Here is a 576,716-nt window from a genome sequence, read left to right as displayed (position 1 = left end):
CCAGTATACCCCACCCTCCCATTCTTTTTGGAGTAGTGATAGTAGCAAGTTTAGCCAGGTGATATTTTTGTTTGGAGATACCACCTGACTAGATATATTGTGCCATGATTCTATTAAGTTTCTTGATGATGGAATTCGGGATACAATATAAATGAGCCCAGTACACACTCAACTGTGTAATCACAGATTGTGAGAGAATAATACGACCCCCCAGTGAAAGGCATTTGTTCTCCCATCCTGAAATATTTTTATAGTACCGATCCACTAACCACATCCAGTCATTAAGTATGTATTTGTTGGGTTTTATATGATATCCCAAGTATTTCATGCCTCCCTCCAATATCTCAGCGCCAATACCAAATAATTTTTTTATGTAATAAATATCCTCCAACACGCAACTACCATATAGAATGATTGATTTCTGTAGGTTCATTAAGAGCCTCGTAGCATTTTTGAATCTGACAAATATATGAGATAGAGCCATCCAAGCGATCCTATTTATCATGCCCATAATCAAAACATCATCCAAAAAAAAACTGTGAGAAATCCTGATGTTGTGACCCATAACCAGAGGACAAAAAATACCTGCCGCCACAACATTTTTAATATGTACACTGAGTCCATCCATAGCCAATATGAAGAGTAATGGTGATAGGGAACATCCCCACCTGTTCCCACAGCCCGTCGTGAAGTAGTCAGTGGGATATCCATTGATAATAACTGCATATCTAACATTAGTAATACAAGCCATAATCCATTCCACATTTTTGGCCTGTAAACCAATTTTGTGTAAAACCATTCTCAAGTATCCCTAGTCAAGACAATCGTATGCCTTTTGTAGATCTACCTTCATGACAACAGCATTTAGTTTTTTAATATGTATGGTATGTATGCATTCCTGAGCAATGGCCACAACATCCTGGATTTGTCTATTCTATAAAAAACCAAACTGTTCAAGCAATATGTACTGAGATAGAGTGAGCTTCATCCTGCCAGCAATAGTCTTTGATATAATCTTATATATAAGATTACATAGTGAGATCGGTTTATAATCCAAGAAAGTCCAAGAGGATGTCCCCTTTGGGATGAGGGTGATATAAGTCGAATTTATATGGGGATGGATATACCCCCAGACTCTTGTTTCTTCAACCATGGCCAATATGTCCCCCTGAAATATGTCAAAGAAATGGGTAAATAACTCAACTATCCATCCATCAGGACCCAGACATTTATCTTTCTTAAATTATTTAAGGATCCCCATGATTTCCTCCCCTATGACTTCCTTGTATAACGCCTCATTTGCAGCTTCATCAAACATATTGGGGTATACATCCACCCCCTAGATCTGGTCCTCTACACAGTCCACCACCCTTTGACCATATGTCGTTTCAAAATGTTGTACAACTGCCTTACAAATTGCTTCTTGAGTATGACATATGTTTCCATCTGAATCCTTAATCTCCCATATGGAGTTTATGTTCCTTCTATGGTTGGAGAATCTATGAAAGAATTTGGTGTTTCGATCTCCTTCCTGGATCCAAATAGCCCTGCTCTTTAGCCGCCATGAAGCTTCCCGAAGTTTTAGAATTTGATTTCTCTTCATTTCCAGTGAATGTATATCCATGTTTAATGACGTCGGGGGGTTGTGTAATAAGAGAACCAGATGCAACTTCTCCAAAGCCACTGAAATATCATTTAATTCATTTTTCAAGTGGGCCTTCTTCTACCTGTCCAATTTCTTAACCACCTCCTTTAGATCCCTGAGTTTGTTTATAATATTTATCATAGGGGATGAATCCCGAGTCTGACCCTTATGCCAACACTCCCGCACAAGAGCATCGAATTCAGGGTCCATCAGCCAAATTCGATTGAATTTAAAAGGAATACCATATCTAAGGTCATCTCATTGCCACATTTCCACAAAAGAATAATGGGTCTGTGATCCGAAATACAATTACTTATGATGCCAGATTGTATGGACCCAAGTCTGTCCATGATATTTTCATGCAGAAGGAATCTATCTAGGCTTTTTGCCACATAACCATTACCCACCCGCCCATTATCCCATGTAGGGCCAATCTTGGATGGAAAAATATCAACAAAATTGTGATCAATGATAATATCTTTTATCAATTCAGCCATGGCATCAAATTTTATGGTACCTCCCCATATTTCGTCCAGACCAATAGTGCAATTCATATCTCCAGCCATGATAAGGGACCCAAGAACTAAGATCTCAGATTCGACCAACCTTTCCCAGAATATGAGATGGTCTTTGTACGGGGCATATATGTTTAGAATATGTATGCGTCCCAGGAAACCTCTAATACTACCAACAAGCAATATTCCTGCAAAGCAAGAGAATGCCTTCATATGAACCCATCTAGGGTCCCATAAGGCAGCTAGTCCACTCGACTGACCAGCAACATCAATTGCAACCATGTACCAATCTAGGAGCATTTTTCTGAAATAAACAATCGCCTGTTGTGTCGAGTGCATAGTCTCCTGTATAAGAATAATATAGGGGCGGGAAGAAAGGAATAGTTCTTTGAGAGCCAAAAATTTCAGAGCAGCCCCCAGTCCTCGAATGTTCATAGATAAAATGAAGTTCATGAGAACCTAGAGGAGGGCACATTTTCTCTAAGGGCCCATGTCGGGATGGATGAAGTGATGGGAAAATCTAAAAAAACATTAGAATCAATAGGACTGAAGGGGATAGCTCTAGTGTGTCCCTAAAAATGTCGGTTGTCCCGGCTCTTATTTCGGTGAAAAATTATATTTCTCTCCGAAGCGGGGCTGATATGTGGAGACTTAGTGCTGGTGGGTTTGTGTATAGTAAGAGAGTGGAGGTCCAATGTATTTTGTTGCAGTAGACATTCAATGTCACTGTCCACCGAGTTGGTAGGGGAAGAGACAGGGGAACGTGGTGTATTGGGACGGGTCCTAGTCACAAGGGATATATTCTGATTAGGAGGTGAAGTGGATTCAAGTAAATACATAATGTGAGATGAGGAGATATCCCCATGTGACATCAGGAGGGGAGGCATCTTCCCCGAAGGTGACGGGTCCATACTATAAAATGGCAAGCTCTTATCCAACATGGGCAGAGTGTCATCAGACAGTGGTGTTCCAGAACCTTTTGTGGTATTAGGAGATGAGGGAACCTCAATAGGAGTGATATTAACATGCTTTTGTGATGAAATTCCAGAATTGGTGAAGGGAAGTGAAAAAGGTGGTGTACCTAATAAGTCTTTCTTGTCACCCAAAAACTTAGCTTGTGTCAGGCGAGAAACAGTCTCATCAACCTCGCCTACCATCATTCTCGTTGTCCAATGATAATTACATCTATACGCCGAGCGCCTCCCACACATCCAACGTGGACACTGTGCCATAAGATGTCCCGTGTGATGGAAAATAAGACATCTAAATGGAATACCCCAGAAATCTAATCTTTGTACCAGATGTGTGTCCTCCCAATAAATTTCAATATGAGAAGGGAAACCCCCTCTGTATTCTTTTTCAAGTAGAATCCAAGCAATTCTCTTGTCTCGGGCAACCAGGCACTAGGGATCAATGTAAATAAACTTTCCAATCATGTTCCCAATGTCCATGAAAACCTGTCAGGTCCAAAATTCAATAGGAAAACTAGGTAATTTGACCCATATCAAAGTATTCTTAGGTGTCTCCTTCAATGGGTTGAAGCCAATGTACCATGCATGGAGAGCCAAGAACCCCCTCCCCCATATCCATGGCAACGCCTTGATATTTTGTAAATCCTCCCGACATAGAAAATGGAAACTATACCAATCGTTCATGAGCCGAACCACTGATGACATATATCCCAATAGAGACTTCCATTTAGTTTCCACCCATTTCCTCATCTCGCCTTCTCCCATCACAACAAAGTGCCATCTACCAACTAATGCCCGTTTCTGTAAGATGCTAACCCGATCTATCAATACGTTGTGGCCAAAACTAAGAATCGGTGCAGATGATGAAATATTGATAGTATGCTTATTTCATGAACAGAGATTCTGATAACCACATTGTCCATCCTGTGAACAGTATTGCGCATACGCACCACCTAGCACACCACCAGTGACGTCCACCAAGAATCCAAAATATGTGCCATTAGGGCCACCCTTAAGCTTCAACCCAGAGAGTATTCTATGATTTTCCTCTGCCTCCAACATCGCATGAATAAACGCCTCATGTGTTGATGTATCAGATGTAAATGGGTCCATGGGATCCATCATCTAATACCATAGATGCAATGGATGAAAAGAAATTGCCTTAAATGATCCAAATAGGGTAGCTCAACACATCAGAAAATCTGTCAGAGATCACACCTCCATAGTGTTGGGATCCACAACGCATCAGAAACCAATGTTCAGTACATGCCACATGATGCCCACATATCATCAATCGAGGAATACCGCCGCTGAATATAAGCCCAAAAGAGGAATGAAGCAGACATATATAATAGAAAAATATATAACTAGAAACAGACATACCAAACACGTCATTCAATGCCTAAGAAATCAGAATATATATGACCGGGGAATAATGAGTGAACAACCCAAGTCCAATCAAATAATAGCAACCCCTGTGTCCCACCACTGGGAACTCAAATACTCGCCGGAAGGAGAAAAAGTGGTAGTCGGAAAAGGATCCTGGCACACGGAAAAGCTAGACCAAACAATTGTGACCATGAACATGAAGATAAACACTACCCTTCAACACTACCCAACAATCCTACAAAGTTGCAAGACACATGACTCATCCGAAAATGTCATATTCTTAGTAATTGCACAAGGCTAATATGAGTCCTTACAAATAAATCAAAAAGTGAATTTCATTATCGTCTACTGCATTGATTTGGTGCAAAAACAAATCAAATTTAATTAAGTTTAAATATTTCATAATTTTGTTTTTAACTTGAATATAATTTAATTGATTTTAAATTTATGAATAAAAATATAACCATTCAAACAATTATGTGGACTATAATGATAAAATCATTGTTTTTCTTGTATTATTTTCACATCCTTTTTCTTGAAGTTTTTAAATCCACAGAATATAGAGTAAACTTCTCTTTATTCATTCTAAGACTTTTGATCATAAATATATTTACCAAACCAAATAGAGAATGATGGGCATGTTTCAATATTTCTTACAATAAAGTTGGTGGTGGATGTTAGGATCACCATTTATCAATCTTATTCATATTTTTCATTGGTTAGTTATATATTTCTCGGTTGGCAATTTTTTGCATTCACATTTTTTATTAGTGAAATAAACATCTTTTATTTTACTATTTCATAGATATTTTTATTAAATTATTAAATCATGGATATTAAAAGAAAATATTATTAATGGAGATTTAATTTACTAAAATAAATAAATGAAAAATTAAATAACTAGCATGTTACTAAAATGTTAGTAGTTATAAAATTAATAAATAAGATGATAAGATAAATTTGTCTCTTTTTCTATTTATATGAACATTATTGTATTGTTAAGGATCATCAAACATTCTCATCAACATGTCTACTATATCTATAGAAAAACTATGGCACTTAATATAAGAATCAAGATACTATATGTAATGGTTGTGCACTTGAAAAACAACATAAGAATGAGTTTCCTATAAAAACATATGAAAGGAAAAGAAAGATTCTTGAATTAATGCATACTTGCCTGTGTGAGCTAATAAATGAAATCACTTGGGCGAGCCTTTTATTTTCTTATCTTTATTTATGATAGAACAAGATTTGTGTGGATTTATTTCACAAGAAAGAAAAATGGTGAGTTTGAATATTTTAGAGAGTTTAAAAACATGGTTGAAGTGAAGGTAATAAAATACATCACGATACTTAGGTCAGTTCAAGGAGGAGAATATATATGGTTCAATATTTCTCGCATTGTGACAAATATTGACTCAATATGAAAATAAACCATGGTAAACCATGTTCAATCTTTGTCACATTATGATAAATATTGTCTCAATATGAAAATCAACTATGGTCAACCATGGACCAAGGTCACATTGTGACAAAGATCGTCTCAATATGAAAATCAATCATGGTCAACCTGCATGGTCAATCATGGTCATTCACGAGAAATCATGGTCATTCACGAGAAATCATGGTCAATCATGGCCAATATGAAAATCAACCATGCTCAATCATGGTCAACCATGTTTGTTTTAGCGTTTATAATATTTATCTTAGGGTTTATATACCTTGGATTTACAATATTAATCCCTTCTGTTGAATATTGTTCCCTTTAGTTTTTAGTATTACCCTTGGGTTTATTAGTGCCTTGGGTTTATAATATCAATCCCTTGGGTTCATTAATCTCTTTATAATATCATTCCCTTGGGTTTTATAATCATGGTCAACTATGGTCAAATGCCACATTGTGTCAAATATTGCCTCAATATGAAAATCAGCCATGGTTAACAATTGTCAACCATCATCGACCATGGTAAATCATGGTAATTTATGGTCCAATATCACATTGTGACAAAGATTGTCTCAATTTGAAAATCAACCATGGCCAACATGTTCAACCATAGTCCAAGGTTGCATAGTGACAAAGCTTGTCTTAATATGAAACTAAACATGGTTAACCATGGTCCAACTTTGCATTGTGATAAATATTGTTTCAATATGAAAATCAATCATTGTCAACAATTGTCAACCATGGTAAGCCATGTTTATTTTAATGTTTATAATATTTATCATAGGGTTTATATATCTTGGTTTATAATATTTATCTTAGAGTTTATCATAGGATTTTCTGAATATGAAAATCAATCATGGTCAACCATGGTTAATCACAGTCAACATTGGTCAAACATGGTCAATTATGACCAACCATGGTTAACTATGGTCAACGTTGGTTGAACTTCATATTGCGAAAAATATTGTCTTAATATGAAAATCAACCATGATCAACCATGGTTACATTGTGACAAAAATTGTCTCTTGGTCTAATGTCACATTGTGATAACCATGGTCGTCCATGGTAAAGCATGGTCAAGCATGTTCAAGCATGGTCGCCCATGGTGAATCATGGTCAACATTGGCCAATGAAACATGGTCAAGCATGGTGAATCATAATTAAGCATGGTCAATAACCATGGTCACATTGTGACAAAGACTGTCTCATGGTCCAATGTCACATTGTGACAACCATGGTCATCCATGGTCAACCATGGTAAACCATGGTCTAACATCACATTGTGACAAATATTGTCGTAATATGAAAATAAACCATGGTTAAGCATGGTTAATCATGGTCAAACATGGTGAACCATGGTCCAATGTCGCATAGTGACAAAGGTTCTCCCAATATGAAAATCAGTCATGATAAACCATGGTCCAAAGTCGCATTGTGACAAAGATAATCTTAATATGAAAATAAATAATGGTAAACCATGCTTGTTTTAGGTTTTAAAATATTTATCTTAGGGTTTATATACCTTGGATTTACAATATTAATTCCTTGGGCTTTTAGTATTAATCCCTTAGTTTTATTGGTGCCTTGAGTTTATAATATTAATCCCTTGGGTTTATTAATCACATTGTGACAAATATTGTCTCAATATCAATCATGCTCAACCATGGTCCAACGTCAAATTGTGACAAGGATTGTGTTAATATGAAAATAAACTATGCTCAACCATGTTTTTTTAGGGTTTATAATATTTATTTTAAGGTTTATATACCTTTGGTTTATAATATTAATCCCTTCAATTTAATGTTATTTCCTTGGGTTTATAATCCCTTGGAGTTTTAGTATGAATCCCTTGGGTTTATTGTTCCCTTCGATTTATAATATCAATCCCTTTGGTTTATTAATCTAAGGATTCATATTCCTAGGGTATAATATTATTCAATGGGGTTTATAATATTAATCCCAGGGTTTAATAAAAATCCCTTGGGTTTATAATCATGGTCAACCATGGTCCAGTATCACTTTGTGACAAATATTTTCTCAATATGAAAATCAACCATGGTCAAGCATGGTCAACCATGATCCAATGTTGCATTATGACTAAGATTGTCTTAATATGAAAATAAAACATGGTCAACCATGGTCCAACATCGCATTGTGACAAAGATTGTTTTAATATGAAAATCAATCATGGTCCAATGTTGCATTGTGAAAAATATTTTCTCAATATGAAAATCAAACATGGTCAACTATGGTCGACTATGATCAACCATGGTCCAATGCTACATTGTGATAAATTTTGTCTCAATATGAAAATCAATCATGGTCAACCATGGTCAATCATGGTCCAGTGTCACATTGTGAAAAAATTATCTTCATATGAAAACCAACCATTGTCAATCATGCTCAATCATGGTCTAGTGTAACATTGTGAAAAAACTGTCTCCATATGAAAACCAACCATTTTCAATCATGGTCAATCATGGTCAATCATGGTCAACCATGCTCCAATGTCGCATTATGATAAAGATTCTCACAATATGAAGATCAATCATGGTCAACCATTGTCCAACTTGCATTTGTGACAAATATTATTTGAATATGAAAATCAAGCATGGTCAGCCATGGCCAACCATGTTTGTTTTATGGTTTATAATATTTATGTTAGGGTTTATATGCATTGGGTTTACAATATTAATCCCTCGGGTTTATAATCATGGTTAAACATGGTCAACAAAAGTGCAACATCACATTGTGATAATGATTTTCTTAATATGAAAATCAACCATGGTCAAATATTCTCAACCATCATCATTCATGGTCAACCATGGTTCAATATCACATTGTGACAAATATTTTCTCAATATGAAAGTCAAGCATGGTCAACCATGGTCCAACATCACATTATGTCTAATATTGTCACAATATGAAAATCAAACATGGTTAGCCATGGTCCAACGTTGCATTGTGATAAAGATTGTCTCAATATAAAAAACAACCATGGTCAACTATAGTCAACTGTGGTAAACTATGTTTATTTTAATGTTTATAATATCTATCATAGGGTTTATATACTTTGGTTTATAATATTTATCTTAGGGTTTATCGTGGGATTTTCTCAATATGAAAATTAATCATGGTTAACCATGGTCAACCCTAGTGAACATTGGTCAAATACGGTCAGTCATGGTCAATTATAATCAACCATGGTTAAATATGGTTAACTATGGTCAACATTGGTCAATCATACTCAACCATAGTCCAACCTCACATTGTGACAAAGATTGTCTCAATACGAAAAGAAATCATGTTCAACCATGCTCAACCATGGTTACATTATGACAAAAATTGTATATTCCTCTAACGTCACATTATGATAAACATGGTCGTTCATGGTCAAGCATGGTCGTCTATGGTCAAGCATGTTCATCCATGGTCAAGCATGGTCAATCATGGTCAACATTTGCCAATGAAGCATGGTCAACCATGGCTAATCACAATCAACATTGGCCAATGGAGCATGGTCAACCATGGCTAATCACGATCAAGCATGGTCAATAACCATGGTCACATTGTGACAAAGATAGTCTCATTGTCCAACGTCACATTATGACAACCATGGTCATCCATGGCCAACCATGGTAAACCGTGGTCCTATGCCACATTATGACAACCATGGTCATCCATGGTAAACCATGATGCAATGTCGCATTGTGACAAAGATTGTCTCAATATGAAAATAAACCATGGTCCAACGTCGCATTGTGACAAAGATTGTCTCAATATGAAAATCAACAATGGTCAACCATGCTTTTTTTAGGGTTTATAATATATATCTTAGCATTTATATACATTGGGTTTTAAATATTAATTTGTTAGGTTTACAATGTTAATTCCTTGGGTTTAATAATATTCCCTTGAGTTTTTAGTATTAATTCTTTAGGTTTATTGGTGCTTTGGGTTTATAATATTAATCTCTTGAATTTATTAATCTAAGGGTTCATATTCCTAGGGTATAACATTATTGATGGGGTATATAATATTATTCGTAGGGTTCAATATAAATCCCTTGGGTTTATAGTATAAATTCCATGGGCTTATTAATCCCTTTGGTTTATTAATCACATTGTGACAAAGGTTGTCTTGATATCAATCATGGTCAACCATGGTCCAACGTCACATTCTGAAAAGGATTGTGTTAATATGAAAATAAACCATGCACAACCATGTTTATGTTAGGGTTTATAATATTTATTTTAGGGTTTATATACCTTGGGTTTATAATATTATTCCTTTTGGTTTAGTATTACTCCCTTGGGTTTATAATCCCTTTGGGTTTTAGTATTAATCCTTTAGGTTTATTATTACCTTGGGTTTATAATATAAATCCCTTGGGTTTATTAATCTAAGGGTTCATATTCCTAGAGTATAACATTATTCATAGGGTTTATAATATTAATCCTAGGATTTTTATTTTGCGTTTATAATCATGGTCAATCATGGTCAACCAAGGTGCAACGTCACATTGTGACAATGATTATATTAATATGAAAATCAATCATGGTCAACTATTGTCAACCATTGCCAATCATGGTTAACAGTGGTCAACTATTATCAATCATCGTCAATCATGGTCAACCATGGTCTAATATCACATCGTGACAAAGTTAGTATCAATATTAAAAGCAACCATGTTCAAGCATGGTCAACCATGGTCCAATGTCGCATTGTGTCAAATATTATCTCGATATGAAAATCAAACATGGTCAACTGTGGTCAACCATGGTCCAATGTCTCATTGTGACAAATATTGTCTCAATATGAAAATCAACCATGGTTAATCATGGTCCAACATTGCATTGTGACAAAGATTGTCTGAATATGAAAATCAAACATGGTCAACCATGGTCCAATGTGGCATTGTGACAAAGTTTGTCTCAATATGAAAATCAACCATGGTCAATCATGGTCTAATGTATCACTGTAACAAAAATGGTCTCTATATCAAAACCAACCATTTTCAAGCATGGTCAATCATGGTCAACCATGGTCCAATGTCGCATTGTGAAAAAGATTCTCTCAATATGAAGATCAATCATGGTCAATGATGGTCCAAAGTGGCATTTGTGACAAAGATTGTATGAATATGAAAATCACGCATGGTCAACCATGTTTGTTTCAGGGTTTATAATATTTGTCTTATGGTTTATATGCCTTGGGTTTACAATATTAATCCCTTGAGTTTAATATTATTCCCTTCGAGTTTTAGTATTAATCCTTTGCGTTTATTAGTGCCTTAGGTTTATAATATCAATCGCTTGGGCTTATTAATTTGAGGTTTCATATTCCTAGCATATAATATTATCAATATAGTTTATAATATTAATCCTATGGTTTAATTACATATAGCTTGAGTGGGACTAATGGTTAAGAGCATGTGTATCGTCCTAAGAGGTCACGGGTTCAAACCTAGAGGAGGTAGAGTATGTATGTCTTTGTAGACTTAGTAGTCAAATTGTTATGTGGAGGTGGGTCCCTTGTTCCACAAACAATGGGGTCTCATACACCAATTTGGTGTCTGGATTGGTCATGACCTTAAAATTCAATAATAATAATAAAAAAAAACTTTAAATTTTATTAATTTTTTTATCAATATTAAACTTTAACTTTAATATTAATATTAATATTAAACTTTAACTTTAATTTTATTAATATTAATATTAAACTTTAATATTAATACTAACCTTTAATTTTCACTTTTAACTATTAATGGGTTTAATAATAATATCTTTAGTTTATAATATTAATTCCTCGAATTTATAATATTAAAAATTTTGTGAGTTTATTAATCTTTTCAGTTTATTAATATAAATATTGACTTTCATATTAACATTTAATAGTGAACGTTAAATTTTATTATTAATAATAATAACTTTTATTCACATTTATTAATTTCTATCATTATTATACCTGCACAGCATGGTATAATGCATTCAGTAATGGGTTGGCCATGAATTAGTTTGATGGCTGACAAAAAAATAAAATATGTTTTGCAATGTTTACATTGTAAAAGAAATTAATGTATTTTCTTAAATTATTTTGATATTAATTTTCTTTCATTTTATTGGCTAAACATGTTTGGGTCTTATTTTGTAATCATTATAAATATGACAAATCTACAACTTGCAAGTACCACAATTCATTTAATATGTTACAGTTATAGTGTCTCATAGTTGTCCCCATCGTTCCTTTGAAATATGCCTCATAAGCTGGTAATAAGGGGGTCTCATACACCAATTTGGTGTTTGGATTGGCGGTGACCTTAAAATTCAATAATAATAATAAAATTAAAATTTTATTAATTTTTTTTTAATATTAAACTTTAAGTTTAAATTTAACTTTAATATTAATATAAATATTTAACTTTGACTTTCTTGCTTCGAATCTGAAGCACACCTTGCACTGTAAACATGTTCTCCTATCGGTAATAAGTGTTGTTACGAACTACTGCTAACCTAGCCACCGCTACCCCTGCAAATCCATCCCTCGACAGCCTCCTGCTGCTAAGGCCAACCAGACCATGCAACCCTCTGAGGAGGGAGATCCTCACTCTTCCACACAGCTAGGGAATTAATAAAATGCAGAAGCCTTCGCATCTCTGATCACAGAGAATGGAGCTCCAAGGAATAGGCCATCAGTCAATAAATTTGTAAAGAAACTTGAAAGTATCCCAGATATTTCTCTCCCTCCAGCACTTCCAAGAAGAGAAACCATCTCTCTGGCTGAATGCGAACTTGTTGGACAGTTCATAGGGCTATGGCCTTCACCCAAATCAATGCAAAAATGGGTGGAAAGAAACTGGAATGCAACCAAACAGGGGAAGATAGCAATACATCTGTGGAAGGGGATACTACACCTTTCTCTTTGAAACAAAGGAGGACAAAGATTTGATATTTAGAAATGGACCTTACTTCATGGACTCCAGAGATTTATACCTAAACAAGTGGACGCTAGACTTTGATCCGGAGATGGATGTCCCAAATGAAATGCCTGTGTGGGTCAGGCTCCCGCATCTACCTCTTCACTGCTGGGGAGATGAAGCTGTAAATGCTATAGGAAACACAGTGGGAAAATATATTGACAGATGTGAGCCAAAAGACAACATGCACATGGGCACAAGACTATGTGTGGAATTAGATCTCGGAAAAGGCCTCCTAGAGGCAATAAAGATCAAGGTCGACCAGTAGACACACATTCAGTAGCTGGACTACAAGAAAAGACCATTTAAATGCAAGGTATGTCACGAGTATGGTCATTTTGCAAATAGGTGTCTTAAAAAATTAGAGCATGAAAATGTAGAAGAGCAAGAACCTACATGGGAACAAGTGAAAAGGAAAAAAACCCACCAATAAGTAGACAACATCAAATATATATCTTTCCCAAGAAGCAAATGAAACAACCTCTCAGCTTCCAGTGAAGGTTACCCCTCCTGATCACATAGCTCTGAATCCTTTTCAGCCATTAGAAGACTCCTTTGATACACCTTCTCCCAGATACCCTCTGTTAAACCCTACCTCTTTAGCTCTCATATCCACCCCCAACCCTATATACTCCCCTCCTCCTCCCTTAGTGGACCACATTCTAACTAGAAACAAAGCCAAAGAAATCCCCCAAGCCTGGGATCAGCAAAAAAAAGTGGGAAGGAAATCTAATAAAGAAATCAGAGCTGAGGCAACAGCGAAAGAAATGGCTCTAGGAATGTAACAGCCAATGGATTCATTCCTTGGGAAACAAACAGGAAGTCATGAAAGAACTCAACAAAGAGGAAAGGGAGGACCACACCAACACAACAACAAATAATGATAGTGGTCTCTTAGAATTGTCATGGTCTTGGAACCTCCTTTAAAGTCAATGCAGCTAGAGACATTTTAGCTAAGGAACAACCAGACATATATATGATCCAAGAGACCAAACTAAACAAGAAGGAAAATAAAAAAATGATTCAAAAACTAAAAAATTATGAAGTAGCATTAGAAGCCACAGGAGCATCAGGAGGAATAAACACCATTTGGGATAAAAGAAAATGGGAATTAATGACCCAAAAAATCAGCAGACATTGAATTTGAATAGAGTTGAGGAATCTCATTACAAAAGAACAATATAGCATTATAAATGTGTATTCTCCAAATCACTATAAAGAGAAAGAACAATGCTGGAAATCAGTTAAAGAAGAAATAACAGAGAGACAATGTGGGCACTTAATCCTGGGAGGAGACTTAAATCTGATAAGGAATACAGAAGAAAAATTTGGCAGAATCTTCCACAACAATCCATCAAGAGAATCTCTTGAAGGAATAATAGAAGAACATAAATTAATAGACATTCCTCCGAGCAATGGAAAATAAACTTGGAACAACAAAAGAATTGGGAAAAACAACATAAAAGAAAGGCTAGACAGAATTCTTATTCATGAAAGCATAACAACTGCTTACAATCTTGTGAAAAGTAAAATTGTTCACAAATCAGCTTCAGATCACAAGGCGGTGGTGCTAACCTTGGGAAAGCTGGAAAATCAAGGACCACTTCTCTTCAGATATAATTCAATTTGGGACGACAAGGAAGACTTTGACAAACAAATAAAGGACAGCTGGAAACAAAGTGTCACAGGATCTCCCCAGTATGTTTGGGAAACTAAGCTAAAGAACCTAAGGATGCACTTAAAAAATTGGGCATGTGAAAATGATCTTCGAGACAAAGCTAGGAAAATCAAATTGCAAAAAAAAATGGATAACCTTTGCAAGGAATAAGAGAACAAGGAAGAAAGTAAGCAAGATCATATACAAGAAAAGGAAATATATCTGGAAACATATAAGAAAAATAAGCAAGAAGAAGAGGAAAGAAAACTGAAATTAAGATGCCTCTGGCTAAAATCCGGAGACAAAAATACAGCCTTCTTTCATAATACAATGAAAATAAGGAGGTCAAAAAATCAAATTGAACAGATTCAAGTAAATGGTCAAGAAATAAAAGGAGTTGAAGAAGTAAAAAATGCAGCTCATAAACACTTTAAAGAACTCCTCTCAACAAGTGACCAACAGGCAGCTAATGAAGAAACTTTGCAGCATATAAAAAAAATAAGTGACCAGCAAAACAGGGAATTAGACAAAGAAATTTCTAAGGAAGAAGTCAGAGAAGCTATGTGGAATCTCCACCCGGACAAGGCACCAGGTCCAGATGGGTTCACAATGGCCTTTTACAGACAACATTAGGAAATTATCAAAAAATACCTAATGAGAATGCTCAAAAATGCTTTCAAAAAAAAATATTGGAGGAAATACAAAATCCTCCTTCCTAGCCCTCATTTCCAAAGAACCTAATCCTACAACATTTAACAGATATAGGGCAATGTCCTTTGCAACTCATCTTATAAGATACCTACCAAAATCCTAGCAAACATAATGAAAAAATTACTTCCATAAATAATTTCAGAAAACCAAGGAGGATTTGTCCCTAAGAGGCAAATCACAAACAATGTGATAATTGTTCAGGAGGCTATCCACAATAGTATCCAAAGAAAGGAGAGAGGAATGATTGTTAAGTTAGATATGGCTAATGCTTTTGATAGAGTTAACCATAACTTTCTTGCAGCAGCTCTCAAAAGGTTTGGCTTTTCAACAAATTTCATAGAGATTATCCAGGCATGTATATCAAATCCTTGGATAGCTCCTTTAATCAATGGTTGGCCCAGTAAATTTTTCCAAAGCACACGAGGGCTGAGGCAAGGTTGTCCGCTTTCTCCATTCTTGTACATCATCATGGCTAAATCATTGAGTGTTATGCTGGAAAATCAGAGAAAAGAGAAAAAAATAACAGGGATTCAAATCTCGACAGGAGTCAAAGATATAAACCACTCTCTCTTTGCAGATGATACCCTTCTCATAGGCGGGGCATCATGTATCATAGCAAAATGATTCAAAAAAGTCTTGGATGAATTTCTCCTAGCCTCCAGAGGAATTTTAAACAACTCCAAATGCAAAATTTATTGCTGGAATACTCCAACAAAAACAATGCAACATATCTCATCAAAGAGATTTAGAACAATCAGTGAAGGAGCGCGCTGTTAAGGCGCTCCATAAGCAAAGGTCACTAGTTCTAGTCTCGCCGATACCAAAAATACAACATGGTTTCCGCTGGTACGGCTCAGGTTGGGTGCGATCCCCAAGTGACTTTGATGGCTTAGATGCCCCTAAGTTGTGGCTCTCAGCCACAGGGTAAGCATGATTTTCAGGATTCACCCACTTATCAACCAAAAAAAAACAATGCAGTGTATCTCACAAGTACTAGAAATACCTCTACAAATAAATTGGAGCCATTTCACTTATCTTGGGCTGCCCTTAGCAAAGGAAGTGATAAAATCAGAAGTCTGGAACAGGCAAGTGGAGAGAATGAGGGGAAAAATTCAGAATTGGGGAGTGATGTGGCTCAACCTGGTAGGAAGAGTGACACTGATTAAAGCACTTCTCTCGGCCCTGCCTATATATCAGTATGCAATCATTATGGCTCTGACAAGTGCCCACAAGTAAATGAAACCGATAATTAGAAGCTTCCTCTGGCAAGGAGGAAAACAAGATAATAAAAAATTCATCCTTGTTAAATGGGAGTAAGTTACTCTTCCCTATGAAAAAGGAGGTATAGCAATTTGCCTACCAGGACTAATGAACACTTCTCTAGGGACAAAAGTTATCTTGAGAATGATAAATGGGAATGGTCACTGTTGGGAAAAAGTAATAACAATGAAATACTTAAATTGTCATAAAACAAAGATGCTCATTGATACTATTCCAGATAGGCCATGCACCCAAATCTAGAAATTAGTTAAAAGGGTAATTCCTCTTATTAAAGACCAAATATATGAAAATCCAAAGAATGGAAAAACAATTTCTATCTGAGAGGATAGAATAATGGGGAAAAACCCCTTAAATTTGCAACAAAATTTAAGGGGACCTCATAGATGGATGGAAGAGCAAAGTTTTAACACTCTTTATTCTATTTTGGATAGGGATCAGAATAACTGGGTAAGATGGAAAAAGCTGGCTACATCACCAAGACTAAAAAGTCAGTGGGAAATTTTAAAAGTCCATCTGGTAGGGGTCGCGCCCATCAACATAGAAGAGTGGGATGACTTTTTTTGGGACCCAAATGGAGGGGATTACACATTGAAATAAGGGTACAAATTCCTCCAAAAACTTCACAATCAAAACAACTGGAGTCCTTGGAAGGCAGCTTGGAATTCAGAGAGTCTACCCAAAATTAAATTCTTCACCTGGACCCTCCTCAAAGGGAAAATTCTTACCTCTGAAAATTAAAAAAAAAGGAATACAAGGGCCCTCAAAATGTGTCATGTGTCAAAAGGAGGAAGAAACAATTCAACACCTCTTCATTAACTATTTGGTGGTGAAAGAGTGCTCGAAATAGGCAACAAGTCCTTTGGAAATAAACATAAACCCAACAATTCATTTGACAACTCTTCATAAAAACTAGGACAAAAGCTACCCATATACAAAGAAAAAAAGGCAACAATAAATAGGATATGGAAATGTCTCCCTTCAATCCTGTGTTGACAAATTTGGTTAGCCCAAAACAAATGCATTTTCAAAGAACAAAAGCCAAATCTAGGCAAGATCCTAGCAAAAACTTGGAGCCAAGTTGCAGAGATAATAAGTACAAATGGAATCTCAAAAATGGACCAAAACAATTTACAACAAGAAGAGAAAGATTGGTACAACAAAGCAATGTTAGAAAACAAAGCTAAAGCATAAGCTACAAAAAAAAAAAAAAAAAAATTCACACAAACAAGAAATGGAAATTAAGATTGGACGATAAACAATTTACAGAATGGACAAAAGAAAAGAAGAGACACATTATTTTTTTGACGGAGTTGCAAAAAATAATCCAAGTAAAGTTGGGGCAAGTGGAGTTATTCTAGATCCAAATGGAAACAAAATAATAACCTATGAATGGAGACTGGGAGAAATTACAAAAAACAGGGCTGAAGCATACAACCTTCTCCTAAGCACAAGGCTTTTAAAAAAAAATGCAATCAAGGACCCTATAATAATAGGGGACTCAACAATCATAATAGCCACTATGGATGCCAAAATGGACTTCAAAAGCATAGCCATCAATAAAATCTATCAAAGGATCAGAACAAGTTTTGAAAACCTGGGAAATATAACCTTAAATCACGTCCTAAGAAACCAAAATAAGGACGCTGATAGCCATGCCAACAAAGCAATTGATAGGCCAGTCGGGATTGTCAAAGAGAATAATGAAGTTTATGAAGAAAGTATCCCTTGACCCCCTCACCCAGTATGAGGATCGAGAAAGTATTCCATGTTCCACATGCACTTGCGTAGGCTCCCAGGCGACCTGAGACAGCTTGGCAATCAACAGCAGCAGGCCTCTCTTCAACAGAGACCAATAAACCAGGACCAGAAACCACAGAACAATGAAGAAATGCCGCAAAGTAAGAGTGAGGAGACAGATGAAGATTTATCGCACAGGTACCATTGGATCTCGGAGATCAACGGTCGAGAATCAACTTCAGTTGCAGCGGAAGAGGATCTCGGAAATGTCGTCGCAGCCGTCGATGGTGGCAAATCTACGGCCATTGGGCACTATCTTGCTCGAGAGTTAGTCAAAGAGAAAAGGCGGGATTTAAAGCAGGTATGGTATTTCGGGCAGAGCTTAAGCGGTAAGCGGTTTCAGGCGAGAACCACCTGATTCCACTCACTGATGGACACGTAGCAAGAGGGCGGCGTGAGAATACCACTTTATCGGGCGGGTATTCTCCGTGCATTTTTCCCACCCAATATCCGTGCCAGTCGTTGGATCTATCGAGTGTGGATCGACGGTGGTGGTGTGTCGTGCATGTTGTTTGACCGGTTAGATCTGACAGAGGTTTTCTACGGTGGAGATCGTGCCTAATAAAGGTTTGCATGGAAATTTGCACCAAGGCTTCGGAAAAGTGAAATTGGTTATATCCCATGTGTTTGTGTATAATCCGAATTTTAGAGGCTTATGGGTTTTGGTTGTTTCCACCTTTTCCAAAGTTAAGTGCGGGTTTGGTCTCTACACGAGGATTTGATTTACAAGTTCAATTTCAGAAAGTTTTCCTACGGATCAGTTTCACGACAACAGTACTTTGTTTTTGAAGTTTTGGGATTCAGGGTGGCAAAAGTAGTTGTGGGGACTGCACTCCCATTTGGGCACTACTTTTGAACTTGCCCTCCCCTGTTTGTACAAGGAACTAGCCTTATTCCCCTTCTTTTTTTCTTTTTTTGCAATATATAAAAGGTAACCGACTGTGTTAAAAAAATATATTAAACTTTAACTTTAATTTTATTAATATTAACATTAATACTAACCTTTAATTTTGACTTTTAACTATTAATGGGTTTAATATGTTTATCAATATTAATAATATCTTTAGTCTATAATATTAATTCCTTGAATTTATAATATTAAAAATTTTGTGAGTTTATTAATCTTTTCGGTTTATTAATATAAATATTACCTTTCATATTAACATTTAATAGTGAACATTAAATTTTATTATTAATATTAACTTTTATTCACATTTATTAATTTCTATCATTATTATCCTTGCGGCAACATGGTATAATGCATTCAGTAATGGGTTGGCCATGGATTAGTTTGATGGTTGACAAAAAAAAACAAAATATGTTTTGCAATGTTTACATTGTAAAAGAAATTAATGTATTTTTTGAAATTATTTTGATATTAATTTTCTTTCATTTTATTAGCTAAAAATGTTTGTAAATCATTATAAATCTGACAAATCTACAACTTGCAAGTACCACAATTCATTTAATATGTTACAGTTATAGTGTCTCACAGTTGCACCCATCGTTCCTTTGAAATATGCCTCGTAAGCTGGTAAATTATGGACGTACTGATAAATAATATTATCAATCACTATATAATTTATTAAAATATGGAGTAATTAACATTTAATGTGAAAAGAAATTGAAAAAAAACAATATGTGCACGACATTCCATCGCATCCCCAAATTTAAAATCCACTATTTACGATGACATGCACACAAGATTGCAAACATTAGGGGAATCTTGAAGTCTAAAATGGGCATCCTAAGGAAATTATAAAATAATAGTGGAAATAATAAAATAAGATTAGATTAAGTCATCAAATTCTATAGGGAAAAAAGAAAAAACTATTTTTTCAACTCGTGTTTTTAACTTATCTCCCTATGGGTTTACTTAAATTTCAAGCGGAAACACTCGTTGGATGCATAATTTGATTCATCATTGAATAAGTACAATTGTTGCATACTTTTGATGGCCCCTACTACACGAAAAATGAGAAATACATGAAAAATGTTATTGCAATCATGTTTTTTCATGTATGTATCATTTTTCGTGTAGCAGGGTCCATCGAAAGTATGCAACATGGGTACTCCTTGGATGAGGAATTAAATTTTTCATCCAATGAGTACTCTTGCTCGAAATTTGATTAAAATCTTAGGGAGATAAGTTGAAAATACGTGTTGAAAAAGTAGCTTTATTATTTTATTAATTTTTAATCTTTTTACTTTTTTATTCCAAAAACGTTGAATCATCCCCTATGGTTGACATCATCATCTTGAATCATACTCATTCTTATAAAGTTTATTTTGGTTGTACATTTTTCTTAGGAGGCCCATTTTAGACCTCAAAATTGTCCTAATGTGGTGTTGTGGGTCACTTCATTCATTTGTTTATTTTATTTCTTTGTTTTGTCCAATGATACATAGTGGCGTGGGTGTGAGGCCACATTAACTTCAGTGAGATGTGATCAACATTATAGATGATTTTTTTTTCTTTAAGTTTATCATTGTTTTGATTGAAATCCTTATTAACCTTTTATTTCATCCCCTCAAAACTATAATTGAAAACAAAATTATTAATAAACAACATTTAAGAAAAATAAAATTATTAATTAAATTTTAGGTTTGAAATGATTTTTGGCTTTCTAGTTTAGAATATAACCACATGGATTTTGTTAAAATTATAATATTTTGTGTTATAAAATGTAAACATAAATTTAATATTTTAGAGAAATCCTAAAACATTAAATTTATGTATAGTAAATAACTTAAAATTAAAATTTTCCTATTTCCAACAAAGTATTAAAAAAATCAACTAAAATTTCTATAAAATTAAAAAGAAAAGAAAAGATCACACCATTACTTACATTCTCAAATAAAAGTAAAAAGCTATTTTTTAGTGGTTTTCAAAATTAAATAAATTTAATTATTAAAATAATAAAACATATTATAATTAGAAATTTACTTGTTAATTTAATTTTCAAACTTCATTATATATCAAAATTATAATTTAGTAAATCTCCATTTTTTTTTATATGTTTTTGGATAACTTCTATCATTTTTTTTAAATATAATAATTTGTTAAAATATTTTAAAATTTAGATTTTTTTAAATTATTTATATATATATATATATATATATATATATATATATATATATATTAATCTAGTTGTATTTAAAACTAGGGACAAGTACTCTTGCTACTATGTAAGTTGTTAATTAAGAGTCTTACAAATCAAATTTTCAAAGATTACCATATTTGATTTTCAAAGAGTTCGAAACTAATTCAAATTTGACAACACACTAACTACCATATTAAATACTATACAAGATTGATATGATAGATTCCCATCCAGTTTTGTTGATCATTATCTTGGTGTCCATTTCCAACAACATTAAAAAAATAGGCATATTTCTTTAATATATATAAACAATGTATATTGCTTTTTATTAAAATTAATAGTATTGATCTATGAAATAACTTCCACTATATTAATGATGTAATATAATATTAAATAATTTTTAAAATAAAGTATTATGGAATAAAATAATTTGTTATTTTTGTGATAGTGAAAAGTTAAATAATAAAAACACTTTCTTTTAAAATGTTAAGTATATGTCTATATTAAAATTTTAAAATATTTGTAATAATATTGACATTCTTAATTTATTAATTCATCAAAATTATAAAGATTTAAAACAAAAAAAAAACCTCTAATTGTTTTATTCTTTATTTTTTTTATGAAAATAAAATTATAAAACAAATCATTCATTTCTTTATCATTTTTCTTAAAAGTCTAATACACCAAAGTTGATCTTAGTAAATAGTATAATCATCATGGTTGTTGTCATCAATATTCATATAATTAATATAATCTTGAAATATGTAAATAGAACATTGAAGTGAATTGAAGATGCACATATAAGTTGAGTTGAGAAATAACTTTTGTTATTTTCACTTGTATAGGATTGCAAATTAATGACTAAATATCTTATTTGTGGTTATTGGAGCAATTTATGTGTTATCATAGAAGATCCCATCTTTCGTTGCCTTCAAATAAGCTAGGACTTGAATCCTGTAGAGTAAATTGCAATCTCTTTATCTACCATCATCATCTACTTAAAGAAACAATAACATGACATTGATTCCTTTGCTCCTAGAAAAGATGCGATGAAGTGGAATTTTTATAGTCAATTATGACATATATCACAACATGGAGTGAGGGTGGCAAGGGGCTATATGGTCTCATTTTTTCTTAATTTGATTGATTGATCAAAACATATGCATTTTCCACTTGTGACATGTTCAAATGGTAGTAAAGTAAAACATGACTTACTCACAAATATCATCTACCATCGTCTTTCAATACATTATTATATACCATTATATACATATAATGCATTTAAAAAAATTTTTTTAACATATATCACATGATAAGAATTTAATACTATTTTTCTTATTATTCTTAATCTATGTTAATTATATGACATAATAAGCTTGTTATATAAATAAATAAAATGTATTTAAAAAAAAATATTTGTAACATAAATCATATTATAAAAATGTAATAATATATTTTTCATTTTTGTCTTTAAAAAGATTTAAGAGAATTGATAACTTATAGAAACTTAAAATTATCTTTCTATTACTCTTAACCTATGTTATAATTAACATAATAATTGTGTTATATATACATAAAATACATTTTAAAAACTTTATTTGTAACATAAATCATATTACAAAAATTCAATAATATTTTTTCATTTTTATTTTTTTTTTTAAATCTAAAAAATTCATAACTTGATAGTACTTGGCTTGAGTTCATATTTTGATTAAGACATCTATGACTACTGATCTGTATTAATTATATGACATAATAATTATATTATATATACATTTTTTTAAATATTTTTAAAATGGATTATATTATAAAATTTTAATAATGGATTATATTATAAAATTTTAATAATGATTTTATTTATTTTTTCTTTTTTTCAAAAGATCAAGGAATTGGTAATTTGATAGTTTTTGATATCTTGAAATACATCTATCATGGATCTTATATTTTTAGTCTTATCATAATGGGCCAATATATGGAGTATGTGTAGTAAACCTGCTGATTTATACTTTTCAAAGTTCAATAATTAACTAACCCTTAAAGACTCTAGCTATACAACCTTGTTGATATACACCTTCATTATATACCAACCATATTTAATAATGTAATTGTTTTAATAATACACAATGATAAGTAACCTATAATGTTTTTCTTAACCCCGTGCGTGGGAGACATTTGCCCTGAAATTTGTACAAGTGAATTGATGCCCATCACGCCGCCGTATTCAATAAGTTGTTATTTTACCGACTTTCATCACCTCCCTATAACTGGTACATAGACAATACCCTGATTGATTGACATGGCAAAAGATCACTCTGGAAAGTCGTCCAATTGGACAACTGAGAACTCAAAAGAGGTATGATTATGGTATGGTATTACATGCAGATCACACAACAGAAGAGTTATTGTTGTAATACATCATATTTCAGATGATGATGAGGATCATGAATTACAATTTGGAGGTACTCTTTCCCCCTCTCTGGGCAACCTCTGATGAGGATCATGAATTACAATTTGGAGGTACTCTTCCCCCTCTCTGGGCAACCTCTGATGAGGATCATGAATTACAATTTGGAGGTACTCTTTCCCCCTCTCTGGGCAACCTCTCCTTATTGCACAGGCTGAATCTTTCTGGTAATAATTTGACAGGGAAAATTCCACCCCCATTGGGCCAGCTTAATGCGCTGGCAATACTTGACCTCAGTGACAATTATTATCTGTGGGGATATGTTCCAAAATATTGTTCAATTGCACACGACTTAGATGGATAGATCTGTCATACATTAACTGGTTAACAGGAACCATACCAGGAGGGTTTGATCTAGCCTTGAACAGGTTCAGGGATTTAATAATATGAATGGAAATATTCCAACTTCTCTGAACAACTGCACATCTCTCCAAGAATTGTCGATCAGCAGTCAGATACCTTCTGTTTTGGGTTTGATGAGAAGTCTTTCATATCTCGACTTATCCTTAACTCATTAAGTGGTCACATCCCCATCTCATAACGAGTCAGTTTCAGAAACCCTTACCAACCTTACTTCACCGCCTTATACGTAAATGCACACTATCAATCCGCATTTGTGCACACGGGAATATCTGACAGATTTTGAGGATTGTTATGGCTACACGGCAGGGGAAGGGTGAAACCCCTTCCTTTCGGGATGTCATGGCGGGGCAGTCCAGTACCAGCCGCGGGAAAGAACCGTTTCACGAGGATGCCGATGGAGTACCAGTCATGGGGCACCAGTGGCAGGCACGGCTGGTGAATAAATGCCTTCCACGGGCCCAAAAGAAACCCAGGTATGTTATTCCGAGTCACAAGTTGGAGGATTATCGCTGTTATATGCGTGACCATGCGTTGATTTGTAAATTCATTGGGTATTGGCCTTCTGAGCGAGATCTCCTGCGATGGATCCAACAGCGCTGGAAACCACGCGGCCACATTGATCTTAAATTAGGTGCAAAAGGATTCTTTACGGTTATTTTCGCCAATTTGCAGGACAAGGCAACGGTGTTTGAAGACGGTCCCTATTTTATGAACAATGCCGGCTTGTTTCTACGGTATTGGGAGGACAGGTACAATCCGGAGGCTGAGCAAATCAAAGCGGCGCCGCTCTGGGTTCGCCTCTTTGGCCTCCCTGATGAATTCTGGGATCCTGAAATCTTAGAAGGGATTGGCAACTCCATAGGCTCGTTTGTTAAGGTGGCTGAGACTACAAAGAGAGGCAAATATACTTCGTACGCTCGCATTTGCGTGTATATGGACATCTCAGCTCCCTTACCTGATTATATTGAACTGGAGTATCAGGACGAAATTTGGCTGCAACCTATTGACTATGAGCACATTCCGTTTCGCTGTCGGCGCTGTCATGTCTACGGTCACCTTGCTAGGGACTGCCCACAGGGGGTTGACCTACCGAGGAATAATAACCCACCCCCTTCCAAGGACAAGACTGCTACTGCTCCATCCAGTGAACGCCAACAGGGGGATGCATCAGGCTTTCAAGAGGTACAGAGGAAACGGCGCCCACCCACTGGGAATGTCAAGGTGCATACCCCGGGCAGCAATACCCTCCCAGTTAGCCCCAATCAGTTTTCTATTCTCCAAACCGATGTGGTTGACGGTAATCAGGGTCTGGCCACCACCCTCCCTGGACGGGATTTGGAAAGTACTGTCAGTGCACCGATGGAAATTATCAAGGATGGCAAGAGAAAGAGTAGAAGTCCTAGTCGGGATTCGGAAGGCGCTGATAAAAGTCGTGCTGAAACTTCTATTGCTCCACCTTCAGAGGGCCAGGATGTTGTCAAGTTCGTGGGTAACGAGGAGGAAGCTATTCTTAAAAGGTTGCTTACGGAGTGGAAGAAATTGGATGAACGATTCATACCAGAGAATGAGAAACAACTGTACAAGGACACTTTTCAGCGCTACAAGGAGAAGACGGTTGGCTGTATCGATGTGCGGCTCCTGCCTGATGCTCAGGAAGGGGATAGTTCAGGTAAGCTCGGTCGGAAGAAAGGGCGTCGCACGTTAAATGAATCCATTCAAGCCGTAGGTGAGAATCTGGTAAACTCTGGAAAGGTGATACCTCTGTCAGAGGTGTTCGTCCCAAACCCTCGGAAATCTTAAATGATTGTATTAAGCTGGAATATAAGGGGACTTAACAGTCGTGGGAAACAACGATATTTGAAGGAGCGAATTCTGAGAGACAAACCGTGTATTTTGGTTCTTCAGGAAACGAAGATGCAAAGTCATCAGATGGAAGACGTTGTTAAGAAATTAAAACTTGGTTATGAGGTTATGGCTCTCGACGCAGTAGACACAGCAGGGGGACTAGCAGTATTATGGAACCCAGACGTGGTAATTTTTGAACATTGGTATTCCCTTCCCCGTATTCTTTCAGGAGTGTTTCGGCTAGTTGGAATGGGGGAGCATATTTTATTCACAGGGGTGTATGGGCCTCATATTCATCAGGAACGGCAGGGGTTCTTGCGGAACCTCCATACTCTGAGGAGCCTTTTGCCCAATATTCCTTGGATGCTTGGGGGTGATTTTAATCTCATTCGAAATTTAGCTGAAAAGCGAGGAGGGTCTAGGCGAGAGGATGCACTCATGGACGATTTTAATGATTTTATTAGAGAGTTACACTTAGTGGATATTCACACTCTTAATGGAACACATACTTGGAATAATCGGCGGGGCGGCCAGCATCAAATTGTCTCTCGTCTCGACCGCTTCTTATTATCAGAGTCCATCTTAAATCGGGATGTTTTCATTGAATCTACCATTCTCCCGAGCATTGGCTCCGATCACTGGCCCATCCGTTTGGAGGTAGACATTAAGACTATCAAAGGCAAAAAACCTTTTCGTTTTGAATCTTTTTGGTTACGTGATCCTCAATTTGTTCAACGACTGGAATTGTGGTGGAATCAAAGTACCAGTAGTGGAAATGGAAGTATGCATACCGTTCAACTGAAGCTTAAAGAACTCAAGCAGAACATTAAGGATTGGAATCGCCAAGAATTTGGCAATATACACGAAGCTAAGCAGCGCTTACAAGAAGCTTTGGAGCTCTTACAGCAGCGAATCATAGTGAAAGGCCATGATGACGCTATCAGTCGGGAGGAAGGAAGTCTCATAAGTCAGTTAGAGGAGCGTCGTAAACAGGAAGAGATTTTATGGCGTCAAAAATCTCGGGTGCGCTGGTTGCGAGAAGGTGAACGGAATACAAATTTTTTTCACCAATCCATGATTCAGCACCGGCATAGAAATCGGATTTTCTCTCTTAAGAATGCAGCAGGGGAACGGGTGGTGGAGCAGGTTGACATTGAGAACACTCTAGTGGATTACTTCTAGGGGGTTCTCAATGAGACTCAGCGAGATCGTTGGGAGGCTATCACTAACATCTGTCGACACATCCCAAGAACTGTTACAGCTGACCAGAATAGGGCATTAATGCGGGCTGTCACCCTGGAAGAAGTCGAAGAGGTTGTGATGAACATGCCTACAAATAAGGCTCCAGGTCCTGATGGCTATACCATTGAATTTTTTCAGGCCTGTTGGAGGTTCCTAGGGCCAGATATCTTGGCAGTGGTGGAGGAATCCCGACTACGCCAGCAAGTCAGGCCAGCTCTCAACTCTACTTTCTTTACTTTGGTCCCTAAGGCTCAGTCATCGGATGAACCACAGGGATTCAGACCAATCGCCCTATGCAATGTACTTTACAAGATTATCTCTACTGTGATAGCGAAACGGTTGAAGCCTCTTCTCCCCACATTGATTGCGCCTGAGCAGACAGGTTTTGTTGAGGGCAGGCAAATTTTGGATGGCATTGTGGTTTCCCAGGAGGTGATACACTCTTTAAAACAGCGAAAGCGACCAGGCATGCTCCTGAAGCTAGATTTATCAAAAGCATACGATCGCTTGAATTGGGACTATTTGCGAGCAATCCTTGCAGCCTACGGTTTTGACCATAGATGGATACTTTGGATTCTAAACTTGGTTTCCACTCCGACTTTTTCCATATTGCTTAATGGGATACCTACGGCTCTGTTTAAGGCTTCGCGGGGTATCCGACAGGGAGACCCTCTTTCACCTTTCTTGTTCATCCTCGCACTGGAAGGGCTAAGCAGGCAAATCAAGACGGAGGTCAGGACAGGCGGACTCAGAGGTATTAGATTATGGGGCCCTGACCTTGTCATCACACATCAGCAATTTGTTGATGATATAATGTTGTTTGGCGAGGCATCACTCCGAGAGGTCAGGGGCTTTCAGCGAGTGTTAGAGGCTTTCATGTCAGCTTCAGGTATGGCCATCAATTATGATAAATCTTGTACTTTCTTTTTTAATACGCCAGCTGCTGTTAAGGTTCACTTAACTCGGCAGCTCGGTTTCCGGCTGGCTGAGTTACCTACTAAATATTTAGGTCTCCAATTAGATCTTAATTCATTGCGGATTAAGAATTGGCAACCTATTGTTGATCGAATTCGGAAGCGATTGCAAAATTGGTCGTTCAGAGTATTGAATTTTTCCAGTCGAGTTGTCCTTTTAAAATCCGTTCTGATATCCATTCCTATTTATCCATTATCTCCCCCTGGTGTGGCCAGGGTCAGGGAGATAAAGCTCCCAATCCTCCATCTCCGGATCGGATTGCTCCTGCAGGGCCTCCTCCTCAAGATGGTCGACAATCCGGCGAATTTTTGGATGAGTATCATGCAGATAGGCACACTCTGCTTCCGCCAGTCTTCGCTGGATATCCCTCTTTCCTCGTCCCCGTCCCGGAATCCCTGCACTATCTCCTTCCTCCCGGCCAGGACCACGACCCCTTCCTCGGCCCCATTATGCCTGCTCCTAAGGCAGTCTTCGGGAAGTTGAGGGAACTCTTTGGTAAATTTCTCTGGGAAGGGCCCAATCAGCAACGCAAATGGACATTGGTTTCATGGCAACAGCTAATTAAACGTAAAGAGGAGGGTGGTCTAGGTATCAGGGATTTGGAGTTTGTCAATAAGGTTTTAGGTGCAAAGTTGTGGTGGAGATGGGTGCAGGGGGGTGGGGATATCTGGAAACGAATCTGGAATCATAAATATCGGATGCCACCCACGGTTGAAGGCCGCCTCCGTGTTCAAGATACTCCACGGGGATCGAACATTTGGGAGCTTGCTCGCCATAACAGCAATTTGATTCGAGATTTAGCATTCTGGGAAATACGTAGTGGGAATTTTGCTCGTTTTTGGCTGGATGCTTGGCAGCAAAGGGCCAAGCTGGCTAGTCACCCTACTTTGCATGCCTTACAGGACGGTGCACATCAGGCAGGCCTTGTACGTGTTCAGGACTATTGGCGCCCGGCAGGACAATCTGAGGTGTGGCGTGCATGGAAGAATCCTTCAGATTGGGATGCGCGCATTCATCAGGACACCCAACAAATATATCTCAGGGAATTAGATATGCGGAAAATTCGGGTACGACCAGGCAATGATCTCCTTCGCTGGGGGAAAGCTCCGCAAGGAATGTTTACGGTGAAGGAGGCTTACTATTGGCTAACAAAGGGTGATGCCATGGTCGATCCAACACCGTGGCAAAAACTCTGGCAAGTAAAATGGTGGCCTAAGGTGACAATTTTTGCATGGCTGGTGTGCCGTGGCAGGATCTTAACGTGGGACAATCTCCAGAAACGTGGTCTGATCGGCCCTTCTTCGTGCTCTCTCTGTCATACGGCATATGAGACACAGGAGCATTTGCTGAATCGATGTTTGTATATCCAAAGTTTGTGGGAGGAAATTAGGAACCTTTTTGGTTACTTGCATAGAGACCCCAACAATATCCGTGAAACCATTTTACAATGGGGAATGGGACATTTTAACAGTAAAATTGTTCGCAGGTTATGGAGTTTATCGTTGGGGTTCGTCCTCTGGGAGGTGTGGAAGGAACGGAATCGCCAAATTTTTCAGGGGCGTAGTTGCTGTGAGGTTGCAATTTGGGAGGTGATCTGTAGGTCGCTTAAGGAAACGGTTCTTTCTGAATCCTGGGCAGAGGAGGACTGGCAATTAAATCTGGCTGAGCAGCGAATCTTACTCAAACTGGGCATTGATTCTACGATGCTCTACCCAAGCAATGATCGGCTCCGTCGACCACGCTTGCAGAGCCCCAGCTTCTTTCGGCTTCCCGTTGAGCACCAAATTAAGTTATCCTTCGATGGTGCCTCCAAGGGCAATCCAGGGGAGGCGGGTTGGGGCGGAGTTTTCCGGGATAGCTACGGGAGGACGCGTTGGATATATGCGGAGTGGGGAGGGGAGCTGTCAAATAATGAGGCCGAGCTTTGGGGGGTATACCATGGGCTATGCATAGCAGTGAGGAATGGTTATCACAATCTCGTTGTGGAGGGGGATTCCCAACTCGTTATTGACATGCTGAAGAAACTACAGTGCGGAAAGCCGTGGGATCAAGTTGCCAAGAGCTGGCGGGTTGCTGCTATTATACAAGATATTGCGGAGCAACTTCGAAGGATTGATTACATAACACTTGCTCATGTGTTGCGCCGTGGCAATCGGGCGGCTGACTACTTGGCCAACTGGGCTACTGCTGATTCACGTAGTGTGCTGGATGGTAGTTGGGGCTCCTTCCATCACGACCAACGCTGGAGTGAGCTGGCCGCCATCCTCCGCCAGGATAATGATGAGGCCATGGGGGGCGACATGACAGCATAACATTTACACTATCATGATCATGAGTGGCACGACTCTGCAACCCACCTGCCAGCTTAATTTATTGATGGCATGCGCGAAACTGCCCTCCTCCAGATTGACGGCAGTTTGGGTACAGTGGTGGGTATGTGGTGGCATGGGCAGGACAGACTGCACATCATATCCCAGCTCTCCTCCTGCGACGTGTGCAAACGACAGTACTTACCAAGATGATCGAGGGTGGTGGACAGGTATTACTTTCCATGCAACTGGCTTCTTCCGCCGCGCTTATATTAGGCATCTTAGTCTTACGTCTCGCCTATCTTTTCTGTGGATTTTCGAAATTTCGTTCTCTGCAAGTATGGCTGCACTTCCCTCTGAGGGCCGCCGAACGCGCAGTCAGGGACTGCCTCTGGGGATGCAGGCCGAGGATGAAGGTCTGCGCTATACCCCTATCGACCTCTCTGAGGACTCTGCAGATTTGGGTGACCCCGCAGGGGAGAGGTCTGGAGTTGCACCGCGCAGGATGCCTACGGGTGGCAAGGTTGGCAAGTGGTTGCGGCGGACTGAGGTTGGAGCGGATGAAGATGTGGATGACGAAGATAGTAGACCTGAGGATGTTGATGCTGAAGTAGTCCGTGGTGGGCGCGGGCGCGGCAGAGGTCGCAAGGGACGAGGCAGGGGCCGAGGAAGGGGTCGTGGTCCTGGCCGGGAGGAAGGAGATAGTGCAGGGATTCCGGGACGGGGACGAGGAAAGAGGGATATCCAGCGAAGACTGGCGGAAGCAGAGTGTGCCTATCTGCATGATACTCATCCAAAAATTCGCCGGATTGTCGACCATCTTGAGGAGGAGGCCCTGCAGGAGCAATCCGATCCGGAGATGGAGGATTGGGAGCTTTATCTCCCTGACCCTGGCCACACCAGGGGGAGAATGTCGCTGTATAAGCAGTCCCTTCATGTTTATTGGGGTCTTAAGCGTCTGCTTGCCAAGTCCATGGAACAGGTAGCAGCAGAGATGGTGGACATTGCCCAAGGCAATCTGCAAAAAGAACTGAAGAACATCGAGTTTACTCTTATGATGCAGGGTAGGAAGCTGGATAAGTTGACTCGGCTCATTCGCGTTGCAGGCATTGTCAAGGTGGATCCGGACCTTCTTCAGGAAGATAAGAAGCAGTAGCCTGTTCTTATTTTTTGCAATCTTACTGTAGTTTTTCTCAGCATCGTTTTGCTATGGCTGAACTGTAGTATTTTCCTTCTTTCCTAGACACGTAGTTAACAAACTTATCTTTGAAGTTTGCCTGGTTTCCCTTCGGGGCAGGTGTGGACATGGCTGAATTTCGGTGTTTTTCCTGGGTTTCCCTTCGGGGCAGGTGTGGACATGGATGTTTTTTGGTGTTTTCTCCCTGGTTTCCCTTCGGGGCAGGGGTCTCTGTTTCTCATTGTACATAGTTTTTGCGATTAATATAGTAAAGAATCATACATTCGCTTACAAAAAAAAATAAGTGGTCACATCCCTCAAGAGCTCAGCAATTTTACTCAGCTACTGTACATCGACTTTGGTTTCAACGAACTAAGTGGAAAAATTCCAGCTCTTGGTAATTATGATAAGTTGTCGGCCATCTCCTTTGACGTCAACCACTTGAGTGGCTCTTGGCAATTATACCCAGCTATTGCACTTTGATTTTTCTGCGAACAACATCAGTGGAAAAATTCTAGTTCAATTGGGGTTGTTACATAAGCTGGAGCAGTTGGATCTAAGTTATAACAAATTGGAGAGCATCATTCCTTCGGCTCTAGGTAACTACTCGTCGAAGATGCTTTACTTTTGGGGAACAATCTATTGTCATGAAGCATACCACCTCAGTTGGGTAATCTGAAGGAGCTCACTTACTTGTCAATTAACTCCCCATTTGTTGATCCTGATCCTAACTCTGATCTGGATGATTTTTTATTTTTCATTTTTTTATTATCGTGGAATCTATGATACTCCCGAAAATATATCTGGTTCTATCCCCTGAAATGGGAAATCGCAGCAAGCTCTTCTGTAGATCTTACTTTTAATAAACTCACCGGCAACATCCATCAAACCATTACAACATTAAACAAGCTTTAGTCCTTAAATTCCATCGGAACAAAATTACGGGTACCATTCCCAAAGAAATAGGAAACCTCCCATCCCTTGTAAAATTATATTTATTTTCAAATAACTTGTCCGGAAGTATTCCACAAATTCTAGGTAAACTAAAGTGTCTGCTTCATCTAGATATTAGTAACAATAGTTTTGACCATATTCCAGTTAGTATTGGTGGATTGGTTTCATTACAAATATTGAATTTATCGAAAAACAATTTTAAGGGAGTATTTCCTAAGGTTATAGGAAAGTTCAAAGGATCTTTCTATTTTAGATATTTCTCATAACCATATTTTTGGATATATTCCTAAAACCATAGGAAACCTCAAGAATCTGTATTTTAGATATCTCTCATAATAGTATTTTTTTCTTAAAGTAATAAGAAATCTCAAAAATCTTTATAACATAGACATCTCTTATAACAATATTTATGGGAGTATCTCTCACAATATTAATGAGTTCTTTTTTACTTAGAAGACTATTTTTATCGTAAAATTTATTTAGAGGGGATTTAGGTAATATAGATTTTCTATTTTATTTGAATTATTTTTAGCACACTCGAATCAACATCTTTGGCTAATACCTAGTGTGAGTTGTTAGATTTCAATAAAAATCTATTAGAATGTGAGCTTGGTAGTTACCTTGAAAGATTTGAACACGAAAGTGCTAAGTGTTGGTTCTAACCATCTCCATGGTGGTATTCCGCAATCAATCACAAATCTCAGCAAATTGCAGGTGTTGAATTTGTCCAACAACAGATTCAGTGGAAGAATGCCATCCAATTTCAAGAGACTCCAGGGATTTAGAATCAAATCATATTCAGAACTCATGGCGAATGAATTGTATTCCAATCTAAGGATTTTCATGAAAGGATTTGAGTATTGTTTGATATGCGTAATTGCAACAAACACGATAATTGACTTATTCAACAACAATCTTATAAGAGAAATACCAAAAAACATAGGGAGTCTAAGCAACTTGCGGTTGTTGAATTTATCTGGGAACCAACTAGAAGTGAAAATACCTGCATCAATTGGTGAGATATCTACTTTGGAACAGTTGGATTTTGAAAAAAATAATTTGAGTGTAGAGATTCCCCAAAATATTTATAATTTATCATTGTTGGGGTTTTTTGATGTTTCATCTAACAACTTATGTAGCCCAATTCCAACAGGGACACAATTTTCTACTTTTAGTGTTGCATCATTTCAAAAAAATAAATTTTTATGGGGATGTCTTTAGATCCATATAATAAAAGTATAAAGCCAATGAGAGAAGGGAATGGTGGTAAAATAAATGCCAATGTGGGATGGCTAGATATTGTGGATGAACAAATATCATTAATAACATTAGATATGGGAGTAAGAATTAGATTTGAGGGAATGCTTTTTATGTTTATATTGTGGAAAAAAGCTAGATATTGAGTGTTAGAGTTACCCAACAACAAATTACAATTTTTTTATAGAGAAAATCGACTCTCCACATAATAAGAATACAAAAATATTCTATGTTATATATAATTATACTAAAATAATTAATATATAGATTTTAAATAAAAAAACTAATATAATCTTTCGAAAAATTCTAATAATTTTTTATTTATATAAATGAAACTATTAAAAAATAATAAATATAAAAAATACTAACTAAAACTTATAATATCATTTCCATTTCCATGTCCATATTTATATAAATTTAAATTATATTGGGAATAAACAAAAATATTATTACTATGCCATATTTGACGATTTATCTTATTTTTTACCCTATTATCCTTTATCATTATTGTCACTAAACATTTATTTTAAGTGGTTCTACTTATTATTAAAGTGTAATATCGATTATAACTTTAATTTACTAAATTTACTTTTTATTTTATTATATAATTTTTCTTAAACATCACAGTTTTCGATTACTAACTTTCATTTTCGTAATATTGAACCTCTAGTATGATCTCCAAGATTCTATATTTCGAGGTATAGTATCGTGTAAGATTACATAGGTTATTGCCATTTGGTAGACTTTTCATATTTCCATAGGATTGTAGCGATTCTATAGCAAATGACCACGCAAATGAAGGTACATATAATGTCAATGATCACATAAAATTGAGAGAGAGTGGTTTTTTTCAAGACAAAACACTAATAAGGAAATAATAGAGTTTACATATTTAATTTTTAAGATGAGAAGTATATTTTATGGTTCAGTATGATGTGTAGGTATTATTTATCTGTTAAAAAAAATAAAAATTATATTAATTTAAATTTAAAAAAAAAAAAAAATTGTATTTAACACAAATTTATACTAGTGTAAATAAAAAAACTAATAGAAAAAATGCATTGAGATCAGACTGAACGTCCTCCTTCCAACATGATTGAATAAAGATACCGATTAGAGAGACTCTTATCTTTATGGCTTCATTTGTCCTCTGACCAATTTGGTTAAGTACTTTTCCACGTGTCAAGTGATAATAAATATTAAGGCGCTGAGGCTCTGCGTACACTGATTAAAAGAAGCAATTGTACAACACTGCAATTTTTGCCTGCGAGAGCTGTGCACCCCTGGCAATGCTCTTCCACATTTCTCAGCCTATACCTGCTAGCGTTGTGTGCTTACTCTATCATGTCCCCAGCCACTCGCGTGCGTCTTCGGACAGTTTCGCGTGGCTAAGCATTATCTATCCGGTTTAACGCTTGGAGCCATGGGCATATGGTTCATGAGCACATCTTAATGTTCCTCTGCAACATCGATGAGCCCACGATCATTGGGTTAACATGTATTCTCCATATTGGAATATAGTGAAACAAAATAAACTCATGTGATCTGAGGTAATACAATAATTTATGTGGCGCTCAGTTTTCATTAACTATTTGGTTTAAATGGAGGGAGGGGTTGAGATTGGGTGTTCATTGTGAGTGATATAAGGTAGAGATTTTAAGTTTGATTAATTTTCACAATTTTGTATAATTTTAATAATAATATTTCATATTTAGAAGGGTTTTTTATTCTTGATGATGAACCACACTTGTTGGTTCAAAAAGCGTTGGTCAAAATTCTCTCATGTGATTCCTATGGAAAGATTTTGTTTAGTTTAATGTAAATTAAAGTGATTATAATTATATAGCTATTACAATTGTTTTTATTGTGTAGTTAGATGCTTTATAACCTAATAAGAGAGGTATGACAAGATTTTAAGAGAATTAAATCAAATATCAAAATTAAAAACTGATCACAGGTTTTTCCACAAATATCAAAAATTCTACCAACCTGTATGGACTCTCTCTTTAACACCATTAAGTCCCACCATGGAAGGGACATAATGAACAATGCTCTAAATTTTGAGAAGCTGAGAATTTCAAGAGCTAAATCTATTAATTGCTCCATGCTTTCACGCTCTCTCTTCTCAAAATGTAGATCACATTGCTCTAATGACGGATTCACTAGGTTAGTCCGAAACGTTGGTTTCTAAAAACTGATCATAGGTTTTTCCACAAATATAAAAAATTCTACCAACTTGTATGGACTCTCTCTTTAACAAATTAATTCTATTTTAAATTTGAATTTATTAAGCACGAAAATATTAAATTTAAAATTTTCAATGTTTGATAAATCCAAATTTAAAATTACTCTAAATTAAATAGAGCTTTTTCTTTACAATGAAATAATTTTCTGTAAATTAAAATATAGTGTATTTATTTAACTAAAAAAATTATCATTTTTAAAAATAAAAATTTATAATAATAAGTGGAATCCAAAACCGTATTACTCTGATTTTAACTTGTTTTTGAGATCGACCCCAATACTTGCAAAAATTTGAAAAGAAGGTCCATGAATATATTACTAAGTATATCCTTCTTGCTTCTAAGTATATCCTATTTTTTACTATTTGGAAGAATTTTAATAGATGTTGATGTTATTTGCCATGTGGTAAGTTTTGATTAATAAATAGGTAGTCCAAGCATTATCTTTCATGCCATTATCCATGTGTAGTTCTATTAAGCATGTCATACCCATCCTTGAAGCTTATATATATATTCTATGTGGTTCATAAACCCTAGAGATTGGTGACCACTACATCCACGGAATACTTGTACAAAGCAGATCCACTCGAAAGGATCGCTCCCTGCTGGCTCAACCACAAAGCGTGACCTTGAGAGTGTCTAGAGAATTGAACCTGTGGCCTCTTAATAACATAGGTGCTTTAACAACGAGGACTCGACCAATTGAGCTAACCCTCGGGGCTCTTTGAAGCCCATATTCACTAGCATGCCACATGTTAAATTTGAATAAAGTCATGTATCATCATGAGGTCCTCCTAGGTAGATCTTGCAATCATGGTTATTCCTTCATGTTATTCTTCAGATTCCACCTAGTTGTGCATGAACCTAAAATATTATGCAATATCATCTAAAAATCGTTAGGCCCATTTTGTAGTCATGCTACTCTTAAGAGATAAAATTTCATCTCCTCCTAGTGGTATAGGTGCGAGTTTATGTGAAATCTAGTTAGTGTAGGAATTAGGTCCAAGGAGAAGACCATGCAATACTTTAGAATAAAGATTTAGGAATCCATTCAACAATCCTATGGACTTCAGATATTGTTAACTCCACTTAGATTCACTTTTGAAATTTAGATTTCAATATTGTAATGGATTTTCATAAGGAAAAGAAACTGTCAATTGTTTAGACCACCAATCCTAGGAATGCCATACATCCTCACTTAACAATGTTACTTATAATTATGACCTACAATGTTGACATCAACTATGAGCCAATGTGAATTTTGATTGACCTCAATGTTGAAAAACTTCACTATGTTGATGAAATGATGCGGCAACATGATAACTTGCAATGTTCCCTATGCTTAATTTATATAAAAAACTTGGTTTAGAAGACGTGCCCCTTCTCCATATAAATAAAAATAAATAATGGAGTGTAATCTATTTTGACTTGAAACAAACATATCTTAATCATGAAAATACAAAATTTAAGTTAATATGGACTCATGGACTTGAAACAATCATAAAGTTAAACTAAATGGGTGTGTTGGGTCTAGACAAGAATTCATGTAAATTATTGTAAAAGTCTGAAAAATCATTTTGATCAAATAATTTATAAAATCTACTGAAGTTATGACATGAATCCTAAGAAATGGAGAATGTAATTCGAATCACCATTTTCTATATATATATGGAATTAAAGTATTATATAAAAGGTTCGAACCAAATAATCAATGTGGAAACTTGTGCATCAACAGTTTTGGCTTAGGACTTAGTCAATTTTCAATTAAAGAAACCCTACTAATACATAACAAAGAGAGAGTCAAACCCATAAAAAAAGTGACTCAAAAATCCTCATTTTTTCAAAAGCATCTACCAACCACCTAGAAGATACAATGTTTGCTAAGGACCCAAAAAATACTAAGCAAAGAAGATGAAAAACCCTAGAAGCACAAGAGTATAATGACCTCAACTTAATTTGGATAACATTACTAGTGTCAAACTATAACTCTAGAAGATAAAAAATCAGTCAACACTAATGTATATCCTCGATCCATGGGCAAGAACCAAAGAGGAGCCTCCTGACTTCCCTTCCCTTTCTCCCTTTGCTTCATTTATCCTTTTCTTTCCCTATCCTTGATATTTTTCTATCGTAATTAAATTAGATGCCACAAGTTAAGTGTTGAAAAATATAGTGAAATGGATACAAGCACTATTTTTGAACTATGGTAATTACTTGTTAATATATATTATATTTCTTTTATCTTCATAAAGCAATCACACTTCAGAAAATCAACCAATAGCCATGAAACGAAAGTAGAGATCACAGTGTGTGTGTGAAAGAGATTAGCAAGTGATAATAAATGTATAGAATGAAAAGTTTAGAGTGTATTTTATACTCAAGATACCCAATAGACATGTCTCTTTGTAAATTAGATCATATCTCTTTGTAAATTAAATTATAGTAGTTTTGCACATTTACATTTTTACTCATATTTGTTAAAGCATTGAAGAACACATAAATAATGGTGGACTGTAACTCCTCGTAAGTATATCTATTTACACCTTGTTCCTTATCTCATCTTTTATGCAAATACTTTCTTAAATTATGGTGGGTAGTAACTTAATGTAAATATGTTATTTACATGAGTATGCTCTATGGTTTTGTTGATTTTCTTTCTTTTATTTCAAATTCTAATTTAAAATTTAATTTTTGTTCGTGCTTTTTCATAGTATTATAAATACATCAAGGATTATGAAGATTGAACATAGCTACAATCTTCAACACTCCCACTTAGCTAGGGAGGTATTGATAATGCTTAACAAGTTGAAATTTTTTCTAAGGAAAGATTAGATTAACATCATTATCAAATCAATATCAACATTACTAGCATCACAATCATCTAGGTCAACCCTCTTGACCTATAATAATCATGGCATCCACCCAGTACCTATGGTACAACATTAATATCAACTAGTCACCATGATTTGATCAGCGCCACAACCTCATGGTATCTAGACTAGTCCTTGTTCACCATCACATGACTAGTGCACATAGTCTAGGTGAAAATCCAAATGGCCTCAAATCAATCCTGGATGCCAAAATAGGCTCTCTATAAACAAATATCCAAGCAATATGTTGGGAGGCTCCAATTGAATTGCCTCTTTTATATCATTTTCTCTAATCTAGTCAAAGTACTTGACACAGAGATAAGTCCCTGATTTGGGTCACAGTACTAACACAAAGAGAATGTCAGTTCATTGAACCATTCTTCCTAATTCTAGTCAATGTACTTGACACATGGATAATCTCCCTAATTCTGGTCACAATACAGACACAGGGAGAATGTTAGTCCATGATGCTATCTAAATTTTCAAACTATTCCCCTAATTTTAGTCATAGTACTTGATACAAGGACAAATTCCCTAATTCCAATCATAGCACATGACATAATAAAATGTCTATCCACTAGAACATCCTTCATAATTATGGTCAATGTGCTTTGACATGGGGATAACATCCCTAATTCTGGGCATAATACAAGACATAAGAATAATACCTGTCCATGAAACCATTATCCTAGTTTTGGTCAAATTGACACAAGGATAATACCCCCAATTCTAGTCAAGTGACACAAGAAGAATGAAGATTTTGTCTAATTCGTCAAATTGTTCTTCCTAATTTTGGTCAACTTGACATAAGGATGATATCATAATTCTCATCAAGTGACATAGGAAGAACATCATCTCTCAAACCATTCTTCCTAATTTTGGTCAACTTGACATAGGGATGTGTTGATGGGAAAAAATGACCTTGTCAAAATGTAAGGGAGACCACCCAGTCAGAGCCCCAACTAATTCCTTATCCATTTGATTTGGTGGTTCCGACTAGTTCTATTAGGTCCAGTTATCCTCTTTCCCTTCCTACTAAATTGTGGTGTTTCTATTTCTTACCAACAGGAAGAGAAATATCAGATCTACCTTCTTGCAAAGGAGTAAATCCTTAAGTTGAACTGATGGTTCATCTAAGCCACACCTAGGGCTAACCTATATCGATCTATGCATTAATCTAGCCTAGATGTATTATATTAACCTATGCATTAAATTTGTATTAGATATTAATCTATATTACTATCAATCTTCTAATGTTAGTATATCCTAGGCTTAGTTCAATATTACCTAAATATAAGCTATGATATATTATTGATAATCTAATCTATAATTATGTTATTACTTCTATATTATATACTTTATTATTATAATAGCTAAATGTTAGTCCTAAGGTGATATTATTATTCTACTAAAATTAAATATTGTTATTATAGTATATCTACTATTTAATCGAGTTAAATTTAGCCTCTATAAAATCACTCCTAATTGTCTTAAGTTAGCTCTATAATGTTATTTATCAAAACAAAATAAATTATTAGATCTAACTAAAATGTTAAAGTTATTTTTATAGTTAAATGTTACAAATAAAAGAAAATATAAAACTTTACAAAGCTTTAGGTTAATCAATATGAAATAAGGACCAAATTGATATATAAGATATACAATATAAACAACAATTTACAGTTTCATTTATATTGACCTTTAAAGATGTAAATTAACGTATAAGATCAACATAGAGGTTTGATCAAACCACTAAAAAATGAGTTTGCCTCTTTATGAGAGGACTCTATGCAAAGCTAAAATGCAGATGCAAATTTATACTAAAAAGCAAGGAAACTAATCCTATTTCAAGTTGGAAAAATGTAGCCTTTTCCCAATCCAAGAGCAAATTGACTAAACTAGTGGGAAAGGAATTTTTGAATTGATGATTGAATTCAGATAATAAGATTAAATTGCAACATGCAAAATAGTTTGCATTTTACAATTTATTAAAACACTTTATGCAAATCAAATTTACTTTAATAAAAAATAATTAAAGAAAATTAGAAACATGAATCTTAATCCAAAAAGGGATGAATTCATTCTATTTTTTTCATTAAATAACAGAAAAAGTTCATTTTAATTAATGAAAATGAAAGTAAAATAGGAATGTAGTTAAGCAATAAAAGGTGATTGTTGAATGCATTCGAATCTCAATGAATTCATATCAATTTTTGTTAGTTAAAATATTGAGGGGGGGAGGGGTGGTACGGTTGAATTAGTATTTTAACAAAACTTGATTTAATTTTCTTATTCTGATTTTTGTACGTGACTATTATGAAGTAAACCTATGTATGTACACGACTTTAATGCAAACAACTAGCATATATCCAGTCAACTTAGTTTTTCAATCAATTTTATCTTGAACCAGTATGTTAGTACTTCATCAAAATTAGATATACAGTAACCATATGTAGTAAGAACATAATAAAGCATCACACATAATCAACACATATGAACACCATGATTTTTAGGTGGAAACCCAATGTGGGAAAAAACCATTTTTGTTGTCGTCTCTATCTTCTTTTAATTATGATGACAACACCCACATGCAGAAGGCTACAACCTTCTCTCATTCTCCAGTACTCACTAAAAGAGAACTCCACCCCCTTGAATAACCATGGGCCGTGTTTCATAAATTTTCACACTGGATCCACCCGATATAAAACATTAAATATGTAGGCCACGTGTCATCAAATTTTTAGATTGGACCCACTACCATCATTTAAGCCCAATATCAAATATCAAAACTGAAACCGATCACTACAATAGATCACTCAATCAATGAACCCAACTGAATCAACCAACCACTAAACCAACTCAGACCCAAATCAATCAACTTATTCTCAAACAATCAATTCACTGTAACTAGAATACCAATACTGTAACAAAACACTACATCAATTTATTGAACCAAATGAAAACCCTAATCAATAAAATTTCATAGTATATATGCTACTTTAATTTATCAAATCTGCATGTATACGTGACTTCCTTGTAGCATACCTGTGTACAGATCTTAAAAAATTGAACCCGAAATTGAATCACTGTCATTCTGAAGTAAACATTGAGTTACACCTGAACCACTGAATCATTCTAAAATAGTCACAGAATCATCACAAATCTTCAATCACATACAACTAGCAGCATCATCATTCTTCAATCAATCAATTCAACCTTAATCATTATTGTTAAGCCCGGATCATCAACTTAAGACTTCATTGGCAGAAAATAAAAACATAGTAAGACTAATTAGAATAATCACACATCTTATTCAGCAAAACCCTAGCTTATACACCTGCTTTCCATAAAATACTTTCGTGTGTATATGCGCTCTTCAGAATAAAACCCACGTACATGCAACTTACCAACATTAAACCCATGTATGTATGTGTATTTCAAGTTATGAAACCCGCGTACATATCTACAACTATTGAATTGTGTTGCGTGTCATATCTCCAGAACAAACCCATCTCACGACATACATAACAAAACATGCATCAGACATAAATATTAAATATCAAATCAATCTATTATCAATATAGTCATTTCAGATCTATTGGATCCGGTCCATCATCAAATTTCCGGGGGCATACATAGTTTCAGATTAAACAATTCATTAATAGCCCATTACATGCACACTTGCTTCAGGTATAAATATTCATGAAATATCCATCACTTGCACCCCAAACACTTTGATCTTCATCTCCTTATATAGCTTATCTCTTATTCAACACCACGGGTCAAAACCACACTAATGTCGATGGTATTCTTTGACGGGATCAAATATTCGTTGTTCGGCTCAATACCATGGTAAAGGACCCTTGGTATTTAGAATACCATGGTGCAAAAATTGTACGTGTCTTTTCTTCTTAATACTCACGCGTGTACACGACTTTGCTTTATAGAACCTGCATATACTTCTTCAAACTTGATCTTTATCATTCCTCTGTCTCTGAATTGATATTCCTTTGTCCAATATTTTTGTCACATATGTACTTGGCCTGAATACTCATCCTACTACCATCATGTTGACATGTACTTGGCCAAAAATTCTCCAAAGACCAAGCTTCTCTTCGCCTTTGAGTATGTATATTGAATACTAACCATGCTCCCCCTGAGCTCATGCTAAATTTTCTGAAGATATACAAAGAAGTATTTGACTCAACCAAACATGACCGTTCTTATCACCAATGACTCATTATTACAATGATTACCCATCACAAAGGGATTACAGACTATATCACATGCCCAAAAGGATGGGATTACATGAATTGACCATAATAGTCCATACATGATTGAATTTTACAATGATTTATAACATAGGTATTTTACATGACCTTTACATCAAGAGACTGGCATGGAATTTACAGCCAAGACCAAATACCTCTATAGTGAGGTAACAAGACCAAGATATTCTTCAACAACCATCATATACAATTTAGGATCTACACCATAGATAGCAGCAACAAGAACAACAATATTTTCATCATCAATTTGCAAGATAAGACAATGTAGCTTTAATATCATCAACCTGTGACCAAGTATGCAGCATCAACATGTAGAGATCAACTATCAACTCATCCTCTTGACCTTATCAAGGTCAAATTTCTCTTTCCCTTTGTAAGAATAGCCTCAATCAATGTTCATCAAAGAAACATATCTTTTCATGCATCATCATTCAAGAGCTTCAACAACATAAGCAATATCACCATTGATAAGCATCATTATGTACCAAGGAATTCTAAAGCAAACATAATGCCAACAATGCATTATTATAAGCATAGAAAATTCTCCCCATGAACCTATGCCAATTGTTCACTGTCAGATCTGATCATATCATCTCATATATCAGTAAGGACATCAAAGTATCTTCATCAATCAGTTATCCATCAAGGCATCAACAACTTATAAAATCCAAAACCACTTCTAAATAGCATCAACAAATTGTAACCATCAATCATCAGAACAAGAAAGAAAAATAATAATTATCTAAAGCATATCAGAGCCTTTTCTTGAGTTTGTCCCATTGTTTCTTCATCGTAACAAAACATATGCGATTGTTCAGATCAGAACTCGCGTATATTCACGACTTGTCTTTATAGGATCCACGTACATAAAGTAAAATATTGAAACTTCACAACTTTAGCTCCCTTTGACCCTATATTATATGTACATGTTCACTGTTACTACACTATATGCGATGTTAGTAATAAAAGGATGGATATAAAAAACAACCATGAGAATAATCACCAAGACAACATATACATTACTCCCCCTGAACTTGAAGGATTAACAAAGTGATGAAGCAGGGACCATTCCTAATTTATGTCTGATATATTCAAATGCATCATGTGAAAGAGGTTTTGTAAATATGTTAGCAACTTGTTCTTTTGAGAGAACATATTCTAGTTTGACCTTTTGTTCAAGCACATGTTCTCTTAGAAAATGATATTTAATTCGAATATGCTTGGTCTTGGAGTGCATAATAGGATTTTTCGAAATACTAATGGCACTTTTATTATCAAATAGAATGGAAATGGGTGGAGAACAATTGATTTGAATATCCTACAATGTTTGCATCATCCAGACAAGTTGCGTGCAACAAGATGCAGCAGCAGCATATTCTGCTTCTGTAGTAGATAAAGAAATTGACCTTTGTCTTTTACTGAACCATGATACCAAGCGAGGCACCGTATAGAATGTTCCTCCACTAGTGTTTTTTCTATCATCAGCATTTCTTTCCCAATATGCATCTGTATAATCATGAAAAGTAAGATCTGCATCTTTGGGATACCATAAACCAAAGTCTTGAGTGCCTTGTAGATATTTTAATACTCTTTTGACTTCCTGAAGATGAGTTTCTTTTGGATTGGCTTGGAATCATCCAATAATCCAAACTACATGCATGATATATGGTCTTGTTTTCATAAGATAAAGTATACTTCTTATCATGGATCTATATTCTGGTTGGTTGATTGCGGGAGAATCATCATGTGAACTGAGACTACATCCTGTCACCATTGGTGTGCATACCGGTTTGCGATCTTCCATTCCATATTTATTCAAAATCTTCTTGAGGTACTTTTCTTGTGAGGGAAAGATGCCATTCTTTGATTGTTGTACGTGTAAACCAAGAAATTATGTTATTTCACCAAGTAAAGACATTTCAAATTCTTGTTGCATGATAGAAGCAAACCTTTGACTCATGGATTCTTCATTTCTACCAAAGATGATGTCATCCACGTAAACAACAACAATTAAAAGTTTACCATCATCCACCTTTATATATAGGTTGCTATCTGTAAACCCCTTAGTGAAGCCTTGTTGTTGAATATACCTATCAAGGTGATAATACCATGCACAAGGGGTTTGTTTTAGCCCATATAATGCCTTCTTGAGTTTGCAAACAATTTTTTCATCATTTCCTAGAATGAACCCTTTAGGTTGTTCAATGTAGACTTCTTCTTCTAGATTTCCATTTAGAAATGTAGATTTAACATCCATTTGATAGACTTTGAAATAATTAAAGCTTGAAAAGGGAAGAAACGTTATTATGGCTTCAAGTATGGCTATAGGTGCAAATGTTTCTTCAAAGTCTATTCCTTCTTGTTGAGCATACCCTCTGCAAACGAGTCTTGATTTATTTATAATTACATCTCCATTCTCATTCAATTTATTTTTGAATGCCCATTTTATCCCAATAGCATTCTTATCATGAGTTCTAGGTACTAATTCCCATGTATGATTATTTTCTATTTCGTCAAGCTTTTCATTTGTAGCCTTAACCCAACATTCATCTTTGCTAGTTTGATTTACATTTTGTGGTTCAATTGTGGATAGTAAGGCTAGATAACTAGAAGTTCCAACAATAGTTCTTCTAGTTTGTACTCCAGTTTCCTTATCACCTAGAATTTCATATTTTAGATTATTTTTCTAAACATACCTTGATGGAGTCTTTTCTGTTGCTTCTGTACAGTGACTTCCCTCTTTTGGTGCTTCATTGATTCTTTCTCTAACATTCTCTTCGCTTGTTGTAGAAGTATCTTTGTCATCTATTGGTGCTTCCTTTTTGGTACCTGTGGATGCTTCATCAATCACAACATCAATTCATTCAACAATCTTTTGAATTATTTTATTGTAACATTTATATCCTTTGCTTCTAGAGGAGTATCCAAGGAGAATTCCTTCATTAGCTCTAGCTTCAAACTTTCCAAGTTTATCATCATTATTGTTTATGTAGCATTTACTTCCAAAAACTATAAAATGCTTAACAGTTGGAGGTTTAATGAACCAAAGTTCAGGGGACATTTTATCACAGTTTACATGGATATGATCTTTGTTGAGAATAGTTGTCGTTGTATGTGTTGCTTTGTCACAGAGGGTATCAGGTGTCCCAGACTCATCAAGCATGGCATGTGTCATTTGTTGAATTGTTCTATTCATTCTTTCTATTACCCCATTTTGTTAAGGAGTCTAGCTATATAGAACTTCCTCTTGATGCCATGTTGTTCACAAAAGTCAAAAAATTTAGATGATATGAATTCTCCTCCCTGTCAAACATTTGAATTTTAAGTCTAACTCGTTCTCTACTAAAGTTTTGGAGGCCTTAAATTTATCAAATGCTTCACCTTTATGTTTTAATAAACCAATCCAACAAATTCTAGTAAAGTCATCAATAAATAAGATGAAATATTTTTTACCTCTAGGTGACCTTTTTCCTCATTGGCCCACACAAATTAGTATGAAAAAATTTATGTGGCCTACTTGCAGAACCTTCTTTGGCATTGAATTGTACCCAAGTTTTCTTACCGAATTGACGTGATTTGCATATAGTATTTTCTGGTAGAGAGATGTTGGGAAAATCCTGAACTGCTCCTATATTGCTTGACTTATGTATTTGAGTAAAGCTGGGATTTCCCAATCTTTTGTGCCATAACCAACTTTCTTCTAATTTTCTTAAGTAACATTTTTTTAAACCGCCTTTCAAGACATAAACATTACCTGGAGTTCTTGATCCTTTTATTACGGTTTTGCCTGTATCGAGATTTCGGACCACACAATTCTTTGATCTGAAAACAACTTCATTCCCTTAGTCACACATATGGCTAACGCTTAATAAGTTATGCTTCAACCCATCAACAAACAAAACATTTTCAGCTTTAACTTTTTATTTTAGCAAAACAATTCATTTTCCTTTGATAGCAGCAGGTGAATTATTTCCAAAGGTTGTGTTCTTTTCTTTCTTTATTTCATTAAAAGACATAAACTTATATTTATCATCTGTCATGTGTTTTGAGCATCCAGTGTCAATGTACCACAAGTTTTCTTGATCTCCCACATATAAATCTAGACCACAATTCTCAAATTTGATGGACTTCTTCTTCCATACCTTAAAAGTTGTTGCCATTTGTTCATTCTGAGGTGTTGATAATCTTTTGCTCCTACATTCAGATTATTTATGCCCAAAGTTATTGCAAATAGAGAATTTATTTTCATATTGAAGAGGAGAGAAGGCATCGTAAGAGTATTTCTTTACCCCATTCTCATACTTTTGTTTTCTTGCTTCTCTAATCATGATAGTTTTGTAAGCAACACATTGAGCAACCTTATGACCAAAATTGTGACAAGAAAAACATTGTCCATTAAAGTAGAAGTTTCTAGGAGTATAGTACCTTCTAGTGTTGTTTTCCTTTTGATTGAACTGAGCATAATTTACCTGGGAAGTATTTGGTCCTTTATTCTTTTGTTGTAGGCTAGAGTTTTGTTAACTTCTTCTTTTTACTGCATTAAGATAACTTCATATTTCTATAGAAGACTTTACAGTCTTTGATGTTTCTTCACTGTATCCAAGACCTGTCTTTATAAGAGGAGAGCGTTGAACTTTGATGATTTCATCTAAGGTTTTAGATCCTTTAGAAAACCTAAGGATAATACTTTTTTCTTTCTCGAGTTCTTTCCTTAGACTTACTATTTCACATTCTATCTTTTGATTATGCTTTTCCATTTCTATGATTTGTTTCTTCAAATTTTCTTCTACTAATTTATCTTCTTATAAAAAAATTTCAAGCTAATTTATTTCTTTAATAAAAATATCATTTTCTTCTAGGGTATCCATGAATTATCGTTAGACTCATTACTACTTCTATCATCAAATTCCATAAGTAATTGATATTCTTGATTAGATTCGCCTTATTCACCATTTGAAAGACCATCACTATCTTCATGTGTATAAAAACTTCTCTTGTTTTCAAACCTTCTCCTATTTATTTTTGCAACTTCTTTCCCTTTCTCATGATTTTCTCTATAGGGACACTTAGCAGCGTAATGACCAACTCTACCACAAGCAAAACACTTGAAGGGAAGCTTACCTTTGAATCTTCCAGTACCCACTTGGAGTTTATTTACAAAGTTTTCCTCTTCTTCTTCTGATACATAACTTGATTCTTCCTTTTCTTTTCCTTTTGTAGTAGCTTTGAATGCAGCTTCTCTGATATCTGAGGGACCCACTTTTCTCATTTCATAGGCTGTTAGAATCCCATGAAGTTTTTCAACAGTAAGATTCTTCAAGTCTTGCATTTCTTCTATGGCATAAACTTTCGAATTGAATTTGGGAGTTAGATACCTTAATATTTTTTCAACCAGTGATGATTCTTTTATTTCTTCACCAAGATTTCTCATAGAATTCACGATCTCATCTACCCTAAGAAAGAAACTTGTGATACTTTCATCATTGTGCATTCTGAGAGTTTCATATTGAATTCTAAGAGTTTGAAGTTTGGCACTTTTTACCTTGGTGTCACCTTCATAACTTTGGATGATCTTTTCCCATATAGCCTTTGTTGTATTCAGTTGCATGACTTTGACAAATTTTGATTATGCCAAGCTTCCTAATAGAGCATTGACAATTTTTGCATTGGTTTCAAAGTTCTTATTTTATGCTTCATCTGTGTGAATGGAGGATGGATATTGATAGCCTCCTTCAACGATTCCCCATACATCTTCTCCAAGTGATTGTAAGTAAGCTCTTGTTCTTACCTTCTAGAAAACTAGATTGGTTTCGTTGAACAATGGTGGCCTGATAGATGTTGTCCCCTCTTGATTGCTCATCTTGATGAATCTTCCTTCAAGTTATCAAACTTCTTTTGAAGGACTTGCTCTGATTCCAATTTTTAGGAAAAGTACATGACTATTCTAAAGTAAAGATGTGTATGTACGCGACTTTAATGCAGACAACTAGCTTATATCCAGGCAACTTAGTTTTTCAGTCAATTTTGTCTTGAACTAGTATGTTAGTACTTCATCAACGTTAGATATACAGTAACCATATGCAGTAAGAATGGAATAAAGAATCACAGATGAACACCATGATTTTTAGGTGGAAAACCAATGTAGGAAAAACCACCGCTACTGTCGTCTTTGTCTTCTTTTTATTATGATGAAACAATTCTTACATTCTTGTATTAGCGCAAGCTCATACCAGCACACAAGCACCCACCTGTAGAAAACAACAACCTTCTCTCGTACTCCAACACTCACTAAAAGGGAGCTCCAACCCCCTACACTACCGTGGACCGTGTTTCATAAATTTTCACACTGGATCCACCTAATATAAAGCATCAAATTTGTAGGCCACGTTTCATCAAATTTTTAGACTAGACTCACTATCATCATTTAAGATCAATACCAAATATCAAAATTGAAACTGATCACTACAACAGATCACTCAATCAATGAGCCAACTAAATCAACCAATTGAGACCCAAATCAATAAAATTATTTTCAAACAATGAAATCACTGTAACCAGAATACCAATATTGCACCAAAACAATTCATCAACTCACTAAACCAACTAAAAGACCAGATCAATAAAATTTTAGAATATATACACTACTTTAATTTATCAAATCCACATGTATACGCGACTTCCTTAAAGCATACCTGTGTACAGATCTCAAAACATTGAACCCTAAAACTGAATCACTGTCATTCTGAAGAAAAGACTAAGTTACACTCTGAACCACTGAATCATTTTGAAATAATCACAGAATCATCACAGATCTTCAATCACGTACAACTAGCAACATCATCATTTTTCAATCAATCAATTCAACCTTAATCATTACTATTAAATCCAGATCATCAACTTAAGACTTCATTGAGAGACGATAAAATCTTATTCAGCAAAGCCCTAGCTTATATACACGCTTTCCACAAAACACATCCACGTGTATACGTGCTCTTTAGGAATCAAACCTGCATAAACGTGACTTATTAGCATTAAACCCCACGTATGTATGCACCTTTCAAGTTATCAAACCTGCGTACACGTATGGAACTATTGATTTTTGTTGCACATTAGATCTTTAGAACAAACCCATCTCTCGGCATACATAACAAAACATACATCAGACATAAATATTACAGATCAAATCAATCTATTATCAATATAGTCATTTCAGATCTATTGGATCTAATCCATCATCAAATTCCTGAGTGCATACTTAGTTTCAGATCAAACAACTCATTAATAGCCCATTACATGCACACTTGCTTCAGATCTAACTATTCATGAAATATTCATCATTTGCACCCCAAACACTTTTATCTTCATCTCCTTATAGAGCTTAACCCTTATCCAATAACACAGGTCAAAACCACACCAATGTCAATGGTATTCTTTGACGGGATCAAATATTTGTTGCTTGGGTCAATACCATGGTGCGGAAATTGTACATGACTTTCTTCTTCATACCCGCGTGTGTACGCAACTTTGTTTTACAGAACCTGTGTATACTTCTTCAAACTTCATCTTTATCATTTCTCTGTCTCTGAACTGGTATTCCTTTGTCCAATATTTCTATCACATATGTAGTTGGCCTGAATACTCATCATGCTACCATCATGTTGACATGTTTATTAAGTAGGTTGCCATCAAGGACAATAAATTTGTCATAATGCCAACAATTTGAACTCTGTTCTACCCTTCAGAGATAGCTCTTTCAAGGCTTCAATAACACATAGAAATGGATAAAACAAAAGCGTCTAGTATTAAAGAGAAATATACTATTTAGAATATAAATTGAAATCAATCAAAGAAATTCTGGGAGCAATAGATTAATTTACATTCAAACAAAAATGCACTCGAATGAAAATTTATTAAAAATAGTACCAAAGTTCCGTTAAAAATATGCAATCCTATGAGTAGCTCAGCTTATACGTGACTATTCTAAAGTAAACATGTGTATGTACGCAACTATTCTACCATCATGTTCAACCATCATGTTGACATGTTTATTAAGTAGGTTGCCATCAAGGACAATAAATTTGTCATAATGCCAACAATTTCAACTTTGTTTTACCCTTCAGAGATAGCTCTTTCAAGGCTTCAATAACACATAGAAATTGATAAAACAAAAGTGTCTAATATTAAAGAGAAATATACTATTTAGAATATAAATTGAAATGAATCAAAGAAATTTTGGGAGTAATAGATTAATTTACATTCAAACAAAAATGCACTGGAATGAAAATTTATTAAAAATAGTACCAAAGTTCGGTTAAAAATCTGCAATCCTATGAGTAGCTCAGCGCTTATACGTGACTATTCTAAAGTAAACATGTGTATGTAGGTGACTATTCTACCATCATGTTGACATGTTTATTAAGTTGGTTGCCATCAAGGACAATAAATTTGTCATAATGCCAACAATTTCAACTTTGTTCTACCCTTCAGAGATAACTCTTTCAAGGCTTCAATAACACATAGAAATTGATAAAACAAAAGTGTCTAATATAAAAGATATATACTATTTAGAATATAAATTGAAATCAATCAAAGAAATTCTGGGAGTAATAGATTAATTTACATTCAGACAAAAATGCACTCGAATGAAAATTTATTAAAAATAGTACCAAAGTTCGGTTAAAAATCTGCAATCCTATGAGCAGCTCAGCTCCTAGACGTGACTATTCTAAAGTAAACATGTCTATGTACGGGACTATCCTACCATCATGTTTTACCATCATGTTGACATTTTTATTAAGTAGGTTGCCATCAAGGACAATAAATTTGTCATAATGCCAACAATTTCAACTCTATTCTACCCTTCAGAGATAGCTCTTTCAAGGCTTCAATAACACATAGAAATTGATAAAACAAAAGTGTCTAATATTAAAGAGAAATATACTATTTAGAATAAAAATTGAAATCAATCAAAGAAATTATGGGAGTAATAGATTAATTTACATTTAGACAAAAATGCACTGGAATGAAAATTTATTAAAAATAGTACCAAAGCTCCGTTAAAAATCTGCAATCCTATGAGCAGCTCAGCGCCTATACGTTACTATTGTAAAGTAAACATGTATATGTACGCGACTATTCTACCATCATGTTGGCATGCTTATTAAGTAGGTTACCATCAAGGACAATAAATTTGCCATAATGCCAACAGTTTCAACTCTGTTCTACCCTTCAGAGATAGCTCTTTCAAAGCTTCAATAACACATAGAAATTGATAAAACAAAAGTCTCTAATATAAAAGAAATATACTATTTAGAATATAAATTGAAATCAATCAAAGAAATTCTGGGTGTAATAGATTAATTTACATTCAGACAAAAATGCACTGGAACGAAAAAATGAAAATTTATTAAAAATAGTAACAAAATTCCATTAAAAATTTGCAATCCTATAAGCAGCTCAGCTCCTTCAGGAAATTGCTTTACAAAATTGCATATCAACTTTTCTTTCAAAGCCAAATTCCTGTGTCTCTCTAGAGTCACAATTTATGCTTACTACAAAAGTACAAATAAGCTAAAAAGAAAATGATTGCCGACAACCCTTTTCTCTGGATTCGTACCTCCATTTCATTACAGCGCAAAACATTTATTCATTCAAATAGCTTCTTCAGGCCCATGCCACCTCCTCTACTTTTCTGTTGTATGTGTTAATCCAACCATATCGTAATAGCCCCAACATGCTTAGCAAATCATCATTCAAAAGCGTTGTGGTGGTGTGGAATTTTGCCAAGTTGAAATTGTTATCACTAGACATCAATTTGGGTCAATGGCTTTGATCCAACGTTGTCTCGTTCCTGTTTTTTCTCGATGCAGCGTGGCAATTACGGACTACTGTTATGAGATGTAATATTCTAGAACAGTTCGGATTCCTCTTCTCATTTAGAACATCAAATTCCGAATATCTGGCCAATTAATTTTAGTTTTCGCTTACCTGCAACCACAAACGTAATACATTAAACACAATTAAAAAAAATTAATTAGAATGCAATGAGGACGTGTGGCAGTAATGATATTTGGGTGAGCATGTGAAGAGTTTAAATATACAAAGGTCAACCGACATCAAATATAGGTGTGGGATATATATATAAAATAGAGTTATTGCCAATATTTTATTATAAATTGATCGAGAATGCCCCGAATCACGTATGAAGCGTCGAATGGCTCGGAGGCCCAGTGCTCAGATAGTGAAGCAAATAGTAATTTAAGAATGGCCTGGACAGTGAATGAATTTCGAAGTTGGGCTCGTATTAGTATAAGATAGCTCCCACGTGCGTTGCACAAAATATAAATGATGAGTTTCATTAATATATCTAGAACAAAGTGAAGATGAAATCCTTTAGTTAATGGTGATGTGTTGTGTTGCTTGCAATAAAGCCTAAGTGCTTTGGTGGTTTGATGTGATTTAAATAACAAATATTTATTAAAGAAAATGTTTACAACATTAATTATTTACAAGAAGTAACGTTATTTTACATATATTAAATATAATTTTGATGTGTTATAATATATTAGAAACTTTAATTTTACAAGACATTAATGATAAGTTTAAATTTGGTTTTATATGTTTGTTTATCATATATATATTTACAATAAATGTATTAATGTATTATTTTAAATTGTCTTTATTTTTGAACATTATTTAATACATTTATAACTTTTAAATTATAAATTAAAATATTTACAACGAATTAAAAAATAAATATATAAAAGTTATATTATATTACATTAACATTTTTATATTTACATATTTGTGAAGGGTATAATGAAAATATTGGGAAAAAGTTTAGTCTAATTATACTTATCAAACAATCTCAAAAGAAGAAGTTATTGAAGCAAATTGTTAAAATATTGAGGGTTGCACCACGATCTCATTCATTAGGATACCTTTGAAAGGGATTCATCAAATATGTCATCTCTTGAAGTGAAACAAATTTCATGCCGCTTAAATAAATGTGCAAAATCCAATCAAGCAAGTGCAAGTGGCAATAATAAAGAATATGTCAAAGCATGATTGAATCCTGGACGATAAAAAATTCAAAAGCCAAGAAATAAATACCAGAAGGATCATCAACCACCAAAATGCCAGTAAAGAAGGAAGTTGAAAAATGAAGGGTTCCCATGATTGTATTGAAAAAATATGGGGCAAGTTGTGGCCACAACAATGGCGACTCGCGAGGAAGAAAAAATTATTTCTAGTTTCAAATGTAACGAGTTTAATTTTACCAAAATGTTGAAGTGATGAACTCTGTGAAATTTTCAAACATTAAAACATTTCCATGTGTCCCACATTAATAGATCAAGCAATATAAGTTTTTAAAAAGATAAGTACTTGAAACAAACTATGTCTAAAATCATGAATCTAGATTTGAGGGAAATAATTAATTTTAAATTTACCTCATATGAATGACAGAAGGGATGCAGATAAGAAGTCTCAAATAAAGCATATATCCATCGATATAAATGGTCTCTGACATCGCTTCGCTGTCAGGGAGCCTCGCCAATACCCCGACGAAGTTGTCTTTAATGTCATACAAGCATTTCCCTACTACCAACGAGTCTAGTCAATACCCCGATAGGTTTGTTTTTACATCTCATGCTTCCCCTTTTGATCCCCTTTGATAATTATATTTGTGAGCTAAGTTATAATGTAGCTAGGTGAAAGGGGTGGGATGGTAAAAGAGACTAAAGCAAATGAATATAGTACTTTCAAAAGGTTAACTCCCACATATTTCCCTGCAACTACGAATTTTGAGGATATTAGTAGTGGTGGGGGAATGGGTAGGATTCATTGAGTTAGACTCGAGTTGGTTCTTTCCTTGAAAAGATGAACTATATCACTTGGAAAAGGTGAACCTTCCTGCATGTGAAAATAATTAAGATAAGAGGAATTTCAAATTCAATAAAGATGCCCCTTTAAGATAAATGAAAACCCATCTACATGATAGAGTTAAAAATTCCCTTGAATCACTCACTGATGCTGGACCAACAAGAAATCCCCTCTAATTTTATTAGAAAGTGAAATAAAAGGAAGCAATGGAATCATATTATATCAAAATCAAAAGAATAAATTGAAAGTAAATCAAACTTGACTAAACCGAAAAGAAAATAAGCAAGAAAACGAGCCATATGAAAATTCTTACAAGACAAAATAAAGGGGCTTAACATAATAAAGTTTATGTAAAGATGTTTATGTCAAGATTAAGTTTTCTTTGTCTTATTGAGTGTTAATTAATTTGGTTTCTTATTGAAAATCCTAATTAAAATGAAATTATAACTATAATCATGTGTTCTAATCAAGGTGAGTCATCTTGCTTAATGAGTTGATATTTTGAATTGCTTGTAAGTTTAAATGAAAAAACAATTAATGTTAAAACTTACAAGTATTTATAAGAAATAAATTATTATCTTAATTATTTCTCAAAAATAAATTATAATGGCTTTATTAAAAGAAAAAGTAAAGAAACCATTCAAAACTAAAGCAAAATTATGAGAAGACCATATCACATGAAAAGATAGATCTTAACAAAGAGAATAATATTAAGAATAAGGCTTTATTTTAATGAAATAAACAAGTAAAACAAAATTAAGAGACTTTCTTTATTATAAAAAATATGATGATATTTCTTATCCAAGTTTCAATAGGATAGGACCTACAAAACTAAAGATTAGATTAGAAAATACTAAATAAGAATGAAAATGAGCACATGTGAATTATTTTTTTTACCTTTAAGGATGTTATTGTGACTAACTTTAGAAATTTTAATATCCCCAAAGTTGTGTCTTAAGGAATAACTTCTTTATCATATAAAGGATAAAAATTTGAAAGAAAATGAGAAGAAGTTACATTCTCACATATGCTCATGATGACTACATCCTAAAACAAGTATCAAACTTATGAAAGAGAGCTATTAATTATTGATAAAAAAACATTCCAATAAAGTATCACTAGGACTATTGTTAAACGCTTGAAATGAACCTTTTGCGAAAAAAGAAATTTTTTAAAAGTACATCATCTTACTCTTTTCACAAAATTTAAGATGGATTCTCTAGAAAGCTTGTCACTTGTTTATTAAATATCTACTCCTTATAAAAGCAAAATAAAAACAACTAAACTAGGAGACATATATTTATACTCTAATTCTTTTATGACGGAAAATGACTAAGTATAATAATATTTCCAATGCAACCAACCAAGCACCTTATTTCCTGCACAAATATGCACAACAAATATCAGTAACAAAAATTCAACAACTATCGAAATATCAAAAGAAAACTTATGTGAATCTATTACTAATGTATTTAATAAAAGAAATTTATTTACAACCACCCTTTCTTCAAAGACTTCCTCTAACCAAATCTCTAATGGATCATAAAAATATGGATGAATACTCATTAGAGATTGAAGAAGGTCAAATGGAAGAAGGGAGGAAAACACATTAATATTATGTACATGAACAAAGTTGTCAGCAATTAGCTTATAAGCCAAGTCATCTAAATGAACATTAAATGGATCCCTAAGAAGACCATTGGATGATTCAGGTGGTTGGAAAAATAATGAATGTACACTATTAAGTGCTTGAAGGGTCAATTGTTGATCAATTAGATTTTGAATTTTATGCACTTTCATTAGTTCACTTGATGAGTATTTGATGTTAGATTTTTCATAATGCCAACCATTATAATATACACTATGGTTAGGGGAAAGTTGATATTTGTTTATAAAAATTTACTTCCCACAAGTATTGGTTGGAATAATAAGAGAAGCTTCTACTTGTGGAAATGATAGAGGTTCAGGACCGGGATAAAAAATAGGATGTTGAGATAGGTCAAAGTCATAACTAGGAATGGAAAGGTCACTCTGATTTGATGAGGCTTTAAAATGAAACTCTCTAATAATGATATTAGGAAAAGGGGAGTTTTGATTTTGAGACATGCATGAGTTATTAAAAATGTGAGGATTAGATGATGACTAAGATGATTCACACTCTGAATAAATATCATAAACGACTTGACTAACAATCTCTTTCTTCTTTAAAAATAAATTACATCCATGATAATGATCAAATTCATGCTTAAAAGAATTCTCAAAATCATGAAAATTACCCTGATTAAATTTCCGTGACAATTCATTGTTAATAAAGCTAGAAACAATTCCTTTATCATCTTTAAAATCCTGTATATCAAAATAAATTGATGAAGGTTTAGAAATGTCCTCGTTAAACATATATGGGTAAAGAGAGTAATGACTATGTAGGGAGATGAACCTGCAAAGTTCCTTATCTAATGAGGTTTCATTTTCATCCAAACAACTTTCGGATTCATGTTCTTGTAAAACATTTTCATTTTCTTGAGAGTGAATTTGTAATTGAGTTTGGTCATCGCCATGAAATGAATCATAGGTATTTGTGGTAGTACAATGCACATCATTAAAATTTTCATTAAGAATTTTCACTTGTTGATTTTCTTAGTTAATAACAATAGTGGATTCATTTGAATTGTCAGCAATATGAACAAGGGAATGATCAATCAGAATTTTTGTTTATGTGTTGTTGAACATTATCATTTATAGATTGTGCATTATTTATTTGATTTGATTCAAATATGGTATTTAAAATGGATGGATCTTCAAGAACTAATACATTTTCCTCACAAGGAGAAGGAAGAGAAAATGCTTCTTTTAACCATTCCATAAATTCCTCATTGGTAGGTTGGTCTTTAGAATCAAATTTTAAGCATACCAATTTAAATCTAAGAATGAAATCCACTAAGTTTTCATTTTCCAACCTTCTCAAATTATCAAATTATTCACATACCTGATCATAATTAAATCCATAAATGTATGAAGGAAACTAGTTACACACTCATCCCAACTGTGTATCAAGGTAATTGGTAACAATTCACACCATTGTTTGGAAAGGCTTGTAAAAATCAAAGTAAAAATCCTGCATAGAACAAGTTCATTAAGATCAATTCCAGAATGAGCAAAATTCAAAGAAAACTAGAAAACATGGTCAAATGCAAAAGTATTACCTTCAATGTCCAATTTTACCTTTACCAAGCATCTTGTGATTTCCATTGGATTTTTTCAATTCAAGGGTTGAGAGATACAAATCCAAACAAAACGTTTAGTATGAGACATCTAGAAAAATTAGACTTTACAATTGAAGACTCAACAAGTACACTTGTTAGAGGGGGCCCTCCTTCTAGTGCCAAAAATGTTGATGGGAAAAAGTGACCTCATCAACATGTAAGGGATACCACTCAGTCATATCCCCAAATAAGCCCTTATCCGTTTGATTTGGCAATTCTGACTGGTTCTATTAGGTCCAATTACCCTCTTTCCCTTCCTACTAACTTGTGGTGTTTCTATTTCTTACCAACATGAAGAGAAATATTGAATCTACCTTCTTGCAAAGAAGTAAATCCTTAAGCTGAGTTAGTGGCTCAGCTAAGCCACACCTAGGGCTAACCCATGTTGATCTAAGCATTAGTCTAGCCTAGATGTATTATACTAACCTATGCATTAAAGTTGTATTTGATATTAATATATATTACTATAATTCTTCTGATGTTAGTATATCCTCCGCTTAGATTAATATTACCTAAATATAAGATATGATACAATGTTAAAAATATAATCTATAATTATGTTATTACTTCTATACTATCTACTTTATTATTATAATAACTAAATGTTAGTCCTAAGGTGATATTATTATTCTACTAAAGTTAAATCTAGTTATTATAGTATCTCCTATTTAATCTAGTTAAATTTAGCCTTTATAAAATCATTCCTAATTGTCTTAAGTTAACTATATAATTTTATTTATCAAAACAAAAAAAAAATTATTAGATCTAACTAAAATGTTAAAGTTAATTCTATAGTTAAAAGTAACAAAGAAAAGAAAATATAAAAATTTACAAAGCTCTAGGTTAATCAATAGGAAATAAGGACCAAATTGATATACAAGTATACAATATAAACAACAATCTCCAGTTTCCTTTATATTGACCTTTAAAGATGTAAATTTAAGTATAAGATCAACACAAAGGCTTGATCAATTTGAGGGTTTGATCAAACCACTCAAAAATGAGTTTTCCTCTTTATGAGAGGACTTGATGTAAAGCTAAAATGCAGATGCAAATTTATACTAAAAAGCAGGGAAACTAATCCTATCTCGAATTGGAAAAGGATAGCCTTTTCCCAATCCAAGTTAAAATTAACTAAACTAGGGGGGAATGACTATTTGAATGATTATTGAATTCAAATAATAAGGTTAAATTGCAACATGCAAAATAGTTTGCATTTTGCAATTTATTGAAACACTTTATGCAAATCAAATTTACTTTAATAAAAAGTTATTAAAGTAAATTAGGAACATAAATGTGACTCCAAAAAGGGATGAATTCATTATATGTTTTTCATTAATCAAGAGAAAAATTTCATATTAATGAATGAAAGTAAAAATAAAATAGGAATGCAGTGAAATAATAAAAAGTTATTGTTGAATGCATTTGAACTCAATGAATTCATATCAATTTCAACTATGTTCAACTCTTCACAGATATCTCTTTCAAGGCTTCAATAGCACATAACAATTAATAAAACAAAAGTTCCTAATATAAGAGAGAAATATACTATTTGGAAAAGAAATTGAAATAAATCAAAGAAATTCTAGAAATAATAGATTAATTTACATTCAGACAAAAGTGCACTAGAATGAAAATTTATTAGAAACAATACCAAAGTTCCATTAGAAATATGTAGTCCTATGAGTAGCTCATCTCCTTGAGCAAATTTCTTTGCAAAAGTGCATAACAACTTTTCTTTCAAAGCCAAATTGCTCTATCTCTCTACAGTCACACTTTTTGCTTACTACAAAAGTGCAAATAAGCTAAAACGAAAATGATTGTAGACAACCCCTCTTGTCTGTATTCGAACCCCCTAATTTCATTATAGTGCAAAGCATTGGTTTAAACAACCTCCTCATCCCCCTGCGATCTCCGCTATTTTTCTGCTATATGTGCTAATCCAACCATATCATAAGAACCCCACCATGCTTAGCAAATCGTTTATTCAAAAGCATTGTAGTGGTGTGGAATTTTTCCAAGTTGAAATTGTTGTCACTAGACATCACTTCCATCTAATGCCTTTGATCCAACGATGTTTCATTACTTTATTTAAGTTTTTTCTTGAAGCAGTGTGGAAATTACAGAAAAATGATATTAGATGTAATCTTCTAGCACTATTTGGATTCCTCTTCCATTCAGATTTGATGCCTTGATGTTCAGATTATGTTACAGAAGATAATCTCTTGGTAGAATAGTCGAGATTTGATGCGAAAATGATTTTCTTCCCATGGATGATTAACTGGCATATACAATGATTTCGCGATGTCAAATATCAGGATACCAAATCCTAATCCCTTTTCTTCAACTATTTTTTTGTATATTTCTTCTTGACGGATATGTCTCAATGTGTGGTTGGTTATGGTAGTGTTTTGTTCTGAGTCTCAAAGGGCCAGGATTTTCATCCACCCATTCTTGTTATTAGAACACAAGGATAACACATTCTTTTTGGCGAATGGAGGCAAGCCATATTTTGATGCAGATTCGATGGTATTGAAACCTTGCAAGCAAAGTTATTTTTGGCTATGATTAGAAATGAAGTTTTCACTTACATAATACATTAAACACAATTGAAAAAAATTAATTAGAATTCAATGAGGACATGTGGCAGTGATGATATTTGGGCAAGAATGTGAAGGGTTTGAATATATAAAGGTCAACTGACATCAAATATAGGTGTGGGATATATATATATATATATATATATATATATATATATATATATATATATAGATATATATAGATATAGATATCTATATATATCTATATATATAGATATCTATATATATAGATATCTATATCTATATATATATATATATATATATATATATAGATATAGATATCTATATATATATATATATATATATAGAGAGAGAGAGAGAGAGAGAGAGAGTTATTTCCATTATTGTATTATAAATTGATCGAGAATGCCCATCAACCATGTATGAAGTGTCGAATGGATCGAAATTTGAGTTCTCAGATGGTGAAGAAAATAGTAATTTAGGAATGGCCTAGTTAGTGAATGAATTTCAAAGTTGGGTTCGCATTAATATAAGATAAAACCCACATGCGTTGCACAAAATATGAACAATGGATATATAAAGGTCAACTGACATCAAATATAGGTGTGGGATATATCTATATATATATATATATATATATATATATTTCCATTATTGTATTATAAATTGATCGAGAATGCCCATCAACCATGTATGAAGTGTCGAATGGATCGAAATTTGAGTTCTCAGATGGTGAAGAAAATAGTAATTTAGGAATGGCCTAGTTAGTGAATGAATTTCAAAGTTGGGTTCGCATTAATATAAGATAAAACCCACATGCGTTGCACAAAATATGAACAATGGGCTTCATTAAAATATCGATAACAAAGTGAAGGTGAAATCCCTGATGAGGTTCATCAATAGGTACATCATAAGGGTCATAATGCCATCCTCCATCTTTATAACTATCTCTTTCTCACATTTATTTACAATTTTTGTTATATTATGCTTAGTGAGAGGGGTAAAAGATGTTTTGCTATGTCATGTGGCCTAATATGGTTTAAATGCAGGAAATAGAACATTTTTTAGATGATTTCAATGTAGGAGCTTGGAGTAGATAATAGTGAGAGATTCTAGAAGGTTGTTCACCTCCTTAACTCCCTCAATCAGCCAAAATCACCACACTCTCTCTCATCAACTCGAGGTCATTGGCAGCCAAGCAGGACGAGGTCATTGGTAACCAAGCAAGTGTAGTTAAAGAAGATCAAGATCCACCCTTCTTGAGTTTTGGGAGACAAACATTCCTATTTTCTAGGGAGAAGTTAAAAGATACCCTCTTGTATAAATAAACATGCCAAAGAGCTCATTAGGTTTCGAACTTTGTTTTTAGCTAGGAGTCTATTGATCTCGAGCACTTGATATTGTTATTTTTGACTGGTTCTGTGATGTATTTGACATTGATGCAATGATAATGAGTAGTTTTATATTGATCAATCACTGAGTTAGTTCCTGAGGGCTCAGGCTCTTGGGTTTTGGCCCAACCCTAGTGGCTTAGGTCCCTCTTATGTATTGTATTTATTCTTAGCTTATAATGCTTATTATTTTTCTACATCTCATTAGAACCTAACTCCTCAGAAATCTTGTGATTGCAACCTCTATGTCATCTCTCTCATGGGAGCATGAATGGAAGAATCTACAATCGCAGACCAAAAATGTTATGTTGATGATTTCTTGGAAGAAGGTCTATATTAGTCATCTTGGTTTGCATATGTTTACTATAGTTTAGGATTTGATTTATTGACTAGATTAGGGTTTTTGGCATAGATTAGATGGTATATAAATTCAACTCATATTTTCCACCATTAGTTATTTCATTTTGCCAATGATAAAAGAGTATGTGCATGTGATGTTGCAAGGTTGTTTGGATCTTTAGGAAAAGGGGCCTTTCACCATCCCCATCTAGGACCTCTTCACCTTCTTTGATGAATCCCAAAATTTTTCTCTTGAGCTCATTCCCTTAGGTCACCGAGAGCAACCATCCTAGTTCAAACAGGCCCTCCTAAGGTGTTGAGATTGGCTAGGGGTGTTGACCACCTTTCATCCATCTACCACAACATATATCCACCTTACCATCCCTTGATCTCATCATTTCTACCTCCTAAACCTTCTTGGCAACCTTCTTGTAGTATTACAGGCCTTCCCCTGTAGCAATACAGGGCACCTATAGCATGCATGTAGCATCCTGTTTCACCATATGTTTTGACTTGTGATGAAATTTTTCTTAGATTAGGAGTAGTTTTAACCCCAGTCGCAACTCCATGATCAAGGGAAACACCTAGGCCATTCCAACCATCCTTTTCCTTCACTACAAGATAGAATAGCATTAGTTTCTTTATCACAAATTTAGCATAAATATAACATTGATTTATATGCAAGTGTGAGCTAGATAGATGATGCATGAAATATTGAGTTATGATTTGATAGGGTAGTTTCTTGTCTACAAGTGGATTTGGTAGCTAGATGGTTGATTGCAAGATAGTGTAGTTCCCTTTATACAAGAAGTGTAACTCTTGTTTTTTCCATGAATTGATTTAGTAGAATTTACAAGTTAATAACATATACAAGTTGGGGTTTAAAAAGCATTTTACTTTTTGTCATTAGAACTATATTTTGAATTTCACCTTCAATAGTTAATTTCCTTCTAATTCAGTAAAAAGAATGTTCTTAGAGCGCTATTGATCGAATGTCCTAGTTGAGGGTGGCATGAGTAAAATCCCATCTACTGTGTATATAGCACTATCACCTCACAGTTTGTACAAACCCTAGGTTGATAAATAGAGCTGAGGATACCTTGGGAGTTGCAACACCCTTGGTGCAATACTAGGGCTCACCACTTTTTCGCGCCATTGTTGGGGAGGTGTCTAGGTAGATGTTACTTTTGCTTAAGCACTACTTTTTGTTTTTTATTTAGTTTTGAAAAAAATCACATAAAATAAGAAAATATTCTTTCATGCCTCGTAGGAATAGAGATACTCAAGGAAAATTATTACCAAACACCCCCACACACTCAAACAATCAACCTTCACTCTTCTTCAGTGACTGTCAGATTCCCTCTCTGACTACAGGGGAGTTAGAAGACCCTTTAGGTGAGAAAATAGATATCTTTGAAGAACCTATTAGGGAAGAAGAAGAACCCATTTCACCTATCCAAACCATGGTTGAAAACACGAACAATGAGGTTTTCCCTATCAGAGAGACTAATGGAGAGGTTAGAATGAAGAAACTAAGCCCTAATTCCCTTCCAAACTTCCATGGCTTAACCTCTGAGGACACTGATACATTTATGTTTGAATTTTCTTTTATCTATAGAACCTATGACTATGCCTCTGATGACCAGAAGTGGGACTTATTTCCATCTACCCTTAAATATGCAACCTTGCATTGGTTTATGGGTCTGCAAGGGGATAGCATCACTACCTAAGATCAAATGAAACAAGCCTTTAATAACAAGTATAGGGACTACTATAGGTCCAAAGAAACCCATGAAGAAATATTTAGAATGACTCTTGGACCTGATGAATCCCTAGAGGACTACGAGGATATATTTCAACTTAGTTATAGGAGGGCCAAATGCACCCTTGATCCTGAATTACTCAAGCTAGTTCTTCTCCGAGGGATCAAGGAGGACATGATGGAAACCCTCAACATGTTTTCTGGGGGGATACATTTATCAGTTATCCTATAATGACATCAAAAAAATGTTCAAAAATCACTCTAGGGCTGCTACGAAGAAGGGTAGGGCTAGTCAATCCTTGTTCAGTTCTTCTCCTTCCATAAAATCCATCCAGAATGAGATTGGGAATATGTTGGAGGACTTTAAAAGTGAAATGGTTCATACATTTTCTTTGTAAATGGATATCATGAAGATCAAGAGGAGATAAGAGGAAGTAGAGAGGGCCCTAGCTATTTTCTGCCCTAAATGCACTAAAAGGCACCCCAGAAATGAATGCCCATTAAATATCATAGAGGTTTGCTCAGTATGTGAGGAAAACCATGCCACAAATAAATGTCCTTCTTTTCCTAGTTTAAAAGCTGTATACCAAGGGTTGAAGGTGGAGCTGAATAACTCTATGTAATAAATCAAAGGAGGCCTCAAGGACCTTGACCCTACCAACTGGGCATGTAGGACACATCTTACTCTTATTAGCATCCCAACCAGAATGCACCCTTTCCACCCTGTTACTCTTCCACTCATCCATCATGGTCCACACCTCCTTCTTGGCCTTATGCTCCTCAATATTCTCCCCAACCTGTCAATCAACCATTTCATCCATATGCTTCTCAACATCCTCAATGAAATAACCCATCATAAGGGTGGAGGCCTCAACTCAACCAACCTCTTGCTTTACTTCCTCCACTTCCATCCCAGCCACAACTCACTCATCCTCCTCCACCCAAGAAACCTCAAATGCCTACTCAACCCAATGCGAACCCGAATAACAAGAAATCAAAAGAGGTCTATAGTGGAGAAACATCTTACCCTGCCTATGCTGTAGAGATTCAAGAAATCAACCTTGGGTCTAGAAGAGTGCTTCCATATAACCAACCTCCATCTCCACTTGAGGAACTTGAAGAGGAAAAGTAAGAGAGTACACCTCAATTAAATCCACCTCATTTTCCTGAGATATTGATCCATCCTAAATAGCACACCCCAGAAGAGATTGAACTTCTGGGAGAATTGAAGAATCTATGTGTTAAAATACCCCTCCTCCAAGTTATTAAGGATGTTCCCATCTATAATAACCTTATCAAAAAGAAATGTTTGAAACAACCTTGGAGGAGAAAAAGGGACACCCCCAATATCAATGTTATTGGTCAATTATTTGATTTCATGTTGGGGAGAGTGATTTTTCCAAATATTTAGACCCTGGAAGTCCAATAGTAGATGTGCACATTGATGGCATCATTGTCCCTCATACCTCGATTTATCTTGGGGCTTCCATCAATGTGATGACTAAAGAAACCATGCTTAAACTAAACCTCCAAGGATCCTTAAGAAATACCACTATAATATTGCAACTTGCAGATAGATCCGCAATGGCTCTTGAGGGAGTTGTTGAGGATGTAATGGTCTCTATTGACTGCTGGGATTATCCTACTAACTTCTTGGTTCTCCGGACCAAAACCAAATTCAATGGTTATCCTCTCATCTTGGGAAGGCCATGGTTAGACACTATTGATGCTTACATTAGTTGCAGGGTCGGGAAATGACCATTAAGAAAGAGCATGTGTCCAAACAATTGGTATTATACCCTCTTTCTTAGCCATCCATTGAGCATGACTTACCCTTATGGCTAGAAGAGGAAGAGGAAGATGGAGTGTATCATACAACATCCCACCCAATATGTACCTTATATGTTGTTATAGGAGGGGGGAAATCTGGTGAAGATGACCTCCTTGACTAGATCCTCCATAACCAACCCCCACTACCATGCCTCTTGATGAGCTTGTGAAAGAGTCTGAGAGCGTTCCTTAGACTGAATCATGCTTAGGTGACCCAAGTCATTCCCATGCCAAATTTGTAGAATTTGGTCCATCTAGATACCTTCAATATTAATCGTTCTCTCTCAACCAACCAAGAAGAGAAGTTGTGCAAGATGTTGAGAGAACACTTATATGATTTTTCTTGGAACTATTGTTGAGCCCCAAATTTGCATCTTTCCTATACACTTTCCTAGACTCTTTCCATTCACCTGGACCTCCTAAGCTGTCAACATCATTGCATATTAATCATAAAAGAGCATTTAAAGTGCTTTTTAACTATGTTTTGTGTCTGCTGTTTGAACTAGATTTTCGCTCATTGAGCTGCGGAATCTTGTCACTTTCCGCAGCCCTTTTTGTTAAAGTCTATATTGCAGGTGTCTTTAGGCAAATCGAGCCACATGGGCAAGTTGGAAATGACTTGGACATGGACCGAGTCCTCTTGGCTCAGTCGAATTCATCAGAGGAGGCCGTGGTCAACTGTGGTCAAGTTGTGGTCAAACAGAAGAGCCCTACAGCAACAGGACTCTATTTCCAAGCACGTGAAAGATTTTCGTGGCCGTTTCTAAATTTCTGGAGACACGCTGACACCTGTAGGCTGCCCACGATGTAAATCCAACAAGCCGATTTCATTAGATTTCATCACCTCGGCAGCCATGATGCTAGATCCGTGGACGCTGTCGTTCACGTGTCCTCTGTCAGCGCAGTTTTTAGGAAAGCAGTTATGTAGCTTTTTGTTATAAATAATGTGTTCCTATACGCATAGTAGTTAGTCTTTTAGAATGTAATTTTGCTGTTAAAAAGCCCACTGTGATGTGACATTGTTTCGTTATTGTGACTGCGTTCTGAATACATGAGAAGACTCTGTTTCTGAGCATAATTCTTGGTTGATAGCTGTTGCCCGAGGTTGTGCAGAGGACCCCTGCACATGCTGAGGTTTTGTTTCTTATTTGTTGTATAGTTTCATGCTGTGTTTCTTTATGTTTATTATACCATAGTTATTCACTTATGTATATTGCATTTCCTAAGGTACTAACGTCTCATTTTTGTTCATAATTTTACATGCTTTACATTGCTGTTAACGCTGATCAGTGTGTATGTTCCAGATTACAGTAGGCAGCCCGGGCATTTGCACATAATTTTCACAATGACTAATGACATGGAATTAATTCTCTGCTGTCTTTGCTTTTTCTAGTTTTTAATTCCAGTTCTGTTTTGTTTATTTCAGTTCTGTTCATTGGCTTTATTAGTTAGCTTAGATATTAAATTGCTCATATCATTGTCAGTTACCTCCGAAAGCCATAGCGAGACTAATGGTGAGGGATTGAAGTATGAGTGTGTAATTTGATATTAGTTTTATTTTTCTGCAAATTAGATATTAAATTGCTCATATCATTGTCAGTTACCTCCGAAAGCCATAGCGAGACTAATGGTGAGGGATTGAAGTATGAGTGTGTAATTTGATATTAGTTTTATTTTTCTGCAAATTAGATATTAAATTGCTCATATCATTGTCAGTTACCTCCGAAAGCCATAGTGAGACTAATGGTGAGGGATTGAAATATGAGTGTGTAATTTGATATTAGTTTTATTTTTCTGCAAATTAGATATCAGATTGCTCAAGTTGTTTATGATTACCTCCGAAAGCCATAGCGAGACTAACTGGCGAGGGGTCAGACTATGAATTGATGTGATTTGATTTTAAGTTTACTTTCTGCAATTAGATATCAGATTGCTCAAGTTGTTTATGATTACCTCCGAAAGCCATAGCGAGACTAACTGGCGAGGGGTCAGAATATGAGTTGATGTAATTTGATTTTAGCTTTACTTTACTTGCAATTTTTGGATTTCTTTGAGTACAGTAGTTTAATTCATTTCTTTTGTATTTAGACAGCAACAGGGATAATGGTTTCATGATCAATAGTTCACTGTTTGTTTGATTAGAATAGTGGCATGTTTTCATTTTCTTTTAAGAATTTATTTCATCATTAGTATGAGTTTGAAGTTTTGGAAATCATTATAAAGGACATAATTGCCTTGAAAATTTATATCCATACTTGTCTTTTAGAATTTCCATTTCACATTAGGAGATAAACGAAGATAAAAACCCCCAAAACAAAATAAAAATAAAAAACGACAAAAAGTAAGAAATAGGTTATCTTGCACATATAGTGCGCCACACTTCAACAGTTTACGACTCCCGAATTGACAATTAATATAGAAATTTAGGACACTCTAAATTGACCAAACATTTTGGCGCCGTTGCCGGGGAAGTGTAACTAGGTAGCTAATTTCTTAAAAAAAAAAACTATTCAAAGAAGGGAAAAATTGGTAACTTCTCAAAGTATGCTCTCCTCTTGCACCTAGTGTGATCTGGAGGATCAAAAAAGAGAGTTATTGGTTCAATAATTTCTTGAGTATGCTCTCTTCTTGCACCTAGTGTGATCTGGAAGATCAGAAAGAGAATTATTAGCCTAACTTGAAGATAAAAATAAAAAATAAAAAATGACATGCATAGAGCAAGAGATTCTAGGGGAAGGTTTATAGCTAGAGCCAAGAGTTCGATTTTTACAACTCCATCTACTTCAAGGCATAGACAAGATACACCTCCATCATCTCCAACTCACACTCCCAGCCTTAGGATTCCTGGAATTCAAGGGGCAGCAGCTGAATTAGGAGACTCTCCCACATTATCCATCAAATCTGACCTAGAAGAAGAACCTTTCTTCACTTCTACAGGAGAACACATTGTAATCAAAGAAGTAGAATCACCTGAAGAAGAGGAGGGAGAAATTCTTCCTCGTTCGCCATTAATAGAAGAACCAGAGGACTCTGAGGACTCTGAAGAAACTATCATGACAGAGGAAGTAGTAGATGGATTTGGAGGAGGGGGTAGAGGTAGAGGTAGAGGTAGAGGAGGAGGAAATAATGGAGGAGGCAGAGGTAACAACGGGGGAAATAGGGATGGAGATAACTCATTTGGATTCCCTATAGCCGATGAGGAAACTCATACAACAATGAAAAACATTTCACCATCTGTCCTCCCAAACTTTCATGGGTTGAGAAGTGAGGATCCCGAAACATTTCTATTTGAGTTTGAAGTCTTGTGCCGAACCTATGATTATATGGAAGACTCTCAAAAACTCAAACTGTTTCCTTCAACATTGAAAGGAGCTGCTTTGAAATGGTTCATGGGATTAGCCACTCAGTCTATTAGTACTTGGAATGATATGAAACAAACATTTTTGGATAGATACCTGGACTATTGCATGCCCACCAATCATAAGGATGAGGTATTCAAGATGATGCAAAAAGAAGATGAAAACTTGGAGGACTTACTTGAAAGATTTCAATACAACTTAAAGAGAGCAAAAATGAGTAATCTAGATGAGGAAACCTTGAAAGCCCTTCTATTGAAATCCATTAGAGATGAATGGATAGACATTTTAAACATGATGGGAAAGGGAGATATCTCTCAACTTCCACTTCGTGACATAGCAGAACTATGTGTCCATCTCTCAAGAGGAAAATCTAAAACTGCAAAAGGGCCTAGGGATCCCTCTTTGATTAGAGCAAACAAATCTGCAACTAGTTCAGTAAGTAGGGCAGAGATTGGCAATATGCTTGATGAGTTCAAAACTGATATTCTAGGGAGCCTTAATGAACAACTAGACACCCTTAAAATACAAAACAAGTAGAAAGCAGAAGCTGAAGCCTTGGCCATATTTTGTCCAAAATGTAGGAAGAAACATGCTCTAAGGGAATGCCCCTTGGATGCAAAAGTTGTAGAAACATGTATGATTTGCTCGGAAAGCCATGAGACCAAGGATTGTCCTTCAATTCCTGGGCTCAAAGCTGTCTTTCAAGAAGATCCAAATTCAGTAGAATCCCTTTGTTTTGTTTCAAGAAGACCTTGGCAAGGACAACAAAATCAAGGATTTAAAAATCCGATGAACTTTCAGTTCCCGCCAAATTGGAATTCTTGGCAACAACCTTGGCCCCAATCTCAAAATCCATGGGCACAAGGGATGCAAAATCCTTACGGGAGATTTGCTCAATTTTATCAATATCCTCCATCTTTTCAAAATCAACAAGCTCCACAAATTCCAAATCAAAACCCATAACTTTCATTACCATTTCCACAACAACAACCTTCTCAACAAAATCCAAATTCCCAACTCTTGCTTCCATTCCAACAAAATCCAAATCAACTACCAGCCCAGCCATTGCCAAATCCCAATAATAAAAATCTTCAGAATGCTTACATGGTAGAAGGACAACAATTTCCTACCTATATGATTGTTACTCTCAATGATGTACAACTCAGGTTTGGTAGAGTTTTAGAAAAACCTTCTATAGATGTTCAAGAGCAAGATACCTCTGAGGAGGATTCTCTTAAAGTCAATAAAGGTTCTGAAGCATCTCTTCAAAACCCAAACACTCAAAAAGAAAAAGAAAAAGAGTCAACCCCCACAACGCCTATAGTTGAGCAACCTGCATCTTCATCCACACCTCCTTTCCCTGAAAGATTACAAATTGACAAAGGGGTGTAAAAACAAATCTTGTTGCTTGACTATGATTTTCTAGATGAATTAAAGAATGTTTGTATCAAGATTCCCTTGCTACAAGCCATTCGAGAGATTCCTATTCTAGCAAAAACAATAAAGGAGTTGAGTCTTAAAAGATCAGGAAGGAAACCAAGAGATACAAGAAGAATCCACCTGGTAGGAAAAATTGCAGATATCATGATGGGAAAAATTACCATGCAGAAGTATGTAGATCCCGGTAGTCCAATTGTCAAGACACATATAAATGGGGTAGAAATTCCAAATACTTTGATTGACTTAGGGGCTGCTATCAACATTATGAGTAGACAGACTATGGAACAGCTAAAACTTCCTAATCTTCTTTTTACACCTACCTTACTGCAACTTGCAGATAGATCAATAATCAAACCAGATGGTGTATTAGAAGATATTTCAGTCTCCTTAGATTCTTGGGAATATCCAGTAGATTTCATGATTTTGACTCCCAAGAGTAATTTAGGAGGGCACCCACTCATCTTAGGAAGACCTTGGCTAGCCACAACTGATGCTTTCATTAGTTGTAGATCTGGAGATATGTACATTTCTGATGGTAGTTCGACAAAGAAGTTCAATTTTTATCCTCCAGAAAAATCAATTACAGAAGTAGGAGATAATGAGTGGGTCGATGATGAGGACACTATACAACCTGTTTTTACCATTTCTGAAATCAGTGAAGATAGTCAAATTCTGAACACATTAGAAAACTTTGAAATATCTTCAAAATATGACCACACACAATTTCAGTTAGATTATGATATTGAGTACTTATCATCAAGACAAATGTCTCTTTACTCTATGGAAGAATTTGGTAGTTCTACCATTGACATTTTTCCAGGTAAAGCATTGAATATCAACAAAAATTTGGAAAAGTCACAATAGGGAGAGCTAACCAAAATCTTGCAAAAACATTCTACTGCATTTGCATGGGAGTATACTGATATGAAAGGTATTGACCCTAAGACTTGCATCCATCACATCTACATTGAGGAAAACAGTAGACCAATCAGAGAACCTCAGAGGAGGATGAATCCAAATCTTAGGGAGATAGTGAAAGAAGAGCTCCAAAAACTACTCAATGTAAACTTCATTTATCCAATTTCAGATAGCCGATGGGTTTCTCCTTTGGTTATAGTACCTAAAAAGAATGGTAAATGGAGGGTATGCGTTGATTACAGGGAATTGAACAAAGCAACCTTGAAGGATCACTTTCCCTTGCCCTTTATCGATCAAGTATTAGATACACTAGCAGGCAAAAAGTACTTTTCATTTCTGGATGGTTTTAGTGGGTATAATCAAATTCAGGTAGCACCTGAAGATCAGGATAAGACCACATTTACCTATCCATGGGGAACTTTTGCTTACTGAGTGCTTCCTTTTGGATTATGTAATGCACCCGCAACATTCCAAAGAGCAGTACTAGGAATTTTTTCCGATCTAATCCATGATTGTGTAGAGGTTTATATGGATGATTTTACAGTTTATGCTGACTCGTTTGAAGAAGCATTAGAAAATTTGGAAAAAGTACTTATAAGATGTAAAGAGACAAACCTTTCATTAAGCCATGAAAAATGCTTTATGATGTTTACTGAAGGTATTGTTTTAGGACATCATATTTCAGGGGATGGGATTAAAGTTGATAGATCAAAAGTTGAAGTCATCTCCAAATTGCCTATTCCAAATTGTCAAAGAGATGTTAGAAGTTTTCTGGGATTTATTGGGTACTATAGAAGATTTATAGAGAACTTCACTAAAATAGCATCTCCACTCTTCAAATTTCTTACAAAAGACTGTGAATTCAAATGGGATCCTGATTGTCAATCAGCATTTGAAACTTTGAAAACAAGAATATTTGAAGCACCCATCTTGAGAGGACCAAATTGGAAACTTCCTTTCCATATTTCTACAGATGCTTCAAATACAACTCTAGGGGCTGTGTTGGGTCAAAAGGATTTAGTTCCTTATGCCATTTACTATACCAGTAAAAATTTGACTCCCACTGAGTTGAACTATACTGTAACTGAAAAAGAGTTCTTAGCTGTTGTTCATGCAATCAATAAGTTTAGACATTATATAACAGGCTATGAAACTTTTATTCATACTGATCATTCTGCAATTAGATATCTAATGAACAAACCTATTACTAATGGCAGAGTTACAAGGTGGCTCTTACTTTTACAGGAATTCAATATCACTGTGTTGGATAGACCAGGGAAACAAAATACAGTAGCTGATTTCTTGTCTAGGATTCAGAATACTAAAGAAGATTCTCTTGTAGAGGACAAGTTTCCTGATGAATATTTATTTGCAGTAACTACTAAGACTCCTTGGTATGCAGATATAGCTAACTATTTGGTTACAGGGAAACTACCTCCACATTTATTTCCTGGTGAAAGAAGAAAGATTATTCAGGAGAGTTCAAAATATTCATGGATTTCTAACGAATTGTTTAAAACAGGACCAGATCTTGTGATCAGAAGATGTGTTAGGGAAGATGAAATGCCTGATATCCTCAAGGCATGTCATGATGAACCATGCAGCGGACACTTTGCTGACAAAAGGACAGCCTATAAAATCCTCTCTTTGGGATATCATTGGCCATCCCTTTTCAAAGATGCAAAACAGTATGTCAAAAGGTGTGACAGCTGCCAAAGAGTAGGGAAACCTACCCTTTCAAATGAAATTCCATTGCAACCATAGGTACTCATCGAACCCTTTGAAAAATGGGCTTTAGATTTCATTGGACCTATTAACCCACCATCTAAACAAAAAAAGTATATATTGGTATGTACTGATTATGTCACTAAATGGGTAGAAGCCAAAGCATTATTTTCTGCTACTGAAAATTCAGTTGTTAATTTTCTTTATGAGGATATTTTTACTCGCTTTGGTGTTCCAAAAGAAATTGTGACAGATCAGGGAAGTCAATTCACATCCAACCTGGTGGAGAAGCTGATGGAAGAATACAAAATCAAGCACAGAAAATATACTCCTTACCATCCGCAAGCAAATGGTCAAGTGGAGTCTACAAACAAAGTTATTGAAGCCATCATCACCAAAACTGTCCATCTACACAGAAGAGATTGGGCAGAAAGGATTCCTGAAGCCTTGTGGGCCTACAGAACTACATAGAGAAATACAACAGGACATTCTCCCTATGAACTTGTTTATGGGAAAGAAGTCCTACTCCCCATTGAGTTCCAAGTCAAAACTTTCAAGATGGCAGTTTAGTTGGGGATGGATCTATCAGAAGCCCAAAAGCACAGAATGGAGCAGTTGAATGAGCTAGATGAGATCAGACAAGAAGAAATTCTAAGAACTGATCTAGTTCAATATCAAAGAGCTAAGTGGCATGACAAATATATCAAAGAGAAAAAGTTTCAAGAAGGAGATTGGGCATTGCTATTTGATTCCAAGTTTAAAGATTTTAAAGGAAAATTTCAGACTCATTAGCTTGGGCCATATGAGATTGACAAAATCTTTAGCAATGGAGCGGTAAGAATCAAAACCATTGATGAATATCAAACTCCTTTTATTATGAATGGCCATAGATTAAAGATCTATCATAAGCCACTCTCAAAAGAGGAATTTGTAAGGAACTCCTGACGCCCTATATTTTCCAAAAAAAAAAAAATTCTCTCTCTCATTTTGCAGTTTTGTGACACTCCACTTCATTCCACTCCACTTCATTTCATTCCACTCCATTTCATCTATTTCATTTCATTCCATCAATAAAAGTTTTTCATGAACATTTTCATTCAGTCAGTTATCATCTATCCATTTCCATTCAGTTATATGATTGTTGTGACAGTTTCCGCAGCAGAAACCAGTTTCCGCAGCCAGAAGCAGTTTTCGTAGCTATTACTCTGTTTTTCAAAACTGACAGTCAGATGTTAGTTCAATAATCATGAAATCAAATGCAGGTATGACCGAGGACACATTATGAAGACATGAGGCACTTAAAAGCATCAACAAGGAGCAGCTGATCAAAGATTAATGAAAAATGGCAAGAATTCCAAGGTATGAGTAGAAATTTATTTCAAATGGAATTCAAAGCACATTTTTACATAGTTATAAAACCATAGCTCCATTATATGCAATGATTGTGTTGATAACTCCATAACCGTTCCAAGATCTCTATACGATTATCCCACAATCCTTGCATTTATGTTTAAACGGCCTCATGATCAAGCCTCTGGTTTTAACTCATGTTCGGCTGTACTTTGATACTCCACCTATAATTATGGAACGTGGTTGATTTGATCACGGCTTCTCTCCGCTGCACAAATTCCGCAGCCATTTCTTAAACGTGTTTATGTCTACTTCGCAGCCATTCAGTTTAAAAATTCTGCCCGGTTCACTTCATTTCCCTACTGTTCTATTGAAGCACATTTGCATTTCCACCTTGTACACGTAAACCTCCGCTCCATTCCGTGAATACACTCCTACTGCCTGTCCTCTGTTCTCCGCTCACCGCTCACAGTCACTGGTTTTCTCCATAAACCCTATTCATCACCGTAACCCAGCCGTCTACCTCCGCTAAAACCCTTACTCACGCAGACAAATTTTAAAGACAGAAGGAAGGATGGGTCTGCTGTTAAGGGCAGAACTAGAAGGGCCCAAGTTTTTGGAAGGATACCCGCAAGTGAAAAACATATTGAAAAAGGCAAGGTGGCTACGTTTCATTCAAAAATTTAAGGGCTACAATAAGGAGATTACAAAGGCTTTTGCGAGGTCTTTTGACAGACTGGAGGTGGAAATTGGGGACCTCAAGTTTACAGTCACCGAAGCATCCATAGCAGCTGCTACAGAACTTCCGCAAGAGGGTGAATGTTGGTTCAAGAACAAGAGCTTTGACGAGAAGGCTGGGAGGGTTATCCTACGAAATCCAGGTATGGATGTAACTATATTCAAACGAGGAATTCCTTTCCATGCTTTAGAAAAGAAGTGGGCCAGTCTAGTGTTGATTATTCAAAAGTTCATTACCTGTGAGGGACGTTTTGGATCGATGTATATGTATCATACCCAACTGTTGATGAATTTCCTAGAAAACCAAACCCTCAATCTGCCATACTTTTTACTGAACAGTTTGAAAAAGATGTCTATAACCGTCCAAAAGAATCTAGGGGACGTAGAACCACACTTTTATCACCATGGCCTTGTGAAAATCTTGATAGAAAAACAATTAAAAGAGAAGAAGGATACCTGGGAGCAGTTTCTAATTAGAAATTTCTTTCAAGATCCACAAGAACCCCCTGAAAGCAGTACATCAAAGAGAAGCAGAAGAAAGAGGACAAGTGATAAAATTCAAAGTACTCCTACTAACAGAGTTGAAGGAACTAGTAGGGAAGAAATACTATCTAAAAGGAGGAAGGAAAAGATTGAGGGTAAGAAGCCAACAAAATCAAAAGAGAAAATAAGCATTGAGGTTGTCCATCACACCCCAGAACCTTCCTCAGAAGAGGACCATAAAGTATTGTCTGAGAGATTAGTCTACCTACAAGAACAGTCAGTTGCAGCCAAGAAGAAAGGAAAAGAAAAGCAGAGTAGGGAGGAAAAAGACACTAGTCCATAGTATGTAAGAAGAAGCTCGAGGCTAAAAGGGAAATTAAGGACAGTGCAAACCAAAGGACCCCACTTTATTGACTTGGGAGGGGAAACACCAGAGTAGCCTCCAGCAACCTCTCCTGACCGTAGCCCACACCATGTTCCTATCTCTCAGCCAGATTTTGATATGAGTCCTTCTCGGCCAGATTTTGAAATCAGTCCTTCTCAACAGGATTTTGGGGTCAGCCCAAGGAAAACTACACCCGAGATAGACCCAAATCAACAAGAGATGTATGATTATATAGAATCCTTGGAAAAGACAGCCACAGGTCCAAGCACTTCATCCACTCAGCCTCACACAGCACAAGAAGCTCTAGTCCAATCGTTGAAACAAGAAGTCTTTGAATTGGAGGTTTTAAATAGACATATTAAAAATGAAAATGAAGCATTATGGGAAAAGAGCAGATTGGACAAGATCATTCATGACAACACTATGTTACATCTGGGGCTGTGGCACAAAAAGAACAGGAAATTGAAGAAGAAGTGCAAGAGGTTGAGTAAAGCACTTATCAACCTCAAATTCAAATGCTTGATGAGGAAGCCTAGAATGTTAGCAGTACCAAGGAAGAGGAGAAGAAGGCTGGATGTGCTGGTGGAGGTGTCAAAGCATATGGATTGAAGAGAGGATGGTCAAAATTTTGGTTGCATGGGGACATGCAACACCTTCACAGTGGGGGTATGTTGAGCCCAAAACTTGCATCTTTCCTATACACTTTCCTAGACTCTTTCCATTCACCTGGACCTCCTAAGTTGTCAACATCATTGCATATTAATCATAAAAGAGCATTTAAAGTGCTTTTTAACTATGTTTTGTGTCTGCTATTTGAACTAGATTTTCGCTCATTGAGCTACAGAATCTTGTCACTTTCCACAGCTACTTCAACTTTCCGCAGCCGTTTTTGTTAAAGTCTATATTGCAGGTGTCTTCAGGCGAATCGAGCCACATGGGCAAGTTGGAAATGACTTGGACATGGACCGAGTCCTCTTGGCTCAGTCGGATTCATCAGAGGAGGCCGTGGTCAACGGTGGTCAAGTGGTGGTCAAACAGAAGAGCCCTACAGCAACAGGACTCTGTTTCCAAGCACGTGAAAGATTTTCGTGGCCGTTTCTAAATTTCTGGAGACACGCTGACACCTGTAGGCTGCCCACGATGTAAATCCAACAAGCCGCTTTCATTAGATTGCATCACCTCGGCAGCCATGATGCTAGATCCGTGGACGCTGTCGTTCACGTGTCCTCTGTCAGCGCAGTTTTTAGGAAATCAGTTATGTAGCCTTTTGTTATAAATAATGCGTTCCTATACGCATAGTAGTTAGTCTTTTAGAATGTAATTTTGCTGTTAAAAAGCCCACTGTGCTGTGACATTGTTTCGTTATTGTGACTGCGTTCTGAATATATGAGAAGACTCTGTTTCTAAGCATAATTTTTGGTTGATAGCTGTTGCCCGAGGTTGTGCAGAGGGCCCCTGCACACGCCGAGGTTTTGTTTCTTATTTGCTGTACAGTTTCACGCTGTGACTCTTTATGTTTATTATACCATAGTTATTCACTTATGTATATTGCATTTCCTATGGTACTAACGTTTCATTTTTGTTCATAATTTTACATGCTTTACATTGCTGTTAATGCTGATCAGTGTGTATGTTCCAGATTACAGTAGGCAGCCCGAGCATTTGCACATAATTTTCACAATGACTAATGACATGGAATTAATTCTCTGTTGTCTTTGCTTTTTCTAGCTTTTAATTCCAGTTCTGTTTTGTTTGTTTCAGTTCTGTTCACTGGCTTTATTAGTTAGCTTAGATATTAAATTGCTCATCTCATTGTCAGTTACCTCCGAAAGCCATAGCGAGACTAATGGTGAGGGATTGAAGTATGAGTGTGTAATTTGATATTAGTTTTATTTTTCTGCAAATTAGATATTAAATTGCTCATATCATTGTCAGTTACCTCCGAAAGCCATAGCGAGACTAATGGTGAGGGATTGAAGTATGAGTGTGTAATTTGATATTAGTTTTATTTTTCTGCAAATTAGATATTAAATTGCTCATATCATTGTCAGTTACCTCCGAAAGCCATAGCGAGACTAATGGTGAGGGATTGAAGTATGAGTGTGTAATTTGATATTAGTTTTATTTTTCTGCAAATTAGATATCAGATTGCTCAAGTTGTTTATGATTATCTCCGAAAGCCATAGCGAGACTAACTGGCGAGGGGTCAGACTATGAATTGATGTGATTTGATTTTAAGTTTACTTTCTGTAATTAGATATCAGATTGCTCAAGTTGTTTATGATTACCTCTGAAAGCCATAGCGAGACTAACTGGCGAGGGGTCAAAATATGAGTTGATGTAATTTGATTTTAGCTTTACTTTACTTGCAATCTTTGGATTTCTTTGAGTACAGTAGTTTAATTCATTTCTTTTGTATTTAGACAACAACAGGGATAATGGTTTCATGATCAATAGTTCACTATTTGTTTGAATAGTATAGTGGCATGTTTTCATTTTCTTTTAAGAATTTATTTCATCATTAGTATGAGTTTGAAGTTTTGGAAATCATTATAAAGGACATAATTGCCTTGAAAATTTATATCCATACTTGTCTTTTAGAATTTCCATTTCACATTAGGAGATAAATGAAGATAAAAACACCCAAAACAAAAAAACAAAAAAATAAAAAAAGACAAAAAGTAAGAAATAGGTTATCTTGCACATATAGTGCGCCACACTTCAATAGTTTACGACTCCCGAATTGACAATTAATATAGCAATTTAGGATACTCTAAATTGACCAAACAACTATAAAGAAATGAAGGGGGTGCATTCCTCAATTTGTACTCATCACATCTACATCAAGGAGGGATGAAAACCTATGAGCCAACCTCAGAGGAGAATCAACCTAGCCCTCAAGGGCATAATAAAGGAAGAATTGCAAAAGTTTTTGGATGTAAGATTCATATACCCCATCTCAGATAGTGAGAGGGTGTCCCCTCTAGTTTTTGTCCCAAAGAAGAATGGCAAGTGAAGGATCTGTGTGGATTACAAAGGATTGAACAAAGCCACCAAGAAATACCATTTCCCTTTTCATTTCATTGATCAAGTTTTAGATGTTCTTGCAAGGAAGAAATTATTCTCTTTCCTGGATGGATTTAGTGGTTACAATTAGATCCAGATCAACCCTGAGGATCTGGACAAAACTACATTCACATGTCCTTTAGGTACCTTTTCTTATAGGGTCCTCCCTTTCTATCTATGAAATGCCCCTGCCACTTTTTAAAGGGCACTTCTAGGCATCTTTGTTGAGTTGGTCCATGAATTTGTAGAGATCTACATGGATGATTTCACTCCCTATGGGTATGACGTCCTGGAGGCTCTCTCTAACCCTGGAAAAGTCCTAAGGAAATGCATTGAAATGAACCTATCACTTAGTCCTGAGAAATGTGAATTCTTAATGCATGAAGGGATTGTTCTTGGCCATTCAACACCTCAGTAGGGAATAGAAGTGGACCCAAACAAGATTTCCATCATCAAAAGGGTCGTTGTTCCTCAAAAGTATGTAGAAAATATATGGTAGGTTAACCCGATAATGCAATATAAATCAAAGAAGAATACTATAACCTACTTGTATTATCAATTTGTGGAAGCTTAAAGATCGAGCTGAAAAATATAACCAGAAGAAGAAGAATCAATGGCACAATACACATGACACTACTTTTGGGGAAAGCCTCAGCTAAAAACCCCACACTATTGTATTATCATACATGGTGGAAATACATAGGAATTATACAAATCCTTAGCTCTCACAGCTAGCCAGCTCTCAGTACAACCATCACAGATGCTCACAGACAATATTGGCTTCTCTCCACCCTTCCTCTTTGCCCTCCAAGCTCCTATTTCCTTGCGTTGTTCCTTGTGGATGATCTGCCTCTTACCAAGTGGAAAAACCAGCCTTCAAGACTGCACAATCCTCAAGGATGAATGCTTGACTACATGCATGAGTTTTCTCCATGAGAAAACACATGCAACTGATAGTACATTTTCCTTGAACATTTATCTCAACTGGGTCTTTCTCAGAATAGACATGCATGAGTTTCTCATGAGGGAATCTTCAGTTAACTGTAGTAGGACTAGTTTAGTGCATTAATGCATCAACTGACTGTTAACTCACTATTAGTTACTCAAATAGTTTGGAACTAATTTAACTAGACTTAACTCAGTAAGCTGAGTTAACTAATTACAACTCAAATACAACTCAATCTTATCTCCTTAATTTAAGGGATAACTCTTGCATGACTTCAGAAAGAGTTCTAACTTGAATTTCTCCAACTAATTAATTCAAAATAAATTAATTAATTATTTCCAAGTAGCTGTTAAGACTAAATTCAATTTTAATTCACAATTTAATTTAAGGACAAATTAAATTGGAATATTCTTGTTGCCATATTTCAACACTCCCTCTCAACAAGAAAGGGATTATCTGCCACCTCGATCCTGTCTCTATGGAACTCAAATTTACACTTTGATAATGCCTTTGTCAAAATGTCAGCATCTTGTTCCTCTGTCGATATATACTGCAACAACATGATCCTCCTCGCTACACAGTCTCTAAGATGATGATACACACTACCATAAGCAGCTTGATTTACCTTGTAAAGCCAACGGGAACTCACAACTGACTTGTTCTCCGGTCTTAGAACCACGTCCCAAACACTATTACGAACTATGGAGTCATACTCCTCCACCATAGCATTAACCCAAATCAGTTGCTACACTACTTCCTCAAAGGAAGATGGCTCAGTCTCAACACATTCCCCAGCAAGGGCCATGTATCCAGTGTACCTCTCAGGTGACCTCCTCTGTCTGCGTTGAGAAGATGGTGCTCCCACATTCTCTCTCGCATCCTCCAACAATCTGTCAGCTTCTCTTGTGTGCTTTCGTCCATCTCTGGAAGACTCTGCTTGAGTGGATGTCTCCACTCCTGGAACCTCTGCATGTGGCTACTTCGCATCAGTCTGAGGTTCCTCCTCCTTAGGAACCAACATTTCCTCCACAACCTGTAGTTGGAGCTCACTCTCAAGGGAAACTTGCATGGCCTTTTGCTCGTCGAACTTGAGATCTCTGTGAACCACTGTCCTTTGACTGATAGGCAAGTACACCCAATAGTTGTGAGGTGTATCAGTGCACCCCACAAATATCCCCAACTTTATTGTCGGCTCAAGCTTCTTCCATACATCCTTTGTCACATGGCAATATACCGATGAGCCAAAGATCTTGAAGTGACCCACATCTGGTCTCTTACCGGAGAAAGCTTCCTCTGGTGTCTTCATCCCAAGTATGCGATGCGGGCTTCTATTATGCAAATAAACCGTTTTGTTGCATGCCTCAGCCCACAAGTGAAGTGGTAGGCCTTGGTCATGCAGCATTGCCCGTGCTGCCCCTACAATAGTTCTGTTCTTCCTCTCGGCCACCCCATTCTGCTATGGGTTATGAGGTGCCATCAACTCTCGTTTAATTCCTTCCGCTACACAGAAGTACTTAAACTCTTGAGAGACATATTCTCCACCGTTGTTGCTTCTCAAGGCCTTGATCTTCTTCCCTGACTCTTTCTCGACCAAAGCTTTGAACTCACAAAACTTTGTGAAGGTTTGGTCCTTCTTCTACATGAAATAAATCCAGCATTTATGAGAATAGTCATAAATGAAAATCACATAATACCTTTGCTTCACTATGGATTTCGTCGAGAATGGTCCACACAAATCAGTATGAACTCACTCTAAGATAGCCTCTGCTCGACTGTCTCGATCATGAAAGGAAGACTTGGTGTACTTTCCCAAGGTACAACCTTTGCATGTGTCAACTTGCTCAAGTTTACCTTTGGGAAGTCCTGTAGATATCTGCTACATTATCTTCAAAGCCCCATGATGCAAATGGCCCAACCGCCTATGCCACAACTCGCCAATGTCTTGGCTTTGCACCAATTTTGATTTCATACTCAATGCTGTACAATCATCTACCTCTAGTTTATAGAGATTCTTCACCCGAATCCCTATCCTCTTGGTATGGCTGTGGCTATGTGTCTTAGGAATGCCTTTCCTTTACTGAAGACAAAAACGTAGCCTTTTTCCTCCAACATCACGACTGATACCAAGTTCTTCTTCAGTCCAAGCACATACATCACATCTGTCAAGGCGAGAGGAGCTCTATGCTCCCTCTGAAAAGCAACCGTGCCCACTCCTAAAACATTATCCCTTTTGTCGTCACCCATCTCTATGCGCATCTTGAGGTCTTTCTCCTCCAACGCACTGAATAAATTTTTATCACCGGTCATGTGGAATGAGGCTCCACTGTCAAGATACTAGACACAACCCATCATCGATGACACCATGCATGCAATGAGGGTAAAGTCCATTTCGAACTGTGAGGCTAATGGCTCACCTTCCGATCCTTCTAAGGATCCCTTCTTGGACTTCTTCGATGGAAAATTAGTCGCATAATGTCCCATCTTGTGACAATTAAAGCATCTTACTTTAGACATGTCACCCTTCTTCCCTCCATGAGAAGAACTCGATTTGAAATGGGAAGCATTCCCCTTCCCTTTCCTTGCCTTACTTGCTAAGGCCAAATTTTCTTCTTCATCATTCTTGGATGAAGAGCCATCTCATGTGCTCCTCTTGATCTCCTCCTGCATAAGATCTGACCATAGTCGTTCCCAATCCAGTAGTTTCTGCCTTCCATTCATAGAGTCCTGGTAGCTACTCCAACTCTCTAGAAGGCCAGGAGAGTGAGGCTCACCATACCATCACCGACAATAGTTATTCCCACACTGCCAAAATCATCTCTGCAGGTGGTGGGCTTGTTCAGATATGTGGAAATAGTATCGCCCTTCTCCATCTTGATTCTTCGAAGCTTGTCCTTGAGCGCCAATTTCCTCTAGTCACTACTGTTCTGGTAGAGGTCCTTCAATGTATTCCACATTGAAAATGGAGTATCCTTCCCATGGAGACTCGAGACAATATGGTCTCGAATTCCCTCAAGGATGATTTGTCTCACCTTCGCCACACACTTCTTCCACTTAGCCAACTCTTGTACATTAGTTGAAGTTGGCTTTGGGATTTCTTGATCAATGAATTCCTTCAAGCCATTTTCTTCGAATATAGCCTCCATTATATCTTTCCATGCTATGTAGTTTGAGCTACCTTCCAAGGCATACTCGAGTCTCAAGCCATAAAACACCATTGGCCAACCTTGAAGTATGATATGAATTCGATTTGTACCTGCAACCCTGAACTTCAAACTTCGAATTCTCTTCTCAGTATATTGTTCAGAGCTCCGATACCATGTAGAAATTTCTACAAATCTAGCTCTGATACCATGTAGAAAATCTATGGTAGGTTAACCCGATAATGCAATATAAATCAAATAAGAATACTATAACCTACTTCTACTATCAATTTGCGGAGGCTTAAAGATCGAGCTGAAAAATATAACCAAAAGAAGAAGAATCAATGGCACAATACACATGAAAATACTTTTGGGGAAAGCCTCAGCTAAAAACCCCACACTATTGTATTATCATACATAGTGGAAATACATAGGAATTATACAAAGCCTTAGATCTCACAGCTAGCGAGCTCTCAGTACAATCCTCACATATGCTCACAGGCAATCTTGGCTTCTCTCCAGCCTTCCTCTCTGCCCTCCAAGCTCCTATTTCCTTGCGATGTTCCTTGTGGATGATTTGCCCCTTACCAAGTGGAAAAACTAGCCTTCAAAACTGTGCAATCCTCAAGGATGAATCCTTGACTGCATGCATCTGTTTTCTCATGGAGAAAACTCATGCATGCAATCAAGGATTCACCCTTGAGGATTGCACAGTTTTGAAGGATGGTTTTTCCACTTGGTAAGAGGAAAATCATCCACAAGGAACAGCGCAAGGAAATAGGAGCTTGGAGGGCAGAGAGGAAGGGTGGAGAGAAGCCAAGATTACCTGTGAGCATTTATGAGGATTGTACTGAGAGTTGGCTAGCTGTGAGAGCTAAGGCTTTGTAAAATTCCTATGTATTTCCACCATCTATGATAATACAATAGTGTGGGGTTTTTAGCTGAGGCTTTCCCCAAAAGTATTTTCATGTGTATTGTGCCATTGATTCTTCTTCTTCCGGTTATATTGATTAGATCGATCTTTAAGCTTTCGCAAATTGATAGTAGAAGTAGGTCATAGTATTCTGCCTTGATTTATATTGCATTATCAGGTTAGCCTACCATATATTTTCTACAAAGTAGAGGGATGTTAGGAGTTTCTTGGGCTTAGAAGGATATTATAGGAGGTTTGTCAAGGACTTTAGTGTTGGCATTATGATGCATGTGTTGTACTTGATGGCAACCCACTCATAGAAGAACTACAGAAGAGATATCAGATGGGCCATAATGCATGGGATGTAGAGCAGATTCATCAGGAAAGCCAAGCCATAAGCAAAGAGGCGAAGATGGAGCAAGAGGAGCCAAGAGGAGACAAGAGGAGCCATATATATGTATATGTCACATATATATGCCAAAGAAGAGGAGCATACACAGCTATCGGGAGCCTATCAGAGTAAGAAAGGCACTCTCATATGCAAGGAGGTCTTTGGAAGACACTACCAAGCCAGAAGAGCATATCGGGAGCTTATCGGGAGCCATCGGGAGCCATCGGGAGCAACAGACAGAATTATCGGGAGCGCAGACAAAGTCATCAAAAGCCATCGAGAGAACAGAAGTAGTTATCGGGAGCCATTGAGCCATTGGGAGAATAGAAGCAGTTATCGGGAGCCATTGAGCCATTGGGAGCTTATCGGAGCAATAGAGGCACATTCTCATATATAAAGAGCTTATCGGGAGGAATCGGGCGTATAAAGATGCATGCTTAATTATTATCGGAGTCATTGGGCCATATATGCATACATTAACACTATCGGGAGTTGTTCAATCAAATCCCATATATATGCATTTTACAATAATCAAAGGCATTTCCCCTTTTTTGGCAGATAAACACAGTTATATGTGTTAATATATATATTTCGGCATATATGCACATCAGGGGTTCGGCTATGTGACACCGCTGAAACCTCCGATTGCGAAGCGGACCCGATGGTGGCATTAAACTTGGTGTATAATAATATCGCATCCGGTGCTTAAAAGCCCTGCCTCACCCGAATGTCGATTGCGATAAGAGGAGGCGGACCCGATGGAGGTATTAAAGGCAGTCTATAATAATATCGCATCCGCGGCAATCACTCATATTATAAAGGCTTCCCACATCCAATCGCCGATAGCGATAAGAGGAGCGGACCCGACATATATATAAAGCATGGTTAATTGCCATATCGCATCCGATCCATCGGATCGGCCATCGGCAATAGACGATGTTATGTGCATGCGCTGATAGCGATAAGGTTGCAGACCCGATGAAGGCATTAAAAACAGTTTATAATAATATCGCGTCCGTCATATCGGAGAGTTGTGTATCGCAGCGCCGATTGCGATAAGCAAGCAGACCCGATAGGCATATACAACATGATTCAATGTAATATCGCATCCATAAGAGGATCGGCCCATTGGCTTATCGGCCATCAGCGATGTCTTGAGAAGCGGACCCGATATATTTTAGATACGGGTTTAATATTGCTTGAAGTCCACCTTTTAGTCGTTTGGACTGTTTTTCATCATTTTTCCTTGTTTTATCACTTAAGTCATCGTTTAAGTGATCGGTCCAAGCTATTGAGCCCCAGGTTTTCGGATCCCCTGTATTGGTAATCTACGGTTTCGATTCTTTGTTTTAACAAGAGCTTGACTATATAAGAGGAAAGGAGATCGTTTGGCAGGACATCGGTGAATGTTGAAGATCTTACAAAAGAACAGTTCTGAGACACTTGCGATCGGTTGGGGAGTGATGGTTGAGATCTCATCGGCGCAGTCTGGGTATGCTTGAAGCCTGAAAATCATCTATTCGTAGGAGTGATACGGTACGTAGAGCAGGAGACTGTGCAAGCGCATATACCCGCATACCAGGAAGAAGCATAGGTGCAGATGTTCACAGATGTTTTGGTGAAGTCGCAGTCCCCGGTGGAGATTTGTTTTATCTACCTTTGACTAATCTGCAGAGTTCTGGGTGTGCAATATTATGTTTATTCGTTGTATTGAGTTCTGATATCAGCATGATTAGCCTCTGTATTGATGATTGACTAGATCGGGTGGATAACTATCATAATATACTTATATTGATCTGGTGATTGGGTGCTTCAAAAGATTGATTGATTATGTGCTTCAATGATATTAAAGGGTCCAGTATGAAAATTGGATGAAACGTGGCCTTTCAGATTATGTATTTTGCTTCAGGTGTATCCAGTCTGAAAATGTATGAAACGTGGTACCCGAAGGAAAGAAGATTGTAGGCTGGCACCTACGTACTAGTATCTTAGCTAGTACAAGAGCATTGTAGCAGGTAGCAGCCTGCGTACTAGTAAATGGATCGGCTAGTACAAGATCTATGGGAGTTCTAGCTCTCTGCAGGTAGAAGCCTGCATACTGGTATAAGACTGCACCAGTACAGAAATATTGTAAAAGGATTTTCTTATTAAAAAGAAGATTGAGATGACTTGCAGCAGGTGGTTTTCTCCCACATTGGGTTTCCACCTTATATCATGGTGTTCATGTGTGTGGCTTATGTGTGATGATATGTTCTATTTTACTGCACCTGTTTACTGTTAATATGGTTGATAATGTTCTAATGCACTCATTAAGGATCAACTAACTGAATCATAAGAAGTGTGGAAGTAGCATATATGAATCTGAATATGGAAATGAAAAAGTTTTATTGATGTGATAATACTGATTCACCCCCCCCCTTCCTCTCAGTATTATTTCCAACAATTGGTATCAGGGAAGGTCCTTTGGTAGAAGCTTGATCGCTTGAAGGAGATCCGTGGAACTATGGGAAAGAAGCTTAAGAAGAAAGCACCTAAGAAGAAAAATACATCTCAGAAGAACTATGACAGTGGGAGAATCGATTGGGGATTAGGTGTAAGAAGCTCTTCAGATTCAGAATCAGATTCAGAATCATTTCAAAATGAAGATGAACTATCAGGTATGAATTTGCTATCCTCTGATGTTCCAACTATCTATCCATTTGGAAAAGATGAAAGTGATAGCGAAACAACTGAATTTGCTCTTATGGGTGAACAAGAAAGATATCAAATAGAGGCAGAATTTAAAAGGCTTTCAGATAAAATCAGAGATCAACAAGATCTATTGAACAAAAGGGAATGTGACTTCAAAGAAGAAGCTACCAAACTAAAAGCCCAACTAGAGGAAGGAAACAAGGTAAGGAAGTTATTCAAGGACAAATATCAAAAGTTGCAGGATGAAGTAACATCACTAAGAGATGAAGTCAATGAAAGAAGCACAACCATCAAGAAACTCAGAGATAGATCCAGTTACTATGAAAGTCTTGAAGCCACGATCCGCTCACTAAAGGAAGATCTTGAAGAATCAAAGAAGCAGAATAAAGATCTACTCCAAACTATTGAAAAATAGGTAAACGAAGTTATCAGCGTAAAATCTCAGCTGGAATGTTCCTTCAGAATTCGTCAAATGCAGTAGGATCTGAATGAAGAACAAGAAAAGGAGATTCTCAAACTAAGGCAACAGTTGGAAGAAGGAAGGAAAGCTGAAGAAGACATGAAGAAGCAATGTATAGAAAAGGAAGAACAACTTCAAGTTGAGGTAAATATCTTGAAAGGTAAATTAGAAGAAAAGGATAAACTGTTACGATTTCAGGATAGTATTAAAGCCTTGGATGATATTCTTAGTAGTCAAAGGTCTCTTGCTATCAAGACTGGTCTTGGTTTTCATGAATCTGTTGAAGGTGAATCTAGTTCACAAGGTGAGGCAAGGAACTCTAAAGAGAAATCTAAAATGTTCAACAAGGAGATAAGAGAGATGAGAGGTCAACCCCATCAACAATCAAGGAAAGAGATTCTTCAAAGAAAATCTTTTACTCCTAATTATGGAAGTAATAGTCGGCCATTTACTCAGATGAATAATATTGAATGTTATGAATGTCATAATCTTGGACATGTTGCAACTAGATGTAGAAGAAGAATGGTTCAAGATCATCACACAGAAAGATCATCACATTCCAGGTACTTTAATGGATATTGTTTTTCTTGCAATATGTTTGGTCACAAAGCTGCTGATTGCTACAGGAGGAATATGAAACATGTAAGATGTTATGCATGTAACAAGCTTGGACATATAGCAAAGGAATGCAGGAACAAAGGACGGACATCACACCAAAAGGAGAAAGCATCATCACACTTGAAGATATGGAAGAAGAAGGAAGTACAGTCAGAAAGATGTGACACAGCACAATGTACTGAGACACAGCACAACACAGACATAACAGACTCACGGGGAGCTGAAAGTGTAAAAATTCAGTGTCCTGAATCTCATACGCAAGTTTCTTAAAGGGAAGTCGCGTATATACGCGAGTTAGACACTGCAAAGTCGCGTATATGTCAGTCTGAGGAAAAGCAGTGGGGACAGGCTCAAAAAAAGGATCTGATATGGATTAATAGTTACAGTCTGCTGAGGATGTGTGGAAATAGTATTGATTCTTGTAAGATGTTTAGAGGTGTTTTGATCCTAACTTGATGATGATGATGTCTTGATGCTTATTGCTGATTTATGCATGATCAGATCTAACAGTAAACAGATGAGGGGGAGCATATGCCTTTAATAATGCATTGTTGGCATTATGGTTAATAGTCCTTGGTGATGATGCTTATATATATATCTTGCTATGACGTAGTTATGAGTTGTCCATCTCATATGATTCTTGGGGTTACATAGTAGATGTTCAGATCAGATTTATGGTTGATTCTTTGATGATGCATATATGGTGCTTACATGGTGATCTTCATCAGGATAAGGAGAAGTACAAAGCTTGAATACAGAATTTCATTACTTGATGATGAGTCTCTCATATGCTGCTGTCGTCATATGCATAAAGATCATGATGCAAGATGTTCCCAAGTAATGATACTTGGATCATGTAGATCTTGATGTCGATAAAATGGCTATGGTGGCTTCACAAATGATATAATGTGAATGACTCTGTATGACATATGCAGAATTCTGTTCAAAGGGATGAATTGATGCAGACATACCTTGTTATAGGTTGATGACTTATACTGTACAGGACATTTACAGGTTGCTGATCTGAAAATGGGTGTACGCGAGTTGCCTGAGGAAGGATACGTATACATACGTCAGTTTTTGCAGAGACAGTCGCGTATATGTTGGTTTGAATAAAATCAGTGGACCAGACTCTGGGTGAGAAGAGTCTGATATGGGTCTGACAGAGACCATCTGGCACAGGTTCAAGGGGAGCAAATTAACTTCTAATAATGCATTGTTGGAATTACCTTAGAAGCTCTTGGTTCGTGTACACAAGATGTTTTGGTTAAAACAGGTGTAGAAGGAGAAAAAAAGGAGATCATGGTTGCTGATCTGAAAAGTGTTTGACAGATGTTGCTACTATCAGTTATTTGTGACTTTCATAAGTCTTGTTCTAGATATTTCATCTCTATGACATATCTCTTTTATGGTGTCAAGGTCATGTAACAGCCTATCTTGGTTTCCCCACTATGCCTGGGATAAACATGTAATGAACTTGGTTGTCATATGTAATTTTCTGATGTATCCCCACTTGGTTGGGTGGATGATCCCCACTTGGTTGAGAGATAGATGTATGTATGAATCCTTGGTGATAGAAAGGTCATTCATGATAGAGTCATGTTCTTCTTGTAAGAACATCTTTTTGCAGACCTTGCTTACAGTCAGAGGGAGCATGAACAAGCATATTCAGCAGAGCAGAGATTTCAGCATGTTCTCAGAAAGAGCATGGTCAGATTGGTACACCATGGCACATACAAAGGGGGAGCTCATTCAGAGACTTCAGCAGATACTCAGGGGGAGTATGGACAGCCGAATGTATATCAAGGAAAGAGTATGTCTTGATCCGCCCTTTGCCCTTGATGTCAAAGGGGGAGAGTGATTTTGGTGTTGTTGCCATCAAGTCCAAAGGGGGAGATTGTTGGCATTATGATGCATGTGTTGTACTTGATGGCAACCCACTCATAGAAGAACTACAGAAGAGATATCAGATGGGCCATAATACATGGGATGTAGAGCAGATTCATCAGGAAAGCCAAGCCATAAGCAAAGAGGCGCAGATGGAGCAAGAGGAGCCAAGAGGAGCCAAGAGGAGACAAGAGGAGCCATATATATGTATATGTCACATATATATGCCAAAGAAGAGGAGCATACACAGCTATCGGGAGCCTATCAGAGTAAGAAAGGCACTCTCATATGCAAGGAGGTCTTTGGAAGACACTACCAAGCCAGAAGAGCATATCGGGAGCTTATCGGGAGCCATCGGGAGCCATCGGGAGCAACAGACAGAATTATCGGGAGCGCAGACAGAGTCATCAAGAGCCATCGGGAGAACAGAAGCAGTTATCGGGAGCCATTGAGCCATTGGGAGAACAGAAGCAGTTATCGAGAGCCATTGAGCCATTGGGAGCTTATCGGAGCAATAGAGGCACATTCTCATATATAAAGAGCTTATCGGGAGGAATCAGGTGTATAAAGATGCATGCTTAATTATTATCAGAGTCATCAGGCCATATATGCATACATTAACACTATCGGGAGTTGTTCGGGCAATCAAATCCCATATATATGCATTTTACAATAATCAAAGGCATTTCCCCTTTTTTGGCGGATAAACACAGTTATGTGTGTTAATATATATATTTCGGCATATATGCACATCGGGGGTTCGGCTATGTGACACCACTAAAACCTCCGATTGCAACGGACCCGATGGTGGCATTAAACTTGGTGTATAATAATATCGCATCCGGCATATATCGCAGTGCTTAAAAGCCCTGCCTCACCCGAATGCCGATTGCGATAAGAGGAGGCGGACCCGATGGAGGTATTAAAGGCAGTCTATAATAATATCGCATCCGCGGCAATCGCTCATATTATAAAGGCTTCCCACATCCAATCGCCGATAGCGATAAGAGGAGCGGACCCGACATATATATAAAGCAAGGTTAATTGCCATATCGCATCCGATCCATCGGATCAGCCATCGGCAATAGACGATGTTATGTGCATGCACCGATAGCGATAAGGTTGCAGACCCGATGAAGGCATTAAAAACAGTTTATAATAATATCGCGTCCATCATATCGGAGAGTTGTGTATCGCAGCGTCGATTGCGATAAGCAAGCGGACCCGACAGGCATATACAACATGATTCAATGTAATATCGCATCCATAGGAGGATCGGCCCATCGGCCTATCGGCCATCGGCGATGTCTTGAGAAGCGGACCCGATATATTTTAGATGTGGGTTTAATATTGCTTGAAGTCCACCTTTTAGTCGTTTGGACTATTTTTCATCATTTTTCCTTGTTTTATCACTTAAGTCATCGTTTAAGTGATCGGTCCAAGCTATTGAGCCCCAGGTTTTCGGATCCCCTGTATTGGTAATCTACGGTTTCGATTCTTTGTTTTAACAAGAGCTTGACTATATAAGAGGAAAGGAGATCGTTTGGCAGGACATCGGTGAATGTTGAAGATCTTACGAAAGAACAGTTCTGAGACACTTGCGATCGGTTGGGGAGTGATGGTTGAGATCTCATCGGCGCAGTCTGGGTATGCTTGAAGCCTGAAAATCATCTATTCGTAGGAGTGATACGGTATGCAGAGCAGGAGACTGTGCAAGCGCATATACCCGCATACCAGGAAGAAGCACAGGTGCAGATGTTCACAGATGTTTTGGTGAAGTCGCGGTCCCCGGTCGAGATTTGTTTTATCTGCCTTTGACTAATCTGCAGAGTTCTGGGTGTGCAATATTATGTTTATCCGCTGTATTGAGTTCTGATATCAGCATGATTAGCCTCTGTATTGATGATTGACTAGATCGGGTGGATAACTATCATAATATACTTATATTGATCTGGTGATTGGGTGATTCAAAAGATTGATTGATTATGTGCTTCAATGATATTAAAGGGTCCAGTATGAAAATTGGATGAAACGTGGCCTTTCAGATTATGTATTGTGCTTCAGGTGTATCCAGTCTGAAAATGTATGAAACGTGGTACCCGGAGGAAAGAAGATTGTAGGCTGGCACCTACGTACTAGTATCTTAGCTAGTACAAGAGCATTGTAGCAGGTAGCAGCCTGCGTACTAGTAAATGGATCGGCTAGTACAAGATCTATGGGAGTTCTAGCTCTCTGCAGGTAGAAGCCTGCGTACTGGTATAAGACTGCACCAGTACAGAAATATTGTAAAAGGATTTTCTTATTAAGAAGAAGATTGAGATGACTTGCAGCAGGTGGTTTTCTCCCACATTGGGTTTCCACCTTATATCATGGTGTTCATGTGTGTGGCTTATGTGTGATGATCTGTTCTATTTTACTGCACCTGTTTACTGTTAATATGGTTGATAATGTTCTAATGCACTCATTAAGGATCAACTAACTGAATCATAAGAAGTTGTGGAAGTAGCATATATGAATCTGAATATGGAAATGAAAAAGTTTTATTGATGTGATAATACTGATTCACCCCCCCCCCCCTCTCAGTATTATTTCCAACATTTAGTAAATTGGCTTCACCATTGTTTGGATTGCTGGCCAAGGAATCAAAATTTTACTGGACAAATAGCTACCAAGAGGCCCTTGATATTTTGAAAGAGAAATTAACCACTGCACCCATACTTAGGGGCCCAAATTGGGCTCTGCCTTTCCATATCCATGTTGATGCATCTGAAAAAGTTGTGGGGGTAGCCTTGGGACAAATAGATGGTAAGTTACCTTATTCCATTTACTTCATTAGTAAAAATATGTCTAAGGCTGAACTGAACTACACTGTAACTGAGAAAGAACTCCTAGTTGTTGTACACTCCTTAAACAAATTCAGACACTACATCACTGGATACCAAACTTTTTTGCATATTGACCATGCAACTATTAAATATTTGATGAATAAGCTTGATGTGAATGCTATAATCATTATATGGTTTCTATTGTTACAACAGTTTGATTTAACTATCATTGACAAGCCAGGAAAAGAAAATGTAGTTGCATATTTTTTGTCTAGAATTTCTTTGCCTGCAGGTGATGAAGGCTTGGTCAATCATAAACTTCTATATGAGCACCTATTTCCCCTTTTTTCTGCAAAATTTCCCCCAAATCTGTCATTTAGGGAGAAGAGTATAATTGTAAGGAAAAGAGCCCCTTTCACTTGGATTGGGAGCAATCTCTTCAAGATGGGACCAGATCATATCTTAAGGATATGTGTTAGGGAAGAGGAAGTATTTGACATCCTCTCAGCCTGTCATGATGGGCCTTGTGGAGGTCATTTTTCTTCCAAGAGAACAACTTTCAAAGCTCTACAAGATGGCTATTATTGGCCCACTCTCCACCAAGATGAAAGAAGGTATACTAGCAGATGTGATTAGTACCAGAGGATGGGAAAACCCACACCCAGGGATGAAATTCCCCTACAACCTCAAGTGGCCTTGGAGCCATTTGACAAGTTGGGCATGAATTTCATTGGTCCAATTGATCCACCATCATGGCATAAAAAGTACATCATTGTGTGCATTGATTACTTGACAAAGTGGGCTGAGACAAAGGATGTCAAGGTAGAAAAAAAGAAGAAAGTGCCAAATTTCTTATGGTAAAATATAATTTACAAATTTGGGTACCCTAGGGAGATAGTCACCGATCAGGGAGCTCAATTCACATCACGTCTGATCGAGAATATTTTAAGGTGACATCATATCAAACATAGAACATCTACTGCCTATCACCCTTGGGAAAATGGGAAAGTATAGGTTACAAATAGGGAATTGGAGAGCATCCTCATGAAGGTTGTGAGCAACAATAGGAGAGATTATGCAGATAGATTAGTGGAGGAAACTTGGGCCTATAACACCACCTGGAAGACAACTACTGGGTTCACTCCATATGATCTAGTTCATGGAAAGAAAGATATGCTTTCTATTGAGTTTGAGTATAATACCTTGAGAATGGCAACCCAATTGGACTTAGATGTCACCAAAGCACAATAAGAGAGGCTACTCCAATTGAATGGCTTGGATGAGTTCAGAATGCAAGACCTCCTACACACTGAAGTTATAAAATTGCAAAGGAAGGTCTAGAATGATAGGCATATCAAGGACAAGGTTTTTCAAGAAGGGGATTGGGCATTATTATATCATTCTAGGTTCAAGGATTTCAAAGGAAAACTGATGACAAGATGGTTAGGCCCATACCTAATAGATAAATATTATGAAAATGGGGTTGTTCAAATCAGGACCATTTATGAGGAATGAATTCCCTTTCTTGTCAATGTCTACAGGTTGAAGGTATATAGAAAACATATGTCTAAGGAAGAATACATCAGTGCAATCAGTAAAGAATTCAATTTTATTGGAATTTTCATAGCTTTCAGTCCACAACATGTCTAGATACTTTTCTTGAAAAAATAAAAAGAAAATAAAAGGAAAAAAAGAAACTAAAAGGCTTGGATAAAAACCTTTATGAGGCATCTGAGGCTAACTCTTGGGTTGTAAACCTCTCTAAGGCAGTGCAAAAGCAAAAAGTATAAGAGAAATAATAAATATCCCTGGGTGAAAACCTCTATTGGGGTACCTATGGAAAACACACGGTTGAAAACCTCCTCTGAGGAAGCCTATGTGTCACCAAAAAGAAGGAGGAAAAAAACACAGGAAATGGATCTACAACATGTCTACTAATTGTTTTGTCACTTTGCAGGATTAAAGACAATGGAAGATTCCATAGCTAGATTCCATAGCTATAGTGCCAACATTCTCAAGATTATCTTCACTCTTTCCACCATCCACTTCATATCCATCATCCAAACTCATGTGATCACCCCTCTCCACCATCCCATTAGCCCAAAAGTCAAGTTTCACCTCTTCTGGATTGCTACAGGAAGGTCCTGTAATGCTATAGGAGAGCTTTGAAAAGCTACAGGAGGGAGATCCAAGGGAAAGGACAGCCCAGCCTGACCTTGAAAAGGATGAATAAGGTTCCCCCACCATGGTCCATCATCTATCTATCACTCATCCATCCCATTTCATAATATATATATATATATATATATATATATATATATATATATATATATATATATATATATATATTCCACTAAAATCCCTCCACTCTGTCTTACCCTTGTTAATTGTTTTTGGAGAAACATACATAACACATACTCTTCATCTATACAAACACCACTCCCTCAAAGTCTTAGCATTGTCATCAAGACCTTTTACATCCTCTCTCATCACCCTCATGTAGCTTGAAAACCCCAGAGAAAAAGGAAAGGACTGTTATAGGAAGATAACCTACTCTTGTAGTAGCTTATGCACACATCACAGATAGCAATAATCTTGTTTTTTCTCATCAGTAACGGGGGTGATGAAAACTTGTGAGGCCACTCTCAGTAGTCATATCACTCCCAGGAGGACTCTCCACCAGCAGTAGCAACTTGGAAATCAACAAGGTACCTGCACAAAAAACAACCACAACAGTAAAATATCATGAGGAGCAATGAAGAAATACACAGGAAATAAACACAACAAGTCAACTCCCTTGATGATAATAATGAGGTCCCACTCTAGAATGCACATACCTACATCAATTCAATCATGATGTAGGCATAAGTACGAAAAAATCTCATCTCCTCCCTATGTGTAAATAACGAAAATGTGTAAATGTCGAGAGGAGGTGTTTTAATAAGATGTAGGTGGCCAGTTAACTTGGCCACCCTCGGCTAGTAAACTAAAAATGATGGTAAGAACTAATGCAATGTGGAGGTGTCACATTAGTCAAACTGGGATCACAGAGAGTGGGTGGTGATTATGAGGAACAAGGGAATAATTAATCCAAGTGGTGACAATGGTCCAAAAGAGGAAACCTTGTGCGACTTCCAAGTCATCACAGCACTCCAAGCCTAAGCCAAAAATGCCATACTATGTACAGGGGCTCAGGTTATTTTGCATAAACACTCATTTCAAAAATAGTTAAGAAGAGGATGAGCTCAAGGTTCCATTGAGGAGTTTTGAACCCTGTTCTACCATTGCTATAGGAGGGAGCTACAGGCGAGGGAGCTACAGGCAAGCCTGTAACTATTATAGGAAGGACAATAGACTGCTACAGGAAGACTGAAAGGGTGAAGGAATGCTAAAAAGGGTCGAATTGGTATCCAAACTATTACCTTCATCCCAGACCACTTGATAAAAGGTAAGTTCCACCATCTCCTTCATCCACCCATAAATTGTATGGAATGTACACTTCAAATTCTACAGGAAGTTGCAGTCAAATTATGAAATTGAAAGATCTTTTCAGGCTGTAGAGTAGAGGGAATGTAGGAAATTATCACCAATAAGGAATTTTAACTCACACATTACACTGAATTATACACCAAAGCTATCAAAGGAAGTATCTCTCCTTCACTTAGCTAAAAACATAAAGAAGATACGAGGTGAGGATTTACCAGAAGTGAAGCCTCAGATACCAAAAGAATCCATCTTCACCCTCCCGTGGTAGATATTCTTAGAAGACACCAATGGCTAGGTTTCTTTGAGTTGTTGAAAGGATATGATGAGGAAATTTCCTTTAATTTTCCATGGCCCTGAACTCACAAACATAAGACAATGCCACCACTATAGTGAGGGGATTAGTTGTCTCACTCAGCCCTGAGCTAATTAGAAAAGTGACAACCCTACCCCTAGGGATTAAATGGGGCAGAGAAGACAAAATCAGTAGTGCCACTGCTAAAAATAACATCTTCACAGCAAATGAAAAACATGTCGAGGACAAGAATGGAGTTAGGAGGAAAATCCCACCTTATCCTTGGGATGAGGTGGCCTACAATATCCTAAAATACATCTCTTGTGAGGCAAGGTTGAGTGTGGTCTATGCCTACCACTTTAGATTACTTCATGAAATCAGATTTCAAGCATAACTGCCTCTGGCTATCAGACGTAGTGTGCCATACTTCCTCCTACAGTCCATCAGGGCCATGAGTCAAAAAGTGAGAGAGGGAAAGCACCAACACCTAGGCCACCATGGCCTCATTAAACTGATAGTGGTGGATGCCTTGAACAAATTGAGAATCTGTGTCCTTTGGTCCAAATCCATAGACATGGATAGAGAGACCTTCATTGACACACAGATCCTCACACCAGGTGAGACCCCAACCTCTAGTTTTGGATGAAGAGAGGAGAAATAATAGGAAGAAGAAGAAGGGGAAAAGGCAAGAGAGGAAGAAGCAGTAGAGTCAGAAGAAGAGGAAAGAGAAACAAATACAGAGAGGACAAAGGAAGAACCAGAGGAAGAGGTAGGAAAAGAGAAAGATGAAGGGGAAGATGGGGAGAAATAGGATAAATCAACTCTTGAGAAAACTACTGAGCCCAAAGAAATTGAGACATCCCCAGAGCAAGCAAGTTTGTCTCCAGGACCCACTAAAAAATAGGTAGCTACAACTTTAGCTACCTTGAGCACCCCAGTCAAACCTAAAAGGAAGAGACAAAGGCAATCCCCCCTATACTTTAAGACTAGGAAAAGCACCAGCATCAAGCAAGGAAGGCCACAAAATCCCACAAAGGTCCCTATCACAATTGAAGAGTCCCCAAGTAAGAAAGAGGAGGTGGGTCCCACTGAAAGAAAAATTCAAGAAGTCACCTCTCCAAAATCCATAACAAAGACTCTTATAGAATATATAAGGAGGCCCACCACCATATAAAACTCCTTCAAACAACCCAATACACCTACCAACCTCCAACAAGAAGAAAAGGGGAAGCTGCAGGAAGGACAAAGCATGCTACGAGAAAAACAAAGTGTGCTACAGGAGGAACACAAGATGCTACAAGAGGGGCAGAATATGACAAAACAACTACAGGAGGTAGAAGCTTCCCTAAAAACATTTGAGAGGGACTTCCTAGAGCTACAAGAGCCTAGTCCACAACCTAGCCTAAGCTCTTATTATAAATTCATTGAAGGAGTGAGAATTATTCCCTATAAAATTACATTCCCACTTTTCTTTGAGCTAAAAGAAGAAAGAGGAAGAACCCACATATGGATGAAAATTTCTAAGTCTAGAAAGGTGGAAGATGTGGGCCTCATGGAAGAAAATTTCCTTCAAATGGGAAAATACTTGAGTGATCTAAGAGAGAGGGAGGCCATAATGAGGGAGAAGCTACAAGCATAAAATAGGTGGTTGACGGGGAAGTTGCAGGAGAACAAAACTCAACTGGACACAATGGCAAGACTCTTCATGGAGGAATTACAATGCAAAAAACCATCCAAGTCTTATGCACTCTTTCTCAAAGAGCAGTGGATGCAATTCCAAATCAAGACCTTAACACAACATGGGTCTATGCCATTTCAAGATTACAAACAATTCATTGAATTTTTCAACCAAGTTAGCATAGAATATAGAACAAAAATGGTTGAGTTCTAGATTCATAACCTCACCTTGATTGATATGAATATTTGGGATCCCAATGAAAAATTGGGAGATACACAATTGATGGCCCTAGCATCTTGGATGACTCATGAGGAGGTAAGAGCTGAAGAAGTAAAGAGAGTCGTGGAAAAGGAAGAAAAGTAACCACTATATATCAAGGCATAGATAATAAGCCCAATGGTTGTCATTAGCAATCATAGCATCATCTCTAATGATGATGACATAGAACCCAAATACCTTGCCACCCAGGAACAATCCATCTCACATTTTGAAGACACACTTAGGTTTTTAGGGACAGGAAGCTAGCAAGCCTACAGATGGAATGCCTTAACCCACAGTCTTTAGATCGGGGAGTATCACTCTTCTAAGAGGTTGAGGAATGCATTGGAGAGGACACCCCTATATAAAAGAATCATGCAAAGATTAAAAGTAAATTGGATAGGACTCAAGCTTAGTCCACCCTTAATGCTAGGCCTACAGGAAGGAAGAAATGAAGCAGAGGAGAAGAAGTGTATAGAGATAGAAAAGAATGCAAGATTCTATCCACAAGAAGGCACACCATCTGAGGAGCCTTGGGATGTCAGGGAGGCCACCAGGGCCATGAAGGACATCAACATAGATGACTGAGTTTCTCAGAGGATGAGCAACAATTTCAATGGGGGTGATGATGAGGCTCATCAATAGGTACATCATAAGGGTCATAATGCCATCCTCTATATTTAGAATTATCTCTTTCTCACATTTATTTACAATTTTTGTTATATTATTCTTAGTGAGAGGGGTAAAATATGTTTCTCTATGTCATGTGGCCTAATATGGTTTAAATGCAGAAAATGGAGCCTTTTGTAGATGATTTCAATGCAGGAGCTCAGAGTAGACAACAGGGAGAGATTCTAGGAGGTTGTCCACCTCCTTAACTGCTTGAATTAGCCAAAATCACCACACTCTCTCTCATTAGCTCGAGGTCATTAGCAGCCAAGCAAGTGCATCTAAAGAAGATCAAGATCCACCTTCTCAAATTTTGGGAGACAAACATTCCTATTTTTTAGGGATTTGTCAGTAGTTACCCTCTGGTATAAATAAACATGTCAAAGAGCTCATTAGGATTCAAACTTTGTTTTTAGCTAGGAATCTATTGAGCTCAAGCACTTGATACTATTATTTTTGACTGGTTATGTGATGTATTTGACATTGATTCAGTGATAATGAGAAGTTTCTTATTGATCAATCACTAAGTTAGTTCCAGAGGGCTAAGGCTCTTGGGTTTGGGCCCAACCCTAGTGGCTTAGGTCCCTCTTATGTATCGGTATTTCTTCTTAGCTTAGAATTCTTATTAGTTTTTTTTATTTCATTAGAAGCTAACCCCTCAAATCTTGTGATTGCAACCTCTATCTCATCTCTCTCATGGGAGCATGAATGGAAGAATCTACAATCACAGCCCAAAAATGCTATGTTTATGATTTCTTGGAAGAAGGTCTATATTAGTCATCTTGGTTTGCATATGTTTACTGTAGCTTAGGAGTTGATTTATTGATTAGATTGGGGTTTTTGGCATAGATTAGATGGTATTTAAATTCAACTCATATTTTCCACCATTAGTTATTTTATTTTGTCAATGATAAAAGAGTATGTGCATGTGATGTTGCAGAGTTGCTCGAATCTACATGAAATGTGCCTTTCACCATCTCCATCTAGGACTTTTACACGCTCTTTGATGAATCCCAAAATTTTGTTCTTGAGCTCATTCCCTTAGGTCACCGAGAGCATCTCTCCTAGTTCAAAACTGACCTTCCTAAGGTGTTGAGCTTGGCCAGGGGTGTTGGCCACATTTCATCCATTTGCCACAACCTCCATCCACCTTACCATCCCTTGATCTCATCATTTTTACCTCCCAAACCTTCTCAGTAGCCTTCCTATAGCATACAAGCCTTCCTATAGCAATATAGGGCACTTGTAGCAGCTTCATGTAACATGTCTGTAGCATCCTGTTTCACCATGTTTTTTGACCTATGACGCAAGTTTGACTTAGCTTAGGGGTAGGTTGACCCCCAACTACAATTCCATGATGATTTCCTGTTTGCAAGTGGATTTGGTAGCTAGATGGTTGATTGCAAAATAGTGTAGTTCCCTTTCTGCAAGAAGTGTAGTTCTTGTTTTTTCTATGAATTGATTCGGTAAAATTTACAAGTTAATAGCATCTACAAGTTGAGGTTCAAAATGTATTTTTATTTTTGTCACTAGAACTAGCTTCTGAATTGCACCTTTAGTAGTTAATTTCCTTCTAATTCAGTAGAAAGAATGGACTTGGAGCACTATTAATCAAATGTCCTAGTTGAGGGTGGCATGAGTAGAATCCCATCTACTATGTATATAACACTGTCACCTCGAAGTTTGTGTGAACCCTGTGTTGATAAATAGAGTCAAGGAGCCCTTGGGAGTTGCAACACTCTTGGTGCAATACCAGGGCTCACTAATCCCTTAGTTAATGGTGATGCATTGTGTTGCTTACAATAAAGGCAAGTGTATTGCAAGTGTTGGGGTATTTTGATGTGATTTAAATAAAAAATATTTATTAAAGGTGATGTGTTGTGTTGCTTGCAATAAAGCCAAGTGCTTAGTTGGTTTGATGTGATTTAAATAAAAAGTCTTTATTAAAAAAACTTTTACAATATTAACTCTTTACAATACATAATGTTATTTACAATATAGAATACATATATTAAATATAATTTTGATGTGTTATAATATATTATACACTTTAATTTTACAACACATTAATGATAAGTTTAATTTGGTTTTATATTTTTGTTTATCATATATATATTTACAATAAATATATTTGCAATAAATGCATTAATGTATTGTCTTTATCTTTTAACATTATTTATTATATTTACAACCTTTTATAATTACAAGATTTTAAAATTAATTTAATAATAATAAGATAAATTAATTAATTAAACTATAATTACAACTTTTGAATTAATAAATTAAAATATGTACAACGAATTAAAAAATGTATGCAGATATATAAGTGTTATATTATATTATATTAAAATGTTTATATTTACATACTGACAAAGGGGCATGAATGAAGGTATTGTGAAAATGCTCAGTCCAACCAAACTCATCAAACAATCCCAAAAGAGGAAGTCATTGAAGAAAACTACTAAAATATTAAGGGTTGTGTTAGTGTCAATTAGTTCTGCCTGTCACCAGTGATCAAATATGCTTTTACCAAGTTTTGTTAGGAGTCTCAAGTCAAATTTTATCATGTCATTAGGTTTTCAGAATAAAATTTGGCCACTGGCTAGTGTGTCTAGGTCTACTACTTCTCCTTCAAGATTTCCATGTCCAGTCACTGCCATCACTCAGTTGGATGTGCCATCATTGAACAAATCATCATCATCATTTCAGTCATGTCACCATGGTCTTCATTCAGCTCAGTGTCTCCACTAGGTCATTAGGGTTAGAGTCATCAAGGTTGTCATTTCATTCAATAAACTGGGAAATGAAGGAGTAGTGGTAGGGTTTGATCAAAAAGTTTTGTTTCTAAGTGTAATTCACTTCAGAATGATGTAATAAGTTATGTTTCAAAGCTGCATGAAAAATTTCCAAGCTACATAGTTTACATCAAAAAGCAAAATGAAAATTATGGTGGGCCACCCTACCATTACAAAGTTGAGTTCTATGGCCTATAAAGACCATTTTTCTCTCATTCCTCTCATTCATCACATTGTCAAGGGAGCTATCATCCATCATAACTCATTTCCTCACTCATTTCATTTCTAAAGAGATCTCATTCATCATCAACCACTTCCTCAACATTTTTATGGCCAAAGACATTCCAAAAATTGGTCTCAAGCTACCTCGTTGCGTTTTCTATGGGAATCCCTCCTTTTCATGTTTGAAAGCCTACAAAACCTATTCCTATACATTTTATCCTCCCTCACACTCAAACACACCCCTAAAACCCTCACACCCCCTCACTCTCAATCCTAAAACCTTCTATACCTAAAACCTAGCCCTACATTGCATTTTTGGCAGCCTTCATAGCTGGGACTGTGTATAAATTCCCTAGCTCTATTCCCTCACTCTTTTCACTTCCCTCCACTTCCCTAAGTTCCCTAACATCCCTCCCCATCTCATAAATTTTTCCTACACCCATTCCTACTCCCTAACCCCTTCATCCTATTCCCTCATTCCCTTCCCCTATTTTTCCCTCTAGGGTTTGCACTCACAAGTTTACTATGGAGAAGGAAAGGAGGCCTTATAACAAGGGTGGGCAGATGGAAATGGGTGACATTCACTATATCAACTGGCATCATAGCAGCAACCATAGGGATACTGAATATTGGTGAGAAATGGTTCAAAACTCAAGAGTTGGATGCCCAATTCTACCAACCCTACATCAAAGCTCATTGACAAAGAAATCAATGAAGACAAGGAATATTGGCTAAGAAGGGTCAATGATCATCTAGAGAAACTCCTTGAAAATTCCAACAGAGATAACAAGATACATAAACTCATGGCTTCCCGCTATCAAACAAGGAATCAGATTGCACAAATCAAAATTGAGAAATTGAAAACAAGACTGAAAGAAGTCCAAGACAAGCAAAGGGAGTCAAGAAAAAGGGGTAAAAGAGTGAAATTGGTGGCTAAAACATCCTTGGATGTTTATCCTATCATCCATAGTAGCCAAGGAGAAAATTTTGAAAATTTTGGAGCAATTTGAAATTTTTATGAAATTTTGCAGGAAATGGCACACAGAAGTGTTGCGTAGAGGCACGACCCTTTTTCCCTGGACATCCAAATGAAGTTTTTCTTACATGGATGAGTGAATAATGATGAGTACATGCCAAATATAAGCTTATTTTTTCATGAAGCTTCCTATTTTGATCAGAAACTCAAAAAACCTCACCTTTTTCATGCCTTTGCCACTAAATCTGGACTGGTGCGACGCTTCTAAGTAAGGTTGGAAAAATAAAGTTTTGGAGGTCTTCCCATGGGTATTTTTTGGAGCTTGATGTCTCACTAGAAAGTAGACACATGGGGATACTTCACCCAGCTTTCAAAATGCATAAAGGACTCCTACAAGTATGCCAAAATCAGCTCTCAACAGGCGCAATCCTTTTGTTGGTTGGTGTGACCCTTCTGGGCCTAGCGTGACCCTTCTGGAGACACCTTGGGAGAATGCGTTTTTGGAGGCCTTCCCATGGAAAATTTTCAAAAATTAAAGGTGTTATGGAAACTATATAGACAATGCTAGTTTACCGTTCTTTCATATTTAAATTTTGACTTCAGGAAGGTACCTAAAAATGGCCTCAAACTTGGAGCTACGCTTCTGCAATTTTCTAAGATTTTAATTAAAATTTTCACTGTGTAATTTTTCAGAGTTTCTAGTTTGACTTTTGTAAAATTCAAAAATTGAAAGTGGATGAATGTAAATGGTCAAATGTAAATGTAAATGGGTTACTATATGGGTAAATAGGTGTATTTACCTCTATTTAATGTATGGAGAGGTTTTCTCTTGGTTATTAGCTAAAAGAGGAAGTAGTTCATAACCTCCCTAATTACTAGGTTTTAGTCAAAGATGCTTTGGGAAATGCTCCCCATCTCATGGATTCAACCCATGAGAGAGGGGAAAGGTTGTTTTGGTCTATATGTATCATTTTCTCATTCATTTGGAGGGTTGAACATCAAAGATCTATAGTATTGTAGCTTGGACTTCATCTTTTGGATTAATCAAAGGAAATAGTTGTAGCCATATTATAGGAATTCTTGTGCAATAATGTTTTGATAATGTTTTTCTCATGTTATGGTTATCTATGATTTTTATATATACCATCTTTCCATATTTCATGTCTTTAGTGATTTTCCATAAGTTTAATGAACAAAATTCTTGATTTTGAAGCTCTGTTTTGTTTGGAGATATCATTTTGTATGTTTTTCTTCAAGAATTGGTGAATTCATGACCCTCATTCTCACTAGGACCTCTCTACATTTTCAGACCCTACACTACTTTGACTTAAAATCTTAATCTATCACTGACTTGTTGCTACCTTGCTCCTATTTTTGATCGTGTTGTAATCCTTCTGCCATCTCAAAACCCTAGCTACAGTGACACTTTCCCTGATCCAGCATCATCATCCCCAATTTTCAAACACACTGAGCAAAATATCTAACCTAAAACTTTGATTGATCTCCAATAATCTGAATTGATTGCGAGATTTCAAGGAGAGAGCCCTCTCCAACTTGATAGAGCTATCTATCAAGCAAAAGAGATCTGAGGTTACCTCATTCGACCACCTTTCTTGGCCTTGGGTGGTTGTTGGGGATAACAGGTTGCACCACAATCTCATTCATTAGGAAACCTTCAAAATAGGTTCATCTAATATGTGACCTCCTAAAGCGAAACAAATTTCATGCAACAGAAATAAATGTGAAAAATCCAATCAAGCAAGTGCAAGTGGCAATAATGAAGGATATGTCAAAGCATGATTGAATCATGGACAATCAAAAATTCAAAATCCAAGCAATAAAAACTAGAAGTATTGTCAACCACCAAAATTCCAGTAAAGAAGGAAGTTGAAAAATGAAGGGTCCCCATGATTTTATTGAAAAAGTATGGGGTGGGGGGTGCGGGGAGGGGGGTGTGGATTGTTGCCACAATAGTATGATATCCCTAATTCTGGTCAAGTGACATAGGAAGAATATCATATCTCAAACCATTCTTCCTAATTCTGGTCAACTTGACAAAAGGATGATATCCCCAATTCTAGTCAAGTGACATAGGAAAAATATCATGTCTCAAAATCCTTCTTCCTAATTCTGGTCCACTTGACACATTGATGATACTACTAATTTTGGTCAAGTAACAAGGGAATAATGTCATGTCTCAAACTATTCCTCCTAATTTTGGTCCACATAACACAAAGATGATATCCCTAATTCTAGGAAAGTGACACAAAAAGAATATAATGTCTCAAACCATTCTTCCTAATTCAGGTCATCTTGACACAAGGATGATATCCCTAGTTTTGGTCAAGTAACACAGGAAGAATATCATAATGTAGGAAAAATCATTGCTCCATCTCAATTAGAGAGGCATGCTCCACTAGTCCCATCTTATCTCTGAAAAACACAAATCTCCCTTTGGAAAGAGGTGTAGTCATGACATTAGTTGTATGCTCATCAATGGAGATGTATTGAAGCCTTCCTTCTTGCTTTTACACCATGTCACGAATGTAGTGGTACTTTATACCAATTTGATATGACCTACCATGAAACTTTTATTGTCACAAATATCATGGTCGATTCCAACACCTGCTCAAACATTCTGGCAATCAAATTTCAAAGCCAAGTTGCTTCACAAAAAAGTGCACAGGTTGCCATATTTTTATCTTCAATAGTACAAATTTGCTCATAAGATTGTTTCTTGCTCAACCAAGAAACCATTGCTGATCCCAGTTAAAAATGCCTTCTATATGTATTCTTTCCATTGACAACAATTTCAACCCAATCAGAGTGAGAGTATCCCAACAACCTGATCTCATTGTCTGCCACATACTTCAAACAATAATTAGCAGTATCACAAGGGTATGTGGTGATCATACTTTGGCTTCATATGATTTAAGGTATGCATTGCAAAGAAAATAAGACCGAGTTTATTAAAGAACCAATCAATGGCCTATCATCATCAAAATTTTGAATGCAAATTTCATTAGGCTTCATTAGTTCTAGATCACATTCAGTGGCCAAATCCTTCTTAATTTGAGACATATTCTACTGTGATCATTTTGAGCTACCTCTAAAGCTATCATAATTTTTTGTATCTACTCATTTCTTTAGTATAGCATATAATAATTGCTCCACATGAGTCCTTAAGGCATTCTTAAATTATGAGACTTCTTCAAAGTCTTGACATTTGGAGCAAAAACATGATCTTTCACTTAATCGCAGAATATTCTATTATCTTATCTCTAGTCACAGACATGTATATTTAAAATTTTCTTATATTCTTGTTCCCTCTTAAGATCATATCTTCAAATCGTGATTCTAGGATATATCCTTTTGTCACAATATTTGCTTTGTTTTTCCACATCTTCTCCATCTTTGGTATATCAGAAAATTATGATGCAAGTCTTCATACTTTTTACTAAGCTTCTATTATGGTGATAAGAGATCATCTAAGTATGCATGACACTCATTCCAATGACTTGAGAAGTCATCGATATTTAAACATAGTTCTCCCATTATAGTATTCTATCCATGGAAAAATTTACCAAGATTGACTTCATTGTGAATGCATCTAGCCTTTTGATTACAAGAAAGTATACAGGCATCTCCAAGACCTTTATAGACACCTTAAATGATGTTCAATACTCTTCCATGTTATGATCTCCTCATGGTAATTACAATCAAGATCCTCGTCCTTGGATAGAGCAATCATTATGCTCAAGGCTAAAAACAATTTGCCCCAATGACTCTACCTTTTGACATCTATAGTAGGTCTTCAGAATTCAAACTTATATTATTGTTGCAGTATGCTCACAAAAACTTCCAAATTTTCCATAATTCTTAGATCGAAGAAAAATTACTTGTTGATAAAGATTTCTTCTAAGAAAAGATTATAACAAATCTAAGTACCATAATCGGTTTAACAATTGTAACACATGATAACATCAACCAATTACCATAATCTGGTAAAATTATATTTGACACGTGGTAAATCAACAACATTAATAATATACCATAATTATGGTCAGGACCTCTTGGCACATGGTGCATACTCGCCATAATTCTGGTCGTTACTCTTGACACATGGTAGATCGGTCATACTTATGGTTGGTACCTCTAACACATTATGTATCCCAAAATTACACACTTTATCTTAGTAATTCTAAGCCTCTAGGATCATTCTTCCTAATTATGGTGAATATACTTGACACAGGAAGAATGTTTGTCCTCTACTAGACCATTCTCCCAGAGGAAATTATTTTAGCCACAACTACTCCCTTTGTCACAAATCCTTCAGTGTTCAATAGAGACAAATTGCTTGGGATCAACCAAGTCTAGAATGTTTTCTTATAATAGCCTTCTTGTGAACTTATGCCCTCAATATTTATCTTTTCTTGCAGACAAATATCAACTCAATTCCTTGTATAAGCTTAAATGTAATCTTTAACTTCCTTGCTTTACCAAAGCTTTGATACCATGTTGACCAATAGAGTGAAATGGATACAAGCAGTATTTCTAAACTATGGTAATTACTTGTGAATATATATTATATTTATTTTATCTTCATCAAGCAATCGCACTTCATACATTCAACTAATAACCATGAAAAGAAAGTAAATATTACAATGTGTGTGTGAAAGAGATTAACAAGTGATATTTTACTCATATTTGTTAAAGTGTTGAAGAATGCATAAATAATGGTGGGCAATAACTCCCGGTAAGTATGTTTATTTCCATCATGTTCCTTATCCCATATTTTACACAAATACTTGCTTAAATTATGGTGGGTATCAAATTATGGTAATATGAGCTATGGTTTTCTTCATTTCCTTATTGTCTTTTTTCTAAAACATTTTAAGTGTTTTTACATATTATAAATACGTCAAGTATTATGAAGACTAACCATAGCTACATTCTTCAACATTAAGTCCATATTGTGACTCATATCCCAAGTATCATGTCGCAGCTTTGGTTATCCTCATTCGTGCCTTTATTTGGTCAACTTTATTTTCACATACAAGTTCCTGGGAAAAGGATACTAAAGATAAATCCATGTTTCTCAAGTCAACTTTTGCTCTTTTTTGGCCTTATTTTCACATTTAATATTACATTACCTCCTCAACTTTTGGTTTGGATAAAGACTTGTTTCATGACTACAAATTCTCTTGAAGGAATAAAGGAATCCCAACACAATCTAATGGGAATACATTTTACACTGTATGGTTTTGATGGGCATAGTCCATCTAAGTTATCCTTTACATTCGAGACCATCATATCTTCTTCTAAAATCTTTAGCAATTATTTTTCTCTAATTGGCTAACAATGCCACATTCAAATCTATTGATGTTCAACAAGAAAATGTGACTTTTTATGCTTTAATATAATTAATATCTTGATCTATAAACTCCTATGGATATTCGATTGGAATAACTCATCACAACAAATCTTTTTATTATACTAAAATATTTTATTTTGCATGTCTATTTTATTAGATCTTGGATTTTTTAGCACTGGCTTATTACCAAACTTTACGAAAAAATCTTAAACATGAAATTGAAAGAACTTTCAAAATAAAACATCATCCACATATGTGAACACAAAATGTATAATGGGAAACCCAATATGAGAGAAATCCTGACTAAAAGGTAAGACTTATGCTGTACTCTTATTTTTATCAATTTTAAATGCAAGTACAAAGAAAAAATCTAGTTACTATGAAGTTTGTCTTTAACACTGTTAGAACTCCTTAGTTTCCCAAGGCTGAGAAAGGAAGCCAAGGAGGTAACCTCAGACCAAATTTTGACTTGGTATCTAGCCCTACCAAATCAGAGAGGGCTCTCTCTAAATCAACCTCACAGTCACTAAAATGACTGGAGAAAATCAGGGTTTTAGGCTAGGTATTCAACTCATTAGGGTTTTGAAATAGGGTTTGTTGGATCAAGGTCATAGATCTAGGAACTAGGTCAGGGTTTCGAATGATCAATTGCAGGGATAAAAATGAGGCAAGGTAGGTATGTTTAGTGACATATTTGGGTTTTAATTGTGGTATAGGGTTGAAAAATGAAGGATCAAAATGAGCATATGACTATGAATTCATTCATCAGAAAAAATGGAACACAAACATGAAGATCTCATCAAAACAGAGCACAAAACTTATGAATTCTGCTTAAAATATAATAACATGGTAACATGAAAGAATACATATGGTTTCAAGGAGAAATAAACTTTCAAATTGATGATAAAACTAAGAAGAAACAATGTCAATAAGCATCCCATAGTAATCCCAATATTATAGCTACAACTGCATATATTTCTACAAATATGTCTAGTACACTAGTCCAAGAGATGAGCTTCAGGAATCCAACCATTTTTTTTACTTCAATCAAGATTCATATATATGAGAAACCAAATTCCCCCTCTCAGGGGTCGAATCCATCATCATAGGAACTAATTACATCAAAATCTCTAACCATGCCAAAAACTAGGGAGGTTAGAAACCAACTCCCTTTTTACACTAACTGACTTAGTTGACTTTGAAAGCATTGATTACAATGATATTTACTCTTACCATCACTAGGAAACTTAATTAAATCATGTAAAAATCATTATAATATTAATTACATCAATCAAAGTTTACTTTGACCATGAAAACTTGAAAACAGGGTTTTCTCCACAGAAGCGCAGCGAAAACCACAGAAGCGTAGTGTGCTTTGAGTGAGTGTTTGGATGACTTTGGTTGATCTCTGAGCTTAGCTAAAGGTTGGTAAAGGTAGCTGAGAATGTCCACTAGGCCTCTGAAGCTTAAAATCAGAAAAAAATCACCTCCAAGGCACCTCAAAACTCATTCTACCAAAACTACTCCAAAAGCGCAGTGTGTGCCTCAAAACAGTGGTAGAAGTGTGAAAAACTGATGGTTTTTGACCTTTTCCTGCAAATTTGTGAGCTAACATGAGAGACCAAGTGTATTTTTGATATTTACGAGTCAAGATACACATATACATACTTTCCATTCATCATTTGAAGTCTCTGAGCAAAAGTGCAACGTGACCACGTTGTGTTTCTGTAGCGTCAAATTTCTCAGTTTTCTGCAAACATAGGGCTCAAAGATGGAGTACGATATATATAACCATAAAACGTATTACAAAACTAAGAGAGTTTTTTGTTTTTAGGTATGTTATGAACAAAAACCTCCTCCATTTTGCCAAAATACCTTCCAATTTGTATCCAAGTTTTTAGTTGGTCACTAAAAACGTAGCGAAAAATTGCAAAAGCGTAGCGTGTCACAGAAGAAGCGTAGCGAAAGTTTGGAGAGTGATTTGGAGGTCTTCCCAAAGGATTTTTGGGATGAAAATTGTAAATTTAGAAATATTATGATGTATACTACACAATATAGTCATCAAGCACTGCAAACACCTGCACCAAACCCTTGAAAAACTGACTTGAAGTGACTCTATTTTGGGAATTTCTCTCAAATCATAAGACCTGTGCATAAACTGAAGGAGGTTTTTGTTCTTTGGTCTATGATTGACAAAAAACTCTTTCACTTTTGTAAAATTCATCTTCATTACTTCAAAAACTGATTTTGAAGTAAGATTATCCCTGTGTGCAACAAATGGCCTCAAAACCCTAAAAATCATGCCAATCACCTCTGTTGATACCAAGAAGTCCATCCCTGCTATGGTGGTCTTGTTCCTTTTGAAATTGGTGGCAAATAAACTGGTTAGCTCATGGTGATAGCCCACCTCTTGTGCCTTCTCACAAAACCCTAGGCAACCTACTTGTTCAAATGATTTCTTGATGAATTGTGAAGCATTAATCTCCTACATATGAGTTGGCTCATATTTGGAGACATGTCCTCCCTTGTTGTACTTCTTCTTTTTCACTGGCCATGTTGTTGGTTTGCTTGGCAGAAAACCCTAGTTTGATAGGAGGGAAGGGTAGGATTTAGGATTGGAAAACAGGGGAAACAGAGAACATAGTTTAGGGAAGGGAATGAACAGGATAGGGATTAGGAAAAATTCTAGCAAAAATTCAGGGGGTAGGGGTAGATGTTAGGGATGCATGGGAAGTGAAATCTCACTGAATGGATGAGGGAAGAAGGGAAAAAAGTGCCAAACACAATCAAAACCCAAAAACAAAGCAGAAGCGTAGCATGGACTAGGTTTTTTGGGGAAAAGTGGCAAGATAGGGAAAACAGGTATGGGAAATGGTTGGAGAGGGCCTAACAAGTGTATACAAGGGTGTTTAGGAAGAAAACATGGGGATTTTCTCTCTGAGATGAAGCAAAAACCAATGAAAAATAAAAGTGCAGCGAAACCCTGGGAGAGGGATTGCATTCAGTTTTTGTGAGAAATGACATGATGAGGTGATTGTTCCGCAACATAATTTCTTCACAGGGAAATGGTACCTTGATTATTTTTGTCCCTAAGTTGCTAACTCCCATGATTATGACCCAGATTATGAACATGACTCTCTTTTCTCTTTTGATGACTGACATAATGATGACAACCAAAGGTGAATCCTAGACCACGACCTATATGATGATACATTAACTCTTTTGTTGACCTAGGACACCTAAATGATGACATGACCATGATGAGTGATGATGACGTTGAGCAAGTGGAGGGAGTAACAATGATCTAGATAGTAACCAATGACCATTTGACAACCAAGAGGTATCAAATTTTATTTGAACATATAAAAATTTGACCTAATGACCCTATCAACCACATGGAAATAGTACATTTGATCACTGGTGACTCATAGACACTAACAAACACCATGGTGTGAATGGCTGCTACAAAAACATTTTCCTCCTCTGATATTCTATCACATCCCACTCCTAGATGCTCTACATAACTATGGAACAATTCTAATGATAAAGAATGAAACCATTTCTCCTCCTAGTGATTGAATATTTAGCATAACTTGATAATATTGTAGCATTAGGGTTTTTGCATGTCCCAACTATCAATTAGTTTTAGGTTTTGGACCTTCTAAAATATTCTTGAAATTCCAATCATAGCTAGACCCATAAATGTGAGTAGTGGGTTTTGGCCTAGAATCCACTTAATGTTGTGGTGGTCAAAAGTTAGGTCAACTTGCAAGGAACATAAATTCTACATAGAAGCTTTGATTAATGTGATTTCTACACAATTGGAAAGGCATCAATGTGTAAAACAATATCAAGGGGCTAAGAACTATAGTCACAAATTTTTTAACCAAAAAAATGTTGTTTGGTACCTCAAAATTAATCTATAAATTTCTAAACCCCAAATCTCCAAATTATAACTTGCCCCTAAAATAGGCCTTCCCAGCGAATCACTTTAATTTTTCTAGCCAAAAAATACTAAATAAATAACAAATTATATAATAATCAAATTTTAACATGTATTTATACCTTCTAAATTTTTATCAACATATAATTATGATATTATCTTATATTTGATGTAGATATTTATGCAGAGGAAATTGTAAAATTTGACATAGTGAGAAAACTACCTACCTATCATTTTCTCCTTACAAGTATAAAATATTAAGATTTCAAGTACTAAGTGCAAAAGAGATAGTTTAAATTTCAAGGGTGTATTTTATTGTTACATTGTAATATCTCTATTTTCGCATGCAAACTAATAAACGGAAAAAATGTATTTGTTGTAAGGGAGGTGAAGACATTGTCTCGTGCAAAGTTTAAACATGAAACAGACTATGTTCAAGTAAGTTTTTATTAATTAGTTGACTTTGTCAGTTTTGAGAACAAAGATATATTTTAAACACTTTTTTTAAGGTTACTTTTATGTTAATTCCAAAATTTATTGGCAAATTGAGCTTATTCACCAAGAAAGTATCAAGAATTTGTATAACCTACATTTTTTTTAGGGACTAGATAATTTATCATGGACGATAGTGTAACATTAATTTAATTTTTGAGTTAAGTTTTTTTTTTTTTTTTTTTTTTTTTTTTTTTTTTTTTCCGAAGGTGGCAAAACCTATCAAACTCAGGTGTTAAACCAACAGTGAGGACAGCCATCTCTGGCTGCTATCCGCGAATGTCGGTTTGACTCATCACTGTTATCAAGGAAAACCACGCCACCTGTAATAACCCGCTGGTGGTTCGTAAGGGAGCAGGCTTTCACTCCTGCCAGATGCCTCTGGGTCTTGGGCCGTTAACCTGTTTCCTTACGTCTGAGGAAGACGAGCTCTTAGCCAAGAAGAAGCAGTTTTACGGCATTGTACACTACATAATGTTATATTAAAAGTTAATAAAATAATATTTATATCAAAAAATTACTTTATTTTTCTTTATTTATAAAGTTGATACAAATTTGTGTTATTTAAGTTGGATAATGAAGTATTTTATTTATACTCATAATGAAAGATTTTTTTGCTATTTAATATTTTTGGTTGATATTGAGAGATATATTTGGTATTAGTTTTTTTAATATAATTATCATATTTTTTTTTAATGTAACATTATAGGACATCTCTCTCATACTATGTTTTAAAGTGATTCTAGACAAAACAAACTTGCACTGAGAGTGACAACATGCTTTACAATCAAGTACGGAGAGACGTTTTCATGTAATTGTTGGAAATACTAAGGGGGGTGAATCCATATTTCTTTTTACAATTGTTATTTTACTAGTTAAGATAAAAAAATGAACAATTACAAAGATAAATGATTTTATTAACAAGAAATTGAAGAGGAATCCAATCCTTTTTACAACGAATCAAGCCCCAACTTGCACAACAATTTTTTCTAGGACTCCAACCCTAGGGACACCAATCCCAAGCTCAAATCAATAAAGAAAAATTGTAGGGCTCCAACCCTAGATGAAGAATACAATCTTCAATCCCCCAAGCTCCAACCTATACATTGCCAAGCACCAACTTGGTTTGCTTGGCGACACCAATCCTATAGGGCTCCAACCCTCTCTTCTAGCTCAGGCTCAAACCTAGTCTTTATGAGCCTCCAACCTCTAGGGATACAACCCTCTCTTCTGGTTCAGGCTCCAACCTAGTATTTATGAGGCTATAACCTCTAGGGCTTCAACCCTCTCTTCTGGTCCAGGCCTCAACATGATATTTATGAGGCTCCAACATCTAGGTCTCCAACCCTTAGCTTCAGATATTCAATATAGGTACAAATAGTTTTCAAGGCTTCCCAAACTCTTCTTCAACAAGCCTTGAAAATTCTTCAATAAAACCGTCAAATAATATTCAAGATACTTTGTTCATCAATGACAAATTTCGTAAGTGTCACTAGTACTATTCATGAACCAAATCAGTTTTTTTTAAGGTTAATCCATGAGGGCTTCAATCATGGTTAATCCATGAGGGCTTCAATCATGTATCAATGTCTCCAAGAATGCCTCCAAAACTCCCTGCTCTAAATGTCTTCAATAGGTCTTCAATGGGTCTCCAAGGCTGCCTTCAATAAGGGGTTTTCCACAATCCTAGATCTTCAACAAGTCTCACTTATGCTCATATTTGATTTTAAGTCTTAAAGGTTTCTCTTTAGGGTTTCCAATTGGTTTCTCAACAAAACAAGTCTTCAAGTGCTTCAAGATATCTTTAATAGGTTACTCAACCAATGTCACCAATTTCAACTATGTCCAAAATATCCCTTCAACACGTCTGAGTCTACAATAGGCACATAAGAGATGCTTGTAGAGATGCTCCAAAAGTGCACATTGGTTTTCTTCAAGACTTCAAGATTGTTTGCTATAAGAGAAGTTCCAAAATGTGCACCAAAATGCACACTTCAACCCAACACTTAAGCCTCTAGAAAACTTGTACACAATACTCCAAAGACTGACTCATCATCTAGTTTTCAACAATATATTCTAGCCTCACAAATCTCTAATCTTCAAGGGTTGCCAGCCGCAACTCCACAACTTGATGTTAGACATTCACAATTCAGAAATCTTCAATTTTTGTTCTACACAATTCTGAAGGTTCTCTACGAGTGTAAACAATTTTGTTATTATTTTTCTTTTCACAAATTCAAAATATCCCATAGAAGGATTGCTGATAAATCCCTCAGTCACAAGTCTACAAGTATGAATGTTTCCAGTATTAGATTTTCTCAAAATTACAAAGAGACACTTCACAATTTTATGCAATAGATTTTCATGGGTTTGCAAGAGAGGGGTATCAACTAGTATAAAGCTCAGAACACAGACTAATTAATGATCCGCAGGTTTGGTTAATGGTCCAAACTAGTGGAGTTCATACTTCTTTTTAGATAATTCAAAGGATAGATAATTCACAAATTTTCATGTATATTCCTCCTTGCAAGTTCACGAGGTGTGAACTGTTTTCCCTCGTCCTTGGTTTTCTCCTTCTTCTTGTGATGTTCTGTGATTTCTTCTAATACGCTTGCTCCCTTTTAATTTTCAATTTCTCTTAATACCTCCTCTGTGGTCTCTATGCGTATCATCTTTGCAATTGAATATATGTGTGTGTGTGTGTGTCAAAGGTTAGTAGATGAGGGGCCGACTAAGAAAAGAGTCGACTTGTGGCATAAGTATAAATTTTAAAATATCAACTTGTGTATAGTTGCAATTAAAACTTTGGTTTATTACTCCAGACTTACGGTGGAGGCAATGCATGCCTATTACTTTAATGAGTCACCATGCATTAAGAGGAGAAAATACTAGGAATAGGGTTTTTTTTTTTTTTTTTTAATTATGTATTTAAGGTATCATGGCATAGGTTTTCATGCTGGGTCAAAGCATATATAGGGTTTGCACATCAACCTTGCAAGGGTTTCTTCAAAGAACCTAAGGTTTGCAACACTTATTGTTTCATCTAGAGAATGCTTCAATGATGCGCCTAGATTTCCTTCTTATTGATATCAATGAGAATTTTATCAACCAATCTCCCCCTTTGTCATTGATGGAACTATTATCCTCCTTTCAACAATCTCTCCCCCTTTGACATAAATAGCAAATGGGGTACCTTTTGTTTGATAATTCTTTTCCATCAAGTGCTCCCCCTATCATGCTTCGTTCTTGTCATAATACTCTCCTTGTTATCATGTTGGAATTCATGTGATAAGTTTGCTTCTACTGACCTGTGCTCCTCATGTCATGGTGCTACTCCTCTAGTCATTAGGTTTCTCCCCCTATCTTCATCAAAGGAAAATTCCCTTCTCTTAATTAAACATCTCATCATCAAAAAATATTTTTTTGTGTCACATAGAGTGGTTAGAAGTTCACATATGACTCATCAATGGATTTCCCAAGGATAACATCTGAAATTATGAGCTCCCCCTAGCTTAAGCTTGTGTTTTGCATGCCATATAATTCCAATCCGAATTAGCATTTTTATTAAATTATTCTTTATCCCCTGCATCTACTTAACTTTCTCATTGCTTTCAGCCTTTTCATTTTCAAATGCAACCCTTCTATGTTGAATCTCCTGCTTTAAGCCATCAATTTGTTCTTCACATATATGTTGGCTTGGTGAGATTTATTTTTCAGTGATATATATATATATATATATATATATATATATATATATATATATATATATATATATATATATATATATATATATATATATATATATATATATATATGTATATATATATATATATCATACAACATCAAATTTAGGTGTCCTCATTCATCATTTTTCTTTGCGTAGTGTGTTGGACAATATTATCTTAGAGTAACTTCATATCCTTCATAGTCATCAGTAGGTACCACACCATAGGTCGCATCATTTTCAAGTGTATCCAATGCTATATTTATTTTTGTGACATTATCAGCGAAAAGTGCCTGCTTGTCTACTGTAAAAACTTGAAATTGCTAGAAAAGCATCAACACAATTAGGATGTGCAACAACTGAGCTTCCATTGTAGGTACAAGAATAAATCACTACCTCGTGATCTTCATTGTCTTCACACCCACAGATACAACAAACTCTCTCTTGTGTAACCATCTTTCTATGTTTTGAGTCATTTCACATGTCTTTAAGTGACATTTTGCTATATAATCCTTTGAGGCAGTTCCTTAACAAGGCCTAGACCATGTTTCTCAATTAAAAATTATGTTGTTGAAGCATTTAGGTAGGTAGATAGATACAATTTGATGAAAGAAACATCAAGGAAATCTAATATAGATAACCTAGTACCTTTAATTTACTGCTCCTTTTGCCTTATTTTGCCAAGGCACGACCCTTGCACTTTTACTTCCATGAAAGCTTGAAATAGTTCCCATAGTGGATGAAATATTTTTCTGCTTCTTCCCATTATTAATTTTGGAAATATGACCAAAATTCATGCCTTTTTGTTTGTAAACATCCTTTTTCTTGGGAATCTCTTTCAAAAATATTTTCATTTTCAACAATTGTTCCACACAACCTAGCAGTTAAGTAGTGCTACTTTCCAACTTCATGAGGACCTCAACAGTTTTGTTGGCATCACAGTTTTTCCTTAATATAAAATTGCTCTAGATTTTAAAGGGATGACTCTATTGATTTGTCTTTCATGACCTATGTAAAAGCCTTAGTGTTTTGATCTTGAGAGGCAATCCATAAGCCTCTACTTCCCCTAACAGTATGCATCGTCTTCCTCTTCCTAATGGGCATAACCTTATTGGTCTTTGCCTATGATGTTTGGATTTGATCAACAACAAGAGTATATGTTTTCAAGGTCATTTAAGGCACACTTAGGATCTTCCTTTATTGATTCAACATGTTTCTTTCACCATTTTTTTTTTTTTTTTTTGTTGCACTGGAGATTCTTCAAATTGTCTAGATGCCCAATTTAAATTACAATTTCAAGCCATATGTCCAAAATTATGGCACTTGAAACATTCAGTCTCAAACATGAAAGAGGAGGCATAGTTATTTTTTGTAAATCTTCTTCTGGAGAACTGATAGGGATCTTTATGTGCTCTAGAGTTCTTAGCCATCTGTCCAAAGAAAAATAATAACAGTAACCATGAAATAAAGTTTGGTACCTAGAAAATGATTATTATCTTGGTGTTCTCCTAAATTTGTTCTTCCTTGAAGGTCCTTGATGGAATTTGTTACTATTAGTATGATCATGTATTTTTAGAGTATAGATCTTTCCAGTGTATTCATGACTTCCTTTTTCACTTATGACGGAACTATGGGTATTTGCACAACTATTAAGCTGCTCCTTATCCTCATTCTTTGATGTTTTAGGGGTTGCATTATCTTGGCTAGAAATCTCACCTGTATATCCAAGACCTAATTTTTCCAATGGCGATCTCTAATGGCTGAGTATGTCATCCAAGGATTGAGAAATCTTCAAGTTATTGTTCAACAAATCAACTTTCTTTCTTAGAGATAAAATCCCCTCTTTCAACTTCTCACAGTCTTCATCCTTTTTTTTTTGGTTCTCCATTTATTTCTACATCCTTGTTGCTTTATTTGCTTCAATTTAAGAGTGATGAAATCTGATTTAAGTAGGAAAATATCTTCATCTTTTTCTTTTAGTTGACATGCCATAGTTTTATTTTCCTTCTTTGCTTCATCTACTTTCCCTTTGAGGAGGACCAATTGTTCCATCAAATTTTTAACTTCAGCTCCTTGCATTCGTTTCTTTTATCTTTCTAATTGTTTTTTAATAAGGTGATTTCTTCATTTGTATAATCAACATATTGTACTTGCTGCTTGAGTTTCTCATTTTCCTTTTTCAATGTACTTATCTCTTCTATAGCAGCCACAAGTTTTTCCTTCAGATCTTCATTGAGGTCTTCTTCATTTTATTCATCTTTTAAGTCTTCCTTGTTCTTGGTGTCTTCAATTTTAGTTATCTTCTCTAGTTCTGGATTATATTTGAGATCTTTGCTATCATCCTCTTGATCGGAGGTCATGATCAATGGTCCTTTTGAGTGAATATCTTAAATATTCTCCCAAATCTTTTTTACTGGTGAACATTTCTCCATTTTGATATTTATAGGATTTGGTAGGCTACTCAAGATTGCCTTAATTTATCTTGCATTAGATTCCTTGGACTCATCTTTGTGTTCTAAGGATCTACCTTCTAGTTGTTAGGTTGTGAGTGAAGGTATTGGCTCTAAAAATATTTTTTGGAAATATTGAGAGGGGTGGTGAATCAATATTTCTTTTTATAATTGTTATTTTATCAGTTAAGATCACAAAATGAACAAGTACAAAGATAATTGATTTTATTAACAAGAAATTGGCAAGGAACCCAAACCTCTTTACAACAAATCAAGCTCCAACTTGTACAACAATTTGTTCTAAGACTCCAACCCTAGGGACACCAATCCCAAGGCCAAATCAACAAAGACAAATTGTAGGGATCAAAGCCTAGATGAAGACACCAATATTTAATCCACCAAGCTCCAACATGTACTTTTCCAAGCACCAACTTGGTCTACTTGAGGACACCAATCCTCTAGGGCTCCAACACTCTCTTTTGGCTCAGGCTCCAACTTGGTATTTGTGAGGCTCCAACTTCTAGGGTTGCACATCAACCTTGCAAGGGTTTCCTTCAAAAAACCTAGGGTTTTCAACACCTCTGGTTTGTCTAGAGAATGCTTCAATGATGCACCTAGATTTCCCTCTTATTGACATCAATGACAAACTTATCCAACAACAATGTTACATTAAAAAATATAAAAAAATAAGTAATTACATATGTACATATATATGTAACAAAATTTTGAAAAAATTAAACCATCCTAGATCTATCATAAACCTAGATATCAAGCACCTAGACAAATCAAATTTCTTAATACATGACATAGAAGTAAAAATTATAAAAAAATAGAAAGCCTTTATTAACAATAGTGTAAGGAATTCTTAATATTTTAAACATATTTACTTAGAGTGGTAAGTTCAGGTGGGTTTTTTTCTTTCCTTGGAGGAAATGGTGTTTATTCATTTTCTTGGGGCCTAAGGCACACATCCAACAATTGAGTTGAATTGTATTCCCTCTTGCAAGGAGTTAAGTTGAAATCTTCGTTGAATCCTCATTATATCATCATAGATGATTCTTACTTAGTTATCAATCATATTTGGTTAGGATCCTTGCCTTTATAGAACAAATTGGCTTCTCTTTTTCAAAATAATAAAACAGAAACTCATAACCCTCTTTGTAGTTCAATATTATCATGTTTTCAGAGTCTTAAACTCAAGGGTCAACGATTTGGCTAATCAAGTAGCATCAATACCGAAGTGTGCCTTTGCTTCAATAAACAAGTTTCAAGGTAACCCATCCCATGAGAATGTTGAGGTAAACAATATCATGCAATGTTGGCAGTAGGTGGTGATGAGAAGTAAACTTGGTGCAACAAGGTCTACATGATTACGTTTCAGCACTCACACCCTCAACATCATTATTTCTTCATTTTTTCAGATCTCTCTAGAAGGGGAGTTCATTCACAAAAAATTCAAGGGAATGGTTTCATTTATGAATGTGCAAATGGAGACCTTCATGATAGTTGAGGTTATGCTTATTCATGGTGTTTTATAATTCCACCTTCTTCATTGGTTTCATTGGTAATTGACTTGCCCCTTTACAATATGGCTCTCTTGCCCTTTTCATTAGGGCATAACTCACCCTTCAAATATGAATTGAGCTAAATGACATATAGGATGTGTTGCACCATTTAAAAGTTATAATGGATCAATAACACAAGTGGGATCTTCAAAGATAAGATTGATCAAACCACTCTGAGAATTTGAATTTTAACCTCTATAATTGCTCCTCCGCATCAACAAACAAAATCTTGACTTTCTTGCTTCACTCTAGATTCTCAGTCACCAAGTCTGACAATGTTAGAAGGAATATCCTTAGGCCTTGGAAATAACCCATTGGAATTTTCATTCAGTGAACTTGTTTGTGGATGGCAGAAGAAGATAAAATCATCACAGTCAACCTCAAAATTTGTGAGTAAAGCTGATAACGCTCCAATAATGGATCTTCCTTCAAAAATATTCTATGTCAGAACCATTACTCTTGCTGAAAGAGGATTGATAGATAATTTCATAGGTACATGGCCCTCTACAACAACTGTTGAAGATTGGAGAGAGAGAACTTGGGCTAGGTTTGTCTCTAGTCCCATAAGTCATTTTTGCCAGTGAAAAACGATATTCATTTTCCTTTTTAGCTCCAAAGAAGACCAAGACTTGATATTCAGAAATGGTTTGTATTTTATGGGCTCAAGGTGCGCCTATTCAAACAAATAGACCCTTGATTTTGATCTAGAATCTGAAATTCCATACGTTGTTCCTATTTGGGTCCACCTTCCTCATCTTCCTCTTCCTTTTTGGGAGGCCGACAATCTCATACCCATAGGAAATTCTCTTTGAAAATACCTGGAAATTTATGAGCCTAAGGGTAAGCAATATTCTTATGCTCGTATCTATGTTGAAGTTGATCTTGAAAAAGGTCTATCAAAGAAAATAATCCTTAAAATGGAGACTAGATTCATGAGAAGATTATGGATTATGAACATATCCCTTATAAGTGCAAACTTTGTCACAAATATCGGAATTTCGTTAAAGATTTAAACTCAGAATCTTATCTTATAAGTGAGCCTCAACCTTAAGGAGAATGGAAAACCCCTAAAAAAACTTCTACAAGATATGTAAAAGCTATTTCTTCATCTAGGAAATCTATATGTAAAAGCTATATCTTCATCCAGAGAAATATTTTTGAACCTCTATCTATCCTACTTGAGCTAGGTATCCTCATAGCAAACTCTTAATGCTCTGAACCTGATGACCCTCCTACTGATTTTTCCAGCCTTCATCTCTCTCATGTCATACCTTCCTTTGCATTAAAAGAGAGAAAATCTATTGTGGATAAAAAAGACTCCCCCTCTCTTTGACCCTGCTTACTCCCCTACAATTGAATTTGCTTCCCTCACTCAAGCTTCCACCCTTCAACCTTCATAGACTCTACTCAAGGACTTTGAGAAGCCCTCCCTTTATGAATCTCTTAATAATGAAGGGTATCTTATTCCTCATTCTAACAAGAACATCAACCCTTCCTACAAGAAGAAAAAATCAAACTCTTGGGTTGATGGAGAAGATTTGAAGCAGCTTTAAAAGGGGTACAAATCAAAAGAAAATCTAACAAGGAGATTCAACGAGATGAATCCACTTACATGGAGAAAATATTAGGCAAGTAGAAATATCTAGAATAAAAGTACAAGGATTAAGAAAATGAAAGAAAAGAATAAAAAAAATACAATGATAGTGAGGGTTAGGAAGCATATTTTCACACCTCTCAATGAAAATAATTTCTTGGAATATAAGAGGTGGTGACACTAATGAACTCCACTAGTGCTACTATAGTTAACTGAATATTTACTCATCAGAAACTCATGCATGTGGATTCTGAGAAAAACCCAGTTGAGACTAGAGTGCAGGGAGAAGGACCTATTTGTTTTAGATTTTTCTAAGTTGCACTGATAGTTCATGCAATCAGGAACTGATCCTTGAGGGATTGTGTTATTTTTACAGTCTTTATTTCCCTTTAAATACAAGTTATCCTTCATAGGAATTACACATTGGAATAGAGACTTGGAGAGCTTGTGAATTGGTTAAGATTTGGCGTTGAGCTTGCTTATGAGTTGGAGATTGAATTTGCTGAGTGTTGGGATTGTTCTAGAGAGAACAATCATTGTAATTTCATCTTGATTTTCTGGATTAATACAAAACATATAGTGGGGTTTTGAGTTGTGGCTTTCCCCGGATATTTATTGTGTTATGTGCCTTTGATTATCTTCCTCTATTGATTATTGTTTTCTCGATTTTTATGGGCTTCCGTTGTAAAGAGTAGAAGTAGATTCTTGTCTCTTGCTTTAGCAAATTGCATTAGCTTGTGAATCTACAGGATTTTCTACATGGTATCAGAGCAAGATTGTTTTTTGGGCCGAGAGTTTTCAGAGCATATCTGAGAATTTTTGTGCAAAATTTTTAGAAACAAATTGTAGATATGGATTCCTTGGGAAACTATACCCAAATTCAAAAAACAAATCGGCCAAATCGGAGTTTGGATGAGGGAGATATCGCTGATTTAAAATCAGCTCTCTAGAGGAGATTTCGAAGTTTTGAGTTTCTGGGTTACAGGTGAAAGTCGAATTTGCAATACATACTTCAGGATCGACAGATGGCATTCCATGGGTTGAGGCTTGAGTATGCCTTGGAAGGAAGCTCAAATTTCATAGCCTGGAGGGACAGGATGGAGGTTGTGCTAGAGGACAATGGCTTGAAGGAATTTTTTGAACAAGCAATTCCTAAGCTAGCAGCTACTGATGCACAGAACTTGGCCAAGTGGAAGAAGTGTGTGGTGAAGGCAAGGTAGATAATCCTTGAGGGATTTTGAGATCATATTGTCTCAAGTCTCCATGGAAAGGAAACCCTGCATGCTATGTGGAAAACATTGATGGACTTGTATCAGAATAGCAGTGATCAAAGGAAGTTGACATTGAAGGATAAACTTCGTAAAATCAAGATGGAGAAAGGCGAGACAATTCCAAAGTACTTGAACAAGTTCACTCAATGTTGGGATGAACTTGGAAGTTTTGGAATCATGGTTGTCGAGGAGGATATGGTGAGTCTTTCTCTTCTTGGACTCCCAAAGAGTTGGCATAGTTATCAGGACTTTGTCAATGGTTGGGAGAAGCTACCAGATTGGGAACGACTATGGTCGAATTTGATGCAGGATGAGATCAAGAGGAACACCAGGGACGGATCTGTTAGAAAATTATATATTACATAGCAAATGGAACACATAAAATATTGCAAAAATATAAACACAGAAAATGCATAAAACAAGAGAGACACAGATATACGTGGTTCACCCAGTTTGGGCTACGTCCATGGAGAAACAACCAGTCCTTCCTTTTATATTATCCAGCAAACTAAAGAGATACAACCTACAACAGATCCACTGTAATTCCCTCTTCACTCTCAATCTCCTCTCTCTTCCTCACTCAGAATACAGATCTACATAGACGCAATACAATTCCCTCATATATAGCGAGGGGTTGCCTTCTAGGGCAAAAAACCCTAAATTAAACATAACTTCTACCATCAGATCTTCACCTAATGAACGACCCAAATTGACTACGAAATTACAACATTTTACAAGGCAATCCTGGACCCCCCCTACAACGAATATTTTAAGGGTGGCGTTGCCGCCCCATTTCGAACTGGGGTCCAATGCGGCGATACCTTTGACTACAGAAGATAATCAAGCTCCACACCCGACAATCTCCCACTTGGATACTAATTATAGGAACTCCACCACTGCTTCATTTGCTGGACAATGACTCCACTTTGGACCTGGTTGTTTCTCATCTTCTTCATCATACTTGAAGACCAATTGAAACTAAGCATATTCTCAATTTCTCCCTGGTTACAAATTTTGTTAACATATATGCAAGATTCTGGCTAGTGTCTATCTTTTCCAGCTTCAACTGTCCATCTTCCAATGCTGACTGTACTTGAGCTGTATATGCTTAATGAAATGCAGAGTTATTTGCAAGATGTATGGCACTCTGGCTGTCACTGTATAACCTGCCCAACTTCTGCTTCTTACCCAATTCATCCTGAAACCTTTGTAACCAAATCATTTCTTTACTAGCCTCTGTAGCAACAACATACTCTACTTCTATTGTTGAGAGTGCAACAACGCTTTGCAGTTTTGAGACCCCACTGATAGTTATTCCACCTACAGTAAACACATACCCTATTGTGCTCCTCCTATTATCTCTATCGCCTGCCATATCTGCATCAACATATCCCTGTAAAGCAATGTTTGAACCACCAAAGCATAATTCTTGATTTGTGGTACCTCTCAAATACCCAAGAATCCACTTCACCGCCATCCAATGTTCTTTTCCTGGATTGTTCATGTACCTTCTTACAATTCCCATTACATGTGAAATATCAGGCCTTGTGCAGACCATTGCATACATTAAGCTTCCAATTGCTGATGCATATGGAACTTTAGACATATGATCCATTTCTTCCTAAGTCTTGGGACACTCCTCCTTACTTAATTTGAAATGGCTAGCCAAAGGTATACTATCTGGTTTTGCATTCTGCATATTAAACCTTTTCAACACCTTTCCTATGTACTCACTTTGAGACAATGTTAATTTGTGATTCTTCCTGTCTCTAGTTATTCTCATACCAAGGATTTGTTTTGCATCACCCAAATCCTTCATTGCAAATGAGTTTACCAATTTTCTTTTGAGCACATTTATTTCCTGCATGTTAGAACCTGCAACAGGCATGTCATCTGCATACAATAACAATGTAATATAGCTGCCATCATTTTTCCTTTTGAGATAAACACAATGATCAGCGTGACATCTAGTATAACCTTGTTCAGACATAAACCTGTCAAATTTTAGATACCACTACCTTGGAGCTTGTTTTAAGCCATGAAAGCTCTTCTTCAACCTGCACACTAGTTTCTCCTTCCCTTTTACCTCATATCCTTGTGGCTACTGCATATATATATATTCCTCCAAATCCCCATGGAGAAAAACTGTCTTTACATCTAACTGCTCAAGATGCAAATATTCAGCTGCTACTAGACTTAAAATAGTTCTGATTGAAGTCATTTTAACAATAAGAGAAAATATTTCATCAAACTCTATACCCTTTTTCTGAGCAAACCCTTTCACCACAAGTCTAGATTTATACCTTTTTCTACCTCCATCTTCTTCCTTCAACTTGTAAACCCATTTATTCTGCAATGCTATTTTACCTACAGGCAACCTGACTAAGTCCCAAGTCTGGTTATGTGCTAAGGAGTCCATCTCTTCTTTCATGGCTTGCTTCCACTTCTTCTTGGTTTCTACCTGCACTGCTTCTTCATAACATTCTGGTTCACCAGAATCAGTCAACAATACATAATATAATGAAGGAGAGTATCGTTTAGGGGGTCTACTTATCCTGGTAGATCTTCTAACACCACTTTCAGGTGTTTGAGGTGCTTTTTGCTATTGTGGTTGTTGTTCTGGCTGTTGATCATTATGATTTTCAGGCACCATCACTTTTTCTGTGATCTCGTCAAGCACTGTGTATTCTTTGTTTTCTTTTTCCTGTTTCTTTTCCTGCAGCTGATCCTTATACAAAACCTTTTCATTGAATATGACATCTCTACTCCTAATGATTTTGTGTTTTTCATAATCATAAAAGCGATAACCAAAATCATTAACACCATATCCAATAAAGGTACATTTCTTTGATTTTGCCTCAAGCTTTGTTCTATTTTCTTTATTAATGTGGATAAAGGCTTCACAACCAAAAGTCTTTAAAAAAGAGTAGTTTACCTTTTACCTGTCCATGCCTCCTCTGGAATACCACCATCCAAGGAACTTGAAGGCCCTCTGTTTATTAGATAAACAATAGTATCTATAGCATCTGCCCAAAATTGTAAAGGCAATCCTGCATGCAATCTCATGCACCTTGCACGCTCCATGATTGTCTTGTTCATCCTTTCTGACATACCATTTTCTTGTGGTGTTCCTGGAATTGTTTTCTCTCTACGAATTCCATTCTCTGAACAGTACCTATCAAACTCTTTGCTACAATATTCACCTCCATTATCTGATCTTAGACACTTCAACCTTTTTCCTGTCTCATTTTCAACCAAAGCTTTCCATTTCTTGAAAGTATCAAATACATCAGATTTATTCTGAATACAATAAATCCAGGTTTTTCTGGTTTCATCATCAATAAAAGTAACATAATAATGACAGCCACCAAGAGATGATACCTGCGCAGGTCCCCATACATCTGTATGCACAAGCTCTAATTTTTCGATCTTCTTTTCTTTCCCAAATCTGAGGAATCTGACTCTCTTCTGTTTTCCATAAACACAATTCTCACAAAATTTTAAATCAACATGCTTCAAACCTGGCAACAAATTTCTTGAGTGAAGAATCTGCATCCCCTTCTCACTCATGTGCCCGAGCCTATGATGCCACAATGCTGTATCTTCTTCTGTAGAGGTTAAAGCATTAGCAAAATTAGAAATACCATTGCATAAATACAACGTACCAACCTTTCCTCCTTTCGCTATTACCAGGGATCCTTTAGTGACCTTCCAAGTTTTATCTATGAAAGTAGTTACGCAACCTTCACCTCCCAACTACCCTGTTGAAATCAGATTTTTCTTCAAATCTGGAACATGCCTTACCTCCTTCAATAGCCATTTATTTCCATTCTGTTGTTTTATGAAAACTGTACCCATTCCAATGATTTTATAGGTTTTATCATCACCCAATCGAACATGTCCAAAATATCCTTGAACATAATCATGAAAATGTTTCCTATCGGGTGTGGCATGGAATGAGGCCCCTGAATCTACCACCCAGGCATCAATAATATTTTCTAATGAAAGAATCAAAGCATATTGCAACACATCACCTGTTACATTTTCTTCATGATTATTTTCTTGTTGCGCCTCCTTCTTTTCCCTTTCGAGACTTGCAGTCTTTCTTCAGGTGTCCTTTCTTCCCGCATTTCCAGCACACTATCCTCGATCTAGACTTGGATCTACCTTTTCTTGAATTACTGCGATACCCTGGACTCTTTCCTCTTTCCATTTTTCTTCCCCTAGTTTCTGCAGTCAAAGCATTACCTGATGTCTCACCAAAGCTTTTGCGTCGCATTTCCTCGCTAAAGATTGCACCGACAACATCATCATACTTTAAAGTACTAGATTGAGAGATAGAGTTACTAATGGCCATAACTAAACCATTCCAGCTTTCTGGCAATGAGCATAGAAATAAAAGAGCCCTAACTTCATCATCAAAAGTTACCCCTACAGAACTTAACTGACTGGTAACTGTATTAAATTCATTTAAATGATCAGCAACAGATCCACCTTCTGACATCTTCATATTAAATAAACGCTTCATAAGAAATACCTTATTTGAGGCTGAGGGTTTTTCATATAGTTTGGCCAATGTTGACATTAAACCCTCTGTTGTCATTTCCTTTGAAATATTAAACGCTACCGATGTCGCTAGGCATAGCCGTATTGTTCCAAGTGCTTTTCTGTCAAGAATATCCCATTCTGTGTCTGTCATACTCGTCGACTTCTTTGTCTTTCCGCTCAATGGTTGGTACAGATCTCTCTGGTACAAATAATATTCCATTTGCATCTTCCACAACTAGTAGTTTTGGCCGTCAATTTTTTCAACCCTAAACCTACCATCTTCCACCATTGCTCCCACTCGAACCAGGAACCCTTCTCTCCTGTGAGTTTTTCAGCCAAATAGACCTTCAAATCTTATACCAGTTGTTAGAAAATTATATATTACAGAACAATGGAACACATAAAATATTGCAGAAATATAAACAAAGAAAATGCATAAAACAAGAGAGACACAGATATACATGGTTCACCCAGTTTGGGCTACGTCCACGGAGAAATAGCCAATCCTTCCTTATCCAGCAAACTAAAGAGATACAACCTACAACAAATCTGTTGTAATTCCCTCTTCGCTCTCAATCTCCCCTCTCTTCCTCACTCAGAATACAGATCTACATAGATGCAATACAATTCCCTCATATATAGTGAGGGGTTGCCTTCTAGGGAAAAAAAACCTAAATTAAACATAACTTCTATCGTCAGATCTCCACCTAATGAACGACCAAGATTGACTACAAAATTACAACATTTTACAAGGCAATTTTATGTCTATTCTTAGCTTCGGCGGCACTGCCCCCGATCCCCCCGCTAGGGGGCAGCTCCCAAAAGGTCGCAGCCGGCCCCCCTTGGACCCCCCCTACAGCGAATATTTTATGGGAGGCGTTGCCACCCCATTTCGAACTGGGGTCCAATGTGACAATACCTTTGAATACAGAAGATAATCAGGCTCCACACCCAACAGGATCTTCATCAAAGACTGATGATGAAGAGAATTGTACCTTAGAAATTAAGGTGAGGAAGGGGAAAGTTAAAATTTCAAATTCAAAATCAGATTCTTATGATGGAGGCAAGAAGAAGGACATAACGAAAGTTAAATGATTTCATTGTCACAAGATGGGTCACTTTGCTAAAAAAATTCCATTGAAGAAGTCCAAGGAGAAGTCCTCAAGAGGAGTGGTGGGTGAGGCTTTGGCCTCCCAATTCGAATTGGACTTTTCTATCATTGCACACATGGTGTCTTCAATGATGGGAAGTGTCTAGTACTTAGACAATGGAGCTTCTTTCCACATGACTTGTGACAAAGAGTTATTTAGTGAACTGGAGGAAAAAGATCTCAATATGCATATCGAGATGGGTGATGACAGTAAGTATGGTGTTACTGGTGTGGGCACTATTACTTTTCAGAGGGAGCATGCGGCTCCACCCACCTTGAAGAATGTTATGCATGTACCCAGACTGACGAAGAACTTGGTATCTGTTGCCATGCTTAAGGATAGAGGCTATGATGTGATCTTTTTTAAAGGAAAGGCATTCCTTCGACACATAGCCACGGGTCAAGTAAATAAGATAGGGATTCAAGTTCAGAATCTCTATAAGATAGAGGTAGAGGATTGTGCTGCTTTGAGTTCAAAAGTGAAAAATATGTTGAGCCGAGACATTGGCGAGTTGTGGCATAGGCGATTGGGCCACTTGCATCATGGGGATTTGAAGATATTGTAGCAAATCTCTACCAGTCTTCCCAAAGGTACGCTTGAGAAAGTTGATACATGCAAGGATTGTACTTTGGGAAAATACACCAATTCTTCCTTTGGAGACAGAGATAGTCGAGGAGAATCTATTCTAGAGAGAGTCCATTCAGATGTGTGAGGACCATTCTTGACAACATCCATGGCCAAACACAAGTATTATGTTATATTTGTTGATGACTATTCTTGTAAATGTTGGGTATTTTTAATGCAGAAAAAGGATCAAACTTTCACAAAGTTTTGTGAGTTCAAATCATTCATAGAGAAAGAGTTTGGCAAGAAGGTTAAAGCTCTACAGAGTAATAATGGTGGTGATTATGTCTCCAATGAGTTTAAGAACTTCTGTACAGCGAAAGAGATTAAACGAGATTTGACGGCACCCCATAACCCTCAACAAAATGGGGTTGTCGAGAGGAATAACAGGAGCATAGTAGGGGCAACAAAGGCGATGTTGCATAATCAGTGCCTACAACTATACTTGTGGGCTGAGGCATGAAACACAATAGTCTATGTTCAAAACCATAGCCCACATAGGATACTTGAGATGAAGACACCAGAGGAGGCTTATTCCGGTAAGAGGCTAGATGTTGGCCACTTCAGGATTTTTGGGTCATCGGTTTATTTCCATGTGACCAAAGATTCATGGAAGAATCTTGAGCTAACATCAGAGTTGGGGATTTTTTTGGGGTACACTGATAGACCCCACAACTATCGAGTGTACATGTTGACCAGTTAGATGACAGTGGTTCGTAGGGATATCAAGTTTGATGAGGAGAAGGTCATGTGAGTATCTCTTGAGAGGGAGCTTGAGCTACATGCAGATGAGGAGATTTTAGCTCCTAAGGTTGAGGGGCCTCAGATTGATGTGGAGCAACCACATGCAGAGGTTCAGAGAGTGGATACATCCACTCAGGTAGAGTCTTCCAGAGAGGGAAGAAAGTGCACTAGAGAGGCTGACAGATTGTTGGATGATGCACAGGAGAATGTGGGAGCACCCTTTTCTCAGCGCAGATAGAGGAGGTCACCAGAGAGGTACATTGGATACATGGCACTTATGGGTGCATGTGTTGTGACAGAGCCATCTTCCTTTCAGGAAGCAGTGAAGCTGTCGGTTTGGGTTGATGCAATGGTGGAGGAGTATTACTCCATAGTTCAAAACAATGTTTGGGATGTGGTCCCGAGATCAGAGGACAAATCAGTTGTGAGCTCCCATTGTCTTTACAAGGTAAAGAAAGTTGCAGATGGTAGTGTAGAGGAGCATAAGGCCATATTTTTGGCCTGTGGCTTTTCACAGGTAGAGGGGATTGACTATGATGAGACCTTTTCTCCTGTTGCAAGGTACTCATCAATCATATATATTTTGGCACTATCAGCATAGATGGGTTGGAAGACCCATCAAATGGATGTGAAGACTCTCTTCCTCAATGGCATGATTGAGGAAGAGGTGTACATAGAGTAGCCTGAAGGTTTTGAAACCTTGGATGTGGGTCGCATGTGTTCCAACTCAAGAGAATATTGTATGGGCTGAAGCAAGCACCTTGTGCTTGGTACACCAGGATAGATAGCTACTTCACTGGGTTGGATTTCACGAAGAGTAAAGTAGATGTGAACTTGTATCACATAGTGGTGGAAGGTAAGTTGTTGATCATTTTACTTTATGTAGATGATCTCATACTGATAGGTGATGAGAATCTCATCAAATCTTGCAAGGAGGACCTTGCAAGAGAGCTTGAGGTGAAGGACATGGGGCTCATGCATTAATTTCTTGGCATGGAGGTATGGCAGGGAGATGGGGAGTTGTTTGTATCTCAGGGCAAGTATGCCAACGAGATACTCAAGGGATTTCACATGGAGAGCAGTAAACACATGGAGACTCCTCTAGATGGTAATTAGAGGTAGGAGGATGCTACTTCAGGGAAAGTAGTTGAAGCTACTGTTTACAGGCAGCTTGTGGGTTCACTCATGTACTTGGTGAACACATGACTAGATATGTGCTATGCAGTTAACCAATTTAGTCAAGCGATGGTTAGGCCTACCAAGCTGTATTAGAAGGTGGCAAAGCATGTATTGAGATACCTGAAAGGCACTACCCTGTTTGGGTTATGGTACAAACGGATAGAGGGAGTGAAGCTTCAAGGCTTCACCAATGCAAATTGGGCAGGGAGTCCATCCGACAGGAAGAGAACATCAGGAGGGATATTTAGTATTGTGTCAGTGGTAGTTCCTTGGTACAACAGGAAATAGAGATCGATTTCACTCAGTTCGGTAGAGGCAAAGTACATGGCTACAAGTCAGGAAGTATGTGAGGTTATCTGGATGAGGAAGATCCTAGTTGGTTTGTTTGGTCAACAAATGGATCTGACAGTGATTTATTTTGATAATCAGAGTCGTATCAAACTCTCTGAAAATCTAATCTTTCATGATTGGTCAAATCATATTGATATCTAATATCATCATCTTAGATATAGTGTATTGAGGTGGATCATGTTGTTAGATTACATTCCCACGAAGGAGCAAGATGTTGACATCTTGACAAAGGCATTGTCAAGATGTAGATACAAGTTTCACAGAGATAGGATCAAGGTAGTTGACAATCCCTTTCTTGTTGAGAGGGAGTGTTGAGAAATGGTAATAAGGAATTCTAGTTTAATTTGTCCTTGAATTAAACAATGAATTAAATTTGAATTCTATTCTCATAGCAACTTAAAATAGTTAAATTAAGCTTATTAGACTTACTTAACTTAGGAAATTCGAGTTGGAAGTATTTTGGAAGTCATGTATATGTTGTCCCTACTTTGTAGGAGTCCAGTGTGAGTTAATTGTGAGTTGTAAAATAGAAAACTCAGTTTCATGAGTCAGTTCAGTTAAATTAGTTCTCAAACTGATTGAGAGAACTAATAGTGAGTTAACAATCAATGGTGACACTAATGAACTCCACCAGTGCTACTCTAGTTAACTAAATATTTACTCATCGGAAACTCATGCATGTCGATTCTGAGAAAGGCCTAGTTGAGACTAGAGTGCAGGGACATTGTACTATTTTTTTATATTCCTTTGAGTTGCATTGATAGTGCATGCAATCAAGAACCGATCCTTGAGGGATTGTGCTATTTTTAGAGGCTTTATTTCCCTTTAAATACAATCTATCCTTCATAGGAATTACACATTGGAATAGAGACTTGGAGAGCTTGTGAATTGGCTAAGATTTGGCCTTGAGCTTGCTTATGAGTTGGAGATTGAATTTGTTGAGTGTTGGGATTGTTCTAGAGAGAACAAGCATTGTAATTTCATCTTGATTTTCCAGATTAATACAAAACAGATAGTGGGATTTTGAGTTGTGGCTTTCCCCGGATATTTATTGTGTTATGTGCCTTTTATTCTCTTCCTCTATTGATTATTGTTTGCTCGATGTTTATGGGCTTCCACTATAAAGAGTAGAAGTAGATTCTTATCTCTTGCAGCTTTAGAAAATTGTATTACCTTGTGAATCTATGGGATTTTCTACATGGAAGCCAAGTGGAGGCCTAACCTAAGCTCGAAAGATCATTTCTGCTTAATTCAGGCTTAAAACAAGCTGCTACAGGGTTTCCTGTAGTACTACAGGATGTCCTGGTTTATTACAGGAAACATGTTGAAAGCTAGAGGAGGGTAGGAGAGGTGGAATAAAGTGTGGGAAAGGTGTATGATGGTGGGATAAGGCATAAAGTAGGTCTATATTGCCCAAGGCTTAGCCTAACTTTTCAATAAGGTTGGATTTTCTCAAGGGATATGTCCACTTTGCTACAAAACAGAAATTTGGATTAGGGGTTGGTAGACTTGGGTAGTATGGGTGAAGAAGACTTGGATGAGGTTAGTGAAATGAGTTCTCCCTACAGATCAGAAACTCCTACAACAACATACATTATTTCCTTCATTTATGCATAACTTCATTTACATATGGAAACGATGAGTTGAATTTAGGAAAAACAGAGTTATTGATGGGTAATGGTGAAATCTGTGAAATGCAATGCTTTCTAAACTACGACAGCTTAAAAACCAAAATGAAAATTGCAAGTACTTATAAGGAATTATAAACAGTAATCTACTCAATCAAGAACCTTAGCCATGCAATTATCTAAAGAGACAAATATGTTTTTGGGGCTCTAAGAGTGGGGCCCTCAAACCATTATCCCATGAGGGAGATGAGGAAGAGGCCACCATAACAAAAAAAATTGAAGTATTCCCCTTCACTATTGTACCAATGATCTACATTTTCAACTAATGGGAGAAAAAATAAACAATCATTCAAGTACTTACAAATGGGATAAAACATAAATGACTTTAGCAGCTAACTATGAATGTCATCTAAGCATACATATACAAAAGGAAGAGGAACATTTGCTGCTACGCTTGGGCCCTAACCCAAGAGCTTCAGAACTCTAAGTCAACTCAATGTTGTATCAAAGAAACCCTTTCCATTATCACCAAAATGTCGAAAATAACATGAGAATAATAGTCACAATATCTTATGCTCAAAATTTCCTCTTGGCTATAATAAAAAGTAGACTAACCCTATTCAGGCCCTAGGCCTTCTTATTTATACAACTGAAACTGCCAACAAATTCCTTAAAATTAGGGAGGCTTGGCTCCCAAACTCGAGATTAACTTGTATTCAACTATCATTGGCTTGGTTGCTAATGAACTCAGTGGCCTTGGCTGCTTGTAACTCCAAGTTGATGAGATCTGGTGGAGGAATATTTTAGTGATTGAGGACCGAAGGAGGGAGATCCAATCTCCTAAAATCCCTCTTGCTTGTCTACTTTGAGTTCCTAAACTTAAATTACCCAAACACTGCTCCAAATCTTGCAATTAATGCACATTAGGCCACATGACATAACATCTCACCTTTACCCTTCTTACTAAGTAAAATATAATAAAATATTGAAAGAAATGTGAGAAAAATTGATTTTAATAAGCTGGAGAGTAGCATTGATGTCCATATAAGTTACCTATTGATGAGTCTCATCATCATCCCCCTACTGAAAGTGTTTCTCATTCTCTAAGAAACTTAATCTATGTCCATGTCTTTCATTGCTCTTGTGGCCTCTCTCACATCCCAGACCTATGTTGATGTAGTCTCCTCTTGTGGATAAAATCATGCATGCTTCTTTATTTCCTCCCACTTATTTCTTTCCTCTTCCTCCTTTTTTCCTTCTAACATACCCAATAGCAATGGTGGAATGAGTTTCAAACCAATCCAATTGATTTTGGGTCTCTGTAGTGCCTTCTTATATAGTGGGGTCCTTTCTAGTACATCTCTCATTCTTTGAGGGGAATGATACTCCCTAATCCTTAGGTTATATTGTAGGGTGACCCATCTTCTTTGGCATGCTTGTTGGCTTTCATCTCCTAGCAATCTCAAGGTGTCTTCAAAATGAGTGGCTGCTTTGTCTTGTGTAGCTATGTATCTTGGTGCAAGATGGGGATCATTGGCGATGATGTTATGGGTGATAATGACAGCCATAGAATTGATATGTTCTACTTTGATGTAAAGGGGCTCTTTATCTTCTCTTTCCAACACCCTCTTCTCTTACTTATCCCTGGCCTCCTCATGACTCATCCATGATGCAAGGGGCATTAGTTGTAAGTCCCCCATGTTTCCATTGGGGTCCCACACATTCAAGTTTGTTAAGACCAAGTTGTGTAAGTAGAATTAAGATATCTTGGCCTTATCCTCTAGGGTTCTTTGGTCACATAGCTCAATGAACTACCTATAGTCTTGGAAAGGCATAGTCCCCTGTTGTGCTAGTGTCTTTATCTAAAATTGCAGCCATTAATCTTTGAGGTACAAGGCATATGACTTTGGTGGCATCCTTCACTAGAGTGCCTCCATAGAGAGGCTTTCCATAGTGCCCAATTGGCTCTCTTTTTCCTGTACCTGCCTCCTCAGCCATGTGTTTTTAGCCTCTAGTTGAGATTTCATAATTCATAACTTGTCTCTTATCCTACTCAACTCTCTTCCCATCTCCAATAGCTTCTCTTGATCCAAAATGGATCTAACATAGACTTCTATGTCTAAAATTGCTCCTCACAGAGGAAAATAAAAGTCAAAGGATGCTCTTGGAAATAGTCTCATTGCGTATATATTTTCAATCTAAATCTAACGCAATTTGAATGGGATAAAACGGACTTCGGATGAAGAAGTTATTGTAAAAATAAGATTGCCCATTATCCTTAGTAAAGGAGGCATTTCTTATAAAAATGGACTTAAAGGCTCATTGAAAAAAATTGCATCGAAAAAGTTTAAAGGGCGGAGCAATAGGCCTTAAGGGCTCCTCGATAGCAATCTCCGATATATTGCTTCGAAGGAAGGCCTTCGCGCGATATCGGAACCCGGGCGAGCCGATAAAGTGATTGCAATCGGCGGATCGGCGGATCAGTGATCGGCACAATCAAAAGAAAGAACCCCTGAGCCATTGTGATATAGATATGCGATGCGACGATGTCGGCGATCGGCGATCGATGAATCACATCACAACAATATAAAGGGTCAATGCACAAGCGACTTGCGACTTGCTGATAAAGCGACTTGCTATAGTGCGATGAGCGATGACACGATCGCATCCTGACTATTGGATCGCGAGCTCGATCGTAAGGTGGAGATTTAACGGGGAATATCGCATCTCTATTATGTTAAGTACATGAACCGAAGCTCCTGCTTGTTGCGATTGTGATATGCGATCAGAGCCCGGACCCGATAAGATTATAAACACGATTTCATATTATTTGAAATTCAAAATTATGGGATTTTCTTTGTATTCCCGTGTAGTTGGGTTTTAAGCATTCTGCCTGTTGCAATTGCAATATAAGACCAAAGGCGGACCCAATGGGATTATAAGCGCGATTTCATAAATTTTGAAATCCAGATTTTCGAATTTTCAATGTTTTCCTGTGTAAATCCAAATATCTCTGTGTATTGGAAATATGGTCGATTTTGCAGATTTTGTCTTGAGAAGAGGCCGTCGATTTCTTTGTAAATTGTCCCTGCTCCTGAATCATTTTTTCCTCATTGTAAGCAGGTGTTTTGTAACAATGATGCGTTGTAACAGGAATGCATTATACGCAGAGAACCACAGAGCCACAAAGCCAGATGGCCAGTCGCAGAGCCACAGAGCCACAGAGCCAGAGGTCCAGTCGAAGAGACACAGAGGCAGAGGAATGATTGCACAGAGAGAAACGACTGTGGAAGCCATAGATTCAGAGGCTTCTTCAAAGGCCAGAGAGCCAAGTGAAGAAGCTAGTCTCCCTTGAGAAGTTTTCCCTTCAAGGAGCTCACTGCAGAGTAAGAGCCAAGAGCCAGAGCCAAGAGCCAGATCCAAGAGCTAGAGCCAAGAGCCAGAGCCAAGAGCCAGAGCCGAGAGCAGAGGCAGAAGCCACCAGAGGTTGGAGGCAAAACAACAAAGAGATCAAATGATCAAGCTATTGCTGATGTCCAAAATGTGCTGAAGACAAAAGAAGGAATTCCAGAGACAGTAAAAGAATTCTGAGGAAGTTGGTGCAAGCTAGATCTCAAGATAGCTCAGAGTGTTGATTGGAGTCTAGTTTAGAGAAGCCTAGATTTTTCATTAGAGTATGGAAAGCCAGGGGTAAGATGGTATTTTAAACCCATAGGTTCAGTGTAAACCAATGGAGTTGAGTGTGGAACTTGTAAAAGAAATATTACCACAATCCCAGAGAGCCTAGTTGAGTTGACTAGAGTTCACGGAGACGTAGCCAAAGAGGTTTGGGTGAACTCCTAATTATATCGTTGTCTTGTGTGTTTGTTGATTTGCTGTTGTATTTACTGTTAGTGTGTTTTACATCAGCATAAGCAAATATACATAAGCACTTGAACAATCTAAGAAAAAACACAAGCATACACCTATTTCAAGTTCTTTTAATTCTACAAATTGTCATTCATAAGCATAGATCTTGGGAATATATAAGCTTTGGAGTGGGGGAGGTTCTTGTAAGCTCGACAAGAAGCCTTTAGTGCCCCATTTCAGATCAGGTGGTATTAGAGCGGTTATATGAGAGCATTAGGTTAATTAACCCCACCTTCAAAGAAGGTGATATCAGAGTTACGTTATACTAGAGCATGTTATATCATGATGTAGGTGATATCAGATCAGGATGCTTGATTGACAGAGCAATCTATATGCTTGTTTGACTTGAAAGGTGTTAAAACAGTAGAAAGAATTTAGTTGTTTTTTTGTTTGTAAACTGACTGTTGTTTGAAGCTATTGATAGCTAAGTCCAGGAGAGGACAAAAAGGAAGAAGGGCCGAAGGCATTCTTCTTATCCTAAAGGACCTCAATGCAATCCTTGAAGCACAAGAGGTTTATTGCAAAAGGTTGCTTGAATAAGCTCTTTGATTAATCTTGTTTGAAGTTCTTTTGTTCATTTTGATAATGACAACTTCTACAATTAAGTCCTCAAATTCTTCCTCCATCACAAGATTCTATGATATGAAGCAAAACTTGTTCACCATGATGGATATGGTGAGAGAAATGAGTGTTGGACTTCGAGAGCAGTTGAATTCCATGAAGGAAGAGTAGCAGTTTCTTTCTAACAAATTGCAGGAAGTGGAAGGCCAACTTCATATTGCAAATATGGACCTGGAAAGGATGCATGAGTTGGAGATACAAATTTTTGTTACCAAGGAAGCCTTGGACAAGTATCAGCTTGAAGAAGAGGTAAACAATTCCAGTTTGTCTTCAAATTATTCTAAGAATGTTTATATTGGTTATTTTGAAAAGCATACCAGAGGCATAGGTTCCAAGTTAATGTCCAATATGGGCTATGAAGGAAAAGGCTTGGGAAAACATGCACAAGGTATTGTTGAGCCAATAATGGTTGAGGAAAGGCCTAAGTATTTGGGTCTTGGCTATGGACAGTCTTATGGAGAAAGTTCCAAAGCTGCCATGAAGGCCATTGAAACAGTTCCAAGAAGGAGTTTCATTTCAGGTCTTCTACCTCAAGAGTGTAAAGATTGTATTCGTGGAGAATGCAATAGCTTGAAACATCATTTGCAGGATGTAGGTGTTCATAAGCATGCACTTGAACCAGAGAGTTGTGGAAACTCTGACAGCCTTGAAGAGATTGATGGTGTTCCAAAGGGAGCTACTTCTTCATTCAATTCACCTCCTCATGAAGGCAATAAAGGTGAAAAAGAAAGGTATAAATCTGGTTCTAAACATATTCCTTTTGATTGTGTTAAGCATGATAAATTTCCACATAAGTATTGGAAAAGAATTGTTTGTTCCTTTTGTGGTTTGGATAAACATATTGTTTCTAGATGTTGGAAGAGAATGGCCACATGAAGGAAAATTTAGAAGGAAAAGAAGCAAGAAGCCAAAGGTCCATTGGACAAGTCAAATCATGCTGTTGAGGAGATGCACATGTGTTGCACTTACTATCATAAGCAAGGACATATTTCTGCAAAATGTTGGACTCTAAATCCAACAATGCTTCCATGAAACTTAAAGAAGGTGGAAAGAGAAAATGGCATAAATGGAAAGGAAGATTCCATGATTGATGTGTTTTAGGATGATTCACATGTTGATGCTTAGACAAAGGAAGGACTTTTGAAATGGATTGGTAAGAAATGGTTATAATTCTTATCCAATTAAGATTGCATTTCTATTGATGTATCACATCTATTTGCATTTCTTTGTTAATGAGATGCAAGTTGCAGGTTTTTACCAAGAAGGTGAATGGAAAAGTTGAGTAGGAGACTCACTTTATTGCTGCAACATTATATTCATTTCAGCTTCAAAAGCATAGTGTGCTTAAGCGAAAGTTGAAGGATGAAACATTATATTGCATTTCAGCTTCGAAAGTACAGTGTACTTAAGTAAAAGTTGAAGGATGAAATGCATGCATAAGCTTGATATGCGTGAACACAGGGATGTTGATGATTTCCTTGTATTTGAACATGTATGTGTAATTAACTTGAAGGGTTTATTGCTTTGTTTTTAAGCATGCATGTAATGTTAATGTTGACTTGGGAAAAGTTGATTTGGTCTCCAAGATGGAGATAATGATGAAGTGTTTCATATTTGAAAAAGAATTCTGAATTTCCTTTTTCTACATGCTTGACATGAAGGGTCAATTGTTGTAAAGGCATGTTTTGTTGGCTTGTTATCTAGTCAATCATTTGTATGCAGATGTAAAGACATGGAGGTGTTCACAAGATGTGAAATCTGTTTCTTTTGTTGAAGCAAGAGTTTAGGCCATCCAGTTGTTGTCTGTAATCATGTTGTTGTTAACAGTTGTTGTTGACAGTATGTCAAACAGGTACAAATGAAAATTTTGTGAAGCAAATGTAACTTCACATTGGTTTGAGCCACCTTGGATCAATGATCAAGGTAGAGAAGTTAAAACTACCTTCTGTGACCTTCTCAGCAGGAGTTTTGCAAGAAGTCAAGCAGGAAGACCGTTCTTCCCAAGAGGACAAGCACATCCAGGAAGGAAGTGTTCAAAGGCTTTGGTTCAGAGGCACTATGCAAGGCAAGTGTATGGAGGCTGAAAGAAGAGGGCGAGGTACTCACATTTACTGTTCAGATCAATATATTAGTCTTTTGGAGTCCAAAATCTTTTTAGTTGGAAGGCGTGATCCAAAATCGATCTAACATAGACTTCTAAGTCTAAAAATGTTCCTCACAGAGGAAAATTAAAGTGAAAGGATGCTCTTAGAAATAGTCTCATTGCATAGATCTTTTCAATCTGAATCTAACACAATTTGAATGGGCTAAAATGGAATTCGGATGAAGAAGTTATTGTAAAAAGAAGATTGCCCATTATCCTTAGAAAAGGAGGCATTTGTTATAAAAATGGACTTAAAGGCTCATTGAAGAAAATTGCATCGAAAAAGTTTAAAGGGTGGAGAAGCAAGCCTTAAGGGCTCCCCGATAGCGATCTCCGATATATCACATCGGAGGAAGGCCTTCGCACGATATTAGAACCCGTGCGAGCCGATAGAGCGATTGCGATCGAAAAATCGAAGGATTGGCAATCGGCACAGTCAAAAGAAAGAACCCCCGGGCCGTTCCAATAGAGATATGTGATGCGCCGATATTGGCGATCGGCGATCGGTGAATCTCATTGCAACAATATAAAGGGCCAATGCACAAGAGACTTGCGACCTGCCGATAAAGCGACTTGCGATAGTGCGATGAGCGATGACGTGATCGCATCCTGACTGTTGGATCGTGAGCTTGATCAGACGGTGGAAATTTAATGTGGAATATAGCATCACTATTATGTTAAGTCCATGAACTGGAGCTCCTGCTTGTTGTGATTGCGATATGCAATCAGAGCCCGGACCCGAAAGGATTATAAACACGATTTCATATTATTTGAAATTTGGAATTACAGGATTTTCTTTGTATTCCCATGTAATTGTGTTTTAAGAATTCTGCATGTTGTGATTGCGATATGCGACCAAAGGCAGACCCGATGGGATTATAAGCGCGATTTCATAAATTTTGAAATCCAGATTTTCGGATTTTCAATGTTTTCCTATGTAAATCCGAATATCTCTGTGTATTGGAAATATGGTCGATTTCACGGATTTTGTCCTGGGAAGAGGCCGCCAATTCCTTTGTAAACTGTCTTGTTCTTGAATCATTTGTGCCACGCTGTAAGCAGGCATTTTGTAACAATGATGTGTTGTAACAGGAATGCATTATACGCAGGGAGCCATAGAGCCACAGAGCCAGATGGCTAGTCGCAAAGCCAAAGAGCCAGAGAGCCAGAGGTCTAGTCGAAGAGACACAGAGGCAAAGGAATGATTGCACAGAGAGAAATAGCTGTCGAAGCCGCAAATTCAGAGGATTATTCAAAGGCCAGAGAACCAAGTGAAGAAGCTATTCTCCCTTGAGAAGTTTTCCCTTCAGGAAGCTCACTACAGAGAAAGAGCCAAGAGCCAGATCTAGAGCCAAGAGCCAGAGCCGAGAGCCAGAGCCAAGAGCCCGAGCCAAGAGCCAGGGCCAAGAGCCAGAGCTAAGAGCCAGAGCCGAGAGCAGAGGCAGAAGCCACCAGAGATTGGAGGCAAAACAACAAAGAGATCAAATTATAAAGCTATTTTTGATGTCCAAAATGTGTGGAAGAGAAGCCTAGATCTGTCTGCAGAGTATGGACAGCCAGGGGTAAGATGGTATTCTAAACCCATAGGTTCAGTGTAAACCAATGGAGTTGAGTGTGGAACTTGTAAAAGAAAGATTACCATAATCCTAGAGAGCCTAGTTGAGTTGACTAGAGCTCACGGAGACATAGCCCAAGAGGTTTGGGTGAACTCCTAATTATATTATTGTCTTATGTGTTTGCTGATTTGCTACTTTATTTACTGTTATGTGTGTTTTACATCAGCATAAGCAAATATACATAATCACTTGAACAGTCTAAAAACAAACACAAGCATACACCTATTTCATGTTCTTTTAATTCCGCAAATTGTCATTCATAAGCATAGATCTTGGGAATATATAAGCTTTGGAGTGGGAGAGGTTCTTGTAAGCTTGACAAGAAGCCTTTAGTGCCCCATTTCATATCAGGTGGTATCAGAGCGGTTATATCAGAGCATCAGGTTAATTAACCCCACCTTCAAAGAAGGTGATATTAGATTTAAGTTATACCAGAGCAGGTTATATCATGATGTAGGTGATATCAAATCAGGATGCTTGATTGACAGAGCAATCTATATGCTTGTTTGACTTGAAAGGTATTCAAACAGTAGAAATAATTTAGCTGTTTGATTTTTTGTAAACTGACTATTGTTTGAAGCTATTGATAGCTAAGTCTAGAATAGGACAAAAAGGAAGAAGGGTTGAAGGCATTCTTCTTATCCTAAAGGACCTCAAGGCAATCCTTGAAGCACAAGAGGTTTGTTGCAAAAGGTTGCTTGAATAAGCTCTTTGATTAATCTTGTTTGAAGTTCTTTTGTTCATTTTGATAATGAAAACTTCTACAAGTAAGTCCCCAAATTCTTCCTCCATCACAAGATTCTGTGATATGAAGCAAAACTTGTTCACCATGATGGATATGGTGAGATAAATGAGTGTTGGACTTTGAGCGTAGTTGAATTCCATGAAGGAAGAGCAGCAATTGCTTTCTAAAAAATTGCAGGAAGTGGAAGGCCAACTTCATATTACAAATATGAACCTAGAAAGGATGCATGAGTTGGAGACACAACTATTTGTTACCAAGGAAGCCTTGGACAAGTATTAGCTTGAAGAAGAGGTAAACAATTCCAGTTTGTCTTCAAATTCTTCTAAGAATGTTTATATTGGTTCTTTTGAAAAGCATACCAGAGGCATAGGTTCCAAGTTAATGTCCAAGATGGGCTATGAAGGAAAAGGCTTGGACAAACATGCACAAGGTATTGTTGAGCCAATAATGGTTGAGGAAAGGCCTAAGTATTTGGGTCTTGGCTATGGACAGTCTTATGGAGAAAGTTCCAAAGCTGCCATGAAGGCCATTGAAACAGTTCCAAGAAGGAGTTTCATTTCAGGTCTTCTACCTCAAGAGTGTAAAGATTGTATTCGTGGAGAATGCAATAGCTTGAAACATCATTTTTAGGATGCAACTGTTCATAAGCATGCACTTGAACTAGCGAGTTGTGGAAACTCTAACAGCCTTGAAGAGATTGATGGTGTTCTAAAGGGAGATACTTCTTCATTCAATTCAACTCCTCATGAAGGTAATAAAGGTGAAAAAGAAAGGTATAAATGTGGTTCTGAACATATTCCTTTTGATTGTGTTAAGCATGATAAATTTCCACATAAGTATTGGAAAAGAATTGCTTGTTCCTTTTGTGGTTTGGATAACCATATTGTTTCTAGATGTTGGAAGAGAATGGCCACATGCAAGAAACTTTGGAAGGAAAAGAAGCAAGAAGCCAAAGGTCCACTAGACAAGGCAAATCATGTTGTTGAGGAGATGCACATGTGTTGCACTTACTGCCATAAGCAAGGACATATTGTTGCAAAATGTTGGACTCTGAATCCAACAATGCTTCCACAAAACTTGAAGAAGGTGGAAAGAGAAAATGGTAGAAATGGAAAGGAAGATTCCATGATTGATGTGTTTTAGGATGATTCACATGTTGATGCTGATGTGCAGGCAAAGGAAGGACCTTTGAAATGGATTCGTAAGAAATGGTTATAATTCTTATCCAATTAAGATTGCATGTCTATTGATGTATCACATCTATTTGCATTTCTTTGTTAATGAGATGCAAGTTGCAAGTTTTAACCAAGAAGGTGAATGGAAAAGTTGAGTAGGATACTCACTTTATTGCTGCAACATTATATTCATTTCAGCTTCAAAAGCACAGCTTTCTTAAGCGAAAGTTGAAGGATGAAACATTATATTTCATTTCAGCTTTGAAAGTACAGTGTACTTAAGTGAAATTTGAAGGATAAAATGTATGCATAAGCTTGATATGTATGAACACAAGCATGTTGATGATTTCCTTGTATTTGAACATGTATGTGTAATTAACTTGAAGGGTTTATTGTTTTGTTTTTAAGCATGCATGTAATGTTAATGTTGACTTGGGAAAAGTTAATTTGGTCTCCAAGATGGAGATAATGATGAAGTGTTTCATATTTGAAAAATAATTCTAAAGTTCCTTTTTCTACATGCTTGACTTGAAGGGTCAATTGTTGTAAAGGCATGTTTTGTTGGCTTGTTATCTAGTCAATCATTTGTATGCAGATATAAAGACATGGAGGTGTTCACAAGATGTGAAATCTGTTTCTTTTGTTGAAGCAGGAGTTTAGGCCATCCAGTTGTTGTCTGTGATCCTGTTGTTGTTAACAGTTGTTGTTGACAGTATGTCAAATAGGTACAAATGAAAATTTTGTGAAGCAGATGTAACTTCACATTGGTTTGTGCCACCTTGGATTAATGGTCAAGGCAGAGAAGCTCAAACTACCTTCTGTGACCTTCTCAGCAGGAGTTCTACAGGAAGTCAAGCAAGAAGACCGTTCTTCCCAAGAGGACAAGCACATCCAGGAAGGAAGTGTTCAAAGGCTTTGGTTCAGAGGCACTATGCAAGGCAAGTGTATGGAGGCTAAAAGAAGAGGGTGAGGTACTCTCATTTACTGTTCAGATCAATATATCAGTCTTTTGGAGTCCAAAAGCTTTTTAGTGGGAAGGCATGATCCAAAATGGATCTAACATAGACTTTTAAGTCTAAGAATGTTCCTCACAGAGGAAAATGAAAGTCAAAGGATTCTCTTGGAAATAGTCTCATTGTGTAGATCTTTTCAATTTGAATCTAACGCAATTTGAATGGGCTAAAATGGAATTCGGATGAAGAAGTTATTGTAAAAAGAAGATTTCCCATTATCCTTAGAAAAGGAGGGATTTATTATAAAAATGGATTTAAATGCTCATTGAAGAAAATCACATTGAAAAGGTCTAAAGGGTGGAGTAGCAAGCCTTAAGGGCTCCCCGATAGCAATCTCCGATATATCGCATCGGAGGAAGGCCTTCGTGCAATATCGGAACCCGGGCGAGCCGATAGAGTGATTGCAATCAGTGGATCGACGGATTGGCAATCGGCACAGTCAAAAGAAAGAACCCCCAGGCCATTGCAATAGCAATATGCAATGCGCCGATATCAGCGATTGGTGAATCACATCGCAACAATATAAAGGGCCAACGCACAAGCAACTTGTGACCTGCCGATAAAGCGACTTGCGACCTACCGATAAAGCGACTTACGATAGTGTGATGAGCGATGACGTGATCGCATCCTGACCATTGGATCGCAAGCTCGATCGGACGGTGGAGATTTAACAGGGAATATCACATTGCTATTATGTTAAGTCCATGAACCAGAGCTCCTACTTGTTGTGATTGCGATATGCAATCAGAGCCTGAACCCGATAAGATTATAAACACGATTTCATATTATTTGAAATCTGGAATTACGAGATTTTCTTTGTATTCCCGTGTAATTGGGTTTTAAGAATTCTACTTGTTGCAATTGCGATATGCGACCAAAGGTGGACCCGATGGGATTATAAGCGCGTTTTCATAAATTTTGAAATTCGGATTTTCGGATTTTCAATGTTTTCCTGTGTAAATCTGAATATCTCTGTGTATTGGAAATATGATCGATTTCGTGGATTTTGTCCTAGGAAGAGGTCACCGATTCCTTTGTAAACTATCTTTGTTCCTGAATCATTTGTGCCACACTGTAAGCGGGCGTTTTGTAACAATAATGCGTTGTAATAGGAATGCAATATACGTAGAGAGCCACAGAGCCACAGAGCCACAGAGCCAGAGGGCCAGTCAAAGAGAAACAGAGGCAAAGGAATGATTTCACAGAGAGAAACAGTTGTGGAAGCCATAGAGTCAGAGGATTCTTCAAAGGCTAGACAGCCAAGCAAAGAAGCTAATCTCCCTTGAGAATTTTTCCCTTAAGGGATCTCACTGTAGAGCAAGAGCCAAGAGCCACAGCTAGAGCTAAGAGCTAGAGCCGAGGGCCAGAGCCAAGAGCTAGAGCCGAGAGCCAGAGCCGAGAGCCAGAGCCAAGAGCTAGAGTCGAGAGTAGAGGCAGAAGCCACCAGAGGTTGGAGGAAAAATAGCAAAGAGATCAAATGATTAAGCTATTGCTAATGTCAAAAATGTGTTGAAGGCAAAAGAAGGAATTCCAAAGACAGTAAAAGAATTCTGAGGGATTTGGTGCAAGCTAGAGCTCAAGATAGCTCAAAGCGCTAATTAAAGGATTCTAGTCCAGAGAAGCCTAGATCTTTCTGCAGAGTATGGACAACCAGGGGTAAGATGGTATTCTAAACCCATAGGTTCAGTGTAAACCAATGGAGTTGAGTGTGGAACTTGTAAAAGAAAGATTACCATAATCCCAGAGAGCCTAGTTGAGTTGACTAGAGCTCACGGAGACGTAGCCCAAGAGGTTTGGGTGAACTACTAATTATTTTGTTGTCTTATATGTTTGTTGATTTGCTGCTTTATTTACTGTTATGTGTGTTTTACATCAGCATAAGCAAATATACATAAGCACTTGAACAGTCTAAAAACAAACACAAGCATACACCTATTTCAAGTTCTTTTAATTCCGCAAATTGTCAATCATAAGCATAGATCTTGGGAATATATAAGCTTTGGAGTGGGAGAGGTTCTTGTAAGCTTGACAAGAAGCCTTTAGTGCCCCATTTCAGATCAGGTGGTATCAGAGCAGTTATATCAGAGCATCAGGTTAATTAACCCCACCTTCAAAGAAGGTGATATCAAAGTTAAGTTATACCAGAGCAGGTTATATCATGATGTAGGTGATATCAGATCAGGATGCTTGATTGACATAGCAATCTATATGCTTGTTTGACTTGAAAGGTGTTAAAACAGTAGAAATAATTTAGATGTTTGATTGTTTGTAAACTGACTGTTGTTTGAAGCTATTGATAGATAAGTCCAGGAGAGGAAAAAAAGGAAGAAGGGCTAAAGGAATTCTTCTTATCCTAAAGGACCTCAAGGCAATCCTTGAAGCACAAGAGTTTTGTTGCAAAAGGTTGCTTGAATAAGCTCTTTGATTAATCTTGTTTGAAGTTCTTTTGTTCATTTTGATAATGAAAACTTCTACAAGTAAGTCCTCAAAATCTTCCTCCATCACAAGATTTTGTGATATGAAGCAAAACTTGTTCACCATGATGGATATGGTGAGAGAAATGAGTGTTGGACTTCGAGAGAAGTTGAATTCCATGAAGGAAGAGCAGCAGTTGCTTTCTAACAAATTGCAAGAAGTGGAAGGCCAACTTCATATTACAAATATGAACCTGGAAAGGATGCATGAGTTGGAGACACAACTCTTTGTTACCAAGGAAGCCTTGGACAAGTATCAACTTAAAGAAGAGCTAAACAATTCTAGTTTGTCTTCAAATTCTTCTAAGAATGTTTATATTGGTTCTTTTGAAAAACATACCAGAGGCATAGGTTCCAAGTTAATGTCCAAGATGGGCTATGAAGGAAAAGGCTTGGGCAAACATGCACAAGGTATTGGTTAGCCAATAATGGTTGAGGAAAGGCCTAAGTATTTGGGTCTTGGCTATGGACAGTCTTATGGAGAAAATTCCAAAGCTGCCATGAAGGCCATTGAAACAGTTCCAAGAAGGAGTTTCATTTCAAGTCTTCTACCTCAAGAGTGTAAAGATTGTATTTGTGGAGAATGCAATAGCTTGAAACATCATTTGCAGGATGCAGGTGTTCATAAGCATGCACTTGAACCAGAGAGTTGTGGAAACTCTGACAACCTTGAAGAGATTGATGGTGTTCCAAAGGGAGCTACTTCTTCATTCAATTCACCTCCTCATGAAGGCAATAAAGGTGAAAAAGAAAGGTATAAATATGGTTCTAAAAATATTCCTTTTGAATGTGTTAAGCATGATAAATTTCCACATAAGTATTGGAAAATAATTTCTTGTTCCTTTTGTGGTTTGGATAACCATATTATTTCTAGATGTTGGAAGAGAATGGCCACATGCAAGAAACTTTGGAAGGAAAAGAAGCAAGAAGCCAAAGGTCCATTGGACAAGGCAAATCATGTTGTTGAGGAGATGCACATGTGTTGCACTTACTTCCATAAGCAAGGACATATTTCTGCAAAATGTTGGACTCTGAATCCAACAATGCTTCCATGAAACTTGAAGAAGGTGGAAAGAGAAAATGGCGGAAATGGAAAGGAAGATTCCATGATTGATGTGTTTCAGGATGATTCACATGTTGATGCTGAAGTGTAGACAAAGGAAGGACCTTTGAAATGGATTCGTAAGAAATGGTTAGAATTATTATCCAATTAAGATTTCATTTCTATTGATGTATCACATTTATTTGCATTTCCTTGTTAATGAGATGCAAGTTGTAGGTTTTTACCAAGAAGGTGAATGGAAAAGTTGAGTAGGAGACTCAATTTATTGCTGCAACATTATATTCGTTTCAGCTTCGAAAGCATAGTGTTCTTAAGCGAAAGTTGAAGGATGAAACATTATATTTCATTTCAGCTTCGAAAGTATAGTGTACTTAATTGAAAGTTGAAGGATGAAATGCATGCATGAGCTTGATATGCATGAACACAGGGATGTTGATGATTTCCTTGTATTTGAACATGTATGTGTAATTAAATTGAAGGGTTGATTGCTTTGTTTTTAAGCATGCATGTAATGTTAATTTTGACTTGGGAAAAGTTGATTTGGTCTCCAAGATGGAGATAATGATGAAGTGTTTCATCTTTGAAAAAGAATTCTGAAGTTCCTTTTTCTACATGCTTGACTTGAAGGGTAAATTGTTGTAAAGGCATGTTTTGTTGGCTTGTTATCTAGTCAATCATTTGTATGTAGATGTAAAGACATGGAGGTGTTCACAAGATGTGAAATCTATTTCTTTTGTTGAAGCAGTAGTTTAGGCCATCTAGTTGTTGTCTGTAATCTTGTTGTTTTTAACAGTTGTTGTTGACAATATGTCAAATAGGTACAAATGAAAATTTTTTGAAGCAGATGTAACTTCACATTGGTTTGAGCCACCTTGGATCAATGATCAAGGCAGAGAAGTTCAAACTACCTTCTGTGACCTTCTCAGCAGGAGTTCTGTAGGAAGTCAAGGAGGAAGACAGTTCTTCCCAGGAGGACAAGCACATCCAGGAAGGAAGTGTTCAAAGGCTTTGGTTCAGAGGCACTATGCAAGGCAAGTGTATGGAGGTTGAAAGAAGAGGGTGAGGTACTCTCATTTACTGTTTAGATCAGTATATCAGTCTTTTGGAGTCCAAAAGATTTTTAGTGGGAAGGCGTGATCCAAAATGGATCTAACATAGACTTCTAAGTCTAAAAATGTTCCTCACAGAGGAAAATGAAAGTCAAAGGATGCTCTTGGAAATAGTCTCATTTCATATATGTTTTCAATATAAATCTAACGCAATTTGAATGGGCTAAAACGGACTTCGGTTGAAGAAGTTATTGTAAAAAGAAGATTGCCCATTATCCTTAGAAAAGGAGGCATTTCTTATAAAAATGGACTTAAAGGCTCATTGAAGAAAATAGCATCGGAAAGGTTTAAAGGGTGGAGTAGCAGGCCTTAAGGGCTTCCCGATAATGATCTCTAATATATCGCATCGGGGGAAGGCCTTTGCGTGATATCTGAACCTGGGCGAGCCGATAGAACGGTTGCGATTGGCGGATCGACGATCAGCACAATCAAAAGAAAGAACCCCCGGGCCATTGCAATAGTGATATGCAATGCACTGATATCGGCGATTGACGATCGGCGATCGGTGAATCGCATTGCAACAATATAAAGGACCAATGCACAATCCACTTGCGACCTGCCGATAAAGCGACTTGCGATAGTGCAATGAGCAATGACGTGATCACATCCTAACCATTGGATCGCGAGCTCGATCAGACGGTGGAGATTTAACGGGGAATATTGCATCACTATTATGTTAAGTCCATGAACCAGAGCTCCTACTTGTTGCTATTGCGATATGCGATCAGAGCCCGGACTCGATAGGATTATAAACATGATTTCATATTATTTGAAATCCGGAATTACGGGATTTTCTTTGTATTCTCATGTAATTGGGTTTTAAGTATTCTGCCTGTTGCGATTGCGATATGCAACCAAAGGCGGACCCAGTGGGATTATAAGTGCAATTTCATAAATTTTGAAATCCGTATTTTCGGATTTTCAATGTTTTCCTGTGTAAATCTGAATATCTCTGTGTATTGGAAATATGGTCGATTTTGTGGATTTTGTCATGGGAAGAGGTCGCCGATTCCTTTGTAAATTGTCCCTGTTCCAGAATCATTTGTGTCATGCTGTAAGTAAGCATTTTGTAACAATGATGTGTTGTAACAGGAATGCGTTATATGCAGAGAGCCACAAAGCCAGATGGCTAGTCTCAGAGCCACAGAGCCAGAGAGCCAGAGGGCCAGTCGAAGAGAAACAGAGGCAGAGGAATGATTGCATAGAGAGAAACAGCTGTGGAAGCCGCAGAGTGAGAGGATTCTTCAAAGGCCAGAGAGCCAAACAAAGAAGCTAGTCTCCCTTGAGAAATTTTCCCTTCAGGGAGCTCACTACAGAGCAAGAGCCAAGAGCTAAGAGCCAGAGCCAAGAGCCAGAGCCAAGAGCTAGAGCTGAGAGCCAGAGTCGAGAGCGAGAGCCAAGAGCCAGAGCTGAGAGCAAAGGAAAAATCCACCAGAGGTTGGAGGCAAAACAACAAAGAGATCAAATGATCAAGCTATTTCTGATGTCCAAAATGTGCTGAAGACAGAAGAAGGAATTCCAGAGACAGTAAAAGAATTCTGAGGGAGTTGGTGCAGGCTAGAGCTCAAGATAGCTCAGAGTGCTAATTGAAGGAGTCTAGTCCAGAGAAGCCTAGATCTGTCTGCAGAGTATGGACATACAGGGGTAAGATGGTATTCTAAACCCATAGGTTCAGTGTAAACCAAAGGAGTTGAGTGTGGAACTTTTAAAAGAAAGATTACCATAATCCCAAAGATCCTAGTTTAGTTGACTAGAGCGGATTAGGAGCTCAGGACCAAGTGTCGTAAAATGGTCAAAAAATAAAATTGTTCATAATTGGTTTGAACCTAAACAACCGGATAGATCTCGTCTTCCTGATTCTGGTGCCATGAACGGTTCAGAAAACAGTCGCAGTATGAGAAAGTTATGCCAAAAAGAAAAATTGCCCAATAACATTGAAATTTTGAATTTTTTCAAAAAAAAAAATTAAAATAGAATATTCCTGGAATATTCTAGAGAATATTCTTTCTGGGCAGCGAATGGAAAGCTACCACGTGGCAGGCCCGGATGGCGCCACATGGCCCAAGGTGACATCAACAAGTTTGGATGGCGTATACCAAAAGGCTTGGGTGGCGGAGAGGTTCGATCCCACGACCTCCGGGACACTAAAGGGACGTCTTACCGTTGGGCCAAACAGGTGGTTCGTGTTTGCATAGCGGACCAAACACTATTTAAATGTTAAAATGGTTTTGGGTGGGAAATGAAGGGGGCCAGCCCCTAAGCGCCAGCCCCCATACCACGTGACCAACGCCATTGAACCATGGGCTCTAAACCCTTAACCGCTAGCACGGAATCCGATACAAACCTCCAGCCACTTATCCAAGTCACATGCGCGCTAAATGGGGAGTTAACTAACAGTCAATTTGGTGGATTTTTGGCGGAGCGCCAAATTTGGGCGGTCCCGCCATAATTGGCGGACCTATCTGGACCTCCACTACAGTTAGCTGGAGTGATTCTAGGCCAAATTAGAGGAAATCTTCAAGGAGCCATAACTTTGGCTAGGAAAATCCTTTTTGGACGAATTTTTTTTTGATTTTGGGTCTCTTCGACCTTCTGAAGCCATTAGAATAGGTTTCACAGCCATCTGAGGTTGCTTTCAGGTGTTTTTTCTTCATGGAAGTTTCAGGAGCCACTAGGGCCAAATCAGTTTGGGAGTTGCATTGGGAATTGTGCAGCCAGTGAATGTGGAACAAAGGTCATTCCTGAAGTTTTTCAGCATTCTGAATCCATTTCTATAGCTCGTTTTTCCTGTTGAGGCATTCTTCTCACTGTTTAGCTTCAGGGAAGCTTTCAGGGCCACCAGGGCCATTTCAGTGCTTGAGCTGTTTGGGGGCTATGTTCATCCATTTTTGGTGATTCAAAAGCCTATGTCTGCTATTTTCGACCTTCTGAGTCTAATGGAAGAGGTTTCAGAACCAATTGAGGTCATCTTCACCTCAAAATTCTCCATGCAAGTTTAAAGGGCCACTAGGGCCAATTGGGGAAAGTACTGTATAAGGTACAATTTCATTGTTTAGTGTTTGGGAAAGAGAATGTTTAGCTAATTCCTATCTTCTGATTCTGTATTTATAGTCAGATCTATCTTTCGAGACACTCATATTCTTGTATTAGCCTTTGTAGCATTTTTAATACAAGAGGACAAGCCTAGTTTGAGAGGCTTGGTCCAGCAGATGTAGCCCAAAAGGGGTGAACCGCTTTATCATTTTGATGTCTTTATTTGCTAAAGATGATATGCTAAACAAAATTGATATAAAGTGTTAAACAGCAAATATACATAACTTGCATACACACATAATCACCTATTTAGCTGCAAAAAGTTATTTGTTTTATTCTGCAAGACATTAAACTTCAAGTATGTGTATGTCAAAGACTTCTAAGTGTTTACGTTGTTATTTCTTTAGGCAGAGCTTGTAGAGGGCCAGGTAGCCTCTGGAACTCATCCTCTCTTTAAAGGTGACATGTCCGGTGAATGCCCCTACAGTCTATCTCTGTATAAGAAATAAGAAGTTTTCACATTTTCAGAGGTCACTTGGAGTGTATAACTCACATTTGAAATTATGGGAAATGGATACCTTGCACCCTTAAACAAGTACATTCCATTTTCAGATTAGATGGTATCAGAGCACTAGGTTTTCTTGACTGACATCACTAGCTTGATTGTGTAGCTTGAAAGGTGTCTTAAGCAGTGTTGAAGATTGACTGCTTTATTATTCTGCAAACTACTTGTTGTTTGAGTTTGCTAAAGCTCTTTTGTTCATTTTTATAATGACAACTTCCATAAGTGAGTTCTCAAAATCATCCTCCTTCACAAGATTCTTTGATGAAGGCTTGAAGCAAGAATTTTTCATCATGATGAATATGGTGAGAGAAATGTATGAGGATGAAAGAAAGAGCTCTAGACTTCAAGAGCAGTTGAATTCCATGAGGGAAGAGAAGCAGTTGCTTTCTGACCAATTGCAGGAAATGGAAAGCCAACTTCATATTGCAAACATGAATCTGGAAAGGATGCATGAGTTGGAGACACAACTCCTTGTTTCCAAAGAAGCCTTAGCCAAGTATCAGCTTGAAGAAGAGGTAAACAATTCTAGTTTGTCTTCAAATTCTTATAAGAATGTTTATGTTGGTTCTTTTGAGAAACATACCAGAGGCATAGGGTCCAAGTTGATGTCCAAAATGGGATATGAAGGAAAAGGATTGGGCAAACATGCACAGGGTATAGTTGAGCCAATAATGGTTGGGGTAAGGCCTAAGAATTTGGGTCTTGGCTATGGACAATCTTATGGAGAAAGTTCCAAAGCAGCTATGAAGGCAATTGAAACAGTTCCTAGAAGGAGTTTCATTTCAGGTTCTCTATCTCAAGGTTGTAAAGGTTGTATCCTTGAGGAATGCAATTGTTTGAAACATGCTTTGCAGGAAGAAGGTGTGCATAAGCATGCACTTGAACAAGGAAGTGGTGAAAGCTCTAAAACCATTGAAGGGATTCATAGTGTTCCAAAAGGAGCTTCTTCTTCATTTGATTCACCTCCTCATGAAGGTAATGAAGGTGAAAGACAAAGGTATAAATCTGATTTCCATCACACTTCCTTTGATCATGTAAAGCATGGAAAATTTCCACATAAGCATTGGAAAAGAATTGCATGTTCTTTTTGTGGTTTGGTTAACCATAGTGTTTCTAGATGTTGGAAAAGAATGGCAACATACAGGAAACTTTTGAAGGAAAGGAGGCAAGAAGCCAAAGTTCCATTGAACAATGCAAATCATGCTATCAAGAAGATGAACATGTGTTGCACTTATTGCCATAAGCATGGACATACTGCTGAAAGGTGTTGGACTCTGAATCCAACAATGCTTCCACGAAAGTTGAAGAAATTGGAGAAAGAGTATGGCAAGAATGGGAAGGAAGTTTCCATCATTGATATGTGTCAGGATGATACACATGTTGATATTGATGTGCAGTTAAAGGAAGCGCCTTTGAAATGGATTGGTAAGAAATGGTTAGAATTCTTATCCAATTAAAGTTGCATGTCTTTTGATTGAATGCATTTCTTTGTTAAGGGAATGCAAGTTGCAGGATGGAAAAGCTGAGTATGAGACTCACTCTATCACAGCGAAAGTTATATTCATTTCAGCTTTGAAAGTACATGTACATGTGATCGAGGATATTGTACTTATGATTGTACTTAAGAGAAAGTTGAAGGATAAACTGCATGCATGAGAATGATATGCATGAGCACAGGGATCATGATGATTTCCTTGTATTTTAAACATGTATGTGTGATTAACTTGAAGGGTTGATTACTTTGTTTTTAACCATGCATGTAATGTAATATTGACTTGGAAAAAGTTAATTTGATCTCCAAGATTGTAAAGAGGAGAAATGATGAAGTGTTTCATCTTTGTAAAAGCCTTCTCATTTGGGAGGCAGCTCTTCTTCTGGAGCGGAGGTGCCATGGATGGGCATCGTGACAGTTGATAAGGCAGGACATTTTGGCATCAGTATGCTCTTTTGGCTGAATGGAAGAGGATATTTCTGTTCCTCAAGTGTTGTATAGTTCAGTTCAGAGATTCAGTAAGCTTTTGGGGACCAAAAGCCTTCTCATTTGGGAGGTGTGATCAGGAGCTTAGGACCAAGTGTCGTAAAATGGTCAAAAAATAAAAGTGTTCAAAATTGGTTTGAACCTGAATGACTGGATATAGCTCGTTTTCCTAATTCTGGCACCGTGAACGGTTCGGAAAACGGTCGCCGTGAGAAAGTTATGCCAAAAAGAAAAATTGCCCAATAACATTGAAATTTTGAATTTTTTCAAAAAAAAAAATTAAAATAGAATATTCCTGGAATATTCCAGAGAATATTCTTTCTGGGCAGCGAATGGAAAGCTTCCAAGTGGTAGGCCCGGACGGTGCCACGTGGCCCAAGGTGACATCAGCAAGTTCGGATGGCGTATACCAAAAGGCTTGGGTGGCAGAGAGGTTCGATCCCGCGACCTCCGGGACACTAAAGGGACGTCTTACCGTTGGGCCAAACAGGTGGTTCATGTTTGCATAGCGGACCAAACACTATTTAAATGTTAAAATGGTTTTGGGCGGGAAATGAAGGGGGCCAGCCCCTAAGCGCCAGCCCCCATACCACGTGACCAACGCCATTGAACCATGGGCTCTAAACCCTTAACCGCCGGCACGGAATCCGATACAAACCTCCAGCCACTTATCCCGGTCACATGCGCGCTGAATGCGGAGTTAACTAACAGTCAAGTTGGCGGATTTTTGGCGGAGCGCCAAATTTGGGCGGTCCCGCCATAATTGGCGGACCTATCTGGACCTCCACTACAGTTAGCTGGAGTGATTCTAGGCCAAATTAGAGGAAATCTTCAATGAGCCATAACTTTGGCTAGGAAAGTCCTTTTTGGATGATTTTTTTTTTTTTATTTTGGGTCTCTTCGACCTTCTGAAGCCATTGGCATAGGTTTCACAGCCATCTGAGGTCATTTTCAGGTGTTTTTTCTTCATGGAAGTTCCAGGAGCCACTAGGGCCAAATCAGTTTGGGAGTTGCATTGGGAATTGTGCAGCCAGTGAATGTGGAACAAAGGTCATTCCTGAAGTTTTTCAGCATTCTGAATCCATTTCTACAGCTCGTTTTTCCTGTTGAGGCATTCTTCTCACTGTTTAGCTTCAGGGAAGCTTTCAGGGCCACCAGGGCCATTTCAGTGCTTGAGCTGTTTGGGGGCTATGTTCATCCATTTTTGGTGATTCAAAAGCCTATGTATGTTATTTTCGACCTTTTGAGTCTAATGGCAGAGGTTTCAGAACCAATTGAGGTCATCTTCACCTCAAAATTCTCCATGCAAGTTTAAAGGGCCACTAGGGCAAGTTGGGGAAAGTACTGTATAAGGTACAGTTTCACTGTTTAGTGTTTGGGAAAGAGTATGTTTAGCTAATTCCTATCTTCTAATTCTGTATTTACAGTCAGATCTGTCTTTCGAGACACTCATATTCTTGTATTAGCCTTTGTAGCATTTTTAATACAAGAGGACAAGCCTAGTTTGAGAGGCTTGGTCCAGCAGATGTAGCCCAGAAGGGGTGAACTGCTTTATCATTTTGATGTCTTTATTTGTTGAAGATGATATGCTAAACAAAACTGATATAAAGTGTTAAACAGCAAATATACATAACTTGCATACACACATAATCACTTATTTAGCTGCAGAAAGTTATTTGTCTTATTCCGCAAGACATTAAACTTCAAGTATGTGTATGTCAAAGACTTCTAAGTGTTTACTTTGTTATTTCTTTAGGCAGAGCCTGTAGAGGGCCAGGTAGCCTCTGGAACTCATCCTCTCTTTAGAGGTGACATGTCCGGTGAATTCCCCTACAGTCTATCTTTGTATAAGAAATAAGAAGTTTTCACATTTTCAGAGGTCACTTGGAGTGTATAACTCACATTTGAAATTATGGGAAATGGATACCTTGCACCCTTAAACAAGTACATTCCATTTTCAGATCAAGAGCTCACGGAGACGTAGCCGAAGAGGTTTGGGTGAACTCCTAATTATATTGTTGTCTTATGTGTTTGTTGATTTGCTGACTTATTTACTATTATATGTGTTTTACATCAGCATAAGCAAATATACATAAGCACTTGAATAGTCTAAAAACAAACACAAACATGCAGCTATTTCAACTTCTTTTAATTCCGCAAATTGTCATTCATAAGCATAGATCTTGGGAATATATAAGCTTTGGAGTGGGAGAGGTTCTTGTAAGCTTGACAAGAAGCCTTTAGTGCCCCATTTCAGATCATCTCTTCTATATGGCCCACATCCTCTACATTCTTTGATTTAGCAATTTCCATCCAGCGATGTGTCCTTCCTCTCTCCTTCTCAAGCTCAAACAAGAAAGGGATGGAAAATTTATGTGGTATTACTCTGCCTCCCTCAATGAATTTATAATAAGAGCTTAGATTGGGTTGTGGGCTAGGTTCCTGCAGCTCTTGGGATTCTCCCTTTGATATCTTGTGAGCATATGTCTCCTCCTGTACCTATTATTTTGCTTCTTTACCTTTCCTGTGTCCTTGTTGTCCTTCCTACTGCTTTTTTTGTGTTTCTTGTAGTGCTGACAGAGTTTCCTGTAGGATTATTTGTGTTTCTTGTAGGAGGCCTTTTCCTTTCTGAAATGGGGTCAAATGTTTTTTGATTTTCTTTGATGATTCCAACCTGGTGACAGACCTCCTAAAAAAGGTGATTTGCGACTTTGGGGAAGCCTGTTTTGATGTGCCTTCTTCACCTTTCATTTCCGGGGAGACTAGTTTTTCTTGTTCTTTTGGTGAGTCCTCAATAATAATAGGAGTCTTGGTGGGTGTTTTTGGTCTCCCCTATTTGATCCTAGTGCTCCTCCTTGTTCTAAAATATAGGGGAGTTTTCCTCTGCCTTTTTCCTGTTGACTTTATGGGTGTGCTTAGGGAGGTCAAGGTAGCAACTACCTCTGCCTCTGTGGGTTCAACGGACACTCTTGGAGATTCCTCCCCTTCCTTGGTATGTTTTTTAGGGCTTGCCTCATAATTAATATTTGAGGTATAATGCATATGAATTTGGTGGAATTCTGCACTGGAGTGCCTCCATAGAGAGGCTTTCCATAATGGCCAATTGGCTCTCTTTTTCCTATACCTGCCTCCTCAGCCATGTGTTTTTAGCCTCTAGTTGAGATTTCATAATTCATTCCTTGTCTCTTATCCTACTCAACTCTCTTCCCATCTCCAATAGCTTCTCTTCCATATGGCCATGTCCTCTACATTCTTTGATTTAGCAATTTGCATCCAGCGATGTTTCCTTCCTCTCTCCTTCTCAAGCTCAAATAAGAAAGGGATGGAAAATTTATGTGGTATTACTCTGCCTCCCTCAATGAATCTATAATAAGAGCTTAGATTAGGTTTTCCATTAGGTTCCTGCAGCTCTTGGGATTATCCCTTTGATTTGTTTGGAGCATGTGCCTCCTCCTGTACTTGTGTTGTTGCTTCCTTGCCTTTCCTCTGTCCTTGTTGTCCTTCTTGCTGCTTTTTCTGTGTTTCCTGTATTGCTAATAGAGTTTCCTGTATGATTGTCTACGTTTCTTGTAGGAGGATTTTCCTTTCTGAAATGGGGTCAAAGGTTCTTTGATTTTCTTTGTTGATTCTGGCCTAGTGACAGGCCTCCTAACATAGGTGATTTTCGACATTGGGAAATCTTGTTTTGATATGCCCTCTTCAACTTTCATTTCTAGGGAGACTAGTTTTTCTTGTTCTTTTTGTGAGTCCTCAATAATGATAGGAGTCTTGGTGGGTGTTTTTGGTCTCCCCTATTTGATCCTAGTGCTCCTCCTTGTTTTTAAATATAGGGGAGTTTGCCTCTCCTTTTTCCTGTTGACTTTATGGGTGTGCTTAGGGCAGTCAAGGCAGCAACTGCCTTCCTCTCTGTGGGTTCAGGAGACATTCTTGGAGATCCCTCCCCTTCCTTGGTATGTTTTTCAGGTCTTGCCTCATCCTTTTGTTCTTCCTCCCCACTATTCGCTCCTCCTTCTTCTTCTTCCTCTATTTTATTTGTCTCTAACTCCTCTTCTTCCTCAGGTTCTTCCTCTTCTTCTTCGAGCTCTTCCTCTTATTCTTCAGGTTCTTCCTCTTCTTCTTCAAGTTTCTCTTCTTCTTTCTCAAGTCATTCTTCTTCCTCCTCACCACTAGAGGTTGGGTCCCTCTCATATTCAATGGCTTCAATTACAGCCTCCCTGTCCATGTCCCTAAATGTGGACCATAGAATAGGGACTCTTAACTGGCTCAAGGCATCTTCTAGTATGAGCTTGATGAGTCCATGATGTGTCAGCTACTGATGTTTTCCTTCCTGTACCTTTAGGCTCATGTATATTATTGATTGCAACAAGAAGTAGGGTACACTAAGTCTTTTTTCAAGGGGTAACTCCTCTCCAAATCTCAACTCATGGAGGAGTCTAAATTGGTAACCATAGATTATACTGAGCCTTCCTTCACAAGAAATATATTTGAGAATGTGATAGCTTACTTCATCCCAAGGATAGGGAAGGATCTCCCTTATAATCCCATTTTTGTCCTCAATTGGCTCTTCATCTATCAATAAAAAGTTCTTCTTATCAAAAGCATTGCTAGCTTTATCCTCCTTTCTCCATTACATGCCTAGAGGAAGTGTAGTGATTCTGCTAATGATTTCAGGGGTAATTATTATTGACAATCCTCTTACCACATAAGTAGCACTGATTCTAGCATGAGGGGTGAGTGACATGGAAAATTCTCAAGATACATCATCATCATATCCTCTAAGAAGCTCGAAGAATCACAACCATTGCTGCCTTATAAATATCTCTACCATAGGGGGATGGAGGTTTATTCTAGATGTCCCTATGGGCTCCCTTCTGTTGAAACCTCCTGTCATTTTCTCCTCCATGACAAGCTAACTGTAGGGAGTTTGGTGGCCTAGCTCTAGAGATTTCCAAGGTGACTGAGGGTTTAGAGTTTAGGAGGGTGACTGCAATTCTCTCTTTATCCCCACACAATTTTTTCTACCTCCAGGCCCACTGTAATTAATAAATAAAAATGCAGATTTCGTTTTTTCTTTCCTATCTATGAATTCAAAACATAGAGGATATGGGCCACCTACCTTTCACTGTGATGCCCTGGGTGAGGAGAATTTCTGAATATCTGGGCCCTAGGCACCCCTTTGCAGATTTTTTTGACAATTCCCACTGTTTCCTGTAGGTTAGCCCTGGCGTGTTGTTTCCTGTAGGATGGATGAAACTGGTTTGCTTATTTTATGCCTCTTCCAAGTGGTCCCATTTCTCTTGATCTCGAAATGAACGATGTGTGCATGAAATTTAGGATTTTTTTCTATTTATGGTTGATTCCTTGGAGCGTTGTGTTGGCTAGCAGTGTACGTGATTTCCCCTTTTGGACCGTTGGCCCACCGTTAGTTATCATGCAACCTTCCCTCATAATCATCACCCACTCCTGTACAACTTAACTCAACCACCTTTTCGACTTATTTTCTTTGATGTGACCTTGCCACGTGGCCTGCTGACTAGGAGTTTACTTTTTGTTTTCGAGTTGAGGGTGGCCAAGTTAATTGGCCACCTTCAGCTTATAAAATCAACTTTTTCATATTCCTACACTTTTATCATATTCGTACTTAGGAAAGAGTGTGGATGAGGTGCCATACCTGTGCCTTCCTTCGCTTGGTTGATGCATGCTGGAGGGTGGCTCTGTTGTGCTTCTTCTTGTTCAGGTACATGTTTTTCCTTGGCTCTTGTTTTGTTGATTTCACCCAGCTGATATATTTGTCTTCTTTGTTGTGGTGTGCAGGTGCTTGGCCTCTTCTGCTGCTATTGAGCTCTAGATAGGTGCCATAGTGCCTACAGGGGTGCTGAAACTCTTTTTCTGCATGGATGCTGAAGGAGGAGGCATGGAGAATTGTTGTTGTCATAACACAAGCTGCTACAGGGTTTCCTATAGTACTACAAGAAATCCTGTAGTTGCCTCTTTCATCATTTTTTTGGTTTTTTTTTCACTTAGAGGAGGGATGGTTGGTGATGAAGGAGTGTAGGAGATGGAGTGGTACGTGAGTGAGGCCAATGACTTGGACCTTTTTTTTTGAGTGGTTTTTTTTTTATGGACACAGAATTTGGTATAGTTATGAGATGGTGTTGGGTGAGAGGTGTAGGTTTTTTTAACATTAGAATAGGCATGCATCGCTTAGAATAGGACTACATCATATTTTTGTCAATCGAGACTTCTTTCCTACATTTTTTTGGACATCCTGTAGTTCTGATAATTAAAGGAAACTCTATAGTAGTCAGAAAAATGCCTAAAAATTGATTTTTGATGCTTGGAAGTGAAGATGGATGATGGAGACATGGTAGGTATGGAGGATATGAAGTGAATGGAGGAAGAATAGGTGTGATTCTTGGCTTATTGTCCCTTGAGCTTTGAGTCCTTTGTAGGCTTTGAAAACCTGCAAAAATCATGGAATTTTATTAGTGGGCAGGTTTTAGGTCCCTGCAATGCATTTTCTTTTTTTCTTTTCTTTTTCTCTCCTTTTTTTTGAAAGATACACAGGTTGCCTCAAAGGATGTTTTCAACCTATTAACCTGTCATAGGCGCCTCAAGGGAGGTTTTCACCCAGGGATATTTTATTTTCATTTTTTCACTCTTGGGTTACCTCAAGGAGGTTTTCAACCTAAAAGTTGGCCATAGCTGCCTCATGGAGGTTTTCACCTAGGTCCCTTATTACTTTTTTCTCTTTTTTTTCTTCAAAAATAAAACAATCTTCAAGAATTCAGTGAGTTGGAAGCTGAGACACTTCCAATCACATTCACTTCCTTACTGATAGTACTGATAAACTCTTCCTTTGACAGAGGTATTTTGTAGGCTTTCAATATGTATCCATTGACAAGAAAGGGGATACCTTCTTCATCAATGGTTCTGATCTAAACAACCCCATTGTCATGGAACTTTTCTATAACATATGGGCCCAACCATCTGGTCATCAAATTTCCTTTGAAGTCCTTGCACCTGAATTCATATAGCAAAGCCCAATTAACCTCTTGAAAACATTGTCTTTGATGTTTTTGTCATGGCAAAACTTTCTTTGTACTTGAGTCATCTATGTGTGTAGGAGGGCTTGCATCCTGAATTCATCCAAACAATTGAGCCAGAGAAACCTCTCTTGTTGTGCCCTTGTAACATCCAAATCCAATTGTGCTTCCATTCTCAAAGTGTTTTACTCAAACTCAATGGAGAGAAGAGCCTTCTTCCAATAGACCAAATCATAAGGGGTGAAGTAAGTGGTTGTCTTCCAAGTTGTATTATATGCCCAAGTGGCCTCCACTAGTCTATCAGCCCAATATTTCCTGTTGTTGCTCACAACCTTTGTGAGAATGCTTTCCAATGCTCTGTTGGTAACCTCTACTTGTCCATTGGCCTAAGGATGGTAAGAATTTGACTTCTTGTGCTTGATCTTATGCTGACTCAATAGATTCTCAATCAGGTGTGAGGTGAATTGAGCGCCCTGATCAGTGACTAGCTCTCTAGGGTACCCAAAATTGTAAAACACATTCTCCCTTAAGAACTCAACCACTTTCTCTTATGTTGCTACCTTGACAACCTTGGTTTCAACCCACTTTGTTAAGTAATCAGTGCACACAATTATGTACTTTTCTACCCTGATGGTGGATCAATGGGCCCAATGAAATCCATGCCCCACTTGTCAAATGGCTCAAGATTCACTTGAGGTTGCAAAGGCATTTCATCCCTAGGAGTAGGTTTCCCCATTCTTTAGCATTGGTCACATCGACTAGTATATCTTCTTGCATATTGGTGGAGAGTGGGCCAATAGTAGCCAACTTGTAGTACCTTGAAGGTTGTCCTCTGGGTCGCAAAGTGACCTCCACAAGGCTCGTCATGATAGGCCAAAAGGATGTCAAAAACTTCCTCCTCCCTGACACATCTCCTCAAAATTTGATCTGGGCCTATCTTGAAGAGATTTACCCCAATCCAAGTGAATAATGCGCTTTTTCTTATAATTCTGCTCTTTTCCTTGGAGGACAAATTTGGAGGGAAATGTGCAGCCACTAAGTAGTTGGATATGTTAGCAAACCATGGAGAGAGAACTGAAATAGCGAATAAATTCTCATCTGGCAGTTGATCATCAACCATTCCTTCCTCACCTGTAGGCAAAGCAAGTCTAGACAAAAAATCTACAACTACATTTTCTCTACCAAGCTTATCAATGATAGTTAGATCAAACTGTTGTAACAAAATCAACCATCTAATAATTTTGGCATTCACATTAGGCTTGTTCATCAAATATTTAATAGCAACATGGTTAGTATGTACAAAGGTCTGGTAACCAATGATGTAATGTCTAAATTTATTCAAGGAATGGACAACATCTAGGAGCTCTTTTTCAGTCACAGTATAGTTCAATTCAGCCTTGGATAGATTTTTGTTGATGAAGTAAATGGCATAAGGTAACTTGTCATCTATTTGGCCTAGAGATTCTCCTATAGATTTTTCAGAGGCATCAACATGGATGTGGAAAGGAAGAGCCCAATTTGGGCCTCAGAGTATAGGTGCAATAGTCAACTTGTCCTTTAGGGTTTCTAGGGCCTCTTGGCAGCTTTCTGACCATAAAAATTCAGAGTCCTTGGCCAATAGTCAAAACAAAGGTGAGGCTACTTTGCTGAAGTCCTTCATGAATCTCTTATAGTATCCAACTAAGCCTAATAAACTCCTGACATCCCTCTACTTCTAAGGAGTAGGGACCCTCTTTATGATAGAAATTTTATTTGGGTCCACTTGCAATCCTTCCTGGGATATTGAGTGACCTAGAACAATCCCTACATTCATCAAGAACTCACACTTCTCAGGACTAAGGGATAATTTCATTTCAATGCATTTGTTTAATAATTTCCCCAAGTTAGAGAGAGCCTCCAGGAAATCACACCCATAGGGGGTGAAATCATCCATATAAATTTCCACAGAGTCATGGACTAGATCTACAAAGATGCTTAGGACTGCCCTCTGAAAAGTGGCAAGGGCATTTCATAATCCAAAAGGAAGTACCCTATAAGCAAAGGTATGCTAACGACAAGTGAATATGGTCTTATCTTGGTCCTCTAGGCTGACCTAGATCTAATTGTAACCACTGAATCCATCCAGGAAAGAGAAGAACTTCTTTCCTGCAAAACCATCTAATACTTGGTCAATGAAAGGTAGAGGGAAATGGTCTTTTTTTGTGGCTTTGTTTAGTTCTATGTAGTCCACATAGATCCTCCATTTCCCATTCTTCTTTGGGACCAGAACCAGAGGAGAGACCCACTCACTATCTGAGATGGGGTAAATGAACTCTGAATCAACCAACTTTTGCAAATCTTGTTTAAATATATCTTTGAGGGTTAGGTTCATTCTCCTCTGAGGTTGGCACACTGGCTTGCAGCCTTCCTTGATGTAATTGTGGTGAGTACACACCGAACGATGCACTCCCTTCATTTCCTTATAACTCCAGACAAAGGCATCCAAATGCTCTCTAAGCATGTCACATAACTCCTTTTCCTGTTGTGTAGAGAGAGAGGGTTGATTTTAAATGTTCTTTCTGGACCAAATTCTATCATCTTGACATGAGTAGGACTTAAGTCAGTTAGGCACAAATCAGTCCAAGGGTTAACTTCAACTTTCTTTACTAACTCCTCAAGAGACATGGTGTTGGGGGGATGATTCTGGAGGATTTGATTAATCAAGTCATCTTCATCAGGTTGCCCCCTCCTATAGTAGCATCTAGGATACATATTAGGTAAGAGGTGGAAAAGTAGACTTCATCTTCCTCCTCCTCTTCCAACCATAAAGGTAAGTCGTGCTCTAGATATGGTTGAGAAAGAGGGTACAAGTCCAATTGTTTGGACAAATGCCCATTTTTAATGGTCATATTCCCAGCCCCATGGAAAATTTTAGGGGCGAATGTTTGCCCTTAGGCAAAATTAAGGGGTTTTAAATTTTTAGTGAGCGAATATTTTGTATCATAGTACATTTTTACAAATCGCCTCAAATAGCCCACCTTATTTTAAGGGAGAGGGTAAAAAAGGTAAATTTAGCCCTTGAAATTAGGAGTTACAACCTTCAATTCGCCCTAATTTTCAAGAATAGGTTTTATTTAAGTGAATCCTATGGGCCAAATACCATATTTATAAAAGAGGTATGGTAAATTAATAAAAATATAAATAAATGAGAGGTATGGTAAATAAATAAAACATTTTTTATATTTACTCCATAAGTCACCTTATATACATGCAAGGGTGTAAACAAATAAAAATATAAATAAAGTGGAGGTATGGTAAATAAATAAAACCTCTTTTTATACTTACTCAAAACATATGGTAAATAAATAAAAATATAAATAAACTAGACGTATGGTAAATAAATAAAACCTCTTTTTATATTTAGTCCATAACCCTCTTTCTATTTATGAAGGCTCAAAAAAGAGGTTTTATTTAAGTGAATCCTATGGGCCAAATACCATATTTGTAAAAGTGGTATGGTAAATTAATAAAATATATAAATAAATGAGAGGTATGGTAAACAAATAAAATATTTTTTATATTTACTCCATAAGTCACTTTATATTTAGGAACACTAAAAAAATGTGTTATATTTAGGTGAAACCTATGGGCAAAATACCATGGGCTAGATTATTATTAATACCATGCAAAAAAACATTATTAACCCTAATATTAGTATTAATAAAAATAAAAATGGCACATGGTATTGACCCGCCTATTTAAATGGGAGAATTAAACCAACATAGATCCATCTTTACTCTGGATCTACTAAGCCCCGAGAGGGATCAAATATCGTGATATGCAAACTAGCATAGAGTGAAAAAATATATGATCCCTCTCGGGGCTTGGTGGATCAAGAGTAAAAATGGATGTTGTAATTTAATGTATGTTAAACATTTTAACTTGGTTAAAATAAAAAATAAAATAAAAATCAATTATTAATTTTATTAATTTTTATAAATTACTAATAGTATTTTTTAAGCTCCAGGTTTATGATAACCCATGGTATTGACCCATGGTAATACCATGGTATTCATGTGAGCATAGACTATTTAAAGGGGAAATTCTATCATCTTAGATCCATCTTAATTCTGGGTCTACCAAGTGCTCAGAGGGATAAATAGATTTCATCCCCCTAAGAGTGGTAGATGTGGAGTTAAGATGGATATAGGTTGGTTTTTATGATAATGAAGATATTAAATAGACTTAGGAAATTATATTGTAAAAACATCAGAGGGATAAATAGATTTCATCCCCCTAAGAGTGGTAGATGTGGAGTTAAGATGGATATAGGTTGGTTTTTATGATAATGAAGATATTAAATAGACTTAGGAAATTATATTGTAAAAACATCTTAAGGTGAATGGTTAAAGCTACATTTAGTCACTTCACAAAATTTAGTAAAAAATACCAATATCTCCATTAATATTGGTTTTTAACTTTTTCTAATTTAACAAAAAAAATTCAAAACAATGAAACCTTATCACTCTTTCCGCATCACCCTCGCAGAATATTTCTCACCATTTTTCAAACATTCTCAATATGATATCTTCATGAAAAATTTTAGGTACTGATGTTGGATTAATTGTTTGAAAAATAAGCTAGTTTGTACAACATTTCATCTTCTGTGCTATTTTTAGTTTGTCCTAATGATCTGTAGGGGTTGGAGCCACTGCACCATATTTTCCTAAAAGGTGGAGATTGTTCACCAAAAAGGAAATTAATCTACATGTTACAACGTTGTTAAAAAATGCGAGACCTATGAGGGTAGTGAATTATGCTAATAAGCAATTTAGATTGGGAGAGACGTAATTAAATTTTATTATTTAATTGAATATTTCCAATTAAAATAATAATAAATCTACATTTATATATTCATATATTGATTGGAAGGATTCTCACAATGGTCACTTCTTTCAATTAGATCCCCTTCAAGCCTTTTGGATACCTACTACTTTCTTATATAATATAGTTGGGGCTTGCTACTTGTTGGCGTGTTGGGGTAAACAAACTTGATGTGTTTTTTTTTATCTCACAATTGGAGTCTATGGAATAAGAAAGAAATTTGATAACTTGAAAAAAGTGGTAGCTTGACAAAAGTTGTAGAGAAAAGATTAATCTCTCCTACCTTGACAGAACTCATTGTCAATATCAACACCTACAAGAATTTTGTTGTGGAATATTATCAAAACTAATAGAAGCATATGAAAGAGTGTATTGTAAGAACCTTGACAAACACGGCCACTGAAACTTGGAACATTGTTTGTAGGAAGAGAAAATTATGTTTCTTTTTTCCAAACATGTATGTTGTCAATATCAACACCTACAAGAACTTTGTTGTGGAATATTATCAAAACTAATAGAAGCATATGAAAGAGTGTATTGTAAGAACCTTGACAAACACAGCCACTGAAACTTGGAACATTGTTTGTAGGAAGAGAAAATTATGTTTCATTTTTCCAAACATGTATGTTAGTATATTACAGTTTAATGAATATGTTTTCTTATTATCATATATGGTTTCATACTTTAACAAAACATTTGCCAAGACTTCACCATGTTTTATTATTCAATAAAATATTTTCCAAGATCTTACAAGATTTTATAATTCAGTGAAAGATTCTCCATCACTGTACAAGATAATATAATCTGGTGAGAGATTTGCCAAAAAAATTATATATACATATTATATTATTGATAAAATCGCCTCCCATTTTTCCTATGTATCATGGGGATTAGCCCATTTATTATACATATAAATTTAGGGTGGTTCTTAAAATTTTCCCTGCCCAGCCCTACAACTTATGTAAGAATCAAAAGTGGCTAACCATGGCCTTCCAAGGATGAGATGATAACCATTGAACTTGGTCTTAGGTTGGAGAACTAAGAAGTCAGCAAGGTATTCCCAGGAATCAATGGAGACCATCACATCCTCAAAAATTCCCTCAGGAGCTACTATGGATATGTATGCAAGCAAAAAGACTGTTGTGGTATTCCTTAATGATCCTTGGAGATTCAATTTAAGCACAATCTCCTTAGTCATCACATTGATGGCAGCCCCAATATCGATCAAGGTATGGGGGGAAATGATACCATTGATGTGTGCATCTACCATAGAACTTCCAGGATCTAGATACTTTGGGAAAATCACTTGCCCCAACATTAACTCAAACAGTTATCTAATAACATTAATAGTAGGGGTGTCTTTCTTTTCCCTCCCAGGATGTTTGAAGCATTTCTCCTTGATTAAATTGTTGTAGATGGGAACATCCTTGATAGCTTGGAGGAGTGGGATTAATATCTTAGGAAAAGGAGGTGGATTGGCTTGAGGATCACTCTCCACCTTTTCCTCTTCAAGCTCCTCAGGTGGATATGGAGGTTGGTTATCTGGAAGCAATTCTCCAGACCTGAGGTTGATTTCTTGAATTTCCACAGCATATGGAGGGTAAGATGTTTCCCCACTATAGACCTATTGTGCATGTTTTTTGTTAGGGTTCAGATTTGGTTGAGAAGGAATCTGAGGTTGCTTAGGTGGAGCAGGGTGAAGGAGTTGTGGTTGAGATGAAGGTGGAGGCAATAAGTATGGAGATTGGTTGTAGGGGGGGCTCCACCCTTGGGATGGTGTATTCCACTGAGGTTGTGGGGGAGAATATGGCTGAAATGATTGATTGGAAAGTTGGGAATGGTATGGAGGTGCAAATGACCAGGGAGAAGGTGTGGACCATGAAGGATGAGTAGGGGGACACCAAGGAGGAATGGTGTTGTAATATGAATAGGATGCCCCTTGCATGCCTTGCTAGTATGGTCGAGGTCCTTGAGGCCTCCTTTGGTTGATATAGTAGAGTTGTTCAGTCACACCTTCAATTCCTTGATACACAACTTTCAATCCAGATAGAGAAGGGCACTTGTCTGTGGAGTGGTTCTCCTCACAGACCGAGTAGATGTCTATAAGATTTAATGGAAATTTGTTTATTGGGTGTCTTCTGGTGCATTTATGGTAAAAGACAGTTAAGGCTCTTTCTGCTTCCTCCTGATTCCTCTTGATTTGCATGGTGTCCATTTGCGAAGCAAAGGTATGCAACATTTCACTCTTGAAGTCTTCCAACATGTTCCCAATTTCACTTTTGATGGATGTGTTGGAGGAGGATGAACTGGCCAAATCTTGACTAGCCCTACCCTTATTTTTGTCTGCCTAGAATGATTTTTGAAAACTGTCTTTATATCATCATAGGATAATTGGTAGATGTCCCCTCCTGACAACATGTTTAGGGTTTATAAGAGATCTTGCATGTTCCCTCTAATAAGGACTAGCTTGAGTCATTCAAGATCAGCAGTTCATCTAGCCTTTTGTAGCTGAGTTGGAACCTTTCCTCATAATCTTCCAAAGACTCATCATGTCCTAAGGTCATTCTAAAGATTTCATCATTGGTATCTTTAGACCTGCAATAATCCTCGTACTTATTGTTGAAGGCTTGTTGCATTTGAGCCCAGGTAGTGATGTTATCCCCAGGTAAACCCATGAACTAGCGCAAGGATGCATCTTTAAGGGTGGATGGGAACAATTCCAAATTCTTGTCGTAAGAGGTACAATCATAAGTTTTTCATATGATAGCAAACTCAAACAAAAAGGTATCAGGGTCCTCTGAGGTTAAGCCATGGAAGTGAGGAAGGGTAGAGGGGCTTATGTTTTTCATCCTAACATCTCCATTAGTTTCTTTGATGGGAAAAGCACCCTTAGTTCTGTTTTCAACTCCATTTTTGTTTTCAATCCCATTTCTATTTTCAGCCATGGTGTAGGTTGGTGGAATGGTTTCTTCTTCTTCTTCCCCAATAGGCTCTTCAAATATCTCTGGTTGTTCACCTAATGGGTCCTCTAGCTCACAGCCACTGAAGAAGAGGGAAGGTTGGATGTTAGATGCGGTGGGGGTATTTGGCAAAAAAATTCCTAAGTTGTCTCTACTCCTATGAGGCATGAAAGGAATTTGTTTTTTCATTTTTTAGGGTTTTTTCAGAACTACTTGCAGAATGGAAAGAAAGCAGGATTTGCAACTATTTGTTGAATGGAACTACTTGCATAATGGAAAGAAAGAAAATATTGCAACTATCTATTGAATGCAAAACAAAAAGGAAAGCAGGAATTGCATCTATTTATTGAATGTTAAATGGAAAGGAAAGAATAAATCACATCTACTTAGACACCTCCACAGCAACGGTGCCAAAAAGTGATGAGCTCCAATATTGCAGCAAGGATGTTACAACTCCTAGGGCTAGCAACTTTAATTCATCAACCTGAAGTTCGTAACAACTTGGAGGTGACAGTGTTGTATACAAAGTAGATGCAATGGTATACTCTTATCACTTTTCAACTGGGACGATAGACCACTAGGGTTTTTCAAACCACCCTTCTATTGACTAGAAGGAGTCTGACTACTAACAGCAAATGGAAAACTAGCTATAATGTAAAAAGTAAATGCTTCCTATCTTAGGAAATGAAAAAGCTAAAGGGGAAAGTTCTATGAAGTGACATGAAATTATCTAGCTAAGAATTTACACATTACTTGAAAAAAAGACCTAATTTAACCTTGCATTATAACACCTAGTTATTTAGACTAGGCATGGAAATTAACCTCAAACTACTCTGACTCTTGTATGCATGCACTAATTAGAAATTGCAAAAAAGAGTTTTTTTTTTTTTCAATTTTATAAATGTAAATACTAAGTGAACCAATCTGATCTTGTGCAGGGAAGAAAGGCATGTGGAAACAGGTCCAAAATGGTGTTGAGGGTATGGAATCCGAGTGGAGGCCTAACCTAAGCTCAGATGATCATTTCTTCTTAATTTGGGCTTAAAACATGTTGCTACAAGGTTTCCTGTAGTACTACAGGATGTCCTAGTTTACTACAAGAAACAAGTTGAAAGCTATAGGAGGGTAGGAGAGGTGGAATAAAGTGTGGGAAAGGTGTCTGATGGTGGGATAAGGCATAGAGGAGGTGTATACTGCCCAAGGCTCAACCCAACTTTTCAATATGGTTGGATTTTCTCAAGGGAGATGTCCACTTTGCTACAAAATAGAAATTTGGATTAGGGGTTGGTAGACTTGGGTAGTATGGGTGAAGAAGACTTGGATGAGGCTAGCGAAATGAGTTCTCCCTGTAGGTCAAAAACTCATGCAACAACATACATTCTTTCCTTCATTTATGCATAACTTCATTTACATATGGAAAAGATGAGTTGAATTTAGGAAAAACAGAATTATTGATGGCTAATGGAGAAATCTGTGAAATGCAATTCTTTCTAAACTACAACAACTTCAAAAACCAAAATGACAATTGCAGGTACTTCTAAGGAATTATAAACAATAATCTACTCAATCAAGAACCCTAGCCATGCAATGATCTAAAGAGACAAATCTGTTTTTGGGGCTGTGAGAGTGGGGCCCTCAAACCATGATCCCATGAGGGAGATGAGGAAGAGGCCACTATCACAATCTTTTCTAAAGTATTCACTTTCACTATTGTACCACTGATCTACCTTTTCAACTAATGGGAGAAAAACTAAACAATCATTCAAGTACTTGCAAATGGGATAAAACATAAATAACTTCAGCAGCTAACTATGAATGTAATCTAAGCATACATATACAAAAAGAAGAGGAACCTCTACTGCTAGGGTTGGGCCCTAACCCAAGAGCTTCAGCCCTCTGAGTCAACTCAGTGCTGGATCAAAGAAACCCTTTCCATTATCACCAAAATGTCGAAAATAACATGAGAATAATAGTCACAATATCTTATGCTCAAAATTGCCTCTTGGCTATAATAAAAATTCGAATCCTAATGAGGCCCTAGGCCTTCTTATTTATACAACTAAAGCTACCAACAAATTCCTTAAAATTAGGGAGGCTTGGCTCCCAAACTTGAGATTAACTTGTCTTCAACTATCACTGGCTTGGCTGCCAATGAACTCAGTGGGCTTGGCTGCTTGTAACTTCGAGCTGATGAGATCTAGTGGAGGAATCTTCGAGTGATTGAGGAGTTAAGGAGGGAGATCCAATCTCCTAAAATCCCTCTTGTTTGTCTATGTTGGAGTGTCTTCTTCTCGAAGGTGTATGAAAAGAAACTACTATAGGTTATGGATGAAAAACAACCCTAACAATAAAAATTGATGTTAAACATTGTAGATCTACAGCAAATTATAGAAACAAAACCTACCAAAACCCTAATCTATGCCACAATCATAGTTAAACAACAAAATGGAATAGTAAAATAAGCACGAATAACTCCAATAATCCAATGGAAACCAAATATATAAAGCATATATTTTATTAAACAACGCCTATGAATGGAACAAATAATGTTACCATCACCCCTCTATGGGATGGATTCTTGGCTATCCTCAAATGTCTTCAGCTTTTGTAGAGTATCTCTCCTCTATAATGTGTAAAACCCAGCAAACAATATGTTTGAGCTCAATGAGAACTCAAATAAAAAAGAAGTTGGTGTGTGACAATGATAATAATTAGAGATGCAACAGTGACTGCAACAATGAAAATAATCGAAAGTGAAGAATGAATGGAAAACCCTTCTATTTATAAGAAAATATTACTAACCCCATTATAAAATTAATCATTTGGAATATTTTATTATATTTGGTTTGGAGGGAAAAAGTATCTAACTTTTATTTAGAAATAATAAATAAATAAATGATTTATTTATCATCTCAAGAAATATGGTTAAGGAATAATAAACAAATAATAATTTATTTAATTATTACTAGGGGATTTGGTCAAACTTGACAGGGAATAATAACTAATTAGTGATTAATTAATTATTCCTAGAGAAAGATAAGATAATTAATGGTTTATCTATTTATTTCTCATAATTGGGTCAAATGTGACAAGGAATATTAATTAAACAATGGTTTAATTAATTATTCATAAAAGATAATTAAATAAATAGTGATTTATTTAATTATTCTTCATGGGTTTAATTATAAATGACTTAACGAATGTAGTTTATTAAGTAATTTCTCACGGTGAAAACAATTTTACTATGGTAAAATTGGCCCTATATGGTGTACTTCGATCCATCTAGTAAAGCATGGCTAGATGATCATTTTTTTGTGATAATGGTCTACTTCGAGTTCTTGCACTTAAATTAGCCAAAAAATGCTCCAAATCCTGCAATTAATGCACAAACCATATGACATAACATCTCACCTTTACCCTTGTTTTTTTTTTTTTACAAAGTCGGTTGCTAGATGTATTAAAAAAAGTAGGGGGAGACTAAGCTCCGGTATTACAATGGAAGAGCTCACAGAATGAGCTTGCAGCTGAATTACATTGTGACAGTTCACAGGAATACTTTTACTATCCGATTGAAAGATCCTAATACAAGTATAGATTCTGATAAATTGGGACAAAAGCAAGCTGACTTTACAATACATCTAGTCGATACTTATATGGCTGATCTGTCGGGCATTGGAGTCCTCCGGATGGCTGTCTACTGCTGCAACTCTTGCACTAGAGGAGCTGGTGCTTGGACCGTTTGAACTGTTGATCTTGTCCATCATAAACTTGAGGATCTCAACAGACTCCTGGATGTGTGCACAGGTATTTGAAAGAGCGCTGAATTGCTCCTGCAGAGAAGAGATGCGATGTAGGAAAAGGTTGAGGTCGGCCTCATATTTTGCTGTGAGAATCCTTGTGGCAGCATCGATTTTTTTGTCCAGCAAGCGCTGATGCATTCTGACTTGTTCTATCTCAGCTTGAAGGTCACGACAATGCAGGCAATCCTCACTTCGATCCATCAGAAGAGCTTCAACGCTAGCTTGAGGCGACGCTGGAAGAGAACACACACTTACTGCTGCTACAAAGCTGAACACAATTCTATAAGATTTATCAGCCTTGGAACCGGGCGCTGAAGCCGAGCTAAGGAAGTCACAAAAGATTATAACAGGAGTACAGAGGAGCAGAATAGCGGATTTTATTAAGTCGATGAGGAGGATTCGGTCGAGAGGGGACCTGAAGAAAGAGGCGAGGCCAGAGGTCATCGGCCAATAGATGGACGCCGCAGAGAAGGCGAAGACAGATAAGAATATGGGAGAAGGGGCATAGAAAAGAGGAGGAGGCTTACTGAGATATATAGCAAGCAAGCAGGGGCTTGATGAGAACTGGATCACATGGAGTGGGTGATCACGGTTCTTGCAGTCAAGGGTTTGATTCGTTGTTCCAAAATATTCTGCAATGTGATATGACTGGGTTATCAGGGATTTGCAACAGTATACTTCAGATTTCCTTTGGATTTGGTCAGAGTCCTTTTTAACAGTAGTGTTAGCTACCTATACCAATAGGTTTCATATTTCATGATTGGCAAAGAAAATTCCAAATATGCTCTGCTTTGGTGATGCAAAGATCCCATATTTTCAAGGAAAGGCAACATGTGTATATAGCTTGCATGTGTATATAGCTTGTTGTTCACTCAATTTGGATGGATGGTCCAACAGCCCAATTTGGATCATGCCATGTTTCAATTTTCTGTTGTAGAATAGAGAAAGAAGTCTGTCCAAACTGTTTAATCTTGGCAGACCAGTAGCTAGGTAGAGAAGTAAGGTTCCCAACTGCTTAATTTGGGACCTTGGAAGCAATAAGGGTAGTTCTAGATAGAAAATCAAAAGAAAAAGGCAAAGGAAAGAAAAGGCACATAAGGGTCTGCAAGTCTAAGTGCACCCTCCATGAAGAAACAAAAAATGCTAGGCAAGAAGATGGGTAGGCAGTTGGGGTTGCAGAAATATCATTCCTTTCAAACTGAGTTTTGCTGGTCTAACATGAAAGAAACATCAAGGCATAGAGAAGCTTCTCTTCTCCATCATGTTGCAGCAAAGCAAAGAAGCATGTCTAACTTCCCTCCCTTCACATTCATTACTAACATCCCTTCACCAGTGGTGTTCATGAAAGAATTCAAGGTATTATGTTGGTTCTTATTCCTTTAAAAGCCACATTTCTTGTCTAAAATTCTTTTCATTTTGATCTACTCCCTAAGCTAAGTTGTTTTCATATAAACTTAGTGATATCACTCCTCATTCACCTTTTTCCACTCATATTAACCCCTAACTTCTTATTATCTAAATCCCCTATGTTCCCCTTTTTCCTACTATTATAAACACTATGGTGTATAAACCCCAAGCATTCTATAAATATCCCTTCCCCCTTGGCATTATAGCCATATGTTCATAGTCGGGGATTAAATTGACATCCGGTCAGTTTAAGAACCCAAACCCTACCCCTCTTTCCCCTTCAGAAATCATTTAGACCATTTACCCCTTCATTTGCAAAAGAACCTTGTAAAAAAACCCATTTTCACCCCTAACCCGTTTTATTTGCAAAAATACATAAAAAACCCACTTTCCCATTCTACCCAAAGTATTGGCGCAATACATATTTTCATAAAAATACAGTGGAAAACCCATATTATCCGCCAAGTCCTAAGTCCCGCTGGACACACATTTCAAAGACAAATATTATTTTATTCCCGGCCCCCTTCCGTATCGTCCTGGCGCCTTAGCGATCCGTCGACCGTCGGATCTGGCTCTTTTCATCCGACGGCCCACATGCATATCGGGTCGAGCTAGACGTCCGTAAGATAGTACCCGAGAAACTGTCAGAGGGTGACGTCAGGCCTCTGCCACGCGTCGCCCCCACAATTTCTCGGGTCGCCCTCTGACAAAACAACTTCCATATCGAGGGCGGTCCGAGAAAATCCACTTACTGCTTCTGGTTTTGTGTGAACCCGCCATGCCAACGTCATTACCACGTCAGGCCCACGTCATTGCTACATCGTCGCCACGTCAGCGCCCCTGTCCGCCACTGCTCCGACCTGTCTGCCACCTCATCATCCCCGTGGACCACTCACAGGCCACCACGTCACCTGATGACGTCATGTTGACGTCATCCGACCCTGACCCCACCTAATGACGTCATGCTGACGTCATCCAAAAAAAAGCGCCAAAATCCCAAAAGTCCATATTTTTGTCGAAAAACGCGGTTTTTCTCACTTTTTGCAAAAACAAGAACTATTCTGCTCTGCATGCAAATTACGTTCATTCGTTGCCAACCTGCAGAAATTGACCCAGAGACCGCCGGCGCTTCCATCCCACCTGCACTTGTAGCCATTGCCAACAATTTACCAGGTATTTATCCACAGCATTCCTCTGCGCCTGGTTTTATCCTTCATTGTCCAAAAATAGCTTAAAAGAGTAAGAGAACATTGAATTTACCAGTAAATCCCCGGTGGTTGGCCTTCATTTTCAACTGTTAAATCGAAATTCACCTACAGAGCCTTGTTTGTCCGAGTTTTCACCAAACCTACAGTCTGTCCGCGCATTCGTGGACTTAGACCCTGAAACTATAATAATTCACCGTGGAGACACTTGAATCAGTCCTGATATTAGTTCTATCAGTCCTCTGTGCAGTATTTCAATTGCTGCTATTACAATTTACCCTCGGTTCCTTTGCAATCTACCTCTCTGCTTTAAAGATACCCCTCTGTGCTGCTCTGTTCAGTAAGACCACTTCACATACAAATCAGAGGCCTTATTAGCCATGGAAACACCAATAGCATTGAATATTCAACCTCTAAATGCCCCACAAAGAGAATTAGAATGGAAGGCCATGGGGGATAAGGATTATCAGATGATAGACTCATTTTCAATGAATTCCAAATTTAACATCCATCTGCTGAATGAGTTAAAGGCCCAACACCTCAGTGGAGCTGATATATTAGGGATTTGGGACTCCAACTTGCCCATTTTTAACCTTCCTCAAGTCAATTCCCTACCAGACTTGATCCATAGATGCTGTGAATGCTATGATCCATGTCAGAGAGTTGTTCTCAGTCCCACAGGCTCAGTCTTGTTTCATATTACCCCTGAGGCCATAAATGAGATGCTACACTTTCATTCTGCAAGACCATTGACTCCTCTCTCCATGTTAGACTTATTAAAGAAGGGGGGCAACCTGTCCAGTGCCCAGATCATCAAAATCAATCAGTTATTCATACAGCCAGGCTCTGAAACTATGAAAACGCCTCCTATTGGAAATCCATAACTCAATGACTTGGGCAAAATGCTTGTAGATTTGATCAGCTATGTCTTGGGCTACAAGGGAACTGAGGATGTTGATGACACCGTTATGGCTATGCTGTCCATATTTTCTCCTGGAAAGCCTCCTGCTGTGCATTATGATTATGCTACATATATTGCAAACAAGATTCATGAGCAAATGATGAATCTAGAAAGGGAGAAGGTGTTTAGATACACTAGATACATATATCATCTGTTCATATTTTATCAGCCTTATAGTTTCCCTATTCCTCTCAAGAAACTTGATGCCCAGAGAAATCCAAGGTCAGTTGTGTTTTGGACCTCAGTTTTTCATCACACCTCTTGCTCACCATACACATACTCTGAATTCATAGACCTTTTCATTCATCCAGCTTTGACCTTGTTATATGGTGTTCCTCCTCCAAGATTGACTGATGAAATGCAAAGAATTCTCCATCTTTCTAAGTCCTACAGCATTGGTGATTGGTACTTTTACCAACACCACACAGTAATCAGAATATATGGCTGTGAGTTGGACCCTTATAGGCTCCCAAGATATGTCCCTATGAGACTATTTGCCTTGGAGTATTTCAGGCAGTTTGGAAATGCAGACATGATCCATTTCCATAGTAAAAACAAGAAAGTGCAATTGAAGGTCAGGAACCAACTAGGCCCTTTTCTTTACAACATAAGGGAGGAGGGATGGAAGGAAGCAGATGGCATGCTAGAGGCCCTCCGATTAGAAACTAGTTTCAAATGGATACCTTATGACCCTAATCATTTCATTTCTCTCAGAAGGATAAAACATAAATTGGGTGGCTATGCTCACATTAAATTGCCTCATATTGAGAAATATGCCAATCTACTAACTTGGAAAGAGGGCACCCTAGAAGAGCCGGTCACTAGAGAGCAAATGCTAGAAAGAGAAGCAAAAAATATTGAGAAAGAGGCTGACTTGGAAACTTGTGGGAAGGTTTCCTCTTCATACCAAAGGCAGCTTGGAGCAGCTGCATCATCTTCAACAGCACATCAGCAAGCAGCCAGAACTACTCATCAAACTTCCAGCAAAAGCAAAGAGAAACAGATGGAGCCAGAACAGCTAGCTCCTACAGAACAGCAACAAGAAGTACAACAGCAAGAGGTACAGCAGAAAAAACAGCAAGAACAAGAGCAACCAGGGCAGCAAGAGCAAACATCTGAAGCTCCAATATCCACTGGGCAGCAGGCACAAGAAACTCTGCCTCCTAGGCAAGAAAAGACAGTGGAGGCCTCAGTGCTACAAACTCCACAACAAGAAGAAAAGGGAAAAAAGAGGGATAGAGAGCAGGAGACTCCCCTCACCACATCTATAAGTCATGGGGAGAAAAGGCATAGAATGAATCCCCTCTCTGAGGAAGAAATGCCTATTGGGCAATCTTTGGGCATGGGCCCACCAAGCATGGAAGCATCTGCAAGTTCCTTTCAGCAGGAACAAGAAAGGACAATTGGAGGAGAAGTCAGCTCCTCAAGCCACCAAAGGGGAGCTGAAACAGGAATCAAACAACAATTCATTGATATTAAAAAGAGGAATGAGCCACTCAAGATACAGCTCTACAATCACTTGTTGAAGATGGCTCCCACTAACCAGCAGAGGTTAATGTCTGCCTATGATGTACATGAGGGCAAAATGATAATGAGTCATTTCATGCCAACCATGTTGCAGCCACAGTCAGCTACAGACTACATAAGGACCAACCTTGAGGTCCTTGCAAAAGACATCCACCCAATGGATCAAATAGAATTGCATAAGCAAACGGGTGAGATGGTGTATGCCACTCTTGCAGACAAAACATTGGTAAATCTTAGGCTGGAAAATAGCCTAAACAACACAGCTGCCCAACTTGAGTTGGAGAAAGCATCCTCTCAAGCAAAGGACAACCGAATCAAAGCCTTAGAGGATATAATCATAGAACTTGGGCATGATCCCAAGGACATCAAGGTTGTACAAGCGCTACTGAAGCTAAGAGATGCAGATATGGCAGCACTAAGAAAAATGGTTAAGGTCCCAGCAACTATTCACCCACAAACTGAAGAAGTTGCCCAGCTGAGACATGACCAAGATGCAGCAGCTATGCTGGTATCATTATACAAACAGCTGATCCAGACACAAGAAAAATTGGGAGAATCAGAGGCTGCACTGCAGGCAGCATTGCAACAAAAGGAAGGGGGCCAAACATCTCAGCCTCCTCCAGAGATAATTAACCTTGAGGAAACTCCTCAGACTACTGCTCCTCATACAGAACAGACAGCTCAAAAGGCACCATCTACATCAGCACCAGCACCAACAGCAGAGCAAGCTCCAAGCCTTGACATGGAGAAGCTGAAGAATGAAATTCAGGCCCTAGAAGCTCAAATGGCAGAACTGAATGAGGCCAGGGAGAATTTAGTCAAGCTAAATGAAAAATATGATTAATCAAAACAAAATGTAGCTGAGAAAGGAAGAGAGATAAAGGCTCTCAAAGAGAAGATAAAGGAGCTGGAGAAAGAGCTCACCTTGGACAAAGTGACAGCTGAGCTCAAGACAGTCTTATGGGCCAACATTGGCCAGTCAATCACAGATCAGTGGCAGTACATTGAGACTATTCATGAGCAAATGGAGCTCATAGGAAAAGCACACAGAGAAATCTAGAGGGCAAGGGCATCTCTATGCAATATGCCTGAGGTCGCCAATAGAATGATTAATGTGCTTAGTAACAGAACAAGTGCTCAGCTGGCAGCAATGGGAATTCCCAATAGAATTGAAACCATCCAGCTGATAAAGAGGGTCCTTACACTAAGAAGCCTGGTACAAACACTGGAAAGAAGAAGCCAGGACATGCAGACAGAGGTTAACAGGTTTATGGACAAGTTTGTAGCATTACAAGGCAGAGGTCTTCCTGGCTTACTGAATAGTGCAGGGAAACTACTTTCACATGAAAACTATGCTAAGAGGGTCAACACATTTGCTACAAATCAGATCACTGAAAGGCCAAGTACTTCAGAAGAAACTGGGCCAGCATCTGGGCAAAGTCTCTACAACAGGTTAGAGAACTTATTTTTCATTATGAATGAAATTAAACATCTCTTTGAAGTGCCTCCAAACTTCTACAAATACACAGAGGCAGATGAGACCTTAGATGCAATTCTGAGACATCAACTGCCCACACAGGAATGGTGGACCAAAATGATACAGATGATACTGTGAACAAGAGGCTCTCATCAAGTTTTTTCATCAAAAACATAAGTTATCATGCACAGGAAAAATTTGATGAATTCAGCATGTATGGAGAAGAATGGGCTGAGCCAACTCAGCAAACCTACTCGGCCACCAAGACAGCACTGACAGCCACAGGTGACAGGGCCGAGAAATCTACAGGATGACAGGGACATAAAGACACATCATTCAGCATTTATAACAGAACGCTAAACTGGCTCAGTGGCCTCCAAAGGTCAAAAAGTCTTCTGACAGAATTAAAGAGCATTCATTTTGTATTCAAAGATGTAATAACTTCCTTATCTACTATTCTGTAAAAGTTGGTGAGCGTATTTACTTCTCAGATGACTCAACGATTCAGATATTTTTTTTTTGACCGATTGTATATATTCCCCCTTCGCATAAGCTTGCAGGGGTGGTTGTTGATTTCTTTTCTAGAGTTCTTCTGCTGTAAATTTTCAGAGAATTAATACAAAAGCCGATGGAATTTCCAAAGCTCTGCGTTGTCTGAGGTATTATGGTGTTTTGCTGAACGTTACAGGATTCCTGCGTATCTCATGGCACAATAAGTTTTTCTTCAAACTTTCGTTATGTGTTTTTGTTATCTTTTCATAGCTCATTCATGCTCAATGTTTCACAGTTAATAGCAAGGAAAAAGAATAGTTCCAGGATTTAATCATAGATTACCCTGAACTCAATCTAAGCTATTATAAATGTTTTTCTTCAGTTATAGTAATAAAGGTGTAATTCTTAATTGCTACACCTCCACACTATATCTTTCACAGTGATTATTGTTTCAGGAATTCAAGTCTGCTCCTGTGCAATATATCTCTTTCTCACACTCCCAGCTTAGTGGAAAATTCTTAATTGCTTTCCACTGGTTATATACACTTCACCATCACAATTTAAGTTTGTTTCATGAAGTATTTAAATGGCCCTGTAGTTTCAGCAACCCAACTCAATATTTCAAACAACCTGTAGCCGCAGACTCCATTGCCCAATGGATTAACACTATCTGAAGACTTTCACCTTAGGTACAGAAAGATATCCCTCAACCAAAACATAAATCAAAACCTGAACTCATAACTAGCCTAAAATCTTCACAAAGCAGAGATAAACCTTAAAGAGAGAGCCCTCTCTGATTATAGGTGGGCTAGAACCTATAATCCAAAGATTGGTTAGTGGTTACCCCGGCCGTATTCCCTTGGGAGTCAAAGGGAACAACCTGGGTGTTAACATAAATGGCGACTCCGCTGGGGAAAGCATATTTTTCAACTGTTGTCTGTCCCTAGACAGTGGTTCTAAAAACCTGAGCAGTCCCTTGAAACAATTCTAAAAATATCCTGAAAATTTCAAAAAGAAGTTCAGAAGCTGGCTCCTAAAAGGAAAACAAGGCACACTAGGTCAAATCCTGACCCAAATCCTCCTCCTGTTTTCAATAACCCCAATTTGATCCATAAAACTCATAAAATCCAAGAGGAATGGGAGCAGTCTCCTGAATCCAGCCCTGAGGCAGTTCAGCATAGTTTTATCCCCACCCCTGCTAAACATACTATTCACCTCCATACCACTCATTCCTCCCCCTCTTCATCATCCACTTCACAAAATATATTGGCAACACCTAACGCACAAACTGCTATCGTTGTTCCTGTTGTTCCAGTTGTCCCACCTATCCCACCAAATATGGCGAATCGTTATGCACCCCTTCAGCTGCCTAACAATCCTGGGGCCATGCCTCAGGATTACCAAGGAAAAATAACTTATTTTGATGGAACCAGTACATACACTGCCTTACAGCATACTAAGAAAATGCAAGACTACTTTGAAAACTATGAGATAGATGATGATGATGTAAGGATGAAAATTTTTGTACAAAGTCTGACAGGTGATGTAAGAACATGGTTCAGGGCACTGGCTGCAAACTCTATACCTAACTCGGGTGCCCTGTATCAGTCCTTCCTCAACAGATGGGAAAAGAAAAAGGACCCTCTGCACATTCTATCTGAATATGACACCATAAAGAGAGGTCCACAAGAAACTGTCTCAGACTATTGCACTAGATTCAATTCTGTCTATAGTGCCATTCCTCAAAACCTTAGACCACCACCTGATCTTGCATTAATTAAGTTCCCTGATGGATTTGATGCTGATATGGCATATCAATTAAGAGAAAGAGCCCCTGCAACTTTGGCAGACATGCAAGACATAGCAGTAAGTGTAGAGGCAAATCTGATTGCCAAGAGAAATAGGGCAAGAACTGAAAGAAGAACAACATTTAAAGAAGAACCCTCAGCATTTGAGCAGAAGTTAGATGCAATCATCAAAGGTATGGATAAACTTGGGGACAGAGTGGAAACCATAGAAAGAAAGTCATCATGGGAAGGGCAAACAAGCAATGTAAGAAACCAAAACTTTAGAAAGACTCAAAACCCCAATGTTGGAAGGACCGATCCTGACCAACATCTCAGACCCCCTTTCCAAGAGAATTATGCTGAGGCTTCCACATCTAGTGAACCCAACGAAGACCCTCACATTAATCTGATGGGTCTGGATGGTGAAAATCGAGTCTTTTTAACACAAGAAGATCATGAGGATGATGATATCAAGCAATTCCAAACCAAATCAGGTGAGCCATTTGATTTCAAACAAGGATATGATACAACAGTTTTTGAAGTTCATAAGCAATACAGATTGAGGAGTAGAACAATAAATGTGACACAGCCTGACAAAACAAAGGACACCCCACAGCCTAAGAAAGCTATTTTCACAGAGCCAATTGACAAAACTGGTCCAATTACAAATGAGGTAACAGTTGAGGAAATAACTGAAGCATCTCCCTCAAATCAAAAACTAGTGGCTACATCACCCTTGGAGCATAACCCAAGCAATATTCCTCAAAAGATAAATAAAAAGGACAAGCCTCAAGATCAAAAGGAGAATCAGGAGGAAGGCATTAAGGATTCCATTGAAAAGGAAAAGGTTGTTAACCAAAACACCAAGACCCTACCTGATAAACCTTTTGACTTAGAAGCTGAAATTGGAAAACTGAAGATAGTCGTTCCTCTCTCAGAGTTGGCCAAACATGACATCTATAAACAACAAATAAAGAGATCCCTTCAACTTACTAATAACAAAGATGATGTTAATGTGTTGGATGATACTCCTGAACTACTTTTCGGCCCAGAAGTTAATGGAAAGACAGCAACTACAGGAATCTTACCCTTTTATGTCAGCCTGCATGTTCATGATAAGATATTACACAATGCAATGTTTGACTCAGGTGCCTCTCACAACCTGATGCCCAAATCGGTCATGGAAAGATTAAATCTAGATATTACAAGACCGTATAAGGACCTATTCTCATTTGACTCCAGCCAAGTTCAGTGTTTAGGCCCGATAAAAGATCTCTGTGTGTCACTTGTCCAATACCCAAATAAGACAATCCTGATGGATGTTGTAGTTGCTGATATCCCACCCAAATATGGAATACTGTTATCAAGATCATGGGGAGCTAAGCTCCAAGGTTCCTTGCAGTTAGACATGTCATATGCTACCATCTCTGTCTTTGGGCAACCAAAGAGACTATACAGAGAAACACTCATGAAATACATGGTCAGCAGTGAAGAAAAACCTCAAAATTTTCCCATATATGCTGTCCATTCTGATATAGATTCATATATTCTCTTCAATGATAATTCAGGTCCTACAAATGATGATGAAACCAAGACACTCAAACAAGATCAAGACATTAATGAACAAGCTGCTGCTCTAGAAATCAAGCTGATCCAATCAAGTGATGAGACTGTCCTAAAAGACAAACTAAATGAAAAACCAGAACTTCAACTCACAATTCCAGATTACAGAGAAGCTGTTAAGTCTCCCCTTAACCAAGAGGTCTTATGGTTTCTTGAATTTGATGGTTCAGTCAACAAATTAGGGGCAGGAGCTGGAGTTTGGATATATAACAAGCAAAACAGTCATGCAGAAGGCCGAGCCTATAGACTAAATTTCAGATGCACCAACAATATGGCAGAATATGAAGCTCTTTTGCTAGGCCTCAAACTAGTAAAATCCTTACAAGCCACAAAACTTTCAGTCATGGGAGATTCAGACCTAATTATCCAACAAGTGAAGGGAAATTTTGTCACTAATGACAAAAGATTGAGATCTTATAGGTCTGCTGCTGCTGAAATACTAAACTCCTTCACTGAATTTCAAATCACCAAAATCTCTAGAACCCATAATCTTCATGCTCATAGTTTGGCCACATTTGCAAGCATCTGCAAACTACCCTTTGAAACTAGCCATTTCTTTACAGCCGAGGTAAAACACAGACCTTCTGTCCCAAACAATGTTAGGGACTGGCAAGTGATTGAGGATGACACACAAATAAATAATTTCTTGACCTTGCAACAAGAATTTGCAGGACTAAACATTGACACTGAGGGAGCAAGTCAATCACAAATACTAAGTGAACATAACCACAAGGCAATATCACCCAAAATAGCTAACCAAATGCTACATCCAACAATTTTTAACAAAGACAACATACAAGAAATCCAACAAATCAGTTGTGAAAAAATAGCTGGTGCAGAGGCTGAAATTATAGAGCTGAAAGACAATTTTCTTCCAACGGGCCTAACTCCATTGGAGGACATTTTTGATTCAAATGATATCCCTAGAAAACCAAAGATGCAGCCCCTTAATGCTGCCATTGAGGAATGCAACATTGGAACCATTGAGAAACCCAAGATAATAAAATTGTCTGCATCCTTACCACCTGATCAAAAGCCTAAATACATTGACCTCTTCAAGGAGTTTCAAGATGTCTTTGCATGGAGTTATGAGGATTTAAAATCCTATGACACCTCTGTTATCCAACATACTATCCCTCTCAAGCCTAATCAAAAGCCATTTAAGCAGAAATTGAGAAGGATCAATCCCATGCTTCTCCCTTCAATTGAAAAAGAGCTGCAAAAAATGTTTAAAGCTGGCATCATAGCACCAATTAGGTTTTCAAACTGGATCTCAAATTTGGTGCCCACAAGAAAGAAAACTGGTGAAATAAGACTTTGTGTTGATCTTAGAAATCTAAACCAAGTGTCCTTCAAGGATAATTACCCCTTACCTAAGATGGATCACATTCTCCAAAGAGTGGTAGGGGCTTCAAGGATCTCATTACTTGATGGATTCTCAGGCTTTAATCAGATCCTAGTACACCCTGATGATCAAGACAAAACTACATTCACAACCCCATGGGGAACTTTCAAATATGTAAAAATACCTTTTGGTTTGAAAAATGCAGGGGCTACATTTCAAAGAGCAATGGATATTGCTTTTGCCAAGGAGATTCATGACTTTCTTGTTATTTATCTAGATGACCTTACACCCTTCTCAAAATCTGACCAAGAACACTTGAAACATCTAAGACAGATCTTCTTAACATGTAGGAAATATGGAATTTCCTTGAATCCAAAGAAGTCTCTATTTGGTTTGGAAGAAGGAAAGCTATTAGGTCATATCATTTCAAAGGATGGCATTAGAGTTGACCCAGACAGGATACAAGCTATCTTACAAATGCCCCACCCAAGAAACATCAAAGAATTACAAGCTTTCTTGGGTAAAATCAACTTTTTAAGGAGGTTTATCCCAAACTTAGCAGAATTGATCAGATTACTAAACAACATGCTGAAGAAGGATTCAAAAGTGAAATGGACAGTAGAAGCAAATCAAGCTTTTGAAGGTATAAAAGTGGCCCTTACCCAAACACCGGTCTTAACAAATCCTCAATTTGACAGAGAATTTATCATTTTCTCTTTTGCCTCCCAACATACCATTGCTGCTGTTTTATTACAGAAAGATGACCAAGGAAATGAAAAACCCATTGCTTTCTTTAGTAGAGCCCTTAGAGATGCACCTCTGAAATATCAGATCATGGAGAAGCAAGCTTATGCTTTGGTCAAGGCCATTAAAGACTTTAGGATTTACATCCTATACTCCCATGTTATAGCTTATGTACCAAGTCCCATTGTAAAAGACATACTCACTCAAGAAAACTTAGAGGGAAGAAGAGGAAAATGGATTGCCAACATCTTGGAATTTGATATTGAAATAAAGCCTACAAAACTGATAAAAGGGCAAGGTTTGGCCAAATTAATGACAGAAGCAAAATTCCAAGCCTTAGACATAAACCAACTGGACAATGAACCGGAGCTGGCGACTCCAAAGATCAATGTAGCCTTTGAACAATCCCCTTGGTATTCTGATATCTGTTATGTGTTACAAAACCTGTGTGCTCCCCCAAGATTGTCCAGAACTAAATGTAGGTTCTTAAAAATGAAAGCTTCAAGATTTTGTGTTATGGATGGCAATTTGCTTTGGAAAAACCATGAGGGTATATTGTTAAACTGCTTAATTGAGAATGAGACTAACAATATCATGAAAGAATTTCATGCAGGTGATTGTGGTGGACACTTGTATTGGAAGTCCACTGTGGATAAAATACTGAGGGCTGGTTACTATTGGCCCACTGTCTTCTCTGATCTTAAAAGATTTACTACTTCATGTCACAAGTGCCAAGTGTTTGAGGGAAAGAGAAAGTTACTGCCACTTCCTTTAAGGCCTATTGCAACAGAGAGACCTTTTCAACAATGGGGCTTGGATTTCATTGGGGAAATTCATCCCTCATCTTCAGGCCAACATAGATGGATTCTAACAGCTACAGACTACTTTACTAAATGGATTGAAGCTGTCCCATGCAGACAAGCAAATGATTCCACTATCATTCAGTTCCTTGAGACCAATATCCTTGCTAGGTTTGGTTGTCCTGATAAGATAATAACAGACAATGCTGCTGCTTTCAGATCTAAGAAGATGGTGAACTTCTGCCACAAATTCCACATTACCTTGGGCCATTCTACTGCATACTATCCCCAAGGAAATGGCCTAGCTGAATCATCAAATAAAAGCCTTGTAAACATCATAAAGAAGGTGTTGGAAGAAAATAAAAAGAATTGGCATAAGAAGCTGGTCAATGCCTTATGGGCAGATAGACTAACAACCAAGAGATCAATTGGGGTCAGCCCATATGAGTTAGTCTATGGACTAGAAACCAAATTTCCTTCATCACTAGGGGTTCCTGTTATGAAACTACTTCAAGAAAGTCAAGCTGAGCCAAATGACATGCAAAGAAGGATCAATCAAATAATATGTTTGCAGCAAACTAGAGACCAAGTTTATAGCAGAGTTCAAGTTTTACAAGAAAAGCTAAAGAAAGCTTTTGATAGAAGGACTAAGGCTGAAGATTTCAACATTGGTGACAAAGTCCTCAAGTGGGATTCAAGAAGGGAAGATAAAGGAAAACATGGAAAATTTGACTCCCTTTGGAGAGGACCATTTGCTGTTCAAGCAGTGCAAGGAAATAATACTTACTTCCTTAAGAATCTTGATGAAACTGATTTGGATGAAGGTCATGTGAATGGAAGGATGTTGAAGCACTATTTTGACTACTATCCATGAGGGTAGCTTAATTCTCCCTTGTACATACTCAGGTGTATATATTACTTTCTGTTAACATGTAAGAATGCAGTTTTTTCGATTTTTGTGAATTATCAGCAAAATGCAAATAAGTTCAGAGATGCACCAACAGGGAAAGAGCACAATTTTGAGATTTCAAAGAGAAGTACTCCAGGTTCGGTAAGAGGAAACATGGGCTAAGGCATTCTGACCTGCTGTTCTTGGTCTTTCAAATGGAAAAACCATCCCCATGTGGAGCCACTGTTAGCTACCTATACCAATAGGTTTCATATTTCATGATTGGCAAAGAAAATTCCAAATATGCTCTGCTTTGGTGATGCAAAGATCCCATATTTTCAAGGAAAGGCAACATGTGTATATAGCTTGCATGTGTATATAGCTTGTTGTTGACTCAATTTGGATGGATGGTCCAACAGCCCAATCTGGATCATGCCATGTTTCAATTTTCTGTTGTAGAATAGAGAAAGAAGTCTGTCCAAACTGTTTAATCTTGGCAGACCAATAGCTAGGTAGAGAAGTAAGGTTCCCAACTTCTTAATCTGGGACCTTGGAAGCAATAAGGGTAGTTCTAGATAGAAAATCAAAAGAAAAAGCCAAAGGAAAGAAAAGGCACATAAGGGTCTGCAAGTCTAAGTGCACCCTCCATGAAGAAACAAAAAATGCTAGGCAAGTAGATGGGTAGGCAGTTGGGGTTGCAGAAATATCATTCCTTTCAAACTGAGTTTTGCTGGTCTAACATGAAAGAAACATCAAGGCATAGAGAAGCTTCTCTTCTCCATCATGTTGCAGCAAAGCAAAGAAGCATGTCTAACTTCCTGTTTCCCCCTTCACATTCATTACTAACATCCCTTCACCAGTGGTGTTCATGAAAGAATTCAAGGTATTATGTTGGTTCTTATTCCTTTAAAAGCCACATTTCTTGTCTAAAATTCTTTTCATTTTGATCTACTCCCTAAGCTAAGTCGTTTTCATATAAACTTAGTGATATCACTCCTCATTCACCTTTTTCCACTCATATTAACCCCTAACTTCTTATTATCTAAATCCCCTATGTTCCCCTTTTTCCTACTATTATAAACACTATGGTGTATAAACCCCAAGCATTCTATAAATATCCCTTCCCCCTTGGCATTATAGCCATATGTTCACAGTCGGGGATTAAATTAACATCCGGTCAGCTTAAGAACCCAAACCCTACCCCTCTTTCCCCTTCAGAAATCATTTAAACCATTTACCCCTTCATTTGCAAAAGAACCTTGTAAAAAAACCCATTTTCACCCCTAACCCGCTTTATTTGCAAAAATACATAAAAAACCCACTTTCCGGTTCTACCCAAAGTATTGGCGCAATACATATTTTCATAAAAATACATTGGAAAACCCATATTATCCGTCGAAGTCCTAAGTCCCGCCGGACACACATTTCAAAGACAAATATTATTTTATTCCCGACCCCCTTCTGTATCATCCTGGCGCCTTAGCGATCCGTCGACCGTCGGATCTGGCTCTTTTCATCCGACGGCCCACATGCATATCGAGTCGGGCCCAACGTCCGTAAGATAGTACCCGAGAAACTGTCAGAGGGTGACGTCAGGCCTCTGCCATGCGTCGCCCCCACAATTTCTCGGGTCGCCCTCTGACAAAACAACTTCCATATCGAGGGCGGTCCGAGAAAATCCACTTACTGCTTCTGGTTTTGTGTGAACCCGCCATGCCAACGTGATTACCACGTCAGGCCCATGTCATTGCTACATCGCCGCCGCGTCAACGCCCCTGTCCGCCACTGCTCCGACCTGTCCGCCACCTCATCATCCTCGTGGACCACTCACAGGCCGCCACGTCACCTGATGATGTCATGCTAACGTCATCCGACCCTGACCCCACCTAATGACGTCATGCTGACGTCATCCAAAAAAAAGCGCCAAAATCCCAAAAGTCCATATTTTTGTCGAAAAACGCGGTTTTTCTCACTTTTTGCAAAAACAAGAACTATTCTGCTCTGCATGCAAATTACGTTCATTCGTTGCCAACCTGCAGAAATTGACCCAGAGACCGCCGGCGCTTCCATCCCACCTGCACTTGTAGCCATTGCCGACAGTTTACCAGGTATTTATCCACAACATTCCTCTACGCCTGGTTTTATCCTTCATTGTCCAAAAATAGCTTAAAAGAGTAAGAGAACACTGAATTTACCAGTAAATCCCCGGTGGTTGGCCTTCATTTTCAATTGTTAAATCGAAATTCACCTGCAGAGCCTTGTTTGTTCGAGTTTTCACCAAACCTGCAGTCTGTCCGCACATTCGTGGACTTAGACCCTGAAACTATAATAATTCACCGTGGAGACACTTGAATCAGTCCTGATATTAGTTCTATCAGTCCTCTGTGCAGTATTTCAATTGCTGCTATTACAATTTACCCTCGGTTCCTTTGCAATCTACCTCTCTGCTTTAAAGATACCCCTCTGTGCTGCTCTGTTCAGTAAGACCACTTCACATACAAATCAGAGGCTTTATTAGCCATGGAAACACCAATAGCATTGAATATTCAACCTCTGAATGCCCCACAAAGAGAATTAGAATGGAAGGCCCTGGGGGATAAGGATTATCAGATGATAGACTCATTTTCAACGAATTCCAAATTTAACATCCATCTGCTAAATGAGTTAAAGGCCCAACACCTCAGTGGAGCTGATATATTAGGGATTTGGGACTCCAACTTGCCCATTTTTAACCTTCCTCAAGTCAATTCCCTACTAGACTTGATCCATAGATGCTGTGAATGCTATGATCCATGTCAGAGAGCTGTTCTCAGTCCCACAGGCTCAGTCTTGTTTCATATTACCCCTGAGGCCATAAATGAGATGCTACACTTTCATTCTGCAAGACCATTGACTCCTCTCTCCATGTTAGACTTATTAAAGAAGGGGGGCAACCTGTCCAGTGCCCAGATCATCAAAATCAATCAGTTATTCATACAGCCAGGCTCTGAAACTATGAAAACGCCTCCTATTGGAAATCCATACCTCAATGACTTGGGCAAAATGCTTGTAGATTTGATCAGCTATGTCTTGGGCTACAAGGGAACTGAGGATGTTGATGACACCGTTATGGCTATGCTGTCCATATTTTCTCCTGGAAAGCCTCCTGTTGTGCATTATGATTATGCTACATATATTGCAAACAAGATTCATGAGCAACTGATGAATCTAGAAAGGGAGAAGGTGTTTAGATACACCAGATACATATATCATCTATTCATATTTTATCAGCCTGATAGTTTCCCTATTCCTCTCAAGAAACTTGATGCCCAGAGAAATCCAAGGTCAGTTGTGTTTTGGACCTTAGTTTTTCATCACACCTCTTGCTCACCATACACATACTCTGAATTCATAGACCTTTTCATTCATCCAGCTTTGACCTTGTTATATGGTGTTCCTCCTCCAAGATTGACTGATGAAATGCAAAGAATTCTCCATCTTTCTAAGTCTTACAGCATTGGTGATTGGTACTTTTACCAACACCACACAGTAATCAGAATATATGGCTGTGAGTTGGACCCTTATAGGCTGCCAAGATATGTCCCTATGAGACTATTTGCCTTGGAGTATTTCAGGCAGTTTGGAAATGCAGACATGATCCATTTCCATAGTAAAAACAAGAAAGTGCAATTGAAGGTCAGGAACCAACTAGGCCCTTTTCTTTACAACATAAGGGAGGAGGGATGGAAGGAAGTAGATGGCATGCTAGAGGCCCTCCGATTAGAAACTAGTTTCAAATGGATACCTTATGACCCTAATCATTTCATTTCTCTCAGAAGGATAAAACATAAATTGGGTGGCTATGCTCACATTAAATTGCCTCATATTGAGAAATATGCCAATCTACTAACTTGGAAAGAGGGCACCCTAGAAGAGCCGGTCACTAGAGAGAAAATGCTAGAAAGAGAAGAAAAAAATATTGAGAAAGAGGCTGACTTGGAAACTTGTGGGCAGGTTTCCTCTTCATACCAAAGGCAGCTTGGAGCAGCTGCATCATCTTCAACAGCACATCAGCAAGCAGCCAGAACTACTCATCAAACTTCCAACAAAAGCAAAGAGAAACAGATGGAGCCAGAACAGCTAGCTCCTACAGAACAGCAACAGGAAGTACAACAGCAAGAGGTACAGCAGAAAAAACAGCAAGAACAAGAGAAACCAGGGCAGCAAGAGCAAACATCTGAAGCTCCAATATCCACTGGGCAGCAGGCACAAGAAACTCTGCTTCCTAGGCAAGAAAAGACAGTGGAGGCCTCAGTGCTACAAACTCCACAACAAGAAGAAAAGGGAAAAAAGAGGGATAGAGAGCAAGAGACTCCCCTCACCACATCTATAAGTCATGGGGAGAAAAGGCACAGAATGAATCCCCTCTCTGAGGAAGAAATGCCTATTGGGCAATCTTTGGGCATGGGCCCACCAAGCATGGAAGCATCTGCAAGTTCCTTTCAGCAGGAACAAGAAAGGACAATTGGAGGAGAAGTCAGCTCCTCAAGCCACCAAAGGGGAGCTGAAACAGGAATCAAACAACAATTCATTGATATTAAAAAGAGGAATGAGCCACTCAAGATACAGCTCTACAATCACTTGTTGAAGATGGCTCCCACTAACCAGCAGAGGTTAATGTCTGCCTATGATGTACATGAGGGCAAAATGGTAATGATTCATTTCATGCCAACCATGTTGCAGCCACAGTCAGCTGCAGACTACATAAGGACCAACCTTGAGGTCCTTGCAAAAGACATCCACCCAATGGATCAAATAGAATTGCATAAGCAAACGGGTGAGATGGTGTATGCCACTCTTGCAGACAAAACATTGGTAAATCTTAGGCTGGAAAATAGCCTAAACAACACAGCTGCCCAACTTGAGTTGGAGAAAGCATCCTCTCAAGCAAAGGACAACCGAATCAAAGCCTTAGAGGATATAATCATAGAACTTGGGCATGATCCCAAGGACATCAAGGCTGTCCAAGCGCTACTGAAGCTAAGAGATGCAGATATGGCAGCACTAAGAAAAATGGTTAAGGTCCCAGCAACTATTCACCCACAAACTGAAGAAGTTGCCCAGCTGAGACATGACCAAGATGCAGCAGCTATGCTGGTATCATTATACAAACAGCTAATCCAGACACAAGAAAAATTGGGAGAATCATAGGCTGCACTGTAGGCAGCATTGCAACAAAAGGAAGGGGGCCAAACATCTCAGCCTCCTCCAGAGATAATTAACCTTGAGGAAACTCCTCAGACTACTGCTCCTCATACAGAACAGACAGCTCAAAAGGCACCATCTACATCAGCACCAGCACCAACAGCAGAGCAAGCTCCAAGCCTTGACATGGAGAAGCTGAAGAATGAAATTCAGGCCCTAGAAGCTCAAATGGCAGAACTGAATGAGGCCAGGGAGAATTTAGTCAAGCTAAATGAAAAATATGATAAATCAAAACAAAATGTAGCTGAGAAAGGAATAGAGATAAAGGCTCTCAAAGAGAAGATAAAGGAGCTGGAAAAAGAGCTCACCCTGGACAAAGTGACAGCTGAGCTCAAGACAGTCTTATGGGCCAACATTGGCTAGTCAATCACAGATCAGTGGCAGTACATTGAGACTATTCATGAGCAAATGGAGCTCATAGGAAAAGCACACAGAGAAATCCAGAGGGCAAGGGAATCTCTAGGCAATATGCCTGAGGTTGCCAATAGAATGATTAATGTGCTTAATAACAGAACAAGTGCTCAGCTGGCAGCAATGGGAATTCCCAATAGAACTGAAACCATCCAGCTGATAAAGAGGGTCCTTACACTAAGAAGCCTGGTACAAACACTGGAAAGAAGAAGCCAGGACATGCAGACAGAGGTTAACAGGTTTATGGACAAGTTTGTAGCATTACAAGGCAGAGGTCTTCCTGGCTTACTGAACAGTGCAGGGAAACTACTTTCACATGAAAACTATGCTAAGAGGGTCAACACATTTGCTACAAATCAGATCACTGAAAGGCCAAGTACTTCAGAAGAAACTGGGCCAGCATCTGGGCAAAGTCTCTACAACAGAGTAGAGAACTTATTTTTTATTATGAATGAGATCAAACATCTGTTTGAAGTGCCTCCAAACTTCTACAAATACACAGAGGCAGATGAGACCTTAGATGCAATTCTGAGACATCAACTGCCCACACAGGAATGGTGGACCAAAATGATACAGATGATACTGTGAACAAGAGGCTCTCATCAAGTTTTTTCATCAAAAACATAAGTTATCATGCACAGGAAAAATTTGATGAATTCAGCATGTATGGAGAAGAATGGGCTGAGCCAACTCAGCAAACCTACTCGGCCACCAAGACAGCACTGACAGCCACAGGTGACAGGGCCGAGAAATCTACAGGATGACAGGGACATAAAGACACATCATTCAGCATTTATAACAGAACGCTAAACCGGCTCAGTGGCCTCCAAAGGTCAAAAAGTCTTCTGACAGAATTAAAGAGCATTCATTTTGTATTCAAAGATGTAATAACTTCCTTATCTACTATTCTGTAAAAGTTGGTGAGCGTATTTACTTCTCAGATGACTCAACGGTTCAGATATTTCTTTTTGACCGATTGTATATATTCCCCCTTCGCATAAGCTTGCAGGGGTGGTTGTTAATTTCTTTTCTAGAGTTCTTCTGCTGTAAATTTTCAGAGAATTAATACAAAAACCGATGGAATTTCCAAAGCTCTGCGTTGTCTGAGGCATTATGGTGTTTTGCTGAACGTTACAGGATTCCTGCGTATCTCATGGCACAATAAGTTTTTCTTCAAACTTTCGTTATGTGTTTTTGTTATCTTTTCATAGCTCATTCATGCTCAATGTTTCACAGTTAATAGCAAGGAAAAAGAATAGTTCCAGGATTTAATCATAGATTACCCTGAACTCAATCTAAGCTATTATAAATGTTTTTCTTCAGTTATAGTAATAAAGGTGTAATTCTTAATTGCTGCACCTCCACACTATATCTTTCACAGTGATTATTGTTTCAGGAATTCAAGTCTGCTCTTGTGCAATATATCTCTTTCTCACACTCCCAGCTTAGTGAAAAATTCTTAATTGTTTTCCACTGGTTATATACACTTCACCATCACAATTTAAGTTTGTTTCATGAAGTATTTAAATGGCCCTGTAGTTTCAGCAACCCAACTCAATATTTCAAACAACCTGTAGCCACAGACTCCATTGCCCAATGGATTAACACTATCTGAAGACTTTCACCTTAGGTACAGAAAGATATCCCTCAACCAAAACATAAATCAAAACCTGAACTCATAACTAGCCTAAAATCTTCACAAAGCAGAGATAAACCTTAAAGAGAGAGCCCTCTCTAATTATAGGTGGGCTAGAACCTATAATCCAAAGATTGGTTAGTGGTTACCCCGGCCGTATTCCCTTGGGAGTCAAAGGGAACAACCTGGGTGTTAACAAGTAGCACAGTTCATTGGAGGAGAGCGATTTGAGGCAATCATAGATTTCAGGGTATGAATTGATGAAGGGTCGTATTGTTGCATAGGATACTTCCTTTTCCCCGTGAGCAGGCTTGACTAGCCCTTTTGTCAGCGTCTTGATTGTTGGAGCGGAGGACGTGATAGAAGTGATACTCCTGATCATGAGATAGCAGACTTTTACAACGATTGATGGTTTGTTGTAAAAAAAGATTGGAAGCTTGCCGACTACTATTCATTAAACTGATTATAATGGCGGAATCACCAAATATGAGGGCTTTTTTGATCCCTTGGGCCTGTAGCTGAAGGATGCCTTGGTAGAGGCCCAGAGCTTCGGCTCTGTTGTTGGATAGGATTCCCAATCCCCATTCATAAGAGGAAATGGGATCACCTGAAGGATTGAAAATGATACCCCCTGCTCCCGCTGCTCCTGGGTTAGATTTAGATGCTCCATCGAAGAATAAAGAATGAGAATTCTTTGATTGAAGCCATTTGCTGAATTCATCCTTTGTTAAGCGAATTTTCCAACTGAGATTGTTTGCTTTGCCTCTGAAATTGCTAATTTTCACTGTTAAAGAATTATTGGTCTTATCAAGAAGGTTCCGAATGAAGTTTCTTTCCTCTGTCCAAAGACTGGTGGAATCTATTTTTTTGGTTATCTTGGAGGCTATGGTTTCAGTGGCCAGACTTGTTGCTTTGATGGAGAGGTGCCTGATTGAAGTTATTTTATCTCGGAATATCATGCTATTCCGAGCAATCCAAATCCGCCATAAAAGAGCAAATGGGAGGGCGTTCCAAACTCTTTTAGCGGGATTATGCTTCATGGATTGCCAAGGGTAGTTCCTCTTCCAGTTATTTAGAGCTTCGTCGATGGAATGCTGAGTATTCCAAATGGAAGGAGCAGAAGGAATGATACTATTCCAGCATGAGACTGCAAAGGGACAGGAGATAAACAAATGTTGTATGGATTCCTCTGCAACTTTACAGTTGGGACATCTAGAGGGTCCAACGATGCCTCTTTTTTTGAGGTTCTCTGCAGTGAGAATTTTCCCTTGCAGGAGAGTCCACATGAAAAATTTGACTTTTGGAATTGCTTCTGCTTTCTTTAAGATCTTCCAGTGTGTCCATACTGTCATTGGGTATTCCTTGCTACTTAAGTAATCATAGCCTGCTTTGATTGAATAATTGGTTCCTGTAGGATCCCATCTGAACTCATCCTTATCGGTTTTGATGGTGGGCGCAATACTGTGCAGGTGGTTGCAAAAAGAATCAAAGCTGCCTTTAAGTTGATGGGGGATGGGAGGAAATTTCCAGCGAATCCAAACATTGGTTGATGCATTCCATTGAGAGATTTGGCCTAAATTAAATATACCTTTGCTTTGTAAATAAAGGATTATAGGATCCATACCTGGGAGACTGTTTATGGGTGGGTTCCCCATGATTTTATCCGAACCGATGTTCACAGTTGCACCTCCTTTTGGCACTTTGGAGACATTTTGCGCCATGAATGCAATGGCTTTTTTGCAAAGCTTCCATATCTTTGTACAATTTCTACTGGGGATCTCGGATGTGAGTAGATGTTGCCTTGGCTGGTTGAGGTATTTTGCCTCCAGGACTTTTTTCCACCAGGCTGTTTGATTGTCCAAAAGTCTCCAGATCATCTTTCCACCAAAAGCTAAATTCATGAGTGATGGGGATCTTATGCCAAGACCTCCTTTCTCTTGACTTTGGATGACATGTTTCCATTTTACTAGGTTGAATTTTTTCTTTTCATTCTTGCCTCCCTGCCAGAGAAAGAATCTGAGAACGCTGTCCATTTTACGATGGAATGAAGCTGGAGCTTGAGCCAGGGAGAATTGATAGAGGGGAAGAGAGGAAAGGCCTGATTTTAGTAGCACCTGTCGCCCAGCTGGATTGAGCCACAAAGTTCCCCATTTCTGAACTTTCCTTTTCATTTTGTCTAATGTTAAATCCCAAACACCTGCCTTTGCATTCCCTATACTCACCGGCATTCCCAAGTAACTGAAGCAGTCCCAATTTAACTTACAAGGGACACCAAAAATGTTGGCAATGCTGTGGATCGTTTGAGATGAAGCATTCCATCCATAAATGCAACTTTTGAGATGATTAATTTGACCCCCTGAGTATCTCATGAATTTATCTAACAGGGATTTGAATCTTCGTGCTATAATGGTGGTCTCCCCCCCTAGCAATAGGGTATCATCAGCAAATTGAGAGTGGTTTATATTTTTAATGCCATCTTCAAATTTAATGCCAGTGATGAGGCCTGACTGCCTCTTATGGTCAAGCGCACAGCTGAATGATTCTGCCATGAGGATGAAGAGATATGGGGATAAGGGGCAGCCTTGTCTTAATCCTCTTGAGGATTGAAAGGAAGGTCCAGGTCTGCCGTTGATGAGGGGAGCGATCCATGGGCCAGAGATACAGGCTCTTATGATATTAAGAAGGAGAGGAGAGAAGCCCATTCTCTGAAGAACTGCAAATAGGAAGGAATGCCTTACCCTGTCAAAGGCATTGGCCAAGTCTAATTTCAAAATAAATCCTTTTTCATTCCTTACATGGCTTGAATGTATGGCTTCCTGAACCAAAAGAATAGAGTCTGAAATTTGTCTATTAGCCATAAAGCCTCCTTGGTTTTCAGAGATTAGCATCGGAAGGAGAGGTTTGAGACGAGAGGCTATGATTTTAGTGAAGATTTTGTATGAAGAATTGCATAATGATATTGGCCTGAAGCGAGAGAAATTGGAAGGGCGGTTCTCCTTAGGAATGAGGGCCAGATGAGTAGAGTTTGTATAACCTCCTATTTTGCCTTTTCTCTGTATCCACTTGAAGTATTTGATGAGATCCTTTTTTATCAGCTCCCAATATTCTCTATAAAAACAAATTGGGAATCCATCAGGTCCAGGTGCCTTGTTGGGCTGAAGGCTCCAGATTGCTTCCACTATTTCTTTCTCTTTTATTTCTTCTATCAAATTTTTATTCAAATCAGCTGTGACTTTGGTTGGCAAATGCTGTAGTAGGTCATCATAGAGTTCTTCCTCCTCTGTTTCAGTTAAGAGTTCCTTAAAATGGTCTGTGGCAGCCCCTTTGATATCTGCTTGTTCAGTATGTTGAGTCCCTGCACTGTCTACGATGGCTGTTATGGTATTTTTGATTTGTCTTGCAGTGGCTTGTTTGTGAAAAAAGGAGGTGTTCTTGTCCCCGCTTTCCAGCCAGATTTGCCTTGACTTAATGCGCCACTTTTCTTCCTCCTCTCTTTTGATTCTGCTCAGTTGATTGTAAAGTTTTTCTTCTTGTGCTTTTTCATTCTGGCAATACTCCTTTTGTTCTATTGCGCATTGAAGGTCTGCGATTTTGGATTTCAGCTCACGTTTTTCCCCTTCAGGTTCATTGTATTGTGTTTTGGCCCAGTTCTTGAGCGCTTTTTGCACATTTCTTAACTTGTTCTCCCATATGAACCCTGGGGATCCTTCAATATGTTGACCCCAGGTGTGTTGAATGATGTTTCTGGCTGCTTGATAATCGCTCCATATATGATTATATTTGAATGGAAGCGGACCGAGGGGGCAGTGTATTTCCATTGCTAGAGTGATTGGGTAGTGATCTGAAGCAGCAAAGGGCAAAATGGAGGAATTGACAACTGAGAAAGTTGAGAGAAGGGAGATGTTGACCAGGAACCGGTCCAGCCTCTCCATTATATTACTACTGCCCAGTCTACGATTGCTCCATGTATATTTTCGATTTTTTGGAATGATATCTATCAAGTCACCACTTTGCATTATGTTTTCCATTTGATTTCTGAAAGGATCTGGCATAAAGCTTCCCCCACGCTTTTCATTGGCATGCAAGATTAAGTTGAAATCGCCTCCTAAGATGATGTTACTGTTATCTTCTTCCATTATGTTTTTACTGAGAGAGTCCCAACAAATTTCTTTATCCCTGTAGTGATTAGGAACATAAACATTAAAAATGACAATCTGTTGTTTGCTCATGTTATTTCTCAATACTGTTTTTATCCAGTGCTGTTCTATTAGATCAGCTTCGCTATTCCATTCATCCTGATTCCAAATGGTAGTGATTCCACCAGATGCCCCTCTAGCTTCGCAAATGCTTCCTTTATAACATTTATGCCTTTCAATAATCTTGTTGATTTCTGGTTCTCTTTGCTTTGTTTCCTGTATTAAGATGATGGATGGTTTCTCCTGCGCTATAAGATCTTTTAGAGCGTTGGTTTTGGAGGGGTGCCCAAGTCCCCTGCTGTTCCATGAAAGGATTTTGATCATTTCAAACCTGTGATTCGAGGAGGTGCTCTGCCTCCCTTGTCTCTGCTTGCTATTTCTTGATCTTTTGTGCCCTGAATGTAAGATTCTATTGGATTCTGCAGTCCTAGAGCTATATCTTTCTGTGCATTCTCATCCCTATGCTGTTTGGAGGTCTTTCTTCCCGGCTTCTTTTGACCATCTAAAGAGGATCCCTGGTCCTTGGAGTTGCTGCGAGTAATTCTAGGAGGGAGGGGGTCTGATAAAAGGGGGGGGAGAATGGTCATAGAATGGGGGGAAGAGGGGTGTTCAGGAAGATTCAAGGGAATAGGATCATCTTCAGGGAGGGAGAGAACATGGAAAGGATTGGAGGATGGAGGAGATTGAAGGGATTTCTCCAATCCAGGGGATTGAGGTCGATGAGGAGGGGAAGGAGGAGGGGATGGGGGCAGGGCGGAAGGGTTATGAGAGGAAGGTCCAGATTCATTGGGCAAATTGAGACCAGGGGCTGATTTTTTCTTTTTTACCACTTCCCATTGTTGTTCTTGTGGGTTGTTATCAACATTAATGAGCTTAGTGCAGCGGTTAGCAAAATGACCATACTCGTGACATACCTTACACTTGAAGGGGATCTGTTCGTAGTCGAGCTGTTGTATGTGCGACCATTCATCAACTTTGAGCTTGATGGCTTCTGGAAGGCCTTTGCCCAGATCAACCTCGACACAGATACGGGCACATGCCTGCATGTTGTCTCTTGGCTCGCTTCGATCAATATATTTGCCGACTGCATTTCCAATGGCACGCACTGATTCATCTCCCCAGCAATGCAATGGGAGATGAGGGAGACGAACCCAAACAGGAACCGCATTAGGGATATCAAGCTCTGGATCGAAATCCGGCGTCCATTTGTTTAAATACAGACCTCTGGAGTCCATGAAGTAAGGGCCATTGCGAAATATCAAGTCCTTGTCGTTCTTTGTCTCAAAGTGGAAGGTGAAGTATCCCTTCCCGCAGAATCTAATAGCAATTTTCCCTTGAATTTTGTCCGCCCAATTCCTTTCCACCCACCTCTGAACAGTTTTTGGTGAGGGCCAAAGGCCTGTAAATTGCCCTATCAGTCCCTTTTCTGCCAAAGCAAGAGCAGCCATTCTAGGCAAGGTAGGAGGAAGGGAAACCTCCTGTAATCCCTCGATTTTTTTAACGAATTTAGAGATAGCAGGACGAGCTCGTTGGGGCGGTAAGGAGTTGATAAGAGCTGAAAAGGCTTGTTGCTGAGCTGCCTCCTCCGGTGGAGCCTCTGGAGGGGCCATCTGGGAGAGATCCGAGCGATCCAAAGGCAGGCGCTAACGCTAAAGAGAACCTGGCGGTCAAAGCAGCAGCAGAGCGCGAGCGCGCTAGGTCAAAAACTTAAAAAAAAAAGCTTAGCTACCGAAAGTTTCCTCACCTTTACCCTTGTTGCTAAGCAAAATATAATCAAATATGTAAAGAAATGTGAGAAAAATTGATTTAATAACTTGGAGAGTGGCATTGAGGTCCCTATAATTTACCTATTGATGAGCCTCATCAATACTCATGAAGATGAGACTATCCAATTAGTCTCCACAGTTGTGAGCACACAAATACACAGGTGGAAAATAACCTGGTAAAACAAAAAAAAACTCTGACATCTTCAAACATTCAAATCAGGTGATAAGCATCTCTAGGAAGTCAATTAAAAGGTGTCTAGTTGGTTTCCTCCAGCAAAAATGAAGTAATTAGTTCCGTAATTTTTAGGCATCGAAACTAAATAGTGGTTGAGTTTTTCAAGGTAGAAAAATAAATAATAAAAGACCACCTGGCAGAAATCCAACAGATTTCCAGCAGTCTTTGAGAAACTCAAGATACATTGCAACCAATTTAGTTTAGGTTTTATCTTTTATGATTTTGATTGATTTTATTTCCAACAAATTACAAAGCAATTTAAAATTTGTATTTGTATATATTCAAGTTTGAAAGTGTACGGATGGGTGGTTGATAGTGAGGAAAAATAAGACTTTATTTTTTACTGTAAGTTGTGGAGCAGCTCAAACAGAAGTAATTAATTCAATGATATAGAGGCAGTTTGGTTTCAGGATTCTTGTGTCAAACAAATGGTGATGTTTTTCTTTTTGTAAATAGTTATGCAACCAGCTCACAAAATAGAAGAAAAGATAGAGCAATGACTTCAAACTTATCCTCTTCGAGGGGGAAACCTCGTTTACATTACACAAATGAATAATTCTTTGATGATTCAAATGACAAAACCTCCTTTGTATATATAGGACTCTAAGGGGGTCACAATATAATCAAAGTCAACATAACAATAATAATGTGATGGCACAACAATAACAATAAGGGCTACAATGACAATAATAATGGGGGAATACACCAATATTATAGGGACCTAACATGCCCCTCTCCTTCAAAAAAGTGTTGTCCTCAACACTTGAGTAGTTCTTGATGCTTTTGTATAAAATTCTCATCCTCCCATGTGGAATCTTCAGTGGGTAAGTTCTTCTACTTGATGAGATACTATGAAATTGATCGATTTCGTAGTTGTCATGTTCTTGTTTCTGTGAGAGCTTCAGGGTCCAATATGATTTTTCCTTCCTCGTCAAGTTCTTCCAATATTGTTTGAATTGGGAGCTTGTCACCTATAACCTTCTTTAAGCATGAAACATGGAAAACTGGGTGCACTCGGGAAGATGCATGAAGCTCCAATTTGTATGCCATATTACCAATCTTTTGCAGCACCTTATACGGACCATGATACTTTGGTGATAATTTACTATCCTTCTTAGCTTGCTTGAGGGACATTTTTTTGTATGGTTGTAGTCGTAGAAATATCCAGTCACCGACATCAAAACTTCTTTCGCTGCGATGTTGATATGCATGTTGTTTCATTCTATTCTGCGCCAAAGTGAGGTTATCCTTTAAGAGTTGAAAAACTTGTTGTTGATGCTCGATGTGATGTTCCACTGCTTGGACCTTAGAATTTTCTCTTAAATATGATGTGATGGATGGTGGATGATATCCATAAAGTGCCATAAATGGGGTCATTTTTTCCGCAGTATGGAATGAAGTGTTATACCACCGTTCAACCAAAGGCAACCACTTGACCCATTGTGTTTATTTATCAGATACAAAGCAACAAAGATATCCTTCCAAACATTTGTTCACTATCTCAATTTTCCCATCAGATTGAGGATGATAAGATGAGTTATGAGCTAACTGAGTACCTAGACAAGAAAATAATTCTGTACAAAAATTTCTAGTGAAAATGGAATCTTTGTCACTAAAATAATCTTTGGGTTTCCATGCAGATTTTGTATTGTTTCCATAAATGCAGTAGCAACTATACTGGCTTTAAATGGATGAGATAATGCACAAAAGTGTGCATACTTGGTAATTCTATCAACTACCACCATGATGACACTCTTTCCTTTGGACTTAGGTAAACTTGTGATAAAATCCATTGAAACCTCCTCCTAATGTTGACTGGGAATGGAAAAAGGTTGTAACAGACCCAGGGTCTTAATTGTCTCAACTTTATTTTGTTGGCAAACCAAACATTCCGCCACAAATTTTTGAATATCAAATTTAAGGTCATCCTAAAAAAATTCCTTCTTAACCCTGTGGTATGCTGTTAAAAATCCCGAGTGCCCTCCTAACAGAGAGGTGTGTAACTCTAGAAGAATATTTTGTTAGTTGGGAATTCTTACAGAGGTATGAGTGATCTTTGTAGCATAAAAAAAAACATTTTTCCAGCTAAATGTGTCAAATGTACTAGGATCTTGCTACAACTTTTGAATGAGTGCCCACACTTCTTCATCATTATTCCATTCATCCCTCGATTCATTTATCCAATCTGATTGGATAATAGATGTGGCACAAAGAAATTTTTCCACATCCTCCTCCTTTTTTGAGGGTGCATCTGCAACAACATTTTGCTTCCTTTTTTTGTAGATGATTCCAAAGTCATAAGCCAACAACCTAGTGACCCATTTTTGTTTCTCTTCTAAAGATAATGTTTGTTCTAAAAAGTATTTAAGACTATCATGATCCTTTTTTACCTTGAAGTGTCTTCCCATTAGGTAAGTTTGTCATTTCTTAAGTGCATGTAGTATTGCCAACATTTCCTTCTCATAAATAGCTTTATGTAAATACTTTCCTTTGATTGGATGAATTTCAAAAGAAATGGGTCTTCCTTCTTGCATTAAAACAAAACCAATTCCATTTCCTGAGGCATCACATTCCACAACAAAGGTTTTTGTGAAGTCTGGCATAGCTAATACCGGTGCTTGGCACATTGCCTCTTTAAGATGTTCAAAGGCCTTCGTTGTTTCCGGAATCCAAGAAAATGCATCTTGCTTCAGTAATATTGTTAAAGGTGTCGCTATTCTCCAATAATTCTAGACAAACTTGCGATAATACCCTGTCAACTCGAGAAATCCTCGTAGATGCTTTATAGATGTGAGAAATTTCCATTCGTTAATGGATTTAATTTTGTTAGGGTCTACCTTAACTCCTTCATGAGATACAATATGACCCAGATATTCCACCTCCTCTACTCCAAAGAAACATTTAGAAGTTTTTTCATATAATTGTTTCTCCTCCAATAGTTTGAGCACCCTGTCAACATGTTGAACATGATCCTTCCAAGACTTGTTGTAGATTAGTATATCACCAAAAAATACCAACTCAAATTTTCTAAGAGTTTGAAAATGGAATTCATCAAAACTTGAAATGTAGAAGGTGAATTGGTAAGGCCAAAAGGCATGACCAAGAATTCATAATAACCCTCATGAGTTCTAAATGTTGTTTTCGAAATGCATTCAGTTTTCATTCTGATTTGATGATATTCTGAACAAAGATCCAACTTGGTGAAATAAATTGCTGCATGTAATTCATCCAATAATTCATCAATGATGGGAAAACAATGTAAACTTTGAAACGCAAACTGATACGATTACCCATTTCGTTCAGGTAGAAAAAAAGTCAACTGATTTTGAAAAGTGGTGATGCATAATACACCTTTTTTTTCGAAGCATATTTTTGACACTTTAAATTTTCTTATGTATTAAATATAAATATTTTTTTATAAATGTTAGTGATTTTCATGTTGATTTTGAAACGTGTTGATGCAACATCACCGCTTTTTTTTAGAGGACTTATTTTTGACACTTCAAAGTTTTTAATGTATTAAGTGTGGATATTTTTTTTTTAAATGTTACATTTCTTGACACTTTAAAAAATTTTATGTCCAATATTTTTTGAAATCATGATTACTTAACAAATGTTATAGTTGTCTTATTTTTCTTTTTTAAAATGTTGATTACTTAAAAAAAAATATATATATATATATATATATATATATATATATATATATAAAAGAAAAAAAATAAAACATAAAAAATGTAAAAAAAAATATCTCATAAACCATAAAAATAAATAAAAAATAAAAAATAAATAAATAAATAAATTTAAAAACTATAAAATTAAGTAAGTAAAAATAGAAAAAATTAAAAAGCATTAACAAAAAACTAAAAAAAATAAAAAAATAAAAACAAACTAGATTAAAAAACAAAAAATAAAAACGTCGATTCCAACAAACATGAATGCGATGACTTTGAAAGATAACACTACACAGAATATAGATCGCAGAAGCCTCAAATCAATAAAAAATAGAAAATTAACAAAAAAAACCAAAAAAAAAAATAATTAAAAACTACTAAAATTAAGATTAAAAACATTTTTAAAAAACCTAAAAAAGAAACGAAAATATTCTTAAAAAACAAAAAACAAAAAAAAACTAAAACTAAAACTAAAAACAATTATAATTGAAAAATATATATATTTTTTCAATTTAACAAAAAAAAAACTGCCAAACATTTAAAATTTTAAAATATATATATGTATATATATATATATATTGGATTTTAAAAAAAAACCATTTAATTTTTTTTTAAATATATATTTTTTATTTAATAAAAAACGTTATATATATATAGATTAAACGTTTTTTATTATATAAAAAATATATATTTAAAAAAAAAATTAAATGGTTTTTTTTTAATCCAAAATAAATAAATATATATATATATATTAAAAGCAAAAACATTTAATATTTAAAAAAACACATAATTTTTTATTTAAAAAAAAAAAATACAAAATTTGATTCCCCTGCCGCCGCTTGGCCTGCGGCTCCGTGGTCGGCCAAGCGGCAGCAGGGAATCAATTTTTTTTATTTATTTTTTTTATTTTTTGTTTTTAATATATATATATATATATATAATGTTTTTTTGTTTCTTTTGAACTTTGAATATATATATATATATATGAAATGTTTTTTTTTTTGTTTCTTTTGAACTTTGAAATTTAATTGTTTTTTGGTATTTTTTTAATTTGAGTATATTTTGGTCTTTTTAGGTTTTTTTTCAAACGCTTTTAATCTTAATTTTGGTAGTTTTTAAATTTTTTTTTGGTCTTTTATCTTAATTTTTTTTTTTTTTTCTTTTTATGTAGTTTGGTTTTAATTGTTGACACCTAATCATCAGGATTGGGTGAATAACTGAAATTGATGTAAATAAATAATAGAGAATATGAATAGTCACCGGGAGATGAAATGAACAGTCTCTCCCTCATGTATATAATAAACACCAACCTAAATGAAATCAACGAATTGTTTTTGAGGAGTTACTGCCTGGTCTAACATGGTATCAAAGCCAGCGCCATTTTTGGCTTTTAACTGCCATTGTAACTCCCTTCTGCCATTTTTCAGTAATCTGGGTCTGCCCTCTGCCTGATAATCTCAGTAACGCTTGAGCTTTTGCTGCTCTCTCCACGCTGGTATAACAGCGCTCCATTGCCAGACCTGCTCCATGTGCGATTTACCATTATTCATTGCTAGACCTGCTCCATCTGCGATTTTCCATATAATACATTGTTGATGGTGTCAGTTGCCTGAAGCCTGCTCCGTGTCAGTATACATTTTATTCTTGCAGTGAATAGTCCACCCTCCAAACCGTTTTGTTGGGTGAATATCGTTGGTCCAGGCGTGTTCTTGTCCTAATTTTTTTTTTCTTGTTAACCCCTGTATTGCGCAAGCCAGTTTGTAATAGATGGTAGGGCTTACATAATGACTAAAATGTTTGCAGGATTTCTTGTGTCCTCCATGTGTTGTCAACAGGAATCTAGGTTTATTCACCCTTGCAATGCTTATATGTATGTTAAAAAAACGTTGAGCTTCCCTCGTTTGTTGTTTTCATGTTGAAAATAAACCCAATCCAGCGTTATTTGACGACTGGCTATGTGCTATATGTGCAACCATCATGGCTATATCTTGTGGTTAAGGAATTTGGGTTCCACTGTTGCCTTTTTGGTGTTTACAGTGCATTACATCATGTTTGTAATAGATGGTATGGGGTTCCACTATAATGCTCCAAGCACCACAAGCAGTCCGCTTTCATGAAGATCCCTTCCGGTATATATATCGCTTGATACCATTGTGGTGCCACTGCAATACCACTTCACACCTTCCACCGGTTATACGTTGAATCTCGCTGGTTAGACATTGAATCATGCACCGTGGGCTTATCACACACCTTCGCTTCTGGTTTTTTAATACCTGCTCCACTTAATACACTTCCGCTCCCATTTATTACATTAAGCATTGTCCATTGAATGTTATTGGCAATACTCCATGCTGCATTTTTTAATATAACTGTGGTATAATCTAGCATACCATAGTCCTCTACCACTGGTTCATATAATATAACAACGCAATCTCCTCCCCTCGTCACAATATTAAACATTCAACACATTTTTGCCAGCAGAAGTTTTTTTTTTTTACAGTATGCATTCAATCATATCTATTGTGGGAATAGTTCTCACTGGCAAGGAGAACTATCCTGAGTGGTCCCGATGATAAAACACACCCTCATTTTCAATGAGTTGTGGAAAGGAGTGTGTATTGGAGACGGAGACAAAGAGCCAGAACAGCCTACCTCAGACAAAGAGTTCACCATTTGGGAAAATAAGAACAGCAAAACCTATGCATTAATTGCAATGTCTGTAAGTGAAGAGGTGAGTCGCCATATTACACCATTTTCAACTGCTTTCGAAGCCTTACAAAAGCTGAAAGAACTCTATGACTCACATTCTGCACTTGTAGTTGTTCAACTCATGATTAAACTCTTCACTCTTGAATTACAAAATAATGGTCCTCTTGCTCTTGCATCTGAAGTAAAATCTATAATGCATGATATCAAAGCCACTAAGGTTGAATTAGATATTCCTCTTATCGCTTTTCTCAAGGCACTTTATCCTACTTACTCCAATTATCTTGAGTCGTTGCAAGCAAATGGAAATCTCAAAGATATTACCTTTGACTCTCTTGTGAAAAAATTTGCTGAAAGAGAGAAAGCTTTTGGAAAGAAGACAGCCCCTGAATCTTCTGAGGAGGCTATATGCCTTTCTCATAAAGAAAAGAATCATGTGCAAGATTCTTCCAGAGGAAGAGGTGGTCGAAGAGGAAGAGGAAGATATTTCAGAGGCAGGGGGGACAGACACTCTCAAGGAGAAAAGTCAAATTTTCACTGCATACGCTACAAAAGAAATGGATCACATAATGCCTCTACATGCAAGTTACCATGGGACAAAATTGAGCAGCAAAGAAACCAACAAAAAGGTAAAACTAATGACACAGAAAAAGGTAAAGCACATGAATCCGCTCATTATGTTGTGGCACAATGTAATATCGAAGTAAATGAAGACTTATTTAATGCTTCATTTGCTTCTTGGAAAAATGATTGGCTGCTTGATTCAGGAGCAACTTGCCACATGACTCATAGAAAATATTTTTTTGAAGAATTTACTGACAATGTTGATGGAGCAGTATACTTTGCAGACCAATCAAAAATCAAGCCATCAGGGCTTGGCACAATCAGGCTCAAATTGCCTGGTCTTCCAGACTTTTTTCTGCATCATGTTCTATATCTCCCACATCTGAAGAGAAACTTGTTGTCCTTGGTCCACATCCGCCATCAAGGTCACTCCATTCATATGTTTGATGGCAAGATTGAGGTGAGAAAAGCATCTGACCGCTCACTTGTCATGAGGGGAATAAAATAAGAAAGGCTTCTCAAGCTGCAAGGTACCTCTGCTCATGCACAACATTTCTCATACAATTCTCATTATGAAGAAGGTACACTTCCATCAAGTTTATTATGGCATGCTAGATTTAGACATTTGAACTATGACAGCCTCTGCTTGTTGAAAAAAATGGTGTTGCTGGTTTGCCTACAATTCCTAGGAAACTTAAGCAATGTGATGCTTACATTCTAGGAAACTTAAGCAATGTGATGCTTGCATTCTAGGAAAGCATAGAAAACAATCTTTTCATGATTCACATTCAAGAGCACATAGAAAACTTGAACTCATTCATTCAGATTTATGTGGTCCAATGCAAGTTCCTTCTACAAATGGAAATAAATATAAGATGACATTTATTGATAACTACACTAGAATGTGTTGGGTTTATTTATTGAAGAAAAAATATGATGCTTTTCAAACATTCAAGAACTTTCATACATGGACTGAAAATGATGCACAATCTCATATTGGCTCTATTTGCACTGATAATGGAAAAGAATACACTTCAAATTTGAAAACTATCTTCGCCAACATGGGATCAAACATCAAAGAAATGTGCCTTATAATCCCCAACAGAACAGTGTAGCTGAAAGAATGAATAGGACAATCTTAAATATGGTGCGCTCCATGATGTTTTTCAAAAATGTAAAGTTGATGTTTTGGGCTGATGCAGTTCTATGTGCTGTATATGTAAAGAATAGATGTCCATCTAATTCTATTAGAAACAAGACTCCATATAAAATGTGGCATGGGCACATTCCTTCAGTAAAGCATCTTAGGGTCTTTGGTTCCACCTGTTATGCCTTGATACCAAAGGTACATAGAAACAAACTTGGTGCAAGAAGTCGTAAGTGTATCTTCCTAGGGTATTCAAACACCTCCAAAGCATATCGTCTCTATGATGAAGTCAATAAAAATTTTGTTGTATCTAGAGATGTAATCTTTCTTGAATCATCCAATGTTTTTGAGCGGCAACTTGATCGCTTGGATAGATTCGCAAATGCAAAATCATTTCAAGAATTTTATAATCAGATTCCACATCTTCAAGGGGGGATTCCTATACTAGATAAACATGTGGAATCTTCTTCTGAAGAACTCTCCCCACATGAAACTTCAACAACGAATGATGCTTTAAGTGATGTGATTGATAGAATTGGGAGACTCAATCTTGATTCAGTCCCGACTCAATCAATAGAGCAGCCTGGACCATCTGAGAAAGGTCCCCCAAAGTCGCTGATAAAGACACTTGAAAGTGTTCATCCTGATGAGGTTGGAAAGACAGGAACTAGAAATTCAAACCGACAAAATGGAGGTGATGTAGATGACTCTGATTCACCTGTTGATATGGATGTTTCTTATGATTGTGAATTAAATTTGTCTACACATTTCGAACCAACTTTCTTCGAAGAAGTTGCTTCTCATGATGAATGGAAAGAAGCGATGCAAAAGGAGTATGATTCCCTGATAAAGAATGGCACTTGGAAGCTGGTTGATCCTCCATTAGGAACCAAACCAATTGGCTGCAAGTGGGTCTACAAGAACAAGTATAAAGAAGATGGCTCACTTGACAAGCACAAAGTCAGGCTTGTGGCAAAAGGTTTTGCACAAAAGGAAGGGGTCGATTATGAGGAGACTTTTGCCCCCACAGCAAAATGGGCTGCCATCCAGACACTCTTTTCCCTAGCAGCTCAGAACGGTTGGAAAGTCCATCAAACGGATGTAAAAACTACTTTCTTGAATAGAGATTTAAAAGAGAATGTTTTTATGTCCTAGCCTAAAGGATTTGCTGTGAAAGGACATGAACATAAAGTATGCAAACTTGTGTAATCCTTGTATGGCCTCAAACAAGCACCGCGAGCCTGGTATGAAAAACTAACTAAGCATCTTTTGAAACTCAATTTCAAACATTATGATCTTGATGATGCAACTTTATTTATCAAGAAAGTTGGCAAAATAGTTGTATATCTTGTGGTATATGTAGGATGATCTTTTGATGACAGGGAACAATGAAAGCTACATTGCATCCATTAAGAAGGAATTGGGGAAAGGTTTTGAAATGATTGATTTGGGCTATGTTCATTACTATCTTGGTATTGAAGTAACTAAACATCTGAAGTCCATATTTCTTTCTCAAAAGAAGTACATTGGAGATTTGTTGAACAGGTTTGGCATGACAGAATGCAATCCTCTTACTACCTCAATGGAACAAAACTTAAAGCTCACATCCATTGAAGGAAAAGAATTTGAGGATGCAACAAAGTATAGACAGCTTGTAGGAAGTCTCAACTACCTAACCACTACCAGACCAGACATTTCGTTTGTTGTTGGAATCCTCTCCAGGTTTATGCAAAAGCCTTGTGAGGGACATTGGTCTGCTGCAAAAAGAGTTCTAAGGTACTTGAAGGGAACTCAAGACTTTGCAATCAAGTATACACAGGTGGACAACTTCAACTTGATTTTGATACTCTGATTCAGACTTCGATGGAAACAAAGAAACTGGGGTATCTACTTCAGGATATGCTATGAGTCTTGGATCAGGAGCTGTCTCCTAGAGATCACACAAACAATCAGTTCCAGCAGATTCCACAACAGAAGCAGAATATGTGGCAACAGCTGAGGCAACAAAAGAAATTGTGTGGCTCAGGAAAATTCTTGAAGACTTGCAGGTAAAACAAGTACAATCAACTCCACTCATGATTGACAATATCTCTGCAATAAAGTTGGCGAAGAACCCAAAGTTCCATGATCAAAAGAAGCACATCAATACTAAATATCATCTAATTCGACATCATGTTGAGGCCAAAACAATCCATCTCTGCCATTGTTCCACAAACGAGCAAATTGCATACATCTTCACCAAAGCGCTTGGAAGAGAAAAGCTTGAAAGATTCAAAACGATGCTTGGACTCACTAACATCCCTTCAAATTAAAGGGGGGAATGTTGACACCTAATCATCAGGATTGGGTGAATAACTGAAATTGATGTAAATAAATAAAAGAGAATATGAATAGTCACCGGGAGATGAAATGAACAGTCTCTCCCTCATATATATAATAAACACCAACCTAAATGAAATCAACGAATTGTTTTTGAGGAGTTACTGTCTGGTCTGACATTAAATTTTTTTTAGTTTTTTGTTAATGCTTTTAAAAAAAATTCTATTTTTACGTACTTAATTTTATAGTTTTCTTAAATTTTGTGTTTTTTTTCTTTATCCGAATCTTTTTATGGTTTACGAGATAATTTTTTTTTTTGGTTACATTTTTTTTTTTTTAAATATGTTTTTCTTATTATTTATTTCTTTTTATTAAAAAAAAAAATGGTTTTTTAATTCTTATGTTTTTTTTTTACATTTTTATGATTGATTTTTTTTTTTGTTAATATTCTTTTTATGTTTGATTTTTTTTGTTTTTTTATATAATTGATTTTTATTGTTTTTCTTTTTAATTTTATGTTTTGTTTTTAATATATATTTTTATTTACGTTTTGTTATTTTTTTAACTCTTTTTTTGTTTTTTTTTCATTGTTTTTATTTTTAATTTTATGTTTTCATTATTCTTTTGAAATTTTAATGTTTTTCGGAGTCATGATAAAATCTTTTACGCCATTATTTTAAAATGTTGAAAATTTACCCTAAAAAAAAGGTGTTATTCCAACATCAACACTTTTCGTTTTGAGGGTGTTTTTTTGCACAACGTTTGCACAAAAAATTGGTTTTCACTGCCATTTTTAAAACATGTTAAAAATTTACACTAGAAAAAAGCTAAGTGTTATTCTAGCATCAACACTTTTCATTTTTAGCACTGTTTTTCATGTTTTTTTGGGGTTTTTTGGCTAGAGTTCTCGTTTTGAGTTTATAGTTCCCGTTTCAAAGTTTACGTTGTTGGAATGGGAAATTTATCTTTGATAGTGAGCTTGTTGAGCTCCCTATAATCTGGACACATGTGCCATGATCCATCCTTCTTGTTGATCCAAGTTCGGGTCTGAAGAAGGACCCTGCCAAGACCTTTTACTTTCATATGTGTTAAAATTGCTTTTAAGGGAACATTAACGAATACATCTGTATGCGGAAAAGAAGATGAACATAACAATCATCAGCACATGAAAACATAAGCCGTTGATAACGGAGTTCATCCAGGAGGGACTACATCTCCGGGCCCCAGTGTCAAGATGGTGTAGGCCGCTGCATTATGTGTTGTCAATAAAGATGATGTACACAGAGATGATGTCTCGATCATACAAGGAAGAATGCCCTCACGCAGGAGTGGCTCTAAGAGATGTTCCACAACTATAACTCTCAATCAAAAGACTCCTATCAGTATGACACAAAAACAAGCATGGTGCGCATCTCGCCAACATGGCACAAAAGGGATGTCAAAGAAAAACACATGCATGACGACAACAAGAGTATCCCAACAACATACAACAAGGGATCTCAAAGCATAACATGATAAGTTATGACAGAAAGTACATCACATAAAAAGATTCCACATAACATGAAGCAAGGAATCATGACAACATGTAATAAACAAGATCCTGCATCAACATCAATCAAGGATCTGTACAACATAATGCAAAAAGAAGAAGTACATGAACACATCATATACCTCACAACCAAGGGCCATCTGAAGAAGTGGATGTCACACTGTTGAAGCTGCTCGGACCATTGCTCTCAAGGCATCGATCTCATGAAGATGGCTGCTTGCACAAGAATGTGGACATCTGCACTGGCACTTAGAAAAGTGACTAGAAGAAGAAATGAGAGAATAAGAAATCTGAAGCCACCATCAGATTTGTGGCGTCGAGTAGTGCTGAATTGATCCAAGTGGCTCAAGAGACACACACAGGACAAGGAGTACTCAGAGAAGCTCAAAAATCAAAGTGTTTGAATTATGCTCGAACTAGGATCAGAGCGTAGATCTCGTCTTCCTGATCGCAAAGGTGCGAACAGTTCATCAATCTGAGTCCAGATGCGAAAGTTAGGAGCAGTCAAAGTTGGGTTGATTTTTTGATTACTGGACAGGCTTAAAGAGGCCACAAATTCGACCAAACCCTGCCACCGGATCCCGGGCGAAATTGTGTGGTCATTAATTTGACTCCTATGGTCAAAAATCGATTTTCCAAACAAAATGCAGTTTGTTTTATGTAAACAAAAAAAATATATAAGAAAAAAGGGTGGTGGGCCACCAACCCTGCCACCCCAACTAAACTCCACGTAACAGAATATAATAATGGGGGGGTGGGAAATGACCCCTAGCCCCTCCCCTGCTCCCACGGAATCATAAACATAAACGGGTGGTGGGCCAACCCTTGGGGCACGGACCCAACCACCCCACTCCTTAAAAAAAACATGATCGTTACATGGAGGAGGGCTGGCCTTGGGGCACAGACCCTCCACCTCATAAACCACGCCATAACCTTTAAAAAAAAGACTTGGATTTTGGTTACATAACCCAGTTTGGTAGAGGCGGGATTTGATCCCCCGACCTCTCCGCCTCCAACAGTCCACATTAACCAACAGGCCACAACAGCATCTTTGGTAAATCCGCCCAACAATATATTTAAATACTCATTTTCTCCAGAGCACAGGAGGGAGAAGGACTACACAAATTTCGAGACAGGAGCGGGCACGCAAATTGAGGCAATTTAGTAATTTTTTAATGCAGGAACCATGAATTTTGTAGGAAGGCAAAATTTTCAACTTCTCAGAAATTGACAAATTTTATATGGTTTTCACACCTCTCGTCACCACGAGCACGATGGTGTTGTCCATTTCTCCATAAGAGTTCTGCATTTTTCAGTCAGTTCCAGAATGCACATGGAACCATGATTTCAGCAAAAACAAGGAGCGGAACCATGAGCCATGAAATTTTCCCAAGGAGGTAAAATTTTGACATTTCAGAATATAGTCAAGTTTATACTTGCTTTTCATGGTTTTCCGCAGGGATCGAATGGTGAGATTAGATTCGCCATCTAAGTTGCAAATTTACAGTCCATCCATGGAACAGAATATTTGAGGAATCATAGGGGAATCTAGAAGATTCTTTGAGCCCAGAATTCTCAACTTCTCAGAGTTCGGATTTTGGACAATCGATTCAGCACTACTTGACGCCACAAATCTGATGGTGGCTTCAGATTTCTTATTCTCTCATTTCTTCTTCTAGTCACTTTTCTAAGTGCTAGTGCAAATGTCCACATTATTGTGCAAGTAGCCATCTTCATGAGATCAATGCCTTCAGAGGAATGGTCCGGGCAGCTTCAGCAGTGTGACATCCACTTCTTCAGATGGCCCTTGGTTGTGAGGTATATGCTGTGTTCATGTACTTCTTCTTTCTTCATTATGTTGTATAGATCCTTGATTGATGTTGATGCAAGATCTTGTTTATTACATGTTGTCATGATTCCTTGCTTCATGTTATGCAGAATCTTTTTATGTGATGTACTTTATGTCATAACTTATCATGTTATGCTTTGAGATCCCTTGTTGTCTGTTGTTTGGATACTCTTGTTGTCGTCATGCATGTGTTTTTCTTTGACATCCCTTTTGTGCCATGTTGGCAGGATGCGCACCATGCTTGTTTTTGTGTCATACTGATAGGAGTCTTTTGATTGAGAGTTCTAGTTGTGGAACATCTCTTAGAGCCACTCCTGCATGAGGGCATTCTTCCTTGTATGATCGAGACATCATCTCTGTGTACATCATCTTTATTGACAACACATAATGCAGCGGCCTACACCATCTTGACACCGGGGCCCGGAGACGTAGTCCCTCCTAGACGAACTTCGTTATCAACGGCTTATGTTTTCATGTGCTGATGATTATTATGTTCATCTTCTTTTCCACATACATATGTATTCGTTAATGTTCCTTTAAAAGCAATTTTAATACATCACGAAAGTAAAAGGCCTTGGCAGGGTCCTTCTTCACACCCGGACTTGGATCAAGTGGTATCAGAGCGTTCTTTACATGTATGTGAATTGCAGTGTGAACAATGGAACCTGCAGCGACAGAGAATGAAAAAGTGATGTACGAGACCATGGTCAACATTTCCAAGAGAGTGGAAATCATGTATGAAACTCTACAGAAAGAGACAGAGGAAAAGGAGCGATTACAGCTTCAGTTGCAAGCCACAGAAGAGGCCATGGAAGAACTGAAGCAAAAAAAACATAATCTTCAAACAGAAAATGATGAATTGAAGATGCTTCTACATGAAGAGAAAGAGGAAAAACAGAGTTTGCTACTACAGCTGCAAGCGAAGAATGAGGCCTTGGAAAAGCTGCAGCGAGACCCATGTGAGGTAAAAAGTAGTTCTCCATCTTCATGTATGTTTCTTGATGATGATTTCGCTATTTTTGAAAATCATACCACAAGAATTGGCTCCAAATTGTTGAAGAGAATGGGGTATGAAGGAAAAGGCTTGGGCGTTAATGGCCAAGGCATTGTCAACCCCATCAAAGTGGAGGAATTACCCCGTCAGGCAGGACTTGGGTATGTCAGGAAAGAAGTTGGGGAAGGCACTGAGACAGTTAGCGAACCACCAACAACGGATGATGAGCAACCTTCATCAGTTCTTTCCAAATCGAAAGAGGAGGTAAAAGATGTATATTTCCTTTTGATTTCATCTTCCAATAGTATGATGTTTGTTAAAGATTTGGAGATCCCAATTACAGGGACAAATATGAGGCTCCTTACAAAGACAAGGCACGAGGAGAAAGAACTTGGTGCTAATAACCAAGGCATCACTCAACCTTTGGAGGATGTGCACAAACATCCATTTGCAGGCTCTAGATACACTAAAGGAGAGTGCTTGAAGGTGTCAGAGTTGTCTGAGACATTGATGAAATCTTCAAGGAAAGAGAAAGATGGGAAAACATCCCCATCATCTCATGGTAGTTTCCATTGCAGGGAGAGAGATGAGGCAAGATCTCATCGCCATACTGACATCAGCGACAGCAAAGGAAGGTATAATCACTTTCGATCTTCGAATGTTCATTTTGATTATGATCATGTTGTTAATAATGAATGAAGATTAAGGCATCGAAAAACATGCACCTTTTGTGGTTTACCTAACCATACCTTTTCTACGTGTTGGAAAAGGATGGCAGCACTCATGAGGCATGAAAAACCCTCTCAACAGCATGAAAAGAAATAGGTTAAGCAGATATGGAGGAAGAAAGCCTACTGCAGTCATTGCGACAGAAATGGCCATCAGAGAGCCACTTGTTGGAAGCTCCATCCAGAACAGTGCCTTAAAGACAAAGTGTTGATGCGTGAACCAGGAAGAGCAGTTGTTCAACAAGCAAAACCACCTCAAGGAGGTGACCCATTCACATTGATAAGTGAAAATTGGTTTCTAGACATGTCATTTCATGGTCATTCTTTTGTAAATAATTTGTTGCATTTTAAAGTGTAAAAGTGATGATGTGTTTTCCATCACTTAGTCAGCAACAATGATGTCTGGTCATGTTTTGAGTCGTATTTTGAGTTGCATGTTAAAACTCTGAAAGTGATGTTATGTTTCTATCGCTTGTCAAACCAATAGAGTCTGGCCTTATGAATGTAAATCATGTGTTGCAGTGATGATGTTTTTTCCATCACTTTTTGAAGCAACCATGATAGGTTGGCCTTGTTGTCAAAGCTGGGGTATTACATCCATCTTGTTGTAAACTTGACCACCGAATATGTGTTATAAACTCATGGCAAGTATGGAACGTTTGGGTCTTTAGTTGATCATGTCATTCAAAGCATGTAATTTGCAAACAATGTACTACAGGTTGCAAAAGTAGAAGGTGTCGGTTCGTCACTTAAGGCTCCGAAGAACAAAGGTGAAGGAGATGGAAGCGAGACCTTTTCAGGACGCTTGTGATGCAGGCAGGGTACAAAGAAAGTTGCAGATTCTTTTTCATGCTTTTGGAGGACCAAAAGCTCCTCAGTGGGGAGGGTTGATCCAGGTGGCTCAAGAGACACAAACAAGACAAGGAGAACTCAGGGAAGCTCAAAAATCAAAGTGTTTGGATTATGCTCGAACCAGGACCAAAGCGTAGATCTCGTCTTCCTAATCGCGGCAATGTGAACGGTTCGTCAATCCGAGTCCGGATGCGAAAGTTAGGAGCTGTCAAAGTTGGGTTGAGTTTTTTATCACTGGACAGAATTAAGGAGGCCACAAATTCGATCGAACCTAGCCACCAGATTCCGGGAGAAATTGTGGGGTCATTAATTTGACTCCTACGGTCAAAAATCGATTTTCCAAAAAAAATGTGGTTTGTTTTATGTAAACAAAAAAAAATATAAGAAAAAAGGGTGGCGGGCCACCAACCCCACCACCCCAACTAAACTCCACGTAACAAAATATAATATGGGAGGGGTGGGCCATGACCCCTGGCCCCTCCCCCGCTCCCACGGAACCATAAACATAAATGGGTGGTGGGCCAGCCCTTGGGGCACAGACCCAACCACCCCACTCCTTAAAAAAACATGACCGTTACATGGAGGAGGGCCGGCCTTGGGGCACGGACCCTCCACCTCATAAACCGTGCCATAAACTTAAAAAAAAAGACTTGGATTTTGGTTACATAGCCCAGTTTGGTAGAGGCGGGATTTGATCCCTCGACCTCTCCACCTCCAACAGTCCACATTAACCAACAGGCCACAACAGCTTCTTTGGTAAATCTGCCCGCAAATATATTTAAATACTCATTTTTTCCAAAGCACAGGAGGGGAGAAGGACTGCACAAATTTTGAGACAAGAGCGGGCACGCAAATTGAGGCAGTTTAATAATTTTTTAATGCAGGAAGGCAAAATTTTCAACTGAATCTCAGAAATTGACAAATTTTATATGGTTTTTACACCTCTCATCGCCACGAGCGCAATGGTGCTGTCCATTTCTCCATCAGAGTTCTGCATTTTACAATCAGTTCCAGAATGCACGTGGAACCATTATTTCAGCAAAAATAGGGAGCAGAACCATGAGCCATGAAATTTTCCAAAGGAGATAAAATTTTGACATTTCAAAATATAGTCAAGTTTATACTTGTTTTTCATGTTTTTCTGTAGGGATCGCAATGGCGAGATCCGATTCACCATCTGAGTTGAAAATTTACAGTCCATCCATGGAACAGAATCTTTGAGGAATCACAAGGGAATCTAGAAGATTCCTTGAGCCCAAAATTCTCAACTTCTCAGAATTCGGATTTTGGACAATCGATTCAGCACTACTCGACGCCACAAATATGATGGTGGCTTTAGATTTCTTATTCTCTCATTTATTCTTCTAGTCACTTTTCTAAGTGCTAGTGCAGATGTCCACATTCTTGTGCAAGCAACCATCTTCATGAGATCGATGCCTTGAGAGCAATGGTCCGAGCAGCTTTAGCAGTGTGACATCCACTTCTTCAGATGGCCCTTGGTTGTGAGGTATATGATGTGTTCATGTACTTATTCTTTCTACATTATGTTGTACAGATCCTTAATTGATGTTGATGCAGGATCTTGTTTATTACATGTTGTCATGATTCCTTGCTTCATGTTATGCAGAATCTTTTTATGTGATGTACTTTATGTCATAACTTATCATGTTATGCTTTGAGATCCCTTGTTATATGTTGTTGGGATACTCTTGTTGTCATCATGCATGTGTTTTTCTTTGACATCCCTTTTGTGCCATGTTGGCAGGATGCTCACCATGCTTGTTTTTGTGTCACACTGATAGGAGTCTTTTGATTGAGAGTTCTAGTTGTGGAACATCTCCTAGAGCCACTCCTGTGTGAAGGCATTCTTCCTTGTATGATCGAGACATCATCTCTGTGTACATCATCTTTATTGACAACACATAATGCAGTGGCCTACACCATCTTGACACCAGGGCCATGAGACGTACTCGCTCCTAGACGAACTTCGTTATCAATGGCTTATGTTTTCATGTGCTGATGATTGTTATGTTCATCTTCTTTTCCGCATACAGATGTATTCGTTAATGTTCCTTTAAAAGAAATTTTAACACATCACGAAAATAAAAGGTCTTGGCAGGGTCCTTCATCACACCTGGATTTGGATCACTTGCACGCCAATACTACTGGAGTAGAGAAACAACTTTGACTAGGTTGAATTATACTAGCCTCTAGCATTTCTACAACCATACGCTTAATTTCACTCTTTTGGGCAAACGGATATCTGTAAGGCCTAGTGGTTGGAGGAACACTTCTTGGAATCAAATGAATAGCATGATCATGATCACGAATAGGTGGGAGGCCTTTGGGAGTCTCAAATACCTTGGAATGATTATCCAAGACCTTTTGGAGATATGGATAAATAGATGATTTCGATGTGGGAAAATTTAGTGAACATAATTGTGCAATTACATCCCGTTGTTCTTTCTTTAGAAGCTTTGTCATGTTGTTAGAGCTGATTATCTTTCCTGGTTTCCCTGTGATGCCTCTTAATTCCACTTCCTTTCCTTCCCAAAAAAAAATTCAAGAAAAGTTCTTGAAAATTAAAAGCTATTATACCCAAAGATTGTAGCCATTGGACTCCTAGTACAACATCAACACCACCCATTGGAATGGAAAGCATTGGACTATTCAATACATATTCTCCCATGGATAGCTTGATATTATGTCACTTTCCAGTGCAATTTATTGTTCCTCCATTTACAATCATCACTTGACACTCTCGTGCTGGATATAAGAAGTAACTCAATTCCTTGGCTATCTTACAATGAATAAAATTATGGGCACTACCTAAATCAATCAACACTATTACCTTTTCTTGATATGTCTTTCTATCTTGAGAGTTTGAGGAGTGGTAATTACTGCCAATGCATTATAAGATATGGTCAGGTTCATTTCTTCTTTCTATAGGGTTGGTTCCTAGTGTATATCCTCTTCTTTTGACATTTCTTGTTCATTTTCTTTCTCCTCTTCACAATCTATGTAAAATAATTTCTTCTCAGCACACTTATGACCTTTAGTGTATTTTCTATCACAACTATAACAAAGCCCTTTTTCTCTTTTTTCTTCCAATTGTTGTGGTGTCAACCTTGTAGGTTGTGGAAGGCTAGGGGCAACAACACTTCCATCTTTATAGTTGTGAGTGGTAGGCTTCTTTGTGGCCATAATTTTGCTTTCAATTTTTCTTGCCAACTTGAATGCCTTCTCTAATGAATCAAGTTCCCAAAGGCGAACCTCATGCTGGATGTTATCCTTTAAAGTCCCTACGAACACATCAATCCTATGCTCCTCTGGAGTATCATTTATCCTTATATTAAATTTTTGGAAGTCCTCAAAGTGCTCCACCATTGAACCCTTTTGTTTTAGATTCATCAATTGACTAAAGAAGGTGTTGCTCTTCGTATCCTCATAATGTGCTATTTGAGTAAACCCGGATTTATGCTCATTTATTTTTTTAAATGTTGTCACATATCATGGCAATCACCGATAAAACTACACGCTTGGGGATAGAGTTATTTATTCTTTGTTCAATTAATTTAATGTTTAATAATTTTTAATGTAATGTTACTTGACAACGTCTTCCTCAGAGTGGATTGTAAAGTGCCTTTCAATACAACAAATCTGTGCTTAATAGTAAGTTGCTTTATAAACTAGTATGGGGAGGATGTTAAGTAACAGTAGAATAGTCATATAATTTAATGGCTAGTAAACAAAAATAAACATCAAAATGTTTAACTCATGATACATCTCACATTTTTAAGATTAAAAAAAATCATAAAAATTAAATAACTTGTAAATTTATTTTTTATTTTTGTTAATTTGTGTGAGTCTTAAGATGACTGCACTCTTAACCTTTGGCTTAAGAAACCACAACTCAAGGGCATATAAGTTATCAAAATCACCAACGGATCATACCCTGTCTGGGCCACACCAGCCCTTAACATGGCCAAATTTTTGTCCATGGAGTTTTGAACCAATGACTTTCACACCATGGAGTACCTTAATAGGATCCCATGGAGTAACTTTTATATATATAGATAAGTTACATGTGGGGCGTAGAATAGACAATGATGGGGGTTCTATTAAGGCACTCCATGGTGTGAACGTCATGGGTTCAAAACTCCATGGGACAAGATTCTTAACTATGGATATTTACCGATTCTTAACTTGTAGATAAGCTTTGTTATAATATAATAAGCCAATATCAAGACTTACTAATACCACATGCCCCAAAAGTGATAACTCGTGTTTATATGACATTTTTTTCAATTAATTAATTTAACTAAAAGAGAGGAAAAAATGCATAACTACTTTTGAGATAAATCGCAACCTTTGATTTGTGACTAATAACTAATACAACCATATAAATGATATGGCTATTAAATGTTAACAACAACAACAACAACAAAATTATTCTTTATTATTATTATTATTGTACATATCACATTGACTAAAAAAAAGTATAGTTTTGTTTTAAATTAGTATTATTACTATGTAGGCATGTCTATTTTAGAGTTAACCTTGCATAATTTTAATTTAATTATGAGTAATTAGTAGGTGGATGGCAAAGATTTAACCTCCGTGGAATATGATGAAATATATTTATATTGGTATTCACAAATAAAGAGTTAAAATCTATCTCCAAGTTCATTATGTTCTTCTAATTAATTTATCTCAAATTAATTAATTAAATAAAATGTCATATTGACATCTTGGAATGTGGTGTATTGTAATAGAAGCTATTTACAAGTAAATAATTTCTATGATGAAGTAGGGGTGAATCTCCATGGTTAACAATATTGTTTAAAAAATGCCTTAGTTGACAACTCCTTGTAAACCAACTAATGTGGTTCATTATGAGGATCTAGTAGGGGATTCTTAACCATGGATCATATTTTTCTCCATATTTTCATCCTAATGATGAACCACATTAGTTGGTTTAAAAAGTGTTGGCAAGTAATACATTCAAGTAATGGATCCTAAAGACATTTTTCTAAATAATTCTACTCACAGAAGCTTACATTAAGATCTTATTGTTTAACTTATATTTTAATTATTTTTTATAATTAATAATAGCGATAATTTAAAATAACATTATAATTTAGTTAATTTTTATGATTTTATTTTTAATCTGAGCAATGTGAGATGTATTTTGGGATAGGTGTTTTGATGATTCTCATGAATTCATGCCTAAGGACATTTACCAACCATTAATTCATATGGCCACAGTAGTGATTAAAATAATTAATATATAAGGGAAAACATATATACATTTTAAAAAACATGTAACAAGAATATTAACTATGGACATTCACCCCACTTTATTATGAATATTTTTAATTTATAAATGCGCTTCATTACAATATCATGGGCCAATCCATGGCTTATTGATATTTCTTACCCTAAAAACCATAATGTAATCAATATTGTTAGAGAATCTAGGGCAAAGTAGTGTTATGACGATTCTTTGAGATATGATAACAATTTGTGAAGTATTTTTACTTTTTCTGAGTTAACTTATACTTCTTTTTCCTCTTATTAGTGTATATGTTTGTGCTTCATCAAACTGCTAAAAAAACAAAATAACAAGAACACAGTAATATTGTTAGAGGTGTTTCTATTCTCCAATAATTCTTAACAAACTTGCAATAATACCCTGTCAACTCGAGAAATCCTCGTAGATGCTTTATGGATGTGGGAATTTTCTGTTCCTTAATGGCTTTAATTTTGCTAGGGTCTACCTTAACTCCTACATGAGATACAATATGACCCAAATATTCCACCTCCTCTACTCCAAAGAAACATTTGGAAGTTTTTGCATATAATTGTTTCTCCTCCAATAGTTTGAGCATCCTGTCAACATGTTGAACATGATCCTTCCAAGACTTGTTGTAGATTAGTATATCATCAAAAAATACCAACTCAAATTTTCTAAGGAAGGGTTTGAAAATGTGATTCATCAAAACTTGAAATGTAGAAGGTGAATTGGTAAGGCCAAAAGGCATGACCAAGAATTCATAATAACCCTCATGAATTCTAAATGTTGTTTTCGGAATGCCTTCAGTCTTCATTATGATTTGATGATATTCTGAATGAAGATCCAACTTGGTGAAGTAAATTGCTCCATGTAATTCATCCAATATTTCATCAATGACAGGAAAACAATGTAAACTTTGAAACGAGAACTGATACCATTACCCGTTTCGTTGAGGTAGCAAAAAAGTCAACCAATATTGAAAAGTGGTGATGCATAATGCACCTTTTTTTTCGAAGCATATTTTTGACAATTTAAATTTTCTTATGTATCAAATATAAATATTTGTTTTTAAATGTTAGTGAATTTTATGTTGATTTTGAAATGTGTTGATGCAACATCATCCTTTTTTTTGAGGGCTTATTTTTGACATTTTAAATTTTTTAATGTATTAAGTGTGGATATTTTTTTTCAAATGTTACATTTTTTTAAATTAAAAAAAAATTTATGTCCATTTTTTTTTGAAATCATGATTACTTAACAAATTTTATAGTTGTCTTATTTTTCCTTTTTCAAATGTTGATTACTTAAAAAAGAAAATATAAAAAAAAAAAAAAAAAAAAAAAATATATATATATATATATATATATATATATATATATATCTATATAAAAGCATTAAAAATGTTAAAATATATATATATATATATATATATATATATCTCGTAAACCATAAACAAATTTGGAAAAAAAAATAAATAAATATTAAAACTATAAAATTAAGTACGTAAAAATAGAAAAATTTAAAAAGCATTAACAAAAAACTAAAAAAATAAATAAAAACAAAAAATAGAAACGTCAATTCCAACAAACATGAATGCGATGACTCCGGAAGATAACACTACACAAAATATAGATCATAGAAGCCTCAAATCAATAAAAAAATATAAAATTAACAAAAAAAACGCAAAAAAGAAATTAAAAACTATTAAAATTAAGATTAAAAACATTTAAAAAAACGAAAATATACTTTAAAAAAAAATTTATAATTTAAAAAATATATATATTTCTTCAATTTAAAAAAAAAAAAAAAAAACCATTATATATATATATATATATATATATATATATATATATATATATATATATATATATATATATATATAGATATATATATTAAAAAACAAAAACATTTAATATTTAAGAAAACACATATAATTTTTTATTTTAAAAAAAAATTGATTTAGTTGCTGCCGCCTGGCCACCCGTGGGGGCATGGCTTCCTAGGCGGCCAGGCGGCAACGGGTAATCAATTTTTTTTTTCTTCTTTTAATTTTAAATGTTTTTGTTATATATATATATATATATATATATATATATATAGATATAGATATATATATATAATTTTGAATATTTTTTTATTAAATTGAAAATATATATTTTTAAAAAATGGTTTTTTTTAATCCAAAATATATATAAATTTTAAATGTTTTTTGGTTTTTTTTTAAACTTTGAAATACATATATATATATTAAATTTATATATATATATTAAATTTTAATTGTTATTTGGTATTTGTTTTTTTAAATTTGAGTTTATTTTGGATTTTTTAGTTTTTTTTAAATGTTTTTAATCTTAATTTTGATAGCTTTTAATTTTTTGGGGGGTTTTTTAATGTTAATTTTCTATTTATTTTTCTTATCTAGTTTGTTTGTTTTTTTTTTTTTTTTTTTTTTTTGTTAGTGCTTTAAAAAAAAAAAAAAAATCTATTTTTACCTACTTAATTTTATAGTTTTTTTAAATTTTTGTTTTTTTTTTTTATCCAAATTTTTTTATGATTTACGAGATAATTATATATATATATATATATATATATATATATATATATATATATTTAAAATACGTTTTTCTTATTATTTATTTCTTTATATTTTTTTTTTAATTTAGTTTTCTAATTTTTTTTTTTTACATTTCTATGATTGATTTTTTTTTTTTTTATGTTTGATTTTTTTTGTCTTTTTTTTTATATATTTGATTTTTTTTGTTTTTCTTTTTAATTTTATGTTTTGGTTTTAATATATATTTTTATTTACGTTTTGCTATTTTTTCTTTTATTTTTTTTTGTTTTTTTTCATTGCTTTTATTTTTAATTTTATGTTTTTATTATTCTTTTGAAATTTTAATGTTTTTCAGAGTCATGATAAAATCTTTTACACCATTATCTCAAAATGTTGAAAATTTACCCAAGAAAAAAGAAAAGTGTTATTTCAACATCAACACTTTTCGCTTTGAGGGTGTTTTTTTGTACAACTTTTGCACAAAAAAATGGCTTTCACTGCCATTTTTAAAACATGTTGAAAATTTACCCTAAAAAAAAAAAGTGTTATTCTAGCATAACACTTTTCGTTTTTAGCACTGTTTTTCATGTTTTTTTGGGGTTTTTTGGCTAGAGATCCCGTTTTGAGTTTATAGTTCTTGTTTCAAAGTTTACATTGTTGGAATGGGAAATTTATCTCTGATAGTGAGCTTATTGAGCTCCCTATAACATGGACACATGTGTCATGATCCATCCTTCTTGTGCGCCAATACTACTAGAGCAGAGAAAGAACTTTGACTAGGTTGAATTATACTAGCCTCTAACATTTCTGCAACCATACACTCAATTCACTCTTTTGGGCAAATAGATATCTGTAAGGCCTAGTGGTTGGAGGAACACTTCTTGGAATCAAATGAATAGCATGGTCATGATCACGAATAGGTGGGAGGCCTTTGGGAGTCTCAAATACCTTGGAATGATTATCCAAGACCTTTTGGAGATATGGATAAATAGATGATTTCGATGTGGAAACCTCTAGTGAACATAATTGTGCAATTACACCCCATTGTTCTTTCTTCAGAAGCTTTTTCATGTTGTTAGAGCTGATTATCTTTCCCGGTTTCCCTATGATGCCCTTAATTCCACTTCCCTTCCTTCCCAAAAAAAAATTCAAGAAAAGTTCTTGAAAATTAAAAGCTATTGTACCCAAAGATTGTAGCCATTGGACTCCTAGTACAACATCAACACCACCCATTGGAATGGAAAGCATTGGACTATTCAATACATATTCTCCCATGGATAGCTTGATATTATGTCACTTTCCAGAGCAATTTATGGTTCCTCCATTTGCAATCATCACTTGACACTCTCGTGCTGGATATAAGAAGTAATTCAATTCTTGGCTATCTTACAATGAATAAAATTATGGGAACTACCCAAATCAATCAACATTATTACCTTTTTATTCTTGATATGTCCTTCTATCTTGAGAGTTTGAGGAGTGGTAATTACTGCCAATGCATTATAAGATATGGTTAGGAGCATTTCTTCTTTTTCTAAAGTTGGTTCCTAGTGTATATCCTCTTCTTTTGACGTTGCTTGTTCATTTTGTTCCTCTTCTTCACAATCTATGTAAAATAATTTCTTCTCAACACGCTTATGACCTTTAGTGTATTTGCTATCACAACTATAACAAAGCCCTTTTCTCTTTTTTCTTCCAATTGTTGTAGTGTCAACCTTGTAGGTTGTGGAAGGCTAGGGGTAACAACACTTCCACCTTTATATTTGTGAGTGGTAGGCTTCCTTGTCGCCATAATTTTGCTTTCAATTTTTCTTGCCAACTTGAATGCCTTCTCCAATTAATCAAATTCCCAAAGGCGAACTTCATGTTGGATGTTATCCTTTAAAGTCCCTATGAACACATCAATCCTATGCTCCTCTGGAATATCATTTATCCTTATATTCAATTTTTGGAAGTCCTCAAAGTGCTCCACCATTGAACCCTTTTGTTTTAGATTCATCAATTGACTAAAGAAGGTGTTGCTCTTCGTATCCTCATAATGTGCTATCATTTCCTCCATAAAAATTGACCAAGTGACATTTTTTTTACAAGAGAAAAGTCATCAATAGCATACAAACTGATTGGGTTCCAAATATTAAGTTGCAATGCGTACCTATTGTTTGTTTTTCACATTATGGAGATTGAAATATTGCTCCATCTGTAGTATCCATGTTACGGGATCCTTGCCATCAAAATTCCTCATATCGATATTTGGAACGTGATAGGTCTTCAATCCAATGTTAGAGTCTATGAAATCATGATTAACATTTTCTTTTTTCTCATCGTGAGTTTCCTTTACTACCCTTTCATGGTTAAGAAACATTTCTTGTAACAACTTTGTCAAATCTATCTTCAAATCTTTCATGTTGTCTTTAAGCTTTGCTTCCATACCATTCATCTTAGCTTCCATGCCATCTATCTTAGAACCCATGCCATCCATCTTAACTTCCATTCCATTCTTTAAACCATCCATCTTAGCTTCAGTTACTTTTTGTGAGAGAGAAACTTGTTGCACTTGGTCTCGTAATTTTGATATATCATGTTGCACTTCTTCCTCTTCTTCATGTGTAATAGTAGAGATTTCGGGTTGCTTACTAGGTGTTTCCATTTTCTTTCTTCGGGTCATCAAATAATGATAATTATGCTTTGCAATACCCTTCGAATCAATTCAAACTACTTTCTTAAACAAAATTTATGCAAATTTTAAAAAAACTACACACATTTTTTTTTTTACTTTCTATGATCTCGATAATGAATCTGATGTAGTCAGAAAAATCAATTTTTAGGCATTTTTAGGCATTATTTTCATGTATTTCTCATTTTTCGTGTAGCAGGGTCCATCAAAAGTATGCAACATGGGTACTCCTTGGATGAGGAATCAATTTCTGCATCTATTGAGCGTTGCCGCCTGAAATTTGAGTAAACCCATAGGGAGATAAGTTGAAAAAATAGTTTTTTCTTTTTTCCCTCTAAAATTTGATGATGTAATCTAATCTTATTTTATTATTTCCACTATTAGTTTATAATTTCCTTAGGAGGCCCATTTTAGACCTCAAAAATCCCCTAATGTATGGAAGTAAATATCACCAATAAATACATCAATCACATTCCTAATGAACAATGCATCTACACAACTATATTTCCAATGGGCTTATCTATCTAGAATTTGGCTTTAAAGGAAAACATTTAGTACAAGAACACTACTTTTGAGAAGTCAAGGATGGAATAATTGCTCGTTTTTGGGATGATTATTGGCATCAATTTCCCAAACTTTCTTCCCAAGAATATCTTCAAGATATACACTATGCTATGTAATCTCAAGGAAAAATTTTGTGTCTAATTACTGGGAAACATCTCCACATAAACTAATTATCATTGATTGCAATCTTCCACCTTGTTGGGCATCCCCTTATCATCCAAAGCTCTTGAACAGTTCAAGAAAATTTGTCTACATTAGTAAATCTAGTTTTTTGAAGATACAAACAAAGTTAGTTAGGGATATTAGCCACAGGTTTCTTTCACCATCAAATAAAATTACTTCCTAGTGGCCAATCACACTCACACTTTGAATCAGTAGGAATGGTATACAATTTAGTATCAGAAGCTTTTCCCCAAGATAAATTATATTATTTTTCTTCTTCTCCATAGAAAGGATAAGCTTCTCTCTAAGGGTTATAATGGTCACTCATTATGTTTATTATGTCAAGCAAACAAAGAAATCTGTGAACATCATTTCCACACTTGTTGTGTGACCTAAGATCTTTGGAATCAAGTCTTCAATCTCTTTAGACAATCTTTCTGACTAGATATTTCCCCCTAGACTTGATAAATAAGTGTCCTATTTTTTTATTCCACAATCCCATTCTCAATAGAGATTGGATTCTTGCACTTGGCTATGTCCTCTATATTTTTTGGGAAGAATCCAATCAACGTATCTTCTGCAACTCTGAAGACTCCAACCTCTCTCTTTGAAACACCTTTCTTTGTAATCTAAAATAAATCATCCTTATCTCTAATTTGTTATCATCAGACTAGAAAGTTTGAGAATCTGAGTTGCCCATTCTTGTTGCCCTCAATCTTCCCTTTTCCCCAACCCAACTCTTGTCTCCCCTTCCCTCATCAACTCCCTCCTTCCCCTCGCACTGGTCTTCCCCTCCTATTAATTTAATCAAAATAAACTTGGATGGTGCCTCGAAGGGAAACCCTACTCCTATAGGATACAAGAGAGTCTTTCACTAAGAAACATGAGACATTATTCATCGATATTTTGGCTACATTAGTTATAATAGTAATAATTCAATGGAACTCAAAGCTCTTGAAATGGGATTGACAATTGTCTCCACCCTCAATTTCTCTCACCTAATCCTCGAAGGTGACTCTCATCTTGTTATTTCCTTGATTACTAAGCTCCTATATGGATCCTCCTCTCTCAAAATCACCAAAAGTTGGAGACTTGAAAGCTCCCTTAATATCATCGAACAACTCTTTTCTCGAACCTTTGTTTCCATCCCCTCACATAAAGCTAGATTAGTTGATTGATTCACATATCAATTAATCAATGAAGGTTGTGCTGCACTCTCTATGTTTAGCCATTCTTCTTGGTATTTATTTTTAAAATTTTGTTTTATAAAACTAACTTAATTTTTTGTTTTAATAATTTTTTAATGGATTTTATTTTTTTCATTTGAAATTTTAACATTTTAATTATTTAATTTGTTTAAAAAAATCATATTTCTAATTAAATTTTTAAATTTTTTTGGGTTATCATTTTTTAAGGGTATTTTTCATGATTTTGTGTACAAGAATGATATTTTTATAAAGTAGTCCCAAGGGTTAGTCAATTGGTCGAGTTCTCATTTCTAACTACCTCGTTAATTGGGAGGTCACAAGGTCAATTCTCCTCGACACCCTTGTGATTAGGCCTTTCTAGTTTGGTCAGTGGGGTGTGATTCCTATCGGGGTTGATCTACTTGGATTTTCCTGTGGATGTAGCAGGAACCCAGTGTTTGTGAACCACCATAGAAAGAAATTGATAATTTTATAAACCATAATTAAAAAGTATTACAATTTTAGTGTTCCATTGAAAATGGGTCAAATTGACTTAGGTTAAAATCTCACAAAACGTATAATTTAATAGAAAAATACTTTTGGGAGAATTATGCTTTGATTTAGGTGTTGATTTTTAGTCATGATATTTGGTTTATAATCTTATGGTTGAAAAATGTTGAAATTTTAAGGTTTGTTGCACTCATAATATTTAGATGCTATTTCATGGTTGATTTTAAGGTTTTTCAGAGTTATGTTATTTGATCTTTAACACCATGTTTGAAAATTGTCAGAATTTTAACATTTTCCATGATCATCATTTTGGTTCTAATGTCATGGTTGAAAATTGTGGGACTTTTCACCCTTAAAAAAGGAGGGTGATGCAGCATCACCACTTTTCCATTTCAGGGTGTTTTTCATGTTTTTTTGTCCAAAAATAGGGATATTTTAGGCTAAAGTTCTCTCTTTGAGGTTCTAGTTTTTGTTAAGTTGATGTTTTTGTTAAGTTGATAACATTGTTGTTAGTGTTTCACAATCCAGGTTTAAGATGGATTTATGCTCATTTATTTTTTTAAATGTTGTCACACACATATATAGTTTTTTATATTTATGTTTAGAGGAATCAACAACTCAACTAGGCTCATTTCTAAGTGACACAGGTTTGATTCCGACCGCTACCACCATAACCTCTAGTTGAACCCATATGGTGCCTCCATGCACGGCTCACACAGTAAATCAAGAGATTCTAATCTCCAACCTCAAATTTACACATTGTCTTCATATCATGGCAATCACTGATCAAACTACACCCCTGGGGACAGAGTTATTTATTCTTTATTCAATTAATTTAATGTTTAATAGTTTTTAATGTAATGTTACTTGACAATGTCTTCCTCAGACTAGATTGTAAAGTGACTCTCAATGCAACAAATTTGTGCCTAATAGTAAGTTTCTTTATAAACTAGTATGGGGAAGATGTTAAGTAACACTAGAATAGTCATATAATTTAATGGATAGTAAACACAAATAAACATCAAAATGTTTAACTCATGATACATCTCACATTTTTAATATTTAAAAAATCATAAAAATTAAATAACTTATAACTTTATTTTTTATTTTTGTTAAGTCGTGTGAGTCTTAAGATGACTGCACGCTTAACCTTTGGCTTAAGAAACCACAACTCAAGGGCATCTAAGTTGTCAAAATCACCAAGGGATCGTACCCTGTCTATCTGGGCCACACCAGCCCTTAACATAGCTCAATTTTTTCCCATGGAGTTTTGAACCAATGACATTCACACCATGGAGTGCCCTAATGGGACCCCCATCATTGTCTATTCTATATATATATATAGAATAGACAATGATGGGGGTCCCATTAAGGCACTCCATGGTGTGAACGTCATTGGTTCAAAACTCCATGGGACAAGATTCTTAACTATGGATATTTACTGATTCTTAACTTGTAGATAGGCTTTGTTATAATATAATAAACCAATATCAAGACTTACTAATACCACATGCCCAAAAAACGATAACTCGTGTTTATATGACATATTTTTCAATTAATTAATTTAACTAAAAGAGAGGAAAAAATGCATGACTACTTTTGAGATAAATCACAACCTTTGATTTGTGACTAATAACTAGTACAACCATATAAATGATATGGCTACTAAGTGTTAACAACAAAAACAACAAAATTATTCTTTATTATTATTATTGTACATCTCACATTGACTAAAAAAAGGTATAGTTTTATTTTAAATTATTAATATTACTATGTAGGCATGTCTATTTTAGAATTAACCTTGCATAATTTTAATTTAATTATGAGTAATTAGTAGGTGGATGGCAAAGATTTAACCTCCATGGAATATGATGGAATATATTTATATTAGTATTCGCAATTAAATAGTTAAAATTTATCTCCAAGTTCATTATGTTCTTTTAATTAATTTATCTCAAATTAATTAATTAAAGAAAATGTCATATTGACTTCTTGGAATGTGGTGTATTGTAATAGAAGCTATTTACAAGTAAATAATTTCTATGATGAAGTAGGGGTGAATATCCATGGTTAAAAATATTCTTTAGAAAAATGCCTTCAGGATCCATCGCATTAATGTATTAGTTGACAACTACTTTCAAACCAACTAATGTGGTTAATTATGAGGATCTAGTATGGGATTCTTAACCATGGATCATATTTTCATCCTAACGATGAACCACGTTAGGTGGTTCAAAAAGCATTGGCAAGTAAAACATTCATGTAATGGATCCTGAAGACATTTTCCTAAATAATTCTACTCACAAAAGCTTACATTAAGATCTTATTGTTTAACTCATATTTTAATTCTTTTTATAATTAATAATAGTGATAATTTAAAATAACATTATAATTTAGTTAATTTTTATGATTTTATTTTTAATCTGGGCAATGTGAGATGTATATTGGGATAGGTGTTTTGATGATTCTAATGAATTCATGCCTAAGGACATTTAACAACCATTAATTCAAATGGCCACAATAGTGATTAAAATAATTAATATATAAGGGCAAACATATATACATTTTTAAAAACATGTAACAAGAATATTAACTATGGACATTCACCCCACTTTATCATGAATATTTTTAATTTATAAATATGCTTCGTTACAATATCATGGGCCAATACCATGGCTTATTGATATTACTTACCCTAAAAACCATAATGTATTCAATATTGTTAGAGAATCTAGGGCAAAGTAGTGTTATGATGATTCTTTGAGACTTGATAACAATTTGTGAAGTATTTTTACTTTTTCTTAGTTAGCTTATACTTCTTCTTCTTCTTCTTCTTAGTGCATATGTTTGTGCTTCATCAAACTGCTACCAAAACAAAATAACAAGAACACAGAATTTGGCTCTCTATCAGGGAAAAACCCTCTCCACTCTTGAGAGGGAAAGCCTTTGTAAGTTTTCTCTTATTGAAGCTTCTTATGTGAACAACTGCCAAACCCTAGACCCTTGACTAGGATGTCCTCCAAGCATGAGTCAAATCCTTCCTCTTTCTGCACTGTCACTTTCGCTCTTCTTTTGACACTTTGTCTTCCAGTAATTTTGTCTTCTAGGTTAGGAAACCTTAGAATATTAGGGCTCCTTTTCTTCGCTATAAGGAGGTCCTTCTTTACTTATCTTGGAAACCGTGTAGACCTTTCTCTACATCCAAATGATACCCTTTAAAGTGTTGCCTTTAAACTGTTGTCAATCTGCAACAACTTACCTCTGAAATCTTCGCATGTGTGGAAAACAAGAACCCTAGAACAATCCTTCTATTCTCGTTGGCTCTTCCTCCTTTCCTTGTTAGTGAGAGAGGCCTTGTACGCCTAATTTGTACCCGAAAATTGTGAGATATAATGACCTGCACCTTACTGTAGTTATAGCCACAGTCAGTCCTTACTTCTTCGCACGTGTCAATGTGTGTATGCCCTAAAGATAGTCTTTTCTTCTTCGATGTTTCTCCTTCTTTCTTCACTATCCTTACAACCCTCTTTCTCACCTTTTCTTCGTGTTACTTCATCCTCCTTGCTTGTGGATTTTAGAGATATGATTGTTGTGTGTAAATGAGGAGTGGACAACCTCTATTTATAGAGGTATGTATCTCCTCTCTCAAGCCGACATGACTGTCCATTAGGCCGACTTGACAGTTGCATTATATTTCACATTTATTCATCATTTTTGTTGCTTGTAGACTTCGTTGGAGCTAGGATAGGATTTGACCATGCTTGGAGTTATTTCCTTGACCTTGTATGATGAATCACATGATGTAACATGCCCTCAAATGGTCTTTTCATAATTACATTTTGACTTTGACTCTCTAGAAAACTTCAAAATGTGTTTAACCTATTTTCAATGAGAAAGAAACTCAATGACAAATAATAATAATAATAAAATCGATTTTCTTGAATATGTACAAATATCAAAATTACATATATGAAGATCGAACCTGTTACATCTTCTCCAACACTCCCTCTTAACTAGGGAGGTATTCATACAACATTACAAGGTGTTTGGTAATTTTCAATCTTGAAGAATTCACATAAGAGAAACCGGATTAGCAATCCATCTATTATAGCATCATATCCATCAGCATTGTCATAAGGCAAGGCCTTGACTAACAGCTCCATCTCTTTACGAGACCATGAGCCACAATGTTGGCGAGACCAATGATTTATAGACACCTTCATCATTGTCTCTCAAGCTACATACCCACCCGGGTGTTCTCGAGTATGAACTTCTAGGACTATTCTTGTCTTGGGTTCCCAGCCCTCAAAGAATATCGGTCATCTTGCCTAATCTTGTCTTGGATGCCCTACGCATCCTCAAAGAGTATTGGATGCCAGATGATTACCTAATCCTCCCATTATTTCTTCCCAAGTGAAGACAAGAATGTTGTGTCTATCTTGTGTCTACATTTCCATTCACGGCCTTCATCTAGACTTATGGTTGTTAGTGCTACATGACCCATGACATGGAAAAACACAATAGTCACTCCTTTGTAATCAGGGGTGATTCGAAACTCCCTCTTGATCAGGGACTTGTCAGCGATCCCTCTTAACTGGGGACTCTTTCCTTCATCAGAAGCTTCTTCTTCGTGGATCCTTCAACTGCATGATCTCCTTCCTTTCTTGATGTCATGAAGTCTTCGATCGAACTTCTTCTCAGTAGGGCACCATCCATCCATCACTTTCCTTCTTGGTTAGTCATGTCATTGCTTTGTGGAAAGTGACTATCAAGTTCTTCTAGTCATCTTGGCTACTCCTTTGTCATCTTGTCCATGCTTCGGAATGTTCTCCTCATGGATGCTCCATCATATTTGCTAGGTTATATGCTTTGACCTGGTAGCCCATCATGACTTCATCCTGATATTGCTTCAACATTGTTTTTCCTTTTGTTGGATGGCTTCTTCATCATGACATCTTCATAGAGTAGAATCAATTTTTTGCACCTTTTATATCTCCAAGGCCTTCATAGGTGTCAAGGATCCTTTCTTCCTTCATCAGAGTTATCCTGCCTTCTTTCGGGAGATATATTTCAAGGCATTTTGTTAGATAGTGATTCTCAATGATCATGGTGTTCTTCACATGCTTGATCTCTTTCTTCATTTGCTTCTTCTCAGATAGATTGGTCAACCACCTAATGCTTCTTGTGGAAGCATTCCTTCATCCCTTGCTTTCTGGACTTGTCAGCATTTCTTCTTGCTTCTTAGTCAGCAATCTTATGCTCCTTATGTGAGCATGTTCTTTTGTTGACCTTCATTGCATCGTGGTACATGCCTTCGAGCATGTTCTTGGTGAAAGAGATCCTTTCATGCTTGATCATGTTATAGAACTATACCCATGACTCAATAATATAAAAATGATGACATGACTTAAACTTTGATGCATACATACCACATCTTGATCCTCCTTGATCATTCTTTGGTGGATCCCTTCTTGCTTCATCTCAGCATGCCTACATATCATCCCTTTTCTTGAATCCCGTGAGTGGGATTCCCAATGAGACATCTGCCTTTGTTCACGAACCTTCTCTTGAAGATTCCATCATAGGATCTTAAATATCCTCACCTTGGAAATGTTTCCTATCTTTGATGATTTAGGTCTTCTAAGATTCTTATCATGATCAAGTTTTCTTCCATCATATATGAGGTCCTATTCTAGGTATGCTCCTTCTACATGAATATCTTTGAGCTATATTTTCCATGCTCCCATATTCTAGAAGATATTCCTACATATGCATTTTTGTTCTTCTCATAAATGCTACATCTACATGAGTGTCTAGAACTCCATGTACATCATACTGCTAGATCCTAGAGGGTGATTCTAGCCATGCAATTTAGTTTATTCCTGCATGCTCCTATTTTACTCAAAACTTTGAAAGAAGTCTAGAAGGAAAGAGCTTGACCTAGTCATAGTAGAGATCCTGAGGATCTTCCTTCTCTTGCTTTTCCTTCCTCTTCCACCTCTTGAGTTATATGAACTTCTTCTCTCTTTCTCTTGTTGTTTTTGTCCTTCTTAAGCTTGGGACAATTCCTTTTGCAGTGTCCATATTCTTGGCATCCAAAACATTGGATCTTGGACATGTCTTTGTTGTTTGTTCTTCGTGGACCAAACTTGCCAAACTTACCCTTTCTTTTGGTCGTGGTAGCAAATGCTTTCTCCTTTGATCCCACATCTTCTTTCGCCTTAAGTCTAGTATCCTTTGTTCTACATAGATACCACATATCACTGAGAGTGGTTGCTTCCTTCATGGCATAAATGCTTGATGTGAAGTTTCCCCACTCCTCAGGTAGAGCATTGAGTACAACAGTTGGCATCTCTCTATCAGACATGACTTCCCCAAGCTCTTGAAGTTGATCTCTCATCTTAGATATTTTCATGAAGTAGGGAGATATTCCTTCCTTTATTATCTTCATCTTGTATAATTCATTCCTCATAGATAATACTTGTCAGCTGGTGGATACCGCAAATAGCTCTACTAGCTTATCATAAATTTCTTTTGATGTCTCAAACTTGGAGATATAGGGAATGAGAGAGTCCTTGATTGATTCTATCAAAATCCTTTGAGCTCTTGTCTCATCCCTACTGTACTTGGCTAAGGCTTGAATCTGTTCCTTAGCAGGGACAGTGATGTTCCCCTTGACATATTCTAGGGGCTCATTCTCATTGAGAGTAGATCACTCCTCTTCTTCCATGCAAGAAATTTATTGGTGCCTACCAATTTATTGCTTTCCTTGCAAAAAGACATTGATGTATATTCAGAAGGGGACATGAACTTACTTGATATATTTTGAGATTTGATGGATTTGCTTCCTCCTTGAAAGCTTGATGACTTGTCTTCCTTGGATCTTGATGTCCTTCAAGTTCTCTTCTCCAAGTAGATTTGCTTGGTGATGAGGTGTGCTTGAAGACTTGTAGCTTGATGTAGATATGCTCTTCTTTGTATGTGCCTTTATATAAGGCTCTCCTTCTAGCTTTGTAACCCTCCTTGATGAATGATGGATTGTAGACCCTTCTTGTCCTTGAAGTGGTTGAGACTTCTAGGCTTGATGCTTCATCTTTGTTGATGCTTGAGTGTTCTTGAGTTTCCCTTTCCTTGATGTGTAACCTCGCTCTGATACCATGTTAGAGAATCGAGGGCAAAGTAGTGTTATGATGATTCTCTGAGACTTGATAACAATTTGTGAAGTCTTTTTACTTTTTCTTAGTTAACTTTTAGTTCTTCCTCTTCTTATTAGTGCATATGTGTGTGCTTCATCAAACTGCTACCAAAACAAAATAACAAGAACATAGAATTGGGCTCTCTACCAGGGACAAACCCTCTCCACTCTTGAGAGGGAAACCCTTTGTAAGTTTTCTCTTATTGAAGCTTCTTATTTGAACAACTGTTAAGCCCTAGACCCTTCACTAAGATGTCCTCCAAGCATGTGTCAAATCCTTCCTCTTTCTGCACTATCACTTCTGGCACATCCTCCGGCTCTTCTTCCGACACTTTGTCTCCCAATACTTTTTTCTTCTAGGTTAGGAAACCCTAGAATATTAGGGTTCCTTTTCTCTGCTATAAGGAGGTCCTTCTTTACTTATCTTGGAGACCTTGTAAACCTTTCTCTACATCCAAATGATACCCTTCAAAGTGCTGCCTTTAAATTGTTGGCAATCTGCAACAACTTACCTCTAAAATCCTCGCACGTGTGGACAACAAGAACCCTAGAACAATCCTTCTATTCTCGTTGCTCTTCCTCCTTTCCTCGTTGATGAGAGAGGCCTTGTAGGCCTAATTTGTACCCAAAAATTGTGAGATATAATGACCTGCACCTTACTGTAGTTGTAGCCGCAAGCAATCCTTACTTATTCGCACGTGTGACTGTGTGTATGCCCTAAAGACAGTCTTTTCTTCTTCGTCGTTTCTCCTTCTTTCTTCACTTCCCTTGTAGCCCTCTTTCTCACCTTTTCTTCATGTTACTTCGTCCTCCTTGCTTGCGGATTTCAAAGATATGATTGTTGTGTGTAAATGAGGAGTGGACAACCTTTATTTATAGAGGTTTATCCTTCCTCTCTCAAGCCGACATGACTGTCCATTAGGCCGACTTGACAGTTGCATTATATTTCATATTTATTCATCTTTTTTGCATCTTGTAGACTTCGTTGGAGCTATGAGAAGATTTGACCATGATTGGAGTTATTTCCTTGTCCTTGTATGATGACTTACATGATGTAACATGCCCTCAAAGGGTCTTTTCATAATTACATTTTGACTTTGACTCTCTAGAAGCACTTCAAAATGTGCTTAACCTATTTTCAATGAGCAAGAAATTCATTGACAAATAATACAAAAAAAATAATCTCTTTTCTTGAATAAGTAAAAATATCAAAATTACATATATGAAGATGGAACCTAGTTTCATCTTCTCCAACAAATATGACACTTGTCCATATGATATATATTTTTTTAATTAATCAATTTAATCAAAAAGAAAAAAAGACAATTATTTTGGAGATAAATCTCAACATTTAATTGGTAAAATTAGCAAGAATATTTTAGAATATTTTGTGCAGGCTAAATCCTTACCATCCACTTAATAATTATTAATAGTTAAATTAAATTTTCGAATATGCCTATAGACATAATTATTGATAATTATATTAAAATTATGCAATCACTATTCCAAAATAGACATGCCTATTAAATTTAAATAAAAATTAAATAACTATATATGTACATATGTATTTGACAACATTAAAAATAAATAAAAATAAAAAATAGATAAATCTTAAACCCATGTCTACAAAGCATTAAAATAGATCAAATTTCTTAATACATGACATGGAATTAAAAAATAGTAAAAAAATCAAAACTTTTACTAACAAAAGAATTGTTATTGCACTTTTACTAACAAAAGAATTTTTATTGCACTGGAAAAGGCTCTACTACTCAATAATCATGTAATGTTACATTAAAAAATAATAAAATAATACTTATGCTAAGAAATTGCTTCATCTCATAATATAAAATGAATGTAAAACTATGTTATTTAAAGTGGACATTGAAATATTTATTTTTAGTTGATATTGAAAAAAATGTCTACTATATATTGGTTTTCAAGATATAACAAACTTATTCCAAAAGCAATCACAATATTTTAAAAAATTAAATCAAGGTAAATCCACCCTAAATCTTATCTATGAAACATTGACATAAATCGAATTTCTTAACTTATGTAATGTAATTTAAAAATATGAAAATTTCAAAATTTTTATTAATAGAATTGCTAATATTTTAAACATATTTACATATATTTCAAAATAAATAAATAAATTCCACATGTCACTAACAATAATGGGAAGGCCTATAATAATTGAGTTGTTAATTAATTATTGTATGCTATTTACAAAATCAAGCTCATTCATTAGCGTTATTAAAAAAAAATTGAGCCACTTGAAATAACTAGCTAATGTTTAATAAGAAAAAAATGTTTACCCCTTTAAAATGCTTTAGATTATTAACTTGTTATTTATGTAACAAAAAACTTTTAATTAAATAAAAACAATTTTAAATTATATTCCAAAACTAAAACATTGTATATTTTCTAATAAAATAACTAATTTTTTTTATAAAAAATAATTTTAATTATTATTATTTAATTAAAAATAATTATACTAAAATATAATAAAAAAATTATTAATAAACTATATATATTTTTCTTTAACAAAAATTAATTAATTAATTACATGTCGTCGGAGACTTCCAAGAAGTCTCCAATTATATGTTAATCTCCAATCACTTAAATTATATGTTTCCCTCTCAACGCGAGTTTCAATGGTGAGTTTATGGTTAGAGAAAGGACTATATTAAAAAAATATTGACACTTTCTATTTGTTTATTATTTATGCTATAACTATATAGGTTCTTCTCACGAAGCCTACCATGTAAGATTATACGCATAGAATATGCAAAATTGAATTTAAGTATATTTGAACATCTTTGAAAATGTTAAACTTCATGTAATATTTAAATTCCAATTAAATTAAAGCATGGAAAAAAGATATCAACTGATCAGGAAAGTTCTAATTTTTTTTTTCTGTTTATGTACTTCTAAGGCTATAAGCAAGTAGGATTATTTGCAAATTTATTCCAAAAGTTCTAATTTTCTGCCGTTTATCTAATTAGAAAAACCACAAATAAAATTACTTTCAAATTTATTCCAAACACAGAAATTTAACTTCATGTTATTTCTGTAATTCAATTCATAACACCTGCAAATATGACAGGCATATGTTTATATGACGTTGAAGTTTGTCAAATTCATTTCATTACACCTGCAAAGATGAGGGGCATATGTATCTCTTCACTTATATATATAAATATTAACGTGGTGCAACCCCAGAAATATTTCCACTAAGGAGGTTAGGAAAATTTAACTTCCTGTTGTTTCTGTAATTCAATTCATAACACCTGCAAAGATGAGGGGCATATGTTTATATAACGTTGAAGTTTGTCAAATTCATTTCATAACACCTGCAAAGATGAGGGGATTGCAGATGAGGAGCATAGGTATCTCTTCACTTATATATATAAATATTAACGTGGTGCAACCCCAGGAATATTTCCACTAAGGAGGTTGCTCCCAGAGATATCAGAAGATATATAAGGATTTTCTGTGGATATGTCGATCTCCGTTCTTTCAATGTCCATTGGATAAATATGAGATTCTATGGACAGTGTACGGCCTGCCCCTGGTGGCATTAACTGGAGGATCTTTTCAAGCTCTTGCACAACCTCAGCCACGGCGGGGCGTGCATCTGTCACATCTCTGCAACAACGCAGTGCCAAACTGGCGAATGGCTCCAAGCACTCTGAAGGATACGAACCCATCCGCTTATCAATCATAGATAACATACTTCCAGATTGATACGTCGTCTTCACCTGTAAACCAACACAATTAGCTGCAAGTGCCAGAAAAACGGTAAAACTATAGCTTCCTCCCTCATTCCATTCGAGCACAGAGTTGATAGCAAAGTGTTATAAAACAAATTACAGTGGAAAAACAATGTGAGAAAATTAATACTCTGCTCCAACATATGAATGTCCACAAAAATGGAAGCCCAAAAAAAATGATGCAGTAATTGAAAAAATGGACGAATATCATATTGATCAAAACATGTACCTCCCTGACAATGTTTTTTCCATGTGAAATGGGTTCCATGCCTGTCAAAAGCTCAAGAAGAACCACACCAAAACTATATACATCGCTCTTATCAGTCAGCTGGTGAGTCAAGAAGTACTCTGGATCTAGATAGCCCTGCAAACCAATAAATATGCTGTTATCCATTGCTTGCGAATACAATAAAAAGTTATACAAATCATATGCGTATATCATGTCAAGATTTGCATCTTACCGGGGTGCCTTTCACTACAGTTGATACATGATCTGGAGCTGAACCTTCTATATCCGGTAATAAAGCAAGCCTTGACAGTCCAAAATCTGCAACCCTTGCATTGAATTTATCATCTAGTAGGATGTTGGTTGCCTTTATGTCACGGTGGAAGATGGGAGGATTAGCCTCGTTATGGAGATACAAAATGCCTTTCGCTGATCCCAGAGCGATGCGAAGACGTAGGGCAAAGTCCAGAGGTTTTAATTGGAAGTTTCCTGTCAATGATAACACATTTCCGTCATCCTTGACCTACATTTCACACTGAAGCATGTTCATGGAATAATGTATAATATATGAACAGAGGAATGGCGACAAACTTTACCAGCGAGATGATCGTGTAGTGTTCCGTTTGGCATGTACTCATAAACCAACATCTACATAAGAAACACGTTAAAACCTTCTTCCATTAGATACTATCCATTGACATAATGTTACATAGTTTGATACAATTTAAACAATTATTTTTCTTGAATCAAAATGTTTTTACGAACGTTTTATTCTTTGGACTTTCATGAATTGAAATGTTTTTTTAATAATGTTTTATTGGTTAAAAGAACATCCTCTGAAAACTTCAAATTGCAGGATAGGTAGCATAACACTGTCTTTAACATTATCATAGATTTATCCAATTTCCATATTTTTTAACACGAAAGAAATTAAAAAATATCAAAGTAAAAAGCGTTACATTGATTATGTATATATATATATGTTTGGTTATAGATTTTAACTCATTTTTTGAACTTCTAAGATAGAAGTTATACATATCATTCATAAAGGATTATATAAGCTTCTCTCAAAACAATCCTGACATATATCCAAAAATGCATGTGAGTGAACTTTACATTGATTCATGGATATTATCTTGGAAGAATTTGAAGGATATAGATGACTTTTCGAGTTCTAAATTAATAAATATTGGACATGGTAAGTTGAACACCTTGTTGTGGAATTGTTACCCACCACTAGTGGGTGACCCCTATAAGAGAATTTTTCCCCTAAATTTGTTTTCAGCCAGCATTCAACAACTCCTTGCAGCGACCAGAGAGTCCGATGTGCCACTATTCTCCGCCACCTGAGCCAACTATTGTGTGCCCTCGTTAATGATCATATGTTTGAAGGTGGGCCTTCCAACTTCAAATGTGTGATTTTTCATTATGTAATTGGTTGATTATGCTTGTTTTTCTTGGGCACATTTGAAGATGGATTAGTGGGGGGATTTGGTGGAAAGAATGAGCTTGAATTGTACTCTTGTTCCCTTGCCTCACTTGGGGGTTACTCTTGTATCCTAGTCCTGTGGAATCACCTCTATGGCTACTAGATTTAAATGTGGCACTACATGGGAAAATCTAATTTTGGTTGTGTAGTCCCACTTCCCAATACCATATATCTCACTCCCCTCTGCTCATTACAAGCCCTTTTCAAATTTTCCCCATCTGGGTCCACATTTGTCCATTGGGTCCACAAGGAGTTAGCCTCCTTCTCCCCTTGTCCACACTTTGGGTAAAGTCTAGAACGATGTCCCGATGGTTGACACATCTAAAAAGAAAGACAAAAGCATAATTTGGCAACTTACAATAGGAAATGTACCACAAAATGCAAAAGATGGTCAGGACAAAAATTTAGCGCATGGGCAAAAGCCAAACAAGAGCTCTACCCCTTATCATTATGGTCATCGCCCTCCTAGGACCTCTACTAGATTGTGTGGCCACATTTTTGGCGTCGTTACTCGAGACACAAGACGTGTCTCTTGTTCCTATATGGCATCATTGATATATCCTTTTAGAGACTCCATTGGAAGAGCGAAGCCCCAATTCTTCATTGAACTTTAAAGTCAATGCTTGTAGGGTGAAGCAAGCATCTTTCAAGGTATTTCATGTTCACACTGGCAACTCCATATCTAGAATCTTATGAAAATTTGCATGGCAATAAATGGATCATTGGAGAGGCCTATTTTATATGTTTCAAGATGATGATCCTCAACCCAATGATCATGATGTCATTAGTAGCCAAGAGGAGTTTGATGCCCCTCTTAATGAATCTCTTGGGAGCCATGAAATTGAGGAGCCTTCCCAATGCCTTGAAAGGGGGTTGTGGTTCTTCCCAAGATATGATGATTGTAGTCCACCTTGTTCCTCCCTCAATAATCAAGATGATGTGATTATGGATGTGTATGAGCCATCTATCTCTTCATGCCATGAGGAGGATATGCCCAAGCTTGCTATTCATCAAAAATTTATGAGCTTGGTCCTTGAGTTCTCCATATTCTCGTTGCAAGAAAGGTTACACAAGTTGGATTCTTCTCTTCCCTCCTCATCCATGACCCTTGATGCATGGTCCTCAAATGTTCCTGCCCCCCACCCTTACCATTCATCAAGCAAATCTTGCAATGGGAAAAGTGATATTTGGGTCCCCTGCCTCATGATGGTTCATAAGGGAAAATGCTTTTATATTTATTTAATAATATGTTGGTTACATTGGCTATATGATTACACTTAGCATTTGCATAATGTAACATGCATGGTAGAGTAGGATGCATTGCATACTGATTTTTGCATAGCTTCTATCATCATATCATGTTCTCATGCTAGATTAGGTACATTTAGATTAAATTTGCATCCTAGAGTAAGTTTTATTTCCTGTTTATTTTTACGGACTAACAAAAGCATGGGTGATCAAAGTTCACCATAGAAACATGCTGCCCCATTTTCTCTATCTTTGATGTGCAAGTTACATGTCTGCGATCCCAAGAGATTGTTGGTGTTTTCATGACCTCCCCATTCGAGTACATGGTTTGTGTACTCTACTGAGGGATCATGTCCTAGTGGAGCCAGATGTTACCCACCACTAGTGGGTGATCCCTATAAGAGAAATCTTCTCCTAGATCTGTCTTCAATCGATAGCCAAAAACGCCTTGCAACCACCAGATAGCTTGATATGCCACTATTCTTCGCCACCTAAGCCAGCCATCGTGTGCCCTCGCTCATGTTATGATCGTACGTTTGAAGGTGGGCCTTCCAACCTTGAAGGTATGATATTTCATTATGTAATTGGGTGTTTATGCTTGTTTTCCTCAGGCACATTTTGACATGGATTAGTAAAGGGATTCAACAGAAATTAAATGGGCTTGGATTGTACTCTTGTTCCCTTGCCTCACTTGGGGATTAATCTTGTATCCTAGTCCCATGGGATCTCCTCTATTGGCTATTAACTTTAGGTGTGGCACTACATGGGAAACACTAATTTTGGTTGTGTCGTCTCGCTTACCAATACCATATATCTCACTCCCCTCCGCTCATTACAAGCCCTTTTCACATTTTCCCCATCTAGGTCCACATTTGTCCATTGGGTCTTGTTACCCACCACCTGTGGGTAGTGTATATAGGAGAAAAAAATTCTCCTAGATGGTCCTAAGTCGACAGCTAGCAACCCGTTGCAGCCACCAGATAGCTCAATGTGCCATTGTCTCTGCCACTTGAGCCAACCATGTGGTGCCTCAACCACTTGTCATGAATGTATGTTTGAAGGTGGGCCTCCCCAAAGGTATGGCTATTCATTGGTATAGTTGATTAATTTTCCTTAATTGTCATGGGCACTTTTTGGCATGGATTGGTGGGGTGATTCAGCAAAAAGAGTGCGATAGGTTTGTATTCTTGTCTCCACTACCTGATTCTGTGGTTACCCTTGTATCCTAATCTCGTGGAATCTCCTTTACTGGCCATTAGCTTTAGGATTGGCACTACATGGGAAATCTCAATTTTGGTTGTGTGGTCCCACTTCCCGATACCACCTACATTACTCCTCTTCCACTCATTTTAGCCCCATTCATCTCTTTTCCCATCTTGGTCCGCATGTGTCCACTAGGTCCACATAGCATTAGCCTCCCCCTCCTCTTGTCCATGCCTTGGGTCGGACCTGAAACGATGCGCCGGAGGTTGATGCAGCTAAAAAGAAAATAAAAAGCATAATTTGGCCACTTTTAGCACGTGGGCAAAAGGCAGACATGAGCTCTACCCCTTGCCCATGGCCATCACCTTGATTTCTATGGGCCCTAGATGAGCGCTCTACCCTTTGCCCATGGCCATCACCTTGATTTCTATGGGCCCTAGATGAGCGCTCTACCCCTTGCCCATGGCCATCACCTTGATTTATATGGGCCCTAGATGAGCTCCCTCTATCATTAAGGAACCCATGATTGTCCCAACCCTGGTGGGCGATGAACTGACCCACCTTAAGTGGGGTACCTACTGTGATATATTACACATCATGCTCTCATTCCCTAGAGCCTCGAGCAGTTATGAAGAAAAATCAATAAAAGGAAAAAGGCATATGAAGATGGGTAGAAAAACAATGGTCGAGATAAGTCATGTAGCACAATTTTCTCCCTCCTGCACTCACATACCCAGGTGTAGGCTTCCCTTATTATAGCTACCCATGTACCATGACATGTGGTCTGGATGATTTCCCCTGATCCCCCACTCCACTCCATCATTATATCAAAGTGGAGGCCTATCGAAGTGTAAATTCATTGAAGTTGCTTCCAACATGCCCTAATGCCATGTAAAGTTCTTTAAAGGCCTCCTTGACTAGATGAATCTGTCTCAAGCTATAAATTATTCCTTCACTCCATCTCTCCCAAAGGATTAGGTATTGATCCTTCCATAGTTGATCACATTAAAATCTTATCTCTCTCGCCGCCTTCCCTTTTCTAGGCCTAGCCTCCATAGGTCACCTAGGGCATCAATTTTCGCATGATTCACCCATCAAAAAAATTTCGATCTCTTGCCTACTACCTACAAGTGTGTCTCCTAGGTGCCCTCCAAATTTCATGAAATTCTAACAATGGGATCTTGAGATATTTCAAGCCCTAGCTCCGAGATTGATTCTTGCCTTTGGTTTCCTTTGGCTAGTGACCTCATTGGGATCATTGCATCAAGTTCAAAGAAAATTTCTCCTTTGATCCCTTTCTCCTCCTCAATTAGGTCAAGCATACCCTTGATTAATCAATTCCATCCCCTTGACCTAATTTTTGGTCCACTTGGTCTTGTGTGGTCCTATTTCTTATCAAAGCAAATCCTTCAAAGACCACTTAGAAACCAAGTTTCCACAAGGATTCTGAGGTCTAGGAATCTCCTTTGTAAGTCATATCTTCAAACCCTAACCCTTGAAATCCTCCTAGCCCTTCCTAGAGAGCCTTTCACCTTGCTTTCCAAGCAAGCAAGCCATATACTTGAGCCTCTCTTGTGAATAGGCTTTTAGGATCACCTTTCATCCTATCATTGATACATTCATTATCGTGATCCTTATTATACTGAGTTTCCTTGCATCGGTGAAATTCCACAAGAGCAGGGAGACTTAGCTGAGGTGATAGTGGGTTATCGCTCCATTGTTGCCCTTGACCTAGTAGTTGCCCTATAGGATTTCCTCCTAGGACCCCTGCTATTTTGAGTGGTAACATTTTGGCGTTGTTGTCAGGGATACAAGACTTGTGTTTTGTTCAACATACGACATCATTGACATATCATTCTTGGCAACTCCATTGGAAGAACGAATCCCTAGTTCTTCATTGAAATTCAAAGTTAATGCTTGTAGGGTGAAGCAAGCATCTATCAAGGCACTTTAATTCACCCTGGCGACTCCATTTTAATCCTAATATGAAAAATCATGAAAAATGGACTATTGTAAAAGAGAGATTAATCTTGGTTCTACATTTGCAAAACTCAATGACCAAGACATTCAAGAACTGCAAAAGGATGTGGATAAATATGTTGAATTTTATCAAGATTTATTGGAGGATATGGATAAGGAATTCATGCTCAGGTTTCATAGGTCAATGCAAAAGCGACTCTATATAATGAGGTGTGCCTATGAGAAGGATTCTAGTCATCTCCTTGGCTAGCCTAACCCTTGCTTTTAATATTCTAACAGACCTAATCAATGATAAGTATTAAAATCGGTCGCAAAGCCCCACAAAGGGTAATCATTTGGATGATCAAGGTGACTTTGAAGAAACTTCAAGTGTGAAGGATCATCATCAAAGTGAGGAATATATGGAAGAGTGGAATTAATCTAACGAAGTTAGGGAGGACCTTGGGAACCTAAATAATAAGAAAAAGATGAGTCCTCCTTGAGTCCACATGATGAAAAGGATGATTTTGTGATCACATGTGTTGGGGAAGATGAGGCTATGGAAAGTGAAGTTGAGGTTGACCTTACTTGTCTCAAGGATATTACTCTTGGTGACTCTCCTTTTGAGAACCTTGGGGAAGGTGATCCCATTAACCCCTTGGAAGATTACATTGAAGATTAATTCAGCCTTGAAAAGGGGAAATTGGAAATTGTAGGTCCTTATTTTGATCTTGCTCCCATTTATGATACCGACGAGGATGATGTTGAGACGGGTATTCCATTTCTCTCAGGCATTATTTATGATGGCATATCTATCGATACCCTTGGGAAGGAAAATTGTTATTTTCCCTTGCATGAAGAAGGGCAATTGGAAGCAATCAATTCTCTTTTTAGGAAAGACCCAACCTTTGATGCTAATAATGATGAAGTCGAAAAAGCTCCCACCTATCCTCCTTATGGTTTTATATTCAAATCACTTGAGTCTTTAAATTATAATTTTGAGGAAAAACTCATTAAATATGAGACTTCACCCTCCCCTTTTCCTTTTTCTCTCGTTCATCTTGAATCTTCCACAAGTGATTTCCTCACCCCTTTTCGTATGATCTCCAATGACCATGTGCCCTTTCACCTCCCTAGGTATGATCTTGAGGAAAAACCATCCACTAGATGCATCTCTCCTTCCCCTTCATACCTTGAGGATTGTGAATACAATCACTCCATTGAGTAACTAATAGGTTGCTGAAATGGATGAGTTAATTGAGCATGTTTGATGATACCATGTGCCGCTGAAAGTAAAGTGCTAAAATATTGTAAATAAATTTGAAAATGATGTAGAAATTTCTCATTTCCCACCCCGGTTTTCAGTTTCACCTTATTTCTCCCATAATAGTTAAATGCCCTTTCCCATATCCATACATTCAACAACTGAAAAAATAAATTTTGCTGAAAACACAAATTCTGGAAAAATTACAGAATGCTGGAAAATGCAGAAATATAAAAATCAGCACATACAAACAGCCATTTAACTCATTTAAACACAATGATTTTTGGTCAAGGTGACCCTGGAAAAACCCCCTACAACTCTTGGGGAAAACCAGTTCGAAAGCTCCTTCTTATTTCTGGAAAATGCTTTTTACAGTGAGAAATATTCAGCAAAAAATCAGCAAGCAAACTTTTACAACTTATCTCGTTTTCCGTGCCTCACAGCCAACTGGAAAAACTTGCAAACAGCAAAACAGAACAGCAATAAATGTTGTACGGCCTCCTCGATTTTTGTGCCCAAATTTCAGCCTTAAATGTTGTTGTACGACCTGCCTAGAAAAGCGTGCAAGCTGCCATAAATACGCTGTATGGATTTCCTCGATTTGCGTGCAGAAAAAGACAGCAGTACAGCTGTACGGATTTGCCTCGATTTGCGTGCCAGGGTACAACCACTTGCTGTACAGATTTCTAGAAAATCGTGCCCAATATCTGCCTTTCATTGTTTGCTCACTCAACTGTATGGATTTGCTAAAATGCTGCCTTGGAATGTGTGCCAAGCTGCTGCCTCCTTCTCCTCCCTGTCCAGAAATCTCCTTTGCTCTCTTGCTCTCCTTCTCTCAATCTGCTCATGAAAGAATGAATGACCTTTTCCTCATTTTCCTCCTTTAATCTAACCCTAAGTGACTTTTGGGGAATCCCTAAATCCAATGGCTGAAATAGATTGAGATCTAGGGTTGAGATTAAATGCTCATTTAAATCTCACTTTCTATTTTTTAATTCACCCCACTTTAATAAAGACCCACTTAGTCATTTATTTCCAAAGTCACTTTTCCTTTCTAATTTTACATTGACTTTATTAAAGTCACTTTAAAATTAGACTTTAGTAACTTTATCACTTAAAGTCACTTTTAAATTAGATTTGACTTTATAAAAATTATAAAGTCACTTTAGGATAAAAATTAAATTCTTTTGGACACTTTTCCCTAGGCCAAAGATCAAAGCCTTAGGGAACCACCTGTCCTCCGGTACCAAATTTCAACACTCCCTCTTACCGAGGAAGGTGTTCCTCACCACACCCATCTTTTCTCTGAAGTAGACATGCTTGCCCCGTGGTAAGGCTTGGGTAAGAATATCTGCAACCTGCTCATCAGTGGGAATATACTAAAGCTTCACAGCTCCCTTCCGAACATAGTCTCTGATGAAATGATATTTGATCCCGATATGCTTTGACCTATCATGAAATACTGGATTCTCCGTGAGTTTAATGCAACTCTGATTATCACAGTAAATCACTGAGGGTCTCAACGGCTGACCAAATAAGCCAAACAACATCTTGCGAAGCCAGATGGCCTCACAACTAGCTAGACTGGCTGCCATATACTCTGCTTCCGCTGAACTTAATGCTACTAACTGCTGCTTTCGGCTCAACCATGACTACTCCTGAACCCAACCCAAAACAGCACCCTGAAGTGTTCTTCCTATCAGAAGCACAACCTGCCCAATCAGAATCAATATAACCTGCCAATCTCACTCCATCCCCCTACCTGTAGTCCAGACCATAATCCACTGTCCCCTGCAAGTACTGCAAAATGTGTTTTGCAGCCACCCAGTGAACCTTCCTAGGCTCACACATAAACTGACTCATCGTGTTGACTGCAAAACAAATATCTGGTCTAGTGTTGACCAAATACATCAAGGAACCAATCAGCTACCTGTACAATGTGGGATCAACCAACTCGGAATCCGAAGCATGAAGCTTCTTCCAGTTGGTGATCATCGGTGTCGACATGAGTTTACAATCCTCCATGTGGAATCTGCCAAGGATGTCCACAATATACTTCCCCTACCCCAGGAAGAAATGCCCCTCCTCCTGCCACACCTCCAAACCCAAAATGTAATGCATCAAGCCGATGTCCTTCATCTCAAACTCCGTCGCAAGATCTCTCTTGCAGTGCTCTATGAGTCTCTCCGCACCTGTAATGACCAAGTCATCCACATACAGCACCAAAATGAGAGGCTCCTCACCTATCACAATATAGTAAAGGTTCGGATCTGCCTCACTCTTTGTGAAACCCATCCCCTGCAAGTATGTATCTATCCTGGAGTACCAAGCTCTGGGAGCTTGCTTCAGTCCATAAAGGGCCTTCTTCAGTCTGCACACATGGGACTCCTTCCCATGCACCTCAAAACCCTGTGGCTGCTCAATGTACACCTCCTCCTGTATGAAGCCATTGAGAAATGCAGTCTTCACATCCATCTGGTGGATCTTCCAACCCATCTCTGCTGCTATCGATATAATGGAGCGGATCGAAGTATATCAAGCCACGGGAGCGAAAGTCTCCTCATAATCAACTCCCTCTACCTGAGAGAACCCTCTAGCCACAAACCTCGCTTTGAATTTCTCAATGCTGCCATCTACAGCATGCTTTACCTTGTAAAGCCATCTGGAAGTAACCACGGATTTTCCCTCAAGCCTCGGCACCACCTCCCAAACATCATTCTTCATGATAGAAGAATACTCCTCCTGCATGGCCTCTCTCTAGACCTGCTGGCTAACTGCCTCCTCATAGCTAGAAGGCTCAGAGTCAAGGATGCTAGTAGCCATTGCCATATAGCTACAAAACCTCTCAGGTGGTCTACTGTCTCTGACCGGCCTCTTAGGCTCAGCAACAGATGTGGCATCTCTCAAGGCGTCCTGAAGCCACTTGGGCTTCCTCTTCCCTGAGCATACTTCTCCCATTGGAGAATGAAACTCCTTCTCCTCCTCATCATCAAGAGCCTGAACTCCTGACTGTCTGTCTGCTGTCCTCCTGCCTGCACCTGAACCTGTAGAAGCTGAGGTACCATGTGAACTGTCCATCAGTGGACTCCCTAGTGAACTGCTCTGTGGACTGCTCTGCATGCTGCCCGGAGCACCACCCCTCTGGCTCGGCGAGCCACTGCTCACTGACGGACCTGACATCCTCATAGATGTACCTCCGGATCCTCCTAATCCCTGCCCACTGGATCCCTGCGACTGACTCAACTGCTGCTGAGGGTCTGGTTGATCCAGATACTCTAACTCCCGTGACCTCCTAAAGGCCCTGTCCTCCTCGAACTTCACATCCCACCTGACAACAACTTTCCTCTGTGCAGGAATGTAAATCCGAAAGGCCTTTGAGGTCTCACTGTAGCCCACAAAGATACCCTTCTCTGCGGTGGGCTCTAGTTTGGTCCTCTTCTCCTTAGGTATGTAGGAGTATGTAATGCACCCAAAGATACGAAGATGATCAATATCAGGCTTCTTCCTAGAAAAAGCCTCCTCCGGAGTCATGTGCCCCAAGGCACTATGCGGACTCCTGTTCTGCAAATAAACAGCTGTGTTGCAGGCCTCTGCCCACAAGAACAATGGCAACCCCTGATCATGTAACATGGCTTTGGCAGCCCCTCCGCTGGATCTGTTCTTCCTCTCCGTAACCCCGTTCTGCTGGGGGTTGTAAGGAACAGTGAACTCCCTCCTAATGCCTGCCTCCGCACAATAGTCAACAAACTCTCCAAGGGTGTACTCTCCCCCATTGTCCAACCTCAGGGACTTGATCTTCCAACCTGTCTGTGTCTCCACAAGAGCTCTAAACTCCTGAAACCACTTGAAGACCTCACTCTTGGTCTTCAAGAAATAAATCTAGGTCCTCCTGGAGTGATCATCAATGAATAAAACATAGTACTCATATCCACTCAAGGAAACATGAGACATCCGACCGCTCACATCGGAATGAATCAAATCAACTATCCCAGTCGCTCTACTGTCACTGCTGGGAAAAGGGGATTTGGCAAACTTGCCCATCGCACATCCTCTGCAAGTATCAAAGTGATCAGTACTGAAATCTGGCACACCTGTAGTGATCTCCCGCAAGGTCCTCAAGGCTCCATGATACATATGCCCCATCCTGCGGTGCCAAATCTCACACAGCTCAGAACTATTAGCTCTGTTGTCGGTACTACTACTCAATGCCAAAAGGGGCTGGAATGCAAACTTGTACACCTTTGCATGGCGTACACCTATCACTCTAGTTGAATCAGTTGGAGTGCCCCTGGGATACATCAACACCTGTCCTCCCCTGAACAGTACCTCATATCCTCTGTCCTCCAAAGCTGAGACGGATATGAGGTTCTTCCTCATCCCTGGCACATAAAAAACATCTGACACCTTCAAGGGAGGTTTGGACTCCCTCTGAAATGTCAGTGTCCCCACACCGACTGCTCTAACAACTCTGTCATCACCGAATACTACCTCTATATCAGTGCCACTCCCTGAAAGCTCTGAGAAGTACTCACGGACTCCTGTCATGTGACGTGAAGCCCCACTGTCCACATACCAGATACCCAAAGATGCTCCGCTAATCGAGGGAAAAGCATGCTCCCTCTGAACCTGTGTGGCAGGTGATCCTGCACTAGAGGACTCACACGCAATGAACCCAAACTCCCGGTCAAAACAACCTGCAAAGTCCTCAACCTCTGCTGAAGCTGCCAAGCTCTGGCTCTTCCCCTTCTTCTTCTTCTTCTCCGGACACACAACTGCATAGTGTCCCATCTTTTGACAATTCCAACACTTCACCTTGGAATAGTGCTTCTGTGTGTTACCCTGTTTACCTTTACCTTTGCCTTTGCCCCCACCATTGCTTGTGGAAGCCTGCTTCTTCCCTTTGCCTTTCTTACCTCCTGCCAACAGTGCTACATCCTCATCCTACTCAACTGGCTTGGCTGCCCCAAGCTAACCTTTCATGATCTCTGTCTGAATGCAATCATCCCAAAACCTCTCCCATGTGGGAAGGGTCTCATGTGCACAAACCCCATCAGCAAAGTTCATCCATGAACGGGGGAGACCATTCACTGCAATCCGCACCAACTCAGTGGGTGGAATGACCTCTCCAACTGCTGCCAACTCATCTCTCACATTAGTAATCTTTGTGAGATATCCAGCTGCACTATCATTACCCATCTTAATGGTCTTCAGCTTCTCCTTCAGGACCATTTTTCGGTTCTCATTGGTACTCTGGTAGAGATTGGACAATGCTGTCCACATCTCATGGGCATTGCTCTTTCCTCTCACATGAGGAATGCAATGGTCTTTGACTCCGTCTAGAATCAGTCTCTTACCCTTGTTGTTCTTTTTATTATAATCAGCCAACTGAGTAGCATCAGTAGGCACAACAACAGGGTTCTGTGTGGTATGCACCATAATGTCCCAGACTTCTGCCTCCTCAAAGATACTCTGCATTCTCTCCTTCTAAACGCTGTAATTGGTATGCCCATCCAACCTATCCTCCACCCTCAATCCCAATGACATCCTGCTGTCCTAAAACTGAAAAAATAGCACTGCTGTAGTAAAGATAAAACTGTTGTTTGTGAAAAATCAACTTGCTGGAATTTTTTGAGTGAAAAATCAGCAGGCTGTAATTTTCCTCCTTGTTGTCTCAAACTGCACTTCAGCACTCAACCTCTGATACCATGTAGAAATTTCTCATTTCCCACCCCGGTTTTCAGTTTCACCTTATTTCTCCCATAATAGTTAAATGCCCTTTCCCATATCCATACATTCAACAACTGAAAAAATAAATTTTGCTGAAAACACAAATTCTGGAAAAATTACAGAATGCTGGAAAATGTAGAAATATAAAAATCAGCACATACAAACAGCGATTTAATTCATTTAAACACAATGGTTTTTGGTCAAGGTGACCCTGGAAAAACCCCCTACAACTCTTGGGGAAAACCAGTTCAAAAGCTCCTTATTTCTGGAAAATGCTTTTACAGTGAGAAATATTCAGCAAAAAATCAGCAAGCAAACTTTTACAACTTATCTCGTTTTCCGTGCCTCAGCGAACTGGAAAAACTTGCAAACAGCAAAACAGAATAGCAATAAATGTTGTACGGCCTCCTCGATTTTTGTGCCCAGATTTCAGCCTTAAATGCTGCTGTATGGCCTCCTAGAAAAGCGTGCAAGCTGCCATAAATATGTTGTACAAATTTCCTCGATTTACGTGCAGAAAAAACAGCAGTACAACTGTACGGATTTGCCTCTATTTGCGTGCCAAGGTACAGCCACTTGCTGTACGGATTTCTGCTCCTCGATTTCTGTGCACTTGCTGTACAGATTTCTAGAAAATTGTGCCCAATATCTGTCTTTCACTGTGTGCTCACTCAGCTGTATGGATTTGCTAAAATGCTGCCTTGGAATGTGTGCCAAGCTGCTGCCTCCTTCTCCTCCCTGTCCAGAAATCTCCCTTGCTCTCTTGCTCTCCTTCTCTCAATCTGCTCATGAAAGAATGAATGACCTTTTCCTCCTTTTCCTCCTTTAATCTAACCCTAAGTGACTTTTGGGGAATCCCTAAATCCAATGGCTGAAATAGATTGAGATCTAGGGCTGAGATTAAATGCTCATTTAAATCTCACTTTCTATTTTTTAATTCACCTCACTTTAATAAAGACCCACTTAGTCATTTATTTCCAAAGTCACTTTTCCTTTCTAATTTTACATTGACTTTATTAAAGTCACTTTAAAATTAGACTTTAGTAACTTTATCACTTAAAGTCACTTTTAAATTAGATTTGACTTTATAAAAATTATAAAGTCACTTTATGAGAAAAATTAAATTCTTTTTGACACTTTTCCCTAGGCCAAAGATCAAAGCCTTAAGGAACCACCTGTCCTCCGGTACCAAATTTCAACAAATGACAGAAAATAAACAATCAATCAAGCACACAAAACCCCACCCACAAGGGTTACCAAGCAAGTAAGCAAAAGAGAGAACAAGCTACTCAAAGACACATAAAAAAGGCCTAAAAGATCCAATGTTAAGGGACTGAGATCTACTGTAAATGGTGCAGACAAACAACAAAAATCAAAGGTGAAAAATGCTGCAAAGGATAACAGTGAAACTCTAAAACCTAGCATGCTCAAGGGGATCCTAAGAGGGAAAAGGCAAACCCAAACTCTAAAGAGAGAAAAGGTAAGTCCCCTTCCGTGTCCCAAGTCTCGTTTCTCTTCCCATCATGACCTTTCAGCATCTACAAAGCATAATATTATGAGTAGTAACTGTGATAGGGAGTTCTTAAGGGTGATCATTCACTCCACCATTGTGTACTTAGAGGGAAAGCCCTGCACTTCTGGATTGACTTATTTTCCTTCTCCTATGGCTTTCTCTTACCTTTCATGGAAATCATATTTTCCCACCTCCCATTTGCTTCATCCTCCATGTGATTGTGTTTGCAATCTCATTGGGATTTGCTACACAAGTAATCATATAGGTAGGCACCTGTATGTTGATTTGGTGATATGTTGCTTGCACTAGATTTATGATTACACTTAGCATGGACACTATGCTATATGCATGTTAGGATAGGATGCATTACATGCTCATTTTCTCATTAGAACTAATATCATATGATATTTTCACTTGCATTTTACTTTTCTGTTGAGTTTTACGGCCTAATATTAAGCATAGGTGATCATAAGACACCACAAAAACATGTCGCCCCGTGTGTTTGTTCTTTGATATGTGCATGTAACAGGTCTGTGGTGCCAAGAGATTACTGGTGTTCTCATGACCTCCCGAGAGATCATGTCCCAGTTGGAGCCAGATGTTACCTACCACCTATGGGTGTGTACATAGAAGAAAAAATTCCTCCTAGATGGTCCTCAGCCGACAACCAACAACCACTTGCAGCCACCAGAAAGCTCAAGGTGCCATTGTCTCCGCCACATGAGCCAACCATGTGGTGCCTCAACCACTTGTCATGAATGTATGTTTGAAGGTGGGCCTTCCGACCCCAAAGGTATGGCAATTCATTGGTATAGTTGAGTAATTTTACTTACTTGTCATGGGAAATTTTGGGCATGGATTGGTGGGTGGATTTGGCGGAAAGAGTGGGTTACGTCTGTGTTCTTGCCTCCACTACTTGATTTTGTGGTTACCCTTGTATCCTAGTCTTGTGGAATCTCCTTTGCTAGTCATTAGCTTTAGGGTTGGCACTACATGGGAAATCCATATTTTGGTTGCATGGTCCTGCTTCCCGATACCACCTACAACACTCCTCTTCCACTCATTTTAGCCCCATTCATCTCTTTTCCCATCTGGATCCACATGTGTCCATCGGGTCCACATAGGGTTAGCCTCCCCCTCCCCTTGTCCATGCCTTGGGTCAGGCCTGGAACGATGCCCTAGAGGCTAATGCAGCAAAAAAGAAAAGAAAAAGCATAATTTGGCCACTTTCAGCACATGGGCAAAAGCCAAACATGAGCTCTACCCCTTGCCCATGGCCATCACTCTGATTCCTATGGGCCCTAGATGAGCCCCCTCTATCATTAAGGAGCCCATGATTGTCCCAACCCTTGGTGGGGATGAATTTCCCCACCTTAAGGGGGATGCCTACTGCTATATATTACACATCATGCTCTCATCCCCCTAGGGCCTCGAGCAATTATGAAGAAAAATCAATAGAAGGCAAAAGGCATATGAAGAATGTGGAAAAACAAAGGTCAGGATAACTCGTACCGTGATTTGCTCCCTACTACACTCACATACCCAGGTGTTGGCTTCCCTTATTATAGCTACCCATGTACCATGACATGTTGTCTAGATAATTTCCCCTAATCCCCCACTCCGCTCCATAATTATATGATTGCCACCTACCATTTGAGGGATGTACCATGGACATGTCACCCCCTTTAGAGGTTGAAACCACCTAATAGGGTCCTTGGTTAACCCCCTATTGAGCTTGGAGACACTTGCATATACCAAAGTCTACTATGGAAGGGCATGCCATCATGAAATGCCCCATGACTTTTAAGCTTGATTACTTGATTCTTGTGATGATTTGTTGTATTGGAGGGTGGGGGGACGCATTGGATCTTATGTAGGATAGCAGGTGGATCTCCATTTGGGGCTTGGTCTCCCTATATAGTGTCCTATCCCTCCAGACTGTCACATTGGCACTTATATGGTGAGCGTTGAGAGCCATGGACCTCCACCATATCAAATATCACTTCATGGATCCCCAACAGTGCTCATCGATTGCTCGTGTTCCACCTTTTGGATGAGGATGATGCACCTAGTTCACCATGCCCAGCAGGCTCCACAGTTGCACCATACACTTGACAGATGTTCCAGGGTCCAGAGGATTGTCACTCGCTACAGAGAGAGGAATTATATCATCATTTCAGCCCTTACAAATGGTCTACAGGCACATTCGATCAATTTGGAGACCCACAAGGGCCGCCCTTGTGCCCCCACACCCACTTGGGAGCACCACGGGTTCTTACTTGGAAAACAAGGGGCCAACCCCTTATCCACTATGTTTGGAGTCCATTTCTACATCATGGCACTCCTTGGAATTCATTAGGCCTCCTCAAAGACCAAATGACTCACTCTATTGATCATTTGATCCTCTTGAGAGGCTAATGCTTATGTTAGTGAGCTATTTGGTTGGCTTGTCACCAAAAGTATTGTTACCATGGACATTATTTTATTTTAGGGGCTCAATTAGGCCAACTTAGCTAAATTTAATACATTAGTGTATAAATAGAAGTGAGATGATTCATTTTCATCATCATCACTTCGATTGGATTATCTCCTCTTGTGAGAATTTCACTATCTTTTTTGGTGGATGAGTTTGGATGAATGGATGGATTTTGATGTTTGGATCTCTTTCATTTTCTCTTGGAGCTTCTCTATTGGCATATCTTGATGATTGGATATACTTTTTCTTACATTTAAATGCTCTTTTAATGCTATCCTTATTATTTACATTTTTCAAATGCATGTTGCTGGGATTTTCACTATACTAGGCTGAAATTTACTATTTTTTTTATGCAAAATTTTGGATATTTGCTCTTTTATTGTGTTGCATCAAGACATGGGCCATGTATGAATGAGTGAATGTTCCTAGAGATAATTTGTGTCAAATTTATCTTGATAATTAATCAAATATTGCAAAACCGAAGTTTAAATATCTTGAAGTTGCTTCCAACATTCCCTAATGCCATGTGAAGTTCTTTAAAGGCCTACTTGGCTAGATGAATCTGTCTCAAGCTATAAATTCTTCCTTGACTCCATCTCTCCCAAAGGATTAGGCACTGATCCTTCCATAGGTGATCACATTAAATGTAATAATCCTAAATAGGAATACAAGTGATAACAAGCAAATAATATATGCAACAAATTACAAAAATGAAATATTCAGCAAACACCCATATAAAAGTTGCAAATGGAGAACTTCTGAGCCATTTTATTTAATTTCTACAAGCCAAATACAATAGATGATGGAATGGTGCACCTGGGCTTGTCACAATGGACAAGCAGGACCAAACCCAGGTAGGAAAATGGCTGAGCTGAAGGCTGCCCAGCTGCTGCACCAATCTGCATTGCGCTGCCCAAAAAACTGTTGCTCTGCTGAAGTTCAAATGGCTGGAAAGTGCACTAAAACTGCCCAAAAATTTATATGCTTTTAACCCCGGACTCCTTGGACAAAACCCAGAAAAACCCAGAAGGGATTTTAGTTGGTTTTGACTTCTAATTTTCGACCCCCTTGGAGCCACCCTCAACTGTAGCTGCAAAACTCGGCCTGCTGGAAAATGCCTATAAATCCACCTGAAAACTCCTCCAAAATGTTGAGTTCACCCCTGCTATCCAATCCCTGACTTCCCGGATGATCTCTTGGCCCAAATCAGTTGCTCCCAAGCACCACGAAAATCTGCTAAGTGGCCTCTGCGTTGTCCCTCAGCCCAGCAGTTCGACTTGCTGGAATGTTGGCTCAGCTGGCTGTAAAACCTAGCAAGAATGTTGGTCTAATGCTGCTACCTCAGCTCCCCAACTCCCGGACAAGCAATCAGATCTCTGCTTGCCTCAATCTCCCTCTGCATGTTTCCTGGCTGCCTAGAAATACGCACTCCTTGCTCTGCGCTGGCTACTGGTGTATGTCACTGCTTTGAAACTCCTGAAAACTCTTGTGGAACAACCTCCCTAGGGCGGGCACGGATGGTCCCCCGAAGTAGAGGTTGAATCTCCCGCTTGAGAGACTCGTGGCTAAACAATCAATAGACTTGCTAAACAATAGAGTGAACAGATGAGTAGTTGTTTGCAAATGTCAAAGATACCAAATGGAGGCCTTCAAGCTCTATTTATAATTGCTAGTCCTCTCCCTTGGTGGTCCCCACCTTCCACTAATAAAATATTACTTTGCCACCATTCTTCATTAAAATAATAATTTCCACTTTTCTCCCACAAAATAATATTTTCTCCTTTTTATTTAATATCACCAAAAATTGGCAAAACTCCTTAGTGAATTTTGCACTCACAAAAATTGGGAACATTACAATCCTCCCCGCCAAAAATTGCTTGTCCTCAAGAAATATCTTGTTGCTCCAAACATTGGCCTAGCTAATGCTAGGGTCCCAAATATGCCACTGAACCACTCCTCGTTGTTGAACATCCTACATACTAGTGGCGATCCCCATGTCAATAGCGAATCACCAAATTCCAATGGAATATCTGAATGATGTCCCCCTGTAGAAAGCAACTCACCCCTCAGGGTAGATGAACCACCAAATCCTGTTGTACCTGGATCCCATGCTAGTCTCAGAAGGGTGCCACCATGCTAACACTGCGCCACTCTGACTATGACAAGCTTCCCATCATGCTCAGACTGTATCCTCCCCTCCCAAAACCTAATGGTGGGATATCTGTGAAGGCCAAGCTTATCCTGCCAGGTATCTCCATGATGTCAATGTCTACCCATCCACTGTCAATCTCAATCCTGAGCAGCAACAGGATAAATCTACCTTGCCATACAATGGAGGTTTCAACAATCTCCCATGTGTCACACCCAAGGTGAACTAGATCACTCTCTCCCATGAACCTACTCATCATAGAATGGAGTGTCCTATCAATCAACTCAATCCCTAGATCCCATAGCCAGACCTGTTGCGGCATAGCTCTAACAACTGCTGGAATTTATCTGTTCCTCGTCCCTAATCCCTGCATGAAACTGACATATAGGCCCCATATATCATGAACTAATATGATGCATGCTAAACTGCCCTGTGCCTGCCACTGCGTAGTACTGATGATTGTTGGAAGCCACATGTGCCAAATAACTACCCCCTGAAGGCAACCAATAGATGGGTATCTGATACTCGCAATCGACTCAGTGTATGCGGACCCATCCCGCTCCTGCCAACCATCACCACTGAGTTTGCCATCTGCCCTCTCGATAATGTGCCAATACAATATATGGAGGTCGGATATGTTGATCTAAAAATGCCCTGAAGTTGTCATTGATGTCAACCCAAGTAGCACCAGGGGCTACCCTGATCTTTCAAGGGAATTTTGACTTGACAACTTACTCTATTTTGAGTCAAGGATCTTCTAGATAGATTCTACTCGTCGAGATGTTTCCGTTGATATATGGCACGCCAAGTAATTCTTCATGGTTTGAGAGATATTCATGTTTGAAGTTAGTAACCCCAGTTAGTGGGCTAAAACCCTATGGGGTTGTGGCATGGCACTCATAATTGGTTTTGGTCATTGAATAGTCAATAATTAATAATTTTTTAAGCTCCTAAAATCCCTCCAACATTCTCTATAGAAACCCCTCTCAACTCTATAAAAAGAAATCTCATATATCCTCCAAATGAAGCGATCATGGCATTTTCGCTATAAATTCATTTCTGTGAAGTCTTAGATTCTGAAATGAAAACCCATTTGATTCGCAATCCTGATGAACGTCGTGACCGAATTTCAGATCTTGGTTCGCTATATTTTCGGAGATATGATCTGTGGAAGTTAGGGTTTTTGCAAGCTCCCAAATTTCATCTCAAAGAAGTGACCTTGGGAAAATCATCATAACTCTCTCTTTGAGAAGAGGATTGGAATTCTGTAAAAAGTGGTGGATAGTGCACAGACTATAGTTTTTTGTGTATCAATTTCAGAGCCGAAGGAGGAAACAGTGACATGTGGCATGTCGTACAAGTTTGCTCTATTGAACTAGTCCATAATTAGGTCATTGTGAGAGATTGGGCATAACTTTGCCTTGAAGAATCCAAATCGGGTCAGACCTATGGCATTGGAAAGAAGACTCAGAGGGATACTACAGGACCAAAGATCACATGTTGGGGATCTGAAATCGCAGAGATACATCAAGAATTTCACCACATGAAGACAAGAAAAACTAGATCAAGTGTTGTCAAGGGATGCAAAGGACCAGAATTTCTAGGGCAGCAAAGAGCAAGGTGCAGCAAAATGACGCAGCAGAGGTAAGCTACAGGTAAGTATCTTTTGTATATGTATGTTCATCTCTTAATTGCATTAGGTTCTTTGTATTCTAATTTGTTGTTTTTGTTTAGCATTGACATATGCTCTACAGGATGAGGTGCTATTATCATGTCATGGTTATTTCCTTGAAGACTTTTCGTAGGTATTATGCATTCATCAAGAGAAGACTTAATGCATAATCTAATGTTCTGAAGAATGAGAAAGGGTAGCATGACAAGAGCAGCAATCAAGGTGCAAAACAACAGCAAGAATTTCACCACATGAAGTATTCAAGTGGACAACACTGCATACAGACATTGTAAAAGTATCATTGTACAGAGTCATTGTAAAAGCATCTTTGTAAAAGTTGTACAAGTGTCTATCTGCCAAGAGTTGAAGACGCAGTGTCGGGAGGTCTAGGATCATCATTAGGTGGTTGTGTCATAGTTGGGGTTATGGTCTAGTGTGTCGTCTTCTTCTACATCATTCTATATCATTGTAAAGTGGACCATTTTCCCTAGTACGGGAGTCCATTCTTCTTTTATTCTTCTATAAGGTGGTAGGGTGGTGCTAGGTTGGTGCATGAAGTCACCAACAGGTTCAAGTTTGTGAAAACTTCAGGGTGGTAGGGTGGTGCTAGGGTGAGTTGTAGCTCATTGGGTGTTGGGGCATCCGTTCAGTTGACTACTGAAGAACCTCGGGCGTCGGAGCGTCCATCCAGTGGGAGCTGGAGAACAATGCTTTTCTAGATTCTAGGAAGTTGGATCTTTCTTTTCAATTGGAGTTGAAGATTAAAGAATTATTAAAAAAGCGTTCGGTGGTTTTTTACTCGGAGGGGGTTTTCCACCTAAAATTTTTGTGTCTCCTGTGTTCTTTTATTCACTGTTGTTACTGCATAAACATTAATGATAATTGAATATTAACTAATGCTCTGAAAAGATTTAAAAGTGTTAATTGCTAAGGAATACTGATTCACCCCCCCCTCTTAGTATTTTCCAATAATTGGTATCAGAGCTTGGTTCCTTCAGTAACAGCTTAACCGTTGGAAGTCAGTTTTCAGAGCATAGAGATGGGAAAGTCAAAGAAGCGGGTTACAAGGATTTCAAAGGAAGGTATAGGTACAACAAAATCTCAAGAAAGTGAGTATTGTGTACCAACCCCTGATTTTGATGCAGATAATTACTGGATATGGGAATCCAGGATGGAAGTATCTTTGCAGGCACATGGAGTATGGGTAGATCTTAGGTAGATTAGTGACTTACTTCTCGGTAACTGAGTAGTAGTGCAGCAGTTAGCAGTGGTAGTGCTATGGGCAACATGTTGAGAGGGAGCTGCAGTACAGATGTAGAAGTGACAGTGGCAGTGTCATGGGCAGTAGTACAGGAAGCAGCAGTGTAGTGGATGTTGGGCAACAAGCCAAGCATTAGCACAGGTACCGAGGTGGAAGGATCAGTGTGATGTTTAGTGGTGGAGGATTACTAAAGCACATTCCTCGCTAAGAGGGAGTGTTGATTTGTTGTAGCATCGGATGTGCTATAGCCATGAAAATTGGTGGAGAGACTAAAGCACATGAGATCTCCAAGACCCAGAAATGGTTTGGGGAAATTCCACCTGGTTAGAGAGATATTAAAATAATTAATATTTTTAATGAGTTCCTAAGTCTAAAATTAGGAAAATTAAAATATTAATGGGTATTAATATAAAGCTGGGCAAGAAGGTTCTAAATGATATGGATCAAGCCAAATCTAATCTTAGCCGTTGATTAGAGACTTAATCTCGATCGTTGAAGACTCAACAGGAAAAGTACAAGAGGAGGTTTGTGGGTTAGTTGGAGACACACCAAGATTGATCAGTCAGTTCGATTTTCTGGAGCGAGGCTTGCTAAGAAAATTTGAACTAGTGATCTGTTGCAGTGAGGGGTAGTGAGTGCATAGCAAAGAGGCAGAGATAGTGCCAAAGGGTCAACGCAGAGCCTGGAGAGACTGACGCAAAGGCAGCTACAGCTATGCAGGGGCAGCAAGAGCTACGTAGAGGCCGCTGGGGACTGCGCAGAGACTGAGGGGCCTGCGTGGGTGATGCAGAAGACTAGAGAGCTGACACAGAGAGCTAAGAGGCTGACGCAAAGGGTTCAAGAGCTACGTTGAGGCTAGCAGGGCTGACGCAGAGCTAAGAGGAAGTGCCAGAAAGATTTTAGTGGGGCAGACTAGAGCTGAGAAGCTGAATATCTGTCTCCGAGAAGAGGTATTACTATCGTGTAACAATCTTTGTTGGGTGAGACATTTCTGGCACCCTACTTGTACTCAGAAGTTGCTTAATAATAAAACCCTCAAAACTATTGCACCGGTTTTCCCGCATTGGGTTTTTCCGAGGACGATTGTCCAAAAATAACGGTGTCCCTTGTGTGTTTGTCTCAGTATTTCAGTTGATGATCTGTATATGAGTAAAGGTTTCATCTTTGTTTATTTTCAGTATTTATATTTATAAATAACTTGTTAATGTAATAAAAAAGTAGGAGAATTTAAACCAGAGGATGCAGTAGGGATTTCTAATGGGTTAGACTTAGAAATTTCAACAGTTTCCCTATAGGATCCCTTCTTAGAACCCCTACTAGTTTGAGCAGTAACAAGCCTCACAGGGAATTCATTGTGGGAGAGAGTTTTGGGGCATCCCACAAGTTCAATGTTCATACTCCTCATAGCCACCCTCACATTTACAGTGGGCCCACTAGGGCTACTATACCCACATTTGTGGCTATCGGGACTGGGGAGCAGCAAAATCAAGACAAGATGCCCATGGGGAAGTATTTTTGTGAGTGACAATCCCAAGGGGAAGAGTTTCGAACTCCCTTAAGGTTCAAGGATTATTGGTAGTTGAAGCAAGGCAATAAGGGCAAAGGAGTTGGAGGTTCGTATGCACAGGGCTGAGATTTGCAGTGCACATTTGGGAGGTTGTACCTTCCTACATTCAATGGCTTTTCCAAGAGCACGACTAGAGCATGGGTGGAGAAGCTCAATACATATTTCCAGCTCAACCAGATGACGGAGGTGGAGGCCATTAAGATGGCTACGTTGCATCTAGAGGGCAAGACACATGACTGGTGGTTCCATGGGCTGGCCACGCTAGGGCACACCTGATGTGACTTCTTATGATGACTTCACACAAAGGGTTATGGAGTGCTTTGACCAGAGGGATTCTGAGGCCCATTTCAGGGAGATGACCCAACTCAAGTAGATCAGCAACGCTGAGCACTACATAGCGGAGTTCTTAAGGAAATCAGTGACGGTGTCAGGCTTGTCAGAGGTCAAGAGGGTCTATACATTCGTAGAGGGGCTTGGTTGAGCCTCTGCGTGGGTTAGTGAGGTAGAGAAAGCCTGCTACTCTTCAGGAGGCAGTGAATTACACATGGGATTTGCAGGACGCAATTCCCAGGATGAGAGCACCAGTGCCACCTCGAGCCCCTTTTTCGTAGAGAGGCCGAGATATTAGACCCCCACCACATAGAGATGTTTAGGGGCATGAGAAACTGGATGAGGAGACTTGGAGAGACATCCGTAGGAGGAAGTTGTGCTTCACCTGTCAGGAGCCATGGGCACCTGGGCATAGGTGCACCAAGGGCAAGGCCCATTACATAGAGGTGTTCTAAGACAAGGAGTCGAAGGATGACATTGAGCAAGAGGATGATGTATGAGGTGGTGAGTTGCAGACTATTGGGGGAAGTGGAGGAGGAGGAGCACCACCCCCACCTAATGGAGGCCCTTTTAGACCCACTGGAGGGGTCAAAGCTTCATTGGGGGGACTCACCAAGTACTTGACATTGAGGATCCGAGGCACAATATAAGGGCAGCGCGTAACAATTTTGGTGGAGAATGGGGCTACCCACAATTTCATTGATGCACATATGGTGGAGCGGAGAGGCATAATCACTGAGAGCTTTGAGGGGTTTCCAGTCCTAGTACCCGGAGACGGGACTATGCAGTGCACCAGATATGTCACTAGTCTAACAATGACTATGGCAAATTACTCTGTGACCTATCACTTCTTTGTGGTCGATGTTCTGGACACCAACATGGTGATGGGTGTCCAGTGGTTCTACTCCTTGGGGCGATTCACTACAAATTGGAGGAAACTTGAGATGGAGTTCATGGGGCCAAATGGGAAACTGGTGGTGTTGAGGGGGATGCATTCATACCCATCGCAGACAATGTGAGCACATAGGATGGAGGTTGGTCTACGACATGGGGAAATAGAGTAGGTAGTGGAGCTCAGGATCATAGAGGTAGCATCTCAGCCACGGCCAGTGCATCCGAACATCTAGGAGATATTGGACATGTACCCAACAAATTTTGGAGACATTCCTCCAGGCAGGCAACCCGACAGGCGATTTTAACACACAATTGAGTTAGAGGAGGGTGTGCATGCAATGATCACCACTCCATACCGACATCCCGAGGCTTACCAAGATGTGATTAAGCGTGCCATACACGATTTGTTGGCCTTGGGGCACATTAGGCCCAATTCGATTCCTTTTGTTTCTCCAGTTTTGCTGGTGAAGAAGGATGGGACCCTATACATGTGTATCGACTATTGAGCCTTCAATAAGAAGACGCTAAAGAAATGGTACTCGATTCCACGCATAGATGAGCTGATGGATGAGCTTAGAGGAGCTAAATACTTCTCTAAGATTGATTTGCGCTCAGGCTACCACCAGATCAGAGTTCAAGAGCAGGACATCTCGAAGACAACTTTCTGGTGCCATTATGGGCATTTTGAGTTTTTGGTGATGCCCTTTGGGCTAACCAATGCCCCAGCTACTTTCTAGTCTTGCATGAACCACATGTTCCACAAGAAGCTTCACAAGTTTGTGTTGGTGTTCTTCGATGACATCTTGATCTATAGCAGGACTTGGGAGGAGCACTTGAGGCATTTGGAGGAGGTGCTTCGTATTCTTGAGGAGCAACAGTTGTATGCCAAGGTGTCCAAATGTGAGTTTGGACTAACAGAGATGTTGTACCTTGGCCACATCATTGGGGAGGATGGGGTGCGTGTGCACTAGGAGAAGATCAGGGCCATATTGGATTGGCCTACACCTAGGAGTGTGATTGAGCTACGGGGATTTTTGGGCATCTGCACCTATTACAGGAAGTTCGTGAAGGGGTTTTCTGTTAAGTTTAGGTATGTTCTATGCTAGAACAATTTATTTTAATTTTCCAATATCTTTTCCAGATTAGCAATTACATCAGCATTAAAGTAAACTGTAGATAGAACATAAATATAAATTGCAGAAGACAAGCCAAGACAAGAGGACACAAGATGTGGCGCTAGCCAGGGGCAAACCCCACAATGTGGGGAAACCCTTGATCAATTCTTCTTTTATGTTCTTCAAAGTTCAGCAGAGAAAGTGAGAGAGATAGTACATTTACAATATAAGTCAACACTTTGACTTTTGATATCTGCAGAGATCAGTTGAAGACATATTGCTTTAACTGATTCTCTAAGGTGACTCCTTCACCTATCATAGTGTTGCATCTCGTCCATTTGCTGCACCTTACCTGTAATACCATCATGCTGCATCATGCATCATCATGCTGCTCATGCTTTCATCACTACGCTGCCCATGATCTACTTACTATGCTGCCCATGATCTACATCATGCTGTCCATACATCATGCTGCCCATGATCTACATCATGTTGTCCATACATCATGCTGTAATAAGTATATCAGACTTAGCTGCTTGCTATGGCTTGCAGCCTAGCAAAGCAGCTAGGCTATAGTTCCACCTTCCAGCAGACCTTGAGCCATTGCTGTCACATGTTATTGCAGCTGTCCCATTGTACCATAGCTGCCACATGTTATTGCAGCTGTCCCACCATTGCTGCCACATGTTATTGTAGTTGTCCCATTATTGACACATTGCAGCTCCTATGTGGCAGTATATAGAATCTCCTCATCAATGAAGAGACCTCTCCAATCAAACAAGTCAAAGCACAAGTTACCATACTTTGCACTTCTGTTTATGGGCAGTGTTTTGGTCACTGGTTAGGGCTCCCATTGTAACCTACAGCAATCCAAGTCATGCCCAAAACACACCTTTAATTTGTGTGGCCCCCTCTTCCTTCCAAGTTATGTGACCTCGCTGTTTGAGGAGGCACCTACAGCTCTTTGTTTGATCCTCAAAACAGCACCTACAGGCCTGCGGCCTAGTCACAACAGAACAGTCCCTTACACAGCCTGTTTTAGGAGGAATCTCTGCGTTTACTAACCCAGAAAAGTCCCTTACTATTGCGGCCCTCCAGCATGGTGCTTTGGCCCTCCTTCCAGCACTTGGTTACCTGAAAACGTGCCTTCAAACTTGCTGGCCTATTTTCCTAACTGCAGCTCGGGCACCCTTCCTAGGACTGCGGCTTGCTTTGTCTCCTTTTCTTTGCCATAAGCACAGTCTCCTTCGCATCAATTGTAGACCGAATGATGAGCCTTCTTGTTGCGTATTAGACTTCTCCATGACAGCTTCTAGGGCTTCTTCCATGGCTGCGTTTAGATCTAGGGCATCATATAGGCCAACGTATACTCTTAGTGTCTCTCCTTCACCAAAAACCCAAAGACATGGAGAGGAGGAGATCACATGAAGAGTATGTGAGTGTGTCAAATGATTTCAAGTCCTCTTCTATTTATACTAAAACGTAGAGGTTGAATGGATGTGACTATTGGGCTTCTGAGCCTACTCAACTTGCTGGTCGATTTGATAATAATTCCATAATCAAAATAAATTCATATCTCCATAAATACTTATCGGAATCGGATGATCTTTATATCAATCCTACACCTCTCGATGAGAGGGATCCAATAAAAATATCAGCTGTCATAAATAAGCTGACCCACATGGAGTTTGGCCCTAGTTGCCAATTTTAACATTTTTACAACTAGCAATACCCCTCACCAATCTGACCAAGAAGGGTGTGTTTGAGGGGACCGATGTAGTGCAAGAGGCTTTTGAGCGCCTTAAACACGTGATGAGCAGTTTTCTGGTGTTAGCACTGCTAGATTTTCCACAGCCATTTATACCGAAGTGTGGTGCCTCTAGGGAGGGCACCAGGGCAGTTTTGATGCAGGGTGGACATCTTATTGCTTTCGAAAGCCAGAAGCTACAACCCCATGAGAGGCTACTCTATATATGACAAGGAGATGTTGACCATCATACATGCATTGGCCAAGTTAGTGTAGTATCTGGTGGGCAACCAGTTCAAGGTAAAGACTAACCAAAACAGTGTTAGGTTCTTTTTGGAGCAGAAAAAGTTGCAAGACAAGCAACAAAAGTGGTGAGCAAGATTCAAGCGTACGACTTTTGTGAAAATTCCTACACTTTGAAGGAACCCCTACTGCAGCAAATCTAAATCTACTTCACCTACTTGATTTTTAAATATTCATCAAGTTATTCTTCTGAATGCTGAAGAAAATTACTTTTGCAGCCTACACTAATTAAATATTTGATCTCATGAAACAAAAAATAGAGCAAAGGACAAGATACATAGGACACACTTATTTTTGGACACAATAATCCCCAGAAAAACCCAATGCGGAAAAAATGGTGTAGCAGCTTTGAGGGTTTTATTATTATGCAGGAGAAATATCTGAATACAAATCTAGGATGCTCATCTAGAAATCCTTTACAGAGAAAATACTGGCGGAAAATCTGAGTGAGTTTTACCTCACTTCACCCGGCAAAATTCCGGTTGATCCGGCACAAGACTGGCTAACCCCGGTTATTTCTGCGCTGGCTCTGCGTCACCTTCTTTGCCCTCTGCGTCAGCTCTCCCGGCTAGTCCAGCAGTTCTTGGCAGGTCTGGTAGTTTCGGCAGCTCCCAACAGTTTCAGTTGTTCCGATAGTTCTGGAATCTATGTGACAGGAAGCTTTTATGTGTCAGCTCTCCCGGCTACTGCGTTGCCTCTGCATCAACTCTCTTGGTTGTTCCGGCAGTTCCGACAGTTCCAACTGTTCCGACAGTTCTGGATTCTGCGTGACAGCCAGTTTTTCTGCGTCAGCTCTCCCGACTACTGTGCTGCCTCTTTGCAAGCTCTCTCCGCCTCTCTATCAGTATTCTCCGGAAAGTCCTCCTTCCGGATTCTCATTGCCCCTTAGTTGCAAGATCTCCCCAATCAATTTTCCTCCTAAGAACTTCTCACCTCAGAAAATCGATTTCATCAATCTCTCTATGTGTGTTTCCAAATGAACCCCAAGCCTCCATTTTATACTTTTCCTGTTGAGTCTTCAACGACCGAGATTAAGTCTCTAATCAACGGCTAAGATTAAAACATGACTTGATCCACCTTCTAGATCATTCTCACCCATATTTTGATTAATACCCATTAATATTTTAATTTCCCTAAGTTTAGACTTAGGAACTCCATTAAAAATATTAATTATTTTAATAAAATACAATCCAGGTGGAATTTCACCAAATGGTTTATGGGTTCTTTAGAACTCATGTGCCTTAGCCTCTCCACCAATTTTCAAGGCTAGAGCACTTCTGATGCTACCAAAAATTAACACTCCCTCTTAGCGAGGAAAGTGCTCTAACAACAATGTCCACCTGCATGCTACTCTGTTTCTGAAGCACCACCTTTCTGCACTGTTGCTGCCACCAACACTGTGCTACTATACTGCTGCCCATGACACTGCCACTGTCACTGCTGCATCTGTACTACAGATCCCTCTCAAACGCTGCATCTACTATGTTGCTAGCATTGCCACTGCTAACACTGCATTCGTACTACAACTCAGTTGCTGAGAGAAGCAACTAAAAAACGTCCAAAATTAACTGAACTTAACTGTGTTCAGCATAATACAAGGAATGCTGGAATCTCACTGTTGTTGATTCTGACCCTCTAAATCTTATACGTTGCTACTGACTCCTGCACTGCTGCCAACCTTGCTCTGCACTGATCAGTCTCTGGTCCCAAGCTATTGCATCTGTCCTCCAAACAATCCACCGCATCATTTGACACTAACTCCATCTCGCTACTGCTAAATCTTGGGCTCTCGTAGCAAGGAATTGATCCAAGAGGTGGACTCCTCAAGAATCCTGCCCACATGTAGTCCTCTCGACTACAGCTCAATATCGCCCCATCTCCCTCCGGAGATATGTGGGCACTCATGGCAAACTCATCCTCGTCAATCTTTGCTGAAGCAACCTTAAGATCATGTTTCTCATCCTTATCCTTTTTCTTCAAAGGACATTGGGATGCATAGTGGCCCATCTTGCCATAATTGAAACATTTCACCTTCGAAATGTTCTTTCTCTTTGGAATCTGTTGTCCCTTCGATGCTAAAGTTGCGTTCTCCTCCTCCTCCTTCGTCTTTATGCCACTCCCACTGCTGCCACTGAGGTTGGCCTTCACTAGGTCCCTCCTTAACTCCTCCTATTGAAGTCGCCCACATCTCCTCCCATGAAGGTAGTTTTTCTCTGCCCAATATGCTTTAGACAAAAACTTGCCATTCATTTGAGACTCCATTCAGGGTTATCCTCACCAGCGCGGTTGGGTAAGTGGACCCCACTGTAGCAAGTTGGTCTCTAGTGTCCTGAAGACGCTAAAGATAGAGGTTCACCCTGTCTCCTTTCTGCATCAAATTCCACTGCAACTTCTGTTCTAGGTACATCTCCTGTTGTTCGAAAGAGCCTTCATACAGAGAAGACAAGGCTTCCCACATCTCTCGGGTTGTATCCTTAACCTACAAATGTGAGACCAGATGATCTCGAACTCCATCGAGAATTAGCCACTTTGCCTTCCCCTGCTCGGCATTGTACTTCTTCTTTTGATCGTTGTCAGCAAGAACTACAACACTATTGACGTAGGCCTCAAGATCATAGTCCTCCAGAACAGCTAAGATTTTGGTCTTCCATATGACATAGTTGGAAGCACCTTCCAACCTGTCCTGATCTCTGAGCCCATGCGATGCCATCTCACCCAACTGTTGAACTGACTTCTCTAGTCATTGCTTAGCATTACTCAACTACTCAACAAGTGAGAAATTCGAACTTTCTGGTGGAAAGTTTTATGAGGAGAAAATTCCCCTTCTACGTGTCTTCATTCTTTTCCAGCAAATTTCTGCCCTGGTAGAAGCTGCACCCTTCAAGCACTACGCTGAGGCTCTACGTCACTCCCTCTGCCTCTACAAACTCACGAACTGGAAATCGTACCTCTTTGTCGTCTCACTCGGAGAGAGATTTCCTCGGATCTACTTCCTGGCAAGGACTGCGCAATCCCTTGAAGGGGATTCGAATCGCTGCCAAGTGCTGCTTTCGACCTCACTACTCAGCACTGAATCTGCTCTTCCTGTTTCAAAATCAATGCTCTGATACCATGTGAAAGTTCCTACACTCTGAAAGAAATCCTACTGCAGCAAATCTGAATCTACTTCACCTACTTGATTTTTAAATATTCATCAAGTTATTCTTTTGAATACTAAAGCAAATTACTTCTACAACCTACACTAATTAAATATTTGATCTCATGAAACAGAAAATAGAGCAAAGAACAAGATACATAGGACACACTTATTTTGGACACAATAGTCCCCGGAAAAACCCAATGTGGGAAAACCGGTGCAACAGCTCTGAGGGTTTTATTATTATGCAGGAGAAATATTTGAATAAAAACCTAGAATGCTCATCTAGCAATCCTTTACAGAGAAAATACTGGCGGAAAATCTGAGTGAGTTTTACCTCACTTCACTGGGCAAAATTCCGGGTGATACGACACAAGACTGGCTAACCCTGGCTATTTCTGCGTTGGCTCTGTGTCAGCCCTGCATCACCTTCTTCGCCCTCTACATCAGCTCTCCCGACTGTTCTGGCAGTTCCTGACAGTTTCAGCTGCTCCGGCAGTTCTAGAATCTGCGTGACAGCAGCTTTTCTGCACCCGCTCTCCCGACTACTTTATTGCCTCTGCATCAGCTCTCCCGGCTGTTCCGACAATTCTCGGCAATTCCCAGAACTATTCCCGGCAATTCCCAGAACTGTTCCTGGCAGTTCCCAGAACTATTCTCGGCAGTTCCCAGAACTGTTCCCGGCAGTTTCGGATGTTCCGACAGTCCTGGATTCTGCGTGACAGGCAGCTTTTCTGCGTCATCTCTCCCGGCTACTACGCTGCCTCTCTGCAAGCTCTCTCCGCCTCTTTGTCAGTATTCTCCGAAAAGTCCTTCCAGATTCTCATTGCCCCTCAGCTGCAAGATCTCCACAATCGATTTTCCTCCTAAGAACTTCTCACCTCAAAAAATCGATTTCCTCAATCTCTCTGTGTGTGTTTCCAAATGAACATGAAGCCTCCATTTTATACTTTTCCTGTTGACTCTTCAAACCGAGATTAAGTCTCTAATCAATGGCTAAGATTAAAACATGACTTGATCCGCCTTCTAGATCATTCTCACCCATATTTTGATTAATACCCATTAATATTTTGACTTCCCTACGTTTAGACTTAGGAACTCCATTAAAAATATTAATTATTTTAATAAAATACAATCCGGGTGGAATTTCACCAAACGGCTTCTGGTTTCTTTAGAACTCATGTGCCTTAGCCTCTCCACCAATTTCCAAGGCTAGAGCACTTCCGATGCTACCAAAAACTAACAACTGTGACATAGAGTATGTCAAGGGGCAACAGAACGTTGTGGCAGATGCATTGTCTAGGAGGCCCACCACTCACTCGCTTATGAGCATCACCCCAGATTGGAAGGCCCAACTGTTAGTTGAGTACTCCAAGGATCATTTATTACAAGAATCAAATTTATTTGGTACCTGGTTCGCAGTTGAGGGAGAGGATTATGCAGGTTGTGCATGATTCTCCAGTAGCAGGACATTAGGGGTTCCTCAAGACATACTGAGATATCCAGGAGTGTTTCATGTGGAGGGGCCTCAAGAGGGATGTTTTGAGGCATGTGCAAGAGTGTGATACTTGTGAAAGGAACAAGGGAGAGCAGACACAAGGGTGGGACTAATATATGTGGTGGTCAATAGGCTGACCAAGTACGCCCATTTCTTCGCCATACACTCCTGGTCATCAGCTTCACAAGTGGCCAAGTTGTTTTTCAAAGAAGCGTTCAGGCTGCGTGGTCTCCCCAAGACCATAGTGAGTAATCAAGATTCAGGACAACCGATTTATGGGGGGATTCTAGTGTTAAAATCTGAAAGTTCTATGCAAAAATTTAAAAAATATTTGCAAAAACGTGAAAGTTTTATGCAGAAAACCGAATGTGCTTGCAAAAAATTGAATGGAACTGAATGTACATTGCAGATAATTGAATGTACTTTCCAGAAAACTAAATGTACTTTGTAGAAAGTTGAATGTACTTTGCAAAACACTGAATGTACTTTGGAGAAACTTTGGAGAAAATTGAATGTACTATGTTGTTACAATTACTTAGAATGCAAATTTCTTCTTCACAACTTTTCAGATCAGCAATTGTAGATAGAACATAAACTTAAGGATCATATCAAGACAGTCAAGCACAAATATGAAACACTGAGGGTTATGTCCAATGACCAGGGAAAACCCCATAAGGGGAAAACCCAGATGATTCTTCTTCTATTAGATTTTTTCAATTATTCAGCAAAGTACAAAGAAAGAGAATGAGAATGAATAAATTCACCAATGTTTGATCAACTTGCAGCTAAAGTGCTCTTGCTCTTTGTTTGAATATCTCCTCCTCTTGATTAGATATTTCCCTTCACACTTGCTTCAGCGCTTCCCTTGCTCTTACTCTTCACTTTCTCTTGCACTTCTCTTGCACACACTCAACTCTAGCTCTTCTTCACAATGAACATGCTACTCTCAACTCTCACTTGCTCTTGCTTAAATAGATAAGAAAGGAGAGGAGTTACAAAATGAACTCATTCCTTGAGCAAATAATAGGAGAATTGAATTCCATGAGGGAGGATTTACTTGAAGAGAAGTGTAATTCATCCAAAGAATAGAGAGAGAAGTAAACTTTCCTTGAGGAGTTACAATTCAAATTAGCGAGAGAGATAATTACATTTAGAAATGACAGAATATTTGGTGAGATTTACAAATCGAATTGAATGAGAGAGTTACAAGTGCATTTAATGAGGAGAAGTTACATTTTTTCCATAGATTGAATTAGAGAGGGAGAGTTACATTATCTCAAGTGTGGAGTTACTATTTTATTTTAGACATTAATTTCTATTTTTGGAAAGTCTCTTCCAAATTGAGATGTGACATACAATTTTTAGAAAGTCATATTAGAATTGTTAGAAATGAAATTTTATTATAGGTGGTTCAAACAGAACTAAAATATATGATTTCTTCTAGAAGAAATTCATCCCTGAGCTGCCAGATTTTAACACTCCCTCTCAGCTAGGGAGGAATTTCTTTTTGCATCAAATATTGTTGCTTCCTCTGTTCTCTTTCATTCATCTTAGTTCAACTCTGCTCTGTAACATATGTAACAATGAAGTTGCAATATAAAGAAGAATTATCCACTTAACACAAACTTGGAAAGGAAAGAACCATCACATGTCACATAGACAAGGATTACACTCAACCAATTTTCATCTCAAAAATTAGGTGATAGAACACGGACATCACATAGACAAGATTCAAACAAGTCACACAGACAAGACTCAAACACAACCAAGTGTCAAGTGGTGGAACACCTGCATCCTAGACAAATCACACAGACAAGTCTCACTACACCTATTGGCCAGATAGGTAGCTCTTCCCACATCCCAGACTGTGTGTCGGATGCATATTGAGACCTACTCTTGTGGCACACACTACTCGATGCATGTTGATTTGGGGTAGCATCGAATGTGCTCTAGCCATGAAATTTGGTGGAGAGGTTAGGGCACATGAGATCTCCAATACCCAGAAAGGCTTTGGGCAAATTCTAAACAGATCAGGAGATATTAAAATAATTAATATTTTTAAACTTAGGGAAAATAAAATATTAATGTGTATTAATATGAATCTGTATTAGAATGGTCCAAAAGACATGGATCAAGCCAGATCTAATCTTAGTCGTTGATTAAGGACTTAATCTCGGTCGTTGATATGTTAACATGAAAAGTATAAGAGGAGGCTTTAGGGTCACTTGGAGAATACACTAGAGTGATCAGTCATTATATTCTCTAGAACGTGGTTTGCTAAGAGAGATAGAATTAGTGATCGGGAGATGCAGCTGAGGGGCATTTGAGTACAGAGAGACAAAGAGGCAAAGATAGTGTTGGGAGAGCAGCGCAATAGCCAAAGAGAGTGATGCAGAGCCAGCGTGAGGCAGAGAGGGGCTAACGCAATCCAGAGAGAGGCTGACGCTAGGGTTTCTGGGGCAGATTTGTGCTGAGTAGCTGCCGAAAGGATTATCCGGGGTTTCAACCAGGAGATTTGTCAGAAACTGAGAGGTATTACTGCCAAGGAAATTCTCTGTTGGGTAGGCCAGTTTCGGCACCCAGATTATACTCTGATATTGCTTAATAAGAAAACCCTCAGATAGCTGCACCGGTTTTCCCACATTGGGTTTTTCCGAGGACATTAGTCCAAAAATAATGGTGTCATATGGCGTGTTTGTTTCTGTTTCTTTTAGTTGTTGATCTGTAATATGTTGAGCATGCACTAATGTTTATTTTTCAGTATTTACATTGTAAATAACTTGTCAAGGAAAATAACAAGTAGGTAGGAATAAATCAGATAAAGTGCATGGAGGGTTTCTAACTAAGTAAACTTAGAAACTTCAACATGGTATCAGAGCGTGATTGCAGATCATGGGAAGACTAAAGGACATCAACCGAGCAGAGAAATAGCAGTAGAAAATAGTTGTCCCGAGATGACATAAGTTGTTTCTAACAGAGCAACAACAGGAAAGAGTGATGTAGTGCCTGCATCATCAAGGGTGAGTCGGGAAGAGGCAGCGCAGAGGCGAAGGAAGGCAAGAGAAGCCTCACGCAAAGCCACGCAGTAGCTAGGAGGGCTGACGCAGTTGGCTGAGGAGGCCGGGTTGCGGTACTGGGATTGCACAGAGCCTAGGAGCTCCCACTTTCAAGTTGCAGGGGTTTAGAAGGCTGCGGGAATATTGCAGAGTGGAGCTGATGAGGTATTATAATCAGAACAGTACCTGACAGAGCAAGGCCAGAGGAGTTGCTACCGAGGGTTTCTAGCCGAGGAACCCGGATCAGTGGTGCAGTTGCACAAGACGATCAAGGTAGGGGGCATCTCGACAGCGGCAAAAGAATTTCCAAGAGGGAAATCAAGACTCAGAGGGAGTCCAGAAGAGAACTTCCAGACGGGAAGTAGAGACTCAGAGGAGTCCAACAGAGAGCTTCCAGGAGGGAAGTAGAGGAGCATCATGGCACTACATGGAGTAAGAGACCAAGATAGGTTGGATGGAGCATCGAACTTCGTAGTCTAGAAGGCCAAAATCTTATCTGTACTTGACAGGAATCGTGTCAAGAACTTCGCCTTGAAGGTAATAGTTGTTCCAGTCGACCCCAATGATAATGACAGGTACGAGAAGGCGATGGCGAGAGCCAAGAGCATTATCCTTGACAGAGTCAAGGATCATGTAGTGCCACACATAGCCAAGAAGCAAACGGCATTTGAGATATGGGAAGCTCTCAAGAAGCTGTTCCAGCATACTTCTGTGCAGAGAAGAATGCTACTTGAGAATCCGTTGAGGTCATATCAGATGAAGAAGGGAGAACCGATTGACAACTTCCTCAGAGGACTGAATGAGATCCGAGATCAATTTACTGCTATAGGGGCGACACCGGATCAGGAGCTGATGGTGAGGACAGCCCTGAATGTTGTCTTAGAAGACTGGGAAGTATTTGTCCAGAGTACACTGGGCAGAGGGACACTTCCACCTTGGGACAAGATGTGGGCAACTCTTCCCCAAGAAGAGATCAGACGACAGTCAAAAACGGACAGCAGCGGATCAAAGTCAACCAGGAGGAGGAAGATGTGGCCCTAGCATCTGAGGGAAAGCAGGAAAAGCGGAAGAAGAAGGATCTCTCCAAGATCAAGTGCTTCCACTGTGGGGAGCTGAGTCATTATGCGACCCAGTGTCCAAGGAAGAGGAGTAAGGGAGAGTCTTCCGAGACTAAAGCAGCGCCAGCACGGGCAGAGAAGGAAGTTTTGATAAATGATCACTGTTGCATGAGTGCACACGCGCCACTTGAGAAGAAGTTGGGAGACATCGAGCTGTAGTCAGATAGACTACAGGCAATGAGGGGCAAGATCCTCGAGGTACCCAGCCTCCTGGATTAGACCTTGCTATGGGAGCCCCGACGAAGAGTAGCAGGATTGGCTGAGTGGGTAGAGACGGATGCGGATGGAGTGGCAGAGAGAGCTACAGTGCAGGAGTCTCGAGACAACGCGAGGCTAGCAAGTTGCAGCAGTGCGAGAGGCACAGGAGTGTTGCACCAGTGCAAGATGGCACAGAGAGGTGTGCAACGGTGCGAGATGCAGGGAGTTGTTGCAGTAGCGCAGAGGTCAGAGAGGGAGAACTTGTCAGCGTCAAAGGGAACTTCAACATCAGTGGGTGTCTATAGCCCAACAGGGAGGTCAGATTGGGAGATCAGTTACTTACTTCTCAGTAACTGAGTTGCAGTGCAGCAGTGGGCAGCACGATGCAACATCATGAGAGGAGGTGCAGTGTAGATGTAGTGCTAGGAAAAAGGACCAGCAGCAGCACGGATGCAGAGGGAGATATCATACAGATGCAATAGTGGCAGTGGCAGAACCATGGGTAGCAGTACAGGATGTAGCAGTGTAGAGGATGTTGGGCAGGAAGAACTAGCATCAGCATAGGTACCGATGCCGGATGATCAGAGTAATACTCAGTGAGGAGTATTTCTAGAGCACAGTCCTCGCTAAGAGGGATTGTTGATTTGGGGTAGCATCGGATGTGCTCTAACCACGAAATTTGGTGGAGAGGTTGGGGCACATGAGATCTCCAATACCCAGAAAGGGTTTGGGCAGATTCTAAACAGATCAGGAGATATTCAAATAATTAATATTTTTAATGGAGTCCCTAAGTCTAAACTTAGGCAAAATAAAATATCAATGTGTATTAATATGAATCTGTGTTAGAATGGTCCAAAAGAAATGGATCAAGTCAGATCTAATCTTAGCCATTGATTAGGGACTTAATCTCGACCGTTGATATGTCAACAAGAAAAGTATAAGAGGCTTGGGGGTCACTTGGAGAATACACCAGAGTGACCAGTCATTATATTCTCTGGAGCGAGGTTTGCTATGAGAGAGAATTAGTGATCGGGAGATGTAGCTGAGGGGCATTTGAGTACAGAGAGACAGAGAGGCGGAGATAGTGCCGGGGGAGTAGCGTAGTAGCCAAAGAGAGTGACGTAGAGCCAGCCAGGGCTCACGCAGGGCCAGCGTGAGGCAGAGAGGGGCTAACGCAGTCCAAAGAGAGGCTGACGCTGGGGTTTCTGGGGCAGATTTGTGCTGAGTAGCTGCCAGAAGGATTATCCGAGGTTTCAGCCACGAGATTTGTCAGAAAATGAGAGGTATTACTACCAAGGAAATTCCCTATTGGGTAGGCCAATTTCAGCACCTAGATTGTACTCTGATATTGCTTAACAAGAAAACCCTCAGATAGCTGCATCAGTTTTCCCACATTGGGTTTTTCCAGGGACATTAGTCCAAAAATAATGGCGTCATATGGCGTGCGTGTTTCTGTTTCTTTTAGTTGCTGATCTATAATATGTTGAGCATGCACTAGTGTTTATTTTTCAGTATTTACATTGTAAATAACTTGTTAAGGAAAATAACAAGTAGGTAGGAATAAATCAGATAAAGTGCATGGAGGGTTTCTAACTAAGTAAACTTAGAAACTTCAACAGAGGTCCCTCATCCTCAGGATCTTTTTTGCCTCATTCCCTAATTCTGTGAGCTTTGGCGGGGGGCAAAGGTTGCTCAGTGTTCTTTGATCAGTTGTGACCACTTCCCGAAAGGGTCACATCCATAAGTCCAAGATGCTCTCTTAAAACCAAGAATTTCCTTTCAGTAAAGGCTTGGTAAAAATGTCAGTTATCTGATCATTAGTGGAGATGTGATGGAGTCTCACTAGTCCTCTCTACACCATATCTAGGAAATAGTGATACTTGATCTCAATATGCTTGGACTTGTCATGAAACACGGGATTTTCTACTAGACGAATCTCGCTTTTATTGTCACAATATATATGTTGTGTCTGGAACTTGCTCAAATAGTTCCCCAATAAGCTTCCTCAACCAAACTGCCTCACAGCTAGCCCTGCTTGCAACAATGTGCTCAGTTTCAGTTGTACTCAGTGCAACATACTTATGCTTTCTGCTCATCCAAGAGATCATGGCAGATCCCAATCTAAAGCAGCACCTAGAAGTGATCTTTCTATTAGCAAAGTTACCAACCCAATCAGCATCAGTATATCCATCGAGTATTCTATTTTTAGCAATGTATTTCAATCCCAGATGGATAGTTCCATGCAAGTATGTGAGTACATGTTTTGCAGCAATCTAGTGGGCATGAAAGGGATCAACCATATATTGACTTAAAGTGTTTACAACAAAGCATATGTCAGGTCTAGTGTTCACCAAAAACATCAAAGCACCAATGAGTTGTCTGTGAAAAATCGGCTAACCCCGAATCCTATTGCAGCAACTGATGTTATTACTTAATTAACATATAGTAAATATTGTAAATCGTCGGTTGATTTTTGGGGCATCCACAATATAGTGCTCAGTATATGTAAATTCCTGGCTTTATTGTAAGATCTACAATACAAAAAATGTAATTGAGACAATATAATACTATAATACCTAGTGTACATTAGACACAAAAAATGGTAGTAAAACAAGGATGAATGTTTAGCTCCTACAAGCCTCAAATCTGCCATAGACTCGCTAAAATCTCAATAACATATTTTCTTTAGATCCATAGCTAGAAAGGAAGGATCCCAGGATGGCATGAAATGGTCATAAGAAAATATTTGTTTGTAAGTCACATTGAAATCCTCTTACCCTACAATCCATTCAAAACTATAACAGAGCAAAACGTTATTTGCAAAATATAACATGGAAAATATTCGTTTGTAAGTCACATTGAAATTCTCCTACTCTACAATCCATTCAAAACTATAAGAGAGTAAAACATTGTTTGTAAAACAAAATAAAGTCCTCTCATATATCGTATTCTATTCATTTTCCAGATAAAAGGAAACAAATATAACAGACTAAGAACTGCAATTAGTGTACCTGTTCCCCTTGGTCATCACAGTAGCCCAGTAGTGAAACAAGGTTCCGATGATGCAATCGAGATAACAACTCTATTTCATTGGAGAATTCTTTTCCTCCTTGCAAAGATCCCTCCCGAGCACGCTTTATAGCTACTACTGTACCATCCTTCAAAAGGCCCTTGTAAACCCTACCATAGCCACCTTGTCCAATTTGCATGGAAACACTGAAATTATTTGTAGCTAGAGCCATCTCATCAAAATCAAAATCTTTGACACCTGCTACTTTCACTCGCTCTTTTGCTGTTATAGGAATAAACAATGATACATAAGATTGGCATCAAATCTAGGATGATAAATTGGCTACATTCAAATTTCTCATGTCTCTGTTAGAAAAAGATTCATTCGAGTATCTAGATAGCATCTTCTCAATTTAGGAATATAAAAAATGGATTACAAGGAAACAACAACAGAATTTTATGAGACTGTGTGACTATAGTTAAGGGAAGGAGAAATGTGAGAAACTAATCAAATTAATTTTATTTGCATAAGGGAAATCAATTAGGAAGACATCCTGATTCCTAACTATTTGTGCCGATCACTTCAATGTCGTCCAGCATAGAACATAGACATATATGTAGCAGAGAGAACCCTAAAAATAGATTACAATTCTGGGTTTGCCTGACAACTAGTGCCAGAAACATACACATCTTTATCAACGTGTGTACACATAAGAAAGAGAGATATTGTGAGATAGCTAACCTACCAAGAAATTTCTTTCTGGAAGCAACTTCTCTGTATTTTGCCTGCCGCTTTGAAATCATCATCATAATAATTGAAGTAACTACTGCTGTGCCAAAAATGGCCCCTATCAAAATTCCCACAAGAGCACTCTTGCTCAAACCAGATTCACGCTCTGTACCAGACAACATCAGAATCAGAATTGCAATTTCATGCACATAGATGAATCCCTGCTAATCCTATTTTTTTCCTTCAAAGTATGAAAAACAAAGATGCACTTCCATTTGGCTACAGAAACAAACAAGCATCATGAAAAATAGTGTGCTGAAGAATGTAACTAGGTTCGGTCTTCATAAATTGTACTTGAGTCAAAATATAATATATTTGTCAAAAGAAAGCAAAGAGAATTTTATTGATTAATTGAATTGACTTGTTAAAGCATGGGTTTCATGCTTGGGTCAATTGTCTTAGGTCAAGCCTGGCTTTAGGACTGTTTATTAAAGTCAAAATCAATTTCTGTTTAGTCAAAGACTCCTCCATCAAGTCTCCTTCAAGTCGGCCTCAAAATAATTCATCAAGTCAGCCTACAGGACACATCTCTTCAAGGACTTATGTCGGCTCATTACAAGAGGGAAACTACTATAAATAGGAGTGCAACCTTCGACCAAAATTGAAGAGATAAACTCGTGGATCTCAGAGACAATTGCAGATTTCAGAGAGATGTTTTCGGTGCTATTGCAAAGGAGACAAGTTCGGATTTCAGAGAGAAATTTTCGGGTCTATTACAGTGAGACAGTTTGGATATTTTCCAGAGAATGAGTTCTGAGCATTTCGGTGAAGGCACAGTATAATGAAGATATAATTTCGCTATATATTGCAGAGATGGTTTTGGTGCCACCACAGTGATAAGGTCTCGGCACAATGACAATGTCTTGATCCAGTAACACAGATCTCGGTGCTACCACAGGAACAAAGTCTCAGTGCTATTACAGTGATAAGGCTTCAGTGCTGCCACAGAGACAAGAATTCGGTACCATCTCAGTGACAAGGACTCAGTGCTCACACAGTGACATGGATGACAAACTGATTAAGATTAAACAAGGATGACTTGATGGAGGGAGTCTCTAGTCTAGGTTGTAAGGGTTTTGGTCATCTCATCTTGAATCTATTGAAAGAAGAATTTTGACCGGGCTTTCCCCTAGAGTGGGGTTTTGCCCTGGCAGCGTGCCTACATCTTGTGTTCACTTCTATTTGTTGCTTGGCATTAGTCTTAATGATAAGAAAAGATAATTCGAAAGAACAAATAATAATAGTGAAAAAACATCACAAGATAATGTCATAATAAGAGAAATCGTTTAACTGCCACACTTTGGATTTCTCAACATAGTGAACTACAACTGTGGACATTAAAAGGAATAGAATGATTTCGAACTTTAGAAGTATGCAATGCCGATTATAACAAATGTCAAAAACAAAAAGAACTGCCTCATCCTTTTGAACCCCTCAAATGGACACTGACAAAGACTTGCCAAATGAACATAAGAAGGTTTGTTTATGAAGAAACACCTTTGTTTCAAAAAAAATCTCTTGAACTTTTTCATATCCATAACTCTTAATTTTCATCAAATAAAATGCATTTACTCAAAAGGCAGTAGGCAATTGCTGGGGCATTTTTTTCCTTCAGATATGTTAAATTTTAAAAACATTGTTAACACTCAATGCCTGTGGGACAGTGGCCTACTACAGTACTATCACATTGATGGGCTTGTTCTTATTGTAATGTTTTGTAGATGTAGCCGAAATTCAGGGATTTTGGTAGACAATCATATCATTCCAATTATCCCAAGTCTGTTGCAGTAAGACTATCTGAGGTTTCAACGATATAATATCTAAACTTTAAAGAGGTTCGGGCCTTTGCCTATTGCTTGCAGCCCTAAGAGGACAGTATAACAGGAAATAATGAGGTAACCCTCCTGAAGGCCTTAGTCATGAACATCCATGCAGAGAGTGTGATTTATGACCAAAAATCTCTCTTAGGAAAAGAAATAAGTATCTCTGATCTGGACAAAGAAAGGATGTGTCCAACAAGCCACCTAAATCTCAATTAAGGCAATAAACCTCTCCCTGATCTGATAACAGATAGCACATTTGAAAATAAGGTGCGCTTTTGAATTAGTGTCATGAAGTTGGGAAAGATTGAATGCTTAATCCAGGAAAGAAAGGTTATGATCAGTCCAACCCAATGTTACTAGACTCGGAATTGGCAATAAATCGGCGAGGCAAAAGAGCGAAGAGTTTTAATCGCACTGGGGAAAAATCAGGAAAAAATCGTTGAATTCAATAAATAAAATTATAAATATATACACATATTGAATTAAAAAAAAAAACATTTTTCATTGATATCCAATAAAGCCATGTCCAAACAATGCATATATCAATAGATGTCCAAAATATCATGAATGAATAAGTATCTCATATATGTTATGAGTCCAAACATGATCCAAAGTACTGAATCCTGACTCCTAACCAGCAACTACATAGAACCTGAAGCATCTGCTTCTAAATGTTTATAAATATTGCACACTAATCAGTAAAAAAGTAGTAACTGAAATCTCTTGATTGTTGCTGAAATGATACGATAATGGTTTGCTACTGAAATCTCTGACAGAGCACACGCTGAAGCTACACTAGAGTACACTACACACTACGCCTCTATTACACTATGACTCGAAGTAAACTGAAACTGAAACCATGCCTCTATTACCTTCTCGGTGTATGAGTTGTGGGCCTAAGCAGTGAGAAGTCAGTTATGGACCGATGTTTAATTTTTAACCTAACTAAACCACGCAATGAAAAATGCAGGAACCCTAAAAGTTAAAACTCATGCTCGTCGAGTTGAGGGCTAAAAATCACCTCAGTCGCCTAAATCGCAATTAATCGGTGAGTCGCAAGTCAAACTTGCATTGACCATGAGTCAAATTCGGTCAACGCAAGTTTGACTCGCCCAGAATTGAATTAGATTGTTTGAGGGAAGAGCAGAGTTTGACTAGCGATTAATCATGGGTGATTGGAGATTCATGTTTCACTAGTCCAACTTGAAGTTGGTGAGAGATATCCAAAACTGTCATAACTTCATAAGAATGACCCGTAGGCTAAATCAAATCTGCACTATTCATGATTTTGTGGTTTCACCTGATGTCTTGATTGACAGTTGTGAGATGCCTTTTGGTGTTATGGCATATCATTGGTGAAAGATACATGATTATGTGTTCGTGGTTAGCTTAGACACTCAAACATCTCAAATTTGGAACACCTAAATAAGAATCGAGAGTGATAACGTATGATTCTAGTTCATCATGATGTTTTGTCAGTAAGAAAGGAGCAACACATGGTCTCCTTCTATTATGACTTTAGCTAATGGTGGGGATTACTAGGAGGTTTTCATCATACAAAAACTTTATGAATTATACTCATTGACTCATATGTGGAGGCAAGTTTATTATTATTTTCATGTGTCCTATTGACCATTGAAGTACACTTGAAGACTCCATACCCAAGGATAAGTTCGAGGATTCCTGCACATACAGAGCTCAGATATCATCAAGGCTTCTAAGCCTCTTCTTCTCTCTCTTCTTCTTCATTGTACTCAGATTTTGCAAGCCCTACAGGCCTAGGTAGCTTAGGGATTTGTTATCAAGTGAGTTCACTCTAGGGAGGCTTTTTTATTTGGTTTATTATTTGTGTTTTTCAGTGCTTGATAATAATTGAATTTTTTCTCTAGTTATGACCCCAAAGTTGGAGTGCGGCTTGATAGCAAGGCCTTAAGTGAGTCCTACTGTTTAGAGTCATTATATATTACCATGTCTAAAGAAGTTGTAGGGGGTATGAGTGGTCAAAATTGGACCTCTACTCCTAAACTTTTTACTAAGGCACACTTTGAGGGGTAAAAATCAATTATAAACCCTCAAAACCCACTTTTCCTAAGTCTAGGAGAGAATGTGGCAATAAATTAGCCAAAAATTAAATAAATGAGAGAAAATAAAGATTCTCTCCAAGTCAAAAATGCTAAAAAATGAGGTGGAAATTCGCCAAGAGATAAAGTCAAGTTTCAAAGCCTGAGCAAAACCCTTCCAAGGGGAAAACCCAAAAAGCTACTCTTCTTATAGAATCTTCAAATGAGACAACAAAGACCCAAACTCTAGACCAAGTCCTCCTCCTAGCACCAAGTCATTCCTCCCAACAGACCTTCCAATAGGATCACAGTCAAACTAGGTTAACCAAAGACAAACCCTTCTATAATTGCACTAGTCTCAGAATTTCGACCCCTCCTACAAGAGAATTTCGGCCACTACAACTACTCCAAAAACTAACATGTGTGAGAGGAAATTGCCCAAAAATTTGTCTTTTTCCTTAGCTAGTGTTTCCTTTTGATTCCTTGACCTTTGCTTCTCTTTTCTTGACCTTCACTCCTCTTTCTTCGTACTACTTACTCCAGATCAAACTTGTTGGTGAGTGTCAAATGTGCTCGAAGATATCTCTATATCTAGCCTTTCCAAGAGGTCAAATAGCCCCTCTCTAGGTCATCTTGTCTCTTCTAGGGCCGACCTGTGATCTTGAGGTTTCCAGGACCTTCTAGACTCAAAATAATTTATTTTACAAATTCCATTTTGCCCAAATGGGTCTTATAAACATGATGTTGACTCCTTTAACTCATGACAATAAATCTTATGACCTAACAAACCCTAGAAGCATGAAGAAGATGCTTTGACCTAGAAGACCATCAATAAGGAGAATGAAACACATGCTTTTAAAATAGTAACTTTTTCTTTTCTTCTTTTGTTTGTTACATAAGATACATATTGAAATGAGTACAACAACAATTATGAAGACCGAAAATAGCTACATTTCCAACAAAAAGGAATATGCCATGCAATGCTAGTATACAATGTACAAGTTAAGTATAATCATACAACTAATGTAACCAGGATATCATCATATCAACATTGTACTTCTTTCCCTTATGATTAATTATGAGATAAATCCAAGAACAAACATAATAATCATGACACTCATATGCAAGATCACAAGGGTGGGAGGTGGGAAAATAAGATGACCACACTTTATGAAAAGGAGCCATGGATGCAAGGAAAAAGGGGAATCATGCCCGCACCATCAGATCATTCCCTCAAGTTTGAATATAGAGAAGTGAACAATCAAGCTCAAGCACTCCTCAAAAGCCTCCTTAGTGATGCAACGCTTCATGGTGTCCTTAGGGACATGATGGGAGGGATGAGGGGATGGTTGGCATGGAGGATCACAATAACTAGGTTGTTCATTACAAGGATCATATTGAAAAGGGGCAACCAACATAGGCTCATCACTCTCAAGACTAGGGTCCAAGGATGGCTCAAAAATATCAACGATCATCTCTTCTTGATGACATGGAATATAAGGCAAGACAAGGTTCCTATCAACATCATTATTAGTATCATAAATTGGATCATTGTATAAGGAGTGACCACTGACATCCCACTTACCTTCTTCTATATGCATGAAATCGGAAATGTCAACCTTAAAGGGGTCAATGGGATCAACCTTTTCAAGGTCTTCATGGAACGCATCATCATAGATAACATCCTTGAAAAGGGAGGGGCTATTCTCAAATCCATTTTCCAAAGGGCCTTCATCATTAAGATTCTTACCATGCTTCTTCTCAAAATTGGCCTCAATATCTTCATCAATGTTTTCATCTTGATGATCTAGAAAGGACTCTTGCTCATTGTGTTCTTCAACTTCTTCACTATGGTTAAGGAGTCCCTCTTCTTTGAGAGAAATAGTTAAAGTTTTAGATAACATCTTAAACATGACAACTTGGTCCCCAATACTTAAGGAATTCTTTAACAAGAACCCTAATGGAAGGGATTCTCTTTGGTCTACATCTTTCAAGCCAATCCTCTGATCTTCCCCAAAGGAATCAATGAAGAGCCACATGAGGGCATCCTCATGAAGAATGTTGATTTCAGAAGTGTACTTGGGGAACTTGTCAACATGATCCACTACTCAAGAAGGATTTTGGGATATTTTTCATATAGTTTGTATCCCACCGATTTTGATATTCAGGGATTTCCTTGACATCCAAAGCAAGGAATATCTTATGCAAATTCCAAGGAGCCATTGCCTCAAGAGAGCCAAATTCATTCACAACCTTCATGGTATCAATCACGGATGGGATTGAGGATTATGTTGCATTGGACCCAAGGATTAAGATGGCTTTAACTTTTGGTGAGTTTTTCCGCTTGAAGGAAAAACATAGATCCAGGGCCAAGACCCCATATACGGTAGGTCAGCAAAACTAAGACCTATAAAGGACAGTGGGAAAGGTCACACTTCCCAACTTTGATGGATCACCAAGAGTTTTGCTAGAGCATGGGTGTAGAAGCTGGACACTTATCTCCAACTAAAACCCATGAGAGAGGTGGATACTATTAAGTATGCCACTTTACATCTAGATGGAGACACACAGGAGTGGTGGTACCATGGGTTGATCACTCTAGGGCATGCTGGCATTACTTCCTACACAAAGTTCACATAGAGGCTCATAGAGAGGTTTGACAGGAAGTACCCAAAGCCACATTTCAAGGAGTTCGTGCAATTGATGAAGACCAATAGTGAAGAGGCATATATTTCGAAGTTCCAGAGGTTAGTCGTGATTGTGTCAAATATCCCAAAGGCAAGATTGATCATGCTAGTCGTTGAGGGGATGATAGAGAAATTATGTGGATGGGTGAGGGCCTATATGTTGATTTGGGGTAGCATCGAATGTCCTCTAGCCATGAAAATTGGTGGAGAGGCTAAAGAACATGAGATCTCCAAGACCCAGAAATGGTTTGCGCAGATTCTACCCTGTTAAAATTGGCAACTAGGGCCAAACTCCATGTGGGTCATCTTATTAATGGCAGCTGATATTTTTCTTGGATCCCTCTCATCGAGAGGTGTAGGATTGATCTAAAGATCATCCGATTCTGATAAGTATTCATAGAGTTATGAATTTATTTGTGTTATAAGACAATTCGTCAAGGTCGGCCAGCAACCAAATAAACCCCACTTGTGCTCAACGTTTTAGTATAAAAAGGGGTGGCTTGCAAGTCATTTGCACACACTCTTCTTGTGATCTCTTCCTCTCCACTTGTCTTTGGGTTTTGGTGGGAGGAGAGATCCTAAGAGTATACGCTGGCCTAAGTCTCATGATGCCCTAGCCGCAGTAAGGAGGATGCCCTAGCAGCAGTCTGGCTGCAGTCAAAGGAGGAACATCTAGACGCAGTCAAAGGGAATATGCCATGCCCTAATCCACATTCTGAGAGAGACCTTAACACTATCATGGAGGAGAGAAGAAGTCTAAACGCTGACCTAAAGGGAGATGCCCTAACTGTTGTTCTATACAAGATCAAGGCACAGTCAAAAGAGAAGGCTCTACGTAGTCAAGGAGGGAGCTCTAATTTACAGTTAAGGGTGGCCCTAATTCACTATTAAGGAGGCCCTTATATGCTATCCTAAGGTGCCCTAATTTGCAATCTGTTGAAACCTTATTCACAGCTAAACAGTGATCCTATTCCACAGCAACTGGGCCCTAATACGCAACTAAGAGGAGGTTCTATACACAGCTAATATAGGCCCTAATCCGCAGTTAGGAAAGGTCCTAATACGCTGTCCAAGAGATACTTATACGCAGTCCAGAAGGAGCCTTAATATGTTGTTAATGAAGGCCCTAATATGCTGCCTGAAGCAGCCCTTATCCACAGTCCTAAGGGAGCATTCATCCACTGTCAATGAAGCAACAAAGGTAGCCCTATAACGCAGCAAGGAAATGTCTTATCACAACATTAAGATGCATGTTTGCTGTAGGTGACTGTGTGATAAAGGAAGCTGATATAGACATGCCTTCAGGACTGTTTGATAAGCCATAGTTATACAGTAAAGGAAAGCGTTGAAGTCTGCTCCTTAGTGTTGTTGCGTTAATGATGTTTATGTAACTGTTTTGAGGACATTTACTTCAGAGTTGCTATGTGCTAGGCCATAGGCCATAGCATCATAGCAAGGGTTTCTTAGTGACTGCGTGGAGGGTTGTTAAATGCTACAGCTAGGCTGAGTTTGAAGAAAGGAGGACGCAGGTCTGTGTGGGCAGTTTTAAGGTAAGGGAAAAAGTTGTTTTGGTTGGCTGTAGGTGACAGTTAGTGCAGCAGCATGATGACAGTATGTACAACAACATGTATAGGTACAACTATAATGATTGCAGCATAGTGGAGGCAATATGTACAGCAGCATGTATAGGTACAACTGTAATGATTGCAGCATAGCGGAGGCAATATGTACAGCAACATGTATAGGTACAACTGTAATGATTGCAGCATAGTGGAGGCAGTATGTACAGCAGCATGTATATGTACAACTGTAATGATTGCAGCATAGTGGAGGCAGTATGTACAGCAGCATGTATGGGTACAACTGTGAGTGGTGCAGCATAGTGCACCATGATGGGTACAACCATGACTGGTTGCATCTCAATGACAAGAGCAGCTCAGTGAATGGGTGCAGCACAGTGACGGGTGCAGCATGATGATGAGGTGCAGCACAATGAGGTGCAGTATGGTGATGGAGTCACCTTAGAGGATCTGTTGAAGCAATTGACCTTCACTTAAGTTCAGATTAGCTACCTCATGTGACATCTTCTTAGAGAAGATCTCTGCTCTTATTTTGATAAGTCAAAATGTTGACTTCTGATGTATATGTACTATATCTCTCTCTGTTGAACTATTGAAGATCATATAAGAAGAATTGATGAAGGGTTTCCCCACATTGGGGTTTGTCCCTGGCTAGCGCCACATCTTGTGTCCTCTTGTCTTGGCTTGTCTTCTGCGATTTATATTTATGCTCTATCTGCAGTTTACTTTAATGCTGATGTGATTGATAATCTGAAAAGATATTAAGCTAACTATGTGTTGTCGCGCAGATTGGCACGACAACGCTCGGACCGGGGGCTGTCACTCTGATCCCCGATCCCTCCGTTTAAGCCTGTCTCCCGCGGCTAAGGGGGGTAGACCCTGTGAGGTGATGAGACCAACTGTCGACCAGTTGGTTGGGAGACACGAGATACGATGATAAAAGGGCTCGATGGATTTGGTTAATTTAGCAGACCAGTGCCTTGTGGAGTTAATGTTTAAATGATTACTTTTTAAATGACATAGAAACATGGACCATGAACAGCAATCATCTATCATCAGCCAAACACACAATGCTCTTAGAATGACAAAAACGATATCCAGCAGCTAAAAATTTGAAAAGATGAATGCTTTTAAATCACCACGAGAATCACAAACCATCAACCAGATATCAATTTCGCATCTCGGCTTGAAAAACTTTAGATCTCAGCAATAAAGATACAGCATGAACAAAAAGGCTGAACTGGCAAAAAAAAAAAAATTTCCACAAATTTTTTATTTTTTTAAATCTTTTTTTTTTTTTTTTTTTTTTTTAAATCTTTTTTTTTAATTTTTTATATCATAAAAATCTATAAAAAAAAAAAAATCTAAACAAGCTTAAGATCTAAATTCAAATAACCTAACGTAACTTGAAACTAAACTAAAATGAATTTAAATCTAAGTTAAAATCTAAAGCTAAAAAAAAAAGTTAATAAAATTTAAACTATGATACCCAAAATATACCTACGCTATCCCCTTCCCTTTTTTTTTTTTTTTGTTTTATTTTATATTCAAAATACCATTAACAAAATCTAAAACAAAAAACTAAATCGTAAGGCAGATATACATTGAAACTAAAACTAAAAAATTGAAAACGTAACAACAATCGATCTCATTACCTACGGTTAAGCTAAACCACGCATCTGATACGCGTTACCTGGAGTGATCATAATAAAACGCTGGAGTGATCATAATAAAACGCTGAGGTTGTGCCAAACTCGTGAATACACCCGGTGGAAATGAAACGGTCTTTGTGGCGTAGTGATTTACAGGTGACGGCAGCGTTTGCTGGAGCGAATCTGGCGTGTTTTGGATTGGTGCCCACAGAAACTCGCCCTGATCATATGAAACCCAAAGGATTTTTCTACGCAGAACTGTTAGAGGGACACGCTGTCTGCAAAATTTTTTTGTGTATTTCAAGCCGCTGGCCGTCGAAGAGGGTTTCTCGGACGAGCTTAATATCTCAGTAGCTTGCTGCGTCTGTGTGCATACTAATTTTGATGCCTGAAAACCAATTTCGATTGAGCTTTTCCTGATGTGTTTTCAGGTGTGTGTGAGCTGGGTACTGACGTTTATATTTTTTTTTATGGCGGACAGGCATATGAAACTGCGTGAGAGTTGAAAGATCGAAAGGATATACGCAAGTAAAAAATGGGTATGCAGGCTGGCCTGTATAGAACGTAGGCAGTTTGGTAACAGTGGATGGAGTTTCTGGTTGTGGTGATTTGATTATGGCTTTGCAGTTTCAGAAGAGCTTGCTGCGGATAACGTGAAGGGCAAACAGTGAAATGAGAGCAATAAGGAAGCATGGGAGAGTCGGATCTGTGTGCGGACAACCTGCTGAGATTGCATCATGAAACCCTGAGATATTTTTAAGAACCTGCACCTGTAACCTGCCAAAAGAAAAGAGACTAAAATGAAGTATGCCAGAAAATAAACTAAAAACCCTAAACCCTAATGAAGACTGCATAAAGCAAAAAAAAATTGAAACCTAAAAACAGCTGACTTAATGTACAGATTTAGGCCCTTAGCAGCCAGATTTAGCAGTAAGCACAGAAATATTTTCAGAAAAACAATTGAAACGCTTCAGAAAACCCTGCATGCATTCATAAAAATATATTCCGAATGATAAGCCCGGGATCAAGAACTGGCTGGGCTCTTTCAGAAAGCACAACTCGGGAGTTGGCTGGTTCAGCCGAGAACTTCCCCTAACGCCCAGTAATCTGAAAAAAGACTTCCTGCACAACTTAAAATCAAACATCAACGTAGAAGGAGAAAACAATAGTGAAACCCTGATCAAATGGAGATACCTGCCAATGTATTTCAGAATCTAAACTATCATTCAAACCCCAAAGATCAGGCAAGATACCTGTGCCTAGATCAATCTTCGTTAAGCTACCATTAATGACTGAAAATAAAATTATGCAGAACACATAGAACAATCTTACAGCATTTTCAGAAGAGTAACACCAGCAAGATTTTTAACCCCAAAGTCTTCTTTATTGCACCAAAAATGAATTACAAGAGAGCTTCTTCAGCCACAGACTCCCAGATCGAATGCTCTGAAATGACCCACTAAGACCCTATATAAAGGAAATGATCCTAACAGCTAGTTCAGTGATCCATGTAGAAATGATCTCGACCGTTGATGAGAATCAAGACATCTCTTGATCTCATCCGTCGATTTATTAACTTAAAATATTATTATTTTATTAGTTAGGGTTTTTGCTTCATTATTTAATTTTTTTTTTTTTATTATTTTTTATTATTTTATTATTTTTATTCATTTTTTAATTTTTTAATTCATTTTAAAATGGATCACTGAACTAAACTTTTGGAAACATCACCTAGGACCTAGGACTTAGGACTCATGAGGGGATTTAAAACATTTCTCGACCCTCAGGACACATTACATCATGACTTTTACAATTTACATCTCAAGGGGACAAGCCCACTTAATACAGACCCTTCATAAATCACCCAGTTCTGCGACACAACTATAATCTAGCAGATTAACACACTAGGATTCTCCTAAGGTTCTAATGACAAAATGCATCCCGGCTTTGGGGTCAGGTTTGAAGGAAAACTCTGCCGATCCATGGATCGGTGAGACGAAAAACCTTCCGGGACATAGATTATCATAGAAAGTTAGGTCCACCTAGGCAAATTACATACATGACTCATGTCTGCTAAGATTATTTACAATTAATACATGCAGACTGGGTTTACAAACAAAAATATCAAGCTGCTGATGATGGCAGGATGGCACGGACATGCTGATCAGGTGCTGCTTCTTTCTGTCAAAAAAAAACGGGGTGCACTGCACGGGTAGTTGACCAGTAGAGGTCAACATCTGGCTCTACTTGGGGACACGTTGCTGCTTGCAGGAATGTGAGAATCCAGAATCTGCATCCATACAACACCAAAAATAAGTAGCGTCCATCCAAAAATCAGCATATACGTTAAGCACAATAAAGATAAAAGCTCTTCATTTATTAACTATCTAAAGCAGAAATGAAAATGCGGAAAAACAAGGAGTAGGGTTAGAAATACGATACAAAAGGATGCCCTACGGCATCAGATGTTTTCAATATAGTGCATACTGAGCATTTGCCTGCTTTCAGGCAAATCTGTCGGCTGCTTGTCGGATGTGCCATGTCCAATTTTGCATATGGTAGGACTTTTTCCTATCTGAAAATCAAGCTGCTCACGGCCGTCTGATGTATCAAATCTTCGTCTCATCTTCTTTCTCTTACGCTTTTTCTTTCTGGCAGGTTGAATTACTGATGATCTGGTACTTTCTGTTTCAAAGCTATCAGATGAAGTATGTAAGATATGTCTTTCTTTAGCCCGCATCTGATCTTTATCATTCTTAAGTCTGTCCGGATCACCTTCAATTAACCATCTTTCAATCGAATCAACAACCTCCTCATAATAAGATGGATCTTGTTGCAACACATGAGAAGGCTCCTGATCTATTGATGTCACCTGGTTTCTTTCATCTTCCAATTGCTGAAACCTTTGAACCTCTATTCTAAATGCATCTATCTGACTAGAATGTTGAACCTTTATATCACTGATTTGTCTGGCATGGTGCTCTTGCATGTCTTTTATTACTTTATCATTCACTTCCTTTATGTCCAACAAGCAATGCTGCATAAAATTTATTTCTTCTTTATGATTTGCTTGTATGTCAGCCACTTGATTATTATGTTTGAAAGTCATGATGGTCATTTCCTCATCCATAGTGAATAACTTATTTTGCATAGAGTCAATTTCCCTATCATGATTAGTTTTCATGGTCACCATATTTTCCTCTAAGACTGACATCTTGCTATGCATGTTTCCAATTTCTGTTTCATATTTAGTTTTGATGGCCTCAATTTCTTTAGCATGCTGATTTTGCGTGACCTCAATCTCCCTATTACGTTTTTCCAGATGGGTGCATAAAGTTTTGACATCATTGACGTAATTAGTTTGATTGCTTTCCATATTTCTTACCAGCATCATTAGATCTCGTATAATTTGCTTTTGCTCTTCTTTTTCATTGTTATGAACTTGATCTGCAATATTTTCGGTGGATGACACATTCTGACATGAAGAATCGTCTTCAACAGCTGAACCTTTAATATGATTACTTTTATTCTGTTGCACAATTTTAGAGGCAGAAGGCAAGCTGCTTGGATAACCATATCTATCTTCAAAAGCATTTATAATGTCTTTTAAAGAAGTAAAAGAATCGTTAGGAAAACTGTTAAACCAATTCAAAGCATCATCTTCTAAAGAAAGGACAAATAGACACATTTTGATATCACCATGATGAAACTGAGGGGGTCTGCAATATATGATCATGAAGCGGATGAACAAGTCAATATGCCTTTTAGCAGCGACTGGATCACCATCTGAAAAAATAGGTAATTCAGGAATGGCCTCCTCCGGAAGATCATGGAGACGGTGAGTAAAACGACATGGTTTAAATGAATAATCCATTATGAACAATAAGGGATCAGATGGATGATAGAACTAGATCTTTGCTCAAGAAAATCAAAAGATGAAAGAAGTGGAGTCGCCACTTGAACAACAAATCTGATTCTAAGATCCGAGAAGCAATCAACAAACAGATATGCGGTAGGCTTCTTGTCTGGGAAAAATAAGAAAAGTGGAGTCGCCACCCAAACAGGAAACAAACCCAAGAGGTACTGCTGATATGTGATGAAAAGATGCCAAAATATTCGAATCTGCCAGCTCAAATGAGAGATGAGAAGATGAGAAGCTGAATGTCGATGAAACCCCAAGAACAGAAAAACTCTGTCCCCGGCAACGGCGCCAAAAAATGTTGTCGCGCAGATTGGCACGACAACGCTCGGACCGGGGGCTGTCACTCTGATCCCCGATCCCTCCGTTTAAGCCTGTCTCCCGCGGCTAAGGGGGGTAGACCCTGTGAGGTGATGAGACCAACTGTCGACCAGTTGGTTGGGAGACACGAGATACGATGATAAAAGGGCTCGATGGATTTGGTTAATTTAGCAGACCAGTGCCTTGTGGAGTTAATGTTTAAATGATTACTTTTTAAATGACATAGAAACATGGACCATGAACAGCAATCATCTATCATCAGCCAAACACACAATGCTCTTAGAATGACAAAAACGATATCCAGCAGCTAAAAATTTGAAAAGATGAATGCTTTTAAATCACCACGAGAATCACAAAACATCAACCAGATATCAATTTCGCATCTCGACTTGAAAAACTTTAGATCTCAGCAATAAAGATACAGCATGAACAAAAAGGCTGAACTGGCAAAAAAAAAAAAAATTCCACAAATTTTTTATTTTTTTAAATTTTTTTTTTTTTTTTTTTTTTAAATCTTTTTTTTTAATTTTTTATATCATAAAAATCTATAAAAAAAAAAAAAATCTAAACAAGCTTAAGATCTAAATTCAAATAACCTAACGTAACTTGAAACTAAACTAAAATGAATTTAAATCTAAGTTAAAATCTAAAGCTAAAAAAAAAAGTTAATAAAATTTAAACTATGATACCCAAAATATACCTACGCTATCCCCTTCCCTTTTTTTTTTTTTTTTTGTTTTATTTTATATTCAAAATACCATTAACAAAATCTAAAACAAAAAACTAAATCGTAAGGCAGATATACATTGAAACTAAAACTAAAAAATTGAAAACGTAACAACAATCGATCTCATTACCTACGGTTAAGCTAAACCACGCATCTGATACGCGTTACCTGGAGTGATCATAATAAAACGCTGGAGTGATCATAATAAAACGCTGAGGTTGTGCCAAACTCGTGAATACACCCGGTGGAAATGAAACGGTCTTTGTGGCGTAGTGATTTACAGGTGACGGCAGCGTTTGCTGGAGCGAATCTGGCGTGTTTTGGATTGGTGCCCACAGAAACTCGCCCTGATCATATGAAACCCAAAGGATTTTTCTATGCAGAACTGTTAGAGGGACACGCTGTCTACAAATTTTTTTTGTGTATTTCAAGCCACTGGCCGTCGAAGAGGGTTTCTCGGACGAGCTTAATATCTCAGTAGCTTGCTGCGTCTGTGTGCATACTAATTTTGATGCCTGAAAACCAATTTCGATTGAGCTTTTCCTGATGTGTTTGCAGGTGTGTGTGAGCTGGGTACTGACGTTTATATTTTTTTTTATGGCGGACAGGCATATGAAACTGCGTGAGAGTTGAAAGATCGAAAGGATATACGCAAGTAAAAAATGGGTATGCAGGCTGGCCTGTATAGAACGTAGGCAGTTTGGTAACAGTGGATGGATTTTCTGGTTGTGATGATTTGTTTATGGCTCTGCAGTTTCAGAAGAGCTTGCTGCGGATAACATGAAGGGCAAACAGTGCAATGAGAGCAATAAGGAAGCATGGGAGGGTCAGATCTGTGTGCGGACAACCTGCTGAGATTGCATCATGAAACCCTGAGATATCTTTAAGAACCTGCTCCTGTAACCTGCCAAAAGAAAAGAGAACCTAAAATGAAGTATGCCAGAAAATAAACTAAAAACCCTAAACCCTAATGAAGACTGTGTAAAGCAAAAAAAAATTGAAACCTAAAAACAGCTGACTTAATGTACAGATTTAGGCCCTTAGCAGCCAGATTTAGCAGTAAGCACAGAAATATTTTCAGAAAAACAATTGAAACGCTTCAGAAAACCCTGCATGCATTCATAAAAATATATTCCGAATGATAAGCCCGGGATCAAGAACTGGCTGGGCTCTTTCAGAAAGCACAACTCGGGAGTTGGCTGGTTCAGCCGAGAACTTCCCCTAACGCCCAGTAATCTGAAAAAAGACTTCCTGCACAACTTAAAATCAAACATCAACGTAGAAGGAGAAAACAATAGTGAAACCCTGATCAAATGGAGATACCTGCCAATGTATTTCAGAATCTAAACTATCATTCAAACCCCAAAGATCAGGCAAGATACCTGTGCCTAGATCAATCTTCGTTAAGCTACCATTAATGACTGAAAATAAAATTATGCAGAACACATAGAACAATCTTACAGCATTTTCAGAAGAGTAACACCAGCAAGATTTTTAACCCCAAAGTCTTCTTTATTGCACCAAAAATGAATTACAAGAGAGCTTCTTCAGCCACAGACTCCCAGATCGAATGCTCTGAAATGACCCACTAAGACCCTATATAAAGGAAATGATCCTAACAGCTAGTTCAGTGATCCATGTAGAAATGATCTCGACCGTTGATGAGAATCAAGACATCTCTTGATCTCATCCGTCGATTTATTAACTTAAAATATTATTATTTTATTAGTTAGGGTTTTTGCTTCATTTTTTAATTTTTTTTTTTTTATTATTTTTTATTATTTTATTATTTTTATTCATTTTTTAATTTTTTAATTCATTTTAAAATGGATCACTAAACTAAACTTTTGGAAACATCACCTAGGACCTAGGACTTAGGACTCATGAGGGGATTTAAAACATTTCTCGACCCTCAGGACACATTACATCATGACTTTTACAATTTACATCTCAAGGGACAAGCCCACTTAATACAGACCCTTCATAAATCACCCAGTTCTGCGACACAACTATAATCTAGCAGATTAACACACTAGGATTCTCCTAAGGTTCTAATGACAAAATGCATCCCGGCTTTGGGGTCAGGTTTGAAGGAAAACTCTGCCGATCCATGGATCGGTGAGACGAAAAACCTTCCGGGACATAGATTATCATAGAAAGTTAGGTCCACCTAGGCAAATTACATACATGACTCATGTCTGCTAAGATTATTTACAATTAATACATGCAGACTAGGTTTACAAACAAAAATATCAAGCTGCTGATGATGGCAGGATGGCACGAACATGCTGATCAGGTGCTGCTTATTTCTGTCAAAAAAAAACGGGGTGCACTGCACGGGTAGTTGACCAGTAGAGGTCAACACTATGAAAATTGAAATAAATTGCTCTAGCATAGAATATACCTAAATTTAACATACCCGATTAAGGAGATATTAAAATAATTGATATTTTTTAATGGAGTTCCTAAGTCTAAACTTAGGAAAAATAAAATATTAATGGGTATTAATATAAGGTTCTAAATGACATGGATCAAACCAAATTTAATCTTAGTCGTTGATTAGAGATGTAATCTAGGCCGTTGAAGGACCAATAGGAAAAGTATAAGAAGAGGCTTGAGGGTTAGTTGGAGGACACACCAGACTGATCAGTCATTCGATTTTCTAGAGCGGGGTTTGCTAAGAGAAATTGAATCAGTGATCAGTTGCAGCGAGGGGCAGTGAGTACAAAATAGAGAAGCAGAGATAGTGCCGAGAGACCAGCGCAGAAGCAGACGTTGAGCCAGAGAGAGCCACGCAGAGGTAGAAGGGACTGCGTAAAGGCTAGAAGGGCCCGCATCATCCATGCAGAGGCTGCAGGAGTGATGCAGAGGGGCATAGAGGCTTCACAATGCCTCAGAGGGCTGACGCAGAGGGTTTCGAGCTGATGCAAAGGCCAGGTGGGCTGACGCTGGGCTTCAGATTGTTCTGGAGAGGGTTTTGTGGGCATACTTTCCGAATGGAGAGGTATTACTACCGGATTATTTTCTCTGTCGAGTGAGCCAGTTTGGCACCCAGTTGTACTCAGAAACACTGCATAATAAAATAACCCTCAGAATCGATGCGCCGGTTTTCCCAAGTTGGGTTTTTCCAGGGACGAGTTGTTGAAAAATAATGGTGTCACTTGTGTGTTTGCTATTTCTTTCAACTGTTGATTTGTAGATGGTTGAGACTGTATTGTGTTTATTTCAGTATTTATATGTTTAAATAACTTGTTCGTAATTAACAAGTAGGAGAAATAAACTAGAGAATACAGATAAAATTTCTAACAGGTAATACTTAGAAATTTAAACACTATAAGCTCACCACATTGCAAGATGCAATCACCAGGACTAGGAACATCCTGGATCCAGTCCCTTAGACTAGATTACCTCCCAGGCCTACCTTTCCTCAGAAGGGTAAGGACACCAGACCTCCTCAAATGGATTGGACAAGTTGGGGACAGTTGGACGATGAGACCAAGAAGGACCTCTGTAGGAGGAAACTATGCTTCACTTGTTAGGAGCCTTGGGCACCTGGGAACAAATGTTCTAAGGGCAAGGCCCACTACATTGAGGTGTTTCCCAACAATGAGCCTGAGGAGGAGGGTCAGCATGAGCCAATAAGAGGGGAGGAGGAGCACCATGAGACAAGCGCAGAGCCACATCTTTAGGGTGCCAAAGGGGGCATCATTACTTCGCTTATAGGGATTCCCAAATATCATACATTGCAGATTAGAGGCACTATTTAGGGTTAGAGGGTGATTATTTTGGTTGATGGTGGGGCCACCCACAACTTTATAGATGCATAGCTGGTAGACCGAATAGGGTTAAACACAAACTTTTGATGCCTTTTTAGTTCTGATACTAGGGGACCAGACCATGGAGTATACTAAGATGATCCCTAAGATGAAGTTGATGATGGGGAACTACACAGTCACTGATGACTTCTTTGTTGTGAGCGTGTCGAACACCAATGTGGTGTTGGGCATTCAGTGGCTACATTCTATTGGGTGCAATAATACAGATTATCAGGTCATGGAGACAGAGTTCATGGGGTCGGATGGGAAGAAGGTGGTGTTGAGGGGCATGCACTCCTACCCACCTAAGATAGTGACAACCAACAGGATGGAGGCAAATCTATGACGGGGGGATTGCTGTCACCCCAAGAAACTCTCCTAGGTTGTATCTCAGAGATGCTCAAGAACATTACAAACTCAACAAAATGTTGGAAATGGATGAATGGAAGGAATGATGCATATTCAAGCCAGATAACCACTTCTACTATGCTTAACTCCAGACATGGGTGAACACCCCCAGACTACAAGGCTTTAGACCACCAATTACTCACAGTTTAAGGAATAGGTGAACATGGAGAATACTGACCACACCAGCAGATGCACAAGACCATGTGATGGCCGGCTGCAACCAGTAAAGAGGTCTGCAAATCTATTTCCTAATGCACAGACAAGATGACAGCTCTCTGGCACTAAGTAAAAGAAACCTGCATAACACATTCAATAATACATACAAGATTCTAACACAGAGGTGGGATGACAACCCCTCTAATGCTAAATATCAAGAGCACATGAATAAATGCATAACAGGCACAGCCTAGAACAAAGAAGAAGTGGAAAGTGAGCAATTAACAGCAAAAGAAGCTTGTATTAGCTAAAAATGAAGACCAGACGCTGCAAGTGTCAAAGTAGTTACAGTCTCCAGAAGTTGAACCTTACATCAAAACTAAAACCATCAACCCTCATCACATTTCTCTTCTTGGTATAAATAGAGTTTGATTACAAAAAATCTGCTATCCTATGCGTGGAGGGGTCATAATGGACCACCAACCACATTAACTATCTAAGATGGGCCTCTGATAAGATTTGTTGCTTCAATGAATGAACTTGATCTTCTCTAATATTCTGTTGTCCTTCTTGAGCAGGTGGAATGTTGTATGAATAAATTTCTATAACTGCTGAAGGCGTTTAACTGCTCGAGGATCGTCCTTTTCTTCTTGGCCGCTCTACTCTTGAATGCAGTTGTTGAAGAGTAATTGCACTGGGTACAGGCAGCTGGCCACCCTCTTCCTTCGAATACACAGAAGAATCAATGAGTATGGACTTCATGGCAGGTAGACACATTGAATAGAGGAACGAGTGGCGGAGGATGAACATCAACCGTCGGATCACACAGATGAGCGACAGAGATTGGCTTGCAGAAGATATCGGGAGGTACGGGAGCGGGGAAAACACAAGCCGTTGGATCTTGGGCGGGCAGATCCAAGGGTCGTCGGGCGCGGAAGCTGCACGAGGTTTAGTGAACAGGAAGAGCGGGCTTGGGCGGTAAGCAGTATTGCCCACACCGCTATTGACAGACGAGTGGTAATCGTATCGTGGGGCGCGATCCCACTTATCGCGCGACGCGTGGCAGGGGAAAACCGCTTTCCCCGCGGATTAACGTGGGGGCGCTTTGAAGGAGCGGGGGTTGCGACTGCCGTCGGATTGAGCGTCAAACAATCGGACAGCGGGGAAATAAACGGGGTTTAGTGCACGTGTTTTTTGATTGATTTGACAGGGGAGGAAGCGGATAGGCGGATAGCGCTTGTTTTGGAGGCGCGCGGTTATATGGATTTAAAATCTTGGCGTTGGGGGGCTTAAGGGAAAAGAGGCTACTGCCGGGACTTGGAGGAAATGGAGATGGCTAGGTGACAGGGAGTGAGCAGAGAGAAGGAGAAGGCGACTGATGCGAGCTTTCTTTAGACAGAAACAACACGGACAAGCTGCCTTTGACCCATCAAATGCCGAAGTTCATAGCAGAGCTAACAGGGATATCAATTGGGCAGTAGAGAGCATGATCACAAAGACGAGTACAAAGGATCAGGCGCAATAGTACCACCAGACATTTTAGCCATTCTGCAAAGGCATCAGGCAGTTTTTGGAGACATCCCTTCATGTCGTCCACTAGACAAGGGATTTGAGGATATCAATGAGCTAGAGGAGGAGGTCCAGTTAGTCATCGCCACCCCTTACTGACATCCCAAGGCATATCGAGATGTGTTGAGAGGAGCCAAGTACTTTTCCAAAATAGCCTTACGCTCTGGGTACCATCAGATCTAGGTGAGAGAGCAGAATATATAGAAGACCACTTTAAGGCGCCACTATGGGCACTATGAGTTCCCGGTTATGCCTTTCAAGCTAACCAATGCGCTAGCTACCTTCCAGTCTTATATGAACCATGTGTTCCAAAATTTGTTGCGCAAATTTGTGTTGGTGTTCTTTGATAACGTCTTGGTATATAGCAAAACATGGGACGAGCACTTGGAGGAGGTGTTCCCAATTTTTTTGCATGCAAAAGTCACTAAGGAGTTTTTATAACTTTTGATAATATTAAAAAAGAGGAAAATAATATTTTGTGAGAAAAGGGGGAAATTATTATTTGAATGGAATGGCAGCAAAATAATATTTTATTGAAGGGAGGCAAAATATTATATTTAATGGACAATGGCGGCAAAATAATATTTTATTGAGAAAGGAAGAAAATTATTATTTTATTTAAAATTGCGGCAAAAAGCGTCCTAGTAGAAAATGGGCCCCACCAATAAAATAATAGGGAAAAGGGAAAATCTAGAAACTAGTATTAATTTTCATCAATTTGTTCTATGTTGCAACTATTACTTCAACAATATCCAATAGCATTCATTTTTACTTTTCAATGACAGTAGATCAATAGTAGATAGAACAAATAAACAAACGCACAAAGAAAGACAACTAAGAGACGAGAAACAAATTTTGGTCAATGACGAGGGAAAAACCCACTATGGGGAAACCCTTGCAAATCTTCTTCAAATAGATTGTTTCAAATGTTCAGCAGAGAGAGTACATCATCCATATCCAATATCCCAACAATGTAAATTCAAATCTATGCCAAAATGATGAAGACAAGTCAAATCTAGTTGACTATCAAATCTACAAAAAGTCAACAATAGTTGACTTCCCTAACCAGTCTCCATTGGATCATCAACAATGTCCTTCTCAGATTTAGGTACAGAAGTACCTTCTATAATATCCATATCATCACTCTTGTCTTCAAGAGGAGGACACGGAGGGAGGTCCCTTGCTTTTTTAAGGGCAACATCTTCATCAAATGTTACATCTTTTCTAACTTCAACCTTCCTTTGACCAAAAATATATATTCTAAATTCTTTGGAATCTTCACTATATCCAATAAACATACCTTTTCTTCCTGTAGTTTCTAGCTTGTTTCTTTTGTCTTTTGACACATGGAAGTATACGGGGCAACCAAAAATCCAGAGATGACCAATATCATGTTTAACACCTGAGAATACTTCCTCGGGAATATTGTTGTCCAAAGCTTAATGAAGCAACCTATTTTGAACATATACCGTTGTGTTTGTTGCTTCAGCCCAAAGGAACTTTGGTAGCTTTTGATCATGGAGCATGGCTCAGGCAACTTCTACAATGGACCTGTTCTTTCTCTCAGCCACTCCATTTTGTTCGGGAGTGTAGGGCACAATGGTCTCCTTCTTAATTCCTTCCTTCTTGCAAAAGTCTATAAATTCATTTGAGATGTATTCCCCACCATTGTCGGACCTGAAGATTTTTATTTTCTTTCCTGTATGATTTTCAATGAAAGCCTTGAATTATTTGAACATTTCGAATGCCTCGTCCTTGTGCTTCAAGTAATACATCCATGTCTTCCTAGAGAAATCATCAAAGAAGATGATGTAAAAAAGATGACCCCAAAGTGAATGCACGAGCATTGGACCACATATATCAGAATGAATACGATAAAGGATGTCTTTCTTCTTGTTTTCGCTAGAGGGGAATGGTCCCCTTGTCTTCTTTCCACACACCTAGGGCATACTCCATCATGTTGAGCTTGAACATCGGGGATCCTGAAGACCAATTTCTTCAATTTTAGAAGTGCATCATACTATAGACGGGCCAGCCTTCAGTGCCACAACTCGCTTTGATGATTTGTATTATGGACAATAGCTAGAAGAGGTCTTCTAGTGACTCTATGGAGTCCTTCAAACTTAGATCCCAATGTGAAGGCATTTCTCCTATGAAACCAGATTCGTCCCCTAGGCTCGTCGTGTCCCGAATAGGGCGAATCAGACACGATTTGGTCGGATTCATGTCCTTCCGAACGTGTCTAATCGTGTTTGATCGAGACATGATCGTGTCCCGATTTTCCGATTCAAATCTCGATTTTGGCAACCCGCGTCGTGTTAAAAAGGAAGTCTTTGCCATTCTTTTTTCCCATTGACTTGTTTTGTTTGTTGTAGGTTTGTTGTGGGTGTTTGGGAGCATTTTCCAGGAGATTCAAGCAACAGGTAAGTGCATTTTCTCTCTATTGTTTTTGCATTTTTATTACAGCAGTTTGCATGTGCATTTCTTTTACAATTTTTTTTTTTTATAGCATTCATGGCTCAATCAAGGGCAGCAGGGAAGGGGCAAAGGATGGGGAAGAATGTCCCCATTGGAGATGCCCCTACTCTCCCAATTTCATCAAGGTCAGCTGCAAGTGTTCCCTCTATTGCAAGTGGGGCTGCAACAACAGCTTCAAATGTTGAAGGAAGACATCCTCCTCAAGATAACAAATACCCCTTGTGGAAATATGTCAGAAGAGAGCAAGGGCCAAGCAACAAGGTGAAGGGAGGAGGCAATGTGAGTTGGAAATGCAACTATTGCAACACTGATTTCACAAGCACATATTTCCTTCTGAAAGCTCATTTGTTGGCTTTACCAGGTTGTGGAATTGTAGCTTGTACAAAGGTGTCTTTACCAAAGAGGAAAGAAATGGAAAGGCAATTTCACTTGGTTCAATGGACAAGATTTTTCAGAAAGAGAAACGGGAAGGGCTTGATCTCACCATTGCCTTTTTTTCTATCAAAACTTCATATCCTTTAATGTTGCACGCTCACTTCTATTTATTGAGATGTGTCGAGCTCTAACTCAAGGGGCTCCATCAGGGTATGTACCTCCTGGGTCAGAGAAGATTAGAACCACATTATTGACAAAGGCAAAAAAAAGAGGTGGAAAAAATGCTTGAGCCTATTAAAGCATCATGGCCAACATCTGGGGTTAGCATTGTTTCTGATGGATGGACAAATCCAACATGACACCCACTCATAAACTCCATGGTGTCTTCCTTGAATGGTCTAGTTTTCTTGAAAGTTGTGGATGCACTTGGACAATACAAGGATGCACAATATATGGATGGGTTGTTTATGAAAGTTATTGAAGATGTAGGTGTTGATTCTTGTGTGCAAATCATTATAGATAATGCACTTGTTTGCAAAGTTGCTGGTATGATTGTGGAAGCTAAATATCCACAAGTGTTTTGGACACTTTGCATTGTCCATTCATTGAACTTAGCACTTAAATCTACTGCCTCTGATGTGCTTTGGATTGGTAGCATTATTGAGGATGCACGACATATCCGCAACTTTGCACAAAATCATACAAATGCCTTCACTATCTACAAGGAGTAACCAATCTATCATTGTTGAAGATTGCGGATACATGGTTTGCCTCTTCATTCATCATGTTGAAGAGGTTGAGGGAGGTCAAGACCACGCTTGGGGCCATGCTTATTTCAAAGTTTTGGTCTTTCTGGAGAAAGACAAGTCAAGTAGCCTCTAAAAGAGTGAAGGACACAGTGTTAAATGATGCTAGGTGGGAGAGGGTAGATCTACTTATTCAAATCAAGGACCCTATCATTTATTTTCTTCGATTTGCAGATACAGACCAACCCATCCTAGGGGAGGTTTATGTGCAATGGGATTCCATGATTGAGCCTGTGAGGAGCATTATTTCACAGAGTGAGTGCCCCGAGTATGAGACATCATCAGAGGCCTTCTTCACCACCATAGAGGATATTATGGTCAGCAAATGGGACAAGAATTGCGCACCTTTACATTTTTTGGCTCACTCATTGAACCCAAAATACTACAACAATGAGTGGTTGAATGGTGGACCTTCCCGCAGATTCCCTCCCCCATGGATGGTGAAATCTCAAAGGGGAGGAAAGATGCATTCAAGCGAGTTTTTCAAGATAGAGCATCCCTTGATGAGGTGAAGGATTCCATCGCATAGTTTTCCACTGGCAGTGGTCGATTTGCAAGATATGATCTGATTAGAGACAGGGGGGCTAAGAAGCCCTATTGTTGGTGGGCAAATCATGGGGCAACAAGCCCTCCTCTACAGCACTTAGCCATGAGGCTCCTCTCTTAGGTGACTCCATCCTCTTGTTGCGAGAGGAAATGGAGCAAATATGGGAATTTGTATAGTGTCAAGGAGTGTAGGCTTGAGCAGTCCAGGGCAGAGACAATGGTGTAAGTGCACCAACCTTCGTCTTATTTACAGGCAGAGGGATGATTGGTTGAAGGGAAAGACAAAGACGTGGGATGTCTTTCCTAATGATATGGGTCTAGATCGCAGCATTGAGTTGGCATTGGCCAACTTGGATCTCAATGATCCAGTGCTAGAGCCTGTCACATTTGATGATGGTGATACTGTAGAGGGGTCATCCTCCACACCAGCAGATGCAGAGATGACTTTGGATACAGGGGAGGAGGATGCAGCAGAGGAGAGCAGTGGTGACCATGATGATGAGTACAGTGATGCTGATTTTGATGATGACTATGAGGATTGATGACTCATGAGTCATGAGCTACCTACTGCCTTGAGGCTTGTATACTTGTAGTTGTTTTGTATTTGCTATTTCTATTTTCCATTGGCATTGCACTACCTATGTAACACATTTTGATTTTGATGACTTAATGAGAAAACTACAGTATCTTTATCTTACTATCTTGTCTTTCTCCTATTGGATCATTGATGAATTGAATATGTATTATGATTTATCATTTATGTCACAATTGTATTTGTATGCATAATGTTACTTTGTAAATCTTACATCTAGATGAAGATCTATGTTTGAAATCAATGAATTTGTATCATGAATGAGAATTTGTGTAAGAAATATCTAATTTTTAATATATATATATATATATATATATATATATATATATATATATATATATAACATCTCCAAACGTGTCCTATTCCAGGGGGTCAACATGTCCGTATCCGACGCTCAAATCCACGTGTCCGTCAAATCCTATATCCCCGTGTCAGGTGGCTTAGAATTTCTCATATAGGATTCAACCGGCCAAATAATTACTTTTCCTTTAATGAATGCAACCCTCATTCCTTTATCCTCCAAAGCAGATATCAAAACCAAATTCTTCTTCAATCCTGGCACATACATCATGTCATAAAGCAAAACAGATTCCTCGGAGTCCAAGTGAAATTTGACAGAAGCAAAGCCCTTTACGAAATGAGTAGTATTGTCACACAGGATAATGTTCATATTGGTCTCCCTCTCTACCAAATTAGAGAGAGCTTCGTTGTATCCAAAGAAGTGATGAGAAGCCCCACTACCAACCAGCCAACTATCCCAAGAATCTGGAGGAGATGAACTTGATAATGCAAAAATAAGAATATATTCAGATTGATTAGTCGCAATGTCGCATTGCCTTCGTACCTGGAGTTTCTTGACCACTTTGGAGGATGATAGCCATCATCACGATCATTGAGGGAGTCTCTTCTTCTTCTACCATTCTTCTATCATCTCTTTTTTCATATGACCCATTGTTGTTGAAGCCACGATTATTTTTGTAGGACCTTGAAGAGTTCCTTCTTGGAGTATCTCTCTTTTCGAGACAATCTCGAGCATAGTGACCCTTTCGATGACAATTGTAGCACTCAACATCTCTATCTCGCCTTCTTGAATCCTTGGAATCTTGATTAGATTGAGGTCTTCTAGATTTGGATGGCTTTCCCTTTCCTTTCTTTGCATTCTTTTTCTTTCCTTTAGAAATGTAGGCAGAGGGCTCTCCTTCTTTTGATCCTTGAATTCTTCCTCTAGATATCATTCTTGATTCTTCTTGAGTGAGCTTTCCAACAAGTTCATCAAATGACGGGAAGTTATTGTTGTTGCTTATAGTAGTAATGAAGGTCTCCCAAATGGGAGGGAGGCCTCTAAGAGTTACAATCACCAATTCCCTGTCAGGTGTGGTTTCCCCAACTCTTTGCAATTGATCTCTAAGACGAGATATCCTCATAATGTATGATTGCATTGATTCTCCTTTGTTCATCTTCATGTCTTTGAGTTGATCTTTCAAAGAGATGATTTCATTCAAATTGTTGACTTCATACATGTCAACTATCTTATCATACATGTCCTTAGACCTTCTCAAATTTCTAACATACACAAGTAAATTATCTTGTAAACCATCAGCTATAATTTGCTTTGCTTTTGACTCACCTTTCTTGTGCTTGTTTTTGACAGTGGCGGAAGCATTTTTTGGAGGCTCAAGTACTCTTCCTTGGATGAAGTCCAGAACATCATTGTTATCAGCTATGATCTCCAGCCTGACTTTCCATGCTACAAAGTTAGATGAGTCACCCAACTTCTCATGCTCTTTGAAGGTAGAGGAAGACATTTTTACCAAAATATTTTCCCTTTTCAATCAGCTACTTGAAGGATGGATGCTCTTGCTCTATGTCTCTTGGGCTTGTCTTCACCTCAACTCTAATACCATGTTAATTTTCATCAATTTGTTCTATGTTGCAACTATTACTTCAACAATATCCAATAGCATTCATTTTTTTCAATGAAAGTAGAGCAATAGTAGATAGAACAAATAAAAAAATGCACAAAGAAAGATAGCCAAGAGACAAGAGACACAAATTTTGGTCAATGACCAGGGAAAAACCCACTATGGGGAAAACCCTTGCAAATCTTCTTCTAATAGATTGTCTTCAAATGTTCAGCAGAGAGAGTACATCATCCACATCCAATATCCCAACAATGTAAATTCAAATCTATGCCAAAATGATGAATACAATTCAAACCTAGTTGACTGTCAAATCTGCAAAAAGTCAACAGCAGTTGACTGCCCTAACCAGTCAAGTCAACAACAGTCAATCAAGGTCAAATCACCCCTTCAGCAGCTCGGTCTAGGACAGTCAAATTCGGCCTTTGAAGCTGGTCAAAGATTAGTTAAAACAGTCCCAAAACGGTCAAACTTGGTGAATGTCTGCTTCGTTGCCTGCGGTCAAACCTACAGTCATCAAAGTGCCCTCAACTTCTCAATTTTAATGTCGAGATGCAGCCTGCAAAAAACAAATCTTTGGTGGAAAAATTGCAATCAAAACATGCCTAGAATGCCCAGGCCAACGTTGGTCAACCCTGTAATTCAGCGCTATAATTCAGCCCTGCAATCCGTCCTATAATTCGGCCACCTGTACTTCGCATGAGAGAGAGAGAGAGAGGTCTTTCACTTCTAAGTTGTACGAACCAATAGAAGAAGGAAGGAGAAGATGTTTTGTGGATTGAAGTGATGCCAAATGAGGATGAAGATATCTTGTATTTATATGAATTCATGTGGGTGAAAAGGCACATCCTTTGGGCTTCTTGGGCCTACATGTTGATGTAGCCGACCTTGACAATTTGCACATAAGTGGGTTTTAATCAATGTTGTTAAAAGCGCGAGCGGGATTAAATCGGCGCCGGGAATAAAGCGGAAAAAATCGGCAAAAGCGGGAAAAAAGCGGAAAAAAGCGGGAAAAAAGCGTTTGGCACAAAAATATTCATTTTTTTTCATTTTTTTTCAATTTTTTTAATATCTAAACCATCTACAACATAAAATAAATACATTGACACATAAATATGATAAAAAAACTAATATATAAGATGTTTAATATCATTTCTAGCGCTAAAATCACACATAACATTGAATCATGTCCTGAATAGTAAGTCCTGAGTCCCAACTCAGCCTCAAAATATCAACAAAAAATATGATAATGTATCTCATCATGTCATAATGTCATATACAATAAAATGAAAGTCTAATCCTATTGATTTCCTCTGCCCCTCTTGCGAGAAAATGGCACAGCTTTCTCTTTCCCTCTAGATGTAGAAGCTGGTGCCTGTGCTGGTGGAAATGGCAGTGGAGTCTGACGTGCTCTAGAAGCTGAAGAACTAGTAGTAGCAGCTACAGGAGGCTGAGGTAGACGGAGACCACGTCCTCTACTGGTGGTAGTGGTAGCCCGGGTAGGCGGTGTCACCTCCTGCTCCTGCTCCTCCTCCTCCACCTGCTCCTGCTCCTGCTCCTCCTCCTCCTCCTCCTCCCCCTCATCCTGCACTAACCAATCATCAGTGGGATCCATGAGAGGCCTCTCGGTCTCAACCCTCCATTCAGCAGTGGTGTCAATCCCATCCAATGAGATGGCTTCCATATCAGGTGTCCTCTCTAGTTGCCTCACCCACAATCGAAGATTGTAGTAGACATAGACCATGTCATTAAGTCTATGGGACTCCAACCTGTACAAAGTTCATGAAATAATAATTAATAATTAATATTATAAAAAAAATATTGTTTAAAACTTTAATGAATTCAAAAATTTATTTGGAAATTTGCAATATTTTAAATGTTTAAGTGTTAACCTATTGCGCTTCTTGTTGTGTATTTTTTCAAATACACTCCAATTGCGCTCACATCCTGAGGAGCTGCATGTTTGGCTGAGGATGTGTACGGCAAGCTTTTGCAAAAGGGGTACTCTGCCACCATACATCTTCCACCATGCGTCTACAACAAAATTACAAATAAAATTTTAAATAAACATAAGAAAAAAATGGAATTTGAAGAGACAATGAAATTTGAAACAAAGTTACAAAGTACAAACTAAAAAATACCTGGCATTTTAATCGTCCTATCAATGACAGCCATCTCAAAGCCAAATGTGCCACCTGACATCTTATATGTCTCAATTTGTCTAGAGATCTCTATACGTTGTTTTGGAGATCTCACCATCTTCTGGACACAAGTTAATAATCCTTCCACGACCTCAGCATCAAAATCAAACCCACATGCATAAGAAAATGCAGGGTTCAGGAAAAGCCCAGCAGCATGAATGGGACGATGGAGTGTGTTGTTCCATCGCTCATCAATCACTTCCCATAGAAGGAGTTGTTTCTGAAACCCATCATCTCCCTTATCATCATAGTAGGACCGAATGGCTTCTTTGGCCCTATCCATGGCTTCATACAAATAGCCCATTGCGGGCTTCTCACCATCAACCAACCGAAGAACCTTTACCAAAGGTTCAGTAACGGCGCACACCTCCTGCACTCCCGCCCAGAAGTCTTCCTGGTATGAAACTAGTCTGCATACCGCCTCTCCTTCTGGTTTGCGGCTCATTGACGAAGCACGCCACTCCTCTGAAAGAAACATTCTCTTCAAATCCCACATAGAATTCAAAAGGGATTGAAGAGATATGAAACTCGTCACAAACCGTGTAATGGCGGGGCGCACCAACTCTTTGTTGTTGGTGAATCTTCTCATCAAGCTAAGCACAGATGTATGATTATATATAAATTTTGTGATGCTTTTTGATGAGTCAACAATATCTTTGACAAAGGGAATTTTCCCTATGTCCTCTAACATCAAATCAATACAATGGGCAGCACAAGGTGTCCAAAATAAAGTAGGATGCCTGTCCATAAGCATTCTACCAGCAGCAACATAATTTGCAGCATTGTCCGTTATGACTTGGACAACATTTTCTGCACCCACCTCCAAAATAAACACATCCAGCAAATCACATAAAGTTCTTGCATCTTTGATTTGATGAGTTGCATCAATAGATTTGATAAACATAGTCCCCTTGGGACAACTAACCAAGAAGTTTATAAGGGTTCTCCCCTTTTGGTCAGTCCAACCATCTGACATAACAGTGCATCCTGTTTGTGCCCATGATGCCCTAAAATCCTCCAATCTTTGGGTGCAGTCACGCTTTTCCTCTTGAAGAATCTGGCCTCTGAAATCATGATAAGAAGGGATTTTGTACCCCGGGCCAACACTGGCAATAGCATCAACAGTAGGTTGGAAAAATGGATTATTCCTTACAATGCTGAAAGGAATATCACTCCAGAGGAGAAATTTTGCCATCAACCTATCAGCTTGTTCTTTTTCAGTTCTTTTTAGCATTGAACCGATAGTTGGTTGTGAACCAGGTGTGGTTCGAGGAACAAAAAATGATGATGCAGCTACCGGATTGACTGACGCTGCAGTAGAACCAGTGCCACTTGGTCCACTTCCTTCAGCTGACCTTCTTAGTTGCCTTTTGAGTTCTTCTTTGGCCTCTCTAGTGTGCTCTAATTCTCCCAATGCTCTCATGGCTCTTTGGATAAGTTCAGGATTTGTATTTATACAGGGCCCCACATCACGTCCAGGGATTTGTGCAAGGTGGTACTTCAACCTGTACACCCCCCCGCTTATCTCCTTTCCACACAACTTGCAATTCAAGTTTTGTCTATCATTCGGAGCTTTAGGTTCACCATATTCCCAGAAAGGATCCAATTTCCTTGGCATGTTTGTTTTTGAATTTTGAATTTGCAAACCTATGGAAAAATAAGGATTAGGAAATAGGAATTTAGGATTACATAATACAAATTACAATTTAGCATTTACAAAATTACAAGTTAATTATTTCCAAAATCCCAATTTCCAAACCCAAGTTACCCAACCAAATGGCAATGCCAAAAAACAATGAAAAAACATAAACAATGTTTAAAAAAAATGAAAAATAAAATAAAATTGGTTCCCATACTCATACCAAGTTACCCATCCCAAATCAATGAAAAAATACAATAAATTCTTTAAAAACAAAAGGAAAATGGTGCCCACTGCCCATATGAAATTTGCCAACCAAAAACAATGAAAAACAAAGTTTTTAAACAAGGAAAACAAAAAAAAAATAATCTACATACCGTTTTTATGGAGAAATTTGTGATCTCCTCTTGAAATTCTCCAACAAGCACTTGGATTTGCTTCCAAACCCTTCAGCTCCTCTCTCCCAACACTTCTCCTCCTCCAACGCGCGCCCAAGTCAAAAATGACATAAAAAAAATCGCATTTTGGTTATTATAACCCGCTGCCCCGCGCCTCGCCGCTTTTTTCCATAAAAAGCGCGCTTTTTTCGAAAAAAGCGCTATAAAAAAAATCCGCCGATTTTTTGGGATAAAACGCGCGATTTATGCGTTAAGGTGAAAAAATCGCGATTTTTTGAAAAAAGCGCGATAAAATCGCGCTTTTAACAACACTGGTTTTAATTCAAAAACACACTTTTCCCTGTCCGATTTGACTGATATTTAGGTCGATTTTGGTCCTCTGAATAAGAGGAATTCAATGCAACAATATCTTTATCAAATGAGTTGTCCAAAGTAGAATTTGACCTTAGTTGCATAATTTAACAGCGAGAAGGAGGCTCAATGCAAAATTATAAATAGAGGATTGGACTCAATTGGAAATCATTTTATTCTATCATTTCTATTTGACATTGTGAAGAAGCTCAAGCGAGTTTCAAAAATTTCAAGTGAAACTCAATAGCTAATTTCAGTGGGCTTCTAGTGCCACCCTAGTTAACTTGTTGGGAAGATTATTTCAGATATTCCATTGTGCTTATTGCAGAGGATCTTCAGCGTTAAAGTTAATTGTTTGCAAGAGGCTTCAGTATTGTGTTTGTTGCAGAGTTATATATATATATATATATATATATATATATATATTTCAAAGCACAATGGGAGTAATTTCTAGTGGATCATTTATCCTAGTCTGAGGCTGAATTTATTCACAAGGACAGCCAAGGATTTTACTGATATTTGAGTTATTTCCATTATTTCCTGTGAAATGTAACTAGGTTCAGTCTTCATAATGTCATATGTAATCATGATTTTATGTAACTGATATTAAAGAGAAAAGAAATTTATTATTGTCATTCTTAATGCATGAGTTTCATGCTCAAGGTTATTTTATTTATGGGTCAAGCACCAATTGGGTGCTTCTAGGAATTTGTCATGAAGTCATGAAGTCAAAAGAGTCATTGTAATATGTTAAAGACCCTTTTGAGCAAATTGTATCTAGCCAAGAGAATTTATTTGAGTCAAAGTCACCCTCCCTTTTGAGCCTCCAAGAGATGACAAGTTGTCCCATTAAGGCTCCCTAGAAAGCCTATATATAAGATGGAAGTCGACCACATTTGACGATATCCTATTAGCTCACAAGAAGTTCGATCAAGGAGATAAGAAGTGACCTAGAAGGAGCAAAGAATAGGAGAATCCAAGGAGGAGAAATGTCAAAGTTGAGAAGATTTTTTTTGGGCCTATATCTCTCACGTGTGAACTGTAGTTAGGGTTTCTGAAGTGATAAATTGCAGACCTCAAAAGGAGCTAAAAGCTAGCATCAAAAGGTGTTGAAGAATCTAGGGCAAGTAGGATTGATGTGATTCTTCTTGACTTGATAGCTGTTTGTGAGGCATTTTAATTTTCTTCTTAGCACAATCTTCTCTTTGACATTATTAGAGTGTGTGTTTCTTATTTCATCAAATAGCTATCAAAACCAAAGAGACAAGAACACAAGATGTTGGCATTCTACCAGGGCCAAAACCTCTCCCTCTTGGAGAGGAAAACCCGCACGTAATTCTTCTTATAGAGATTCCAATTGACGAACACCAAGACCATGACCCTTGACCTACTAGGCCACTCTAAGACCAAGACATCAATCCTCTTCTTCATCACTGTTTAGATCATCATCATTGTTGCACCATTGAGGCCATCACTACTGCATCCCTGAGGTCTTCATTACTATTGCTTCACCATGTCAACGAGGTCTCTTGTCTTCATTGAGATCTTCATTGTGACCTTGATTCCATGCCTTTATCAATGCACCGAGAGCTTCATTATGATCTTGTCTAGTATGCCGAGTATATTACTGTGGGATCATAGTTATGTCAAGGTTGTTCAATATACCAAGACAGTGACCATCCGAGAGACATAGAATCATTGTACTTTATCCGAGATTTTGTACCACTGTAACCATCCAAAAATATTGTCCACTGTACTTGTCTGAGGTTCCTGTACTCCTGCTCATGTCTGAGATTCCTGTGCTCCTGTGCCATCCAAAGTTCAGACAAACATCTGAAATCTGTACCTTACTGTCATGCGAGGAAACTCAGTCTTGTACCCATCTGAAATAACAGAAAAATCTGAGTTCCTGCGCCTCTGAAGTTGCAGAGATACTTGTCCGAAAATCTGTGTTTCTGTGGTGACTCTCGTCACATATTTATAGTGGTTAGTCCTCCATAATTAGCCGACATGACAGTGAACCGATGTGTCACATTATATGAGCCGAAATGACTGCAATTAATTTGTTTCGTTGGTCGACATGATGAAGATGATTGTGCTTGTCATTTGGAGGTCTGATCTAGACATTTATATAGACTTGTATGCATTACATAGGCTCAAGAAGAGCTTCTTCATATGACATTAACTTTTTGACTTAATAATAAATCCTAAAGGCTCTTAATGGGAGCCACTAATAAATAAATAAACCTCTTTCTCATGAAACCCATGCAGCAAGGCATAAATTCATTTTCTTAAAAATCATAATTACAATGTCATGAAGACTTAACCTAGTTACACTTTCTTCAACACTCCCTCTTAACTAGGGAGGTATTCATAATGTTACTTGGTCATTCTCAATCTGAAGAATTTCTCATAAGAATAATCGGATTGATAATCCCATCTATATAGCATCATAGTAACCAACATTGTTTCCACAACAAGGCCTTGACTGACAACTCTATCTCTCATCAGATCAGAGCACAACGTTGGCGAGACCAATGACTATAGACACCTTCATCATTGTCTCTCAAGGTACATACCCACCTAGGTGTTCACTGAGTATGACCTTCTAGGACTATTCTTATCTTGGGTTCCCAGCCCTCAAAGAATATCGGTCCTCTTGCCTACTCTTATCTTGGATGCCCTACACATCCTCAAAGAGCATCAGATGCCAAATGATTACCCAATCCTCCATTCTTTCTTCCCAAATGAAGACAAGAATGTTGTGTCTATCTCTCCCTCTCAATTAGGGAGGATACATCCATCATGTGTCTACATTTCTCTTCATGGCCTTCACTAAGACTTACAGTTGTTAGTCCTGGTCTAGTGCATGACACATGAAATAGAAAAACACAATTGTCACTCCTTTTTAATCAAGGGTGATCCAATCCAAGCTCCCTCTTGATCAGGGACTTGTCAGAGCTCCCTCTTAACAAGGGACTCTCCTTTTCATCAATAGCTTCTTCTTTGTGGGTCCTTCAGCTGCTTGATCAACTTCTTTCCTTGATGTCACAAAATTCAGTTGAGCTTCTTCCTTGTAGGATATCAACCATCGATCACTTTCCTTCTTGGTTCAATATACCAAGACAATGACTATCCGAGATACATAGAATCACTGTACTTTATCTGAGATTTTGTACCACTGTAACCATCCGAAAATACTATCCACTATACTTATCCGAGGTTCCTGTACTCCTGTTCATGTCTGAGATTCTTATGCTCATGTGACATCTATCGTTCAGACAAACATCCAAAATTTGTACCTTTCTGTCATGCGAGGAAACTCAGTTATGTGCCCATCCGAAATAACAGAGAAATCCGAGTTCCTGCACCTCCAAAGTTGCAAAGATACTTGTCCTCCATAATTAGCCGACATGACAATGAACCGATGTGTCACATTATATGAGCCGACATCGCTGCAATTAATTCGTTTTGTTGGTTGACATGATGAAGAGGATTGTGCTTGTCATTTGGAGGGATGATCTAGACATTTCTATAGACTTGTATGCATTACATAGGCTCAAGAAGAGCTTCTTCATATGACATTGACATTTTGACTTAATAATAAATCCTAAAGGCTCTCAACGGGAGCCACTAATAAATAAATAAACCTCTTGCTCATGAAACCCATGAAACAAGGCATAAATTCATTTTCTTAAAAATCATAATTACAATGTCATGAAGACCAAACCTAGTTACACTTTCTTCAACAAAAGCATCATACTTGCAAGCCAAATTTTTAAGGAGAGAAGTCCAAGCAAACCGAAGGAGAGAAGTACCTTAATTCTGCCCTAATTTCTCACATGTGCAAAACTACAGAATATTGTAGGCAGGTCGAAAATTGCAGTCCCGAAGCAACAAGCCAAAGTTCTGAAGAAAGATCGAAATTTGAAGTATTGGAGCAAGTTTGACTATCATTGACTTTATGGAAATGAAGCTCACCAAAGAAGAGGTTGACTTGGCCTTGGAGGGGTCTTTGTCAAGGGTCATAGGTCTTGGAATTCGTCATTTGAAGGTTCTACAAGAAGAGAAGAATTTTTGTGGGTTTTCCTCTCAAGAGGAAAGGTTGTGGCTCTAGCTTAAAGCCTACATTTTGTGTCCTCTTGTCTCATTGATCTTCATTGTTTGGTATTTGTTTGATGATAAAGAACACTACAATAATCAAGTGAAAGAAGAAGTTAATAACAAATACATCAAGTTAAGTAAAAGAACATCACAAGCAGTTATCAAAGTAAGGGAAATCACCTAATTTAGCTAACCCTAGATTTATCTACAGGGTATCGTAGCCGAGTTGACAAGTCAAGAAGAGGCAACTTGAAGATCACTCAAAGAAGGATACATAAGGGTCAAATTCAAGAAGAAAGGCATCAAGTAAATCAAGTCATTACGGAGAGCTAAGGGTATCAAGGAGGACTAGTCTACATATCATCTTGAAGGAAGAACTCTTGAAGAAGATTAGAAGACCTCAAAAGACCTCACCTCCAAGGAAGAAGGAATTGAAGCATCTTAAGAAGACTCCATCCAAAGGAAGAATACATCATCATCAAAGGAATCAAGGCAATCTCCCTCATCAAGGATCACACCTCAAGCAATCTTTGAAGACACCTCTCATCATCTAGAAGAAGAAGCATTGTCATCAAGAAGGCATCTTCAATTGTCAACAACAAAGGAGTAGTGGAAGTCAACATCATCAAGAAGACATCCATTGGAAGATATCATCACCAAGTATCTTCATTCATCAAGTATTTTATATTTATATCTGAATCTACTATCAATATGACTTCATTCTGCAAGGAGAGAAACAAACTTGTTGGTTCATCAACCTACCTTGCATGGAAGAAGAGGATAGATTTCATCCTCATAGAGAATGAAGTTATTGAATATGTTAAGGGTTCAATCTCAAGCACTATCAAAGTATATGAAACAGGAATGTAAGGGCTCAAAGAATCCTCATAGAATCTATCAAGGATTCCCTCATTCCTTATGTAGCAAAGTTGCACACATCGAAAGAAATCTATGAAAAGTTGGTAGAAGGTATCTCATACCTTACCTTATGAAGGAGTAGCCCCATACCTTATGAAGGTATCTCAAATAACATATCAACAACAAGAGCTAGGGGAAATAATGTCTAATAAAGAAATGACCATCGTTGTGCTCAATGCACTCCCTGATGAATGGGGTAACTTTGTATAAAGTAGCTATGGAAAGAAAGAAGCCACTCAATTTAGTGAATTTTAGTCATTATTCAAAATTGAAGAAACTACGTTAAAGGAAAAAAGCAATGTTGGATCAAGTGAACAAACTCAAGCATATGTTGCTATGACTAGGAAGAAAAGGAAGTTTGTGAAAATTTCACCATTGAAATTTTATTGCAGCAATGGGAATTAACTCTTCTAACTCTTAATTAATTTAGCAATTTATTGCTATAGCAACAACAAATTAATCACATTGCAATCTTCACAAATAAAAATAATGCGAAAGATAAACTGAAAACTGAGAAAATACTGGCACACACACACACAACAATTATGACAACATTATTTTGGACTAAAGTCCCCATAAAAATCCAACTTGGGAAAACTAGTGCAGTAGCTAGGGGTTTTTATTATTAAGCAACAGTGACAAAATTATGAGTAAAACTAGATGCTTAAATTGGCAATCCACTATAGGAAAACTGACCACAAAATTAGTGAGACAAATTTTGTCTCACTCGACACTAATCCAGCTCAGAAACTGGGTCCAAATGGGCTCCACAAAACCCATGCATCAAATTTGTGCAAGCACTTGTATGATCTACCTGGAGCTACAACTAATCAAGTCATCTACCTAATCCATCCTCTGAGAATGACTCGCTAGACCCTTCTGGAAATTCTCTTGTGTTAGTTTTTGTAGCATCGGATGTATTCTAGCCACGAAATTTGGTGGAGAGGCTAGAATACATGAGATCTCCAACACACAGAAATCGTTTATGGAAATTACACCTAGAAATGGCTTAGTTAGATTATTAACTAGTTTTTAAATATTTCCTAAGTCTAAACTTAGGGAATATGGTTAATTAATCAGAATTAAGTCAAGGTGAGAATCATCTAGAAACTCACACGAATCGACTTCAAGATGATCCTAACCATTGATTAAGTTTTAATCTTGGTCGTTGGTGCTCCAATAGTGGATTAAAAGAGGATTTTGATGGGCACTTGGAGAAGACACACCAGAGCATCAGTCAGTCGTTGGAGAACCAGAGATCAAAGCAATGAGTGAGGGGAAGGGACATTGAGTCTGGAGGAGATTTTCTAGATCCGGAGAGTCAGCTACAAGAGGGTCAGGTTTCCTCAGTGAGGCTGTGCAGATACAACGAAGAAGCTTCAGAGGCAAAAGTTTGATTTGGCTAGACAAAGGGTCGATTCAGATGCTGGAGGCCAAAAAGTTTTACAGAAGGGCCCGGCGAGTCATTCTCAGAGGTTGGATTGGGCAAAGGATTTGATTAGTTGCAGTTCCAGGTAGAGTGTACCAATGACTGTGCAGGCTTGATGCAGAGGGGTTTCGTGGAGCCCATTCAAAGCCAGTTTTGGAGTTGGATCAATGTCAGGTGAGACAAAATTTGTCTCACTAATTTTTGTGGCCAGTTTCTCCTGTAGTGGATTGCCAGTTTGTGCATCTAGATTGTACTCATATTTTCACTGCTGCATAATAATAAAAACCCTTACTGTTGCATCAATTTTCCCAAGTTGGTTTTTTCCGGGGACATTTGTCCAAAAATAATGGTGTCAATTTTGTGTGTGTGCTAGTATTTTCTCAGTTTCCAGCGCTATTTATTTCTACAATTTTATTTGTGAAGGGTGCAGTGTGTTTATTTCAATGTTGTCGTAGCAATAAACTTAATAATTAATTTATCAGTTAGAAGAAATAATACCAGTTGTTGCAATAGGATTTCGATTTTGAAATTTTCACATGGTATCAAAGCATGATTGATCAGTCAAGAAGCTCAGAAGCGGAGAGAGAATTTCCCTGCTTAGAGGGAGTAGCAGGCCGAAATTCTTGAGGCAACGCAGTTCCTTGACAGGAAGGTCAAGTTGTTGGGGCAACAGTTCAGTTTTCAGCTGCAGGGTTGCAAAAGAGTCGAGTTTCCCGAGTTGGTGATTCCAACAGTCAGAGGGAGCAGCTACAGCTCAAATTTTTGTTGAGCAGATTCCTTGGTTGGACACAAACGGTGTTGCAGCCGCAGAACCAACGTCAGGTGGAAGAGAAAAGCACACACAACAGAGGGAAAATTTCTATCAAGGAACTTCTAGTCTTAGAAGTTTGATTTTTCCTTGCAGATTGGCAGTAGCTGTGAGCGAATCTTCTCACTCCAAAAGGGAGTGCGAGTAGCAGAGCAATAGCCAAGCAGAAGGAAAGAGGGGATTTTCAACAGTTTTCGAGATGGCCACTGCAGGGCTTAGAGATCAGGATAGGTTGGATGGATCATCCAACTATGTCATTTGGAAGGCCAAGATGTCCTTCCTTCTAGATGAATATGGTCTGAAATCCTACATAGATAATGTGGTATCAGTTCCCCAAGATGCAGATTAAGTCAAGAAATACAGGAAGGAGATGGCGAGGGCGAAGTAGTTGATCCTGGATGGAGTCCCAGACCATATTGTCTCACATATATCGGCCAAGGGAATGACCAAAGTGATGTGGGAAGCTCTCTCCACGCTATACCAGGGTACTTTCGAGCAACGGAAGATGTTCCTAGAGGAGAAGCTGAGATGCATCAAGATGCAGAAGAGGGAAGGCATAGATCCCTTCCTCACCAGGATTTAGGAGGTCTGAGACCATCTTGTCACTATTGGGGCAGCACCTCAACCATCAAAGCTAGTACAGTCGGCACTAAACAGTGTCTCAGAGGATTGGCAAGTCTTCGTCCAAAGTATATTGGGCAAAGACACCCTACCAGGATGGAACAGAATGCAGGATGACTTGCAATAGGAGGAGTTTAGGCGAGCTCTGTTAAAGAGCTCCATCAGTGGCAGCAATAGCAGAGGATTGAAGGTGGTGAAAGAGGAGGAAAATGTGGTCCTCGCATCAAAGGGTCCCAGTCGAGGGTAGGGGGAGCAAAGAAAGTAGAAGAAGGACCTATCTAAGGTAAAATACTTCAGGTGTGGCAAGTTTGGCCACTATAGTACCTAGTGTCCTCTCAGAAAGAAGGACAAGCAGGAGACGTAGGCCTAGGCAGTAGCACATGCTGAGATAGATAGGTTGTCCTCCAGGTTGGAGGAAGACTTCGCGATGTTCGCCGATATACCTCTAGGAGTGAGGTGGGGCGACTTGGAGTTGTAGCCCCATGGAGCTACAAGTATGGGCAGGGTCCATTGAGGAGTCCACCTCATGGATCATTACCTGGCTACGGGGGCCCACAATATTTAGTAGCAAGATGAACCAATGTCAGAGATTCAGTCAGATTCCAAAGTGACAATTGCAGACTAGTAGCAGTCAGATGTTAGGGAGCGCAATGCAAAGTTGGCAGCAGTGCAGAGTCAACAGTAGCGCAGATTCTTCAGTGACAATGCAGAGGCTAGTAGCAATCATAACTAGGGTGACAAATGCATTATACTGAACACAACTGATTAAGCATTTTGGATGTTTCTCAGTTGCATATGTTGCAATTGCAGCAACAACATATGAGAGGGAGTTGTAGTGCAGATGCAGAGTTGGCAGCAGTATGGAAGTGTCAACAGCAGCATAGATGCAACATCCAAGTTGCGCAGTGGCTGGTGGGCAGTATGGCCAAACATCAACAACTTGACAAGAGACAATACAAAGACAAAGTGTTGTTGCAGGTTGTGTAACACTAGAGAGAACACAGTCCTCGCTAACATGGAGTGTTAGTTTATGTAGTATCGGTTGTGTTCTAGCCACGAAATTTGGTGGACATGCTAGAATACATGAGATCTCCGAGACCCAGAAATCGTTTCTAGAAATTCCACCTAGAAATGGATTAATTAGATTATAGACCAGTATTTAAATATTTCCTAAGTTTAAACTTAGGGAATATGTTTAATTAATCAGAATTAATTAAGTCAAGGTGAGAATCATCTAGAAACTTACATGGAATGACTCTGAGATGATCCTAGCCATTGATTAAGTTTTAATCTTGGTCGTTGATGCTCCAACAGTGGATTATAAGAGGAGATTGATGGGCACTTGAAGACACACAAGAACACCAACAGTTCGATTTCCTTGGCAGATTGATTTCCGGAGTAGCAACAGTCAGTTGTTGGAGAGCCAGAGATCGAAGCAGTGAGTGAGGGGCAAGGATAGTGACTCCGGGGGAGATTTTCCAGATCCGAAGAGTCCGCTACAGGAGGGTCTAGTTTCCTCAGTGAGGTTGCGCAGAGGCAGTGCAGAAGCTTCAAAGGAAGAAGTTCAATTTGGCCAGACAAAGGGTTAATTCAGTTGTTGGAGGCCGGGAAGTTTTCCGAAAGGGGCAAGCGAGTCATTCTTAGAGGTTGGATTGGGCAGATGGCTTGATCAGTTGCAGTTCCAGGCAGAGCGTATCAGTGACTGTGTAGGCTTGACGCAGAGGATGATGCAGGGGTTTCATGGAGCCCATTCAGAGCCGGTTTTGGAGCTGGACCAGTGTCGGGTGATACAAAATTTGTCTCACTAATTTTTGTGGTCAGTTTCTCTTGTAGTGGATTGTCAATTTGCGCATCCAGATTGTACTCATATTTTCACTAGTGCATAATAATAAAAACCCTCACTGTTGCACCGGTTTTTTCAAGTTGCATTTTTTAGGGGACATTTGTCCAAAAATAACAGTGTCAATTTCGTGTGTGTGCTAGTATTTTCTCAGTTTCTAGCACTATTTAATTCCATAGTTTTATTTGTGAAGGTTGCAGTGTGTTTATTTCGATGTTGCCATAGCAATGAACTTAATAATCCATTTATCAGTTAGAAGAAATAATACCAGTTGTTGCAATAGGATTTCAGTTTTGAAATTTTCACATCCTGGCCTCCAACAACTGAACTGACCCTCTGTGTGGCCAGATCAAACTCTGACTCTGAAACTTTTGCGCCAGCACTGCGCAACCTCACTGAGGAAACTCAACCCTCTTGTAGTTGACTCTCCAGAACTGGAAGAATTCCTCCGGACTCATTCTCTCTGCCCCTCTCTGTCTTTGCTTCCCTTTTTTGGCTCGAACTCTTCCAGCAACTATTGTTGCTCTCTGGAAATCGAACTGCCTAAGGATATCGATCTCAAGCGTGTTCCTCCATCTATCCATTGACTTCTTATAATCTCCAATTGGAACTCCAACGGCCAAGACTAAATCTTAATCAATGGATGAGATTATTTCCTAGTCGATCTGTGTGATTTTCTAGAGAAAACTCCCCTTCCTCAATTAATTCTTGTTAATTAATCATTTCCACTTACTTAGACTTAGGAGAAATTTAATTATTGATTAATTAACTTAATTAAGCCATTTCCAAGAAGATTTTCCTGAAATCTTTTTTGGGTTATGGAGTCTTAGTGTTTCTTAGCCTCTCTGACAATTGTCTAGAATAGAACACCATCCGATGCTACAAAAGCTAACATTGCATCTTAGCGAGGAAGTTGTTTTAGCGTTGAACTGTTTCAACACCCTGTCTCTGCATCATCCTCCCATACGTTGTTGATGTTTGTCAACTATGACTACCTGCCATTGCCCATTGACCATTGCGCAACTCTGATGTTGTAGCCTATGTCACACGGTTCGAGTTCGAGTTCGAGTTCGACAACGATTAAGTTCGATTCGAGTTCGAATTTTCCGATCAGGTTCGAATGAGGTTCGGCATTAGGTTCGACTATACATATTTTTCAATATATATTTATATATATATATTTATATATATATATATCTATATATGACAAAATAATAGAAAAATCAAAAGCAATCCATAAACACATGAACACAAATTCTTATTAGTAAACATACATCAATAATGTAATCATTTTAACATCTAGTTAAATGTAAACATACACAATAGTAGTTTGCAAAAAGAAATGACATAATTTTCAGTCTTCAAAATTTAAATGAATGTCAAATACTAGTAATCTTTTAAAAAATCACATAATCAAAACATGATCAAAATTTAAACATACACATCATTGTAGGACATCTTCAAATTTCAAAATTTTAAACATCATCAAAGTCATAATATCATCAAAGTCATCAACACATGGAATTCCATCATTTGGCTCATCATCATCAATGCTAATATAATAAGGAAGTCATAAAGACCATTGCCAAATAGTTATAATCCATAAAATTGTTCTAGGAAATTCAAAAAACATAGATAGTCTATACTTATGGCCTACTAGACTCTAGTATGATCAAAAAGCTCTCAATCATCATGTGCATATGGCATAGTAAAGGCACTAGAATGGTGATCATCAAAGTCATCAATAGATGGAATTCCAACATTTGGATCATCTAGTGAATCACCATCAGTGCTAATATCATCTTCTTCTGGCTCTAAATCAGCATTAAACCATGGCTCGTAGGAACTAGATGCATCTTTGGCCACACTACTCAAGGCCAACTTCAAATTACTGCGAACATAAACAAGGTCTTCCAACCTTGTAGACAATAATTTGTTTCTTTTCTTGGACTGGATATGGTTAAAGCTACTCCAGTTCCTTTCACAAGCAGAGGCACTTGATCCCTGGCTCAAAATACGAACTGCAAAACGTTGCAATTCAGGAGTCTCTGATCCATAAAACTGCCACCATCTCCCTGGAGGAATATTGGGCCTATCTTGTACTGCACTATGTTGTAGGGAAAAGTATCCAATACGGAATGACCCTATCCCACTCTAAGGGTGATAGTACCTCAGCAACAACTGAATACAAAGCTATTCAAGATTACTTCTTTATGAGATGTAAGAGAGAGGAGGAAGAGATCCACTAACCGTTATCTTCCGCTAATGATTGATCCAATCTTCCCTCTTTGCTGCTTGCTCCCAGCTCCTTGCTCTTTCACTGGCCCAGCTACACAAAGATCCTGCAAAAGCACAAGAAAGGGAAACTACAAGAAGCATACATCCATAACTGATTCAAGGATTAGAATAAATCAAATATACAAGCATCAGTTCGCCATAGAGACACATGCATATAGAAGAACCTCAAATGCTTTATTAATGGAAGAAGTAAAGTTCTGAGAGTGTTACAACCATAAGAGGCCCAATCCAGCAACACCTCCCAGCAGAAAGAAATCTCCTCTTCACCTCCTTCAAAGCAATCACCCAATAGTTCTATACACAAACCAACAGCACTTCCTTACATTCACAAAATTCCAGCCTCCCTAGACCTCATGAGAGAGCTCTATATATAGGAGATTTGGAGAAAGGATGAGTCAGCTTGAGTTTGGCATGAAGCTGACTAGTGTCCTCTCCCACTTTAGTTATACTTCAGTTCTTGAGTCCACTTGGAGTTTCTTGCTTCCACTTGGAGATCTAGATCCTCTTACTCATCACAAGGCGAATTCCCTGATCCAAGTGTCATTTTGGAAGCTTCCTGGGCATTTGACACCTTGCAGAATGACTGTGCCACTTGGCCAATCTCGCCCAGCGCAGGTAGCCTTCATTAGATTTGACATTCAGCGCAGGTACAGAGTGGAGCAGTTGACATTCAGCGCAGATGCTCAGTGGAGCAGCTGACATGATCCAGAAATAGCTCATTTTTGAGTGTTTTCAGGTGGAGAACTGATTTTCAGTGCTGTGGTTTGCTGACCTTGTTCCTCTAAGGGTAAGAACAACATGTTTAAGGACTTTGGATCCCTCAGATTATTCACATTTCATGCTCCATGCTGTTAGGCACAAAAATGTCTATAACAGTTGCCCCCTAAAGTATGAGGTCGTTTATCGGGTGAAATGCTTTATCAAGAGGATCCGAAGTTCATTCAATCGCTGAGAGGTGCCCTGTAATAAAATACAATACAATACATTATTTTTCATTCTACTTTCATGATCTAGCTGAGGCGGGCATTCCCATGCTCAGCTTTATAAATTCATTTTGGTACATAGAACAGACGATCGTCTGGTGGTAGACTGATAATTCTCTGCTGAAATTATCATCTTTTGAGTAGGATGATCATCTGCTGCAATGATGTACATAACAAATGTCTTTATATTTCCGGAATATATATCGCAGCCCGGATGGATGAAACTAGATCCGGGGTCTTCAATCTCGTTCGATCTTCACTCTAAGTACAAGTCGATCCATGTGAGAATTGCGCTGAAGTCGAACATGGAAAGACATCGCTTGATTACCGGTCAATAATGTAAACCGTTAACAAGCGCGAGAGGAATCACCAATAATGACAATGACCCTCAAGGTACTGCAGTACAATTCACGTGGTGTGAATAAAGGACTTGGCGTCGAACACCACGCAAAATCTTCTGGTCGAAGGTCATTAATGTATACCTGTCGCCGGAAGTGAGAAACTTGCCATTGAGGCATGCAAGCTTCAAAGTACTGGGGGTTTTGTTCCTAGATCAACTTCTTGGATAATGAGCTGAAGTCGACAAGAAGCGATCCGTCAAAGGAGGGCCTTAATGAATCCCACATTAGTGACACGGAACGGAGTTAATGATTTTAGTGGAGGTGAAAACAATCTGTGAAATATGATTCAGGGTGGCGATCATGGGTGGATGAAGGATAATGTATGGCAGTGGATGGGACACGGTTGACTCTTTCTGAACACATCTCTTGAACATATAACGACACTGATGTGATGGATCGGTAGCATTACCCCAAATGCGGATGGTTTGGCGAGGACCATGGTGATGAGACCGGTGAATGAAACAACCCAACCCGATGTGATACGGAGGACAAAGTGTCATGTTCAAGAGCGACTTGCTACCATTAAAGCTTTGAGGTTCTCCCAATTTTTCCCCAGTCATTTCTAACCAGTACCTCTTTATTTTTGTCAAGCTTGAGGAGGATAACATATGCTTGTTCTATAACCTGCCCTTCGAGCAAGCCCATCGCTATGTTTTAACGAGCCTAGCGATAGGGAAACTCGTTCTCGTCTAAAGACAAGTTTGTCGCTATTTAATCATTTTAACGAGTCTAACGACAAGGAAAACTCGGTCCTTTTCAATTTTTAGAGAGTCTGAAAAGGTACAGAAAGTTAACTCCAAAATTCCTTTTTCGTCATCTAATCCCTTAAGTCCGAAAAAGTATAAAACAATACAGAAGGGATGAGTTTTCGATAACTTTAACGAGCCGAATAAAAGAAGCGCTCGACCTTTTTGTGCAATAATCCCTCAGGTCCAAAAAGATTAAAATCTAGAGGAGGGATAGCTCTTCCGGTCCTTTTAACGAGCTGGAAGGCCAAAACTCGGCAAACTTTTCATATTTTACGAGTCAGATGAAAAGAGCTCAAAGAAGACTCGTCTTTTGAGGAACGAGTGATAAACAGGGATAGCAGCAGATTCCAGGTACAGGTTGGAATTTTCCAATCACGGCAGTGTCACAAGGATGGCTAAGTGAAATCACTCTTCGCAGCTGTTCCTCAAAATGGGTAAACAATCATATGGAGGTGAACGATCGGCCAAATGAAAGTGGAGGTGGCAGGTGTAAAACACGACCAAGGCTTTTATGGTTGATCAGGTTACATACTTAATGGTTATTTACCGGGATGGGTTCATTTTTTAACGAGCTTGAATGCGCCAAAACACTGCTCAATCTTATGTTTATTTTTTAACGAGCATGAACTATGTGCTAAAACTGCTCGGTGATAAGTTCGCATGCCCCCAGCATAATAACGCAAATCGAGGTGCATGCCCCCCAAGCTTCATTGCATTCAATTCGGTGGTTGGAATGAAGGTTTTCCTCGGGGATTTGTTTCATTTTTTAATGAGGTTGACACAAGATTAGAACCGTCCTCAGAGTCCAAATCCATCAGACATAGAAGGTTTCATATTCCACTGTGGCCACTTCCGCCAGATTACTTGGGGGCGGTAGGGCAAAAGTACCCATTAAGGCAGGGTCTTTTAGGAGACCTACTCCGATATTTTGGAGCAAATGATTCCTTCCATGGATCATTGGAATGCTTCCCGTAACTTGTGAACTGTTGTGGAGAAAAGTTTGTTGGTCGACGATTGTAATTCCTCCTTGGAAGGGAAATGCAATCTTCCTGAAGTAGGTCGACACAACTGCGGCCATGGCATAGATCCATGGTCTTCCAAGTAGGATGTTGTAATCGAGGTTTCCATCAGTTACTTCAACATCAATTCCTACTGTTTTGCCCCCCAGTTCAACTTGCAAGTTACTTAAAATCCCGTATGGAGTGTATGATCGTCCATCAAATGCTTTTAACGTCGTTGACGATTTCGACAGGGGTGGTGAGCCTAAATCTTTCCAGCAACTCATCGACATAAGACATGTAGATGCCCCCTCATCAATAATTGTTCGATGAACAGTTTTGTTGAGGGCTTTCACTTGAATAAGAAAAGCTAGTTGAGCTGGTAACTGAGGGTCATATCCTTTATGATCAAAGGCGACAAGATTGGAATCCATTGGGTCAATTCCACCTATTGGTGATAATAAAGCTTGTTCTTGGGAGAAGCAATTTTGCGGTACCTCAAGTGTCGACATAACGGACGGCGATTGGGCCAGGTCCTCTATTATATTATAATTCTGTGCTATTTTGGCACGAGGATTAAATGTCGATTTGTGTACTACTCCTTTTGGCAACTTTATCATTGGTTCAGGAATGATGGGTGGCACAACTTTGGTCAAAGTTGTCGTCGAACCACTAGGTTGTTCATTAGCTTTGTTATTCGACAGCCATGGATTCCCGTAATCTTTATTTCTCGTCAAAGCATTATTTTGCTGCTTTGAGGTAGACAACATAAGCACTTGGGATCGGGAAGCATTTTGATTAGCAACCAGATTTTGACCTGGATTAGGAAACGGATCAGTCAATACTGCTGGGGTTTTTGAACTCTTAAAGAGTTTCTTAACTTCAGCTATATGTGGACAATCTTTCGTCCAATGATCCTCATCGCATATATGACACCCTACTGGGGGTTTCATTTTTCTCCCTTTCTTTTTCTTCTTGCCCCCTGGTTGCTTCAGTTTTTTGCCCTTGTCGGTCGACATGGCATTTACTTCTGAGGCAAGAAGTTCTTCATTTGCATTTTGACTATAAATTTTGTGCTTGCCAATCACGCCATCGCTGGCGTGAGAGTCATTGTTTGATTTAGGAGGAGGAGGAATTGAAAATTCCGGTCTGGGAGCGTCGGGTATTTTGTCGTAGAGCGTGCCGGATTGAGTATAAACTAAGTCCAAATACTGTGCACGAGCGATAACTTGCTCCTCTGTTACGACTCCCCCCTTGGCCACATCTTCCGTTATAGCAGGAAGTAACGACTTTATAAACCATTCAGCTAACAGCTGATCGGGAACATATGTTTTCACCATCCTACGACGACGACGCCACTCATGTATATGATCAGATATGTGGGTGGCAGTCGTCTGTTTGAAGTTGGTAAGGAGTTCTGTTCCCGTTTCATACCTTATCGGTAATTGAAAATGGGTTAAAAAGGTTGTGGCTAAGGTACTGAAGTTGTCGAACGAAGCTCTAGGCAATTCAATGTACCATTTTGCCGCTGGACCCGTTAACGTCCTCTGAAAGAGGCGAAGTCTTATCGAATCATCATTCAGGGTGTTCGATGAACACCATAGATGGAATGTCATCACATGATTCGACGGATCTTCACCCGGATTTCCATTAAATTTAGGAATATCTGACGGAAGTTTATGCAGAATCGCTGGCCACCAAGGAGCATAAGCAATTGGATCATTCGTCAGCCGGTTTAGATCTGGTAATTCTAGAGTTGCTACAAAGGGCAACTGTTGATTCAGGTTAGGCGTAGCATACCCAGGATAAGATGGGATCGCCTGAGCAATGGGTCTTTGCAAACCAACATAATTCTGGCAACTTTGACAAGGTTGATGGGCATAACCATTATAGTATGGTTGCCCATTACTTACAAAGACTTGTTGTTCAGGTCCTTGATATGATTGCTGGAATGGCGGTTGTTGAGATTGAACCAGCTCTGGTTGTTGGACCATTTGCTGTTGACCAATACTGGATGATTGACCGGGATGAGGAGTCACAGTACTTGTTTGAGCCTGAGTCGCTCCAGATAAGGAGGCACTACCCTGAGATTGCGATTGAGTCATTGAGACAAGAGGTTGTTGTATTGCAACCTGAGAAACTTGGGGTTGACATACAACAGGTGGAGCTTGTACTTGCGACACATTCACTATAGCAGGTATGGTGGGAATATTCGACACAGGGTGTACTGGTTGCATTGAATATACAACCCCCGGTTGTTGAGGCAGTATTGGTACCCAACCGCTGGATGTAATTCCAGTTTGACCTGAACTTTGTTGTAAACTCCCATATGGTTGTTCTCTGGGAGGGAACAATGAAAGAGCATACTGCCCTCCATATGGTGGAAATCCAGTACTTAAAGGGTAAATTGGCCTTTGAAGACACATTGGATCAATTTGTTGAGTTTCAACATAAGAAATACCAGATGATAATCCGGATGAAGAAATAGGAACAAACCATGTCGTCGTCCCTGATTGGACTCCGGCTTGTTGTTGACAATTTGCCGGGACAGATGGTATACCAGCGAACATCGTTGGAGTAGCAGCAGGAGGCTCTGCTGTTGCTGTGTCGGACGACACAGTCCTAGATGTCGACGGTTGTTCAGACATATCTAGTCTATCCAAAAGATTTCTTAGCGATTCTACAAGAACTTACGATGCCAAAAGGCTAACTTCGAATATCAACGAGGGAATGGTGATGATTATTCCGTTTAAAATAAATTTTATAACGACGCTTTAGACACAACTTGCTTTTTCACTTTTTAAGAGTCGAGAAAAAGCTAAAGATGACTCTAGTCTCCTTCGATGTTTTAACGAGCCCGAAGTGACAAATGCTCGGATGGACTTTTTCAGTTATAGAGTTTGAAAAAGGCCAAAAGAAACTGCTCTGGAGTTCTAGGCAGAGGGTGTGCCAAACTTTTCGCACAACCACAGAATACGTTTTACGGTACGAGTGGTCGATCTTCGTGAATGTTGTGTTCACTGCATTACGATCAGTAGGGCGGCCGACACGGCTTCCTATGGATAAAGGCTTTGTTCCTATAGGGGTCTCCCAATATATACGCGATGGTACGTGGGAGCACAAGTCCGTATTGATACTTATCGCTTCACCGTGGAGGAATCACCCAACCATTCAACGCTAAGATATCACGTTTAACGACGCCGGAACACGTCTCTAGCTTAGACCTCTATGTGTTTGCGTTATGTTTCAATGCGTTGTTATGTAAATTCAATTTATTTTAAGGTTGATCTTGTTTAGTAGTTTGCCTTTATGGATCACCACGAGATGTATAGTAACACTCCTAAATGCAGTCTAAGATAATAAGCAAGCTTTTCAATCTTTCAACTTTGAAAATCTTAACCACTGAGGGAAAAGAAAGACATCATCTTTTCACACAGATCATAGAGCACACACTAATGCACTTTTTCCTAAATCAACATGCAAGCTGTCAAAATGCACATGCACAATGCAGGTATTTCTTTTCTCTTTCTTAATGTTGATGTAATACAAAAAGAAAGCTGTTGTATAACTTTGAATTCGATTTCAAGTGAAAGCAAACAAGCTTGTCCAAAATCAAAAGACACCTTAAGATTTACTTGTTTCAACACTAAAAATACATAAATTCAAACCATATGACGAAAGCAAAAGCTCAATCAGCTATGAACAGCAAACAAACTAACTCTTATGATCAAAACGACACTTATCACAGGTCTAGATCTAAGAGGCCACAGCAAGACTAATTCACTTTCGTTACGGGAAACTGTAAATGATATAAGAAATACATAAAGAACAAATACAGTTTCTTTATACAACCGAGGCGGAATGGAGGCCAAGAAAGGTGGTTTCATATAGGTACATTGACTGATAACAGGCTGCAAAAACAAGGATGAAAACAGGGCAATAAACAGCAGGGAACCCCAGTAGCACTAGGCAAAACTGGTTCAGCGCAGGTGGTACACTGTCAGTTTGACATTCAGCGCAGGTAGCCCCTTCGGGAACTGCGCTGAAATGCAGACTGCCTTCACAGCACCTGCACTGAAGATTCAAACTTTCGTTTTTCTCAGTTTCCGGGTCACAGATTGCTCAAAAATTCACAGTTTTTGGCCAAATCAGAAGCTATCAGTCAAGTACACACTAAGGGATGAAAAGGAGGATGAAAAGCTATCACTAAGAGCTATTTAGAGTCCTTGTGGATCAGCTCTTCAAATCATAAACTTGCCCAGAAACTGAGCTAGAGTAGCTGCCCTCTACTTTGCATTTGAAAGATCCAAATGCAGTTCGATTCGGTACTCCCTGTGTTTATGAAATGAATAGCAAAAACACAAACAACCAACAAGATACGTTCCCCAGTGGAGTCGCCAATTTGTTGTAGGGAAAAGTATCCAATACGGAATGACCCTATCCCACTCTAAGGGTGATAGTACCTCAGCAACAACTGAATACAAAGCTATTCAAGATTACTTCTTTATGAGATGTAAGAGAGAGGAGGAAGAGATCCACTAACCGTTATCTTCCGCTAATGATTGATCCAATCTTCCCTCTTTGCTGCTTGCTCCCAGCTCCTTGCTCTTTCACTGGCCCAGCTACACAAAGATCCTGCAAAAGCACAAGAAAGGGAAACTACAAGAAGCATACATCCATAACTGATTCAAGGATTAGAATAAATCAAATATACAAGCATCAGTTCGCCATAGAGACACATGCATATAGAAGAACCTCAAATGCTTTATTAATGGAAGAAGTAAAGTTCTGAGAGTGTTACAACCATAAGAGGCCCAATCCAGCAACACCTCCCAGTAGAAAGAAATCTCCTCTTCACCTCCTTCAAAGCAATCACCCAATAGTTCTATACACAAACCAACAGCACTTCCTTACATTCACAAAATTCCAGCCTCCCTAGACCTCATGAGAGAGCTCTATATATAGGAGATTTGGAGAAAGGATGAGTCAGCTTGAGTTTGGCATGAAGCTGACTAGTGTCCTCTCCCACTTTAGTTATACTTCAGTTCTTGAGTCCACTTGGAGTTTCTTGCTTCCACTTGGAGATCTAGATCCTCTTACTCATCACAAGGCGAATTCCCTGATCCAAGTGTCATTTTGGAAGCTTCCTGGGCATTTGACACCTTGCAGAATGACTGTGCCACTTGGCCAATCTCGCCCAGCGCAGGTAGCCTTCATTAGATTTGACATTCAGCGCAGGTACAGAGTGGAGCAGTTGACATTCAGCGCAGATGCTCAGTGGAGCAGCTGACATGATCCAGAAATAGCTCGTTTTTGAGTGTTTTCAGGTGGAGAACTGATTTTCAGTGCTGTGGTTTGCTGACCTTGTTCCTCTAAGGGTAAGAACAACATGTTTAGGGACTTTGGATCCCTCAGATTATTGACATTTCATGCTCCATGCTGTTAGGCACAAAAATGTCTATAACACACTAGACCTTGCAAATATTCCCTCTTCCAACCTGTATGCTCGAAGTTGTTCTCTAATTCTCCTGCATTCTTCTTAATTAGGGACCAACCGTTCAACTGCATCATAAAGGCCATTCATGACTTCTGCATCATTTGTTCTTTCTATCCCAAAGAGTCTAGGATCCAAATAACAAGCTGCTGCATGTAAAGGACTATGCAACATCTTCCATCTTTCATCAATCATCTCCCATATTGCAATGTACTCATTTTCCTCATTATTAAAAGATTTTGCAATGGCTTCTTTAGCACGATCCATGCCCTCATAAACAAAACCCATGGAAGGGGTATCACTATCAACCATGCGAAGCATATCAACAATTGGTTCACATACTTTTAAGACCTTCTGAGCATTGTCCCAAAAAGCATTCCCTAAAATCACCTGTTCCAACTCCTTTCCTTTAGCTTCCTTTGAAAGATGAGACTTTTCCCACTCATTGTTGCAAAAAACACCTCTTATACTCCCTTTTTCTTCAACTAACCTTTTGATAGTAATATAATATGTGGCAAACCTGGTGTCACAAGGCCTGAGCAACTCTCTAGATGCATTATTCCTGTACAAGCTCAATGTGAGTTGATGGTTAAATATGAAGTGAGAAATTTGTTTCCCCCTCCGAACTGTCTCGTTAATCCATGGAAACTTTGCCAAGTCATGTAACAATAAGTCAAGACAATGGGCAGCACAAGGTGTCCAATATATTTTTCTGTATTTATCCATGACCATTTTTCCTGCTCCAACACCAACCGTGCTTGAAGAAAGTGCAGATAATGAATTGTAATTCATCGCAATTTCTGTTTGAACACGTTGTCTTTTGTTTTCATTCACTTTCTTAGCCTTTTGTATATTGTCATAATCTTTCTGAAGTGTCTCCTTGAGCTCTGCAGACACATTCTTGCAACCTTCAACGCCACCTCCTTTGCCATTAGTGACAGAAAGTAAGTGGTCCATGACTCTAGTTAAAGATCCAAAAAATTCATTATTACATAACTTGCATTTCAAATGCCTCCCATGAGGCCCGTCCAATTTCTCCACATATTTCCATCCTTCTGTCGTTGACTTTGGAGGTGCCATGACAAATATCTCTGCATTTTTGTTGGCAATGGCATATTAAAATTCAAATTTAAATAAATGATAAAATAGTGAAATTCAATTTTCAATTGATTAAAAATTAAAAAGTAAAAAAATCTATTGAATCATACTACTTTTAGATTATTTCTTTATTATGGTGGCTGTAATGAATGAATTTATATTCCATTCATTCTTACTGCATTTGGATAAATGCCCTTACTACTTTTTCAATAGGCTGTTGTAAAGTTTAAACATCGACCCATCTAAAGTGAGAAACGTTTTTCTTTATAAAAAAAGTGGTTGGTTGATTCATAAAACCCAAAACAAAGAGTAGTGGACCAAGTACTTGAATACTTTTTGTTCATACAATGATACAACAGAGAACAGTTCTATTACTTTTTGTTCATACAATGATACAACAGAGAACAGTTCTATTAAGTATGCAAACCCTTGCTGTGGGCCCTGGGGTATACTGCAGGCAATGTAAAGTTTAAACACAACTCAGGCTTCAGCTCCACTACCTGCTTAACCATTCAGACTCAGAGAACAGAAAATGCACCACGTTCTTTAAAGTGAATTGAATTGAAGATTAATACTTGTATTTGCTCATGAGGCCTGGACGGGATACAATTTCTAGTGTGAAATTATACAAGTTTGAAGGACTGCATTTTCCTCTGTTTATGGCAGACGGTTCTGGTTGGTGAACAAAGATGGCTGTAGGCTATATATATGCCAAATTCAATCATTGAAAGCAAACTACGAATGCTTCTACTTTACAGCTTAGGAAGTTATGAATTGCTAAAATCCTGACATCCACTAAGGCACACATCATATATCAGTACTCAAGGAATTTTAAGAATCACATCCCTAAATCAATGAATCATCCTACAATAATATATAATGATCAATTATAATTTACTGTGTATACTTAAAAATGACATTTTTCCAAAGGACATTTCCTAATCTGGAGCTTATTCCGAAAGTTGGTCATTACAAAGTATAAAGGAAGTAGATACTGGAATAACGAAAATGTTCTGAAAAACTTGAAAATAAAAAATAATACCACAAACACAACTCCATGACAACACTCCAATGGCAAACCTCAGACAACAGGATTTCTGTGCATACAAGGTCAATTTATAAGATGGAAATACTTCAGCCATCCTGTAAGTCCTAAAAATGCAGTCACTAAAACATAAAATACATGTTAATCTGGAAGTCATCATGACATGCACTTCCTGGGAGAAAACCATAATTAACAGAAAATTGTAGGCAAGCTACTGGTTTTCAGGGTTTCACAGCCTACAAGCATCGCAGTAGACAAATTTAAATGGGCCTTGCTTGAAGCAAATCATTTAATGAAAAGTACAAAGGCAGTTGAACTAGCCCATGATAATATCAGTATTTTACATGAAAACATATGAAGAATTCAGCATAATAATAAACTCAAAATATGGGAAAAACTCTTCAGCAAGTTAGCCTGTCATCCTAATCAAGATCATCCTTAAATCCAAAGCTTGACAAGAGGTTGAACTATTGACTTACAAATAATCTAGAATGCTGAGGAATGATACAAGCATCCCCTTTGGCGAGCAATTCTAATTTCTACTCGAGGATATTCAGAAAACAGTTGCATCTATAGGACTCTCAAAGGCATACACAAAAACACGGATTCCGGGATAGATAATGAAAGAAAATTGCTGAGACAGAAGCATACAGAGTTACTGTTCAGTGTTAAGCACTGAAGTGCAGTCCATGAAGTTCCAGAACTTGAGACTACAGGTGATTATGACAGGCCGAAGAGGCTAGACGGAGACCAAAGCGATTGTAGAAGTTGAACCTTCTGCTTGGACCACGAAAAGGTAGCAAGCAACAAGCCAACAACAGAGTTATGTCACTGTATAAAGAAAGAATGTAACATTACGTAGAGTCGTAGACACGTCACACCAATCACAAGTGCCTGCGCACAGGCGATTATGACAGGCCAGGGAGGCTAGAGTTAGACCAAAGCAATTGCAGAGATTGAACCTTCTGCTTGGACAAAAAAAAAGTCGCAATCAACAAGCCAAATACCACCACAAAGCATGACGACAAACAGAGTGAGCAGACATGCACCCCACGGGCCACAAGTTGAGAGTCGAGACTGTTGTTTTCCAAAATAATCGTTGTTCTATATATTATAGCATTGGGTTTTCATGTTACACGGCAGCAACAAAACATATGTTTGGTTCTTAACACAACTCTAATAAAACCAAAAACAGCAAAACCCGCGAGACTTATGTGCAGAAAAACAACGAGTGACTGTGAGACTCGAGAGTGAATGTTAAAATTGTAAATACCTCTGGAGTCTAAACAGAGAAGACTAGACTGAAGCCTAAAGGTGCTGCGTCACTGCGTGCACACTGTGACACTGGTGCCGCCGCCCGCGGTGCGTCGGTGGTCTGCGTCGACTGCTCAAGGCCTCAGTCCTCACGCGGCAAGCCTCGGCCCACTGCCCACTGCCTCAGGCACGTCTTCAAACTTCAAAGTGTCAAACTCACTGCAACTGCAATTGCAAAGTTGCAAACGCAAAGTCGCAAACTGAACTCCACAAATGGCACAGCCGCACAAACAAACGCTCAGCCGACAATGTGTGCCAAAACGCTAGCCAGCAATGGTTTATAAAAAATAATTTGGCGGGAACAATTGCTAAAAGGCGGTATGCGGCCCCTGGTTATCCTCTAAAACCGTCAACAAAACCGTCTAAGGAAAACCATCGAACCTGAACAAATTCATTGAAGTTCGCGATTAAGTTCGATCAGGTTCGTTAGGTTCGTTTAGGTTCGATAAAATTCGTTCAGGTTCGAATTCGCCTTTAGGTTCGAATTTCAAGTTCGGCGAACCTGAACGAACCTGAAATTTTTTTTACAGGTTCGGCGAATTTCGAACCTGAAGCTTCAGGTTCGCCGAACCCTGTGACTTAGGTTGTAGCTATGCTACTGCTAACATTGTTATATTGTTGCCAACTCTGCATTTGCACTACAACTCCCTCTCATCTATTGTTGTTGCTACTGCAACTACTGCAACTAAGAAGCATCTGAAATACTGAATCAATTGTCTTTGTGTTGCAATTATCTCCTGAGCATCTGACTGCTACTAGCCACTGCACCATCCACTAAAGAATCTATGCTTCTGTTGACTCTGCACTAAGCCTCCTACTTTGTTGTTAACACTTCTCTACGCTCCTCAACAACTGACATATTAGTCTGCAATTGTCACTCTGGAATCTGACTACATCAACTGACATTGATCCATCCTGCTACTGAATATTGTGGGCCCCCGTAGCAAGGTAATGATCCATGAGGAAGACACCTCAATGGACCCTACCCAAACCTTTGCGCAACTCTGGGACTATAGCTCCATATAACCCCACCTCACCCCTAGAGGTATAGCTGCAAACATGGTGAAGTCTTCCTCCAACCTAGAATACAATTTTTCTATCTCTGCAGATGTTGCTACCTAGTCCTGCTTCTTCTACTTGTCCTTCTTCCTTTGAGGACACTAATTACTGTAGTGGCCAAACTCACCACACCTGAAGCACTTAACCTTAGCTAGGTCTTCCTTTTTCTTCTTTTCCCCCTATCCCTAACTGTGACCCTTTATGAAATTTTCTAAATAGAAATCCTACTGCAATGATTAATATTATTTCTTCTACTGATTACCTCATAAAAAAATTATCTACATTATTCTTACGACAAATATCGAAATATATTCTATTGCATCCTTCACAATTAAAACATTGCAAAAAGTAAATATAAGGAAATACACTGGCACAAATACAATCACAATGACACAGTTATTTTTGGACAATCATCCCCGGAAAAACCCAACTTGGGAAAACCATTGCAACAAATGAGGGTTTTTATTATTCTTCAGCAAATTCTCTTGTACAAAATTACAGCCAACAAAATAGGAATGAGAAATGTTACAGACACTTCTTGACCAAGTTCTACCCCAAATGAAGCACTTCTTCCCCGGAATCCTTTTGATCCTCTCTGCGTCAAACTGCTCTCCTAGGCTCAGTGGCAAGCTACCCATGCAGTGTCTGCGTCAAACTACCTTTGTGTTGCCTCTTTATGTGTCACCATATTCCTGCTCTGCATTACTGCCTTGCACTCTCTGAATGTGTGGATGCCCTCTCTCTATCCCACCTGCAACTCTCCCTCTTGAATCGATTTTCTCTAGACGAACTTCGACCAGTGAGAAAATCGATCTTACTTGGGTAACTGAGTATCTACCTCTAGTGTGTTTTCCAAATGACCCTCAAGCTCCTTCTTATATCTTCCTGCTAGACAACCAACAGCCTAAATTAACTCCTAGTCAAAGGTTCAAATCATTTTGACCTGATCTCCCACTTTTTCTAGAAGATTCACCCACAATTAGATTAATACCCATTAATATATTAATTTTCCTAAATTTAGACTTAGGGTCCTGTTGACCACTACGTGTCAACAACTCATAGCAGTACACCCCCTTTTTTTTCGCAAAAGGGATAGTGCCTGATCAATGTGTTCGTGCCGTCCAACTATCATCATCAACTTGATCATCATCTTATAATGTAAACCCATTCTGCATGTGTATAATGAAAATAATCTCAACAAATCTGTGTCATGTATGTAATTACATAGGTAAACCTACTTTTCTGGTCACGATTTACATTCCGGTAGGTTTTTTGTCTCACCAATCCATTCTCAGATGGTTGACAGTTTTCCTTCAGCCTTACCCCAAAGCCGGAATGGATTTTGTCACTAGGATCTTAGGGGAGTCCTAGTGTTCTAGATCAAGTCTATGTAAAAGTGATTTGGGAATAATCCTAACTATTTGGTTAGGTTATTTTATTACAAATTGCTTGATTTACTAGATTATATTTGTGTTGTAGAATTGGGTAGTCTGTGAGGGTCTTTTGCAAATGGGTTTCCCCCCTTAAGATGTAAAATATGTAAAAATCATGACGTAAAGTGCCTTGAGGGTTGGAAAAATAATTTATCCCCTCATAGATTAATTAATTAAATTTTCTAGCCAAAATTAATTAAAATCCTAAGCCAGAAATTTAATTAACTCTAAGCCTTAGGTAAATTTAAATTCTCAGAAGGCAAAATTCGTCGATCCTTAAAAATTTAATTTTAAGAGGTCCAGGGACTAAGGTAAATTAATTATTTTGCTAAATTTTAGGCCTTTGGTCCCTGGGGTTAAAATCAAAGTCAAAATTTTGAGGAAATTAATTCAAAAAATTAATTTTTGAATTAATTAAAATGTATTTAATTGAAAAATTCGAATTTTCTCAAGAATTTAAAATTTCGACGGATGAGATTAAAAGGAATTTTGATCCTCATCAACGGGCGAGATTGCTTTGACGAGCATCACTTGAACTAGTCGTTGGAGGATTTATCTTTAAATAGGATGTCATTTGTCAGTCAGTTCATCCGATCTTTTGATCGTGTGCTAAGCGAAAAGCTCTATTGTAATATTTTTATAAGCAATAAAGAAGAATTTAGGGTTAATTTCTGTTGGTGTTACTCTTCGTGGAAATATTGTAAGATGTGTCATTTTCATGCATAGATTTTTTTTTAGCCATTGATGATAGCTTTCTGAAGAGTGATTTGAGTACAAGTATCTTGCTCAGTCGCTGGGGTTTGAATGATAATTTAAGTTTTGAATATAATAGCAGGTATCTCTATTTATCTTAATTTTATTATCGTTTTCTCGCTCTATGTTGATGGTTGAATTGAGTTTTGCAGGAAAGTCTTGATTTTTAGATCATCGGGCATTCGGGGAAGTTTTCAGTTGGACCAACCAACTCCCGATCCGTGTTTTCTGAAGAGCCCAACTTAATTTGATCCCGAGCTTATCATAAGATATTTTTATGGGTGATGCATGAAGGGTTTTGAGCTCAGCACCTCCTTTAAACTTTAAAATTTTTAATTTTTTCTGTGCTAAATCGATAGATCTGGTTGTTGAGAGCCTCAGATTATCAGATCTGGGAGCGGAGTCGGACTCACACTCCCTAGATCTGATAGATTTGTCATTCATGTACATAGATCTGTCATTCATGTACATAGATCTGTAATTTATTTTCAGTTTTTAGACTCGGGTTTTCTGGGTTTAGTTTTTTGGGTCATTGTATATATCGTTTGGGTGTTTCTTGTTGTCTTGCAGCCACAGATCTGAAAGATAAATCTGTATAGATTCCAGATCTAGGCCCTGGAGGGTAAGATCTGGATCTCTGGGGTTCATCAACATCATTTTGCAGGAATATTATTCAGCATTTTGCAGTCTAGGGGTTTAAGTTTAAAAATTTTTTAAATCTGGTAAAATTTATAAGAGTTCCAAAAAATTTTAGATCTAGAAATTTCGTGAGGGTTTTATTAACAAATCTGAAGCAAGTGGGTTCAATATTTTAATTAAGATTTCTGGAGAAATTTTTTAAGGGGCTTCACTGATAAATCTGAAGCAGAAATATAACATTTTGATCAAGGTTTTATGGAAATTTCTGGGGCTTTTTGGGTACCATTTGTCTAAGTTTATCGTTTTGTTGGTTGGTTTTCCATCTCATTGCAAAATTTCGAATTTTTTTTTTTACAAGACCCTAGCTGCCCTCCATTGTTGCCACCAAACCCTGTTTTTTCTCATCCTCTGGCATAAAATTCATTGCTGCCTTTCTCCCTGCAAAACGAGTCCTCCTTTCACCCTCACGCAAACCTGTTCTCCTTCATGCAGTTCTTTCCCTCCTCGCTCTGTCAGCTGCTCCATCGCTACAATCCTTCTTTCCTTTCCAGTTCACCCTTTTGAGTATTTTTGCCTTCATCGCAGTCCCATCTGCTCTCCCTCTGCCCGTCGACCTGATCTCCATACACTACCTGCAAAACCTGCATATTGCCTCCTTCACGCTACCATCCGCAGCCTTTTCATCACCCTCGTAGCCATCAACTTCCCTTTCATCGTTGTCCGTGGCTTTCTTTTCAACGCAAAGCTACAAAACACTCATTAAATCATTGCTTCCCGTAATCTTTTCCTCCACGTCCAGCTGCACGCTACCTCAACTCCTTTCTCACTGTCCGTCTTCCATCCCCGCCTGATTCGCACCTACAAAGTTACAAACACACACAAATATTTGAGTTTCCTGCTACCCAAACCTCGTTGCCTTCCCTTCCGTCCATTCCCGCAGTCCTCAAAACTTAATACGCTGCTTGTCTTAATTCCGTCGACCTGCATATTGAACCTCTATGCCTGAGCGTAGAAACCCTTACCATTGTCCAAGCCTTCGACCTGCAGCTGCAAAGCACAACAATAACAAAAACATTTCGACCTTTTTTTTATTTTGTATGGGTTTAGTTAGGTTAGCCTATTCATATTTTTTTTTAGTTTCATTTGATTTTCGATTTAGGGTTAGATATCTTTTAGTCCGGTTTCATTTATTTAGTTTAGCTTAGTTCTTTAAAAATTAAAAGTAAAAAAAAAAAAATTGATTTTGTTTTCACCCTTTTTTTACCCGATTTTTTTTCATTTTTTATTTTTTATTTATGATTTTAATTTTATCTCAAAAAATATAAAAGTATCAAAAATATAAAATATAAAAATCTATAAAATATAAAATATAAAAATTCTTTTGACATTTGATTTTTTCCTTCTTTTTTTTAAATTTAAAATTCTAAAAAATTTTAAAATCATAACATTTTAAAAATCCAAAAAAATCTTGAAAACATTAAAACATTAAAAAATTCTAAAAATTTTAAATTTTGTGACTAAGGAGTTAAAATAAATTAAAGGAATTGCACTTTAACATTAAAAAAATTTAACGTGGCCTACGGCCCATTAAAAATTCGATTTATTAACCTGTTGATTTGTTTTACTTCTTTATATTTTGCCTAAGGAATAATTGAAGCGCTAATCTAAAGTTCCTTGGTGTTATCTGGTGATTAAATGCATTTTCATGATTTTTCTATGGTCAAAGTGTGACTAGTGTTTTAAAATTTATATTGGTTGTTGGAACAAGTTAATTGAATCTAGATTTGGCCATTAAGTGAAAATCATTTTAAATTTGGAATCTCTTACATGTTAAAATTTTTGGGCATTTAAATCTAATTGTTCATGATCGTCGCTTTGCCACATCTGTAAGTTTTCTCTGGATGACTTGTAATTACTTGGTCTATTGTTAATTCAATATATAAGGCACTGGTCTGTAATCATTTATATCTTGTAATTGTGTTTTATCTTAATCCATCTATCATAATTAACCGAGACTTGCTTTACATTCATCAAGTTGTTCATCATTAAAATCTCATAGAGCCTGTGTCTCACAGGCTTTCTCATCCATTTACCTTACGGACATAGAGCCTGTGTCTCACAGGCTTTCTCATCCATTTACCTTGCGGACTACCCCCCTTGACTTGCCTAAGAGATAGTCTAAACGAAGTGAGTAAAGATTTAAGAGTGACAGCCCTTACTCTGAGCATTGTCGCGGTGCCTAGACACTTTGTGTGACAAAATTTTTTCGCACTGTTGCCGGGGACCGATTTATTGGGCCTTGGCTCTACGACATTCATATTTCATCTTTCTATCATTCATTTTAGCCAGCAACGCCAACATTTTTTGGCACTGTTACCGGGGATATTTTATTCTCATCGTTTCAACGACATTTCGTCATCATTCTTCTCATTTCTCATCTTTTCATTTGAGCCGGCAACGACAACATTTTCTGGCGCCATTGCCGGGGATCGATTTATTGGGTCTTGGCTTTACGACATTCATCTTTCATCTTTTTCATCTCTCAATTGAGCCGACAAAGCCAACACTTCTTAGCATTGCCACTAGGAACAGCGTTTTTATGTCCTTGGTTTCTTCGACATCGTCTTAATCATCTCATCTTTTTCGCCATTCATTAGCCTATCAAGCGACACAACATTTCCTGGCGTCATTTGATCTTTTCATCACCTTGCCTTTCATCATCTCATTAATCGTTTCATTTGCACCATTAGCACCTGGACATATCAGTTCGTTTCTTGTTTGGGTGGCAACTCCACTTATTCATCCATTATTTCTCAAACAAGAAACCCTCCCTTATATCCAGTTGTTTTCCTTTTGGATCTTAGAGCTAGATTCATATTTAAGTGGCGACTCCACTTCTTTCATCTCTTACAAGAATTTCTAATAGAAGCTCGCTTCTTGTTGATCTATTGATTTTCTTGAGCAGGGGTCTCTCTCTAGCATCCATTTGTGATGCAGGGAAGACCTGCGTATACCCACAGTATGCATATAGAATGCATATTCTCATTTGTCCCAGGAATTTCTATGGCCAGCTTGGTCAAACCTTCATAAGCTAAGGTTAAGGCCCCTTCATTTACACCTCATGCGGAAACATTTCTTTAGACTTTCTATAGTCTAAACCTTCGTTAATTCTTCTATCGGGACTCTATACTCAATCCTTCACCCTTTATGGTAACCTTGGTTAATCCTTTCGCGAAACCTTATAACTCAATAGAGTATGCCTTCGGAGCTCTTGACTTGCGATATGCGACAGCCTTCCCCACCATTGATTTCATTTACCAGATCAACGGTTGTCGCAATATTGCATCAAGCCTTCATGTGCTTTCATCGCCTCTCGCATGCGACATGCGACAACACAACCGGACTTCAAATAACTTAAAGTCGCGCCTATAACTTCCTCAGTTCCGCTCTCCACAATTCTTTATCGCGATCTTTCTCCACCGTCGATCTTACTCTCTGATCCAACGGCTCACACTTCATCGCAATATCGCAAACTCGCTTCATCGCATATCGCAGTTTTCTAGCATCTGCCAACACTTTGACTTTTGCAAAATGCGATTTGCGATTAAATCTCGATCGTCGATCTGCTTCTCGATCCGACAGTTGATATTTGTCCTCGGTCAACTGACTTGCTCGATGATCCTACGTCGTAGATCAAACTCCATTTGATATCACAGTCCACAAGGATATCGGGTGGACCACGTACGCGACGTTTTAACGTCTTTTCGGACCCGATGAGAATTATAAACACTCGATCTAAAGAAGTTTGGGTCCGCCCTTGCCGTTAAAGCTCGATCTCTTTAAGGCCCAATATCCATTGGATGATGAGGCTTTTAGATCCTATGATCTGCAACCTTTCAACTAGCACACGGTTTATCCACTCACTTAATCCCGCAGTTGACTATGATGTAAGCATTGACTTTGGCGATCGACGACTGAGAACAATTGCGGGACTTCAACCACGATCAAGGGAATTTGCCCTCTTCTACCCCCGCAGCTCTTTACTTTGGTTTTACGTTGTTTCTTCAATATCTTCTGTGGTTCCGAATTTCTTCAGGGTTCTAGTCCTTCATTGTTCTGCCAAAACTTCTTCCTTAAATTAATTCTACTCGCGCCTTTATGCTCTTCCACCTTCACTGTAACACTAAAGGCGTCCTACTGTACTGTCCACGTGTACAAAGCCATAACACCAGCTCTATGGTTCTCTCCTCGAACCGCTTGCCGACTAACAATTCTACCTAACACTACTTTTGCTGGAATTGTTCTCCCTAAGACAACTCTACCCACAATCACAACTGTGGAGTTGCCTCAACAACTTCTCCCCAACCGCAGCTGGAAGTTGTTCTGTTACACTTCTCTGTATTTCGACTCTGTTCTGCACCTGCAACATAAGTTACGCAGAATTACTCTAACCACACACAGATTATAATTCAATTACACAAACACATTGGACAAACTCTAAATCGAGTTGTTTGCATTAATAAACGAGTATTTACACAAGAGTCTCTCTCTCTCTGGCCTGATTTTCTGATCAGTGGCCTTTCTTCTCCTACCCGTAGGCTTACAATCTGACTCTTTGACTCACTAGCTACTCTCTAACTACTGACTAACTCTTCGTTCTCGCCTTTTAGGCTTACATTTATACAAAAAGGTTCTGTTGAACTAATTCTAGTTCAGATCCTTAATTTGTTGAACTAACTCCTACTTATCCCTAAGAACCCTCTCTAGCTCCTCGAATCATGAAACCACTTTCTAGTCCAAGACTTTTAATTGATTTCTAACAATCTCATCATCATTAACCACCCATGTTCCCCTACATTCGAGAGCATCTTCACAATATATAATTAATTCCTACTTTAACCAGTCAAAACATTAAAAGTTACATACATAGGAATCCAACTTCCTTGAAAATACAAGACCCCGTATGTCTACTAAAACATAATGAAATTGCTGCGCTGTATGCTCCTACATCAATTTGGTCCCTCCTTATCCTTTCAAGCAAGTCATCATGGATGATTCGTTTACCCCGTGTCATTTTACTGATTTTCTCCATGATATACCGGAAGCGGCCATTCATAAATTGCCTCTGTTCTTGGGTGGTGATTCAGTCGCTGTTATAAAGCATCTAGGGTTTCTCATACAATAATCAAATATTGTAGTTCTCCCCAGTATAATCATGAAGATGTCAAAATGCGTCTATTTGCCTTTTCTTTAGAGGGTGATGCTTTGAATTGGTTTAATAATTGTCCTGAAGATTCATTCGCTTCTTTACAAGACATTGTCAATGCTTTTACAGATAGATATGGTGATCAAGGTAGCTCGCCTTGTGCCCCTAAAATTATGCAACAGAATGAAAGTGATCTTGTAAAGGATCCAACTGTCAATGAAATATTTCAAGACAATTCTCCATATCAGAATGTGCCATCCACTTGTACCGTTGCAAGACAAATCCATGATAGTGGAAAAGCAAGAACAAGTTATCAAATCAGTGTCGACAATGAAAGGGAAAATGATAAGCAAATTATAGAAGAACTAAAGCAGTTGGTTAAAGACATGCAGTTCAGTCAAACACAGTTGGTAAAAAATATGGAGCTTAATCAAGAAAAAATTGTAACTGATTACGTCAAGGATATGAGGACTTTGTACACCCACCTGGAAAAACGTGATAAGGAGATGGAAATCATGAAAATTAAACACTCTGATCACGTAACCGACATGCAGAGTCAGCACGCTAAGGAAATGGAAACCATGAAAGCTAATCATGACAAGGAAATTAATTCTATGCAAAGCAAGTTATTAGTCCTAGAGGAAAAGATGACGATCATGGAATTCAATCATTCAAATCAAGTGACTGCCATGGAAGCAAGTTATCAAGAAGAAATAAGTTTGATTCAGAACAAATTGTCAACTATGGATGAAGAAATGACCATCATGAGATTCGATTATAATAATCAGTTAGCTACCATGCAAGCAGATCATAAGAAAGAGATAAACTATATGCAAAACTATTTCATGGGCATGAAAGCAAAGAATGATAAAATTATAAAGGACATGGAAGTTGGTCAAATATCTCTTTAGAATAGATTATTGGCCATAGAAGAAAAGCAGGTACCATGTGTCATAAATACAGATGGAATACATATCATCAAAAACAGATTAAAAATAATGGAAGTTAATCATTCTAATCAGATGTCCATTATTCAAAATCAAATAAAGGCTATGCAAGCTAATCATGTCACTCTGCAAGAAAGATTCGTGAAAATTGAACTCAATCAAGCGAAGTTAATAGTAAGACATGCCAGAGAAATGGGTTCACTACATAAGAGGCTGGAAGAGAGGAAATCACAGGTCCCGTCTTGTTGTGAATATCCCGAGAAAGAGGCTAACTCCATTAACGAAGATTTAACTAAGAATGACATGATCAAAGAAGAAATTAAAAAAGGTCAAGTTATAACTCATGACACCTATGCGATTGATCCATCATTCTTGACAGAGCAGATGCAAAATGAAGAAAGACATGTCACGCATATCTTACATACTTCATCTGAGAGTTTTGAAGCAGAATGTTCCACATCATCAGTGATACAGCCTGCCACAAAGAAAAAGCGCAAGAGAAAGAGAATGAGAAAGCGATTTGATGCATTAGATGGTCGTGAACAACTTGATTTTCGGATAGGAAAAAGTCCTACCGTATGCAGGATTGGACATGGCACATCCGAGAAACAGCCAACAGATTTGCCTGAAAGCAAAAAAATGCTCAATATGCACTATATTGAACGCATCTGATGCCATGGGGCATCTTTGTATTGTATTTCTAACCTTATGCCTTATTATTTCAGTATTTCATTTTGTAGTTAGATTTGTGTTTTTCATGTTATTAGAGTAGTTAATAAATGAAGAGCTTATATATTTCCTGTGCTTAACAATATATGATGATTTTGGATGGACGCTACTTATGTTGTGTGTTGCGTGGATGCAGATTCTAGATTCTCACATTCCTCCAGTGCAGCAATGTGTCCCCAAGTAGAGCCAGATGTTGACCACTACGTGTCAACAACCCATAGCAGTACACCCCCTTTTTTTCTGTAAAAGGGATAGTGCCTGATTGATGTGTTCGTACCGTCCAACTACCATCATCAGCTTGATCATCATCTTATAATGTAAATCCATTCTGCATGTGTATAATGAAAATAATCTCAGCAGATTCGTGTCATGTATGTAATTACCTAGGTAAACCTACTTTTCTGGTGACGATTTACATTCCGGGAGGTTTTTTGTCTCACCGATCCATTCTCGGATGGTCAGCAGAGTTTTCCTTCAGCCTTACCCCAAAGCTGAAATGGATTTTGTCACTAGGATCTTAGGGGAGTCCTAGTGTTCTAGATCGAGTCTATGTAAAAGTATTTTGGGAATAATCCTAACTATTTGGTTAGGTTATTTTATTACAAATTGCTTGCTCTGCTAGATTATATTTGTCTCACGGAATTGGGTAGTCTGTGAGAGTCTTTTGCAAATGGGTTTTCCCCCTTAAGATGTAAAAAATGTAAAATTCATGATGTAAAGTGTCTTGAGGGTTGGAAAAATAGTTTATCCCCTCATAGGTTAATTAATTAAATTTTCTGGCAAAAATTAATTAAAATGCTAAGCCAAAAATTTAATTAATTCTAGGCCCTAGGTAAATTTAAATTCTCTGAAGGCAAAATTCGTCGGTCCTCAAAAATTAAATTTTAAGAGGTCCAGGAACTAAGGTAAATTAATTATTTTGCTAAATTTTAAGTCTTTGGTCCCTGGGGTTAAGTCAAAGCAGTGTTGCGGGGGAGCGTCCGCCCCCCCTTTCGATCTCGCTCCCAATCCGCACTCCGGTCGGGAGCGACTGGGGAGCGCACTCCCAGTACACAAAAAAAAAAAAAAATTGCTCCCTGCTTATTTCCGGATCGAGCGGCATAAGCGATGCCCAAAAAAATTGCGCGGAATAAAAAAAGTGCCGCCAAAAAATGTATAAAAAAAAAGGCATCGGTTGGAAAAAAAAAGGGAGGGAAGGGAGGGAAGGAGGGAATATAAATAAACCCTCCCTCCAATAAATTTCATTTTTAGAATTTGAGAGAGTGAGAGTAAAAGTGAGAGCAAGAGAGAGTAAGAAAGAGTGAGGAGCAAGAGGGCAAGGAGCAAGGAGCAAGGAGAGAGCAAGTGCCAAGGAGCAAGGACTTGCAAAGGGGAGATTGGAGGCCAAAGAGGTAGGCTCTATTCTAGCAATTATTTTTTAATGTTCATTCCTAAATAAATAAAATTTTTTCTCCCATTCCCATTCCATTTTTTAGCAGTTTCAAAACTTCAAATTTCAAACATCATGGTTATATTTCTTGGGTTCTTCTTCTTGGCTCCTTTTTGGTTATTATGGTGTTGGAGAGTAGAAAAAGGAGGGTTGAAAATGAAGAAGGGGATGAAAAAGTGGGTCATAGTGGATTTGATGAAAACCTCAGAAAGGAGGAGCTGGAGGAGAGTGAACATGAGTCTCAAAAAAATAAACAAGACCAAACTCCATTGTGGAAATATGTTAATAGGCCTGAAGCAGGGAAAGGGGGTGGAACCACTAAATTTCATTGCCCCCATTGCAACAATAATTACACAGGTTCATACACCCGTGCCAAAAAGCACCTCCGCGGGAAAAGGCCATGGGATGGAGATAAACAAATAGGAATCAAAACTTGTATAGGTGTGTCAGCAGTAGATAAAGTCAAATACATAAGGGAAGAGGAGGAAGATCAATACAAATCTAAAAATCAAAGGGTTTCTTTGAACCAAGCTCACAATCACATGCACAAAGAACTCCTTCAGCATCCTCCCAAGGCAGTGGATATGGAGGCACAAGGTCACCAAGTTTAAGGCGTAGAAGCATATCAGATTTCATTGATGAAGGGTGTAGGAATGATGTGGATTCAAAAGTTTACAAGTTTCTCTATGCATGTGGGATACTATTCAATGTTCTTCGCTCACCTTATTGGCACAAAATGGTTTCTGCCATAAATGATGCCCCTAAAGGATACAAGAGCCCTGGGTTTGACAAGGCTAGAACCGTTGGACTTGATCATGAAAAAGAAAAAACATCACATTCTTTGAGTAGAATGACAAGATCTTGGACTGACCATGGGTTGTCCATTGTATCTGATGGATGGACAAATGTAAAAGGCAAGCCATTGATAAGTGTTCTTGTTGTGTCTGTTAGTGGTGCCATCTTTCTTTCAGCATATGATTACTTAAACAAGTTCAAGACCGACATCAACATTGCAAAACCATTACTTGAAACAATTGACCGTATTGGGCCATACAATGTCATCCAAGTCATCACTGATAATGCTCCTAATTGTAAGGCAGCGGGAGCAATTATTGAGGATAAATACCCCAACATATTTTGGTCTGGGTGTTTGGTTCACACAATGAACCTTTTGATGCATGATATTGTTAAGAACAAAAACCAACAATACAAATGGATTGGTGATTTGTACAAGAGAGGCAAAGAAATGATAAAATTTATTACAAATCATAGCAATACCCATGGCCTTTTCCGCAGTCACTCAAGATTGGAGTTGTTGAAAATTGTGAGGACTAGATTTGGTAGCTATTACCTCACCTTCAGGCGTCTTTTGAAGGTAAGAGAGTCATTGGCTAGCATGGTATCAATTCCACACTGGCAAGTATTAAAGGAAAGGGCTACAAATGCAGCTGATAGGCAAGGTTTTGAACAGGTGGAGGAGACCGCTCTTGATGGTGTATTTTGGGCACGTATGAGGCAAGTATTGGATTTCACCAACCCTATTTATCACATGATTCAGTTTGCAGATACAGATAAACCAGTGATTGGGGCAAATAAAAGATATTGTTCATAAAAATGATCCCAACTTGTATACATTGATTCACCATTGTGTGTATACAGTGGGATAAACTTAATGTTCCACTAGATGCCTTGGCATATATCCTTACACCAAAATACTACTCCGCATCTTAGTTGGGCCAACCCGCGACAGCGGGTGGGGTTAGGGTCAAACCCCATATAGATGAAGAGGTATCTACAAGATATTTGCAAGCATTAGACAAGTTGATACCTGACAGGGAGGAATGTGCTAGTCTGCGTCTTGAATTAGGCAGATACTTCAGTTGCACTGGTTTGTTTGGTACCTTCCATGCAATGGAAGATAGAGACAGATTTGATGCTCTCACATGGTGGGAAGCATATGGCGGCCAGGGACTTTTGCCAAAATTGGCAAAAAAAGTTCTCTCACAGGTTGTAAATACTTCTTCTGCAGAGAGGTGTTGGAGCACCTACAGCTTCATACATAATGTGAAAAGAAACACTCAATGAAAACCAGGCAAAAAGCTTGGTTTATGTGCACTACAACTTGAGGTTGTTGAGTCATTACTGTGATCGGGCTTATGAGTATCCAACAAACAAAATTTGGGACAACCACCCAGAGGATGATAATTTGGAGGATGGCACTATACATATTGAAAAACTTGAAGCGGAACTTATGAGAGAGGAAGATGAAGCAACAACCATGCCACCTCCACCATCCAATAGCAGTGCTCGAGTTCCGAATCTTGTTCCTTTGTTGTCACCGCCTCCATCTACACCTTCACGTGGAGGGCATGTGCCTTCTGGTTCTGGTCGTCGGTCTGTGCTGGAGGAGACTCCTAGAAGACCACCACAACCTGCTCATACATCAAACACTTCTCGGGGCAAGGGCCACATGAAGTAGTAGATAATAGATTTACAATTTACTTGTCTTTTCTAGTTTCTAGTAGTTTTCATAACTGTTGACTCTTTCATATTTATTATGATATTTTTGGTAAACAATATATGACAATTAAAGTTTGAAGTTTGAAGTTGGCAATTATAACATTGGTAATGATTCTGAATTATGAATATGATGCTTCGTGAAAGTTGTTTCATTTCATTCCATTTTATAACATTTCATTTCATGTTAGATATTATTTCTTGCAATGGTTAAACTTAGCTTACAAGCACAACTTTGGTGATCGATGATGATAAATGTTATATATTGAATTTTCAATTTTGAAAGCTTGAAGTTGAAACTTTAAGATTGATGAATCATGATTCATGAGACTCAATATGTTGTATGTTACTAACTTGTGAACGTGGTTGATGAAGATTATAACTTCTAGATGATTTTGATTTATGCTTGAACTAATGTTAATGTTATTTCTCTGTGAAGATTAAAAATTAACTAATTGTAAGGAAATATTGATTCACCCCCCTCTTAGTATTTCCAACATATCACCCAAGATTGGAAGGTGCAGCTTTTGGTGATGTACTCTAAGAATCAGCAAGCATGTGAGATTTTGGATGGCCTATTTGGGGATGACAGGTACAAGGTGATGGATGTGGTGATTTATTATAAAAATAGGATTTATTTGGTGCCAAGATCTCATCTACGAGAGAAGATCATTTGGGCAAGCCCATAACTCCACTCTTGCAAGACATCCCAACTTCCTCAAGACATACAAGTCTGTCAAGGAGCGGTTTGCACAGAGAGGTCTCAAAGGAAACATCATGAGGTACATGTAGGAGTGCAACACATTCCAAAGGAACAATGTGGAGCATACACATCCGATTGGGTTACTACAACCTCTCCCTTTTTCATAGCAGAAGTGGGAGAGTATCTCCATAGATTTCATCACAAGAATCCTAGCGATACAGGGGCAAGATTGTATTTATTGTTGAAATATGTAACTAGGTTCAGTCTTCATAATGACAAATGAAATCATGATTTTATGTATTTAATGAAAAGAGATAAATAAATTTATTATTGTGAGTATTGAGGCATGGGTTTCATGCTCAAGAGAATTTATTTTTATATGTCAAAGTATCGATTGAGTGCTTCTAGGTTTGTTATAAAGTCATTGAGTCATTGTCATGTATGAAAGAGTCATTTGGGCATGTTACATATTGTAAGAAAATTATTTGAGTCAAATTAGAGTCAAAAGACCCTCCAAGACCAAGTCTATCATGCAAGCATCAAATTGGCCTAATGGAGCAACAAGTCAGCTTAAGGACATGTCAAGTCGGCCTAATAGGAGGCTCAAGGAAGCCTATAGATAGGGCACCTAGCCTAATTTTGGAGAACACACTCTCACTCACACAAGTTCGATCATAAAGAAGAAAAGAAATGCGAAGAAGAGGAGGTCGAAGGAAAGAGAAGAAATCAAAGTTTTGGTTTTTGTTTACCGCCACTTCTCTCCACATGGGCGAAGGAATTAGGGCACATATTGTTGTTGTAAATCTGAGTTGCAGAAGCGAAGTTAGGTCACTAAGAAGAGTTGTTCTGAAAGTCGAGTTCTCTATAAGAGAGAATCTACCTAAGCAGAGAAGCGAAGTTGCAGTCAAAGTTGTAGTTTTTGGGCAAGTTGAAGTTGCAGTTTCTAGGCAAGTCGAAGTTGCAGTTTCTAGGTAAGTCGAAGTTGCAGTTTCTGGGAAAATCGAAGGTGCAGTTGCAGGATAGGTCGAAGTTGCTGGAAAGAGGAGCTACTCAAAGAAGAAGCATTGACTTGGTCTTGGAAGGTTTCTTAGTCAAGGGTCTAGGTCTTGGAATTCGTCAATTGAAGATTCTATAAGAAGAAGAATTCGTTGGGTTTTCCTCTCAAGCTTGGAGAGGTTTTGGCCCAACTGATCGACTACATCCTGTGTCCTTTGCCTCATTGTTCTTAATGGTTTGATAGTTGTTTGATCAAGAAAACACATAATCATAATCAAGTACAAGAAGAACCCAATTAAGAAAAGTAAAAAGTCCTCACAAGCAGTTATCATTATAAGAGAAATCATCTAATATTCTTGCCCTAGATTTCTCAACATTTATGTGGTGGTGGACAGGTTGACCAAGTTCACCTATTTCATCACCATTCCAACCAAATATTTAGCAACCCAAGCCAACAACAGCAATAGCATCAAACATAGCATGGGAGAATGGATTGCTCTTGTTAATGCTGTAAGGTATGTCATTCCAAAGAAACCACCTACCCACTAGCTTGTCACTTCTTCCTCCCATTTTAAGCGTTGACCTGATAGAAGGTTGTGCACCAGGTGTGGTTCTAGGAACAAAAAAGATAAGGTAGATGTGGGGTTGGCCATTACAAAAGATGATGTTGAATAACCACTCTCACTTACCCCCACACCTCCCCTTGCGATTTGAATTTTCACAGCTACCTGATTAATTTTGGTAGAATATTTATCTTCTACTGATTTTGTGGCAATATAGATGTGTTCTAGCAGCTACAACCACCCTCCAAAATTTTGGCTCGCATGCGAATTTCGGAGCCTACCTTGGATCCTACTATTGATCATCCTTGGTCGCTTGTTGGTAAGTTGATGATTTCAAGCTCCCCCCTTGATCTTAAGAGTTGTTCATGTTCTCATCTTTATGCAGCATGTGTCATCTTTGGGCATAGGGGTTGTTGTTTGTCATGCAAAGGGAATGTTGTCTTGCTTCAAGGGAATTGTGTGCGTATGAGTGGTTGTCATCACATAGACATGTTTCACACTCACTTCACACACTCTTGTCACGAAGGTTGTTACATCAAGCAAAGTATGTCTTATGCATTATGGATGGTCTATGTTGTGACACTAAGTGTCTGTGTGCGATCACAGTCGAGTCCTATCACTGTTTACATATGTTTCACTGATCTCACACTTAGCCATTTTCCCAAGCAACCTAGCCTCATCCAGCTTCCCTAAACTGTGTGCTTTGCTTCTACAACCATCAAGCTTCCTCCCTTGCCTGCTGAAACCCCGCAGCCCGCAGAGACACCAACCTCCCTTATCTGCTGAAACCTCGCAGCCCACAGAGACACCAACCTCCCTTGCCTGCTGTAACCCCACAGCCCGCAGAGACACCAACCTCCCTTGCCTACTGAAACCCCGCAGCCCACAGAGACGTTGGCCAACACTGCTCTCCAAAAATGTGCAGAGCAGTCAGACAGACAACACTGCTCTCCAGAAATGCGCAGAGCAGTCCAGCTGCACTACACTCAGAAATTGCACAAAGGTGTCCTCCCAGGACCCCCATCCCGCAATAGTGTCATGTGCCTCAAAATTGTGCAATGTTGTCCAAGCTACCCTGTCTGTCTTGCATGCAGAAACTGCGCAGACAGACCTCCCAGGGCCTCATTCTGGCAGCAATCACTGTCTGCTGAAATTGCGCAGATCTACCTCTTAGTGACTACAAGAAAAGGTGACATGCTAAAATCGCTTCCAAGGAGTTGAGGAGAAGGACCAAGGAACCAAGTAATGGAAAAGATCAGGACCGCATGCAAACTCTGTCGGATGCATGATCATCTTGAGGGTAAGTATGGTAAGTAAAGAACACCTTTTGAAGTACACCTCTTAGTTGAGTTTGCAAGACGGCTTGTCATTGTCATATCATCCTGTCCTCAGTAACATGCATGTGCGCAAACACGAAAAGTCATTTTATGTGTTTCTTCTACATGTCTTACTTCCTTTTCACTTGTTTGACCAACTGTCATCTTCGGCATGTTGATTGCTATGTCATTCTTGCGACCTCATTCTAGTGATGTTGAAGGTTGTGTTTGAGTTGTGCTCGCTATGTAAACATCTATCGCACTCACACACGATGTTGTAAGCATTGTCGTGTAAGTGACGTCACGATCGTTCAACGATCTATCACAAGTGTTGTGCTTGTCGCTCGTAGTCACACAAAGTGTATGTTGTCTTGATGGTTCGAGGTGTCTTGTCGTCGAGTCATGTTGAGTGTGTGTTCACAAGGTCATGCATGCACAAGTTCACTCGCTCACACACTTAGTCATTTTGTTGAAATTCTATCAACCAGACCACCCCCAAACAGCAAGACCTCCGCTGAGCTGCACTGCACAGTCTCAGCCCTCAGTGATCATGTATTGTTGCCCAGAATTGCGCAGAGCTTGAGGCTACCTCCCAGGCAGTCTGCACTGCGCAATCCTGGAATCAACCCAACTGACTGTCACCTAGAACAGCGCAGAAGTTGCTCAGCAAGCCATCTCAATCTACGCTACCTGCAAGCAAATCTATCAAGCCTCCCACTAGTCAACCAGAGAGTTTGACCGGGCAATGACCCCGGGCCTAACTCCAAAAAATTGTGCAAAAGTTGCCAACATGACCGCCTCCGCTGACTGAAGAAATTGCGCAGACATGCCGAACAAACACTCATTGACTGTCACTACATTGTCCTCGAAATTTGCACAATTCTGTCAGCTAGTCACCCTGGCAGTCGACCTACTGCTCCTCTTGAAAACTACGCAATTTTCATGGGTTGTCTCCTAACTGCCCAACATCCCGCTCAACCCAGAAACTGCACAGGGATGTCTTGCAGGCCAACCTCCCAACTCTGTGCAGTTTTGGCCAGCAAGCTCCTACAACCCGCTGCCAACCTTCTTGAAGAATCTATGCAGTTTTCACTGCCAATCTCCCCCTACTGCCTGCACTATCTCCCTGGAGAAATTGCACAGATCTGCCCTCCAGCTGAGCCAAATCCCACAGACAGTCACCACTGATCCGAACTGCCGTTCTCAGCCTCCCAGTGACCTCTGCCAATTTTCATTGACAGTGCCCGGAGCCCGCATCCTGGCCTGAAATGTGCTCTACACAGTTTCAAAGCCTAGTCCTCTATCCCAGTCACCTACATCCAAAAGAGAAAGAAAATGCATCATAGTAGACTAGGAGATTTCTGGATTTGATGTCGCCTCGTCATGAGTGACTGCAGATACAGGTACATGGATGAGACATGGCACGACAACGAACGGGATGAACAAGGAGCGCATGCTAGAAGACTTTCTCACGGTTGGACGAACACACGAAGCATACCAAGTAGCAAGCGAAGGAGACACATGTGCATGCATGCAACATCAAGCGAACACCAAGACCATTGAAGACTTCGCACACCTTGCCATACGGAGGTGAAGCTATGATACACCAAGAGCACACTCATCACTCAACAGCACTACAGCTCGACATGGACACCACCATCAGCATGAACATACTAGCACTGTTGTGTCGAGTCATGTCATGAGTCATCTCAGCCACATCACTACTGTGGGCCATACTGTTGTAATCAATGTAATGTAACGTGGAAGTCCAAGAGACCCACATGTAAAGTTGAAGAGTCATGTAAGTCAAACAGTCATGAGGGAAGTCGAACAGTCACAAGGGTCAATTTCACCCTTGGCTATATATACCCCTCATTTGTACATGCAAGGGACTTTTCACCTTGGCTCCTCCCACATAGCCTTGAGAGTCTGTAATATTTTCTTTGAGGAGCGAGCAGTGGCTCCAATGCCCTGCTATCGGGGTTAGTGATGTAATGGTCTTGTTGTCGCGCGGATTGACACGACAACGCTCAGACCGGGGGTTGTCACTCTGATCCCCAATCCCTCCGTTTAAGCCTGTCTCCCGCGGCTAAGGGGGGTAGTCCCTGTGAAATGATGAGGCCAACTGTCGACCAGTTGGTTGGGAGACACGAGACACGATTAGGATAAGCACTAAAAAGATTTAATTAATTGAGCAGACCAGTGCCTTAAGAGATTGCGGATAAGACGATTACTTGTTAAATGATATAAAAAAAACATGGACCATGAACAGCAACCATCTATCATCAGCTAAATCACATGACCAAAACGATATCCAGCAATTGAAAACTTCGAAAAGATGAATGCTTAAAACCACCACGAGAACCAGATATCATATTTCGCATCTCGACTTGAAAACTTAGATCCCAGCATGAAAGATATACATGAAAACCACTGAGACTGGTAAGAATAAATTTTCCACGAAATTTTTATATTTTTCAATTTTATTTTTTTTTTTTTTTTTTTTTTGTTATTTTTTTTTTTTTTTATATTAAAACAAAAATTCTAAATCTAAACTAAAACCCTTTTTATTTTTTATATATTTTATGAAAATGAAAAAATAAAAATAAAAATCTAACCCTCAAAAAATTTAATATTAAAGTATGTACAAATCTAATTTAAAACATTCTAAATTCTAACTATAAAACTAACACATTAAAAGTTAATTAAAACAAATCTAAATTAACAAAATAAAATCTAACTAAACAAAAATCTAAAACATAAACTAAACCTAAAGTAATTCAAATAAATCCTTTTTTAATTTTCATAAAAAAAAATCTATAAAAAAGACAACGATTAAAAAAAATCTAAAGTTAAAATCGTAACTATGCTAAACGCTTCTAAAGATTTATTTAAAATACAAATAAATAAAAAAAAAATCCTAAGGAAGAAATCAAAAAAAAGACGTGACTACCCTAACCAAAACGGAACTGCGGGTTTCAAATCGAAAACACATTATGATACCTGACGAGCCCTTACCATACGCCGCGGATCATGAGGAAGACTGCAACCGAGCTACCGCAGAGAAGAAGTTCTTACCCTCGAGAAAACACTGATATCTTCTTACGATTTTCGATACCCAAGTCTGCAAATTCGTGGTTTCCGGCACCAGAAGGAGGTATTTAAAGGGAAAACGCAGAGCAATCGTCCGAGTCTTTTTACGCTGAGCAATAGTCTGCGGCTCTGATACTATGCGTGAATGAAATGGCGTGAAATGGGATTTCGCTGGACGATCACCGAGTCTGGCCACCGAAACTGGAGATTTGGGCACGATTTTGAAAACGAACCGTCGATAAATGGGATTGAAAACCGGTTAGTCCGCCCAGAAAATCACGCTCAGATTGATTTATGAATGGTGATATGGGAACAAAGGATTCGCCAGATTTATCAATGCGCTGAATGCCTTTAACCTTCACACCGCAGATTATCGTTGCCGCTGCAGAGTATTTTGGTGATCTGAAGGAATTGAAGGGGGTTTCTAACACCAGATAGCAGCAAAAACGCCTTTGCATTCACGTTTCTCCAGCGGTGATCAATAAAATGCGCGGATATGTTTTGAGGCCACCGTTGCTATTCAAATTGAAGTGCATGCGGGTCGATTTTGAGCATTTGCAGATTTTGCAGGCAGCCTGACGTTTTTTACGTGGGTAACAGAACAGCAGAACCCTTGAATCGAAATATGTTCCCTTCAATACGTGATTTCTGGGCCTTAATGCTTCCACGGCCAGCCAAACAAATAGTCAATAAATCAACGCAGCACCCAAAGGACCGAGAAAACTCCAGATTTTGTCTCAAGTCTGTAACCTGCAAGAAGAAAACAAAACCCGACAGATATACACAATTTTAAAGTAAAACCCTTCAAAACTAACCTAAAATCAAAAAAATTTGCAGTAAACAAAATCAAAACCCTAGCGAAAACTGAATAAAACAAACATTTAAAACCCTAAATCAGCCTAATAATTTACAGATTTTTTGGCCCCTGAAATGCCAGATTTGACAATAATAGCAGTAATGTTTTCAATATATTAGAAATTTTGAACTTCACTGTGAAAGAAAGAAAATCTCTCAATGTAAAACAGAAAAGAAACTCCTAATGATTAACCCAGGGCACAATCGGTTGGGCTCTGCACAGAAGAGCCTGCGGGAGTTGGCTGGTTCAGCCGAGAACTTCCCCGAACGCCCACAAAATTTCCTTCAAAAAATGTTTTCCTGCACATCTCAAGCAACCATCAGCAAAGAGAGAGAGAAAACTGCTAGATCTCAGGAAATAATGGAGATACCTGCCATTATTTTCAGAAAACCTAGCAGCCCTCAAACCCTAGCAGGTGAACAAGATACCTGTGCTCACACTACTCTAAAAACAAGCTATGATTAATGGCTGAAAACTGAAATATGCAGAAAATTAAAGATCTCACAGCAATTCCAGAGAGCAACACCAACACGATTTGGACCCCAAAGTCTTTTTATTAACCAGAAAATCAGATTACAAGAGAGCTTTTTCAGTACAGACTCACAGATCGAATGAATCTGAAATGACCACCTAAGACCCTATATAAAGGAAATGATCCCAACGGCTAGTTCGAATGATCCATGTAGAAATGATCTCGACCGTTGATGAAGATCAAGACATCTCTTGATCTCATCCGTCGATTTATTCAATTAATTTTTTATTATTATTTTTAAAATTTTTAAAATTTCTCATTATTTATTATTTTATTATTATTTTTTAAATTTTTAAATTTTTTTATTATTTTTTATTTATTTCATTTTTTTAAATTTTAAAAAAAAAAAAAAATTTATTATTTATTATTTTATTATTATTTTTTAAATTTTTAAAATTTTAAAATTTTTTTTATTATTTTTTATTTATTTCATTTTTTTAAATTTTTAAATAAATTTTTTTAATTTTTTTATTATTTATTATTTTATTATTATTTTTTAAATGGATCATCGAACTAAACCTTTGGAAACATCACCCAGGACCTAGGACTTAGGACTCACGAGGGGATTTAAAACATTTTTCGACCCTCAAGACACATTACATCATGACTTTTACAACTTACATCTCAAGGGGACAAGCCCACTTAACACAGACCCTCATAAATCACCCAGTTCTGCGACACAACTATAATCTAGCATATTAACACACTAGGATTCTCCTAAAGTTCTAATGACAAAATCCATCCCGGCTTTGGGGTCAGGTTTGAAGGAAAACTCTGCCGATCCATGGATCGGTGAGACGAAAAACCTTCCGGGACATAGATTATCATAGAAAGTTAGGTCCACCTAGGCAATTTTACATACATGACTTTGATCTGCTTAGATTATTTACAATTCATACATGCAGACTGGGTTTACAATTGAAATGATCAAGCTGCTGATGACTGTAGGCTGGCACGGACACGTCGTTCAGGTGCTACCCCTTTCTGCCAAGAAAAGAGGGTGTACTGCATGGGAAGTTGACCAGTAGAGGTCAACAGGTCTATGGATGTGTCTTGGAACTTTCGCTTAATTCAGAAGCCTGTTAACAGGTCAGCACGTTTTCACACATGTATTGTATTCGTTTGTAAGACTATTCTTTGGATGCTTGTAATGCATGTTTCTTTAACCTGTATTAAGACAATTGAACTATTTCGGTTGTTTTAGTACATATGCTATTGGAAATGTGTTGTATCAGTTGTTAACGTTGTCTCGCCTGTGTGGACTATCCTGTCGGACACTCGACAAATTCATTCTTGTAAACTTGTTATAACGCCTGTCGCACTCATGTGGACTATTCTGCTGGGTGTTGTACGTGCTATCTGTTCACCTTGTGTTTGTGACTGCCGCATCCGTGTGGACTACTCTGCCGGAAGCTGCGCATGTCCTGTTGTATTGTGTGTCTCTAGCAGAGTTGGGACTATTCCCTTTCAACCTGAGACTCACTTCCACCCTCTCCCTCTACAGTGAAAGAACTCTAACACAAGCGGCACTAAGCACTCACCAAGCACGCAAACCTCGTCGTTCAAAAACAAAGTAAACCACTCTCACGTGCTGACAAGCAAGAGCTACGGCAAATATTTAAGATAATGGAAACTGTGTCATCATACCAGATGGGACTCTCACACCAGACAGTGTGAGGTCTAGTTGGGACTTCATACTGGGGAGATCCCCTGAATGTTGGCGGGTCCATCACCGTCTCCAAGATGATTCATGGAGATGTATTTGTTCAAAGTTCTATGTCATGTCCCAGAATTTCTGCAAGGTGGTATCTCAATCAAGATATTCCCCTTGTCATGTGCTTCCCAGACAACTCGCAACTCCAATTTGTGTATTGAACCCCCCCTTGGGTTCACCATATTCCACAAAGGGTCTGAAATTCTCAGCATTTTAGCCTTCAATGTGAGATTGAAGCTAGGGCACAAAAAAAATTAAAAAGTCAACATTTTACAATCAAGAAACCCTATCCACTCGATGAAACAATAATGTAAAAAAATGCACTCTCTCTCCCTAACAAAATCATGGACAAAAAATGGATCACTGAAAACCCAAGAAAAAACTAAAAAACAATTAATAAAAAACAAACAAACAAAAAAACAGGGTCAAATTTGATGCCCATACCTGCAAGTACATGGCCTGTTGAGGGAAATCGTTGCATAGTGCAAAAAAATTCAGGATTGGCTCCTAAAATCAGTATTTTTCTCCTCCTTTGCCTTAGAAAATCCGTTCTCCTTCTTCCCTATACTCAAACCCATGACCTTCGTTTGGAAACATGAAACAAACAAACAAAAAATTGACTTATAATACAACATAGGCATGGCAGGGCAATATTTTAGTTGACTTGTGACTTTTTGGCAATTTTTTCGATAATATTGTGATAATATAAACAAGGAAAAAATCGTCAATTTTTTCAGCCAATACTATTGTCAAGCCCAAAAAATTGCGCCATGGCAATGTTTTCGGGAAAGAATCGCACGGTTGGCAACACTGGTATAAAAACCCACTAGTATTAAATCTCTATTAAAAATCTATCAAGTAATTGTTTGTCCAATAAATCTTGCTAAATTCTGAAAATTAGGGTAAGCACACAGGGATGGCAGTCAACAGAGAAAAAAATTCACATTCGTGTTTCTAATAAAAACATTCCTATGAACTATCAACACAAGGGTTTACTTTAAGCTCACCTTTTATATTTATTAGCATTCTTAATGATCTTTATGGCAACAGTTAAGTGGCAAATCAAATCTGTATGAATCTTAATATTTTGTAGACCTCTCAAATTTTTAGGAAACTTAAAAATTCAAGTTGATTTCATCAAACAATTACTCAAAAAAGACAGGTGCAACAAAAAGCAGAAGGAAAGGAGAAAATCACTGTTTGTAATAAATAGATCCAGTAACAGATGCAATTCAATTGTATACCTTATTACAAACTAACAGGTAAAGTAATACCCACAAGCAGAAAAGGGAGAAAATAGAAATGAAAAGGAATGTAGAGAGAATTAAGGTGAAAGGCATACCTTTATATGATGTAAAACTGAGATATTCATATGGTCCCAATATCTTATTTTTCTCAAATTCCCATGCAGTAAATTTATTCTGTATTTGCAGAATCCGACTTTGGTTTAACTCCCCAACCGATGGATCTTTAGGAGGAAAGATCTTCAGGTTCATATCCAGTCTAGGACCTGGTGACCAACTATACCAGGCTATGGATAATTGATTTAAATCCAGGTTCAACTCAGATGTGAGGTAGTCTCCAAACATCTTGATATATGGAGGGAAAAATGAGAAACTAGGACTCTTGAGACAATATCCCACTTCAATGAGAGCTGGCAAACAGTTAGAGTTTGGATTGTGCCCATAGTACTGTGATGAACATGAATATGGACTGCATGTGGTATTGTTGCTGTTTGAGCTTCCACAGGCATCTTCATCACCATTCCCAGTACTGCAAAGTTTAGATATATCATATATCCTCACTTGCCTGCAGACAGGGTTCCCATCCAACCTGACATTTCATCAACGAAACACATGGTTACATGATAGCTAGAAAGTAAGGAACCAAAATTCTGGGTTGAACAATCCGCAATGAGAACATCAATAGTTAAGTAGAATGTACAGCGGGATGTTCAAGTAGTGAGTAATATGTAGTGGAATCGGCAGAGGATCCAAAACTAAAGCTAACAATATATACATTAAGGATTTCATAAGAACAAAATGCTGGTTTGTCCATTCTTTGTGCCTTGACATCAGGTTTTCTCTTCCAAGTCAAAGGGTAAATATATTCCAACTTCCTCCTGTCAATGTCAATGGCAAGAGCAAGAATGGAAAAACCATATATATGTATATATGTATAATAAAATTGGAGATGCACTATAAGGCCGTCAATTTAAAGGAAACCAACAGCATAGAAAGATAAAGGCCAAAATGGCAAAATATTATCTTACCTCAAAGTAATATTTGGAGATGATTCTTCCAAAAGATTTATGTCAGTTACATTATTGTTTCGTAAATCCCTGCAATACGTACAGACAGCATACTTAGCAGTTTATCTTTAAATGTTCAGAATTACAAGTAAAGCAACAAGTTACATAGAAATGCAAATGAATAAAATTGCACGCATAGAAAGGAACTTCTACCACAATTTAAAAGAAGCTATACATGCTATCGGTGGCAAGAAATGCTAAATTTTCTGACCAATAAGCATGAATTAATAGACAACTTACAGTAAGAGTTTTCCGGTAGAATTGAATGAGATGCTTGACCCGTTGTCAGATAGAGCAAAGCCAGTCAGCTGATTGTTATCAAGTAATCTGTAGGAGAAAATAATTCTTCAAATAAGCACATGTTTGGTGCTTTATATTCAGTAATTGTCGTCTGAAAGGCAATACGCTACATTTTTGTTCCCATGGATAATATTCATTTCTATTTTACTTTATTAAGAAAACTTCACCAACGTATTCATATTTTTCTTTCATTTGTGAAGTCGCATCAATATTTCGTGTCAAAGTTAAAGAAAATGTCAAACATGACTCAGTGTAACATCACTTTGTTTCTTTTCTTTGTGTGCCGCTTTACCAATAATGAATGACAGTTGGTGAGAATCCACTTTGCTATGACAATATCCATGATGCCAGAATATGAAGACGTTCATTTTCGGTGTCAATGTAATACAAACTGAAAGTAACGTGATTTGCGAAAGCAACTTATAGCCAATACAAGGGGTTCTTACAATTTTTGAAGTAAAGGCAACCCTGCAAAGCTTGATGGTATTGGTCCTCTAAGCTTGTTATGTGATAGATCACTGCAAGATTGTGCAAGACAATAATCAAATGAAAAATCCTAGCAATGCAGATCAGAAATGTAAATGTGTGCAAATATATCTAAGAGTCATTACTTATGTCAGATCAATGGCTGGACTTTAAGTTATTTTTCCAGAATAACAAAAGTGTAAATTTGATCCTGAGAAATTTTACATAGTAGTAATGTTTGAAGAAAGCTTATTTGATGGAATGCTTCCTGTCAGCTCATTATAACTCAGATCTCTGCATAGTAAATAAGAATGTTTAGCATAAAAGAATCCAATAGATTGTCATCTTGGACACATCACTGACTGAAAGGAACTTCATAAAGATTAAAAGTGGAAGAAACATATCCAATGTAGTTGCATCTGCAAATACAGTTGAATTTCTTAACTTACAAATAGCTGAGAGAAGGTATGGTACTAAAGTCTGGTATAAACCCGTGTAAGCCGCAATTTCTGAGGCTCCTGCAGGTAAAAATCAACACACCTTAGCAAAGTATACATACGCTTGACCATTACAGATATTAATAAGTTAGAAGGGAGATCCTTGACTCGGTAAAAGAATAACTATGCAACCCTTTTAAGGAAAACAAATATATGCTTGAGTATTACTTCTTCAACTCACCACTAAGTGGAAAATGTCCTAATCCACAGATGCAACCTCAAGGTAAGCCTAGGAGAAGTACCAGTGTCACCTCAGTATAATTCTCCTCTCAAATTTTCCTAGCTCGCTTTAGGCCAAGGGGGGTATACCTAGATGTTGTCATTAAATGAACTAAGTATATAAATAACATATCAAATGAGAGCCTTAGACTTTGGATGTAAATCTGATTTATGATGAAGTGTAATGTACTGATTTACACTTAGAAATACCACCAAATGAGCTAAACTCAAGTAGAGATAAGATTTGCAAAGTGAAAAGGATTTAACACAGAAGATACAATAATGTGATGTTCATACAAATAAATTTCAGCTCATATCCAGGTTGAAAAACCCCTAATCCATAGACACAACATTGAGAAACCTAGGAGAAGTACCAGTGGCACCTCAGCACAGTTCTCCTCTCAATTTTTGCTAGCTCTTTTAAGGCCAAGGAGGGTAACCCTAGATGTTGTGATTAAATGACCAATTCTATTGATAATATATCTAATGAGATCCTTAGACTTTGGATGTAAATTTGATTTACGATGAAGTATGATATATTGATTTACACTTAGAAATATCACCATGTGAGTTAAACTCAAACAGAGATAAGACTTGCAAAGAAGATTTAACACAGAAGATACAATAATGTTATGTTCATACAAATAAATTCCAGCATTAAGAGACGAAAGCATACACCAACTAAATCCAACTAGACATAAAAAAAAACCACACATTAAATCTATAACACAAATCTGGTTTATGGTATATTTGAAGGTAATTTCCAGATACGAAGAAGTGGTGAAAACCACTTTTTAAACCTGTTTAAAGATATGAAAAAAATAACCAATAGGTAGCTTGCAAATCTTATTTTTATTGCAGAAATTTAATTTCTAGATTTGCATAGTGTAAAGATAACCCAAGCAATTGATATGAAAAATGAAAAACAAGTTAGTCTTAACCATAATTTTGATTGAAGAATGAACTTTAAGTGGAGTTTCAGAATTATGATCAAATAAAATCAAGTCTAAAATGAAAGGTTAGTGTCTATGTAAAATATATAGAATTGACCTGAAATCCAATTTATGATATTTAGAAATTTATATCAGATTTCATAAAACAAAGAAATGTAAATGATTTTTTATTTGTTAAATGGTAGTCGAAGGGAGAGATAAGGGACAAGTAAACCCTAGGGCTTATGGAGTCATGCAAACAATCTAAGCGGGATATTTTTTTATGCAATTAGGATTGGAATGTTGCATAAAGAATGCTATAACCACCTTATGATAGTAAAAGCACCATTGGAGCCGCTTTCTACCTAGGTGGTTGTCTTGTATCATGTTTGAGAAAAAAGCAGTCTTCAGTCTCCTTATCCACAACAGAAGCAGAATACATAGCAGCAACAACTTGTTGTATGCAGGTCCACTAGATGAATCAAATATTGCAGGATCTTCAGGTGAAGTTTGATAAGCCCATTCTGATGTTATGCGATAACACCAACACTATTAGCATCTCCAAGAATCATGTCATACCCTCAAAAACCAAACACATTCCTATCGAATATCATTTTGTTCATGAGCAGGTTGCGGAGAGGAACATAAAGGTGGAATATATTGGGACAAAGGAGCAAATAGCTCACATATTCACTAAACCTTTACCGCGTGAGACATTTGAGTATCTTCGACAAAAACTTGGGATTCTCCCAAGTTCACATTGAAATGCCTTTTATCTACCCAAGTAGACAGGGGAGGAGAGGCAAGTTACAAGTACACATCAGCTAGCAGATTGTCAAGGGGACTCATCCTTCACCATTGATGTCAAAGGGGGAGAGAAAGTGGGTTAGGAAGATGAGAGGCATGGAGTCAAGGGGAGCAGTGATCACAGGGGGAGTATGTGTGTTTCCATCAATGCCAAAGGGGGAGATTGTTGATATGTGATTGTGATTGATGTCAATCCAAGAAGCACCAGACGATGCCCCGCTTTTGTCAAAAATCCCAATCCAGCGTATATCACAAAAGTAACAAGAATAACATCAAAATCACGTACTTACATGCAGTAGAGTATATCCAACCATTCACAAATGACAATAAAGAAGCTCCAAGAGAAGATAAACCAATAACCATACATCAAAATTCATCCATAAATGCTCCAATTCATCCTCCAACAAAAAGTGCGAAATTCTCTAAAGAAGAGAGAGATCCAATCCAAAGTGATGATGAGAAATGATCTCACCTCACTTGTATTTATACACATCTAAGGAGTTTGAATTAGCCTCCTTGGCCTACATAAGCCCCAAAAATAAAATAATGTGCTAATAATACAACCTTTTGGTGACAAGCCCACCAAACTAGCTCACAAATGAAAAAGTAAGCCTCTCAAGAGGTCAAATAATAATTTATGCATGTCGTAGGGCCCTCTAAGAGGCCTAATGTGTGAAAATTCTATCACTACAGCGACTGATTTACTTTTCCTACTTATTTCATCATAAGTTATTCATGAAATTACTTTAACAAACATTAAAATAAATATTGCTGCAGATATCACACCGTAATACAGAAACAAATATATGCACACATTGACACAGTTATTTTGGACTAATGTCCCCGAAAAAACCCAATGTGGGAAAACCGGTGCAGCAAGGGAGGAATTTATTATTCAGCAATTTTCTTGTACAACAAGGTGCCAAATTGGCTTACCCACAGATAGACAACCTTCCAACACTTTTCTAAACCCAGCGTAGCCCCTATTGACCTCTACTATAGCCTAAAACCCTTTGCGTCAGCCTGAAACCTTCTGCGTCAGCCTACTGAGGCTCTGCGCAGCCTCTCTGGGCTTCTGCGCCACTCCTGCAGCCTCTGCGTGGATGACGCAAGCCCTTCTAGCACTACACAGTCTCTGCTGCTTTTGCGTGGCTTCCTCTGGCTCTACGTCAGCCTCTTCTGCGCTGATCTGTTGTTTCTTTGTTCCGTACTTGCTGCCTCCTGATTGCTCTCCAGACCACTAGTTCAATTTCTCAGCAAACCCTGCTCCAAAAATTGAACTAACTGGTCTCCCTCAGTTTGTTCTCCAAGTGCCCCTCAAGCCTCCTCTTATAGTTTTTTCTATTGACATCTCAACGGTCGAGATTAAGTCCCTAATCAACAGCTAAGATTAGATCTGGATTGATACATGTCTTTTGGACCATTCTAACACAGAATCATATTAATACACCTTAATACTCCATTAAAAATATTAATTATTTTAATATCTCCTTATCTGTTTAGAATCTGCCCAAACCCTTTCTGGGTATTGGAGATCTTATGTGCCCCAACCTCTCCAGCAAATTTCATGGCTAGAGCACATCCGATACTACCCCAAATCAACACTCCCTCTTAGCAAGGACTGTGCTCTAGCAATACTCCTCACTGAGTATTACTCTGATCATCCAGCATTGGTACCTATGATGATGCTAGGCCTTCCTGCACAACATCCTTTGCATTGCTGCCTCCTGTACTGTTGTTCATGACTCTACTATTGCCATTGTTGCATCTGTACGACAACTCCCTCTACATCCGTGTTGCTGCTAGTCCTTTCTCCCAACACTACATCCGCACTGCAACTTCCTCTGCATCTGTGTTGCTGTTGGTCCTTTCTCCCAACACTGCATCTGCACTGCAACTCCCTCTGCATCTGTGTTGTTGTTGGTCCTTTCTCCCAACACTGCATCTGCACTGCAACTCCCTCTTCATTCGTGCTGCTAACACACTACTTCTAAAAGGGGTTCTTTACCATCCCCATCTTTTCCCTGAAGTAGTCAAATTTTGACTTTCCAAGGGCCTTGGTGAGGATATCTGCCACTTGTTCCCCTGTTGGAGTCTAGCTCAACTGTACAACTCCTCGTTGGACACAATCTCTGACAAAGTGACACAGGATATCAATATGCTTTGACCTATCATGAAATACTGGATTCTCAGAGAGTTTGATGCAACTCTGCTTATCACACATGATCCTGGTCGCCTCCATATTTCTTCTCAATACGTTTACCAGCAGTTTTCTAAGCCATATGGCCTCACACGAAGTTGAGCTTGCTGCCATATATTCTGCCTCAGACGAGCTCAGAGCCACAGACTTCTGTTTCCTACTGCACCATGAGGTTATTCCTGATCCAATGTTGAAACAGTACCCAAAGGTACTTTTCTGATCCACTGAACTTCCTGCCCAATCTGCATCAGTAAATCCACTCAACCTGATATCCTTCCCCTTATTGTACAAGAGCCCATAATCAATTGTTCCCTGTAAATACCTGAGAACGTGCCTTGTTGCTGCCCAGTGAGCCCTCTTTGGTTTCACCATGAATTGACTGAGGGTGTTCACAGCGTAGCAAATATCTGGCCTGGTATTGACTAGATACATCAGGGACCCTATGAGCTGTCGGTATAGGGTGGGATCGACATCCTTGTCTTCTGATGCATCAATCTTCTTCCAGTTGGTGATCATTGGCGTAGCCATAGGTCTAAAATCTCCCATCCCGAACCCTTCAGGATTTCTGTAGCATACCTTCCTTGCCCAAGGAAGATTTCTACTTTCTGCTGCCAAACTTCTAACCCTAGGAAATAGTGCATTCATCCCAGATCCTTCATATCAAACTCTGTGGCTAGATTCTTCTTGTAGTCTTCAATGAGTCTGGATGATCCTATCAGGAAGAGATCATCCACATATAATACTAAGATAAGTGGCTCGCTCTCTATGACCAGATAGTAGAGATTCGGATCCACGTCACTCTTGACAAACCCCATCTTCTGCAAGTAGCCATCTATTCGACCATACCACGCTCTTGGTGCCTGCTTCAGCCCATACAAGGCTTTCTTCAGTCTGCATACATGAGACTTCTTCTCATGAGTTTCAAAGCCCTCTGGTTGTTCAATGTATACTTCTTCTTCTATTACCCCGTTCAGAAATGTCATCTTGACATCCATCTGATGGATCTCCCATCCCATCTGGGTTGCAAGAGATATCACGGTCCTAATAGATGTATACCTGGCTACCAGGGCGAAGGTTTCCTCATAGTCAATCCCTTCCTTTTGAGCATACCCCTTAGCCACAAACCTAGCCTTGTATTTTTCAATACTGTCGTCCGCAGCATATTTGATCTTGTAGATCCATCTTGAACCTACCACAGATCTGTCTTGAGGCCTTGACACCACCTCCCAAACATCGTTTACCATTATGGAGTTATACTCCTCCACCATCGCATCTAGCTAGACCTGATGCTGAGCTGCCTCCTTGAAGCTGGCAGGCTCTCCATCTTGAGCTACTAACGCCTGATACCTGTCTGGCTGTTTTTGCTCCCTTTTACTATTCCTTGGCTCTCCGATGAAGTTCTCTGCATCACGCAGAATCTGACGAAGTTCCCTGCTGGTTCTTCCTCTGCCAACAGGTGCTTCTGTTCGCTCCTCTTCCTCATCCTGAGAATCTTCCTGATCTGAGGAAGGATTCTTCACTTCCGTTGGTTGAAGAGGCATGACCAACGGATCCTCTTTCGACTGCTCCTTGGAAGGCATTTCGCGAGATCTTCTGAAAGCTTTGTCCTCCATGAACTTTACATCTCGTCGTACTACTACCTTCCTACTCCCTGGAAGATAGATCCTGTATGCCTTAGCGTTCTTGCTATATCCTGCTAGATACCCCTTTTCTGCAGTCTGATCCAGCTTCTTCCTCTTTTCTTCGGGTATGCGACAATATGCCAAACTCCCAAATATCCTGAAATGACTGACTTCAGGTGTCTTCCCAGTGAAGACTTTCTCTGGAGTAATCTTGCCCAATGCCTGATGAGGAGTCCTGTTCTGAACGTAGATAGCTGTGTTGCATGCTTCTGCCCACAGGAATTTTGGCATATCCTGATCATACAGCATGGCCCTAGCTGCTTCTACAATAGTCCTGTTTTTCCTTTCTGCCACCCCATTCTGCTCCGAATTGTAGGGAGTTGTCCACTCTCTTCTGATGCCCTCCTTAGCGCAATAATCAGTGAAGTCCTTATCGACATATTCTCCACCATTATCTGAGCGCAAGACTTTTATTTTCTTACCTATCAGATTCTCCACTAGAGCCTTGAACTCCTTGAATCGACAGAAAACCTCATCCTTGGTTTTCAGAAAATAGATCCAAGTTTTCCTCGAGTGGTCATCAATGAAGGTAAGGAAATACTCGGCACCACTGAGAGCTTTGACGGACATAGGTCCGCAGATATCTATGTATCAATCCTAGTATACTCTTGGCCCTGTGGTTGCTCCTAGCAAATGCCACCTTGGCATACTTTCCTATAGCGCATCCCTTGCATACATCATCTCGTTCCATACTCAGATCCGAAACTCCTGTTACAATGCTCCTGAGAATTCTCAGAGCTCCATGGTGTAAGTGACCCATCCTTCTATGCCATAGTTCGTTCAAGTCCTTGTCCCCATGACTACCTATTAGTGCCATTGGAGATTCTAGTTGTAATCTGTATAACCGATTCCTTTTGATCTCGATCTGCACTTTCTTTTTCCAGCTCGGGTGTTTGACATATACCTTTTCCTTGATGAAGTAGACGTCATAGCCCTTGCCTTGTAGTTGTGACACGGAAAGTAAGTTCATCCCCAATCCTAGCACATGCAGCACATTTGTGGCACGGAACCGCTCTCCCGATTCTGTCTGAAAAACTATGGTACCCTTTCCTACTGGAGTACAATTTGCCTTGTTCCCCATGGTGATCTGAAAGTTCATCTTCTCTTCTCGATATTCTGAAAAACACTCCGGGATTCCCGTCATATGCCACAAGGCTCCACTGTCTATATACCATGCTTCTGATGATGAAGCACTAGTCATGCACGCCACTTCTTCTTCCAACCTGGAAGCCAACATAGAGAAATCGAAGTCTCTCTCTCTTGTGCAATCTTCTAAAAATCTACGTGAGTTCCCTGAGGTGGATGCCTCTGCATCGTGGTCTCGACCCATAACTTATTTTCCTTTTTTGTCTCTGATTACTTGCTCTGATACAGTGTTACTTGGGAGCGGGAGCGGGAGCGGGAGCGGGAGCGGGGAGCGGGAGCGGAAGCGGGAGTGGGAGCGACCATTTTCAGAAGCTCCCGGTTTGGGAGCGAATCCCGGAGCGATTTTTTAAAAATATATATATTTTTTATATTTTTTAATTTTTGATACATATATGTCAACAAAAACATGTAGAATGATGAAATAGACATAAAAAACATAAAAAAACATAAATTGATCATTGAACCATATCACATCAATCATCTAGAAATTATAATCGTCATCAACCTTAGTAAAATAATAAATTAAAATAACATTCAATTCAATAACATTTATCATCATTGATCACCAAAGTAACAAGTTGTACTTGTAAGCCAAGTTTAACCATTACAAGAAGTAATATCGAAGATATTTCTAAGTCCTAACTTCTAACTGTTAACATGATATGAAATGTTAAAAATTTATAAAATGAAACATGAATAATGAGATGAAATGAAACAACTTTAGTCTTTCACAAAGCATCATATTCATAATTCACAATCATTACCAATGAGTTATAATTGCCAAGGCCCAACTTCAAACTTCAAATTTTCATTGTCACAGTGATATAATGTTTACAAAAAATATCATAATGTCATAATGATATGAAAGAGTCAAGAGTCAAGAGTCAAGGACTCAAAACTCAACACTGAACAGTTATGAAAACTAAAGTGACAAGTCTAATAGAAACTAAAAAAGACAAGTAAACTGTAAATCTACAAGTGGCCCTTGCCACGAGAGTCTCCAGGAGTATAAGTAGGTCGTGGCGGTCTTCTAGGAGTCTCCCGCCCAGACCGACGACCAGAACTAGAGCCTCCACGCGAGGGTGTCGATGGAGGTGGCGACAGCAATGGAACAAGACTCGGGCCCCGAGAACTGCTACTGGATGGTGGAGGTGGAGGTGGCATGGCTGCTGCAGCTGCTTCAGCTTCATCCCGTACAAGCTCATCTTCTAGTTCTTCCATATGTACAATGCCATCCTCCAAATTGTCGTCCTCAGGGTGATTGTCCCAAATTTTATATGTGGGATCTTCATTAGCCCGATCACAGTAATGGCTCAACAACCTCAAATTGTAGTGCACATAAACCAAGCTTTCTGCTCGGTTTTCGTTGAGCCTGTTTCTTTTCACATTATGTATATAACTGTAGGTGCTCCAACACCTCTCTGCAGAAGAAGAATTTACAACCTGTGCAAGAACTTTCAATGCCAATTTTCGCAAAAGTCCGTCGCCGCCATATGTTTCCCACCATGTGAGAGAATCAAATTTATCTTTGTCGTCCATTGCATGGAAGTTACCATACAAACCACTGCCAGTGAAGTATCTGCCTATTTCAAGGCACACAGCTGCACATTCCTCCCTGTCAGGCACCAACTTTTCTAATGCATCCAGATATCCTTTAGTTACCTCTCGATCTAAATGGGGTTTGGTCCTAACACCACCCCCTGCTGCAGGTTTGCCCAACCAAGAATCTGAGTAGTATTTTGGCGTAAGGATATACGCCAAGCAATGTAGTGGAAGGTTAAGCCTTTTCCACCGTTCACACACACAATCGTGAATCAGATTGTACAAGTCGGGATCTCTGTTATTAACAATGTCTTTTATTTCCCCCAACATGGTATCCATTTGCTCATACACCTCGCCAATCACTGGTTTGTCTGTATCTGCAAACCGAATCATGTTATAAATTGGCTTGGTGAAATCCAATACCTGTCTCACAGTTGTCCAAAACTGCCCATCAAGAGCGGCCTCCTCCACCGTTTCAAAACCTGCAATGTCAGCTACATTTGTAGCCCTTTCCTTTAACACCTGCCAATTTGGACTTGATACCATGCTAGCTAAACCCTCTCTTACCTTCAAAAGGCGCCTGAAGGTGAGGTAATAGCTACCAAATCTAGTCCTCGCAATCTTCAGCAACTCCAATCTCGAGTGACTGCGGAAAAGGCCATGGGTATTGCTATGATTTGTAATAAATTTTATCATTTTTTTTCCTCTCTTGTACAAATCACCAATCCATTGGTATTGTTCATTTTTGTTTTTGACAATATCATGCAACAGAAGGTTCAATGTGTGAACCAAACATCCAGACCAAAATATGTTCAGGTATCTATCCTCAATAATTGCTCCCGCTGCCTTACAATTAGGAGCATTATCAGTGATGACTTGGATGACATTGTATGGGCCAATATGCTCAATTGTTTCAAGCAATGCTTCTGCAATGTTGATAGCGGTCTTGAACTTGTCTGAGTAATCATGTGCAGCTAGAAAAATGGGACCACTTCGGGACACAGCAAGAACACTTATCAATGGCTTGCCTTTTACATTTGTCCATCCATCAGATACAATGGACACCCCATTGTCAGTCCAAGAACTTGTCATTTTATTCAAAGAATGTGATATTTTTGCTTTTTCATGATCAAGGCCAACTGTTCTTGCCTTGTCATACCCAGGGCTCTTGTATCCTTTAGGGGCATCATTTATGGCAGAAACCATTTCGTGCCAATAAGGTGAGCGTAGAACATTGAATGGTATCCCATTTGCATAGAGGAACCTGTAAATTTTTGAATCCACATCATTCCTACACCCCTCATCAAGGAAATCTGATATGGTTCTACGGCGTAAAGATGATGACCCTGAGCCTCCATGTCCATATCCACTGCCTTGGGAGGATGCTGAAGGAGTTCTTTGTGAGCTTTCAAAGAAACCCCTTGATCTTTTTGCTTTGTATTGGGCGTCCTCCTCTTCCTTTATGTATTTGGCTCTATCTGCTGTTGACACCGCGTCGCAAGTTCTGATTCCTATTTGTTTCTCTCCATCCCATGCCCTTTTCCCGCAAAGGTGTCTTCTCAAACGGGTGTATGAGCCTGTGAAATCAGTGTTGCAATGGGGGCAATGAAATTTAGTGGTTCCACCCCCTCTCCCTGTTTCAGGCCTCTGAACATATTTTCACAATGGAGTTTGGTCTTGTTTAGTTTTTTGACCCTCATGTTCACCCTCCACATCCTCCTCACTGGGGTTTTCACCTATTTGACTTCCTCCGGCTTCTTCATCCACCTCTTCAGTTTCAGGCCCCCTCCGTTTCCTACTCTCCACCACCATAATAACCAGAAAAGGGACCAGGAAGAGGAAAATGCCAATAAAAATCCCCAGGTTCATCGTGTTTGATGTTTGTAGGGTTTGAGTCTTGAATCTGCAAATTAATTTAGTTTATTGGGATTTATTCATTTAATTTATTAATTTAATTTAAATTAATGATCTTTAAACTCAAACAGGTAAATTAAACTAAACAAACTAACTACCTAACCAACTAAACTAACTAAATGATTAAGTTACTTACCTCTGCAAGCTTGCTCCTCGCTCCTTGGCACTTGCTCCTCGCTCCTCAGCTCTGGCTCCTTGCTCCTCAGCTCTTGCTCCTTGCTCCTTTGCTCTTCCTCAGCTCTCAAGCTCAAGCTCAATCTCATTGAAATGATTTTTTTTTGGCCCATTGGGCTTATAAACCAAAAAAAATTAGTTAAATTTTTTTGTTTTTTCGGGTCCGGCGGAATTTTTTTCCGCCGAACCGCTCCCGGAATTTTAAAATTCGCTCCCGGAGCGTTTTTTAATGCCCGGGAGCGATCAGGGAGCGATCGCTCCCCGATCGCTCCCTGGCATTAAAAAGCACTCCGGGATCGCGGGAGCGATCGCTCCCTGAAGCGCTCCCTCACAGACCAGGGAGCGCAAATTTTTTTACGGGAGCGCGCTCCCGAAAATCGCTCCCGTCCGGGAGCGATTTGGGGAGCGCGCTCCCGACCCGCTCCCGTGCCGCTCCCGCCCGGAGCGCGCTTCGGGAGCGGGTTCGAAGGGGGGGGGGGCGCTCCCCGCAACAGTGCTCTGATACCATGTGAAAATTCTATCACTGTAGCAACTGATTTACTTTTCCTACTTATTTCATCATAAGTTATTCATTAAATTACTTCAACAAACATTAAAATAAATACTGCTACAGATATCACACAGTAATACAGAAACAAACATATGCACACATTGACACGGTTATTTTGGACTAATGTCCCCGCAAAAACCCAATGTGGGAAAACCGGTGCAGCAAGGGAGGAATTTATTATTCAACAATTTTCTTGTACAACAGGGTGCCAAACTGGCTTACCCACAGATAGACAACCTTCCAACACTTTTCTAAACCCAGCTTAGCCCCTACTGACCTCTGCTACAGCCTGAAACCCTTTGCGTCAGCCTGAAACCTTCTGCGTTAGCCTACTGAGGCTCTGCGCAGCCTCTCTGGGTTTCTGTGTCACTCCTGCAGCCTCTGTGTGGATGACGCGGGCCCTTCTGGCACTACACAGTCTCTGCTACTTCTGCGTGGCTTCCTCTGGCTCTGCGTCTGCCTCTTCTGTGTTGATCTCCCATCTCTCTATTCCATACTTGTTGGCTCCTAACTGCTCTCGAGACCACTGGTTCAATTTCACAACAAACCCCACTCCAGAAATTGAACTAACTGGTCTCCCTCAGTGTATTCTCCAATTTCCCCTCAAGCCTCCTCTTATACTTTTTTCTGTTGACATCTCAACGGTCGAGATTAAGTCCCTAATCAACGACTAATATTAGATCTAGATTGATCCATGTCTTTTGGACCATTCTAACACAGAATCATATTAATACACCTTAATATTTTATTTTCCCTAAGTTTAGACTTAGGGACTCCATTAAAAATATTAATTATTTTAATATCTCCTGATCTGTTTAGAATCTACCCAAACCCTTTCTGGGTATTGGAGATCTTATGTGCCCCAACCTCTCCACCTAATTTTGTGGCTAGAGCACATCCAATGCTACCCCAAATCAACATAATGAGTTCCATGGGTGCCACAATGAAGAATAGGACTCTCAAAAGTAGTGGACAAGGGGTTGACCCCTTGTAATAACCCGTGGTGCTCCAAATGACTATGGGGGCACAGAAGTGTCCTCATGGTTCTCTAAACAAATTGAAGATGTCTATAGGTTGCCCTCAAGGGCTAGGGTGATAATGTAGGTGTTATAGACATTTTTGGGCACTGCAACCCCAATCATAAATGTCAATAAACCAAGGGCTCTTAAGTCCCTAAAAGTGTTGTTCCAACCCCTAAAAGAACAAGGTCAACTGATTACATCTTCTCCCAGAAGTTCTCCATGAAAAATTACTCAAAACTGGTCAAAACTGGACCATTTCACCTGCTCCATAGGCAAAGTGCGTTGCATCCCACCTGAATACACACAGTAGGTGCGATGCATGTCAAAAAGCCCTTCTATGGGGTGCGATGGGCGAGAAGGGACAAATGGCAGGGTCAATCCGCAAGGTGGAGGAGCATGGAATCTTCCAGAAACCTCTCCTGTGACACTTGCCTCTCTGAATTCAACCAGGGATGAGTAAGAGATCATCAATCTCCAAGTGGAATCAAGAACTATCAGAGAGAAGACACTAATCAAATCTCAAAAGCTGACTCACCTCCCTTGCAGACATCTATATATGGATCCCTCATCCCAGAGATCCAGAGGCTGGAATTTTGTATCTTGTAAGGAAGTGCTGCTGGTTTCTTAGTGCAATATCATAGCATTGGGTGATCTAAGCTTGTCATGAGGTGAATAAGGGCTTCTTGTTGAGAGGATGATGCTGGGTCAGAACAATTGGTTGTAATTCTCTTGGCTCTTTCTTGATTATCAATAAAGCTATTCAAGTTTTCCTCCATACACTTGTGTGATTGATGTTTTATGCATTTGTGTGGTTAATATACATCTGATCCTATATTGCTTATGATAATAGATCTATGTTCTCGTATAGTGTTATGCTGCTTTGATTCTACAAGTACTCTGTGAAGCTGGGTACACAAGAAAGCAAGTAGCAAAGGACTATCAGAAGAGAGAGGAATCGAGCAAGGAACCAAGCGCAAGACAGAGGTTGGTCTCCTTTATTCTTCTCTCATCTATCTCTCATAAAGGAAAACGAAATTAGTTTTAGTTTGTTTGTTTCTAAGGTAGCTACCAGCCTTAGTGGGATTAGCAGCTCTGCATAGACATTATTTCCAGTAACAAAATGGCGACTCCACTGGGGAGCGAGTAGATTGTTTGTTCATCTACATTTGTTTACTTTATAAACTTACAGACGGAGCCTGAAGTCAAGCCAGCTAGCCTTCGAACTGCATTTGCTATGCAAGTGCAAAGTAGATCAACGCTGCTTCAGTCAATCTTCGGGTTTTGTTTATGAATTAAACAATTGATTTACAAGCTCTCTAATTGCCCTTATGGTGGCTCTAGTAACCTCCTTAGATCTACCCCTGTGATTGATTTACTGATTACCACTTGCTTGGCCAAAATCCCTGAACTGAACTGCAAACTGTGACCCGGAACCCAATCAAAGTCTCGTCCCTGGTCCAGCACACTGTCTGTTCTGTGAACTTCAAATGCAGCGCACTGTCTGTTCTGTGAACTTCAAATGCAGCGCACTTCCCGAGTGTAGTAGGTGCGTTGCATTTCAGTTTCACTGTGTTACAAGTGCGTTGATCAGACAAGGCCTTGTTCCTAAATTTTGGTTTCTGTGTTCATTCTTTTTAGCTCTATTCAGGAGTTTTGCTGCCTGTAGTCAATACACCTCTGTTTGAAACCCCTTTCCTTGCTGTTATTCCACCTCCATTGTGCAAAGAACTGTAAATGTTTTTATGTATTTTTTGAGTCATTTTCAGTTCTCCTTTACAAAGAAGTAGTGTAATTGTACTGTCGTTTCTTGATTTGAAAGTGTCGCAAGTGTCGTTTTCAGTCATAGAAGAGAATCTGATTGTTCTTGATAGTCGATTACCCTGTTACTCTTGTATTTGATCTGAATTAGTAGTTTTTCTAGTGTCGAAAGCAAGTTTTCAATTCCAAATAGCAAAGTGTTGTCATTGTCCTCATTTTGTTTTGAAAAGAAACTTGTTAGTAATTGTCGCTTTGAAAAATAATTCAGATTTGCGCTTAGCTTTCTTTTTATCATTTACACATTAAGAAGGCTGAAAACAAATACATGCATGTGCATTTGCATTTAGACTGTTTGTTGGTTTGATTTAGGACAGTGCATATAGTGTGTGCTCTTTGCTCTTTGTTGAAAGAACGCCATTTCTCTTTCCTTAGTAGCTAGGATTTTCATTTGCAGAAAGAAGATTAAACGACTGTTTATCATCTTAGATTGCATTTTAGGAATTGTACATCTACATCATGCGATGAACCTGAAAGGCAAATTTCTTAAGCAAGATCAACTATAAAATAAATTTAATGAATCTAAAAACGCTTTGGAACCTAACGCACAACATCTAGAAGTCTAGGCTAGAGACGTATTCCGGCGTCGTAAAGCCTGGTAACTGTTGTTTTCACTATTGGTTGGGTGATTCCTCCACTTTGAGACAATAAGTGCCAGTACGGACTTGTGCTCCCACGTACCGTCGAGTATATTTTGGGAGACCACAATAGGCTTAATCCTTTATCCATAGGAAGCCGTGTCTACTGCCCTATCGATCGCAATGCACTGAACACAGCATTCGGGAAGATTGACTGCCGTACCGTAAAAAGTATTCTGCAGTTTTGCGATTGGTTTGGTAATCCCTCTGTCTAGATTTCCAGAGCAGTCCCTTTCGTTCCTTTTCAGACTCCTTAACAGAAAAGGTCCATCTGAGCACTTGTCACTTCAGGCTCATTAAAAATCGAAGGCGACTAGAGTCATCTTTTGTTTTTTCTCGACTCTTAAAAATTGAAAAAACAAGTTGTGTCAAAGCGTCTAAAATTTATTTTAAACGGAATAATTATCACCTTTCCTACGTTGGTCTTAGGTTGAGGAAAATGGAGTCCACCAACCAAGGAGTTCCCCTTGGAGGAAATCCTAGTCCCTTCTCCTCTTCGGGAGATGTTGGTGCACCCCATATGGCCACATTGTCGCTTCCAGGATTGACAATTGGTTTGCCCGTATGGCTTTTCTCAACCTCCGTCGTTCAGAACACCACGATTCCTGAACAATCGAGTCAGCAACTAAACGATTCCAGAGTTACCCCCAACCCTCTACTTCGTCCAATTCTTCCTCTCCTCCTTCCTCTTCGCTTGATGAAGCTGGTAAAGCCAAAAATCAAGTACCTGAGAAGAAGAAGGAGAAGAAGAAGAAAGAGAAGAAGAAGAAGGAGCCAAAGGCGAAAAGGGGCAACCAAGCATCGTCTAGTGAAAATCCACACACTGCACCGACCAGGCCTAAATCGCCATGTGTCATTTGCAAAGGAGACCACTATCATCGAGATTGTCCTTGCATCCCTCGGATCTTAAGGGACTGGTCTCCTCGTTTGCACAACCCGGTGTCGTCAACCTCTGATGATCATGTTGAAAATACACCGTCAACTAGTGAAAGTGAAGCCCCTAGACAAAAAGGAAAATGTAAATTTCCTTGTAAACTGTGTGAAGGCGATCACGCCGTACACCGTTGTCCCTTCTTAGATGAGGCTAAAAGAGTTTTGGACGACCGTCCAGTTTCACCGTTACAGCTTCCTCCTGGATATAAGAAACTCTTGCCGAGTCCGTCACTAGTTGAAAATCCGGCTGACACGCCCTTGTGGTCGGCCGAAGCGTCTATCATTGAAGATAAACCATCTGAATCCACACCAGACGAAAGTCAAAAGGTCGAGGCAGCAGTTGACCCGGTCTTGCCTTCAGAGGTTCCATCTTCAGATGATACAGTCACCGAAGAGAACAAGGATGACACCGTCCAAATTCTTTTCGTAAGCACAGACTCCGATGAACATGGGGGCAACTTACCCGTTCCTTTACCGCAGGAAGGAAGTTCGTCAGAGTCGTATCCGGCCGTCTATTCGGTCCCACCTCCAAGCAACCTGGTTGTTTCCTTTGACTGGAATCTACTAGGCAGACCCCGTTTACCGACTAGTGTACCATTCCGAATCATCGCTCAAGTATATAGAATGGTTATGGCCGGTACCATCATAGATGAGGGGGCTTCTGTGAGTATCCTTTCCTCAACTGCTTGGAAAGCGCTTGGTTCGCCATCGCTTTTGCCTGAGATGAGAAATCTAACAGGCTTTGACAAAGGAACCAGTCGACTATTAGGGATCCTTACCAATGTGCCCATAACATTGAGAGGGAAAACCGTTCACATGAACGTAATGGTAGTCCAAGGACCCCTGGATTATAATCTACTCCTTGGATGAGACTATATTTATTGCATGGGAGCCATTGTCTCATCACTCTTTAGAGTAATGTGTTTTCTGCACGAAGGAAGAGTGGTCAAACTCGTAGACCAGCTTTCATTTCCCGGTTCACACATAGCAAATAGTCATATACCAACCCTGAATGGTCTTTTCACGCAAGGAATGTCTCATCAATCCCCAGTCCGTCCTCCTGATGAGCGCGAGTGATTCGGAGGATATGACTGAAACCCAGGGGGCATGCACCCTGGTCTGCTTCGGCAGGAAAACTTCGGGTATAGGGTAGGTTTCCACGAAGGATATATGACTAGTCTGACACACCCGTCCGTTTTGGAAAATGGGATTAGACTGGAATAAGATTCCCTCGTCAAAGTTATGTGAGTGGAGGCGTCTGCACCACTCGCCTTTGTCTATTTCGGTAGACATCGCCGAAGAAGTGTTTTGTTTGTAACACAGATAGAACAATCTTTGGTAACCTGAAAGAGGTAAGCCTTTCCTGATAAAACAAATGTTTTGTCTGCAAATTGAGGGGTAACCTCGAAACTCTATTTCACTATACCTGGGGGCATGCAAACCTTTTGGCATGCAAGCGAAGAGCGACCATTTATTTTTTAAATTTATAGGTCCTCTAACCCTTTAAACTCGTAGGATTGGTCGTTTCCTAACTTGCATAAAGAAAGGATCCGGAGCAAAGCTTTGTAAGGTGCAAGCTCCACAAAAATGGCATCTTAGATGAGACATCCTTATTATACGACTGGATCGAGCAGTTTTAACGCGGACTTCAAGCTTGTTAAAAAATAAACATAAGCAATGAGCAAGTGTTTCCCCCAGCGTTTAAGCTCATTTTAAAATAAAAAATGAACCAATTCCCAGTAAATAACCATCGTGAATGTAGTACTTCAGCCTTTGAAGCCTTGGTCGTGTTCTCATCATCACCTCCACTCTGTATTGGCCGATCATTCACCTCCACTTGATTGTTTACCCCTTTTGAGGAACAGCTGCGAAGAGTGATCCTGTTAGCCATCCTTATAACACTGTCGTGATTGGAAAATTCCAAACCTTACCTGGAATTAGCTGCTACCCGAATCTATCACTCGTTCCTCAAAAACGAGTCTCCTTTAAGCTCTTTTCAACTGACTCGTAAAATATGAAAAGATTGCCGAGCCATTGGCCTCTCCAGCTCGTTAAAGTGACCGGAAGTGCTATCCCTCCTTTAGATTTTAATCTTTTTGGACCTGAGGGATTATTACACAAAAAGATCGAGCGCTTGTTTTGTTCGGCTCGTTAAAAGTACCGAAAATTCATCCCTTCTGTATTATTTTATACTTTTTCGGACTTAAGGGATTAGATGACGAAAAAGGATTTTTGGAGTTTCCTTTACGTCCCTTTTCAGACTCTCTAAAATTGAAAAGGACCGAGTTATCTTTGTCGTTAAACTCGTTAAAACCTAATAGCGACAAACTTGTCCATAACAGACAAGAATGAGTTTCACTATCGCTAGGCTCGTTAAAACATAGCGATGGGTTTGCTCGAAGGGAAAATTATAGAACAAGCATATGTTATCCTCCTCAAGCTTGACAAAAATAAAGAGGTACTGGTCAGCAATGACTGGGGAAAAATTGGGAAGAAAACTTGAAGAAACTTTGTTGGTAGCAAGTCGCTCTTGAACATGACACTTTCACTCCGCATCCGAGTCGGGTTGGGTTGTTCCATTCACTGGTCACATCACCATGGTTCCATCACACCATCCACATTTGGGGTTAATGCTACCAATCCATCATGACAGTGTCGCCGATATGTTCAAGAGAAGTCGTTCAGAGAATTCACCTGTGTCTCACCCGCTATAATACATTTTCGCTCCATTCTTTCATGACCGCCACCCTAAACCGTATATCACCAGATCGTTTTCACCTCCATTAAAATCATTTGCTCCGTTCCGTGTCATTGATGTGGGATTCACTAAGGCCCTCCTATGACAGATCGCCTCTTGTCGACATTAGCTCATTATCCAAGAAGTCGATCTAGGAACAACCCTTTCAGTGCTTTGAAGCTTGCATGCCTCAATGGCAAGTTTCTCACTTCCGGCGACAGCTTTACATCAATGGCCTTCGACTGAAAGATTTTGCGTGGTGTTCGACGCCAAGTCCTTTATTCACACCACGTGAATTGTACTGTAGTACCTTGAGGGTCATCATCATTATCGGTGATTCCTCTCGCACCTGTTAACGGCTTACATCATTGGCTGGTAATCAGGCGATGTCTTTCCATGTTCGACTCCAGAACATCTCTCACATGGATCGACTTGTACTTTGAGTGAAGATCAAACGAGATTGAAGACCCCGGATCTAGTTTCATCCATCCGGGCTGCGATATATATTCAAGAAAATAAAGACATCAAATGTACATCATTGCTGCACAGATAATCATCCAATCTAAGGGATGATGGCTCTACCAGAATCATCAGTCTACACTCAGACGATTGTCTGTCTCATGTACATGAAAATGAATTTATAAAGCTAAGCATGGGAATGCCCGCCTCAGCTAGATCATGAAAATATTATGAAGATAATGTATTGTATTGTATCTTATTACAGGTCTCCTTCCAGCTTGAAAGAACTTCAGATCCTCATGATAAAGCATTTCACCCGACATCGACAAATTAACGACCTCATGCTTTAGGGGGCAACTGTTATAGACATTTTTGGGCACTGCAACCCCAATCATAAATGTCAATAAACCAAGGGCTCTTAAGTCCCTAAAAGTGTTGTTCCAACCCCTAAAAGAACAAGGTCAACTGATTACATCTTCTCCCAGAAGTTCTCCATGAAAAACTACTCAGAACTGGTCAAAACTGGACCATTTCACCTGCTCCATAGGCAAAGTGCGTTGCATCCCACCTGAATACACACAGTAGGTGCGATGCATGTCAAAAAGCCCTTCTATGGGGTGCGATGGGCGAGAAGGGACAAATGGCAGGGTCAATCCGCAAGGTGGAGGAGCATGGAATCTTCCAGAAACCTCTCCTGTGACACTTGCCTCTCTGAATTCGACCAGGGATGAGTAAGAGATCATCAATCTCCAAGTGGAATCAAGAACTATCAGAGAGAAGACACTAATCAAATCTCAAAAGCTGACTCACCTCCCTTGCAGACATCTATATATGGATCCCTCATCCCAGAGATCCAGAGGCTGGAATTTTGTATCTTGTAAGGAAGTGTTGCTGGTTTCTTAGTGCAATATCATAGTGTTGGGTGATCTAAGCTTGTCATGAGGTGAAGAAGGGCTTCTTGCTGAGAGGATGATGCTGGGTCAGAACAATTGGTTGTAATTCTCTTGGCTCTTTCTTGATTATCAATAAAGCTATTCAAGTTTTCCTCCATACACTTGTGTGATTGATGTTTTATGCATTTGTGTGGTTAATATACATCTGATCCTATATTGCTTATGATAATAGATCTATGTTCTCGTATAGTGTTATGCTGCTTTGATTCTACAGGTACTCTGTGAAGCTGGGTACACAAGAAAGCAAGTAGCAAAGGACTATCAGAAGAGAGAGGAATCGAGCAAGGAACCAAGCGCAAGACAGAGGTTGGTCTCCTTTATTCTTCTCTCATCTATCTCTCATAAAGGAAAACGAAAGTAGTTTTAGTTTGTTTGTTTCTAAGGTAGCTACCAGCCTTAGTGGGATTAGCAGCTCTGCATAGACACTATTCCCGGTAACAGTAGGAGATGCCACATCATCGTAGAAGTCTTGGATCATCTGCCGAGAGTATGGTGTAGATATGGGGCCAGCTAGGCATGATGGATCAGGTGCATCCTCCTCGTCCAATAAGTGAACCACGAGCAATCTCTGAATAGTTGTGGGGATCCATGAACTGCAATCTGCTGTTGTGGAGGCCCATCGCTCTCAACGCTCACCCTATATGTGTCAATGTAGCCCTCTGGAGGATTAAGACCCCGTATAAGGAGACTAAATCCCAAATGGAAACCATCTGCAATTCTGCAAAGATCCAATGCATCCCCTAGGCTTCCAATACAACAAGTCATTAGAGAAATTGAGCGAATGAGCTTACGTAATCATGGACCATAGGTGGGGACTTCATAATGGCCTGCCCTTCCATAATGGACTTCAGGATGTGTCAATGTCTCCTAAACTCCCAATGGGGTTACAAGTACCTTTTTAGGTGGTTTCAGCTTCTAAAAGGGATAATATAGTCAAGGTACATATGTCAAAAGGTGGTGGCATGTGGCAGATAGGTGAATGAAGCAGCCCTGGGTCACATGCTAGGGCACAAGGGCAACTAATAATAGGGAAGCCCACACTTGGGTTTATAAGGTGTAGGAGGGAGCAATCGTGGTACATGAGGTTCCCTGGCCTCTATTTTTCTACCCTTCTTTATATTCCTTTTTCCTTTTTATGATTTCCTTTGATTAACTACTCAAGGCTCAAGGGGTTAGAGAACGATGTATAAGATATAATAGTGAATTCCCCCTTTAAAGTGGGGCGGTTCATCGCCCATTAGGGGTTGGGACAATCATGGGTTCCTATATGATGAAGAAGGATCATAGAACCTGTTGGAACCAAGGTGATGGCCATAATGATGGGGTAGAGCTCATGTATTGGCTTTTTCCCACGTGCTAAATGTTTTTGTCCCAACCATCTTTTGCATTTTGTGGTACTTTTCTTGTTGAATGTGGCCATATATGCTTTTAACTTTCTTTTTAGCTGCATCAACCTCTGGGCTTCATTCCAAGCCATGACCCAAGGTGTGAGCAAGGGGAAGGGGGGAGTTGACCTTATGTGGACCCAATGAAGGAATGTGGACCCAGGTTGGAGAAATGATGGATGAGGTAATAATGAGTGGAAAGAGGGTAATATAAGCGGATAAGGGAGCGAGACCACGCAACCAAAATCGGGGTTCCCCGTGAAATACCACCCTTGAAACCAAATGTTCAGTAAAAGAGATCCCATGAGACTAGAATCCAAGTTTAATTCCTACAAGGGGTCTACGAGACAGAAGCACAGACCTAGCCCATTATTTCCGCTGAATCCCCCAATTAATCCATGCCCAGAAGTGTTCACGATAAGCAAACTACAAAACTCAATTTCAAAATGAGAAGGCATACATTTACATTCGAGAGGCCCACCTTCAAACATACGATCATAACAGATGGACGAGGGACCACATGGTTGGCTCAAGTGGTGGAGAAAAGGCACAATGAGCTAGTTGATTGCTGCAAGGGGTTGTTGGCTGCCAGCTGAGGACCATCTTGTGTTGGCTCATTAGAGAGGTCTCTTCATTTATGACGAGATTCTATACACTGTCACAAGAAGTTCTTACCAGCAGCTTATATTACAGTGGGACAGCAGTACAATGGCATAGTGCAATGATGTCACAACGGGACAGCAGCAACAGCAAGGTGACCCAAGAAGTTTGAATGCATACTAATGTGATAGTGCAGCAAGATGCATGGGCAGCATAATAGCAGCAATAACATGTGGCAGCGAAAGCACATTGGGACAGCAGCATGGTGCTGCAAGGGACAGCAGCATGTTAAGTGGTACAGCAAGACATGGTGCTTGTTGGAGCTTGGTACTTGGGACAGCAAGCTATGACATGGCACAACAATGCTAAATAGTGGGACAGCAGCAAATGAAATCATGTGTACAACATGGTAATGAAGTCCAACATAGTGATGATGGGTGCAGCGCGATGCAGCACAGTGAGGTGTAGGATGATGACGAGGTGCAGCACTGCGATGGGTGATGGAGTCACCTGGGAGAATCAGTTGAAGTAGCATGTCTTCAACTGAGTTCAGCTACCTCATGTATCATCTACTTAGAGATGATCTATGCTCTTATTTAATATTAGTCAAAGTGTTGACTTCTGTTGTAAATGTACTATCTCTCTCTCTCTTTGTTGAACTATTGAAGAACATATAAGAAGAATTGATCAAGGGTTTCACCACATTGGGGTTTCCCCCTGGCTAGCGCCACATCTTGTGTCCTCTTGTCTTGGCTTGTCTTCTGCGATCTATGTTTATGTTCTATTTGCAATTTACTTTAATGTTGATGTGATTGCTAATCTAGGAAAGATATTGAGCTAACTATGAAAATTGAAATAAATTGCTCTAAGCATAGAACATACCTAAAATTAACATGGTATCAGAGTTGAGGTGAAGACAAAGCCCAAGTAAGAGTGAAATAGCAATCACCGAAGACAGTTGGGAAACAACAAAAGGCTCAATGGGTTCCTCATCCCTCTTCAAATTCACCAAGGGTGAAGTCGAAGCAGAGACATTATCAGAATGGCGCAGTGGAAGCTTCTGATGGCCTTCCCCCCCATCACTTCAATGATAAGTCTAGATCTAAGGGTGGAAGGAAAGGCAGATGCCTTACTTACAATAAGTTCGGCCATTATGCGAAGGAGTGTCCAAATAGCAGGGACACATCACTTGATGAAGATGACAATCATTCCAGGGACATCTTCAATGATCGAAGGAATGACAGGTAATGTAGGTCATCAAGGAAATAGCCGACTCTTCAAAGAAAGAAAGGAACCCCAGGTATGAAGAATCAAATATTGTTTCTGATAAGATAAAGAAGCGTTATCTTGTATTGGCCCTCTCCTTCAGACTCTTTGGGAATCTGGCTTATTGATTGTAGTGCTTCAAGGCACTTCATCGGATAGAAGGGTGCTCTCTCTAATTTGGTAGAGTTGGAAACAATCTTGGGATTATACTTGGAGTCAATGCCACCTATCCCTGAAAGGGTGTAGGGAATGTTACCCCTCAAGTGAATGAGGGCAACTCGATTCATTTACGAGAATCTCTTTATGTACCTGATCGCAAGAAGAACCTAGTGTCCATTCTGGCAATGGAGGTCAAAGGTTTCATGGTGGCATTCATCGATGGAAACATACTTGTTTGAAAATAGAATTTTCAAAGATGCTTTTACTCATGGGTTCAGGGTTGGCAATTTGTATCAAGTTCCAGGATGGTCCATTAGGGATCATGTCAATTGACATATCTCATCTATAGCATCGGAGGTCTACTTATTACGGGACCCTACCCGATGTGAGTTAGATGGTGACAGGGATGCCTAAATTCAAGAAGAGCAAGAACGTACATGTTCGAGATGTACCGAAGGAAAATTTTACAAGGGGACCATTCCCCTCATGTAGCAGGTCCACAGGTTTGGAACAACCTGAGGGGTTTGAGATTCATGATTGGAATCTCATATATGCAAGTGGAAGAAGGCCCTCTATGGCTTGAAACAAAACACCCCGGGCTTAGTATGAGAGGATTGATGGCTATCTGATGAAGTTGAGATTCACTAGGAGTGAAGCCGATCCAAACCATTGCTTGAAGGTTGTGGATGATAGTCCTCTCATACCGGCACCTTCTAAGGATGATTTCTTTCTGATAGGTGCAAACCCTCTCATTTGCAAAAGTAAGAAAGAGTTGGATTCCAGATTTGAAATGGTGAACTGCAAGCCCATGACTACCTCGATGGAGCTTAACTTTAAGAGGTTATGTGGTAGTGATGCCGAACTAGATTTGGGAAATGCCTCTGAGTTCCATAAAATCATTCGCATTGACGTTCTTAGTGAACTTCCGTCCGGATATATGTTTTGCAATTAGCATGTTGGGCTCATATTTTGGTTGAGCCTCACTAGATTGGTGCCAAGAATCTTCTCAGATACCTTCGGGGCACAATATCTCATGGATTGAGATACACTGCCGGAAATATGAAGCTGCATGATTATTCGAATGCTAACTGGGCAGGCAGTGTGGAGGATCTCAAGAGCACTTATGAGTGTTGATTCTCTTTGGGTTCTGCTCGATATTCTGGATGAGCAGGAAGCAGAAGACGGTTGCTTTGAGCACCGCTGAGACCGAATACATAGCTACGAGTATCACCTCGTGTGAAGTTTCCTGGTTGCGAAAGCTCTTCAATGAACTATTTGTACACATGATGGATACCACGGTGATCTTTTGTGTCAACCAGAGAGGGATTCGACTATTGAGGAATCTCGTATTCTATAATTGCTCCAGAATATAGACATCAAATACTACCTTATCTAAGATATGGTACATCGATGAGTGAGAAGGCTCCATCGCATTGAGACTGATGTACAAGTCGCAGACATTCTGTCGAAGCCTCGGGGAAAGGTCAAATTTGTGACTTTCTCGAACGACTTGGAGTCGTTGAGAGACCCTCTTATGAGGGTCTTGCATGATGCATGCATTGAGCTCTGGGAACTCCGGGGGGCTTGGGGTACTTCTTGGAGCAACAAGCGACCATATGGTGACTCACCCTCCCCTAATAGTGCGTTGTGTACAGGGTGAATGGTTCATCCTTCCCCTGTGATACCCCGTGGCGACTTATGGATAGGATGAGTGGTTCTCCTGAGGCATCCTACCCATGCAATCTAAGACTCATGGAAAGTATCTCTCATCTGGCCAATGAATAGGGAAATGGGGTTAGGGACCATAGTAGTACTATCAATGGACGAATCATTGTATCTACCATACTCCCTATGCTAGGATGTCCTCCATTGATCTGGGATCTATGAAACTGATCTGGGATCAATAAGAGTGGTATGACACACTCTCTTCATATGGAACTGACTTCGAGTCAGTAGAGAATGGTATGAGACATTCTCGATCAATTCTTCTTCTTCATGGTTCAACAGAGCAGAGCAGTGCAGTGCAGGGCACTGATGGCAGAGATAGTACAGTCTGGCAGATGGATCAGCGGATGGAGTTCTACCTAGTTGAGAGGGAGTGTTAAAATTGGCAACTAGGGCCAAACTCCATTTGGGTCATCTTATCTATGGCAACTGATATTTTTCTTGGATCCCTCTCATAAAGAGGTGTAGGATTGATTTAAAGCTCATCTGATTCCGATAAGTATTCATGGAATTATGAATTTACTTGTGTTATAAGACAATTCGTCAAGGTTGGCCAGGAACCAAATAAACCCCACATGTGCTCAATGTTTTAGTATAAAAGGAGATGACTTGAGAGTCATTTCACACACACTTCACTCTTGATTTCTCTCCACTTGTTTTGGGTTTTAGTGTGAGAGAAATCTAGGAGGAAGTAGCCCTAAGATGCAGCAGTCAAGGAGGGTTACAATCTGCCCTAGCTGCAGTGCTAGCACAGTCCTAGGTTCTACACATAACCTAGAGGAAGCAGTCAAGAAGGAGGGATACTACAAGCCCTAGACGCAGCTATAGAAGAGGCCTTAAGAAGCTATACCTAGCCGTAGTCAAGGAGGGATACTACAAGCCCTAGACGCATCTATAGAGGAGGCTTTAACAAGCTATACCTAGCCGCAGTCAAGGATTCTTACAACATGACCTAGCCGTTGCAATTAAGTCAAACCAGTGAGGGGTTATAGGGACGTTATTCAGGTGACCGAGTGTTGGAAGGAGGGCCGAAGTACCTTGCTGAGGGTTTCCATAATTTGGTACTGTTCTGGGCAAGAAAACGCAGGGATATCTCTTGTGACAGCTGAGTAAAGGGACCTTTCGTTGTGACTAGGCCGCAGGCCTATAGGTGCTGTTTTGACAGTCAAACATAAAGCTGTAGGTGCCTCCTCAAACAGAAAGGTCACATAACTTGAAGAGGAAAGGAGGTCGTATAAGTTAAGGTGTTTTGGGCATGATTGTTGGGTTGTGGGAGCCCTAACCAGTTACCAAAACACTGCCCATAAACAGAAGTGCAAAAGTATGGTTACTTGTGTGGGGTCATTGGAGAGGTCTCTTCATTTATGAGGAGATTCTATATACGGTCACAAGAAGTTCTTACCAGCAGCTTATATTACAGTGGGATAGCAGTACAATGGCATAGTGCAATGATGTCACAACGGGACAGCAGCAACATCAAGGTGACCCATGAAGTTTGAATGCATACTAATGTGATAGTGCAGCAAGATGCATGGGCAACATAATAGCAACAATAAAATGTGGCAGAAAAAGCACATTGGAACAGCAGTAGCAATGCTAAACAATGGGACAGCAGCATGGTGCTGCAAGGGACAGCAACATGGTAAGTGGTACAACAGGACATGGTGCCTGTTGGAGCTTGGTACTTAGGACAGCAAGCTATGACATGGCACAACAATGCTAAACAGTGGGACAGCAGCAAATGCAATCATGTGTACAACATGGTAATGAGGTCCAACATAGTGATGATGTGTGCAGCATGATGACGAGGTGCAACACTAAAATGGGTGATGGAGTCACCTAGGAGAATCAGTTGAAATAGCATGTCTTCAACTGAGTTCATCTACCTCATGTATCATCTACTTAGAGATGATCTATGCTCTTATTTAATATTAGTCAAAGTGTTGATGAAGCGAACAAAGTTCCTTCTGTAGATTAATTACTCCAGAAAACTTGGAATATAAAGATATCCATGAGGATACAAATATTATATATTAAATAAATAAATAAGAATGACAATGAATAATTTACAAATGAGAACGAGAGGCTTGCTTTTATATCAGGCAAGTGTCTCTTCACGAAGAGTCATGTCTCATTTAGACATGCCTCTTCAGCCTAATTACTAGTTAACTAATAATTATTTATGCTTATTATCATTTATATTATTTTACATTATTAATATATATTTTATTCGTTACATTGCCTCCTTCCTCAAAAAGCTTTGTCCTCAAAGCTTGTCGATGACAAAAGGCTTGATCTCTTTTTCGGCTTCGAACGTCTTTCTGTCTTGGAACAGTCATCTTCGTCGATACAAGCTGATATGATCTTCTTAGTGACAAACAGAATTGTCGCACTGAGAAGGGATCAGACCATCCCAGATTAATCTTCTATATAGTATTCTGATCACTGGAATTTTGTAACGACTTGTCAGCATAAGACTGGATTGAGGTTACATCACTATTATATGGAACATCAGTTTGTTGTTTCTGGTCTGAATGGTACCAATACGTAGCATGGTTGATTGGTCTACTCTCGTGATTCGGATGTCGATATGGAGTTTTTAGATTTTCTTCTGGCGAAGATGTTGTTGAATTGGTTATGGAACATTCACTTGGGATGTCCATTGTCTGAACTGCAACATCTAAGTGTGTCGTTTCTTTAACTGACTTGTCTTCTTGAGTTGTCATATTCACTCGATCGGTATTTGTTGTTTTGTCATCAACTTGAATTCCTACATTTGATGCTTCTTTCTCGATAAGTTGTTGTACCTTGTTTTCTAATGACTCCTTATCCTTCTTAAGTTTCTTAATTTGCGTCAATAATCTTTCACTATGGTTTTTAAGTCGAGAAACTTCTTCATTTTTGTCAATAGTGATTTTGTCAATTTCATTTTGCATATTTTGTAATTCTTGTTTACCTTCTTGAGAAATTACTTTTGAAATATCCGATATATCTTCTGGCATTACTAAATTAGGTTTCAGTTTAACATCTTGGAGTGTTATTTTCTTCTTCTTGTAAGAAAATATTAAAAACTTTTTCTTAGTATTTAGAATAAAGGAACCTAGAGTTTTCATCCATGGTGATCCCAAAACAATGTCACTATCGTTAAAAGATAAGGTTTGCACGGTGAATTGTGAGGTAAAAGTATAATCTCCAATATTTAGGTGTAGATTGCTTATATCGTATTGTTTGCCAAAAATATTTGTTTCAACTATATTTGATTCAGGAATCACCAATTGATTAGCACATTTAGGACTAACATAATTACTTCTTTCAATAGGACTGATAGAAATTATGATGTGTCTTCCTGCGAGTGATCCTTTGATGTTAAATATTGTGCAAACACATCTACTATGGGTTTCAAGAAACCTTTCATTACTAGTCTCCATTTTTAACTTGATGTTTTTACGTAAACAATATGTCAACTGGAGCTATTTTTATTATAAAATATCACTTATTTCTTCTATACATATATTTTCAAATATTCTCCTTTAATGTGGATTGTTAAAAGTTGAATACCCTTTTATTAAAAAAATACTCCTTTATATTGTTGCCCTCTATATATGTATGTATTTCTTTATATTAAGACCCCTTTTCAAAATAACTTTATTATCTTATAATAATAATAATAGTTTCACTTCTTTTTTTAATAATAAATTGGTCCCTTTTTTTATATACTTAATTACTCCCTTGATAAATTTTTAATGTCACCCCACTTAATAAATATAAAGGTCACGCCTTTTCATATGACACAGTGACGATGTTAAAATACCATGGGCTATTACCATGGGTTGTTTTTAAAACCTCTGTTAAAATGTTCTCCACGTAAAAAGTAAAACGTATTCCCTTTGTTTTTTTGTTTTTTGTTTTTTGTTTTTTTGTTCAACTTTTTAAAATACCATGGGTTGTTTTTAAAACCACGGGCTTCTCCACGTAAAAAGTTTTAAATATACTTGGAAAGATTCCCTCTTATCTTTATTATGCACTTATTTTATTTTATTTTTTTGAATTTGATTTTTTTCTATATTTTTTTAATCTCTTTTTTTTTTATGACTTTTTTTTTAAATTAATAATCTTTATTATTATTTTTGTTATATATATATATATAGCCAAAGGCCTGGTAGCGAGATGGAGAAACCCCAAATATTTAGCGAAACTCTTGAACTGCAATAGCAATAAATTTGACGAAGAGTTGATAGCCAAAGACTTGGATCGGAGAACGAGCTTTGTGCACCGGTTAAACAACCTAGAGGACCGAACTGCTCTGATACCAAATGAAGCGAACAAAGTTCCTTCTAAAAATTAATTACTCCAGAAAACTTGGAATATAAAGATATCCATGAGGATACAAATATTATATATTAAATAAATGAATAAGAATGATAATGAATAATTTACAAATGAGAACGAGAGGTTTGCTTTTATATCAGGCAAGTGTTTCTTCACGAAGAGTCATGTCTCATTTAGACATGCCTCTTCAGCCTAATTACTAGTTAACTAATAATTATTTATGCTTATTATCATTTATATTATTTTACATTATTAATATATATTTTATTCGTTACAGTTGACTTCTGTTGTAAATGTACTCTCTCTCTCTCTCTGCTGAACTATTGAAGAACATATAAGAAGAATTGATCAAGGGTTTCCCCACATTGGGGTTTGTCCCTGGCTAGCACCACATCTTGTGTCCTCTTGTCTTGGCTTGTCTTTTGCAATCCATGTTTATGTTCTATCTGCAATTTACTTTAATGTTGATGTGATTGCTAATCAAGGAAAGATATTGAGCTAACTGTGAAAATTGAAATAAATTACTCTAAGCATAGAACATACCTAAAATTAACATGGTATCAGAGCTAAGGTGAAGACAAAGCCCAAGAAAGAGTGAAAGAGCAATCACCGAAAACAATTGGGAAAGGACAAAAGGCTCAATGGATTCCTCATCCCTCTTCAAATTCACAAAGGGTGAAGTCGAAGCAGAGAACATTATCAGAATGGTGCAGCAGAAGCTTCTGATGGACTATCCAAAGATCACTTCAATGAGAAGTCCGGATCTAAGGGTGGAAGGAAAGGCAGATGCCTTACTAACAATAAGTTTGGCCATTATGCGAAGGAGTGTCCAAATAGCAGGGACACATCACTTGATTCAGATGACAATCATTCCAAGGACATCTTCAATGATCGAAGGAATGACAGGTAATGCAGGTCATCAAGGAAATAGCCGACTCTTCAAAGAAAGCAAGGAACCCCAAGTATGAAGAATCAAATATTGTTTCTGATAAGATAAACAAGCAGTATTTTGTATTGGCCCTCTCCTTCAAACTCTTTGGGAATCTGGCTTATTGATTGTAGTGCTTCAAGGCACTTCATTGGATAGAAAGGTGCTCTCTCTAATTTGGTAGAGATGGAAACAATCGTGGGATTATACTTGGAGTCAATGCCACCTATCCCGAAAAGGGTGTAAGGAATGTTACCCCTCAAGTGGATGAAGGTAATTTGATTCATTTACGAGAATCTCTTTATGTACCTGATCGCAAGAAGAACATGGTGTCCATTCCGGCAATGGCGGTCAAAGGCTTCATGGTGGCATTCATCGATGGAAAGGTACCTGTTTGAAAATAGAATTTTCAAAGATGCTTTTAATCATGGGTTCAGGGTTGGAAATTTATATCAAGTTCCAAGATGGTCCATTAGGGATCATGTCAATTGACATATCTCATCTATAGCACCGAAGGTCTACTTATTATGGGACCCTACCCGATGTGAGTTAGATGGTGACAGGGGTGCCTGAATTCAAGAAGAGCATGAAGGTACATGTCCGAGATGTACCGAAGGAAAATCTTAAAAGGGAACCATTCCCCTCATGTAGCAGGTCCACAGGTTTGGAACAACCCGAGGGGTTTGAGATTCAAGATCGAGAATCTCATATATGCAGGTGGAAGAAAGCCCCTATGGCTTGAAACAAAACACCCCAGGCTTAGTATGAGAAGATTGATAGTTCTCTGATGACGCTGAGATTCACTAGGAGTGAAGCCGATCCAAACCATTGCTTGAAGGTTGTGGATGATAGACCTCTCATACCAGCACCTTCTGAGGAAGACCTCTTCCTGATAGGTGCAGACCCTCTCATTTGCAAAAGTAAGAGGGAGTTGGATTCCAGATTTGAAATGGTGAACTGCAAGCCCGTGACTAACTCGATGGAGCTTAACTTTTAGAAGTTATGTGGTAGTGATGCCGGACCAGATTTGGGAAATGCCTCTGAGTTCCATAAACTCATTCGCATTGACGTTCTTGGTGAACTTCCGTCCAGATATATGTTTTGCAGTTAGCATGTTGGGCTCATTTTTCGTTGAGCCTCACTATATTGGTGCCAAGAATCTTCTCAGATACCTTCGGGGCACAATATCTCATGGATTGAGATACACTGCCGGAAATATGAAGCTGCATGATTATTCGAATGCTAACTGGGCAGGCAGTGTGGAGGATCTCAAGAGCACTTCTGAGTGTTGATTCTCTTTGGGTTCTGCTCGATATCCTGGATGAGCAAGAAGCAGAAGATGGTTGCTTTGAGCACCGCTGAGACCGAATACATAGCTACGAGTATCACCTCGTGTGAAGCTGCCTGGTTGTGAAAGCTCTTCAATAAAATGTTTGTACACATGATGGATACCACTGTAATCTTCTGTGTCAACTAGAGGGGGATTCAACTATTGAGGAATCCCGTATTATATAGTTTCTCCAACATATAGACATCAGATACTACCTTATCTGGGATATGGTACATCGATGAGCGAGAAGGCTCCATCGCATTGAAACTGATGTACAAGTCACAGACATTCTGTCGAAGCCCTGGGGAAAGGTTAAATTTGTGACTTTCTCGAACGACTTGGAGTCGTTCAGAGACCCTCTTATGAGGGTCCTGCATGATGCATGCATTGAGCTTTGGGAGCTCCGGGGGGCTTGGGGTACTTCTTGGAGCAACAAGCGACCATATGGTGACTCACCCTCCCTTAATAGTGCGTTGTGTACAGGGTGAATGGTTCAACCTTCCCCTGTGATACCCCGTGGCGACTTATGGATGGGATGAGTGGTTCTCCTGTCGATGCATCCTACCCATGCAGTCTGGTACTCATGGGAAGTACCTCTCATCTGGCCAATGAGTAGGGAAATGGGGTTAGGGACCATAGTAGTACTATCAATGGACGCATCATTGTATCTACCGCACTCCCTATGCTAGGATGACCTCCATTGATCTGGGATCAGTAAGAGTGGTATGACACACTCTCTTCATATGGAACTGACTTCGAGTCAATAGAGAATGGTATGAGACATTCTCGATCAGTTCTTCTTCTTCATGGTTCAGCAGACTAGTGCAGGGCACTGATGGCAGAGATAGTACAGTCTGGCAGATGGATCAGCGGATGGTGTTCTCCCTAGTTGACAGGGAGTGCTAAAATTGGCAACTAGGGCCAAACTCCATTTGGGTCATCTTATCTATGGCAGCTGATATTTTTCTTGGATCCCTCTCATCGATAGGTAGGATTGATCTAAAGCTCATCTAATTCCGATATGTATTCATGGAGTTATGAATTTATTTCTGTTATAAGACAATTCGTCAAGGTTGGCAAGCAACCAAATAAACCCCACATGTGCTCAAAGTTTTAGTATAAAAGGAGATGACTTGAGAGTCATTTCACACACACTTCACTCTTGATTTCTCTCCAATTGTTTTGGGTTTTAGTGTGAGAGAAATCTAGGAGGAAGTAGCCCTAAGATGCAGCAGTCAAGGAGGGTTACAATCTGCCCTAGCCACAGTCCTAGCGCAGTCCTAGGTTCTACGCATAACCTAGAGGAAGCAGTCAAGAAGGAGGGATACTACAAGCCCTAGACGCAGCTATAGAAGAGGCCTTAAGAAGCTGTACCTAGCTGCAGTCAAGGAGGGATACTACAAGCCCTAGACGCAGCTATAGAGGATGCCTTTACAAGTTATACCTATTCGCAGTCAAGGAGTGTTACAACATGCCCTAGCAGCAGTAATGAAGTCAGACCAGCAAGGGGTTGTAGGGACGTTATTTAGGTGACCGAGTGCTGGAAGAAGGGCCGAAGTACCTTGCTGAGTGCTGCCATAATTTGGGATTGTTCTGAGCAAGAAAATGCAGGGATATCTCTTGTAACAGCTGAGTAAAGGGACCTTCTATTGTGACTAGGCCACAGGTCTATAGGTGCTGTTTTGAGGGTCAAACATAGAGTTGTAGGTGCCTCCTCAAACAGCAAGGTCACATAACTTGAAGAGGAAAGGAGGTTGTATAAGTTAAGGTGTTTTAGGCATGACTGTTGGGTTGTGGGAGCCCTAACCAGTGACCAAAACACTGCCCATAAACAAAAGTGCAGAAGTATGGTTACTTGTGTTGGGTCATTGGAGAGGTTTCTTCATTTATGAGGAGATTCTATATACTGTCACAAGAAGTTCTTACCAACAGCTTATATTACAGTGGGATAGCAGTACAATGGCATAGTGCAATGATGTCACAACGGGACAGCAGCAACAGCAAGGTGACCCATGAAGTTTGAATGCATACTAATGTGATAGTGCAGCAAGATGCATGGGCAGCATAATAGCAACAATAACATGTGGCAGCAAAAACACATTGGGACAGCAGTAGCAATGCTAAACAGTGGAACAGCAGCATGTTGGTGCAAGGGACAGCAGCATGGTAAGTGGTACAGCAGGGCATGGTGCTTGTTGGAGCTTGGTACTTGGGACAGCAAGCTATGACATGGCACAACAATGCTAAACAGTGGGACAGCAGCAAATGCAATCATGTGTACAACATGGTAATGAGGTCCAACATAGTGATGATGGGTGCAGCATGATGACGAGGTGCAGCACTACGATGGGTGATGGAGTCACCTGGGAGAATCAGTTGAAGTAGCATGTCTTCAACTGAGTTCAGCTACCTCGTGTATCATCTACTTAGAGATGATCTATGCTCTTATTTAATATTAGTCAAAGTGTTGACTTCTGTTGTAAATGTATTATCTCTCTCTCTCTCTCTGCAAAACTATTGGAGAACATATAAGAAGAATTGATCAAGGGTGTCCCCACATTGGGGTTTGTCCCTGGCTAGCGCCACATACTATGTCCTCTTGTCTTGGCTTGTCTTCTGCTATCTATGTTTATGTTCTATCTGCAATTTACTTTAATGCTGATGTGATTGCTAATCTGGGAAAGATATTGAGCTAACTGTGAAAATTGAAATAAATTGCTCTAAGCATAGAACATACCTAAAATTAACATTATCTTTATGGTCATGACAGTGGATCTCTGAGCAACGTTTAAAAGCTTGTTACAAATTAGCTAGGAAGAGTTCTTGCTTGATCATTCAAGTCTATTCTTGAAGAAGATCGAGGGAAGAGAATTAGTTCTACGAGGTGGATCTTCCAAGCGGAATAGCAATTGCTCTTCCTAACTATTCTGGAACAAACCAAGACTATACTCTGAATAATTGAGAGCAAACTTTGGCAGTGGGCGAAGCTATTAGCTCTAAAGTTTCGGCCATTACTTAAGGCAATTGAAACTGGCTCCGCGAAATGTTTGTTCTGAAGTTCATTAGGTTTGCAGCCTCCTAAGTGCAAGAAGGGTTAGATCATCAGATGCGCTGGCAAATTTTGTGGAGGATCTTAGTGCAAATTTGAAGCAATCACATTGTAATTGACTAATCTTCAAGTATTGTTTTCTGAGGCCTTTTCAACTATCTATCCAGTATTTATTGAGGATCTTACTATCATTACAAAAAGGTATTCAGTATAGCATAATTACATGCCAGTACTTATAGCTCCAGATCAAGCCAACTTATGCAAATCCTAGACACTAAATTCGATTGAAGTTGCAACTGTGGAAAGCTTTTGGCCTCCATTACACTGATCCTGGCATCAACTCATTCGTTTAGTTGTAGTAATGGTCTTTTATGGAGGTATGTAAGAAACATTAATCAGTGAATTAGCGTTTATGTTAAGAATTGTTTTTATCTGGAACAAGGGTGCCATTACATAGTTTGGATTTGCAAAAAGAAGCTCCAGCAATAAAGATAGCAACATTTGCATCAAGGGTTGATAGTTGTGTGAAATCTGGAAAGCAACAGGGTCTCATTTATGCAACAGTTAAGGTTTGACTTTGCATACCTGCGGAATGTGCATTCACTTCATGAACAAGCAAACCCATCAATATTTGCTTGTAGAATTTGAACAGTATTGGCAGTAATGGTTCTCTATAGTAAGGATAAATCTTATCTTGACAAAGGCTTCATCAATAAGGGTTTCATCTTCAATCATTATGTAGTAGTGAAGGTTTCTTCCAATCATCTTATAGCTATTACATTGTCCGACACTTTTGGCAAGGGATTGTTTTGGTTGGGTTTTAGTGTTACATCATTTGCCGTAGTCTGTCATTGTAAGTTGGTCATTATCCTTGGTACAAAAGCCTACAATTTTTGTAGAAGTACACTTATAGTAAGTGGGTCATTGTCCCTAGTATGGGAGCCCACAAAAGTTGATTTGATTTCCTATCACTTTCAGGGAGGTTGGGTGGTGTTAGCGAGGTGGTTGCAGTCACCTCCAGGTTGGAGCCTAAAAATAGTTCAGGGTGGTAGGGCAGTGCTAGGGCAAGCTTGAGCTTGCAAGCATGTTGGGGCATCCTTTGGGGCATTAGTTGATAAAATCAGGGCCTTGGAGTGTCCTTCTAATTGGAGCTAGAAAATTGAACTCTTTTCTAGAGTACTAGGAAGTTCGGGCTTCCTTTTCAATTGGAGCCGAAGCATTTGATGTACTTATAAAATTATTAGAAAAGCGTTCGGTGGTTTTTGTCCCAGAAGGGTTTCCACTTAAAAATTTTGGTGTCTATTGTCTATTGCTTGTTTATGCTTTGAATTGATGTTGAAGATGAATTAATGTTGTAAAAAGATTAATAAGTTACTAATTGCTAAGAAATATTGATTCAGGCCCTTCTCAGTATTTCCAAAAACTTTTCCCATCATCAGCACTGCGAACCTAATCAGAATCATTGTCTCCTAATAGTCAAATCTCCTTTTGTTAATTTAGATAACAATGGTATGTTTTATGCTTAAAAGCAATTTACTTTATTTTTTCTTATTAGCCCAATATCAGTTTCCATATTAGCAATCACATTAACATTGATAGTAAATGCAGACAGAACATAAACAATAAGCAGAAGACAAGCCAAGGCAAGAGGACATAATATTTGGCAAATCCCAGGGAAAAACCCCAATGTGGGGAAAACCCTTTGATCAAATCTGCTTATTATTCTTCAAAAGTTCAGTAGAGAGAGAGAGTGCAATATACAAAATTCACTTGCCCAAACACTGTCAAAACAGTCCAATCAAACTGCAGTCAATAGGATGCCCTAACCAGAAAGTCAACGCTGGTCAAACTAGCAAAAATTCTTCTCCAAATCAACTCGGCCTCCAAAGACATTCCAAATCAGCCCAAAATAGTCCTGAAATTCTCAGTCAAAGATGGTCAACACTGTGGTCAAACTTGCAGTCAATGTTGGTCAAATAGCCCAGAAAATATCGGTTTATGTGCCAAAATATGTGTCCTACCCAAATAGAGATTCCCACAAAAAAAGCAGTCAAACGAAGTCCAACACTGCCCAGTCAACGCTGGTCAAAGTTGGCTGCAACTCGGTCAACGCAGAAATCACAGTCAAACCTCCGCATGTGTGGAGAAGAATAGGTTGTCCTGTAATTTGTACGACCCAAGAGAGAAATATGTGTGAGTGATGAATGACCAAATGAGGAAAATGACTCCTCTATATATAAACAACGTTGATGGTGAAGAGACACGTCTGTTGGGCTTCATGAACCTACACTAGACTTCTAGCCGACCTTGACAATTTGTCCATAGAAGAAATAAATTCATAATTTCGTTTATACTTGTCAGAATGAAATGATCTTTATATCAATCCTACACCTCTCGGAAAGAGGAATCCAATAAAAATATCATCTCCATCATATGAGCTGTCCAAGGTGGAGTTTGGCCCTAGTTGCCAATTTTAACACTCCCTCTCAACTAGGGAGAACTCCACCTGCCAATCCATCTGTCAATCTGTACCATCCATGTCATCCCTGCTTTGCTCTGCTGAACCATGAAGAAATAATGAGGAAGAAATGAACTAGAGTGTATCATATCACTCTCCATTGACCCGAAGTCAGTCTCCACTGATCCCATATGAATATCAAACATCCTAGCATAAGGAGTACGGTAGTACATGATGCGTCAATCGGTAATACTATGGTCCCTATCCTCATTTCCCTACTCATTGGCCAGATGAGAGGTACTTCCCATGAGTCCCGGATTGCATGGGTAGGATGTATCGGCAGGAGAAAGTGAACCACTCATCCTGCTCATATGCCATAGGAGAAGGTGAACCACTCATCCTATGCATATATCAACCATCATGGGGTATCACAAGGGAAGCTGAACCACTCATCCTGTACACAACGCACCACTAGGGGAAGGTGAACCACTCACCCTATGGTCACTCATAGCCCCCGAAGCTCGCAAAGCTCAATATCCAACTCAAACGGGATGCTCATAAGAGGGTCTCTCCACAACTCCAAGTCGTTCACGGAAGGTTAAGAATTTGACCTTCCCCAGGGGCTTCGTAAGAATATCTGTGACCTGATCATCAATCCCAATGTGATGGAGCCTTATTGCTCCCCATTGTACCATATCCTGGATAAAGTGGTACCTGATATCAATATGCTTGGAGTGGTCATGAAACACGGGATTCTCTAAAAGACGAATCCCACTTTGGTTGTCGCAGTAGATCACGATGGTATCCAGCACATGCCCAAACAACTCACTAGAGAGCTTCCTCAACCAAATAGCTTCACAGGAGACCATACTAGCAGCAATATATTCGGCCTCAGCTGTGCTCAAAGCATCCAATTTCTGATTCCTGCTCATCTAGGATATCGAAGGAGAACCTAGTGAGAAGCAACATCCTGATGTGCTCTTACAGTCCACCACACTACCAGCCCAGTCAACATCAGAATAACCATGGAGCTTCAAATTCCCAGCTGTGTATCTCAGTCCATAGGTGATTGTGCCCCGGAGATATCTCAAGAGATTCTTGGCAGCAATCCAATGGATGTGATGAGGTTCGACCATAAATTGACTCAATGTCTTCACTACAAAGCATATGTCCGAACGGGAGTTCACTAAGAACATCAGGGCCCCCACGAGTTGACGATACTCAGAAGGATTTCCCAAATCGGGCCTGTTGACGCACAGATTGTCTAGGCACCGCAACAACGCTCAAGCCGGGGGCTGTCGCCCTGATCCCCAATCTCTCCATTTAAGTTGTCTCCCTACAGCAGGCTAAGTGGGGTAGACACTATGGAAAAATGGAATGAAGAAAAACTAGTTGGGAACCAACCAGTTTGGGAGACACAACGAGGTGATCAAGTACTTGATCAAGATTCAGCAAGACTTAGGATTAAATTAGATTTTAAATGATTAATACCAGTGCCTTCTAGAGTCAATGATCCTGCTAGGGAAATGAAGACCAAGTAATCAATTAGCAACTGTTGCTTAGGTGAATGACTACTTTATATGAAATGTAGATCCTAAAACTTAATGTGAGATGCAGGAATCTTGGTTGATTTTAGTTAAATGCCTACTTAGATTGTGAATCCTTCAATCCTTTCTATGTTGAGCCTGATTTCGTAGTAATTGGCAGAGAGAAGATCAGGAGAAGCACACTAAGGTGTGATTAACGATACCTCTCCTGAACTTCTAACATACCTGGTGCCTCCGGCGCTGCAGAGAGTTGTGGCTCTGACGACTGCAAGGTCACCGTTTTAAGTACTATTAAAACAAGCTTCTCAAGAAAAGACGGATGGAGATCTATCTGTCTATCAACCAAGCTTATGCTTGGAAGTAAATTTTATCTATGCAAAGTTAACTTATATGCAAATGCACCGGAAGATGAGATGAAGTTAGACTCGAGGATGGGGAAACACTTGCGTTGCTAAAGCCCTCAATTACCCAAATGAGATGTTCGCTTTATTAGATGAAGACTTAAAAGATAAACTCTTGAAGATATTACAATTAAAACACCAGCTTATTTCAAATCTTCTTGATACAATTTAGCTCAAAGAGAACAAAAACTACTTTGCAATTCGATATCAATGTCAACAAATGCTCAAAAGTATGCTTAGCTTAGGAAATAGAGATATGCGATCTATTATAATTCCACAACAAGATTCTTTAACAATCACTTGAAAACATTTGCAAAATGTCTAGCATGTAACGAGCATTAAATAATCCAAGCTAAGACGATCAATTTTAATAGATGCAAGATATTCAACAGATGCACAATGTTCTAGCAATTAAATTTCTAAAGATCCAAACACTTTACACAACCATGAAATTTAAAATGCTAACCAATTTCGATCCTAGAATTGAAAGATTTATGCTTAGTGACCCAAAATCTAGGAAAATTTACCTCTCTAATGGTTAATCTTTAGATGCAAAAAATTTAAGCATGTTTAACTATGGAGAAGCAAATATTGATACCACAACAGTTATCTTTAGATCTTGTCCTTAGCACAAAAGACACCAAAAGGAATTTTAAATTCACAATTTAATTAGTTCTTAGGAAGATTTTTTCAATGTGCTATGTTTTATGAAACTAGACTTAATGTGGTAAATGATTAATCAAGATCTTTTTAAAATGTGACCAAAACAAATCCAACTGACTTAATAATTTTTAAATTTTTTAATGGGCCAGAGGCCACATAAAAAAATTAAAAAAATGTTTACGTGTGAAAATTAATTTCGATTTATTTCCTAGCCACATAAAATGAACTTTTTAGGCTTTTTTCAAGTTTTTTAGGATTTTGATTAGAAATTCAAAAAAATTTATGATTTTTAATGTTTAGAAATTTTTTAATGTTTTTAGATTTTTAACTTTTAGGATTTTAAAATTTTTATGATTTTTGAATTTAGATAAATAAAAATCAAAGTCAAAACAAAGTTAAAAAAAAAAAAGGGAAAAAGAAATAACATAAAATTAAAATCGAACTTTTGAATTTTTTATGTTTTAGATATCAAACCTACTCTAAAAAATAAAAAATATGCCAAACTTAAACCTACGTATCTAACGCAACGCACTAGCATACAAATAAAAAAAGGGAAATCGAATGCTTCTTGTTTTGTAGCTGCAGGAAGAACTCAGCGGCGGACAAGGATAGCTCGATTGAGGAGATTCGAAGAGCAGCAAGTTAAGAAAATGTAAAAGGGAACGACGACAGAATGGAGAAGGAACGCAGGTCGAAGAAGAAGGGACGCGGGTCAAGGAGAAATACGGATGGAAAGAAAGGCTGGCGTGCAGATCTGGACAACGACAGTGGATGGAGCAGGCAGAACGCGAAGGGAGAAGGGACAGTGTGGAAAGAAACTGCAAAAATGCGAAGGAAAGATGGAGTTGCGTGAGGGTTAAGGAGAGGGCAGCGGATTTGATGGGCAACGTGCAAGTTTAGGAGTTGAGGATCAGACAGCGTATCAAGGAAGGAGTGCGATGAATGGAGGAAGATGACACAAGGCAAGAGGACGAGGGAGCGAAGGCAAGTTTGGAAGAGGGAGCAAGGGCCGAGGGTTTAGAGAGCAGATAACAATGGGAAGGAAAGGGATCATGCAGACAGGGAGGATAGCTGCAGCAAATGGAGTGTTATATGCAAGTTGAAAGGCAGCAATGGAAGGGATTTCAAAGCTTAAACCAGAGATTTGGGAGCTGGAGCAACCACAGACAAACTTTCCCAGAATTTCGAAAATTTTTGGAGCATAAAAGCAAACCCCAGGCAGCAAAGAGGAGAAACTGGTAACCAAATAACCCAACAAAATTTTCCAGAAATCTCTTATGAAAACGATGTACTTCTGCTTAAGATTCACCAATCAAACCCTTTAAAAAAATATTTAAAATTTTTCCAGATTCAATAAAAATTTAAGAAACTCTTGCACTGCAAAATAATGCCCCTGCAAAAGTTGGTTTTGAGGCCAGATCTTACCCTCCAGGGCCTAGATCTGGCTTCAAAATCAAACTTCACCTTCAAATCTGCAACTTCTTCCTGAAAACACAAACACCCAGAACCCGGATATACAAAATAAATAAAACCCAAAAAACCCTAGTCAAAGAAAATAAAAAATAAAAAATTACAGATCTATGCACAAGGACAGCAGATCTATCAGATTTGGCGAGTGCGACTCCAACTCTGCTCTCAGATCTGATAATCTAAGGCTCTTAAAAGCTAGATTTATCAATTTAGCACAGAAAAATTTGAAATTTTGATTTTAAACAGAAGTGCTTCGCCCAAAACCCTTCATGCATCAACAATAAAATTTCTTATGATAAGCCTAGAATCTAATCAAGCTGGGCTCTTCAGAAAATACGAATCGGGAGTTGGCTGGTCCAACTGAAAACTTCCCCGAACACCCGGTAATCTAAAAAATCAAGAATTTCTTGCACAACTCAATTCAACCATCAACGTAGAGCGAGAAAACAATAATAAAATTCAGATTTAATAGAGATATCTACTATTATATTCAAAATTTAAATTAGCATTCAAACCCCAGTGATTGAGCAAGATACCTATGCTCAAAACACTCTTCGGAAAGCTATCATCAATGGCTAAAAGGAAATATATACATAAAAATAACACATCTTACAACATTTCCACGAAGAGTAACACCAGCAGAAATTAACCCCAAAGTCTTTCTTTATTGCTCATAAAAAAAAGATTACAAGAGAGCTTTCACTTAGCACACGACTCAAAAGATCGAATCATCTCAACTGACAACTGACCTCCTATTTAAAGATAAATCTTCCAACGGCTAGTTCGAGTGATCCTTGTCAAAGCAATCTCGACCGTCGATAAAATTAATATTTCTTTTAATCTCATCCGTCGAAATATTAAATTCTCGAGGAAATTTGAATTTTTCAATTAAAAGCATTTTAATTAACCCAAAAATAAAAATTTTGAGTTAATTTCCTCAAAAATTTGACTTTGACTTGACCCCTAAGGACTAAAGGCTTAAAATTTAGCAACATAATTAATTTACCTTAGTCCTTGTACCTTTTAAAATTTGAATTTTAAGGACCCACGAATTTTGCCTTTGGAAAATTTAAATTTACCTAGGACCTATAGTTAATTAAATTTCTGGCTTAGGATTTTAATTAATTTTTGACCAGAAATTTTAATTAATTAACCTATGAGGGGATAAATTATTTTTCCAACCCTCAAGACACTTTACATCATCATTTTCATATATTTTACATCACGAGGGGGGAAAACCCATCTGAAATAGACCCTCACAAACCCATTTCTGTGACACAAATATAATCCAGCAGACTAAGTAATTTGTAATAAAATAACCTAACCAATTAATTAGGATTATTTCCAAATCACTTTTACATAGACTCGACCTCTAACGCTAGGACTCACCTAAGATCCCGATGACAGAATTCATTTCGGCTTTGGGGTAAGGCTAAAGGAAAACTCTGTCGACCATCCGAGAATGGATCGGTGAGACAAAAAACCTCTCAGAATGTAGATCGTCACCAGAAAAATAGTTTTACCTAGGCAATTACATACATGACACAGATTTGTTGAGATTATTTACATCACATACAGACAGAATGGGTTTACATTATAACATGACAATCAGGCTGATGATGATAGCTGGACAACACGGACACATCGATCAGGTGCTATCCCTTTTGCAAAAAAAGGGGGTGTACTGCTATGGGTCGTTGACGTAGTCGTCAACAGGGCCCAGCAGCGCTTCCGCATAACTTCTTGAAGTTAAGTTCCATCGGAGTAGTCAAGGGCTTGGAATCCACCATCCCAAATCTTTCAAGTAGCTTCACAATATATTTTCCTTGAGAAAGGAAAATTTCACCTGCTTTTGCCAGACCTCCAAGCCTAGGAAGTAGTGCATCAATGCTAGGTCCTTCATCTCGAATTCGAAAGCCAACTCCCTCTTGCATTGATAAATAACAGGGTCTGCACCTGTCAGAAAGAGATGGTCCACATAAAGTACCAAGATGAGAGGTCTATCGTTTTCAACCTTAAAGTAAAGGTTTGGATCAGCTTCACTTCTTCTCAATGTTACTTGGGAGCGGGAGCGGGAGCGGGGAGCGGAAGCGGGAGCGGGAGCGACCATTTTCAGAAGCTCCCGGTTTGGGAGTGAATCGGGGAGCGATTTTTTAAAAATATATATATATTTTATATTTTTTAATTTTTGATACATATATGTCAACAAAAACATGTAGAATGATGAAATAGACATAAAAAACATAAAAAAACATAGATTGAACCATATAACAACAATCATCTAGAAGTTATAATCTTCATCAACCACGTCCGCAAGTTAGTAACATAGTAACATACAACATATTGAGTCTCATGATTCATCAATCTTAAAGTTTCAAGCTTTTAAAATTCAATATATAACATTTATCATCATTGATCACCAAAGTTGTACTTGTAAGCTAAGTGTAACCATTACAACAAATAATATCTAACATGAAATGAAATGTTATAAAATGAAATGAAATGAAACAACTTTCAACTTTCATGAAGCATCATATTCATAATTCATTACTAATGAGTTATAATTGCCAACTTCAAACTTAAATTGACATATATTGTTTAAAAAAATATCATAATAAATATGAAAGAGTCAATAGTTATAAAAGCTACTAGAAACTAGAAAAGAGAAGTAAATCTATTATCTATTTCTTATGCTTGGGCCTCTTGCCACCACGAGAAATGTCTAATTTTTTAGTCTTGTTGCAAAATCAGGATCTTTGTCATTAATATCACCCTCCAAGCATTAATATCCAGAGGTATCTTTGTCATTACCTTTGTATCTGTATAGGGATCTTTGTCATTAATATCACCCTCTAAGCATTAACATAAGATAGAAAAAGCATAGCATGTCAAGTCAAGATTTTGTTTGAGTGATGCGTACATTTTTAGAAGGGTCATGATAGAGGAGTTCGACAACCAATGTCACTAACATCAAGGTACATAGAGGGATTGGTACTCTTGATTAAATATGAGTTCCATACCCTAATACATGACAAAATTCAATGGAAACATTGCAATCCCCCAATCCTGAAATCCTGAAAAACTGATAAGTCTGCTGGATTTTGAATGAAATCTAAAATTCTACTTTCTCCATATGAAATCCAATGAGGACGAAACCACTCTCAAACATCCTGAGTCATTTCATGGTAATGTTAAAAATTTAAGTAAAAGGATGAAAATGAAAATTAAAGAAAATGTCACTTTTACTTTAAGAATTTAACATTACCATGAATAGCATATCAATACTAGGGCCTAGACTTGATCATTAAGTTGCCCCACTCAAAAACTATTTGTTTCTTTCAAAAAAAATTGCATTTCGAACATTACTACAAAAAAAAAAATGCAAAAAAGGCAAAACGCTCCCGAAAAGGCAGGGAGCGAAATTTTTTTTAGGGAGCGCGCTCCCGACCCGCTCCCGAGTCGCTCCCGCCCGGAGCGCGGATCGGGAGCGGGAGCGAGGGGGGGGGGCGCTCCCCCGCAACACTGCTTCTTCTAAAACCAAGCTTCATCAGATAACTACCGATCCTCTCATACCAAGTCGGGGAGCTTGCTTCAACCCATAGTGGGCTTTTTTCAACCTGCATACATATGTTTTCCGATCTTGAACTTCGAACCCCTCGGGTTTTTCAACATAGACTCCCTCCTTAAGTGAACCATGCAAAAGGCGGTCTTGACATCCATTTGATGTAAATTCCATCCTTGAGAGGCAGTAAGGTCAATGATCATATGGATGGTGGTATATCGGGCAACTGGTGCAAATATCTCATCATAGTCCACACCTTCCTTTGAGAGAAGCCTCAAGTAACAAACCTGGCCTTGAACTTTTCAGCACTTCCATCAACTCCATGCTTGATCTTGTAGAGCCATTTCGAGGAGACAACAGATTTGTCCTTGGGTCTAGGGACCTATCCCATACATCATTCCTCGTAACCGACTCATATTCTTTGTTCATAGCATCCTTCCAAACTTGGTGCTTCATAGCTTCTTCGAATGTGCAAGGCTCAGTTTGAACAATAGTGATCATGGCAGCTAAGTACCCTTGGTACCTATTCGGCTTCTTACTTTCACAAAATGTCCCCCTTGGTGCAGTATGTCTCTCGGCATCTTCAAGAGTGCCCCTAAGCCATGAGGGTCTCCTTTTTGAGGAGGAGGGCTCATGGGGAGGTGGACCAATGGGATCCATCGGTTCTTCAACATCGGGCATCGGCTCATCCTACGGTTCTCCCTACTCTCCTATATTTGCTTCTTTGTCCTTCCTTGGAATAGGAAGGTTCTTAATCTTGCCAAGGGAAGCATCTTCATTGAAGGTGACATCATGACTTATCTCCACTTCTCTTTGACCACGCACATAGATTCTATATGCCTTTGAAGCTTCATTGTAGCACACAAATGTTCCTTTCTTCCCAGATGCATCCAAATTTCTTCTCTTTTCTTTCGGCACATGAAAATACACGGGGCTACCAAAAATTCTAAAGTGAGAAACATCAAGTTTCTTACCAGCAAAAACTTCTTCGAGAGTTTTGGAGTCCAATGCTTGATGTGGCCATCCATTTTGAACATACACGGCAGTGTTGGCATCTTCTCCCCATAGGAACTTCGGAAGGCCTTGATCATGAAGCATGGCACGAGTGGCTTCTATAATAGAACAATTCTTCCTTTCAGCAACACCATTTTGCTTAGGAGTATATGCGGTAGTAGTCTCCCTCTTAATGCCACCTTCTGTACAATAGTCAAAGAACTCATTTGATTCATATTCGGTTCTGTTATAGATTCTCAATATTTTGATCTTCCTCCCTATTTGATTTTCAACCAAGGCTTTGAAAAAGCGGAACCGTGTGAACACTTCGTCATTCTTCAAGAAATAAATCTAAGTTTTGCAAGATCCACAAAGATAGCATAACATAAATATCCTCCCGAAGATGTCACAAGCAACATACCAGATAGATTAGAATGAACCAATTGCAAAATGTCAGTAGTCTTGCTATCACTTGAGGGAATGGTCCCCTTGTATGTTTTCCTTCGGCACATCCCTGACAAGCACCTTCATGTTCTACTTTAAATTTGGACATACCTATCACCACCTTCCTTGCATCGGGTAGAGCCTTATAATGTAGATGAGCAAACCTCTGGTGCCATAATTCGAATTGAAGAGATGTGTCGCAAGACATAGCTCCCAATGGACTTCCTCTAAATTGTTATAGGCTATCAACCCTGAATCCAAGAGAATATGCTACTTTGAAATTTCTTTTCCAAACACGTACCTTTCCATCAATGAATGCCACCTTGAATCCTTTGTCCTCCATTGCAGAGATAGATACCAAGTTATTCTTTAGATCAGGTAGATATAGTACTTCTTGTAGATGAATGATGTTACCTTGATCCAATTGAAGAGTAACATTCCCAACTCCTTTCACGGGATAGGTGGCATTGTCTCCAAGAATGATTTCCAAATTTGTATCATTTTCTATCGAATTTGAAAGAGCCTCCTTGTACCTAGTGAAGTGCCTTGAGGCACCACTATCAATCAACCAATTTCCCAAGGTATCCGGAGGAGAGGCAGTAGAGAGAGCAGATATAGAATAAAATTATTTTTGCTTGTTATCTACAACATTAGATTCATCATACCTGGAGTTTCTTGATCTTTTGGGAGGTCGATCATTTCCAAGTTGAGTAGCAAAAGCATTCCTTTTTCCGTTGTTATTGAACCTACCATTCCTCCTTTGATTGTTGTTGCCCCTGAAATTGCTGCGGTTGTTGTTGTCATCATCCTGAGGTGTATCCCTTCTACTAGGACACTCCCTAGCATAGTGGCCAAACCTGCTACAAATGAAGCTTTCTTCCATCTTTGAGTCCTGGTGTTCCTTGACATTGCTTCTTTGAACCTGCATTGTTCTTTCTTTTGGCATGAGCAGAGAATGTAGTAGGATCATTCCTATTTGAAGGCATGTTCCTCTCTATCATCCTTGTTTCTTCTTGAGTACATCTAGTCAACAATTCATCAAAACCTGGAATCTGGTCATTGTTGAGGATAGTAGTGTTGAACACATGCCATTCACGAGGGAGACCTCCAAGGGCAATGAGAGTGAGCTCCCTGTCAGCAATAACTTCTCCAATTGAAAGAAGATCATTTTTTATTTTGGTAATCCTCATGAAGTAGGATTGGATATCTTCTCCTCTTCCCTTCTTTATGTCCTTCAACTTGTTCTTGAGAAAGAGGACTTGGTTTGCATTGCTAGCTTTGAACATGCCAACCAACTTGTCATATATCTCCTTAGATGTGTTCAAATCGGAGATGTAAGAAACTAAATGCTTATGAATAGAATCAATGATGATCTTCTTAGCTTTGACTTCACCTTTATTCTACTTTGTCTTAGCGGCAGTCGGTGCATTTGAACGAGGTTCTATAATCTTTCCTTGCACATAGTCCATAACATCATGCTCTTTCAAAGTCAAATCAAGGGACATCTTCCATGCCTGATAATCAGACTTATCATGGAGCTTGTCATCAAGTTTGAAGTAAGATGAGGAGGCCATTGAATCTTGTTCTTGTCCAACAAATCTCAGTGATTGCTCTTCTCGCTCTTGCTTGGGCTTTGTCTTCACCTCAGCTCTGATACCATGTTAATTTTAAATAGCAATGGTATGTTCTATGCTTAAGAGAAATTTACTTCATTTTTTCTTATTAGCCCAATATCAATTTCCAGATTAGAAATCACATTAACATTGATAGTAAATGCAGACAAAACATAAACAATAAGCAGAAGACAAGCCAAGACAAGAGGAAACAATATTTGACGGATGCCAGGGAAAAACCCCAATGTGGGGAAAACTCATCCATCAAATCTTCTTATTATTCTTCAAAAGTTCAGCACAGAGAGAGAGTATAATATACAAAATTCACTTGCCCAAACACTGTCAAAATAGTCTAGTCAAACTGTAGTCAACAGGATGCCCTAACCAGAAAGTCAATGTTGGTCAAACCAGCAGAAATTCTTCTCCAAATTAGCTCGGCCAAACCCAGTCAACTCAGCCTCCAAAGACAGTGCAAATCAGCCCAAAATAGTCTTGATATTCTCGATCAACGCAGGTCAAAACTGTGGTCAAACTTGTTGCAGTCAACGTTGATCAAACAACCCAGAAAATCTCAACTTTTGTGCCAAAATATGCGGCCTTCCCAAATAGAGATATTCCCACAAAAAACACAGTCAAACGAAGTCAAACACTGCCCGGTCAACGCTGGTCAAAGCTAGATGCAACTCGGTCAACGCAGAAATCAAAAATCTCAATCAAACCTTCGCACGTGTGGAGAAGAATAGGCTGCCCTGTAATTTGTACGACCCAATCAGATGAAGAGAGAGAAAGATGTGTGAGTGATGAGTGACCAAATGAGGAAAATGACTCCTCTATATATACACAACGTTGAGGGTGAAGAGACACGTCTGTTGGGCTTCATGAGCCTACATTAGACTTTTGGCTGACCTTGACAATTTTTCTATAGAGGAAATAAATTCATAATTCCATTTATACTTGTCAGAATGAGATGATCTTTAGATCAATCCTACACCTCTTGGAAACAGGAATCCAACAAAAATATCATCTCCATCATATGAGTTGTCCAAGGTGAAGTTTGGCCCTAGTTGCCAATATTAACACCTTTCCTGCAACATATCTCAAACAATGATGTATAGTGCCACAGAGATATCTCAATATGTGCTTTGCTGCCACCCAATGATCATGTCTTGGCTCCATCTAAAACTAGCTCAAAACATTTACAACAAAGCATATGTTTGGACGGGTGTTCACTAGATACATCAAAGAACCAATTAGCTGTCGATATGATGATGGATCAACAAGATTTGAATCTAAACTTCTCAGCTTCTTCAAATTGGTTATCATTGGAGTTGCCATTGGCTTACAATCCATCATCCCAAATTTTTGTAGGATCTTGATCACATATTTTCCTTGACCAAGAAAGATTTCGCCAAGTTTCTGCCAAACTTCAAGTCCCAAGTAATAGTGCATCAATCCAAGATCCTTCATGTCGAATTCCTGCAACCAATTCCTTCTTATACTAAAGAATGAGATGTTCTACATCTGTTATTAATAGATCATCAACATATAGTAATAAGATCATTGCTTCATTCTTCACTAATTTGATGCAGAGATTTGGATCTACAACACTTTTAACAAATCCAAACCTTATCAATTAGGCATCCGTACGGGCATACCATGCTCTAGGTACTTGTTTTAAACCATATAGATCTTTCTTTAAGCTACAGAAAAGGGATTCTTTTCCATGAACGTCAAATCCTTGAGGTTGTTCTATGTATACTTCCTCATCCTCATCGATTATGCCATTAAGGAAAACATCTTTCATGTCCATTTTGATGTATATTCCATCCCATAGAAGTTGCAATAGAAATGAGAGACCTAATTGTTGTGTACTTGGGTGCAGGAGAAAAAGTTTCATCATAGTCAACTCCCTCTTGTTGTGAGAATCCTCTTGCCACAAATCTTGCTTTACACTTGTCGATGCTCCCATCAGCTGCATGCTTAATCTTATAAACCCACTTGGAAGTCACAACAGATTTAGCCTTAGGTCTAGGAACAATTTCCAAGAATCATTCTTCATTATTGATTGATATTCTTCCATCATTGCATTCTTCCAGACTTGATGTTCAACAGCCTTTTCATAAGTAGAAGGTTCTAAGTCAATGGTTTTGGTCATATAAGTTGCATAACCATAATACCTTTTTAGGTCTTTTACTTTCTTTGAATGTTCCTCTAGGAGTTGTATGTCCTTCACCTTCTTATAATGTTGTTCTATGCCAAGCAACTCTTTTTCCAGTTTCTAGAATGACAACAAGATCCACAGGTTTGCTTCATCCTTCAAGTTCTTCATGATGATCAGCTGAGGGTTCATGGGAGATTTTCTTTGTATTATCTTCATTAGGAAAGACAAGGTATTCTTTTTCATCAAAGTCAATAGAGATATCCTTAGGCTTTTTGTATGCAATGTTTCATCGAATATGACATCTCTGCTTACTTCAATACGATGTTGCTCTTTGATGTAGATTATGTATGCTTTAGATGAATTATTGTAGTTAGTGGGATCTAGCTTCTTTCTCTTGTCTTTGGGAATGTGAATGTAAAGTGGACATCCAAAGATTCTAAGATGATCAACATGGGGGCTTCTTTCTAGTAAGGGCTTCTTTCGAAGTCATGTTACCAAGAATTTTATGAGGGATTCTATTTTTTGTGTACACTGCAGTCATGGAGGCTTCTACCCATAGGAATTTGGGAAGATCTTGATCATGTACCATAGCTCTTACACACTTCGATAGATCGATTCTTCCTTTCAGCTACACCATTATGTTGAGGACTATGGGGAACTATCAACTCCCTCTTAATCCCAACTTCTTTACAAAAGGCTACAAGTTCTTTCGATATATATTCACCTCCACTATTAGATCTTAAAGTCCTGATATTCTTTGCTGTCATATTCTCAACTTCGGCCATGAACTCATGGAACTTGTCGAATACATCATCTTTGGACTTTAAGAAGTATATCTAAGTCTTTCTAGAAAAGTCATCAATAAATGTTACGTAATATAGATGACCACCAAGTGATTTTTCAGACATTGGGCCACACACAACAGAGTGGATTAGGTCCAATATTTTATTGGATCTTGACTCTTGAGTCACTGCTAGGAAATGACTTTTTCACACTTTTGCTAAGAGCACACCCTTTACAAGTCCCTTCATGTTCTTCTTTCAACTAAGGCGTACCTGTAACCATTTGACTCAAGGATGGCAATATCTTGTAATGGAGATGACCATATCTTCTATGCCACAATTCACATGGATTGATGTCAATGTGTACTAAAGCTTGAGGAGCAGTTAACAGTCTATATGACCCCCCGCCCCCACCCCCACACACCAACGAAGACCCATAATTCTAGCACTATTAGCCCAAACCCACCTTTCCATCAATAAATGCTATTATGTTTCCTTTATCTTCTAAACAAGAAATAGAAAGTAAATTCTATTTCAAACTTGGAACATAGAGGATGTTATTGAGATGAATGTTCCCACCAGATTCTAGCTCAATGGAGGTAGATCCAATGCCTTTAACTGGATAGCTATTTTTGTCTCCAAGTTCGACCTTGTGAGAAGAGCTTCCTTTTGATAGAGTGTTGAGATGTTCACGTTCACCTGTCATATGCCTTGAAGCTCCACTATCAATTATCCACATGTTGTCATCTTCAATTGAAGTTGTGAGAGAAGAGTAAAAGCTTCCATCCTTGACTTTCTTTGATAGTTTTGAAACAAAGGTGGTGATGCATCCTTTGATGGATTCAAGGAGAATCCTTAGAATCTTGAGACCTTCCTTAATGTAATTTCCATTGGAAGAGTGAGAGAGTTGCTACAAAGACGCCTTCAATCAAGACTGCCAACAATTTGTGATCTTCAAGCTTCCTTCCTTCACCTTAGCTCTGGTACCATGTTGGAGAATCAAGTGGGATATAGTTTAATGCTTGATTGCGCTTCTTGATAATTACTCGCGAATATTAGGTGTCTTCTTATTACTGTTGATGTCTTCTTCATCAAGCAATTATACAAATGTTCAAAACATAAAGATCACAATGAGACAAAGGACACTATAAATTACGCCAGAGGCCAGGGCAAAACCCACAAGGGTTAAACACAACAATCCTTCTCTTATAGAATCAGATCAAAATGAGAGATATTCAAGACAAAGACCAAACTGTATACCAAGTCAAACCCTCCTCCAAGTCTCCTCCAATAGTCAAAGCCAACGTTGGTCAAACATCCTCAAAATCTGGTCAAACTCAGAATTTTGGCCATACAATTACCTCAGAATTTTGGCCATATTCCAAAGAAAAATTCACACTTGCAAGTTGCAGTAGGGTAGAAACTTTGACATTTTCTTCAAGTGCTTTGATTGTCTTCTTTGACTTCGGCCTTCTTCTTCTCTTGTCTAGGTGCAGAAGATACATGTTGATGTGACAGATGGATGAGCTCTCCAAGAGGTCGAACTATCTCTAATATAAAGTTGTCCTTGAGGGTCTAAAAGTTGCCACTATGTTGACTTTTCCAAGGAGGGTCGACTTGGTCATCCTATGAGCTTATGACTCACAAATAAAATTTGAAATATTTTTCTTACAAATGTCCAAATGGGACATGACTCAAATAAATTTTCTTTTGACTCATAATAAATTATCTTTGACTCTTTTTGACTCTCTAAGCATGAAGAACATGCTTTGACAAAAATATAATAAATATATTAAGTATATCAATGATAAATTTACATTACAAAGACCCAACCTTGTTACAATTTCCAACAAGTTAAGCAAAGCATTGGACCTCCCAAGCACTCAAAGAATTATTTCAAGCCCAAATCTAAGGGAACGTTGCACTCTTTGGCCAAAAGCCCCTCCTCCAAATAAAGCAATCCTCCTTGGTGTGATGTCACCAAAAAGAGGGTTTTAAGTAACGTAAAAGCAAATTTCTTGTAATTGGCTTAGTCTCCAAGAATATTGTGGATTATAAGTCACCTTTTTCAAAGGAGAAGAAGGGGGAGAGATGTTGAAATCCTCATCTATAAATAGAGAGCTTATCCTCCTTCCAAATCGCTGTGAAGTGTTGAGATCATTATGCCAAAATGCAATTATTTTCATGAAGCTTTGGTGTTGACATTGGAGTCTCTTTTTCTTGGTTATTCTAAATAATTTTCAAAGGAAAATTTGTGATTAATTCAAGACTACTACTAAGGATAGAAAGATCGATCCATTGAAAAGCAACCGTCATTTCGAGAGGGATGTCTAGGGTTTTACTCTCACTTCACTCTTGTTTGTGTGAGGTAAATTTTGAATCATCTTTTTGGGCCATACCTAAGGTTCCTCAACAAGGGTTTCATTTAATTTTATGTCATAGTTGATCATATGGTCGAAGGCTTTTCCACCTAAAGGGATCCCTTCTAGTAGGGCTCGGTTTCATATCTTGCCTTGATTAGACGAAGAGGTAAAATTAACTTCTAGGTTTCTACCTTTTTACCCTAATCCACAAGCTTTGAGCAACCAACTTAAGAGGGGCATCCATCTTTACCCCAATAGCCCTAGTGGATATAAAGCACCTAAGCCCTAAACCAACAACCAACCAAAATTTTCAAAATCCTTGCAGTTGTCTTTTATTTATGTATCCTATTCAAAAGAACCATAAAATAGAAAAATTAAAAATATAGAAAAATCTAACAATCAAATAAAAAGTGATTCGTGGAATGTCTTGCATTTATTGTTTAGAAAAAAGTTGATGGATTACAATTTTGAATTTAGGAATTTTTCTTGGAAATTGTGCCACATTGAAGATCTAGAGGCCTAAGCAAAATGGCCCTCTTGTTTTATGTTGTAAAGGTTTATCTAACATCAATTCGAGGGTTTTGAAGGTGTCTTCACAAATCTAAATTTCATTTACCGTACTATTTTCAAATATTGTTGAGGCTCCTCACCTAGGGTTTCATGAAATAGGTTCTTTCTAACCCCTCAAGCCCTAAATATATTTCTAAAGTGTTTTAACTGCGTATCTTTAACATTTGGAAGTCTGTAAATCTGCCCTGAATGATGCAAAAAGTTTTATCTTGATTAGGGCACTGGAGCCCGAATTTATGCAAGTTTGGAACAGATTGCTATAGCTTACTATTTTATTGCATATTATCAATTGTTGGGCTGTAATTTGACGTCTATTTCAATCCCCTAGCTCAATCACCCAATGATCCATCATTCTAGTGTGTCTCCGCACTCTTGGGTTGCTTCAAAGACACTCCAAATCTGTTTTTCTACATTTTTTGTGTTATTTTGAAAGTATGGAAGTGTTGGAAAGAAGCAAGCTTGTCCCAATCAGGTCACAATTCAAGGTTAAATCACCTCACTTGATTTTCATGCCTCTCTCTCTCAAGCTTTCAAGGTAACCTTTTAGTCAGTATTTTGAGCGAGTTGTCCTTGCTAGTTTTTATTTTCTGCTGCAAAATATTATATATCACACATAACATTTATTTCATTTTAACTTCTAAACTTCACCATGTTGAATTTTTATAAGCAATAGTCTTCTAAGATTGATGGGGAAGAGTGTTTAGATTTGGATATACCACAAAATTCTAGAAGTTAGCCTAAAGTGAGAGGAGAGTGTGATGACAATGGGTGCATCTCCTGTATGCGTACTGTTCAGTACCTTGACCAGATCTTGCCAAGATTGCTAATCCAGGTGGTAACATGGGGCATGAAAACACTGGTCTGAGGTCCAAACCAGTCCAACTAGTCCATTCTGGGAGGTCAGCTCATGTTGCTGAACTGACCTCCTTTCTGGAATTGTATCTAATTCACATTTTGATTTACGTTGACTTTTACTTTGCTTCAAATAACTTAAATTTTATCATTAGAAGTTATGGCAAACCTCCATTTCAAGATGTCTAGTAATGAAATAAAACCCATCTCAGTCCATAAGGACTTTGAGGCTTCAAAACACTTAACATCTTATCCAGCATCTTAGCATATATGTAAAATAGGACCCTGTGCTACTTCATCCTGTGCACCTTGAGAAGGGAATTGTGGCATTTTAAGATTGAAACCTAGAAGGGGAATCAGTTTGCTCAATGGTGGCAAATGATTGAAACCTATACGCTATCAAATGAAGCGACTTAAAACATCAACTGGCAGTAGTTGTTTGAACTTTGATCCATTCACCAAGAGAAAGAAAACTTCAAATTCTTGGACTTGGTTGAATCGGTCTTACAACGTATACGTCAGATGATCTATGTACTCATTTGATTACAATATGATGATTATTGTGATATAGAGTGACATTTAGAGCCTCCATGTTTAAGTATGTTCTTTTAGAACATAAATTTTATGCATGTCAAAACTTAATCTCGATGTACTTTTTCTATTTGCATCTTTACCTACACTATAGATTCACAAACTTTGCATATTTGGTGTCTAATGGTATGGATTTACATTGAAATACATGAACATTTTTTTTAATATAACACTAACCATTTCATGGATTTTTATTCCAATGCTTTTTACATCCGTTTTTTGGTCGGTTTCAATCTGATTTGCAATTTGAGGGTAATTCAGCTCCAGTTCTAGTAACTTTGGTTGAGAGCCACATCAGAAGTGTACGTTCTTGGATTACACACATTGACATGGTTGTTAGTTTTCTTTAAGTACAACATTTTGAAACTCGGGACTAACTTTTATTGTTGAGATATTGGCTTTGATTAGTACTAGATTGAATACTTGTAAGAAAGAGATATAGTTTTGTGAAAGGATGATAGGATATCCTTTCTTTCCTATTTTGGGTAAGGGTCCTTCATCAGCAGGCTTGTAGCCCCCTTCATGCAAGCTTTAAGAAAAGATAAGCAATACAATCGATTTCTTGAATAAGAAAACTAGTGACTTCTATTTCTTTTAAAAGTAAAATAAAAATTTATATAGTGTGGTCCACTAAATCTCAATTCTAAAAATTAGTACATTCACACAACTCTTTAAGTATTACGAACTTGCATACCCAAGGCTAAACAGAAGATGCAAGAAACTTGTCTATAAGCAACATTTTACCTTTCTCCGAAAATATAGAAAAGAAATGGATATGGATGCGCTCATGATAATAGCAACAGTAAACATCAATCATCCAGAATGAAGAGATGACTACTTACAGTTTCAACAAATTTGTGATGTTAACAAATGTCTGCGGAATCACAGTGTCTGTGAAGTGGTTATTATCAAGTTGTCTGCCAATGAACAAAGGCAAAAGAAAACTTCATCAGCGAATGGAAATGAGCATGTAATATTTTCTAATATATTCATCTTTAACATCTAATCCCTAAACATCCCAAACACATAATGGCAAGCAGATTCAGAAAGCCACTACAAAAATTATTGAACAGGGAATAACTTGTTTAGACATATATCAACACAAATTGAAATGATAAATAAGTACACAACCACCCTAGAAAACCTAAAAGTGGTGTTTTAAAATGAAAAATGATATCACTGATTTCATGAACTTGTTTATGGTATACATTTCACAAATAATTGGAAGAAGATTTCCTTAGAACTAGTCAGAATGCCGCACACAAGAATTCAGCTCGACATACCACAATGATCAGAAATTCAAAGTCATCTTCAAAGCAGTATGGATGTTTTCATAAGTAGAAAATCTATATACTCCTATTTAATCAGAAGCTTGGGGAAGTCATAGCATATGCAGAAACTAGCATGTCTTCACATTCTCTACTCATCTATATCTTGCACTTCATCATTGCTCTACATATTACACCACATTTCAAAGATGCAGACATGAAGATTCTGAAGATCAATGAGGTCAACTTATTCTTTTATGGAGCATCGAGTAGAAGCATTACGAAAAAAATTGTTCTTGTAATCATCAAACATCCTTTCCTATGAGCAGATGAGCCATTTCTTGATAACAACTAGATGAAGGCCTCTTTCTAAATGGTTTAAAAACCAATGTTTTAAAATTTGGCCGAGCTGATTCGGAATCGGCTGAGCCGACCGAGCTGGACCCCTGCCCAAGTAGGCTCGGTGTAAAAACCGGTCCAAAGGCCGGTCTGTTACCGAACCGGCTGAGTCCAGGCAGTCAAACCCGGTCAACGGCAGAATTGGGAGGGAAAGTGGGCCCCAAGCCTACAAAACCTACCCAAGCCCCTCACATTTCCTCACAGCTATCTTAGTGATCTGATAATCACCCTACGAGTGACCTCAGTTAAGATTTATTAAATGAAGGTATTACAAACTCATATGTTGGTGTGTGTGTCTATGTTATTTAAGCAACAGGTCGATCAGATTGCAAATACACAGACACTTGAAATGGAAAATAGCAGAGAAACACAGTAAGCAAATACAAGAACAAAGAATTTAATAAGGAGTTCACCCTATCCTCCAAGGCTACATCTCCGGTCCAGCTCTCAGTGGTGGCCTTCTTTTATTGTGTCTTGAAGCAGAGTATTACAATGCAGGAGCTCAATGTGAGTATCCTGAACGGAATTTGCTTGGCAGGGTGGTTCTTGGATGCCCCAAGCCACTAGAGTACACAGAATCTTTTCCTTACCAGCTCTGTGACCTTCTGGTCTATACTGGAGAGAACCCAATGTGGTGCTCAGTTCGGACAGATCCTCTCTGGGATGGCTTGAATCCTTCAAGCTCTCTGGTGCTCAATGCTGCCTTCGGTCAGCTCGGCCCTCTGTCTTCCGTTCTGCTGTTGCTTCACTGTCTTTCTTCTCTTTGTTCTTCCTTTCTATGTTTCGTCCTCCTCTCTGGGGTTCTGTTGTAAATTCTTTGAAGTCTGTCCCGACCTGGTACAGCCATGGCTCTGTTTAATCATTCTTTATGGATCCAATTCGGATCACGACCTTCCCACTGAAAAGCTTTTGGACCACCAAAAGTTGGTTTTCTTTCAAGCATCAACTAAGTGAGGGTACTGTTGTCTCACTTGCCCAATCTCAATCCACTTTGCACTACTTGGCTTCGAACCTTTGAGTCCAATTCTGAGGTACTCAACATCTCCTCTGCGCGTCGTCCTCACCTTCCTGTCCAAGACTATGTCTTCCTGCAATTCATTAAGATATTTAGGTAGCAGGTCATCAATAGAAGGCAATTGACTTTGCTCTTCAGGATCCTCAATCATTGAAGGTTCAAACAATCTCAAGCAATCTGCATTTACGACTGAGTAGATGTGCATGTAAGTTGGTAGATCAAGGCGAAAAGCATTTTCACCAATCTTCTCAAGTATCCTAAAAGGTCCATACCTGATAGGCTTTAGCTTCTTACCTTCACCTTGCATCCTGTCCTTGCTGATATACAACCAGACCTGGTCTCCAACTTGAAAACTATGCTCCATCCGATGCTTGTCATGCCTAGCCTTGTATTTGGCTTGGCTCTTTTCCAGCTGTTCCTATACTGCCTGGTGGATCTCCTGGATCTGTTCAATGAACCTAGTTGCCTTGTCCACATCACTATGTCCATCAACTGTGGTATCTTTACCAAAGACAAAATCCAAAGGAGACCTTGGTATGAAACCAAAACAGGTCTCAAAAGGAGATCTCTGTGTAGAAGAGTGTTTTGCTCTATTGTAAGCATGCTGCACATAACACAAATGTTCATCCCAAAGCTTAGGATGTTTGCTGCAATATCCTCTGAGTAACTGGATCACTGTCCTGTTAACTACTTCTGTCTGGCCATCGGTTTGTGGATGAAAAGCTGTGCTTTTCTTCAGTTGGGTGTCCATCAGCTCCCACAGACTTGACCAAAACTTCCCCACAAATCGGGTGTCTCGATCAGATACAATAGAAGTGGGTAATCCAAAATGAACCCATACATGTTCAAAGAATAGTTTTGCAGTTTGTTCAGCTGTAATCTGTTTATTACAAGGTATCAAAATACACATTTTGCTGAACCTATCCACAACCACATACAGATAATCATGACCTTTCCTAGATTTAGGCAGTCCTCCAACAAAGTCCATGGAAATACTTTCCCAAGGGCGAGAAGGAACTAGTAATGGAGTGTACAAGCCTAGTTTTCTATTGCTGGGCTTGCTTTTAGCACACATAGTACACCCTCTTACATATCTAGAAACTGTCTCATTCATTTTCGGCCAATAACAAAATCTTTGCAGTTGTGCAACTGTTTTACTTACCCCAAAGTGACCTGATATCAGAGAAGTGTGTGCCTCTCTAATTATCTTTACTCTCTCAGTTTGTGGAATGCAGAGTTTCCCACAATGATATAAGAGTCGGTCCTTCACATGATAATCCAATTCTTCTACTTTCTTGCCTTGACTCAAAGTTGCATATACATCTTTAAAGTCTATATCTTGAGCATATTGTTCAATGTAGCTTTCATGTAGTACAGAATTATGCTTAAGTATAGTAGATGCATTTACAATGGGTCTAGATAACATGTCTGCAACTTTGTTGTGTATGCCCTTTTTATATCTGATGACTAAATGAAACTGTTGTAGAAAACCCATCCATCTGTAGTGTCTTGATTGCTGCAACTTAGTTTGGGAGTGTAGATATTGAAGTGGTTGATGATCAGTATGTATTACTGTCTCTTTGCCCATTAAGTAATGTTTCCACTTTTTCACACTCTGAACTAATGCATACAATTTTTTATCATATGTAGGATAGTTAACTACTGCAGGGTTAAAAGTCTCAGAATGATAACATATGGGTTTACCGTGCCATGTCAACACTGCTCCCATGGCATAGTCACTGGCATCTGTTTGGATCTCAAACGGTCTTTGTAGATTAGGCAGTGCTAGTACAGGTGTCGTACTAATCTTTTCTTTCAACGTGTCGAAGGCTTTCTAATGTTTGCCTCCCCACTAAAACACCTTGTTCAATCCTGTCAAAGCATGTAAGGGAGCTGCAATGGAGGAAAAATTAGAAATGAACTTCCTCCAATATTGTGCTGCTCCTAAGAACCTTCTCACTTCTGTAGCAGACTTGGGTTTAGGCCAGTTTACAATGACTGCCACTTTAGAGGGATCTATTTTCAATTCACCACACCCTACTATATGACCCAAATAATTTAGAGTTGTTTTGCCAAATTCACATTTTGAGAGTTTAACATAAAGTTTTTCTCTTTTCAAAACATCTAATATCTGCTTAACATGCTTGAAGTGTTCTTCCCATGTTTTACTAAAAATCAGAATGTCATCCGGATACACAATAACAAAATCATCAAGAAAAGGCTTGAGTACATCATTCATTAATCTCATGAAAGTAGCAGGGGCATTGGTCAAGCCAAAAGGCATAACCAGCCACTCATACAATCCCTGCTTCATTTTGAAAGCAGTCTTCCATGCATCTTGCTCTGCAACTCTGACCTGATGGTATCCACTGTGCAAATCTAGCTTGGTGAAATAAACAACGTCCTTCAATTGATCTAAAAGATCATCTATGCGAGGAAGGGGATAACGATTTTTGATTGTTATCTTATTCAGTGCTCAGTAGTCAATGCACATTCTCCACGAGCCATCTTTCTTTCTCACCAAAACGATTGGTGACCCACATGGTGATGTGCTAGGCCTGATGAACCCCTTCTCGAGCAACTCCTGCACCTGCTTCTTGATTTCAGCATTCTCTAAAGCAGACAACCTGTACATTCCAATGTTAGGCAATGGAACATCTTGCTGCAAAATAATATCATGTACTATTTCCTTTTTGGGTGGCAGACCTTTAGGTTCCTGAAACAGAACATCATACTCTGAAACAATCTTTTCTATATCAGCTTGTTGCTTAGCATTACAGCCTTCAAATACATTGGTTTTATCAGGTTTCTTTTCCTTTACAACCATTAGTAAGAATTGTTTGCATGAATTTATCATTCTTTTCATCTGCCCAGAATTTATGAGAGTATAATTATTCTTGAGCTTGTGAGCTCTCACAAAGTATTCGATTCCCTCTTTAACAAGTAGATACTTGTTCTGAGCTCTATAGAAAATAGTTTTTTCTATCATACAAGTAAGGACTTCCTAAAACAATTCCACATATATCCAAAGGAATTATGTCTAACTCAACCTCATCTACAAATGTTGACCCAAAAGAAAACTTGAGTTTGCACTGTCTAGTCACTTGTAGTTGTGCTTTATCATTCAACCATCCTAATGGGTATGGTTTCTTGTGAGGTGTAGTTGCTAATCCCAATTTCTTTACAATTGCTTCAGAAATCAAATTTACTTGTGAGCCACTATCAAACAAAGTATCAATCTTTTGATGTTTGGAAATAACTCGAATATGGAAAAGCTCATGTCTTTTTCTCTCATGTTCTTCATCAATAATAGTTTGAGCAGAATTACTAGTAGATGCTTCAGAATTCTTACCTTTTATACCTGTGGCTGCAATGATTGTTTCATCTCCCAAGTCTGACCCCAAATCTTTTTGAATAGCTGCAGCAGTCTTCTTCTTCTTGCCCTCGGACTTCTTAGGTCTCAGCTCTGGATGCAGAATCCAACAGTGCTCATCATCATGCCCCTCCTTTTTACAGTGAGTGCATGAAGCTTTGCTTTTCTGTGCAGTGTTAGCCTTCCTTGCTTTCCACTTCTGCTTTCTTTTCTCCTTGCTCTTGCTTGCAGTGGGTTGGGATGGTCCCCCAACTTCTAGATTTCCATTCTTTCCTCTAGCTTCTAGATGAGTAGCTTGTACAGATACCTCATCTATACTAGTGGGATTAAACATGAGGATGGTATGCCTCATGTAGCTGTGTAGACCACCAATGTACTTTAAAAGAGTCTCTGGTGAGTCTAATGAGATCCCTAGAATCAATGCTCTCTTTCTAAATTCTTGAGTGTACCCTTGCACACTTTGCCCTTTCAACTGCCGAAGAGTTTGCCAGCTCATCATGGCTTGTTGCATGTAGGCCAATGGATAGAACTGCTTCTTAATTGCAGAAACAAAGTCACTCCAGACAGAGATAGTCTTCCCATGTCTCTTCATGTCAGCTTAGGTACTGCCTTCCCACCAAACCAAGGCAGTGCCTCCTAGGCGTAGGCTTGCCATCTGAATTTTGCTCTTGTCTGAGTCAATGTTTTGCACTCTACAATACACATCAATTTGTCTAATTCAATTGTCCAACTTTTCAGCATTTAGCTCTCCATCATATATAGGCAAGTCAAATTTAACATCTAGCTTAATCAAAGATGCTTTCTTATTATGCACAGGGCTATTAGGAGGTGTGAGAAAGCTTTCCTCTTTCCCTTTTCCTTTTGAGTGGTCATGGGAATGAGACTCATCTTCTTCTTTATCTTGTTTAGAACCTAATGAATCTTCATCCTTGTGCTTTCTAAAGTCCCTATACATTTCTTCTACCATAGACTTTATAGCTAGGAAACTCTCTATGAATTGAGGGTCTGGCCCCATAGAACCTTCCTCTGACATTGTCTTCCAAGGATAGACTCTCCCAATTTCAGGATTAGTTTCGACCAACTCTCCTTCTCCTAATTTGAGCTTTGATCTAGTGAGCATTCAACAGCTAAACCAACACAAGCTTGTCTAACCTTACAGCCTAGAGCTCTAATACCACTTGATCTGATAATCACCCTATGAGTGACCTCAGTTAAGATTTATTAAATGAAGGTATTATAGACTCATATGTTGGTGTGTGTGTCTATGTTATTTAAGCAACAGATCAATCAAATTGCAAATACACAGACACTTGAAATGGAAAACAGCAGAGAAACACAGTAAGCAAATACAAGAACACAAGAATTTAATAAGGAGTTCACCCTATCCTCCAGGGCTACATCTCCAGTCCAGCTCTCAGTGGTGGCCTTCTTTTATTGTGTCTTGAAGCAGAGAATTACAATGCAGGAGCTCAATGTGAGTCTCCTGAACGGAATTTGCTTGGCAGGGTGGTTCTTGGATGCCCCAAGCCACTAGAGTACACAAACTCTTTTCCTTACCAGCTCTATGACCTTCTGGTCTATAATGGAGAGAGCCCAATGTGGTGCTCAGTCCGGACAGATCCTCTCTGGGATGGCTTGAATCCTTCAAGCTCTCTGGTGCTCGATGCTGCCTTCGGTCAGCTCGGCCCTCTGTCTTCCGTTCTACTGTTGCTTCACTGTCTTTCTTCTCTCTGTTCTTCCTTTCTGTGTTTCGTCCTCCTCTCAGGGTTCTGGTGGTTTTTTTTCTGCTTTTCCTGTGCATGGCTTTAAGGCCATTCGTACCCATGGCTCTTTGATTCCTCTTCCACTTCCCGTCGAATCGCCTGCTACAACTTCGCTTGGAGTTCCTTGTTCGGCGTCATCATCAGGCTCACAGGGAGTGGCCACATGTCCTCCTGCAGCTGCACCAATTCACTTCGTCGGTTCGGTTTTTCCGTTACATCGTGGAATGAGTCTTCTGCCACCTTGGCAATCAAATCGGACATCAAATCTTTACAAACTGCGGCTTAATCCCCCGTCGATTCCGCTTTCCCATCGGGCGCGATCTCAGCCGTTAGATCTGGGGCCTCCAGATCCGATGCCATTCGCTTGTCCCGCGCGGTTGACTAGCTCGACCGTTAACGCGCGATGAGCGGCGGTTTCCTCTCTCCTCCGCTGCCACGCGTCAGGCGCTGAGTGGAATCGCTCCTTTTCCTTCGAAACAGCTTACCGCCCATGGACGCCCCCGATCAATACCGCCGGTTTTTGGAGCAGGTCCCACCTTTAGCGCTTTAGCCTTTATCCCACGGTTTTCCCGGCTCTCATGCGACTGAGCGCTCGAGGCTTCTCCAATTTGGGGTTTTTCGCCCAGCGATGCGCGATTACGCGCATCAAAAACCTCCTCTGTTTCCCGATCCGGGCCTCCCAGGGGCTAAATTCGCCTCCCGCGCAGTCTCCATGGGCCTCGGTCAGCGCGCTTTGACCGAGGTCCTCGTCGTTCCACGCTGGCTGCCATTGCCACTGGTTTAGAGGTGTTTTTTATCGTTGTTGTAAATTCTTTGAAGTTTGTCCCGACCTGGTATAGCCATGGCTCTGTTTAATCATTCTTTATGGATCCAATTCGGATCACTTAGCATGCAGTTGTTGCACCTGCTAGTGCTACTACTTCTATAGTTGCAGTTGGAGAACGTGATGAGGACGAGGAGCCATGGGTTTCCCTATTTGACTCTGATTCAGAGTCTGAGCCAGATGATGTTGGCTTCTCTAGCAGTAGCTAGTAGTGACTAGTGATGTTTTACTTTTGTTGTAGAGGCCATTTAGAGCCTCCTTGGTTATGTGTTTTTGTTCTAATCTATATATCATGTATGTATTGGACAGTGCATTGGGTGTCATTTTGATATAATAGATATATTCATGAGCCTACTTTGATCATATGTTGTCTTCTCTCTATATTCTAATGCTTTGTGTTTGGAAACATGAATGAAAATCTTTAAAATTATGTTTTTTCATAAAAAAATAAATATTTAATGTATTTTTTATAACGACTGAGTCATTGAAATCAAACCAGCCGAGTCGACACTGAGTCGGAGTTGGAGTCGGAGTCGACCCTCGACTTGTTCCGAACCCAAGTCAGAGTTTTAAAACATTGTTAAAAACACCTAGTTCGAGTCCCATTGACCTATTTTGGTCATTAGTGGACATTAATATTGTTACCCCTCATATTGCATAAGGTTCCAGTGTTATGCATGATATTCATCACGTTCTAGTAACACATAAAACACACTTCTTGGCAGACATCGATGCATTATATGACAGATGCAGGGGTTTTATTATGGATGCACACATTCTCCTTAGCACTTTCCCTATGGTATGTCCAACCGCAGTCAACCATGGGTAATGATGTGAAGAGGAGAGAGCCTATGTGCAGAGTTATTTGTTTATGCCCGTTGAGCCTTGCAAGATCTATAGTGGTTGATCATTGATGTATTATTGGTTGATATTCGAGCACCCTTGGTATTATGATGTATTTGAAAGTTATGGTGACATAATTGGTGTGTTGACGAGTCACTAGGAGAAAGCACTTCACATCATCCCTATTACCCACCAAAAAGTGGTTAACCCCTAGGAGAAAAATTTTGTCTGCATTTGAGATTCATATAGCCAATAGCCCCATGATAGTTAACACATTCTCCTTAGCACTTTCCCTATGGTATATTCAAGCACCCTTGGTATTATGATGTATTTGAAAGTTATGGTGACATAATTGGTGTGTTGATGAGTCACTAGGAGAAAGAACTTCACATCATCCATGTTACCCACCAAAAAGTGGGTAACCCCTAGGAGAAACATTTTGTCTGCATTTGAGATTCATATAGCCAATAGCCCCATGATAGTTAACACATTCTCCTTAGCACTTTCCCTATGGTATGTCCGACCGCAGTCAACCAAGGGTAATGATGTGAAGAGGAGAGAGCCTAAGCGCAGAGTTATTTGTTTATGCCCGTTGAGCCTTGCAAGATCTATAGTGGTTGATCATTGATGTATTATTGGTTGATATTTGAGCACCCTTGGTATTATGATGTATTTGAAAGTTATGGTGACATAATTGGTGTGTTGATGAGTCACTAGGAGAAAGCACTTCACATCATCCCTGTTACCCACCAAAAAGTGGGTAACCCCTAAGAGAAAAAATTTGTCCGCATTTGAGATTCATATAGCCAATAGCCCCATGATAGTTAACACATAACACTATGCCAAAATTCTCCACCTATTGCTCCGATTAGATATCTTTCCTATCTAGCATTTCCTCTTGAAGGATGGTGGGTCCTCTACCAGTGAGTACTCTAACCTTTATTGCAACCACGTGTTTTCATTTAATATGATCAAGATAATAATATGGATCACAGGGAAAACTAGATGATTGACTGATATCAATTCTATCCTTGGTCCCACACGTCACTTAGGAGGATAGTCTTTGACTCTCGTCCAGCGAGACCTCCTCTGAGGCCCTAAGGGTTAGCAAGGGCAATATTGGGGAGGCACTGATTAATATAGCATGTCCAAGGTAATCCATACTAACCATTTTCCATCTCTCCCAATTATCCATCTCCAACCTTTGGGTTGGTAGTCATTGGTCATTGTGATTCACACTCTTCATCCACATCCTTGAGTCAAGGTCTAGAAACATGGCCCTAGAAGTTGATTCGGCTAAAAGAAAGTTAATGGCATATAAATCTGCAATGAAAGAAAATGTAAAATGCAAAAGATGGTCGGGACAGAATTAAGCATATGGGCAAAACTATAGCATGAGCTCTACCCCCCTCATTAACCATCACCTAGTTCCTAAAGCATTTAATGTTTCATCTAAAGAAAGGAACTCTTGAATATCCCAACCCTAATGAGCGAGAAACTACTACATCTTAAAGGGGTATTGGAAAAGTATAAAAGCAAGCTTGGGCTCCCAAGCCATGCACCAAAGAAAGGCAAACCATTAAAGTAAAAGGCACACCATATGGGTGCAAAAAGAAGAGCAAGGAACGAGCTAACTCATGCCACCATGATTTCTCCCTCCTTAGATCATTACACTCAAGATGTTGGACCTACATTAGTTGGTCTCATAGTTGTGGCACCTTCCTTTAAGTCTCTCCCACTCCATGACCATCATTCTCAAACACACCTATGGATTAATGGGCTGACCTAGGACATGCCACTCCCCTTGGGGTATGGAAACACATAATAGGGTTGTTGACCTGATCACGCCTAATATAAGTGAGATAACTTGTTTACAGGTCCTAACCTAGTTAAACATTCGAAGGTGAGTTTTGTGTGTAGTATTCATGTGCCCTTAGCATTAGGTATGATCCATTGTGATGCTTTAATGGTTTCTATCTCTAAGAACATTGATCTCACATGATCTTGAGAGGTTTGTTTCAAGTGGTGTTCCCATAGCACCAAAGGTCCCTTGAGGAATGGGCCTGTCGCTCTTTAGCACCCACCCAAGAAGACATTTAACCCCATTTCGGGACCAGATATGACCTTCATGCTATTGAGAAATCAATATGTTAGTATATTAGGGTTGATTCCTCTCACTTGATAATTACTTATGAATGTTTGTTGGCTTCTATTACTTTATTATGTCTTCTTCGTCAAGCAATTTCCAAAATATAAAGTGCATGAAGATCACAAAAGACAAAGAACACAAAATGTAGGCTCCAAGCCAAGGAAAAAACCCGCAAGGGGGAAAACCCAAAAAAAACTTCTCTTCTTATAGAATCAGATCAAAGTGACATATACAAGACCAAAACCTCCACAAGGAACCAAGTCAAGCCTCCTTCAGATCTCCTCCAATCAAAATAAAGTCAACAAGAATCAAAGTTGGTCAAACAACTTCAAGCACACAATTTTGAACCTGCAACCTCACAAAGTTGCCCTAGCACTTTTGCACATGTGAACAGAATCAAAATTTTGGCCCTGTAATTCACAGAGTTTCCCTAGCACCGCCGCACTTGTGAACGAAAACAAGCAAAAGGTTCGATTTTTCTTTTCCCTTAGATTCTTCTAATCTCTCCTTGGCCTTCACTCTATTTCTTCTTTCTTGCACATAAATCGATGAGTATGAGTGATGAAATGAGGATGAAGTCTCTTCCTTTTATTGTTGTCCAAGAGGTCAAATAGGTGTCTACTCAAGGCCAACTTGGTCTTGTGGTGACAAAATGACTCTCTTTGACTCAAAAAAAAAAACTTTCAAATAGTCCAAATGGGATTTTGACACATGGCAAATTTTCTCTTAGACTCAATAAACCCTAGAAGCATGAAGAACATGCTTTGACTACAAAAATAAATTTGTTTTCTTCTTTTTGTTTTTGCATGAAATACATATTGATACAAGTACAATGATAATTATGAAAACCGAACCTAGTTACATTTTTCGACACTCCCTCTTAACTAGGGAGGTGTTGTGCCGCCTCACTTACACACCTTGTTAGTGTGGGAAAAATCCTCAACCCCAAAAGGTGTGCCTTGGTGGCAAACTAAGAGAAGGAGTTGTCACATATTCCCAACTCTCTCCATTAAAGCTCTCTCCTAGTGAAAGCTAAGGGGGGTGGTCCCTAAATGAAGTCTAGATGAAATGAGATGAGTTTCTAGGAGATGTTAAGTTAATGGGACTACTTTCAATAGGTGAGCAAACTTAGTGAATGTAATGAGCAATGTAAGATGTATATTCAATAATCAACACAACATTCAAGAGATAAGCATATAAACCAGTGCCTTGTAAAATAATTGCTCAAATGAAATAAATACTTGCTCAAATAGATATTCAAAGTGAAATCACAAGTAGTCCTGCAAAATAGAACAATGTTAGATGAAAGATATCATTTGCAAGATATAAATTGCACTTACAAGTTATAAGGAGATGCTCAAATAAAGATAACAACATTCAAGATCATAAGCACATGTAAAAGCAATTTAAAGGACAATGACTTGTGAATGAAATTCAATGGAACAAAGTATTACTTTCAAAAGAAGATGTTGTACATGCTAAATGAGATACTCAACAACAAAAAATGATAACTTCAACAGATAGCAAGACTATTCACCATGACAAGTACATGACATGCAACTTAGCTAAGGTGAGATGCAATTATCTTGGTAAATTTTTAAACTAAATGTCTATTCTAGGTGACAGATTCTCCCTTCAACCTCTTACTAAGGGGTAAAGATTGAGGTGTGTTGTCGCTCAAATTGTACAGGCATGGTGCGACAACGACTCAGGGCAGAGGTTGTCACTCTGATCCCCGCCCTCTCTGTTCTAGTTGTCTCCCAACAACAGCCTATGGGGGGAAGTCCCTATGGAATGTGAGAATTCAAGATTTATTGATAACCAACAAATCCAAGAGACACGATTGAATGGCCTAGCCACTTGGTTGATTTAGAAAGCTTAAGGATTAGATTAGATTATTATGTGAGACCAGTGCCTTATGGATTCAATTACTTGTTTTAGTGGTGAAACACCATCTCAAGAGCAGATTCTGGAAATTGCTAGAAGTAAAGGTTATACATATCAAAAGAAGGGCAAGGAGCCAAGTCAGAATAGACAGGTTGCATCTGAGAAATATAAATCAAGATTGAAAATCGATTGGGTTGCATGGATTAACAGTATTAAGATGTTTGTCCCAGTGCTTGAACTTCTAAAGATTCCTTCTCAAAGGGCAGCATTCTTCAAAGCTTTAGGCATGGCTCAACATGATAAGGTTGATACACATCCAAAGGACGAAGAGATTAAGTTAAAGGATCTAAATTGTTATATGACTAATGAGGATAATCAGCCTTTCTTTCTTACATTAGAGGTTAATGATCGATTGCTCCACAATTGTATGCTGGATTCTGGGGCTTCAACCAATGTCATGACGAAAAAGGTTATGGACTAGCTAAATTTGAGAATTTCAAGGCCTTATCACAACATTTTCTCAATGGATTCTAAGAAGATTAAAGTCCTTGGTGTGGTTAAAGACTTACAAGTTGCCTTGGCAAACTATCCATACAAAATCATCACCATGGACATAGCAATTATTGATGTGCCAGATGTATGGGAATGCTTCTATCAAGAAAGTTTGCAGCTGACTTAGGTGGATGTATTCAGATGGACTTATCATATGCTATTATTCCCGCAGCAGCAGGTGGTATGGTCAAGTTATACAGGGAAGTTGAAAGAAGATACAATGTTGAGAAATCAAAGAGGCCAGACAATGATTAGGAGATCGAGCCGCAAAGTCATTCTTCAAAGCATTAATGCAATTGTGACCAAGTTCTTCCAGCCTTTATATCATTTTTCTTCATCTCATCTTCTGAGCAAAGAAGATGGCATGAATTTGACAAAGGTGTGTAGCACAATGACGAAAATATGCATCAACCAGAAAGGGTCAAGATTCAACAAGGGACATTTGACAAACAACCAATTAACTTACCAGTAAGCAAACAGGTGTTCCAAACTGTGCCTCGAGGATGACATCTAATGCTATTATGCATCTTCTGTATTGTATTTCTAACCCTACTCTCTTAATTAGGATTTCATTTTTGTCATCAATTAGTTGTCCTTTTCTTGTATTTAAATTTTGATGTCTTTTCATATATTAGAGTAGATTTTCTATTCCAGCAAATATTCTATATACATGATGATTTTGATTATGAGAGCATATCTACCTTATGTATGTTGTTTTCTTGGATGCAGGATTCCTTTCATCAGAAAGTGATCCATCAGTCTACATCTGGCCTTGCTTCATGTCATGATGCCTTCTTCATGTTATCTTCTTCGGAAGGATCTTACATCCTTCTACATGGTCTTCTTGGAAGGCATCCATAGTTCTTCCCTTGGCAGTCCTGCATAAACCCATCCAAATATTTGTTCAAAAATAAGAAATGAACACTTAAATCAAAATTACCTTTGTGATGGTCTTTCATCATGACATCTTCATGTTGGCATCAACATCCTGCATACATGTTGACACATCTCCTAAAGATATATATTTTCAAGGGTATCTATCTTTTCCAAACTTCTATTAGAGTCTTGATATCTTTCTGGGAGATACATAGTCAAACCCTTCACTTCTCGGATGTTGAATGCCTTCTTCCATGGTTGCATAGTCTACGATCTCTTCCTTTCTTTCTTTACACATGTCATTCCCAAGAACTTCCAATCATAGTTTTTCCAATTACTGTCAATCACCTCATATTCCATATGAGGAAATATTTTGTTGATTTCATCTAGTGTGACCCATGCCTTCCTGCATCCTTTCATAGGAGGAGATTCCTTTCCTTTAATCATGCTTCTCAAGATAGAGCAATGATCCATGTTACCTGCAACCATATGACATGATTTTAAAGCATCGAATACAAGCATATATACCTCATTTACCTTTAGTTCATCTAGGCTTCTTTCAACAACTTCCTTGATTGAAAAGAGCTTCAACCTCTTGATCTACTTCATTTCTTATGTCATCATAACATCATCCCATGAATTCCACAAGTTGGAGTTCTTGATGAAACACTTGCTTCCTCTCTAGATCGGTGAACCTTCCGATGAGGATTCCATTAGAGAATCTTGAGGATCTTGCATATCCCTATCCAGCAGATGTTTCCTTTTGACTAATATATGATGAGACTTGTCCTAGATGACTTCTTCCTTTTTCCCATAAGTGTCACTTGAGCTTTTAATGAGGTCACCAAGAGCTATATCCTTCATAGTTGATTGTCATAGATTTTGTTCCAAACATCCTTCATATGGTGATGTCACGAGCTCTTACTTCTAATGCTTTTTCTCTTCCTAGGATTTCTTCTTTTCAGTGTCCTCCACTTCTTCGGTGAAAGGGGCTTCTTCTCTATCTTTCTTGTTATTGCCCTTCTTGAGATTAGGACAATATTTCCTGTAATGCTTATAGCATTGAATCTTAGTTATGTTCTTCTTTCCTATCTGAGGACCAAATTTTTCGAACTTCTCCTTCCTTCTGGCAAAAGTTTGAACACCTTCTGCCCTCAACCTGTCTTCTTCTATATTGCATAGAAACCACAAGTTGTTGAATGGAATAGCTTTCTTATCCTCATAGGAATTTGTTACCTTGTTCATCAGTTAGTGCATTTAGAACAAAGGAGATCATTTCCTTATCTGAAATCACCTCTCCTAGATCTTGTAGTTGAGATCTTATAAAGATAACCCTTCATCCTTTAATACCTTTAATTTGTGTAGATCAGATTTAGGTGATATGACCTTCTTTATCGCATCTTCAGAGAATAGTTCTACAGCTTATCATATATCTCTTTTGATGTCTCCAATCCTGCTACGAGGGAATCCTTGATGGATTCCATAAGAATCTCTTGAGTCCTTAGATCATTTTCCATGGTTTCAGATAGTATTTTACCTTCAGATGGTTTGGAGACTTTTCTAATGACTTCATTTTCCTCGAGCACTGTTTCTATCCTCCTTTTCCATGCAAGGAAGTTTTGATGATCCAACCAACTTATAGATCTCCTTGCAAAACAAATTCATTTTATCAGATTTATATTATAGAATAAAAGATACTTACTTGTCAGGTGAAGATGAAATCTTCAACTTGATCCCTTTATTGATGGTGATTGATGAGGATGTCTTGATGCTTCCTCGGATGATCTTCTTTAAGGATAAGGGAGGGATCCTTACTTCAATGAGAGGGAACTTGCCTTATAGCCTTTTGAAGATGATGACAATGCCTTTAGCCTTATTTGGATAACTAGCCTTCAAGATACTTCAACTTCTTTGGTGGTGAATGAGTGCAGATCCAGAAATGCTTCTAGGGTTTCGAATTTCTCCAAGATGATGTGATCTTTGTCCTTGAAGTGCTTCTCTTGGATGTCTATACTTTGGGCTACCTTGCTTTGTAGATCTCTTCAACTTGATGAGGGTCTTTGTGGTCTTTTGATGATGACTAGAGGATCCCAAAACTTTTGTTGGTGTAGACTTTCTTCTTTGATCTAGGGTTTGATTCTTCAATGTAGATCTTGAACTTTCGCTTTGATATCCTTCGACTTGCTTTGATGCCTTTCTTGAAACTCGATCCTTGAGTGTCCCTTGTTAAGAAATCTAGGGCATCATGAATTAGGTGATTTCTCCTCTATTAGTAACTGCTTGTGACTGCTACTTACAACTTTAGATTAGGATTTTCTTTTCTTTAGTTATTAGTGTTCTTCTTCATCAAACATCTACCAATGCATGAACATAAATAGACAAGAGACACAGAATGTAGGCTATGAGCCAGGGCCAAAGCCTCTCACTCTTTGAGAGAAAAACCTGCACAAATTCTTCTTATAGAGATTCCAATTGGAAAATACCAAGACCAAGACCCTTGACCTATTAGCCACTCCAAGACCAAGACACAGGTCCTCTTATTTGAGGTAGCACCGAGACCTTGTCACACACTTGTGACTTTCTTCCTGTGGTAGCACCGAATTCTCTTTGTTGTGGTGGCACCAAATTCTCTTTTCTGTGAGACAGAGATTACACCGAGATCCTTACTGTGATATAGCACCGAGACAGTGAGGGGATGTCACTGTGGTATCACTAAAACTTTATCTAACTTCTCTGCTCCAATCCGCACTGTGACCTCTGCAATTACATCGAATTGTAGCTTCTATACCCTTGTCTGAACTTTGTTATGGCACCAAAACTTCTCTTCTTTGAGATCCGAACTTGTCACTACAATTGATCCGAACTTCTTGACTGTAACTATCCACCTGAATTTCAGAGAGTGATCCGAAGTTCTATCACTGTGGAATAGGGCGAGGTGCCTATTTATAATAGTCTCCCTATGAATATAAGCCAACATGACCTTATGAAGGGATGTGTCTCTAATTAGGTGAGCCGACATGAGTCTTCTACTTCATCTTGAGGCTGACTTGAAGAGGAGAACTTGTGCTTGTCTTTGGAGGGCTTCTAGACAATTCTATAGACTCATATACATTTGTAATATGCCCAAGAAGGGTTCTTCATACATGACATTGACTCTTTTTTACTTTAATGACAAATCCTAAAGGCTCTCAATGGGAGCCATCTAAAAATAAAATCTCTTGCTCATGAAATCCATGAAGCAAGCATTACAATAATAATTTTATTTTTCTTCTTTTCATTATTTACAAAAATCATAATTGCATGTCATTATGAAGACCAAACCTCGTTGCACTTTTCAATAGAAAAAATATTAATCCCCTATTGTGTCAATTAATTAATTCTTCTGGCTAAATTAAAATTAAATCCTAAGCCGGAAAATTAATTAATTTAGAATAAAAAAATTGTGGAGAAATTAATTTATCTCTAAGTGGAAAATTCTTGGATCAACGAAAAGTTAAATTTTGGACCCACCAAGGCAAAAATGGATATTTTAAGAAAAATTGAGCCCTTGGACCTTGGTGGTTAAGTCAAAGTCAAATTTTTGAGGAAATTAATCCAAAATATTAATTTTTGGATTAATTAAAAATGGGTTTTAAGAAAAAATCGAATTTTTCCTCAAAATTAAAAATTCAATGGTGGAGATTAAAAGATGATCAAGCTATTTTCAACAGTCGAGATTATTTTGACAAAGATCAAGCCAACTAGCCATTATTTTCCACTTGGAGGGGTTTCTCTATATAAAGAAGCTATTGAGCTTCTATTTTGGTATCTTTGGATGAGGTGATTTTTTTTGTACTAGGCTACAACTCTGTTGGGAACATTTTTGTAATGTTCCTAACTAGGAAAAACAGTGATATGCAAAGCAAAAACAAATTCAACACCAGAAAATTGAAACAATCAGCAAACACCCATATAAACTCCATAAGTAAGAACCAGTTGAGCCATTTTATTAATTCACTTGGAGCAAGTACAATAGTGTGGAAGAAGTGCACCTAGGCTTGCCTAAATGGCAAGCATGACAAAACCCAAGTGATCAAACAACAGCCCAAATGCTACACAACTGTTGCTCCAAAGATGCTCTGTGCTGCCTAGAAATTTGCACTGTCTGCTGGAAAGGAACTGCTGGAAACCCCACCTTCGGTGCTCAAAAAATTCTGCAAAATTAACCTCAAGCTCCTCAACCAAAACCCACCAAAACCTAGAAAGGGTTTGGCCTAGTTCTGACCCCCGAAATTCAGCCCCCAAATACCACGTCCTCCTCCAAGTGCTGGAAAATACGGCCTGCCTATAGCTTGCTGGAAAAGCCCCTCAAATCACTCCCAAAGGCTGAGATGCTCCCCTCCAAGGTTTCCCTTATTTCTCCCGGCAATCTCCAACTCTCTAACTCATCCCTCAAGCTCCCACATGTGCCCAGTGAAAGCTCTCTACGCAGGCCCAGGAACCTGCAAATCGTGTTGCGCACTAGCAACAATTTCCTTCTCTAAAACTCCCCCAAAATGTCAATCCTCCACTGAAGCTCCAATGCCAAAATTCTCCCGGCAATGCTGCCCAAAAGATACCCGCAACAACCCTGGTGTGCTCCCTTCCTACATCCTCCAGAAACATGCACTTGTTGAGCCAAATGCTGAAAGATGAGCTATGAAATTCCTCTAGCTCTTCTCCAAGGTGGTACGATTTGCCTGCCTAGGGTGGCACTCGAAGTCCCCCGAAGAAAGGTTGAGTTTCCCGCTTGGAAAATTCAATGCTAAACAGCTAGTAACTCGGCTAAGTAGCTCGAGCAACAAAGTGAGTTTGAAAGACAAAAGACCCCTTGAGTAGATGAGCTCCTCCTATTTATAATTTCGTGGGCCTTCCTCCCCATGTGGGCCCCTCTTCCTTGCCTTTCGATTTTCCCCTCCAAGGCCATTTGAATTCCACACTTAGCCAAGTGAGTTTTTCCCATGTGGGTGGCCCCCACATTCCACTAACAAAATAATTCGGCCTCTTTCTCTCCTAAGTCCTTAAGTCAAAATTGGATGGGTTCCAAAGTCACCAAAAATTATCCAAAATTGTGGGAGATTAAACCTGTGACAAAATAATTTAGGAAGGGACATTACAGTCCTCCCCTCCCAAATGTTACTTGCCCTCAAGTAACTTCAGCATTGGATGCTCCAAAATGTGTTGACCTTCCCAGGTAGCATCCTCATCTGGTAAGTTCTTCCAACGCACCAAAAACTCCCGAATAGTCCTGCTCCTTAGCTTCCTCTCCCGAGTCTCCAGAATGGCCTCCGGTTCCAAAATCAGATGTCCCTCATCATCTAGCGGGGGTAACTCTACAGTTGTCGTCCCTTGTTGTCCCAACACCTTCTTGAGGCATGAAACATGGAAGATGTGAATCTTGCTTCCATGAAGATGTTGGCCACCTCTCCAACTCTCCTAACCACCCTATACAACCCATAGAAACGCAGTTGTAGCTTCTCAGCACCTTTCTCCTTCAAAGTAGATTGTCTATATGGCTATAGTCGTAGATACACCAAGCCCCCCTCCTCAAAATGCCTCTCATTCTAATGCCTATAAGCATACATCTTTTGTTGATTTTGTGTTCTCACTAAGTTGTCCTTGAGAGTCCTGAGAATGTCTTGGCTCTCCATGATCCAACCTTTGGCCTTTGGGGCACAACTGTCTCCAAAAACAATGTCAATGGAAGATAATGCATCATAACCATACAAAGCACGGAAATGTGACATATCAATGGACATGTGATGGGTGGTGTTGTAACAATATTCGCCCAAGTGTAGCCATCAAATCCATGCCCTTTGCTGCCCGGTCATGTAGTTCTTGAGATACCCCTCCAACCACTGGTTAACCTGCTCGATCTAGCCATCTGTTTGATGATGGTAGCTCATGCTTGGGGTAAGCTTAGTACCCACTAACACGAAACGCTCCTGCCAGAATCCTCCCATAAACTTGCTATTTTTGTCGCTCACCGTGTTCTTAGAAAGTTCGTGCAAACGGAAAACCTCTCTGAAGAACAAATCGGCAACCTGTGAGGCTGAGTATAGGTCAGAATGGCAAAGAAATGGGCATGTTTGGTCAGCCAACCAACCACCACATAGATACAATTCTTGCCCTGCACCGTGGGAAGTCCCATGATGAAATCCATGGAGATACACTCCCATTTCCCCTCAGGAATGGGGAGTGGCTGCAACAATCCTGCTGGATGGGTCAACTCCCCTTTATTTCTCTGGCATGTCTCACACTCCTGCACATACCTCAACACGTCCCCCTTGAGGCCCTTCCAGGTGAAACGCTCTTTGACTGCCATGTATGTCTTCCTGAACCCCTGATGCCCTGATAATGGCGAGTCGTGTGCTACGTGGAGTACTCTCTCCCTCAACTACGAGCTTGGTACCAAAAATGTGTGCCCCTTGTAGTAAATGACCTCAACCATCACCTGGTAGCGCTCATCTGTGTGTTTCCCCTCCAAGATCTCGCATGCCTACTAGTCTTTAGAATACTCTACCAACAATTGGGCCTTCCAATCAAATGCTCATGAGTGAGAGGCATGCGGGTCTCCTGGATAATGCATCAGCCACTACATTGTGCTCCCCGCACATACTCGATATCAAAATCATAGGCCTGCACTTTGACGACACGTCTCTGTTGTCTATCATTGAGGCCTTGCTGCCCCATGAAGTGGTGAAGGCTATTGTGATTTGTCTTCACCTGAAATCGGTTACCGACCAAGTACTGTCGAAATTTGGCCAATGCATGCATGATGTCCAACATCTCTTTGTCGTATATAGAATATGACTTCTCATGGGGTAGGAGCTTTCGACTTTCAAAAGTAATGGGATGTCCATCCTAGGATAATACTGCCCCAATCCACTCTCCTGATGCATCACACTCCATGGTGAATGGCTAAGTAAAATCCGAAAGTGCCAACGCTGGAAAACTACTCATCACCTCATTGAGGCAATCAAAGGTTGATTGGGCTCCATCCGTCCACGCAAAATCCCCTTCTTGGTCAAGTCCGTGAGGGGTGCTACCAACTGCGAAAAATCCCTTGCCAAACTTCTGGTAATAAGTGCAGATGCCCAAGAAACCCCTCAGCGTTGTCACATCTCTAGGGCCTGGCCAATCTTGAATAGCTTGTATCTTCTCCTCATGCACCTTCACCCCATCTGCGCCAATGATGTTCCCCAACTAGAGCATCTCAATCAGGCTAAGTCACTTGACATGGGGATTCGGGATTCGTAGGATACGGGGATTCGAGAGTCGGATTCGGAAACGTTGACCCCCTGGAACAGGACACGTAGGATTCGTTATATATTATTTTATTAAAAAAATATATATTTAAAACATATATATATATATATATATATATTAAAAATTAGATATTTCTTACACAAATTCTCATTAATAATACAAATTCATTGATTTCAAACATAGATCTCCATCTAGATGTTAGTTTTACTGTTTACAAAGTAAGTTAGTAACATTATGGCATGCATAGATGATAGTACATACAAAATTCAAATACATGTCAGTTGTAACTTGTCACATTAATCATGATTCATAAATGAAAGACAACTTACAAGATAGTAAGATAAAGACAAAATGTGTTACATAGGTAGTGCAATGCCGATGGCAATTAGAAATAGAAAATATAAAACAACTACAGGTATACAAGCCTCAAGGCAATAGGTAGCCCATGACTCATGAGTCAACAATCCTCATAGTCATCATCAGAATCAACATCAATGTCCTCATCATCATGGTCACCAGACTCACCACTGCTCTCCTCTGCATCCTCCTCCTCCCCTGTATCCATAGTCGCCTCTCCATTGCACATTGCCTCCTCCCTTCCCCTTGGTGTTTGTCCCATCCTCTCTTGTGACATATTTCCACAAGGGATATTTCTCAATGTTGTCTTTAGGTCCTCCTCTTCCCTCAACATCACTTGCAGCAGACTCTGATGATATTGGGGGAGGAGGGGCATCTCCAATGGAGACATTCTGCCCCTTCCTTTGCCCCCTAACTGCTGCCCTTGATTGAGCCATGAATACTGTAAAAAAAATAAACAAAACATACACAAATTTGTAAAAAAAATCATATACAAACTGCTGTAAAAAATGCAAAAAAATAGAGATGAAATGCACTTACCTGGTGCTTGAATCTCCTTGCCAAACGCTCCACACCCTTAGCTCCTTGCTCCAAACCCTTAGCTCCTTGGCCACAACTCATGTATGCAAAACTAAAAGAGAGAAATGGTAAATGACTGATAGAACAACGCGTTTTTAGGCCCTTGGGTTTCCCTTTTTTGGGATTCGAATCCCAAAATCGTGACACGTTGCGTCCTAACGTGACACGTGCGGGATTCGATCGTGATTCGTGTCACGTTCTAGGATTCGAATCACCACCGAATCGTGTCTAATTCGTGGGATTCAGACATGTAGGCCATTTCCAGTGAATCTGGTTTCATAGCAATCAGGCCAAACTCACATTTGGACAGTTTGACATAAAACTGGTGTTCCTCCAAAATACGTAGCACCACCTCCACGTGTTGTAGGTGCTCCTCCCAAGTCCTGCTATAGATCAAAATGTCATAAAAAAACACCAATAAAAATCTCCTCAACTGCCCCAGGAACACATGGTTCATACATGATTGGAAGGTGGGAGGTGCGTTGGTCAACCCAAAGGGCATGGCCAAAAACACGAAGTTCCCATAATGACATCTGAAGGTCGTCTTAGGGATGTCCTGATCCCTCACCCTAATTTGATGGTACCCCAAGCGTAGATCTATCTTAAAGAAGTACTTGGATCCCCTAAGCTTATCCATCAACTCATCAATGTGTGGTATGGGGTATCGGTTCTTCAATGTCTTCTTGTTGAGCGCTCTGTAATCGATGCACATGCGCAAGGTTCTGTCCTTCTTCTTCACCAGCACCACTGAAGAAGCAAAGGGACTGGAACTCGGCCTAATGTGGCCCAGCGCCAACAACTCCTTGATGGCCCGCTCAATCTCATCCTTATAGGCCTTGGGGTGCCTATAAGGGGTGGTAATCACTGCTTGAACACCTGGCTCCAACTCAATGGTGTGCTCGAATCCCCTATTTGGTGGCTGCCCTAGTGGGATATCCCTAAATACCACTGAGTATCTCTCTAGCAGGGCCTATATGTCCGGGTGTGGTGATCGGGCTTGTCCCCCAGCCTCTGAAATCCTCAGCTCTACTACCCATGTTAAGCCTCCATACCTCAAGTTAGTTATCTATTACAAGTTGCTATGAGAAAAGAATTACAATTTTAATTCTCAATTTAATTCAAAGACAGATTAAAATGGAATTTCTGGATTCTATTTTTAGCATTTCTTGTTGCTATTTTCAACACTCCTTCTCAACAAGAAAGGAATTCAATTCTATCCTAATCCTGAACCTTTGGAATGTTATTCATGCAACACTTCTCTCTAGTGTTGTTGCAACAACAACTCCAGAAACAAAAAAACATCAAACCTGAATCAGTATGATGCATCCGTCATCAAAGTCTCTGACTATTACTGCCTCTGTTGACTGAAAACTCTACACTTCTGTTGAATCTGCCTTTTTGCACTATTGTCAACCCTTCTTTGCGCTCTTCAGTATTTGACTGCTTTAGCCTCTGTCACTCTAATCTCTGACTGCATCAATCACCACTGACTCCTCCCGCTACTATGTACTGTTGATTTGGGGTATCATCAAATGTGCTCTAGCCACGAAAATTGGTGAAGGGGCTAAGGCACATGAGATCTCCAATACCCAGAAAGGGTTTGGGAAAATTCTAAACAATTTGGGAGATATTAAAATAATTAATATTTTTAATGGAGTCCCTAAGTCTAAACTTAGGGAAAATAAAATATTTATGTGAATTAATATAAAATTGTGTTAGAATGGTCCAAAAGTCATGGATCAAGCCAGATCTAATCTTAGTCGTTGATTAGGGACTTAATCTCGGTCGTTGATGTGTCAACGAGAAAAGTATAATAAAAGGCTTGAGTGTCACTTGGAGAACACACTGAGGGAGACCAGTCAGTTCAATTTCTGAAGCAGGGTTAGCTGAGAAATTGAACCAGTGGTCTGGTGCAATGTTGTTAAAAGCGCGAGCGGGATTAAATCGGCGCCCGGAATGAAGCGGAAAAAATCGGAAAAAGCGGGAAAAAAGCGGAAAAAAGCGTTTGGTACAAAAATATTCATTTTTTTTCATTTTTTTTCAATTTTCATTATAAATCGCGCTGCCAGGGACCCCCGAGCTTTTTTACGAAAAAAGCGGCAAAAAAATTTTTAGGCGCTTTTTTCCCATAAAAAGCGCGATTAAATCGGCTTAGGGAAAAAAGCGCGATTTAATCGCGCTTTTAACAACACAAGAACGGAGCAGAGAGGCGGGATCAACCACTGAAGATCTGTGCTGAGGCAGGAGAGGCAGACACAGGGCTTTTCAGGAAGACGCAGAGGCAGCAGAAGATTGCGCAGTCACTAGCTGGGCCTGCGTGGGTGACGCAGAGAGGCCCAGGGCTGACGCAATCAAGCAGGGACTAATGCAGAGGGTTGGAGAGCCACGCAGAGGTCAACCGGGCTGATGCTAGGATTGGGAGAAGTGGTAGAGAATTATTTCTCTCTGTGGGTAAGCCAATTTGGCACCCTGTTGTACTGAAGAATTGCTGAATAATAAAAACCTCCATTGTTGCACCAGTTTTCCCGCATTGGGTTTTTCCGGGGACTGTTGTCCAAAATAACTGTGTCAATGTGTTGATTCTTGTGCATATGTTTGTTTTTGTATTACGGTGTGATATCTGCAGCAGTATTTATTTTAATGTTTATTGAAGTAATTTCATGAATAACTTATTGTGGAATAAGTAGGAAAAGTAAATCAGTTGCTACAGTGATAGAATTTTCACATGGTATTAGAGCGAGTAATCAGAGACAGGAAGGGAAAATCAGTTATGGGTCGAGACCACGATGCAGAGGCATCCACGTCAGGGAACTCACATAGATTTTCAGAAGATTGCACAAGAGAAAGAGATGTCGATTTCTCTACATTAGCTTCCAGGCTAGAAGAAGAAGTGGCGTGTATGACTAGTGCTACATCATCAGAAGTATGTTATATAGACAGTTGAGCCTCGTGGCATATGACGGGAATCAAGGAGTGTTTCTCAGAATATCGAGAAGAGAAGATGAACTTTCAGATCACCATGGGGAACAAGGCAAAGTGTACTCCAGTAGGGAAAAGCACCATAGTCTTTCAGACAGAATCAGAAGAACGGTTTCGTGCTACAAATGTGCTGCATGTACCGGGATTGGGGATGAACTTACTTTCCGTATCGCAACTACAAGGCAAGGGCTATGACGTCTACTTCATCAAGAAGAAGGTATACGTCAAACACCTGCGCTGGAAAAAGAAAGTGCAGATTAGGATCAAAAGAAATCGGTTGTATAGATTACAATTAGAATCACCAATGGCACTCATAGGCAATCATGGAGACAAGGACTTGAATGAACTATGGCACAGAAGAATGGGTCACTTGCACCATGGAGCTCTGAGAATTCTCAGGAGCACTGTAACAAGAGTTCCGGATCTGAGTACAAAACGAGATGATATATGCAGGGGATGTGCTCTAAGAAAGTATGCCAAGGCTTTGAAACTCATGAGATGAAGTCTCATGTATGCAAATTGAAGAAAGCCTTGTATGGGCTGAAACGGGCACCGAGAGCATGGTATGGCCGAATAGATGGCTACTTGCAGAAGATGGGGTTTGTCAGGAGTGACGCGGATCCGAATCTCTATTATCTGGTTGTAGAGAATGAGCCTCTAATCTTAGTATTGTATGTGGATGATCTCTTTCTGACATGATCATCCAGACCCATTGGGGACTGCAAGAAGAATCTAGCCACATAATTCGATATGAAGGATTTGGGACGAATGCACTACTTCCTATGGTTGTAAGTTTGGCAGCAAAAGGGAGAAATCTTCCTTGGGAAAGGGAGGTATGCTACAGAAATCTTGAAAAGATTCGAGATGGAGGACTGTAGACCTATGGCTATGCCAATGATCACCAATTGGAAGAAGATTGATGCATCAGAAGACAAGGATGTCGATCCCACCCTATACAGGCAGCTCATAGGGTCCCTGATGTATTTGGTCAATACCAGGCCAGACATTTGCTACGTTGTCAACTCCCTCAGTCAGTTCATGGTGGAACCGAAGAGGGCGCACTGGGCAACAGCCAAACATGTTCTCAGGTACTTACAGGGAACAGTCGATTATGGACTCTTGTACACCAGGAGTAAGGATATCAGATTGAGTGGATTTACTGATGCAGATTGGGCAGGAAGTTCAGTGGATCGGAAAAGTACCTCTGGGTACTGTTTCAACATTGGATCGGGAATGACCTCTTGGTTCAGTTGGAAACAAAACTCCGTTGCTCTTAGCTCATCTGAGGCAGAATATATGGTGGCAAGCACAGCTTTGTGTGAGGCCATATGGCTTAGAAAATTGCTTGTGAACCTATTCAGAAGGAATATGGAGGTGACCAGGATCATGTGCGATAATCAGAGCTGCATCAAGCTCTCTGAGAATCTAGTGTTTCATGATAGGTCGAAGCATATTGATATTCAGTGTCACTTTGTCACGGACTTTGTCCAACGAGGTGTTGTACAATTGAGTTACACTCCTACAGGAGAACAGGTGGCAGACATCCTCACCAAGGCCCTTGGAAGGACTAAGTTTGACTACTTCAGGGAAAAGATGGGGATGGTAAAGAACCCATTTCAGTAGCAGAAATGGGAGTAATAACAGCAAGGATGAAGAGGGAGTTGCAGTGCGGATGCATTGTTAGGAGAAAGTTCCAGCAGCAGCACGGATGCAACAGTGGCAGTGGCAAGGCCATGGGTAGCAGTACAAGATGCAGCAGTGCAGAGGATGTTGGGCAACAAGCCTAGCATCAGCACAGGGACCGATGCTGGATGATCAGAGTGATGCTCAGTGAGGAGTATTACTAGAGCACAGTCCTCGCTAAGAGGGATTGTTGATTTGGGGTAGCATCAGATGTGCTCTAGCCACGAAATTTGGTGGAGAGGCTAAGGCACATGAGATCTCCAATACCCAGAAAGGGTTTGGGCAGATTCTAAACAATTTGGGAGATATTAAAATAATTAATATTTTTAATGGAGTCCCTAAGTCTAAACTTAGGGAAAATAAAATATTAATGTGAATTAATATAAAACTGTGTTAGAATGGTCCAAAAGTCATGGATCAAGCCAGATCTAATCTTAGTCATTGATTAGGGACTTAATCTCGATCGTTGATGTGTGAATGAGAAAAGTATAAGAGGAGGCTTGAGGGTCACTTGGAGAACACACTGAGGGAGACCAGTCAGTTCAATTTCTGAAGCGGGTTTAGCTGAGAAATTGAACCAGTGGTCTGGTGAGCAGTCAGGAGGCAGCAAGTATAGAGCAGAGAGGCGGGATCAGCCACTGAAAATCTACGCTGAGGCAAAAGAGGCAGACACAAGGCTTTTCAGGCAGACGCAGGGGCAGCAGAAGATTGCGCATTCACTAGTTGGGCCTGCGTGGGTGACGCAGAGGGTTGGAGAGCCACGCAGAGGTCAGCCGAGCTGACGCTGGGATTGGGAGAAGTGCTGGAGAATTATTTCTCTCTGTGGGTAAGCCAGTTTGGCACCCTATTGTACTGAAGAATTGCTAAATAATAAAAACCTCCCTTGCTACAACGGTTTTCCCGCATTGGGTTTTTCCGGGGACTGATGTCCAAAATAACTGTGTCAATGTGTTTATTCTTGTGCATATGTTTGTTTCTGTATTACGGTGTGATATCTGCAACAGTATTTATTTTAATGTTTATTGAAGTAATTTCATGAATAACTTATTGTGGAATAAGTAGGAAAAGTAAATCAATTGCTACAGTGATAGAATTTTCACATGTACTTTGGGTTCCCGTAGCAAGGTACAATCCATGAGATAAAACCTCTCAATGGACCCTGCCCAATTTTAGCCCTCTTGGGACTATCACTTCACATCACCCCACCTCACACCTGGAGGTATGGCTGCATGTGATCCCTCTGCCCACCTGGCTTAAAATTTCACCGTACTAGAGGTCTCTGCATGAGTGGATGCCTCCACTCATTCTCCTCTCAACTTCTCTAGTTTTGGTTGCTCCACAACTTCCTGAAGCTGCTTCTGAGGCTTCTTCTGGGACTGCATGTTGAGATGTAATTTACTCTCCCTCTCAAGCACCAAGTCTCTAGCCTTTGCCTTGCTCCTTAAGGCTTTGCATGCATCTTGTACCTCAAGTGCATATAGGTTCTTGGCTAGCACACCAATTTGTTTCATTTCTCCCGCCGTCACGAAATTTTCTGGAAAAAGAGTTGATTTTAAATCAGCGATATCTCCCTCATCTGAACTCCGATTTGGCCGATTTTTTTTTGAATTTGGGTATTTTTTCGCAAGGAATCCATATCTGCTATTTGTTTCTAAAAATTTTGCATAAACATTTTCAGATTTGTGCTTTGCAAACTCGCAGCCCAAAGAAATCCAACTCTGATACCATGTATAATTTTACTGTAGATTCGCAAGCTCATGCAATTTACTAAACCACAGGACAAGAATCTACTTCTACTTTCAACCAGCGGAAGCCAATAGATCGATGAAAACAATAATAGCAATAGGAAGACAAATCAATGGCACATAACACAATAAATATTTACGGAAAGCCACAGCTCAAAACCCCACTATCTGTATTGCATTAAATCAGAAATCCAAGATGATAATACAATGTGTGTTCTCACAAGAACAATCACAGCACTCAATATGATCAATATCCCAGCTCACAAGCAAGCTCAAGCCAATCTCTAGCCTCTTTTGCTGCTTTCCAAGTCCCTATTTCCTTGCACAATTCCTATGGCTGATTAGCCCATATTAATGGGAATCCAGTGCATCCAAAACTGCGCAATCCCTTCAAGGTTCAGTTCTTGATTGCATGCATCATTTGTACAACTTAGAAAATTATACAACTGATAGTACATTGTCCCTGCACTCTAGTCTCAACTAGGTCTTTCTCATAATCGACATGCATGAGTTTTTGATGAAGGAATCTTTAGTTAACTGGAGTAGCACTAGTTAATGCATTAGTGCACCAACTGACTGTTAACTCACTATTAGTTCCTCAAACAATTTGGAACTAATTTAACTGAACTTAACTCAGTAAATTGAGTTATCTAATTACAACTCACAATTAACTCATCCTGGACCCCTATAAAATTGGTAACAAGGGTTAAACTCCATGTGGGTCATCTTATTTATGGTAGCTGATATTTTTCTTGGATCCCTCTCATCGAGAGGTGTAGGATTGATCTAAAGATCATCCGATTCCGATAAGTATTCATGGAGATATGAATTTATTTGTGTTATGGGACAATTCGTCAAGGTCAGCCAACAACCAAATAACCCCCATGTGTGCTCAACATTTTAGTATAAAAGGAGGTGACTTGAGAGTCATAGGTACACACACTTCACTCTTGATTTCTCTCCACTTGTTTTGGGTTTTAGTGGAAGAGAAATCTAAGAGAGGAAGGCCTAGATGCAGAAGGAAAGGAGCCTTAGCAAGAAGCCTAAACGCAGTCTTATGATGCCCTAAAGGAGTCCTAGAAGAGGCCTTATCACAGATAAGGAGACGTCCTAATTGCAGACAGGAAGGAGAAACCTTATCACAATCATAGAGACCTTAACGATGTCTTAAAGTAGAAGCTTTAGCGCTGTGAAGGAGGATTTAACTACGCTGCTAGGAGAAGCCTTCTATAGGCTGTCTAAGGAAGACACATATGCTATCCCTAGCCGCAATCAAGGAGGGTTTGAGTTTCTAATGAGGGAATCTTTAGTTAACTGGAGTAGCACTAGTTAATGCATTAGTGCACCAACTGACTGTTAACTCACTATTAGTTCCTCAAACAGTTTGGAACTAATTTAACTGAACTTAACTCAGTAAATTGAGTTATCTAATTACAACTCGCAATTAACTCATCCTGGACCCCTATAAAATTGGCAACTAGGGCCGAACTCCATGTGGGTCATCTTATTTATGGTAGCTGATATTTTTCTTGGATCCCTCTCATCGAGAGGTGTAGGATTGACCTAAAGATCATCCTATTCCAATAAGTATTCATGGAGATATGAATTTATTTGTGTTATGGGACAATTCGTCAAGGTCGGCCAACAACCAAATAACCCCCATGTGTGCTCAACGTTTTAGTATAAAAGGAGGTGACTTGAGAGTCATAGGTACACACACTTCACTCTTGATTTCTCTCCACTTGTTTTGGGTTTTAATGGAATAGAATTCTAAGAGAGGAAGGCCTAGATGCAAAAGGAAAGGAGCCTTAGCATGAATCCTAAACGCAGTCTTATGATGCCCTAAAGGAGTCCTAGAAGAGGCCTTATCACAGATAAGGAGACGTCCTAATTGCAAACAAGAAGGAGAAACCTTATCACAATCATAGAGACCTTAACGATGTCTTAAAGGAGAAAATTAGCGCTGTGAAGGAGGATTTATCTACGCTGCTAGGAGAAGCCTTCTATAGGTTGTCTAAGGAAGACACATACGCTGTCCCTAGCCGCAATCAAGGAGGGTTTGAGACAACCCTTAGATGCAGATAGGAGGCCCTCATACGCTGCCCTAACCTGGTTGTCTAAAGGATGTCAAACCGCAGTCTTAGCAGGGAAATTTAAGGCCTATACACGCTACCTTAGCCACAGGTCTATCACGCCCTAGCTGCAGCAAGTAGAGGCAGTGCTGCGTGGGAGAAAGATGTTTATTCTAGGGCCGAGAGGGCAGGCTACTAGGCCGAGTAAAGGAGAAATACGCTGGCATTTGGGTGAAATTTGGACACATTTTGGAGGAGGCCGAAAGCTACAACAAGTTGTTGCTAGGCCGCAGGCCATAGCAAACAATTGGAGGTATTCTAGGGCTGCGTTGAGTTGGACAAAACCTTAAGAGGACAATGTGGCATGGGAGGAGCCTCTCCAAGGTAGGTCGCAGCACTTGAGGGCTAGTCTTGTTGACTGTGTGTTGGGTTAAGGGCAGTGGTACATGACCTAACCAGAAGTGCAAGCACAGCAGTGAAAACAGTGGTGACAACAGTGCAAATCGTGGAGGACTGTTGGGTCAAAGTGTTGACCTGAATTTGGTCATGACATAGCAACAATAGTTCATAGTGCGACAAATGGTTCATGGTGGAGCAATGATACATGGGACAGCAAGTACATGGTGTAGCAATGGTACTTGGTGCAGCAAGTTCATAGTGCAGCAATGGTACTTGGTGCAGCAATGGTACAGGGTGCAGCATTGGTACAACAATGGGAGTTGCAACCATAGGAGCAGCGATGTATAGCATGATGTACAGTGCAGCATAGGGAACACAACACAGTGACGTGCAGCAGGAAGATAAGGTATTGCAACATGCATTTGGGTGCAACATAGTGCAATGTAGAGCTCAGCATAGTATAACAGTACAGTGATGGGCACAGTCATGATTAGTGAAGCATGATGAGATGCAGCATAGTGATGATGGGTGCAGCATGGTGCAGCACAATGATAGGTGCAGCATGGTGATGGAGTCACCTTGGAGAATCAGTTGAGGCAACATGTCTTCAACTGAGTTCAACTACCTCATGTATCATCTTCTTAGAGATGATCTATGCTCTTATTTAGATAAGTCAAAGTGTTGACTTCTGTTGTAAATGTACTATCTCTCTCTCTCTCTCTCTGCTGAACTATTGAAGAACATATAAGAAGAATTGATCAAGGGTTTCCCCACATTGGGGTTTGTCCTTCGCTAGCGCCACATCTTGTGTCCTCTTGTCTTGGCTTCTCTTCTGCGATTTATGTTTATGTTCTATCTGCAATTTACTATTATGCTAATGCGATTGCTAATCTGGAAAAGATATCGAGCTAACTGTGAAAATTGAAATAAATTGCTCTCAGCATAGAACATACCTAAAATTAACAACGTGACTTCCAAAAGACTTCCAACCCGAAATTCCTAAGTTAACTAAGTCAACTTAACTTAGTTAACTATAACAAGTTGCTATGAGAAAAGAATTACAATTTTAATTCTCAATTTAACTCAAGGACAAATTAAATTGGAATTTCTAGATTCTATTTTTAACATTTCTTGTTGCTATTTTCAACACAAGGTACAAGAAAGGTGAGGTCAAAGCTAAGAAAATTGTTGTAGATTCCATTCACAAGCCTTTGGTTACCTATATTTCTGATTTGGAAACACCAAAGGAGATGTATGACAAGCTAGTTGGGATGTTCAAAGTAAACAATGCAAATCAAGTCCTCTTTCTCAAGAACAAGTTGAAAGACATCAAGATGGATAGAGGAAGGTCCATTCAATCCTACTTCATGAGGATTATTGAAATCAAGAATGATCTCAAATCTATTGGAGAAGTTGTTGGTGACAGGGAGTTCACTCTTATTGCACTTGGAGGTCTTACAAGAGCATGGGATGTGTTTAACACCACCATCTTCAACAATGACAGGATTTCGGGTTTTGATGAATTATTGGCTAGATGCACTCAAGAAGAACTAAGGATGATGGAGAGATATAAGCCCTCAAATGGAAATGATCCTACCGCTTTCTCCGCTCATGCTAAAAGGAAGAACAATGTTGGTCCAAGAAGACAAGGTCAAGGATTTAAGTCGAGATTCAAAGAAAGAAGAAAAGGAAGATGTTACAATTCCAACAGGTTTGGCCACTATGCGATAGAGTGTCCTCACAAGAAGGATACTCCAAGGGATGATGATAACAACAACTACAAAGGCAATGGAAATCAAAGGAACAACAAGTTCAACAACAAAGGAAAGAGATGTGCTCTCGCTACACGATATGGAAATGGTCGTCCTCCCAAAAGATCAAGAAATTTCAAGTATGAGGAAAGTAATGTATCTTATTTCCACTTTATCTACTGCCTCTTCTCCAAATACATTAGATCATTGGTTGATTGATAGTGGAGCCTCAAGGCACTTCACTGGGTACAAAGATGCCCTTTCAAATTTGGTTGAAAAGAATCCTAACTTGCAAATCATACTTGGAGATAATGCCACCTATCCTGTGAAAGAAATAGGTATCGTCACTCTTCACTTGAATCAAGGTCAAACTATCCATCTACAAGAAGTATTGTATGTGCTCGATTTGAAGAAGAACCTGGTATCTATTTCTGTGATGGAAGATAAAGGCTTCAAGGTAGCATTCGTTGATGGAAAGGTAAGTCTTTGGCAAAGAAACCCCAAAGATGCATTTACACTTGGATTTAGGGTTGATGGTCTTTATCAAGTTGGAGGAAGTCCTTTGGGAGCCATGTCTTGCTACACTTCTCTTCAATCTGAATTGTGGCACTGGAGATTTCACCACCTTCATTACAAAGCCTTCCCTTGGGTAAGGAAGATGGTCACAGGTATGCCCGATTTCAATATGAATCATGAAGGTGTTTGTCAGGGTTGTGCAGCTGGGAAACTTACAAGGGGACCGTTCCCCTCAAGCGAAAATCAAACTTATGATATTCTTCAACAGGTCCATTCCGACCTATCTGGTATGTTGCCTGTAACATCATTAGGAGGATACTTATATTATGTTATTTTTGTGGATGACTTCTCTCGCAAAACATGGATCTATTTCTTGAAGAAGAAGGATGAAGTATTCAAATTATTTCGTGTTTTCAAAGCCTTGTTGGAGAATCAAACAGGGAAGAAGATGAAAATATTGAGGATTAACAATGGGACTGAATATGAATCAAATGAATTCAATGACTATTTTAGAGAAGTTGGCATTAAGAAGGAGACAACCATTGCATACACTCCTGAGCAAAATGGATTTGCTAAAAGAAAGAATTGAACGATCATGGAAGCCACACGTGCCATGCTTCATGATCTTGGTCTACCAAAGTTCTTATGGGGATAAGCTACAAATATCGTCGTATATGTTCAAAATACGTGTCCACATCAAGCATTAGATTTCAAGATACCCGAAGAATTTTTCACTTGTAGGAAACCTGATTTTTCTCATTTTTGAATATTTGGTTGTCTCGTATATTTTCATGTGCCTAAAGAGAAGAGAAACAAGTTGGGAGCATGCGGGAAGAAAGGAACTTTTGTGGGCTACAATGAAAACTCAAAGGCATATAGAATCTATGTGCCTGGTTAATGAGATGTGGAAGTAAGCCATGATGTTACATTCGATGAAGACACTGCTCTTGGGAAAGCCAGAGATCTCCCCATTCCAGGAAAAGAAAATGATGATGCTACAGGAAAGCAGGAAGAACCTTCGTCCGATGAGCCTATGCCCGATGTTGAAGGTCTGATGGATCCCATTGATCCACCTCCTAGTGATCCCTCTACCTCAAGGAAAAGACCATTGTGGCTCAAAGACACTCTCGAAGATGTTGAAAAGCATATTTCTCCAAGAGGGACATTTTGTGAAAGTAAGAAGCCCACCAGGTATCAAGGATACCTTGCTGCCATGAGTACCATTGTTTAATCTGAGCCTTGTACGTTCAAAGAAGCCGTGAAACATCAAGTATGGAAGGATGTGATGAATGAATACGAATCCATCATGAAGAATGATGTCTAGGATGTGGTTCCTAGACCCAAGGACAAGTTTGTGGTCACATCTAAATGGCCTTACAAATCAAACATGGAGCTGATGGAAGTGTTGAAAAATACAAGGCCATGTTCGTTGCTCGAGGCTTCTCTCAAAAGGAAGGGGTGGACTATGATGATATATTTGCACCAGTTGCCCGATATACCACTATCCGTTCGATTATAGCTTTTGTTGCCTCTCAAGGATGGAGCCTACACCAAATGGACGTTAAGACTACTTTCTTTCATGGCTCGCTTAAGGAGGAAGTCTACTTGGAACAACCTGAGGGATTTGAAGTACAGGATCGAAGGACACATGTATGCGGGTTGAAGAAAGCCCTCTATGGGTTGAAGTAAACCCCTAGGGCTTGGTATGAGAGGATTGATAGCTATCTTATGATGGCTGGGAGTTACAAGGAGCGATGTTGACCCTAACCTATATTTCAAGGTTAAAAATGACAGGCCTCTCATTCTAGTCCTTTATGTGGATGATCTCTTTCTGATAGGTGCAGACCCTCTCATTTATCAATGCAAGAGGGATTTGGCTTCCGAGTTCGAGATGAAGGACCTAGGACTGATGCACTACTTCCTAGGCCTAGAGGTCTGGCAAAACCCAGGTGAGATTTTTCAGGGAAAATACATTTTGAAGCTACTTGAGAGATGTGGGATGGTAAATTGCAAGTCTGTGTCTACTTTGTGTAACTCAACTTCAAAAAACTATGTGGAAGTGTTGTTGGGCCTGAATTGGCAAACCCTTCTGAATATAGACAACTTGTGGGGGCCCTGATGTTCTTGGTAAAATCTCGTCCTGACATATGCTTCGTTGTGAACACGTTGAGTCAATTTATGGTCGAACATCATCACATACATTAGATCGCTGCTAAGAATCTCTTAAGATATCTCTTGGGCATAATCTATTATGGACTGAGATACACTGCCAGAAATTTGAGGTTGCATGGATATTCAGATGTTGATTAGGCTGGCAGTGTGGTGGATTGTAAGAGCACATTTGGATGTTGCTTCTCATTGGGATCTACTTCAATTTCTTGGATGAGCAGGAAGCAAAAATCGGTTGCACTAACCATCGTCGAGGCTGAATACATTGCAGCGAGTATGGCTTGTTGTGAAGTTGTTTGGTTGAGGAAGCTCTTCAGTGAGCTATTTGAGCACGTGTTGGATACCACCATGATCTTCTACGACAACTAGAGTGGGATTCACCTTTCAAAGAATCTCGTGTTCCACGACCGCTCCAAGCACATTGATATCAGGTACCACTTTATCCAGGATATGGTACAACGAGGAGCAATAAGGCTCCAACACATCAAGATTGATGAGCAGGAAGCAGATATCATCATGAAGCCTTTAGGGAAGGTCAAATTCTTCGCCTTATGAGAGAGACTTGGAGTCATGGAAAAACCCTCTCATGAGGGTCCCGCTTGAGTTGTACACTAAGCTTTGGGAGCTCCTGGGGGCTTGGGGTACTTCTTGGAGCTATGAGAAACCATAGGGTGAGTGGTTCACCTTGCCCTATGTGGTGCGATATGTACAGGGTGAGTGGTTCACCTTCCCCTGTGATACCCCATTGTGACACGTGTGTAGGGTGAGTGGTTCACCTTCCCCTACTAGACACATGGGTGTAGGGTGAGTGGTTCACCTTCCCCTATGATTGACATATGCATAGGACGAGAGGTTCACCTTCTCCTATGGCATATGATCAAGATGAGTGGTTCACCTTCTCCTGTTGATGCCCCAGCATGCATCCTACCCATGTAATCTGGGACTCACGAGAAGTACCTCCCATCTGACCAATGAGTTTGGAAACATGGATAGGGACCATAGCACTACCGATGGACGTATCGTGTACTATCATACTCCCTATGTCTAGGATGCATGGTGTTCAACAACTTGATCTAGGATCATTTGAGGTTCTACCTTTGGACTGACTTTTGTCAGTGGAGAGTGGTAAGGTCTTGTGACTCACTCTCGATCGATTCTTCTTCATTATTACTTCATGGTTCAACAGAGCAGAGATGAGATGATAGAGATGGTACATGACGACAAGATGGCATGATGACGAAAGATGGATTGGCAGGTGGAATTCTCCCTAGTTGAGAGGGAGTGTTAAAATTGGCAACTAGGGCCAAATTCCACCTTGGGACAACTCATTTGATGGAGATGATGATTGCATTGGATTCCTCTTTTCGAGAGGTCCAAGATTGATATAAAGATCATCTCATTCAGACAAGCAAAAGTGTGATTTTGAATTTATGCCCACACATGTGCAAATTGATCAGGTCAACTTCATCATTATGTAAGCTCAAGAAGCCCAATGGATGTGTCTCTTCACCCACAACGAATTGTATAAATACAAGAGTCCTCACACCTCATTTGGACATCCATCACTCACAAATTCTTCTCTCTCTCTTCATCAAATTGGTTCGTACAGCTTAGGCAACCTCTCTCTCTCTCTCTCACGTGTAGCTAGGAGGACAGAATTTATGGGCAAAAATTATAGGTCGAATTTCAGACTTCAAGGACAAGTTTGACCAGCGTTGACCAAGACATTTTTTACTGAGTTTGACTTCGATTTTTGGGTCAAGGTTCGATTTTTCAGGCCGTATTGTTGGGCACATAAACCGAGGATTTCTGGGTTGGTTGACCTGCATTGACTTCAGGGTTGACTGTTGTTTGACTACAGAAAATTACAGTAGTCTTCTCTCTCCTTTGACTGAGTTTGATCAAGTTGTTTTGGGCTAAATTTATCCTCCCGATCAGGCTGAGTTTGACCAAGGAAGATCGAGCTGCTTCGAGGAAGATTTGTTGTTGATTTGACCGTGTTGACTTTCTGATTAGGACTGAAGTTTGACTGCAGCTGACTACAAAAATTTACAGGGTTGTTTTGACTTTGTATTGGGCAAGTCTATTTGACTTTTGTACTCTCTCTCTCTTTGTTGAACTTTTGATTTAATAATAAGAAGAATTGATCAAAGGGTTTTCCCCACATTGGGGTTTTTCCCTGGCATCCCAAATTTGGTGTCCTCTTGTCTTGGCTTGTCTTCTGCAGTTTATTTTATATTCTATTTGCCTTTACTATTAATGTGATTATTGTGATTGCTATTGGAAATTGTTATTGGGCTACTAAAGGAACATTGAAGTAAATTGTGCTAAGCATAGAACATACCATTGTTAACTAAAATTAACATTAAATTTTAGGCCTTTCTTTCCTAGGACAGCTAGCTAGGGCATCAACTGAAATATTTTGGAGAGTGAGTTTTTCGATTTAGTTCGGACAAGACTCTTCCTTGAGGTCTTGCCCAGAGAATCTCCAATTTTGATTTATTTCTCATGGTGGTCCATATATAAATTATTGTGCCCTAGGTGTGCCCTAGAAGCGAAACCTAGCTTGTATTTCCTTAGATAGGTGGCTTTCATGATGGTTGTATGAGCATACTATTCATTGGAATAAATCATAAGAAAGCCTTTATCCTTGTTTTCCTTGACCTAGCGAGTACCTTGGAAGAATTCCTTCCCAAGATTATTCATAAAACCCTAGGTCTAGCACAAGTCTTTCCTAGGTCTTTCAAAGGAAGCGAAGAGCCTCTTAGAAGCATTAAAGCATCACATACAACTTCCTTGAAAGGTCCTTCGTCATCTCCTAGAGTCTTGACCTTAGAAATACCTATTATCTTTATCATATCTAAAACCCTAAGTCTTAATCTCTTCATCTTAAAGCTTTTCTTGAGGAACGTGTTAGCTTCCTTGAAGTATTGAGCCATTGTTGTGTCTCCCCTTGAATGGGCTTGGTGGAATCACTTCACACTTAAAACATCGATCTATCCATTCTAAGTGATTCCCTTCTTACCAGGACTCCTACTATTAGTGAAAGTTTGTAAAGAGGAGGGGCCCTTGACTGAGGTGATAGTGGGTCATTGTCCCATTGTTGTCACTTAGTCTAGTAGTTGTCCCTTCGGTCTTCACTTCCTAGGGCCCCGCTAGATTGTGTGGTAACACGCTGCTAGGGTTTGGCAGTGTTTATGCATTGGGTAGAAATAGGGTTGCTACTGCAGAGAGGTTTTTGTATTAAATTATTGACAGTACTATTGTTACAAGGAATGAAAGCATACCAATGAGTGGCTATTGGAAAAAAACAAAGGCAATGCAGTGTCAGTGTGTGGAATTGATAGCAGTGATACCAAGCCCACTGACAGCAGTATTGTGACAGTGTTATGAGAGTTGGACAGAAGCAGACGCATTGCAGCAGTGTTATTGACAACAGTGTGGTCAAAGCAATGGTTATGTAATGGAGTAATCAAGCGCAATGGCTGAGTAGCGTATCAAGTGTAATATATCTTATTCAGTTATCTTATCGTAAGGGTGGTAGGGTGGTGCACGGAGGAGACCGAAGACTTGTTCAGGCTGCAGTCGGAGAACATCTTCAATCTTCAAGGTGGTAGGGTGGTGCTAGGGCAGCAAGTTAGTGCTTGCAGGGTGCTGGTGCATCCTTTTAATTGGAGCTAATAAAACCAAGGGGTTGGTTCCCGCTTCTAGCCGTTGCTAGAGAATCTTGGAAGTTGGAGCTTCTTGTTGATGTAATCTTTAAGATATATATTAAAAGCATTCTATGGTTTTCTCTGGCTTGAGTTTCCACGTAAAACTCTCTTGTGTACTGTATGTGATGTTTTGCATTGTTGAATGGTAGTGTTAATTGTTAATGTTTACATGAAATGATTAAAATAGTAAAAAGTGCCTAACACTGATTCACCACCCCCCACCCTTCTCTGTATTGGTGAATATTCCAACATGCAGCTCTTGCCTGATAACTCTATCAGGGTCAATCACCCCTGATACAAGCCATATTCCTCCTGTCTGCCGAAACTCCTTTAGAAACAGGTAAAGAAATAGATCAAGGAATCTCGCTACCACAGAGCATGATTTTGCATGAATGTCTCGTATATGATTGCAGAATTTTGGTTTTCATGGCAGTGATTTGTGAGGTTTCTGTTCTAACATGATAGGCCGTGAGAATTACATTAGTGGGTTACAAGTTTGTCGACCCTGCAACAGTGATTCGCATATCTTATGCTTCCACAACATTGAATTGAGGATACATAAACTTGTTTTCTTCTTGTTTGTTTGTTTGTTTCCTTCCTATTAATTATTCACTATAGTGTTGCATACTTTTCTATTTAGAAGATTTCTGGGCTGCAAACTGCATATGAACCCCTGAATCTTGATCACAATAAGATACAAAATATTATTATTAAATCACCCAATGGACCACACATAATCCCTTCAAAACTAACTTTTCCTAAAGGCAGGCACCCAAAAAAAGTTTTCACATGTATCATTGCATGGTGATATAGGTTCCTTAAAAGCACATTAATATTGAGATTAATGTTCTTATGTTGGTCACTTTGAGGTGCAGCAAGCTGTTCAAATTTTTATGTAACATTAACTGATTAATAATATGTCATGGTGTTTGGTTATGAAATTAAAATGTACAAGGAAATATTTGTATTGACTGTTGTATTTATAATAATCATGCTTTCTCTCTTATTCCTCTCTGGGGTCCCAAGTAGAAAAGTAATGATTGATATAGAAACCAACTTAACAATCAAAATGTGGAATTTGCCATCAAATTCTTATAGTGACAATACATTACAATATCCTTTGAAGTAAAATAAAATTTAAAAATAATAATAATAACTGTCTAGTTCTTCAATGTTTTTAGGTCAGAAATTTAAATAGGTATGATATATTCTACTAGAACTCACATTAATGAAAGAAACTTACAATATTTCCAGTTTTGGCGTATTTGCTAATTCAGGGGGAAGTTCGCCTGTCAAGTTGTTAGTGTCCAATAAACTGCAAAAACAAAAAGCATACAATTTCAGCCAAAGGGTAACAACCTTATTGTATGCAAGTAACAATGCATAGCAAATGCAAATAGTTGGAAATATACTTTAAGTTTTGTCCTTAACGTATACAGTATATCTAGAGAAACTAGAATTCCACAATTTTCAGACTAATACCTTACACATTGTAAGTCAACATAATTTTAAACAAAGGCCAGAACTTACAGATGAATCAACTCTGGAAGTTTGGAAAGCTCCTTTGGTATTTGACCACTCAGTGAGTTATTATTCATATGACTGCATACAAAGTACATAACACCAAATCTAAGGAATTAGAGCATTTTCGATGAGTACATAGTCTTTAACTCCCAACATGTTACCCTTTCCCTAGAAGCTGGTTATTCTGTAAGTCAAAGAAATTCATATTTCCAATATTTCTGCCATAATATATTTCTGTACAGAAAACTTGATCGCAATCACAAAGAACTCACATGTGCAATGCTTTTTTCAGGTTTCCAAAGGACTTTGGTATCGGCCCCGATATGTTGTTCTGATCAATTTGTAATCTGATCAAATGGTGAAGGGAACCAAGCTCTTCAGGCAATGGACCTGATAACTGGTTGCCATTCAGAAGCCTATAACATAACAGAAGGAATGGTCACATCTCAGAGCATTCATAAAAGACTCTAAAATATAGCAAGGAAAGAACAAGACATAAATTCCTTCTCTGAATTCAGAATTACCTTCTTTTAAACAGACTTCATGCATTAATTTGTAAAGTATCTAGTATCTACCTAATATTAAAACTGCTCATTGATGTAAAAGTAAGGAATAGTATCAGAATCAAAGTTTGGCAACAGAAATATAGAATATTTTACTTAACAATCAAAGTATGCATTGGAGTTGCTGAAAAAGTTCATAATGGGAGATTGGAGTCCCAACAGGGTACAATGGATGTAGGATTGACGCTTACGGAAATTGATAAATCAAAATCTGTTAATAACACCATTGAAATTGGATAGCATCGGGAGGTACTCTCACATGTCCTTGGTGCTAGGCTTGTGAGAGAGAAACACCCACAAAGTAAGTGCGTGGGCAATGCACTCAAAGTTTGGGGTTTTGGACCCAAAGGAGTGGGCTTGGAACCCAAGGAAGTTCTAATTTATTGTTAAGGTTGAGTTGGAGAGCTCTTGAAGGAAAGAAGGCCTTCTTAAGTGACCTACGAGACAAATATAAACATACAAGCCAATGGAGAGGCATAGCACGAGAGCAAGAAGGACATTTCTATTGTGAGGGTTGCCGCAAAATCTAGCAGGCATTGGAGAGGAAAAACCTACAAGGCATAAACTAGACCAAGAGACAACAATGGGGTAGTGGCCAAATGTCACCATAGCCTAAACCCCCTTCTCTTTATGGATTTTAACCAATGTGTAAAAAGCTGAAGTCGGGATTAAATAGGCAAGGGTCCAAAAGTTGAAAAACTCGTTAAAGTCGGGAGTTTTTTGAAAAAATCAGCAAAAAGTCGGCAAAATTTAAAAAAACACAAAAATATTCATTTAATTTTTTTTTAGCATCTAGAGTATCCACAACATCAAATAAATGCATTTACACATAAACATGTAAAGAAATCTAATATATAATATATTAATATGTATATGAAGTCTAGTGCTATATCACATATCAAAAATTCAAAATAGTGAATCAACAACTGAATCTTGAGTCTTATCTGAGTCTCAACTCTCAAGAGTCAAAATATCAACAAAAAATATAATAAATGTATATCATGAGTCATCTTATTGATAATATAACGAAGAGAAGATCATAATACAAGAAGTAAAAGAGTATCACAAGCAATTATCAAGAAGAGAAATCTCTAAATCATTAATGCCCTAGATTTCTCAACATGGTTTCAGAGCTAAGGTGCTGAAGTCAAGAAGGGGCATTCAAGAAGACACACGAAAATCAAGCTTCAAAGAAGATTCAAAAGCAAGTCAAAGAACACCAAGCAAGAGATCAATATCATCATCATAACAAAACCCTAGATCGTAGAAATATACTCTAGCAAGAATCTTGAAATTATCTTCAAGGAAGAAGCGGGAAGAATCTTGAAATTATCTTTTGTTGTGGATAGGAAGCATTGTAAATAAGGTAGATTGTAGGATGCATTATAGTAGAAAATGACATCATGGTAGAAGCATTAGAAGTAAGAGCTCGTGACATATGTAATATGATGAATGTCTGGAACAAAACCTATGGTAGTCAACTAGGTAGGGTGTTGGAATTTCTAAGTCTGACACGTTAGAAACCCTACATGCACTTCACTGATTTATTCCTACCTACTTGTTCTGTTAATTAACAAGTTATTTACCATGTAAATACTGGAAATAAATACAAGTACATGCTCAACACATTACAGATCATCAACTAAAGGAAATAGAAACAAGCACACAAGTGACACCGTTGTTTTTGGACTAATGTCCCCGGAAAAACCGGTGCAACTATCTGAGGGTTTTATTATTAAGCAGCTCTTTTCTAAGTACACTGGGGTGCCAAACTAGCTAACCCGACAGATATAAAAAATCTAACAGTAATACATCTCTTCGGAAATAGGTATTCAGAAAGCTTGCTCCAAGAAATCCCTCTCCAGCAGAATCTGAAGCTCTGCATCAGCTTACTGAGGCTCTGTGCAGCCTCTCTGGCTTTCTGCGTCACTCCTGCAGCCTCTGCGTGGATGATGCAGGCCCCTTCTAGCTCTGCGCAGTCTCTGCTGCCTCTATGTGGCTTCCTCTGGCTCTACGTCTGCGTCTCACTGCTTCTGGGCTAATCTCTCGGCACTATCCCTGCCTCTCTGCCTCATACTCACTGCCCCTCGCTGCAACTGATCACTGATTCTATCTCTCTTAGCAAACCCCGCTCTAGAGAATAGAATGACTGATCACTCTGGTGTGTTCTCCAAGTGACCCTCAAGCCTCCTCTTATACTTTTCTCATTGACAAATCAACGGCCGAGATTAAGTCCCTAATCGATGGTTAAGATTAGATCTGGCCTGATCCATGTCTTTTGGACCATTCTAACAGAGTTTCACATTAATATTTTAATTTCCCTAAGTAACACATGGACCATTCTAACACAGTTTCACATTAACATATTAATTTCCCTAAGTTTAGACTTAGGGACTCCATTAAAAATATTAATTCTTTTAATATTTCCCTAACTGTTTAGAATCTGCCCAAACCCTTTCTGGGTATTGGAGATCTCATGTGCCCTAACCTCTCCACCAAATTTTGTGGCTAGAGCACATCTGATGTTACCCCAAATCAACATAGGGTATAGCTCTTAGAAACCTCATTGAAATCTCAAGTGATAGTTATAGAAGCCATCTGGAAAAAGAGTTATCATACAAAAGGATAGCATCGGCGAGATAAGGATATGCAAGATCCTCAAAAGATTCTCTAATAGAATCTTCAATAGGAAAAGTAAGTGTTTCTTCAAGAATTCCAATCTTGTGGAATTCATAGAATGATGGTAGGATAACATGACAGTGACGCAGATCAAGGGAATGAAATTCCTTCATTCAACGGAAGCTGCTACAAGAAGAATGGATGGCCCAAAGGAAAATATGAGGTATGTATGCTCAAAATTAATATTGGATATGGTCACAGATAACATGGATCATTGCTCTTAAGAAGCATGATCAAAGAAGGAATCTCCTCCTTCAGAAGGATGCTAGAATGCATGAGTCACATATTTATTAGATGAAATCAACATAATATGTCCTCATATGGAAGTATGAGGTGTTTTGATTACAATTGAGGAACTTTGAAGCTCCTGGGAATGAAATATGTGAAGAAAGGAAGGAAGAGATCATGAAGCTATGCAACTATGGTAAAGGAAGTCAACATCTGAAGGACCAAGAAGATTTGACTATGATATCTCCCAAAAAGATATGAAGACTCTAATGAAAGTTTGGAAAAAGATGGAGACCCTTGACAATACATATCTTTAAGGAGATGTGTCAACATGTATGCAAGATGTTGATGCCTACAAGAAGATGTCATGATGAAAAACCATAACAAGGTAATTATGTTTTAAGTATTCATTATTTATGAACTAGTACATGGACGGGCTTATGCAGGGCTACCGAAGGAATGAATTTCTTCCATGAAGAACCATGTAGAAGGATGAAAGAACCTTCCAGAAAAGAAAGATGAAGGTAGCAATGCCAGATGAAAACTGATGGATCACTTTTCAATGAAAGGAATGATGACATGACTGATGGATGAAAGTGATGGATGGTTTGTGCCCTATGAAGAAGTCCCCAAAAGATGAAGACTCCACAACAAAGAAGAAATTCATGACATCAAAGAAAGGATTTCTTCAAGCAGCTAGTTGCCCCATCATCTCCACCTGAGAAGTTGCTGAAGGTCCCTATTTTGAGAGGGAGCCTGGAAAGTTTCTTACTTGGAAGAAACTTGGAAATTCCTAAGCCAAGAGGGAGCTTAGGTACATTCCTTGTGTAGGAATGAGTAAATTCCTTTAATGGAATAGATATGTCCTCCCTAATTGAGAGGGAGAGATAGACACATCATTCTGGTCTTCACTTGGGAAGACAAAATGAGAGGATTGGGTAATCATTTGGCATCCGATACTCTTTGAGGATGAGATAGGGCATCCAATAGAAGAGTAGTCGTGGAGGACCGATATTCTTTGAGGGTTGGGGAGTCCAAGATAAGAATAGTCCTCATGGGACATATCCTGAGTACCCGGGTAGGGTATGTTCTGAGAGAGACAATGATGAGAGTGTCTATAAATCATTGGTCTCGCCAGCATTGAGCTCAGATCTTGTGGAGAGATAGAGTTGTTAGTCAAGGCCTTGCAATGTAACAATGTTGGTTGATATGATGCTAAACAAATGGGTTACCAATCTGATTCTTCTTATGAGAAATTATTCAAATTGAGAATGACCAAGTACCATTATGAATACCTCCCTAGTTAAGAGGGAGTGTTGAAAAGTGTAACTAGGTTCGGTCTTCATAATGACATGTAATTGTAATTTTATGTAAAGAGATATAAAGAAGAAAAAATAAAATATTGTAATGCGGAGATTATATTTGAATCAAGGCTCCCATTGAGAGCCTTTAGGAATTTTTGTCATCTAGTCATAAAAGAATAAAAGAGTCATTGTCATGTAATGAAGTCATGTTACACATAGTAACGAGTGACAATTGTCTATGTAAAGTATTTCTCCATGACCTTATCACTAGCCCTCCCCAAGTCGGCCTATAACGAATGAAGAAACTAGAAGATGATGTCGGCTCTCCTCCTTGTGATCATGTCGGCCTAAAGGACATGAGGCAGCGTGTATATATAGCCACACTCGGCCTCACTTAGAGAAAAGCAATTCGGTGAAGAGAAGAAGCATAAGTGCGAAGAAGAGCCTACAAGCAAGAAGTGCGAAGAAGGACTAGAAGAAGTATAACGAAGGGACGATTCTTCTGGGGTTTCTGTTTTGGGTTATATACTCTCCCACGTGCGAAAGAAGGAGAACCGAAAGCATAAAGAGAATATCGTAGAACCTACTGCTACATTGAAGTGACCTTGTTTGGGCATAGGATCTCGCAAAAGGAAGTCGAGGAGAAGTGCTATACGTCTCTCCCTTGAAGAAACTAATCAAGGAGCATAGACTATTCTAGGGTTTTTGAATTAGGGCTAACCTAAGAGACCGAGATTTTATGGGGAAGCCGAGAAGAGCAGTGTGGAAGAATAGAGACTAAGTTTGGCTAGAAGAAGTCGAGGAGAGCAGCTCAAGATCTAGAAGGAGCCGAGAAAGGGAAGAGGCAAAGCATCAAGGCTACTGACGAGGGTCTTGGGAGAACACTAGAGTCAAGGGTCTTTGTCATCGTCTTGGTATTCGTCAATTGAAGATCTATAAGAAGAATTTTATGATTGGGTTTTCCTCTCAAAAAGTGAGAGGTTTTGGCCCTGAATGACAAGCCTACATACTGTGTCTCTTGTCTTCTATTCTTTATTTGGTAATTGTCTTGATGAAAAGAATATATTGATAATATAACGAAGAGAAGATCATAATACAATAAGTAAAAGCATATCACAAGCAATTATCAAGAAGAGATATCTCTAAATCATTAATGCCCTAGATTTCTCAACAACATTTGGGACCCTAGTATTGTTTGTAGTGACGATTTGGGTCAACAAAGAGAGGGAGCGCTTGTTTGAGCATTGCTTGAGGACAAGCAATATTTGGCGGGGAAAACTGTAAAATCCCCAATTTTGTGAGCATGGGAGTCACTTACGAATTTTTCCCAATTTTAGTATTAATTAAAAATGAACAAATATTATTGGAAAAAGGTGTCTAGTATTATTTTATTGGAGAATAGCGACAAATTATTATTTTATTAAATGGAAACAAAAATAACTTAGTAGAAAATAGCCCCCACTAATAAAATAACATTAAAAAATGGAGTCTAGCGACATGAGGAGAAATTATAAAAGGAGGATGCACTCATTTTGTGGATTATCTGTTGGCTATTACACTTCATATTTCATCTTCTCTTGGAGTTGTTTAGCACAAGGGCCATAGTGTTGTTTAGCACCAAGAATTCCAATTGGAATTCCACCCTCATTTTGGAAAACTTCGAGTGTCTCCCTAGTGAGGCAATTTGGGGAGCTCAATTCAAAGCTTCCATTGGGCATCATTGCAAGAGTTTATTCAGTAGTGCGTTTTTCTTGGGCACAGAGGTATTTTGTGGAGCACATTGTGGGAGCAAGTGTGGGTTAGAAGCTCTGAGATTTTGTAGGGAAATTCCTTATTGTTAGACCGTAGTTTGGACCGTGATTTACCGAGTTGGATTGGAGGTTATTACTTGCGTCGATTTTTCTATCTTTTGGCAAGGGCATAGAAGCTATTGACCAAATGTTGCGCAGGGGTTTAGAGAAGTGGAGTCAGGATAGATAATGGTTAGAGATAGGAGGTATTTCTCAATGGAGAATTTAGTCGGAGCTGGGAGAATTTCCCGTGTTAGATTTGGGCATAATTAAGTAGTATTAAAATTGTGGGGCGTTTTCTGGCCAGATTGGGCAATTCACACTTGTTGGGGGTCACCGGGGGTCGGTGGATTCATCCCAAACCCTGTCTGGTTTTTTGTGGGTTTGTCGAGAGGAGTCTCCGGCTAATTTTACAAAATTTTCTTGGACTTATTCAGGCCTGAAATCCTCATTCTTATAGCAGGGTGTATTGTTGATTAGCTGGTAAATTTGCATCACTTTGTGGGTTCAGTTTTGGCTTGGAGTTGGGCCAAACCCTTTCTGGGTATTTTTGGGTATGAGGAGTGGAGCCCGTGGCTGCAATTTCAGGGTAATCTAAGCATTAGTGTCACTTGTACATGAAACTATGTGTCAATGACTCATAGCAGTACACCCCCTTTTTTCGCAGAAGGGATAGTGCCTAATCGATGTGTTTGTGTCGTCTAGCTATCATCATCAGCCAGATCATCATGTTATAATGTAAACCCATTCTGCATGTGTATAATATAAATAATCTCAGCAGATCCGTGTCGTGTATGTAATTGCCTAGGTAAACCTACTTTTCTGGTGATAATCTACATTCCGGAAGGTTTTTTGTCTCACCGTTCCATTCTAGAATGGTCGGCAAAGTTTTCCTTCAGCCTTACACCAAAGCCGGAATGGATTTTGTCACTGGGATCTTAGGCGAGTCCTAATGTTCTAAATCAAGTCTATGTAAAAGTGACTTGGGAATAATCCTTGCTATTTGGTTATGTTATTTTATTACAAATTGCTTGGTCTGCTGGATTATATTTGTGTCGCAGAAATGGGTAGTCTGTGAGGGTCTATCACAAATGGGTTTTCCCCCTTGAGATGAAAAAAATATGAAAATTGTGATGTAAAGTGTCTTGAGGGTTGGAAAAATAATTTATCCCCTCATATGTTAATTAATTCAATTTTCTGGAAAAAAATTAATTAAAATCCTAAGCCAGACATTTAATTAATTCTAGGTCCTAGGTAAATTTAAATTATCCAAAGGCAAAATTCGTCGATCCTTAAAAATTAAATTTTAAGAAGTCCTGGGACTAAGGTAAATTAATTATTTTGCTAAAATTTAAACCTTTGGTGCTTGGGGTTAAGTCAAAGTCAAAATTTTGAGGAAATTAATTCAAAATTTTAATTTTTGAATTAATTAAAATGCATTTAATTGAAAAATTCGAATTTCCTCAAGAATTTAAAATTTCGACGAATGAGATTAAAAGAAATTTTGATCCTCATCAACGATCGAGATTGCTTTGACGAGGATCACTCGAACTAGCCATTGGAGGATTTATCTTTAAATAGGAAGTCATTTGTCAGTCAATTCATCCGATCTTTGAATCGTGTACTAAGCTCTCAAGCTCTCTTGTATACTTTTTTGAATTAATGCAAAAGTCTTTGGGGTTTCAACATGCTGTAGTTTTCCTCTTCATGAATTTATGGTAACATTGTTTTAATTTCTGCTTAATATTATGTGAAAACTATCAATCAATAGCTCTCTTAGAATAATCTGAATACATGTATCTTATTTAGTTTGTTGGATCTAGGGTAACATTTTTAATTTTGATTGAAGTAGCATCTCTATTTCTTCATAATTTTATTGTTGTTTTATTTCTCTACTTGATTTAATGGTTGATCTAGTTTTTGCAGAAGATCTCTCAAGTTCTCATTGAGCATTTGGGGATAGTCTTTGGTTGGACCAACCAACTCTCAACACATGTTTTCTGAAAACCCTACTTCATATAAGCCTCAGGATTTATCTAACGATAATGCTTTTTCTGCAGGGTGTTTTTGGGCTAGTATCTCTCTAAAATTTCAAAAACTTTTAAATATTTTGTGGAAATTTTGATAGATCTGGCTATTAAGAGCCTTAGATTATCAGATCTGGGAGTGGAGTTGAACTCATACTCCTTAGATCTGATAGATTTGTAAATTATTTGTATAGATCTGTAAATTATTTGTATAGATCTGTTATTTACTTGAGTAGATCTGAAATTTTGTAACATAACTTTGAATTTTAACACTTGGGTTTTTGGGATTTTCTCTAGTTTTGTACATATTGGCTATTAGGTTTTTATATTTTCACTTGTGCAAGAATAAATCTGAGAAATCAGCCAAGAAAATCTCCAGATTTGAGCTAGATCTAGACCCTAGAGGGCAAGATCTGGGCTCAAAGGTTATGTGCAGGAATAGATCTGAGAAATCAGCCAAGAAAATCTTCAGATCTGAGCTAGATCTAGACCCTGGAGGGAAAGATCTAGGCTCAAAGGTCGTTTGTAGGAATAGATCTGGGAAATCAACCAAGTAAATCTTCAGAACTGAGATTTTTTTAAGCAGATTTGGGGGTTTTGAGACAGATCTAGGCCCTGGCGGGCAATATCTTGTCTCAAATATTTTTTCAGGGTCATCCATTAAAGATTTTGCAATAAATCTGAAGATCTGAAGCAAAATAAATTTTTTCAGAATAAGGGTTTCAAGTTTTGGGGCTTCTAAGCCCGAATCTGCTTTCTCCTAGCCCAACGCTAGTTCTATTAGGCCTAGTGCTAGCTCTCATTGGCCCTAGATTCCCCTTGCTCCATTTCTGATTTGAATATTTGATTTTCTTAAGCTAATCATTGGTGGATTTTTGCAGAAAATTTGGTAAAAAATTGTGTTTCAAGTATTGAAATTTTTTGGGCAACTTGGGCAAGTGATCTTCAAGGCCTAGGGCCTAAGGGTTTGATCTCTAAACCATATTTTTCCTCACTGTTTGCTACAGCAGTCGTATATCTTTCTAATAGTGGTGAAAAACACATCTAAGTGGTTTGAAATTAACTAAAAAAATTGCTAAATACATCAATAAGTCATTTATGTTTGATGTGTATTAAAAACTTGGCCTAAATCTACATTTTAAGTGACTATTATCTCTGAATAATTCTATTTCTGACGTCTAAAATATAACAGTGGCAAAATTTCATGTGGGTTAGCCTAAAATCAGTTCCTAAGTTGTCTAATACATTAAGGAATTAATTTCTTGAGTTGGGCATTCATCATTAGGCTTATTTCATGTTTTAATTGTTGGTTGTAATAAGTATATCAAATCTGATATAATTCTGAAAATCACATCATAACAGGCTGAAATTTTTTGATAATTCATGTGGGCAAGTTTGGAAAAATTTCGGTAAATTTTTGGCATAAAGATATCATTGATAGCTTATTGTTTTCATTGTCATATTGTTGTTGTCATAAAGTTTTTCTTACTGCTGTCCTAAAAACTAATTTCTGAAAATTAAGTACTCTGTCATGGAATTGTGATAAAATGCATATTTTTTGTTTCATAAACTGAGTATTTTTCAAGCATCTGATATTAATTTGTGAAGACGTTTTTGTTCTCTTTGAGCTATAATTGCATTTGAAAGAATCTAGAAGATTTGAAGTAAGCTTGTGATCTAATTATGATATTGTTAAGAAGTTTATCTTTCAATCTTTGTCTAATGAAGTCAACATTCATTTTGACAATTAAGGACTTTGATATATAACTCTAATTCTAGAAGATTTGAAGTAAGTTTGTGGTCTAATTATGATATTGCTAAGAAGTTTATCTTTCAATCTTTGTCTAGTGAAGTGAACATTCATTTTGACAATTAAGGGCTTTGATATATAACTCTGAATTAGATCGTAGCATAAGCACTTTTCATCCTTGAATCTAACTTCATCTCATCTTCTAATCATCTCGTGCGTTTGCATATTAAGTTAGTTCTGCATAACTAAAATTTACTTCCAAGCATAAGCTTGGTCGATAGAGAGATAGGTATCCATCCATCTTTGCTTGAGAAGCCTGCTTTTAATAGTACTTAAAACAGTGACCTTGCAGTCGTCAGAGCCACAACTCTCTACAACGTCGGAGGCACCGGGTATGTTAGATTTTCAGGAGAGGTATCATTAATCACACCTTAGTGTGCTTCACCTTATCTTCTTTCTGCCAATTACTACGAAATCAAGCTCAATATAGAAAAGGATCGAAGGGTTAAAACTTAGATAGGTATTTAACTAAAATTAACCAAGATTCTTGTGTCTCATATTAGCTTTAGAATCTGCACTTCATATAAGATAGTCATTCATCCAAGCAACAGTTGCAAATCAATTACTTGGTCCTAAATTTCCTAGCAAGATAGTTGACTCCATAAGGCACTGGCATCAATTGCTTAAAATCTAATCAAATCCTATAAATCTTGCTAAATCTAAATCAAGTACTTGGTCGCTTCACTGTGTCTCCCGAACTAGCTGGTTTCCAACTAGTTCTCCTTCATTCCATTTTCGTAGGGTCTACCCCCCTTAGCCTGTTGTAGGGAGACAGCTTAAACAGAGAGATTGGGGATCAGGGTGACAGCCCCCGATCTGAGTCGTTGTCGCGGTGCCTAGACATTCTGTGCGACAACATTTTTTGGCGTCGTTGTCGGTTTTGGAACCCAGATTGTATTCAGAAACTGCATAATAATAAAACCCTCAGATAGTTGCACCGGTTTTCCCGCATTGGGTTTATCCGGGGTTTCAGCCAGAAAAGGGCATGAAGGGTTTCTAACAGTTAGACTTAGAAATTCCAACATGGTATCAGAGCGTAGTTGCAGATCACAGGAGAACTGAGGACATCAGCCGAGCAGAGCAGCAACAGCAGAAAACAACTATCCCAAGTCACAAAAGTTGTTCCTAGCAAAGAAGCAGCAAGGAAGGCGTGACACAATGCATGTGTCATCAAGTTTGAGCTGGGAAGAGGATCAATGTAGTGGCAGAGGGGAGCATACTCGACATACGCAGTGCCCGGTCATCTTTTTCAGTCAAGAACGATTGACGCCCGTGGCCAGGAGGTGCGAATTTAGCTGGTGCAGGGATTGCACAGAGCCTAGAAGCTCTAACCTTCAGTTTGCTAGAGCTTAGGAGGTTGTGGGTAAGTTGCAAAGTAAAGCTCGTGGGGTACTATAGTCAGAACAGTACCTAACAGGGCAAGACCAAGGAGGAGGGAGTTGCTACCTAGGATTTCTAGCCAAGAAATCTGGATTAGTGGTGCAGTTGCACTAGCAATCGAAGTGGGGGCATCTCGACATTGGCAGAAGGGTTTCCAGGAGGGAAATCGAGGCTTAGAGGGAGTCACACCAAGAACTTCCAGAAGGTAAGTAGAGGAGCAGCGAGATGGCAGTGAATGGCGTAAGAGACCAAGACAGACAGGATGGAGCCTCAAACTTCGTAGTCTAGAAGGCAAGAATCTTATCCGTTCTAGACAGGAACCGTCTCAAGCACTTCGCCTTGAGGACAATAGCGGTCCCAGTTGACCCGGTTGATAACGATAAGTACAAGTATGTAATGGCGAGGGCCAAGAGCATCATCCTCGACGGGGTCAAGGCTCATGTAATACCACACATTGCCGAGAAGAATACGGCAAATGAGATGTGGGAGGCCCTAAAGAAGTTGTATCAGCATACTTCCATGCAGAGAAAGATGGTACTAAAAAATCAGCTACGGTCATACCAGATGCAGAAGGGAGAACAGATCGACACCTTCCTCGGTCGATTGAAGGAGATTCGGGATCATCTGACTTCCATACAGGCCACGCTGGATCAAGAATTGATGGTGAGAACAGCCTTGAACGCAATCTCAAAAGACTGGGAGGTGTTTGTCCAGAGCATACTGAGCAGGGCGACCCTTCCATATTGGGAGGAAATGTGGGCGGCTCTTCGCCAAGAAGAGATTAGAAGGCTAAGCAAGGCGAGAAGCAGCAGCAAGGCGATTGGAATCAAAAAGGAGGAAGAGGAGGATGTTGCCCTAGCATCTGAGGGAAAGCAGGAGAAATGGAAGAAGGACCTCTCCAAGGTCAAATGCTTCAACTGTGGGGAACTGGGTCACTATGCGACAATGTTTTAAAACTCCGACTCGGCCGAGCGTCGACTCCGACTCCGACTCCGACTTGGTATCGACTCGGCCGGCTCGATTTCAATGACTCGGTCGTTGTAAAAAATACATTAAATATTTATTTTTTATAAAAACACGTAATTTTAAAGATTTTCATTCATGTTTCCAAACACAGCATTAGAATATAGATAGAAGACAACACATGATCAAAGTAAGCTCATGAATATATCCATTATATCAAAATGGCACCCAGTGCACTGTCCAATACATACACGATGATGATATAGAGATCAAAACAAAAACACATAACCAAGGAAGCTAGAAATGTCCTCTACAACAAAAGTCTGTGACCAGTACTACTGGCTACTACTAGAGTTGCCAACATCATCTGGCTCAGTGTTACTTGGGAGCAGGAGCGAGAGCGGGGAGCGGGAGCGACATTTTCAGAAGCTCCCAGTTTGGGAGCGAATCCCGGAGGAGTTCGACAACCAATGTCACTAACATCAAGGTACATAGAGGGATTGGTGCTCTTGATTAAATACGAGTTCCATACCCTAATACATGACAAAATTCAATGGAAACATTGCAATCCCCCAATCCTGAAATCCTGAAAAACTGATAAGTCTGCTGGATTTTGAATGAAATCTAAAATTCTACTTTCTCCATATGAAATCCAATGAGGCCGGAACCACTCTCAAACATCCTGAGTCATTTCATGGTAATGTTAAAAATTTAAGTAAAAGGATGAAAATGAAGATTAAGGAGAATGTCACTTTTACTTTAAGAATTTAACATTACCATGAATAGCATATCAATACTAGGGATTAGAGTCAGACAGAGAAACCCATGAGTCAGACAGGGGAGCCCAGGGAGTCCCCCACACCCAGCAAAAACATAAAAAAATAAAAAAAGCGGTTTTATGAGTTTACTGGCCGTTGTCCGTGACCCGGCCGGGTTGATACGGACTCGGCCGAGCCAGCCGGGTTAAGACTGAGCTAGCCACTCGGTCTTAACCCAGCCGGCCGAACTGGTTCAGACGCCGGGTTGCAAAAAATTTTCCGGCTCGGACCAACTCGGTCGAGTCGGTTCCAAGCCGGCCGGCTTTTAAAACAATGCTATGCGAGCCAGTGTCCGAGGAAGAAGAGCGAAGGAGAGGCTTTTGAGACCAAGGCAGCGCCAGCAAGGGCAGAGAAGGAAGTGGAGACATATGATGATTGTGCCATGTGTGCTCACACGCCCCAACCTCTCCACCAAATTTCGTGGCTAGATCACATCCGATGTTACCCCAAATCAACATATTCTCCAAGTGGCCCTCAAGCCTCCTCTTATACTTTTATCATTGACAATTCAATAGCCGAGATTAAGTCCCTAATCAACCGCTAAGATTAATTCTGGCTTGATCCATGACTTTTGGACCCTTCTAACACAGTTTTATATTAATTCACATTAATATTTTATTTTCCCTAAGTTTAGACTTAGGGACTCCATTAAAAATATTAATTATTTTAATATCTCCCAAACTGTTTAGAATCTGCCCAAACCATTTCTGGGTATTGGAGATCTCATTTGCTTTAGCCTCTCCGCCAATTTTCGTGGCTAGAGCACATCCGATGCTACCCCAAATCAACAATATACCGAGTTGCATTGGAGGCTATTACCTACGTCGATTTTTCTATCTTTTGTCAAGGGCACAGAAGCTATTGACCAAGTGTTGCGAGGGGTTTAGAGAAGTGGAGTCGGGATAGATAATGATTATAGATAGGAGGTATTTCTCAGTGGAGAATTTAGTCGGATCTGGGAGAATTTCCCGTGTTAGATTTGGGCATAATTAAGTAGTATCAAAACTATGGGGTGTTTTCTGGCCAAATTGGGTAATTCACACTTGTTGGGGGTCACCGGGGGTCAGTGGATTCATCCCAAACCCTTTCTGGTTTTTTGTGGGTTTATCGAGAGGAGTCTTCGGATAATTTTACAGAATTTTCCGGGAAATATTTAGGACCAAAATCCTCATTCTTGTAGCAGGGCATATCGCTGATTCGCTAGTAAATTTGCATCACTTTGTGGGTTCAGTTTTGGCTTGGAGTTGGGCCAAACCCTTTCTGGGTATTTTTGGGTATGAGGAGTGGAGCCCGTTGCTGCAATTTCAGGGTGATCTAGGCATTCTTCAAGTAGATTCTTTTGTCCCACTCTAGCAACAACAGTAGTAATTTCCTGGGTAATGCACAATACTAGTTTGGGCCGGTATTTACTCTAGATCAAAGTTGACTCACCTAGGTTTTACATAACTTGTAGTAGCAAGTCCGGGTTCCATTTTCTTTACTCATTGTACTCATCATTCTCGAGATTAATAAAATGGCTCGATTATTTTGCTTTATTTCCTGGTGTTTTGATATGCATATGCGGTATCTAATTATGGTTGTTGCTCCTTGTACATGTTTTCGTTATTTGCTGTAAATTTTCAATTTGGAATATTACACTTATGGAGCCAAACTTCGTCACAGTTGATTGCACAAGCCTTCACATCTTCTTTCTTCATAACAGAGTTTTGCTTTCATTCTTTTATAAGCAATTATATCAGCTTCCAATCAACAATAATATCATTGTTAGCATCAGTACTATCACCCCAATCAATGTTTTCCTAGATCGAACTAATCAGTTGCCGGTACAATGATATCAGAACTCTTCAACTTCTTGCTACAGGATATTGCCCTAAAAGTCATCTTCTCTTTTTTATCACGAGCTTTTTTGGGTTTACTGTCAAACTCCAATTAATATTGCATCCATCCAAGATTTTATAGCTACCTCTTTCCAGCTGAGGTAAGTGAATTTCTTTCCATTTAATGGACTTCTTTGATGCATACTTTAAACTGCTTTCTCCTTCTTCAATTACGTCTATTGGGATTCAAAGAAGTCTTCGTGCTTTTCCATGTTCTTCCAATTCTTCCATCTGTTAATCAAGCTTATAGATAGATCTTGTCTTGACCTGCGATATTTATTAGAAGACTATGAAAGAACAAAAAGGGCAAAGTACAAACATAATAGCAATACTAGTAATCAAGGAGAAGTAGAGTACTTACCTTTTGAGAAAGGTCAACTCCCTCTTAATCTTGGACCTATTCACCAACCATGTTCTCACAGTAGCATGATGTCGTTTCTGTTATCATCAAGGGTTGGATCTTCTTCTTATAGCGGAAACGATTAGATAGGGTTTTGTTCCTAGGTTTATTCTTAGTTCAAACTTTGCTAGGGTTTACAAACCCTAGATGTCAAAGTCTTCAAGACCTGTCAGCTTATAAATTGCAAGTTCTATATATATACAAACCCTAGAAATATCATTAGCAAGCTTTCTATATAGAATTCATTTCATTCCTAGTCATTATATGCAAGGAAAGACTTCAAATGCTAATGATTTCTAAAATACATCTACACATACCCTTTCTATGATGCATTACTATCTTTCAAGAGATCATTATCTTAGCATCACTACTATTGAGTCATTGACATACATCATTGATTGCAAATGAACATGGTTTAAACTTTATACGTACCTCTTTTAACTTTACCTGTATTCTATATATATGAGGCATTCGACCTCCTTTCCAAGCAAGAATTTCAGATCACCTCTAAGGCAGAGTTTGATCATCTGAGGCAGAAAGAAAAGGACGAATCTAAGGAAAAAGACAGGATGAATCTGAGGCTTGTTGAAGAAAGAATATGAAGCTTAAGTGTAGAAAAATATCTAGATCTCTATGGAAGGACTAAATCTCTTAGGAACAAGAACTTTGTGAAAGGCAACAGGACTGAGCTTCTCTAGGCACAGTATGAGGCCGAAATTCGGACCTAGTAGAACAAACTAGACGAAGTCTCTTGGCTAGATGTTTGACTCGACTAGGAGGGAGTTGGACCAGGGTTAACCAAGTCTACTTTGCTAGTCAGGTTGACCTTGTGATTGACTAGAATATCTAAGTGTGTCTCTTGGTGAACTGATGAAATTCTCTAAGGAAAAGGTTGTCAAGTTTTTACCCAGGTTTTCCCAGGGTAAATGTTTGTCCTCCTCTTTGGTTGTCTCTTTCTGATCCTACTGACATTTAGTTTCTACTATTGATACCTTCTGTGTAATTGCTTTATGATGAATATTAATTCAAGAAAAGAGTATCTAAAGAAATCATAAGTAGTAATTATCAGTTTAGAAGATCCTATGAAAAATCATCAGTTTATTGTTGTATATGTTATTCCTCAGTTGGACCATTATCCCAACACAGAAGCCCAAGTAGGTTCTGAGTTTTATTAATGATGAACTGATTTGTTGGGCAAAAATCTATTTGTGATTCATGTGTTTCAGATAGTTAATTGCTTCCACTAATTATTTTCGTTAGGAATCTAGTTGCGTGTTTATTCAGCAATTTATTACTTGGAATTAAACGTCGGGTGTTGGGTTCGGGTAAAATTTAACACTTCAGTAGTGAAAGGTCTTCATATTTTGATTTATAGACTGTAGATTCCTTTTTGGGAAAAATATCGTAAATAAATAGAGATGAACTTGAAATAGAAAGTAATGACAAAATAAACATAACTAGCAATTAGACACAAGTAGAAGCCAACAAATCACTAAGCCATTTTATTAATTCGCCAAAAAGAGTACATCAGCAGTAAGAAATAGTGGAACCTAGGCTTGCTAAGCAAGTAGGTAAAAACATAGATAAATGTCTCTGACTCAGGTGGTCTATGACTCTGATAGCGATGTAGAGGGCCCAGTGGATACACTGTCATTGGTTGGTTGGGAGAATGATGATTGTTGGCCTAAAAAAATTTGTATTAACCTATAAATCCTCCAATGGTCGCCTCTCCAAAAACCCAGAAAGGGTTTAGCCGGGAACCTGAAAGTGTGAGACCCCACCAAAGTGTGAATGTCCTAGTTGAACAGTTTATGCGGCCCTTTGCAAGAATTGATGTTGTTGTAAGTGGCCCCCAATCCAACAACTGGAAACTCCCCAAATTTCCACTGCTAATTCCCCAAAGCAAACCCCAAACACTAACTCCAAAACAAGAATGTCAATTCGTCCCACAAGGGGACTGTGCAGGCCTTTCCAAGAAACCCATGCATTGGCAAAACAGGAAAACTCGGCCCTCACGGTCCTTTCTTGTTCCTTGTATGCAGACTCCACCAAAATTCCAGCTCTGCATGGTAGATGTGACCCTGAAATCCTCCCTCCACAAAATCCTGTGAAGCTGGTTCAAATGAGCAACAAAACTCACTACCTTTGCACCCAAAAATGCATACTACTTCCAAAAATGCTGAAGATGATGCCCAATGGAAGCCCTCAGATGGACTCCTCCAATTTCCAACTAGGGAGACACTTGAAGTTCTTCGAAACCAGCTGATGGTTCCGCCTGAAACCCTTGTGCTAAGCAGCACTCCAAACCCTTGCTCTAAGCATCTCACAAGAGGTCGAATTCTTAAGTTCAATTGGCAAGATAGGTTGGTGCGATGTTTTTCTACCCTTGTATACCTCATGGGCCAATTCGACCCCCTTGGTGACGCCCATCTCCTCAAGTGAGTTGACCCCCTCTTAGTGATGCGACTTATTCGCTATGTGATCCACAACTTAAGTGACCCTCTTCAACATGGGACCCACTTAATATTCATAACTCCAAAATGTTATTATGCCAAAAAGTGATCCCTTCACCATTTTACCTTTTAGGCCCAAGCAACCAAGCGGGCTGACAGCTATTTCCATAGTAGCTCACAAAATAGGGGATATCACATAGATTTTATCCTTGATGTTTTGATACTCAAGATTCTCTTATTCCCTCCTCGGACTCTGCTCATCGTCAGCATGTTATATCAGCCAAAGTTATGGATTTCTCCTCTCATTGGGCATATTTTGACAGGGCTTCACTTGTAAGCAGAGTTTGTGGGGTAGAGGCAGTCCTTTACTTATAAGAACATCATTTCTTCAAGCATCAAATTGGTTTGGGCAGGGGCTCAAATAACTATGCAAAGTTGTTAGCGTTAAAACTTTTATTATGTTTTTCCATTGAAAAAGAACGTTGTACTCTTCAGATCTTTGGAGACTCCATGAATGTCATAAATTGGTTCAATGAGACACACAGATGCCACAGTCACACACTGCTTCCTATTCTTGAGGAGACTCTTCATCTAAAAGTTTCTTTTGATCAGATTTCCTGTTGCTACATATACAGGGAGCGTAACACAACAGCGGATGCCTTATCTAAAGATGGCGTTGAACAAACTCTTGGCATTTGGAAAATCAATGAACAGATAGGGGAGGAAGCACAGGAGTACTCTCACTGGCCATTCATAGATGGATATCAGCAAGTGCAATAACCGGAAGCCTTGATATATTTGTTATATATTTTTGCTTTTTGATGTCTTAAAACCATGATAATGATCGATATATGATATGTAACTGCTTTTATATTTATGGACATATATGCCCTCTGTATAGTGCCTCAGTCTGCTTGATCATTGGCTTTACATAGGCCAGATCTATATAGTTTTGTTTTTTAACAGATAGATTATCAGAATGCATGATGATGCATCAACAAAATGTAATATTTTCATAAGTCGATGAAAATTTACGATTTTTTCCTGAGGGAAAAATAACTTTTGATTCAAGCTCTTCAAGCAAGAATTTTCTCATCTTCATTTGATAGGCCTTCATTGAGTTTCTTCTCGAAACCTTCTCTTTCTTGTTCTTACTTTGGCTTCATAGCCTGAACTTCTTGACTCGTGCAAATAATTTCTAACTGTGATCTTTTAAGTGAGAAATTTCCTCGTTTTTCTCCATGATGACTTGGTTAAATTCTTTTTGCATCTTTGATATTGACTTTTGACTTTCCTAGAGGATCACCTTTGATATATCTTTCAAGTCTTTTGATGAAGGTGCTACATTTGACTGTAATGTCCTGAAGTGTCACCTTGTTCTTCTTATCGGGAAAAGTCAAACTTTTTTTCTATGTTTAATTTAAAGAAACCTGGTGTAATACTGAATTGAGATAAACATTCATAACCATCAATTGTCACCTGCAACTCCTTAATTTCATAATGTTTCTTGTGAAAAATATCTTCCTACTCTCCGATATTTGGTTCTGGAATTGATATCCCCAATTGTTTCTATATATACTGTGGTGGTGGAGTGTGTGTTTGTGCAAACGTGTATATATGCAACAACCTAGTGAATACAACAAATGCAACAAGTATATACACACGAGAAAAAGAGTGGACAACAGGGAATTAAAGAGTGAAAGTGGATGGCCTCTGGCCTGAAATTTAACTGCCCTGGCACAAATTTTGTCACCTGGCCTGCAGAATCAAAACTGCTCCTACACAACTTCTGACAGATCTGATGTTCACAGAGCTATCATAATAAAAGGACAAACTCTGAAATGTCCACAAGGTCTGATGTTTGCAGAGCCAAAAAAAGACAGTCCGAAATGTCCTCTTGGATAGAGACTGTATATTATATTAAATGATTGATGATACAGTTGAACAATACGACATATTTATGTGCTTGAAGAGGTGGGTCAAGACAAGTGATTCCTTTTGAGGTATAATTCATATAACTAGGTTTTTATTTATATTCTATATCATTTAATATTTAAGTATATTACAGCTCTCATATTGGCTCATCTTGCATAGCTATCAATATGGTGTATTATTTTTTATTCACGTATTACAGCGCTCATATTGGTTCATCTTGCATAACTATTTATATGGCATATTATTTAACACTTACATATTACAGCTCTCATATCTGTTCATCTCGCATAACTATTTATATGGTGTATTATTTAATACTTAGGTATTGTAGGCAAAGTGTATGCTCTTTGTCCCACGACTTCTGAATCTTCTCTTGCTTCCATTCGATCTCCTCGTTAAACAATGAGTGCAACAATGGTTTTCATCCATCTCGCATAACTATTTATATGGTGTATTATTTAATATTTAGGTATTGTAGGCAAAGTGTATGCTCTTTGTCCCACAAATTCTGAATCTTCTCTTGCTTCCATTCGATCTCCTCGTTAAACAATGAGTGCAACAATGGTTTTCATCCGAGTGTATCCTCTTTGTCCCACAATTTCTGAATCTGCTTTTGCTTCCATTCAACCTCCTCGTTATACAATGAACGAAACAATAGTATTAAGTGTTGCGAATAGAATTTGAAAAGTAGAAGAGAAAGGCATAAGACAATGAAAACATCAATCAGAGTTGAGAATTTTGGGTATACTCTGTGGCTTTCATGTTGGTTGATCTTGGTTAAATTCTAAGTGATTGTGACAACAATGTTCTTCAGGACTCAAAAAGTAAAAAATCTGAAAACCAAGATTCTGTCTTCGATGGACGATAAATTAATACACATGTTTTTAATTGTTTTCTTAATGAATTAATTTTTCGTCCCACTTCTAAAATCAAATTTTTGGTTCTGTGCATCATCTATAATGGTTGTACATTCCATATGAGAAGTTTTGAACTTTTCATTAAAACAGCATCTGAACTTTGGCAGAAAAAATATTCTATATATGTCCCACCATTCAAAACAACATTGCAAAATACACAAGCTCCAGGGGCATTCAATATTAAACTTCAGTGCCTTCAAGAAACTCACAGAAGTTGAAGAGATGTCATGTTTCCAACCTCCTTAGGAATACTGCCACTTATATTGTTCCACATGAAGTCCCTTTCGAAAGATAACAAAACAAGGTGTAAGAATCTTGAAGGAGAACTCGGCATATTAAATTATGCAAAATGCAGAAAAAACTGTTTAGCACAGCCCATTATATTTAGTATGTAACAATATATCAATCTAATCAGGAAAGAACAAAGATCTGAATTTTATACGAATGAAGTAATAATCTCTAAAATGAATATGGAACTTATATGATGGGATTCCATGCTCTTTTTTTCACAGTGGGGTAGTCATTTGCATGGTATCTATGTGCACCAATATAACAACCTTGACATTGATTCAACTTACAAAATTGTAAGATTTTGTAAAATTCCAATTTCTGGAGCTAGATTTCCTGTAAGGTCCATGTTAAACAATTGCCTGCAAAGCACAACTCGCCATCAGTTTGACAATTGACTGCTTAACGTGACTTGAAGGTTGTGTGTCTAATTCATTTGTTTTCAGCAGAAACATTTATTGTTTGTTCTCCTCAAGGTGTGCCTCCTAGATGAAATTGCTAATTGCTTTTTCCAAGATTTAATAAAAGAAATTTGAGATTCTGCATGCATCACTATCCAAATCACAATTACCTGACCAAAAATTTTCTCACAATTGATCAAAAGAACTTAATATGTCTATTAAACATCACATCTTACTTACTAAGATGTTTCAGATATAGAGAGATTCAAAGCGACTAATAGTAAATTCAACATGGAAATTTCTATTTAAAAAATCAGTAAATGGTATTCCTTACCACATAGTATCTTGTGAATTGCAACTATTGGGTTGAACACACGTCATTTTAGGAAGGAAGAATCAGAGAAAATTTCAAGAAACTTTAATTTTTATCTAAGTGTAGAAAGTTGAAACCTTGTTGATTCTTTATAATCCTCAAAATGCTCACTATAAACATTTGGCAAAAGTTTTGTAAAATTTCTCAATTATATAATAGTAGTTTGGGTGAATATTTATTTTTAATTGACAAATTATTTTTGTAAAACAGGGAAAAAATTCAAATGGTGAATATTAGTCCCTGGAATTCTCTCAGCAAAATTGATCCTACTGTATAAACTAACTATTTATTCTCAATTTAAGAGACAACTTTGCACCAAAATTGATTTAATTAGAACCTAGTACTTCTCATAATGGATGAGGTCACACACTCATGATTTTCATCACAACTTGTTATTTTTCAAGCACCAGTTTCAGATTTCATGTCTCGTGCAATTATTTTATCCTCAAAAATTATTTTACCCAGAAAATGAATTGTTTCGTAGAAAATAAAATATGAAAACTACAAACAGAAAATTCTCTAGCTCTTTAACTCGGCAAATAGCAACAAAAAATATTTCAGAAAATAACCCAGAAATATCAAACAAGAACAACAATTATTTTAACCCTCCAATCTCTCTTCTTAAAATTTTTCTCAAAGAAATTATGGGCTCTCTTACCAGGGAAAATGGCCCACACAATTATAGGAAAAAAATACAGCAATAAAACCTGGGATTTTTCTCCAGCAAAAATACAGCAGCCCATGTCACACTCACAGCCTCTCCTTGGCTCAAGGACCCTCTCAACTTCCCTCGTGTGGCCGTCCACCTACAAAAGCAATTTGGCTTGCTCACACATGCAGGTTCTCTGCAAATTCCTAAATCTAAAAAATTTCCTATTGGTCCTTCTCCTTTTCTCTTAGCTTATGAATCTCTCACTCACTAAATCTACATTATGACTCATGCAAATTCTTCAGAAAATCTCTCTAAATTTATCTTGTGCGTCTCCATCCTCTCCATTAAGTTCTCTTTATAATTTCTCCATAGGCCAAATCCCTAATCTCCAAAGTGATGGAAGGATAGGGTTAAATCCTAGCTTTTTTCGACCAACGGTGGAGATTAGATCTAAGTCACTTAAATAATTAATTATTTATCCTTAGAAAAAGCATTACCCCAAGTCTGCATTAATCAAATAATTAATCAATGTCTTCTTTCTAAGTTAAACTTAGGAAGGAGATCACATTAGGTGCTCCTCTTTAACAACCACTTAAAGAGGACTTCACCTCCACATGCTAAGACACTAGGACTATGTAGAAGTCTTTTTGATGCTACAAACTCAACACTCCCTCCTAGCAAGGGATTCTCCACCATCCCCAACTTGTCTCTGTAGAAAACAAATATTTCCCTTCATTGGACGCTTAGTGAGAATATCTGCTACTTGCTCTCCTATGGAAATGTACTACACTATCACAACATCTCTCTGAATCCTATCTCTAATAAAGTAAGTACCTTTTAATGCTATTATTTCTTTCTAATTTTGTCACATACATTGTTGCTGGGATTTCGCTATAATAGGGCTTATTTGATGCATCACTTATGCGAAGTTGTAGAAATTTTGTTTCTAGATAGTGAATGCTTCATGTATTGGCCATTTATAATGAATGAATGTTCCTAGGGATGTTTCATTACTTAAATTCATCTTGACAAACCCTTTATCTTGCAAAACGAAGAATAAAGTTTTTGAAGTTGCTTTTGTTGTTGCCCTAGTGCCAACCAAAGTTGTCTTTTAGACCTCCTTGACCTAGAAAATTCAAAGGTCCATTGTCATAATTCTACCTGACTCCAATCTCCCCAAAGGATTAGGCACTGATCCACCCAAAGGTGATCACTTTAACCTATTTTCCTCCTCCCCTTTCCTCTTCTCTAGGTCTAGTCCTCTAAGTCACCTAGGGCATCAATTATCTCACGATCTAGCCATCTCAATACTTCAATTTATGGTACACAAGAGCGTTGGCATGTCCTCAAGAAGCCCTCCAAATTTCATGAGATTCCGACAGTGGGATCTTGAGATATCGCAAGCCCTAGCTCGAAGACCAATTCTTGCCCTTGGTTTCCCTTAGGCTAGAAACCTCACTAGGATCCTTGCATTGCCTTTCATTGAAAATTCATTCATTTATTCCTTTCCTCTCCCTAATTAGGTCAAGCATATCATCGGTTGCTAAACTCCCTCCTCTTGACCTAGCTTGGGTCCACTTAGTCCCGTGTGGTCCCGTATCTTATCAAAGTCTTATCTTCAAGAACCACTTGGGAAACCAAGTTCCATAGGGTTTAGGAAGCTCCTTTACAAGTCCCATTCCTTAAGCCAAGCCCTCAAATCCCTATTCCCTTATCCTAGAGAACCTTGTACCTTGCTTAAGAAGCAAGCAAGTCCTACTCTCGAGGCTCTCCTACGAAAGGGTCATCGATATCACTTCACATCCATCTTCGTTGATCTATCCTTGATCCGAATTGGATCCATGAAGATAATCAAAGCACCATGACTGTATCAAAACAGGACAGACTTCAAAGAATTATGAGCACATAGCGATCAGGAAGACCTCTGAACAGTGGCAGTTGGCAGCCAGCGAGGAACGACGAGGACCTCAGTCAAAGCGCACTGACCAAGGCCCATGGAGACTGCACAGGAGGCCAAACTGGCACTTGGGAAGCCCGGATTGGGAAAAGGAGGCCGTTTCTGATGCGCGATTAGCGCTAATCGTGCATCGCTAGGCAAAACCCCTCGAGAAGGAGAGGCCCCAAGCGCTCGGTCGCATGGAAGCTGGGAAAACCGTGGGGAAAAGCGCAAAAGGCTAATGGCGAGACCCGCACTCCAAAACCAACGGTATATATCGGGGGCACCTTGGGCGGTTAGCAGATTTGGAGAAAAACGAGCGATTCCATTCAGCGCCCGACGCATGGCAAGCGGATGAGAGAGAAAACCACCGCTCATCGCATGCTAACGGTCGAGCAAGTCAACCGCGCGAAATGAGCGAATGACGTTGGATCTGGGGGCTCCAGATCTAACGGCTGAGAACACGCCCGATGAAAGAACCGGATTTGACAGGGGATTAAGCCGCGATCTATAAGGATTTGAGGTCCGATTTGACCGCTAAGGTGGCGGATGAGTCATTTCCCAACGTAACCGAAGAACCGAACCGACAAGGAAGAGCTGGCGCAGTTCACGAGAGGACAAGTGGCCACTCCTTGTGAGCCGTTGATGATGACGCCGAGACAGGGACTCCAAGCGAGCAGCAGCAGGCGATCCGACAAGGGCGGAAGAGGAAGCAAGCAGTCATGAGATCGATTGGCTTTAAAGCCATGACAGAGACAGAGAACAGGAGAACCCGAGAGGAATAACCAGAGAGAAGAAGACGAAGACAAAGAAAGAAAAGACAGTGAAGCAAGAAGCAGAAGGGCAGAGAGCCGAGCTGACCTGCAGCATAAGGCAGCCTTGAGCAATCCTTGAGAGGATCTATCGGGGACTGAGCACCACATTGGGCTCCCTCCATTAAAGACCAGAGAGGTCAAGAGCTGGTAAGGAAAAGAGTCTGTGCACTCTAGTGGCTTGGGGAATCCAAGAACCACCCTACCAAGCAATTCTGTTTCAGGAGACTCAAATTGAGCTCCTCATTGTAATTCTCTGCTTTAAAGACACAATAAAAGAAGGCCACCACTGAAAGCTGGATCGGAGACGTAGCCCTGGAGGATAGGGTGAACTCCTTATTAATTTGTTGTGTTCTTGTATTTGCTTATTGTGTTTCTCTGTTGTTTTCCATTTCCCAGTGTCTGTGTATTTTGCAATCTGATCGATTCGTTGCCTAAAATAACATAGACACACACCAGCACATGAGTCTGTAATACCTTCATTCAATAATTCTTTAACTGAGGTCACTCAAGGGTGATTTTCATATCAAGTGGTATCAGAGCTTTAGGCTATAAGGTTAGACAAGCTTGTGTTGGTTTAGCTGTTGAATGCTCACTAGATCAAAGCTCAAATTAGGAGAAGGAGAGTTGGTCGAAACTAATCCTGAAATTGGGAGAGTCTATCCTCGGAAGATAATGTCAGAGGAAGGTTCTGTGGGGCCAGACCCTCAATTCATAGAAAGTTTCCTAGCCATAAAGTCCATGGTAGAAGAGATGTATAGGGACTTTAGAAAACATAAGGATGAAGATTCATCAGGCTTTAAACAAGACAAAGGAGAAGATGAGTCTCACTTCCATGACCACTCTAAAGGAAAAGGGAAAGAGGAAAGCTTTCTCACACCTCCTAATAGCCCTGTGCATAACAAGAAAGCATCTTTGATCAAACTAGATGTCAAATTTGATCTACCTATATATGATGGAGAGTTAAATGTAGAAAAGTTGGACAATTGGATTAGACAAATTGATGTTTATTGCAGAGTACAGAACATCGACTCAGACAAGAGCAAGATTCAGCTGGCAAGCCTACGCCTTGGAGGCACTACCTTGGTTTGGTGGGAAGGCAAAACCCAAGCTGACATGAAAAGACATGGTAAGACTATCTCTATCTGGAGTGAGTTTGTTTCTGCAATCAAAAAGTTGTTCTATCCATTGGCCTACATGCAACAAGCCATGATGAGTTGGCAAACTCTGCGGCAATTGAAAGGGCAAAGTGTGCAAGGGTACACTCAAGAATTTAGGAGAGCATTGATTCTAGGAATCTCATCAGACTCACCAAAAACTCTTTTGAAGTACATTGGTGGTCTACACAGCTACATGAGGCACACCATCCTCATGTTTAATTCCACTAGTATAGATGAGGTATCTGTACAAGCTACTCATCTAGAAGCTAGAGGAAAGAATGGAAATCCAGAAGTTGGGGGACCATCCCAACCCACTACAAGCAAGAGCAAGGAGAAAAGAAAGCAGAAGTGGAAAGCAAGGAAGGCTAACACTGCACAGAAAAGCAAAGCTTCATGCACTCACTGTAAAAAGGATGGGCATGATGATGAGCATTGCTGGATTCTGCATCCAGAGCTGAGACCTAAGAAGTTCGAGGGCAAGAAGAAGAAGACTGTTGCAGCTATTCAGAAAGATTTGGGGTCAGACTCGGGAGATGAAACAACCATTGCAACCACAGGTATAAAAGGTAAGAATTTTGAAGCATCTACTAGTAATTCTGCACAATCTGTTATTGATGAAGAAAATGAGAGAAAAAGACATGAGCTTTTCCATATTCGAGTTATTTCCAAACATCAAAAGATTGATACTTTGTTTGATAGTGGCTCACAAATAAATTTAATTTCTGAAGCAATTGTAAAGAAATTAGGATTAGCAACTACACCTCACAAGAAACCATACCCATTAGAATGGTTGAATGATAAAGCACAACTACAAGTGACTAGACAGTGCAAACTCAGGTTTTCTTTTGGGTCAGCATTTGTAGATGAGGTTGAGTTAGACATAATTCCTTTGGATATATGTGGAATTGTTTTAGGAAGTCCTTACTTGTATGATAGGAAAGTTATTTTCTATAGAGCTGAGAACAAGTATCTACTTGTCAAAGATGGAATCGAATACTTTGTAAGAGCTCATAAGCTCAAGAATAATTATACTCTCATAAACTCAGGGAAGATGAAAAGAATGATAAATTCATGCAAACAATTCTTACTGATGGTTATAAAGGAAAAGAAACCTGAAAAAACCAATGTATTTGAGGGCTGTAATGCTAAACAGCGAGCTGATTTAGAAAAGGTTGTTTCAGAGTATGATATCTTGTTTCAAGAACCTAAAGGTCTGCCACCCAAAAAGGAAATAGTACATGATATTATTTTGCAACAAGATGCTCCTTTGCCTAACATTGGAATGTACAGGTTGTCTACTTTAGAGAATGTTGAAATCAAGAAGCAGGTGCAGGAGTTGCTCGAGAAAGGGTTCATCAGGCCTAGCACATCGCCATGTCGTTTTGGTGAGAAAGAAGGATGGCTCGTGGAGAATGTGCATTGACTACCGAGCACTGAATAAGATAACAATCAAAAATCGTTATCCCCTTCCTCGCATAGATGATCTTTTAGATCAATTGAAAGAAGTTGTTTATTTCACCAAGCTAGACTTGCACAGTGGATACCATCAGGTCAAAGTTGCAGAACAAGATGCATGGAAGACTGCTTTCAAAACAAAGCAAGGATTGTATGAGTGGTTGGTTATGCCTTTTGGCTTAACTAATGCTCCTGCTACTTTCATGAGATTAATGAATGATGTACTCAGACCTTTTCTTGATGATTTTGTTAGTGTATGTGGATGACATTCTGATTTTTAGTAAAACGTGGGAAGAACACTTAAATCATGTTAAGCAGACATTAGATGTTTTGAAAATAGAAAAACTTCATGTTAAACTCTCAAAATGTGAATTTGGCAAAACATCTTTAAATTATTTGGGTCATATAGTAGGGGGTGGTGAATTGAGAATAGATCTCTCTAAGGTGGCAGTCATTGTACTCTGGCCTAAACCCAAGTCTGCTACAGAAGTGAGAAGCTTCTTAGGGGCAGCACAATATTGGAGGAAGTTCATTTCTAACTTTTCCTCAATTGCAGCTCCCTTGCATGCTTTAACAGGATTGAACAAGGTGTTTCAGTGGGGAGGCAAACATCAGAAAGCCTTCGACACCTTGAAAAAAAAGATTAGTACAGCACCTGTACTAGCACTGCCTGATCTGCAAAGACCATTTGAGATCCAAACGGATGCTAGTGACTATGCCATGGGAGCAGTGTTGACACAGCACGGTAAACCCATATGTTATCATTCTGAGACTTTTAATCCTGCAGTAGTTAACTATCCTACATATGATAAAGAATTGTATGCATTAGTTCAAAGTGTGAAAAAGTGGAAACATTACTTAATGGGCAAAGAGACAGTAATACATACTGATCATCAACCACTTCAATATCTACACTCCCAAACTAAGTTGCAGCAATCAAGACATTATAGATGGATGGGTTTTCTACAACAGTTTCATTTAGTCATCAGATATAAAAAGGGCATACATAATAAAGTTGTAGACATGTTATCTAGACCCATTATAAATGCATCTACTATACTTAAGCATAATTCTGTGCTACATGAAAGCTACATTGAACAATATGCTCAAGATATAGACTTTAAAGATGTATATGCAACTTTAAGTCAAGGCAAAAGAGTAGAAGAATTGGATTATCATGTGAAGGACCGACTCTTATACCATTGTGGGAAGTTATGCATTCCACAAACTGAGAGAGTAAAGATAATTAGAGAAGCACACACTTCTCTGATATCAAGTCACTTTGGGGTAAGTAAAACAGTTGCACAGCTGCAAAGATTTTGTTATTGGCCAAAAATGAATGAGACAGTTTCTAGATATGTAAGAGGGTGTACTATGTGTGCTAAAAGCAAGCCTAGCAATAGAAAACTAGGCTTGTACACTCCATTACCAGTTCCTTCTCACCCTTGGGAAAGTGTTTCCATGGATTTTGTTGGAGGACTACCTAAATCTAGGAAAGGTCATGATTATCTATATGTTGTTGTGGATAGGTTCAACAAAATGTGTATTTTGATACCTTGTAATAAACAGATTACAGCTGAACAAACTGCAAAACTGTTCTTTGAACATGTATGGGTTCATTTTGGATTACCCACTTCCATTGTATTTGATTGAGACACCCGATTTGTGGGGAAGTTTTGGTCAAGTCTGTGGGAACTGATGGACACCAAACTGAAGAAAAACACAGCTTTTCATCCACAAACTGATGGCCAGACAGAAGTAGTTAACAAGATAGTGATCCAGTTACTCAGAGGATATTGCAGCAAACATCCTAAGCTTTGGGATGAACATTTGTGTTATGTGCAGCATGCTTACAACAAAGCAAAACATTCTTCTACACAGAGATCTCCTTTTGAGACCTGTTTTGGTTTCACACCAAGGTCTCCTTTGGATTTTGTCTTTGGTAAAGATACCACAGTTGAGGGACACAGTGATGTGGACAGGGCAACTAGGTTCATTGAACAAATCCAGGAGATCCACCAGGCAGTATAGGAATAGCTGGAAAAGAGCCAAGCCAAATACAAGGCAAGGCATGACAAGCATCGGATGGAGCATAGTTTTCAAGTTGGTGACCAAGTCTGGCTGTACATCAGCAAGGACAGGATGCAAGGTGAAGGTAAGAAGCTAAAGCCTATCAGGTATGGACCTTTCAAGATACTTGAGAAGATTGGTGAGAATGCTTTTCGCCTTGATCTACCAGCTTACATGCACATCTACTTAGTCGTAAATGCAGATTGCTTGAGATTGTTTGAACCCTCACTAATTGAGGATCCCGAAGAGCAGAGTCAATTGCCTTCTATTGATGACCTGCTATCTAAATATCTTAATGAATTGTAGGAAGACAGTGCTAGACAAGAAGGTGAGGACGACGCGCAGAGGAGATGTTGAGTACCTCAGAATTGGACTCAAGGGTTCAAAGCCGAACAATGCAAAGTGGATAGAGATTGGATAGGTGAGACAATTGTATCCTCACTTAGTCAATGCTTGAAAACCAACTTTTGGTGGTCCAAAAGCTTTTTCAGTGGGAAGGTCGTGATCCGAATTGGATCCATGAAGATAATCAAAGCACCATGACTGTATCAAAACAGGACAAACTTCAAAGAATTATGAGCACAGAGCGATCAGGAAGATCTTTGAACAGTAGCAGTTGGCAGCCAGCGAGGAACGACGAGGACCTCGATCAAAGCGCGCTGACCGAGGCCCATGGAGACTGCGCAGGAGGCCAAACTGGCACTTGGGAAGCCCGGATTGGGAAAAGGAGGCCGTTTCTGATGCGTTGGGCAAAACCCCTCAAGAAGGAGAGGCCCCAAGCGCTCGGTCACATGGAAGCCAGGAAAACCGTGGGGAAAAGCACAAAAGACTAAAGACGGGACCCGCGCTCCAAAACTGGCGATATATATTGGGGGCACCCTTGGGCGGTAAGCGGATTTGGAGAAAAACGAGCGATTCCATTCAGCGCCCGACGCGTGGCAGGCGGATGAGAGAGAAAACCACCGCTCATCGCACGCTAACAGTCGAGCAAGTCAACCGTGCGAAATGAGCGAATGATGTTGGATCTGGGGGCTCCAGATCTAACAGCTGAGAACACGCCCGATGAAAGAACCAGATTTGACAGGGGATTAAGCCGCGATCTATAAGGATTTGAGGTCCAATTTGACCACTGAGGTGGCGAATGAGTCATTTCCCGACGTAACCGAAGAACCGAACCAACGAGGAAGAGTTGGCGCAGTTCGCGAGAGGACAAGTGGCCACTCCCTGTGAGCTGTTGATGATGACGCCGAGACAGGGACTCCAAGCGAGCAGCAGCAGGCGATCCGACGAGGGCGGAAGAGGAAGCGAGCAGTCATCAGATCGATTGGCTTTAAAGCCATGAACAGAGACAGAGAACAGGAGAACCCGAGAGGAAAAACCAGAGAGAAGAAGACGAAGACAGAGAAAGAAAAGACAGTGAAGCAAGAAGCAGAAGGATAGAGAGCCGAGCTGACCTGCAGCGTAAGGCAGCCTAGAGCAATCCTTGAGAGGATCTGTCGGGCACTGAGCACCACATTGGGCTCCCTCCATTAAAGACCAGAGATGTCAAGAGCTGGTAAGGAAAAGAGTCTATGCACTCTAGTGGCTTGGGGAATCCAAGAACACCCTGCCAAGCAATTCTGTTTCAGGAGACTCAAATTGAGCTCCTCATTGTAATTCTCTGCTTTAAAGACACAATAAAAGAAGGCCACCACTGAAAGCTGGACCGGAGACGTAGCCCTGGAGGATAGGGTGAACTCCTTGTTAATTTGTTGTGTTCTTGTATTTGCTTACTGTGTTTCTCTGCTGTTTTCCGTTTCCTAGTGTCTGTGTATTTTGCAACCTGATCGATTCATTGCCTAAAATAACATAGACACACACGCCAGCACATGAGTCTATAATACCTTCATTCAATAATTCTTTAACTGAGATCACTCAAGGGTGATTTTCAGATCAATCCTTCATATGTGATTCTCTATACATCGAGTCTCCTCCCATCAATGAAAGTCCATAATGAGTAAAAAGCTTTAGCTGTGATGACAGTGAGCTTTAGCTTCATTGTTGTTATTGACCTAACAAGTGCCCCTCTAAGGCCCCCTGCTAGTTTGAACGGTAACAAAGCCCTAAGTGCAGTGCAGGGAAGGACACTTGGCTGCTAGGAGTGGTAGTTCTTGGAGCTCATAGGTCTGATCAGCCAGAGGAGTAGTTTGTTGCATCTCGTGTTCATCATTGGAGAAGCAACATTTGATGGTGATAGGTGGCAGCCCTCCTACCCTATGTTAGTCTTCATTGGAGCAGTGCAAGAAGACTATAGTGGGAAGAAGTCCCTAAGTAGCTGAGGAGCAGCAGTGGGTAGTTGTGAGTTGTTCATAAACGGAGTTGTGAACAACTCAACAGGAGTCTCAATGTGTTGCGCCCTTGATGGAATAAGGCACAACAAGTGAGTAGATTGGATAGTCGAGGTTCAATGGCCAGATGAACTTGGATCGTTGATAGAGGCAGTGCTGCAGATCAGGAGCCGAAGAACCGGGAAACTACAGGTACGACCGAAAGGAGTTGAGAGAGTGTGCTACATCAGCCAGATGGTCAGAGTATCTTGTTGAGGGTAGATTGGTTTTCGATGGACTGACACCAAGCCCCAGTTTTGTATTCTTGTACTTGTGAATATTTGAGGGCCACTATCCCTGGTACAAGAGCCCTAGACTTTTGTATTATTCAGTTGGATTAATATAACAAAATTGGGTTTTACATAAAATTATGTAAAAAGTTGTGTATATTTTGTGCACCTGTAGATTTATTGTTGTTTATATTTCGTTGTGCAAAGTAGGTTCGTTGTGATACTTGGTTTGGTAGTGTCAGTGATTTAAGATTCTATCCTAAACACCAATATCGTGGAAAAGCAACATTTGTCCTTTCTTCAAAAGCTTTGTCATGCTATTAAAGCTTATTATCTTCCCCCATTTCCTGGTGATACCCCTTAATTCAATTTCCTTTCCTTCCGAGAAAACTTTCAAGAAAAGTTCTTGAAATTTAAAAGTTATCCTCCTCAAAGATTGCAACCATTGGACTTCTAACACAACATTAGCACCACCCATTGGAATGAAATCATTGAATTATTCAATATATATTCCCCCATGTTTAGCTTGATATTATGGCACTTCCCTGAGCAATTTATAGTTCCTCCATTTGCAACCATCACTTGACACTCTGGTGTTGGATATAGAAAGCAATTCAATTCCTTGTCTAACTTACAATGAATAAAATTATGGGTACTACCTGAATCAATATGCATTATTACCTTTTTCTTCTTGATATATCTTTCTATCTTAAGAGTTTGAAGAGTGGTAATTCCGCCAATGCATTACAAGATATTTTCGGATTCATTTCTTCTTTCTCTGGGGTTGGTTCCTGGTGTATATCCTCTTCTTTTGATGTTTCTTGTTCCTTTCCTTCCTCTTCACAAATTATGTTAAATAATTTATTCTCGGCACACTTATGACTTTTAGTATATTTGCTATCTGGTTTCATAGATTAAATGAAGACCGAACCTAGTTACATTTTCCAACACTCCCTCTTAACTAGAGAGATATACATCATATACAAGTACAAGGAAGATCTCAACTATGTGAACCATGAAGAACTTTTAGGCACCGGAATGCCATGGACTAGATTCCTGACCAGGGCAATCTATCCATTGTTCTTTCAACAGTTTAGTCACTGCAATGCCATGGACTAGATTCCTGACCCGGGCAATATATCCAAGTGGGACTAAGATGGACTCACGCTTTCATCCTCTCTAAGTACCATCACGCTTACTTGCTAACCACCAACCCAGGGATCTAGGTGTGTATCCAACAACAGAGCTCTATAACCAACACCACCTTATTCAACTTCAAGACCAAGACATCAACATAAAGTGTCGGCCCGATATCCTCCCAGGAAATTCACTCACAAAGCCTCAACACTCCTTGATCCAACAGATCAAGGATAACCAATCTCTCCCAATCAAACTGATTGGTAACCAACATGCTATCAAAACCTTCGAGAGATTCACCTGTACAAACACAACCCCAATCAATAATATACTTTCACATGTACATAATCAAATACAAATCTTCAGAGTCTTCCAGACAACAGATGTTGCTTCTCAACATAGTAGGACTATCAACCGAATCTTTGACAAAAGATTCCTCAATCATACACTTTTTTTTTTCCTACTTCATATACAACAACATATCTTAAAAAAAACATTCTCCAATCAAAACTATGTTATGCCCTCCCTCTTAACCAGGGAGCTTCCCTTTATCCAGTGTTCCTCTTAATCTTAGGGAGACCTTTCTTATTCAGGCTCCCTCTTAACTCAGGGATATCAACTTCTTTTCTTTGACATCAAAGAATCTTTTGTGGCTTCCAATCATTTCATCAGAGTTATCATCATCCACATCATGCTTATCATATCAATGAACATCTTCAACATATTGAAGATTGTGTACCTGCACAACTTATATAGCGAGTACAACCAAATCTCTATAGTTGTGGGAGGCTAGGAGCAACAACACTTCCATCTTTATAGTTGTGAGTGGTAGACCTCCTTGTTGCCATAATTTTGCTTTCAACTTTTCTTGCCACCCTGAATGCATTTTTCAATGAATTAGGTTCCCAAAAGCGAACCTCATGTTGGATGTTATCCTTTAAGTCCATATGAAGGCATCAATTATATGTTCCTCTGGAATATCAATTACCTTGATATTCAATCTTTGGAAGTCCTCAATGTGCTTCGCCATTGAACCCTTTTGTTTGAGATTTATCAATTGGCTAAAGAAGGTATTGTTCTTTGTATCCTCATAATGTGTTATCAATTCCTTGCCATCAAACTTCCTCATATCGATCTTTGGAATAAGGTTGATCTTCAACCCTGAGTTAGAGTCCCTAAAATCATGATTCACATTCATTTTGTTCTCATTATAAGTTTCATGGACTACCTTATCACCATTAGGAAATCTTTCCTACAGAAACTCAGTCAAACCTTCCATGTCCCCTTTTATTTTTTCTTCTAAACCATCCATCTTAACATTCATCACTCCCAATTCATTTTTGGTTTCTCTTTGTGAGAGCGAAAATTGTTCCCGCAATTTTGATATATCATGTTGTATTTCTTCTTCTTCATGCGTCATAGTAGAGCTTTCTAAGGGCTTAATGGGTGTAGAATTTTTTGTTTGGGAGGAATTTTGGAACCAATTAATGATATATATGCTTCACTATGCCCTTTGAATCACTTCAAACTGATTTTTCAAATAAAAATTATGCAAATTTAAAAATACACACCTTTTAGAACTTGATTTTGAGTTTGTTGATAAGGTTGACCTTGCAACTATAGTATCTCTATGATTTCGGCTCTCCAAAGACCGAAATTTCGTTCGGTGGTAGCCCCCTATGCCTTCTTTCCAACCCCACTAGTTAGACCAAGATTGGATTCTTTAAGATAAAGTTATGCCAATTTTCCCAAGATGACTTGATTATGGACTGGTTCAGTAGAGCGAACTTGTACGAGATGCCATGTGTCATTGTTTTAATCTTCGACCCTGAAAATGATACACAAGAAACTAGTCTGTGCACTTTTAATCACTTTTTACAAAATTCAAATCTGATGCACGAAGAGAAAGTTATGACGATTTTCCTCAGAACACCTATTTGAGACATAATTCTGGAGCATGCAAAATCCCTAACTTCTTTGGACCATATCTATGAAATTTTTAAATGATGTTCATCAGGATTTCAACTCCACGTGGTCGAAATTTCAGCTTCTGAAGCTTTGCAAGAAAAAATGTTATAGCGAAAATGCCACGATGACCTGCTTGAAGAAGCAAAACCATAAGATCCACAGTTTTGATATGAAATGTTATGTAACCATATCACAAAACAGAAGAAATGATAAATCAATGACTTGAAGATAAGTCTCTTCAAGGGGGCAAATGACAAGACCTCCTTGGTATATATAGGAGTCTAAAGGGTTACAATATAATCAAGACCTACATAACAATAATAATGTAAGGGCACAACAATAACAATAGTGGGCTTCTATGGGGCACAACAATAATAATATGGGTGCTATGGTGCACAACAATAACAATATGTGAGTTACCCTAGTATTATAGGGACGTAACATATTTCTCTAGCAAAAAGACAACAGTCCATATCAAACGTACGACCTCTCCTTAGCTCAAAAACCCTCTCGACTTCCCTCATGCAACCTCCCACCTATAGAAGCAACTTGACCTACTCACAAGCATGGGTTCTGAAAATTCCTACCACTGAAGATTCCCTACTACTTCTTCCTCGGCCTATGAATATCACTCACCAAATCTGCACTAGGACTCATGCAAATTATTTAGAAAATCTCTTTGAATTTCTCTTGCGTGTCTCCATCCTCTCCCTTAGTTTATCTTTACAATTTATCCATAGGCCAAATCCCTAATTTCTAAAGTGATTAAGGGTTAGGATTAAATCCTAGTTTTCTTTGATCAACAATGGAGATTAGATCTAAGTCACTTAATTATTTATCCTTACAAAAATAATATTAGCCCTGTTGTCGCACAGATTGTCTGGGCAGCGCGACAACGCTCAGACCAAGGGCTGTCACCTTGATCCCCAGTCTCTCCATTTTAGCCGTCTCCCGAGGCTAAGGGGGGTAGACCCTATGAGATGAATGAAGACCAACTGTGGACCAGTTAGGTTGGGAGACACAGCAAGGCAATTTAGCACTTGATTGATTTTAGAAATTAATGGACCAGTGCCTTATGGACAGCATAGGGAGAAGTGTGAGAGGAAACGCTAAGGGGAGTTGTAGTAATGGGCAGCGAAAAGCAGGTGTAGACAGCAGATAGCAAGAAGATTCGTTGCAGGTTTGGAGGGACGCAAAGCTGGAGAAGACTGCGCATATAGAGATGTATAATAGTTGATTTTCGATGCAGGTTGAAGAGGAGAAGGACCCTCGCGCAGGAAGGGAGACTGATGCTCCGTTGAGAGTGAGGAATGGCAGCACGTAGGTGCAGAGAAACCTGGACGGCGGCGTGAGGGAGAAAATTCGATGGCACAGGAGCAACAAAGGATGAATGGCCAACATGGAGGTAGCAGCAAATGAGTGTTACGCTGGAGGAAAGTAGAGGCAGCGTATGAGGTTTTTGCAAGTCGATGAGGAGCAGCTGAGGACGCCAGAGGGAACTGCGTGAAGGTGTTAGAAACTGCTGCGTAGAAAGTTGGATGGAGCAACCAGTGTGCAGGTGAGGAAATGTAGGCAGCAACAGGTGAATGGCAGTGACTGCATGGAGAATGTTGGGCAGTACTTTGAAGGATGCGTGGACTAAGCGGAGAGGCAGCGTGGAGCTACAATGAAGCCATAGCTTAGCGTTGAAAAACGTAGCAGTGTGAGGAGCTTTACCCAGCCTGCTTAAAAAAAAATTCGGAAATTTTTCCTGCAATAAAAATGAAGCCCCGAGCAGCAGAAAAACTGAAACCGCAGGTAACAGAGCCGTAATCTAGAAACTTAATAAAAATTTTAAATCCTTCCTGCTCCAGATTGCCTGATGGAAACCCTGAAAAAATTTAAAACCTGTACCTGCAACCTGAAAACAATGAAAACAAACAGCCAAAACCTGAAAATGCAAAAAATAAATGAAACCCTAAAAACCCTAAGAACCAGCTAAATAATTACAGTATTTACAAACTGAAGGCTCTAGATAGCCAGATTTATCGTTATGCCACAGAAATATTTTCAGAATTTTAAACTTAATGTGAGGTGCTTCAGAAAACCCTTCATGCATCTGCAACAAAAATTCTAATGATAAGCCCGGGATTAAAACTGGCTGGGCTCTTTCAGAAAACGCAATCTGGGAGTTGGTTGGTTCAGCCGAGAACTTCCCCTAATGCCCGATAAACTCAAAACTAAAGATTTCCTGCACAACTTAAATCAACCATTAACATAGATGGAGAAAACAACAGTGAAATTCAGATCAAATGGAGATACTTGCCATTATATTTCAAAAATTAAACTATCATTCAAACCCCAGAGATCAGACAAGATACCTATGCCTAGATCAATCTTCATCAAGCTACTATCAGTGGTTGAAAATAAAATTATGCAGAAAAATAAAACATCTTACAGCATTTTTAGAAGAGTAACACCAGCAAGATTTTCAACCCCAAAGTCTTTCTTTATTGCACAAAAAATGACTACAAGAGAGCTTTCTTTAGCACACGACTCTAAGATCGAATCTGATCTCAAATGACCCCTGACACCCTATTTAAAGGAAAATTTCCCAACGGCTAGTTCGAGTGATCCATGTCAAAGTGATCTCGACCGTCGATGAGGATCAAAATCTCTTTTAATCTCATCCGTCGAAATTTTAAATGCATTTTAATATATTAAAAAATTAAAATTCTGCATTTATTTACTCAAAACTTTGATTTATTGTTATTCTATTATTTTATTTTATTTTTCAAAATTTTTTATTTATTTTTTATTTATTTTTAAATTTTATTTTATTTTTTAATTATTTTTTAATTAATTTTTTTAATTTTATTATTTTTTACAGTGTTCCACGGGGACGCGTCCACCAGGGTCAGGTGCGCGCGCCCCTCGCACCCCATGCACCCAGGACGGGGGGACGTCTGGGGAAACATTTCCCCACGTCCCCCTTTTGGGGAGACATGGGGAGACGCAGGGGGGGGGGGGCGTTTCCCCAGTGGGGACGCGACTCCCCAAAAGGGGGACTCCTGGGCGTCTCCCCTCAATATGGGCTATGCGTCCCCCGTTAAATTTGCTTTTAAACAATGATTTATGACAGGGAAAACCTAGTATTTGACCATATTTCCCTACTAATGCTATGCAATTCATGGTAATGTTAAATTCTTAAAGTAAAAGTGACATTCTCCTTTATCTTTCATTTTCATCCTTTTACTTAAATTTTTAACATTACCATGAAATGACTCAGGATGTTTGAGAGTGGTTCCGACCTCATTGGATTTCATATGGAGAAAGTAGAATTTTAGATCTCACTCAAAATCCAGCAGACTTAACAGTTTTTCAGGAATTCAGGATTCGATGGATTGCAATGTTTCCATTGCATTTTGTCATGTACAAGGGTATGGAATTAGTATTTAATCAAGAGCACCAAGCCCTCTTTGTACTTTAGAGTGACTTTTAGACTCATCACTCCACTGTTTTTGAGTTTTAGTTATATCAATTTACTATTCCAGTATTCAGATTTCAATATCTATTATAGTCTATTTTGCTTAGTACTAATTAGATTCTAGAATGATGAATGATGAATTCTAATTTTAAATCAATTTAGAATCTAGAATGATGAATGATGAATTTAATTTTTAAATCAATGTAGATTCTAGAATGGTGAATAATGAATAATGAATATGGATTGGAATATTTCATTATTGAATCTTGTGATCTATGGATGAATCATGTATGTATTAGTAAGGATGATGAGTATGGATCAATGTATTTCATCATTATTTAATTCAATTATGTATGTATCATTGTATTTATGCTTTCATTATTGAATATGAATTTGATATATATATATATATATATATATATATATATATATTAAGGCCCAAGGGTTAGCTCAGTTGGTCAAAAACCGTGCCTCGCCATCGAGAGGTCACAGGGTCGATTCTGCCCGAAGCCCTTGAGGTTAGGTCTTGCCAGAAGCCGAGGGGCAATTAGCCCAGATTTTTCCATGGACGTAGCGACCACTCATTGACCAGGGTGTTCGTGAACCACACTAATATATATATATATATATATATATATATATATTAAAAAGGAAAAAAATATATATATACCCCAACGTCCCTCCGTCCCCCCTAAATTTCTCTAAAATTTGAGGGTACTCCCACACGTCCCCCTTGTGGGTCTCCCCGCACCCGCGTCTCCCCGTCCCGGAGTCTTGGTGGAACATTGATTTTTTATTATTATTTTTTTTTATTTTGGATCCTCGAACTTAAGCCTTTGGAAAAATCACCTAGGACCTAGGACTTATGAGGGGATTAAAACATTTTCTAACCCTCAAGACACTTTACATCATGACTTTTACAATTTTACATCTCAAGGGGGAAAACCCATTTGACATAGACCCTCATAGACCACCCAGTCTTGCAACACAAACATAATTTAGCAGATCAAGCAATTTGTAATAACCTAACCAAATAGTTAGAATTATTTCCAAATTACTTTTACATAGACTCGAAGCACACTAGGATTCCCCTAAGATTCTAATGACAAAATCCATTCCGGCTTTGGGGTTAAGCTGAAGGAAAACTCTGCTGATCATGGATCAGTGAGACAAAAAACCTTCCGGAACGTAGATTATCACTAGAAAATTAGGTTTGCCTAGGCAATTTACATACATGACTCAGATCTGCTAAGATTATTTACAATTTACACATGCAGACTGGGTTTACAACATAACATGATCGGGCTGATGATGACAGTCGAATGGCACGGACACGTCGATCAAGCGCTATCCCTTTTGTAGAAAAAGGGGGTGTACTGCTATGGGTAGTTGACACGTAGTGGTCAACAAGACCAAAATCTACATTAATCAAATAATTAATCAAAGTACTCTCCCTAGGTTAAACTTAGGAAAAAGACCATATCAGTTGCTCCTCTTGAACAACAACCTAAAAAGGATTTCACTTCCACATGCTAAGACACCAAGCCTATGTGGAAAACCTTTCAATGCTAAAAAACTCAACAACAATAACTGTGATTTTTATCACACCCCTTGTGATTTTCATAATACGTGACAGAGACTTGTAAGATGACATTGATGGAGCACATGATGGAGACATGGGCATTGCTATTGGTGCACATCTTTCCTTAGTACTTCCCTTATAACATTTTCAACCATCAATAATGGTGGTTGTTACCCATTCTCATGCACAAACATATTTTTGAGCTTTTTGCTATCAATTGTGAGTGATTTACGAAGATTCAAATCATACATGGCAGTTAATTAGGGACATATTATGGATGCACACCCCCTTTTTGGCATTACCATTATAGTTCACTAAGGAATCTTGGGCTTCCCTAGAAATTGACCACTGATAAACAACACTTATTGTTGTCGTGTCATGGATACATGGTGGTGTTTTTAATTAGAATGGTACATATCACATTAGCTGCTTTTATTACTTCAGTGTTATAATCACAATTTTCATGCTCCAACAACATTCACATGTAATTATTACTATATTATATGGTGGTATTTGGTACATCTGTGAACTTCCTAATGAATATGACATATGGTTGCAGTTTATTCAATTAATTGTCATATTTGCTAAGGTTAATTACAAGTTAATTATTTAAATGGCACACACAATGAAGATGATTAAGAATTTCTAATGGTTGATTTTGATTATTATTGTACATGGGTCTCCAATAATTCACCCTAGTACCTAGGGTGAACTTTTTCACTGGAAAATATTATTTCATGGTGATATTGAGATCCTTGGGTGGAGCACACCTCTTGGTGGGTATAAACATGGAGGAAAAATGGAATTATTCTACTATTATTTTAAGATTTACAGTGTGACATACACTTTCAGAGCATGTGGCAGCTTCTCTCCCGCCGTAGTGGACACTTGCCCATTTTTGGGGTGACTTTTGACCATTATATAGCTATTGGAGCATCTTTGACTAGTTGTTTGACTTGGAAATTGTGCTGGAAACTATTATAGCAAGTTGAATAGTAGTTACAACTTATATGGGTCAACAAGTAACACTTAGCAAGCTCACCTTTCTCCTCTAGAGGATAGATAAAACTCTTGGACACTAGGCATGCATGAAAGGGCAAGGGAGGAAACCCAAAAGGACAGTTCTGATGAACAAAGTGAGGAAGAGGAGGTCCGTCTCCCTTCTCTTTCAGGATGTGGAGTCAATCTAGGGACTCTTCAATGTTGGATTCTTAGACTTGGGGACATAAATGAAATGAAAATGAAATGAAATGAAATTTTAATGTCCACGAGACCATATATAGTTTATGGGACCACTAGCTTTCCTGCTTTTTGCTTTTGCAATTCAATCATCTTATTATTCAAATTAATGATAAGCTGACCCAACCTTCTAACATTCTCCTCACTGAAAAGACACTGCGAAAGAATCGATGTTAACATACTGCTGTAACTGTCCTTGATGTAACTGTCACCATACATCAGAGACTATCAACATACATTAGAGACATATTATGGATGCACACCCCCTTTTTGGCATTACCATTATGGTTCACTAAGGAATCTTAGGCTTCCCTAGAAATTGACCACTGATAAACAACAATTATTGTTGTGGTGTCATGGATACATGGTGGTGTTTTTAATTAGAATGTTACATATCACATTACCCCCTTTTATTATTTCAGTGTTATAATCACAATTTTCATGCTCCAGCATTCACATGGAATTATTACTACGTTATATGGTGGTATTTGGTACATTTGTGAACATCCTAATGAATATGACATATGGTTGCAGTTTATTCAATTAATTGTCATATTTGCTAATGTTAATTACAAGTTAATTATTTAAATGGCACATACAATGAAGATGATAATGAAGATGATTAAGAATTTCTAATAGTTGATTTTGATTATTATTGTATATGGGTCTCTAATAATTCACAAAATTATACATAGTATGGGACCACTAGCTTTCCTGCTTTTTGCCTTTTGCAATTCAATTCTCTTATTATTAATAATGAGCTGACCCAACCTTCTAACATTCTCCTCACTGAAAAGACATTGCCACTGCCAAGGAACCACGTTAACATACTGCTGTAACTGTCAACATTGGAGGCAAGTTGAAAGCCAGTTGACTGAACCAAATACCGTGACAAATTGAAAGGGTCGAGCTTGCGATTAGGCAAGAGACGGTTATTCCAGATTGTTGGGCCGAGCACATCGACTAAGCACTAGAGACCGGGACGTATTATCAGAGATCGTATTTTTGAGGCTGAGTCTCTATTTTGCCAAGGAGAAGAGTTGACTCATAACCCTATGAAAACGTATTGCTGACCATTCGGATTGCTGGAACCAGAGGTCAAATCCGGGACCGTGCTGCCCTTTTGAAGCCACAGTGAAATGAGAGTCGCATTGTGAGGCTAAGCGGGTAGTGAAAAGGTGGTCAAACTGATTCTTAAAAGGGCGTGCAGTCGAGACTACAGAAGCCGCATTATCTAAATTTGAAACCGAATCAAGAGGAAGCGCATTTCCTAGCGGGGGACTGTTTTACCGAATTATCGCTATTACCAGATTCTTCATATCATGGGGCTGAGATCGCATTGCGAGAAAAACAGTTTTGTATTTTATGGGCCGGATTTATTATGTTGCTAAAGGTTGTGCGCGTTGAAGAGATTCGTGGCAATTTGGAACGAGTTTGATAAACTTCGGGCCGAGTAAGTAGCGAAAGTGCTGAAGACTCTGCACATTAATTCACGGCGGATTGGAATGCATTGATTGCATGATTCAGTCACAAGAGGTTTGATCGATGGAGTATTAGAATCAACAAATATATCTGTGCGCATTTCACCAGTCCAGAGATGGGTGTGTTCTGCAATTAGATGGTGTGCGATTGGAGAAAACACCAGAGATCGTTGGCAATCTGAGTTTGTAATGCATGATCTCTAATTTGTGTTTGTGGCAATTGATCCACTGTGCGTAGGAGCAATCAGATGCTATGGCAGTGCGTGTAGAGAAGGGTTTGTGTGATTGGTGACTAAAGAATGCGATCTGAGTATCTCCTTGTCAGTAGAAGGCAGTGTCTATTGTGTAGCAGCCGAATAGACAAGGGAACTGAGTCACCTTCTTGGAGTCCCGAGTTATTGCAGCCAAATTAGGCAGTGGCAAATCTCCTAAAGCATTTTACCATGTTCTACATCATTGCATCTCTACATAATTGCATTTCTGGGTTTGTTTTTTATTCGTTGATGTTTTTTTCATTGTGAATATTTGAGTAAATATTATGGTGGTGTGAATATCTCAGTAAATATTATGGTGTTTTCAAGTAAAAGATTATGCCCTAAATTTAAAGAGATATTTGTTGTGATAAATTGCATTCAAGGCATTGGCATGTCCCTTAGGGTTCTTTTAATGGCTGTTGAAAATTTACTCATGATGGAAAAAGGCCTTAGAAGACCTCACGAGTGACAAATGTCATGAATAACTTCTAGAGAAGACAACAAAAGTTCAGTACATCAATTGGTTTTTTGGGCTGAAATGCTTTTCTAGATCAGAGAAAAAGGCAGAACAATAGACCCTTCTCAAGAGGAGTCTATGTTATTCTACAGCTGGAGCACTCAAGGGATATGAGGACAGAACAAGAAATAGGAAATCGGGTCTTTTGAGTCAAAATTGAAGATCATGAAGATTACAGTCAAGGCCCTTTTCAAATTGGAGGAATTAGACAAGGTGAACCAATCAGACTGGAGGATTTAAATTGGGCCCTAAAACCATCCATGTTTGCCCTCATAGAGCACAATTTCTTGGAGCACCCTTGTGTAGGGGTAAGACTTATAGTTGCCTCCTGTCTTAGTGAGATCATAAGGTTAACTTCACCTATACCTCCTTACAATAATGACATTGTGAGGAAAGTTTTCCAACTAATAGTAGATAAGATAAGATAAATATATTTATGTCCAACTAATGACCACAAAGTAGGTCAAAGGGACTGTTGAGTACACTAATGTATATACAAAGCGGGAGAACCAAATGGTCTCCTATAAAAGATACAATGCATGAAGTAAATCAACATCTGACCCTAGTGGAGAAGATCCAAGAGTTAATAGATCTGAGGATCAAACCCATCTCTCCTAACACCCGACGTTGAATGAATAACACTGAAGAAACTCAACAAAGTCTGTTGGCCTAATGAAGAGTCGATGGCAAGTGCAGACTGTGCACTAAATCATTCCCTGGGAGGGTTCGCACACTACTGAATGTTGGAGGACCTAGTCTGTCTCCTAGGAACGGATCTGAGACAGCACTGCTACTGAGATCTAGTGTGGCAGGGTGAGGTCCCACGGATCCTCACTGATCTGGAGTCTGGATACGGACTATTACCAATCGATCTCTTGATGCCCCTGTATAAAGGTAGTACCCTGAAAAATGTCATGATCCTCTGTGTGGGGTCTGGTCTAATGGGAGGCTGAAGAATATGCACTCAGAACCTGAGAGCCTCCTGCATATATAGGGCCAAACATCTCTGATCGAGATACCTGAAAAAGTCGGCGAGGGTCCGAGAATCTTTGAACAAGCAATGAAACCTTCCTCTAATCTCGTAGTAGACAGGGCATCCAAGAATGAAGTGCACCTCGGTCTCCACTTCTTGTAAATGACATACCTAATAGAGTCTGGTCTATCCACCTGGTGGTCCGTCTCTACCAGAGGTCTATGAGAACCTACTCTAAACTAGCCTAGATGAATGCGAAGAGCATGCATCCAGTGGTGAAACGTATACTGGGGTCGAACAATGAGCCCGTCTCTCAACTCCAAGAAGTGTTCAGCGTAGAAGGCCATCTTTGGGCGCAACCCTCTTGGAGGATTGACCCAGGTGACCTGGACAAACTGCTTGTATATGTCCTCCCTAATAATCTTGTTTAGCTCCTGTCTAGTAGGTAAAAGGCGACCAGGAGCATCTAAGGAATATCGGAAAGGACGAAGATGATCCAACTAAATTCCCACTGACTCTAAGAGATTTGAAACTCCTGTAAACCAACATCTGGCTCAGCCTGAGGGAGTAGAATGGGCAATAGTCTTAGAAGAGCAATATGCCAAGTAAGGATATTGGTCCCTACTCTTTATCGAGTCTGCAAAGCCCTGGACACGATGAAAGAATGAAACCAATCTGAAGACCGTCTCAAGCCGAAAGGGATGAGATCCAAACTCTACAAGGATGATGTGCTACGACACTATCAGTTTGCACCTAATGATGCGGCGAAGAAGAAGAATTTGGACTCTCTCAGCTGAAGCCCAGCCTGACTCAAGTAAAGACGGTCCCCAAATCTCTGAGCCATACAGAACAGTGGGACGGATCAAGGTGTCCATGAGGCTCAACTTGGGCGAAATGTCCTGGAAGTGATATCGAGACCACTGTTTCTCGAGAAGGGCTAAGATCCATATCCTTTGTTGATCCGAGGCTAAAGCGTTGGTCGCAAACTAAAGCGGGGACCCGAGAATTGCACCCCCAAGTAAGTATACATGCTAGTGATCTCAATCTCCTCCCCTCTGAATAGACAGTGTAGGTATAAGGTTTTCTTCACCCCATTGAAGATATTGTTAGTTTGCACCTAATGATGCGGCAAAGAAGAAGAATTTGCACTCTCTCAGCGGAAGCCCAGCTTGACTCAAGTAAAGACGGTCCCCAAATCTCTGAACCATATAGAATAGTGGGACGGATCAAGGTGTCCATGAGGCTCATCTTGGACGAGATGTCCTAGAAGTGATGTTGAAAGCACTGTTTCTCGAGAAGGGCTAAGGATCCATATCCTTTGTTGATCTAAGGCTGAAGCGTTGGTCGCAAACTGAAGCGGGGACCTGAGAATTGCACCCCCAAGTAAGTATACATGCTGGTGATCTCAATCTCCTCCCCTCTGAATAGACAGCGAAGCTCTGAGGTTTTCTCACCCCATTGAAGATCATAACCTTGGTTTTACCCAGGTTGACCGTCAACTGTCGATGATCACAAAACAGAGCTAAGGCATCCAACTAGCCTCTGTAATCCTTCTAAGGATGAGGAGAGGAGGACCACGTCATCAGCAAAGAGTAGAATAGATATCAAAACCTAGTGAAGAAGGCAGCCCATCAGTGTCCTGGATGTGCTCGTGTAGAAATGCTTCCAACTCATCAATATAGATCCCAAACAGGGTAGGGGACAATGGACAACCTTGTTTAACCCCAATAGTGCTTCGGATGAAATCAAACATCCCATGGGCCGCGTGAAGACGACCAAGAACAGACTCATAGGTGAATAATAGCAGTCAATAGGGTTGCAGAGATGCCAATAGCTCTGAGTCTCTGGAGCAAGGCCTCCCTCAGAACAGAGTCAAAAGCTTTCCGAAAATCTACGAAACAATAGTAGACTTTCGAAGAGCCATGTCGTGCCTCAATCACGGCGTGAAGGGTGAAGATGTGGTCAATGGTCTGATGAGCCGATCGAAAATCTGTCTATCCCTTAGCTCTGAGTTGTCTCTGCTCAAGGTCATTGGAGAGCTTCCTATGTAGAACAATAGCATACAACTTCGAGAATGTGTGACCCACCATGATCATTCTGTAGTTATTGGGATTTGAGCTGGAACCTGATTTGTGGATCAGATGGATGATGTGGTGTGACCATGCCAGTGGAAAACCTTCACGGACTACATGGTTGAAGAGATCAGCCAAGTAGCTAACCAAAGCACAGAAACCGTGCTTAAAGAACTTTGCTTGGTAGCCTTCCTCATCGGTTGCTTTGTTGTTGTTCATCACCCAAATGGCCTCTCTAATATCTCTGTCTGAGAATAGGTAATAGGAAGAGGGTGGGGAGGTAACATGAATTTGGGCCTGCCTAGGAATATCATAAAGGTTGGAAGTGTGAGAGAACATGGATGTAGGGTCGAGGTCAGGTGGAAGAGGGGAGTGTCGAGGAAGGATGGTACGCCAGAATTGTTTAGGGGAGTGGGCAAGGAGAGCAAAAAGTTCTCGTCTTCTATGAGAGGTAAAGAGTCATTTCTTATGACGAAGGAGACAACAATAAGAAGCTTTGAGGTCGGAGTAGAGGGGTTGAGAGTGGGTGAAAGCATATCGAAGTTCTCGATGTAGATTCTTGCATTCATCGTCGTACCATTTGTTCATGGGGCAAGATCCAACTTTAGGGGAGATGGAAGTGGAACGAGTGGAGTGGGGGAAGGATTTGAGTGTTGCTTCCCAAATGGCAGCTGAAAGACAGGTGTATTTAGTGGAAGCAAAATCAAGCAAGGAGAACTGGGTCTTCGATGGGAGCATCTTGCGTAGGGTAGAGGAGAAGATGTCAGGGTCTCCTTCGTCAAATCGGAAGGTAGTTCGGGGTGGGCCCCAAGGGGAGGGATGGGGTGGAAGGGGAGGATCAAACTGGAGAGAGAAAGAAAGAAGTGCATGATCAACAAGGGGGATGGGGGAGACTGAGAAATGGCGAATAAAAGGGAGCAAGTTATGGCTAGCAAGTACATAATCAACTACACTCGCACCCCCGCCATATGGTCGGCATGTGAAAAAGTGAGAGTCTGGGAAACAGGGGAGACCATTTAGAATCAACAACTCCTGGGATTCCCCCAACTGCAATAGATGCTTACCATAAATTGTAATGGGCCCTAAAGCATCATCTGACATCCGGTGAAGCCCTACTAAATCTGGATCTATCCCCTGGGTACAAAACACATCTTTTGATCGATCGTGGAGAGTGATCTGGAGATCTCTAGTGCGAGCATTGAAGCCACCTAGGAGGATGACTTCCCCAACAGCACAGTGCTGAGTGATGTCGGCGTACAAGTCTATTAAGGGGTCCCCATTTGAGCCATTATGGACAGCAAATGGTGAAGAGGTTGGGGGGAAGTAACAAACTGCAATGTAGATGTCCCTCGGAGGAGAGACTCCGACGCTAATCTGAATCCACATAAACCTGGCAAACTCATCTTCGACTACCAAAGATACCCTGTTCCGGAGTGAGTCACTAGCCAAACAAGCAACTCCACTTGATCCTCTGACCCCTCCTAAGCTCCTCGTCTCCTACCTGCAAACTGAGATCCAATGGTAACCTGCAATATCTGGGAGGGGTCGAACAGGGCTCGCATGAGTCTCGGTCACGAAGAGGATGTTTGTTGATTCGAGAGCGTCATACAAGAGTCTCAGCGATGACCAGAAAGATCCATTTTCATTCCAACAACGGATAGAAATGCATGTACCCTATTGCCTCCCCAAGCAGGCCCGTCATTTGGAACCTCCAGTTCGGGTTTCCCACCCAGGTGGGAAGGAGTCCCGAATGACTGCCCGGAGATTCCTAATAACTGCCGATTCCCCTGCCTGTCGTCTTGTTCTCTGGATTGTTTAAGTTCCACAACCTGTGCTCGAGTGAGGTCCTCGTCCAAGAAAATCTTGTTGGGAAGAGAAAACAACTTCCGCTTAGCCCTGAGGGCGCGGAGTCGATCAAATGCAGTCTAAAACCTGAGGAAGAGAGTGGAGTCATAGCCCAGCTAGGCTCTGTCCAAAGCTATATCGAGGAGGCTAAGGGTGTCCCGAAGGAACCTAGCCCCCACTTCCATAAGATCCGGAGAGGGGTGGGGTAAGGGGAGACCTCTCACCTTGAGATTCAATTCTCTTGCTCGTCTGTTGCGTTCTTCCACAAGTTTTGCTTGCATCACCTCCTCAACTGCTGCAAGAGGGGTAGGAGTTTTATCCTTCCCTCGAACCACTTGTACCCAAGAATTGATGTGTGTCTCTGTTTCTTGTTTGAAGGTGGCTTGTTGGGATCAGATTTCTTCTTGCTTGCTTTTAAGGTCAAGAATTTCTGCATGCAGTGCACCATTTGGAGGATGGAGAATTTCCTACTCTTTAGTTTCATGTAACATCTTCTTAAGGGATAAATTATCCCCCTCCACCTCTGAAACTCTGGCAGAGAGGGTGTGTATTTCTGAACAGAGCTGCTTGTTTTCAGTTTCAAGAAATTCCATTTTCTGCAGCATTTGTTTTACTTGGGCTATCCAAAATGAGAAATCCGACTCCGGGCTGACTACCACTTGCTCTCGCTGGTTTTCAACAGCTGATAATTCAGCAAGGCTAAACATGTCATCTTGGCACAACTCGTCTTGTTGCACAGATCCAATCCCTGGATTTGAAACCCATTCTTTTGTCTTTGTCTGTTCCTCAACAGTAAAATTCATCAAAGGATTTAGAGAAAACCCGTCTACCACCATCTTGGTATTAGAGTCACTGTCAAATTTGGTGGGCAGATTCCATCAAACACTTGACGTGCATCCTCGGGCTGCCTGTTTTGTTTCAGTAATAATAATAGCTGAGTTGCATTAGTACCGGCCGCAGATGGAAGTGTATCAGCCTCAAATCAGGACGCAGGGGCCGAGCTTGGCCTCAGGACTGCCGCAAATAGGAAGAAGTTGCCTCATAATAGGCAGCAGGTCCAAGCTAGGGCCTCAGAACTATCCGCAAGTATAAGGAATTTGCCTCAAACTAGGCCGCAGAGGATTTTTTCGCAGTTGATTCTCAAGTGCCTCAGAGTAGGCCGTAGAGGATCTTTTCGTAGTTGATTCTCGAGTGCCTTAGACACTTCGACCTGCTGGATACAGGTGGTCTCGGCTGCCTCAGTAAATTTCAACAACGGATAGAAATGCCTGTACCCTGTCGCCTCCCCAAGCGGGCCCGTCATTTGGAACCTCCAGTTCGGGGTTCCCACCCAGGTGGGAAGGAGTCCCGAATGACTGCCCGGAGATTCCTAATAACTGCCCATTTCCCTGCCTGTCGTCTTGTTCTCTGGATTGTTTAAGTTCCACAACCTGTGCTCGAGTGAGGTCCTCGTCCAAGAAAATCTTGTTGGGAAGAGAAAACAACTTCCGCTTAGCCCTGAGGGCGCGGAGTCGATCAAATGCAGTCTAAAACCTGAGGAAGAGAGTGGAGTCATAGCCCAGCCAGGCTCTATCCAAAGCTATATCGGGGAGGCTAAGGGTGTCCCGAAGGAACCTAGCCCCCACTTCCATAGGATTCGGAGAGGGGTGGTGTAAGGGGAGACCTCCCACCTTGAGATTCAATTCTCTTGCTCGTCTGTTGCGTTCTTCCACAAGTTTTCCTTGCATCACCTCCTCAACTGCTGCAAGAAGGGTAGGAGTTTTATCCTTCCCTCGAACCACTTGTACCCAAGAATTGATGTGTCTCTATTTCTTGTTTGGAGGTGGCTTGTTGGGATCGGATCTCTTCTTGCTTGCTTTTAAGGTCAAGAATTTTTGCATGCAGTGCACCATTTGGAGGATGGTGAATTTCCTGCTCTTTAGTTTCATGTAACATCTTCTTAAGGGATAAATTATCCCCCTCCACCTCTGAAACTCTAGCAAAGAGGGTGTGTATTTCTGAACATAGCTGCTTGTTTTCAGTTTCAAGAAATTCCATTTTTTGCAACATTTGTTTTACCTGGGTTGTCCAAAATGAGAAATCCGACTCCGCGCTGACTACCACTTGCTCTCGTTGGTTTTCAATAGTTGATAATTCAGCAAGGCTAAACATGTCATCTTGGCACAACTCGTCTTGTTGCACGGATCCAATCTCTGGATTTGAAACCCATTTGTTTGTCTTTGTCTATCCCTCAACAGTAAAATTCATCAAAGGATTTAGAGAAAACCCGTCTACCGCCATCTTGGTATTAGAGTCACTGTCAAATTTGGTGGGCAAATTCTGTCAAACACTTGATGTGCATCCTCAGGGTGCCTGTTTTGTTTCAGTAATAATAATAGCTGAGTTGCATTAGTACTTCCCGCAGATGGAAGTGTATCAGCCTCAAGTCAAGACGTAGGGGCCAAGCTTGGCCTCAGGACTTTCGCAGATAGGGGCCAAGACTGGCCTCAGACTAGGCCGCAAAGGATATTTTCGCAATTGATTCTCGGGTGCCTCAGACTAGGCCGTAGAGGATCTTTTCGCAGTTGATTCTCAGGTGCCTCATACTAGGCCGCAGAGGATTTTTTCGCAATTGATTATCGAGTGCCTTAGACACTTCGACCTGCTGGATACAGGTGGTCTCGACTGCCTCAGTAAATTTCATCTATCTCAGGTGTAATACATTTTTTCAGTGAATAATTTAAATGATTCCAAGTTGTTGGCCATTTGGAGAGGGGAACAAATAGTCTCACTTGTTGCTTATGAACTAGCAAAAAACTTGGTTGTGCAGAACATGAGACTATTCAAAGGGCAATTGACCAAGTAAGAATTGTTGACGATGCAAGTTACAAGGAAGGAGCAAATTTGTTCATCATACCACTTGAGTAGCACTGGTAAAGACAAGGATGCTTCCTGTGAAAAGGTTCAAATAGGCAGTAAAAATGAATTGAGGAAAAATCTTTGCTTCAACTGCAAGGGACTTTGGGAGCCTAATCACTCATGCTTGGGTAAATGGTAGAGATGATAGGGGTAGAGCAAGAGGAGATTCCTTTTGATAATTCTTCTACTACAATTAAGACCATTGATTTTCATGAGAACACCCTTGAAGGGTATGAACAATCGTGTGAAGATGTTGACAGCAATTCACCTATGCATCCATGTTTGATGCTAACAATGATCAGCATAAGGAGGAGATAAATGAAACTCCTAGTGACCAGCAGATTGTTCCCATGTGCGAAGAAGGCCAAGGAGAAGAGCACTCAGAGGTGCATGAGCATGAGAAGTATGATATACATAGTGTGCATTATGAGTCATCTTTGGAGAGTTCGTTGAAGGCTCGTAGATGCAAAGGCACCCAACAAGACTACAAGACTTTCATATGATAGTCATCGGGAGAAGATTGAGCATTTCACAATAGATCTTATGGCATGTAGAAATATGGTGTAGAATTGCAACCGCTCAAGAAATATTAATCTAAATCAAGAGACACAAGTCTACTCTACTGCTCTATGGAAATTAATTCACAATTTAAAACAACAATCTCAAACATGCAATAGGAAATAACACACATGCATAGTATTTTTCTAGGGGAGAACCGCTGTGAAAATCCCCTTGAGCCAGCTTGCATTAATTAGATGAATAGAGAATGTATTACAATTGTTAGCTCGCTTTGAGCTCAACCTGCAAGTGAATAACCTCTCTCTGCGCAACGAGAAGCTATGACCTAGACTTAGTCAAATTCTGCCTCTACTTGAGCCCCTATTTCCTTGCGCAAATCTTGAGGAATTAGGCCCCTATTATTTAGGAATTTTCCTCCAATTGATTGCACAATTCCCAAGGTTGATCCTCTAACACTTGTACACTCAAGACTAGTCTACAACTGATGTTACACTGCCTTGGAATCTCCACCACAGCTGGGGAGCTCAAATTCTCTGCATGCACTAGATATTTTGGGTTGATTGACCAATTAAGTAAATGATCACTAAATTAGAGTGTTGTCTCACTGCACCACTGACCTTCCATTAGTTCTATCAATAGTTAGAACTAGTTTAACTAAAAACAACTTGAAATAATTGACCTTGATTGCTACAAATTAGCAATCACACATGCTTAACTAAACTCCAAGCCCTCTAACTCGAATTTACTAAGCTAACTGAGTGACAAGAGCCATGTCACCTCAGTTAACTACCTCCAAGTTGTCCGCTGATGTGGACATTCAAATTTTCTCAATTTGACCAAGGCGAAGTCAAATTGAGACTTTACTTGCTGCATTTTTCAACATGGCAATGAAGAAGAAGACCTAGACTCTCTGAAGCACTATCTTGCAGTGGGTCAGTAAACTTGAGGAGTTTGGAGTTGTGTGTGCCAAGTTAGTGGCCATGCTATCTAGTGTTGGGGAATAGCTAATGTTCCTAATTGGGCAGCCAGGGAAGCATATTTTGAAGTTCCAGCACAACCCTCTTTAGGAGTACATACACAGGGCTTACAACACTATCAACCCCCCTCTGTACATTGGAGAGAGAGGGGCAAAGTTTTCCATATGGATCTTATGGGTTGACCATGCAGAGCCTTCCAGATGGGTTTTACAGGTTGGCCAAGACAGAGCGACTGACATTTTAGGAGCATACCAATTAGAATCAGAATGGTGCAACGGAAGCATGGTGGGATTGTTTCTTGTGTGAGTACTTATGCACAAGGTCTATCCCCAAGGGATGGATTGGAGAGAAATGATGAGTTGGTATCCTACTGAGTGGATAATTTATGGAGCAACATCCATAGCCAGGGACAGAGTATAGTTGGAGCCATGGGACATGGGCGGTGATTGATGGCCATGGTGGCATTGGGATCCAGGTGGATCTATTGGTGGCAAGATGAGTCAGAGGTTTGTTTGGGATCTAGGTATCGAGGGATCCATTCATGATTGGGTGGCACGGAGGCATGATGTGGCACAATGGTTTATATGGGATCTTGGTATTGGTGTACAGATGCCTTTACAGTTGACAGATGTGGATTGCTTGAGGGCAAGCAATCTCGAGGCAGGAGGATTTGTAATATCCCCATTTTTGGTTTCCCTTATGATGCGGTTAGGGTGGATTTCCAAGGTTTGTGACAACCAGGTCACAAGAGCGAGATTACGTCATCGGTGGGCCCGGAGGGTTTTGGAGGAGTTTTATGGGGTCCGACGAGGTTCGCTTGCTATATTTCATCATCAGGGTCAATTCTACACAGTTTGTTCTTGGTTCCATTGCATTCTGACGATTCCCATAAAATGGGGTTATTATCAAGCATATTTTAATTAAATATGCTAAAGGTGTTATTTGGAGCAGATTATTTGGAGAAACACCTTAGTGTAATAGCTTGTTGGAACCAGAATGAAGATATCTACAGGATGGGATGATAGAAAGTGATTTTCAGTGACCAGAGAAATCATAAAGGCAAATTAATCATTTTCCGGGAATAAAGTGACTTAAATAAAATAAAATAAAAAGAGTCACTTAAATAAAATAAAAGGGAGAAGCTTCTAGAATGAAAATAAAATAATAAAATAAAAGTGCTTCTAGAAGGTTGAAGAGAGATCCATCAAATCTTTAAAAAGGAGGGGAAGCAAGCCTTTTGGGTCATCAAGAGTTAATCATTTGTTGTTTGTGAAGATTGGGGAAATTGCTCTCACAAGTTATTGTGTCCAGGACGAAAACCCTTGGGTATCTTGTGAGATTGGACGAAAACCTAAATCACTTGACACAAGGATTCGGGATTCGATGGATACGTGGATTCAAGTATTAGATACACACACGTTGACCCCCCGGAACAGGGCACGTTCGAATACGTTATATATTATTTTATTAAATATATATATATATATATATATATATTAAAAAATAGATATTTCTTACACATTCTCATTAATGATACAAATTCATTGATTTTAAACATAGATCTGCATCTAGATGTAAGATTTACAAATTAACATTATGCATACAAATACAATTGTGACATAAATGATAAATCATAATACATATTCAATTCATCAATGATCCAATAGGAGAAAGACAAGATAGTAAGATAAAGATATTGTAGTTTTCTCATTAAGTCACCAAAATCAAAATGTGTTACATAGATAGTGCAATGCCAATGGAAAATAGAAATAGAAAATACAAAACAACTATAGTCTACAAGTATACAAGCCTCAAGACAGTAGGGAGCTCATAACTCATGAGTCGTCAATCCTCATAGTCATCATCAAAATTAGCATCGTTGTCTTGATCATTATGGTCACCACTGCTCTCCTCTATTGCATGCTCCTCCTCTATATCCAAAGTCATCTATGCATCTGTTGGTGTGGAGGATGACCCATTTACAGTACCACCACCATCAAATCTGGCAGGCTCTAGCACTGGATCATTGAGATCCAAGTTGGCTAATGCCAACTCAACACTATTGTCCAGACCCATATCATCAGGAAAGACATCCCACATCTTTGTCTTTCCCTTCAACCACTCATCCCTCTGCCTGTAAATAAGACAAAGGTTGGTGTGCACATACACCATTGTCTCTGCCTTGGACTGCTCAAGCCTGCGCTTCTTTACATTATACAAATTCCATATGTGCTCCAATTCCTCTCGCAACAAGAGGATGAAGTCACTTGAGAGAGGAGCCTCATGGCTAACTGCTATAGAGGAGGGCTTGTTGCCCCATGATTTGCCCACCAAGAATAGGGCTTCTTAGCCCCCCTGTCTCTAATCAAATCATACCCTGCAAATCGACCAGTGCCAGTGGAAAACTCTACAAAGGCATCCTCCACCTTATCAAGGGATGCTCTATCCTGAAAAACCCGCCTGAATGCATCTTTCTTCCCCTCTGAGATTTCACCATCCATGTGAGGAGGGAATCTGCGGGAAGGTCCACCATTTAGCCACTCATGGTTGTAGTATTTTGGATTCAATGAGTGAGCCAAACAATGTAAAGGTGTGCAATTCTTGTCCCATCTGCTAACAAGAATGTCCTGTATAGTGGTGAATAAGGCCTCTAGTGATGTCTCATACTCGAGGCACTAACTCCGTAGAATAATGCTCCTCACAGACTCAATCATGGAATCCCATCCCTCATAAACCTCTCCTAGGATGGGTTGGTTTGTATCTGCAAATCGAAGCAAAGAAATGATAGGGTCCATGATCTGAATAAGTAGGTCTACCCTCTCCCACCAAGCATTATCTAACATTGTGTCCTTCACTTTTTAGAAGCTACTTGATCTGTCTTTCTCCAAAAAGACCAAAACTCTGAAATAACCATGGCCCCAAGAGCGGTCTTGACCTCCCTCAACCTCTTCAACATGATGAATGAAGAGGCAAACCGTGTATCCGCAATCTTCAACAATGATAGATTGTTGTACTCCTTGTAGATAGTGAGAGCATTTGTATGATTTTGTACAAAGTTATGGATATGTTGTGCATCCTCAATAATGTTACCAATCCAAATCACATCAGAAGCAATGGATTTCGGTGCTAAGTTCAATGAATGGACAATGCAAGGTGTCCAAAACACTTGTGGATATTGGCTTCCATAATCATGCCAGCACCCTTGCAAACAAGTGCATTATCTGTAATGATTTGCACACAAGAATCAACATCTACATCTTCAATAACTTTAATAAACAACTTACCCATATATTGTGCATCATTGTATTGTCCAAGTGCATCCACTGCTTTCAAGAAAACTGGACCATTCAAGGAAGACACCATGAAGTTGATGAGTGGGTATCGTGCTAGATCTATCCATCCATCAGAAACAATGCTAACCCCAGATGTTGGCCATGATGCTTTAATAGGCTCAAGCAGTGTTACTTGGGAGCGGGAGCGAAAGCAGGGAGTGAGAGAGAAAACGGGTGCGGGAGCGACATTTTCAAAAGCTCCTGGTTTGGGAGCGAATCCCGGAGCGTTTTTTGTATAATATAAATATATTTTATAGTTTTATATTTTGATACATATATGTCAACAAAAACATGTAGAATTATGAATTAGATATAAAAAGCATAAAAAAACATAGATTGAACCATATAACAACAATCATCTAGAAGTTATAATCTTCATCAACCACGTCCACAAGTTAGTAACATACAACATATTGAGTCTCATGATTCATCAATCTTAAAGTTTCAAGCTTTCAAAATTCAATATATAACATTTATCATCATTGATCACCAAAGTTGTACTTGTAAGCTAAGTGTAACCATTACAACAAATAATATCTAACATGAAATGAAACAACTTTCAACTTTCATGAAGCATCATATTCATAATTCATTACTAATGAGTTATAATTGCCAACTTCAAACTTAAATTGTCATATATTGTTTAAAACAATATCATAATAAATATGAAAGAGTCAATAGCTATAAAAACTACTAGAAACTAGAAAAGACAAGTAAATCTATTATCTATTGCTTATGCTTGGGCCTCTTGCCACCACGAGAAATGTCTAATTTTTTAGTCTTGTTGGAAAATCAGGATCTTTATCATTAATATCACCCTCTAAGCATTAATATCCAGAGGTATCTTTGTCATTACCTTTGTATCTGTATAGGGATCTTTGTCATTAATATCACCCTCTAAGCATTAACATAAGATAGTAAAAGCATAGCATGTCAAGTCTAGATTTTGTTTGAGTGATGCGTACATTTTTAGGAGGGTCATGATAGAGGAGTTCAACAACCAATGTCACTATCATCAAGGTACATAAAGGGATTGGTGCTCTTGATTAAATACGAGTTCCATACCCTAATACATGAAAAAATTCAATGGAAACATTGCAATCCTGAAATCCTGAAAAACTGATAAGTCTGCTGGATTTTGAATGAAATCTAAAATTCTACTTTTTCCATATGAAATCCAATGAGGTCGGAACCACTCTCAAACATCCTGAGTCATTTCATGGTAACGTTAAAAATTTAAGTAGAAGGATGAAAATGAAGATTTTTACTTTAAAAATTTAACATTACCATGAATCGCATATCAATACTAGAGCCATAGGCTTGATCATTAAGTTGCCCCACTCAAAACTTTTTTGTTTCGTTGAAAAAAAATTGCATTTGGAACATTACTGCAAAAAAAAAAAAAAAATTGCAAAAAAGGCTAAACGCTCCCAAAAAGGCAGGAAGCATTTTTTTTAGGGAGCGCGCTCCCTCCCAAAGGGCGGATTGGGAGCGGGATCAAGGGGGGCGCGCTCCCCGCAACACTGGGCTCAAGCATTTTTCCACCTCTTTTTTTGCCTTCATCAACAATGTGGTTCTAAGCTTCTCAGACCTAGGAAGCACATAATCTGATGGAGCCCTTTGAGTTAGAGCTCGGCACATCTCAATAAATAGAGGTGAGCATGCAACATTAAAGGATATGAAGTTTTTATAGAGAAAAAAGGCAATGGTGAGATCAAGCTCTTCTCGTTTCTCCTTCTGAAAAATCTTGTCCATTGGACCAAGTGAAATTGCCTTTCTTTTTGCTGCTTGTCCCCCACTAGAACTCTCAAATGGGAATGTGTTGTTGTTTTTCCTCAAGAATTGAAGGGGGTCATCATTCTTGGTTTTTTTTAATTTTGCAGCCACATTTGCAATACCAACATTGGACTCTCTTTCCATTTCTTTCCTCTTTGGTAAAGATACCTTTGTACAAGCTCCAATTCCACAACCTGGTAAAGCCAGCAAATGACCTTTCACACGAAAATATGTGCCCCTGAAAGTATTGTGGCAATAGTTGCATTTTCAACTCACTTGCCTCCTCCCTTCACCTTGTTGGGTGGCCCTTGCTCTCTTGGGATATTTCTCAATGTTACATTGAGAAAGAAGTCTTCCATCAACATTACTTGCAATAGAGGGAATACTTGCAGCAGACTCTGATGAAATTGGCAGAGGAGGGGCATCTCCAATGGGGAATTTCTTCCTCTTCCTTTGACCCTTCCCTGTTGCCCTTGATTGAGCTATGACTGTGGTTAAAAAATAAAACAAAAATGCACAAATTTGTAAAAGAAATGCATATGCAAACTGCTGTAATAAAAATGCAAAAAAATAGAGAGAAAATGCACTTACATGTTGCTTGAATCTCCTTGAAAACGCTCCCACACTCTTTTCTCCTTGCTCCAAAACAGCCACAGCAAACCCACGGAAAAATAGACAAGTGAAAGTGAAAAGAAAAGGCAGCAAACTCGCCTTTTAACACCGTGCGGGTTCCCTTTTTTCGAATTCGTGTCCAAAAATCGAGACACAATCTGGATTCGATCATGTCCCAATCGAACACGAAGTGTCCCGATTGTCGGACACAATTCGGGTTGAATCGTGTCTGATTCAATGGATTCATGATTCGTGGGCCCTAAGGGACGAATCCGGTTTCATAGACGAAAACCCATCTCATCTCGTGGTGAATTCATTTAGAATTCACAAGTGCGTAGATTGGTTCCAATTACAGTTTTGGGAGGTCAAAGTCAATATTGCAACGATTATTTTGGAGGCCATCACCTCAACTATTTTCCAGCCATTCAAATATCTTGTTGGTGTTTGTAACAAGTTCTCAAAACCGTATTTAATATAGTAAGGCTCTGATTGTGGCATGAAAGTCCAGTAAGGGATGCAATGTTAAGAGCAGATAGCGGTGTTGAGGGTGAGGTTGACTATAGCATGTGACAGCGGAAGAACCAGTGTGGCGATCGGAAGACAAAGGCGGCAACGACTACTGTTGTATGGGGGCGACGTTGTCGGAGGGCTCGGCAGCTGTGGTCGTAGATCGACGAGAAGGTAATTTTATTATTACTTTTTTTTAAATAATTCTTTTATATATATATATATATATATATTATGTGTTTTTTTAATTTTTTCTTTAAATGGCCAAAGACATGATTGCGAAAATGGAGAAACTCCAAATTTGTAGCGAAACACTTGAACTGTGATGACAACAAGGTTGACAAAAATTGATGTCCAAGGTCGGTTCACACTAGTTTTCTATGCAGCGGTGAAGCGGCCAGAGGATTGAACAACTCTAATACCAAATGAAGCGAACAAAGTTCGTTCTTCAGTTTAAATACTACAGAAGATTTGGAATATGTAGATCTCCATTGAGATACAAGATTATATATTAAATGTATGAATAACAATGATGTTACAAATGAGAATGAGAGGCCTGCTTTTATACTAGGCAAGTGCCTCTTCATGGAGAGTCATGTCTCATTTAGACATGCCCAATGTTTTAAAACTCCGACTCCGACTCCGACTCGGCCGAGGGTCGACTCCGACTCCGACTCCGACTCGGTATCGACTCGGCCGGCTCGATTTCAATGACTCGGTCGCTGTAAAAAATACATTAAATATTTATTTTTTATAAAAACACATAATTTTAAAGATTTTCATTCATGTTTCCAAACACACAGCATTAGAATATAGATAGAAGACAACATATTATCAAAGTAGGCTCATGAATATATCCATTATATCAAAATGGCACCCAGTGCATTGTCCAATACATACACGATGATGATATAGAGATCAAAACAAAAACAAATAACCAAGGAGGCTATAAATGGCCTCTACAACAAAACTCTGTGACCAGTACTACTAGCTACTGCTAGAGTTGCCAACATCAACTGGCTCAGTGTTACTTGGGAGCGGGAGCGAAAGTGGGGAGCAAGAGCGAAAACGGGAGCTGGAGCGACATTTTCAGAAGCTCCTGGTTTGGGAGCGAATCCTGGAGAAGTTCGACAACCAATGTCACTAACATCAAGGTACAAAGAGGGATTGGTGCTCTTGGTTAAATACGAGTTCCATACCCTAATACAGGACAAAATTCAATAGAAACATTGCAATCCTCCAATCCTGAAATCCTGAAAATCTGATAAGTCTGCTGAATTTTGGATGAAATCTAAAATTCTACTTTCTCCATATGAAATCCAATGAGGCCGGAACCACTCTCAAACATCCTGAGTCATTTCATGGTAATGTTAAAAATTTAAGTAAAAGGATGAAAATGAAGATTAAGGAGAATGTCACTTTTACTTTAAGAATTTAACATTACCATGAAATTTGAGTAGCATATCAATACTAGGAGAGGTGAATGGACCCCAAATAGCACTTAACCAATTTAGAAAACACCTTGGAGTCCCCAACAATCAGCTAAATGTTAAAAAGTTCAAAAAAAATTAGAAAAATCGCTGTTTTTTGTGGGGACTGGCTAGATTTAATGACTTGGCCGAGTAGATGTGGAAACGGCCGGGTTGACCGAGTCATGCAATAACTTGGCCGAGTCAGTCATGACTCGGCCTCCCGAACTGGTTTTTCTGCTGAGTCATAAAATTCTTCAATGACTCGCATCAACTCGGCCGTTTCGGATTCGATTCGGCCGAATTTTAAAACTATGGACATGCCTCTTCAACCTAATTACTAATTAACTAATCATTATTTATAATTATTATCATTTACATTATTTCCTATGTATTTTATTCATAACAGAGATGGAGGTACGCAGAATTAAAGACCAAATAAACCAGCATATTGTATCTTTTATGTATCGGGGGATTGTAGTCTCCTTTCAGGTAGTTGCCTGAAAAAGATCAAGTTGGAGCCTGTTGAATAGGGAGTAGGAGCTTCCTAGAAAGTAGTAGCTTATAGAAATAAATTGAGGTAGGAGCCTCCTGTAGGTAGAAGCCTGTAGAAAATTAATGTAAAAGAGGGAGTAGGAGCTTCCCAACAAGTTGTAGCTTGCAAAATAGCAAAGAGGTTGGAGCCTCCAAAAGCTGATGTAATAGAGGAAGTAGGAGTTTTCTTTTGCATCACAACAACAACAAAGTCGTGGTTTTTCCCTTTATGGGTTTCCACTTATATCTGGTGTCCACATGTGTTGCTTTTATGTGTGTCTCTTATGTTGTGATTTAAATGTTATTTACATATTAAATCTTCTATTCATATGATGTTTTGTTGGCCATTTAATAGTTCAAATAAATATTAAAAGGAAAAGTAAAAACATAATCTGATGTCCATGAATGCATGATACTGATTCACCCCCTCTCAGTATAGTCAAGTTTCCAACAAAAGGTGGCATGTTTGAACAATAAAGCAATGAGAAGCTCTACAAGGCGACATCGTAGGGTGGAGCACTCAACAATAAGGCATAGAAAAGTTTACAACAAGCCACTCAAGCTCAAGGTCCAAGATGTGACAATCATCCATAAGTGTGACAAGGGCTAGCTCTATAAAGCAAGGGATCAACCAATCATGGAATAGTGTACAATGTGCTAGACCCATGGGGGAGAGAGTCAAAACAATTCATGTATCATCATCAATTCAAATGCCAAGTCATCCAAGTGATCAAAGAAGGAGAATGAAATCATCATTGAAGCAATATGATTTCACTCCAGAATTAGATTTGGTGGATCTCACTATGTACAGGAAGTTGATTGGATTCTTGATGTACCTAGTTAACACCAGGCCAGATATTTGCTTCACAATGAGTAGCCTGAGCCAATTTAAGGTTGAGCCGAGGCATGTACATTAGGTTGTAGTGAAGCATGTGTTGAGATACCTACGCGGTACAATCAGAGATGGTCTAAGATATGTCTCAAGTGGTGAAGTGAAGTTGCAAGGATATATTGATTCTAATTGGGTTGGGAGTGTTGTGGACAGAAGTAGAACCTTGGGGTGTTGCTTCAGCTTGGGATCAACTATGATATCCTGGTTTAGTAGGAAGCAGAATTTTGTCGCACTCAGTACAGCAGAAGCGGAGTATATCACAGCCAATGTCGCAAGTCAAGAAGCAATGTGGCTTCAGAAGCTTATTGTAGGATTGTTTAATCAGGAGCTAGAGAAGACCTTGATATATTGTGATAATCAAAGCTATGTCAAGCTTTCGGAGAATCAAGTATTTCATGACAAGTCGAGCACATTGAGATTAAATATCATTTCATCTAAGACGTGGGGCAGAAGGGAGCAATGAAGCTCCAGTAAATATCCACTAATGAGCAGATTGAGGACATTCTCACAAAGCCTCTATCTAGGGGGAAGTTTGTATACTTCAAAGACAAGCTTGGCATGATGCAGAATGTCTCCGTCACTGAGATGGAGTGTTGATGTTTCTGCAATTTGTAGCATTGGGCAAACATTCTCCCATGAGGTCATGTTGATTTGACTAAGGTGAAATGATACATTCACCCATGGGGCTATGTTGATTTGGCTAGGGGTGAATGGCCGGGGCAGTCTTTCTTTAATTAACCCTGGTGTTTGGCTCAGGGAAATTAGCTCACAGTACTCACATTGCCTGCTTCAGGATAGAAGTGATATATATTTTTAATGGAGCAGGTTTGATTTGTTTATTTAATGGGGGTTTTCACCCACCTATAGAATAAACATTTCTAATCTAATGATAAGCCCTCGTCATGAACAGTAAATATCCTTGAAAATAGACGATGTTAAGCCCTCCTCAAGAATCGTAAATGGCTCCACTAGCCCAAAGATAGACTAGGCACTAGTCTATCTCCCTGATCTATTCACAAAAAAAAAGCAATAAATTTCTTTCTTCTAGCAATTTTTTTCTTTCTTTCACATTCTGGAAATTGCATTTAAATTTTTATTTTGAGTACTTTATAATTATTGCAACACATTTAGTTCATAAATTTAATTTCCAACGATAGATATTAATCTAGGAGACCTTAAACTAGAACAATTTAAGTCTATAGCATGCTAGAAATTTAACTTTAACTTCCTGTTTTGTGAGTTTTGTGAATTTTGTGCAATTTCAGCACTTTATTCACTTCAGAATTTTTTTTAACAAATTTAAATTTATGTGTAGAGTTGATAGTGGTAATCAACAGACACTATAAACCCTGTGCCAGTACATACAGCCTGCAAGCCAACACTAGCAAATAACTTAGGATTTGGCAAGTGCCAAGACATCGAGAAAAACACCCAAAAGGGCGTTGCAGGGTCTTCAACATCGAACAATTCTCATACAATATGAGTGGTAACAAAAGGTATCCCACATATATGCTCAAGAAAAGCTTGAAGGCAGTTTTAAAAGTTTCAGGACAGTTGAAGGAATTTGAAGGTGACGATATCACATGGAAGGATACATAAAAGCAACCCAGAATAAGCATAAAAAGGATTAATTCATCAAAAATTATTGGAGAATTTAATAAGAATGACTATCCCACATTTATCTCAGGAAAAGCTTGAAGGTGGTTTGAAAAGTTTCAGTACAGCTAAAGAAAGTTGAAGGTAACGCTGTCACATGGAAGGATACATAAAAGCTACCCAAATAAGCATAAAAAAAATTAATACATCAAAAATGATAGAAGGATGACCTAAGAATGAGTAACAGTGAATGCTTGCACACTTATTTTCACACTTGAAGGTAACCTGCGAAAACTCATATGAGTGATGTAGCCATTGGTGTTATCAAACAATTCAGAGAGGAAATGTTTGTCTTACCCCATGCCAACTCACCACGGAATATTCATTGGTACGGATCACTGTTTCACTTGTTTAATGCCTTCCCCATAGAAAACCAAGTTATATGTAATTTGTGGGCAGATTTAAGCCTAAACTATTTAAGATATCAGCCCTTCTGGCCAACATATTAGCATGCCATGGCAATGTCGCATTGACTGTTGATATTGGATATAATGATCAATACCACACATTTAACATCAAAAATCTGTGTGTAAGGGACCTGAATAGGACATCTGCACCGGCCAGGATAAGGGCCTTAATTTGATTTTTTCTCACTTCTGGACTCATGAAAACTTAAGTCTCCAACCATGTATAGCGTGAAATCGTACAACTTCCTAGTGACTTATTATAAGTTCCAGATTTCCTGTACATTTATACCAAACTTCCGAATGGCTTGCCGAAATTCAACACAAGGTGCATGACATAGCTTTGGGTTTCCGGATTTTACCATAAGAAGACTCGGGAACTTATGCAAACATATTCAATCCACCTATAATCAAATTCTTATCATATTTCTAGTTGAATTCATACATAAAAATAAAAAACCAGAAATTCAAGAAACCTAAACCATCTAAATGCATCAGATGTGAGGAAGCATGTAATGAACATAGAGGCGTTCTAAATGAAAGTAGTCATCTGCAACAGTTGCCATGGAGCATAACACTGCTGTCCAAGATACCATACATGGATCACCCGTCTCCCAGTTGTTCAGGTTTCCATATGGATCTTCAAGATGGGCCTTAACTTGTTTAAGGACATATACTGCAGCCAAGAAAATAAATCTTGACATATACCCGTTTCTTTTTAATTTATACAAAAAGTCACTTGTGCAAACTGAAGGCCCACTGCTCCAGAAACTGATACCTTAAAGATATGAGAATTGCAGTATTTATCAGTGTTGCACACATCGCGATTTAATCGCGATAAAATCGGAAAATCGCGATTTTTTCAAAATGCCGATTCAAATCGCGATTTTTATCCAAAAAATCGGCGGAAATTTTTTTTAACGATTTTTATCGAAAAAATCGCGATTTTTAAGGAAAAAATCGCGGGAGGCGCGGGCAGCGGGGGTTTTATATGTAAAATCGATTTTTTGTTTATTCATTCAGCAGTCCGCCGCGGAGGAGAAGGAGGAGAAGGAGAAGAAGGGAGGGAGAGGGTTGCCGTCGCTTGTGGGAGCCGATTTTAGGAGGAATCCAAGCCAAGATCGCGAATTTGTCCATAAACCAGGTATGTAGATTAATTTTTTTTTGTTTTGGTTCTCTAAAAACTTTGTTTTTCATTGTTTTTAAAGAATTTTTAGAAATTTTTCATTGATTTGGGATGGGTTATTTGTTATGACTATGAGAACCAATTTTTGATTTTTATTTTCTCATTTTCTTTAAACATTGTTTATTTTTTTTGATTTTTCATTGTTTTTTGGGTTTAGAAATTCAAATTGGGATTTTGGAAATAATTAGCTTGTAATTTTGCAAATGCTAAATTGTAATTTGTATTTACTATTTACTATTATCATTTATGTAATCCTAAATTCCTATTTCCTAATCCTTATTTTTCCATAGGTTTGCAAATTCAAAATTCAAAAACAAACATGCCAAGGAAATTGGATCCTTTCTGGGAATATGGTGACCCTAAAACTCCGAATGATAGACAAAACTTGATTTGCAAGTTGTGTGGAAAGGAAATATTCGGGGGGGTGTACAGGTTGAAGTTCCACCTTGCACAAATCCCTGGACGTGATGTGGGGCCCTGTCTAAAGACAAATGCTGAAATTATCCAAAAAGCCATGAGAGCATTGGGAGAATTAGAGCACACTAGAGACGCCAAAGAAGAACTCAAAAGGCAACTAAGAAGGTCAGTTGAAGGAAGTGGGCCAAGTGGCACAGGTTCTACTGCAGCGTCAGTCAATCCGTTTGCTGCATCATCATATTTTGTTCCTCGAACCACACCTGGTTCACAACCAACTATCGGTTCAATGATGAAAAGAACTGAAAAAGAAAAAGCTGACAAGTTGATGACAAAATTTCTCCTCTGGAGTGATATTCCTTTCAGCATTATAAGGAATAATCCATTTTTCCAACCTACTCTTGATGCTGTTGCCAGTGTTGGCCCGGGGTACAAACTCCCTTCTCTTCATGATTTCAGAGGCCGGCTTCTTCAAGATGAAAAGCGTGACTGCACCCAAAGATTGGAGGATTTTAGGGCATCATGGGCACAAACAGGATGCACTGTTATGTCAGATGGTTGGACTGACCAAAAGGGGAGAACCCTTATAAACTTCTTGGTTAGTTGTCCCTTGGGGACTATGTTTATCAAATCTGTTGATGCAACTCATCAAATCAAAGATGCAAAAAATTTATGTGATTTGCTGGATGTGTTTATTTTGGAGGTGGGTGCAGAAAATGTTGTCCAAGTCATAACGGACAACGCTGCAAATTATGTTGCTGCTGGTAGATTGCTTATGGACAGGCATCCTACTTTATTTTGGACACCTTGTGCTGCCCATTGTATTGATTTGATGTTAGAGGACATAGGGAAAATTCCCTTTGTCAAAGAGGCTGTTGACTCATCAAAAACCATCACAAAATTTATTTACAATCACACATCTGTGCTTAGCTTGATGAGAAAATGCACCAACAACAAAGAGTTGGTGCGCCCCGCCATTACACGGTTTGCGACGAGTTTCATATCTCTTCAATCCCTCTTGAATTCTATGTGGGATTTGAAGAGAATGTTTGTTTCAGAGGAGTGGCGTTCTTCGCCAATGAGCCGCAAACCAGAAGGAGAGGCCGTCTGCAGACTTGTTTCATACCAAGAAGACTTCTGGGCGGGAGTGCAGGAGGTGTGCGCTGTCACAGAACCTTTGGTAAAGGTTCTTCGGTTGGTAGATGGTGAGAAGCCCGCAATGGGCTATTTGTATGAAGCCATGGATAGGGCCAAAGAAGCCATTCGGTCCTACTATGATGACAAGGGAGATGATGGGTTCCAGAGACAACTCCTTCTATGGAAGGTCATTGATGAGCGATGGAACAACACACTCCATCGTCCCATTCATGCTGCTGGCCTTTTCCTGAACCCTGCATTTTCTTATGCATGTGGGTTTAATTTTGATGTTGAGGTCGTGGAAGGATTATTAACCTGTGTCCAGAAGATGGTGAAAACTCCAGAAGAACGTATGGAGGTCTCTAGACAAATTGAGCAATATAAGTTGTCAGGTGGCACATTTGGCTTTGAGATGGCTATCAATGATAGGACGGTTAAAATCCCAGGTATTTTTTAGTTTGTAGTATGTACTTTGTAACTTTGTTTCAAATTTCATTGTTTCTTCAAATTCCATTTTTTTCTTATGTTTATTTAAAATTTTCTTTGTAATTTTGTTGTAGACGCATGGTGGAAGATGTATGGTGGCAGAGTACCCCTTTTGCAAAATCTTGCCGTGCGCATCCTCAGCCAAACATGCAGCTCCTCGGGATGTGAGCGCAATTGGAGTGTATTTGAAAAAATACACAACAAGAAGCGCAATAGGTTAACACTTAAACATTTAAAATATTGCAAATTTCCAAATAAATTTTTGAATTCATTAAAGTTTTAAACAATATTTTTTTTATAATATTAATTATTAATTTATTATTTCATGAACTTTGTACAGGTTGGAGTCCCATAGACTTAATGACATGGTCTATGTCTACTACAATCTTCGATTGTGGGTGAAACAACTAGAGAAGACACCTGATACGGAAGCCATCTCATTGGATGGGATTGACACCACTGCTGAATGGAGGGTTGAGACCGAGAGGCCTCTCATGGATCCCACTGAGGATTGGTTAGTGCAGGATGAGGGGGAGGAGGAGGGGGAGGAGGAGGAGGAGGAGGAGGAGCAGGAGCAGGAGCAGGAGCAGGAGGAGGAGGAGTTGGAGGAGCAGGAGGAGGAGGTGACACCGCCTACCCGGGCTACCCGGGCTACCACTACCACCAGTAGAGGACGTGGTCTCCGTCCACCTCAGCCTCTTGTAGCTGCTACTACTAGTTCTTCAGCTTCTAGAGCACGTCAGACTCCACTGCCATTTCCACCACCACAGGCACCAGCTTCTACATCTAGAGGGAAAGAGAAAGCTGTGCCATATTCTCGCAAGAGGGGCAGAGGAAATCAATAGGATTAGACTTTCATTTTATTGTATATGACATTATGACATGATGAGATACATTATCATATTTTTTGTTGATATTTTGAGGCTGAGTTGGACTTGGGACTCAGGACTTACTATTCAGGACATGATTCAATGTTATGTGTGATTTTAGCGCTAGAAATGATATTGAACATCTTATATATTAGTTTTTTTATCATATTTATGTGTCAATGTATTTATTTTATGTTGTAGATGGTTTAGATATTAAAAAAATTGAAAAAAAATGAAAAAAAATGAATATTTTTGTGCCAAACGATTTTTTCCGATTTTTTCCCGATTTTTTCCCGATTTTAACGATTTTTCCGATTTTTTCCCGGCGCCGATTAAATCCCGATCGCGATGTGTGCAACATTGGTATTTATGACAGAGTTAAATGTGAATAAATTACGTTCAAGAGGATCTGTACTCTTTGCTGCAGCAGATAAAGAGCAATAATAACAGAGGATGATGCAAACAAGAACAGCCAGAGATGATGATCTGTTATTCATTGTGACACCTGCTCTGCTTCGAACAGAAATGAAATCTACAGCAGCATTTTCTGTGACTTCTCTATGGTGGTTGTAGATACAAAACAGTTAAGGCTTCCAATTCTGCAAAGAACTGGTCTTCTCGCGACCGAATTAAGATGATTTGGTGAAGTAAGTTATGAAAGACGTTGACCATGTTCTTGTTTTATGTTTACAACCAGGTGATGATCTAACAAATTTGACTGGGATTGTGTGGAAGTAAATGGATGACTGGGCGAAGGTAAAGTTTCGAATGGGAATTATAAACGTTCATTGTGTTTTAAAAATCCCTTAGACATTTGCTCCTGTTGAAAATGATTGATTTTGTACGACATCCTCCCTGGTTCATCCGTCCCGCTAATTGGTGGTGCACCCCACTAGATGTCCACTTACACACATTGTTCACATTACGTTGCACTCTGAAAGTAAAGTGACTTGGACTAGTAGGCCCTCCCTATTTTTGTAGATTCTTCACATTGTTCAAAACTTAATTCGGACAGACCCACTTGGAGATAAAATTATTGCACTTTAACATGATCTCATTGATCAATAAGTGGTGCACCCTCTCTTTAGTGGACCACTTGTGCTATTCTATGAGGGCGCTATTCTAGGAGGGCGCACTTTCGTGGAGATTATTTTATGGAGTCGACTAATGAGGCGGAGGAATTTTTCGAGGCGGAGGACTTGTTCAGACAACCAAAAGTGGCCAGAATCTGGGCAAAAAAATTTCAAAAAATCTTGTAGAAGCAGTGTTTGAATCATGTTTTTGATGGTGGAAATGGATTCAGCACCATCAAAAACGTCTAAGACACCTAAAATTTTGAAGTTTAACAACTATAACTTAGATTTACAAAAATCCTTGCTGGATTTTCTCTAAATATGACCAGAATTTCCATAATTTTCCGAACAACTCCTCCACCTAGTTAGACTACGCGTTATTTTATGGTTTCTGGGATATTTTTTTGTGTTTGTTGGATAAAGTCTCCCTACCTCTCTTAGTTTTCCCAGGTGGAAAAATAATAAACAATTCGATTACCAATTTATCATCCATGTAACATTAATTTATCATTTGTTTAACCTACCAAATTTCATCACTAGCATATTATTATTTTATTTTGAGGTAGTTGAGTCTAAGTAATGGTTATTGGTGAGTGAGATAATATCGGAGCATTACATTCTTAAAACAAAATTAATTTAGTAAACATTTTTTTTTAATGTTATTTAAGGTTATTGTGTGAGCAAATCATTGTCGATTGGAGTTTTTGTAAGCAAGTAAAGGGATTGAACCAATATCATCTAAATAACAAACAATTTCAAAGGGTAGGTTCAATCTAATTGTCAATTTTCTCTCATGTTTATTTTACTTTGTTTGTTTTAGATATTTTTTTCAAATAGTAATCACTAGATTTCGTGAAAATTAGGCCAACAAAACCTAGGTTTTATTTTGAAATTGGAGTTTTTGTAAGCAAGTAAAGGGATTAAACCAATATCATCTAAATAACAAACAATTTCAAAGAGTAGGTTTAATCTAATTGTCAATTTTCTCTCATGTTTATTTTACTTGGTTTGTTTTAGATATTTTTTTCAAATATTAATCACTAGATTTCATGAAAATTAGGCCAACAAAACCTAGATTTTATTTTGAAATTAATACTTGATCATTTCTTTGCATAATTTATAATTCTAGTTTTCAACCCTACAAAATTAATTTCTATAGCATGAATTAGGAAAACCCTTTAATCCTCGAAAATAGATAATGATAAGTCTGCCTCGTGAATGGTAAATGGCTCCACTAGCCCAAAGATAAGCCCAGCACTGGTCTATCTCCTCATCTATTCACTAATAAAAGCGATAAATTTCTTTTTCCTAGCAACTTTTTTCTTACTTTTTCCATATTATGGAAATTGCACTTAAATTTTTATTTTGAATATTTGTAATTTCTGCTAACATATTTAATTCATAAATTTAATTTCCAACTATAGATATTAATCTCAGAAACTTAGTCTGTAGCAGGCTAGAAAGTTAATTTTAACTTTCTTTTCTGTGAATTTTGTGCAATTCCAGCACTATATTCACTTCAGAATTTTTATTTAACCAATCTAAATATATGTGTAAAGTTGATAGTGGTTAAAACTCTGCCAAATACTGCCTGCAAGCCAGCAGTAGCCAATAAATTATGAATTGGCAAGTACCAAGACATCGTGAACTGGCAAGTACCAAGACATCGGGGGTTTGCAGGGTCTTCAACATCAAACAATTCTCATACAATATGAGCGGTAACAAAAGGCATCCCACATATATACTCAGGAAAAGCTTGAAGGTAGTTTGAAAAGTTTCAGGACAGCTAAAGTAAGTTGAAGGTGACGATATCACATGGAAGGATACATAAAAGCAACCCAGAATACCTTTGAAAAGTTTCAAGACAGCTAAAGTAAGTTGAAGGTGACGATATCACATGGAAAGGATACATAAAAGAAACCCAGAATAAGCATAAAAAAATTAATTCATCAAAAATGATTGGAGGATGAAATAAGAATGAGTATCCGGCTCAGGAAAAGATTGAAGGTGGTTTGAACAGTTTCAGTACAGCTAAAGAAAGTTGAAGGTGATGCTGTCACATAAAAGCAACCCAAAATAAGCATTAAAAAAATAAAAAATTAATTCTTCAAAAATGATTGAACGATGACCTAGAGTAATAGTGAATGCCTGCACACTTATTTTCACACTTGAAGATAACCTGCGGAAACTCATATGAGTGATGTAGGCATTGGTGTTATAAAACAATTCAGAGGAAATGTTTGTCTTACCCCATGCCAACTCACCACGGACTAATCATTGATACGAAGCATTGTTTCACTTGTTCGATGGAAAATCAGGTTATATGTAATTTTTGGGCAGATTTAGCTCTTATGGCTAACATATTAGCATGCCATCGCAATGTCGCATTGACTGTTGAAATTGGATATAATGATCAATACCACCCATTTAACATCAAAATTCGGAGTTGGGGAATTTCAGGGTTCAGTGTAACTCGGTGATTAAGAGACCTGCAGAGGACGCCTGCACCGGCCTCGACAAGGGCCTTAATTTGAAATTTTCTCACTGCTGGACTCATGAAAACTTAAGCCTCCAACCATGTATATGAAACCCTACAGCTTCCTAGTGCCTTATAAATAAGTTCCAGGTTTCCTGTACATTTATCGTAAACTTCCGAATGGCTTGCCGAAATTCAGCACAAGGTGCATGGCATAGCTTTGGGTTTCCGGCAGTTTACAATAAGAAGACTCGGGAACTTATGCAAACATATTCAATCCACCTATAATCAAATTCTTATAGCATTTTCAGTTAAAAGCATACAAAACATAGAAATCAGAAATTCAAGAAACCTAAATCTAAATGCGTCAGATGTGAGAAATAATGTAATGAACATACAGGCGTTCTAAATGAAGGTAGCCATCTGCTGCAGTTTCCATGGAGCATAACACTCCTGTCCAAGGTACCATACATGGATCACCCGTCTCCCAGTTTTTCAGTTTTCCATATGGATCTCCAAGTTGGGCCTTAACTTGTTTAAGGACATATACTGCAACCAAGCAAATAAATCTTGACATATACCCATTCTTTTAAATTTACACTAAAAGTCATTTGCGCAAACTGAAGGCCCGCTGTTTCTCAGAAACTGATACCTTAAAGATATAAGAATTGCAGTATTTATGACTGAGTTAAATGTGAATAAATTACCTTCAAGAGGATCTGTACTTTTTGCTGCAGCAGATAAAGAGCAATAATAACAGAGGATGATGCAAACAAGAACAGCCAGGGATGATGTTCTGTTATTCATTGTGTCACCTGCTCTGCTTCGATCAGAAATGTAATCTACAAAGGCATTTTCTGTTATTCCTCTATGGTGGATGTAGATACAAAACAGTTGAGATTTCCAACTCTGCAAAGAACTGGTCTTCTCGTGACCGAGTTAAGATGATTTGGTGATGCAAGTTATTCAAGACGTTGACCATGTTTTTGTTTTATGTTTACAACCAGACGATGATCAATCAAATTTGACTGGGATTGTGTGGAAGAAAATGGGTGCGTGGGCGAAGGGACCATTGTTAACATTCATTGACCTTTGCTCTTCTGTTGAAAATCATTGATTTTGAACGACATCCTCCCTGGTTCAGCGGTCCCGCCATTCGAACATGCATGACGAAATACCCGTGGGCCGCTAGATTTGGAACATTCAAACATCACACATTTACGCTTGAAATAATATCTGAAATAGTTATTACACTTAGTTTTAAAAATTAAATTTATATATTGTCAAATCAATTTGGTCACGGAATAAGCCGAGTCTAACGATTATGCTTTTTCGCGCTTGAAAGTTTTTGACGGCTATATTTTGAAAAAATCCGGTATGAATTTTTGTAAATTTAAGTAAAAATTATTAAAATCTATATTTTAAGTGTTTTGGAAGTTTTGATAGTACTGAATTTATTTCCACCATAAAAATATGATTCAATTATTGTATATATAAGATTTTTTTTTTTAAATTTACCAAATTCCGGCTACTTTTGGCCATCCTAACAATTCCTCTCGATAAACAACTCCCTAAAATAGTATCTATAATTAATTAATAAACAATTATTTTTTCGATGAATTACTAACAGATTTGTAATTTCACGAGATAATAATAATAAAAAAAGCTGTAGTCTAACGAGCGGGAGGAATTGCCTAGAAAGTTATGGAAATTCCGGTTATATTTAAGAAAAAGGATTTTTGTAAATCCAGTTGTTAAACTTCAAAATTTTAGGCGTCCTAGACATTTTTTATGGCGCTGAATCCATTTCCACCATCAAAAACACGATTCAAATATTGTCTCTACAAAAAATTTTGAATTTTTTTTTGCCAAGATTCCAACATTTTTGACCATCCGGCCTCTGTAGACGACTCCAAAAAAACAAAAAACAAAACAAAACTTTAAATAACTATAATAATTTTTTTTCATATTTATAGATCATTTAACTTGAGATAATTCTCTTTGAATAATAAAACTTAGCTCACACTTACGAGAAACATAATATATTTTATTATTTTAATTTAAAATATTATGAAATTAATATTTTAATCCATATATACAGGTATTGTTTAATTTATAATTAAAATAATAATAATAATAATAATAATGAAATTTGATCGTATAATTTTATATAAAATTTTGAATTTTGTATTATTCAATTTGTGTTTTTAATATATAAATAAATTTATCTTTGTGGTAGTTCAAGTGGCGATAGCCTTGGATGAAGTTTTACTAAATTTTGGGTTTGAATAAGGAATAATAGACATACAAATTAGAAAATTGGAAAATCCTACCAAATTTACAAAATATATATATGTATATATATTCAATGTTATAAAAAAAAAATTTCCAATTCAAAAATTATATAAATTTTATAAATTAAATTTATGAGAGATTTTTCGGCGTAAATCACAAGATATTTCATTTGTCAACGCGTTTCGAACCAACTAGTGTGGTTCATCGTCAGGACAAGTTGAATGAGCAGATCAGGCTTTGCATGTTAAATAGATAGAGCAGAAACTCCAACGGCTATAAAACGGCTATATTGACAACGGCTCGATTTGACTGGATTAGTTAGGACTGGATTAGAGTTATAACCATTATTTAATTAAAAAGTAACCTTGGTTCGTTAGATTCTTATTAGAACAAAGGTAAATGGTCCATTTATAATTATAAATATATATTAGAAAATAAATTATAACCAAAACTAATATACATTAATAGTCAGTTAGTTAAAAAATTATTAAATATATAAATATACCTAAATATCTAGATTCAAACATAAGTCAAAAGGGATGTTCCATATATTAATATATAAATAAATATTAAATCAATTAAGAACTAAATTAATATTAAATAATAGTTATTTATAGAAGTTCAACAAATATATATAAATAATAGGGTAATTTAAGGTTATGATAATAGAGTAATCTAATGATACTATAAATATATATATATATATATATATATATATATAAAATAAATTAATCTAAATTAATAGTAAGTAATCCAAGTTATTAAATCCAAATATTAGAGTAGTTAAAGGTTCTAAATATTAGGGAAATATATAAATAGTGGGTTATATAATTTTATTAAAAAGGTAAAGGGATAGCTTATACTCTTAAGATTCTAAAAATATATTAAGATAAAATAGTTAAAAATAAATGGTGCAGTGATGTGTGGTTTGACGGTAAGTCACATGGGCGAAGCCCGGGAGGACTGAAGTTCAAATCTCATTGAGTACAGTGACCTGCTGTGGTGGCGGCTAGAGGGGCGGACCCCCCTACCGTGGGTGTGCTCTTGCTAAAATCATAGGATCTTAGTATAACCGACTTGCAGGTGGTTGGTTATGCTCTTGGTGTTATAGTGGCAGCAATGAGGTTTGATCCTGGGTCTCCCGTGGATTAAACTTGATAGTTACCGATTCACCATGTGTTAAAAAAAAAAAAAAAGTTAAAAATAAATTAATTTTAATTCAATAGTTATCTATGAAAGTTAGTTAAATATATAAATATTAGAATAATTTAAAGGTTAAAAAGAAAATGCTAATATTTAAAATTAAAGGTTTATTTAAGGGTTAAAATAATCAAAGATTAATTTCAAGCTTATTTTCTTTAAGTTATTAGCATGAATAAGAGCTACTACAAAAACTCCAAGGAACAAAGGCCCCAAGGAACAGGAAACTAGGGGAAAAAATCTTAAAAGACAACAGGAAAAAACAAAACAAAGGGAAGGGAAGGCAGGAAGACCATGACTAGGAGGAGAGGGCTGGGACCCAGCAACTACTGATCCTCCAGCCATCCTCTCTATTGAGATTGTTCGGCCTTTTTTCAATCTCAAGCGCTTCCCTAAATTTTCGGTGATGGAAATGGGACACTCTAGCAATCACACTAGCCTCCTCGATGTAGACATGATGATTGGTTTTCTCAACATGCTCTGCTAAAGCAGAAGACTTGGCTCTCCTATGCTTAAGGTCAGTTGCGTGCTCACTAATCCTTTGATTAATGGAGCGACCAGTCTCACCAATATAGGGGGTCCCACATGAACAAGGAATGATATAAACCCCTTTCATGTCCTTGGGGTCGATGGGATCCTTCACAGATCTGAGAGACTTACGAATGGTGTTGAGAGGTCTAAAGGTCGAGGGGACATTATGCTTCCTAAGAATCCTCGCAATCTTGTCCGTAGTACCCTGAACAAACGGAAGATGGACACCGGGAATCCTCTCCTTCTTATCTCTTTTAGCAACTGAATCCTTAGCTACTTCGAGGAAAGCCTTCTGACCCAAGTGTCTACTATAACCGTTCTCAACAAAGACATTAAGGAGATGGGATTTCTCCTCCTTGAAACTCTTTTCATCAGAGATCCTTAAAGCACGAGTAGCAATAAATAAATAAAATATATTTATCATTATATAAATCTAAACAATATTAAATAACTTTTATAAATTAATTCTAATTTAAAAACATACGACTCATTATTTTATAAATATTTAATGTGGGCATATACCATTGCTGCCCAATTAAACGATAGCTTAAATAACGATTATATAACCATCATTAAAACTTTAATAATGTTAAATCTGAACTTTGAGGAATAAACTTTTATGTGCAAGATAAGTTACCTCCAGCCATTGATGTTAATACGAGTAATAATTCTGGATCCTGGGAGCCTCCACCAGCGGATTGTTAGCTCTGTCAAACCAGCAATTTGAAAAAGATTCCAGAAATGTCAGAACTGCTGGAGCCAAAAGCTTTCCCAAGAACGAAATGCCTGAAAGGAACTCTAACCTTCAGCGGTTCAATTTACCCTTGCGCAAAACAGAGCCTCTTGGAAACAGTTTCTCCCTTTCAAAAAGCGTATACAAAATATGGCGTCAAAGCAACTGTTTCAATTGCTTTAAGGGCATGGTATTCGCTTCCGTAGCACCAAAGGTAACGATTTCTTCACCGGATTTTGCACCTCTGTGATTTAAACTTCTGCTGAGAATATAACGAGCTCCTCGTCAACAATTTAAAACTCTTGCACTTCACGTATATAACCAAACACTGAAGATCAGTTCAATGCGTCTAATAAGTTTCTTCCATCGCGGCAAAGAAACAAACTGAGGGCTTCACTCTTCGCTCTTAAAAGTAAGCAACCAACCAAGACAGCTAAAAGCAGCAGCGGTAAAAATAACGTAACACAATCTTCACGCAAGCAGAAAGAAAAGAATACAAAAAATCTGAAGGCACTTACAAACTCTGCTCTTTCAACTTGATGGTGTAATACTGAAGAAGATTGAGCTAGTGAGCTATATATAACTAAGCTTCCATCAAGGTTCTGATGTGTCAAGTGTTCCACAGATCATGGTAGAGAAGGAGTAATGGACCATTTCACGAGCTTCCAACAAGAAATCAATTTAACTGCAATTGATTTCCATAATTTTAGGAAATAACTACAGTTGGTTTGTCAACTACACGGGTTAGTTTCCAGAAATTAACGCAGTTGTTTTAAAAAATTACTGCGGCATCTTAAAACCCATTGATAATCTGTATTAAGTAATAGATACATGAATCATGGCGATACAAGAAATCAATTTCCATAATTTTAGGAAATAACTACAGTTGGTTTGTCAACTACACGGGTTAGTTTCCAGAAATTAACGCAGTTGTTTTAAAAAATTACTGCGGCATCTTAAAACTCATTGATAATCTTACATGAATCATGGCGATAAGTCCTCTAATGACTTGTATTATCTTCCATGTATTACTATGTATTCATTTCTACTAAAATTTATGTGGCAACAATTTCTTAATGAATAAACCCTATGTTTATTCTTGTTCCTACACAAATGAATTCTCTCAAATCAAATTAAAGTGCACATAAATATGAGGAAAACATCACAATAATTAAGAATTTCATTAAAATAACATTGTCCATACAATGAAAAACTATATAACGGAACCAAGTCTCATATTCATTAAATGATCCTTGAATTTAAACGGTGGCATGTCCTTAGTCAAAGGATCAGCGATCATCAATTCAGTGCTGACGTGCTCAATGACCACTTTCTTTTCTTTAACACATTCCCTTATAGCTAAATACTTAATGTCGATGTGTTTATTTCGACTCCCACTTTTGTTGTTTTTAGCCATAAAAACAGCAGTTGAATTTTCACAATATATTCTCAATGGCTTAGAAATAGAATCTATAATTCTAAGCCCAAAAATGAAACTCTTAAGCCATACACCTTGTAAAGTAGCCTCAAAATAGTAGACGAACTCGGCTTCCATATTGGAAGTGGAAATCAAGGTCTGCTTGGCACTCCTCCATGATACAGCTCCGCCAACCATCATAAAAATGTATCCTGATGTTGATTTCATGAATCAACACATCTAGCAAAGTCAGAATTTGAGTAGCCAATTACTTCCAAATTGTCCGTCCGTCTATACATAAGCATGTAGTTTTTGGTTCCTTGAAGGTACCTCATTACTTTCTTTGCAGCTCTCTAGTGGTCTAAACTTGGATCACTCTGATATCATCCCAACATTCCCACAACAAATGCAATGTTAGGTCTTGTGCATACCTGAGCATACATTGGGCTTCCGACAATAGAAGCATATGGAATGTTCTTCATTTGTTCCCTTTCAAAGTCGTTCTTCGGGAATTGGTTCAAATTGAACCTATCACCCTTCACAATCGGAGCTACATTTGGTAAACAATCCTTCATCCGAAATCTCTCTAAAATTTTATTAATATAGGTTTCCTGAGATAGACCCAAGATGCCTCGAAATCTGTCTCTATGGATCTTAATGCCAATGACATAAGATGCCTCACTCATATCCTTCATATCAAAATTTTTAGAGAAAAATTGTTTCACCTCATTTAGCAAACCCTTATCATTGGTTGCTAGCAAAATGTCATCCACATATAAAACAAGAAAACAAATTTTACTCCCACTAAATTTTAGGTATATATATTGATCCATAATGTTTTCTACAAAACCGAAAGAAGAAATTACATTATGTAATTTCAAATACCATTGGTGGGATGCTTGTTTTAAACCGTATAATGACTTCTTTAACTTGCAAACCAATTGCTTACCATCACTAGAGGGGAATCCTTCAGGTTGTTTCATGTAAACCTCCTCCTCTAGATCTCCATTAAGAAATGTCATTTTCACATCCATTTATTGCAACTCCAAGTAAAAATGGGCTACTAATGCCATAATAACACGCAAGGAATCTTTCTTAGATATAGGTGAGAAAGTCTTTGTGTAGTTGATTCATTCTTTCTGAGTGAATCCCTTAGCAACAAGTCTTGCCTTGTATCTCTCAATGTTGCCCAATGAGTCTTTCTTTGTCTTAAAGACCCATTTACATCCAATGGCTTTTGCACCATTAGGCAACTCAATAATATCCTAGACTTAGTTACTCTTTCTAGAATTCATCTCTTCCTTCATGACATCGTATCATAATTCTGATTCTTTGCAACTCATGGCTTGTGAAAAGGACTCGGGCTCATTTTCGGCTCCAGTGTTGTAGTCAAATTCTTGTAGATACACAACATAATCATCAGGAATTGCTAATCTCTTTGGTCTAGTAGATATTCTTAATGTTGTACCATCATCTTCTTGAGAAGTATGTGGTTCAACTCGTTGTTCAAAAGTTCTTGGCAACTCTTGAACTACCTAATCTACTGGAATGTTGTCAGCAGCTTTTGGAACTTCAACAATTGGTTGTTCAACATCAGTTTGTACTTGAGGGGTGCTATGAACAATAACCAACCTATCACTTGAGGTGAAAGGTTGAGATTCTAAATGGTCCTTCTTAGAAACTATGTTCTTGGTTTGATCGCTCCCACTGATCAAGTCATTTTCAAGAAACTTTGCATTTCTTGATTCTACAATCCTAGTGCTGTGAGATGGACAATCAAATTTGTAACCTTTAGACCTTTCAGCGTATCTAATGAAATACCCACTAATGGTCCTTGGGTCCAGCTTCTTCTCTTGTGGATTATATATTCTCACTTCAGACAGGCATCCCCAAACGTGCATATGTCGCAAACCCGGTTTCCAACCTTTCCATAATTCAAATGGCGTTTTAGGAATAGCCTTGGTTGGAACTCAGTTTAATATATACACTGCCGTCTTAAATGCTTCAGTCCTCAAGGATTTAGGAAGATTGGAGTTGCTAAGCATACTCCACACCATGTCTAATAATGTTTGGTTTCTTCTTTCTGCTACACCATTCTGATTAGGTGAACCAGGCATGGTGTATTGGGAAACAATCCCATGCTCTTGAAGAAATTTTGCAAATGGCCCATTTGCTTGTCCATCTTCTGTGTATTTACCATAATATTCTCCACCTCTATCTGATCTCACGATCTTAATTTTCTTACCGCATTGTTTCTCTACTTCAGCCTTAAAGATCTTAAAGGCATCTAATGCTTTGCTCTTTTTTTGAAGCATGTAGAGATACATATATCATGAGTAATCATCTATAAAGGAGATGAAGTATCTCTGACCATGTGAGTCCATGTCTGGACTACATATATAAGTATGTATGATCTCTAACATGTCTGAACTCCTATTGGCACCTTTCTTTGACTTGTTGGTCTGCTTTCCCTTTATGCAGTCCACACAAGTCTCAAAATCAACGAAATCTAGAGTATTAAGTATCCCTTCATTTACCAATCTTTTAATTCTTTCTATGGAGATATGACCTAGTCTTCGGTGCCATAAATTAGAGGAATCTTCATTAATAACACATATTTTAGTGCCAGTGTGAACATGCATTGAATCATAAGTGACATTGTTTTGTAAATTAATACAGTAAAGACCATTAGAAAAAATACCATTCCCAACATAATCAGATTTATAAAATAAACTGAAGGATGTTTCTGAAAAGTTAAAGGAATATCCAAAAGGTACAAGCCTTGAAACTGAAATTAAGTTTCTAGAAAAACTTGGAACATAAAAGGTCTTTTCTAATTCTAAAATAAAGCCACTACTTAAAGCTAAATAGCATGTTTCTATAGCTTCCACATGCGAGCCCATCTTGTTTCCTGATAAGATGCTTTGCTCACTTCCCACTGGCTTCCTTAGGTTTTGCAAACCCTGCAAGGAATTCGAAATGTGAATTGTTGATCCAGAATCAATCAACCATGTTTTAATATTGATGTTAACCATATTAGATTCATAACAAAAAAATGAGATTGGATTACCTTTGTCTATAAGCCGTTTTTGAAATTTGGCACATTCCTTCTTCATGTGTCCCTTCTTTTTACAGAAGAAACACTTGGAATCCTTCTTGATATCGGGTTGGGGAGGTACTTTACCTTTCCCTTTCTGATTGGCTTGAGATTTTCCCTTTCCATGCGTTTCTAGCATTGCACTTTCTCCCAGTTCCATCACCAGTCTCTCTTCCTCTTGAACACACATGGTCATGAGTTCATTAATTGACCATTTATCCTTATGTGTGTTGTATGAGATTTTGAAAGGTATGTATTAGTGCAGAAGGGTGTTCAGGATGTAGTGCACTAGGAAGGACTTGGATATTTCAACCTCGAGTTTCTTCAATTGAGCCACAGTGTCCTTCATTTGCATGATGTGCTTGTGCACACATTTCACACTGGCGAGCCTTAGGGATGAGAACTTCATGATTAGGGTGCTTGTTAGTGCCTTGTCTGAAGTGAAAAATTGATCATCGACGACCTTTAGCAAGTCTCGGACCTTTTCATGTTGATCAATGGAACCATGAATACCAGCTGAAATTTTAGTCTTAATGAACATCATACTTAGGCAATTGGATCACCCCCCTCGTTCATAAATCGTGATGTCTGTTGTAGTGTTGGTATTAGTGAGTGTCAGTGGTTCATCTTTCCTAATAGCATAGTCTATGTCCATCCACCCCAAATGAAGGAGAACCCTCTCTTTCCATACCTTATGGTTATCTCCCTTAAGTTCAGGGATATCATAACGAATTTCAGAGAAATTTGTAGGTTGTACAACTGCATAGAATTAAAGATCACATGCTTATCTTAAAATTGAGGCCTAAATAAAATTTCACGTTTTACCAATGTAAATCATGTTAAAAATTGAATCTAATGACATAAAAATTCCCTGTGGGCCAAATTTCCAATTCAAGCAGATTCGATTATTCTTTATGATAGAATTTATCAAATTATTCACTTAATTCATAATTTTAAGAATATATTATGATGATATAAATTCTATCTTAGTTTCGAACTTTATGATAAAACTATTAATTCATAATCCCTATGGGTAAGTTATGAATATTTTATCCTAATTAATTATATAAATATAATAAAAATTCCTGTGGGATAAAATTTATTATATTTAATATAATTAATTACAATTTAATGTGTAAATAATCTTTATGTGATCCTAACCAATCATAATTTATAATTTTCTTTAATTAGAGATGTTGTGGCTATTATCTAATCAATTAAAATTATATGGATCATTAGACATTATTTATTTTATGCATAAAAATTAACTTGATATGAAAATAATGATAATTTGCATAATCAAAACTATTAAACTCATGCATAACATTCTTAAAAAACTCTAATTAGGTTCTGTAATGAGAATTTGTTATGTAATGCATTACGTTTTAGTGAAGAGTCTAGAATTCCCCTGTATATTTTGAAAAATCTTTATATGTCAAAAAAATTTCATTATTTATAAAGTCACTCATTGATTTCATTATATTCCTCTTTTTACTTAAGTAAAAACAAATTGTACAATCGAGTAAAACACACGAAATCAAGAAACTCCAGAAAACCCTCATTTTAATGGTAAACACCAAGGCAGAGATAAAATAGTTGCTTTGATACCAAATGATAGCTTAAATAACGATCTTATAACAATCATTAAAACTTTAACAATGTTAAATCTGAACTTTGTGGAATAAACTTTTATGCCCAACATAAATTACCTCCGGCGATTGATGTTAATACCAGTAATAATTCTGGATTCTAGGAGCCTCCATCAACAGATGAGTTTGCAGGCATTGTTAGCTCTCTCAAACCAGCAATTTGAAGAAGATTCAAGAAATGTCAGAATAGTTGGAGCCAAAAGCTTTCCCAAGAACGAAATGCCTGAAAGGAACTCTAACCTTTAGCGGTTCAATTTACCCTTGCGTAGAACAGAGCCTCTTGGGAACAATTTATCCCTTTCCAAAAGTGTATGCAAAATACAACGTCAAAGCAACTGTCTCAATTGCTTTAAGGGCATGGTATTCACTCTCTTAGCACCAAAGGTAACAATTTCTTCATTGGATTTTGCACCTCTGTGATTTAAACTTCTGCTGAGAATATAACGAGCTCCTCATCAACAATTTAAAACTTTTGCACTTCATGTATATAACCAAACATTGAAGATCAGTTCAATGCATCTAATAAGTTTCTTTCATTGCGGCAAAGAAACAAACTAAGGGCTTCACTCTTGGCTCTTAAAAGTAAGCAACCAACCAAGACAGCTTAAAGCAGCAACGGTAAAAATAACGTAACACAATCTTCACGCAAGCAGAAAGAAAAGAATATAGAAAATCTGAAGGCACTTCCAAGCTCTGCTCTCTCAACTTGATGATGTAAAACTGAAGGGGATTGATTTAGTGAGCTTGGGGACGAAACAAAAGTGTATATAGCCAGGCTTCCATCAAGCTTCTGATGGCTATGTGTCAAGTGTTCCATAGATCATGGTAGAGAACTGCAGAGGGAGTAATGGACCACTCCAAGAGCTCCCAACAAAATTCAATTTAATTGCAATTGATTTCCTTAATTTTAGGAAATAACTGTAGTTGGTTTCCTGAACTAAAGGGAATGACTGTAGTTAGTTTCCAAAAATTATTGCAGTTGTTTCCAAAATTACTGCGGTTTTTATGGGAGCTATCGGCAGCTATTATGGGAGCTAACATTAAAGTTCAATAGCATGTTATTTATTTGTTGAATGTTGATACATCACACTATAGCAACTAGATTTGACAGAGATATAACACCATAACAAATTGGAATTCATTGAACTAATCACCGAACCGAATCGGCGAATTCACGTATTTTTTTTGCCATACGCCTGAACTTGGTAACTATGCTTTGTACATAGACTAGTTTAGTGTGTTGATTTTTTTTGTGCATGTAGTATGTTGAGCCTATCTCGATTGCAGATTGCTCGACCACCTCTACGTGGCAAACTGCCCCCTAATCTTCATCACCACCATCCTGCTCTCCGTTAGTAATCCATTCATTGTTGTGCCCGAAAAAATTTAGAAATTTTGTTTAGCCGTTGGTGTATGTCGAATTAATGGTCAAGTTAATGCTGCCTGTGGTTTCGAGCCTCACTCCTCCTGAAAATATTTTCTTCACAGTCAAGGTGTGCAACTTTATGGAGTGATGGCATGTTTGAATTTGTAATTATTTCTGCATGCAAGAATTAGTTAAATTTAAAAGATTTAATTAATTGAGTTAGTTAAATTTAAAAGATTCAATTAATTGACTCAAGTCGAGTGAGTTTGAGTTAAGTTATATTTTGGGAAAATACGAATTTAAAGTGTGTACATGTTGAATTATTTTGGGTGAGTGGCTAGTCCAAAAAGTATAAATACCCCTTACTAGGCTCATTGTAATCAATCAAGTTTTTGTGTGATCAATAGAAGAGACGTAGTTCATGTGTGTTTTGTGTGAATTATTTGTGTTTTTCTTCCTCTGCCTTTCCAACAAAGGCAAAGGAGGTAACACACAAATTTAACAACCAAAACACACACGAGTTGCGACTCTTCTATTGATCACACAAAAACTCGATGATTACAATGACCCTAGTGAGGGGTATTTAAAATTTTTTCGGCTAGCCACACGTCTAAAATTACTTGAAATGCAACCACACACTAAATTCGACTTTACTCAAAATACTTAACTCGAATTTACCCAACTTGATTGAATTTGGCTCAATTAACATGTGGGCGTAATTAGCTAATTTAACACTCCCTCTTAATTACAACTGATAAACTAGGACATGACTCATGACAACTCAAGCATGCATGCTGATCTATGTGGCATGCATCAGCTAGGCTTACAACACCCAAGTTTCTTTTCTGAAGGAAATTTAGAGAGGAGAAAACACACAAATTGACACAAAATTAAGACACAATAACATGAGTGGCAATTGATGACACAAACTTGATGATTACAATGAACCTGGTGAGGGACGTTTGAAATTTTTCATCTAGTGACTCGCCTAAAATAACTTTATATGCGCACACTCTAAATTCAAATTTTCCCAAAATATAATTTAACTAGAACTCACTCAACTTGATTCACTTCACTTTTCCAAATTTAACCAATCCTTGCATGCAGGAATAATTACAATTTCTAACAATTAATCACACAAACTTGATGATTACAATGAACCAGGTGAGGGGCATTTGAACTTTTTCATTTAATGACTCGCCTAAAATAACTTTATATGCATACACACTCTAAATTCAACTTTTCCCAAAATATAATTTAACTAGAACTCACTCGACTTGATTCACTTCACTTTTCCAAATTTAACCAACTCTTGCATGCTGGAATAATTACAATTTCTAACATTTTTTATGATTTGCGACTGTCGACTTCCTTCGCATTTTTAGATATATCATGCGACTTCAAATATTGGAAGGGGAAACATGAAAACTCTCCTAGATCTATTGGAAAAAGCAATTTTCCTATTAGATTTAGCAGCAAAACTTACATATCCTTGTCATTCCTCGTCATTGGGTGATTGTTCTTGGGATTTCCTCCATGAATCTGCAAAGGGAAAGTCCCACATAGTGTATATGCGATTACATGATGAGCTAAAGTCATCATAGATAACGACACTATTTATCTGCATATTTGGCCAAATACACCTTGACTGAGAAAGATTTGACTCTTCCATTGTCATACTACTCCTATCCAAAGTCCTTCAAATCGATTCCAGCCCCGACTGAAGCAAAAACAAGAACACAAAGTTTCGCACCCACGATGACCTTAACTAGATCATAATAACGTCGTCAAACCCTAAGACATGTTGTTGAGTAATATAAATTAGAACATTGTTATGTATCCTCAGACAATACACTCTCAATAGAGATAAAAAACCAACACGCTCGAAGTAGAGATCGAGACAGAGGAAACACCCTCCATGACCACTGAAAGCGGTCCAACACTTAGTGACTATGGCTTGACAAGTCTTGCAAATGAACATAGAAACCCTAGCACTCCTCATTGTAGCTCCCTCCTCAAAAAGTTTGAATTATGTACCAACATCTATTATGTTCATTTTTTTTTGTAAACTTTCCCATCAAAGAGAAGTTAAAAAAGAACATGAATTGGGCAATTTAGAGGAACTATTTGAAAGAAAATTATTCTTTTATAGAAATTTGAAAGAAAAAACCAAAAATATAATCAAGTGCATTCTTATCTTATTCTTGTGTTTCCTTTATATGTAACATTTATTCCTTTTTTGAGAATTTTGATTAATTATTATATGTAAGATTATAAAAGTAGATTAAATTTATTATGTTTTTAGGTTCATAATGTGTTTGTCTGGTCATGTTTCATATGCAACATTTATTCCTTTTTAGATATTATTGATTGATTATTATATGTAAGATTGTAAAAGTATATTAAATTTGTTACGATTTTAGGTTGGAACAATTTCTCTTTATCATAATATTATAGCCATGTACTCTCCATGTACTCAATTTGAAAATATTAAAATGAAGAGTAATTTCAATATAGCATTCTCTTTTAATTTGAGAGAATGAGTTATTATTTATATATAATCTAAGAGAATTCTCTTATAAGCTAACAAAATAAGGTGCTTTGTAGCAATGTTCTAATTGTAATTAATACAATTAATACATGATGATAAAACATTGTGAACAAAATTTATATGAAATCATTTACCCCTTATATTAACTTTAAATATAAGTGACAAAAGCTCATTAATTAAATGCATGACTCATTATTTAGATGCACTATATTGCAGGAAGGCTAAGGGATATTGTGATTTAGCTTTTTGTTATTTGTAAAGTCATTTTATGTTTAAAATTTTGTTTAAAATTTTGAATCTTTTTAGTGTGAATATGAAAGATTCAAATATTTATTTAAGTAATTTAAAATTGTTCTTGAAATCATTATTGCAAGATACTAATTATACAACCCATTATAAAGATGATGTACAATTTGATGTGTACTTAATATGAAATTGACACATATCCAATAAAATAAAATATTTACTTAATACAAATGAATATCGACCTAAACAAAAATAAAAATAACCATATAAATAAAAAACTAAAAATCTATTAATATGGCCATTACCTTTCATATTTGACTAGATTCGTTCCGCATATGAATTAACTAGATTCGTTATATTCAGATTTGCGAAATTTCTCAAAGATAAAAATAACCATATAAATAAAAAACTAAAAATCTATTAATATAACCATTACCATTTATATTTGGATTAACTAGATTCGTTCTACTCAGATTTGCTAAACTTCTGCGCGCTCGCATGATTTTCCCGTCTTCGATTTTCGGGTCTTCTTCATACTCACGAAGGATACTCTAGAAACTCTCAACTTCCTTGTCAACCCCGTCAGAAATAATACATGTCACGAGAGGAACAACAATGAAATCAACAATGTTTCCCAGGTTAACGAAAGCTTTTCCATGATGAAGATGAGACAACCTTTCCAGAAATCATGAAGAGGTTTTTAAGTACTTATTTATATTGATTTATATACAAGGCACTCATATAAATCACGATATATATACCATTTATATCATTATACTAATGCTTTATATCATTTATATAGTCTATAACTATTCATTATACAAATGTTTTATAATGAATATTCTTTTCTTATAATGATCTTAATCATTATTTAGATACTTCAGTTTATTACTAAATTTAGCTGAAAAGAGGTATTTTTGTTAGCTATATAAGTGAATAGTATCTTAGTATTTTGTAATATGATTTAGTTAACTCTAATTTAATAGTAAATTTGATATATTATAAAATATATTAATGTATAGCATATATATTAATATCATAAATTTAATATTAATATATTAAAACAAAGAATTTTAACCTACTATAATATAATGTATGAATATGAAGTTTAAAAATTATGGATATTAATACTATATTATATAATAAAGAGAGAGAAGGGGAGAGGGAGCAAAGAGAAGAGACAGTGAGAAAGAGGGAGACAAATACTTTTATCTAATGAATAGTTTTTCTTTTCACTAAAATAGATGCATTGATTTCAGTGTAAATATTAATTACTAATCCTATTTGATTAGGGAGGAAGGGAGGGAAGAAGAAAGCCATAAAGAGAAATGTGGAGATAGGGAGAGAGGGAGACTTACAAGGGAGATATGGAGTGAGAGAGGGAGGGAGAGAGGACAGTGAGAGGAAATAGAGAGAGAAGGAGAGGGAGATGGAGAGAAGGGGAAGAGAGAAATATGGAGGGGAAAAGTGGGGGAGAGAGAGATAGATGCATATCAAGAGAGAATGTGTATGTTTAGGGGGTGAGATAAAGAAACAAAGAAGGAAAGACATAGGGAGATGGAGATATAGATGGAGGGGAGATAGAAGGGAGAAAAGAGAGACAAAGAGAGGGAGGGAGGAATAGAGGAGAGCAGGACACGAGAGAGAGAGAGAGAGAGAGAGAGAGAGAGAGAGAGATAGAGAGAGGAAGAGGGTCAGAGAGAGAGATAAATAGATACGGAGAGAGAGTGTGTATGTTTGGGGTGGGATAAGGAGACAAATAAGGAGAGAGGAAGGGAGATAATGATATATATGGAGGGAGAGGGAAGAAGAGAGAGACACACAAAAAGAGGGAGAGAGAGATAGATACAGAGTGAGAGAGAGCATGTGTGTTTGGGGGAGTGATATAGAGAGACAAATAAGGAAACATGGAGGGAGATATAGATATAAACGGTGGGGGGAGATAAAGACAAAGAGAGAAAGGGAACCAAACTTTTACATCTTATGAATATTTTGGTTTTTTATTGAAATAGATGCATTTATTTTAATATTGATGTCGATTCCAAATCCTATTTGATTGATTGTATAGGATGCATTGATTTCAGTGTAGTTGTTTACTTCTAATCCTATTTGATTGCTTGCATTGATTTCAGTGTAGTTGTTGATTCCTAATCCTATTTTATTACTTGCATTAGATGCATTGTTTTTAGTGCGGATGTTGATTTCTAATCATATTTGATTGCTTGCACTAGATGTGTTGATTTCAATGTAGATGTTTATTTCTCATTAACTAGATGTATGATGTACATTAATTTAGAAGTAATTGGATTAATAGTTTGCATTGATTTCAATGTAAACACACAAAAAATGATGTACATTTACAATAATTCAATCATAAATAAATACTTCAATTTTCATTTTAATTGAAATGTTTTCTTTGTGTAACTGTAAACTATTCATAACTGACTACATTCTTATTATTCTCATTTTCTATCATTCAACATTGTTAGTCACTTTGCATTCAAATGAGGTAATAGAAAACAACTATCATTGAAAATTACTTGGGGTTTAACACTCCATAAGTCACAATGATTGACTTTAGAGAAAGCTACTATTAATATTAGAGAGCAAGAGAGACAATGTATGACATTTACTACAATAGCTTGAGTTAAATATTTGAATGGTCTACAATTTCAACCTCCCTTTTCATATGATCAATATGCAAAGATGACAAAAGTAATAGGTGTGTCAATAACATAGTAGATGAAAACAAGTTGACTACATTTTTATTATTCACATTTTCTATCATTCAAAACTATTACATTGTCACTTTGCATTCAAAATAACATTAAAGAAAGCGATAAAATCAAAATAGTTGTGATCACACATGATCAAAACTGTCAAGAGGGATCAAATCTCTTGAGGTGAAAACTTTTCCTCAAATTTTGTACTAAAAAAAGAGGGTTTTACCTCGAGAGATTTATCCCTCTTGAAACTTGATAGATCCCGAGTTAAGTTGGATCTAGGCTAGTTTAGATGCATCATATTACTAGAAGGCTAAGGGTTATTATCGCCTACCTTTTTTTTATTTCTATCATTCAACACTATTACATTGTCACTCTACATTCAAAATAACATTAAATAATGAGAAAAAGTTAAAAAAATTGTTATGATCACATACAATTGAAATCAACCTAGATCCATCTTAACCCTGAATTTGTCATGCACCAAGAGGGATCAAATCTCTCAAGGTGCAAACCTTTCCTCAAATTATGCACTAAAAAAGGTTTTTCACCTTGAAAGATTTGATCCCTCTCAACTCTTGATAGATCATAGGATAAGATGGATCTAGATTGGTTTAAATGAATCATATTGCTGGAAGACCAAGGGTTATTATTCCCTACCTTTTTGTTATTTGTAAAGCCATATTCTGTTTAGAAATTTTCTTAAGATTTTGAATCTGAGTGTGAATATGACAAATTTGAATATTTGTTTAAGTAATTTAAAATTGTTGTAATTAAAAGTATTTAGGTTTGAAAATGCATGAAATTAATATAAATGCTATGTATTTTTTTTATTTTATGTATAAATAGACATTATACTTATATCATATATGTGTGTGTATTATAAAAGGTTTTGTTTAACATTAAAAGAAATATAATTTAAAATTTATTTTGTTTTGTTTTTGGTATAGTTCAATTGTTTTATGTTTTAATTTTTTCTTTACAATTTATTAATATATATTTTAATGAGATTGTAATTTTTAATTATTCAAATTGTATTTTTGAATGTATAAATTGATTAGTACATTAAAAATTGTGAAACGTTTAAATTATGCAAACTATACGACCCATATTTGGAATTCTAATAGATCCCTAATAAATTAAAATAATAAAAAATACAAAATATATACTCAAAAAATAAAACATACAAACATACAAACTATGTGTATCTCTTCATTATATATATATAAAGTAACTATTAAAATTTATTGTGATAAGGTGTAAGTGCCTTGAGGAAGGATTTTGTTACGGGTAAGGTGTAAAGGTTTTACAATATTACAATGGCCTTTTTCTTTAGAACTCAAAAAATTTACTCTTAATTTGTTACTACATTTTAGAGATGGGAAAAGGGAAATTTATTGTTACATTATTCAAATGTTAGGGTGATATTATTAGAGAAATTGAAGAGAGACACACATTTCTATTTTCATTTTATGTGCACTTAGTGATGAAGAATTTATAGGTGAGGAATTGGGTATAAGAGTTTTAGTTATTATTTTGGAAAATTTTCTCTTTCATATCATTGAAGTATATTTTAATTTGTGTTAAGAATTAATAGAGAGTTTTTATTTTGGAGTGTGTAGTTAGCTTCTTATTCTTGTTCTTATTCTTAAGAAGGAAAAGATCAATACACTTTCTATTAATAAGATTGCTTACATATATATCAATATTTATCATCATTCTTGCATTAATCACCAAAGATACCCCTATTTAACAATATGGAAAATGTATCCCATATGACATCTATCAAAAATCATCCAAAAACAACAACTACATCTTTTAAACAGAAATATCATATCTACATATGACCACAACAAGTATATTATTTCTAGAAATGTTTATGAGAATAAACCAAAAGAATCCCATGCAACATCAGGTACTGAAGATTATCCTTGATCGAAGATAACAATCATTGTTATTTTTAGTGTAGATGATCTCTCCAGGAAGATACCAATGGCCAGATTTTGATAATGCATTTGCAGTCGTATTTTGTTTCTGGAATATATGAGTAAAAGTCAGGCCATCAAATAGCCTGAACATATTTTTAATCCTTTGCGTCTAATAGGGAAGCATGAGAGGATCAAAGGAATTTTTGTCTGCAACCCACTCAATAACTGATTTAGAATCATCAAATACATCCATTACCTCTATGGATAATAATTTTGCATGATATAATACACACTAGAGTGCAATGAACTCCGCCCTTGAGTTGGTGCCCATCCCATTGAACCAATAGAGATTATAGTATTGTCCAAGCTTAATAACTATATATGCACCACTCCCACAAATGTTCTTATTTGCAGAACCATCAAAAAACCCCACCGGGTATCAATGTCAAATGCCCACCTGCTTGATTCATCTCTTCAATCACTTGGATACCCAAGGACCAATCTCAGTTAAGTATGAACATATATTAATATTGGTCTAATTGATGTCCAAAGAATAATTCTTAAAAATACACATATTCTTTCATTTCCAAATTCCACATATGATATAGAAAGGCAAGGTTTGGTATTCTTTATCTTCGATCTTCGAGTCCGTAATCCAAGTAGCCACGACTGATATATTCCAATTTGCAAAGATCTGAGTGTGTAGTTAGCTTTGTATCAACATATGTTAGTTGTGAAGTAATTAGATTCTAGCAAATCTGTGTCATCCAATACAACTTCATGTTTTCTTGAATTGATTTAAGAAAATATGATTAGGTTTGACTTCTTTTGGGAAGATCTAAATATCTCTAGGTGATTCAAGCATATTCGAGAGCTTAAGTTAGAAACCTCACACCTTTTAATTTAGTTCATTATTACAAGTAGGGTTATCAAATATTTATGAGAACTATTGTGAAAAAATCTATTATCATTCTAGAAAATTCTTCGAATTCTATTATTTCCTTTAAGAATGAACATCAAGGCAAAGTGACTATCTCAATTCCCTCTAACATCTTAATGCCTGCAATATGAGGATAAGTAGTTGGAGGGCCCAATCACACTATATAATTATAGAATCTATAAGGTCTCTATCATTTGTTTAGCTTTGTGATTATGAGGGTGGAAGGGTGTTTTGGGTTATATTTTCTTCCATTAACGATAATCCCTATTTTTCCAAGCCCGTATATTGTTAAGAAATTGGATGAAATACCATATTTCAAGGTCTAGTGGTGGAAGGTAAATGAGTTCATTTTATTACTTAAATTTGAAGTAGTAATATGTAGATTTAGTGGATTTTGGTCATAATTAGTAATTTTACATAAATATGTATATTCTAACTATACTAAGAACCATGAGATTGATCCCTTTGTGCTATAATTTTTTTTTCTTGTACAATTTTATATTCATGATGGTTACTATAGAATATTTGAGGATTGTATCCAAAATTCTAGTTTGATTCAAGATCTCTAGTACAAGTTTTTTTTATTCCCTCAATGTTTAATGACATCATAAACACTTTGACAATCTTTTAAAGTATGATGTAAAAGAATCATTATGAGTTGTTCATGTATGCATGTAATTATGTCAATATTGACTTTTGTAAAAGACTTCCAAACTTAATGATGTTGAAACATGAAAAATTTAAATAAATTTAATACTCCAATCATGAAAAACTATTTTTAATAATTAACACTATCATTATCATTATATAGGTCACCACCTATAATAAATATGTCTTAATGTTATAAATCATTTTAGAAAAAATATTTTTTAGTCTTTTAAACATAAAATTTCACAACCATATGATTTTTATTTTTGGAATGTTGAGAAAGAAAATATTGAATTTTCCTTTTTAACTTTAGAAAATAATGAACAGAAAATGATGATATGACTTAGTCAATTAAAAAAAATAAATGAGAAAAATTCCTCTTTGTAAAATTTAATCCTAATTAATACTTTAATTAAAAAATTTCTAATTTTAATTTAAAAAACATTATATATTTTATTTTAACTCTTTCCTTTTTTTTAAAAAAATTTAAACGTACCTGATAAATTATATCTTTTACATTTATTTATAATGATAAATTATATCTTTTTACATCTATTTATAATAATAAAACGAAAACAGTAAACAAATTTAAAATAAGATGAAATAAAAAAAAATTAATATTTATTTTTGCATTAAATTTTATAAATTATATTTTATAAATAAAATTAAAATTTATATATATATATATATTTCAGCAGTTCATCTATGGGAGTGCTATTGTTATAAATTGAAAAAAACACTCATCATTATCTTTACACTTTACACCATTTCAAGAAATTTGAAAACTTGGATGTTTTGAGTTTCTGGTTCAAGAAAAAGACAATATCAATGAAAATAAAATAAAATATTTTATTGTTTCTAAGGCTGAAGATAGTATAAAACCGAATTATTTTAAAACTAAAATAGGATAAGACGCTAAAAGACAATATCAATGAAAAAAATAAAATATTTTAATATTTATAAGGCTAAAGATAATATGAAACGGAATTATTTTAAAACTAAAATAGTATAAGACGTTAAGGCTCAAGAGAGAAAAAAAATACCAAAAAAATAAAATAAAATTATTTTAACATTAACTAAACTAAAAATAGTGTATAAGACATTATGACCGTGACTAGCGATGAGGCGTTAAAGGACAGGTTCCCGCTGCACCATTTTCCGGTGATAAATACATTCGTAATCAACATTAACGTCTGCAAATTGAAACAGATATAAACAGGTGGGTCCGAACAGGCATGTCAGCAGGTTGAACGAATCTGCAATCGGGTTGCCTGTGTAGATCTGTTCGCATGTAGATATGAATGTGCAACTGCAATTTCTCAGGCACCGTCGAATCTTTCTTTCATTGATAATCTACCTAGACATTCTGATAACATTCGTTGTTTGTGACGTGTAGAACCTTCTCATGCACAATTCTAATGAAATTTGTTTCTGAGATACGTGTTGCCTTTGATAGCAAGGTTGTTGGTTGCAGGCAGTCGTTTGGCAATCATGGACGAGACTTAGAGATTTAGTTTCCCATGGAACAGAGCCATTACCACTAGAAGAAATTAGGCTGACGACGTGGCCGCAAAATCATGCCAAGTGGGATAAGAATGGTGAATCCGAATACATCAATTTCTCCTATCCTCGCCTAGAAATATCTGCGTGCCGCGGAGAATTGCAATATTCCCAACAATTTCATGAAGTTGCCAAACGGAATTGTGATCCCTGCAATGGGTGTTGCCACACTAACCTGATTTCATTGGTTAACGTTTTCAGCATGGAAAACAACGACCAATAGCAGCCAGATTGACGTCCATCGCCAGTGTCCTGCGCTATTCTTTTGTTCCTTATGTCCCAAAGGGATTGGGTCATTGTTATCATATTATAATTCGAAGTGGGTGATCTTCACCACACTGTTCGCTGCGGAGAGTCACGTTGTCAGTCCATCCACCTGCAAACACAAATACCAGCCGGTTGTTTGGGTTTTTGAGGATGTGGGTGGAATGATAATTATGTTCCCCAATATCATCAAATACCGCTGTTAGAACATGTAGCAACCACTGACAGATTAGATGGAGGAAGTGTGCGGAGCCATTTCCGTATAGGGATGGCAAACATCAGCGTTATATGTGGAGTAGAGACACAACACAATCCATATACGTTGTTTCAGGTCATACAATCGGTCAAAGAAATACATGCAATTTCCTTTGGTAATTTTCAAAATTCTTTCAATCATGTAGTTTTTGGTTTGCTTTAAAGAGTTTGTATGTCATATTTATATTGTGTTTTGTGTGCAAAATTGTATGAGAAATAGTTGCATGCAGTGGTTTTTTTGCACTCTAAAACTTTTGAATATATCACTAGTTTGATTGTGTTTATACATTGTTATGGTTTGTTGTTTTAGACACTTGGAAATCACTTAACAATGACTACGTGTTATAGTATGACATCTTTGTGTATTAAAGAGGCCAAGTTGTATGATCAATTTTTAAATACATTTAGTATCGAGACCACCTTCTTAACAACAAATGGATATCCAAAATTTCAACAATCATTCAAAGACACTTGTACCTTAAATGAGTCAAGTGGGAAGCTTGAAGATTGTGGTGGAGAAATAGCATGGTCCATGAGATGTCAAAGTGGGTAGAAGTACTAGTGAAAACAATATGAGACGAACGACGAATGTGGCTTATATGTGAATTGTAATTTGAGATTGATATTTATAATTTTAATTTTGTAATGTAAATATTAAGGGAGGGGCTTAGAATTAACATTTACAATAAAATAAAAGTAGATTGAGTTTATTGGTTGGTTGGGTTGTTGAGATATTTTATCAACGAGCAATCTCTTAGTTTAGAATATGTTGGATCTCATAAGCACTATATTAGTGTGATATAGTGATCTGAAATGGGGCACTAAAGGCTTCTTGTCAAGCTTACAAGAACTTCTCCCACTCCAAAGCTTATATATTCCCCAGATCTATGCTTATGATTCATAATTGCAGAATTAAAAGTGCTTGAATTAGGTGTGTGCTTGTTTGTTTTTAGACTGTTCAAGTGCTTATGTACATTTGCTTATGCTGATGTAACACATACATAACAGTAAATAAAGCAGCAAATCACCAAACACATAAGACAACAATATAATTAGGAGTTCACCCAAACTTCTTGGGCTACGTCTCCGTGAACTCTAGTCAACTCAACTAGGCTCTCTGGGATTATGGTAATCTTTCTTTTACAAGTTCCACACTCAACTCAATTGGTTTACACTGAACCTATGGGTTTAGAATACCATCTTACCCCCGGCTGTCCATACTTTGCAGACAGATCTAGGCTTTTCTGGATTACACTCCTTCAATCAGCGCTCTGAGCTATCTTGAGCTCTAGCTTGCACCAACTCTCTCATAATTCTTTCACTGTCTCTGAAACACCTTCTTCTGTCTTCAACACACTTTGGACATCAGCAATAGCTTGATCATTTGATCTCTTTGTTGTTCTGCAACTTCATTACAGCCCATGGCTCTTAGAAATCTGCTTTGATCTCTTTGTGTATTTGTAACCATTTGGTTACAGTCCTCCATCATGGAAAACCACATGTTTCACAAAAGAATTAGTTTCTCATGGAAATGAACTAGCGGGCATCGGAAACCCAACCATTCAGCCTTCCTCTTGTAGAAGTCTGCATTCGAACATGTAACATAATACACAAGGAAAACTGGCGAAAACACATCATTGCGTGTTTAACCGGACTTCAAATAATATAGAATCACCCCTATAAACCTATAAGGTCTGTGTTCTTCATCGTTCATCGCAAATCGCATTGCATAAGGCCAAAACCCAATTACACGGAAATACAAAGAAAATCTGCGAATCCAGATTTTAAATAATATGAAATCATGTCTATAATCCTTATCGGGCCTGCCTTTGGTTGCAGGTCGCAATCCCATGTCGCATTGGCATTGGCTCCTTGTATCGGGGATTTTTCGATCGCCGATCTTTGATATCGGTGCATTGCTATCGTCCCAAACCGCATGTCACATATTGTAACCGCAATGGCCTCGAGGGGTCTTCCCTTTGACTGTGTCGATCGCCGATCGCCTACCATCGCATATCGCAATCAGCTAGCCTAGGGTCCTGATATCACATGGCAGCCTACCTTCGATCTAATATATCAGAGATCACTAATCGAGGGTCCTTAAGGCCTTTGGTCTAAGTCCTCCCTTTGAACCTTCCGATGCGATTTTTCCATAGAAAGCCTTTATTTATCTCAAGTCCCATTTATATAAGAAATTGCCTCATTTTCAAAGGACAATGGGCAAACTTCTTTCTGCAATGACTCCATCATCCGAAGTCCATTTTAGCCAACTCAAATTGCATTAGATTCAAAATGAAGAGATCTATGTAATGAGACTATTCCCAAGAGCATTCTTTGAATTTCATTTTCCTATGTGAGGAACATTTTTAGACTTAGAAGTCTATTTTAGATCTATTTTGGATCACACCTTCCCATTAAAAAGAAATTTTGGTCTCCAAAAGACTGATATACTAATCTAAACAGTAAATAAGAGTACCTCACCCTCTTCTTTCAGCCTCCATACACTTGCCTTGCATAGTGCCTCTGAACCAAAACCTTTGATCACTCCCTTCCTGGATGTGCTTGTCCTCCTGGGAAGAATTGTCTTTCTTCTTGACATCATGTAGAACTCTTGTTGAGAAGGTCACAAAAGGTAGTTTGAACTTCTCTGCCTTGATCATTGATCCAAGGTGGCTCAAACCAATGTGAAGTTACATCTGCTTCACAAAATTTTCATTTGTACCTGTTTGACATATTGTCAACAACAACTGTTAACAACAATAGGACTATAGACAACAACTGGATGGCTTAAACACATGCTTCAACAAAAGAAATAGATTTCACATCTTGTGAACACCTCCATGTCTTTACATTTGCATACAAATGATTGACTAGATAACAAGCCAACAAAAATGCCTTTAAAACAATTGACCCTTCAAGTCAAGCATGTAGAAAAAGAATTCTAAAGTTCTTTTTCAAAGATGAAACACTTCATCATTATCTCCATCTTGGAGACCAAATCAACTTTTTCCAAGTCAATATTACATGCATATTTACAACAAAGTTATCAACCCTTCAAATTAATCACACATAAATGTTCAAATACAAGGAAGTCATCAACATCCTTGTGTTCATGCATATCATGCTTATGCATGCATTTCACCTTTCAAATTTTCCTTAAGCACCTTGTACTTTCGAAGCTGAAATGAATATAATGTTGCAGCAATAAAGTGAGTCTCCTACTCAACTTTTCCATTCACCTTCTTGGTAAAACCTTACAACTTGCATCTCATTAAAAAAGAAATGCATTCTGTTGATTTGATGCATTTTCAAAAGACATGCAACCTTAAATGGATAAGAACTCTAACCATTTCTTACCAATCCATTTCAAAGGTCCTCCCTTTGTCTGCACATCAACATCAACATGTGAATCATCCTGTGATCCGGACTTAAACAGGAACGCGATAAAATACTGAGATAACCATAAAGACAGCTATGTAGCAGAAATAATACTTCATTTCATTAATGGAAAACACTGAAATATGCTTACAAACAGAAATGGAAATAAACTAGCTAGGGTGATAGTAGCTTATCTCTGAGAAGAGATGTGGCGGCTACATGCCTCTGAACTGTGTTACAATGAGGCTCGAAGGCCTATTTATTATTGAGAAACAATGGAAAACCCTTCACATTCCATAACCTAACCCTAGAAGATGAAACACCAAATTGTGGGCCTCGTTTTGGGGTGAGTTGGACAGCCAACTTCCCAGGGTCGCGAATTGGTCATATTATCTCTGTTTGATGCGCATGATAGCCCGTTGGAAAGATTTCTCTGAGAACTACGACGAAAAAGAAGATTTTTTGACAAAAAATCATTGGCGATAGATTTCCTAAAAAACGTCGTTTAGGGCCTCAAAACAGCTCCAGAAGTTTAGGACCCGAAAAACTACTAAAAATAGTAAACTGCGCTATAATTAAGGAAACTGAAAAACTGAAAGAGACAGTTGTGGGGGTCCAAATGGGATAGGTGGGTGGCCACCAACATCCACCTAGATCATCCTGAAACACATCAATCATGGAATCTTTCTTTCCATTCCTGCCATTTTCTCTTTCCACCTTCTTCAAGTTTGTGGAAGCATTGTTGGATTTAAAGTCCAACATTTTGCAGCAATATGTCCTTGCTTATGGCAGTAAGTGCAATGCATGTGCACCTTCTTGACAACATTATTTTCCTTGTCCAATGGACCTTTGGCTTCTTGCTTCTTTTCCTTCCAAAGTTTCCTACATGTGGCTATCCTCTTCCAACATCTAGAAACATTATGGTTATCCCAACCACAACAGGAACGTGCAATTCTTTTCCAATGCTTATATGGAAATTTATCATGCTTAACACAATCAAAATGAATGTGTTTAGAACCAGATTTATACCTTTCTTTTTCACCTTTATTGCCTTCATGAGGAGGTGAATTGAATGAACAGTGGCTCCCTTTGGAACACCATCAATCTCTTCAAGGCTATCAGAGTTTCCACAACTCTTTGGTTCAAGTGCATGCTTATGAACACCTGCATCCTACAAATGATGTTTCAAGCTATTCCATTCTCCATGAATACAATATTTACACTCTTGAGGTAGAAGATCTGAAATGAAACTCCTTCTTGGAATTGTTTCAATGGCCTTCATGGTAGCTTTGGAATTTTCTCCATAAGATTGTCCATAGCTAAGACCCAAATACTTAGGCCTTTCCTTAACCATTATTGGCTCAACAATACCTTGTGTGTGTTTTCCCAAGCCTTTTCCTTCATAGCCCATCTTGGAAATTAACTTGGATACTATGCCTCTGGTATGTTTTTCAAAAGAACCAATATAAACATTCTTAGAGGAATTTGGAGAAAAACTAGAATTGTTTACCTCTTCTTCAAGCTGATACTTGATTAAGGTTTCTTTGGCAACAAAGAGTTGTGTCTCCAACTCATGCATCCTTTCTAGGTTCATATTTGCAATATGGAGTTGTCTCTCCATTTCCTGCAATTTGTCAGAAAGCAATTTCTTCTCTTCCTTCATGGAATTCAACTGCTCTCTAAGTATGATGCTCTTCCTTCCATTTTCATACATTTCTTTCACCATATCCATCATGATGAACAAGTCTTGCTTCATGTCTTCATCAAAGAATCTTGTGATGAAGGAGGAATTTCAGGATTCGCTTGTAGAAGCTGTCATTATGTAGATGAACAAAAGAAATTCAAACAAGATTAACAAAGAGCTTATTCAAGAAAACTTTTTCAACAAACCTCTTGTGCTTCAAGGATTTCCTTGAGGTCCTTTGGGATAAGAAGAATGCCTTCAACTCTTCTTCCTTTTTGTCCTCTCCTGAACTTAGCTAACAACAACTTTCCTTTCACCCTTGCAAACTCAAACAACAGTCAGTCTACAAATAATCAAACAACTAAATTCTTTCTACTATTTGAACACCTTTCAAGTTAAACAAGCATATAGATTGCTATGTCAATTAAGCATCCTGATATGATACCACTTGCATCATGATATAACCTGCTATGGTATAACTTAACTCTAATATCACCTTCTTTGAACGTGGGGTTAATCAACCTAGAGCTCTGATACCATCTGATCTGAAATGGGGCACTAAAGGCTTCTTATCAAGCTTACAAGAACCTCTCCCACTCAAAAGCTTATATATTCCCCAGATCTATGCTTATGATTGATAATTGCGGAATTAAAAGTGCTTGAAATAGGTGTATTATTTTGTTTGTTTTTAGACTGTTCAAGTCCTTATGTACATTTGCTTATGTTGATGTAACACACACATAACAGTAAATAAAGCAGCAAATCACCAAACACATAAGGCAACAATATAATTAGGAGTTCACCCAAACCTCTCGGGCTACGTCTCCGTGAGCTGTAGTCAACTCAACTAGGCTCTCCGGGATTATGGTAATCTTTATTTTACAAGTTCCACACTCAAATACATTGGTTTACACTAAATCTATGGGTTTAGAATACCATCTTACCCCTGGCTGTCCATACTTTGCAGACAGATCTAGGCTTCTCTGGACTGCACTCCTTCAATCAGTGCTTTGAGCTATCTTGAGCTCTAGCTCGCACCAACTCCCTCAGAATTCTTTCACTATCTCTAGAACACCTTCTTCTGCCTTCAACACACTTTGGACATCAGCAATAGCTTGATCATTTGATCTCTTTGTTGTTCTGCAACTTCATTACAACCCATGGCTCTTAGAAGTCTGCTTTGAGCTCTCTGTGTATTTGTAACCATTTGGTTACAGTCCTCCATCATGGAAAACCACACGTTCTCACAAAAGAATAAGTTTCTCATGGAAATTAATTGGCGGGCACTGGAAACCCAACCATTCGGCTCGCGTTCAAACACGTAAGTGGTACACAGGGAAAACTGGTGAAAACACATCATTGAGCATTTAACGAGACTTCAAATAATACAGAATCGCCCCTATAAACCTGTCAGGTCTGTGTTCATCATCACTTATCGCAAATCGCATTACATAAGGCCAAAACCCAATTATAAGGAAATACAAAGAAAATCCACAAATTCGGATTTCAAATGATATGAAATCAGGTCTATAATCCTTATCGGGTTCGCCTTTGGTCACAAGTCACAATTGCACGTCGCATTGGCATTGGCTCCTTGTAGCAGGGATTCGTTGATCGCCGATCGCCAATCTCCGATATCAGCGCATCGCTATCAACCCCAACCGCATGTCACATATCACAATTGCAACGGTCTCTGGGGGTTCTTCCCTTTGATTATGCCGATCGCCGATCGCCAACCATCGCATATCGCAATCAGCTCGCCCAGGGTCTTGATATAGCATGGCAGCCTACCTCTGATCTAATATATCGGAGATTGCTATTCGGCGGTCCTTAAGGCCTTTAGTCTAAGTCCTCCCTTTGAACCTTCCGATGTGATTTTTCCATAGAAAGCCTTTATTTCTCTTAAGTCCCATTTATATAAGAAATTTCCTCCTTTTCAAAGGACAGTAGCCAAACTTCTTTCTTCAATAACTCCATCATCCGAAGTCCATTTTAGCCCATTCAAATTGCGTTAGATTCAAAATGAAGAGATCTATGCAATGAGACTATTCCCAGGAGCATGCTTCGACTTTAATTTTCCTATGTGAGAAACATTTTTAGACTTAGAAGTCTATTCTAGATCCATTTTGGATCATGTAGGCTTGGTTTGAATGTGCAATAAAGAATATAATTTTGTGCGTATTTTTGAATACTATGTCTCCATTTTCAATTTCTTTGTAAGAAAACAAATTCAATGATCAATCCATTCCTTTTTCGGTTCAATGAGAAGTCTCTTATCTTGACCTGGGAGACAACTAGTTCAATGATTCAATTCAATGAGAAATCTATTTCATCTTGATCTAAGTGCCAACCAGTTCAATGCTCCAATCCCTTTATTTTTTGGTTTGACAAGAAGTCTATCTCATCTTGACCTAAGTGCCAACCAAATAAGGCTATCTTATCATGACCTTAGCCGAAACAATTTCAATGGTTCAATCCCTTCTTGTTTGGCTTTGATGAGAGTTCTATCTCATCTCGACCTTGGATCAGAAAATTTCAGTGGTCATATCCCTTTCTCTTTCATTTCTCATCCTTTAGCTTCAATGGGAAGTGTATATTATCTTGGTCTCTTCCAATCAAACAATTGATGGCTATCTTATCTTGGTCTCTTCCAATTAGGCAACTTTAGTGGTCCAATCTAAGATACTATTGCTCCACTTGTCTTGAAATAATTTGAGTGGGAGGATATCAATGGAACTAAAGTATTTGGACTTCTTTAAGAACTGGTATAGGTCCATCTTAACCATTGATCTAGAAAGCATTAAGAGGGATCAAATATCCGTTGAGATGCATTTTTAAATGCATAATAGACTCAAAACCTTGAAAATTTTCTTTAACATTTAGATTAGGTACATTGTACAACATAATTTGCAACTTCATTGAATATTTTGTTATATTTAAAAAAAAAATGTATCCCTAATGTAAAATAATGTGATCTTTTTTTCATTTCCAAAGAAAAATGTACTTTTTCTATTATCAAAGATAATAAAAAATACAATGAATTTATCTTCACCACTTCAAAAGAGTCTATTGAAGATTCAACAAGATAACTAGAAATATAGAAATTACATTACAAAAGGAAAAACGCAACGACTATATCATAATAGAATAAAAATATACCTAATAAAAATTAATGAGATTATTTGAATTTTTTTAACTATAAAAAATAGTTTTTTCAATTGCTTTATATAATATATTGAGAAATTTTCTTGAACCATATATAATAACAGATACATAGTTGAAATTGAAATATTTTAATTAACATGACTGTTGAAATATTTTATTTGTGAAGAACATTTTTCATATTTATAATAATAAAAAATAACTTTTTTATTAATATCTTTTCAAATGTGCGTCAATATGGCTTAACCTTACATATTAAGATATTTAATTTATGACTCATATTGTTTTTTATTTTAATTGTGCCTAGAGGCACTTTACAACCCAATATAGAGGAGATGTGCAAGTGTAATGTAAGTATGTCAACATTTTTGTAAAATGGTTATGTAATTTAATGTATTATTATTTTTTTCGCTCGGTCAAAATGTTGAAAATAAAAATAAAAATAGAAAATAATAATTATCTCCATTTTGTTATTTTGAATTTTAAATCACTCTTGAATTTATATGAATTTTTTATTGAACATTTAGATAGAACATGATCGGATCTCTACAACTTAAGAAAGGTTTCAAGTTGGCACCAAGTCTGGTTTTAGGGTTCTATGGCAGGTCGTACAGGGGGGAGTGCCGCTCCCTCCTACAATCAAGCCGTCACAGAGGGAGGCAAGGAGGCAGGAGGGAAGTAGTTCAAAGTACCAATGGAAAAGAGATCATAAGCAAGAGGCAAGGAAACAATGGGAACTAATGAGATTCAAAATTTGGAAGAAAAACAACGGAAAATGAATCAAGAAAGGGAGAAGGAAGGTAGTAGCAAGAAAATGCCTCATACGAAAAATACGAGAGTCTGCAAATGAAAATCGAGCATCATCCCCAGGGTCATATTAAGTGATCCAGCGATTCAAGTGCATAGGGACCATATGAAAGAACATGCGATCATCTGCAAGTTTATGGGGTTATGGCCAATGGAGAAAGCTCTATACATCTGGATCAGGAGCCATTGGAAGCCCAAGGGAGAAATACATTTGCATCTGGGTTCTAAGGGATTCTTCACAGTGGTGTTTGCGAGCCTAGAGGACAAAGATAGAGTGTTTGAAGGGGGACCTTACTTCTATGCTACGGCAGGACTCTACATGCACCCATGGATGATGAACTTCGTTCTGGAATGTGAAACATTCACATCTGTACTAGTTTGGATCAGACTATACTCATTACCTCTGGACTACTAGCAACCAGAGTCCTTGAAAACTATCGGAAACAAGCTGGGGCATTTTCTGAAAATATCAGAGGCAACTCTCAAAGGTAAATATACCTCCTTCACCTGAATATGTGTGGAAATGGATCTATCTGGAGCCCTTCCAGAAGCAATAATCTTAGAAGTATATGATGAGGAATGGGTGCAAACGATAGACTATGAGCACATACCATTCAGATGCCGCAAATGTCATGAACATGGACATCTATTCAGAGACTATCCCACAAACAAGGTAGAAAGCAATGGGAAAACCTCTGTGGACAAAGATCATGAGGGTTTTACCAAGGTTGGGAGTAAAGGGAAAGGGGGTAAAAGATCACATAAGAAAACGAGTGAAGACAGACAGACAAAACACAATAGTTTCAAAATCCTAGAGGATATGGAGGAGAGCATGGAGACAGCCTAGGTTAAGGAGAACGTCCCCAAGGAGCAGGATATGGAAGCTGAAATGGAGGACATCCCAGTAAACAACCAACAGATAGAGGAGACACAAAACTGCATGGAGATCAGCAAGGACCATGAGATGACCCCAAGTGAGGCAGGTACGGAGGATCATGAGCTGCAGGAGATTCTAGATAGGGAAAATCTGGACCTAGAACAATTTCTGGAGCAAGGAAAGAACAAAGGAGTAGACTCATTGCCAAAAGAAGACTATGATCGAGTCCAAAAACTCTATCTATGGAGGGCACAACCGAAGGGAAATGGGGTCAAAAGAAACCACGAAAGCCAAGAGTAGAGTGGGATCAAAATGATGGAGAACCAGCAGACACTATCTCTAAAAAAATCAGGAAGGAAAAGAGGAAGGAAAAGACAGAATGAACTGCTAACTGAATGTGGGAAACTACTGATTAACTCAGGTAAGATGAAAGATCTTACCAGCTATTCTTTTACCAACCTTTCTTAATGAAGCTTACAACTTGGAATATTATAGGTTTAGGTAGTAGAAGGAAACAAAGAAATTTAAGTAATATAATAAAAGAAGTAAAACTAGATATGGTATTTGTTTAGTAGACAAAATGTTTAATGGAGAAACTAAGAGAAATTCACAATAAATGGTTAATCAAGTATGATTATTTGGAGGTTAAAGCTAATAAATCTGTAGGAGGGATTCTCACGTTGTGGGATCCACAGAAATGGGGAATCCTAGATGCTTCATATTTCTTTGGTGTGTAGTCCTATAGGTGACAAGGAGACTTACATGTTAACTAATGTATATGGCCCTCAACAACAAGTAGATAAACTCAAGCTTCTCACCTCCTTGGAAGGGCTCAGAGCTCGTTACCCCAACATACCCTGGATACTAGTAGGGGATTTCAATATGATAAGATCTCTTTTGAAAAAAAAAGGAGGCACAAGACAGCTTGGTAGGGACTCTGAAGCCTTCCAAGATTTCCTCATGAACATGGGATTGGTGGACACAGAGACTATAAATGGAACCTTCACTTGGAACAACAAAAGAGGAGGGGTTTCCCAAGTGGCATCAAAACTGGATAGGTTTATTGTTTATGAGGATCTCATACTCACAGGATCAACAATCACAACGTCCATTTTTCCCTTTGGAGGCTCGGATCATTGGCCTGTACAACTAGAGGCATCCTTTATGGGCACTTTGGGAAATAGGCCATTCAGATTCAAAAATGCCTGGCTCTCTCACTCCAATTTCACTAGTAACATTGCCACTTGGTGGAAGGAAGATTTGAATATTTAGGGTGCCAAGATGTACATGCTCAAGCAGAGACTTAAACATATCAAATCCAAACTTAAGAACTGGAACAAAAAATAATTTGGGGATATCATCAAGGCCAGAAAGAGTACGGAACAAAAACTCCAAGAAATCAATCAGATCAACATCATAGAGGGCTTCAATGAGGAAAGACAGAACCTAATTGATTCTCTGCAGAAAGAATGGGAAGAGCGTTGCCTACAAGAGGAAACATTTTGGAGACAAAAATCTAGAATTCAATGGATCAAAGAGGGAGAAAGGAACACCAAGTTCTTCCACAAATCCACTATGGCCCACAGGGCACACAATAGAATCATAAAAATAAAGGATTCTCAAGGCATTGAGCTTGTCACTCACAAGGACATGGAATCAACCCTAGTACAACACTTCCCTGACATTGCAAAGGAGCCAATGGAAGACAAAACTAGGTTCATTGATAAGATCACTCAGCACATTCCCAAGTTGGTCACAAGGGAGGACAACCATAATCTCAACAGGCTAGTCTCAGAAGAGGAGGTCAGTGAGGTGATCAAGGATATGCAGAATGGAAAAGCACCAGGCCCAGATGGTTTCAATGTTGATTTCTTCAAAGCCTGCTGGGATACAGTCAAACAGGACATCCTTGAGGTGGTGGAAGACTCAAGACAACACAAAAAGGTTCTGAAAGCTCTGAATGCGACCTTTATAGCTTTGATCCCCAAAAAGGAGAATGCTATTACTCTGGAGGGATTTAGGCCCATCGCCTTATGTAATGTGGTGTATAAAATTATCTCCAAAGTGATAGCCAACAGACTCAAGCCACTGCTACCTTCGCTCATCTCAGAAGAGCAAACAGGCTATGTGGAAGGAAGACAGATTCTTAACAACATCATCCAAGCACACGAGGTGGTTCACTCTCTCAAAAGCAATAAGCAAGCAGGTATGATCATTCAATTGGACCTGGTGAAGGCCTATGACAAACTCAACTGGTCTTACATAAGAGCTATTCTAAAAGCCTATGGCTTTAACCAAAATTGGATAAGATGGGTCATGGCACTAGTCACCTCAACCAGTTTCTCCATTCTGCTTAATGGAGCTCCCTCTAATACTTTTATACCTTCTAGAGGGCTCAGACAAGGTGATCCACTTTCTCCCTTCCTCTTTGTCCTCATGATGGAAGGGTTGGGTAGGGTAATCAAAATGGAAAATGTTGAAGGTAGAATTCAGGGGATCAAGCTCACCCCGGATGGGGAGGCAAACACTCATCAACAATTCATGGATGATACTATGCTACAGGGTGTACCCACAGTTAAGGAGGCAAGGGCAATCAAAGAGATCTTAAATGACTTCACTATGGCAACATGCACTAAGGTAAGCCAAAACAAGTCCAAAGTTTTCTTCTTTAACACTAATATTTCTATATAGAGAAACATCTCTAGGATTCTTGGTTTTCAAAGGGAATAGTTGCCCTCCAAATATCTGGGCATACCTCTTATTGAAAAACCTCTATATAAGCAAATATGGGAACTGATTTTAAACAAACTTCAGGACAAGATCAACAATTGGACTTGCCAAGCTTTAAACTTCGTAGGGTGACTGGTGCTCACTCAGGCGGTTTTGCAGGCCATTCCCATCTTTATGTTTGTAGCTATCCCTGCTCTACAAGGCATTAAGCAACAAATAAGAAGCATTCAAAGAAACTTCCTATGGGGCAGAAGGGAAAAGAAAAAATAAGTGGGCTCTAGTTGCCTGGGACAAGCTCTGCAAGCCCAAAAGCCATGGTGGTTTAGGGCTGGAGGATCCTGAAACTCTAAGTCAAGCTTCGAGTGCCAAACTCTGGTGGCGTTGGATCAAGGAGTCGATAGCGCCTTGGTCCAAGCTTTGGACACAAAAGTATTCTAGGCACTGGCAGGAAGAGGATCACATTAGAATGACAGGACAGATCAGAGGCTCACACATCTGGAACGTTGCATGGGAGAACAAAAGTATTATTCATCAACACTGTTTTTGGGAAATTAGAGCATGGGACCGGGCTTTCTTCTAGGAGGAAATATGGCAACAGGAACCCATAATGACCAGGAATGAACTAGCAACACTCAAGAGAGACACTGACAGCAAAGGGCTTTCATTAGTAAAATATTTTTGGGATCAGGCGAAGGATAAGGATAAATGGAGGAAATGGAAGAACCTAAGTTATACTGAGGAGAGCCTTTTAAAGGCCATGGAAGAGGTTCTAGCCAAGGATTTAGAGCAAAGAAGAATTTTGGTCTCCTCCTTACCTAACCAATTAATATGGGGAAAGAATAATGAAGGCAACTATAATCTCAAAGAGGCAAAATAGAAAATCACTAGATTACACTCTGTAAATGTTGAGAAAGTTTGGCAAGAATTGTAGAAAACTCCTCGGTGGATGAAAGTCAAACTATTTATCTGGATAGTTCATCAAAGGAAAATTCTCACATGGGATAACCTTCTCAAGAAAGGTTTCATTACACCCTCTAAATGTCACCTTTGTGGCTCGCATGAGGAAATGATCAAACACCTTCTTAATCTATGTTATTTTTTTGCTAAGATTTGGGATTGGGTAGGCTCTAGCTTCAGACAAACTAACAGGGACATGCTCAGCATTTCCAATACTTTAATGAACTAGAGAAAGAAATTCTCAGACAATGAAATCAACAACAAGACCTAGATGCTTGTAACAGACTTTGTCATCTGGAATATTTGGAAAGAACGGAACATGCAAATCTTCAAAGATAAAGCAAGAGAACCTGTGCTTATCATCAATCAGATTTTGAAATAGCTCAAGGAAACAGTTAGAAGCAAACAGAGAACAAAACCTTCAAACCCTCCTCTACCTCATGAAGTGCACATTCTTACCAATCTGGATCTTCAAGCCCTCAATCCTCAAGAAATAAAGAAGAATGTGAGAAATATTAACACTGGGGATTGGGTTTAGCAACCCCCTACATAGGGCTTCTTCAAAGTTAATATTGATGGAGCTTCCAAGGGCAATCCCAGGGAAGCTGGCTTCGGGGGTGCCATAAGGGATTTTGAGGGGCTGACAAAATACATTTTCCATGGCCACCTGGAAAAGGGTACCAATAACATGGCTGAGATTTTGGCACTAGATCAATGTATGGAGATCCTGGTGGAAACATATTTACGGAATGTTATAATTGAAGTAGATTTGGATTTGGTCATCAAAGCTGCCAATAAGATTCAAAATGGAGCCTCGCTAGACAAAGTGTCAAAGCACTGGAAGCTACTGTAGGTGTTTCACCGTATCCAATCTCACTTACGAATCCTTAAAACAATAAGATTTGTCCATGTTAGGAGGAAGGCTAATATGCTTGTAGATAGGTTGGCCAACGAAGGTGTCACCAATGGAGACAAGGATTCCCGGTATCCATGGGATTTACTTTCGGTAGGGAAGCTGCGAGAGGACTGTGTCACCCTAGCAAATGCAAATTGGGGTTTGTGGATGGACAGGGCTGACACTGGGGACATGGGTGGTGAAGCAATTGCCTAACTCAACTTCGTGTTATGTTCAAAGGGATGATGGATGCAGACTTTGAGTCGATCATTGACACAAATGGATTGCCATTACTCCTTTGGCTCAGCGGTTCTCTGATGGAAACTCTTTTTGGACAGCTCAGATTGACCGGATGCAGATTGGTCGAAGGGATTGCTTGGACGATCCTCTTTTGGCAACTTTGTGATCACAAAACCAAAAGTGATTTTTTGCTCAGGCTCTGGATGGTATCTGGTTTAGAGGATGGGGCATGTGGTTCCACTCAGTTGTGACACATGGCATCAAGATGAGAGAGAAAACCGCTCTCATCGTGTGGTTAACCCCCATGCATCTTCGGTGTGCGATATTGTCAAGGGACATGGGATCGGGTTGCCTCTCCCAATGAACAGGATTTTTCAAGTAGGTTACTCAAAGGTTCTGAACTTGATCTTATCAGGTGGTCCCCATCTTGAGTTGTTGGCGGGATGGTTAGCTAGGTGCCACTTTTCCATGGGGGGTCCCTCTGTGGCCCGACACTCCGCATCACCACGGTCATGGATCCCGTACCTTTGAATGATTATGGTCATGGTTCCATTCAAGTGTTGACGCGTGGAACTTTGAGAAGAGTGAAACCACTCTCTTGAGTTTTCCATGCTCACCTTTGGATTGGTTTTTGGTCCTCCTTGGTGAGCTTGCTTGTGCTAGCTACTGGCTGCCCTCTCTTCTGGGACTCTTTTTTATTGTTGTTGTGCATGTATGTGAGGTTGTAGTTAACGCTTCTGTGGCTTGGAGGCTTTTGTCCTTTTGGATCCTTGCCACCTTGCTATCTGGGGCTTTTTGTATATTATGTAACTTACTTTGATTAATAGAAGGTTTGTCCCTTACTTATCAAAAAAATAATTTTTATTAATTTTTATTAATTCACTTTTGAATTTATACGACAACCCATGGTATTTATGTGGAATATAGTCTATTTAAAAGGAAAAAGAGTATAAGCAAATTTGTCCTTCATATCCCAACAATTTTAATCATTTTATACATTTTTTGAATTAAAAAAAAAATTAATTGGTAGTGGTTGTTAAATATGTGTTTCACCAAAAATATGAATCTTTCACATGATGTTAATGTGAGTCTTTCGTTTTAGACTATATTCAATAGT

The 576,716-nt window shown here is 38.5% G+C and overlaps 3 protein-coding genes across 4 annotated transcripts; 2 read left to right on the top strand and 1 right to left on the bottom strand.

The window, feature by feature from the left end:
• Nucleotides 1–26,120: 26,120 nt before the first annotated feature.
• On the top strand, nt 26,121–27,347 carry LOC149194139 (uncharacterized). The gene has a single exon (XM_089407557.1). The coding sequence runs from the start codon at nt 26,121–26,123 to the stop codon at nt 27,345–27,347; it is 1,227 nt and encodes a 408-aa protein (XP_089263683.1).
• A 215,001-nt stretch (nt 27,348–242,348) lies between these two features.
• LOC149194137 (putative LRR receptor-like serine/threonine-protein kinase At1g06840) lies at nt 242,349–538,413 on the bottom strand. 2 transcript variants are annotated; one of them, XR_016254518.1, is made up of 21 exons: nt 538,174–538,413; nt 537,865–538,015; nt 486,551–486,622; nt 486,182–486,253; nt 465,101–465,244; nt 464,835–464,906; nt 464,548–464,619; nt 423,949–424,023; nt 368,095–368,163; nt 367,871–367,939; nt 367,627–367,698; nt 367,121–367,207; nt 366,842–366,910; nt 365,912–366,402; nt 283,919–284,068; nt 283,175–283,455; nt 243,837–243,888; nt 243,476–243,729; nt 243,244–243,378; nt 242,595–243,002; nt 242,350–242,531 (listed from the first exon to the last, which is right to left on the bottom strand). XR_016254518.1 is itself a non-coding variant. In XM_089405046.1 (20 exons), the coding sequence occupies exons 1-20, from the start codon at nt 538,271–538,273 to the stop codon at nt 242,658–242,660; spliced, it is 2,832 nt and encodes a 943-aa protein (XP_089261172.1). In that variant the 5' UTR covers nt 538,274–538,413; the 3' UTR covers nt 242,349–242,657. The 2 variants fall into 2 exon arrangements, 1 of the variants encoding a protein (XP_089261172.1); XM_089405046.1 differs by having other exon boundaries at nt 242,349–243,002.
• LOC149194138 (uncharacterized) lies at nt 519,139–534,083 on the top strand. The gene is made up of 4 exons (XM_089406180.1): nt 519,139–519,454; nt 532,139–533,008; nt 533,123–533,264; nt 533,389–534,083. The coding sequence occupies exons 1-4, from the start codon at nt 519,139–519,141 to the stop codon at nt 533,891–533,893; spliced, it is 1,833 nt and encodes a 610-aa protein (XP_089262306.1). The 3' UTR covers nt 533,894–534,083.
• Nucleotides 538,414–576,716: the final 38,303 nt, after the last annotated feature.

The sequence above is a fragment of the Pinus tabuliformis genome, chromosome 2_2 (assembly GCF_031772625.1).
Source record: "Pinus tabuliformis cultivar Carrire ecotype Pingquan chromosome 2_2, CPIR1, whole genome shotgun sequence".
NCBI classification, from domain to species: domain Eukaryota; kingdom Viridiplantae; phylum Streptophyta; class Pinopsida; order Pinales; family Pinaceae; genus Pinus; species Pinus tabuliformis.
Note: the sequence above shows the minus strand (reverse complement) of the source record. Positions and strands in the feature narration are given on the sequence as shown.

Excerpts from the sequence above, each read along its gene's own strand:
- LOC149194137 (XM_089405046.1), bottom strand. The coding sequence starts at position 538,273 with ATGAATAACAGAACATCATCCCTGGCTGTTCTTGTTTGCATCATCCTC. Across the intron at positions 367,208-367,626 it reads TTGCCTTTACTTCAAAAATT|ATTACTTGATAACAATCAGC; the intron begins GTAAGAACCCCT and ends TTTCTCCTACAG. Across the intron at positions 243,003-243,243 it reads GAAAAAACATTGTCAGGGAG|GTGAAGACGACGTATCAATC; the intron begins GTACATGTTTTG and ends GTTGGTTTACAG.
- LOC149194138 (XM_089406180.1), top strand. The coding sequence starts at position 519,139 with ATGAGTCAGAGGTTTGTTTGGGATCTAGGTATCGAGGGATCCATTCAT. Across the intron at positions 533,009-533,122 it reads TAGGACGGTTAAAATCCCAG|ACGCATGGTGGAAGATGTAT; the intron begins GTATTTTTTAGT and ends ATTTTGTTGTAG. Across the intron at positions 533,265-533,388 it reads CACAACAAGAAGCGCAATAG|GTTGGAGTCCCATAGACTTA; the intron begins GTTAACACTTAA and ends AACTTTGTACAG.
- LOC149194139 (XM_089407557.1), top strand. The coding sequence starts at position 26,121 with ATGATTGTATTAAGCTGGAATATAAGGGGACTTAACAGTCGTGGGAAA.